General features: G+C 43.3%; 13 protein-coding genes, 1 non-coding gene and 1 pseudogene across 26 annotated transcripts; 6 read left to right on the top strand and 9 right to left on the bottom strand.

The window, feature by feature from the left end:
• Positions 1-4,869: 4,869 nt before the first annotated feature.
• On the bottom strand, positions 4,870-5,281 carry LOC132646212 (small Cajal body-specific RNA 2). Its single transcript, XR_009584329.1, has one exon. It is a non-coding gene; the product is annotated as a small Cajal body-specific RNA 2 (non-coding RNA).
• A 1,747-nt stretch (positions 5,282-7,028) lies between these two features.
• On the bottom strand, positions 7,029-13,321 carry Tmem167b (transmembrane protein 167B). Of its 2 annotated transcripts, none has more exons than XM_021631733.2 (3): positions 13,123-13,321; positions 10,823-11,024; positions 7,029-9,602 (listed from the first exon to the last, which is right to left on the bottom strand). In XM_021631733.2, exons 1-3 carry the CDS (start codon positions 13,130-13,132, stop codon positions 9,440-9,442), a joined length of 375 nt encoding a protein of 124 aa, XP_021487408.1. In that variant the 5' UTR covers positions 13,133-13,321; the 3' UTR covers positions 7,029-9,439. The 2 variants fall into 2 exon arrangements, with proteins under 2 accessions (XP_021487408.1, XP_021487407.1); XM_021631732.2 differs by having other exon boundaries at positions 10,893-11,024; positions 13,123-13,280.
• Positions 13,322-21,099: 7,778 nt separating this feature from the next.
• Taf13 (TATA-box binding protein associated factor 13) lies at positions 21,100-32,310 on the top strand. Its single transcript, XM_021631641.2, has 4 exons — positions 21,100-21,211; positions 22,286-22,364; positions 28,599-28,696; positions 31,184-32,310. Exons 1-4 carry the CDS (start codon positions 21,185-21,187, stop codon positions 31,352-31,354), a joined length of 375 nt encoding a protein of 124 aa, XP_021487316.1. The 5' UTR covers positions 21,100-21,184; the 3' UTR covers positions 31,355-32,310.
• A 9,857-nt stretch (positions 32,311-42,167) lies between these two features.
• Wdr47 (WD repeat domain 47) lies at positions 42,168-97,695 on the top strand. 5 transcript variants are annotated; one of them, XM_060392886.1, is made up of 15 exons: positions 42,168-42,511; positions 59,298-59,464; positions 61,740-61,823; positions 65,053-65,158; positions 68,218-69,020; positions 73,639-73,762; positions 74,920-75,098; positions 80,080-80,337; positions 82,685-82,760; positions 84,328-84,485; positions 88,407-88,576; positions 89,325-89,495; positions 90,739-90,870; positions 94,064-94,282; positions 96,410-97,695. In XM_060392886.1, exons 2-15 carry the CDS (start codon positions 59,307-59,309, stop codon positions 96,550-96,552), a joined length of 2,781 nt encoding a protein of 926 aa, XP_060248869.1. In that variant the 5' UTR covers positions 42,168-42,511; positions 59,298-59,306; the 3' UTR covers positions 96,553-97,695. The 5 variants fall into 5 exon arrangements, with proteins under 5 accessions (XP_060248869.1, XP_021487373.1, XP_060248866.1 ...); XM_021631698.2 differs by having other exon boundaries at positions 42,174-42,511; positions 65,053-65,137; XM_060392883.1 differs by having other exon boundaries at positions 42,176-42,511; positions 73,636-73,762.
• LOC110545533 (small nuclear ribonucleoprotein F-like) lies at positions 89,964-90,686 on the bottom strand. The gene is given in 4 exon segments (XM_060393244.1): positions 89,964-90,090; positions 90,092-90,119; positions 90,122-90,184; positions 90,677-90,686. Coding segments are annotated over 4 exon segments (228 nt in total).
• Positions 97,696-105,115: 7,420 nt separating the features above from the next.
• Positions 105,116-124,942, top strand: Clcc1 (chloride channel CLIC like 1). 4 transcript variants are annotated; one of them, XM_021631703.2, is made up of 12 exons: positions 105,116-105,264; positions 110,931-111,070; positions 111,495-111,596; positions 112,879-112,986; positions 115,119-115,340; positions 115,750-115,890; positions 117,618-117,711; positions 119,355-119,452; positions 119,692-119,838; positions 120,756-121,097; positions 122,541-122,824; positions 124,614-124,942. In XM_021631703.2, the coding sequence occupies exons 2-11, from the start codon at positions 110,942-110,944 to the stop codon at positions 122,787-122,789; spliced, it is 1,632 nt and encodes a 543-aa protein (XP_021487378.1). In that variant the 5' UTR covers positions 105,116-105,264; positions 110,931-110,941; the 3' UTR covers positions 122,790-122,824; positions 124,614-124,942. The 4 variants fall into 4 exon arrangements, with proteins under 4 accessions (XP_021487378.1, XP_021487376.1, XP_021487380.1 ...); XM_021631701.2 differs by having other exon boundaries at positions 122,541-122,829; XM_021631702.2 differs by lacking the exon at positions 105,116-105,264 and adding an exon at positions 105,417-105,553 and having other exon boundaries at positions 122,541-122,829.
• Positions 124,943-125,243: 301 nt separating this feature from the next.
• On the bottom strand, positions 125,244-168,793 carry Gpsm2 (G protein signaling modulator 2). 2 transcript variants are annotated; one of them, XM_021631699.2, is made up of 15 exons: positions 168,589-168,793; positions 157,398-157,699; positions 146,955-147,176; positions 146,253-146,388; positions 145,651-145,793; positions 144,812-144,935; positions 144,587-144,702; positions 141,007-141,162; positions 139,599-139,707; positions 139,051-139,180; positions 134,302-134,372; positions 129,644-129,820; positions 127,665-127,815; positions 126,667-126,884; positions 125,244-125,966 (listed from the first exon to the last, which is right to left on the bottom strand). In XM_021631699.2, the coding sequence occupies exons 2-15, from the start codon at positions 157,451-157,453 to the stop codon at positions 125,742-125,744; spliced, it is 2,034 nt and encodes a 677-aa protein (XP_021487374.1). In that variant the 5' UTR covers positions 157,454-157,699; positions 168,589-168,793; the 3' UTR covers positions 125,244-125,741. The 2 variants fall into 2 exon arrangements, with proteins under 2 accessions (XP_021487374.1, XP_021487375.1); XM_021631700.2 differs by lacking the exon at positions 157,398-157,699 and having other exon boundaries at positions 168,589-168,792.
• A 20,369-nt stretch (positions 168,794-189,162) lies between these two features.
• Aknad1 (AKNA domain containing 1) lies at positions 189,163-222,873 on the top strand. The gene is made up of 11 exons (XM_021631646.2): positions 189,163-190,785; positions 194,999-195,038; positions 195,182-195,327; positions 195,490-195,552; positions 206,342-206,469; positions 212,100-212,197; positions 215,387-215,509; positions 215,597-215,704; positions 218,955-219,033; positions 221,691-221,820; positions 222,500-222,873. The coding sequence occupies exons 1-11, from the start codon at positions 189,802-189,804 to the stop codon at positions 222,632-222,634; spliced, it is 2,034 nt and encodes a 677-aa protein (XP_021487321.1). The 5' UTR covers positions 189,163-189,801; the 3' UTR covers positions 222,635-222,873.
• Positions 222,874-232,465: 9,592 nt separating this feature from the next.
• On the bottom strand, positions 232,466-273,346 carry Stxbp3 (syntaxin binding protein 3). Of its 2 annotated transcripts, XM_021631707.2 has the most exons (19): positions 273,190-273,346; positions 262,865-262,914; positions 262,341-262,422; positions 261,498-261,574; positions 260,271-260,349; positions 259,540-259,640; positions 255,480-255,634; positions 251,986-252,076; positions 248,921-249,045; positions 244,653-244,748; positions 244,511-244,568; positions 242,954-243,019; positions 241,530-241,610; positions 240,675-240,813; positions 240,011-240,117; positions 239,175-239,267; positions 237,168-237,253; positions 234,045-234,196; positions 232,466-233,128 (listed from the first exon to the last, which is right to left on the bottom strand). In XM_021631707.2, exons 1-19 carry the CDS (start codon positions 273,236-273,238, stop codon positions 233,034-233,036), a joined length of 1,782 nt encoding a protein of 593 aa, XP_021487382.1. In that variant the 5' UTR covers positions 273,239-273,346; the 3' UTR covers positions 232,466-233,033. The 2 variants fall into 2 exon arrangements, with proteins under 2 accessions (XP_021487382.1, XP_060248865.1); XM_060392882.1 differs by lacking the exon at positions 262,341-262,422 and having other exon boundaries at positions 273,190-273,285.
• Positions 273,347-281,739: 8,393 nt separating this feature from the next.
• Positions 281,740-314,700, bottom strand: Fndc7 (fibronectin type III domain containing 7). Its single transcript, XM_021631638.2, has 13 exons — positions 314,638-314,700; positions 314,108-314,126; positions 307,084-307,338; positions 305,987-306,247; positions 301,964-302,221; positions 297,263-297,517; positions 295,496-295,753; positions 293,953-294,207; positions 291,951-292,205; positions 289,425-289,685; positions 285,503-285,532; positions 282,759-282,820; positions 281,740-282,676 (listed from the first exon to the last, which is right to left on the bottom strand). Exons 1-12 carry the CDS (start codon positions 314,698-314,700, stop codon positions 282,777-282,779), a joined length of 2,214 nt encoding a protein of 737 aa, XP_021487313.1. The 3' UTR covers positions 281,740-282,676; positions 282,759-282,776.
• An 11,076-nt stretch (positions 314,701-325,776) lies between these two features.
• Positions 325,777-335,142, bottom strand: Prpf38b (pre-mRNA processing factor 38B). Of its 2 annotated transcripts, XM_021631709.2 has the most exons (7): positions 334,578-334,919; positions 333,682-333,734; positions 331,451-331,519; positions 331,039-331,190; positions 330,742-330,802; positions 328,161-328,384; positions 325,777-327,740 (listed from the first exon to the last, which is right to left on the bottom strand). In XM_021631709.2, the coding sequence occupies exons 1-7, from the start codon at positions 334,768-334,770 to the stop codon at positions 326,897-326,899; spliced, it is 1,596 nt and encodes a 531-aa protein (XP_021487384.1). In that variant the 5' UTR covers positions 334,771-334,919; the 3' UTR covers positions 325,777-326,896. The 2 variants fall into 2 exon arrangements, with proteins under 2 accessions (XP_021487384.1, XP_021487383.1); XM_021631708.2 differs by lacking the exon at positions 333,682-333,734 and having other exon boundaries at positions 334,578-335,142.
• A 21,510-nt stretch (positions 335,143-356,652) lies between these two features.
• LOC132656927 (uncharacterized) lies at positions 356,653-362,132 on the bottom strand. Its single transcript, XM_060392880.1, has 2 exons — positions 361,602-362,132; positions 356,653-360,060 (listed from the first exon to the last, which is right to left on the bottom strand). The coding sequence occupies exons 1-2, from the start codon at positions 362,130-362,132 to the stop codon at positions 359,962-359,964; spliced, it is 630 nt and encodes a 209-aa protein (XP_060248863.1). The 3' UTR covers positions 356,653-359,961.
• Positions 362,133-362,263: 131 nt separating this feature from the next.
• Positions 362,264-376,109, top strand: Henmt1 (HEN methyltransferase 1). Its single transcript, XM_060392879.1, has 8 exons — positions 362,264-362,367; positions 363,077-363,232; positions 364,600-364,728; positions 368,368-368,480; positions 369,237-369,371; positions 372,680-372,859; positions 373,627-373,804; positions 375,234-376,109. The coding sequence occupies exons 2-8, from the start codon at positions 363,206-363,208 to the stop codon at positions 375,660-375,662; spliced, it is 1,191 nt and encodes a 396-aa protein (XP_060248862.1). The 5' UTR covers positions 362,264-362,367; positions 363,077-363,205; the 3' UTR covers positions 375,663-376,109.
• Positions 376,110-386,268: 10,159 nt separating this feature from the next.
• Positions 386,269-434,841, bottom strand: Eeig2 (EEIG family member 2). 2 transcript variants are annotated; one of them, XM_060392878.1, is made up of 12 exons: positions 434,705-434,829; positions 414,780-414,898; positions 412,787-412,907; positions 409,751-409,780; positions 404,785-404,901; positions 402,729-402,775; positions 399,686-399,789; positions 394,744-394,839; positions 393,802-393,991; positions 393,578-393,705; positions 393,023-393,092; positions 386,269-390,543 (listed from the first exon to the last, which is right to left on the bottom strand). In XM_060392878.1, exons 3-12 carry the CDS (start codon positions 412,856-412,858, stop codon positions 390,501-390,503), a joined length of 897 nt encoding a protein of 298 aa, XP_060248861.1. In that variant the 5' UTR covers positions 412,859-412,907; positions 414,780-414,898; positions 434,705-434,829; the 3' UTR covers positions 386,269-390,500. The 2 variants fall into 2 exon arrangements, with proteins under 2 accessions (XP_060248861.1, XP_021487385.1); XM_021631710.2 differs by lacking the exon at positions 414,780-414,898 and having other exon boundaries at positions 434,705-434,841.
• On the top strand, positions 417,573-427,998 carry LOC110545490 (small ribosomal subunit protein uS5-like; annotated as a pseudogene).
• Positions 434,842-471,071: the final 36,230 nt, after the last annotated feature.

Genomic DNA, 471,071 nt, shown 5'->3' with positions numbered 1-471,071 from the left:
CAGTTAGCATCTGCTGCCATGTGGCAATATGAAGTTTCCACACTGGGAAGCTGAGACAGGAATATCAGGAATTCATGATTGATTGTCCTTGCCTATATAGTGAGTTCAACATCCGCCTGAGTGCTCTCATATGTGACGCTCTGTCTCAATAAAATAAATAAAATCTTAACATTATTCTGAAAATTTGAACAAGAAGGAATTCTTACAATTTCATTTCTCAGGGCAGCATTAGCCTGATCCAAAACTAGATAAAGACACACATATTCTTACACACACACACACACACACACAGACTCATGCTCTCACACACACATATACATACGCTCACACATTCACACTCACATTTATGCACACTTAAATGCATATTACACACATAAGCACCCTCTCACATGCACACATCTTTTTTTAAAAAAGGAAAACCTAAAGACCTATATCTGTAATGAACACTACAGTGGTTTGAATAAGAATAGGTTGGGGTTAAAAGGTATGCACCACCTCTTCTGGCTAGGCTCCCATATTTGAATGTTTCCCAATTGGTGGACTGTTCTGTAGGGATTAGGAGGTGTGGCCTTGTTGAAGGAGTTGTGGCCCTAGGCGTGGGCTTTGAGGTTTCAGAAGTCCACACCAGGCCCAGTCTCATCTCTCCCTTCCTGCCTCTAACTTGTGGATCTGAAATAAGCTGTCAGCTGTGCTCCAGCACCATGCCTGCTGCCATGTTCCCTGCCCTGACGGTCATGGACTAATCCTTGGAAACTGTAAGCCATGTTCCAATTAAATGTTTTCTTTAAAAAGTTGCCTTGGATTGCTGGGCATGGTGGCTTATGCCCAGCACTCAGGAGGCAGAGGCAGGTGAATCTCTGTGAGTTCCTATCCTGGTCTACAAAGTGAGTCCAGGACAGCCAGGGCTCTTGCACAGAGAAACCCTGTCTTGAAAAGCCAAAGAAAAAGAAAAAGAAAAGTCGCCTTGGTTATGATGTCTTTTCAAAGCAATAAAACAGTAATTAAGACAAATTTAAATGCAAAAACTCAAGGTACTAACCATACAATGGCACATTAAAAGGATTACTTACTGTGATCAAATAAGTTTAATATGTATGATGGTTTAATATGTAAAAATCAACAAACATGTCAACAGACTGAAAGATAAAACCCATATGATCATCTCAGCAGATGGAAAAAAAAGCATTTGATAAAATTCAACATTCCAGGCTGGAGAGATGGCTCAGAGGCTAAGAGCACTGACTGCTCTTCCAGAGGACCCAAATTCAATTCCCAGCAACCACATGGTGGCTCACAGCCGTCTATATTGTGACCTGATGCCCTCTTCTGGCATGCAGGTGTACATACAAATAGAGATTCGTATATATATAATAAATCTTTTTAAAAAGACTCCCACATCTCCTCCAGGATAAAAACGGAAGAAATCAGGTATTGAAGAATGGCCTGGTTGGTTTTATGTCAACTTGACACAAGCTAGAGTCATTTAAAAGGAGGGAACTTCAATTGAGAAAATGCTGCCATAAAATCCAGCTATAAGGCATTTTCTTAATTAGTGATTGGTGGTGAAGGGCTCAGCCTGTGGTAGGTGGTGCCATCCCTGGGTTGTTGGTCCTGGGTTCTATAAGAAAGCAAGTAAGGACAGGCAGAGAGTAGGAAGCCCCGCTGGGGGAGGAGAGTCCTCCATCCTGCGCTGATCTCAGAGAGCTGTCCGGTCATGGAGATTGTTGCAACCTTCAGCAGCAGGACCCTCCAACACACGTGTGCACACGCACTAACATCATAGCCAGGTCTGGAGCTGATGACACCTGTCTTACTGCACTATTAAGGGAGCAATAGAAACAGCATGTATTGATAAATATACTTAGACCAATGGGGCAGCATGAAAAGCCTAGAGAAAAAAACCTCCACGTCTCCAGCCGATTGGTCTTCAACACAGCTGTGAAGGAAGCACATTGGAGCCACTGTGGTGGGGGAGAGCATTGGTGCCAGCACTCAGGAGGCAGAGGCAGAGCTTCAGAATGAAACCCTGTCTAGAAATTAAACAAAACCCCTATGTGCTGGTTAATTTTTTTTTTTTTTTTTGTGAACTTGACACAAATAATGATCATCTGCAAAGAAGGAAACTTGACAGAGAAAATGCCTCTATCAGGTTGGCCTGAAGACACGTCTGTAGCCATTTTGAGACATGTTTTATTGAATATATACACACATATATTCAATTGAGACAGGGCCTCTATATCATGTCTGAATCTCTATAGTATGGGTGTTCTGGAACTTGCAAGACTAGGCTTGCCTCAAACTCACAGAGATCCATCTACCTCTGCTTCCAGGAGCTGGGATTAAAGGCATGTGCCACATGGCCATTAGGGTACTTTCTAAATTATCGATATGGGAAGGCACAGCCTATTGTGGGCAGTGCCACCTCTGCGCAGGTGGTCCTGGGAGGTATAAACAAGGTGGCTGAATGTGCACCTGGAGAGTAAGCTAGCAGGCAGCATTCCTTCGTGGTCTCTGCTTCAGGTCCTACCTTCAGGTTTCTACCTGAGCTTTTGTTAAATCCTTTCCTCCTCAGGTTGCTTTTGGTCATGGTGCTTATCATAGCAATAGAAGGCAATATAGAACAACATACACTTTTCACTGGAAATCACCCACTTCAGTTAGGACAGGACTAAGACAGAGATTCCAAGTACTGGTAGTCAGTCTGGGGATGAAGCTCTGGGTCATATGGGAGTCCCAAACACCCAAAGGAGTTGCTAGCTAGCTAGTAAAGACTTTCTATTGGCTTTAAACCATATCCAAGCAGTCTTCCCTGGTGAATTACCCAACGACAACCTAAGTTTGATCCCTGGAGCCCACATGGTGGAGAGAAATGACTTCCACAGGCTATGCTGACCTTCACACACCCACAAGCGCTTGTGCACACATACAAGCACAATAAAGGGGGGGGGGAGGAAAGTTTAGTGGTAAAATGTTTGCCGGCGTGATGAAGAAAATGTGCTATATGTATACAATTGTCTTAGGATTTCTATTGGTTTGATGAAAAAAAAAAATGACTAAAGCAACTTGAGGAGAAAAGGGTTTATTTGGCTGATACTTCCATGTGGTATTGCACTTCTGAAAGAGGTTAGGGAAGGAATCCAAACAGGGCAGGATCCTGGAAGCAGGAGCATAATGCAGAGGCCATGGAGGGTGCTGCTTACTGGCTTGCTCCATGGCTTTCTCAGCCTTTCTTAAAGAACCCAGGACCACCAGCCCAGGGGTTGGCACCACCCACAATGGGCAGGGCCCTCCCCATCAATCACCAATTAAGAAAATGCCTTACAGGGTTGCCCACAAGCCAATCTTACGGAGGCCATTTTCTAGATGGTTTTCCTTCCTCTCAGAAGACTCTAGCTTGTGTAACGTTGACATAAAACTAGCCAGCACAGTAGAAGAGTATACACCCAAGGAAAAAAGGATGAAATCCCGTTATGCAACAGATCTGAATTGGGGAACGTTAAATAAGCCACGCACAGAAAAGCACATAAACAAGTTGCCATATGCTCTGCCAGGAGTTGACAGAACAGTAATTTACCAGAGGCCGGGGAGAAGAGGGACAGATGGGGGAAAGGTTGGCCAACTGCTCTGCATCATTCTGATGGTCTATTTATTCCATGCTGAGGGTATTACAAACAGTAATGTGTCCTGTATGTAACAAGAGATTTCAGACAGGGCTGGAGAGAGAGCTCTGTAGCGAAGAGACGGAGACCCTTACCCTAAAGTAGACATCACACAATGTACAGATGTACCAAAAGCCCCCAACTAAGTATGATTTGTATGCCAATTGACATTATTTTAGCAGGCCAGACCGTGGTGTTGCAGGCCTTTAATCCCAGCACTTTGGTAGGCAGATCTCTCTGAATGTGAGGCCAGCCTGGTCTACAGAGCGAGTTCCAGGACAGCCAGGGCTACAACTAAGAAACCCCCTGACTTGCCAGGGGTGGTGTCACACATTTAATCCCAGCACTCGGGGCAAAGGGAGGAGGATCTGTGAATTCGAGGCCAGCCTGGTCTACAGAGTGAGTTCCAGGGTAGCCAAGGATACACAGAAAAACTGTCTGGAATCAGCAGTAAAAAAAAAAAAAAAAAAAAAAAAAAAAAAAAAACTGAAAAAATTATAATATATATTCTAGGGCTAGGGCAGTGGTTCAGTAGACAGTGTTTGCTACAAGGATGAGGATCGGACTCGAATCTCCAGATCCACTAGGGGAGTGTGTGCCTCACGCAACTAGCTAAGATGACCAGAAGCTTGGCATTCTGGGAGTTCTGCCTCCCAGAAAGTGAAGAGGGGTTTGAAGTTAAAGATCTGATGCCAGCCTCGGGCCTCCACACGCACACAATAACCTATACTCTCACACACACACAGTCTTTTTCTTTCAGCTCAACGTATTAGTAAAGTGGCTGCAATCCCAGGCCGGGAGGTGGAGACAGTCGTTCGGGAATTCGAGGTTATCCTCAACTAACTAGATTCCAGCCTGAGATACACAGTGAAGAGCTTGCGGAAGACCTTACAACCTTAAATCATACACGGCCCATCCTAACTCACTACATATGGAGCAAGTCCCTGGACCCTGTGTTTTTTTTAGTGTACGCGCTCTAGCAGAAACATTCCTCAGCAGACGGCGTGGTGCCTTTTAGCCCCTAAGTGGACCGCTGTCTGCATTCAAAGAAATCCCAGACTAATGAAGGAAGGGGAAAACGACTCAAAAACCGGGTGGGAAGAAAAACTGCAGGGACAAAGGCTCCTCCCGGACGCGGCGGCGTGGCGTCTGCAGCGCACGAGGCCGCAGGCGTGAGCCAGGGCTCGGCGGCCCGGTCCCGGGGCCGGGCTCAGATCAGAATCGCCTCAGTAATCACTGGCCGGGACAGGCCCGGCCTCGTCTATCTGATCAATTCATCACTTCTGAGCGCCGGGCCCGCGGAACCGATCGCGGGACCTCGGGAACCGCGGCGCCGCCACCGCCCAGGGGGCCTCGCTGCACAGCGCCCCGCCGAAGGGGCTTCGCAGGAGGGATGCTTTTCATCTCGGGGCGGCCCGGCGGGGCGGGGGTCACGACCCGATCAAATAAGATCAAGGTGTAGGCGAGGGGAGGGGCGTGGGGCGGACACACACTCGCCTTGCACGTCTCCCACGCGCGCGCACACGCACACTCACACCGCCACTCGGCCCACACGCACCATGCACGCGGCACCACGCCACTCGCCTCCATCCGCAGCCCCAGCCGCGCACCCACTCGCGAGGAGGCGGAAGTCGCAGCCCCTTTTAAACACTCGGTCTTGTCGCAAAGGATTCTGGGAGGAACCACAGAGTGGTCGGGCGGCTCCCTGCGCCGTTTTTAGCCGGAGCGGTCTCTTCTGCCTCCCTGTGGCTGGGAGGTCCCAGGAAAGAAGCCCTGATTTCCATAGCTAGAATTGGGGTTTGTTGTGTTTGGTTTGAAAGTCTAAGTCGTCCAACCTGGTGTACGAACTCAAGACCCTTCCGCTTTGGCCTCGGGGTGCTGAGATTACACGCAGACAGAAAGCCCGGCTTTTAAATATATATATATATGTTTGTACAAAATGTAAATATGTATATTCCCGTCTAGTTTTTCTTTGATTTGACCTTTTCTTTGCCCTAAGTTAAAAGATACACAGTTTGCAGCTATGAAATGATGCAGTCTCAGACTTCTATGTGGTGATTTAGTTACCATGTTTTTATCAACCCTAGGTTATCACTAATGCTCTTTCTTCCAGGAGTGCCTTCTCCCTGACACTAAGGATAATTTATCACACGCGTTTATTGGCAGAATGTGAGCAGTGTGTCATGGTGTACCTGTGAAGGTCAAAGAACAGCTTGCAAAAGTTGGTTTTCTCCTTCCACCAAGTGAGGAGGAATCAGACTTCAGGGCGGTAGCTTCGGTAGCTCGCGCCTTTACCCACTGAACCGCCTTGTAGACCAGTAAATAGCGTTTAATCAAAGGTTGCTTGAGTACTTAAAGAGACAGGGTATCTGCAGAATGGGGAAATTAGACCCACGTCTCCGTAGCATCACTTACAGAGCCTCCAGGTTGTCCCGAACTTGAGTCATATTGCTTATCTTTCATTTACATTCATTCCATTAAAATGTATCTGATTCTTTGCCAACTTGATGGTGGACGCCTTTAACCCTAGCACTTGGGAGGCAGAAGCAGGTTGAACCTCTTGAGTTCAAGGCCAGTCTAGTCTACATATTGAGTTCCAGGCCATCAGGGCTATATAGTGAGACTCAAATAAATAAATAAAAATAATCGGATTTTCAGGTTCCATGAGCAAAAGAACAATTAGGTGGATGCGCTTCCCACTGTGGAAAGCATGTTAATAATCTATCCCTCCTCTGTCCTTTTTCAGTAAGGGGTGAGGAGTGGCAAAGATTTTTAGCCGTTAGGAGAAAATGAGTTCTAAAGCTGTAATTTGTACTTGTATCATTCCTAGTTAGTATGTTCAATAAACAAATATGGAGGAAAGTAACCATCATATGATCCAGAATCCTATTAGCTCAGATATTTTCTAAGGGCTTGGGTGAGTAACATGATAACCATTGAATTCCAAATGACACTTGTCTTTTTTTTTTGCTTGCTTGCTTTGGTTTCTTTTTTGAGACAGGGTTTCTCTGTGTAGCCCTGGCTGTCCTGGACTCACTCTGTATACCCGGCTGAACTCGAACTCAGTGATCTGCCTGCCTGTGCCTCCCTGAGCGCTGGGATTAAAGGCAGGTGCCACCACACCCAGCTGACACTTGTCTTTTAACAGTAGTAGGTGGACCTGTTGGTTAAGTGTATTAGAGGTGCTATCTACCTCACCTGAAAGCTTGGCCATCATAGCTTCTCAACTGTATCTTGTATCCAATTAAGCTTTACAAAGAGCTCACCAGAACAACAGTATTTATTCAGGTAAGCCAACATGCTAAGCCATGGGCAGAACCGGAGAGCACTCAATAGTTCAACAAACACACAAGAAAAAGCAGACAAAAACACAGGAAAAAAAATTTTTATTTTCAAGGATTGTGCCAACAATGGTGAATAAAAAAATGGTATTTCAACTATAAAAAAGGATTTGATTTCATTTTACCCTGGTGCACAGGGTTCATGGTAACGCCAGCTTGAATCGGAAGCAATATTGCTACTCATACCTCCGCCCCTAAAGGACTTCCCCTAGAAGAACAATTTATCATTTTTCCTCTGCCAAAACAAAACAAAAAAGATCAGACGAAATACTAAGTACAGCAGGTTTCTATTTGCCTGTTTACATAAAGTCAAGAAAGGAAATAGGCTATTTGCTCCTTCATGTACTTTTTGATACATTCTGGTAGGAAAACATCTCAAAATATAACAAGTCCAGCGTTTAGGCTAAGAGGACCCATGAAGGAAGCTGCAGAATGAAAGCTGTTTAAGAAATGAAGCTGTTTTATAGAGCAAAGCTGGAAATGGCAGCCCTATTTGAAAATGTCATTAAATACAAAGTAACTAGTGCTGAACCTACTTCCGGTGGGTCCATAGAGCCCAAACTCACAGCCACAAGATCTCTCCAGATCCATTTCTTTACTTATCTCCTGAAGGAAGATCCTCAGGAATGACCATGGAAAACAGCAGTCATCGAAACTTGCCCTGTGGACCAATTCCTGAAGGAAGAGGCTTACACATGCACCATTTACTGGATGACTTTCTACACCGCTACCAACCCCAAAGCACTCAAGCCTATCAGAACCGGAGCTTCCGAGCAACCTTTGTTCGTGTGCAATATGCAAACAAAAGAGACTTTAACTTCCGCGAGTGGCCACTGCACTTCTACACAATTCGATGTGAACAGAACTGTCTACCCTTGCTTATTATTATCTAATATTAGACCTGTTTTTTCCGTTGTTGAAGATGTTAGTAGCATCTAATCAATCGTCGGATGTTACTTCGTGTCTAACAGCTGGAGGAGGGATCTTCCCTTCGAAGGTTGACGCATCTAACATCGTCTGCTCAGGAGTCCTCACACTCCATGGAAAAGCCCTGAACACTCAGTTCTGCAAAGCTTCATTTTCCTTTACTCAGTAACACACTTATTTCATAAATGGGTTATATGAGCTGTCCAATGTGTTAATATCAATGACTTTTCTCATTTCAGTTCCTCATGGTCTCACAGTAAATACAGAGACAGTGAAATACTGCAGTATGAGTAACATTGGAAGTTGGCAGAGACACAACCCATATTGAAGAACAAGCTTGTATCTTTTATAACACAATAAAATTCCCACCTACATAAAACTTTCATCACAATAAATTCTTACACTAGATGGATTTATTAGTGTATGAACTGATATACTGAAATTTACTTATCTCTTCTACCAGAACTTCAAATGCATTAATCAATTATTTCTTCAGTAGTCCCCATCCCCAGCATTCAGATTTAAAAACCAAGTAACGGTACTTATCACTAAGTAATTTGGAAAGTGTTTAAAAAAAAAGTGTTAAGAAATAGCAAGAGTTGGTTCATTTTCTCTATCAGTTGGTCGAGTGAAGTCTTCTTTGGGGACACTGAGAAGTGGGAAACTGCTTCCTTGTCTCAAGTCACTGCTTCTCGTCTTATTACCGTAACCCTGGATTTCACATGTGCTCAGGTTCTCTTGGAAAAGCCCTCCAGCTACCAGCACATGGCAATCTGTTCTTTCTGCAGCAAGAACCACACTCTTACGTTCCCAGATGCACAGAAAGAACACATTTCAAAAGCCAAACAATTTGTTGGTCTTTCATAACTCCTATTTCCCATCTAGTCCCAATCTTCCTCCCCAATTCAACAGATCAAATTAGCCAATGAAAAAAAAATCAAGCCTTAAAAATTATCTCCTAGCACACGCATTTAATTCCAGACTCAGGAGGCAGAGGCAGGCAGATCTCTGTGAGTTTGAGGCTAGCTTGGTCTACATAGAGTTCCAGGAAAGCCAGGGCTATGCAGAAAGCCTGTCTTTAAAAAAAAAAAAAGTCTCCTCTTCCACAAAGTCTTCACACAGCCTATATCTTTCCCCAATGAGCCTCAGTTTATAAGATTGTGATGAGGGACTAAGAGCAAAATAGATGAACAGTTGTAGGTTGTTCTTTTCAGTGTTCGGGATCAAACTCAGGACCTTGACAATGCTACCAAGCAAATGCACTACCACTGAGCTGCCACCCAGCAGGCAGCTGGTCATAACAATAGGTCATAATCATATCACTGAGGGGTTTAATTTATCTGGACATATAGGCTTGCTGCTGAGGGCTGATTAACACACAGATCAAAAGAGTTGGCTTTCTGGAGTCTCCTGAAGCAAAACTAATGTTTGTGACCATGAGTTTTCCCCACATATCGCAGGCAGATGCTGCAGTGTCATCTTGGGGACACTGATGATTTTAGCTGAGTTCTCCTACACTGGGTCCAGGTTTCCGACAACTTCTTCATCTTTATCCCCTTGGTTGGCAGTTGATAAGCTGGGTACTTTGGAATTCATTTGATGAACAGGACGTAAAAGGCCATTATAATGCAGGCAATTGCAACAGCAGCATGCAGCCGGGTTCCAATCACAGCAGCTAGGAGACAAACGTAAAGAGATGTTACACCTGGTTCTTCACAAAATCCTTGCTTTCAAAGGATGCTGTAAAACCTCTAAAGAGAACTGCGGGTTTCAAGAGTTTGGGAATTTTTTTTTAATTTATTTACTTATTTTATATATTCTATCTGTGTTTATACCTGCATGACAGAAGAGGGACTCATATTCAAGTAGGGATGGTTGTGAGCACCATGTGGTTGCTGGGAATTGAACTCAGGACCTCTGGAAGAGCAGACAGTGCTCTTATCCACTGAGCCATCTCACCAGCCCCTGGGAGCATTCTTCAACAATACCCTTAGGCTCTAAGCTCTATTGGTTAGCCCTGGCCTCTTTTTAGTTTTTGAGGTAGGATCTCACTGTGTAGCCCTGCTGGCTTCGAGTCTGTAGGTAGAACAACAATGTCCTTGAACTCAGAGATCTGCCTGCTTGCCTGCCTCTGCCTCCCAGTGCTGGGATTAAAGGTGGGTACTGCCATGCCTGTCCTCCCCAACCCTTTTTGAGACACTCACTATGCAATAGGTATGTGTCACCATACCTGTCCTTATTTTACCCCATTTTTGAAAAAAAAAAAAAAATTTACATAGGATTCCTGATGAAGGTGCCCAAAATAAAAAAGGTAAAATATATTTGAACTCATTAAGCTAAAAGTTAAGGTTCTAATGTGTTCTCTTAAAAAAAAAAATCAGTGGAAGAATATTCTTCCTGCTAAGAGGAATTTCAGGCCAGCCTAAAGTTATATAACTTGTAAAATATCTCCACCTCACCCCATAAGACAGAATACTAACAGGCCAAGAACAAGCTCCCCTCTTGGCCTCCCAGGTAGCTGGGACTGAAAGCATGTGCCACACACCTGGCATTGTAGGCTTTTGTTTAATCCTAGAATACCAAAATTATCAGAAGCAAAACAAACAAGTAACAGCAAGGTTAAAACTTACCTCTTCCCTCGACTTTACAAATGACTATTTCATATTGTTAACAGACCCTGGGCAAAGCATTCACCACACAATCGTGAGGACCTGAGTCAAAGCCCCAGAAGCCACATCAAATCTGGTCACAGTAATACAAGTCTGTACTCTCGGCACTTCCAGGAGAAGTAGGCAGACAAGCCCTGGAGGCTCACGGGCCAGAGAGCCAGGTGTACACAGCAGCAAGCACACACTCACATAACAAAGACCAGTCCAAATATAACCCCAGCCCTGCCCCTTCTCATGTACAGAACCACACCGCTCAAAAATGGCTATCTTCTCTCTGTGTCCAGATAAGACCTTACCTTTGTAAAACACACCCCAAACTCCCTTCTTCTCTGAAAGCAGCCAGGTCTTGAGACGAGGGACTTTCTTGAAGTAGGCACAGGTGCAAACAAAGAGCAAACCAAACACCAGAATCCCGTCCAAGGAGTACACTGTCACATAAAGGAGAAGAGAAAGCCTTTGATGCTGCTCTAGCTCAGGAGATGTGTTCCTGCCCAGAACACGTGCTGAGATCACCTCAACGGCAGTGCTAGCACTCAGCAGGAAGGGTCCAGCAACTGGACCTTGCTTGTAAACAGCCCCTTTTCCCATTTCACTCCCCACCCTCACTACAAACTAGTGTGGTTCTGGTCTCTTGGGAGTAACTGGTGCTAGTACTAGGCTTTAAGAATTTGGAGAGTGCGAGCATAAAGAGTTACATATGTTCCTGTTATAAATCACTCATCTGATACAGGAAAGTTCAGTCTTTAGCCAAGTTTTTCAGATCTGCATGTGTTGGTAAAGCATATGTTAAGTCACACCATAAAGCCTAATGGACATTCCAAGAGTTAAGCTTCCTAATGGCTACACTTTTGCTAAACTCAGTTGATATTTAAAGCATGAGACACCACTTACAAATCATCAGATTCCTGCCAGAACAAAAGATGTGCATAAAAAAAAAAAAAGAAAGAAAGAAAGAAAGACAGGAAAACTAGTATCTCTGGGCAGCAGTGGAGCATGCCTTTAATCCCAGCACCTGGGAGGCAGAGGCAGGCAGACTTCTGTGAGTTCGAGGCCAACCTGTTCTACAAAGTAAGACCAGGACAACCAAGACCACACAGAGAAACCCTCAAAAAACCAAACCAAACCAAAACCAAACCACTGATATCCAAGAGGCACAGTGACGCACTCCTGTAGCACTGGCATTAGCAAAGCTCAGCACAAACTACAAAGGGAGGCCATGTCCTATTTTTTTGTTTCCAGACACAGCAGGGCTGGCCTTAAACTTGTGGTCTGCCTGCCTCCCTCTTCCCAATGCTGGGCTTAGAGACATGACACATACGTCCTGAAAAGTCCACTCTCAAAAACAACAAAACATGATGCTCACACACTATAGGAAGCTCTTAGTTCTGCTTCTTACATGTGTTATATGGGTAAGCAAAATAAATTATATAAAGGTAGAATTTTTTTTCAGTAGTCACTATGCCAGAATGTTCTGTTTCCTAGTCCATATTATGTCTTCCTCTGGGTGATGTTCCTTCTCTAACTTTGTGTCCTATGGTAAGAATGACCACCCAGAAAGCTTCAAATGGATATTACATACAACCAGTGTATGCCAGTTCCTGCCAGTTCCAGACCACACTGTTTTCCTTCAGTGAAACTATGTCATCACTAGTTCAGTACACCAATAGACTCAACAATTTTCATAGATAGTCTTTTGCGTCTATAATTTCTTGTAGACAATGCCAAAATTCACAAGGAGATGACATTTCAGTCTTCAGTGTCAAATCCATGGAAGTCTATGAGCAAAGCTTTCCTGAGCCCCTCCTTCTCTCTCCCTTTCCTGTAAGCCTGCCTATAAAGGTCTTAATTCATCCTCTAGAATTTGGAAATCATGACTAAAAAATGTTTGAGGCAGCCTGAAATAGTTAGGTTAAATAAACAGTGGGGAAAAGTGCTCCATCATTAACAAAAGGCGTTTTCTAAATCCACCCTTTGCAACATTAGCCAGAAGCTCCAGATGGAACCACCCAGCTAGGACTTTAGAGCCAAACAAGTGAAGACGTTTTGTCATATTAAAAAAAAAAAAAACAAAACAAAACAACAACAACAACAACAAAACACTTCGGGGACTGTCTACATTCACCTCCCCCGCAAACTGTGGGGTCTGAAACCATTTCTAGGTCCATTCAACCTGCCTACTGTCCGAAAGTATGACACCTTAGGGAACTGGATGATACTCTCTTCCCTGGGGACTAACAGCACTAACTCTATGGTGATCGACCTCCCCAGTGGCCAGAACCAACTTCTAAGAAAGAAAAGGGAATAAAGGATAATAACCAAAAAGTCAGGTGTGGGCACTAGGGGAGTCTGGCGGGCGTAAGAAGAGAGAAACTGCGAGGAGCATCCCAGACAGGAGTTAGGGGCTCCCCAGGGTCCAGGGGGGCCGGGCTGGGAGGGGGCGGGAGGAACGGCCACGTCAGTCTGGCCCCGCCTGCCACGTCTGGCCCAGTCCTTACCGCCACCCTCCGCTCGGGCCCCAGCTCTCACCGTTCGTCATGGCGGTAGTGCCCGGCCAGGCCGAGGGGGTCCGGGCTCAGCGGTGGCGGCAGCGGAGGCGGGGGAACCCGGCTCCCACTTGACACTTCCCGATCCGGGCCGCGGTGACGGGAACGAGCCGTAGTACGCAAGCGCGAGGGCCCAGAGCAGACGGCCGAACTCACCCAGACATACCCAGCCGATCGTCGAGCTAGGGGCCCCACCCTGCCTGCGTAGCATCTGCGTCCCTACGTCGGGCGAAGCGAGCGTGATCTGCGACGCTTCCTTTGTGGTCATGGCAACCGGGTGACGGCCTGCTCGCCCCTGTCTAGCTAAGTGGCCTGGATCGAGACTGTGTGTTTGAAAAATAAAGGCTGGAGGGTTTGGGCTGTGGCTGCCGCTTTGTGTGTTTATACGTGTGTGTGTGTGTGTGTGTGTGTGTGTATGCAGCACAGTTTCAAGAGAAAACACTGGGAACCAGGCTGAATCCTAAGGAATTGCCCATGAGGTAGCTCACATGTGTATACTATGGCGGGGTCACTTCATCTTACCAAAGCAAGGTGAAAACAACACCCCTTCAGGAGCGTTGAAACTGTCTTCTTGGGGGACACAATTTGTTTTTGTTTTGTTTTGTTTTACATTTGTTTTGTTTTGTTTCTGTGCTGTGCAGTAGTACTGTGTTCTGTAGCATCTGAAACCCAACAAGAGTCTGAGGAAGGAGAGGGACGCAGCAGTAGTTGCTCAGACTTCTGGGACTGCCCTTTGCTGAGTGTCTTCTCCTGGTGGAAATCTAGCCAAGCTGCGTCTGACTTTAGTAAACAAAATAAGGAACTTTATAACCAAAACCACGTATTTCAGATCTTAAAGCTCTCCGTTGTCAGAGCCATTCGGACGACTTCCTGTAGAATGGGCTTTTCTTTTCCTTAAACTAACAAGACGGTTTGTTTATCTCCTGAATTTAAGTCACCTCAGCCACTTTATTCAGAAATCTGCCCTATCATGGCTTCTCTGGGGATGTTTTGACAAGATGATGAAATGATGGTGTGGAATGCAGGAGACAAAGGTATGGATTCTGCTTTGTAAGCTAGGACCTTTAATTATAGACAGATCCGTCTGCTTTACTGAGTCTCCGAGATAGTGCTGCACTCAATCATGATCGCGGCTGTCAAAAACCTAGGAATTCTGTGCATTCCTGCTAACACTGCCATCTGCTGGCTGTGAAGGTTTGGAATGGAGAGGGTCAAGGGGAGGGGGAAACCACCAGCAGCAGCAACAGCTATAACAAAGTTTAACGTAGGAAAGAGTCCTTAGGAAATTACAGCATCAAAAAATAGAAGATACTTAGAAAAAGACTAATGTAATTGCTAATACAGTCACTTGGACTGCACATGTGCGGGCTTTCCACAAACCAAGATAGGAGTATAGAGGTGGATCACTGGCCAACAGCACTTGTGCTCTTGCTAAGAGCTGAAGTTAGGTTTCCAACATCGGAGTGATGGCTCACAACTGTATGTTCCTCTTCTTCCAGGAGATCTGGTTACAGAAACAATATGCCTTCCTACTGAGAAATTGCTCCTCACACTTGGAGATGAAGGGAAAACTCTGTAGGAAGGTGCGTGGCCCACTGTGGATGATGCCTAACTAGAGTCGGCATCTCACTAACTCACGTACGCTTTGGCTTATGCAGTCCACAAGCACTGTCACCCTTAACTCTCTTTCAGGTCCCAGCCCCAGGTTACACTTTGATCAATTTAAGCAGAGAGAAGAGACTTCAAGTCTAGCCACTTAGGCACATAAGAGATTTACAAAGCAAAAATATCACCTATTGCCAGCATTCTTTTAACTATACCAGTATTGGTCTTTCTTGAATAGCTGTTAGCCGGGGTTATCTTGTCCACCTGGCAGAACTACGTCTTTCCTGTTAAGAGCATGGGGAATTAGTTGCAGACCAGGACTTAATGGTAGTTATGATCCTAGCATGCCCTCTTGAGCTACCCACTTAGAGGTATGTCTAATGGCAGAAATGACCTAATGGCAACTGGTCATTCCTGATGAATAAACATTTATGTCCTAGCATCTTAAATTTCACTTAACTAGCAGGGCTGGTTAGCATGCTACTTATCTTTGAGTATTTTGGAAGCAGCGTTTCTTTAGCTAAATTCCACTTGTGTGACTTCAAGTCCTCCAAGCAAATCTATTACTAAGTCCTTTATAACCTCAGTTTCATTACTTTGAGTTTCTTCTACATCAGCCCCACCCTGGTCTTCTGGATTCTGTGGACACACAAGCAGGCTTGTGGTACACATGCATACACGCAGTCAAACCACTCACACATAAAAAGAATAAAACAAAACAGGCTGAAGTAAAAGGATGTCAAGTTAGAGGCCAACTCAGGTGAGAGAGAGAGTGAGAGGGTGAGGGAGAGATTCAGATCACCCTGGGCCATGTAGTAAGACTTCATTTCAAAATACAGAACAAGGGCTAGAGCTAGCTCAGTAGTAAAGCATATGCCTAGTATGTTCAAGGCTCTGGGTTCAAGCCCAGAAGTGTAAAACAAAGAAAAGAAAGGGGGCTTTCTTCCTTGAAGTCCCTCCCATTCCTCACTTTTTCTTAATATATCTGTAAACAGAGTCCATTTTTTCTCATTATTAACTCCATTCTGCTCCATGGATTAAAATATCACTTTCCTTTTAAATATATTTATTCAGTGTGTGTGTGTGTGTGTGTACACATATAGAGATCAGAAGACAACTTGGAGAAGTGAGTTTTCTCCTTCTACCATGTGCAACCCAGAGACTAAACTCTGGTTGTTGCAGGATATTTGACCTCACTGTGAACCCTGAGTTTGTGAACTGTAACAACCAGTTTATTGTTTGTTGTGGTTCAGCCCTAACCTTTAATTCAAGAACTTTGTTTATTGTTAACAGGTGATTATGGTGAGTGGCCCAGCCCTAGCACATAAATTTAATCAAAGAGCTTTCTGTACACAGGATTTAATAAATTTAACTGTAGGTCAATAGACGCAGGAGCAAGAAACCAGCTGTCAGGGATTAAGTAGAAAGGAGGGACTTTGAGAGAAGAATATTTAACACAGCATGGAGAAGAAGGAACTATTTAGCTTTTAGTTTTCAGTTTTTTCTTCTTGGCCGTCAGCTAAGCTAGCAAGCTTTTGGCCTAGGGCTTTTGGCTGAGTAGAAAGGCTCTTTCCTTCTGGGACATTGGCTGAGTAGGAAGATCAGCTGGGTGCCTTCTCTGCCTCTCTGAGGTAGTAAGTTTTAATCCCAGCATCTGACTCCTCAGTCTTTATTGGTAAAATTGAACGATTGCTTTTTTTTTCTTCATAACAACATTGTCAGGCTTGACAGCAAGCCCCTTTACCTTCTGAGCCATTTTGCTGACCTCAACTATCACTTTTATAGAAAATTCATAATTTTATATCCTGCTTAACAAGATTTATATATTCTAAAAAATATGCTCAATAAAAATACTTTGTCGTTGAGTTTGATGGAAGCTTTGTCTCTTGCCTCAGGTATGTTTCAATCCAGGAGTTAAGGTGCCAGGAACTCATTGAATCAGTGGCTTCAGATTCTCCTTTTGTGAATTTGAAAAATGAAACTCACATCCCAAAGAGGGTGAGTTTAAAAGTTTTATCACAGGAAACAAAAGAGAAAGAAACGGGTGGGCACCAGGAAGCAGAGCTCCCACCATCAAGCTGCTAGCCTGGAGGACTTTAATCACTGATGGCTGAAACTAAGGCGAGGTGTTGGGAGGAGGTCTGTTCAGTTGATGCACACACAAAATGTTCAGGTGTTTCCAAAGCAGGAGGGTTCATTTATCAGAAGAGCTGTTGCACCCCTGTAATTCCAGCACTGGGGGAGGCAGAGGCAGGCAGATCTCTGTGAGTTCAAAGCCCGCCTGGACAGCCAAGGCTACACAGAGAAACCCTGTCTAGAAAAAAAAAAAAAAAAAAAAAAGAATGGCCCCCACAGGCTAGCATCCTCACCCTTCTCACCTCCTCTCCTACTCTAAACTTCCTCCAGCTCAGGGCTTCTCTCCTGACAGCTACTGATCCTTCTTGAACCCCGGCTATTTTTACTATTTTCCCCTTTGGTTCCTGCACCTACTGTTTTCATACTGCTTTCTCTACTTCTTCCTGCTTCCCTCGTCCTGGCTATGCCCAGTCTTCTCGCCACTTTCCGTCTACTACTTTCTCTCTCTGCTCTGGACTTTTCCAGATGCTTCTGGCTGTTCTCTCTCTGATGTCTACAATAAAAGCTTCTCATACCAGGAAGTGGTCATGTCATCAGCTTATACAAACATATTGTTTTCTCCTGTGTAAAATGTCATTAAAATGGTAAATCCTTTCTAGGGTTATTTGATTAAGTAAACAACTATTTACCATAATAGCTGACAGGAAGCATTACTCCATCAAGACTTGCCACCATTGGTGACACTCATTTGTTTAAAAGTACTTACCAATATCTATGATATGTTGGCCACTTGCTATATTTTGCAGAAATAGACGCAAAAATAAGTCCTTGCCCCCAAGAGAACAAAACATATTGAGTAGGACAGCTGAATAAACAAGTTTAAGAATATACAGTCGTTGTACATGTGACATTTTGTAAAATATCTGCAGAATACATATATTTTTTATTTTTATTTTGGGTTTTTCAAGACAGGGTTTCTCTGTATAGTTCTAGACTTGCTTTGTAGACCAGGCCAGCCTCTAACTCACAAAGATCCACCTGCCTCTGCCTCCTGAGTGCTGGATAAAAGGTGTGTGCCACCATGCCCAGCTATCTGCAGAATATTTTGAAATGAGAAAAACCAAATGAGAGTCTAAAAGAAGGTACATGAATGAGAGCCTGTAGGTAGCTGGGATCTGGACCTACGTCTATGTAGCTTCAAAGTTCCCTTGTGCTTGTTACTGCATTGCATCACATTTCAGTGCTCTTCATCCATATTGATCTTCGATGATCTTATCCCAAGCATTATGTTTCTGTTTTGCCAGAAGCCCTAGCAGCCTCGGTGCCATCAATCTCCTGCAGACATGTTTCACATTAGGCTAAAGCCTGGGTCACTGGCTTTTAGAGCACAAATCCAAGGAATAAATAGAGCCCCACTGGACTGGGGCGTCTCAATTTATGCTCCTTCATCAGTTCGCTTCAGCTGACACCGGAGAGCTGGCAGTTCTTGCCAAATGCCTGTCAGTCAAGAACAGTGGCCTGTTTGTTACAATTGTTTGTGGTCATTGTGGTGAATGCCAATCAGTCTTGGGGACCATGACCAGAGCATTCTGGTTTAACCCAAGAATAAGTTCAGTCCTGAAGGCACAGCTTGCAACAATAGCTTCATCTGAATGGAAATTCTTTAAAAGGGATGTCAAGGCTCCACACATTTGTTTTCAGCCGTCTAAGTGTAAGGAATGAGCTAATCTTAGGGAGTCAGGAGATGGATGAGAAACAGACTGTTCTTAGTGAGTTTAGGCTTTAGTAGAAACAGATAGGCTGCATATAGAAACAATCAGAAAATGAAGCAGAGAGTGAGAGTTGGCCAAGAAAAATGAAAACTAAGTGCTGGGGGAGGAACGAGAAATACCTCAGTCAGAGAAGGCTTTATAAAGAGCAGACATTTCACTGGGACATGAAAAGCAGGCAAGGTCTCAAAAGGCAGAAAAACATTCCAGTGGGAAAAGACTAACCAAAAGCTGGAGAGGAAAAATTCAAGAAGAGTCTGTCTCCCATTGCACTCTTCTTTACTAGCTCCTTCCGGGCGTCTCTCAGGCCTTAGCTGAATCCCCATCTGCTCGAAGGAGGCTTCCTCTGACCTTGGGTCCCATTCCCCAGTATAAGCTTCTAACGTGTGTTATCAAATCCAATAGCCTGTTACACTATAAGGTTCGCCTGCACTGTTTTGTCATTTTATTGATGCTGAATATTTGGCAGTTGCTTGCCAATTATTTGTCGCAGGGCCTGGGAGATGGCCCAGTGGATAAAGGCACATTCTGCCAAGGTTGACAGCCTGAGTTCAGTCCCCGTAATCCACACGGTGAAAGGACAGAACTAATTCCTGCAAGATGGCACTCACACAAGCACCGTGGCACGTTTGCACAGATACACACGATACACAAACAATGCAAAAAACTTGAAGATTAATGTACAGATGGTTGAGTGTGCTCGCGTAGAACTGGAATGTCAGACTTTGTGAGGAAGAATGCTATGTGGGAGACTCGACAGCAAACCCAGGTGACAATCGCACCGGTGTCAAATGTGGCAAAACAACAAGATTATGGGTGATGAGCTGCATACATACGAGGGTCAGGGATGACTCGAAAGCAGCTGATCACAGAAAAGCTCACCTAGACACAGATGGCGACTCAGAAGGCTGCGCCCCCGCAGCTCTGTGTGCAGCTGGTAAACAGCAATATTGCCTGAGACTCTCTTCTCTTTATGAGTTCGGCTGCTTAGTCTCCTCCCCCAGTGGTTAATTATTCCATTTTAACCTGGTGGGGCCAGGCCCTCAAGAATCTTCTAAGTTTCTGTTCTCCCAGATATGTGAGATGTGAGCCCCTCTTCCTCCTGTGTGGACTATTTCAATTCAGAAAAAAAAACGTCAGCCATGGCCACTCGATTTTGTAAAGGTCCCTCGTTTCAGCTAAACAATAATTCCCGAAACCAAAGTAACTCATTTCTGTAGGATCTTGACCTCTGAACCCTGTCCACCCTCAGTAACGGCTGGCCAGGAGACATGTTTTTCTGTCATTTGACATCTCCCTTCCAACTTTATGCTTGACTCTCAGGTCCACTCCGAACTTCTCGTAGGAGTACAGCAGGGCTGTTCACTCTGCTTTATGTCTGTTCTGCTCATCACACTCTAGTTTTGTTTTTCACTTTATGTTTTGGAGTTCAAGAGGGTTGAATCCTTCAGAGTTTATGCCCAACTAGTGTAAGTGACCCTTCCACAGGCCTTTGCTTTCTATTTGTTCCTTTATGCTCTAGTCCCACTTTTTCTATTCTGTAACCTTTCTAACACATGTAATGGCTCTGGTTTTTTGTTTGTTTTGTTTTCCTGTTTTAACTATGTAGCCACAGAGATCACAGAGATCACCCCTCTTCTGTTCCCACAGGCTGGGATTAAAGGCATGCACCCCCACACTCAGCTCTTTCGTAATTTAAAAATTCTTTATTATCATGTATAGAAGCCAGCGGACAACCTTGTGGAGTCTGTTTTCTCACCTTTCACCTTTTATATAGATTCCAGAGATTGAATCTGGTATTTAGACTTACTCCGATAGAGCTTTTGCTGGCTGAACCATTTCTCCAGGACATCCTTTGTAATTAAAACAAAAACAAAAACAAAAAAGGAAACAACACCTCCCAAACCCGATTTATTATGTATTTTAAAGGTTATGTGTATTAACGGGGCAGGAGTTAAGAGCATTGGCTGCTTTTCTGGAGACCTGGGTTTGCTTCCCAGCACCTACATAGCAGCTCACAATCATCTAACTCCCAGCCCAGGGAATCGGATGCCCTCTTTGGTCCACTATGGCACTGTCCATACATGGTACACATACATGCAGGCAAAACACCCATATATATACAAGAAAAGATCATATTTAAAAAAACAAAAACGTATGTCTGTGTGGGTTTGGGTACCCGAGTGTATCAGGCTGGGAGTTAAAATTCATCGCATCCCTCTGTAACTGAAATTACAGGTATCCGTGAGCCTCCATGTATATGCACAAACTTATCGTTTGTTTCCTCAAACTCGGGCTCATATAACCTTGGCTGGTCTTGAACTTGAGATCTTGTTGCCACAGCTTCCCGAGAACAGGGCCTTATCAAAGGAGCATACCACCCGCCCCAGATTCTTTGGAATGTTTAATTCCTCCTTCAGGATTCCACGCCTACGAGCGCGTCACCGCTTTCGAGCCAATCTCGAAGCCCGGGTTAAGAGAATGAAAATGTACTGGTGCAGGCGCCGCGGCGGGCCGGCCGGAAGTGACGCACAGGATCCTATAAAGCCCGCTGGCGGCCCGCGGGCGGGCTCAGATGGCTGGCGGGCGGCTAGGATGGCCGATGAGGAGGAAGACCCCACTGTGAGTGAGCGCAGCCTGTGTCCTCGTTCCCTCGAGCCCACTAGCGGGTGCAGAGTCTGGCCCGCGTGTTCCTTAGGGAATCCCGCCGAGCGTTCCGGGGCTTCGCGGTGTTTTCTCGAGTGTACCTTAGTGCGCGGGGCAAGACGGGAAGGAGGAGTGGAAGAGGGCTCCCTTTGACACCTAGTTAATACTGCGGAACCGGCAGCCCAGCTGCTAAACGGAACTAGAGAAGATAGCGCAGAAACGATGAACTAAAGTCAGGAAGCTTGAAGTCCAAATTCTCCTTTTTCTCTGAGCAAGTTAACTCCAGGCATGGGTTTTCTTGTTGTGAGAGAGGGTGGGGCCCACTTAAGGAAATATTAGCCCTGTATTGACAAGTGCTTAGTAAATGTTGGTTTTGATGACGAGTGTCAGGTCTGTTACAGTAGCATCGTCTGACAGTTCAGTTGGCTGAAACAAAACCCAGAACCTGAGGTCATTAGAACTTTTACACACACAAGGTAAGGGGTTGTCAGGGGCCATAAGAGAAGCCTTCCTGCATGACTTGAGAATTGGACTAGGTCTTAAGAGCCCTCGATGCCAAGTTTTCGTGATTCTCATGATGCTGTTTGCTTCAGCTTGTTATTGAAAACGAAAAAGGGTCATTGGGCATGATAGGGCACAGCTTAATTCCCAGCACTCAGGAGGCAGAGACAAGTGGATCTCTGTGAGTTCCAGGCAGACAGGGTTACAGAGTGAGACCTTGTCTCAAAGACAAAGTCTAGAGAGAGAGCTTTAGTGGTTGAGAGCACTTAACTGTCACACAGCCAGCAACCTACAGTCACCTGTAACTCCGGCTCCAGGATATTAGATACACTGTTTTGGTCTCTATAGGCACACATGCACAAGTAATGTCTTTCAAAAAACAAACAAAACACCAAAAGATGAAAATGAAAAGGATACTGGGGTTAAGCATCTTAAGCTCCTAGGTTCAATTTATAGCACGCCCCCAAAGGGAAGAGAGAACGGAAGGGAAGTGCTGGAATATTAAATGCAGTGCAATCGTTTGACGTGTCTATATTTTTACATTTCTAGTTTGAGGAGGAAAGTGAAGAAATTGGAGGAGGCGCAGAAGGTGGACAGGGGAGAAGAAAGAGACTTTTCTCTAAGGAATGTAAGTGGTGCTTGCATTGCAATGCTTCTGTATAGACGGTGAAAGTTTCTGGATATCCTTTTGAAGGAGATTTATAGTTCTCTGAATGTGCAAAGACTTGCCTATAAAGTTGTCTGTTTTGACTGTTGTGTTTGTATAGTTTTTATATCCAGGTAGGGGGGTGGCTCATCCCTTTAATCCTAGCATTGGGAGGCAGAGTCAGGCAGATGTGGGGGAAGGTAGTGTTTATATAGCTCAGGCTACCCTGGTGTTCACTGTGTAGCCCAAGCTAGGTTTGGGTTGGTGGTGGTTCTTCTGCCTTCACCTCTCAAGTATTGGGATTACAGGTGCAATCCCAATATGTTCAACACAACTGTTTTTTGAGTCATCTATCCTAATTCTGTGTGTGACATAAAAAAGGATCACCTGTTTGTTTTGGTTTTGAGGCAAGGTTTTATTTGTTTATTTTTGGTTTTTTGAGACAGTTTCTCTGTGTAGCCTTGGCTGTCCTGGACTCACTTTGAAGACCAGGCTGGCTTCAAACTCACAGAGATCCACCTGCTTCTACCTTTCCCAGTGCTGGGATTATAGGATTGCACTACTGCTCCTGGCTTTTTTTTTTTTTTTTTTTTGGGGGGGGGTGTCTTCTGAGACCCAGTTTTCCTGTGTATACTTGGCTGTCCTGGAATTCACTTTGTAGACTAGGCTGGCTTCCAACTCAGAGAGCTATCGTCCTCTGCCTCTGAGTGCTGGGATTAAAAGTGTGTCCCCTCTGCCTCATATATGTCAAGATGGCTCCAAAGTTGGTATGTAGATGAATGTGCTAGCCTTCTGGCATACGCCTTCAGCAGACAAGTTAGGCTCTGGGGCAGCAGCAGGTGTTTCTTCTTCTCATGCCCATACTAACTCCTGCAAGGCACTATGAAAATGTACTCTCCATCCCCACATCCGGGGTCCTTGGATGAGCAGTGATAAGTACAGCAACATATGCTTATGAATGCCTGAGCGCAGAAGTATCTAAAAATTCTTGAAACCGCAAGATCAGCCTTTGCGAGTATAAATCTTTTTCCATCTACACATGGTGGCACATACCTGCAACCCCAGCTCTTGGGAGAGGTAGGGACAGGAGGATTTGGAGTTTGGGGTCATCCTCAGCTACATAGTGAGTTTGAAGCCAGCTTGGCCTATGAGAGTCCCTGTCTCAAAACAACAACAAAAATATCCTTTCCAGTATTTTCATTTTCATTCAAGTCTGACCGTTTCCTATTCTCTTTCCCTGATGCTAATCAAATAACTTATATGTGGTTTTACTTCTTATCATGGGTGCATATGAAAAGGATCCTTACACCAAAGCACTCCAGAATTGGTGCTTACACTGTTACTTGTCCAAATCTTTACTTCAGTTTTGGTTGCTTTACCTTTGTGATAACAAAAATTTGGAATCTTCACAGGCTTCTCTCACTGACCAAATAGAATCTTCATGTCTCCTCCATTCTTGCTGTTTTTTCAGACAGGCTCTTGCAATATAGTCCAGGTTGGCCTGAAACTGCTGTTCCTTTTGCCTCCATGATTCTGTCCTACCATGTGGATCGCAGTGATGGAACTCAGGTCCTCAAGCTTGGCAGCAGGTGCCCTTACCTGCCAAGCTATCTCCCTGGGCCATTTTTGAAAAATTATAATCACATTTCCTCCTTCCCTTTCCTCCCTCCGAAGCCCTCATACACCCCTCCTTGTGCTTTCAAATTCATTGCTTCATTTGTTATTGTTGTATACACATATATACACACACATACGTTAATATGTTAGTACAACTTGTTCTGTCTGTATAATGTTACTTGTATGTATATTTTCAGGCCTCTGGCGCTTCCCCCATCCCACATTAGTATATCTGTTTGTGTTGGCCTGCTTGCTTGTTTTTTGTTTGGTTGTTTGGTTGGATTTTTTTTTTTTTTTTTGGTTTTTCCAGACAGGGTTTCTCTGTGTAGAGCCTTGGCTGTCCTGGATTCACTTTGTAGACCAGGCTGGCCTGGAACTCACAGTGATCCTTTTGCCTCTGCCTCCCTGAGCACTGGAATTAAAGGTGTGGTCATGTTTGTTTGTTTTTTTTAACACAGGGTTTTATGTAGCCTAGGCTGGCCCTATAACTGAAGGTGACCTTGAATTTCTTATCCTCCTGCCTCCAGTTCCAAGTGCAAGGATTTTTTTTTTTTTTAATTCAGTGCTGGGGATCAAACCCAGGGCTTTGTGCATGCTGGGTAGGAACCCTCCTGATTGAGTCAAGTCTCTTAACTCTAAAGATTTCTTTTTGTTATTGTAACAGAGGTTCAGTTTCCATTGTCATTTGTCTATGCCTTACTGACCCTTTAACCAAATATAGTCAACTTCTAAATATGTACCTTGTAGCTTTTTTGTTTTTTGTTTTTTTCTCTTTTAATGTTTCTTTTTCCACAAACAGGCCACCACATGGGTCTCCAAATGTAGCTTTTTGTCTTTTTTTATTGTTATTATTCTCTTCACTACTTTGTGTGAGTTCTTCATTGTTCTTCCTTCTCCTAACACTATTTTCTCAGCTTCTCCTGGTTCAATTGTCACCAGCTGTCTTCTCTTCTCACTCTGCTAGCCCAGTTAACTTTCAACTGTCTCCTGTTTTCATTCTGTTCAATCTCGCCTCCTCTCCTTTTCCTTCCCCTCCCCTTTTATCTCTCTCATCTCCTCTCCTCCCCTTTTCTCTCTCTCCCTCTCTTTCTCTCCTCTCTCCCTTCTTCTCCTCCCCCTTTCCCTCTTCCTCTCTCCCTCTCCTCTAGCCCTACTCAATCTTCTTCAAGCACCAACTGCCTTCTCTGTCCCTGCTCTTTGACCCTGCTCTTCTGCCAGCTGGGCCCTCCCCCTGCCTACTCTTCAATCTCTCAGCCTCTGTTGACTTTTTATACCTCTCCTATTCCTAGAAGTCCCAGAGCCAACTGACACTCAAGGGCATAGTTTCCTTTAAAAGGGCCAGGCACACAAAATAAATAACACTACAATACATCTTTTTTTTTTTTCAATGTATTTTTATGTATGTGACTGTTCTATCTGCATTTATGCCTGCATGCCAGAAGAGGGCATCAGATGTCATTTTAGATGGTTGTGAGCCACCATGTGGCTGCTGGGAACTGAACCCAGGACCTCTGGAAGAATAGCTAGTGCTTTTAACTGCTGAGCCATTTCTCCAGCCCTAAATATGTACATCTCATATAATGTAAGTTTTCTATTCCCAATAAAATAGGTGAAAATGTTCATGATGGGTATTGTCCTTAAATATTTAAGGAAAAAACAGCTCACTGTGGGAAATCATAACAGTTTACATACTGATCAAGAGTTAGTCAGTGGCATATTGGCATGTTCCCCTGATGTGATAACATCTTGATTTGGTGGCCTTTCTAATAGTGTGTAAAAGCATTCTAGCTTCAGTATCATCATGAAAAGACAGCAGACAGAACAGTCTGCAAGAGATGACTAAGATTCTTTGTAAGTACTTGTTGAGGTCTTAAGAGACAGGGAAGAGCTAAGGAGTTTCCACAGGTTGGATGGAGAAAACTACAGAAGTGTAACAGGTTATTAGAGTGGAGTCTGATGGCCTGGGGAGTATAGCTCAGTGGTAAGGGCATTTGCATATCATGTGTGAGCTCTGGTGTGTGTTTGGGGGGTGATAGAAACAAGGAATCTCAACAGAAAATGGATCAAGTGGAAAAATCAGTACAATCTGAATAAGGTACTTGTATACTGCTGATTTCTTAGTTTTGATGAATATTTGTTATATAAATGTTGTAAGGGGAGGCTCGATACTGGGCATATGGGAACTCTTCTATTTTTATAACTCATTTGTAAGTCTAAAATTATCTCTTAAAAAGACAAGTTTTAAAAATAGAATTCAAAAAGAAAGAGAATATTGGTTCCTGTAGCTTTTCTTCCTTCCATGTAGGGACCTAAAATGTCTTGGCATTATGAACACAGTATTCCATGCTGGCTTCCAAGTCACCCCTTTCCTTTCATCTCTTTTACTTCTAAGGAGGAATTATTCTAAGTCTGAATATAGTGATACATATTTGTAATCCCAATACTCAGGAAATTGAGGCAAGAGGGTTATGAATTTGAGGCCAGCCTGGGCTATGTGGAGAGACTCTGTCAACCCCTTCCATCTCAAGTAATTAATTTGATAATGATAATAGAAATAAAAACAATGTAAAAGGAATTACAATATACTTATTTCTTTTTTTAGAAGTGTACTCCAGGGCTGGAGAGATGGTTCAGTGGTTAAGAGCACCAGCTGCTCTTCAAAGGGACGTGGGTTCAAATCCTAGCACCCACATTGCAGTTCCCAACAGTCTGTAATTCCAGTTCCCAGGGGATCTGACACCCTCACAGAGACATACATGGAGGCAGAACACAACACCAATGTAAATAAAATTAAAAAAAGAAGTATACTCTAATCTTTAAATTTTCTGTAGTTAGTTATGGTGGTGCTTGCCTTTAATCCAGCACTAGAGAGGCAGAGGGAGGTAAATCTCTGAGTTCCAGGCTAGCCTGGTCTGTTTATTGAGTTCCAGGTCAGCTAGTGCTACATAGTAAGCCCCTGTCTTGTAAAAAGTTTGAGTCTGGGCATAGTGGCCTAACCCTTTAATCCCAGCACTTCTGGAGACAGAGGGAGGTAGATTTTTGTAAGTTCTAGGACAGCTGGCGCTACACAGAGAAATCCTGTCTTGAAAAACAAAAACACAACACAAAAGCAAAACAAAAAGACCTGCATACTGTAAATTGGCCATGTCCTAAGAACAACCTGGTCAGATTTATGTGTGTATACTTATGGTCACTTCTGAGATTAATATAAAAGCAACCCTGGCACTTAGGAGTCAGAAGCAGAAGGATTGAGAGCTCTGGGCCAGGCTGGTCTACATAGAGAAATACTGTCGCAAACAAAAGGCTAAGTATGGTGGTGCATATCTGTAACCTTAGCACGTGGGAGGTAGGAGCAGAAGATCAAGAATTTAAGTCCAGCTTTGGCTACATAGGGAGATTGAGAGCCTGGGGCACATGGCACTCTGTCTCAAATGCCTTTCTTCCTCCAAAGGTGGACAACATTCAGGCGTTGACAGCATTTACATATCTTTTTGAAAACCTGACAAAATTACAGTTCTCCCCAGAAATGTGTGTGTACAGACAATGTGTGACGCTTGTGTGTGGAGTAATTGGAATACATACATACATAAGGTTAAACATCCTTATGAGTCCTATCTGTTCTAAGCTACAAAGGAGTGCACTACTGCTGTGAGTCAGATCAGCTGGGGTCACATTCAATATGCGCTTTTTAACTAGCTGTGTGACCTTGGGGTAGGTCACTTTTCTTGGTGCCTTAGTTTTTCAGCTACAGAATGGGGATATCAATAGTATCTAAATCAAAGAGGCCTGTCACACAGGCCTTAATTTCAGAATTAAGTGAATTGTATATGAAAAGCCTTAAAAGAGTATCTGGCCTATAGGAAAGACTAAATAGGATTTAGCTACTTACAGTTATTTTTATTACTCTGAATTAGACTTTTCTTCTCCTTTGTATATTTTGTTCTTTCAGATGAAGCCTGAAAGGGCTTTAGCCTGTTTCTTCCTGTAAGAAGGTAATTGGAGCATTTTCTCTCATGTCCTTTCCCCTGTGGTGATGTTGGAGACCCTTCTGACTTCACTCTTCCAATGCTCCACTACCTCTCACACTTCCATATCACTTGCAGGAGAGGCTAAGTGCCAGGTGTGGTGGCCCAGCCTTTAATCCCACTCGGGAGGCAGTCAGGCTGATCTCTGTGAGTTCAAGGCCAGCCTGGTCTAAAGTGAGTTCAGGGCAGCCAGCCAGGGCTGTTACACAGAGAAACCCTGTGTAACAGGGAGACAGAGATGAGACAAATAATAACATTAGGGTTTAGTAGCTTGGAAGGAAGGGCGATTTATAGAGGCTAAATAGTAAGACTTGGTCCTAAGACTGCTTAGATCTTGGAGACACAATTGTAATAATTTGTTTGTTTGAGACATGGTCTTGTGTAGACCAGGCTGGACCTGAACTAAGATGCATTTGTCTTTGATTCATGACTGCTGGGCTTAAAAAGCCATGTAGTACTAGCCATAATTGTCTTTAAACCATTGTTTATAATTTGGTTTAATTCTAGTTGTTGTGGGAAAGATTCTAGTGAACGTGATCAATCTCTGAGTAATCCGAAGCTCTTTCGTTCACAGTACGGTGTATGATGTATGGGTTTGGGGATGACCAGAATCCTTACACCGAGTCCGTGGATATTCTCGAAGATCTCGTCATAGAGTTCATTACTGAAATGGTAAGACAGTTTTGTGTCTATTATTTTTTTTTTTGTTATTTTTCTAACTTTTAGTTAATTGAAGATTTAAAATTCTAAGCTTTAGATAACACTAAAACTTTTGAAATAAGTTATTCATTTGAGTACCTGCTTTGTGTAAGTTCCTGGCCTCTATTTGCCATTAATAATGGAGATAAATGTATTTCAGCACTTCTGAGTTTTGTTTGTTTTTTGATTTATTCATTTATGTGTATGGGTGTTTTGCCTACAAGTATTTCTGTGTACCATGTGTGTGCCTGGTGCTCTTAGAGGCCAGAAGAGGATGTTGGGTCCCCCGAAACTGGACATACAGATGGTTCTGAGCTGCCAGGTGGGTGCTAGGAATTGAACCCCAGTCCTCTAGAGGGACACCAATGATTGCTTATAAACACTGAACCATTTCTCCAGTCTCCGAGTTTTATTTGTAAAAACATAACATCCTTGAGTAAAATTAATAAATATTGCCTGTGATCTCATCCAGCCTAAGTTCTTTTTCTTCCATTATTTATTTAAATGTATGTGCACTCATTAGGATTTTTTAAAATTTTTTTATTTCATGTGGATTGGTGTTTTGTTTCCATGTACATCTGAGTGAGCTGCCATGTGGGTGCTGGGAATTGAACTCTTGTCTTCTGGAAGAGCAGCCAGTGCTCTTAACTGCTAGGCTATCTCTCCAACCCAGAGATTTTTTTTCTTTTTTCTTTCTTTCTTTTTTTTTTTTTTTTAATCTTTGGGAGCCCTCTCCAAGGAAAAACAAAACAGAAAACTTAAAATTAAGGCACCTAATACCTAATATCCTAATACTAACATTCATTTTACTATTGTGTTTTACAATATGCATTTATTTTTTTATCATAATCATTTTAGTAGCTACATAAAATTTGTCTGAATTTCTCTCCCCCCGCCCCTGAGACAGGGTGTCATGTATTTCAGGGTGGCCTCACTGTGTAACTATAGACGATCTTGAAGTTCTGATCCTCCTGCCTCTACTTCCTGAGTGTTGGGGCTATAGGCTGTGTCATCAGGCCTATTTATTCACTGCTGGTGATCAAACCCAAGGCTTTATGTGTGCTAGACAAAGTATGCAACTGGGCTCAAACTGCTTTCTGATTATGCATAACCTTATTGTGTGAGTTACTTATTATAGGTGGTTTTCCTCTGTGGTGCTACTGATTGAACTCAGGGCCTCTTGAATGCTTGGCAAATGTATTGTCACCATGCGATATCTCCAACCCTGAGTCTGACATCTTTTTTTTTTAAAGATTTATTTTTTATTTTATGTGCATTGTTTTTGTTTGTTTGTTTTGTCTGAATGTGTGTGAGGGTTCCAGATACTCTGGAACTAGAGTTACAGTTGTGAGCTGCCATGTGGGTGCTGGGAATGAATCTGGGTCATCTGGTGCTCTTAGCATCTGAGCCATGCCTCCAGCTCCAGTCTGACATCTTGAATGGCCACTTTCCTTTGTTTGGGGTTACTAAGTTTGGTGGTTTTTAGCCCTTATGAGTGTTCACCCTTTATTTTGGATTATTTCCTTACTACAGAATAAAAGTGAAAAAATTACTCAGCAGTGTTGCAGGGGTTTTTCTCTGGTCTCCATGAATAATGACTCATGATACTCAAAGTGCTTATACAAATACCTAAGTCATATAGCTAGTCTCTTCTCTGACTAGCTCATAACTTAAAATAACCCATTTATACTAATTTACATTCTGCCATGTGGCTAGTTACCTGGGCTTAGGTAACATGCATCTGTCCTCTTCACATCTTGCTGTTGAATCTTCCATGTTCTGTCCCAGAATCCTTTCTGCCTCCTGGATGTCCCACCTCCTATTTCCTGCCTCAGCTATAGTAGGTCATTAGCTTTTTATTGACAGGTGATGCTACCATACAGATGTAAGAGATTCCTTCTACACAGCAAGGCCTAAGGCTGAGCTTGGTGGAAGAATACTTCGCATACTAATATATGCGAAGGCCTGCACACATTTGCAAGAATTTAATTCATCATTGAAGAAAAACATTAGCAGTAGCAATGGTAGATCATACCCTTAGCATGTGTGAGGCCCTCCATTCAGTCCCTAGCACCACATTAGGTGATGCCTGGCATAATGGCTCATACCTGTAATCCCCGAATTCCAGAGACAAGACAGGAAGATCACTGCTATTTAAAAATCCCAACCTGGGCAGGACACAGTGGTGCACGCCTGTAATCCCAGCAGCACTTGAGGAGGCAGAGGCAGGTGGGTCTCTGAATTTGGGGCCAGCCTGGTCTACAGAATGAGTTCCAAGGCAGCCAAGGCCACACAAAGAAACTCTGTCTCAAAAGAACCAACAGAACAAGACAAAAAGAAAAAGGATAGGGAGATGACCAGACAGATGGTTCACAGGTGTAAACACCAATGTGTTTAATAGCAAATTAAAACACAAAAATATTTGACTTTTAAAAATTATAATGTTTTTCCTTGTCATAGACTCACAAGGCAATGTCGATTGGAAGACAAGGTCGAGTGCAAGTTGAAGATATTGTCTTCCTGATACGAAAGGACCCGAGGAAGTTTGCTAGAGTTAAAGACTTGCTTACTATGAATGAAGAGTTGAAACGGGCCAGAAAAGCTTTTGATGAAGCCAACTATGGATCTTGACTCTGTTGTAATTTCTGAGATTTTGATTTTTCTGTGGAAACCATACATCATAATTGTTGTCTGCAGTAATATTGTTATGACTAGGCATATGATGAAAGAGGTCCTCAATTTTAGATTTATAACTTGAGCTTTTATTGCCTTCCTTTTTCTTACCGTATTTGAGTTGTTTTCTGGGCTGTAATGACTCTTAACTTAAAGCATTACAAACCACTTAAAGCAGTTCATCTGAAAGGGGAAGCAGTGTTTATGTTTTAGGTAGACTTGTGCATTCTAAGCTGTGTACCATAGCCGCATGATGTGCAATCTAAGTGTCCTTTTAAGGATTGTGAGAGCTGAGGCGTGTGCTGTATATATCACAAGTTTTTAGACAGTGACAGGAGACGTTAGTAAAGACAATGAACTGGCTTGTGTTTCTTTTAAGGAACTGAAAGTTCTCATAAGAGTGTTTATGTCTTAATAGATCATTTGTTTTACTATTTTTTTGTAAAGTACACTTTTTTTTTTTTTTTAAAGAAACTGATATTTGCTAAGTGTTAGTGGACCTCATCTTCACTGAAGGCAGGAAAGCTTCTAAAAACAAATGCCAAATGCCTACCGTAGTGGGAATGGCAAAGCTCACAAAGCTGAGCTCAGGACAGGCATTGTGGGTTGTGGTCTGTTGACATGAATGTAAGGATTTCATTGTGAAGATGTGTAGTTGATTAAACCCATATGTGCTTTTGCACACCATTTTCGTAGCTCAGGATATGCAGGCTTTGTGTGTATTTAGCTTACTGCATTAAATTATTATTCTGCTTAGCTTGTAATAAGGATTAGAATTGCATTTAAGGAGATTACTGAATGTTTCTCTGAAACTTACTGGTGCTTCTTAACTTCTCTAAATCAGGACTTGGGGAAATACTACCTGTTTAATCTGTTAATACAAGGAATAAAGAATAGAAAATTAAACATGCTAATACTTGAGTTTGTGATTTATTTATTTGTTTGTTTTTATTTATTTGAGGCAGGGTTTTGTAGAGGAATTTTAATTCAGAACATGGCTGGTCTGGCAAGATCTTGATCATCATATCAAAAGACCTCCTAGGTGTCTGTGATTTAGCTGGAATACAGATATGTCTTTAATCCCAGGAGACAGAGGCAAGCAGATCTCTGAGGTAAAGGCTGGCCTGATATTGAGCAAGTTTCAGGTAAAGAAAGACAGGTGCACGCCTGTGATCCCAGCACTTGAGAGGCAGAGATAGGCAGGTCTACAAAGTGAATCCAGGACAGCCAAGGCTACACAGAGAAAACCTATCTCAAACAACCCACTCCCCCCCCCCAAAAAAAAAGGAAAAAGCTTAGATCCAGGCATAGTGGTACATGCCTTTAATCCCAAACAGTGATGGTAAAGTTAGTATGTAGAAGGAAGCACCCATGTTTGAAAAAATTTCTAATTGAATGGCAAAAATAGTGATGAATCAGAGAAAGATTCGACAGAATAGGATATGTAGGTATATGCACAAGAGTACATGTGCCCAAGCTCAAGCTGGTTTTCCTCTCTCCATAGCCTTTGAACATGGCTAACAGGTCCAGGGTTCTGTCTTTAACAACTTCCGGATCTTGCACTTCTTAGTTGTGGTGGTTTGAATGAGAAAGACCCCTGTAGGTCCATGTTTGAACACTGGGTCCCCAGTTAGTGGAATTGTTTTGAGAAGGATTAGGAGGTGTGGCTCTGTTGGAGGAGGTATGCCATTGGGGTTGGGCTTTGAGATTTCAAAAAGCCACACTAGGCCCAGTCTCCTCACTCCCTTCTCTCCCCTCTCTTTCTCTCATTCTCTACCTCCACCTTTCAGATCTCAAAAGGTCTCTCAGCTACTGTGCCAGCACCATGCCTCCTTGCCTGCTGCTACGCCCCTCACACTGTCGGTCATGTACCTACCCTCAGAAACTGTAAGCGAGTCCTAGGTTAAATGCTCTTATAAGTTGCTTTAGTCATGGTGTTTCCTCACAGCAATAGAACAGTAACTGAAGCACGAGTACAGAAATTTCCAAGTGAGAGTTATGATTGTCTTGGCTCTGTCCAGGAAGAAGTTTGTTATATCCAGGAGCTGCTGCCACACCTCTGTGGTGAAGCTGTAGCGCAAAGCCCTGGGTTTGAACCTCAGCACCTCATAAACCTAGCGAAGTGCACATCTGTAATCTGTATCTTGGGAGGCAGGAGGATGAGAAGTACTGAGTTTGTGGTGATCCTGGGATACATGAGATCCTTAGCTTTCCACTCCCAAGAAAGGCAGAGTGGGCCTGCAAAGCAAAAGAAAGGGAGATTGGACAGACAAAATAACAGATGAGCAGTGATCTGATTCATGACCGCACTCTGTCCTCTTTTTTGGGGACAGAGTCTCACTATAGAGTCCATTATCCAGCTGCCCATGGTTGGACTCCAGGATCTTCCTGCTCCGGTCTCCTGCATGCTGGGGGATTACAGGCAGGGCTTATTAATTTTGAGTTCTAATAGTAAGGCACTATAGCTACCTTCCAACATCTAGAGAAGACATCTACTGCATTTTTATTAAAATTAAATAAATTGAAACTGTACTCTCTTGAATTGCACTGGATGTATTCCAGGTCCTCTACCCCATGCCAGTAGCTAGTGAAACATTGGGCAGAGCTGATGTAGCACCTTTCCATTTTCACAGAAAGTTTTATTTTATTTTTTTAAAACAATGAGGATCCAAGGGGACAGGTGTTCCCTCCTCTGTTCCTCTATTTTGCATAACCACATAGTATAACAGAATAGTATATGAGGCCCAGCTTCAACAAATAACCAACACTTTGCCAACTTGTCCCTGGAAAGTAGGAGTAAACCAGCTTCATCAGCAAATGGAGAATGGAGAACACATCCCTCCCCCAAACTGGAGCTGTATAAAGCATGCTCAGAGGTGACGTAAGGAGTGAATGCCAGCTTTCAGATGTAAGTAAAACTTGTCTAGGCAGTCACACATAGAAATTGACAGCATTATGACGGTAAATCATAAAGGGAAACTCTAAGAATGCACATCCAGAGCATTAGATAAGCTGGGCATTAGATAAGCATTAGATAGAGGTAATGTAGAAATGGGGAAATGGCTCACCAGGTCTGATAGTGCAGAGGGGTGGATTGGCTAGGGAAATGCCCTGAGATGATTTGTCTTGTTGCTGACACTGGATGTTTAGCTTGATTTTTCACATTCATTAGCAAGAGTCACCCATGAGTATCTGCTTGTCACTTTAACGTGACTTCGAATTTCTAATTTATTTAAATATTGAATTTTAGGCCACAGATAAGGACATTGCAACCATCCTGAAGATAAGCTAGGGCCAGACGGAAGGAGAGGAGGACACCTCCTCTCAGTGGACTTGGAAGGGGGCAGGGAGGAGATGAGGGAGGGAGGGAAGATTGGGAGGGAAAGAGGGAGAGGGCTACAGCTGGGATACAAGTGAATGTATAAAATTATTTAAAAATAAAAAAATATTAAAAAAAAGAAAAAATATTGAATTTTAGAGGGGGGATGATTTGGGTTTCTCTGTGTAGCCTGGCTGTCCTGGACTTGCTTTGTAGACCAGGCTGGCCTCGAATTTAGAAATCTGCCTGCTCTGCCTATTTGAGTGCTGGGATTACAGGCAGGGGCCACCACACCCGGTGTCATTCCTTATTTTTTATTATACTTATTTAATTTGTATTTGTTATGTGTATGCATGTGCCATACATGGTGACTCAGAGGACGAGTTGTAGGAGTAGGGTCTTTCCTTTCACCAAGTGGGTCCCTGGGATCAAACTTAGGCCATCAGGTTTAGTGGACAGTGCTTTAATCTGCAGAAACTTTTATTTATTTATTTATTTTTTTGAGGCAAGCCTTGTCTGTCCTGGACTCACTTTGTAGACCTGGCTGGTCTCGAACTCAAGGAAATCTGCTGACCTCTGCCTCCCTGAGTGCTGGAATTATAGGCGTGTGCCCCTTGCCCAGCTTTCAGAGCCACCTTACTAACCTTAGGATATTATTTTTTTTAACAAAATTATCTTTATTAATGTTCACTTATAAATAAAAACACCCCTCTTATTTGAAACAATAATGCATGTGGGGTTTTTTTTTGTTGTTGTTTTGTTTTGTTTTTTTTTTTTTTAGACTTTATTATGTAGTATTCTACCTGCATGCCAGAAGAGGGCACCGGATCTCACAGATGCTTATGAGCCATGTGGTCACTGGGAATTGAACTTAGGACCTCTGGAAGAACAGCCGGTGCTCTTACCCTCTGAGCCATCTCTCCAGCTCAGTAATGTGTTTTTAAAACTAGATTTAACCATACGTGCATAATTTAAGCTTTTATTAAGGAGCCTTGGTAGATCAATATAAGTCTAGTTTGTTGGTTGGTTGGTTGGTTGGTTGGTTGGTTGGTTGGTTGGTTGGGGAAAGTTAGGTGAGAGGGAAGGAGTTAAGACAAGGTCTCACGTAGCCAGGCTGTCCTGGAACACCCTAAGTAGAAGAGGCTGGCCTTGAGCTTCTGATCTTCCTACCTCCTGCTCCTGGAAATAGATAGGGGCCCACATCTGACCTTGTATTTAATCCTTGAATCTGTTGAAGGAGAAGCAATGCTGGTAGCAAAATTTCATCTCCAGAGGCCAGGCTGCTGCTGTACCCTGAAACACAAAACTGTGATGTGTTTATGTTTTCAGAATCCGAGTTGTTCTTTTAAAAACAAATTCCCTTATTTTCGATGAACTCTCTGAACACCTTGGATTAAAATGTCCTTGTTTAGGTTTGTGCTTAGATTTCTTTGTGACATTTGGGGAAAACCAAAAGTGTCTATTGGTGTTTTTTTGTTTTGTTTTGTTTTGTTTTAGCAATGGGATTTTAGAATCATATTCAAGGGCATCCACCTTAGCCTGTAGGCCTTTAAGTCATAAGGCACCATGAGTCATTATGTCACGTTTGAACCTGCGATTTCAAACGATGCCTGACCCAGTTCCTGAATCACAGTAGGCATTCAGTAAATGCTTAGTGGCTAACCGAGGCAGCATCTCAGGATCTAAGGACAGCCCATCTAAAAAAGCTTTGTCTTTTCTGAACAGTTCACTGCTAGGCAGCGAGGAGAGTGAAAGCCAGGAAGATCTAATCTTAACACCATGGCTGAGTGTAGAAGGAAAAGAGATACCTTAGGCTCACAGATAGATATTAAGGTCATAAGTTAGGACCTGATGTTGTGTTAGGAAGCAAATTACAAATCGTCATTGCATTATCAGTATATAAGTGCTAAGGTATACCAGCTGTCTTTTTCTGGTCTGGTCCTTTTCCTTCTTGAACCTTTTTCCAAAAGTATTAATGGTGTGTATCTCTTCTAACAGTCTGATTTTCACTGAAAATTCAAATGGACATTGTAACACTGTGTCATAGGATATGGGCAACACAAACAAATACAACCTCAAATCCCCCCTACCTCAACAGGGTAAGGTTCATTTTCTTTCCTTTTTTTTTTTTTTTTTCTTCAAGACAGGGTTTCTCTGTGTAGCCCTGGCACTCTGTGTAGACCAGCCTGGCCTCAAACTCCACTTGCTTATTCCTTCCCAGGGCTGGTATTAAAGGTGGGAGCCAACATTGCCAGTAAGGTTCATTTTCTTTAAGCTAAATGTTTGGGTTGATACAAGGAATTGGGGGAGGAAAACAGGTTTTAGGAGTTAGATGTTGCTGTGTATGGGGTTTTGGTTGTGCTTGCTTTTCTCAACGAACTAAAGAAATAAAAGGCAGGGACATAAGCAGACAACAGGCAACAAGCCATTAAAAGTGAAGCAAACACATAGAAAGTCTGCCCACTGAGCAGATTCAGAAACTGAAGTCTGTTTTCCCAGAGAGGAATTTAAGTGCTTTTGGTGGCCTGGGATAGGTCCCCTTCCCTTAATTTTGAGTTGGCCAGCTTAAACAAACAGAAAGGGGCTGATACGCCCGCAGCTTCAGGTAAACACAGATTTACAGTGGTAAAGGGCAGGTTTCCTTCCCCTACCTTGAGGTTGGGTTGGTCTATTGAGACAAAGAAAGGTGAGCTGACAGGCCCACAGCTTCCGGAATACTTGTTCAGGGGCTGGCTTTGAATGTATCAGCCCAGTCCAGACTGGTGAGCTGGGAGGGGAGCCCTGCTTAGGGGAGAAAAGGTTGAACAGGCCTCCGTCTCAGGTCAGGGAGGTGAGGAAGAAGCCATGGTTTGCCATCTGAATGATCTGTTCCCCCTTTTCCTAACTACCCATCTGCCAGAATCCGCCCACCTCCTACTCACTCAGGAGTGATGAGAAGAGTAGAAGCTGGCCTTGCTCCATGTCAGCAATGGAACTTTGGGCAAATCATTGCCTTCTATGGCTCTAATGTGAATGATGAACAGGCATCTAAAGAGAAATTGTGAGGCATAAACAAAGCACTTTTTGTTGTGCCTCCTGACTACCCAAAGCAATCCAGTACCAGAAAAACAGGATTTTGTTTTTCTCCTAGCATATTCCCCTAACTGATATGCTTATTGGACTGGACTGTCCCTGATTGGTATCTCTCTAGAGCTCACTGGAGATTTAAATATGTAGATGCTGCTGCTACTGTTTGGCAGGTAAAGTTTAGGCATAATAACACAGGTGACTTATCCTGACAAAATAATTGAGACCATTTCCAGGATGTATTATGTCTGCCACTTTTTTCCTAGCATAATATTTTTATTAATTAGTTGGGAATTTCACATCATGCACCTGGATCACACTCACTTCCCGCTCCTTCCAGGTCTGCCCCGACCCTTATAACCCATCTCTGAATAATAATAATAATAATAACAAGAAGAAGAAGAAGAAGAAGAAGAAGAAGAAGAAGAAGAAGAAGAAGAAGAAGAAGAAACAAAAAACCCAAGTCTAATATGAGTTGCTCACATATTCACTGGGCCCTGGTCAAACTCCCTGTGTTCATCTGCTTAAAGAAAACTGAGTCTTTTCCGCCATCAGCACTAGAAGCCATCAATTGTGGAGAGCTACACTTAAATACCTTTATCACCATTTTTAAGAGTTCTCTTTGATAGCCTGTCTAGGCTGGGGGTGGAGGTAGGGGTTTATAGGTTTATATCTGCCTCTTTTTAAATGTAAACGTTCTGTGAAGCATTTTTTTTTTTTTTTTTTACCATGAGGACCTCAGCTAATGTTACATTGTGTTTATATTTTTCCTTTTTTTTCTTTGTCACTGAGGAGATTCCTAATAAATGTTACCACTGTTGTTGAGAGACCAAATAATTGGAAATTGTTTTTTTTGGGTATTGGTTTGGGGTTTGGAGTGCAAGGCTGAACAAAGGCTAGCCAGGTGGAGACATGTCCAGCCACCTGCAGAGAGGAACTAGCCTTACGGTATTCTTTTCCTGCCCACTAGAGATGCAGTGGCTAGGAAACTGGCCCACATGGCCAGGCCAGAACCGTTTATGGACTTGGTGCCTAAAGTAAACCAATCATTTCCACAGTCAATTTCCCTTACCCAATCATGTAACGCCAAGGCATGTAACCCGCTGCTTGCAGTTTTGGCCATTAAAAACCTTGTTCCCTAGACCGCAGGGTCACACTCTTTCTCTTCAACAGGGAGGTTGCTGTGACCCAGGCTCTGAGCTTGTAATGAAAAGATCCTCATGTGTTTTGCAATGGACTTGACTTCTGGCGGTCTTTTGGGGTCTTGCGATCTGAGTACAACATTGTTAGGGTCCAGAGCCTAGGTCCTGGCAGTCCTAATAACCTAGGTTCAGTCAATGACCTCAATATGTCAATTAAACAGACAAATAATAATGAAAGGCAGAGAAAGATTTATTCAATGTGGCCATATCAGGAAGAACAAAGGAGTCCAGTGACATTCCAAGAAACCCTCAATCTTCAGGGTATCGACATGAGGTTTAGGTTCAAGCAGAAGCACGCATGGCTAAGCCCTCCTGGTCTTGGCTACTGCCTCTGCTATCACACAGTCTAAGCTGTTGTCAACATTCTGTGAAATCTCTTACCTGGAGACAAAGTCTTCCTCTGGCTGGCATCAGGCTTCAGCCTTTTCCCTCTCCCAGCATGAGATTCCCAGGGAAATTCCAGTTTGCTAGGGACTCTTGTTTCAATAGCCTGGTAACTGAAAGAAGGGGCCCGCATTTCGGAATTTCTTCACTCCTACCAAGCTTGTTGTGGTGGCTTGAATGAGACTGGCCCCCAGAGACTCAAATATTTGAATGCTTAGTCACCAGGGAGTAGCACTATTAGAAAGGATTAGAAGGATTGGGAGGTTCAGCTTTCTTGGAGAAAGTGTGTCACTGGGGGTGATATTTGAGGCTTCAAAAGCCTATATGCCAGGCTCAGAGTCTCTCTCTCTGTCTAAAGATCAGGATGTCACTCTCAGCTACTGCTCCAGTGTCTGCCTGTGTGTTGCCTTGCTTCCCGTCATGATGATAATAGACTAAAACTCTGAAACTGTAAGCAAGCCCCCAGTGAAATGCTTTTTTCCAATAATAGTTGCCTTCATCATGTTGTCTCTTCACATCAATAGAATAGTGATAGTCGTTGAATGTTTTTCTTTTAGGATTCAGGTAAACTGGACAATTGATATTTTGAAATTCATATTTTTAAATTCCTCCCTGAAATTAAAAATGTTCTCTCTACAACTTTTCCTTTAAACTATGATTTATTTTTTTGGGGGTTCCCCTCTTCCTCCTCCTTTTTGCATGTGTATGTATGTGTGTTTTGTGTGCATGGGAAGCCAGAAGTTGATATTGGGTGGTTTCTCTGACCACTCTTCACACTATTTATTGAGGTAAGGTCTTTCCTTGAACCCAGAGCTTGACAATTAGGCAGCTTGTGTTCCTCATCCTCGTGAGCTCAGGGATTACGGGTGGCCACCAGTCTTCCCCATGGTTGTATGGTAGGCACTGTCCACAGACCCATCTCTTTGGTCCCATCTTATTTTGTAGCTGAGCTCAGACTGGCCCCCAACCCACAATACTCTATTGTAGTGAGAATTTTAGAATTTTGGTTTCTTAAAAAAAAAAAAAACCACAGAAATATTATGGGAATATGCTTTTGTTTTAATTCTAGGTGTAGGGATATGGAGCTGCTTCACAGAAGTTGACTGTGATTTGCCTGGCCCTTTAGCAGGGGTGTGATTTTGAGAGCTGTAGACAGTTTCTTTGAGTGTGTGATATTTGGAATTCTGGGAACTTTTCAGAGGATGTGTAGATGCTAGAGCCCTGATAGGTGTGTGGCTGGCTGGTTGGTTGTTAGTTGGTTGTTGGTTACAGTTTGTCAAGTAGTCCTGTGTGAAAAGAAGAAATTAGATATCCTGATAGCAAAGATCAAACTTGCCCCAAGGAACTTGATGCTCCTAACTAGTCTAATGATAATTTACCCCTTTCCTCTCTATCCTTTTCTATCCTATTTGGTGTTAGGGAGTTGGAACAGAAGAAAAAAAAAAAAGAATGAAGGGTGGAAGAAGGAAAAAAGAACACACAAAGTAGCAAACGCAGGCTACACTTTATCTTGCTGAAATTACAGGCATACACCAGTATACCTGGCCCGTTAAAAAACTACATTTATTTATTGAGTGTATGCATGCAACAGTGCTGTGATTCACCTGGCTTTTTATCTTGAACCGGATTTATTTTATTTTATTTATTTATTTTTGAGATGCCCTGGCTGGCTGAAACTCACTGTGTAAACCAGGCTGGCCAAGTCTCTCCGTCCTGAGCAGTGGATACCTGGCTGCACAAGAGTCTTTAGGCCAAGGTCGTCTTCTATGGTTCTATACTGTTATAGTTCTTGGAGATTTAATTCAGCTTCTTGAGCATCACATATCTGGGAGAGTACTACACAGACATTGTAGGCGTGAGGCCCCTACTGTAAATAAAAACGGTGGCCTTATTAAGTGCTTCAAGGATGGATTAGCTTTACATACTGAGAAACTGGAAGGGGACAGTTTTCATGGATGAAATGTGGAAAAGGTAAGGAAGCAAGATTTATTTAATTTAGCCTTTATTAGTAAATGATTGGAAGTAAAATTAAGAGTCAGACACATTGCAAAGACTTCTACATTTGGAAGTATCAGACCTATTGTCTTAGTTACCTTTCTAGGGTTGTGGGAAAACACCTTGACCAATGTTTACTTACAGAAGACACCATTTCATTTGCAGCTCACGGTTCCAGAGAATTAGTCCTTGATGTCAGCAGACAAGGAGGCATGATGCTAGAGCAGGAGCTAAGAGCTTACATCTGATCCCCAGGCACCAGACATAGGACTAGGAATGGCCTGGGATTCTGAAACCTCAACGACCACCCACGGTAACACACCTCCTCCAATCAGTTCACCCCTAATCCAGTGGTTCTCACTCTTCCTAACGCTGCAACCCTTTAATACAGTTCTTGTGATGGTGACCCTGAGCCATAAATCAATTTGTTGCTACTTCATAACAGTTTGCTACTGTTATGAGCTGTAACGACACGCAGGATATCTGATATGTGAGCTCCCAAGGGAGTCACGACCTACAGGTAGAGAACCGCTATCGTAATCCTTCCCAAACAGTCCACCTACTGGGGTCCCAGCATTCAAATGTGTGAATCTATGGGAGCAATTCTCATTCAAACTACCACACCTGTCCACGCTATTCTGCGACACACAAACAGCGTCGCCGACGATCCAGGACCAGCATCCTCCTCACAGGCATCTCCTAACCCTTGAGGACACAGAAGTTGAGAGCGGGGAGCCTCCAAGGCTGCTAATCCTTAGGCCCCGCCTGAAGGCCCCACCCTATCGTCTGGAGCCGGCCCAGACGACTCTCTTCTGCGCAGGCACCTGCCTAGCCGCCCCGCGAGGAGGGGTCCTGAGGCGGCCCCGGGGACGTGCAGTGATTGGCTGCAGCTGGCGGCTGGAGCTCCTCTCCAGCGGCGCTTGACAACCGCAGTGTGCGGGGCCGAGCGGTCGGAGGCGAGATCGGGGCGGACGCGAGCAGGGCCGGCGGCCGAGCGGATGGACTGACGCGCGGGCTGCTGAGCCCAGACCGCCGCCCTCGCGCTCGCCGCCTCAGCCCGAATTTGGCCGCCTTGGGGCGCCGGCCGCCGGGCCTCCCCGCCGCGTTTTCCTCCGCCGCTTCCGCCGGCCCCGCCCGGGAGCCCTTCAGGTGAGTGGATTCCAGGAGGCGGGGGCGGGCCGCCGCGCACCGTGGGTTGCCATGGTCACCCGTCGCCACCTGTCACGAGCCTGCGGAGGCGCAGACCCCGCGGCCCCCGGGGCGGCGTTGGCGGCCGGGCGGAGGAGTGTCGTGGGGAGGCTCGGGTGGTGACGGCGGGGAGATGGGTCTCGGGCGAGGCCCGGGTGGACCGGCGACTCCCCCCGGGCCGCCTCTCCGGGCCCCCGTTCCTGGACCACACCTTCCCTCCGTGGCCAGCCCGACTCCGGCGGCGGAGCGACGCGCCTCGCCCTGGCCTGGGTACCCACCCCGCCGCTGCCGAGGGGCGCGGGGCGGGCTGTCCGCGCCGCATCTGCCTCGCCCCTCTGCTGGGCTGGAGCGAGGCTGAGGGCTCTGGTCCCTTTCCCAGCTCGCCTCGGCCAGCCAGTGGGTAAGGGAGTGGCGGGGCCGGGGGCGGACTCGGGGGTGTGTGGGGTTCGGGGTTTGCCCTGTTTGACATCAGCGGTCACTGGGAGCGGGACTGTGGGGCTCTGGCAGGGTGGGGACAGAGCCCTCGGCCGAATTTCGGACGCGGGTTGTTCCGGGGGACGCCCGGAGGTTGTGGAACTCAGAGGGTTAAGCCCCTTAGCTGTATAGGGGAGAAAAAGATTGGGGCACTACCCTGGGACGACGCCTTTGGCCAAGGGGTAGGAACCAAGGCCAAATCATCAGTATTTGACCTGATGATTTTTCCCCCTGCACATCCAGGCACGCACTTAGTAACTACGAACGGTGTCTGAGGGAGCTGGTTTTTTTTTTTTTTTTTTTTTTTTTTTTTTTTTTTTTTTGGCAACTTGGTTCTCACTGTATAATGAAAGGAGAAGTCTTTGTTCCACCCAGATTCATCCCAGATTCATCGGTTGAAATCCTGACACTTAGTTTTCCTTTGTTGTAGAGTTCACAGAATCCTATAAAAAGTTAATGGCACAGAAATTAACGTACAGGTTTAAAAGGGCTGTAAATCTTTTGTAAATCTTTGTCACAGAAAATACAAGTTCTTTTTTTGTTGTTGTTTCAAGTGTTGGCATATGTTGTGTTAACATCTTACTAGAAAGGAGAAATGCCTAGGAGCCTATTTTCCTCTATATGGCACATTCTGGAGGTCTTATTTAGAAGGAAGATGTAATGAATCATTGTACATTAAGATTTGGGGGCGGGGGAAGGTACATTGCTTCCAACAACAAAATAACACATAAATGGGATAGACAAATAAATAATCCATAACAGTATATTGTAAACAACCAAAACATAAACATTATTGGTTGTGTTATTTCCCTCCCTGTCACTTTCTAGTTTTTGTCCATCTTATGAAAATCAGTAATAGGAGTGTATCACAAGAGAGCAAGAGTGCTAACCAGGGTTTCCAGTTACATAATTGTGCACAGTCTCTTTTGTTTGTGAAATCATTTGTTACTGAATGGACACCATATGACTTGTATATGCTACAGGTTGAAAAACATTTCAAAATAAGAAAAAGGTCCAATTTTCCTTGGTAGGTCAGTTCTCTGGAAATCAGATTGCCTGGATTAAAGCATCTCTTTGCTACTGTAATTACAGTCTTGGGAGAGATATTTATCCTATCATTGACCTTGTTTTCTTATTCTGTAAAACAGGGATAATGCCTGCTGTTGTTTTAGTCTGAGAGTGGACTGTGATATGGAATAAATCACTTCATTTGCAAGCACTTTGAGAAAATTTTAAGGCATCTGTTGACTACCTTTGTTAGAGGGGAATCCTGACAAAGATCATTATCATTTTCTGTGTAATCTTTTTAACATTTCTAGATCCAAGACCTTATTCATTTTAGTGGCCTGGAAGGATTTATGGGAACAATTGAAGTGTATCCCCACTTGTGTAGAGGTTTTTTTTTTTTTTTTTTTTTTTTCCTTGTTTACTGTGGTGCTGTCGGGGAAGGAGGCTTTCTTCTTGTATGTGGGTTAGTGGCACTTCCTTGCAAGCAAGGATAGTGCTAATAACTGACTTGTGTTATATTTGGCACTAGGTAATCCTCACTGTGGGTCACCAGTTCTTGACTGATGAAGACATAGCTTTATCCCCTCTGACCTAAGCTTTTTCAAATTGAGGTATTGACACCATTTCAGGCTGGGGTAGTAGCTTAGTGGCTGAATACGGTCTAGCATCCACAAGACCCTGGGCTTGATCCCCAGAGCAACAGCAATCAAGGAGGAATAAGCTTCAGTATCCAAGGAACAGATCTGTAGGCTGTAAGTGAAGTACACATGAAGTAGTCCTTAATTTCACTTGGCGAATTGCAAATTTATACAAATCAAAGATGACACAAAGGCAGTATCAGCATTACTTTCTAAGGTAACATTTAGTGATCTCAAAATAGATTTTCTGTTGGGGTTCGTTGAAGCTAAGTGAACTCTAATCTGTGTTTAGCTTTTTTTGTCTTTAAGTTTAATGTTTAAGGAACTTTGTCTTAGGTCTTTTTAGCTAATGAATGACAAGTCCTCACATAGCACAGGAAAAAAAGTTAAATTTCATTTTTATAATTCTAATTTTTTTATAATTTTTAAATTTTCTTGTATGTGCTTTGCTGTTTTGCCTGCATAAAAAAAAATTATTCTTCTCTTTAAACTTTGTATTGTATTATTTAATGTGTCTGAGTGTTTTGCCTGCATCTGTGTGCCACTCAGGCCCCTGATGCCTGTGTGTGAGTGTCAGATCCCCTGGAACTGGAGTTACAGGCAGTTGTGAGCTGCTGGGAATTGAACTAGGATCCTCTGGAAGAATAGCCAATGCTCTTAACTGCTGAACCATCTTCAGCCTGTAATTTCAATTTTTAAAAGGTTCACTGTTACTTAAATTCTAATCATTTTATAATTAGATAATAAGAAACCCTTGTGGGTTTTTTTTTGTTATTGTTGTTGTTTGTTTGCTTGCTTTTGTTTTGTTTTGTTTTGTTTTGTTCTGAGACAGGGTCTTATTGCGTAGCCCTGGCTGTCCTGGGACTCACTCTGTAGATCAGGCCTGCCTCTGCATTCCAAGAAGTGCTTGAATCAAAGGCGTGAGTCCCCAAGAGCTTATCCCCTCTCGTTTTAAGTTCTGTAGAAAGTATTGTAGTGAGAATGGGGCAGAATTTAGTCAGTAGTTCTCAACCTGTGGGTTGTGACCCCTCCTGGGGGAGAGGTGTTGAAGTACCCTTTCACAGGGGTAGCACATCAGATATCCTGCATAACAGATATTTATTTATGATTCACAACACTAGAAAAATGACAGTTATGAAGTGGCAATGGAAATAGTTTTATGGTTGGGGTCACCACAGCATGAGGAACTGTATAAGGGGTTGCAGCAATAGGAAGATGAGAACCACTGGTTTAGACAGACTGACTCATTTCTTTCTCGGCCATGTAGTTATTTTTTTCTGGAGACAAGTTTCACGCCTCTGAGCGTAAGTGTAATCACCTGCAAAATGATAATCACAGGGGCATGAGGAGTATATGGATGATGTATAGAAGTGTCTAGCCCAGGACCCAATGTAAATAAACGTTAGTAACTTTTTACTTTCTCTTTGTAGATTCAAAGACTAGTAACCTGGGGCTAAGAGGTGGCTCCATGGCTGAGAGCACTGGCTGCCCTTCTAGAGAACCTGATCCCAGCACCTGTATGGTGGCTTGTAAGCATCTGTGACTCCAATCCAGGGGATCTAACACCCTCTTCTTACTTGTGTAGGCATCAGGCGCCTGAGTGGTACACAGGTGCACATGCAGGCAAAACACATCAAATAACACAATACAAAGTTTAAAGAGAAGAATAATTTTTTATACTTTTTCTTAGCAAGAAACTTCATTGCCCCTGAACTGCCTTGTTATTTTATATATAATTTTCTTTAGATATTCCTTATTTTATGCTTTTTATAAAATATCACACTTTGTTTTTAAAATTATTTATTTTTTATTTTATGTGCATTGGTATTTTGCCTGCATGCATGTATGTGTGAAAGTGTCAGCTCTTGGACTTACAGACAGTTTGAGCTGCCATGTGGGTGCTGGGAATTGAACTTAGGCCCTCTGGAAGAGCACTCGGTGCCCTTAACCACTGAGCCATCTCCCCAGCCCCAGTTTCTTAAAACTGAGTGTGTGAGTGTGTGTGTGTGTATTCACATTCACCGTAGTAACTTAGCCATTGGATCGGAGGACTACAAACTAGTGTTAGCACATAAAAAAAATATATAAATATATGTTTAAGACTTCTGTTACACTTATTTGTTTACTTATTTTCTTTGTGTGTGTATGCATAGTGCAGGTGCAGAAGTCAGAGGACAACATGAAGTAATCGGCTCCCTTTTTCCATCATGTGAGCCCTGGGATCATATTCAGGTCACATGGTGGGAAGTGCCTTTACTTACTGAGGCATCTTGCCAGTACTAGTTACATGGTTTTGTTTTAAAGATTTATGTATTTTAATTGTGTGTGTGCACGTGTGCACCCCCATGTACAACACGTACATCTCTGTGTGGTGTATGTGCATGCTAGTGCTGGTACCCAAAGAGGTTAGAGGTGTTAGATTCCGTGGAGCTGGAGTTCCAAGTGACTGTGAGCTGTTTGAAGTCGGTGCTGGGAACAGACCTCAGTTCCTCTGGAAGAGCAGCACATACCTTTAACCATAAACCATATCTCTAACTTCTGGTTTTAACATTTTTTTCAAACACTGTTTTGAGAGGTCAGGGATAGAATTAGGCAATTTTTGTTTATCAGCTTGAATATAAAAATGTGGGAGCTGGGTGTGATGGCACACAGATGTAGTATCAGCCTTTGGCGATGGAGGCAGGAGGCCCAGTTAGTTCACAGTTAATTTCTGCTACGCAGCGAGTTTGAGGCCTGAGCTACATGAAGAGCCTGCCTTAAAAAAGCAGCTGGGCATGGTGGCTCATGTCTATAATTGCTGTGAACTTGGAGGTACCATTGTCTACATAGCAAGTTCCAGGCCAACCTAGACTATATTAATGCCTTTAAAAAAAAAAGAGAGAATGGGGGAGGGAGACAGGGAAAGAGGGAAGAAAGAGGACAGAGGGAGAATAGGTTTGGTGATGAAACTTTAGGGAGTGCAACAAGAAGATCACAAATAGGGCAGGAAGATGGCTCAGTGGTTAAGTGCACTGTCAGCTCTTCCAGAGGTCCTGAGTTCAAAATTCCCCATAACCACATGCTGGCTCACAACCATCTATAATGGAATGTGATGTTCTCTTCTGTCATGCAGGCACACATGCAAACAGAGTGTTCATATGTATAACTAAATAAGTCTTAAGATCATGAATAAATTATGGGAAGTCTTAATTTTACTGTATATAGTTACTGACCATACCATACCAGAAATACTGTGTTCTATTCTAGGTGCTTTAATTAAGATAGATGTTTGTGTATATTCAGAGGAACCTCATCCAGATGGTAGGAGATGTGGAGAATGGTTTTGTAAGGCTCCATTATAATATACATGAAGTCTAAGTGTTTATGTATTGAAAACACAGCAGTTAATCTTGTTTTGGGGATTCTGCTCTAGTTTTTAGCTCAGTAATAGAATAGACCTTTGTGATCTAATTCTAACAATTTTTATAATTTTGTTTAACAATTTTAGGTTTTATTTTTACTTTTATTCATGTGTGAGTGTATGTGTGCAAATGCCATATGTGTGTGTAGGTGCCTTCTGTGGCCATAAGAGGGTGTTGGATCATTGGGAGCTGGAGTTGAAGGGTGTTGTAAGCCACTGGATATAGGTGTAAGAACTGAACTTGGGTTCTCTGCAAGAGTAGTATGTGCTCTAAACTGCTGATTTATCCCTTCAGCCTTAGATATTTAATTTTAAAGTTAAAAGTTGTCTTCATGTCAGAAACCTACTGGCATGGTGCATTCCTTTATCCGAAGCACTCAGTCTGAGACCAGCCTGAGCTGTATATGGTGATGGTGATGGTGGTGATGATGATCCTCCTTTGAAATGGAATCTTTTTTGTGTTTCAAGACTGCCTGGAATTACCAAGGTTCGAGCATATACCACTGCCTCAGCCTCTCAGGTATCTGGAATTATAAGTGTACACCATAGTCATCCTGAGTGAGACATCCCAAATCCAGAAAGACAAGCATTGCATTTTTTTTTTTTCTCATATGTGGATGTTAGCTTTTGTGCTTTAGATAGGTGTGTTTCATTTAAATACTCACAGAGGTTAGGTAGCTAGTAAGTGATCAGGACACTGTGAGGGAAGGAAGGGATGTTTCAAGGAAGGAGAAATACAATATAGTGTTATAAAGGGATAAATGGGAAATGAGAACAGGGTGATTAATTGGGGGGATGGGAGGGCAAGGTGGAGGAGGTATAACTAATGTTAACGGCCTTTGAAAAGCCACCTGGAAACCTACTACAGTAAAAGCTTCCTAAAATATAAACACATATAAAAGGAGTTTAAGTAGCATTACCATGTAATGACGGGGAACAATAGCCCAACTAAACATTATCTGCCACCAGATGAAACCCCTAGCACTAGCTGTGCCCAATGGCTCACACCTGTAATTCCAGCACTCAGGAGGTCAGAGGCAGGTGGATCTCTTTGAGTTTGAGGTCAGTCTAGTTTACAAAGTGAGCCCAGGACAGCCCAGGCCACACAGATAAACCCTGTCTCAAAAACAAAACAAAACAAAACAATACAAAATCCCAAAAAAACAAAAAAAACCAGAAAGCAGCACCAAGAATGGATTACATCTTTTTGAATTGTTGGTCACTGGATTCCATAGACCTCCCCCAAACATTATAAGCGATTGCCAATGCAGTGTTATCCTTAACAGGTTGATAGTAAGACACTGTTGCTGAAGGCACTATACTTTTTTTTTAGAGACAGGGTTTTTCTGTGTAGCCCTGGTGGTCCTGGACTTGCTTTGTAGACTAAGCTGGCCTCAAACTTACAGAGATCCACCTGCCTCTGCCTCCCTGAGTGCTGGGATTACAGGTGTGTGCCACTGTGCCCAGCTCTGACACCATACTCCTAAGTCATAGAACATGGAGAAATCTGGCTGATGCTTAGCTGGAAGCTTCACCATTACTTGCTAGTGTTCATAGTGTTGATACTGCTGGAAGGTATTGTTTATAATACTAGAGGAGTAGAGTAATCATTAATCTCACCCAGCTATGAACGCTGTGAGCTACAATAATGAACTGGCTGCAAGATATGTCTGTCGGTATGGTAGTGGCATAAATGTTATCAGAGTAACCTGACACTATTTGGTTACACTGTGAACCCCGAGATTGTGTACTGGAAAAACCTGTTCCTAGTTGTGGTGTGGCTGAGCCCTAGCACACACCTTTAACGCAAAAGCTTTCTGTAAACGGAATTAAATAACGTTAATCCTCTGTCAAGAGGCAAATCAAGCAACCAGTTGACAGGAAGTGAATATGGGGGAAAAAACCATAGAGTGAGAGGAAGCCTGGAGGACAGATAGAGAGAGACACACTGGAAGTAGAAAGGAGGGACATTCAGTTTGAAGGGTTTTTAAGTCAGCAATGGAGAACAGCTTTTTCCTTCTGGGACACTGGCTGAGGAGGAAGGTCAGCTGGGTGCTTTCTCCGCCTCTCTGAGCTAGCAGGCTTTCACCCCAGCATCTGGCACCTGAGTCTTTATTACTAAAATTCATTGTTTGAGATTTTGTATTTAAAACAACACTTTTTGATTGGATTTAAGGCCTGCTCTATAAGATGGAACACATACCTGGTAATGACTAGAGAGTCATGGGCCCTAGGGGAAAACCTGTTACTATTATTCTGCTAAATGGTCATAGCAATAATAAAATGATTCCTAATTATATATTGCTATATCTGTAGATCAGTGCAAGTGTGTGAAGCTGTCTTGGGTTATGAGAAAGTACAAATCACTCTGAAGTAATATTACTTCATGTGTATACTACTTTGTTACTTTAGGGTTTATTTGTATCTATAGGTATGTGTGCAGGTGCCTGTCTGTTCTGGCTCTCACTATGTAGACTAGGCTGACTTAGAATTAACTACTTCTGCTTCCAGGTGTCTACCTTTCTTTGTTTCTTTGTTCCTTTTTTCTTTGTTTCTTTGTTTGTTTGTTTCTTTCTTTCTATCTTTCCCTTTCTTTCTCTCTTTCTCTCTGTCTCTCTGTCTCTGTCTCTCTCTCTCTCTCTCTCTCTCTCTCTCTGTGTGTGTGTGTGTGTGTGTGTGTGTGTGAAAGAGAGAGAGAGGGAGAGAGAAGAGAAGGGGGGGTCGTCTCAATAGCCTTGAGTGGCCTAGAGCTTTCTTTGCAAACTGGCCTCAAACTCACAGAGATCTGCCTGCCTCTATCTCCAGTGTGCTGGAATTTTTAAACTATGTGCTACTGTAACTAGCATAACTCGTTGCTATGCTTTATTATTTAAAAAAAAATTTTTTTTTTATATAGGGTCTTGCTATGTCACTCAGGTCAGCTTGCAACTTTATGTAGTGTAGGCTGGCTTGAACTTGCCATCTACCTGTTCCAACTTCTCAAGTACTGGAATTACTGTTTTGTGCAACACTCAAATTTATGTAATTTTATTTTATTTTTATAAAGTTTTTGTGTGTATGCCACATGTATACAGGTGCCTGCAGAAGCCAGAGAGGGGGTTGAATACTCTACAGCTTGAGTTACAAGTGGTTGTGAACCACTTGATGTGGGTGCTGGGAACTGAACTTGGGTTTCTGGAAAAGCAACAAGCTCTCTTAACTGCTGAGCCATCTTTCTAGCTCCATATTTAAATTTTTGAATGTGTAAGATTTGTAAATGGTACAAAATTCAGAAGATTTAATAGATTATATAATAGAAAGTCATCACCATTCTCAGTTCTTATCTAGGTCTTTGGAACACAACCATTATTACCAACTTCTTGTGTCTTTTTCTAGAGACATTTTTGGTATGTGTACAACATATGATTTAAGCTTACTTTATTTTATAGCTAGGCTATAAAAACAGGCTTTGTAAACCAGGCTTTAAACATCATGTTTCTTTGACTTATTTTGAGATAGTGTCTCGCATTGTAACAAGTTGGCTCTAACTCATATTCTTGTAGTAGCTCCCAACCATTTTATTCCACTGTTGTGACTTAGTAATGTGCCACCATGCTCAGGCATAATGGGTTTCTTTTTATCTTTAAAAGGTTTATTCTCTCTCTCTCTCTCTGTGTGTGTGTGTGTGTGTATGTGTGTGTGTATGTGTGCATGCCATTGTCCACATGTGGAGGTCAGAGAATAGCCTGTGGGAGTAGTCTCTCTCCTAACACATGAATCCCAGTTTTCATGTTTTGTGCCTTTAGGTACTGAGTCAGTTCTCTGTGCCCTTTTTAATTTTTGTTTAAGATTGATTTCTTCATTTTATGTGCATTGATTTTTGCCTGTATATATGTCTATGTATGGACATACATATGTATGGAACTGGAGTTAGTAACAACTATGAATGCTGGGATTTGAACTTGGGTCCTCTGGAAGAGCATCCAGTGCTTCTAATTGCTGAGCCATCTCTCCAGCCCCCTCCCTTTTATTATTTTTTTATTTTATTTTATTTTATTTTATTTTATTTTATTTTATTTTTGTTTTGTTTTCTGAGATACAAGTTTCTCACTCTGTAGACCAGTGGTCTCAAACTCACAGAGCTCCACCTGCCTCTGCCTCTGGAGCACTGGGATTAAAGGTGTGCGCCATCACCACCCACCCCTCTTTTATTTTTTGAGTAGCACTCACTGGCTGAGGATGACTTGCCCTTCTGATCCTCCTCCCTCCTCCTCCTGTGGGCTGGAGTTGCAGGTCTGCATCACCACACCTGGTCTGTGTGGTCCAGAGCTTGTTGCACAGTAGCTCAGCACTTTATATGAACATCCCCAGCCCCACGGTCTGTTTCTGTGGGACACAAACCAGCCATAGCTCTGGAAGGTAAGTTAGAATAATAATCAGAAGATGGTTATCAACATTAAGAAAGGACATGTGTGTTTACAAATATAGGTGATTAGCAGATACTATGGAGCTTCGCAGTTAGAAGTAAAGTTTTGTTTGTAAATGACCTAAAGAAAATCTATTTTATTTAACTGACCGTATAACTTCAACACTTCTGATTATCTCAGACTTCATAGTACCCATCAGAATATTTGTTTCCTGTTACTAAAGTATGAGTTGGAGCAGATCACAAAAATGAAAGGCAAATTATAGAGACGAGGCTGTAAGTACTTTTATGACCATAAAGTTTAGACTGTTCTAATTTCCTCAGTTTTAACTTCTGAACCATTTTTAGCCTCCCATATTTTCCTTCTTTCTAATCCTGTATTTTAAGTAAGCAATGTCATTGCAAAGAAACCGTTAAGTCATCTCTATTTATATTTGCTTAGAAAGCTAACACTGTTTTTTTTTTTTTTTTTTTTTTGAGACATTGTCTTGTGGTGTAGCCCAAATTTGCCTTTAACTTCAGGCTGATCTTAAATTTTCAGTAGTCTTGATGTGGCCTCTTGAGTGGTAAGATTACTATTGCAGCTAGTAATTTTTTTTTTATGAAAAATTTTTTCTCTTCATTTAAAAATATATTTCTGTTACCATTTTCAATCTGTTCTTAGCATTGATCTTTAATCTTAGATTTCTAAAATTAAGGTTTTTTTTTTTGTTGTTGTTGTTTTGTGGTTGTTTCGTTTTCCGAGACAGGGTTTCTCTGTGTAGCCCTGGGTGTCCGAGAACTCTCTCTATATACCAGGCTGGCCTCCAACTCAGAGATTTACCTGCCTCTGTCTCCTGAGTGCTAGGACTAAAGGCATGTGCCACCACCCAGCTCTAAAACTTTATATTATCTTATATTCATTTATAATATTTTATATTATTTTATATTTTTTCTTTTATTTATATTTTGTATTTATGGGTGTTGTGCCTGTATATAGTGCCCAGAGATATTAGAACATGGCATCTTATCTCTTGGGCCTGGAATTAGAGAGGGTTGTGAGTTGCCATGTGGGTGCTACAAATTGAATTCCATGTCTCCTGGAAGAGCAGCAGTGTTTTTTGTTTTCTTTTGTTTTGTTGTTGTTGTTTTGTTTTGAGACAGCATCTTTCTTTGTGCCCCTGGCTGTCCTGGAACTCAATATGTAGCTGTGCCTGCCTCTTTGTAACCATGAGCAGCTGTAGCCAGTGGTTTTGATTTGTTTGTTTGCTTGCTTGCTTGTTTGGTTTTTGAGACAGAGTTTCTTTGTGTCGCCTTGGCTGTCCTAGAATGCACTCTGTAGACCAGGCTGGCCTCAAACTCAGACATCCACCCACCTTTGCCTTTCTGTTCCTGGGAATAAAAGGTGTGTGCCTGCGCCACCAGGCTTGTGGCCAGTGTTCTTAATCACTGTGCCATTTCTCTAGCCCTTCTTTTTTTATGTTAAAAAAAAAAAAGTATTTGTGTCACCTAGTCCAGTTATTGAATAGCAGGAAAAAGTAACCTTAAGAATCATACAATTCCACGTTGTGTTATTTATTAATGGGGATGCAGGCATTGACATCACCTCCATTTCGATGAACTATACATACCTTCCTGTGTTGTCCCTTTGTGAATTCTTTGCTAAGTAAACGTTTCCAGCTTTTAGAATTTACTGTTACAAAACTGTTAGATCAGAGGACCAGAATCCAATAAAAAAACAAACAAAAACATTTAGAGAAGTTGGAAATAAAGGGTGACTTCTGACTTTAGAAGAAGCATTGTACTGACTTTAGAAGAAGCATTTTTTTTCAATGACTTTTTTTGCATCTCAAGTTCATTGAACTAGCATTAGTTGAACCTTTGTGGTGTCCTTCTCCTGCCCTGCCTCCACTGGGAATTGAAGCTAGGGCCTTCAGCATGTAAGTCAAGCACTCTGCCCTTGAGTTATAATTCCATACCTTCTCTACACGGTCTTTTAACAAAAGACAAGGGTTTCACTGTCTAACCCTGCTGGTCTTGATCTTGAGGTCCTCCTGCCACAGCCTCCTGAGTGTTAGGATTATAGGTGTAAGCAACTATGGCTGACTTGCATGTGTTTGAAAAGATAATTTTAGAGTTACATGTAGCAGTACCTAAGTATAGTCTGAGCATTTCAGTTGCTGAGTTGGGATGCCATTTGAAACTGGGAATTGAGACTGGATTGGACGATATAGTGAGCCCTTGTCTTGCTCCTCCTTCTCTTTGCTCACCCACCTCCAGAAAAAAACAAGTACACAAAAAATGGGCATGGTGGTCAGTAAGCTAAGCTACTGTGAATGTGTCAGTATGGGGCTAGAAAAGAGTAATTACGTTCAATTTCTTCTAAGTGTGTGTATGTTTATATTGTTTCCTGAAAGAGTGAAACTTTTAGATTAAAATTTCTGAACTGAGTGATTAAAATACATACTTTTCTACTGGGAATTCCATAATACAGAATTACAAGTTGTCTATTGTTAATTAGTTTCTTTCCCAAACCTGAGCTAATTCTAGATTAATTAGACTATCTTTTCTGTTACCTATTCAAGAGTCAGTATAACATAAATGTTTTTGAGAGTGTGTATCTTTTTCCTTTAGGCATTATTGGTCAAAAGTAATGTAGCATTAAACTTGTTATTGTGCTGGTCACAGCGCTATATGGCTATAGTCCTGATTATAGGGAAGCTGAGACTGGAGGATCATGTGAGACCAAGCCTAAGTAACATGACAGACCTTCAAACATGGTTGTGAGTTAAATACATTCTAGAATTACTTAATATTTAGACTAACTGTTGACTGTGAGGCCTGTCAAATATTTATATTGAACTACATTAGAAAATTATAGTTTCAATTCTTGCCAGCTGTGTAGTTGGTACATGGTAATGTCCGTGAAATGCCCCTAAGATCTCATTATGAGAATGGCAAAATAGTATTTCTTCAAGTGAAATTAGTTAAAGCCTGTTTGTTTTTGTTTTTCTTTCTTTTTTCTCTTTAGTAAGAATTATATGAAGATTTGGGGAATGTTAAGATTGCTAGTCAGTGTGCAGTGTGTTTGGGAGAAATGGCGGGGAGATAGTTCTGAAATGTGGTCAGAATTTAGTGTGTAGAGCCCTCACTATTTTATCCTCTGTGGACAAACAGGAGGATGTAGTAAAGGGAGAATCTGAGGGTGAGGAACTGGACAGCCTTTTGGGAGAGAGCTTTGTGTTTATCTGTTAGCTGAAGCAGGCACTGCAGTACTGTGGAAATAGACATTTTACTCTTTAAAAGGTTTTAAAAATCACATTTGTATTTACGTACGTGTGTGCCTGTGCACACCCACACCACCTGAAGGTCAAGGGACAACTGACCTTCAGAGAAGAGTTGGTTCTCTCCCCTGATCATGTGGATCCTGGGGATGGAACTCCGGTCTTCAGCCTGGCAGCAGGCCTCTTAACCTGTGGAGTCATCTCCCCTGCCCCAAACTACTTTACTCTTCTATCACTAAATATTGGAGTTGAGGGGCTGGAGAGATGGTTCAGCAGTTAAGCACACTGGCTGCTCTCCTAGCAGGCTTGGGTTTGAGGCCCACATCCTCATGATAGCTCACAACTCCAGTGGCAAGGGATCTTATGTCCTCTTCTGGAGTCCTGCATGAGCATGGTGCACAGACATACAAGCAAGACAAATACCCATACACACAAATACGTAAGCCTGGTATGGTGGTGCATGCCTTTAATTCCAGTACTCAGAAGGTAGAGGCAGGTGGATCTCTGAGTTAGAGGCCAATCTGGTCCATATAGCCAGTTGCAGGTTAGCTGGCCCTACATATTGAGACTATGTTTCAAAGGAAACATTTTTTTTTTAGTTGAATAATTCTTTTCTTGACAGACTCTGCTCATTATCCATGTTAGCTTCTCCGCATAAGAGACAATATGCTATTTGCTGATGAGAAGGTTCTAGTTGGCTGTATATTTGCATTCCTCTTTATGAAGAAATAAATTGTCAAAAATTAAGCAGATTGAAAAGAACAAAACTGGTTATCCACAAGCATGTGCTTATGTTTCTGTGAGCTTAGTTAGAATGACTTGGTCCATTGAGAAAGACAATGCTTTCTTACAGTTCTGTTAGTCATCAGGTCACTTTTTCTTTGCAGCCACTCCATTAGCATAGTAAGCTTTTGTATTGCTCTGAATTTATTACATATATTTATTTATTTTGTTTATGTGTGAGTCTTTGCAAGCCATGGAGTGTGCAAGTTAGAGGACAGCTTGTCAGGAGTCTGTTCTCTCCTTCCACTGTCCTGGATGTTGAGCTCAGGTTGTCAGGCTTGATAGATAGCAAGTGTCTTTGCTTCCTAAGCCATATTGCCAGCCCTACTATGAGCTTGTTTGTTTGTTTGTTTTGCTTTAATAGAAGTATTTTATATTTATTGTCCCCAAAGATATCCCAAATCAGACTTACAATCTGGGCTCTTGTTTCTGGAGCTAGGTAACTTGCCATGTTGCATGCTCCCTTTTCAGACACATAGATATTGTCTAAAAACTTGCTAATATCCTTGCTGTAAACTGTTGTGCTTTGTTGGATCAAAGCCATGGAATTTGAAACAAGTTCAGTATCATTTCCTTCAAGGATTAACTTATCCATCTAGGCTCTAGGGACAGAGTGAGCAATACCTGACCCCACTCAAACCCTGAAGATGGATTTTTCACCCAGAGACCCATCTCCTGAATAACCACATTGATGGGCAAGTGAGCGCACACAGACCTCATCTTGTAATGGAAGCCCAGTGTAACACCCTTGATCATGTTCTGAACATGTCTGCAGATGGTTCAGACAGTAGCTATTTGTCAACCCACAGCCTCTTGTTTTTCTTCCCAAGAAGATTCAGCTTGATGTTGATGTGATGGAAGTCCCCCTGGAGGACTCCTCTAGGGCCCTTTACAATAACAGTGTGGACGTCACATCTTCTGGAATGTGGATGGGTCTGATTGCTGAGCATGGTCTCCATTCTCACAGTAGATGTGGGAAAGAGAGAGCAACCTTCGTTAGTGTTCTTATAGCCTGTCAGGACCCTGAGTATTTGCTGAGTATTAACATCTTAAAAATACAGTTGTATATGGTATATACAAAATGAGAGCACTAATCTGATGGTTTTTCAGTCCTCCTAGCTGTAAATCTTTTTACTTTCATAGCCAATTTATTTAGTTATATCATTGCAGATGTATAAGTAAGCATTTTAGGAGGAATTTTATTTTATTTTTTGCTATTAAAAACTTTTTTTCATGCAGTATTCTGATCATGGTTTTCCCTCCCCCAAATCCTCCCTACCTCTCCATCCATACAACTCCCTACCCTTCCTTCATTCTCTTTTGAGAAAAAACAAAACAAAAAAACAATGAAAGAAAAAGTATAAGACACAGTCACCCAAAAAATCTATAAAATACAAGACTGGAAACTATAATACACATGCAAAAGATCAGCAAGATAAAAAATATTCCCAAACAAAGCAATATGTAACAAAAAGTCTACAGAAATATTGAGTTTGTTTTGTGTTGGTCATCTGCTGCCTGGCATGAGACCTTAAGTGTGGTTTATATACCCTGTGAGACTCTATTGGAGAAAACTAATTTCCCCTTTGCCAGGGGTTGTCAATTGGAGATAGCTTCTTGGTTAGGGGTGGGAGCTTCTGTCCACGTCCCCCTCTCCGCACTGGGATCCCATCTGTCTTGGACCTGTGCAAGCCCATGCTGTCTGTGGGGTCATATGCACGTTAGCACTGTTATATCTAGAAGGCAGTGTTGCCTTGTTGTCTTCCATCCCCTCTGGCTTCTAGAATCCTGCTTCCTCTTCTGCGTAGTACTCCGAGCCCTGAGGGGAGGGAGAAGCTTGATGAAGTCATCCCTTCTATGACTGAGTCTTTTAAAGTCTCACTCTTTGCATTGTTCAGCTGTGAGTTTCTGTATTAGTTCCCATCTACTGCAAGAGGAAGCTTCTCTGATGATGGCTGAGATATTGATCTATAAGGTATAACAGAATGTTCTTAGGAGTTACATTGCTATGTTCCTTTATCAGAACAATCGTATTTGGGTTTCCCTTAGGCCCATGGCTGATCCAATCTCAGTAGAAGGAATTCTGAAGTACTGAAATATAATTGTTATTTCCCCTGTGACACTGATATTACCTATAAGTTGTATGTTTTAATTGAGCCTTATTTTGCTTAATTTCAAAATGATTCACAAATGACCAACATTTGATCAACAGGCTGCATGTTTTCTAGGATAAATATGAATTCAACTCAGTAAAAATTGTAAACTTACTTAGAATTCCGATTTTTATTTTTATTTTTTTGTGACTCCACTGAGGAAGGGGAGGTGTTCTTGAGATGGGCTTTGTAGGTGATGGCATTGTGTCACGCTGTCTTCTGAGGCACTTCAGATCTCATCATTTAATCTGTCATTACTCCAGTATTTCTCACAGATTGGTACTTTAAAAAAAATCTGAGCCCCACCTCCCTTTTTTTCTTGGAGACAGGGTTTCTCCATATAACCACCCCGGCTGTCCTGGAACTTGCTTTGTAGGCCTGCCTGGCCTCGAACTCACAGAGATCTGCCTGGCTCTGACTCATGAGTGCTCAAAGGTGTGCGCCACAATGCCCAGCTTCTAATCCATATTTTTAACACAGTAAAGAATGACTCAGTTTTGATATGTAATTCCTCTGTGAATTACATATCCTAAAAATTCCCAAGCAACACTGTCATTTCTAGGCAATTAAACTTACCCATAAAACAAGAGGACTAAGTCTTTTTGTTGTTCCTGTTTATTTAGGCTAGCAATATGACGGCAGAAGAAACGGTGAATGTGAAAGAGGTTGAAATCATTAAGTTGATTTTGGACTTCTTGAATTCAAAGAAGCTTCACATTAGTATGCTGGCTCTTGAGAAGGAAAGTGGAGTCATAAATGGCCTGTTTTCAGATGATATGCTTTTCTTGAGGTATGCTAACATATTACTATGAGGCTTACATGTAGCTCTTTTAAAGAAGAGTATTAATATGGTAATGTGTATAATATGCTCATGAAAGACCATAAGTGTAACGTTTTCTTTTCATAATGGAATATTTGCAATGTATAGTAATTTATTTATAGAATGTTTTCAGTTGTAAGATGTATATAGTCTTCAGTCACAGCCTTAAAGTGTAGTATCAATTTAAAAAGTACTCAAGAAATCCAAATCACTGGAAGGTAAAGAAAATATTACTAAAATATGCATAAGAAGTATATAGAGATGATTTCCATAAAATGAAGCATTTATTATAAAAATATATTCCTCATTAAATATACAGAAAATTCACCACTACCTAGAAACAATTGTGATTCTTGCGTATGTAGATTTCAGTTTTATATGTATGTGTGTTTTACCTGAATGTATGTGTGTGCACCATGTGCATACCTGGTACCTGCAGTGGTCAGAAGAGGTATCAGATCCCCTGGAACTGGAGTCAGAGATGATTGTGAGCTGCCATGTGGGTGTTGAACCCAGGTCCTCAGGAAGAGCTCCAACCCCTTTTTAACAGATAGCGATTGATTTTTTTTTCTCCAGGCATTGTTGTGTATGCCTTCAATCCCAGCACTTGAGTGGTAGAGGCAGGCAGATTTCTTTGAGTTCCAGGATAGATTGGTCTACATAGTTCCAGGCCAGCCAGAGCTACATTAAAAAAAAAAAAAAGTTATTCTGTTGACTCTCAGGGATTCTTTGTGATTACAAGAATATATGTTAAAACTTTTCAGTTTAGTCTCTTAATGGTTTACCATTTTTAGATAGTTTCTAATTTTCTTAAATTACTGATCAGCTCTACTGATTAGCTTTTATATGTGAGACTTTTTATATCTTGAATTGATTTTCTAGGGCACAAGTCTTAGAGGGGGATTTGCACGGCAAGGGGAATTGCATTATTTGCCACAGTAGAAAACTGAGTATACCCCAAGCTGACCTGGATAGAAAAGAAAACACCAAACTCCCACATATAAATATGTTCTGTTTTAATGATTCCAAATACCCATGAGGTGGTGGATATTTTTGAAAGAAATGAGCTGTTCCTAATTCATAAACATGAAGCTGAGCGGCGAGCACAGAGGTTATTAAACTTGTTGCACTTCCTTGTGTCCCTCGGTCTTCTGGCCTCAGGAACCTACTGAGTGCTGTAGTGAGGGACTAAAGCAGTGCTGTTTTGCCCTGGTCTGTTTTGTTGTTGTTGAGACAGGGTTTCTCTGTGTAGCCCTGGCTGTCCAGTAACTTGCTGTGTAGACCAGAGGTTCCGCCTGCCTCTGCCTTCTGAGTTTTGGATTAAGGCATGTGCCACTGTGCCTGGCTTGCCCTTTTCTTTCAAGTGTTGCTACCTCTGGAATTAGTACTGGTGCTTGCGTGAGTACTCTCCAGGAGCCTGTTGGTGTGTGTAGGCTTTATTTTTTTTAATCCTTCTTTATTGGGGGGCTCATAAATGCCTCTACCTCCCTTCAAACCCCCAACCCTAGGTAGGAGAGAAATAAGGTTGGTAGGAACATGGGATAAAGACCTTTCAGACTTAGTTCCTTGGGGTGATTCCACTCTTTGTGGTCAGGATTCCTATAGTGGCAAACAGCAGCAGTGGCACGATTCAGCAGCAGCCTCTGAAATGCTCTGAGTTTCTAGAAGCATCTCTCTCTCCTGCTTCTTTCTCCCTCTTTCTCTCCCTTCCTCCCTCCATCCCTCACAGGCTGCTATCAGCTGTGGATAAACTAAAAATATTCCCACATCCTACACTTGGGATTACAACAAAAACATATTTGCATAACATAAGTGAGTTTTTAAAGAAACTAAAGCTTCCACTACAGGTATGTGATGAAATTTTACTGGTCTGAGGTAAAATGGAAAAAATTACAGGATAGTTAAGTGTTTTATTAAGCTAATGTATTCATCTTAAATACTTTTGAAATTGTGTCCTTCCTTCATTTTTAAGATTAAAACACCCCTTTATACAATTGCTGTGACATATTGTGTTTGGCTATATTATTTTTTAAATAAAATGTTGGAAATCTTATGTAAATCCTTCTGTCCACCCATCTTTTTTATAAATTTACTGTTGTCATAAATCCAAAATTGAGAAATTGTTATTGTAAAAGAATACTGCTGATGTTTGAGTAATCAGAGGTTAATCTCCATTATTTGCTTTTCATGTTTTGTCATCTCTTCTGCCTGAATTGATGAGCATTCTGGGTTTTTCTTTATTTAGGCAGCTAATTCTGGATGGTCAATGGGATGAAGTTCTTCAGTTCATTCAGCCTCTAGAATGTATGGAAAAATTTGACAAAAAAAGGTAGGATTTTATTTTAAATTTTAGTGTCTTGTCATTGATAGCAACCTAGCAACCAAACAGCAATGAATACATTTCAGAGGCAGCCTTCCTATGAGACAGCACCAGTGCCCTGCTATATTGGAACACTCTATAGGAAGACTTACACAGCTAAAGTTCTTGAAGTCTTTGCAAGTCCAATGTGCAGATCTACCTAGTCAGTGTGAGTATGCAACGGTAGATCAGTGCAGACTTGAAAGACTTCTCTCTGCTGACTCTTGGCCTTCATTGTTCAACGGGCAATCAGCTGTAATTTGTGTCCTTATTCTGTTAGTATAACCAATGTCCTTTCCTCTTTCCCTCCCTGGCTGCCCTTAAGGTTTATGCTTTATCATTAGTTTTTAGGAGTTTGATTATGATATGCTTAAGTGCTTTTTTTATTTGCTCATTTATTTGTTTGTCAGACATTTCCTACTTAGTGTTTGCTGAGTTGGGGGGGTGGCTATATGTTTATTCTTCCAATTTGAAACATTTTTGGCCATTACTTCTGTGAAAATGTATCTCTTACATTGCATTTTCCTTCTGGGATATAATATTAAATTGAATTTCACCCATAGGACTGAGGATTTTGTTTAGTTTTTGTTTGTGGTTCTAGGGATTGAGCAAAGGGCCTCATGCATGCTTAACAAATGCTCTCCAGTAAACTCCGGCTGCAGCATCACCTCACCCCGTCCCCTGCTTTCTTTTCTTTTGAGACTGGGTCTCGTTAGTTTTGCGTTGGCCTCAAACTCAATACTAGAGCGAGACCTTGAGCTTCTGATCCTCCTGCTAACACCTCTTGGGTACTTGGGTTTATGTAGGGGTGTACCACCAATCTCACTTAATGAAGTGCTGGGGTTTGAACAAGGACTTTGTGCATGCTAGGCAAACATTGCACCAACTGAGCTACATGCCCAGCCTAGTACCCCCGACAGGAATACAAATTGTTCAGAGACACTATCCTGCCCTGTAGCTAAGAATGGACTGGACTTGTAATCTTCTGGCTCCCACCTTCCAGGTGCGGGGTTACGGTGTTTGCCACCACATCTGCATCTCTTTAAAAGCACTTTTCCCTCTTGTTCTCATGGATTAGGTTTTATTTAATTTTGACCAACTTTTCTATTGGCTATATAATGATAAATATGGGGTTTTAAATTTCAGATAGTATACTTTTCAATTTTTTGTTGGGCATGATGGATGATACTGGTAACTCTAGTACTCAGAAGCTGAGGCAAAGAGGATCATGAGGCTGAGGTCTTTTGTGCTTAATAAGAAATTTCCTGTCAGCTGGGACTGTACATAGGACCTAACATAAAAATTTGTCTTTTATAGTTTTTCCCTGAGATATCCCTTTAAAAAATGTATTTATTTATTTTATGTAGATGAGTGCTCTATCTGCATGTACACTTGCATGCCAGAAGGGCATCAGATCCCAGTATAGATGGTTGTGAACCACTATATGGTTGCTGGGAATTGAATTTAGGATCTCTGAAAGGACAGTGCTCTTAACCCCTGAGCCATCTCTCCAGCCCAAGATATCCTTTTTTGTTGTTGCTGGTTTTTGTTTTTTTCTGAGACAGGGTTTTACTGTATAGTCCTGGCAATCCTGGAACTCTGTAGACCAAGCTAGCCTTGAATTAAAAAAATCCTCCTGCCCATGCCTTCAAGTGCTGGGATTAAGAGCGTGTGCCTCTGTGAGATAGTCTTTTTTTTTTTTTTTTTTAAGATTTATTTCTTAATTATGTATGCAATGTTCTGTCTGCATGTATGCCACAAATCAGAAGAGGGGCACCAGATCTCATTATAGATGGTTATGAGCCACCATGTGGTTGCTGGCAATTGAACTCAGGACCTTAGGAAGAGCAGCCAGTGCTCTTAACCTCTGAGCCATCTCTCCAGCCCCTCTCTGAGATATTATCTGTTCATTTACTGTGGATATTTTTCTTTAAGTCTTTGAATTTAAGTAGTTACTTATTTGCTAGTGTATATATTGTTTCCAAGTTTGAACTGCTAGTCATACTAGGTTCAGATTGTAATAATTACTTTTTTCTAACTATAAGTCACTTAAAAAAAAGTATTCATTTTATATAAAGTATTCTTCTACCCCTGTAGATTTCTGTATCCCCCAGACGCTAGGGACAGAAACCAGTGCCCTGCACATGGTAGGGAAGTGCTGTACAGTGGAGCTATGTTCCCAGCTTCTAAATTTGTCCTTGAGACATTGAATTCTGTCAACGTCCTTTGAAAATTTCATGTATACATGTGGGTGTGTCTGTGTGTTGATATTGCATGTTTGTGCAGGTAACTGAAGAGAGCAGAGGTGTGGGATCCCTGGAGCTGGAGTTACAGGCAGTGTTGAGCTGCTCTCTGTGGGGACTGGGAACTGAACATGGGTCTTCTGCTAGTGCAGCAAACATTCTTAATCATGGAGCCATTTTTTTTCAAGCAAGTAGTCAACTTGTTTAGTCTCAAAATAACAAATTTTGTCTCATGTGGATTCTAGTGAAATTTCTTCTTGATTCTTTCACTTTTTTTTCTCTTGTTTTCCCAGAATTCCTTGGCATTTCCTTTTTATCTTAACTATTTTGGGAATAGCCATAGGTTTGGGGAATTGAATTTATACAAGTAGATTTTAGTACATCTCCTACCATGGCTTCCTGTTATTCCTTTTTCTTTCTTTTTCTTTTTCTTTTCTGTTTCCGTACTCATTTTCTGTCTGATCTACCAATATCAAACTGGAAATTTTTTTCTAGATTTTCTTTCAGTTATGCTCGTGCATGTGTGTTTGTATGGATATACATGTACGAGAGGCCAGAAGATAGAGGACTGTTGGATATTCAGGTGTGGTAGCAAGCACCTTTAACTGCGTAGCCATCTTGCTGGCCCAGTTTGATCATTTATAAAACAAAATTGCTGGAGTGTGCTCTAGGCAATTGATGGAATATATGCCTGGCATATGCAGAGTCCTGGGTTTCATCTGCAGCCCTGCATGGAACAAATTTGGCCTGTTGTGCTTCAGAAACTTTGGTTTCCTCTCTAGGATTTGGCTTTGCTGTCGTTCGCTTTCTAAGATAATGCCTTGCCATGTAGCCCAGGTTGGCTTCCAACTCATGATCCTCCTTCTCTGATCTTCTGAGTCTGGGTTTGCAGATATATGCTACCATGCCTGGTATTGTTCAACTTTTTAATCATTTTAATGTTTCCTCTTTCACAGGTTTCGTTATATTATCTTGAAGCAGAAGTTTCTAGAAGCTTTGTGTGTTAACAATGCAATGTCTGCAGAAGATGAGCCCCAGCATGTAAGATTTTTATTCCTGAAGGTTTGCGCCCTAGTCTTGTTTTCAGCTATTTTATTCACTAAACCAGAAGATTATTATGAGTTTTCCAAGTTTTTCTGAACTATAATGAGGCAAGATCTGTAGTTTTGTAGATGTAGTACTTTTAAACTGTAGTCCTTCTAAAATTGCTCTGTGATTTAAACCAAGGTGCTATATAAATGCTTCAAGAGTATATATTCTTTTCCTTTAAGGTAAGTCAGACTAGGGTCTCTTAAACTTTTTCCACTTTTGATTTGTTTTTGACACAGAGAAATTTACATGACCCTGGATTTACTGGTATGCAAATAAAGCATTTAATGATCACAAATCATAAGCAATATTATTTCAAAATGGTATACATAATTATTTTACCATACATTTATTAGAGGTGTGTGTTGAGAGAGAATGAGAATGTGTGAGTGCTATGAGACAGTATTAGGTGTCTGTCTTTACTTTTTGGCTTGTTGAGATAAAGTGTCTCTATTGTTTGCATCTGTATATGCCACACTAGCTGGCTGTGAGCTTTCTGGGAGTGTCCTGTGTCTGCTTCCCATCTTCTGTACCAGGCCTGGGGTTATGAACATATAGCACACCTGGCTTTTGTGTTGTCTAGGGAATAAAACACACAGTTTGTTATCTTGCATAGCAGGTGCTTTATCTATTGAGCTGTCTCTTCAGTCACCCTATTTTTTAAAGGAAGGGTTTTTGAGTTTGGTTTCACACATTTACATGATGGTTTACAATCATCTGTAACTCAGTTTCAGAGGATTCAACACCATTTTCTGGCCTCCCAGGGCACTGGGCACACATATGGGTCACATATATACATACAGGCAAAACACTCATGCACCTAAAAGAAAGAAAAAAGACAGTTTCAGCTGGGTGTGGTGGAGCATGCCTATAATCCCAGCACTCAGGGAGACGAAGACAGGCAGATCTCTGTATGTTTGAGGCCAGGCTGGTCTACAAAGTGAATCTAGAGTGGCCAAGACTACACAGAGAAACCCTGTCACCAAAAACAAAAAGCAAAACAAACAAACGAAAAAAGACAGGCTCCCGTGTCGCCCGTGCTGGCTTTGAGCTGCCGGTAACTTCTATAAGGTCGTCCTGCCTCTGCCTCCTGATGCTTGCTCTTTGTTACATAAAGGGTTAAATTTTGGCTAAGTATTTTATATTGAGGATGAAGCAAATTGTTCACATTTTCAGAATTGATCAAATTTTAAAGCCTTATCGTTTATATATTATTTTGTCGGCATGTATCACACTTCATGGTGACCGTATGTGTAGTTGGAGACAGTTTACAGGAGTTGGTTCTCTCCTTCCGCCATCTGGATCCCAGGGATCAAACTGAGGTCCTCTGACTTGGTGGCACGCAACTTTATCCTCTTGGTCATCTTGCCAGCCCATGGTCAATATCTTGACTTTATAAATGTTAATGCTGACAGTAAGGCTTTGCATAAATACATAGTACAAAATGGCAGAAGTATATTTAGGACCATTTTAGAAGTTGTTGGAAATTTTGTCTTAATTTCAAACCAGAATTCATAAAAATTTTAAAATAAAACTCAAAGAAGCAACTTTTAATTGAGTTTTTGAAGTAAAGTTGAAGTTTAGTAAAGATATCTAAAAATAGATTTTAAGCACCATGGATTAGGACAGCAGTTCTTAACAGTTATTTTTTTTGTTTTCTCTCTCTCTGCCTCTCTCTTTCTGTCTCATGTGTACCATTTACAAGTGTGGAGATTTGAGTCAGTCTCCTTCCACCCTGTGGATTCTAGGGATTAAGCTCAGGATTGTCAGACTTGGTAGCAAGCAAGCACTTTAGACAATGAGCCATTTTGTTGGCTTATTTCTGAGGATTTGAACTCTCCTGATGCCTGTACAGCAAATATTGTTATCCACTGAGCCACACTCATAACAGATGAATTATGGGGAACACAGATACTCAGATTATGGCAAAACCCAAAGGATATTACAGTGGGTTTTTTTTCCATGATGGAGATATTTTTGCTAGATAATGATATCTACATGTAGAAAAAACATTGGAACAAATTAAAAAACTCAACTTGTTATTTTGAGTTTGTCACTAACCAGTTGATTCAGTCTGTATCCCAACTACTCCCATTGTGTAAGATAGGCCCAGAGAGTGAAATTCTATCAGCGGTGTCCAAACTTTTGACGCTGGGATGAGATATTGTCATCTACAATGCTTATGCTCAAAGGCCACACGATTGAGATGAAACACAAACAAACAAACAAAAACCAACCCTCAGTGTTTTTGGTCAGTTTACAGTTTTAGGTTGGACCATATTCACAGCTAACCTGGGCACAGGCTACAGGTTGGATGTGCCCACAGGGTATGTTTGGTATGCACATCGTTGTCAATTATCTTATTTAAGCTTCTTTCTATTGTTTTTGTAGTAACCAATTACAGATGTTCCCTTTTGTGAATTTTGCTTTTTATCTCCATTAGACTCTATCCTAAGAAAAGTTGATAGCAACGGGAACAGGGACTGTCTCTGACATGAACTGATTGGCCTGCTCTTTGATCACCTCCCCCTGAGCGGGGAGCAGCCTTACCAGGTCACAGAGGAAGACACTGCAGCCTCCCTGATGAGACCTGATAGACTAGGATCAGAGGGAAGGAGAGGAAGACCTCCCCTGTCAGTGGACTATTGACATCCTTCAGTTTTCATTTTCATAAAGCTGTGCATGGAAGCTGTCAATTGTAACTCCAGTATTCATAAGACAGGAGAAGCTTGAGTTTAAGACTAGCCTGAGCTGCATAGAGACCCTGTATCTAACCACACTAACAAAATGAAAGTAACTTAAAGAGCAAATATTTGCAAAGAATTTTAAGTCTGGATTGAAGTAGGATGTTATTTCTGTAGGTAAAATTTTATTTGGTATTTAACCAAATTTTTTTAAGTTGTAAAAATATCAATTAAAAATTATTACACATTGTACAAATATGTATTCTCTCTAGTGCCAAAATCAGTTTTCATATTTTAAGGTGATCACTTGCCTTTTACCTCTTTATAGTCATCCTTTATATTTTTTAGTTGGAATTCACCATGCAAGAAGCTGTCCAGTGTCTACATGCCCTAGAGGAGTACTGCCCTTCGAAAGACGATTACAGCAAGCTCTGTCTGCTGCTCACTCTGCCACGTCTAACCAATCATGCTGAATTTAAGGACTGGAATCCCAGCACAGCACGAGTTCACTGCTTTGAAGAGGTCTGTGTCATGGTTGCAGAGTTCATCCCTGCCGACAGGAAGCTAAGTGAGGCTGGTTTCAAAGCAAGTAACAATCGCTTATTCCAGCTCGTAATGAAGGGTCTACTTTATGAATGCTGTGTAGAATTTTGTCAGAGTAAAGCAACCGGAGAAGAAATTACAGAAAGTGAAGTACTTCTTGGCATTGACCTCCTATGTGGCAACGGGTGTGATGATTTAGATCTAAGCTTATTGTCTTGGCTTCAGAATCTTCCTTCTTCCGTCTTTTCTTGTGCATTTGAACAGAAAATGCTTAATATTCATGTTGACAAACTTCTGAAGCCTACAAAAGCTGCATATGCCGATCTCTTGACTCCTCTTATCAGCAAACTTTCTCCCTACCCATCATCTCCAATGAGAAGACCTCAGTCAGCTGATGCCTATATGACTCGCTCTCTCAATCCTGCTTTGGATGGCCTCACATGTGGATTAACCAGTCATGATAAGAGGATCTCAGATCTTGGGAACAAAACTTCTCCAATGTCACACTCCTTTGCTAACTTCCACTACCCAGGCGTACAGAACCTCAGCAGAAGTCTCATGCTTGAGAATACAGAATGCCACAGCATCTATGAAGAATCTCCTGAGCGGTAAGCATTTGCTCATAAAGTTAGGGAATCGTCAGTTTGGAGTAGTCTGTAGTGTGTTCATGTAAATGCTCTGAGTGTTCAGCACTGTGTAGTTTTAAGAATTTTAAGTTTATTTTTAAAGTTAGCATGTAATGGGTTTCATAATGGCACACATTTTATACGTATGAGTCATTATTTGTTCTGATTTGTCTTTTTCACTGTGCTCCCTCATGTTCCTGTCCACTTCTGAGTGGATTCCCTTCTTCAAATAGACCCCTTTATGTTTTTATGCATATCCATTCTCCTCTCTTTTCTCCCCTTTCTAAAGACACCTTCCTCCCCTGCCATGACTCCCTTTCTAGTTTAATGACCTCTGCACAAACCATATGCATAAATATATATCCTTTGGTTTATTTGTTTTTGTTTTGATTTTTTTTTTCTTTTTGTAGCCTTGGATATTCTGGAACTTGCTTTGTAGCCCAGGTTGGCATTAAACTTGTAGAGATCCACCTGCTTCTGCCTCCTGTATGCTGGGATTAAAGGCATGTACCATCACTGCCCATTGTGTCTGGTTTATTTCATTTAATGCAATAATTTCTAGGTTTAGCTATTTTCCTGTGGATGATTTTATTTTTCTTTATGGCTGAGCATGGCAATGCACACTTTAATCCCAGTACTTGGGAGGCAGAGGCAGGTGGGTCTCTGTAAGTTCAAGGCTAAAGTTTCTTTTAGCAGAGGTTGACAGTTAATGTAGAGACTCACAAATGGTCAAAGTCCTGAGAATAAATGTTTGTTGAGTGCTTGTTTTTTATAATTTTAATTTTTATTACCATTTATTCACTTTGTATCCCCCCTGTAGCTCCCTCCCTCCTCCCCTCCCAATCCCATCCTCCATCCCCTTTCTCCACCCATGCCCCTTCCCAAGTCCACTGATAGGGGAGGTCTTCCTCTCCTTCCTTCTGATCCTAGTCTATCAGGTCTCATCAGGACTGGCTACACTATCTTCCTCTGTGTCCTGGTAAGGCTACACCCCCCTCTGGGGGAGGTGATCAAAGAGCAGGCCAATCAGATTATGTCAGAGGCAGTCCCTCTTCCCATTACTATGTGACCCACTTAGACACTAAACTGCCATGGACTACATCTGTGCAGGGGTTCTAGGTTATCTCTATGCCTGGTACTTGGTTGGAGTATCAGCACAGGCTCAGATTTTTTGTTTCTGTTGCTCTCTTTGCGGAGTCCTCTCCAGGTCTTATTACTTCCCACTTCTTTCATAAGATTCCCTGCACTCTACCCAAAGGTTGGCCATAAGTCTCAGCATCTGCTTTAAGATTTACTTATTTATTGTTTATACAGTTTTCTGTCTGCGTGTATTTCTGCAGGCCAGAAGAGGGCACCAGATATCATTATAGATGGTTGTGAGCCTCTAGTGGTTGCTGGGAATTGAACTCAGGAGCTTTGGGAAAATAGCTAGTGCTCTTAACCTCTGAGCCATCTCTCCAGTGTAAGTACTTAGTTCTAAATGGAACATCTACACCCCCTTCAAGGCCCAGGAAAAGTCACCAAAGGCGTTTTGGGGTGGGTTGCTAAGTGCCAGAAGATGGAGAGAAGTTCCTTGAAACACTTATTTTCTGGCCATCCCAATCACCAGCTCATAGTAGTTGAGGCTACCTGCACAAAAAGAAAAAAAAAAAAAAAAAAAGATGGGAGTGGGAGAAGAGGCAAGTCAGCAAGAGAGGGCAAGGGATAAGAGAGGTAATTGGAAGGTGAAAATGATCACAGATAATTTATATGTGTAGCATTATCAGAAGTAAGATACAAATTATCAAAAGCATATTTTATAATGTATAGGAATATATAAAATGGCCATGAAGCATTCCACTCTGTATTTCCTACATTTTCTTTATCCATTTGTTGGTAGTCATCCAGGACTGCTCCATTCTCTCACTATTGTGAATTGTGCAGCTATTTACATAGTGGTTCCATTTTCATTTTTCTGAGAAACCTCCATCTTCATTTCTATCTTGGTTGCACAGGTTCTCACCAACAGTGCATATGAGATCTTTATCTACACCCATGCCGGCTTTAGTCATCATTTTCTTGATGACAACCATTCTAATTGGAGGTTAGGTGGGTTTTCAAAGCAGTTGTAATTTGTATTTTCCCAATGACTAAGGATGTTGAACACTTTCTTGTTTTGAGAATTATCTGTTCAGTCATTAGCTTACTTTTTGATTTGATGAGTTTTTCTCTTTGGTGTTTAATTTTTGTGACTCCTATATTCTAGGTATTATTCCCTTTTTTGAGTTATAGTTGGCAGAGTTATTCCCCAGTCTGTATGCACTGCAGAAGCATTTTAATTTCATATAATCTCATTTTTCCAGTTCTTGGGATTATTTTCTGTGCTATTGGAGTCCTTTCAAAAACTTCTGTATATGGTTCTCTGTGTGTGCAAGGTTGTCATAGTTGTTAGAAATTTATCGCAGTCTGGTAATGAACATTGAACCCCGTAGTCAGAGGACAAGCACCAAAGTAAAGGGGGCCTTTGTGACAATGACTAACTTTGCCTTCCTGATCCCTACAACAGTTTTGATATATCCTCATATATTCTCCCAAGAGAGGCCAGTACTTTATAATTAAATTCTTTTTTTTTATTTTTACAAATGGACAATAAATATTTTTCTAAAAAGATACACATTACCTCCAGCAATCAATCAAAGCAAAGCAAACACGAAGCCAGTAAGACGTCGCTTTCACGTAGAAGAGTCACAGAGGCTGAGAAACATGTACCAGCCCAGCAACGGTGTGTGACCAAGAATTCACAGGCTCCTGACTGCCATGCAAATGCTATGCTGCCAGTGGGCAGGTTGACATGTGAACATAGAAACATGTATAGGATCCACTGAGACTACCTAGGGATACATCCTAAGGACACAGTTAGACAAGTACAGAAATGTGGATATAAAAGAATGATGGTGGCTGGGCAGTTATTGTGCACGCCTTTATTTCAGCTCAAGGGCAGAGGAAGGTCAATCTCTGTGAGTTAAAGGCCAGCCTGGTCTACAGTGATTCCAGAACAGCCAGAGCTACACTCAGAGAAACCCTGTCTCGAAAAGCAAAAGAAAAAACAAAAACAAACAAACAAACAAAAAACCGGTCATTATAAATTTTTTTTATGATAGTAAAAATTGGTAAAATGAAATGACCAACAATTGGGAAATGTACATAGATTATGGCACAGCTTTTTAGTGGAATATATAATGAACTTCTTTAAAGTAAAATGTCATTTAACTTCTGTAGTTGTTTCTATGGTGTTTTGTAGCAATAGGTAAGTCTGTGTAAATGTCTGATATTCATCATCTTCAGGTAACATTTTTTCTTCTTTTTAAAAATATTTATTTAATTTTGAGACAAGGTATGTAGCTTTGTTGGCCTGGAACTCGCAGTGTAGAGTAGTCTGGCCTCAAAGTCATTGAGCCCAGCCTGCCTCTGCCTCCTAATGTTGGGATCAGGAGTGTGCATCACCACACCTGGGTCACTGTTAACAATTTTGGATTCATGAAAAGCAGAAATTGTTAGTATTTTAAAAGAATATTCAGACAAACCTAATATTCTTAACTTAGTAAAATCCCCAAATTAGGCCATTAAAAATATCATTTATTAAAAATGTGGAAAGATAGGCTAGTCATGAATCCTAGCACTTGGGAGGCAGAGGCAGATGAATTCAAGGCCAGCCTGGTCTACAGAGTGAGTTCCAGGACAGCCAGAGCTACACAGAGAAATACCGCCTTAATAATAAATAAAAAGATAGATAGATAGATAGATAGATAGATAGATAGATAGATAGATAACTTTAAAAAGGTAGAAATATGTTTTGCTTTTATGTTCAGTGTAAATAAGCCAAAGAAAGTCTCTTAATAAAATCTAAAAAGTCTTAGAACTCTATGGAAACATATGAGAAGGAAAAATAAATATTTGAATAACAAAATCACAGTTTACACTTCATAAAGAGAATATAGGTATTAAATCTTCCAGCCTATCCAGTTTGTAGATGAATCTAGGTAACAACGAATGAAATGAATTTTCTGAAAACCCATACTACTGATATAGGTTAGAGACCCTGTTTCCTGAGGAAAGGTGTCCTACCTGGGCATGTCTGCACCTCAGCTGCAGCACGCTGGATGAGGACCATGGCATGCACACCTTGGCTGCAACATGCATCCTCTTGAGCTCAGGAGTTTAGAGTACACACCAAGACCCTGTCTCAGAACCAAACACCTTCTCTCTAAACATGTTCTATATTTTGAAAGCATTTTTCTTTAGTTAAGAAAAGAATAAAGGGGCTGGAGAGATGGCTAAGTAGTTAAGAGAACTGTCTGCTCTTCTTAATAGACCTGGGTTCAATGCCTAGTACCCACATGGCAGCTCACAACTGTCTGTAATCCCACTTCCAAGGGATTTGTCACTTTCGTGTTAATGCACATAAAAATAAATTAATTAATTTAAAAAAGAAAAGAATAAAGGTCTATTTTGTATAATTTATAAACACTAAATTCTTAATAGTCTTTTTAGTGGGAGAAATTTTTCTCTAAAATGCATTTTTTAACTCCCATCTCTGACTTTGCTACTTTTTTGGAAGAAGTGACACACCTGTTGAGGCCCAGCAGCCTGTCGGCGGTGAGCCCGTGTGCCAGGGCTCAGGGTTAGAAAAAGAGCCTGCCAACGGAGCACAGAATCCAGTGCCAGCCAAACAAGAAAAGAATGAGGTAATACTCACTGGATGTAATGTGCTTCTCATTGTAAAAATAGCTTTTCTTGTATAAAATTCAAAAGACTTTTAATATTTTAGAGTAGTGCAATATTTTGTATATTCTTATTATTGGCTCATTTCTGGCTTCTCCCCAAAGAATTTGTAGTATGTTTAGTTGTTATGTATTTTATAACTTTTAAGTAGAAGAATTTATAAAAAAAATCTAAAATGCCACATAATGGCTTTTCAGGACTCAAATACTTGAGTTTACATTAAATGTGGCTACTTTTTATTTTAAAGGCATATGCTATATTTTTAATTGTATTTAATAAACAATTTAAAATGTGTAATATAGAGCAATACTCTTATCTAAGGTTCCATTTTTTTATTGTGTTTCTGAAAGAAAATTGTATTGTGACATAAAATATAAATTTTATGTGCTATTCCACTTGAAGAAGTATTAAGTGTGGTTTTTCCTTTTATAAAAAAATAACTATTGGGGTGTGTGTGTGAGTGTGTGCGTGTGTGATGTCTGAGTGTGTGTGTATGTGTGTGTGATGTCTGTGAGTGTGTGTGTGTGATGTCTGTAAGTGGATATGCAGGTGGTAGTTAGTTCTCTCCAGAATCAAACTTGGGTTGTCAGGCTTGGGGAGTAGGTATCTTTACCCGCTTGCCCATCCACCCAGCCCCTAAACAATTGTTTAGGAGGATGAATGGGAAATATTAAAACTGCTGAATGTAAAGCCAGTTCCTACTCATGAAAGAACATTTGGAACCCAGTTTTTAGGCAAATACATGTTTTTATCTATGGAAACCTATTACATGCTTAGTATTAAATATGTTGATAAGGTTAATATTTCTACTAACTAGTAATATAGTCTTTCAAAATGTATTTAATTCCAATAATACTGAATTTATTGTTATCTTCATGCTTATTCCCTGACTGTGTGCCCGTTATAACTGTCAGTTTGCATTACTTAGTCGGGAATGCACAGTAACCTGTCATTCGGTCAGTTGGTACAGAGTAAAGCAAAGGAGCTGTGCATAGTATGTTATGTTTCAAAGAGCAGCGTGATTTTTAAGTTGTCCTCGTTGTAATGTTACAGATGACATTGAAAAAACATAGTTTAGTAATGGTGTGTTCATTTGTGTTGTCTTTCTGATGTTTTTCAGCTTCGAGACTCCACTGACCAGTTTCAGGAGTATTATAGGCAAAGGCTGCGCTACCAGCAGCATTTGGAGCAGAAGGAGCAGCAGCGGCAGATATACCAGCAGATGCTACTGGAAGGAGGCGTGAACCAGGAGGACGGTCCTGATCAGCAGCAGAATCTCACAGAGCAGTTTCTTAATAGGTCTGTTGTCTGCCCTGTGAACAGGCTCGTTAAAGCTGTTCAGAGTGCACAGTGCAGGCTGGTAGTGCAGAGGTGGCTCACAATTAAGATCACATTTGCTTCTTACAGCCGACCAGGTTCGGTTCCCAGCATCCACATGGTGGCTCACCTTTAACTCCTCCTCTGGCCTCTGTGGGTGCCAGGTACACACAGGATGCACATAGGTACATGCACACAAACATTCATACACATGAAATCTTTAAAAACATGGAGTAACTGCTACTTTCCATGGAGTTTGGAATTTTCAGTATTTTAAAATGTTTTATGTAACATAGACTTACATAATAATGTCTTTCAGTTACAAAGTCTAGTTTTTTCTTTCTTCACCAAGTAAGTATAGGTGCAGTGTGGTGTTGAGCGATGGGCTGAAAGCTGGGGGGCTCGTGGATCCCACTTTTCCAAGGTAGATGAGGGTTCAGGAGAAGTTACCTTGTTTCTTTCTTTTCTTTTCTTTTCTTTCTTTTTTTTTAATTCTAACGTACTGGACTAGTGTTTTGTCTCTGTGTATGTCGTATGTCTGTGCACAGTGTGCATGCCTGGTGCTCACAGAGGCCAGAAGTCATTGGATTCCCTGGAACTGGAGCTACAGACAGTTGTGAGCTACCATATATATATAGGCCTCTGGAAGAGCAGTCACTGCTTTTAACTGCTGAGCCATCTCTCCAGCTCCCTACTTTTATTTTTTTTTGTTTTTGCTTTCATTTTTCAAGACTCTCTGTGTAACCTTGGCTGTTCTGAACTTGCTTTGTAGACTAGGCTGGCCTCAGATTCACAGAGATCCACCTGTTTCTGTTTCCCAAGTTTTGAGATCACCAGGCTCAACTCCAGCTCTCTGCTTAGTTTGTTTGCTCGTCCACTTTCCCTGAGTGCCGTAGAGTAAACGAGTTAACCTGTTTATGGCACACTGTGAACACATACCATAGTTGTAATTTATAGTTACAGATTCTGAAACCTTCAGATTTAGCCAGGCATAATGACAGATAGTTGTTGTTCTAGCTATTTGGGAGGCCAGGGTGGAATACTCATTTGAGCCCAGGAGAACAGGCTGGCCAACAAAATGAGACTGCCTTAAAAAAACAAAAACAAACAACAATCTGTACATTCTTTTGGATTCAGTATATTAAAATATTCCTTCTTAAATTTTCTCCTTAAGCTATTAACTGTTTTTAATTATTGAATATTCATTTGTATATATGTATATATGTTTTTAAAAATCAAGAAACCAAGGGCTGGATAGATGGCTCAGTGACTAAGGGCACTGGCTGCTCTTCCAGAGGACCTGGGTTCAACTCCCAGAATCTACATAGCAGCTTAACGTTCTGTATTTCCTATTCCAGAGGATCCAACACCCTCACACAGACATACATGCAGTCAGAATACCAATTAACATAAAAAGTTATAAAAAAACCAAGAAACCAAAATATATGTATTTAAACGAGCAGAGGTTGTAAAAAGATTATGTGTCTCTATCAAATACATGCGTGTATGTACTTAGACCAGTTCTGACATGTCGGAAAAATGCTTTACCTGGTGGCTATCACAATTATGGTTAGGCAGTTCCAGTGGTGACTCAGTTCTTCATGTTCATCAATGTTAGAAGTGATGTGCTTGACTCTTGAGTGTCATCAAATCTTCATGCAGGGAGTGCTTATGATGATGATGGTCTCACAGTCCAATTGGGCCACTGAGCATTCACATTGGGGAGTGTTTTCTTTCTTTTTAAAAAATGTGTTTCTATTATTTATTTATTTTAAACATTTATTTTATGTGTATGAATGTTTTGCCATATGCATGTGTAAATATGTATACCACATGAATGCCTGGTGACCAAGCAGCTCAGAAGGGGGCATAGGATCCCTGGAGCTGGAGTTTAGATAGTTTTAAGCTGACATGTGGGTACTGGGAATTGAACCAGGGTCCTTTGGAAGAACAGCCAGTGCTTCTAACTGCTGAGCCATCTCTTCAGCCCTAGGCAGTGTTTTCTTCCCATCTTGGATCAAGCTACTGCCTGTCAGAATGGTCCTAATTCAATGAGTTGCTACTTGTTGGTTTAGGATATCTTCTTCATGCCCAGAGAGTCATGGCTGCTATTTGACTTTCCAAAAAAGATAGCCTGCAATGAATTAGATGATACAGTATCAAAAGGGTCTATGATCTTCAGTAGTTATTGATGTGCTCCCTTAGAATTAGATTGTTCAGGAGAGCTCATCCTTTAGACACAAACAGAAGTAGAAATAAAGTTAGTTTCAGTTTGGAGCATATTTATTGTTTTCTTGTTAGTTTTTGCTTTTGTGATTTTAGTTTTGTGAGAGAGGGTCTAGCCTGTACCCTAGTTGGCCTAGAACCTGCTATGTAGACTAGGATTAAATTCTAGGATAAATTCAGCAATCTGTCTGTTTCTTGCCTTCCAACTGCTGGAATCATAGGCTTGAGCCACCAGGCCTGGCTAGAGTATATTTGTTATTAAACAATTGTTTTCAATTTCTTTGGTAATTAGAGCTTAAAATTACATTAAACGCAATGTATGCTATAGAAATCCATAGGCTATTGGACTTGTGTGATAGCTTAAAAGGGGGAAAAAGCCCTTGCTGCCACGCCTGATGACCTCACTTCAGTCCCTAAGACCCACATGGTAGAAGAGAGAACCAACTTCTGCAAGTTGGCTTTTGGCCTCTGCAAGCAAGCTGAGGCATGTATCTTCTCCCCCACCCCCCGAACACACTATTATTATTATTATTTTTTTTTTTTTTTGAGACAGTGTTTTTCTATCTAGTCCTGGCTGTCCTGGAACTCACTTTGTAGCCCTGGCTGGCCTTGAACTCATGGAGACTCGCCTGCCTCTACCTCTACCGAGTGCTGAGATTAAAGTTGTATGCCACAACTGCCTGGCATGCTTAATTAATTTCTAAGTCCAGAGGATAGTTAGATCTATAATTGTGTTTGTGTGTCCTGTATTTAAATGTCATTCTCTTAATAGCGCTGCACTGAAATTTTATACTCTCGACTGTTTGATCAGTATTATAATTGGTACCACTGATTTGGCACTTACTGTAGACATAATTTTGTCCTACCTTCATCCTACCTTTTTTTTTCCCCCTTTCCACGATAGGGTTTCTCTGTGTAGCCATGGCTGTTCTGGAACTCACTTTGTAGACCAGGCTGGCCTTGAATTCACAGAGATCTGCCTACCTCCTGAGTGCTGGGGTTAAAGGTATGTGCTACCTCCACCTGGCCTCATCCTACTATATTTTAAGAGACTGGACTATGAAATGAGACCATGACTTAAAAAGGAAGAAAGAAACAAACCTCCAAATGAACCAGACTGATGTGAGCATTTTGTAATCTCTATATTTAATGTCCAAATCTAGTTAGGTCTTTTTTGGGGGGAGGATATCACAGGATTTAATGTTCCATGAAAACATAATTTGGGAAATTCTTTCTAATTAAATTTGTACCTAATAAATATTTAATAAATATTGATTTTTTTTCCTCCTGATTTTTCTTATATTTTTGTTTTGTTTTTTGAGTTGATAGTATCTCTTTGTGTAATTCTGGTTAGCCTCAGCCATGTGTGCCTTTTGTAAAAGACTTTTTCAGAAACCAAACACAGGGGCTGGAGAGATGGCTCAGAGGTTAAGAGTGCTGGCTGCTCTTCCAGAGGTCCTGAGTTCAATTCCTAGCAACCACATGGTGACTCATCTATAATGAGATCTAGTGACCCTTCTGGCATTCAGGCAGAACACTGCATATGTAATAAATAAATAAATAAATCTTTTAAACAACAACCCAAACACAAATGCAGTGGTCAGTAAAGGGAAAAGAGAAAGCACAACAAACTGCCATACTTCAATAGCCATACCTACTGTGTTAGTCTTCTCTCACATTGACTCTGAAGGGTGATCCTGGGTCAGTTCTAGTCCTAAGCAGTTTTTGAGGGTCTCGTTATGTAGGCCAGGATGGCCTTATCCTCCTGCCTTAGCATTCCTTGTGATGGGATTACATATGTATGCCATTAAGGCATCTTAGATTTAAGGGAGCCTGATACCTCTTTTTTGTGTCTTTCATAGACCTGAGCTGAGGTCTATGAGCTGAGGTCAGGCTTGTGCAGATGGAAAGATTGTTTAGAGAAAGAAGTATTGAGGTCACATTATTTAGTACCTATTTTATCTCTCTACTACCCCAATCAAAGTCTGGCAAACGATAGCTAAAGGATAAGCAAATGAATGCAGATCTGAATAATAGGGCTATCACCTCTTATCATCTGTGTCTTAGTTGACAGGATATTACTAGAGGTAAAAATGAATGAAATGAAAATAGCTTATTTGGAAATTAAAGAAATTTTTTTTGAGGCGGGGGGGTTTCTTTGTATAGTGTTGGCTGTCCTAGAACTTAGGCTGGCCTCGAACCCAGAGATCTACCTGCGCTGCCTCCCAAGTGCTGGGATTAAAGGCATATGCCATCACTACCCAGCAGCTTTTTTTTTTTTTTTTTTTTAAATACAAATCATCACATATTCTAAGCTAAATGTTTTACTCTCGAGCCTGTCTCCTTTACAGAGCAGTGCTGTGGAAAAATAGCCTTGTATTGTCTTTTTTAGTATCTTGGTTATGTCTTAAGTTGATGGTGATCATTTGATCTTTTTTAGGGGGATTTTTTTTTTTTTCCCCAGACACGGTTCTTCTATGTACCCTTGGCTGTACTGGACTTAATTTGTAGACCAGGCTGGCCTTGAACTCACAGAGATCTGCCTGCCTTTGCCTCCCAGAGTGCTGGGATTACAGGCATAGGCCACCAAGCCCAGCTGATGGTGATCATTTTTCAAATAAATTTCCCCCTAGATTACATATATATATACATATATTTGACTTTTCAAGTTTTTAGCCTTGGATACATTAGTAATGTTTTAAAATATATTAAAAAAAACTGTTGTTTACTTTTTTAGGTCTATTCAGAAGCTTGGCGAGTTAAATATTGGAATGGATAATCTTGGTAATGAGGTGCCAATGCTCAATCAACAATGCACTGGGAGCAAAAACAATGGATCAGATAATTCTTGTATGACTAGTTTTAGCACACCACCCCAAGATTCCAGTCAGAGGTTAATACATGATACTTCAAATATTCACACAAGCACTCCTCGTAATCCTGGATCAACAAATCACATCCCTTTTCTGGAGGAATCACCTTGTGGAAGCCAGAAGTAAGTGCTTGACTGTAAAACATGAACTACTAACTTCTTACTGTAATAGGAACCAAGTTGAACTTATCTTTGGAGCCTTACATATGAGTTGAGGGCTTCTCCCAACTTCTCCCTGACCTGCCTCCACATGTCTTTAAATCTCTGTATAGTCTTCTTTTTTTTTTTTTTTTTTTTTTATTTTGTTTTTCAAGACAGGGTTTCTCAGTATAGCCTTGACCGTCCTGGACTTGTATTGTAGACCAGGCTGGCCTGCAACTCACAGAGATCCGCTTGCCTTTGCCTCCCTGAGCATTGAGATTACAGACATGTGCCAGTGTGCCCGGCCCTTATAGTCTTTCCTGTTTGTTTTCTTTTTTGCTGCCTTACCCAGTACCACGATAGTTCTCTTTTGTTTTTTTATAAACCATCTTATTGAGAAAGTCTTTAGTTTTAGGCTTTATCTTGATTTTTACCCCCTTGCCTTTGACATTTTCAACAGATAATTTCACAGACTTTTAGGGAAAAATAGGGTGTTTTTACAACATGTTAGAGTGATTACAGAAAGACAATTTTGGCAAAATTGTGAAAAAGTATAGCAGCTAAAGACTTTGCATATTTTTATTTTCGCTAGTTAGAACATTTTTGTCTTTCTATCACTAGTAAACAAGCGTCAATTTATGCATTGAGACCAGCCAAGGGCATTTTCTTGCATTACCATAAAACACTTGTCAGGTATGGTTAACTTGGAACTGTGTGACTCCCTTTTGACACTGTGTACTTCTGGGAGCTAGCCTTGTAATTAATGTCATAGTCTACTTTTGTAACGGGATACTGGAACCCAGGCTCTTACACAAACGCCCTTGAGTACAGACAGGAACTAAATCTTAAAATTATGCTTTACTCAGAGGTCCTGAGATCTGAGGAGACAGCAAGTTAACCCTGATCTCCACATGCATAGCATGGCACACATCCATACGTGCACCCATCCACAGAGTTGGCACACACCCATGTGCACACCCGCATACACACACGCACACACACACACATATATAAAAAAATAAAAGTCTCGTTATGGTGGTTTGTTGTCATTTTTGTCTCTGGGACATGGCTCCAGGATCATTTTTGCTTTTATTTACTCGCTATAAACCATTTTTTTTTTCTTAAAAAACAACAGCAACAAAACAAGACAGAATCCTGGGACTTGCCTCATCATTTTCCGGGGCTCTCCTTTTCCTTTTCCCTGTGTTACTGGATCCCCTGTCTGTAGACTCTCATGTAGTTCTTGGAAAAGGGATATATGTCAGAAGTAAAGTTTGTCAAACCTTGTCTACCTGCTCCTGTTGACTGTATTTCACAGTGTTGGTATATATTTGGCATGGTAACCATTTCTCAGTATTCAAAGCCCTGTGACATGATCTTCCAGTCTCAGAGCTCGTATGAAGAAGTCCAATGTCGTTTTGATATTGATCCTTTGTGTAAAGCCTGTTACTTTTCTGCTCTGAAATTTTTAGTTTTTTTTTTTTTTTTCCATGATGTTCTATAATTTATTCTGTAGAATCCTCCATGGGCCTTTTAAAACTGGAAATTTAAGTTTTAGGAAGTTAGAAAAACTGTTTAGTGATTTCCTTACCTCTGTTTTCTATTGATTTTTTTCCCTGCTGTGATGTTTTAATTAAGACTTTTCAGTCTCTAAAAATTTACTTTAAAAAAGTACTGTGTTTTTTTTTTCTGAGATTAAATCTTTTTGTCTAATAAAGAGTGTAATTATGTTTTCAGGCTTGGGGCTTTGTTCTATGAAGTGTTGCTCTTTGCTTGCTTGCTTTAGCCTCTGACTTTCATGAGGAGGTCTTCTTTGAGTGTTCGGAAGTCTATCCAAAGGCTGTCTATAATTTCTGAGGAGTTTTCTTAAGCTTATTAGAAAATAACTGCATGTGATGTTCATTTGTCTGTCTTTGGCCTTATAAAGCGAGGATTAAATAGGAATATGTCATAGTAAGGGATAACTTAGTTTCCATTATTTTATCTCTTAAGGCCAGATAATTTTCCTGAAGAGCAGTTTCTAGGCTTATGCTTGGGGTAGAATTCAGCCTTGTGGACAGGACTGTGGGACAAGCAGAGGAGAGTTCTCGAACCCTTACTAGACATTGTAGAGACTTGACAGTCTTTCCAGAATGGCATCTCGCCTTCTCTCTACAGCTCTCCTAGCTACAACAAATCCAGAGCCCCTAAGTGTCTCCATGTATTAGCTTTGAAAGGAGTTATTGACGATCATTTGCTGAGAGAAGAAATAAAGATTTGAAAGGTTAAATTAACTTAGTTTCTGTTTTGATTTTCAGAGTAAACTTCATTTGAATTTCTATTCCCACAGCTCATCAGAACATTCTGTCATTAAGCCATCTCTTGGAGATTCTTCAGGGAGTCTGTCAAGATCAAAAGGGGAAGAGGTAATACTTTGAAGAAGTTTCTCTGTGCGTGAATGTGTGTGTTACAAATAATTTATTTATTTTTCAGACAGGGTCTCACTGTGTAGCTCTGGCTGACATGGAATTTGCTGTATAGACCAGGCTGGCCTCAAACCCAGAGAGATCTGCCTGCCTCTGCCTCCTGAATGCTGTAATCCCAGCATTACTGTTTTAAAGGGTGTGGTGGTGCACACCTTTAATCCCAGCACTCAGGGAGGCAGAGGCAGGCATATTGCTGTGAGTTTGAGGCCAGCCTGGTCTGCAGGACAACCAAAGCTACACAGAGAGACGTGTGTGTGTGTGAGAGAGAGAGAGAGAGAGAGAGCGCAAAACAGCAGGAGCTTCGTAAGTCTTGTATAGAACTATTTCAGCTCACTTCTTTGGGAGAGTGCTGCGGACAGAGAATGACACTTTATTAAGCTAAAACATTTTAATTAAAATCACTTTCATAGTTTTAAAAGGCCATTCTACAATTTCAGTAAGCTGTCTGTTTTTAACTGTAAGTGTATTAAATTAATAACAGCCTTTCATATTTCTTCTTCTTTTTTTCCTGAGAGATCAGTCTTATTGTGTTGGCCACTCTGGTCTGGAACTACTTCTCAGTTCTGCTGTCTCAGTTTCTCAGCTAGCAGCTCATGTGTTTCCTATTAGAACACAAATGAAGCTCTGTTGTTTTGCTAGAACTACAGATATGAGTCATTCCTGCCCACAAAGTTATTGGGGGCTTAATATGGGAATATATATTCTAATGTTAGTTTTAATTTTAATATTTATTTATGTCTATGGGTGTTTTGTCTTTATGTATATCTGTGCACCATGTGTTGTGCCAGGGTCCTGCAGAGGCCAGAACGGGGCATCAGTTTCTCTGGAACTGGATTTATAAATGTGTGGTTGATGGGAACTGAACCCAGCTCCTCTGGAAGAACAGTCAGTGCTCTTGACTGCTGAGCCATCTCTTCAGCCTCCTTTTATTTCTAATTTTTAAAGATTCATTTGTTAGTTTATAAGTGTTTTGCATTCAGTACAATCTTATTTCTGTGACATTTATCTATATTTTATCTGTAAGGTCCTTATATTCCAGTTAAATGATACAAGACAAAAACAGACTCATTACATATTGAGAATATATACATATATATATATTTTCTTTTGGGGCAGTACTTTATGTGTCTGCATGTGTGTAATTACGTGATTATGTGCGTGCCTGATATCTGAGGAGGTCAGAAGAGGGCACTAGTTCCCCCTGAACTGGAGTTCCACATGATGCTGAACCCGAGTCCTCTAAAAGAGCAACAAGTGCCCTTGACTGCCGAGCTAGCTCACCAGACCCCACATTTTGTTTTTGTCTGACTTTGGTTTAGTAATGATTAGCAAAAATTAGAAACATTGTGGTTAATTTGGATTTGTCACCTAAAAGATTATTGGTAGTTACTATGAAATGATCAAACAGGAATGATATGAAATGAATTGAAATGAATTTAAGGTGGGATGAAAGTGACTCAAGCTTGTTTTTCCCATTTCATGACTTTTATATTCATTTTTTCCATAGGATGACAAGTCAAAAAAACAGTTTGTTTGTATTAATACTCTAGAAGACACCCAAGCTGTTAGAGCAGTGGCATTTCATCCAAGTGGTAGTTTATATGCTGTTGGTTCAAATTCAAAAACTCTGAGAGTATGTGCCTATCCAGAAAAAATTGATCCAAGGTAAGAATAATTGTTTGCATTGTTCTACTTGTCCAAGTTTTTAGCTAGCTATGTTGGTTGCTTTTTCATATTTGTCATTTACTGATATTTTTTTCAGTTCTTCCTTTCCTTCTGCTAAGCTTTATTTATTATTGTTGTTGTTATTATTATTATTATTAGCATTTTTTTGTTTGCTTGCTTTTTGTTTTGTTTTGTTTTTTGAGACAGGGTTTCTTTCTCTGTTTTAGACCTAGCTGTCCTGGACTCACTCTGAAGAGCAGGCTGGCCTGGAACATAGAGCGACCTGCCTGCCTCTGCCTCCCGAGTACTGGGAATAAAGGAGTGCACCGTCACCGTCAGCTGCTACGTTTTATTAACCAGTGCTAGGAAATGTACCCATCATTAGTGACTTGTTTATTTCTCCATAAAATGTTTATGATTATGCCATTTTGCATTAGATCTTTTTTCCAATATATATTTGCTGTGTTTTATATTCCATCTAAAGGATGCAAGACAAAAACTAGATTATATAACACAGGTTGAGAAAATGTTTGCATTTTTTCTTTAGAGGCAGCATTTTGCTTGTAACCTACATTGGCCTTGAGTCTAGGTTCTTCTGCCTCTTTTCCCTTTGCAGGCACTTGCCACCAAACCCTGAATTACATTTCCTAAGTTTCAGAGGAGTTTCAGTTAAAGTATAGCAATTGCTGATATTTGGGCATTTTTAAACCTACAAAAATTAAAATTTCATCTGTTAACCTAACAATGATTTTACCCACTTATTCTAGCAAATTATAGAATTTGAAAACAAGGCATATGTTCTAAAAGATATGCCATGGAAATGGTCATATACATTACTTATAGTTCAGTGATGGTATAGTATTTGTCTATGATTCAGAAGGTACTGGACTAGGTTCAGTCCTCAACACAGAAAAAAAATGTTTGTTTGTTTGAGATGTGACTTCTCAGGAATCTAGATTGGAACATTTTGATAAAGTGATATTTTAGTCCTTTTTAAATTAAAATGTCTGTTATGAATAAACTAGCATTATAGGGCTGGAGAGATGGCTCAGCAGTTAAGAGCACTGGCTTCTTTTCCAGAGGACCTCCAGTTGGAGTCCCAGTACCCACACGGTGGCTTACAGCCATCTGCAAATTCAATAGAACCAGTATCCTGGAGCACCAAGCACATATGCTCAGACACACATGCAGTCAAAACACTCATACCCATAAAATAAAAATAAAAAGTGAGCGTTACAAAGATTATGAGCCCCGGGCATGATGGCACACACCTTTAATATCAGCACTCAGGAGACAGAGGCAGGTGGAGCTCTGTGAGTTCGAGGCCAGTCTGGTCCACAAAGTGAGTCTAGGACAGCAGAGCTCTGTTAGACAGAGAAACCCTCTCTTGAAAAACAGAAAAAGATTAGGAGCGATTTGCTAAATTTTTTGTGGGTTAGGGAAATAAAACTGTTTGTTTGTATTAATACTCTAGAAGATACACAGGCTGTTAGAACAGTGACTTTTCAACCAAGTGGTAATTTTTATACTGCTGGTTCAAATAAAAAATGTCTGAGTATGAGCCTATCTAGAAAAAATTAGTATTCATGTCAAAAGGAAGATACCCAAGCAAATGAGCTATGGATAGCTGAAATTAATTATTACAAGTACTATGCAGCTTATTGTTTTGGATCTTTAAGCAATTTTTTAATGTAGTACTTATTATTTGGGAATTTCATACATGTATGTAATGTATTTTGATCATATCCTCTCCTCCCCCTTTAACTCCTCCTAGACATTTCCAGAACATACATCCCCTCCCATCTTCATATACCCCCCTTTTTTTTTAAAGTTAAATACATACTGGATCTAGTTAATGTTTCTTATATACATATTAGTATGAGGCCACCCACTGGCACATAGTTAACCTTCCAGTGCCCACACCCCCAAAGAAAACCCACTCACCCTCTGATAACAGCCAACTGCCAGTAGCTCCTCAACTAGCAGTGGGGGGGGGGTTCACAAGCCCCTCTCTGGTCCGTTGCTGCCATTTTGACTGGCTTGACCTTCTGTAGGTCCAGTGTAGATAACCATAGCTACTATGAGTTCATGAGTGCAGTGGCCATGGCATGTAGAGAAGGCATTTCATTGCACCTCCCTTTGTTTAATGGTCTGCTGGTTGATATAGCAGTCTTACTGAGAGCTGAGCACTGACAGTCATAGTTCTTAGCACTTTGACCAGTTATGCATCTGTGTTAACTGATGCTACTGCAAAAAAGGAAGCTTCTGTCACCAAACTTGAGAGCAGTACAGATCTATGTTATCAACATAAATATTTAGAGGACAGTTTGACAGCTTGACCATTTAGCAAAACAGCAATAGTAGGTTACCCTTGGGGCCTGTGCTGTCCCTGTATTGTGGGCTCTTGACTAGGTTAACAGTACCAGTTCTTTAAGGAACATTTAAAGACTTACTGTAATTCTAACAGAATACAGTTGATAGATTTTCTCATAGTATTTTTATTATCTGTATATGAATAATAATTAAATAAATAATGATTTTGACCTTTGTCCTATGAAAGTGTTTAAAAATTTGATAAGAGGCTGTAGAGATAGTTCAGTGGTTGAGAGCACTTGATGTTCTTGCAGAGGACCAGTGTTCAGATCCTGGTACTCATATCAAATGACTCACAGCCATCTGTTAACTCCAGTTCCAGGCGGTCCAGCAACCTGTTACTACCTCCAAGGGCACCTGAATTCACATAGGCATACATTCCTGCACATATACACGCACGTGCGCGCACACACACACACACATATACATACATATACACACATACAGATAAATAAAAACAAATTAATGTAGGGAAAGGAATAACAGAGCCCCTGTTACTTCATAGTGTTAATTTTTGATGCTCATTGTATTAGTAAGTAGGTTCATTTCTTTATACTTTATGTGTATAAGTGTTTTTAAGTGCAACACATAATGCAGTGCCCACAGAAGCCAGAAGAGAGGTTACAGACAGTTGTTAGCAGTCACGTAGGTTCTGGGACCTGAACTCAGGTCCTCCACAAGAGCAGCAAGTACTCCTAACAACCGAACTGTCTCTCCAGCTCTGTTTTACTAAGCAGAAATACTTGAAAAAGAGAAAGCATTAGATCAGGGAGTGGAAAATAGCAGTAGTTATGGTCACAGCCATGTGTAGAACTGATGGTTTGTTCTTGTTTTGAGCTTGGTATCCACGCCACATTCTTGGCAAGCACTTTCCGATCTGTATGTTCTTTTTCCTGCAGTTGTTCTCTGACTTTCTTGGAAATAAACCTTCTTACTTTTAGATCTCAACTCCTCATACTTCACCAAAATGACTCAGATGGAGTAGTCATGACATTATCTACCCCAGCTAGAGTTTTAAACTCTGGAAAGAGATCTGGTCTTTTTATTTTTAGCCATTTCTCACTTTTTTTTTTAACTCAGCACATTGTTGATTATTTGTTAATATTTATTTTACTTCCCTAATTTGTATTAACTTCCTTTTGTTTTTTTTTTTTTTCTGGGTAAAATTTATGGAAAAATAAGATAAATGGAGATTTAAAAAAATCTATTATTATGTGATAATAATGAGAGATTCATCTAATAGTTATCAATTCACTGTTTGGTTTAAATTAGGATTTCTGTTATTTTCTTTTATGGTTTTGGAAATCTAATAATTACTGTCAGTTGGCTATGTGATAGCCACATCTAACAGCATTCTGGAGGCTGACACAGGATTATTGAGTTCAGAGCTAGCCTAGGCTTTGATAGGTAAATCTCAAGCCAAGAAATCCAAATAAAACTTTGCTGCTGGCTATTCTCCTTCCTCTTTCCCTTATAACAGGGAATTTCATGTTAACTAATTTTCAAAAGCAAGAATTGAAATGTCTTTAATGTACTTTTTCTTTTCAGTGTACATGACACCCCTAAGCAGCCAGTGGTGCGGTTTAAAAGAAACAAACATCATAAAGGATCTATTTACTGTGTGGCATGGAGTCCTTGCGGACAGTTATTAGCAACAGGATCAAATGACAAATACGTCAAAGTGCTGCCCTTCAATGCTGAGACTTGTAACGCAACAGGTAGGCCCCGAAAGTGCAGCAGCAACTGGCCTGCCCCTGGGCGTGTGCGCTTGCCCCCTGTGTCTTTCTGCTGTCCTAATGAAATCTAAAACACTGGCTTAAAGATTTTACTTTTTGTTCTGATTATTTCACTCCAGTGAGGCTTTTTTTATTTTATTTTTTTTTTATTTTTATTTTTTGGTAAATGAAGTCTTATAGGTATTTAAGTAGTAGATGAATTTTAGAAAAGCATTAAGATAAAAATAAATTCTGATGACTAGGGATGTAGCTGAGTGATAGACTGCTTGCATAGTGTGCATAACAGTGCACACACACACACAATGCACACATACACAGAGCCTTTTAAATAACTACCTTAATATTGAATTAATGGATATTTTCTAGAGTGTATCTTTCCTCTTTGTTGAAAATAAAAGACAGGGAGACAATGAATTTTCTGTAGCGCTTTTAAGGGCAGTAATAACTAAATCAGTATTTTAATTTCTTGAAGTTTTGCATTCAATAAATGAGTTGATTATAAATTCCTAAGTAAAAGTATAAATCATATTACTGCACTATATTTAAAATTAATTTTATAGATTAGCAGACAAGATAATGGGCTTTGTTATGATGTTTCCCTGCTGACATGTCTTTATGCTTTGCTCGCGCACTGCTGTGTTGTCCTTAGCCAGTGTGTGGGTAGTTTAGCATCCTCATCACACAGTAAGTTGAGCAGCGTGTTTTTTTTTAATTCTTACTGCTGTTTCAGGACCAGATCTGGAATTTAGTATGCATGATGGGACAATTCGAGATTTGGCATTTATGGAAGGCCCAGAAAGTGGTGGAGCTATTTTAATAAGTGCTGGAGCAGGAGATTGTAACATTTATACAACAGATTGTCAAAGAGGACAGGGTCTTCATGCTCTGAGTGGACACACTGGTATGTAGTAATCACTGTGGACTCTTTCCTTTTGCTCAGCTTGTGCTCTGTACTGTTCTATTAGTGGGACCTTTTCTTTTTAAAGATTTATTTATTATATATACAGTATTCTGCCTGCATGTGTGACTGCATGCCAGAAGAGGGCACCAGATCTCCTTATACATAGTTATGAGCCACCATGCCTGGGAATTGCACTTGGCACCTTTGGAAGAGCAGCCAGTGCTCTTAACCTCTGAGCCATCTCTCCAGCCCTAATGGCATCTTTTTGAGACAGACTTTTATTTCAGAAACTTTCATTGTGAGTTTTGGATATCAGAGTAATATTAATAGCATTATGATTCATTTATTCATCATAGAATTCCTTTACTTTAGTCATCACAGCCATTATATGATGTAGAAAGCTTTTTTTTAAAAAGAAACAAATCTTTATTGTATAGAAATATATATATATATAATCCCCCCAAGATGCTAGTCTCTCATTTCCCCATCTTCCTCTTTTATGCCTCTGATAGAAAGAACACTATCACACTGTATTAGAACTTCACCCAGATGTCCAGACAATGCCCTGTTCATGTATTCTTGTGCATTTGCAACTGTTTATGTAGCCGTCTATGGAGACCAGGCATTCCCCCGCACCGGCTTTCCTGTCAGCCCGTTGAGAAAAGGCTTAGGATTAAGGGGTAAACTCACTGCAAATACCCAGGAGCACTGCACCCCACTAGCCACTGAACCCCTGCTACCGGCCCCTTGTGACTGGAGCAGCTGCCGCTAACCCAAGCCAATCAAACACTAAGAGAAATTGCCGCCAAAAGCAGGAACCTTTATTCCTGTTTATATATGAAGAGAGTGAGGCAAAAAGGGTAAAGCTAGTAGGTGACAGAATAAGATAATGATTCTACATTCATTTTGTTCAAAGCTAGTAATCTAACTTCACAGAATAACTGCCTATATTTTCTTCAAGAATAAGTTGCCATTATTTGAAGTGGCATTTTTTTATCTGTACTAATTATTGCTACATCTTGAAATACAGAAAGAACTTATTCTTCTAATGGAGTCACCAAGGAAAGACTGCATTTGTTTAGAGTAGCTTTGATAAATATAAAACGTTCTTAAATCTTTTTGATAGTATATGCAATCCCTGATATGGCACATTTGGTTAGCTAGTGATGAGAAGAACTTACTTTTGGACATATTGTGGAAAGGCCTTTCCCACAGCAGTAACTGCGTGTATGGTCTTTTATAGGGCATATTTTAGCACTTTATACCTGGAGTGGCTGGATGATTGCTTCTGGTTCCCAGGATAAGACTGTTAGATTCTGGGATCTTCGCGTACCGAGCTGTGTTCGTGTGGTTGGCACAACATTTCATGGAACTGGTAGGTTTTCCATAGATTTGAATGAAGCCTTGGAAAGAAGAAACACAATATATTAAAAACAGCACAGGAGAGCTATAAGAGAAAAGAGAGGCCCTTTTTTCTAATAAACCTTGTTTCCTGAAGAATGTGCATGTGCTAGCTCCTTTTTATGAACCAGCTGTGTCTTTCTTTTTTTTTAAACAATGATCTTATCTAGTGTGGGTTCAGGGGGTTGTTTTAGTTAAATGGAGTATTCTGTAGATACCTGTTCATTTAGTCTATGGGTTAGTTTAACTCTGATGTTCTTTGTTGGCTTCTCATTTAGATGACTTTCTAGAGATGAATAGTGTACCTAAATCACCCACTACTATTCCATCAAAACATATCCAAACTTTAAAAAAAGACATTGGTATTTGTTTAATGAAATTTTGGTATATATCTTCTTGGTGAATTGTTACCTTTTAAATATGTAGTGCCCTTCTTTATTTCTCTTGACCTTCCCAAGGCCTGATGCTAATGACCTACTTCTGCCTGCCAAATTCCACCTCCTAAGTATTTCATAGCCTCCCAAAATCCCTTCCTACATTGGGGGAAAAGCATTTAAAACATGAAGCTATAAGAGGTAATTTTAGATTCATACCAGATCTGGGCATTCTTAGTCTTAGCTCAAACATTTCTTTTCCTTTCCTGTAAAATCCCAGGATTTTCCATGAATTCATGTTGTTTCTGCTGCCCCAGGTGTTCTTCCTCTTGTCTTCTATTTAATCAAGCTTTTCTTGTCTTTGGGTTTCAGTTCAGCATTCCTGCACCACCATGAGAAGCCTCCTTTGACCACCTTATCTGAACTCATCACTGTCTTCTATCACTGAACTCTTAATATTGTTTGAAATATGTTTTCCTTAGTAATTGTTTACCTCTTCTAATACATATTAAATGATCATATCTGTTTTATGTTCCAGAGTAGATGAATCACCTACTATAAAGTGCCGGGCCCAAGGGACAACTGAATTAATAATCAGCTTTTTAAAGAAATGAACTGAGATTTATCTTGGCACCATAATTTTTATAAGTTTAAACTCAACTCTTTATGGTTCTCATTTTCCCTATTTCTTTTGTGCATTTTTATATAGGTTTGTGTGTGTGTGTGTTCACGTGTATGCAGATGCACTTACACTGTGTGTGTATGTGAAGACCAAAGGTCAGCTGACATCAGGTGTCTTCCTCTATCACTTGCCACCTGATGATGATTTTTTGCGGCTCTCTCACTGCCGGAACTTGCTATGTCTGCCAGAGCGGCTGGCCAGTGAGCTGTGAGACGAGCATGCCTGGCCCAGCATTCCCATGGGTGCCAGGAGCTGAACTCGGGCCTTTCACTTTTCCCACCGAGTCACATCAGTCCTTGGCTTCTCTCGTGAAATAGCAATAAAAATTACACACTGTGTATGTTGTATGTATGAGGTTGGTTCCCATGTGTTATGGTCCTCTTCTGAGGGTCAGAGGACAACTTAAGAGAGTCAGTTCTCTCCTTCTACTTTGTGGGCAGAAATCAAACTCAGGTCATCAGGCTTGATAGCAGGCAACTCTACCTGCTGTGCTGGTGCTGTTAGCATCTTTTCTGATTTTGATAATTTACTGCAATGACTCATTCTGATAAAGTTTTTTTTCTTGTACAACTGAGGTGACTATCAGGTGTTCAAATGAGATGTTAAATGACTGGACACTCGTCTGTGGAAAACTTTTTTATTTGACTTCTGGGACTAATTTGTACTTATTTATTTATTTATTGAGACAGGGTTTACCTGTGTAGCCTTGCCTGTCCTGGACTCGCTTTGTAGACGAGGCTGGCCTCAAGCTCACAGAGATCCACCTGCCTCTGCCTCCCCGAGTGCTGGGATCACAGACATTCACCACCACACCCTGCTCATTTGTGCTTTTTAAAGACCCACTCAGGCAGTTATCTGCCAGTATTGTTTATCCTTTATTGTTTTTATTCAGCCCTGATTTCCTCAACATTTGAATATTCTGCCTTGTTGTCCTTTTATAATAATCTACTGGAACTGTTTACACATTTTTGCTTAGGTTAATCTTGTATCATTTAACTCTCTGGCTTAGAAACTTGCAGAGATACTTGACTACTCTAAAGTCTGTGTCTTGGAGTGACAGGTGCTCAGCAATCTGGCCCCAGCCTGCCTTTGAAGTCTCAGCTTCCAGTTGCCTTTCAGGCCTTTATTACTTGAGCCTTTTCCATGCTTTTCATTTAAATGTTTTCTTAAGTAATTATTCCAGACCATAATGTTTTCTTTTCTCTTGTCAAAGTTTCAAGACAATATTATCTTATTTTACATAGGTGTGTTTACCTTTGTGTAAACATACATACCATTATTCACACTGTTTACTGTTTTTCAATATCTAGTTTATATCCTTTGTTTCTGTGAAATTTCTAAAGCTTACTTGAACTACTTGGGTACTGGGCACAAGTGTTCAGTTTTATTTTCATGATTGACCTCCTTTAAGAAGAAAAATCAAATCTTTATCTTAAAAAGAAAAACTAAATGCTAAGTAGTAAAAGTTACTTAGATACAGTTGAGTTTTGACAGGTCCACAAACTACGGTTACCATTTAATTTTTTACCACCGTCTTTTTGTGTTTGCATGGGGTTATGAATGCCCCACTGAGAGTACATGGTAAAGTATTCTGTTTAGTCTCTGTTGTTCATAAATCATGGGCTGCCTTGGGATAGTTCCTTCACTGTTGCTTTAAAGCATAATTTATTAGTGAGTTTTCTCGTTTCCTCAGCTACATACTCTAAGCTGAATGTGGTGTTCTTAGGACCCACCTAGTGGTGAACGCACTGGGGTAGAGGGTTTTTCTAGCTTCACAGTGTTATGCTGCGGATGCTTCAACTCACAAGAAACAGAGTTTCACTTCTGTTTTTCTTGTTTTGTCCCTGGCTGTCCTCAAACTCACAAAGATCCACTTGCTTCCGACTCTGAGTGCTGGGATTAAAGGTGTGTGCCACCATGCCCAGCTCAGATTTCTTACAGGATCTTGTTTTAGCCTTGCTTCTGAAAAAGATACAGTGGCTGCTAGTCAATTTGGACTTTTTCTTATCAAATCAGTATAACAGTACTGATAAGCTACATCAAACCATTAGTGACATTGTGGCTTAAGTATATTAATTTTCTGTTTTGAAATTCTCATTTCTCCACTCTAGGCAGTGCAGTGGCATCTGTGGCTGTGGACCCCAGTGGCCGTCTCTTAGCCACAGGTCAAGAGGACTCCAGCTGCATGCTGTATGACATAAGAGGAGGCAGGATGGTACAGAGTTACCACCCTCACTCTAGTGATGTGCGCTCCGTCCGCTTCTCTCCTGGAGCTCACTACTTGCTAACGGGCTCTTACGATATGAAAATAAAGGTCACAGACCTACAAGGTAATGCAGATGGCTTCCCTTTGTTGTCACTCTCCTATTCTATTTGGGGTCTTTTTTCTAGTCTGATATGCTTGACTAACATTTTTAAGCTTTCATTTTATAGTTATTCATTGAGAAGAATACATTAAGATTTCTACTAGTAAATTATGAAGTGAATGGAGTAAAATTTTATTTAATAAAATATTTTATTAAATTTATTTACTTCAGTGACTTATTCTGTGATATAAGTGATTGATTTATATACTCTTTAGCATACTTAAAAATAATACTGTACAATTTGTACCCTAGTTTTATCTTTAAACATTCATTAATTGTTATATATTACCTAGGTACAGACAAATCAGATAATTAACTCCCATCTTAATAGAGCTTATATTTTAGAGGCCAGTGGAAAAGAAAATAACCCCACAAATGATGGGACTTGAGGTACTGGCCAGTGCTGCTGTTGGGATAGTGAACAGTGTAGTCAGCGGATGGCCGTTTTAGACAGGACAGTAAGTATAGATCTCTGCGGGGAGACGCTGTTTGCATGGAAGCCTGAATGATGAGGAGGGACAGGCTATACCAAGACCCTCAGCGAAAAGCACAACAAATACAGGGATGCTGAGGCAGGGACAAACTTGGCATGGTCATGACACTGTAGGGAGTCATAGTGATTCGTACTTAGTCAGCTGAGGAAAGAGATATAACAGTCTAATTCTGAGGCAGAGTTTATTGGCATAAAGGGGTCTGTTGGTTCTGTTAGTTTATTTTCTTGTTGTTGTTGTTTGGTTTGGTTTTTGGTTTTTTGAGACAGGCTTTCTCTGTCTAACAGCCCTAGCTGGACTCACTTTGTAGACCAGGCTGGCCTTGAACTCAGAGATCTGCCTGCCTCTGCCTCCCAAGTGCTGGGATTACAGGTGTGCACTACCACACCTGGCAAGGGTCTGTTTTAAAAGGCAGTTTTGGGTTTATAGAAAAATCAAGAGAAAGATAGACTTCCCATGTACTATCTGTCCTTCATATGAATAGCTTTCCCCATTGTCAGTCTCCCTTCAGGAAAGTACATTTGTTACACTTGATGGACTGCCTGCATTTAAAACGTTACAACATGAATCCTCTGGAAGACTTTAAATTAAGAAATAATATAATCCAAATTATATTCCTCAAATACTTTGAGTCCTTACGTGTGTGTGTGTGTTGTTAGTAGGACAGGAGTAGAAATGCAGAACTGGAGAAGGTGCTGCTGGAGTCAGCCTATGAGGGTGGTTTCTGGAAAGTAGGGGTGTGAATGTGGAAGTGTAAATGAATTCAAGTGCGTATTAGTTGAGATTAGATCTAGGGAGCAGAACAGGGAATCAGTTGTACTCCCAGCTTTCTAACATAAGCATGCAGACAGTGCCACTAGTCAGATGAGATACATGGCTAGGGCAGAACAAATTTGGGCAAGAAAACCAAAAATTGGGTTTTAGATAAGTTCAATTTAAGATGGCTGTCAAGGAATCCAGTGAGGTATTATTAAATAATTATTTAAAGGCTGGATGTGATGGAGCATGCCTTTATTCCCAACATTCAGGAGGCGGAGGTAGGCAGATCTCTGTGAGTTCAAGGCCAGCTTGGTATACATAGTGGGTTCCACCATAGCCAAAGCTACCTTGTGAGACCCTGCCTTAAAACTAAATAAATAAATAGAAATTTAAAAAATGAAAAAATAAAAAGAAAGAAAAAGAAAAAAAGAATGATTATCTAGTTACTAATCTGAAGTTTAAGTTTGGAGATAATGTGTGAATCATGGACATGTAAAAACACTCAAGATATGAGATAGAATTTCAGAGGAAGTAAGATACAGAGGGGACAGAAGAAATCAGCAAGCTGACTCCAGAAACCCATCACGCGTTAAATAAGGAAAGGAAGGAAATATCAGGGCCTTGATTTGATTGAGATAGAGCAGTGCTGGAGAAGGAAGTGGGGAGAGTTTTGCAGAGAGTGGCAGCTGTGACAAATGTTGCCTTGGATATGTTACAAAATCTTAACACTTAATCTCTGCCTAGTCCTTTCCTGTCACACCCCCAAAGTAGCAGGAAGTATGAACTGTGTATCTACTTAACCTTTTCCTTATAAGCCAATATCTCTTCTTTCCCAATTTAGGGGACCTCACCAAGCAGCTTCCTCTCATGGTGGTGGGGGAGCACAAGGACAAAGTGATTCAGTGCAGATGGCACACCCAGGATCTTTCCTTCCTGTCATCGTCTGCAGACAGAACTGTGACTCTCTGGACTTACAGTGGCTAGAGTCCACCCCATACCCGTCTATGCAGTGAAAGCACAGAGACTCAAGACTACTGAATTATGAGGACTACAAACCTGAAGAACATAGACTGCCCCAGAAAGAGTTTAGCAAAGCGAGGAAGCCCCTTGTTACCATGTCCTATCAACAGAAGGCGTCGGTTGGTGGTTTTCAGTCTTCCGTGTGTGTTCACACTGCTGTTTACTCTCTTTGCCAAAGTCTTCAGCAGAGCTCTTAAGTTCGTTGGTGTGCACGCCAAGTCAAGGATGTGTTCATGGTTTACTGTTAAATGCACTCTTCGGGTTTTGCCCAGATAACAGTTTTATATACACACTAACATGGAAATGTAATTTAAGTGATTGTTAATATAATACAACCAAGTTCTCCCCATATGAAATGTAGGTGTTCAGAAATTACTTTGCTCTTGTCCCATGTTGTCTCATGTGTCTTCTAGGCCAGAATTTGCTAAGTCCCTCAGATTTTACATGATTGTCTTTACATAGGACCATTATGGAGTTCACAGACAAAGGAAAACTGCTTCTCAGCTCATTCAGAGGTAGCCATTTCTTTTTCTTAATCTAGGGGGGTGGTTGCTAATTTGTCACATTATATTGTTTCAGGCTAAAAGGTAATGATTTTGCTTTGGGAATTTGTTGTTTTCACATTTTTGAATGCATAAAATACCTCCCTTCCAAACTGTAAAAGCTGGGCAGCAGCTGTTATGTGGAACAATGTTTGATGGTACAGTTAACTACCAGGGAGCATTTCCTCTTAACAATTAAAGACTTTGCCATGACCCTAGCATGGCTTGAAAAGCTATGTCTGCATGATAACTTAAAATGGAAAATTGAAACTTTGCACTCCAGAAGCTTATTTGGATTTTTCTTGCACAGTTTTGTGTAATAAAGAATAATGATTTGATTTGTATAGTACTATAGAGCCTAACATTTTATGTATCTTTATTTTCATATTGTTCAGTATTTTACTTTAAGTTATTAAATAAGCTATTTTATTTATTTCATCTGCAGTTGTATTGACCTGTCTGTGCACTATATGTAGCAAGCATCTTAAATCTATAGTCCACAAGTGGGAAGGGTAATAGAAGTGTACTGTGCTTTTATTTCAATAAAGACCTCTTGACACCTAAACTCTACAATTTTCTCACAGTCTGTGTCTGTGGCAGTCCATTCACAGTGCCGTTACTGGTTTCCTTGGAGCAGGTAGGTCCAAGGAGAGAGTTAGGGTGTGTTCTCTGTGCTCTGCTTCTTACTTTTTCCTAAAGCTCTTCCACTAACTAACTCTGTAGTCCCTAACAACTCATAGCACTTCTGTTTTTCTCTCCCTCCCTTCCTCCCTTCCTTCCTCCCTCCCTCCCTCCCTTTATCTTCAGTGTTAAAGGGTTGAACCCAAGACTTTGCACATGCTAATAAGCAAGCAGTCATCCCTGAGCTGCAAACCCAGCTTTTTGTTTTCATTTTTAATTAACAAAGCCTGGCACAGCAAGGCCTGGAACATAGCCCTGCTAAAACACCTGTCTAAGCATGCAGACGCTCCTGGGCACAGTCCCCAGCACTATAAAACACAAATGAACCAGGAGAACTGAGTACCTAGGAAAGTGCACACATTCTAACCCAGTGCTCCAGTAAGGTTTGGAAGCTTTTGAAAGTTTAACAGCCACAGATTTTTCATTCTCACAGGGACAGAAGGGAACACTAAAAACAGTATAATCTTAAAAGCAAGTCTCCTTGGTCTAGTTTAAAGCACAATTGCACACATTTTAGGTGTTTTGGTTTGGTTTGGTTTGGTTTGGTTTGAGGAGGGTCTCACTCTTAGCCCCCGCTGGTCTAGAGTGCAGAGATCCTCTTTGCCTCTCAAGTGCTGGGATTAAAATTGTGGGCCACAACATGGGCCTCATTTTAGGATTTGTTTGTTTTTTGAGGCAGGGTTTCTCTGTGTAGCCCGGACTGTCCTGGACTCACACTATAGGCAAGGCTGGCCTTAAACTTGCAGATTTACCTGCCTCTGTCTTCCAAGTGAAAGTGTCTTCTGTTTTTCTTCAAGAAAATGAGAACAAGAATACACAGCTTTTCTCCACAGTGTTTAACGCTGTGTGAGACCCTGTGAGTGTAGGGGAAGTCCTCTGTCTAGCTGCCTTTGACTGTACCTAGTTTGTTCCCAATTTTTGGTTGTTTGAACCAGGCCAAGGGGAAAACCGGAGCAGAGGTTGTCATTTCAAGGCAGACTCCCTTGTGAATGCCCTTATGAGGTGTTCGGCCCTGCTGCGCTCTGACAGCCTAGGAGAAGTGTTGTTTAGCAGGAAGGCATTATAGACAAGTCTGCGTGCTTTCCTCAGCAGGCTCTAATGCTGGGGCTTTGAGTGGGACGCCGCCATAGCTGCAGCCCACCCTTTGTTCTGTACTGAGCTCTCTATGTTTCCGGACAGATTTTTCACAGTTCCCATGAGCTGCTTTTCTTAAATGCAAAATTATTCGTTTATCATAAAAGCTCTTACAAAAGTTATGGATGAAGTGACAGGGAGCTTCCATGGGCAGCATCTCCAGGGACTCTGTGCACACAGCTACCCAGCTACTCAGACATTCTAAAGCAGTTCTTTGCTTCTGCTTTTCCTCTTCATTTTCCCTCCTCTTCCCCTCCCCCCAAATTCCTCCTTTCCCATACAATTTATAGGGTACTATGGGATTTTTCAACTCTGCTGTAATTTTTTTCTTCCTGCTTTTTGAAATGGTACACAATGTGTCGTCACCTTAGTATGCAATAAAATATCAAAACTTTAGCAAGACAGCCCTGTTACATTTCATGGTAGCACACGTGCAAGGTGTTACGTTCCTGTACAGCAAGATGGAGGTCCTGAGACTTTGTCTCAGAAAATTCATACTCAAAGAAGTCAATAAATAGAGCGTTATGGATATATCTCTGTGGAGAGCCCCTCCTGATGTGTGTGTCTCTCTATTTGATTCTCCTCTACCACAGCTCCCCAGGTTCATACAATTATGTGGCCTACTTTAGTCACTGTCAGGGAGAAGGCTTCTGGGACCCTTTCAGATGAAATAGGAAATTCATTTTGTAAAAAGATTCTTGTTACATCTATTCATGTACACATAGGTGAGCGTACGTGTTTGTGTGTGTGCTGTAACATGTATAGGAAGGTCAGAGGACAGCAGGTAGGATTTAGTTCTTTCCTTCAACCATATTGGTCTGAGGAATCAGATTCAAGTTGTCAGGTTTGGCAGCAAGCACCTTTACTTCTGACCCACTCGTTCGCCTGGATTTCATTTCTTTTCTTGTGTATTATTTTAGTAACTTTTTGGATAGCTGTGCCCACTCCTGTGTCTCTTCACTGTCTTCCCTCGTGGGCTGAATAGATGCTAACTTCTGACACAAGAGGAAATGCCAGGACCAAAGTGCCTCCTCTTCTGGCTGCTCTCGGGGTGTGAGAGAGGAGTCTGAGTAAAAGGAGGTGCTGGACTCCCCAGGTCTCATTTAAACTTCAGAGTCTGATTCACATTTACCCCTTCTCTATCAAAAATATTTAGCTCTTCTCTGAAATTATAAGCCCCAAAGACACAGTAAACAATGAAAGTAAGCCCATGAAATGTGAGAAAAGATTCACAGATCTTTAAGAACTGTAGTCTCAGCACTTAGGGAGGCAGAGGTAAGCCGGATCTCTGTGAGTTCAAGGCCAGCCTGGTCTACAAAGCAAGTCCAGGACAGCCATGGCTACACAGAGAAATCACCCTCCCCCCCCCCCAATATATATATATAGGGGGCTGGAGAGATACTCAGTGTTTAAGAGCACTGGCTGCTCTTCCAGAGGATCTGAGTTCAGTTCCCAGCAACCACATGGTGACTCACAACCATCCGTAATGAAATCTGATGCCCTCTTCTGGTAGGCATGAAAACAGTACTCATTGACATAAAATAAACAAATCTTTTTAAAAAGAATGTATATTAATTGGACTGGAGAGATGGCTTAGCCATTAAAGACCAGGCTCAACCAAAAGTACAAGAATATATAATTATCTGGACATGGTAGTTGGGAGGCTGAGGTAGGAGAATTGCCACAGTTCAAGGCCAGCCTGGGCTAACAGTAAATCTCAGGCCTTCCTGAGTTGCAGATGGAGACCCTGTCCCAAACACACAGAGAGGGAATTACTTAAAATGTAATATTCAAAACCAACCAACCAACCAAAAACTGGTTAGAAAGTAAGGGATTAAAAAGAAAAAAAAAAAAAGTAAGGGATTTGAATAGCCATTCACCGAAGAAGTGCACGAGAAGGTTCTCTGCTGGACTCGGAAGACAGTGCAAGAGTTTAAGGTCAACCTGGGCAACTAGATAAGACACCATCAAAACAACAACAGCAGCAAACCAGATTCAAACACAGCTGAAGATTCAGGACATTTTTTCTTGGGCACCATAGTGATCATAAAATGATGCTCTATGCAGCTGTTCTCAACCCAGGGGTAGCATATCAGATATCCTACCTATTAGATATTTATGATTCATAACAGCAGCAAAATTACAGTTATGAAAGAGCAACAAAATAATTTTGTGGTTGTGGGATCACCACAACATGAGGAATTGTGTTAAGGGGTCACAGCGTTAGGAAGATTGAGAACCACCCATCTATAGAGATGCTGACAGTTCCCACCAAGTTAAAAGTAGAGCCAGCTGTGGGGGCACCTGACTGGATTCCCAACACTGGGAGGCTGAGGCGGAGTTGGAGGCAGTCTGGGCTACATAATAAGACCCTGTTTCAAAATACAGAATTAAGTAAAAATAGAAATACCAGTCAGCAATCCCACATTCAAATATATGTTTCTGGAGGTAAAGAGATGGCTTGATGGTTAAGAGCACTTATTGCCCTAGCAGATGACTGGGTCTAATTCCCAGCACCCCAGTGGTTCACAGCTGTCTTAGGGTTTCTATTGTGAAGAGAAACCATGACCATGGCAACTCTTATAAAGAAAAACATTTAACTGGGGCTGGCTTACAGGTTCAGAGGTTCAGTTCACTACTGTCATGGCAGGAAACATGGCAGCATGCAGGCGGAGGTGCTGGAGAAGATGAGAGTTCTACATCAGGTAGGCAGGCAGGAAGACTTGAACCACTGGGCCTGGCTTGAGCATCTGAGACCTCAAAGCATGCCCTAATGACACATCTTCTCCAACGAAGCAGAACCTACTTAGCAAACACCTTTTAATGGTTCCACTCCCTATGCACCTGTGGGGGCCATTTTAATTCAAATCACTACAACAACCATCCCTAAATTCAGTTCCAGGGGATCCAAGAGGCGCACATGTGATACACACATGCAGGAAGGCAGAACATTCATTCACATAAAACAACCTTTCAAAAATCTTTAAATACGTGCTACTGGAGTTTTTGGGCTGTCTTCAAGTCCTGATATGCCAGGCTCAACCATCTATCCTAACGTATAGTCAAAGATAATAAAGGACAGAAAAATATTTCATCAACTTGGCTATGTTTGAATAGTTGGTGTCTAATATTGTCTACTTGATAAACAGTTCTTGAGCATGCCTCTACATTAGATTAACGGAGGTAGGAACACCCACCCTTAAGTGTGGGCAGCTCCACTCCATGGGCTGGTGTCCTGGACTGAACACAAAGGAGAAAGGGAGGTGAGCGCTGCCATTTTTTGATCACTCTCATTTTCTGATCCAGGATATAATGTGACTTGTTTCAAGTTAGTGCTATCATGACCTCCTGTCTTGATGGGCTCTCCCCATGAACTTCAAGCCCAAACAAGCCTTTCTACCTTAAGATGCTTGTTTCAGAGCATTTGATCACAGCAACAAGAAAAGTAACTAATCTAGATGGATAAGGGAGCGAAGTGGAGCTGGGCGTGGTGGTGCTCTCCTGTAATCCCAGCACTTAGGAGTCAGAGGCAGGTGGATCTCTGTGAGTTTGAGGCCAGCCTGGTCTACAGAGTGAGTTCCAGGACAGCCAAGGCTACACAAAGAAACCCTGTTTCAAAAAAACCAACACCCCCCCCAAGCTGTTGGCTCAGTGGTTAAGAGCACTGATCTGGGTTCAGTTCCTAACACCCATGTGGAGGCTCACCACCACCTCCTCTAGCACCAGCACCTGTGGCGCACATACACAAAAAATTATAGAAAGAAATAAAAACACTTGAAAGTAGAAGTGGGACTGATGTGAAAGATAGGATCTGAGGGGGGAGGGGACAAAAGGGGTATAGTAAGGCATTTGATCAAAATTCAGTATAAGCTATTAGGAAGACAGGGGAGAAGGCTATGTGAGTTTAATTAGCTTTGCTCACATGAGCATTGGCAAGGGGTTATTTACAGGAGCATGGATGGGCAACTTAATTGGTTGCTATACCCCTGAAGAAAAGTCCTCTCCCCAGCGATCATTAACTGCCCAGAGCTCCTCATGGAAGAGTGGGGCCTCAGGAGCCCATTCCCATGTTCATAGCAATGTCAAGATGGGGGAACTGTCTTGAACGGGTCTTAGCTACTAGTGAGCTGCTGATTGCAATGACCATGTCATGCCAGGGAGACAACACCCCACAACACCCCTGCCCTTCCTCTGGCTCTCAGATTCTAAACCTACCCGCTCGTGATGGTCCCTGAACCTTGGAAGACGTGAGATGTTCCAGGTAGGGCTGAGCATTCAAGTTAGTTTTTCTCGGCACTTTGAGCAGTTATGAGCGTCTGTATTAACCACTGCTGCTGCAAAATGAAGCTAAAAAGCAGTACTATACGGGTACAAATATTAAGTATTTGGAAGGCTGTTTAATATGCACAACACTTCGATTCAGCACAATAACAGTATCTCCCCCACTAGGGCGTACGACATCCTCAGCCACAGACTTTGGCTAGCTCTACTGTGCCACAGGTATTAACTCCTTCCTATGGCGTGAGCCTCAAGTCAGAAAGAGGTGGGGCACCCACTGATCAGTTTGCCACTATTGTAAAAGTGGGCACACCTTTCCTGTGAGGACAACAGGTAGCCACAGCAGGGCAAGATTGTACTGGAAGTTTTTGTGTTTTTAAAACCTCACCTATATGTAAGTTTTTGTTTTAATCCCAGGTGTAGGATATGGGGCTGATTCAGATTGTTCACAGCTGCAAACTATTTGCCTCATGTGGGCTCTGAGAGGGGCTCTTTGCCAGCTACAGAGAGTGTAATTCTGAGGACTCTGGAAGAGGAAATAAATGCCAGGACCCAGAGGCGGGCTGAGAAAGAAGGAGGTTGCTTCCCCTTGCTGCTCCTGGTGGCTGTTGATGCAGTTGGATGAGAAGTTGGTGATATACTGAAATGAAGATTGAACTTGTCCCAAGGAATCCAATGACCCCAACCAGAAGGAAGTAGCTAAAGAGAGCTACAGGCCCTCTGCCCACTAACCTTCTTTCTCTGCCTGGTGTTGGGGTGTTGGAAGGGATAAGGAGTAGGGAGAAAGAGATATAAAAATCCCAAGTAAATTAGATTTAAAAAAACATGCGTTCAACACCAGACTGTTGATGACTTCTTCCCTACAGCACTCTGCAGTGCTATAAAGGCTAACCAGCCTGAGGTAAGCACCCAGTTCAGTGCCAGCTTGACTTACGCATACATGTGCTTTCTACACCGATAGGATCTTACCATCTAGAACTAGTGGGCAACCAGAAACAGCAGTGGGACTGGAGAGATGGCTTAGCTGGTAAAAGAACGCACTGCTTTTCTAGGGGACCCAAGTTTTGTTCCCAGCGTCTCTCACGATCTCCTAGAACGCTGTCTCAAAGACAGCTGATGAGATGTCTCTGGTCTCTGCTGGCCATTCGCATGCACTCTGCCTTCACATGCACTGGCACACGTTCAGAACTTAACAATAAAATACATTTTGGGGCTAGGGATGGCTCAGCGGTTTAGACCACATGTTTTTGCAGAGGACCTGGCTATGAGTCCCAGCACCCACATAGTTAACTCCAAATCCCGGGGGATCCGACCCCCTCTTCTGGCCTCTGTGAGTACTAGGTGCACATATGGAACATATAATGCACGCAGGCAAAGCACTCACACATATATGTATTATAATTTTGTAAATCTAAAAATGCTAAAAAACAATTTTAAAAAGTTGTAAACAACACGTGTACCAAAAATACCTAATTATATACCAACAGAAACTCACAGCCAGTTAATTTTTGTATCCACTTCTGGAATGGGAATGGGGTTCCTCTCTGGCCAGTTTCTTGATATTGCAAAGCCAGAAGTTGAAGATAAATACAAAACGAACCTTACATCCACACGCCCTACAGTGAACCAACTCCCATTTGCCTGCCTACGGTTATTCACTACCTTCCACTGAGAAAATCATACTCAAAGGAGACTTGGCTTTATTACAAACGCTAAAACAAGCTACAAAAACAAGCTAATAGTAAGGAAATAAGCTTGGGAAATACGCGTAGACGCCATTGGCCAGATTCCTCTGAACTGAACCGACGGTTGCGTAGTCGAAAGACAACGTGAGAGCCGAGGAGCGAGGCCCGGCCCCGCCCCCGCCGCGCAGCCAATCAGCGGCGCGCGCGGGCAGGCCGCACAGTGGAGGGTCGAGCGAGTCGATGAGGAGGCGCGGACGGTCGGCGCGGGCGCGCGGCGTCTGAGGCGGGCGGCTCGCCGTCTTCCGCGTCCCGGCTGGCGGCGGTCGCTCTGGAAGAGCAGACGGGACCCCCCCGGCGTGAGTGGGCGCGCTCCGGGGTGGCGGGGCTGCGTGGGAGGCTGCGCGGCAGCGCGGGAAGGGTCGGGGCGGAGTCGCGGCCTGAGCCCTAGGGCGAGCCCCTGCTCCGTCCCAGGGCAAGGTAGCGCCCGCCAGGCACTCCCCCGCCTCACCTCCGTGTCTCTGGGAATGCCGAGCGGCCCGGCCGCTTAATCTGCAGCAGATCGACGGCCAGCATTTGCATGTATTGGATTTGGTGTAGTTAATGGTGTGGAACTCCAGATCTGAGTAGACGAAGTTAGGACGTGCCGTAAGTCCGTGTGTTTATGGTTGGGAACAAAACCAGGCCAGGTTTTCTCCATGACACCGGTCGTAAAAGTGCGAGTCCCGGCCTCACATTGGAAATAAAGATACTGTGCCTGTCGGTGGTGGAGCACGCCTGAAATCCCAGCACTCGGGAGGCAGAGGCGGGTGCTTCTCAGAGTTCGAGGCCAGCCTGGTCTACAGAGCGAGTTCCGGGACAGTTAAGGCTACACACAGAAACCCTTTCTCCAAAAACCAAAAAGGAAAATAAAATACAAATTCTCAAGCGCCAGGAAACGACACGAATGCGCTTGAGTTAAATAGCGACTCCCCGCTTCTAAGGCAACACAGACTCTGACCCGCTTAGGCCCTCCTGGCTGGTTAGACGTCTGAATTCGTTGAAATCAGTGACTTTTGATTTCCACTCGTGGCTGTCAATCGCCCTGCACCTTGGGAGATGCGTCAAGGCGGTGCCTGTTAGAACTCCCTCTTCTAGTTTTCTAGTAGTGGGATGACCCAGCAGCGTTTCCTCCCCACCCTTGAACCCGAACCTCCGAGGAACCTCCATGAGCTCAGAGGCCATGGGCAAGTAACTATTTTTTTTTTTCCTAATTGAGAGAGTACTTCTCCCAAGAGCTTTTGTAAGGATTAAAGGAGGGTATGTTTCAGTAACAAAATGTTATCGGTTATTGTATGACAGTTTTTATACACTGTTTTGTTTGTTTTTGTTTTTCAAGACAGAGTTTCTCTGTGTAGCTAGCCTTGGCAGTCCTGGACTCACTTTGTAGACCAGGCTGGCTGAACTCACAGAGATCCGCCTACCTCTGTCACCCAGAGTGCTGGGACTACAGGGACCACGCCTACTATATTACAGGTGTAATTGCGAGGCGATGAGAAAAACGGCAAAAATGGTAGAAACAGACTAGTGCTCACTGACAAGTTGTTCTTTCGACAAACTAAAACGATGTAGGATGTTTTTGTGATGTTTTGTTTCTGTTTTTTGAGCCAGTGTTATTTATGTAGCACAGGCTGGCCTTAGCTTGGAAACTGCCATTGCCTGCCCGGGTGCTGGGATTATAGGTATGTGTCCCCAGCTCGGCCTCTTGTGCCCATGAAAGGGATACAGAGTATCAATTGAGGGTCTCAGTTTAGGCTCTCCAGCCCCCTGACAAGACTGTTTTTATTCACCCCAGACACAGAGGGCAATGACAGACCAAAGGAACAATTTCATCCAAATCTAGTTTAGTGAACAATGAGTTTATTGGGCCACTATGGGTGACTGCCCAGGGCAACTGCATCTATAGAAGGAAAAGGCACATCAGAACATGGGGGAGGCACTTGGAGGAAGCTATGTTTCTGAAGAGTTTCTTCCCCCAGCAATCGTTTATCACTTTACAGCTTTGGAGAGGGACTTCATCAGGTTCATAGCCTTCTTGGTTGGCTCCCTGGAAAAGTGTTTTGATGAAGAGGAGGCAGCTTGTGTAATGGCCTATGTCTTCACATTGCCCTACTGTGATTTGTCTATACCTAAATTTCTTCCTCTTAGGGGGATCTAGTTCCATTGGTGTGTGTGTGTGTGTGTGTGTGTGTGTGTGTGTTTTGTTTTTTGTTTTTTGTTTTTTGTTTTTGTTTTTTTTTTTTTGAGAAGGCTCTCACTATGTAGCTCTCTCACTGTCCTGGAATTCACTATGTAGATCAGGCTAGCCTTACACTCACGGAGATTGCCTGCCTCTGCCTTCTGAGTGCTGGGATTAAAGTCATGCACCACTCTACTTGGCTTTTTAAATTGTTCATGTGTATGAATGGTATGTAACACGTGTGTGCCTGGTGCCTGCAGACTCTAGAAGAGGCTGCTGGATCCCCTGGATCTGGAATTACTGGATCTGAGTTGACTTGTGGGTGCTGGCATTTAACCTGGGTCCTCTGCAAGAGCAACCGGTGGTCCTAACCGCTGACCCATCTTTCCAGCCCCTCCCCCCAATTTTTTGAGACAGGGTCTCACTATGTGGTCCTGCCTCTGTCTCCAGTGCCGGGATTGAAGTACTGAGACTAAAGGCATGTGCCATCATGCCACGCTTACTTGTCCATTTTTGATCTTAGAAGAAGTATTCAGTATTTATCACTAAAGTTGATACTTGCTTATAGTAGCCACTTAAAGTAGGTAATAAAGTAGCTTCTCTTAATTCCTGGGTACTCTTATCCACAGGTGAAATTATTAACTTCGGTACAGTGGAATCATTATGAGTGCCAAGCTCTTCATCTCCCTGACCCAAAACATTCATCCTTGGGTCACAGTTTCTGAAGCACGTGCTTTGTTCGTCTTCATCACACACTACTAGAAAGTTCACTGTACTTCAGGTTCCTCCGACCTTGCCATTCCTCCCTGAAGCCTTCCTGGCTTTCCTAATCGATGCACTTCCCTCACTCTGAGCTACTTAAATCCTTTGACTTCTTGCTAAGGCTTGCGTCATCTGCATTTTATTCCTAACATTTATTGAGTTTGATTTGCTAGTTACAAGGCTGGGTGCTCAGCCTTGGGGAAATGGACGGGTAAGTGGGAAAGTGAGTTTAACTGTGGGTAAGACACTCCCTTTCACCGAGGTGTTGACGATGCTGTGGTTTTCTCCCTGGGCTGCACAGTGAAATCACCTGTGGATCTTTTGAATCCCACTGCTTGGGCGTCGATCCTGGAGATGCTAATTTAATTGGTCTGTAAAATGACTAGAGCTGAGGGCATTTTAAACTCTTTGGGTGATCAGTGTGCAGCCATAATCGAGATGCTTTTTGCTGATGGGAGAGATATATACTTGTGTCTCAGTTCACTGCTTGTTTTGCTAGAATAATAAACAAGGATTCAGGGACGTACAGATGATGATGATGTAATTTACCTTTAATTTTACAAGCAATTTACCCTTCTCAACTTGTTACTGTCCTGCACACTTTCTGTGCTGGTGGAAATAATCTGTTTTCAGTATCTTAAGATTATGTGGCAATTAAAATATTCAGCTCTTTACATTAGCTATATCTCAAGTGCTCAGTATCCTCATGTGGTTAGTGGCTACTGAATTGGACAGTAAGGCAAAGCAGGGTATTCTTCTCTGAATAGTTTGGAATTATGTCATTTGAGTCTTTAAATTTTATTTTTTAATGTATGTGTCTGTGGGTGTATGTTCATGTGTATGTGGGTGCCTGCAGCATCTAAGAGAAGTTTGAATTCCTTGAAGTTACAGGCACTTGTGAGCCACCCAGTGCGGATGCTGAGAATTGAACTCGGGTCCTCTGGAGGAGCTGCAAGGGCTCTTAAGCAGTGAGTCATCTCACTACTCCCTGGTTTTAGTCTTAATTTCATACCTTTTAAAACTATTTGTTTCAAAAATTGGAGGGGGGGTGGCTTGATAAGATAGCTCAGCTGGTAAAGGTCATTGAGTTCAGATCCCAGAACCCATATGGTAGAAGGGAAAAACCAACTCCTGTAGGTTGTGTATGCTGTGGCACAAAATGTGTCCCCTCCAGCCCATACATGACTGTCTAGGTTGGTCGGGTATGTCTGATGATGATGTCTGGGGAGGTGTTCAGTTGGTAATGTGCTTGCTGGTCAAGCATGCGAATGTGAGTTAGAATCCCAGTGCCACATGCCTGTAACTCGAGCACTGGGTCAGGGTTGGAGGCAAGAGACTGAACCGATGTGGATTAGAGGATACCTGATGGTGACCTCTGGCCTCAACACTGGTACAGGTACTTGTAAACACATTCATACACTGTACACACATACAATAAATTTAAAAAGAAATATTTGTTTTCTAGAAAATTGTATTGTACTATATATTCATTTTATTGGCTTAAAATTGTACTTTTGTATGGGTGCTTGTGCCATGATGCTCATGTGGGGTCAGAGAACAACTTTGTGGGGTTTATTCTGTCCGTCTTTATGAGGATTCTTAGAATTGGTCTCCAGTTGCCAGGCTTGCATGGCATGCCTTTCCTTGCTGAGCCATCTCACCAGCCTGACTTTTGGACTGGTATGATCAGAAATACTCCTTTCCATGAGGCAGAGTAAGTGTTCTCCATTGCAATTTAAGGAATTCAGGGGCTGGGGAGACAGCTCAGGGGGTAAAATTGCTTGCTGGCAAGCCTAAGGACCTGAGCTTGGTTCCTAGAACTCGAATAGAAAGCTGGATACAGTGACATACATCTGTAATTCCAGTGCTGTCCAACAGAGACAGGAGAACTGCCTAGAAGTCCCTGAGACACATAGGTCTCCCAGTGGCAACGAGATAAACCCTCAACAAGGTGGGAGGCAAGCTCAGACTCCCAAACAGTTGTCCTTTGGGGTGTGCCTGCGTGTGCGCACACCCACACATGCACACACAGGTAAAGAATTAAAGGAGATAAATTCAAAAGCCGAGTGCCCTGAGGCACACCTATAGTGTCTGCTAATTGTGAGACTGGGGTGGAGGGATAGTTTGAGGCCAGGAGATTGAGGTTAGTCTGGGCAACATAGACTCCAATACCTTAAAACAAAAAAACCCACAAAAGGCATGGTTTGTTACATTTTGCTATGTTCACAGTTGCATCTAACCATTGTCACAGATTTAGAGTGTTGTTCATTACTTGTACCCGTCAGAACAATTCCCATATAACCCCAAAGCCTGCCTTTAAGCGCACATTAATTCACTTTCTGTCACTATACTTTGTGAATCTGGACATTCATTTGAATAGAATCATGATATGGTCTTTTCTGACTGTTTCTTGTACAGCATTTTTAAAACTTTCACTTGTAGCATGTTATCAGCACTTCACTGCTTTTATGCCTAAATATTCTTGTGTATGGCTATCACATTTTATTTACCCATTTTATAGTTGATGGACTTTGGCTAGTTTGAAAAATTGTGTGCCCATTCACATATAAGTTTTTTTATGTGGCTATATATCTTTTGAAGAGATAGGAATCAAATGACAGAGCCATTTTAATGAGATGACATTGCACATATATATTTAGAATAAGTACCATTTTATTGTATTTTTTAAAAAGACTGTATCGTGTATCCCAGGCTGGCCTCAAAGTCAACATGTAGCTAAGGATGACCTGAAACTTCTGATCCTCCTGCATCTGCCTCCCCAGTGTGAGGATTACAAGTGTGCACTATAATGCCTGGTTTATGTGTGCTGGGCATTGAACCCAGGGCTTTGTACTGCTGGTCAAGTGCTCTTTTAACTGAGCTACACCCCCAGCCATCCATTTGACTGTTTTGTTTTTGTTTTTTTGTTTTTTTTTTAATTTTACATACATTTTTTATGTTCTTTATTGAGAAAGTGTTAATTCTAGAAGTAGTTTTTATTACAAAACAATTATTTTAAAAATAGTATTTCATTACCTTTTTAAGCCTTATTCAAGATGCTGTGTTCGCTGCTCCTTTGTGGATGTCTGATGCTGATAACTGGTTATGCTCATGATGATGACTGGATTGATCCCACAGATATGCTTAATTATGATGCTGCTTCAGGAACAATGAGGAAATCTCAGGTATTTTTTTTTTTTTTTTACATGCACTGATAAGACCTTATCTGCCATGATGGGAATAGTACAGTTTTGTTGTTTTATACAGAACTGTGAGAGTCTCATAAATGATTAGCAGTCGTGCAAAGTACTTTTCCACTTTTCTTTCATGCTGGGGCTTGAACCTAGGGCCTTAAGATGCTAAACAAGCACCCACCTCCTTCTGGTTATTTCTGTTTGAATTTGGATATAAAGCCTATCAAGGAGTAAGCTAGTTTAGTTTTAGGTTCTTAGCATGTATATTACTCTTTGCTGCAAATAAAGAATTCTTTAATGCAAATGAAGAATTTAAGAATTGAAGTCATAAAGCAATAGTCAAACTTTTAGTCTTTATTCACTGGACCCTATTTTTACAACTGAAGCATAAAGAATAAAATCTGTTTTGATTTAGGTGAAATATGGCACATCAGAGAAAAAGGAAGTAAGCCCCGACTTGTCAAACGCTGAGGAATTGTCAGACTGTTTGAACAGACTTGATTCTTTAACTCACAAGGTTTGATTTGTTTTTTGTTTTATTTTTTTACAAGTTAGGTATTATTTATGTTAAGTTACTGTGCTGGCTAGTTTTATGTCCACTTGACATAGGCTGAAGTTGTTTGGAGAAAATGCTTCAATAAGATGGGGCTATAGGCAAGCCTATAGAGCATTTTCATTAGTGATTGATGGGGAGCCCAGCTCACGGTGGGTGATGCATCCCTTGACTGGTGGCCCTGGGTTCTATAAGAAAGCAGCTGAGCAAGCCATGAGGAGGAGGCCAGTAAGCAGCACCCTCCACAGCCTCTGCATCAGCTCCTGCCTCCAGGTTCCTGTCCTATTTGAGCTCCTGTTGTGACTTCCCTCAGAGGCCCAGAGATGTGGAACCAAATAACCCTTTCCTCCCAAAGGTGCTTGGGTTATGGTCTTTCATCATACCAGTAGTAACCCTAACTATGACAGTTACTTGTTTTCTTATCTTTGCTAATTGTTATATTTGTAATGTTTCTGTGTACTATACAATTATATATTTTATTGATATAATTTTTTTAGTTACATATATTTTTTTCAAATAGTACTTACTATCTTTGTAGTAACATTTATTGTAATTATTGGTGAGATTATAAGCTTGTTGGCACAAGGAATAGATCTTGATTGTTATTGCTGAGCCATTTTATGACATAACAGATGAGCAAATGAGTAAATTGGCTTATTAAAGGTTGTAATAGTTCTACATGTGAAGGGGTTATAGATATATGCATATTTGCATGCATACATACATACATATATTTATCTGTGTATAAATATGTGTGTGTGTATGTGTGTGTGTGTGTGTGTGTGTGTGTGTGTGTGTGTTTAGTGTGGTCAGTGCTCACTGTGGTATCTCCCTGCTGGTTGTTTAGACAGTGAAATGGTTGCACCGTGGAAAGAGTTTGGAGTGGGGAGGGAGGTTCTCATGTGGCCATTGAGGCCATGCACCAGTTTTGATGGTCCAGTGTGACACATGAGAATGGTGCCGAGAAGATGGGTGTGACACTTTTATGAATGAGCATCAGGGACAGTGAAAAGGCGACGTGTGCATCTTGGGAGACAGGGAGAGTGATGAGTCCACATGTGTCCCGGTCACACTCTCTAAGCATTTGTTTGCTTGCTCACTCTTTAGTCATAATCAGCAGCGAATCCAATACTTTATCAAACAAAAAGTAACAACCGGCTCCTACTTAGTTCTGAAGGCATTCCCAAGCTAGAGCTTGACCGTCTCAGTAGCCTTTGATGCTTTTGACTTTATTGTATGATTACAGGTTGATGAATGTGAAAAGAAGAAATTGAAAGACTATGAAAGTCAAAGTAATCCTGTTTTTAGAAGATACCTAAATAAGATTTTAATTGAAGCCACCAAGCTTGGACTTGTAAGTATTTGATGACATGATACTAATCATTGTAGTTGATACTTACTTTTTTTTTTTTTTAAGATTTACTTACTTATATATGCATATTCTGCCTGCACTCATTATAGGTGATTGTGAGCCACCATGTGGTTGCTGGGAATTGAACTCAGGACCTTTGGAAGAACAGCCAGTACTCTTAACCTCTGAGCCATCTCTCCAGCCTGTAGTTGATACTTTCATTATTTGTTTCACATAATGTAAGAAGTTGTGCCATGCATGGTGACACATGCCTGTTATTCTAGTTAGTACTCAGGAGGTTGAGGCAGGATCTGTATTTTTAAATAATTTTAAAAATGTTTATTTGGCGTACTGTAAAATTTAGGCTATCTGAAAATCATGTCAGCAACAGATGCATGCAGTCGGTCCTTACTCTTTGCAGGTTCCATATTTGTGAATTTACCTGTTCCTTAAAATTTGTCCCATCAAAATCATTACTCGGTGATTTTAAAACATTACTCATTTTTTAAAATTTGGTGTGTTGTGTGTATGTGTATGTGCTAACACGTATACACATGTATATGCATGTGCGTTCATACATGGGGAGGCCGGAGATCAGTTTGGAGTGTCTTCTTCAATGCCTTCTCCACCCTGTATTCTGAGGTAAGGTAAAACTAAAGTGAAACTCACCAATTGGGCAAGACTAGCTGGCCAGCAAAAGCAAGCCTCAGGGGTCTTCCTGTCTCAGGGTTCTCAGCGATAAGATTGGGGGTTTGCACTGCTAAAATTGGGCTTTTTAAAAATATTTATTTATTTTACGTATATGAGTGCTCCATCTGCATGTACACCTTCATGTCAGAAAAGAGCATCAGATCTCATTATGGATGGTTGTGAGCCACCATGTGGTTGCTGGGAATTGAACTCAGGACCTCAGGAAGAGCAGACAGTGCTCTTAAAAGCTGAGCCCTCTCTCTAGCCCCACAACTGGTCTCCAGTGTGGGTGCCAGAGACCTGACCTCAGGTACCCATCCTTGCAGAGCTCTTTCCCAGCAGAGGTTCCCACTGACTTATTTCTCTCTATGGTCAGTCTTGTACATGTACAAGTCTGAGTTGCTTGATACTGTTAGTCTCATGTAAGTGCCCCTTGTTTCAGGTCTAATACTGCAGACCATTGAGTTTATTCCTGCAGTTAAGGGGGCCTGCTCAATGCCACATTTTCCACACTTCAGGATAGGCAGGAACTTCATTGTTTAAAGTTCTCTCATCATTTGGAATGCCTCTCAAATGTGAAGTGCCATCTACTGTCCGAAAGAAGCCTGTGGTGTGCCCCGCAAGAAAAAAAAGCACACATTATATAAACATCCAGGCACAAATTATAGGGCTGTTGGCAGTGTGTTCAGTGGTAATGAGCCACTAATATTGATAATTGGGGTGTCAACAGAAACAAACGTAAATGTTGATCAGTTGACAAGTGTTAGGACAAGATGCACAGGAACCTAACCCTGTTTCTTTCCTTCCTTCTTTCTTTTTTAGATTGATTTATTTTTTATACAGTACTCTTCCTGCATGTGTGCCTGCACACCAGAAGAGGGCACCAGATATCATATAGATGGTTGTGAGCCACCGTGTGGTTGCTGGGAATTGAACTCAGGACCTTTGGAAGAGCAGACCGTGCTCTTAACCTCTGAGCCATCTCTCCAGCTCCTCCCCTCCCACCGTGTTTCTTATAGGACTGTGGCACAGCATTTGTGAGTGGCGTTCTAAAATGTGTGCTTCCACAGTGAGGCCAGTTGTGCCTTATTGAAGTGTCTGCAACATTTTTAATGCTTTTAACATGTATTTGGATTTCATGCTAGCTTTGGGGGATAAGTATATAGTATCACACTGATGAAATATTAGAAATTAATGTTTTGTTTTGTTTTTGTGGTGCTGGCACTTAGAACAATTTATACCCTATTATATTGAATTCCAAAATTGTTTGTTTTGAGATAAGGTCAATGTTAACCTTGAAGTTCTTTGCATCCTCCCCCGGAGAGCTGGGAATGCAAGTATACACTATCATATTGGGCCTAAACTGGTTTTTTTAAACTTAAAGTGTCATTGAATAATGTAATACTACAGTTCTTTTTCTGTTTGTCTTTTGGTAACTGATGCAGCCTGATGAAAACAAAATTGATATGCATTATGATGCTGAGATTCTCCTTACAAGACAGACACTATTGGAGATACAGAAGTTCCTCAGTGGAGAGGAGTGGAAACCAGGAGCCTTGGATGACGCACTTAGTGATATTTTAATCAATTTTAAGTGTCATGATTCAGAAGCATGGAAGTGGCGATTTGAAGACTCCTTTGGAATAGATCCATATAGTGTGCTTATGGTAAGATGACATGAGGGTGACAGGAAGCTCCCTTTGAAAAAGCATTTCGAAAATGCTAATGTAATTAAGAGCCTGTACTTAGTCTCTCATTACAGGGATGAACATGCAGCGACATTGTACAACTAATTTTGTTTTGAGTCTAGTTCTTCTAAGGTTGCTTAAAAATTATATTCATTTATTTTGTGTATATAGTTGTGTATGTGCAGAGGACAACTTGCTATGTTTAGTCTCTCTACTATTTGGGTTTTGCGACTGAATCCAGGTCCTCAGGATTGATGGCAAGTTCCTTAACCTGCTGAGCTGTCATCTCCCTGGCCAAGTCTAGCCTTTTCTTTTATAAATTGATGTTTGGTGTGTTTTGGTGGATGACCACTCAGCAATGACTCTGATTCCCATTTCTGCTTATAAGGTACTCTTGTGTCTGCTCTGCATTGTGGTACTGGTGGCTACAGAGCTGTGGACGTATGTTCGCTGGTACACGCAGTTGAAACGTGTTTTTATCATCAGTTTTCTTGTCAGTTTGGGATGGAATTGGATGTATTTGTATAAGGTATTAAATAATTTTTTTTAATGTAAAATCATAGTAACCAGAGATTGTTGTCCACTCTTAGAGCAGTCTTGCTTCAGATACAGTTGAAGACAGCAGTTGGACTATCAGTAGGGGAGTAAGTAAGCTCGTAATTGTTAACCACATACAGTTTAAGGGGGTTTATCCATAAGTGAAGAAAAGCATAGTTCTACTTTTCATCACCTTTCTGGTGGCTAGCACAGAGCGAAAGAGACACATTTTAGGAACTCATAATTTGGGGAATGAGCTGTTATTCTCTGCTAGAAATGACACCAAAATTATGATTAAAATTGTTATCTCTAAAAATTAAGCTTTTGAATATAAAAGATTCACTGTAGAGAAATTAGAAAACAAAGATACAGGTTAACTCATTTTCAAAACTCAATTATAATCTTACTATAATCTCTGTTGAATTTTATTTTCTGAGAGAGAGTCTCTATGTAGACCAGGCCCTCAAACTCAGAGCTCTGCCTGCTTCTCAGGATATGTAACCACATCTTGCCTGTTGAGAGTTTGGGTTTTTTTGGTTTGGTTTGGTTTTTCCAGACAGCCTTGGCTGTCCTGGATTCACATTTTAGACCAGGCTGTCCTGGAACTCACAGAGATCTACTGCCTCTACCTCCCTGAGTGCTGGGATACTGGTATGCACCACTGTGCCCTGCTCTTTGGGGGTATTTTTAGTCCAGATTTTAATTATCTTTCTAAATTGGAATAAGATTGTAGAAATGTAAAAGGACTACTGTTCTTAACAGGATCGCTGAAGGGAAATTTTATTTCAGTCTTCCTGATGAAGAGGAATCAGGATTCAGTGAGTCCCTTTGATGACATAAGTATCTTGTTTTCTTTACCCGTTGCTCTGGCTTCTGTGGACCCGAAACAAGTCACTCACACATTAAGCACATAGGTTCTTGGTGGAAGAAAACTTGCTTGGTGGAATGTTAATACGTCAGTGAGTTCCCCTGGGAATGTACTTTTATGAAAGTTATATACCTACCTCTAGATTAAAAAAAAGGGGGGGTCTGGAAACCCCTCATCACAGATAAAAGTTATTATTCAGCACTAGCATATAAGCTATGTGTTTCCTCTCAGAACCTAGAGTCATCTGTGGCCACTTGTACTTAAGACAGTGTAAGTAGCTGTACATGTTTAATAAATACCTGTATGGTTTTTTAACCTGCCATTGGATAGTAATCATTTATATTAAACCCACCCAGAGGAAAAAACTATTTTATTATGAACTGTAAAAGAAGAACGAAGAACTGAATTGTTTATATTTTCGTCATGGCATGCACTATATATGAATTCCTTTTCAAAAATAGTCTTGCTGGGTGGTGATGGTTCAGGGCTTTAATCCCTGCTCTTGGGAGGCAGAGGCAAGCAGATTTCCAAGTTCAAGGACAGCCAGGGTTACACGGAAACCCTATCTCAAAATAAAAAAAAAAAATTTAAGGCCTGATAATGGGGTGCATGGCTTTAATCCCAGCACTCGTGAGGCAGAGGTAGGAGTATGTCTTTGAGTTTGAGGACAGCCTGTCTGCATAGTAAGTTTCAGGCCAGCCAGTGAGACCCTGTCTCAAAAAACTTAAAAATAATAATAATAATAAAGTCTTGTTTGGATAAATACTATAGAAATGTTGAGATAGTTTTTTTGGCTGTGCATGCCAAGCCTTCACTGTCAGCATCCTGCATGCTTCACTTTGTGCTCACAGGTAGCTTTTGCTCAGCATCAGGCTAACGTTGCCAGGATGGAGCCACTAAACAATGTATGTGTTGAGAAGATGGATTGGACTGGAAGTCTCTGGGGTAAGGTGTTTGTTTCTTTGACACAATTTTAAATTGAATTTCTGAGAATGAGAAAAACAAAAATCAAGACTCAAAATGAAAAACTAACAAAAAACGGACCAGCAATGACAAAATGATGAAATGCCAGAGAAGGCCTCCCATGACTGAGTGTTGTACATGATAACATGTACAGGGCACACAATGTAGGGCGGGGGCGGGGAATGGCAGTAATCTAGTTACTCCAGGGGCTCACAAGTTTGAGCCAAGCTCAGCTACTTCGCAAGGCCTTGTCTCAAAATAGTAAGGGATAGGATGTAGCTCACTTGCACACTTCGTGAAATACCCTAGTTTTGGTTCCTTTTCTCCTCCCAGAAAGAAAACAAGCAAAGCAAAACAACTGCAAGTAAAACACACATTCTTAAGTTTCAAAAGTAGTGACTCACTGAACTCACCTAAAGTCACAGGAGAGACAGCAGCTGTGTATGTGGTTTGGATGTTTTCAGTCTCCTGCATTAGACTGAAGGATCCTAGGTTCCCTTTTCATCACCTAGCCCATAGCCTTTTCTAGGTCCTCAGCAGAAATTTACTAAAAGTGAGTGAATGTATATTAAAAGAATAGCTATTTTAGCTTTAATCTCCTTAGATTGACATAAAGTATTATTTTATAACTTTCCTACAGTTTTTTTTTTTTAACTAAGCGAAAAGTTTGTGTTTTATCCTTCCAAATTTTGTAAAAATCTCAACTAATATTGACCACTGTAACTGTCGAAATCTAGACTGGAATGGTTTAATGTGCAAAGACACTTTATAAACACAAGTCTATAATCATTGACACAGAATAGATTCTCAGTAGAGTAAGTCTATAAGTAGGTCCCAAAATTAATTTCAGAATTTTTTTTTCATTTATATTTTTAAAAAAATGTGTTTGGCCATTTTGCCTACATCAATGTTTGTGCACCATGTGTGTGCCTGGTGCCCAAGGAAGTCAGAAAAAGGCACCAGATCCCTGGAACTAGAGTTAGTGGATGGTTGTAAACCACCATGTGGGTGCTGGAGACTGAAGCCGGGTATTTTGCAGGAACAACAAGCACTCGTAACCACCAAGCAATCTCCAACCCCCTGTTGCCCTGTTTTATGATGTGGGGTTAAACCAGTTCAGCTTGGGTTCTTGCTCCTCTGTGCAGGCTAGTTTCCAAATGTGTAGAAGGCTGCTCTAGAAAAACGAAGAGAATATTCTGCTTTAATTTTTTTGTTAGAGATGACTTTTTGAAATGAATTTTACTAAGATAATTAGAGAATAATAGGTTACAACATTTTACACAGCTGCAACAATGCACTGTCAAGCCAGGGTATTAACTGACTTACTAGTCTTAGTCACACTTCCCACTTTTACTTATGTTTGTGTGTGTAAAAAACAAATTAGCTTTTGGAAATCTATAAAGTGGACATTCTCTTTTGTTTCCATAAGATTTGTCAAATTGGAATGGATTTTGAAAATACGATTTTTGACTTGAAGTATATTAGCATTTTAGAGACTTTAAAATATGAAATAACTTAAAATTTACTAGTGGGTGGGCAAGGATGGTCAAAACTAAAGTAATCTTACTTGTGAAAGAAATACAACTTTGTTTTTCCTTGACCATTTTGTCTGTTTCTCTATATAGAATGGTTTAGAAGTTCATGGACCTATAAGGATGACCCATGCCAAAAGTACTATGAGCTGTTATTAATCAACCCTATTTGGTTGGTTCCACCAACAAAGGTATAGAATATATTTTACAATAATTACATTGTGTCACAAATTCTTTGCCTTTATAAAGGATAGGGCTAATAATTAACCTTTGTCCTAGGAAAAACCTATTTCCATTAAACATTGGTTTGAAAATTTAAGTGGGCATGGTGGTGTACCTCTAACCCCAGCACTTGGGAGGCAGAGTGGACTGGTTGGGTTATAGTTTGAGCTATATGAAGAAGTTAAGTTGCTCTGATGTTTGGTTTTAGGCTCTGGCAGTTACATTCACCAACTTTGTAACGGAACCATTAAAGCACATTGGAAAAGGAACTGGTGAATTCATTAAAGCACTCATGAAGGAGATTCCAGTGCTACTTCAGATTCCGGTGCTTGTGATTATAGCATTGGCTGTCCTGGTTAGTACGTTAACATTGCTGATAATTAACAAGGTTGTGACTTATAAAAAAGAAGACAGTTCTGAAATCGTTAGACCTCATTGATAAACACTAAATTGGAGTAATAATACTGTACTTAGAGGTATAAAGTGATTTTTTTAATGAGTTAAGACTTTCTATATTCTAATCAGTAATTCTCATGTTTGTAGGATCATAACAATGGTTTAGAATAGTTTCTTTTTAGGTTTAACTTGAAAACACAGAAAATTGGTTGGCTGCTTCCTTTGGGAAGAAATGAGGCTTTATTCCTTCTGAGCTTTGCAGCACAGAACAAAACAGAAAAGAGTGTAGGAGGAGTGACATGCATACTGAAAAGCAGTTTGGGGCTCCAAGAGTAGATGTTATTCAAAATATTGCTCTCGATTCTCCTACATTTGGGTCAGCATCGTGTTTGTAGCCATGCTCCCCAAAGCACCTGCTGTTTGAACCAAAAATGAAGAAACCCCAGGGATGCAGGATCACGGGGCTGTGTGCACTGACTGAATTGTTCCCTTTTGGGCTTTGTCTTGATGCATGATCAGTTATGAGAGTCACTGCTTAATATTTTTAATCATTTTTTCTATATGTGTATGAACAGAAACATGAGCAATGACCAGGCTTTTACATTTAAATTTCTAATTTAAATTTTTAGGTCTTAGAATGCTTGTTACATCTTCAAAGTGTGTTGAGATGATTTAAATGTTTTCTTAGTATTCAGTATATTTTATTGGCTACTTTAGCCTCTACTTGTCTAAAGAAGTTTTTAATTAAAGAGTGAAATTAACATTTTTATATCCATAAATCTGTTAGACATTTTTGTTAAATCCTCAGTAAAATAGTTTCTATTTCATTATCTGTCAGTCACTAAGTCCTCAGAATATTTTTTTTTTTCTTTACAGAGCTTCTGCTATGGTGCTGGAAAGTCGGTTCCTATGCTGAGACACTTAAGTGGTCCTGAAAGAGAACCACCCCGAGCACTTGAGCCAGATGACAGAAGACGGCAGAAAGAACTTGACTATAGACTCCATGGTGGAGCAGGTGATGCAGATTTCTCTTATAGGGGCCAAGCTGGCTCCATCGAGCAAGGCCCTTATGAGAAAATGCATGTGTGTAAAAGAGATGTTTTGAGACAGAAAGACAGTGACATGAGATTTCACAGTGGCAACAAGAGCCCTGAAGTGCTCCGGGCATTTGACTTACCTGACACAGAGGCACAAGAGCATCCAGAAGTTATACCCAGCGTAAGTCAGCAACTGATTTTATTTTGCTGCCTGTTCACTCTCAGCCCAAGTGCTTCTTACAGAGCTTTGTTCTTACTCTTTACCCTGTGAGTGATATAATTAGACATCCTCTCTCCTCATTTTGTCACCAGTTCAGCATCCTCAAAAAGTGAGGTTTACTTTTTATGTTAAATGCCATCCAACCGTATGCCACCTTTTTACAACAGGTGGTATTTCATATGTTGGCTTCACAGGAAGCCAATAAATGAGCCGGACTGAAATTTCTGCTTTTGACAAGATCAGAGAGAAGGCCTCACTGAGGGCCTAAGTATGCTAGGGGACTAGCTGTAGAGCTCTGATGGCCTGCATGGAGAAAGGTCAGGGATTAGAGACACTGCTTTCTCTCTCTAACAGAATCCCTATAGATTCTATAGTATAGAAAAAAGTAATAGCACAGTTGGCTGGACTAGGCTTTTTACCTGCAAGATGAGTTCTTCATTGTTGATTTTTTTTTTTTTTTTTTCAGCAGTCCTGGGGATCAAACCTGGGGTCTCACACATGCTTGGCCACTGAGAAACATTTTGTAGCACTACTATTATATTTTTAAAGGGACATTTCCATTTCCACTCCACGTGCCTTAGAAAAGAATTGTCATTTGCAATGTTTTGAGTTATAACTAGAAACCTTTGAGAAAGCTATAATTCAAGAGACTATAGAAATGACAGAAATCTAGCTATGGATGCTTTTATGGATGTCAATGTATCCAGCTAACCCGAGACTGTTCTTTCTAGCTTTTAGAACTGCTGACCACCTGTTCCTCAGTCCAAACCCCTCTAGTGTAATTTCCCAGAGCTGTTTACCACAGTGGCCCTGGGGTCTCCCTGCTTTGTCATGTCACACGTCTACCACCTTACTGATCATCTGTTCTCCCTGTGTGCTCTTTCTACCTCGGTGACAGGGTGCCTGTTATTGCTACACACACACACACCTCTTTAGCTTTTACTCACATCACCTTAAACCACAGTCTAACAATAATTTAGTACCTACCTCATTTTTTTCCTATGTAACCTGTACTTCAGATGTAATAACCCTTGTATGCTGTCTGATTCACTCCAAAACCTACGTTTAGGTTCCTGTGGGAGCAGGTTTTATGTTTCACTCCTGTATTCCCAGCACCTAGAACTAACTCAGTAAGTATTTGTGAAATGATTATTCGCACTAGGCAAGAAGAGACACATTATTGGGAGCCAATCCTCTTGACTTCTAAGCAGGGTCAGTAGACCATCTACAATACCTCAAGTGTCCCCTTTCCGCCAGTGTGTTCAGTTGGTGCTTTAATTATGATGCAGATCTAGAAGCAGGATTTTCAAATGTTTGGAGCACACTACAATAGACTTGGATAAGAATTAGCAGTGAAGCTTTACATTTTACCAAATAGTTAAAATACAATTCTATATTTTAAAGCATAAATCATCCATTGTGAATACAAACCTCAAAGAGCTTGGTGAGCTCCCGGGAGAAAGCACCCCAACAGAACACAGCCAGTCTGCCAAGGCTGTCTCTGGCCAAGTTCCAGCAACTGTGGAAGACTCACCCATAGTGGAGAAGGCCCAGCTGAAGACAGACTCCACGTGCAGCCCACAAGGAGCCAGTACACACAGCATAGGAGCTGCAGCATGTGGGACTGACCCTGTCAGCAGCCTGTGTGGCTAGGGGACAAGGCACAGACCGCGGCTCTGAAGTCATCTGTAAAGTATTGACTCTTCATTCTTCTCTACAAATATGCTGAAATTTACTACAGAGCTGCCAAGTTTATACACCTTCAGAATGTCTCTTAACTGTTAAGATGTATCTCATAATTTTAGAACAGGGTTTTGTAAGATTTACATTTTTAAGGCAGATAATTAAGGCAACTGAGTAACAGTGATGAAGTAATTTTGTTTACAGGCATTTAGAGGAACTAATCAGTGTGTGTTTCAGATGGAAAGTCCTCTGAAACCTGGCTTAGTAACAGAATAATAGGTTGGTTTTGATATAGTTGAGTGTGTCCACTGCCAAGTGTGTGAAATGCAGGCTGCTGTCTGCTGTGCCCCAGAGCACACACCACCGTTCAATCCCTCTGTTTCTAGGTAGGCCACCTGCAGAACAAAGTGACTGCTTAGCAAGCCTGATTTCTTGTCACACATGTTACATTAGGCCTCATTAAGACAAGCCTGAGGATGGCCAGGTACTATCAGTATTTCAGTTTCACGTTTTGTCAGTGACTATGAGAATGGCTTTATTGTCCACCACGAGGTGCCAGGTTTATAAAGACCCAGTCTTCATGTTTTAGAACCTAGCAGTTGATTTGATGTTTTGGCAAACTATATTGTTTTATGCTATATGTAGTTCTGGTTTTCAGAGAGCTATAGTGAACAAGATCTATTAATGGTAGATAAATTATCAATCAACATTTTTTAAAATCAAATTGTTTTGTGATTTTTAACATGCACTCTCCATTTTATTACCTTTAAAAAAGCAAGTTAAGCCAGGCATGATAGTGCATGTGTGTAATCGCAGCACTCAGGGAAGCAGAGGCAGGTGGATCTCTGTGAGTTTGATGCCAGCCTGGTCTACAAAGTGAGTCCAGGACATCCAAGGCTACATAGAGAAACCCTGTCTCAAAAAAAAAATTTTTTTTTTAAATGTTTTGTATAACCCCTAGTTTTAGTTGTCTTTTTATGCACTCAGGTGCCCTTTGTTGTTATAACCATATCCACAGTGCACATTTTATTTAGCTGTTTTCCAAACAATGGTAACACTCAAGAATTAAGTCTTGAAATTATCAGGCAGGAGGCTGGAGAGATGGTTCAGTGGTTAATAGCACTGTCTGCTCTTTCAGAGGTCCTGAGTTCAATTCCCAGCAACTACATGGTGGCTCACAACCATCTATATATCTGGTGCCCTCTTCTGGCATGCATGTGACCTGCAGATAGAGCACTGATAATGTAAGATAAATTAAAAAAAAAAATTATCAGGCAGGTTGTTTTAGCAAGGACATTCAGAAAAGTTGACTTGATTTCTTTACACAAATGTGTAATGCTCCCCTTTTTTTCTACTTGGGTATCTGAAAAACTAATTTTATATGTCAATATTACTTTATCATTGTAAATATCTTTTAGTATTTCATCAGAAAGGTAACGATCTCAAAAAGGTAAAAATTTCTCCAATAAACAGAATTTTGCATTAAGACAGTATTCTAGCAGACATGTAACACATGGATGAAAGGATGCATGCAGTTTACTAAGGTGCTGAACATCTGTGCATAAAAGCAGTTATCTCTGAGGACAGACCCATCACCCTAACTGGTAAATGCACTCCCAAGGTGGGAACTGTCCTTTGAGCTCTGGTATAATTCTGAAGAGAAATAAATGCCTCCTATAACAGATGTACCTGAGAGGAAGGGCAGTGTTGTTGGCACTACTGATTGCTTTTAATCCAAAAACGAACTCCTTTAAAAACATTTATAATCTCATTTTTGTATTTTTTTCATTACAGATACCCATTTGGGGATGGAATCTACTTTGACAGCTAGCAAAGCAGCGTGCTGTTCTTGAGTGATTACAGCAATTCAGGGAAGACTTGATTAAAACAAGGTGAACATATCAAGGCCAGCCAGTTTATTGCAGAAAAGAGAGAAGGCTTGTTTCAAGTTACTAACTAAAGTATTTGTCGCTGAGGTTAAAGCATATTGTAACTGGCTTTTAAGAAAATAAGAACAGGGTAGATAGCTGTTAAAAGCACTTTTTAAAATGGAATAGATGTTGAGCACTTACAGGGTATTAAGAACCACTGTAAATACAAAATAAACACTTATTTTTACATTATTTTGATCTGATGTGCAGTCTTTGCTTTCTTGATTAATTTTCTTGTAAGAAAAGTGTCTGTACCAAATGCAGGCCAGAAGTTGCAAATTTTTAAACTCAGTGGGTGAAGGCAAGGTCTAATGACGGCTGAATGTCTAACATTAAGCCTTTCATGCTTAATTTCTGTGAATTTTTATGTTTTCCATTTTTGATCAAACAAACCACATGATTTTCTGGTTTTCCCATTACTAAGTCTCATAAAAAGTAGGTCTTACACTGTTTTATAGCAGTATTATATAATAAAATAGACAAATAGCCCAAAGCATGCTAAAAGTAGTTTATTTCTTATCTCCCCGACTGGATTTGTCTAAAAATATATTGAATATAGTTTTCTTAAAGAAACTAGAATTTTATGACTATTTTTCATCTTTTTTACATAGGACATTTACATTATTTTCAATAAACAATGCAATCCACTATATTCATGGGTAAGTATAAAAAAGTCATTGTCAACTAGAACCTTAAAAAATGACCTCAGTAAAAGGATTGAATTCTACCCTAGTCAAAGAATCTAACAAGTTGCCCAAGCAAAATCCCCAAGGTAAGTTGATGAAGCACCATACAGGACATTCTGCCCTGAAACAAGTGTCTAGAAGAATGTCAGTCTTTAGTACTTCAACATTTACACCCTAAGAATATGATAACTACTACAGTGCTGTGTAGTTTCCTCCTTTGGAAAAAGTTGAATTTCCCTGCAGTGTTCTGATAGAACTAGTCTTTTCTTTAGTAGGAAATAGCACAGCAGCTAGTGGTTTGCTAGTTATTTTCCTGAATGCTTAAATTCCAACAAAGCATTATTTTGCAGAAGTTCCTTTAGTCCAAACTCAGTGTCTCTGTTTGGATCTCTCTGCAGCAGAACTCTTTGTTCATCCATTCTTTTAGCTTGAGAGCGTAAAATGAGGCTAAAAAAGTCTTCATCGGGGACAGTGGGCCCCTTTGTGGCAGCAGGTGGTGGAGCACATCTTTGATCATCTAATCTGGATCCCTAAAGATGGGGAGAAATTAAAACATAACGATCAGGAAGGAAAATGCCAAGCTACATTGTCTCTCAGTCAGAAGGTAGATTTACAAGCATTTCTTCTGGCTTTTTTCTACAACTTAACAGAATGAGAATGTAAGTATTATATAGAAATGGGCTTCATAAGTATATTATATTGTATTACAATTGGTCACAAAAAAGTAGCCGGATACCAAAATGCAAGGGAAATTGTTCAAGTATTAAAATAAGATTCTTGTCAATACTATCTGCCCAGTCTCTACAGGGGTTTGTATATATAACATATTTCTAAAATGGCCTAGGCCAGGGGCCAACAAACTATAATCTACTGCCTACTTTGGAAGCTGTTTGCTCAAATAAGCAGCCGAGAAAGGTTTTTCCCTATCCAGCTCTATACAAAGCAGGTGTTCCAAGTCACTACCGATCCTGATCACCCCCTGCCCCTTCATCCTTTACTTTTCTTCACACAAGTACCCCTGCAGTCTTGTACAGTGTACACACTTTTCCGTCTTACTACAGTGCAGGACCCTGCAAGAGGAACCTTGATACCCCAAATGGTACCTGTAATGACAGTGGTGTTCTGGATGACAGGCAAGTAAATAATAATGGCCTAATGCAGTGAGCCCTTCGTAAGAATTTGAAAGCTGCCTGGGCTACTCTCCAGAATGGGGTGGATCTACATACTCACTTGACACTTTACAAGGATGTCAAAGAAATCTTCATCAGGCTCTTTCTTGTCATTTGTTATCAGGCGCTCAAGTACGGACTGATTGTTGTTTTTTGTCAGACGGAGCCCTGGCAAGTTACTGAAACTGGCCCTCTGGTCATCCAGACGGCGGCTCTGTGAGCTGGCAAGAAGATCTAAAAACTCATCTGTGTTGGGGGATACCACAGAAACCGATGGTGCTATGGACAGGTGGGAAAGAAAAGCACCTAACTGTTAGAAAAATGGCAAAAACCTGTATGCATATTGTTCTTGTCTGCCTTGCTCTGCAATCCTGAGGACACGGCTGCTGTGGCCTTTCCCAGCTGGGTGGGGGGGATGGATGGATGGATGGGCTCCCAAGTGCTTCAGCTTATTCAGATCTCTTTAGTGCTCACCCAAGATAACTGAGGCATGGGGCTGGATTTCAGAAGGTGAATAAACAGTATTGCTTTTCTTTATTTCACCTACTGTTTGTTTCCTTCCGTGTTTTGGATGGGAATCATTTAGTGAACTAGGTTTAAAAGGCTGGCCAGTATGGTAGAAATCATCTTTTTGTACAGAAATATAACAACATAAATAACCTACTGTGTGTGTGGTGCTGCAGGTGAAGGCCTACTACTTGCTAGACAAATGATCCACCACTTTAGTAGTAGCCTTTTCCTGAATCAGGGTTTCAGTATCTAGTAGCCCAGGCTGGCTTTATTCACTTTAATATCCCTGACTCAGTGCCACATGCTAGGATTATGGTGCCTTTTACTGTATTTCCTGTAACAGGAACTATAAGAAATTACAGTTCCAAATACAACTATTAAAATTGGGGAAAGCAGGCATGGTAGTGCTGGTAATCCCTGCACTTGGGAGGGAAGCAGGAGGATCAGGAATTCAAAGCCAGCTTTGGCTACACAGTAAGTGTGAGGCCAGCCTGGGCTATGCCTCAAATAAGATGAACTAAGATTGGAGGAGCAGCAAAGATGGCTTACCTTTCTTCATCTTGGGGGTAGCAGAAGCCGCTGTGGATGCCGTGCGGCAGTTTTCTTGCAAGTAGCACCTCTGGTCATCCATCCTATTGCTTTGAAATCGTCTTAGTAAGTCAAAGAATCCTTCATCTCCAGTAGTGTCTGCACTGGTTTTCTAAAAGAAAGAAAATCGAGTATGCGCCATTATTCTTCATCCCGAGGATATCAGTGACCATCATAGTGTAATCAATTATAAAAGGCAAACGATAATTCTTGTGTTTTTTTGTTTTTGTAATTCCTGTGTTTCTTAGGTCACAGAAATATATCTAGCTTTCTGGGTGGAGACAGCATAGGGCATCCTGTAAATGAGATGGGGAAAGAGTAGTTAATTCTGGATTTAAACTGAATCTGATATTTGGAAATTAAGTGCTTAAACTATATAGTCAAATACATTACCACCAAGACCTTGTTCTAGGTGCAAAAGGACTAATTCACAATTCTTTACATCAAAAGCACAGCATGAGGCTGGGCATGGTGACCATACCTGTAATCCTAGATAGCCTGGTCAAAACAAAAAAGAAATAACAACAAACCACAGTAGGTTTCAAGAGTACAGAGATTTCAGCTCAGTTCTGGGAGCCTGCTAAAGACAGCCTTGAGTCCTAGAGTTCTGCTGCATCCCTAGATCATCTATACACAGGTCTGTAATTCTTCCTTTATTAGCCAAAAACCAAAGAAAAGATACTGCGAGAGGTATTTATTACTGGAATTTAAAGGCCTCTGTTCACTGAAAATGGGACTTGGTGAAAGAGTAGTCTTTTTTTTATTTACTTTGATCCTCTTTATCAGAATAGAGAGTAGCTAGGTAGCTTAGAGAGTTGATACTGATCAATAAGCCAATACTGTATTTCTAAATTAAATTCAATAAACTGGTGTACTTTTATGGTGGTCTGAATGAAAATGGCCCCTGTTGGCCCATAGCAGTGGCACTGTTAGCAGGTGTGGCCTTACAGGAGTAGGTGCAGCTTTGTTGGAAAAAGACTTGTTGTTTGGGGTGGGCTTTGAGGTTTCAGAGGCTTAAGCCAGGCCCAGTGTCTGTCTGTCTCTCTTTCCTTGCTGACTGTCCATTCCAGATGTAGAACACTCACTTCTCCAGAACCATGTCTGCCTGTGCGCCACCATGCTTCCCACCATGATAATGGACTAAACCTCTGAATTCTGTAAGCCAGCCCCAATTAAATGTTTTCCTTTATAGGAGTTGCTGTGGTCATAGTGTCTATTCACAGAAACAGAACCATAAAACAACTTTCTTAATCAAGAAGTGGTTATGGTAGAGGTGCTTAACTCTAATCCTAGCTCTGAGGTGAAGACCAACCTGGTACATACAGGATGGCCAAGGATACATAGAGAAATCCTGTTTTAGGGTGGGGAATGGCTATGGTTTTGGTAACAGTGAAATAAAAGCTGATGGTACCAAATACTTTTCTCTCTAAACTAGTGTCTTTTTAAAAATCCACTGGCAACTGGATGTGTTGGCACACGCTTTAATCCCAGCACTCAGGGAGGGAGAGGCAGGCAGTTCCCTGTGAGTTCCAGGCTAGCCTGGTCTACAAAGCAAATCCAGGACAGCCAACAGCCAAGGCTACACAGAGAAACCATGTCTCGAAAAACTAAATCAAACCAAACAGAATCCACTGGCCTTTGCTTCACTAGGTCCAGTGCTGTAAAATTGACTAATTCATTATTTTCTGGCATCAACATGAGTTAGTCTTACTAGGAAACAGCAGTAAAATAAATGATACTTTTGCAAACAGTGACTTAAAGCAGTAATAATTACTGTCAAAACTATGACTAGAGTAGGTCCTAGTGGAGGAGTAGGAAAGACTGGAAGACACATTTTTTGACTAGTACATAGAGTACTTGTTTACCAACAATTTGGTATGTATACAAGGACACTCAAATATTACAGTTGGGTACTTACAATACTCCATATTTAAACATACCTTCTGAGAGCTGGGAACGCGGTGGTCGATGGAGTTGCTGGCATCATGAAGAACCTTAGTGGCAGTGCTGCCTTTGTACTTCTTCCCCTTCAGTCTGTTAACAAACAGCAGCTTTGCAGAAGGTTTGGCAATGAGAGGTTTCTGTTTCGCGAGAATTTCACTGTTCCAATTTGGTACCTATAAATTGTAAGTGGAAAGCCAGGCATGAAAAACCCCACCTCCACAGTTACTCACTGGCTATTGGACGGAAGAATCGCGGATCCCTGAGAGGCTTTTTTTGTCGTTACGTTATGTTTTGTGTTTAGGGATAGGGTCTCATTATGTAGCCTTCCTGGAACTCGCTCTGGCCCTGTGGACCTTCTGCTTCAGTTTCAACTTGACATTCCTAATGAATCTATTCGACATATTTAACAGCATATATCAAATGCATATGTGAATGCTTTTATGAACACATGAGTAAAAAAGATTATCCAAATCCTTTAAAAATAAATTTTGAATGGTCAGAGAAGACAAAGTATTATTCTCAATGTAAATTACATAAAAATCTGTTGTAGCTAGAAACTTTTGAGTATATGTAGAGTTTTTAACCAAATGAGTAAAGCTTATATAATGCAAATAACTTGTTGATAAAACTAGTGATTTCTCTAATAAATATGAAATAAAGTCTTTTAACCGTTACTTTTTTTTAAGATTGTTTATGAGTGCTCTATCTGCATGTACACTTGCATGCCAGAAAAGGGCATCATTATATAGATGGTTGTGAGCCACCATGTGGTTACTGGGAATTGAACTCAGGACCTCTGGAAGAGCCGCCAGTGCATGAAATAAATTAGAGACAAAACCAATTTGGTAAGTTGGTTCAAGTCAGGTGCAGTGACAGCTGCTCAGGAATCTCAGGCAGGAGAACTGTACGGTCAAGACCCACGCAGGCCCTCCAGCCGTGCAGCTCCGCAACAACAGAACAGCGTGGAGGCACATGCAGAGCACGGAGCACTGGACTCCTGTGGTTGCAACACTCATCTCTAGAGGCCAACGCTATGGCTCACTTAACACAGCTCATGGCAAATACCAAGTGTGCCAGTGGAAACCACGTAAGTCGCCCACTGCAGAGTCACCACTGTAGAAACTGGCCACTTAGTCCTGGCTCCAAGGCTGACAGGAGTGGGGCATGCAGCTAGCAAGTCAGTCAAGCAGTCTACAGCTCATAAGGGAAAATTACTTGCTAGAGGTTGTGGTCTTTTTTTTTTCCTGGGGTGGGGAACATGGTCTTTTATGTAACTTGATGGTCTTTTAAGTGGAAAAAAGAAAATGGCCTGGATTTAAGAATATAAAACTGTACCTCAAAACCCATATTAATAAAACGACAAAAACAAAGTGGAACTGTGCCTTAAAAACTATGAGGGAAAGTGATTTCTAACCAAGAATTCCTTCTTTTAAAGACATAAGAGGAGGAGACTTTCTGTGAAGAAAGGGTTCAGCAGGAGTGGGAAGGGGAAGAGAGGGTGTGAAATGGATGTGAAAATGGCCCAAACACATTAACATGCACGCATGAATTACCAAAGAATAAGCATGAAAAGCATTTTTGTTGTCTTGTGGGTTGTTTTGTTTTGCTGGTGTATATGTGTGCACAGGCACATTGGGGACTGAAACTGAGAATCCAATAGTCAGCAAAATCTGATTAATCAAACGAGCAGAAAAGGGCATTTCACACTTCCAATTTGAGACATCAGAGCCTCGGTTCTCTCACACTGTACCCTTTTCCCCAAGAAGTATCCCACCCCAGCCTCCTGGTTCCGTGTTTATATCTTGAGAATAATGAAATAATTGTTAACTTTATTATGAAGAAGAAAAACACATGACTAATTCTTCCCTGACCAGCGAGGTGGCTCAGCAGAGACCCGACTTCGGAGCGCTGCCCTCCGACGTCCACCAATGGCCAGTACTCCCACACACCTCCCTCCTCCCCACCTCTTCTCTTACCACACTGGTATTTTTAAAAGAACTGATTCCTTCAGAAAACACTTGAGAATTATATTTACTGTGTGTATGACAGAGCAGAGGCCAACCTGTGATAATCAACTGTCTCTAGGCTGTGAGGCTGGGCAGCAAGCCCGTACCCAATAAGCTCTCTCACAGGCCCACATTTGGAAACGGTACAAGAATCTAGGTATGATTGAAAACAATTATGTTTTGTATGTTTAGAGGCTAGTTATGTAAACAGTATCAATGTTTCAGAAACCATATGCTAGTTAAACAATAGAGCAGAAGAGTGTTTAAGGACATGAGAAACGGGCTTTGGTTTTCACATATGTTGTCCAAGCTGGCCTCCAACTTCCAATCCTGCCCCAGCCTGCTCTGGGCTGAGATCACAGGTACATGCCATGCCCTGCTAGGAATATGTTCTGGATGCATGACTGCTTATTAGAGAACAGCATCCATAACATTCAGCGTCTATAACATTATTCTGACATTCCCTATTTTTGAGGTTACTATTAGGATGAGAGACTACTAATCTTTTGATTTCTTATACTTTTCTGAAGTTGCTATCATGAGTATTCTACTTAAAAGTATTTTTAAAAATATAAGGCAACAAAGGCCTAGTTCAACAATTAAAATTAAGCTGAATGAAAGTGGAAATAGCCTTGATTTGTCTAATAACAACATCCATCCAATTATACTAACTGCTCTACACTCACAAACACAGCTTAGGAAGGATGTACCCTGAATAAAAAGTACTTCAGCTAAAAGGTGGGAAGAAGCTTCCTGGGGTTGGTGAAATGAGCCTGCAGTACTAGTAGTGCTTGCTGCTTTGAGTCTCAGAACAACAAAGTCAGTAGTAGTGTGTATCTGTAATCCCAGAGAGCGCCCCTTGGAGTCAGAGCATGGCGGATGGGCACCTAAGAGGTGAGAGGGCTGGGAACAAGAAGGGAAACTAAGGGGGGGGGGGCATCTCTCTGTCAAGCTGGAGGCCTGCAACCGGATAGACTCCTGGGAGGATATGGGTGTGAGTAGCTGAGACTCCTAACAGGGGTCTCACAACAGGAGAGGACATGAAGACTGAAGCAACCACCTCCTAGCCAGGCAGGACTAGTGGAAGGAGGGGAACAACAACCCACCGACAAAACCTTTGATCCAAAAATTACCCTGCCTACAAGAAGTGCAGGGATAAAGAAGGAACAGAGACTGAAGGGATGTCCAACCAATACTTGGCTCAACCTGATTCTTACCCCATGGTAGAGAGCCAGCCCCTGACACTATTAGTGACGATTCTTACCCCATGGTAGAGAGCCAGCCCCTGACACTATTAGTGACGCTCTGCTATGCTTGCAGATAGGAACCTTACTTGACTTATCTGGGATCGGATCGAGACATGCTGGGACTTGCAGCCAAGCATGGGGCAGAGCTCTGGGGGGTCCTATTTGGGGGAAAAGATAGAAGGACCTGGAGGAGACAGGAACCTCACAAGAAGACCAACAGAGATAACTAACCCAGACCCACGGGGGCTGACAGAGACTGAGACATCAACTAAGAAACAGGCATGATTTGGACCTAGCCCCCTGCACATAAATGGCCACTGGGCAGTTTGGTCTTCATATGGGGCACCTGGCAAGTTGGTGGGGGAGGGGATGTTTCTAACATGGACTCTATTGCCTGCTTTTGGATCACTTCCCCCTGGCAGGGCTACCTTGCCTGGCCTCAGGGGATGAAGATATGCTCAGTCCTGATGTGACCTGATGTGCTGGGGAGGGTTGAAGTGGGGGCCTCCCATTTTCTAGGGGAAAGGAGAGAGGAGAAGGGGGAAGGCTGGGGAGAAAGGACTGGCGGGAGAAGAGGGAGGGGAGGCCCTTGGGATGGAAAGTAAATAAACTGAAATTAAAAAAAAAAAAACAATTGAAAAAAAAAAAGGAATCAGCCAGAAGCTTGTGAGCCAGCTAGGCTTGGATTATTCTGTGCAGGAGGAGGAGGAAGAGAGGGAGGGAAGGGAGAAACACTGTCTGAAAAGCAAGATCAGGGCTGGTAAAATAGCTGAGGCGGTAAAGCTGCTTGCTGCCAAGGCCAATGACCTGAGTTTGAGCCCTGGGACCCACCTGATGGAGAGAACCTACTCCCACAAATTGTCCTCTGACTTCTTGTGCACCCTCTGGCACACACAGTGCTTTATTAAAAGTTGGAAGAACGAAGCTGTTCTATGACTTCCACACATGTGGCGCAGGGATGCACAGACAGGCACATGTTCACACGCACACACCTTTGCAATGATGTCACTACGTAATTGAATGACAAAGTATTGCTCTTGCTTTTAATCTTTCTGGTATCCTTTCAATGAAAACCATTTTTTTATAAGGCAGTATGTTCAAGAATCCAAAATAGCCTAAAAATATTAAAATATTTCTAGCCTATCTTAGACACTCTGCAGAAGCAGTAACTGTAACTTTTATTATGTGCTTTTGCAGAAATGCTTCATTAATCTACAAAGTACATATGCACTTATCTTTATTAAGTACATGACAGCATGCTGTGCTCACTCCCTTTGCCCTAGACTTTTCCTGGAAGCAAAATTTTAAGTAATATCTATAGGGCAAGGCCTAAACTCTTTTACGTATAAGTTACTGAACTATTGTAATGGTTCATGGAATTTAAAAGATGAAATGGCCAACCTTTTCTGGTGTTAGCTTCATAAGTTCCATATTTTCCATACTGTGTCTTCGTCCCAGCTTGGAGCGTGTACCTTTGTTACAAACAAAACAAAACATTAATTCAAATAAACCAGGGAGCCCTTTAGAACACAAAGTTGGCATCACTACAAGATTCTGCTCTAACATCTGATTCACAAGTCTGTGTGAAAGGAACACACATGTTTTTGAAGAGTAATTATTTTCCACACTATAAAAATAGTCCCTCCAAATTGCTCTGATGTCAGAAGCCGCATTTTGGTCGCAAACTAATCACTGGTTCCTAGCAGTTCCCCTTGATTTAGAAAAGGCATTTTATAATGACGGGTTTATATCGTCCATGTAGCCGCAAAGAAACCCGAACATAAAAAGCATGGGAAAGCTTCAGTCTTTCCAAAGTTTCCCATTTCCAGACAGATTCACTGCCAGTCAGGACACAAGTTGAACGAATAAAAGAGAAGATTCTCAAAAACAGCTTTTCAGTCAGCTTGTTAAATATTAAGTACAGAATTGCTATAACTACACAGTCCTTTAAAAAGTGAGCAGTATTTTCTTCTGAAGATTTATTTTATGTGTATGGGTGTCTTGTCTGCATGGCATGCATGCCTGGTGCCCAAGGAGGCCAGAAAAAGAGGATCCACCTTGTGGGTGCTGGAAAATGAACCCAGGTCCTCCAGAGGAGCAGCCACTGCTCTCAATCACTGAACAATCTCTCCAGCCCCTAAGCAGTATTTTTCAAAGGCATAAATATAGCTAGACACCACGCTGCATGCCTCTTAGCCAATCATTCAGATGGCTGAGTCTGGAGGATAAAAATTCAAAGCCAGTCTGGAGTGTATAGTAAGTTCAAGTGTATAGTAAGCTGTGCTACACAGCAAGACCTTGTTTAAAAAAAACAAACTACTACCACCACCAAAAGGGCATAATATAAAGCACTCCTCACAACTAACATCCTGTTTAAAATATGCCCAACATAAATCTTGTTGTGTAAGTCCGCTGTATAGAACTTCCTGCTTTGGTGTGCCTTCTTCCTCTGGTACTAGAGGTCCTAGACCTGGCACATACGAAGTGCGCATCCCTACCGCTTAGCCACACCCTTGCCACAGACCTTTTATCTTAAACATAACTTATCCAGCAGTAAGGTTAGTTTTTGTGTGACAAATCTTTGTCATCCTTTTATTTTCAGTCTGACTGTTGGGATCCATAAGCAGGCATCTCTACGGCCAGCCCTGAGGGACCTGACCAACAGGGATGTCAGGCATCTGTGAGGCCACCTGCAGACCACCTGAAACCACCTGCGCACGCTCTGGGTCACCTTATAAGAGAACTGGTACCCTACCCCCCCTTGCCCTACCCAGGGGTCTCCGTGACCCCTTCCCCCTTCCCTTAATAAACCTCCCACATGGAACCGGTCGCATGGCATGATTTGTGAACCCGCTGTGTAACTTGCTGCACAATCCTGACACAATATCTTAATTTATAGATTTCTAAGTAGATTGGATCTTACTCTTTCTCTAATCTGACACTCTTAACGAAGCATTTTTACTTAAAAGAATTGTAGACCCATTTGGATACTTGGGCTGTTTTCATATTTAGTATATTCACTGGCAAACTACATTAACTGATTTCTGATATTGAATCTGGTTGAATCCCTGGTTGTTTTTCATTATTTAAAGATTATGTTATTAGTTGCTGTAATCAAAACCATGTAGATGTGCTGGGATGACCTTCCCTCAAGGTGAGAAGGTATATCCCTGTATTTTCAGTTGTTAATTCTGTGAGGCAGAGAGCTAAGTGCTACCAGGATTTTTGGTATTGTCATGTCTACTGCCTAATCATTGCTTTTCTGTTTGTAAATGCTGGTCCTTCCTCACTTGCCAAAGGGGAACCCTTTAGAGTTGGATCAGTGTTGTCTTCCTGCTGATTGGATCAGGCTGGAATGGAACAGGAAGTAAAAAGGTGGGACTTCCGGATGCAGGAGCCGCGGAGACTCAAGGAGAGGGGAAGCAGAAGGAAGATGGGTGGAGCTGAGAACTGGAGTGAGAGCCACGTGGAAGACCGACTGGCGAAGTCGGGGTAAGTTTAGACAGCTAGCTGAGAGCCTGTCCAGCACAATGCCAACAGCGTTACACTACACAGAAGTCTGGGGCTTAATTAAACCGCAAGCAGGGTTGCCAGATGCCGTGCAATATGGATGAAGTGGTTAATGAGATCAAGAACGTGCAGGAACAGAACACGCGCATCAACAGCCGCGACTACTCCATCCTGCAGTCATGCAAGCAACACTCAGAGGCTCTAGCGCGCTCCACAAAGGCCTGTTTGCTCTAAATTACTCTCCTGGATTTGTTCTGTTTGTTTATAGGAGTTTTGAATCTCCACTCACCGAAGCTGGTCTGTCCTGTACTGTTTATTTCTAGTTTGGATATCAAAGGTACATGGTTCTCAGGCTGATGAAGTTTCCCAGTTATCTGGGAAACGTTGTGGAAATGTAAAATGTTGTGGAAGGTTATAGAAATGATCCCTGGCTTATGATACGCTTTGAGTTTTTTACCTTTACACGATATAAAATGATACATTTAGCAAAAATTGTTTACTGAATTTGGATCCTCCCCCAGGCATTTGCGGCAGGATATCCTCATGGTCTGGGCAGCTGTGAGTGGGAGGCCGCTTCCGATTCACCAGAGAAACGCACCTGCACTCCACAGTTCGGGTACTGTTTAGCTTTGATGTTTGGTATGCTAGGCATGTTAAATCCATTTTTGACTTATGAAAAATTCAACTCAGAATAGGCTCATGGAGGGTATGACCTCACCAAAAGATGAGGACAGCTGTTAAGCATTCCTGTTTCCTAGCAGAAAGACTGTTGTGCTTTTTGTTTTTTTTTAATTGTTGTTTGTTTGGTTTGGTTTTTGGTGTGTGTGTGTGTGTGTGTGTGTGTGTGTGTGTGTGTGTGTTTTAAGACAGGGTTTCTCAGTGTATTCCTGACTGTTCCAGAACTCTCTCTGTAGACCAGGCTGATCTCAAACTCAGAGGTCCAACCACCTCCCTAGCGCTGGGATTAAAGGTGTGTGCCACCCTCACCTGGCAAGGGAAGACTTTTAATTACCCACATAATTTCTTAACGGTGTGTTATGTTTCTAGAAATTGGTATTTCCCCTAGATTTTAAAATAGGTTGTCCTAAAATTATTCTGAACCTTTCACCTTTTCAATCAGTACATCTACTGTTATACCCCCTTCTCTCTTTTTCACTTTCTCTTTATAAAAAATTATCTTATTGTAATTTTGCTAACCCTTTTAAAGAACCAAATTAAAACTGTAAAGGAAACCTTCACTTCATTTTGTCTTAACACACACACACACACACACACACACACATACACACAGAAAGACGGACATATGTGTGGAGAGAGGGCTCTGTGGAACTCAAGTTCGGTTCCCACACCCACATGGTGGCTCACAACCATTGGTAACTCCAGTTCTGAGACTCCGATAACCCTCCTTCTTGCCTCCAGGCACACAAGTGATGCAAACATACAGATGCAGATAAAACATCCAATGTTTTATACATATACATACAATACAAATTTTTAATTGAAATACTTTATTTTCATTGTATTTCTAAGTTATATTTAATATTATTTAAGATTACTTCCTCAATCTGTAAGTTACTTAAGAGTACACTTTTCAAGTTTTCAAATGGATATTTTACATCTGTGGGTGGGTGTGTATGTGTGCCTGTGTATGTGGGTATAATGGAATTTAGGGGCCTTGTGCTTATGCATGTTTGGGGCAAGCATTTATGCCACTAAGCTATACCACAATCCTCATTTTACTCTTTTAGACAGCGTTACTCAGCCTGGCCTTGAACTGCCTTCTCAGTAGTGGGTTACAGGCCTGTGTCACCAGGCCCAGACTTCTATGCTACTTTCCTGACACTAATTTCCAAACAACTTGCACTGTGCGAGGACAGGTAATCCTCTGACGTTTCTATTTGCTTTACTGGGTTAGCTCTATGGTTAAACTGTGATTACAGGCTGTGAAGTGATCGGTGTTTATAGTTCACGAATCTGCGTATGTGTGTGTGTGTGTGTGTACCTGACTGCAGGTAAGAGGGTGCTAGAAACAGAAGCTGGGTCCTCTGGAAGAGCAGTCAGGGCTTTTAACTGCTAAGCCATCTCTCCACCCCAAACTTCTCCACCACTCTAAAACGTTCTACTGAAGGCACTGCGCTAGAGCATGGAACAGGAGAAAAGGACAAGATCTGTTCCAAGAATAGACGGTGAACAGTGAGGGGGGAGAAGGAAGAGGGCGCCGAGCTCTGAGCACTACAGATGGATGGAAGAGGAAGAGAAAAGCTAATTTTTTCAGTGCCTTTCAACTCTGAAGTATTCTTATTGATGTTTTTTCAGACCAAAAATTTCATCATTTAATTTTTAATTTTCTGTATGAGTGTTTGCCTGCACATATGTCTCTGCGCCGCTTTTGTACCTGGTGCCGAAGGAGGCCAGAGGACAGCATTCCTGTGTTCGCAAGAAGAATTAGAAAATGCTGTGTTCTGTGTTGACAGGTTCACTGAACTGTGTAAAACCCAAAAAGGTGGGAGAAGTGCCCCTTCTGTCCCACTCTCTAAGCACAGCAGACACGCTTCATTAGCAATTTAAAAGACCCTTTTCTTTTTCTAAACGCAAAGTAAATCTTAAGCATAGAGAAGGGGGGGTTAAGTTGCTACTCACTGTGTAGGCTGCTGTCAATTTCAATGTTTTCAGACATCAGGGAGTTATTTGTGCTGTAACTCAGACCCAGAACCATCTGCAGGTCTGAGAGGTTCAGCCGTGCTGTCAGCTCGCCACTTTTGTCCCCAACCTGTTACCACAAGCATTTCTACATTAGAGTGACACTCACAGATACATGGCACGTCTCGGTGCACAGCGCACGTGTGTGTATATGTGTGTATGCACGCGTGTACACACGCATGGCCAATTTCCGAGATACTGTTACCATTTCTAATTCACACTCGGGGGAAATGAAGCTCAGGAGAGGCATCAGGTGTAACAAGAGCCAGTCAGTCCTTGGTTCTACACAAGCTTTTCTCTAGGTAGAAGATGGCGGGTAACATCCTCTCCCCACACGCCCCAGCTCATCTTACTGTCTCCCCAGGTCAAGGCAGTGCAGTTCATCTGTCTGCTTACACGGATCTATGAACGCTCTGGAAAAGTACGCTACCTCCCCTACCAACATGTACATTATAACAGGACAGACAGGGGCTTCTTTTGCTTCATACCTCTCTTGAAATTTCCAAGTGCTTTTCAGCAAAATGCATTGCTTGATCATGATTTCCTAGAGCTGTGTATGCGTTTCCTAAACTCCAACATGCTCTTCCTTCACCAATTCTAAAACATAATCCAAAATTAACATGCAGTTATCTGAAAAGAGGTCCTTGTAGAGAATAAAAGCAACCTACCAATAATTAAAGGGATAAAGCATGCTTTGGGTTTATTTAACCTTTCAGATACGGCAATGAGGAATTCTAGACAGAAATAAGAAAACTCAGTACCAAACTCAAAGTTAAATATTAAGACATGGAAATGCTCTTTAAAAACATACAGTGGCCAGACTCTCAGCACTCCGGAGGCAGAGGCAAGTGTATCTCTCAGTTTTAGGCCAGCCTAGTCCACATTTTGGTCTGAGTTCCAGAACAGCCAATACACAGTGAGACCTGTCTCACAACAACTACCACTACCACCACCACCACACACACACACACACACACTCTCTCTCTCTCACTACATGAAACAACACGTTTCCTTTCCTTAGATAAGGACTTGTATTCTAACCAAGTCATTATCTTTCCATAAAAACCTTGTAAGTACCCAACCATTCAGTGGATGTTTGAACCCAAGGGAGGGGTGAGGGAAGCAAGCAAAACTCTCTCCCCTACATCTTGAGGTGGTGTATTTCATCCTGAATAACTTTGATGATGAAAATCTGTCTCATGGTGAGGTAAAAATTCATCTTTGAAAGTAATTACTACAGACCAACACCCAGCATAGATGTTGTTTTCCACAGAGAAAAACAACAACAAAATAAGAAAGGCAAACAAACAAAAAACAGAACTGAATTAGTTACCAATGAATCACCTCATGCAGATTTCATGTACTTCACAGGACTTCTACCTTCTCTTGAAAAGCTGGATCTGTGTATCGAGGACCTGAGGTCCCCTTAGGGAGCCATCAGCTGGAGATGAGCAGCAGGTACCCTGGACCTCAGCATCATCTCTGACTTCTCCACACTGCTCACACCGAGCCACACAGAACCACTCTTGGGAGGCAGCTGAGCTGTGGCTAGTCACTCAGTCACACTCCAAGGCCTGTGCAACCCCACGAGGCCTCAACCACGAGCTGGCCATTAAGACAGTAACATGTACGGCAGGCACGCGGGGAGGCAGAGGCAGGAGGGTCTCTGTGAGTTCGAGGCCAGCCTGGTCTACAAAGTGAGTTCAGGACAACCAAGGCTACACAGAGAAACCCTGTCTTGAAAAGAAACCAAAAGCCAAAAAACAAACAAACAAAAAAGACAGTAACAGTGACTAATCAACAAGACACCACTTCTTAAGAAGGCAACAAATGGAAAGAGCTGGAATTCATTAATGCACATGCATTTACTAACTCGTGGCAGGGTACATAACTTACCGATCCTTGAGCTCCTGGGCGATTGCTAAGTGCTTGAGGTGGTAGTCGATGGCCTTCTCATAGTCCTGAAGCAGAGTGTACGTGTTCCCAAGGCTGTAGCAGGACTGAGCTTCCACAGCTCTGTCTTTAAGCTGTCGAGCCAGCAGCAGCGTCTTCCTGAAGGAAACCAATTCACAGAGCGCTCATTTTAAGTTTTGGTTCTAAGAATCATCATGTTAACATTCTCCATCTCTGTTGCTTTCTGCTGCCTTTTAAACAAGTCTGTGAGAGTCCAATATACTTTCCATTGCCTTAGATAAAGTGAAAAGGTGTTTTAAAGTTTCTTTTTTAAAAAAAGGCAGATTCAGACTTTGAGTCTAACAGTTCACCAAAATACAGGAATGCTAAATCATGAGGTCAGATGTCTCTAGAGAGCGTCAATAGTCAAGTATTTCTGAGATCTCTCCCCTCTGGGCTGTCATAAGTCACGTGTTTGTGTGACAGCCGTCTTGTGCATATATGTGTGTGCACCATGTGAAGCCCCAGAGTTGATATCAACTGGGTGTCGACTTTTTGAGACACGGCTTCTCACTGAGCCTGTTGCTCACTGGCTTGGCCAGACTCGCTGCCTAGGAGGCCTCAGGGATCGTTCTGTCTCTGCAACTCTCCCTAAGCACCTGGGACTACAGGTACACACCACCGTGCCTAACTTTGCAGGTGGATGCTGCGATTGAACTCAGGTCCTCATACTTGTTTAGCAAGCACTTTGCCGTCAAAGCCATCTCCCTAACTCCAACATCTGTCTAATCCTACTACTACCTTTGCCTTTTGTCACAACTTATAATATGTAGGAAAAATCCTTAAATGTAAGTTTACAGTCACTAATATACACACACACAAGCATTTCATTTATTATTACCCAAATTCTACCTAATACATGAGGTACTGTCAACAGGAAGTTAATGTACCGGGTTAGAACATGGGCCTGGACCAGTACTGTCACACTGAGATCCCACCATTGCGAGCTGTGCGGTCTAGGGCAAGCCACTCAAGCCTTCTGTCAGATTTCTCTGATATAATGGATGGGGGAAACACCTCACAAGGTTTCTGTGAAGGTTTACATTGAATCAGTGTATATATAAACTATATCAGCGCTTAAATCTGCACGTCTTTGGATTTAATAAATGACTCTTCTCCATAATTTCTGCCAAAAGCACAATTACCTCCTACCACCCATAACTATGTAAAACTTAAAATATGGTAATAAGGGGGCTGGAGAGATGGCTCAGCAGTTAAGAGCGCTGTCTGGTCTTTCAGAGGTCCCGAGTTCAATTCCCCACAGTAACGTGGTGGCTCACAACCATCTATAATGTGATATGATGCCTTCTTATGGTATACAGGTGTACATGCAGATAGAGCACTCAAATGCATAAAATAAACAAGTCTTTAAAAAGAAATATTTACAAAAAATAAGGTAATAAGATAGGCCTTCTCAAGAACACAGATTTGAAATTATATACATGATGGAGTTATATACATAACTCCAGAGTTCTCACCACGAGAGGTTTTCTCCTTACTCGAACGGGCCGGTCCTCACAGGCATTCGAGACTTCGGGAACTGCCTTTAGAGCCCACATTACAGCTGTTGCTGGGCCACCACTGTTCTTTGTATTGCCAATTTATAAATGATCGGAAATCTTTCTAGAATCAAATTCAATTACTTGGGCCTATTTGCCAAGCCAGTGCTTTGTATCCTGAAGCGTGGATCACATTACAATACTCCTACACCGGCCTGAAGGCAGCTCTAAAGGCAACACTGACCTGTGTTTCCGTAACACAAGTTAATGTCTGAGTTCTAGTCTGCTTGCTGTAGGCAGGGGCAAAGCCATTGCAGTGAACTCATACTCCTTTAGTCAAAGAGTCACCAGCCAATTTGTAACGGAACTTTGCAGTATTTGACACAGGCACAACATTAATGATAAAAGACTCTTCCGTAAACTTGGCAGTGAAAATGTGTACTGTACTCCTCACATAGCGGCATATTAGGAAGGAAGTTTCATATCCCGCTACCTTAGCACCTCTCAACCTGTGGGTCATGGCTTCGCTGGGGTCGAACAACCTTTCACAGGGGTTGCGTATCAGATACCCTGCATATCAGGTATTTCCACTATGATTCACAACAGTAGCAAAACTAAAGTTCTGAAGGAGAGCAAAAAGAATTGTATGGTTGGGGTCACCACAACATGAGGAACTGTGTTAAAGAGTCACAGCATCAGGAAGGTTAAGAACTACTGAGCTAATAATCAACAAATAAATATTAACCACGTATAGTTATTTAAAGAAAAACAGCATCATTCAATGTTTTATATGGACTAAAAACTTTAACGTCTTCTTTTGGGTCTCCTGGTGTGCCTCGGATGGGCCTGAAACTCACTTTGTAGAGCAGGCTGGCATCAAATTCTCAGCAATCCACCTTCCTCTACCTGCTGAGTGCTGGGATTGAGAGGCATGTGCCACCACAGCCAGATTTTTCTTTTTAAAGTAACAAAGAAAAACAAAGGGAAAGTTTACTAAGAGAAAGGCACTCCTAGGAACAGGGCTGGATCAGTGGCCTCGGAACAGCTTCCATCAAACGCCAGGATTGTTTTTGCTGTTGTTTTGGTGACAAATTATCTGAATCCTCTCACTCGGGGTCTCTAAAGCTCCAGCGCAGATCAGCCTGTGCTTTTGGTGCCATCTGAATGCACAGAGGAAACTGTCAGCGGCGCAGAAGGTACAGCGCAGACAGCTGGAAGCTGCTTAAACCTTGCTACCGTCTGTTTCCAGCCCACTGATGGCTGGAGGGACCCATCAGTGTTGGCAACGCTGCAGGGAGACGCAGAGCGCCTCGGCTTTGGCAAGAGTCAACTCTGGGCAGAGGGGAGAACACTGGCAGGAGGCTGGGGCACTAGGGAAAAGTTCAGTGAGCATCAGTGGAGACTAAAACCTATTTTTCTTTTTTTAAATCTTTAATCTTCAGACAAGACCTAGTTTTGTCACCATGCTTTCTTTTGGCCTCTAACAAATCATAATTGAGCAAGATAAAGCATAGACCTATACACACCATATGTATACTAAATAGACATGCTAAACAGACTTGACAAGTTTAGAACTTTAAACAAAAAGTATTAAAGATAACCATAAAAACATGAGGGAAGCCTGACGGCTGCCACTCAATATCAGGTGAAAGGATTCAAGTGACAGGTGCGAGCCTGCAATCACAGCACTCAAAAGGCCAAGACAGAGGATTGCTGATTCAAGGCCCCCAGGCCAGACTCTCAGAGAAACATAAAGACCAAACTTGGATACAACGTTTCTTGGGCACTATGTAGCAGGCAAGCACTTAGCACTAAAGTTCGAAGTTAACACACCCTTCCACACAGTTCTCACAACAACCTCAAACCCAGATCCTGATGCCTGCCCCAGATAAGAACACTGGCTCGGGAGGCCTCGCCACTGGCACCCACCACCAACAGCAAGGTTTCAACCCCAAAGCCACGGGTCATTTTACAGGATGTGTAATTGCTCGTTTGACAGTTATCCACAAAAACATCTGACTAACTTGTAGTATTCGGAAGCGGTTTCAAATTCGCCCAGGAATATGTACGCGTTTCCAAGGTTGCTGTACGCCCTCCTTTCAGCCGCTTTATCTCCAAACTCTTTCGCAATCAGGAGGCGCTGGAACAGAGACACAACAGAACTGAAGACTGCCCGGTGACTGCCCTCGACCCTGAGGGGGGAGATGGGGGAAATGGCGGGGATGGCGTGCTCCGAGGCCTCTGTTTACCTGCTCGTGAGCTATGACCGCATCCCTGAAGTTGCCCAGGAGGTAGTGCGTGTTGCCAAGGTTCCCAAAGGCGCGTCCTTGCGCTGCTCGGTCACCCAGGGCAGTTACTAACGACAGGTTTTCCCTTAGTGACGACAAAAAGGGGTGAAAAAGTTTGAGTTGATTTACAGATACAGTTTTGTTTTTGTTTTCATAGCTGGAGAGTTATGCTGAGGGCCTGTGCGTAATAGGCAAGTATCGGCCACTGAGCTTTAACCCCACCTAGAGCTAATTACACTTTCAGGAAAAAAAGCAAGCTTATGGCTATAATGTGCAGCATCTTAAAGGTACACTCTGAGGCAGGGCGGTTGTGAAATGGCCGGAATTCTTTATTCACTGAAACCATTCACGTGGGTCTTTTTTCAGAGTAGCAAGAGATGATCTCGGAGCCTTATAGCTAGGCAATTCTGTGAAATTCTACTGGCCAAACTAACACTAAACTAAGCATCGGTATTTCTCACTTTTACACCATTAAGGGGCACTGGTCTGCAGTTTAAGTAAGCTGCAGATTTCTAGCACTGCAGTAACATTTAAACAACTGTTTCCAGTCTTCTTGTTAGTCTATGGGATTTGTGTGGTGTGTCTCTTTTTAGGTTTTTGGTTGGTTTTGAGATGGGAGTCTCAGTGTCATCCTGGAACTCAGAATGGAGACCAGGCTACTTTCAAATGGGGAGATCAGGCATGTGCTGCCCCGGCCAGCTTACTCACTCACACTTTTCCCATTTGAGAACTTGAAATCTACTGGGTAAAGGATGGCCGGCCGGCACCCATGCCCACTGGACCACACGGTCTGTACTCACTCGTAGAGATCCACCGCTGCTTGTAGGGCACTCCTCACTTCTTCTGGAAACTCGCCCACATCCTGGGGACCAGGGCAACCAAAGCTTTTCCCTTTGGCGTGATAGACATTTCCAAGATTGTAGAGTGCTCTGGCTTCTCCCACCTAGACGGAGACATCAACAAAGCTTAGACCCTGGCGTCGGAGCCCGGGGTCACACTGCTATCCCATGAGTTGATTTATGTGACATTCTCGCTGTGTGCACCATGTGTGTGCCACAGTGCACACGTGCAGGTCAAGTCCGCCCCTTCCAGCCCTCTGCAGATTGCACAGATTCAAGTAAGGTCACCAGGCTTGCACAGCAAGGGCCCTTACCCACTGAGCCATCCTGCTGGCCATCAAGAAAAGGATGGGTCCCCTGTGCCCCTCAAACACATGAATTCACTCGCAGAGAAGGACCTTTTGCTATTTACTTTTTCTATTTTTAAAAAAAAAAAATCTTGTTTTCTCTTTTATTTTGTTTGTCTATGAACATTTTCCCTTGTAGATAAACCAGGGAAGCAGTGTTCGGACACAGAACTATTTCAGTGAAGCCACTGTCACTTGGCCTACCATCTTTATTACCTTGTCATGAAGTTCTCTGGAGATGTCCAGGTGTCGCTGGCAACACACTATTGCTTCATCAAAATTCCCAAGCACTTTTAAGGTGTTTCCAAGATTGCCGCTGGCTTTAGCCTCTCCCAGCTGGTCTCCAATAGTCCTAGGAAGTAAGTTTGAAAAACAAATGAAGTGAAAACTATTTTTAAAACATAAGATAAAAAGAATTGAAAGAACAGTTTTCCCAGAGACAACAGACGACAGACACACTTAAGATAAAATTCATTAGTCTTGAAACCTATTTTAAGTAAAAAAATTGAAATAACATTTCTATAGTTAATTTTCATTCATTTAATTAAATGCTAGGGCTGTTTCATTATAGTCCAAATAAACTTTTAAGCCTTTTTAAAAATTAGTTTTCTTTTTTTATGTTTTTCTTTTTTAATTTTATGTTTAAAGGTGTCAGATCCCTTGGAATTGGTGGTACAGACAGTTGTGAGCTGTCATGTGGGTGCTGGGAATTTGAACCTGGGTCCTTTTGAAGAGCAGACAGTACTCTTAACCACTGAGCCATCTCTCCAGCCCCAAATTTAGTTTTCAAAAGCAGTGTTATTAAGTTAGAATTCATCAAATATACTGTTGTTGTTTTTTTAAGTGAATGGAAGGATTTTTTTGTTTAGTTTTTTAAGTATGAGTGAATTTGCAAAGAAAATAAAAAGCTGAAATTACCTTGCAAGAGTTAGGTCATGGTGGTGGTATTCTAACGCTTTGGCATAGTCATGCAGGTAGAAGTAAGCATTGCCCAGCTGGCTGTAAATAGCACTGAGTGTTTTGAGGTCTTCAGTTCCAACTTGAACTGCAGCTTCAAAAAATGACACGCCAGCGCGGCAGTCCCCTGATTTACACAGACGCTCTCCTTCCAAGGCTAGCTCAAGGCAAGAAGCTTCCATTCTGCAAAATTATACAGGACAGACACTTAGAGCATTCCAACTGTATCGGTGATTTTAGCTCCCAATAATATAATAAGTGTGGACTTTGTGGCTACCTTTAAAAAAAAAAAGATTTATTTATTATGTATACAGTGCAGTGTGTACCTGCAGTCCAGATGAGGGCACCAGATCTCATCTTAGATGGTTTGTGAGCCACCATGTGGTTGCTGGGAATTGAACTCAGGACCTTTATGCAAGAGTAGCCGATGTTCTTAACCTCTGAGCCGTCTCTCTAGCCCTTGTGGCTACTTTTGATCAGACCAATGCTTAGTTGAATTATAGACACATTACGGACAAAAGAGTACACACTTAATTGTGGCAACAGCTAATTTGCCTACTGGAATTTCTCTGAGCCTCAGAGGTCTCTTAGACTGGGTAGCTACATTATCTTATAGGGAGTTGGTTCTCACTGGCCTGTCTAGAGCAACCCACTCTACTGGGGAGGCCATCTAAAGCAGGGTTTCCATGTACTCGTCCATCATTCCATCTACTCTTCTCCATCTCATCCATACTTCTTTCTCTCTCTCTTTCTCTCTCTCACACATACTCCCTTTCCATTTTTATAAGCACACAAGCAATTATAGTCTAAAAGAATAATGGAACCAAATATCTTGATTCACCAGAGAACTAAAGGTCAAGAAGCTGCCCTGGAAAGCAGTAATTTAGGTGGAGCTGGCTTAGCTGGAGTAGCAGGAGGATGGAGAGCTTAGCTGTACAGGACCTGCCCTGTAAGAGTAAGACCTGATTTCACTCCCCAGACCCATGTAAAAACGCCAGGGGTGGCACATGCTTGTCACCCCGGCCTTGAAGAGGCAAGGGACCGCAGACTTGCTAGCCAGCCAGTCTAGCCTAGGTGGTGACCTTCAGGGCAGTAAGAAACTGTCAAAGAAGATGTATCAACTTCTTGGGAAAAAGGACATGCCAGGCTGTCCTTAGAGCCAGACATTAAAATGGGTTTGTAAAAGTAGAAAATAAATCTGATGCACTAGAAAAAGTTAAGGACTAAGACCAGCAGAGCCAACTGCAAAGCTTTAAGCTGACTCTTGACGTAGAAGAGGCAGCTGTACCCAGCAATCCATAACATGTAATTTCTGGTATCTTCTCTCTCTCCCTTTAAAGATATTATTTATTTATTATGTAACAGTGTTCTGTCAGCATGTGTGCCTGCACGCCAGAAGAGGGCACCAGATCTCATTACAGATGGCTGTGAGCCACCACGTGGCTGCTGGGAATTGAACTCAGGACCGCTGGAAGAGGAGCCCGTGCTCTAACCTCCGAGCCATCTCTCCAGCCCTTTAACAATTCTAAAGACCTAGCCGATGTCTACTGCTTGTTCTTGGATACGTGAACGCACAAGGGCAATCGAGGCTCCAGCGTTGCTGAAACATTAGATGAGACCAACTGGAAGGAGCGAAGGACCACGTGCGTGGAAAGCTGAACACAGTCTAATCCGACGTGCAGCCGCATTTGCACAGTTGACTTATTCTTCCACAGGTCCACACAGGACTACAGCGCCCTATCCTCTCACCCACTCCCTCACACCGGAGCCTTTCTTCTTGTCAGCGAGTAGTCCTCCCAGCTTCACGAGTGTTGGTGCCCTACTGGACTGAGGGACGCTTGAATGAGCAGGAGTAGGGGCTCATTTACCTGAGCTGGGCACTTACCAGGGGCTACTACACGGGGAATATGACTGTCTCCCAGCACCTGTTAACCGCCTCCGGCTCTTCAGGGAAAGGTGGGGCCTCAGGAGCCCCTCCCACACCCATGATGGAATGTTGATGGGCCCAGTCTTGTGCAGGTATTTAGCTATATTTGTAGATTTTGTCTGTCTGTTTTTGTTTTTGTTTTTTAAGGCAGGGTTTCTCTGCTTTGGCTGTCATGGACTCGCTTTGTAGACCAGGCTGGCCACAAACTCAGAGATCTGCCTCTCAAGTGCTGGGATTAAATGATTGTGCCACCTCACCTGGCCTATACGTGTAGATTTTTTTCCCCTCGTTTGTCTTGAGTCAGCCCCACTATGTAGCCCATGCTGGCCTTGAACTGGAGTGTCTCCTGCCTCAGTCTCCACAGTGCCAGGATCACAAGCATGCAGCACCACAAACAGCCATTTATATTTCTTTATATGTATGTTTCAAATTATTAAAGCTTATTCATATCTTTCACAAGTGAAAACTTCTCCTTACATGAAAGTCACCAGATGAGGTATCTAAACCTGCTGTGTTTGTCTAAATATTGAAACCAATGAATATCTAAAAATTGTCAGAGGGAAACATTTGGAAAAGAGAAAAATATATATATATATAACACACATATATAAAATTTTCATATTAAAAATTTAACCAAAACATTCTACTGTACAAAATATATATCAAGCATTTTTTTCTTCCAGGAACAGAACTTCTGAATATATTTCCACAAGATGTCTATGCAAGGAGAGTCATAGCATCACAATATTGCTAGTATGTGTACATAGGAGAGTCCTGGTCAAAATAACTATAATCATGGCTGCAGAGATGGCGCACTGGTTAAGAGCACTGGTTCCTCTTCTGGAGGATCCGGGTTTGATTCCCAGCACCTACCTGGTGACTCACAACCATCTATAACTCCAGGCCCAGGAGATCCGCACCCTCTTCTGGCACTAGGCACACGTACAGATATACCAGCAGACAGAACGCCCACACACACAATAAACTTAAAAATGACATGCCACCATACCTGGCACATTTCACAGAGGGAGAGCAGGGAATCGTCACAGACAGCAGTGCTCTCAACTCAAGCTGACTGGGTTACATAGGACATCAGAGACAAACACAGTTATTCATACGGAAGGCATTTAAAAATGAAACCTATGTGTTTGCCTACATCAATATAAAAGCAGTATCATAAAGCAAACCTCCATATAAGGTAAGTGTTGTCAGTATGAAAACATGACCTCCTGGATCTGTAAGTTTATTTATATAACATACCATCAATCCAAATGACAAGATATACAACAAAACTTAGCTGGAGACAAAATGACATCCTAAGAGTTACACATTTTGAGAGACCATGGTGGCTGCCAGAAGTTCAAATCAGTGCCTAGCCCAATGGTGACCAGAGGGTCTTCCCCCAACAGCTGACGGGACCATATGCAGAGACCTGAGGTCTGGCATTAGGCAGGGAAACCCAAATTGGAGATGTGCACTGAGTCCCTTGGAGTGCAGGGAACCCCACAGAAGAGGGGAAGGAAGGACTGTAAGAGCCAGAGGGGTCAAGGACACTAGGAGAACACAACTCACAGAATCAGCTAAGCAGGGCTCACAGAGTGTGGCGCAGCAACCATCGAGCCTGCGTGGCTCTGTCCTAGGTCCTCTGCATTATGTGTTATGGTTGTGTACCTTGAGGTTTCTGTGGGGCTCCTAACAGTGGGAGCTGAGGTTTCCCTGACTCTTTCACCTCCTCTTGGAACCCTTTTCCTCCTACTAGATTGCCTCACCCAGCCTTTATTATGAGTTATGTGCCTAGTCTTACTGTATCTTGTTATGGTGTGTTCAGCTGACATCTCTAAGAGGCCTGAAAGGGAATGGAAGAGGAGTGGATCTGGGGGAGAGAAAGGCGGAGGGGGGCTGAGGCTGAGCGGAAGAAGGGGAAACTGGGGTCAGGAAGTACTGAAAACAAACAAGTTGAAAAGTTACATATTTGTATGTACATGCATGTGTGGGTTTGGTTGCCTGTATGTATAAAGTCGGGAGGCCAGAGACTGAAATCAAGCATCTCTCCAGCACTCTCCACCTTACTTTTGAGACAGTCTGCTCCAGTTCACTCTATTGTCCGGCCAGTGAGTGACTCACCTGCCTCTGCCTCCCAAGTGCTGAGGTGACAAACTTGCTATCACAGCCAGCTGCTACCTGGGCACTCGAGATCTGAACTCAGGTCCTCATGCTTGTAACTGACTTTACCCACTGAGACATCCCCAGCCTGGGTTACACACTTTAAAAAGACATTCTATGTAACTATCACCACAAACCGAATCAGTCAGCTGTATCCATGCTGGCCTCACTGCCCCCTGAGATTATGAGAATGTTCATAGGGAAATCGAAGTTATTACAGTAACTAACGTTTGAAATAAAACTCAAAACTCCCTGGGGGGCTGTTAATGCAGAGACATAGTATGATTCTATTATATATTATGAGGAAACAAGTTAATATGATGAGAAAATCTCCAAACTCCAATCAAATATTTGTTATAAAACACAGCAAGTTAAGCTTAAACCTTTTTAGAAGAGCATTAAATAATGACAGAGTAATTTGCTGCCCTCTCTGTCACTATCAGAGAACAGAATCACCCCATTTGTTTACCAGTGGGGTTGAAAACAAGAACACACTCAGAAGTGGAAACAGAATGCGGGGGGGCAGTGCCTCTCACAGGCTGGGATCCTGGACTGAATGAAAATGAGGAAGTGATCTGAATACCAGAACACCAGTCACTGCTCTCTACCTCCTGAGTGTGGGCGGAAGGCACCATGGCCGCCATGCCATCCCTGCCCTGGAGGCTGGTCAGGCATGTGACAGTATTCAGAAAACTAATTAGTACGAACAGATCAAACTTCAGGTACAGTCAATCCCTCCTTTGCACAAGCCTGTACTATTTTGGCTCCTCAACTATATTTTAAACTTCACTTTTACATTTAGCGTCTTCCTTACCCCCTTAATTTTAATTTCTTGAGTTCGTATTATATCAGTCAAAGTAAAACAGGATAAAAATCTTGATACTGCATTAAAAAATATCTAATAATACGGATTGTGTTCAAATCTGGCTCCTCAAAAGGACGCCACAGTTCTCCTGGTGGATGATGGGGGTCAGGATTTAGGACCCTAAACAGGAGTACTCTCGACCCTGGCTCCCCCTCTGGGGGTATGCTCCTTAGGCGGGGCCCTTTCCGTCACCAGTCCTAGCTCCTATAAGCAATTTTCATCCGCTTATCAAGTGTATCTCCACGCAGCCCCTCGGGAGCCATTCGCCATCTTCATTCAAGAGGGCTCTCCTGCTGACCCGGAACTTGCTGCGCAGGCTGCACTGGCCACCAGTGTACCCCAGAAATCCCAGTGTTTCCGCCCCACAGCACAGTGCCCCTGAACCTCGCTTTTGCTTGTTTGGGTTTTGTTTTGTTTTTGTTTGTTTGCTTGTTTGTTTTTGTTTGCTTGTTTTTACATGTGTGTTCTAAGGGTTAAACTCAGGCCCACTAACAGCAGAGCAAGCATTTACAAGCGGAGTCTTCTCCGCGGGCCCCTGTTAGTATTTATTTAAAAATTATGCACACAACAGATATAAGAGATTTATTGGATGGAGGTGGAGAGAGAGAGAGGAAAAGGAAAGAGAGAAACATGGTGGAGGGCCCCCAGGAAAGAAAGCGAGAGAGGAGGCAAAGCGGCAGGCTGGTCCTATTGTAGCTTGTGCTTGCGCAGCTGAACCGCGTCTGCCACACACCTGGTGGGCGACACTTGATGACGTCATAGGTTACTAGGTAACCCAGAAGCAGGCTGCCTATACGCTAATAGCCCCCAAACCACCTTTTATAATATTTTCAGTTAATTTATTTGTATGTTTGGTGTATGTACAAGTATGCACATTTGTGTGTTCAGAGGTCAATGGAGGACATTGTGCATCCTGGAATACTGTAAGTGATGGCCAGGAAGCTCTAGGAATCTTCACGTTCCTATCTCCCCCCTTGAAGTGGGGTTACACACATGGGCGTGCCTGGCCTTTACGTGAGTGCTGGGGATCTGAACTAGCTCCTCATACTTAGGCAGCAAACATTTTTATCCATGAGACAGCTCCCCAGTTCTATTTCTTTCCGCCTGCCCCCCTCTGTGTATGTGTGTGTGTGTATGGTATGATGTGCTGTGGATGTATGCCATGTGCGTGGGTGTCCTCAGAGGCTAGAAGAGAGCACATTGGATCCCTGAAAGCTGGATGGACTTATAGGTGGCTGTGAGTCTGACATGGGTGCTGGAAATCAAATTTGGGTCCTCTGCAAAAAGTAGAAAGCTTTCTTACTGAGCCATCCCTCCAGCTTGGAGTTTACTCCTTTGACGTGAATGCAATATTCTTACTTTTACAATATCAAAGTACTGAAATGCTTATAATTTATGTGACAAGGATGAACAAGGACATGTCCCCCCAAAATACAAAACTATAGAAGCTAGTGTAATGAATATAGCATATCCATCTTTCAACTTCACAATTACCAATAAAATCAATCTTTCATCTCCTAAGCTCACACCAACCCCATATTATCTTAAATTCCAGAATGTATATAATTTCACTAATAAATAGTGTATATTGCTGAAAGTATTTTTTCTATCATTAAGCACTTGGAAGAAAGAGGTAGGGCTATTTGAGCTCAGGAGTTTGAGACTAACCTGATACATGGTAAGACCCTGTCTCAAAATTGAAAGAGAGAAAGGGAGGGAGAGAAAGAGAGAGAGGGAAAGATGGAGGAGGAAGATATTGAGAAATAGAAATTGTATGTGTAAAATTATGTCATCACACCTGAAGTTCTCTAAAGTCAATCATAATTTCTTAAAGTTTAGAAATGTATTCATTTTTTATCAACATACATGCTCCTACAGAGGTGTAAAATATCTCCTAAAGTATTCTGAAGTCCCCAGGGGGAGGCTTCCTTAATTATCAAGGAAAATACTCCAAACTGCAGTCCCTGACCTATAGAAACTCCTCAAGGGATAGACAAGGAATTCTACATGAAAGGAACCAGATGGATAAAACATGGCATGCCAAGCACGCACTTCCGCACAGGAATGAGGCCACACCTAACGCAAAACATGCGCTTCGTTCCCTGGAACTACACACGACCCACACCCTACACAACTCTGTACCCTAGAGCACTGATGAAGCCAGGGATGTGCTCAGTAAGCTTTCACTACAGACACTTACAAATCTTTCCACAGTGAAGTCCTACAGCAACCAGGTCTGGCATCATGAAAAAAGAAAAGGAAGGTCTTCCCACAGGCAGGGGCCTGATCCTTTCCAGTTTATCTACAGTTCACACACTGTATCAGAGGGCGTACCACTCTTCACAATGGTAAATAGACAATAAACCTGTACCGGGTTTATCTGATGTTAATGTAAAACAAAGTTCAACAAAGGCGTGTATACCAAACGAATGCTCAGCAACTGAGCTGCCCGGAGGCACTAACAACCAAAGAAATAAGGGAGAGGTAAAGAAGGAAAAACAAGCTGGGGACAGTGGCAGGCCTGTAATCCCAGCACTCAGGGAGGCAGAGGCCAAGAGGCTGAGAGGAGGCCGAGAGGAGGCAGAGGCCGAGAGGCAGAGGCAGGAGATCTCTGTGAGTTTGAGGCCAGCCTGGTCTACAAAGCGAGTCCAGGGCAGCCAAGGCTACACAGAGAAACCCTTTCTCGAAACACAAACAAACAAACAAAAGAAAAAACAGCCATTCGCCCTAACTACAGTTTGGGCTGAGACAGAAACATGCACAGGTCACAACATGAACACACTGAGGAGCTAGAAAAGGTTCCTATCTGGGGTTTCTGGGCTGAATCTTAGGCATTTCTTAGGGATTCGGGCGACCATGCACAGCTTAAGCAAAAGCATGGAGACAGAACAGTACAATGTGCAGGCTCCACGAGAGCAGAAGGTGGAGCATCGCTCACTGTGTTCAGCTTGGCTCTGCTCCAGCCATCTAGGGCCCACTCTGGGCTCACAGTTAGCTCTATCTTCACGGACCCCCCGGTGGCCAATGACGGTGATTCTAGGAAGGGTAGGAGTGGGTAATGCTGGGAAGGAGGAGGGGAGACACTGGGAACCTGAACCTGTGCAGGGTGAGGAAGATGCAGACGAAGCTACCAAGTACTCAAGAGATCTTCCTGCAGGAGAGAGTGTGGAAGGAAGGGAAGAGAGATAAACTTTCAGGTCTGAGGAGATACAGTAGCCTAGGGTTGACATGACAGTACTCCACGTTAAATGCTTGTCCAAGGCTGAATGCTTTCCACTCTCCTTTATTTAAGTCTTTCTTTTCTGAGATAAGCTCTTACTCTGTAGCTTAGACTAGTTCTCAGTATAGCATAGGCTGGCCTTGAACTCCCGGCAATATTCCTGCTTCAATCCCAAGAGCAGCGATTACAGATAGGAGCCACAGACCTCAGACTTAAACATGTATGTATGTACATGTGGGTATACATAATTACATTTGCTTACCTTGTAAGTATGCATGCACACATGCCTTGTGTACAGGTACCACAGCATGCCAGTGCTGTCAACTCTCGAGTCAGTTCTTTCCTTCTACCTCATGCGCACCAGGGGATTAAACTCGGGTCGCCCGTTTATGCTGCGAATGCCTTTTCTACTGTGCACCCTCACCAGCCTGACATGTCTAAACATTTTTAGTAAAAACATCCTTACTATGCTGGCAAGACAGTCAGGTTAGTAAAATGCTTGCATAAGGACATGAGTTCTAGGCTGGTAGGATGGCCCAGTGGTGCTTATCACCAACCTGGTGACCTGCGTTTCATCCCCAGAATCCACACTGTGACAGGAGAGAACCAGTTCATACACACTGTCTTCTGACTTCCTTAACATTCACGCACACTAAATAAATGCAATCTAGTTTTTAAAGGAAAAGAGAGCCTAGGACCTACATTTAAAAACCTAGGTGTGATGAACTGATTGGCCTGCTCTTTGATCACCACCCCCTGAGGGGGGAGCAGCCTTACCAGGCCACAGAGGAAGACAGTGCAGTCAGTCCTGATGAGACCTGATAGACTAGGGTCAGAGGGAAGGGGAGGAGGACCTCCCCTATCAGTGGACCGAGGGAGGGGTGGAGAAAGGAGAGGGAGGGAGCTACAGGGGTGATACAAAGTGAATAAACTGTAATTAAAAAACAAACAAACCACCCACGTGTGGTGCCCTCACTGGGGAGCAGACACAGGCAGACCCCAGGCTTGCTACCAACCAACCCCACTGGTGAGGTCCAGGCCGATCAAAGACCTGTCTTTAAAAAGACAGTAGATGGCACCTGAAGCTGTCCGTGCACGCACACACGCATGCACGCACAGACACAGACACACAGACACACAGACACACAGACACACACACACACACACACACACACAGAGTCTCCTTACATTACCTGTATAACCTTTCTTGGCACCATGCCCTAACACAAACCATCTATTTCACAGCATAAATCTATTAAACACTTTAAGACATGAAGGATTGGGGCTGGAGGGATGCCCTCAACAGTTAAGAGCACTGGCCACTCTTCCAGAGGACCTAAGCAATTCCCAGCGACCACATGGTGGCTCACAACTGTAATACAACCGGATTCCCTCTTCTGATTGCATGAAGACAGAGCACTCATATACATAAAATACATGAATAAATTTTTAAAAACGACACAGATTTAGTAACAAACACCTTCACACAGGAGATTTCTGAGATTAACTCAGTGGCAGAGCACTTGCCTACCATACCCACGGTCTTGGGTTCAATCCCCAGCAGGAGGGGAAACAGAGCAACACCTGATTTGATTTCTATTCATCACTCTGAACCTCTGCTGTCCATTTCAGTAACACATTTTGAGCAAATCTACTATATATATGTATGTATATAATCATCTTACTAAACAATGTTGACCAGAACTTCTACAATAAATGCCAGATGACAACAGAGATATGCTTGCTTTGTTCTTATGCAACCAGAGATGTCATTAGTATTTTATTACCAAATACGAGGCTGGCTGCTGATTTGTCTTGTTTAGAAAGTATCTACTCATTCCCACTTTATTTAACTTGTCTGTTTTGAAAGATCAGCCAGAAAAGATCACCACTTAGAAGCTTCACAGCAGCTCGTCCACCTGTTACCCACAAAAGTTTTAAAAATAGATTCCATTTTTGCATTTACAGCGCACAAGTTACAAAATATAAAGCAGCTATTCATAAATCCTCCCAGCGAATATTAATAAATTACAGTACATAACCAGTCTCTACTGCCATTTTGCCTCACCAGCACACAAAACTTACCACCAACACAAAACCCTGCTTGCAGAATAGACTAAATTTTAGTGGGTATGTTTTGAGAAATTTGAAATTGAAAAATGAAATGGACAAGAATTAAATACACATCTAAACACTAGACACACATGCTACACACTACAGCAGTCTTACCTGTAGCGAACATGAAAAGAATGGTCTTCCCTCATGCTTATCAAATTGCCCTCCATCGAGTCATATTATAAGCTGGGAAAGTTCGAAATTATTGTCTCCTGTGCCAGTGCAGTCCTTTCCAGCGCAGGAGTTTGCAGAACACTGTCCGGTTAGTACGTTAATGAGTTGGTGTTAATACATCCTAAGCTCCTGCTTGTTCCTCATTAATAATGAAAGGAGGTCAATGTCAGACAGCTTAAAGGTTCAAATGTGTCCCAAATCCTGGCATCTGTGGCCCCTTCAGCAGCACTTCAGCAACATTTCTGTAAAAGGAATACAAGATGCTTTGCTGGAAGTCCTGTTTTCAAAGGTTAACCTAAAGCAACTTGAGCTGTCCCTGATCGCATAGCCAACACCATCGCCTGTGGTCAGGCCAGTCACTACATTAGAAGCACAGAGGTGACTTTCAGAGGTTTGGTTGAGAACTGCACTTCAAACTTTAACACGGGCTCAGACTGTAATCATCTTATGCAATTACTACCATAATGGGAATCGTGGGAAAAAGCAATGTATCAGATTACTACCTTAAAATAAAATCCTGATTCTTTGAGCTTTTAAAAACTGCTATTAACAAATCGAGATAAGAGCCAACAACTGAACTCGGCAAATCTACTCTTTCAAAGATGAGACAACGGTCATTACATTACATTTGCATTGATTTGCAAGTATGTTCGATTTAAAATAGTTGCATTGATATTGAATAGGTACAAAAAGAATTTAGGAAGTATGTATAAATGAGAAAGAACGAGACAGCAAAATATTTACTTAACATAACCCAGCATAAGTCGATATGCACCCCTACTGCTCTGAGAGTCTCCTTGACACCCCAACTTCTCCTCTGCCTTCTGTGAGGTGCCCTCTGAATGGACTGTTTATCTTGCTCTTGCTTATCTTAACTTTACCACAAGTGTGTGCAATGCTGAGCAACGCTTCAGCTCACTTTCTGTGGCTTTGTTCAAAATGTTTATAAGAGTCACTTAAATCACTGTTGCCCATAGCAACAATTTGTATATTTCATTTCCACAACACACTCCACTAGATAGCAAGTGTAAGTGTATCTTTCTTTTTTTTTCTCTCTCTCTCTCTCCTTTTTTTTTTTTTTTTTTTTGAGACAAGGTTTCTCTGTGTAGCTCTGGCTATCCTGGATTCCCTTTGTAGATCAGGCCTGCCTCTGTCTCCTGGAGTGCTGGTATTACAGGCTTGTGCCACACACCCGGCTCCCAAGTGTATTTTTCAATCTACAACTGATGGGCATTTGGATTGTAAAATTTTTTTGTTCCTATTTTTCTACTATTATTAAATGAACTTCAACAATGGTATTAATAATCTGATGTACTAATTAGGCAACGTAGTTAGAGAGAATAATAAACAGATGACTAGAAGAAAAAAAATCCTACAGAGTAGCTGAGGGCAAGAAGGAAGGAAAGGAGAGGCCCTCAGATGTAACAGGAGGAGTAGATACAATCTTAATGCACAAAGCCCTAGTTTTCAGACTTAAGGGCACCAATCAGCAGATGGAGGCGGCACAAGTCCCGACACAGTCCACAGAGATGGTCCATGCCCAGACATTCCACAGAACCGCGCATGAGATGAAAACTATAAAGAAATAAAGATGACTGTCAAGCCCGGGACTTCAGCATCGAAAACAAGCCTTCACACGCGAGACTGCCCGACATCTTTCCCTACATTTGCAAAAGGCGAACAGCCGCTGCTTATTTTCAGTCCTATTGCAAGGCTGTCTCCTGCTTTAAGCGGTCTCTTCCACCCATTTGTCCCGGTTTTTCTTCGCACCGCCATCCACAATAAAGTCCAATTCTTCTTGCACGTGACAGTCTGTGAGGGTCACTGCTACGTCACAGCCGGACTGTAAATAATGAACAAGCTTCACTGCCATTAGAGCAGAGTAACGGGGGGGGGGGGGGGGGGGAGGGTCAGCTTTGGGAGACAATGTTTCCTAGAGGAAATGAGGTTCACACAAACAACCAGCGTGGCAAGTAAGGAACACACACTATTCTTCCTGTTCCTTCTCTCGTCCAACAAAGGAAGCAATAGCTTGAGGATGAAAAGATATGTTACAGCTATTAGCCGGCAACTCCCTTCCTCCCCCTTCCCTGCTCTGACACCCTCCCCCCAATTTCATTGTGTATCTTTCTCCCTTTTAAAAACATGACAGAAAGGAATTAGTGTAGACGCTCAGAGTAACCACTCTGAAGTGCATCTAGATTACACAGCCAGCTAAAAGGGCAACCAGGTGGTCATCCATTATTCACTGTGAGGGCTGGCCTGTCATTTATAAAGTAAGGTGCAAGGAAAGGTATTTGGATCTAACTTAAAACGGAGCTGTATTTAAAGATCTTGTCTTCTATGAGATAATAATGAAATTCCAACTTTTACTAATAACTTAAAATGTTTACACGGTTAACAAATTAGCAAGCATATATGCAGATGAAGTTGTAGTTTTTGATAAAAACTGTACATAAAACCACACTGCTGACTGAATAACCAGTTAACTGATCTGTTTTGTTCTAACTTAGGGTCTCATGTAGCCCAGGTTAGCCCTGACTCCCTACCAAGTCAAGAAACTTCTGATTCTTCTGCCTCCAACTCCAAAGTCCTGGGATGAAAGGTATGCCTCGTTAAGAAAACTCCTAAATAAACTGTTAATATGGTTTTAGTATTCGCAAATTTATTTCCCCAAAATTCACTCTGAATTCTACGCTCTGTAACAACTGCAGCATTTTATTCTCTTTCAGCTCAGGCCCTCTACATTGCTTACACAAGTGCTCTTGTACCTGACTTTTTTTTTTTTTTTTTTTTTAGTTTTTCAAGACAGGGTTTTTCTGTGTAGCCTTGGCTATTCTGGAACTCGCTCTGTAGACCAGGCTGGCCTCGACCTCACTTAGATCCACCTGCCTCTGCCTCCCGAGTGCTGGGATAAAAGGCCCTGACATTTTAAAACTACTCACTGAGCAAACAAGCCATTCTTGGCTCCCTATTCACTGCTCTAACCAGTCTTGTAACAATGTTTCACTATGTTCTATTTTGCAGTTAACAAATTCAGTTCGTACTTAGCACTACATTTGTGCATATGCCTATTTATATACAGTATACTAGTAAGATACACACATTATATATAAATACACAGATAGCCATCCTAATCACATTCACAGCAATTCTTAAAATGTTTCTTAGAATAAGAGATTTTTAGCCAGGTGCGCTGGCACACACCTGTGATCCCAGCACTCAGGGAGGCAGAGGCAGGCAGATCTCTTTGAGATCCAGCCTTGTGCATAAAGTGAGTCCAAGGACAGCCAAGGCGACACAGAGAAACCCTGTCCTAAAAAACAAAAACAAAAGTAAATTAGATATTTTGTTTGGTTGGTTGTTTTCCTGAGACAGGGTTTCTCTGTGTAACAGCCCTGGCTGTCCTGAAACTCTCTTTGTAGACCAGCCTGCCTCTGCCTCCTGAGCACTAGGACTAAAGCCATCACGCCAGGCTTAGAACGACAGATTTTAATGACAGAACCTGCAGATGGAAACAGGAGTTCTGAGAGAACAGTGAGAAGTGGCCGTTTCCGTCACTTCCATTACGACTCACAGCTAATAATTTGGAAGAAGCAGTAATCTCCACCACCTCTCCCAAGCACGCTCCAAAAACCAAGGACAGCAGAGGCAGCAGCAGCGGTTTCTGTCTGGCCATAAAGAACAAGGAGACTGGCAGAAAGATGGAACTCTGACCGATTCGCACGCTACCCTCAGATTAGAAAGTCCCACAGGGACCGTCCCCAGACACGGCTAGTGGACTTCGGGGACTGTCCAAGGTATGTAACCAGTGTGGACTAGAGATCCTGCCCCAGGTTGACTCCACTGACAAAAAAGGTCACAAGCTACACATGGGGTTGGAAGCCGATGGAACAGCGCTTCATTTCCAGCATGCACGAATTTATCTCAACTGCCTGCTCCGGATTCCAGCCGAAATGACAGGAACTCTCAGTCTGCTTCTTTCGGCCAAAGGCCTGAATAAAGGCAGCTGGAGAGAGGGCTCAGTGGATACTAGCACGTGTTGCTCAAGTTCTATTCCATTTTCATGGCTCACAACCATTCATAATTCCAGTTATGATGCCCTCTTCTGATTCTGCAGGCAGCAGATAGTCCTGAAGTGCACATACAATCAAGCAAGCAAACACTCATGCACATAAAATAAATCCTTTTTTAAAAGTCTGTATGTATTGGCAGCACTCATCAGATAACTTCCTTTCCTTATCCAAGCCAGGTCAGCTAAGCAATTTTATCTTTCACATCTTATTAATTCACATCTTATTAAGGTACAATATTCAAATTCGTAAACTCCCTTTGGTTGTAATATTTCATGTCAAATACAACAGCTTCGACCAACGAAAGCAGGAATGAGTAGGGATAATCAAGAACAAGCTCAAAACAAGGTCCTGCTATATTAGAATTCAGGGGACAGGCTCTAGTGTCGCATTACACGTCATGGTAATCACGGAAGAAATAAAGCAGACTGCCAAAACAGCAGTTCTGGAATGAACTCTTCCTAGGTAAACTGGTTATTTTGCATCAAATTATGTGCTTGTAAGAAGTCATAAATTTAGTAATCTAACCCGGCTCCTTCCTCAGCTCCTGTCTCTATTCTTCGAAAGGTAAGTGGAAACAAGTTGGCAAGTGTAAAGAGTAAGGCCTGCAAAACCAAGAGAACACTAAGTGTTCTTACTTAAGGAAGGTGAGGCTGGGGGATGGCTCCCGAGAGAGGAGTGCTTGGAAAGACACCTGCAAACGTGTGTACATGCATGCACATACACACAAGACAGACACACAGACACGCACACGCATACACACGCACATCACACACACAGATACAGACCACACACCCACACCCACCACAGACACACTCACAGGCACACACACCCAAGGCTAGAGAAATGGCCCAGCACTCATGAGTCAGTAGGGTTCTTGCAGATGACCCAGGTTTGGTTCTCAGCAGGCACATGGGGGTGAGGGGATTGTGACCACCTGTCGCTCTGGCTCTGGGAGATCTGCCACCTTAGGCCTCTGAGGGTACTTGTAGTCACATGCACAGACACACACAGACACACGATTAATAACAAATCTTAAATTCTCTGAATTTAAAACCAAAAAAACAGAAAACAGCACAAAACAGAACAGTGGGATGCTTATATGAGGGAACCTAAGCGTGTTTGCCAGGAGGCAGAGACATGGTATACACATGGCCCTACGGGTAGCATAGGTTCGAGTTGATTGTGGTTCGTGCTCAGGTCAACAAAAGGCAAAACTTATTTTGACATCAAAACACAGCAGTAATGTGAGAAGCCAGTGCCTAAAGCGAGATGGTCGGACCCAAGAACAGCTGTGCCCTTAATCATGTCATCAGAGCAGCTAGAGGACCACGAAAACGGCCCACCCAGGCAAGCGAGGGGCTGACAGGACTTCCAAGAAATAGTGCCCACGGCAACTGGCAAACTGGATTAAAAACTACACTGTGAAAAAAACAAAAAACGCTGGACTGTTTCAATGTGTTAAACCTGTACTTCACAAACAACTATATTCACCAATGGTAACTAAGAAATTAGCATCTCAAGCTTGAGATACAAAAAGCTGAAAATCAGATAAAGGTTTGCAAGGAAGAAAGATCTGAGTGCTAGATTGAATTTATATCTTTTCTTTAACATTGTTATGAGAGAGATGTGTGTGTGTGTGTGAAGTGTGGTGGGGGTCTCCTTCCACCATGGTGTCCAGGGATCAAACTCAATTCCTTTTACCTTTGAGCCATCTCTACAGTCTGAATTTCCATACATCTTTAAAGCTAAAATCTGTTCATGAACTCCCAATCTTCTTCTTTTTGAAATCTAAATCATTATAAAGTCAATAGCAAAATTAAAAACAAATTTTTTTTTTCACCAGGGGTTAAAAAAAAAAATCAAGGCAATATACATTAGTCCCAATTCTTTGCTCATTATTGAGCAATTCTTTATCCATTATTGGCTTACAAGCCAATAATGTAATCAAACTGTGCATAACACGACTATTATCTCAGGATATATGATCTACCAATATCTGTTACATGTAGTTTTACTATTAACTGGCATGTAGGCTTAAAATCTTCAATGTCAAAGGAAGGTTAGTTTTAGCAACAATGCTGGTCTTGGTCATTTTCTTCTCTCGCACAGTAGTTACTGAATTAGAACTCCTGCACCAAGCACCTGTGTCTATTTTTATGTGTGGCCGATACATGGATGTGTATGCACATATGAATTCAGAAGCAGGTACTCTCACATGCATGTGTAGAGGCCAGAGGTCATGATTGACCTCTCCTGCTCTCCATCTTAATTTTTTGACACAGGGTCTCTCACTCAAGGTGGATTTTGCCAATCCAGCTAGGCTGGGTGGCTGGGCAAACCGAAGGACCCTTCTTGTCCCGCCTGCCAGTGTGATTATAGACACTCATCAGCACAGCCCTGATTTGTTCTGTTTTTGTTTTTGAGGGGTGTTTTCTGTTGTGTGTTGGGGGTGGGGCTGACCCGGGCTAGCCCTGCACTGGCTCTGTAGCCAGGAAGACCTGACCTCTGGTCCTCTTCCCCACTACTCCCATGCAACTAGGCAGTAGGCACGTGTCACCAGGGATTGTTCCCAACAAGACGGCCATTTAAAATCACGAGGACGTCAGGGCTGGGAGTGTTACTTCAATAGCACAACACGCGGCTGCCATGTCTGATAAGCTGTGTTTGGGTCCTAGCTGACTGTGGGGTCAAAGACTACTAAACATGTTCAAGTAGAAGAAAAAGGCTTTACATTAAATATGCTCATGACATCAAACTAATATTTTCCCCATTAGTTGGTTTTATATCTCATCATGCTATGCTCCAGAATTTAAAATTTTCCTTTCTGCAAAACTATTTCAAATAGACAAATCTTTTAACTTCATTAGTTAAAATTAACAAGCTTTCAAAGGGTTGGGTTTTTGGTTTTGGTTTTTTTGTTTTGTTTTGTTTGTTTTTTGAGGCAGGGTCTCTCTATGTAGCGCTTGATGTCCTGGAATTTGCTATGTAGACAAGTCTGGCCTTGAACTCACAGAGATCCACCTACCTCTGCCTCCTAAATGCTGGGATTAGAGGCGTGTGCCACTATGTCCAACACTTTCAATGACTTGTAATGACATGAGTAAAAATGATCTCTAGCTAAGTATGCTTAATACTTAAATCGGATATACTAACGTAAAGCTCAGCTACAGAAGATGTGGTAACCTTTTTAAAAGAATGGAAATGGAGGCCATTTATTAAAGGAAATTTATTCAGTATTCATGAGAACCAGATTGGGCAGGGAAAGGCATACATTCAAAAGCCCCTTGCTGCATGAGACCTGATCCCTTACAGGTTATTTACATAGCACCAGGAGAAAATTCAGTAACCTTAAAAAAAGACATTCTAAACTTTAATTTAATACACTGACATAGTCAGTACTTTCTAAAGGACTGTTCATGTCAAAACTAACAAACAAACAAACAGAAAGAGATCACAGGAAAGGTTACAATCTAAAAACACTAAAAGCACAAAACAAGCCCAATTTCTAAAACGAAAAACAACATAGACATTTGTTAACTTTTCCTATCTTAGTCTTTTAGCTAGTAAAGATGGGTTTATCTTTTTTATCTTTTTTAGAGACTACACAAATTATTATACAAACATTATATAAGAGTTCAAAGAAATAAATGTAAAATAGTTCCATGACTACTACTATTGAAAAAGAGGAACAATTATTAGTCAAAAATGGGAAGTATTCAACTCTGAGAAAAACTAGTTACCAAGATTCTTGAAAACATGACCCACAGCCATTTATTATCACATCTTTTCAGTTTCAATTACCTACAGTAAATGGTAGCCCCAAACTACTAAGTGCTAAATTCCAGAAAGCAAATATATTGTAAGACTTTACTTATGAACCACTCTGAGTGTCCTGATGAAAGTCCCCAGTTCTACTAAGAACATGAATCATCCTGTGTCCAGTGTTTCCACGCTGTGTATGCTACCTGCCCTGTTAGTCACTTACCAGTAACTATCCTGAGCAGTCCATATCGCAAGTCCTCATTCAAGTAATTGTTATTTTACTTAATAATGACAATTTCATTACAGTATATTGCTACAACTGCTCTACTTGCTACTCGAGGTTTCAAGACTGTTGGTCTTAAATGTGTCCCCTGTGGATAGGACAGGCTACTATTCCAATACTGGTCAATCACCAACTTTAATCAGTCAGTACATGTTCATAACAATGTAAAAACTTAACAGTGGAAGCAAAAAGAACTGGTTCTTCCTCAGTAAACAGCACTACATCAGTCCTCTGAAAAAGGCAACATCAACTTTAAACCTATTTTAAAGCAAAAATGCATCCTAAATGAAAAACAAGACAGCCAACAAAAGAAGGGCTCTAGAAATTGGAGTTCAGAATTTCTTATAGGAAAATATATATAAAACATGATCTTATATATAAAACAAATTATTAATCACCTTCTATGGAAGGAAATGTTTCTACTCAGTTTAACTTTATGAGGTTATATGAGAAGGATTCTAATTTAAAAGGAAAAAAAAAGCCAGGGGAAGCTAGGAAAGTTGTACTGCAGGCACTGTGAGGGATGGGAGAGCTTATTAGGCAAACAGAGCAAGGCCTTCTATTTAAGGGAAGCAACTCAAGCAAAAGCAAGGAGGTGGGGTGTACAGGCTGCTCTGGGGGAGGGAAGCACATTGGTCAGGAGTGAAAGAGACTTCTGAGAAGGTAGAACAGTACCAAACTGTGAGGGCTCCCACTGTCTGGCGTGGGCACATTTTTGGCAGTGTGTTTCTGCAAGGAGAACCTTGTAGGGCTTTTTCCTCCTCAAACAAAGAAATAGCAAAATTACATGTAAGGAAGGGAAGCTGGCAGCATCGCACAGGGTGGGATGAGGAGACAGAGGTGAACAACACTGCAAAAATTCAAAACTGAGTAAGAAGCCTCTCTCAGAACACCAAGTACATCACTCTGTGCATAACAGATGTCCAACGATCCTTTGGTTTCTTGCCTGGGAAGAAGACAAAAACTGTTAGGCAGCAAAGGATTCACCAGTGTTGGGCTGCGGGGTATAGCTCGGTACAGTGGAAGCATGCGAGAGCAAGAACTGGGGTTCAACCCCCGGCACTGCAGAAGATAAAAAAGAATTCTGTAATGGTGCAAAAACAAGAGTATTAACACATTTCTGTTACAGTGAGGACTGCATTTATATTCATGTAAAAATTAATAAAATTTTACTCTCCTGCTTTTAGAAAGGTTAAAAGATATGGGAAGTGTTATCTGATTTAGGAGACGAAAAAGCAAGGTTAGAAGGGCAGAAATATTCCTTCCCATTTCACAACAAAACACTGACCACATGCGTGGGTTTAAATAGAATGTGCCACAAATGGGATTCAGAGATGGGTGGGGATTTAAATTCATTACTCCTGGTGCTCTGAGACTGGGTGGCAGTTTCAATCCCACCAGCAATTTAAGAATAACACAGTCTTAAAAATAAATGTCCACAGTTGGTGTCTTTAGGTAAATCTTGGAATATTTCATGGATAAGAAAAGGTGAAGGCTGGGGCTGGGGCTGTTTTTGCTTAGCATTGCGGCACTGGGAAGGTGCAGCCAGGAGGACCAGAGTTCAAGGCCAAATTGGGCTATCTGGGACCCTGTCTCAACAATTAAAGAGAAAAAACGAGGTTCGGCCAGCCATTTTACACCAGGTGTAATTTAGGCACGTCTGTAATCCTGGCTGCTGGGGAGCCCCAGACAGGAGGATTCCAAGTTCCAGGCCAGCCCTGGAATCCTAGGAACCTTGTTTCAAATAAATAAACGAGCTGGGATGTACCTAGCGACAGAACCCTTGCTTAGTGTTCACATGGCTTAGGGTTCAAAGCCAAGTATAGAGGCGGTGGGGTGTGGAGGCCACGCTTAAAACTACTATATTCCATTACTTTTTGTTAAGTAGTCTATATTAAAATCTCAGATTTACATTAAAACACACCTGTAATCGTGTATGTTTGACTTACTGAAAATTCACGCAAACTGCTTTTCTGTGGGACATGCTTAGACAATATCCCCCAGTCCGAGTTCATAACCAGTCCAATCCTTGACTTTTAAGTTAGAAAAATAACTGGCAAGAGGAACCTATGGATGCCTGGAACTGGCCTGGCATCCCTGAGCTGAGCTGAGCTGCGCCGCGCCCCGCCCCGCCCCGCCCTCCATCCCCCACCCCCCACCCCGCGCGCCCTGTCAAAGGACAGCGATCTTCGCTTTTGTACTTGAGCATAACTAATCGGTGCTCTTGCATGCAGAACCACCCCCACTCCCAGGCAAACGTGCTCTTTATCAGAAGCAATCACGACGATCGTTAACAAGCCAGAAAACCTTCAGTTCAACCTTCCAAAGAGGTAGCCTGAAGAGTTTGCTCCGCTGGTGACGAGAACTTCCAACACAAACCACACAGCGCTCCCGTCGGTCCTCGCCAGGGAAAGTCCAGACCTTGCCTCTTCTAATTCTACAGTGCGGTTAAATTATGCATGAAGGCAAATACAAACTTCCATCATTCCTCGTTTCAACTGTTCAAATGACGCGGGTTAAAATTACCTGTTTGCCATGAAAACACCAGGAAATTAAGTTTACAGGTGTCGGGGGTGGTGGGGGGAAGGTCTCAGCATTTTACGCTTGCTTTCAAACCGTTCGCAGCGACCTATCAATTTCACCTGCCAGCAGAAAACCGACGAGGCTGGGCTCCGAAGGCTCGGGAGTCTGAACGTGATCTGACGAAAACTGCCTGGTTTGGAGACCAGGGGCCGGCGGCGAGCCTCGGGCGCGAATGCACGGGGATGCAACTTCGTGCCTACCGCCTGTTCCACGCTCGGAAAACGCGTGAAGTCGCTGCATCCCAGCAATGCTTTTCAAGCCCCGCAGAACCCGGATCCCCCGTCGCCCAGCACTTCGGGGACAACAGCCGGGCTCAGACCCCGGCCCGAGGTCCGGGCGTCCCCCGAGCCTGGCGAACTTACGTGGCCCGAGACCCCGCCACACGCCCCCCGCTCCCCTCTCAGTCGCCCCCTCGGGCTCCACTCACCTCCCTCCGGCCGGCGGCTCCAGGGATCGCGACGCCGCTGCAGGGATGAGCGACTCCGGCCGCAGCCCCGGGGCCGCAGCGCTTCCCCCGGGCGGGTCCCCGCGGCGACGCCGAGCCCAGCAGGGGCACCGTGGGAGGCCGGTGCGCGCCCCCGGCGCCCGCCCCCGGCGGGTCACGTGGGCCAGAGCTCCGGACTCCCTCCCCCCCTCCCCTGGCCTCTCAGGGTCCCACCGCCAGCGAGGATCCCACAGCGCCTGTGCTCCTCTGCGCCTGCGCCTCGCCCCAGGCTCGCCTATTCAAACCGACAACGCCCCGCGTCTTTTGGACCGGCCAATGGGGAGGGCGGGGGCGGGGCTAAGCGAGTTGAAGGCGGGGCTAGGCGGGTGGGGGCGGGGCTAGGTGAGCCGGGGCTCGGACCTGCGAGCTTGCCTTCCAAACTGTGCTTTTATGCTCCGAGTGGATCCTCCGCCCAACTGGAACCTTATTGTTCTCGAATGTCTCCCGCAGACGCCGAGAAGTGCAATAATAAACGTCAGAGTTCAAGCTGGGTCTAGTTCAGACTCTGAACGCTGGAGCCCCAATCCAGCGCCTATTTCCCTGCAGGCTCAGTCCCGCCCTGGGAAAGTCTTCCAAGAGGCAGATGTGAGAAAGAAAGAGGCCTGTGTGAAAGGAACAGAGGGTCCCGTGTGGAAGTCTGAACAACGAGCCTCAGTTCTTGAGGCTGTGTCACCATTCTGGCGTTCCCAGCTGTTGGAAAAGCAAACTTCCTTTGACTGCAGGAGGATCGCTGGTTCCCAGGAAAAACAAGAGTTTAATCAGCTTCAGCAGCTACGCTTCCATTCTATTTATGTCTTCATGTCAAGTTCACCAAAACAAAACAAAACGAAGAAGATTTTGGTTTGTTCCCTTCATAAAGTATTCAAACCAGAGCCTATCTGGTGTGAAGCTGATGGCGTTACTCGTGTATAGCCACTGGTTGTTTTCTCCAGTGGGATGACATTTTAGTGCTTCACGGAGCTGAGCACTTGTGGAGAAGTTCTGGTTGCAGTGTCTCTCAGATGATGGCCATGACCACTGTTCCAAGGAACGTTTCTCCTTCCGTGTGTGTCATGGAAAATTGTGTAGAGATAGTGTCTGGCAGCCACCAAACCTGGATTTGAGTTTCAGCTCGGCCTCTTCCGACTGACTGACCTTGAACAAGTTAGCCGTCCTCTGTAGCCTCAGCCTCCTCACCTGTAAAACACAGATAATGAACCCTCCCCTAAAAAGGCCTGTCATGATGCTTCAGGAAGTGAAGTTTATGAAATGGATGACACAGCTGCTGACACATGGAAGCTGCGCAATAAATGGCGCCCTTATTGTTAGTATCAGGAGGTTCTTGTAAACAAGCGAATTAGCTGGTTGTACTGTTTCAGAGGTAGGTATTACAGGTCTTCCGCACTCATAAATTCTTTGTGGGTGTTGATATGGTAAACCACAAAGGAAGTGTTTTAAATTCGGCACAACCAAAGTGACTCTGTTTCTTCCCCCTGTCTCTCGTGTCATGGATTTGACTTTCTGACTCCGCTGATGTATCAGTTAGGTACATCTTCCTAATCACTCCAGTTGAATTGTCTTGTAGGTTAGCTTTCCAAAAGCATACGTACATCCGACTGTGCCATTCTTCTACTGGAAATGGTTAAAACAAACAAACAAAAAAGTAACAAGGTCTGGGTATTGTCTCCCATGCCTTTAATCCCAATCTTGGGAGGGACAGGCAGGTGGACTGTGTGTTTGAGGCCATCCTGGTGTACATAGTAAGTTCCAGGAGAGCCAGCACTACAAAGTGAGACCTTTTAATATATATATATATATATATATATATATATATATATATATGTATATATCTGTATGTATATATCTGTATGTATATGTGTTATATATTATATATGTATATAGTTAAACTATATATATACACACACACACATATGTTAACAAGAAGAATACTGTTTCAATTACTTGAGGCTGCTGGTGGAAGCATCTCTGAGAGGATAGAAAACTACGTTCTATGAGAATGTTTTTTACTTCTAAATTTTTTGTAATGATGTAAGTTTATTTGCGTGTGTGTGTGTGTGTGTGTGTGTGTGTCCACCTGGTGTGGGTGCTAGGAACCAAAATTGGTTAGAAAAAGTTAATCCATATCTCTAGCCCTCCCTGCCTCTTAATTTTAAATTAAAGCTTGTCTAAAAAACTGAAGCAATTTGCTTTAACCTGATTTTGGTTTGGTAGTATTTCCAACTAGCTAGGGAAAGCAAATTACCTTTAGGGAAGCCAAATTTAACCAGATTCCCCAAAACGTTTTACAGAAAAACTTCCAAAAATGTGAATTCTTTTTTTTTTTTTCCTGTCTTTTTTTGTTTTTTCAAGACAGGGTTTCTTTGTGTAGCCTTGGCTGTCCTAGACTCACTTTGTAGACCAGGCTGGCTTGAACTCACAGAGGTCTATCTGCCTCTGCCTCCCTGGGTGTTAGGCATGCACCATCGCACCCAGCTGTTTTCTCTTCTTTTCTTTTTTTGGAAATGGGAACTCTTAATCAAATTAGAATTTACACAAGGAAACATGCTAGTTTATACAAGGATCCGCAGAGGATAAATGGGCAGCAGAATCTAGCCCACACAGACTTTGAAACTGAAGTATGACATAGGTAACAAAATAAGAATGTTTGGGCTAGAGAGACAGCTCAGAGGTTAAGGGGACTGGCTGCTCTTCCAGAGGTCCTGAGTTCAATTCCCAGCACCCACATCGTACCTCACAAGTGTCTGTAACTCCAGTTCCAAGGGATCTGAGACCCTCACACCAATGCATATATAATAAAGTTAAAAAGTTATTTAAAAAAAGAATGTTTAACATATTGAAAGAGATAAAAGCATGAATCAAGGACTGAAAAGAAAACAAAGCAAAACCAAGAGCAGGAAGGTTTTTAAAAGAATCCAACAAAACTTCTACTATAACAGGGAAGCAATTGGAAATTTAAGCTCAGTGCACAGGTTTGACAAACTAAGGGATGAAAAAATGAGTCATAAGGTACAACTCAAAAAACATTTTCAAATAAAAGAGAAATGTGAAAAATAGAAGGAGATGCCCCAACACATGTCCAGTCAAAATCTAAGATGATGGGGCTGAAGACAATGGCTCAGCCCCACTTGGTGGCTTGACAACCATTCATAACTCCAGTTCCAGGGGATCTGGTGCCTTCTTCTGACTTCCTTTGGCACCAGGCATGTGCAATCCACACTCATTCAGGAAAAACACTCATGAAATGATCTAAAAGAAAAACAGCTTAATTCAAAAATGAAAGCTGGGAATGTAGCTCAGAGGCACAGTACTGGCCTGGCACGTGTCAATTCCCAACACCATAAAAAATAATAATAATAAAATGGCATAGTGGCGCATGCTTTTGGTGACAGCACTTTCCCACTCCTTGTTAAGTTGATTATCTCGGGTAGTTTGTCACAGTGACAGAAAGCTAACGAACACTGGAGTGTGTCCACTTTGCTCATAAATGGCAGAGCCAGTCTGTCTCAAGGCTATGCTTATGACATCTCTTACCAATTCAAAAGGAAGTAATAAGTAGAGGCATATGTGGCTGACAAAGCATTAATACTAAATACTTAGCATTTAAAGAACCATTATGGGATTAAGCCACCTAATATCAATAAAGAGAACAAACCAAGGGAAAAATACAGGACAGGACCAGCACTTTGCAATGGAAATCTAGTGGCCACAGTGAATCTTCACGGGCACTTCAGCCTCACCAGCTTTTAAATAATGCAAACAAAACAGCAGTGAGACGAGCTGGAGGCTGCCAGTCAGCAGATGAGGCCGAGTGCCTTTGACTCATGTGGTGCCATGTGCAAGCCCTATTGCTCAAAGGACTACTTGGCAGGGTAAGTTGCAGAGAAGAGACGCAGGAGTCTCCTATGACTATCCTGAGCCCAACTTTAAAGAGTCGGTTCCCTGTTCTTACTCCCATGTTCTCCTCTGAAGATAATTCCTCTGTTTTATGATGCTATTATCAGTCTTAATTATGGGATTGCAAATGTGCCCAGAGGTTCCATTGGACAGCATATCCTAACAAGCTAAATTATCATCATAAGGAACTCTTTCTACTCTTAGTGGTTATACACCACTTCAGATATTTGTCACGGATGCTTTCCAGACATTGGCTTTTGAACCAGCATGACCCCTGTAGGACCTTTATCTCAGAGATATAAAAAACTAAGTAAAAAAATTTTTTAATGACTAAATCTTGCTATGTGTCACTCTAGCTGAGCTGGTCCTGGCTACATAACACAGGCTGACTTTAAACTCATCAAAATCCTTATGTCTCAGCCTCCCAAGTGTTTAGGTTACGAAGATAAGCTATTATGCCCAGGTGGAAATCACTTTTAAAATATGTCTCACTTTTCAAGAATTCAGGTCTAGGCATCCTACAGACACTCTTGGCCTTCAAGTTGATGAGATTCAACCAATTGTATATTGAAATATCATGCTTATCCAGACTTGTAATTATTTCCCAGGAAATACAGTATGGACCATGTGGTGGTTTGAATGAGAATTGTCCCATAAACGCATATATTTGAATACTTGCTCCCCATGGTCCTCAGTTAGTGGAAATGTCTGGGAGGGATTTAGGAGGTGTGGCTTTGTTGGAGGAAGTTTGTCAATGAGGGTGGGCTTTGGGGGTTCAAAATCCCACGCCATTCCCACTTAGCACTTATTTTCTCTCTCCCCCCACCCCTTCTGTCCTATCTACCCTCTCTCTCTCCTCCTTCACTGCCTCCTGGTTGTTGTCTCTATGTGTAAGCTCTCAGCTACTACTTCAGCACCATGCCTGACTCCCCACCATACTCATACTGCCCATACTCATCCTCATCCTCATAGCCACATACTGCCATACCCCCACCAAAGGTGGCCTCACCGTCTGAAACTGTGAGCCCCATCTACAAGCTCTCATCTAGAAGCTGGTCCTGGTGTCATCTCACAGCAGTAGAAAAGAAGCTAAGCCAGGCTATCTGTGATGCACTGATGTTTCAGTTTCCTTTCTGTGGCCATGATAAGATACTCTGACAAAAAGCATCTTAATGGAGAAAGGGTTTAACTCACAGTTCCGGTTTACACTCTCTGACTTTGAGGAAGTCAGTGCACACATTTAAAGGAACTAGTCACATCACACCCACGGCCGAGTGTAGAGAGAAACAAATGTGTACTCAGCTCACTTGTCTACTCTTACACAGCACAGGACCCAAACCAAGGGAATTCTACCACCCACTTTCAGGCTGGCTCTTCCAGTCAATTCAGACAGTCAAGACAACACCCCTCCCCCACCGCTGTGCCCACAGGCCAACCTGATCTAAACAATCCCTGACTGATTCTATGTTTTATCAGGTTGACAATTAAAATATCATCACAGCTGAGTACTGTCTTAGCTAGGGATTATATTGCTGTGAAGAGACACCATGGCCACGGCAACTCTTATAAAGGAAAACATTTAATTGGGGCTGGCTTACAGCTTCAGAGGTTTAGTCCATTCTCATCATGGTGGCATGCAGGCAGACATGGTGCTGGAGAGGTAGCCGAGAGTTACTGGATGTAGCTTGAGCATAGGGGACCTCAAAGCCTGCCTCCACAGTGACACACTTCTTCCAACAAGGTCACACGGCTCCCTATGGGCCAAGCATTCAAACACATGAGTCTTTGAGGGCCATACCTACTCAAACCACTACAAGTACTATAGAAATGATTGAAAACTTACAGGAAGAGTGTGAGGGTTCCATGCAAATACCACACCATTTTATATAAGGGACTTAAGGTAGATTTTGGCATCCCCAGAGGTCCTAGAATCCATCCCTTGTGGACACTAAAAGACAACTATGCCAAGGTGCATAGCTGGGATTATGAAGACAATACTAGTTCTTTAAAGAGTATTTGGACAATAATAACACACTCGTATCTAAAATTCTGTTAGTTGTCTCCACTCACAACTTGTTCAGCTGCCACCACCGCCTGTGGCACAGCCATATCCCACTGGAAATGGTGAAAGTCATGAGGCCAGCACAGCTGTTTGACGAAGTTCCAGCAACGCTGAGTCAAATGCTATGATCGCTGTTATTCTGTTTCTCACTTTTAGGTTTTGGTCTTTGCTTGTTCAGTTCTTGGGGCTTTCTGAATTGTGATTCATTTTATGTCTTTTCTCGAGAAAATTATGTCTGAGTCTTTTTAGGAAAGTCCTAAACTTACTATCCTTCATTATCTTAGGGAAGTAACTTTGTCTGGCCCTATTTGTCTTCCTTATGCCCTGGAGATCATGATAAATAAGCACCAAACTAGGAATTTCTAAATGAGGCCATGACTCCAGGAATCTTCTTGGAGATTCCACCCCTAAACAAATTCAAACAGTATAATTGGTGCAGAGTAAACAGACAATGGACTAACTCTGACTGGAGAGGAGAATTAGCAACAGATTCGGGGCCTCCTTTTACAATATACTTCGAGCTCTCTGAAAATGTAGTTTAAAGATAGGGGCTCATACACGGCCCACCCTTGGAGGAGTAGAGCTCAGTGAGATAGACTCTCTAAAACAGCCTTTTCCTACTTTACAGCATAGATGATGAAACGACATAACAGAAGACGTGAGATGTTCCAGGTAGGGCTGAGCATTCAAGTTAGTTTTTCTCGGCACTTTGAGCAGTTATGAGCGTCTGTATTAACCACTGCTGCTGCAAAATGAAGCTAAAAAGCAGTACTATACGGGTACAAATATTAAGTATTTGGAAGGCTGTTTAATATGCACAACACTTCGATTCAGCACAATAACAGTATCTCCCCCACTAGGGCGTACGACATCCTCAGCCACAGACTTTGGCTAGCTCTACTGTGCCACAGGCATTAACTCCTTCCTATGGCGTGAGCCTCAAGTCAGAAAGAGGTGGGGCACCCACTGATCAGAAAATGTATTTATTGAGTAACCACACTTGTTAGTCATTGAAGAGACTAAATGCTCTACTCATCTCATTAATCCCCACACAACCCTCTCTCCCCGTTCTGTGGATGAGGAGAAACTGTTCCTATCCCTTAGACAACTTACCAAGGTCTGAAATAAGACAGAGTTTTTATTGTTGTTTTGTTTTCAAACATCTCTCACATGTATTCATCCAGAAGACAATTTGCAGGAGTCACTTCTCCCCCTTTACCTTGAGCGTCCTGGGGCTCAAACTCAGATCCTCAAGCTTGACAGCAAGCCTCCTACCCACTGAACCACCTGTCAAGTCCTGTTTCATTTTGTTTGAGACAGAGGTTTGTGTTTCTCTGGATAGCCTCGAACTCGCCACGTAGCTGATGATGATCTTGAACTTCTGTTCTTTGTTATACCTCCCCAGTGCTCCCAAGTGTGCACTGTGGTGAGCTGAGGATTCAACCCAGAGCGTCACGGACGCTAAGCAACCATCCTACCAATGGAGCTACACCCTCAGCGCCCAGCACGTTTTTGGAACTAGTGCCCTTCCATTTTCCTCAAGCACATGAGTGGATCTTCTCCACACACCCCTTCCTCCCAACTCTCAGCTCTCACTCTCCTCCCTCCTCTTCCCCATCACTCTTTTTTTTATCACATGGCATGATAAAAGTCAGTGCAGAGATACCGAGTGTTTGAAGGCTTACAGCAGAGGTCCCTGCCCTGCTGTGGGGATGAGAGAAGGTTCTAGGTAAGCGACATGCTAAGAGAATAGGAAGAAACAAGTAGGAGGGATACCAGGAGGAAAGTGGGGCAGATGCCTCGCGGAGTGAATGGCCTAAGGAAAAGGCCCACAAGAGGGTAGGGGACAATGTGTTTGAGAAAGGGCAGGCGGGGGGGGGGGGGCTGAGAAAGAGTAAGCTTGAAAAGTAACTCTTTGGGGAGCTACATCATCATCATCATCATCACACACTGCACCCACACTCACCTGAACTACCCAGGAAGAGATTAAATTGTGATCTTTCCTTAGCGACAGGTGGGCTTTCTTTTTGGATGAACCCTTTCTTGCACAGGACTGTCCTGTGCCTTGCTTGTAACCCAGTCTGCAGGTATCAAATGCCAGCCCTTATGCTCCATTTCCTGAAGCCTCTGGGTCTGACCTGCCTTCCTTCTGAGTGCCAGTTGCTCTGACTTGGGCTGCAGGAGGATAACTGCATCAGCTTTGTAAGCACTTCTGTTCCTTCATCCGATGACCTTTAAACCCCTCTTTACCAGATTTACCACACTGACGGTTACAGCGTTTGCCAGCTCCAGTTCTATAAAATAAGTGTTGGCTCTCTGCCACATCGCCCAGGTTGGCAGAACAACCCTAACAGTGACAGGGATGAAGTGAAAGACTTAGTTTATAAGAGGGCGAGGAAGGTATAACTGAGGAGGCTCAGGTGGCGAGGGGGGAGTGGTAGGTGGGAGTAAGGGCCACTCACCCAACTAAAGGACCAGGAGGAAGGGCTTTCCCAGCAGCATATTAAAAAAAACCATGAGGGTTCTAAAGCACCAAGTGAGCACGGGTACACGGAGGCTCAGGATTGCTGAAGCTCTTCTGTCGAGGGGGTGTGGCCAGAGGGCGGGTGGGAGGAGTCAGCAGCCTTAGGCCACAAAGGGGCTCCTATTTGCTGCTATTGAGTTTTCACTGTGTGGGAAATAAACTCTCAACTCGTCATTCTTCTTGAGACAGCCACCTCTGAATGAGGTATTCGAGCTTTATAGATCAGGTTACTCTGATGCGATGCGTGTTCCTTTGCCGGTTCTCATTCATGAAGCTCCTGCGTGCCTTGGAGGATTTTAATGTTGTAGGGATTTGTTTGTTTGTTTGTTTGTGGAATTGAACTTAGGGCATCGTGCTTGCAAGGCAAACACTCCACCATTGAGGTACAACTACAGCCCCCTCCACCTTTTTTTTTTTAAGCGAGAGGTATCCCATGAAGCCCAGACTGGCTATAAACAAGAAGCTATGTAGCTCAGGATAACCTCTCTCTCTCCCAAGTGCCAGGATTACAGGTATGTACCACCATGGCCACTTTATATAGTACTGGGGATTGAATCCAGGACTTGGGGGCGGGGGGAGTATTTTAATTCTGTGTTCATGTGATGGAACTTGGGGTATGTTCACATGAATGAGGGTTCCCTCAGAGGGCAGAGGCATCAGCTCTCCGGGGAATGACAGGTGGTTGAGAGCCACCTGGCATGTGTGCTAAGACACAGATCCCCCAAAAAGCAACCCAAGCTTTTAACCTTTAAGTCATCTTTCTGCAGCCCTGAATCCAGGGCTTTGTGCATGCCAGACAAGCACATTAACAACTGGACTATATTCCCAGCCCACACTGTGTTATTTTTTTAGCAGCTTCCTGGAACTGGAGTAGCCAGCATATAATAAGCAATATTCATTTAAAGGCACAACTTGGCAGGTTCTGAGCAAGCTCGGCCCACCCGATGTCAGCTTTTCTGTATCGGTGTCTGTCTTTCATTCCTGTGTCATCCAGTCCAGTTCCCAGGACTCGATCCTGCAAGACTCTGCCAGGAATCGTTTGAAATCTGGCTGTCTCTACCATTTTACAAAGGAGGAAAAGAAGAATCAGGGAAGTTAGGTAACTTTCGAGGAATTGTAAAGCTAGAAAGTGCTAACAGGGCTGGGTGGTGGTGGTGGCCCAAGCCTTTAATCCAAGTACTCAGGAGGCAGATGCAGGCAGAGCTCTGAGTTTGAGGCCAGCCTGGTCTAAGAGTGAGAGAGAGACAGAGGTTGCAGGGAAACCCTGTCTCAAAAACAAAAACAACAAAAAAACCAACCAACCAATACTAAAAAAAAGAAAGAAAGCGCTACCCCAGAGCCTGTCTTCCTTGAACAGTGTTCTTGGCAATTGTGATGTCTTGAGTGAGGAAGAATTGATCTTTTATAAACTGATATGTACACTAATTGAAGCCCAGACATCATCAGGCTCCTTTCACTCCTGTGAGCAATGAAGGCAGCACAGACCGTCAAGAGGGAGGTCTTCCAGGTATAGGAATAGAGGCTAAGGATGGAGAGCTGAGGCAACCTTTCATGGGTCCACTGGAAAACAGGTGTGCATGTGTAAAGACAGACACCTGGTCAGATCAAGCTAGGTCAGAGTGGCTATCTGTGGCCTAGTAACATGCAAAGGGACCCTTCCCTCCTCCTCCTCCTCCTCCTACTCCTCCTCCTACTCCTCCTTCCTCTTCCTCGTTTTCATCTTCCTCCTTCTCTTCCTCCTCTTTGTCCACTTCCTCCTCCTCCTCTTCCTCCTCCTCCTCCTCCTCCTCCTCCTTCTCTTCTTCTTCTTTCCTTTTTGAGACAGGGCTTCATTGTGGTCCCAAACTGTTCAGAAAAGCAGATTCATTTTCATTCAGTCTCCATGTGTATGAAAATACAGCTCCAGGGCCGGAGAGCTGCCTTAGGGGTTAAGAGAATTTGCTGTTCTTTCGGAGGACCCAGGATCCTCTGAATTCCCAACTCCTATATCAGGTGGATCACAACCATATGAAACTCCAGTTTCAAGACCTTAAGCCTTCTTCTAGCTTCCAAGGGCACTGCGTGCAGGTATACACACTCAGTACACACACACACACACACACACACACACACACACACACACATACACACCTCAACAGGTAAGTTTGAGGGCTGGAGATACAGCTCAGTGGTTAATAGTACTGACTGCTCTTCCAGAGGACCAGGATTTGATTCCCAGAATCCACATGGTGGCTTACAACCATCTGTAACTTCAGTTCCAGGGGCCCCAATACCTTCTGACTGCTATAGGCATACATGTGCAAGAAAAACTCCCCATACACATAAAATAAAGCAATAATGAAAATTAAGGTAGAGCTTCAGGCTGGGCATAATGTGACACACTTTTATTCTCAGCACTCAGGAGGCAGAGGCAGGTAGATATCTGTTTGAGGCCAGCCTGGTCTACCTAGTAAGTACCAGGACAGCCAGGGCTACATAGTGAGACCCTGTTTTGAAAAAGAAAACAAAACAAAACAAAGATACAGCTTCATTAGGTCACCAAGACAACTCTCTTCTGGGAGGTTTGCTGTGTCTAAAAAGTCGTCTCATTCCTTTTTATATTTCTGTGCTAGTTCGGGGCTGGAGCTGTGGCCCATGTGGCTTGCTTAGTGTACATAAACTCCTAGGTGTGATTCCTAGTGCCTGAAATCCCAACCCTCTCTGGGCGAAGGCAGGAGGATCAAGAGTTCAAGTTCTCTTCCATAGGGAGTCTGAGACCAGTGTAGGACACATGAAACCCTGTCTCAGAACAGTTTACAACTGTAATTTTAAAACGTAAACCCCAGCTGATCACAGATGTGTTCAGCACCTACGACAGGATAGTCTAACAAAGGTGAGCACGCAGGTCATCTCTGCCTAGGGCTGCGAGTCATGTGTTTTCCCTTTCTGTTAACCCATACCGTTTACCCTTGATCATTTTCATATCGATTTGTGTGATCTTCATCCTACAATACTAGAAAATAGCAGGAAGTGTGGCCAAGGAGGCAGGTTCGTGTCTTCTTTTTCTTACACGCTGTCCCAAGCACATTGCCTCTGCCTGTTGACTTTCTCTCCAAATTATTTCAGGTGTATTAGACACTGTTTAGCTTTTCCCTAAAATTTTCATCTGCACTGGACACAGACTTGGTTTCTCCCCCCCAAATCATTTCATATGTATTAGACACACACGTGTTTGATTTCTCCCCTGTTATTTCGTATGTATTAAACAGCTACTTCTTTAAGCCTGACACTCAAAGCTCTTTTCCACCTTCAGACCTTACACGCTTGCCACCTCAGCCCAGAACATTCTGTCTCTTTGCATAGCTGACTTTCAGTTTGGCAGGTCCCTCCAGCTCCAGCCTGAAATGCTTGTCCTCTGAGAACTCTTTCCTGCCTCATCAATCACAAGAAAACCCTTTCTCTCTTTCTAATATTACTTCTCCCTTTTTCTAACCTACTCCACACGGCACTTGTCACCACTCACAGTAACAGGCAATACTCTAAGCATCATATGTAATGATGGATGTTTGAAAACAGATTACAACCGTATCAGGCACAGAGCCAGATGGTAAGAGATTTGGAGTTGTTTGTTTGTTTGTTTGTTAAGATAAGGTTCAATGTGCCCCAGGCTGACCCTTAAGTTGATCTATATATAGCCCAGGATAACCTTGAACTCTTGGTCCTTTTGCCTTTACCCCTTGAATGTGGAGACTACCTGTTCATGCTACCTTGCTCATTTTAGGCCGGGGAACAATGCATGCCAGGTAAGCGTTCTAACAGTACCCTAGCACATTTGTGCTGACTGCGTAAATGGTTGATTTTTGTTTCTGCAGATGGGACTTCGCCATGCAGCCCTGGCTGGTCTGGAACTTGCTATGTAGAAGGGGCTAGTTTCAAGCTTGTGACCCTCCCTCCTCTTCCTCCTGAGCGCTGGCACTGTAGTCCTTTGTCCCTCTCTCTCAGGCCTTTCAGATAGCCCAGTAGGTAAAGGTACTTGCATCAAGCCTGCAGTAGGTCTCAGGGACCAAACCCAAGTCTCCAGGCTTAGGCAGAATGTGCCATTACCCGCTGAACCATCTCATTGGCCCAGGAATTATTACATGATACTTCTTTAAAATTGAGGTGTTTAAAAATCTTATTAAGAAGGCTGGGGAGATGGATCAGTCAATAAAAGCACTTGCTTTGCAAATGTGAGTCTCTAAATTCAGATCCCCAGAGCCCGCTTAAAAGGCCAAGCAGAGTGACTAACACCTCTGAGCCCCGTCATGGTGAGATTCGAAGTAGAGTCTGGCCCATGTGGCGAAGCTCCAGGCCAGGGACAGACTCTCTCAAACCCAGGCGGGAGGTTGTGCCGTAGCTTTCACACATCCCCCTGCACCCACCCACACACCCCCTCACACAAATGTACACCCCAGACACACAGAACAAATTTATCATGAGAGCCGTTTCAGAAAAATCTACCGTTTTCCAAGTGTTCCTTGAGCACGGCCAAGGTCAATGGATTTTGGTGCAGGTTAGACCGTCTAGGATGACAACAGGGCTCAGGAAAACTAGACTGAAAAACAAAACAAAACCCAAAGAGAAGGTGTTTCTCCAAATGCTGGTTTGCTCAGTTTCAAAGACTTTTAAAATAGTCTCTAGACAAATTATCTGCAACAGCTGGTCAGCACACTCATGCCCACTCCCGGGAGAACCGTGGCCCTAAGCCTGACTATAAATAATACATCCGCCTAGCTCTCAGAGGGAGGATTGGAGTGATCTGTTGCTCCGGTGCAGTTTCCCTGCTGTCACTCCACAATGACCAGAGGAAGCTGGGCCACGGCACAGAATGAGCTACGGTTACCGCCATAGACACGGCCTCTGTGGGCAGCCCAGAGGGCTGAGATCCAGCGAGCGGATAGGATTACCAGCTCGGAATCCAATCCGAGGCAGCCCTCACGGAGGAGGTCTGCATCACATTACCTCTGCAGATATTGTAATTTAGAAACAACGTAGACAGGATATTAAAAAAAAATCCCTGAATATCCGACCCTTGGGTGTGGTTTAGGATTTATTTTGAGCCAACTGCCTTTTTCCCCCCTCCTCATGAATAAATAGAAAGCCACAGCTAGAAATGGAGGCGGAGAACGTAGGGATCAAGAGGGAAACCACGTGTTTTTCTGACCGCTCCTACGGCAAAGAGAAAGAGCTTAGGCTGCCCTAGATGTCCCCTGTGACTTTTCCCGTTGCTCCAGGGGACCCAGGAGAAGCCGCACGCCGCAGTTTTGAAGGGTCCTTTTGTTCTGCCCGGGATTGAAAGGAATAACATGCGATTTCCAGTTCAAGGCTGGCTCCTCTGCGCTGCAAGACTGTTCACTGCAGGATGCAGTCAAGGAGACAGCAACATGTGGGTCTCTCTGGCTGCCGCCCCGTTTCACCTCTTGGTGGTGAAGATCTCGTTGCTTCGGCTGAGGACGGAGCAGCACGTTACTTTGTGCAGAACAAAACGTGACGGGTCAGGTCTTCAAGGCTTCTGGCTCGATGCCAGCCACATGCTAAAGGACAGTGTAGGAAGGAGCAGGGGGGCACGGCCCCATCCCGGCCCCAGCAGTTAGGTCTCACTGTCCTGTCAGTCGGCACAGCTGATCTCAGAATTGAGGGAGAGCGAAGTAGACAGTGAGGGTGAGCAGAAGTTATCCTGGATTTCTCTGCCACAGCCGGGTCAGAGGCACCTTCCCACCACCCGGGTCACAGAACATGGAATGGGCGGTACTGGCGTCAAAAGATGGCCACGGAGCAGGAAGGGGTGGTGCAGGGCCATATTTCCAGCCGTGAAGGAGGCCGGACAGGAGGATCACAAGCTCAGGGTGGTCCTAGGCTGCAAAATGAGTCCCAGGCCAGCGGGGCAACTTACTGAGACCCTGTCTCAAAAAAAAATAGAATGGGGGCTGGGGTTCTGCTTTATGAGTAAAGTGCTGGCTAGGTATACATGAAGACCGACATTCTATCCATGGCATAAATTTGGCATGATGAGACACACTTGTAATCCCACAACTCATGAGGTGGGGACAGGATGTACTGGCTAGTTTTATGTCAACTTGATAAAAGCCAGAGTCATTTTGGAAGAGGAAACCCCAGTTGAGAAGATGCTGCCCTAGGTTGTCCTGTAGGCAAGCCTGTGGCATGTTCTCATAATTAAGAAGGGCCCAGCTCAACATGGGTGTCTTGGTGACTGTTCTGTTCCTGTGATGAAACATCATGATCAAGGCGACTTATAAAAGAAAGCATTTATTTGGGGGCTTGCTTACTGTTTCAGAGGGCGAGTCCATGACTGTCATGGAGGGGAGCATGGTAACAGGCAGGCAGGCAGACAGGTGTGGGGCTTGGCATAGGCTTTTAAAACCTCAAAGTCCACCCCCAATGACACACCTCCCCCAACAAGGCCACACCTCCTCATCCTTCCTAAACTAGTCCACCAATGAGGTATCAAGAATTCAAACATGTGAGCCTATGGGGGTCATTCTCATTCAAGACACCACAGTTGGCAGTGCCATCCCTGTGATACTGGTCCTGGGTACTTTAAGGAAACAGGCAGAACAAGCCACTAGGAGCAAGCCAGTGAGCAGCATCCCTCTGTGGACTCTGTAGTTCCTGCCTTGAGTCCCTGTCCCAACTTCCCTCACTGTTGGAGTGTGACCTAATAATTGTAACATCAAATGAGCCCTTTTTCCCCAAGTTTCTTTTGGTCATGGTGTTTTATCACATCAGTAGCAACTCTAATACAGAAATGGGTACCAGGAGTGGAGTATTGCTGACAGACCTGATCATGTTTGGGAAGGATTAGGAAAGGATATTGGAACTTTGGGCTGGAAAAATCATCGAATGTTCAGAGCTTAATGAGCTATTGTGGGAGCTTGGAAGACAATGCTGAGGGAAATGCAAATGATAGAGGTTTGGCTTTCAAAGTTTCAGAAGGAAATAAGACTTAGTCAGGGCTGTTAAGAATCTGTGGTTCTGGTGAGCTGGGACAGGAAAAAAGTGGCTGTGATTATAAGAGACTAGAACCCGATATGAAACCTTGCTTTGCTGGGACAATTGATGCTATTCAGTTGGAGCTAAGAAATCAGTGGTGATTAAGAACTAGACCAGCATCACTAAGGGTTATAAATCTGGGAGTGTTTACTAAGCGTCATCACACAGAAGCTGTGGTCTAGAGGAGGTCAAGACGGTGTCTCATGCTGGCAGCCAAAGTTGGTAATGTGTGAGAATTACTTGGAGGTACTTTAAAGAAGAAAGAGGTGGTCATGGAAAGCAACTGAGACTTAGAACCATGAGGCAGGGTCCGAGTTTCTGTAGGGTGCCCAGGAGAAAGTATGGGTGAAGGTGGAGCCAGTTTTAGCCGAGTCCCCAGCATTTTGGAGATTCCAGTGTTCTGGGATAAGCACAGCATCAGCTGTAGGAGAGCTGGCCTGAGACTGCAGGACAAGCTATGTGTAACGAAAATGGCAGAGCTGGAGAAAAGGAGCCCTTTAGTGCCCAGAGGATTGTCACTAGATCCTAGATATCAAGCATGGACCTTTTTATGCCACTGAACTCTGGTTTTGCTTTGATTGTTACTATGACCTGATTATGTTCTCATGAAATAATAAACTATTCAGCCAGCTAGGCAGTAGTGGCTCACGCCTTTAATCTCAGCACTTGGGAGGCAGAGGTAGGCAGATCTCTGAGTTTGAGGACAACCTCATCTACAGAGCAAGTTCTAGGACAGCCAAGGCTACACAGAGAAACCTTGTTGGGGGAAAAAGAAAAGGAGGAGGAGGAGAAAGAGGAGGAGAAGAAGAGGAAGAAGAGGAGATAAAAGAGGAGGATGAGCAGAAGAAAAAGAAAAAAGAGAAACAACTATTTCACTGCGAATTCTTAGGAGAATATATTTTGGAGCCTGCATATTGTAGAGAGCTTTGAACCTTGAAAGATGTTTTAAAATATTGAACTTCTAAAGTGTTTGAATTTTTAAAGACCATTGGGATGTTTAGAATATGTTTTATATTGTGCTATTGATTGATATGACATCTTGGGGACAAGGGAAGTTTATGGTTTAAGAGTGATGCTTTTTGGGGGACAAGCTAACAAGCTGTCAATTGAGCTGGCTAGTTTTATGTTAATGCAACACAATCCAGAGTCATCTTGGAAAAGAGAGTGGAGGCAATTTAAAATGCCTCCACTATATTGGCCTGTGGGCAAGCCTGTGGTGCATTTTCTTGATGGGTGATTAATGTCGGAGAGCCTAGATCACTCACATGCCACTCCTGGTCCTGGTGGCTATGAAAAACAAAACAAAACAAAAAAGGTAGTCTGAACAAGCCATGAGGAGCAAGTCATTAAGCAGTGTTCCTCCATGGCCCCTGTTTCAGCTCCTACCTCAGGCCTTGAGTTCCTGTCCTGATTTCCCTCAGTGACAGAGTGTGACCTGAAGAGCTGAGAGATGAAATAAACCCTTTCCTCCCCAAGTTGTTTCTGGTCATGATGTTTTTATCACAGCAACAGAAACTCTAACAAAGGCACAAGAGAATCAGAAGCTCAGGGCCTCAGCTATGAAGGCTAGGCATGGAGCTCAGTGGTGGGAAACTTGCCTAACATATATGAGGCCCTTGCTTCAATCCCCAGGGACTTCAAAAGCCAAACCAAAACAATCCATGACCCAGTGATGGAAATAGTCCTTCCATGATGCGAGGTTGTGTTATCATTGCACTGACCTAGTAAACAGGAGAAATGCCACCTGCCAGCCGGAAACAACGCTGACGGACCTTTCCCCTATGCTAAGTGCCCCCTACAAATAGATAGCACCTTTGATTCCTCAGAACCCAGTTACCCCTGCCCGCCATCATCTCTACCACAGGCAACAGTTCCGATTTTAGGATGTCGCGAACCATAGGGGAAGAGCTATCGACATAGAGGGCACTTGCTCTGCTCAGGGTGGGACTAAGGTGTTCGGACGGGCTGGGGCACTAGGGCTCCTGTTCCACAGAGTGTCTATGAGCCACCTCTGAGCACACAATGCTCGGTCACCCACAGGGGCAGGCAGCTTCTGACCGGAATCTCTCAGAAGACACCCGTAGATTCCAAGACTCAGCTGGCTGTTATCAGGAAGATGCTCCCGTTCTTTCCAGCCATCTGTAAGGGCTCATTGTGATGCTAAAGCGAAGGATGAGGGCTGCCTTTTTCATGATGTTTTGGATGTATAGCGGGGAAACAGTAGTAGTTCTGAAGCTGCTTTTTTTTTCCCCCTGAGTGTAATGAGAGAATTCCCTGGGCTTATCTTTGTGAGGTCTTCCCTTTGCTTTAGACAAAATTGTGTGTGTGTGTGTGTGTGTGTGTATGTGTGTGTGAAAGAGAGAGAGAGAGAGATCTGTGTGACTGTGGCTGTGTTGTAACACACCACGTGTGTGGTGGTCAAAGGACAACTTTTAGCAGTTGGTTTTCTCCTCCTTCCTGTGGTTCCCAGAGTCTATCTATCTATCTATCTACCTACCTAATCTATCGAGCTAGAGACATAGACTATGTAGCCCTGGCTGTCCTGGAACTTACTATATAGACCAGGCTGGCCTGGAACTCACGGAGATGCGCCTGCCAATGCTTCTGCTGCGATTAAAGGTGTGTGTCAGCACACCTGGCGATCTTCCATTTTTAAGCTTGTGCTTGCCCCACTCTTGCTGTGACTCACACATCACATGTCTTATTCCTGCCTTTATCTAGAAGCCTGGTTGGTGAACTAGGCCGTCTCATTCCTTTTTCAGAAGAAAAACAGACTCAGAAAAGTTATATAAAAACCAAGCACAGGGACACATGCCTATATACTCAGGAGGCTGAAGCAGAAGGACCACGTAAGCCCAGGAGTTTGAGGCCTGCTGGATATAGGGAGTTCTTATCCTAGAACAACAACAGAAAAGGTCGGAGAGGAGGAGGAAGGGGAGGAGAGAAAAGCCGAATGACTGTCTAGATGCCATGCAGCTAATGAGTGGAGGCGCAGGAACCAAATCCAGGGTGGACTCCCGCTTTGTCCTTGTCTCTCCTGGGAAACTTTTCCTCCTGCCCTTCAACTTGGGTGTGAGTGACCCATAATTGTGCTCACACAGACATGCCTTCCCCATTCCGTAGCAAGCATCGACCTCTGCACAAATGACGTAAAGCAATCCTGTGGAGAATTGCTCTTCCTTCCCCTCTCCAAAGCAGTTTTCACTCTAGAAATCTGGGCTCTGTAATGCTGGCGTGCAACTACAAATGAAGGTTTTCGTTTGATGCTTCCCAGATGTCCCAGGGTTTGTGTTCCTCTTTCCTTGGGGAGCTTATTTCAATTTTTTTCTTCATCAAACATATTATTTTAGCTCTTGAGGTTAACTAATAAATCCCAAGCTCTTAGACACAAGAATTTGGGTGAAGAAGGACCTCAAAGATCTGTTCACCTAACCGCATCATCAGATGAGTGGGGCCAGCCAGTGGCTGTGGTCTTCCTGTGTCAGCAGGGCTCAGAACCTGGCTGGGGTTCTTGGGGAGCCATTGCCCCGTCACCCCACCTAAAAGCTGGCATGGCTTTATTACTTCAGAGGTACTGTTCACCAACAAGAAGAGGGTCTTCTGAATGAACGTTGTGGCTTTTCTTTAGCAAAAAGAATTTGTACCCAAGGATAGCCAGCTGTGCCCTGACCATTTTCAGAAATATCCCTGAGACATTTGGCCACTGCCACCCTGCCCTCTGGGCTGGGGCAGCTGCTAGGGACCTGCTGAGGCAAAGCCTCACTGGCAAACCTCCTCCGTGGGTCCTAGTAGAAGAGGGATGTTTGCGTGTCATTTAGGTGTTCAAACCTCCCCTGGGCATATTTCTGTCAATCCTTCTATACTAGTGGTCCTCAACCTTCCTAAAGCTTTGACCCTTTAATACAGTTCCTCGTGTTGTGGTGACCCCCAACCATAAAATTATTTTTGTTGCTACTTTATAACTGTAATTTTGCTACTGTTAGAAAGTATAAAGTAAATATCTGATATACGGGATATTTGATATGCTACCCCAAGGGTCATGAGCCACAGGTTGAGAACCATTGTTCTATGCTCTTCTAAGAAATACAAGAGGAAACCGATGGATGACAGCAAAGGGGAAAGAACCCTGAGGCAGATGTAGGGCGAAACAATCGAGGCACAGGAAGTACTTGATCTCATTCATATGCAGAATCCAAGAAAGCTAATTTGAGGCAGGAGATGGCTCAGGTCTGTAAAGGACTTGGTGCACTGCATGAGAACTTGACTTCAATCCCCCACATGCATATAAGAAGCCAGACATGCTGTAGCGTGCCTTTAGTACCAGGGCTGAGGAAACACAGACAGGAGGATCCTTGCGGCTTATTGGCCAGCCCGTCTAGTGAAAATGTAAGCACCAGGTTTGGTGAGAGAGACCCTGTCTCAAAAAACAGGATGGAGAGTAAGGAAGACATGCAAAGTTGACCTCGTGCCTTTGCATGCATATGCATACACATGCATGTGTGAGCATCCCTGCACACAAACATATACTCACACAATCAGCAGAACACATTAACAAGCTGATCCTATAGAACTGGAGAGCAAAATGACAGATAGCAGCATTATAACAGGGATGGGGAGGACGCGGTCAATGGCTACAAAGTTAGGCTAGGAGGAATATGTCCTGATATTACTGATACGCTATTGAACAATGAGGTGCTTAACAATGGTAAATATTTCAGAATAGAAGAGGAGACTGTTAGTATTTGACTACAAAAAATAATGCATGTTCAAGGTGATAAATAGTTTCTCATGGGCCCAGTGTGGTGGCACAGGACTTTAATCCCATCACTCGGGAGGCAAAGGCAGGGAGATCTCCAAGTCCAAGCCCAACCTAGTTTTAACATAGTGAGTTCCAGGTCAGTCAGAGCTACACAGTGAGGCCCTGTATATTTTTTTAATGCTATTACTTTATATATGTATGTATGTGTGTATATCAAAACACCACATTGTACACCATAAATATTTACAATTATTATGTGTCGATTAGAAAATAAAGTACCACTTTACAAAAGGCAACAGAATGGAGATCTTGACTTGCCACGTTTGAGCTGAGCTAGCCTCCAGCATCACGTGACTCAGAGCCGCCAGTGATGTCTGACAAGTGATGGCCTTGGCACACTTTCAACAGCCTTTTACTTGTGTTTCAAGCTTTCACTCTGAGAGAAAGAATTCCCCATTTGATCTTCAAGGCTGAGAAGCAATGAGAACAAACGCCAAATAGTATCTCTCTCTCTCAGGAGAGAAAGATGTGGTCATTAAGTACAGACCATACCTCCTCAAAATTTTAATGGATAAAAATTACAACTCTTCCACCATTCTTTTTCTCAGCAGTAGTCAGGATGAGTTATATCCTTTGGCTGGGCTTTCTGCTTTCAGGTTTGCAATTGAATTTCTCTAAATGAAAAACATGTTTCTGTTCCACTAAAGAAGCCAGAATGAGCATAGCTTCATACATTATTCTGATGTTTGCTAACGAAGCTGTTTTCTCTTCTTATAGCATAGAACACACAGTGCAGACATTCAATGAAAACCAGACAGCGTCATATTGTGACCATTAAGAAGGCCAAGGCCAGGCAGCAGAGGACCACAGACATCAGCCCGCACCATCATGGACGAAGCTGACTTTTCAGAAGATGCAACGTACAAAGAACAGGAAGACTTGCCTTATGATGGGGACCTCCCCCAGACAAAGGCATGCACTTCTTACAGCTTTACCTGGACGAACGACCCACTTTCTGTCTCAGAAGAAGTTGTTCTTGCTGGAGGAGACCTTCAGGATACGGCTGCTCTCCATGAGATGTGCCATCACACAGCTCTGGATGCGGCTTGGGATAAGATGCCTGGATATGTTGTCAGCAACAGACGAGATAAAGATAAACTACGCACCTTGGCTTCTCCTGCTTCAGCTAGTGAAGGAGTTACCTCAAATTCACACATTTCGGATATTTTACTCCATTATCTTTCCAGGGAGCAGTTCCCAAGAGATCAAGGCGGTGACTGCAAAACTCTCCCAGAGACCTTGAATACTGACAGTCTTGATGATGTAGCTCTTTTTACAACTATCATTTCACATTATGCAAAGAATTATTGTCTCCCAGAATTCACTGACCAGTTCGGTCCCCAAAGTGGTGCAGAAAATAGCAACAAGCCCAGATGTCCTCCAGGCACACCAGGAAAAAACACTTGTCCCTTAGAAAAACCAGTGACTGCTAGGCAGAGCAACCATCTAGAAGATATAAGCTTTCTAAGTAGAACTAAGCGTCCAGGCGATAAACATAAAAACTGCCTGGGGCAAATATCCCATAGACAGATGACTGAAAAAGCAAATTCAGGCAACCAGTTCAAACATGGCCAAGGTCAAGTGCACGACCCTCTCCCAGATTTTTCTAAGGTCATTCCCAAAGTGAAAATCGCTAGAAATACCGTAACTAATAAACCATTTACAATAGCTAACCAAGCCAGCTTTTCTCCTAGGTTGAGAAATAAATCAACAGTTGTGCAAGATAGTTTAGGAATCACGTCTGGGTCAAACTGTGTTGAAAAACAACCAGAGCAAAAACAGAAATGTACTGAACCTTCGCAACAAACACAGGTAAATGAGCAATGCCAATACTGACCCAGGGAGGGCGTCCCAGAGTGGGTTTGTACACAGAGCTTGGCTGTAGTTCAGAGGTTTTGTTAGGCCTCTGGGTTATTCTGGGCAAGTGAAATGACCTCTCAGAAGCTAAGTGATGACTCCATGGAAAGAATCGGAAGCTGGGTACAACTCAAATTCCTCAAAACTCTCCCAATGTATTTTTTTTTTCTACTTTGTTTTTTTATTATTATTTCTAGTCCTGGCTGACCTGGAACTCAAAATATAGACTAGGCTGGCCTTGAACCCACAGAGATCCACTTGCCTCCAGGCCTCTCAAGCGCTGGGATTAAAGTTATGTGTCACTCCACCATGCCCGGCCTCCAATATATTTTTTAACTTCATCTAGAATTTTTTAAAATTTTATTTATTTTTATTGTTTGAGAGTTGATATATACATGTGATAAAATCCACCCCAATTTCCCTTTTTAGTTCCTCTGCTATTTTCTCCACTAATTTCCCCAGCAACTAAATCTGCTCTTTTCTAATGTTTAAGGTTTTCTATTTTATTGTATGTGTGTAGGTGTTGGCTGCGTGTATGCATGCTCATCGTATGTGTTATCTAGTGCCCGCAGAGAATATTGGAGCCTCTGGAACTAGAGTTACTACAGATGGCTGTGAGCCATGATGTGGATCCTGGGAATTGAACCCAGAGTCTCTGGAAGAGCAGCCAGCGCTCTTCACCATCAAGCCACCTCTCCAGCCCTCATCTAGATGTCTAAATTCAGTCCTTCTCGGAATCTTCTTCAGTCGCCTGGTTCTTCTCTGGCCCCCAAAAGTTCTCCAGTTCCTTCATTACAGGGACATCCCTGCTTTGTTTGCTCTTTTTTTTTTTCTTCAGTGTTCCCTGTAGCCTAGGCTGGCCTTGAACCTCTGATCTTCAGGCCTCAACCTCACAACATTGAGATTACAGGAGTGCACCACCCCATGCGCCTTAGAATGTTCTAACCTGATTTATCAAAGAATATTCATTTATACAGCTTCTCTTCAGGCCACATGACTCCTCAAATCTACCAACTCACAGCTTGCTTGCTTGCTTGCTTTTTCTTTAGCATTACTGTCATTATTGTTCATAGACGTAACTGAAATAAGCTGGGTGACATAAGGCCGAGGTCATGCAAACATATAATGCATTTTGAGCATACCCACCTCCACACATGGTCCACTAACTTCCCTTTCTCCCCCCTCTTCCTTCCCAATCCCCATTTTCCCCCTAGATCACTTCACTTCTTTCTGTCATCTGTACTTATAAGATCTTACATATTTGTATGAAATCTAGAACCCATAAGTGAGAGAAAACAGGTGATGCCTGTCTTTCTGAGACTGAGTTCGCTTAATATTATTTCTGGTTATACCCATCTTCCTGCAGGCTTCATAACTTAATCCTTCTTCACGGCTGAACAGTCCATGTGTATGTATGTGAGCCATCCTTGATTTATTCATGCTGTTGGACACTGATAGTTGGAGTTTCTATTGTTGTGAGGAGACACCATCACCAAGGACACTCTTACAAAGGAAAACATTTAATTGGGGCTGGCTTACAGTTTAGAGGTTCAGCCCATCATGATCATGTGGAAAACAGGGCAGTGTGCAGGCAGACATGGTGATGTAGGAGAGTTCTACATCTTGAGCCACAGGCTGCAGGAAGAGAGTGAGACACCCTTCCTCCAACAGGGCCACACCTCCACCAAGGCCACACCTTCTGATAGTGACACTCTCCTGTACCTATGGGGGCCACTTTTTTTTAATTTATTCACTTTACATCCCGATCATAGGCCCCTCCTTCCACTCTTTCTAGTCTCTCCCTCCTACCCTATTCCCTCTCTCTTTTCTCCCTTCTCTTCAGAAAAAGGGATCCCCTCCCCAACTTACACTAGCACAGCATTCTCATCAGAACTGCATCCTCATCCCCTCAGGCAAAAGGCAAGGCAGCCCTGGTAGTGGGAAGTGATTGAAAGCAGGCAACAGAGTCTGTGACATAGACAGAAGGAATGTCCAACCAATCCCTGGCCCAACCTGAGACCCACCCCATGGGAGAGAGCCAGCCCCTGATACCATTAACCTCTGCTATGTTTACACACAGGAGCCTAGCATAGCTGTCCTCTGAAAGGACCCACTCAGCACTACAGATGCCGAGACTCACAGCCAAGCATTAGGCAGAGCTTGGGTGTCCTGTGAAAGAGTTGAGGGGAAGAATAGAGGGACCGAGAGGAGACAAGAATGCCACAAGAAGACCAACAGTCAACTAACCTAGACCCACAGAGGCTTACAGAGACAGAGGCACCAACCAAAGATCATGCATGGACTGGACCTAGGCCCCCTACACATACGTAACCAATGGGCAGTTTGATCTTCATGTGAGTTCCCTAGTAAGTTGAGCATTTTTTATTCAAACCACCACAGACACCTAGGCAATTCCATAACTTAGCTGTTGTGTAAATATTTCTGCGAGACACTGAGTTGGAGTTTGAGGATATCCAAAACTGTACAGGAGTTCTGTTTTAATTCATCTCAGCCTGCTTTGGGTCATAATAGCCTGGAGGTATCCATTTCTTCTATGAGATCTGCAAATTCTGAAGAATCTTATCTTCACTTTTTCCATTGCTGCCTCCCAGAGCCTGGCCTTGTGTTCTATATTCATCATTCCCCCAGTTATCAATGCCAAATGAAATAAAACCAAGCTCTATAATGCCACAATTCAAGCTTTATATTAGCCTTCATTTAGTATAAAATTGTGTTCCTGGCTAATCTATACTATTTCTCCTTTTCTTAGCCTGTCTTCTCATCTCTCCCTAACTTCCCTTCCTGCTGAGGTTCAGGATCAAATTGATTATTTAAGGTTCAATTGTTAGGTAAGTTCATCTTTGAAAACATGACAGGAAAAAATTTAATTCCTCGTTACTGAATGGTCTTCCTTTTAAGCCTTGTGAGAAGGGTGGTCTGGATGGAATAGCACATTTCCATCCCTTATCTATAACACCCTTCCAGTTCAGCTAAACACACCAAGGATTTGAGCAGATACCCAACCCTACATGACACTACACACACACACACACACACACACACACACTCACACATGCATACTGGGAATCAGCAGCCCACCGGCCTGACCAAGCTATTTTCTGTCTTAGAGAAATTTATATTCAAATGGGTTTGGGGAAGTGTTGGGGTCCTTCTTTCTTCTTTGTTTTTGTTTTGTTTGTTTGTTTTTGAGACAGGGTTTCTCTGTGTAGCCTTGGCTGTCCTGTACTCACTTTGTAGACTAGGCTGGCCTTCAACTCATAGTGATCCACCTGCCTCTGCCTCTCAGAATGCTGGAATTACAGGTGTGTGTCACCTTGCCTGGCTTCTTCTGCTCATTCATGCATGGCCAATTCTCAGAAGCCCATGGTTTTCGGGAGCAGAGTTAGATTCACACATCTCTTCCTGGCAATGCTTGAATTTGTCAATGAGCTTGAGGTCAGGCTTCTAAACATTTTTTCCCCCAGTCCTGTCAGCTTAAATTGAGAACTGAACCCAATAGGTTTCTTATCATCCTATACTGGGAGTATTCATTCTGGTCAGAGTCAATTTTGAGCACAGCCAATCATCTCTCTGGCATGTTTATATTTCTCAGCTCCATGTATTGGGAGCAGCAAGACCCCAAAAGGGAACCACTCAGGAGTTTAACCCTGTCCAGTTAGCCTGCAGCAGCAGGAGCCACCACCATCTCAACATTAAGCATCTAATGTATATCGTGTTATTCCTAAAGTCTGGCTGCCATGTCTGATGTTAACGAGAACACCAGCAACAGAGCTGTGAGACTGACAATGGCCCTTACTCTCATGGAGCTTAAGTCTAGGAGACATGTTGGCGTATTCTAAGTGCTAGTGTCAAACACACAATCATAGTGTCAGCTGAATGTGGACCCCGATTAACCCTGATAGAGCCCTATAAGGCACATTCTCAAGTGTCCCCTACCTTACCACCAAGAATCTGGGGCTTATAGTAATGAGCAGCAACTTCCTGTGTCACCCAGTCACAGTGTCGCGGTGAAATTCAACCTCAACATGGCGATCAGAGCTTGGATCATAGCCCTATGTTGCCTCCTCAATGGCCAGGACACAAGGCATTTTGAACACTCTCATTGATTAGATCCACACCAATGCTTCCCTACTCTTTCATCTTGCAGATGGAGTCTGCCATAGACACCCTCCAAGGACTTCTCACAGGTACTGTCTGAGAACTACTTTTATCTAGAGAAGCATTTTGAAAACCTTAAAAAAAAAAAAAAAAGCAAATGGTGCTGATTTTCAGAGACTCCTATTTGTAACACTTAGTAGAACTGTGGTACTTTGCCTTTTATTTTGCATAGCGGTTGAATCCGAGAACTATCGGGGGACATTGCTATCACCACCTCCGAAATATCCTTCCTCAAATTCTTACATATACCAAAAGATCTCCCAAGGAAAACAGATGTGCCAGAAACTGAAAGAACAGACTGACCAGCTAAAGACTAAGGTAATGCTTATTAAATGTGCGTGTGTGTGTGTGTGTGTGTGTGTGTGTGTGTGTGTGTGTGGTATAGGTCAGAGAACAATTTGTCAGCATTAGAAACAACCAACATCAAACAGGAGACGGCGTGCCAAGAATGATATATCTTTTTTTTTTTTTTAACTGCAGGTACAAGAATTTTCCAAAAGAATAAAACAGGACTCTCTCTGTCATTTGCAAGACATAAGATTGGTAATGAACTTAATACAGTTTTTAAGTCTTTCCTTGGAAATTCCTGTGGGTAAACGCTTTCCATAGCAATGAATAGTCTGCACAGCGGTGGGAGTGGAAGGGAGAAGGAAAAGGAAACCATCTTAGTTTCTGGAGCTCTATGGTTTAGAATTCTGTTTTTTGTATGTATTTATCCTTTTTTTTCTTCTTAAGGAAGCTATTGCTTACCTCACCATTCATCCTATAATAAAACCCAGACCATAGAATGTTCCAGAGAAGAACATCAAAGCCACTGTAAAGGGTGAACCTGTGTATAGTGGATGGGCCCTGGTATATTTCAATTGTAAAAGTAGCTAGTGTCTGGCAACTTAATATGTAAGACTCTGAAAATGCTTAAAAATGAATCTCAAAGCAGGACGTTCTGCTCATAACCTTTAACACGCTTTCATACCCTTGCTTGTTATCACAGCCAATCAAATGACTAAATGTTGTCGCCTTAACAGCTTAACAGCTGTCGTAGGAAATGGAGGTGGAGCAAGGGGACAATGGTTGCAACTGGGTGGAAACAAATGAGCTGAAGATGTGGAAGATGGAGTTTAGGCCACGGGGTCAGTGGCCTAAAGACTTAATGAAGGCTTGAACAAGATACAGGGCAAAACTATGCTGCAGGAACCCCACAGTATGGACCAAACCCAGAAAAGAACCCACTGATTATTTGTTTCCTCGTCACATCAATCAACTGCTCTGTTCATTCAGAAAACACTTATCAAGCATTTTTATTATTTATTAAGTAAAAAATAATAAAATTTTTAAATTTTTATTATTTTTTATTAATTACACTTTATTCACTTTGTATCTCCCCTGTACCTCTCTCCCCCTTCTCCACGCATGCCCCTCCACAAGTCCACTGATAGGGGAGGTCCTCCTCTCCTTCCTTCTGATCCCTAGTCTATCAGGTCTCATCAGGACTGGCTGCACTGTCTTCCTCTGTGGCCTGGTAAGGCTGCTCCCCACTCAGGGGCAGGTGATTAAAGAGCAGGCCAATCAGTTCATGTCAGAGACAGTCCCTGTTCCCATTACTAGGGAACCCACTTGGAGACTGAGCTGTCATGGGCTACATCTGTGCAGAGGTTCTAGGTTATCACTGTACATGGTCCTTGGTTGAGTATCAGTCTCAGAAAAGACCCCTGGGCCCTGATTTTTTGGTTCTGTTGCTCTCCTTGTGAGGTTCCTGTCCTCTCCAGGTGTTAGTATTTCCCCCTTCTTTCATAAGATTCCCTGCATTCTGCCCAAAGGTTGGCCATAAGTCTCAGCATCTGCTTTGATAGTCTGCAGGGTAGAGCCTTTCAGAGGCCCTCTGTGGCAGGCTCCTGACTTGTTCCCTCTTTTCTCCTTCTTCTGATATTTTGCCTTTCTGAATGGGGATTGAGCATTTTAGCCAGAGTTATCCTTCCTGATTAGTTACTTTAGGTGTACAGATTTTAGTAGTTTTATCCTATATTATATATCTAATAACCACTTATAAGTGAGTATATGCCCTGTGTGTCTTTCTGCCTCTGGAATAGCTCACTCAGGATGATCTTTTACCTGCAAATTTCATGATTTCCTTGCTTTTCATTGCTGAGTAATATTCCATTGTGTAGATGTACCACAATTTCTGTATCCATTCCTCAGTTGAGGGGCATCTGGGTTGTTTCCAGCTTCTGGCTATTACAAATAAAGCTGCTACAAATATGGTTGAGCAAATGTCCTTATTGTGTACTTGAGCCCGTTTTGGTTATATGCCTAGGAGTGGTATAGCTGGATCTTGAGGAAGCACTATTCTTAATTGTCTAAGAAAGTGCTAGATTGATTTACAGAGTGGTTTACAAGTTTACATTCCCACCAGCAGTGGAGGAGGGTTCCCCTTTCTCCACAGCCTCTCCAGCATGTGTTGTCACTTGAGTTTTTCATCTTAGCCATTCTGATGGGTATAAGGTGAAATCTCAGGGTTGTTTTGATTTGCATTTCCCTGATTACTAATGATGTTGAGCATTTTTTAAGTGTTTCTCTGCCATCCGATATTCCTCTATTAAGAATTCTGTTTTTATCACTCTGCACAAAACTAAAGTCCAAGTGGATCAAAGACCTCAATATAAAACCAGACACACTAAACCTATTGGAAGAAAAAGTGGGGAAGAGCCTTGAACTCATTGGCACAGGAGACAACTTCCTGAACAGAACACCAACAGCACAGGCTTTAAGAGCAACAATCAATAAATGGGACCTCATGAAACTAAAACGCTTCTATAAAGCAAAGGACACTGTTTTCAGAACAAAACAGCCTACAGATTGGGAAAGGATCTTCACCAACCCTATATCTGACAGAGGGCTGATATCCAGTATATATAAAGAACTCAAGAAGCTAAACAGCAACAAATCAAGTAATCCAATTTAAAAATGGGGAACAGAGCTAAACAGAGAATTACCAAGCATTTTTAAATGTCTGGCCCAGGTACCAGAGATTTGGAGAAACGCCTCCTTTGCAGGTGTCTTTTGTTCTACTAGGAACAGATTGGCGGACAGATCATTAAAACGCAGCTGGGGGATATGAAAGCCGGTGTACCACCTAGCAGAAGTTCATCCTTTGCCATGGAGGAGAGGCTTGGGATGGTCCTGAAAGATGACTGCTCACTTGGGTATCACAAACTGAGCTTGGAAGAACAGGGAACAAGAGTCTTCCAGACCAAAAAGAAACAGCAAGCGCAATGGCACAAGGACCACACACAACTAGTGTGGGGACCTGTGAGGCCTACCAGATAGAGCTCAGAGTGCACTTGGAGACTAGAGGGACAGGCAAGGATCCTGTCATGAAAAGAACTTGAATTTCGTCCCGAGTTTGATGGTGGAGCAACAGGGCAGAAGTTGAAGGCAAGGCCTAGCAAGCACCATGGAGGTGAGGTTGTGGGCAGGGACCGGTTAGGAAGCCAACACTGGGAAAGTTATATGGTTCTGAAGGATGGAGAGGAGGGTGATAGATTTAAAGAGAAAGATGATCAAGAAAGAGAGGAGGTGTGGCCTGGAGGCTCACCGCCATCTACACTGGGGTCTGATGCCCTCTTCTCCCATGCAGGTGTACATGCAGATAGAGCACTCACATACATGAAATAAGTAAATCCTAAAGGGGGCGGGGGAGGTGTGGATAGTTACAGAGTAACTGAAGTCAGAAATCAACTTAGAGGATCCAGCTCAGAAAGGGTGTGGAAAGCAGGAAGAGGCCAGGAGTTGAGTGTGAAGTCCCTGTGAGGACCTTCGCATGAGAGAAGTCTGCGGGAAGTTATAGCAATGATCTCACCTTCGGCAGTATCTGTGTCGGAACTGACACTTCGGTAGAGTTGTGGGTTGAAGCTATAGTTGTGGGTGAGATGCTCCCAGCCGCACAGACAGCCACAGAGCAATAAGTAGAAAGGGTCAAGGACAGAGTCCCAGGCAACAGGGAAATCGGGGCGGGGGGGGGGGGGAGACACTGGACAGACAGACTCACAAAGGAAACTAAAGACAAAGGACTCCAAGGATCAAGCAGACCTGAAGGAATGAAGCTGCTGAAGCCTGGGGAAGGAAGGTGTTGAGAAGCAGGGAGCGGGCACCAGGGTGTCAGGTGTTCACAGAAGGAAAGAGATACAGGTGGATTTAGCATCAGGGCCCGTGGGAGCTAGGGATCCTGGAAGCTAGATCCAGAACCCAGGGAGCTGAGGAGCAACATGACTGACAAAGGACAGTGACCAGATGGGCAAATGAAGACTTTTAAAGGGCCCAGCAAAGCAGAACTGGTTTGAATCACTGGCCTTCAGAGGCCACAGCTGAAGAAGTTTCTTTCTGATTGTGTAGGCTGAACAGACTTTCAGGACTGTAAGGCGGCCCCTTAGCTGGTCAGTTTGTGGTCTGAGAGTTGCAGGCCCACAGCATTCAGTGTTGGAGGAAGGCCTAGAGGCAGCTGAAAGCAGCCTCCTCAGTACAGCGAATTGGAAGACATTTGGATTTTATGTAATCTTAGACATACTGTGGCGTGTTCTTCTCACTTCAGTGCCGTTAGGATATTAAATGAGACGAACCATGTCCTGTCTTCTAAGATGTGATTTAAATATAAAAGTCCTTTTTGAGCTCTCAGACTGAGTCTTATTATGTAGCCCTGGTTAGCCTAGGACCCACTGTATTGACCAGGCTGTCCTTGAACTTGAAATGATCCTCCTGTCTCTGCCTCCCGTATATGGAGCATCATGGGTATGCACCACCACGCCTGCCAGCTCTTCCCTTCTTAGTGTCCTTATTTTGACCACCTGGTGCCCTCTCATAGCTCTCGCCGCCATGTTCCTGCTTCTGGTTTCTGCGGGCTAGCCCCTCGATTTTCGCCAATGGCTCTTAAGTGTCTGTGTTCATCTTCTCTTGGAAATTCGTGTTCTTTCTGTGAACTCTACCTTGCCCCCTGCTCATACTCTCACTCAAACTTGTTAGACTCCCCCAATTCCTCCCTTCAGCCAGACCTGTGGCATCCCTTCTACCTCCCACACTGAAGCCCCCTGAAGTCCCCAGCGATGTCTGTGAGATTCACAGTGTCAGTCAGCATCCAGAGTGGGACCTGATGGTTGACTTGAGTGTGGTACCTGAGGAGAGTTTGGTAAAGGCATTGTTTTACAACAGCTTGGGAAAGGCTAAGGGAAACCCACGAAGGATGTGGGGAGCTACTTCATCCCCAAGCCTGAAGGAGCAGGGGAAATGCGTGCCCTGGCGCCCAAGGGAGCAGCTGCAGCTGGAGAAGTTCTGTGGCTTTTGGTAGAAGGATGTGGCCAATCTGTGGTGGGGCAAGAATGAGAGAATCAGAGAAAGCAGGACTCTCACCTCCTCTTTAGTTAACTCCTCTGTCCTGCTGCTCTCTTCCATTAGCTAAAAACAGCTGAAGCCAGGGTTGAAGGATCCTGATAATACAGTGCAACCGGGGTCAGCCTTTTACAGCCAAAGAAAGAGGGTGGCTATAGGGGAAAAAAAATCCTCCAGGTTAGCCATTTATATGCTCAATAGTCAGTAGGTTTCCAAAGTCATGTTTATTCATTTTCAGTATTTTTTTTTCCAGACAGGGTCTCACTATGTAGCTTGTACTGGCTTGAAACTCGCTATATCCAGGCTAGCTTTGAATTCACAGAGATTCATCTGCCTCTGCCTCTAAAGGTGTCTGTCATCATGCCCAGTCATTTCTATACTAATAGGAATTTGTAGTAACAACAGCTACAATCTATTGCGTGTGCATAGACGGTGCTGACTTAAGGTAGTCTGACTTAACAGCTTTTCAACTTTACATGATGCAAACGTGATACCTAATCAGTAGATGGCTTAGATTACGGGTGAGGGACCCATCAATTCTGACAGAGGAAAAAACACGAAAGCTTAAAGTTAAACTATGGCAGCCGGCTGAAGTTGTGCACACCTGTAATCCCAGCACTCAGGGAGGCAGAGGCAGGCAGATCTCTGTGAGTTCAAGGCCAGCCTGGTCTACAAAATGAGTGCAGGACAACCAAGGCTACACAGAGAAACCCTGTCTCAAAAAACAAAACAAAACAAAAGTTAAACAAAACTTAAACAAAAGTTAAAAAAAACTTAACAAAAGTTAAGTCTTTGATGTCACATTGGATGCTTGGATTCATTCCCATATTGAGCTTTCCATTTTCATGGAGTCAATCTCTTTTCTCTCCACTCCAAATAATTTAAAAATTCATTCCACAACTCCAGGCTAAGCTTCTTTTCATTAATTTTCCTGGTATGAATTAAACAGATCCATTGAGTAGGCTTAGTATGGTTCAAGCCTAGCTCTTTCCACTCACAGCATTGTAGCAGGAAATCCTGATGCCAAAATATTTTAATGATTCGTGTTTGGAAACATCGTCCTGAGGTATTTTCCCCCAAGGCACCATTTCACTTTTTAGAAAAATAAATGAAAGCTGCCTACCATATGCCAATACTTCGTAATTAGCTAGCAGTAATTGGCATATTGTTTTCCACCCCCCAGAGGCTTGGGGGCTTTATTGTTATTTGTTTGTTTTTTTTTTTCCTGTGGGAAAAAATTGCCACGTTTCTGCTTTTTTTTTTCTTTTTTTCTTTTTTAAGGAAGTTAATAGAATAAGTATATCTGTCTTCCAAGGATTCTCTCGTTTTGGCAGCTATTTTGAAGACAGGCTTCGGTCCTCATCGAGACCAAAGTTATACAGTGTTTATTTATATCCTAGCTGCAACCACACTCTGTCTGGTATGAATATAAATCAAAAGGGTTTGAACTGCAATTATATCCCATATACGGGAGAAGCTCTCCCACTGGGATGAGGGAGGGACCCAGTCTTTCCCCACATTTAGTTGAAGCCACTTCAGGACAAGCAAGGGCCCACAACTCAGGACTAGCTCTCAGTCTCCTGTGGGCTCCCAGGGCAGAGAGCATCGTCCTACGAACGTCGGGGTCTTGCAGCATGGGGAGCTTTGGCAGGGACCCGCCAAAGGCTACTGTAGATGAAGTCTCCCTACAGGGGCAAGAAACTGGTGAATTATTGGGTAGTGATTTGCTCCTTCAGGAGCTGGGCCTTTATTAAAAACATATTACTAATCTCAGCCCTCGGGGAGGGAAAGGCAGGAGGATCTCTGTGAGTTGGAGGCTAGCCTAGTCTACAGGGTGAGTCTGGGACAGCCAGGGCTACACGTAGAAACCCTGTCTCAACAAACAAACAAAGGAAAGAAAGAAAAGTCATAAATTCCCCACATTTCCTACATCTCCGTGTCATTTTCCCTTTAGTCACATCTACTGTCTCCAGTCACATCTTTGGTCTCCGTACTTTATGCTACCTGGGAGTCTTGCTCTCTTGAATCTCAATTTTTATTCCCCCTGGAGTTCAGTCCAGGGTCTTGTGTGTGCTAGGTGTGGTGGCTGGAGTCAGAGTATCCTCTACGGGTCTGTGTGTCTGACCACACGGTCCCCAGATGGTAGCTGTGGTTGGGGAGTCTTAGGCGGTACAGCCCTGTTGGAGGAAGTAGGCCATTGGAGGCGGGCTTTGAGAGTTTAAAGACTTGAGCCGTTTCCGGTTCTTCTTTTCCTCCTCCTCCTCCTCCTCTTCTTCTTCCTCTTTCTCTTCCTCCTCCTCCTCTTCTTTTTTTCCTTCATGCCCTGGCTGCCATGCTTGCTGCTTGTTGCCCTGATGGACTCTGCCTCTCTGGATCGATAGGCCCGAACAAAGCCTCCTTCTGTGAGTTGTCTTGGTGTTTTATCACAGCAGCAGGAAAGTCACTAATGCGCTAGGCCAGCCCCCTGCCACTCAACTGTAGCCTCTGGCCCTCACTTCTTTTATGGTCTCTCCTTGTCTCCGATTTCCACTTATTTTTTTTTAATTATTTATGCGTGCAAACATGTGCTTGCGTATGAATGGGCATGCATGACTGTCAGGGCACGCACGTGGAGGTCAGAGGACAGCTTTGGGCTGTTGGTTCTCTCCTCCCCTGGGGTGCTGCCAGGGTCTGCGGCAGGCTAGTTGGTCTGAGGTTCTGAATGCGGCTTCCATCTCGCCACGGGTGTCCCGGGGTTGCAGCAGCATGCCATCACATGGGTGCAGCCTTTCACGTGATGACGCAGGTCGTCAGGCTTGCACTGGTAAGTGCTCTTACCTGTTGAGCCATCTTGTCAGTCCCAACTCCCACTTTCTATTTCCCATTTAATCCCAAGTTACTTAGATGAGTGTTGGATAAAATATGACCTTATGTAAACACGAACTGACACGAATAATAAATTTGTTGATTGGGTTATTTGTAGATTTTTATCTGCCCTCCTGTAAATTTACATAACAATGATTTCCTCGGAACCACAGCTCTCAGGACTGGGAGAGTGGGGGCTGGGGGTGTGGCTCACTGAGAAAGCACCTGCCTCTCATGGGTTTGATCCTCAATGCAAAACTGGGTTCCCTTCCAACCACTCGGCAGGAAGGCTTAGCAGCCAGCTCCTGAGAAGCAAGTATCTCCCTATAGCGGCTGGCCAGATGGCTCGGTGAGTGAAGCTGTATCTTGTTCAAGCCTGCTGACCTAAGTTTATGCCCCGGGACCCACAGATAGAGGGAACCATCTCTCCCAAGCTCTCCTTTGCCTTCACTCTAGCACACAGACACAGAAACATACACATACAAAATAATAACAATAACAACAACAACATGAGGGACCTTGACGTCATCGGATCCAGAGAAGCACTAGTCAATCATGCCAGGGTAGAGCAGAGATGCTGGAAGCAGTGAATGAGGACTAGAGCCTGGAGCACTGGAATGGAACTCTAAATAGGATGTTACTCAGGGCAGATGTGCCTTTTCCTTCCTGCCTGAAGACAGACGACATGGATAACACGGCCCAGGGTCCTCCTGTGTAGACCTGTTGCCCCTAATTTGAAGGCTGGCCATTCATCCCAGAAGGCACCTACTTCTGTCCACTCAGAGACGTGGAAGTTGAAAATGTCAACTTGGAGAGTCTGCTTGAAGATGTGAAAGGGAAAGCTGGTGTGTGAGAGTACATTTGGGGCGCCCTCTCTTTCTGGGAGCTCTCCAGTCATCCTTGAAGTCATGGCAACTGTATCCTCAGCAGCCTAAGATGGCGCCAGGAGAAACGCTGTCTATTCACATGTGGACTCGCAACTGTAGACTTGCTGGATTCTGTTTTAATCCTTCTTGACTTGCCAAAGCCTCATGAGTCATGTTGTTTAAAATGGAGCCAGCTCTTCCTGATTGGAAACTATTTCAAGTGTTAATTTTGGAAACACTGTATTAGTTTAGGATCCAATGCCGCAGTTCAAAATGACACGCCAATAAAGAGCGAGCTTGTTCGGATGAATAGCAAATCGTTCGTGGATCGTGCCTAGAAAAAAAGTTCTTCCTCTTCCTAATTTTATACTCCCTCTTTAAAAAACTATTTTTAGTTATGTGTATGTGTCTTAATGGGGGTGTGTACACCTAAGCACGGGAACTCTGGGAGGCCAGAGGCATAGGGTCCCCTTGAAGCTAGCGTTTTGAGGAGCCACCTGAGGTGGGTGGGCACTGGGAATCAAAACCGGGTCCTCTGGAAGAGCAGCAAGTGCTCTTAACTGCTGAATCATCTCTCCAGGCCCCAATAGTCCCACCCAACCACCTTTTTTTAAAAATCCAACTCACTAGGTTGTCTCTGAGTCCGGGTCTGCATTCTGTCTCTTGATTCTTTGGGATTGCATACTTATGCAGCAGATTTCTGTGCTTTAGCGTTTCTGTGTTTTTAGTATTTACAGCACAGGCACTTTGTTGGCTGAGCATCCTTCCAGTCCTTGTGTGTGTGTGTGTATATATATATATATATATATATATATATGTATATATATATATATATATATATATATATATATTTTTTTTTTAACCACAGGGTCTTACTATGTAGTCCAGGCTATCCTGAAACTTACCACAAAGACCAGGCTATCCTCAGACTTGCAGTGGTCCTCCTTCCTCTGCCTCCCACAGTACAGGGATTACAGACCTGACCCACCACACCCAACTCATCTTTTTGTTCTTGTCGCCTCAATTATCAGAACAACCCAGACTACATTAAAATTCTGAGAAACTGAGTCATCTAAGTAATTGCCTTCAATTGACTCTTTAGTTTCATACAGTATTGAAGGCCCGGCCCAAAGCAGAGATTCAAAATCTGATTGAGGTTTTTGTCAGCTAAAGCCAAGATATTATAGAAAAGTGACTCTTCCAAAGAAGTAAGTCTGCTTCCTCCAGGCACCTGCCTCCTGGCGAGCCCAGCTTCATGGGGATGCCGTTCTGTGCCCCTCTCCCTGGTACGAAGCAGGACTCCTTGCTCCAGCCTTTGTACAAGCTCAGCCTGAGTCTGGCTTATTTTGTGTCCTTACACCAGAAGCCCTTTGGACCAACAGCAGTCTCCGTGCTGCCCGAGATATCAACACCAGTGGTATGGTACCCTGCTTGGCCTGAACCTGCATTAGCTCCAGGGCAGTAGGAGGGAGCCTCAGTTAGTCCAGCCATTGCCCAACAGGCCTGAATTTGCTCTTGCTACATTGGCCCTAAGTTCACAGCAGCTGTTAGGAAGTGATGGCATCTGTAAGTCCCACGCGTAGCCCTGGGAGAGAGTCTACCGATAAAACTACTCATTCGGTAATTTGTGCATTATCAAAGCAATCATTGGTAAATGCTAGGCCCTTTCCTAGGAATAAAGGGTAGGTCAGAAAAATCACCTCTCATGGGGATTCGAGGAACAGTCATGCTTCGTGAACTGGGTCAGAATGATTGCAGAATGATGCAGGGACTGTGAGGAGTTAATGATCAATGCATTCTGCATGACTCTGAAAGCCAGCCCACCTCAGTTCAAATATTGCTCTGTCATTTATCAGCTTTGTGATCTTGGGACTCTGTGCCTCAGTTTCCTCCTCTGGAAAATGGGGATAACAGCGCCTGGTTGGCAGGGTTGTTGGCACATTTAAATGAGTTAATGTATGAAAGGTACTTAAAACAGGGCAGGGATCAGGGTGAGCATATCACCTGGGTGTTAGCTAGTCATGCCTGTTAGGTAATGGGGTATGACGAAAGCTAAGCTTGGGAGGCCAGAGTCCTAAGGGACAGATGGTGGCCAGGGGCATTTAAACTCAGTCCTGAGGTGAGACCCCGGCTGAGGGGAGAGTCTGGGACAGGAGGTAAAGGCACATTGGGGTGTTTGGGTTCAGAGCTCAGTGGATCATTTCCAATGGCCTGAAGTCCTAATGGGGCCTTCTGTGTTTCTGCAGATGACAGAGGAGCATGCTTGCTGTCTTCCAGGGCCCTGGGGCTCCCAAGGAATGGAGGTGACAGGTCTGCCAAGGGCAGGGCCACAGGAGGCCACCTCCAAGGAGTTCAGTGATCTGGTCTCTATGATGTGAGTCCTTTCCCAGGGGCCTCCTACCACTTGGTGTCAAGCCTGAAATGGAATGGGGTGGAGGGGGGGGTCTGCTTCGTCTGGCCACATAGTCCAGAGCCAGAGGGGAAGGGTCCCACACAGCAAAGAATGACAAAGGTGGAGCAGCCGCAGGCCATTCACACAACGTGGTCCCATAGGTGGCTCCTTCTACTGGCCCAGGAGAACTGAATTAAATTCCCATGGGCCCTCCACCAGCTGGAGAAGGAAGTTCAGAAAATTGTTGACATGTGCACTGCCTTTTCTTCCTTTTTATTTAAAACAAATAAACAAACAGCCCCCAGCAGCTGCTTACCTAAATAGGCCAAGTATGGATATAGCTGCCCAGGATTAAACTGATCAAAAGACCATCAGGCTGCCATGATCCTGTGAGCATGTTCCCTGATGCTCATTCTGTTCCTTCTTTATTTAAAATTTGTTTCCAAGACTGTGGTGCACGCCTGCAAGTCTAGTTGCTCTGGAGACGGAAGCAGGTGGGTCCCAAATCCAAGGCCTGCCCGGTTTGCAGAGTGAGTTCCGGCCAGGGCAACTTCAGGAGCCCCTGTCTCAAAAAGCCCAGGTGGGCTGGGCCCGCCCACATCAATCATTAATCAAGAAAATGCCCCACCAGCTTGCCTACAGGCCAGTCCGATGGAGGCATTTTTTCTTTCCATGACTGTAACATGTCAAGTTAACGAAAATCAACCAGTACTAATTATATATAATAGGCAGGAAAAAAAAATACAATAACTCTGTTGGTTGGGAGTTTGGGTTTGTAAAGGCTTTTCGCCGGGGAGGAATACTTTACAAAGGTGAGACACGCATAGTTGACTGGTTTCTTAGAATCCCATCTCAGCACGGAAGGGGATGGATCACACAGTGCACAGAACCTTCTGATGAAGCAGGTGGGTAGTGGTGGGCAGGACCCACTCCTGCGAGGGAATGCCAGGCTCTCCTAGTCCAGCCCAGCCCAGACAGTCGCTTCTTCCACCTGCTATCTCCCTGTTCATTTGTTTGCCTGTTCCTGAAACTCACCAGTGTTCGTTTATTATTAGCTGTTCCTACTTTCTCCTGGACACCAAGCCTGAGCCTACATTTGTAACACTGGAACCTCTGTTTTCTGTTGTTGTTTTTGAGGGCCGATAATGGAAAACAGAGAGTGTATAAATGTTGGTGTGGAAATCTTTATTCTGCTCAGTGCTCTGATGAAGAAGCACAAATGGGGTTAAGAACACATGGACGTGAGCCACACCGTAAAGGGTTATTCGCAGCTCGGCAACTCACCCCTCTGTGACCTTGTATAGTTGTATTCATCATTAAAGTGGAGATGTCAGAGCTAGAATGACAGAAAGTCACAGAGAAGGCTGTAGGAAAAGCGCCTGGGACAGAACGGGAAATCAAACACAGTAGTTGTTTCTCTCCACAAAGGAAAAGTAATAATACTGAAGCCCTTCAAAAAAAGGATGAATGAGCAAATAGGATGTGACCTTAAATGCTGTGAGTAGGAAAGAAAACAAAACAAAACAAAATAACCTTAAGGGAAACTTTCACTTCCTTTGATACTAGAAACGTGGCTGATTGGCACAGGAGGCCATCGAGGCCTGCTCTCCCCCGCCCCTTTAAGTTAGTGAAAACATTTGCAAGGGATAGTTCTTGGTGCTGAGAGGGCTGTGGTTGAAGCTGAGCCACCCACATCGTTGGCAGCTGTGTAACCCGATGGAGAAACTTTTGGAAAGCGACCTGGCAAAAACGTGTCGTCACACAAACACACTCAAAAACCTTTGGCCCAGATGTTTCCTCAGGAAGTAATCCAAAATGTGGAAAAACCTACATGTTCAGTATTGCTTGTGCCAGCACTGTTCATAACAGCGAAAGGGGGACATTTGTGTTCTGTTTGCATGAATGGCAAGGCCGCAGTCAAAACCACACGGCCGGTTGCTTTTCAATTCAGTTGTGCAACTGTATGTGTTTAATGGTGTTTATGTGTGTTTCCATCATTTAGGCTATCAGTAGCCCTAGATCTTGTATTGATTCACGTGTGAATACATTTCTTTGGGAAACAAACAAAAACCAGCTTTGAGCTGGAGTGCCCAGTGGTCAGACTGGTTTAAAATTTATCTTCTAGAGGCCGGGAGAGAGCTCAGTGGGTAGAAGTGCTAACTGTGTAAGCCTGGTGACTCAGATTTGGTCCCCGGAACCCATGTGAAAAGACAGTTGCGGTGGCTTTCCTGCAGAGAGAGGGAAGGTGGCGAACAGGAGGGCTGGCTGCCCTACACAGGGCACCCACGGAAACGGGAGGCCTGTCTCAGAAAGGTGGAAGGCGGGACCCTCAAACTTGTCCTCTGACCTCCACATTCACGCTGTGGCACGTGACACACACACACACACACCTGCAAATGCTAGGGATACAGACGCCTGCAGCCATGCTGTGCATTTGGTAGGGGCTTGGGGATTCAAATTCAGACCCTCATGCTCGTTCAGTAGATATTCTTACGCACCGAGCCGCATCCCCAGCCCCAGGAAAGACCTTCGCCTACCACTGGCAGTGCCAGTGAGAGCAAGTCTTCAGATCTCCCCACACTGGGCCGCGTTCAGCTGTGGGCCACGCTGCACCTGCTGAGGTTCGCGCTTGCTTAGGGATGCTCATCAGAATCACCCGGGAGACTTCAAAGCGTGGCTCCTACCAGACCACCCCCTCTGGGCAGTGCTGGCACACAGGTGGGGTAAGGCGTGTTCCTATTTTAAAACCCCCTGCAAGGCTTTTGATGCTCTCTGCGGTAAAGAACCAGAGAGGGCAGATTTTCCAGGTGAGGAGGAGCCCGGCCCCGAGATCCAGCCTTCTGTAGCAAGCCAATAGCTGCCATCCACTCCAGAGACAATTGCTAGGCACCCCTTACAGACGGGCCAGGGAGCCCAGGGGCGGCAGAGGAAAAAGCCCTCGATGGGCTCTGATGTCTCTCGCTGCTTCAGGCAGAGCCTCTTATGGCCTGGTTCACGGGAGGGGAGCCTCAGTCTTAGTTGCTGCGCTTCTTTCTTCCCCCAAAAATATTTTGAAATCTGGAAATACTGTTGAGAGAGTATTTGGGAAGTCGAAGGATTTTCTTTTGTTGCAAGGATGGAACAGATCCATACCACGCAAGGGTTCTGGCACTGATCTCCAAGCCCTACCCCAGAAAGAAGGTCAGCCAGCCTTCCTGTTCAGCAGGAGACCCTGTTTCAGGGCGATAAGGGAGACAGCGGTGGCCTCTGCATTCGTGTGCATTGACATTCCCCTTCGTGTGACTGCAACACAGGAGAGCACACACATGCACACTCAAGCACACACACGTGGCCTTTCCTGTTGGGTCTCACCTGAGCCCCTCAGTCTCGCCGGAAACAAGCGTCATTCCTCTCCTCAGGGCAGACCTTTGAACTCCCAAGGAAGAAATCCTCCCGTGTCAACAAGCTGTAAGCCATAAAACCCTAAAGAGAAGCCATTACCAAACACCCACTGGAACAACAGTTGGCCTATGTGGTTTCAGGACATTTACTTGTTTGTAGCTCCTATCAGTTAGGACAAGGCTCAGCTGATTTACCTGGCAAAGGTCAAGGGTCGAGGAGGGAGGAACTGTTTTGCAACCGCTGTTTAAGTACATAATGAGCCCAATAAGTGTGGATGACAAGGTCTGGAGGATTGTAGCTTCCTGTTAGAAAGCACTCCTCTGCAGGAGCCACCCTTCGGAGCGCTTTTAGAAGCAGCAGCAGCATGGGGTTAGGCTCCGGAGGCCCATGCCTTGCCTGGTGGGATGGACTCTGGAGTGCTTCAAGCCTGGGTCAGCTCTGAGATCCTCTGTAAGCACAGCACCGAAGCTTACTCACCCAGGCAGCCCACGCTTGTGTGTACTGAATTAATTAGCAGCCCAGACTTGGGATCCTTAAAACATACAGATTTTTATTAGGTCTGGTGAAATATTTTGACAGTTATAAAAAAATCACACAAGTGACTCCACGGTAAGAAGTCATGATACACATGGCTGAGGAACTGAAATCTTGGTAACACAATTGCCCTGAGGAATCATTAGCCAAAGAGTAAGCTGTGTGCTTTCCATTAAAACCCCGATTTGCTGTGGTCGGCGGGTTGTGTTCTTTCTGATGACACACAAGTTGTAAACTGCCTGAATGTAAAAACGCCGGTGTGACATTAATATGCTCTGAGTGCTGTTCGCGAGGCAGGGCTTGGGATTGGAGAGTAAATGTTAGCTGCTTTGGCCTGCTGGAAAAAAAAGGCCTTCTCCGGGAGAATCGCTCTCGGCTGCTCTGCTTGGCCAGATGTTAGTGTGGAAAGGAGTCTGGAAGCGGCAGAGAAATGCAGTTGATGCGCTGGACTGGGCTCGCTTGAACGACATCCAAGCTTTCCACTCAGGGAGCAGATGTTCCCAGGCCCCAGAGGCACAGGGTGGAGACAGAAAATGAGGTGTGAGAAAATACATGACTCAGGAGGAGAGCATGTTTTTCCATGAGGAGGAGAGGGCTGGAAAGGGCCTGGCTTTCCAGTCCCAACCCCAGAAACCCCAAATGGGGTCCCTTCTCCATTACCGTCGGCTTTAGGCACAGCTGGGCAGACCTGTGTTTGCTCAGCAATCCTGTAAATTCTTCAGGCAGCCCTGGGCAAGCCTGAGTCATCTGTAGCAGGGTGTCCTGGACACCGTACCTTTTACCCTAGAATGCACGCTTTCCGCCAGGGTCTGTTAATGTAGCCCGGGGGTGAGCAAGAGAGTTGTTAAGAGCTGTTATTAATTAAAACTATTTTGGAAGGGTTACAATCTGTGTGGAGGGAGGCTGAAACTCCTGATTGTAGCTGCGTCTTTCTGGTGCCCCCTGGTGGCCACACACTGTAACGTGCACTCCAGGCCCCCAGCGGTATCCCCTTGGACATACACAAAACCCACTTTGCGGGATTCCGTTTAGCTTGTACTTAGAGTGATGCGACCCAGTACTAATGGACAGCACGCTTATTCCTCCAACAAAAACTGTTCTGAGACAGGTGTGGTGGCTTGGCCTGAAGTCCCAGGACTCTGAAGGTCGGAGGCAGGAGAATTGCTGTTACAGGCCAGCCTGGACCAGTGTGAGATCTTGCCTGAAAATGAAAGCAACCAACCACCACCAACAAAAAAATCCCCAACCTCCCCACACCCCCCGCCAGGATGATTTTGATACAGTGTTATGAAGAAAACACCAGTTCTTAGAATTCTATACTGCAAATTCCTTTAAAAAAAATACACATTCTTTTCACATTTTAAAGTTGTGTGTGTGTGTGTGTGTGTGTGTGTGTGTGTGTGTGTGTAGGCATATGCCATGGCATAGTTGTGGAGGTCAACTTGTAGGTGTCAGTTCTCTACCTATGTGGTGCAGGTAACGAGGGCTCAAACTTAAGCCACGAGGCTTGGTGGCAAGTGACCTTGCCCACTGAGCTCTCTCACCGGTCTGGAGAAATCAGAGAAAATTTAACACTTCAAGACTTCTTTTGTTTTGTTTTGTTTTGAGACAGGGTTTCTCTTTGTAGCCCTGGCTGTTCTGGACATGCCTTGTAGACCAGGCTGGCCTACAAATTTTATTTTTATTTTATTTTTAAGGAAACAGAAAATAGAGAAAAGAGACCACAGAAGGACCAACTGTGGGAAGCTTCCCAGTACCATCCATGGAAAAACACCGTACCAAGATTCATCTCTCAGTAAGCTGGAGCGGCTGGGTGTACACAGTTGTCAGTGGTCCCTCTCTGCGGGGGGGTCTGCCCGCGGTGGGCGCCAGCTGGCTATCTGCCATGGTGACAGCATGACGTTTGACTAGGAGGGTGTTTGTTTCCCTTTTCCAAAAGGTGAAGAACTAGGAATGCGCTGTTTAACTCAAGGATGGTTAAGCAGAGCTACGTGCCAAAGCATGCTTCTAGACGGGATCTGTGCCCGTCACCTAGGCCTGGTAAGGTGATGAGCCCTAGGCGCTGTGGACTCAGCCACAGGCATCGCACAGAGGCAAAGAAAGCCGGGGGAGGGAGCAGACCAAGAGGGCATGACTACATGAGACTAAATGACTTCAGTCATAAGATCCTTGCCCAATAGACAATTTAAATCTGAGAAACGTGCTCTTGCCAAACTGCTGAGGGTGATGGAGAGGTGACCCGGAGGCCTGCCATCTGAGGCAGCTCCCACCGGCTTCCGCGAAACTAACCATTCTCCTAGCCAGCTCGTTGACACAGCATTGCTTATACGCATGTTCCCTGTGCCCAGAGCCCTGAGGGCCACTCAGCATTCTGTTAGGGCCCACTGGACCTCTCTGAGGATGGTCTGTTTTCAAATAAAAGCTTTGGAGGGCTGGAGAAATGGTTCATCAGTGAAGAATGCTTACTGTTCTTATAGAGGATTAGGGTTCCGTTCCCAGAACTCAAGTTTGGGAGGCTCACAAGAAATCTAATGCCTCTTCTGGTCTCCATAGACATCTGAGTGCACACACACATACACACACAATCGTCAAATAATAGGCTTCATGGACTGAACACTTACTAAACTCGATGCATATATTGGGAGTTTTCAAAGCCCTTTCAACGGTGTCCTCTCTTTTTCCTCACAGTACTGTAATGTAGGGATGTAAACCAGCATTGTAACGGGGGTGGCAGGAACGCAGCCTTGGAACCCAGTTAGTTACCAAAGACGGTTGCCAAAGCATAAAACGGTGACACTTTTCTCATTAGCTCTGGGTTTTATTTTAAAAAAAATATATATATATATTTTTTTTCCTGAAAACATATTACGTTGTTATCATAAGATGTATTCATTACTTTTATTTAATTTTCGAAGGGTAAGTTTTGCCATGTTGCCTGGGCTGTCTCCGAACTCAGGGGCCCTTCGGCTTCAGCGAGGTGGTTAGGGTAACAGGCAGGTGGCACCGTGCCCACATCCTGTTGCTGTCTTGATGGTGCAGAGGGCTGAACCCGGGGCTTCACACACGCTAAGCAAGAGCTCTGCCCCTGCCCCTCATTCAGCCCTTGTTATTTTTGAATGAAATAATAAAGTATTTGTAATGACTCAATTTTAAACTTAAAAAAAAATCCTTAGAACTGTTCATTTAGCTTTAGGAAGATATGGATACTGAAACGTTTTACTCTTTAGATACAGAGATACCTTTGAGGGTCTGTCTGCAGCTGGAGGACCAAATATCCTATGATGATTTTTTTTTTTTTTAACTGGGAAAGGCTTTTCGTTTTTTTTTTTAGAGAGGGTCTCATGTGATCCAGGCTGGCCTCAAACTTCCTATGTAGCTGAGGTTGGACTTGAACACCTGACCTTCCTGCCTCTGCCTCCCAAGTGGGAGGATTTTTTTATGGGAAATAAAATGTTTTATTTTTTTATATACAGTAGATAAGAACCATGTGAACACAAGTTATTTAATGCCCCCACCTTTTGAGACAGGGTTTCTCTGTGTAGCCCTGGCCGTCCTGAACTCGCTTTGTAGACCAGGCTGGCCTCAAACTCACAGAGATCCACCTGCGTCTGCCTCCCGAGTGCTGGGATTACAGGCGTGCGCCACCATATCCGTCCTTACGGTCCCCTTTTAAAATAAGATGTATTTGTTTATTTGAGGCAGGGTCTCTCTACATAGCCCTGGCTGTCCTGGAACTCACTGTATAGACCAGACTGGCCTCAAGCTCACAGAGATCTGCCTGCCTCTGTCTTCCAAGTGCTGGGATTAAAAGCGTGCACGACCATGCCTTATTTGTTTTTATGTGCATGAGTATTTGACTGTGTGTGTATATGTGTATGACATGCGTATCTCACACTGGTGGGAGCCAGGAGAGGGTGGCAGATTCCCCTGAAACTAGTTTAACAGATGGTTGTGGGTGCTGGGAACCAAACACTCTTCTGCGGGAGCAGAAAATGCTCTTAACTTCTGAATTAGCTCTCCGGCCCCTTGAGCCCTTGATTTTAACGTAAAGGGTACTGGCATAATATCTATTATTATAACTCCTTTGTAAGGTAGGAATTACAGATATAACACATATGTAAGGAAATACAGCTCAGAGGATTAACTTGCCCGGGACAGAGACCCAGTGTATCAGCCATCTCACAACGTACCCCAAAACCCAATGACTCAAAGTAGCAATCTGGTTCCCGAGTAGGTAACTCATGTGGTCGCTGACAGGGAAACTCAGAGGCACCTCCAACAGGCCATCTGTTTGTCACTGGGATACGGCAGCCAGCTTCATTACAAGCAAGGGACAAGGCAGGGATGAGCGAGGAGGGTTGAGACTGTTGTTACTGCTTTGTTTTGTTAGACACGAACCCACACTCAAGGGTTCAGACAAATACCTTCCTTTCCCCCGTAGTGCAAGAGATCTAGGGCATTGGATATGCCAGGCAAGTAGTGTACTGGCAAATACCCGAGCCCAGGCGCCATCTTTCAAAGCGACTATCAGCCTGACGTGGTGATGCACACATTTAATCCCAGCACTCAGGAGGCAGAGGCAGGGGCATTTACATGAGTTTGAGGTCTACAAGCCTGGTCTACATAGTGAGTTTCAGGACATAGCCAGGCTGTGTAGAGAGAGCCTCCCTCGACGGATAGATAGACAGACAGATAGATAGATAGACAGACAGACAGACAGATAGATAGATACAGTCAAAGAATTGCTGGAGACATGTTCAACCACCACAGCTACTAAGTTAAGTGGCAGAGCCAGGCTTCACCCCCAGGTCTTCAAATTCACCCCATTTGTGATTCACACTTACATGTCCTCCTGCCCAGCCCTGCACTTCTAACCCCCCGCCCCCAGGTCTACCCTAGCATCTCCACAGCCCACAGTGGGCCCAGTGCTCTGCTTGCCACACTTTCAGGACTATGCCTAACCAACCTATGCTCTGCTTTTTAGTTTCCGATCCAGGGCCCGGCTTCTCCTCTGACTCTGCTCCTGGGCTACAGAGTAACAGATGTGAGGACTGTGGCAGTAAGACTCACAACTCCCAAAGAATCTGCGATGAAAACCCACCGAAAGGTGAGGCTCACTTGACCCCAGAAGGGGCAGGTAGGGACATTCATCATTTCCAGGCAAGGGGCTGTGTTTTCAACCTTTTCTTTTTAGAATTCTATTACAGATATGATGCTCCAGGGCAAAATGACTTAAATCACAGTGGAGGATACATCTTTGCCCAGTCTCACTTCTCACATGAAAATAAAATGTCTTCATCTTGTAAGTACATCTTCTGTATGACCCTGTCTGTACCTATAACCGCATTTCCCTCTCTAGATGGCTGCCTGGGCCTCCTGCACTTAACTGTCACTTAATGGTGGCAAGCTGAGCAGGGGCTGGGGACTGGGAGATGCCAGCTGTGGAGGGCTGTGACGTTAGACAATGCCGTACCATCAAGTCAGTAGCAAGCATATACTCGGAACCAGCACGTGGCTGATTCCACTATTGCTGAACCTCCTCAGTGTGCCCAGGGTACATTCCTTAGATAAACTATTGTTAATTTCCAATGCAAACATTTGCAGTCTTTGAAAAACATTGAAGCTGGGTGTGGCGGTGCACACCTGTGAGGCAGAGGCAGAGGCAGGTGGATCTCTATGAGTTTGAGGCTAGCCTGGTCCACAAAGCGAGTCCAGGACAGCCAAGGCTACATAGAGAAGCCCTGTCTTGAAAAAAGAAAGAAGATAGAAATGCTGCATTTTTTTGTAAAGATGACTAAGGCACAACACTTCCCTCCCAAAAGGTTCTTAGTGAAAAGGGACTTGGTTCCAAGTAAGGGAAGCTCAGAGCAAATGTGGCAAGTACTAAGAGCCAACACCAAAGGATGCTGTGGGTACAGGGAGCCCAGAGGATACATCATTTCGCTCCAGCAGCCAGCCACGCCCACTTCTCTAACAGAGGCAAGCCCTCTCCTCCACCCCTCTACAATTCCTCCTCTCTGAGGCAAGCACCAGGCGGAATGTTTCTCCCTTCTCACAACTGCCAGTGCCCAACGCTGAAGAATGCCACGTGCCTGACTTAGTCAGTGCTCCCTCTCCACCCTCCCGAGATGACAAATCCTCCAATCAGACACGCTCTTCCAAAGGGCGTCACTAGCATACTGCAGAAGCGGTAGTGGATTTCTTTACTGTCTTCCTGGTCTTTGGGCCTCTCTTCCTCCTCCACATCCTTCTCCTCCTCTCACTCCTCTGTTCCTCCCCCTCCGTCCTCCTCCTCCTCCAGGATGAAACCTGGAGCCTCAAACATGTAAAGCAATTGCTCTAATACTGAACTACACATCCCAGCCCTGGACTTGTGCTTCTGATACACGTGTGAGAATGTCACAGAATCACTGAAATGTGATCCTGAAGTCCCTTAGGAAATACAGTGGCTTAGGGGTAGACACTACGGGTAGGCAAGCTTCCCTTCAGTCTCGGAGAAGAACCTTCAGTGAGGGGAGACAATGCAGTCTATCTCGTGTCAATCTGCAGGCCAGCCTAGAACTGAATCCCATGATACTCGGCTCATGTCAAATTTGTATTTCTAGCCAGGCAGTGTTGACCCACCCTTTAATATAGAGGAAACAGAGGCAGGTGGATCTCTGAGTTCAAGACCAGCCTGGTCTACAAAGTAAGTTCCAAGACAGCCAAGGCTACACAGAGAAACCCTTTCTTGAAAAACAAACAAATAAAAAAAGACAAAAACAAAGTCCAGGACAGCCAAGGCTACACAGAGAAATCCTGTCTTGAAAAACAAACAAAAAGAAAAAACCAAACCAAAACAACAACAAACAAAAAGCCCCATTTGTGTTTGTACTTGTTTCCAGGGAACTCCTAAGCTACATTTAGAAACAATTGACAATTGAGAGTAAATGAATTAGCACCTGTGTTCATGACTAACACTGGGTGGTCCAGACGCTTAAATCCATACCTTTCGGCATCTGCCCTGTCTCCTGCCCGTGACTGAGGACCAGTCTCTGCTGATTTTCTTTGTCCAGTGGAAGGGAGCAGAGCCTCGATATATGACACCAGTGACTAAGACAGGGATGAGGAGGAAGGGGAAAGAGGAAGGAGACAGGGAAGGGGAAGGAGGGTCTGAAGGACAGAAAAGTCACATTATTCCTGACAGAAACAACTTGGGGGAGACTCTACCGTGCCTCATGGGCTGAAAGGGTAAAGTCTACCCCAGCGGGAGGGGGCTGGTTCCATCTTTAGTAGCTGGAAAACAGAGCGCTGGCTGGAAGCAGAGCTAGCCTGCGGCCCATCATATCCCCCTTCCAGTGATCCGCTCCCACCAGCCAAGTCCTACCACTGCCCTAAGGCTTCTCCAGTTCCCAAAACATCCCTGTCAACTGGCAACCAAGTGTTCAAATGCACGAAGTGGGTTGAGGTGGGGGCGGTGGTGCATTTTGTACGCACAGATAGTACAGGTTTGTGTCGTCCCCCCCTCCCCCAACTGACTTGGCTCTTCCTTTTCTTGGCTGTCTCCTTGGTTTCCAGAGTGACTTTCCCATCCTCTCTTCATCATCTAGTTTCTCTTCTGGAATTAATGCTGGTTAGTTTCTGACTCCTAAAATCTCCACTCCGAAAGTTGGTGAAGCATGTAGGATTCACTTGGGTTTCACCATTTGGGAGTGGTATCCTCCCTACCCCCCACTTAACAGACGAGGTAGTGGGCCGCAGCTGAAAAAAATGCCAGGTTGCAGAGTGAACACCCAGGGAATATAAAGTCCTTGTCTTTTCTTTGCAAATAAAAACAAACAAGCAAAATACTATATCTATCTATCTATCTATCATCTATCATCTATCATTTTGAGGCAGGGTCTCACTCTGTACCCCACGGCGCCCTTGTGCTTGTGGCAATAGGCTCCTGGGCTCTATTAGAGTTTTACACCAGAGTTTTGTGTTGATCGTCATGGTTCGCATCTGGAATTCCAGCACTCAGGAGGACTTCTGTGAGTTCAAGGCCAGCCTGGGATACAGAGTGACACTGTCTCCCCAAACCAGGAACGGGGCCACTAAGCTGGCTCAGCTGGTAAATGTCCTCACTGCGAAGACCGCCAGTGTGAGTTCAACCCGGGGACTCATGGTGGAAGGAGAGGACTGACTCCTGTCCTCTGACCTCCACACGGGCACAGTGGTATGTGTGCCCCTGCACAGAATAAGTCAATCAGCACACTAAGTATTTGAAAATAAAGTTATTTCTTTTCATGAGTTCAGAATTCCTGAAAGTTCCATTTTCTGTGTTCCGTAACCTTGTTACTTACATAGTTGTTAACTTTTTGTAAACTGTTTTATCCATGCTGCAAAGCTGAGGAAGACATCCCCATCATTTGGAGGTTTGGGTTTTTCTTGTTTTGTTTTGTTTTTGGCAGGCTCTCACTGTGTACCCCTGCTGCTCTGGAACTTGCAGTGTGTACCAGGCTGGGCCCCCCTCACAGATCTGTGGAGGCCATTTTGATACTCTGAATTTAATCACAGCTAACATTTTTCAGCTTGTTCAAAATCAAAACGGATCTGTTTCCAGAGCGTGAATGCAGAACCCTTTCAAGATGAGCACAATTCCACGGCAGGGTGAGTATTTTACCATTACTAATAACAGAAGCAGGGCCAGGTGTGGCAGCTCTCTCTATCATCGATAAACCTGACAGGTCAAGACAGGAGGCTTATCAAAAGTTGAAGTGTGGTCTTGGGTATGCAGTGAGTTTGAGGCCAGTGTGGTAGAGAATAAGACTCTGTCCTAAAAATTTAAAACACACACATGTACACACACCCCCAATGTACACATGCACACACACACACACACACACACACACACACACAACTGAGTGTGGTTATTCAGGTGCATACACTGTTCCATTCATTAGCTAGACCAGATTACTTGTTCCGGACTGTCACTGGGAGACCTGGACTCCAGCCTAGACCTAGCCAGTGTTAGTTAACCCACTGACTTGCTCGCGCAGCCAGTGTTCAAGTGCCCAGTGCTGGACACTGTGTGCTGGGGCGGCATCTGCCCCTGACCTCTACTTTTCCATAGAGGAACTGCTGAGTGTCAGGGGGAACATTCGGAGTGTACTGACCTTATTTGGGGGTTTGAGAACCTGAGCTCAAGGGAAAAGTATGAATCAGCTATCACAGGACATCAGGATACATGTGAAGAACGTTCCAGATGAAGGCATTCTGAGGAGAAAAGGCCCTTGGGCAAGTTCAGGAACCTGTCGTGTGTCAGGAGCCCAGAGGGAGTGGCAGGGGCAAGATGGAGCAGGTGGAGGCAGGCTTGAGATTCTTCAGAACAATGGGAAACCAAGGGAGTTTTAAGAACTGTAAGAGACCACTGTGGTAGTTCAGGCATACTGGCTTGCACTTGCAATCCCAGCAGGCTTAGGCGGGGGTTCTGGCTGGAGACAGACTGATAAAACAGAACAAAACAAAAAATCACTCAGCTAGTGAGAAACGAGAAGTGGGTTAGAGGAGCAGAAACTAGAGCCCATCGGCCCAATGAGGCAGCAATGGAGAAGTCCACCGGGATCAGGGGAGCTTGGCCTCAGGGTGATGGAGAGAAGCAGAGTGATGGGAAGGAACCCTTTAAGACAGAACCAACAGCAGGGCAGCCTGGCAACAGTCCAGGCTCTTCACCCAGACGAACTCAAGCCTGAGCCTGCTACCCAGAAAAGTACCGTGATTTAAAATACAGTATTTGAAGTCAGGCATAGCAGGGATCAGCTGTAATCACAGCTCAGAGGCAAGAGCAATGGGGGTAGTCTGAGGCAAGCCTGGACCATAGAGCAAGTACCAGGACAGACAGGGCTCATAATGAGACTGTCTCAAAAACCAATGCCCACAAAACAACAACCACCCACCAAAACAAAGGGCTGAAGTTTGGTTCCCAGTACCCACAACAGGACCTCATAGATGCCTGAAACTCTAGCTCTAGTGTCCTCTTCTGGTCTTGTGTGTAGCACACGTATGCACGTGCGCACACACACACAGATACACACAAATAAATAGGTTATATCTCTGTCCTGGGAAAAGTTACTTACCCTCCCTGAGCCTCTACTTTCCTGTATATAAAGTGGGAATAGTAGGACGAGATTCACCAAGACTACATAGAAAACAGTACTTGGCTTAAAATTATAGTGGGTCTCAAAATAAAACAAACAAACAAACAAACAAAGTGGGATGGGGACTTGGTTAGGAGCAGAGGGAGCAGATGGGAGATCGAGAGGGATGGGCGTGATCAGAATTCGTTACACAAATGTATCATACACATGTAGGAAGTTGTCGATGAACTCTAAAAGACTTAAAACAAGTGAAGTACTCAACAATACTGGTCATCCTGTTCGAGGCAGTGACTGACTCCATACGGGGGAGGCCTCCAGGGCCCTCTGCACTTCCTGTTGCACAACACTGCCTCCCCTTCCCCCCCCTCGGGGTTTTTAATTAGGGGCCTCTGAAGCAGAGTGCCTGTCATGGCTCCAATGTGTCAAGTGAACTTCAGAAGCAACTGAAGTGAATGTGACAGGCTCTGAGGCGACTTGCATTTGAAGTGACTTCAAATGCAGAGGATACTGCCCTCAAGTGTCAGCCCCAAAATAATGCTGAGGGGCCAGTAACAGACCTGTCTCCAGGCAAGTCCTGTGGCAGCCCTTCTTCGAATAGACTCGGGGCTATGCACTAGGCCACCTGAGTACCAGCAGCCCTAGCACCACATCCATCACCACATGTAGACATAGGACTGTCCCTCAGAGGACAGCAGGTAGCAGAGGGGACCACTGGCTTAAAGAGACCCCACTTTTGTTCCCCCATAGCTGTGGCTGCCTTGCCATACATGGTCACTTGTGCTTGAAAGAACTCAAGCCAAGGTATAATAATTGGCAATTCTGTGTGTGTCTCTTGTTTTATAAATACGCAGGTAGAAGGTTGGCCCTAAAAGTGAAAGAGAAGCTCTCTGCAGTCTTGGCTCTTTTTGTTCTGGAGAAAACAAGACAAACAAAACAAGAAGCAATTCTGGAAGGGTGGGCCTCACTGGTTATTGCAAACACTTTTTCCTAAAGCTCAGCTGTGGACAGGCCCTATGAGCTACAAGTACTGTGAAAGGCAGAGTCCCTCAGCTACACACACACACACACACACACACGAATACAGGCGCACAGCCATTCACTGAGCCTCATGGGAGAGAGTGCACGTGGGTAGTACCAAACACAGGTTAACAGTGTGCTTTTGTCTTCTAGAAAACATCCCGAGAATTACCTGACCTGTATCTCAGACCCTGAAGCACCCTCACCCCACCTCCACTTCCTCAGGATTCCTGGAATCCAGTCCTTATGTGACAGTTATAGCATGGAAGAAACAGAATCTAAGGTGAGGCCTGAGAATACTCTTGAAGCTCAGCCATATGGCTGTAATGAGCACAGAACGGCTAGCTTTTAAGCCATTACAGTATGGGCTCTCAGAAAACATTCTGCTTAAGAACAATTTCTGCTCAGCAGTAACCTCAAAACACAGGACCCTAACAGACACATGGTTTGCATTATTCCTAAATTAGATCCAAAGGAAACTTCCTGGAGAAGGCGTTTGGAGGCACCTCTGTTGCAGGCTTCCCCGGGCCCAGGCTTGAGGGCCCCAGTCTGCTCCAGGGACTGTGGTTAGGGTGCCACCTATATTCAAACTGGCAACACCAATCCCCAGGTTACTTTCACGTGCATGTGCAGCATCCAGGGGTGCCCACTCTCAGCCTCCTTCCGTGGCCCCTAAGAGCTGTTCTTCTCTGCAGCCTGTACACACCAGCAGGCTACTTTCCTCACGCTCTGATTCACGTTCATCAGTCACGTGTTCATCTTTCCTCTCTCCCTTCCCTTGACAAATACATTCCATCTCAGACTGGTTGCCTAGGAGACCAGCCCTCAAAAACAGAAATAAACTGTGTGGAAACAGAATGCTCCAAAAATTCCATCTTGTAATGTTTAATAATGAAGGAATCCAACTATCAGAGGCATTATTCAGTTTCCGTAACTACAATATGTGGACTTTCCCTCTGTAGGTTCTGAACTCTGCTTTGGATCATGCCTTAAAAACAGCAACCATATTGAAAACAATCACTGAGCAGATGATAAAATCCATTGCGGAAGACCTCACCAAAGCACAGCAATGGAGGCACCAGCTAAAATACTACTAACTCAAGTCAAGTCAGCCAAGGGTTAAAATTCTTGGTCTTTTTCCAAAATATTTTACTTATGACACAATGTAGGAAGATGGCTTTCTAGAGAAAACACTAAATGGATTACACGAAGTGCTTAAATGAGAAAACAAAGGAACAAACCTGGCCCTCTGGCATTTATGTATTTACGTGAAGATAAATCTATGTTCTATCTATGTTCTTCATAATTCATAATAAAATAAAAACAATAAAACAAACCCTTTCATCTATTAGTCTGGAAAGTTTCATAAAACTGTGTCGGTGAGGTGGGAAACAGATCTCATACCTACAGGGCAGTGTGACAATGTTCTGTCACTTACCACGGCTCACATCCTGATACACCCATAGGAGAGCCAAAGGGTTTTAAGTAAAAAATGCTCAGAATAAGCCAGCCACTGATCATTGCTTAGTAAGAGACATAACGTAAAACACTCCCTGTCTCTCCCTGCCTAGCTGGGAGAGGATTTTGCTGCCTTACCATTGGCCTGGGGAAAAGATACAAATCCACTTTGAGGGCTGGGGAGATGGCTGCCCTCAGCAGGTAAGGGTATTTTTGGCTTCGAAGAGACAACTTTGGTCCCTGGAACATACATGGTGGAAGGTGAGAACCAAGTCCGTAAAGTTGTCCTTTGACCTGTGCAATGATACACACACACACACACACACACACTATACATTTAAAAAATTCAAATTAATTAGAGCAGCACTGAACACCTTTAATCACAGCAGTCAGGAGGCAGAAGCAGGAAGATCTCTGTGAGTTCCAGACTCGTAGCCTGGTCTGCAGAGTGAGTTCCAGGACAGCTAGGGCTACAAAGAGAAACTGTCTCAAAACAAAATCAAAGTAGAAATAGTTTCAGCTGGAAGCATACCGATTTACACTGCCATTTAGTCGAAAAGGGTGATAAGTTCAACCACTGCCAAGCTCAAGACTGTATCTACGAAATTCCACAAATCCCGAAAACACATATCTGGGCAGCAATCCCACGGCCAGGAACTCACAACTCACAGCACTCTACCAGACTACGAGAGGGACCACAGGTTCACGCGGGGTACTTCAAAGAGGACCACGCTCAGTGTCCTGTCTGGACACTGGAGTTGTGGGGTCTGGGGAGAATGACCACATCATCCAAACCACCTGGGCGACGCAGAAAGTTGCATGTGCACATACGGGTCTGCAGCCGCCAGCGGAGCAGGCGCGTTCCTTGCCAGGCCCGCTGGGTTTGTACTTCTAACGCAAGGGGCGCTGCTGAGTGGCCAAAGCTTGGCCCTCACACGCTGATGTCTAACTTAAAAGGGGCTCAGCTGAAAAGCCCAGTGCAAGGCTAGCTCAAAGGAGTGGACTGTCAGGCAAAGCATAACTCCCGAGACTAGGAAGCAACCTTGAACACGAGCAAAATGGCAGGGATTCGTCCTAGATGGTAAATTTCCTTAAAGACGAAACTCCTTCGCATCATTTAACAGTAAAGATGGCCCGTTTTATTTACCGTTGCCGCAGCAGGTGATGAGGGATATTCTGCAGACGCTGGGAAGGATGTCGGGGATCTATGAGACTCCGCTGTGGTGCTCGTTAAGTCCGTGAACCTGATGGGACTGAGCCTCCCGTGTGACCGCACCGGGGCGGGTCTAGGAGGGCGTTTTCACGGAGGTTTAGCTGAGGCCGGAAGAGCCTCCCTGAATGGATGGCTCTCCCCGTGGGCTGGGGGTCCTGGGCTGAACAATAATAGGAGGAAGGAACTGGAGTGCCCACAGACCTCTCGTTGCTTCTTGGCTGTGAATGGTGTGACCCGCCTGCCATCTCACACTCCATGTGTCCTCCACGGACCAGACTGAAACCTTCATCGTAGAGCTTGCTTTTGTCAGAGCCATGAGAAAAGTAACTAACGCGGAACGTGGTGAGAGGTGGGGCTGTTGCTGAGATGACCCTGAGCTTAGAGCCATCCCGGTGGGTGCTGAGAGGAATGTGGGCAGGGGGGTTTCGGAGGGAAGCAAGGACTCCTGGGAGCTGGCCTAGAGGGCTTCCTGTCACACTCCAATCAAGAATCTGGCTGCATTCTTCCCAGGACCTGAAGACTGGAGTGAGGCAGAATTAAGGGACTGCAATGTACATTATATTGCTAAGCTTTCCGGTGCTGATTAAATGTGTTGACAGTGGGCTCTGAGTGAAGAGGGCTCCCCAGACTCCAGTATCTTTATTCATGTGCCCTCCATAGGTCCCTGGCCTGAGTCTTCCTGCCTCTATCAAACTCTCTAGAAATGCTGTCACAGGCATGCTCACGGTTGTCTTCTAAGCAATTCCAAGTCCTGTCAGGTTGACGATCAAGATTAACTGTCACAGGTCCCCCCTTGACAACCCAATACCCAAACACACTGTTTTTAAAAGCACGACACCCCTGAAGTCTCATGTTGCTCTAAAACAAAATGTACGTAGTCCATTCCTAAAAGTCCCTAAACGAGAGTCACCCGGGAAGAGGGAGCCTCAGCTGAGGAATGCCTCTGTGAGATCAGCCTGTGGGCATTCCCTTGATTAGTGAGTCACGTGGGAGGGCCACGCCCGCTGTGGGCAGTGCGGTCCTGGGCAGGTGGTCCTTCGTTGTAGAGGAGAGCAGGCTGTGCGAGCCATGGGGAACAGGTTGGTGAGTGGTATTCTTCCATGGTGGCCGTCTGTTCCTGCCTGGCTTCCCTCGATGAGGCTGTAATCTGGGAGGAGTAAGTCCTTTCTTCCCCAACTTGCTTTGGTCACTGTGTTTATCACAGAAAATGTTCTGCGGCAAATCCGCCAGAGAACACACCCGGACGGTCAGAAGCCTGAGTAGAAACTCTGCATCACTGGCAGCTGCGCGGGAACTTGACCAATTCATGCAGCCTCAATCCCCACAGCTCTCTTTTTAAGCACAAACTTTACATCCAGGTTGACACACTTTCATTAGCAAGAAGCAGAACTACAGAAGCCGAAGACCAAGGTTAGCACACTGAGGGACTTTACTGGATCCTGGAGCCATGGACCAAGAGGTCTTAGATGGATTAGGTTTCTGTTCCTGTTTGGGCAGGTATTGAGGCCTACCTGCTGGGTTTTAAGATTACAAATGGTGCCTCTAACATGGAGTCACTTGTGCTAAGGTCTGGGGGCCTGTTAAAATAGAAGACTGACCACTATACTCATTATGGCCCCATCCCTCCCTTTTGGGATGTTTAATCTGCACAATGTATACCTGAAGTGTGTAACTTGCTTTTTTTCATAGGGCCTTACAGTTAAGAGATAGCTTTGAATGTCAGGAGACACTGAGAGAAACCCGGTCAACCTGAGCGGACAGAGTAAGGTCCCCTCTGCTTCACCATGGAACAACACTGCGACTGGACTTGGAGGGATGGACCAAGTGTATTTTACAGGAGATGAACAGGAGGCTTCGGGGTCCAGACACAAAACAATGTGTCTGGGTGTCAGGCTGACAAGGGGCAGGCTTGGGAGAGTTGTCTTGGTTGGCAACATGACAGGACTTGGAATTGTGGAGGGGACAACTTCTGGGGGTGTCTGTGTGGGCATTTCTACAGGAGTTAGCTGAGGTGGGAAGAGCCAGCCCAAACGACATCCTCCGTGGGCTGAGTCCTTTGCACTGGATAAACGGGAGAAAGTGGGCGAGCGTCAGCACGCATCACTGTTCCTGACTATGACTGCGACACGGCCAGATGCAGCCTCTCCTGTGGTAACACCTCCTTGCCAGATAGCGCGAACCCTAAAAACCGAGCAACACAAACTCTGTTTTCCTTAAGTTGCTTTTGTTGGGTGTTTTGCCAGCAATAAAATAAATAAATAAATAAATAAATAAATAAATAAATAAGGAATACCACAGCAAAAGATACAGGCATCTAACAATATGTGCAGTGACTCCACTTGTGCATTTTTACGGGGTTTCCGTATTTTCTAGAATGATGCACCAAAACCTTCAGTGAATTAGATGAAATGAAACTGAGTTTGGGGAGGAAAGGAGCTCTTCTTTCCCGTCCTTTACTGTTCTGTATGGCGTTCCAGTGCTATTTCTGTATTATTTTGCTTTCTGTTTCTGTGACAAAACATGACCCAGAGACAGCTTTTGGGTAGGGTAGGTGGGTCTTTCATTTTCTTACACTTCCCGATCACAGACTTGCTGAAGCTGGTCTGAGCAGGGGCAGAAGCAGAAACTGCAGAGCGACACTGCTTACTGGCTTGCTTGCTTTTGTAACCCTGGATGACCAGCCCAGGGGTGGCACCCACGGTGGGCGGGGCCTTCCCCCTCCATCAGCCATCACAAAAACGCCCCACAGACATATGTCCCTGGACCAGTCTGGAGGCAGTTTCTCAACTGAGGGCCCCTCTTTCTAGGGGGCTCTAGTTTGTGTCAAGTTGGCAAAAACTAAGCAGAACTATTTTTACAGTGTAGTTGTTTTAATGATCTCCTGAACTCAAGAATGTATAAAGTGACAGTTCTAAATAGATTAACATTTTAGAAGACACATCGTTAAAATTGTTTATCAGGGCTTGTATTACTTAGGGTTCTCTAGGGGAGCAGAATTTATAGAATGAGGAATATGAATGTGTGTATGTGTATATATATACATATACATACATATATACATATATATATATATACATATGGATTTGTTGGATGTTAGAATGGCTTACGGGCTGTGGTCCGGCTACTGTAATGGCTGTCTACCAACCGAAGCTCTAACAATCTAGTAGCTGTTCGGTCTGCGAGGCTGGATGTCTCAGTGGTCTTCAATACATGCTGGAATCATGAAGCAGGTTCTAATGCCTGTGAAGGAATGGACTTGGCCAGTGAGAGCAAGCATCAAAGATTAAGGGCTTCCTTCTTCCATGTCCCTTCCACGTAATCTGGGAAGATGTGGCCCAGATTAAAGGTTAAAGATTAAAGGTGGATCTTCCCACCTCAAGAGATCCAAAGTGGGTCTTCCCACTTCAAGTGATTTAATTAAGGAAAAAAATCCAACACAGGTGTACCCAGATGCTTGGATTTTAGTTAATTCCAGATGTAGTCAAGTTGACAAGCAAGAGGAGCCATCACAGGGCTTGTGAAAATTTGTAATATTCCCCATAGAATATCAGAAAACCTTTTGTGATGCCTTTTAAGTATTTTATTATTGTTGTTTGTGTCTCTGTGTGTGAGAGTGTGTGTGCACACATGTGAAGGCCCGAGGTCAATTCTGTGGAGCCAGGTCTCTCCTTCCACCATTCCATGGGTTCTGGGAATTGAACTCAGGTCACCAGGCCTGCTCAGCATGTGTCCCTACCCTCTGAACCATCTTGCTGGCCTTTGAGCTCCTTCTTCATAATGACAGAGTGGAGGATGATTGGCCTTTCCCCCTCCTGACGCCATCTCTAACGCTCAGCTCCAAGTTTCTTAGTCCCAGCTTGGTCCAGCAGCTCTGGGAAGGCATGCAACACCCACTCACTTGGGGTTTTCATACCAACCAAGGCGCCTGAGTTTGTCTAACTCAGAGCGGCTATTTCTAGCTTTGCGATTTGGGAACTGGTTCAGGGTACCTAGAGACAATGCAGAGGCCAGCCTGAAGATAACTCTGACTTTGTGGCTAAGTTTAGTTCAGGCCGAGGCAACACAAGAAGAGAGCCATGACCTCCTGTGGCAGTGGTTAGTATGTGCTTGTGTGTGTGTACGCACATGCACATAGGCAGAAAAATGAGAGAGGAAAGGAAGCATAAACTCCGCATACCGAAAATTATGGGCGGTGACGGGCACACCTGTGAACACAGCGCTCGGAGGGCAGAGGTAGGCAGACTGCTGCACAGCCAAGGCCAGCCTGGGGTACACAGTAAGTTTCAGGCTAGCCAGGGCCTCAGCCTGAACTAAACTTAGCTGCAGAGTCAGGGGGTGTGGTGGTGGGGAGTGTCAATGCTCATTTTAGCCAAGTTCCTGCATTAGGCTTCAACAGAGCAAACCAGAATGAAGCCATTCCAGCTAGGCGCTAAGCAGTCAGACTGCACTTTAAACCTGACCAGTTATGGTGTATTTTTTAAACTGGGAGTTTCAGCCAATAGTCAGAAGGTGGCCAGCCAACCTGCACTAGCATGCTAAGGCAAAACTGCTTTGCCCCACACAAAGGACACGTCTATGAAGGGCCAACTGGCTCTTTTGTTTCTTGCTTTCTGTCTGTAAGGTTCATTTGCTCCACTGAGCTTTTCTGCTTAATGCTATCCCATTCATGAATGCACCAAATGCCCATCAGACCATCAAACTCAATTTACTGAAAAAAAAAATCTGCTAAAAATTTTTGTTAGTCTTGCAGTGCTATGACCAAAACACTTGATAGAAACACTCAAGGGAGGAAAGATTTATTTTGGCTCGTGATTTCCGAGGCGTTCAGAGCATCCCAGCTGGTGTGGTGGATCAGCTCACGGTGGAAAGAGTGTGGCAGAGGCTGTTCTCATCGTGGCGACCGAGGAAGCAGAGCACACCTCAGGGCCAAGTGTCACCCTGGAAGGCCCACCGCCCTCACTAGCCTCTCTGTCAGGCTGGTTGTACGTCTTTCAGTTCCTCAGCTTCCTAAAATGGCACCAGCAACTAGGAAAGGAATACTTAAAACATGGCCTGGGGAGGCACTTCCCGTTGAGACACGGGAAACGCCCTTGAAAAGGGGAGAGTGCCAGGCTCCACCCTCTGGGGGTACTTGCTGATTCTGTAACCTGGGCTGTCCTCCTGAGAGCAGAGCTGCATTTAGCTACAACTTGACGATGCATTCTGTGTGTAGGCCAGGCATCATCACCCCCTCCTCACGTTTAAAACCGCACATTTCTGGGCTGCTGAGATGACTCAGGATGCCTTCCGCCAAGTCTGACAGCCTGAACTTTATTGCTGGAACCCACACGGGGGAGACAGCTTGCTCCCACAGGGGGTACTGGGACCTTCCCCAGAACGAGACCCCCAATAAATAATAGCTGAAAATTTACATTTGTACACTGTGTGCTAGAGACAGCTCAGCACGGGCTGCTCCTCCACAGGACCCGGGTGCAGTTTCCAGCACCTACATGGCAGCTCACAACTGTCTGTAATTCCTATTCCTGAGGATCTGAGGCTTTCTCTGGCCTCCATGGGCACAAGGCAAGCACATGGTACATAGCTATACATGCACACAAAATACTTAAAAAAGGAGTAATAATTAAAATACTTTAAAAAAGAGTAGTTTTTTTTCATTGTATGCTTTTCTGGCTCAGTTTAAGCTTTCTTATATGAGTCATCAGTTCTTAATCTGTTTGGTTCATCAGTCTGAGACCCTGATAAAGTTGCCTTTCTTTCCTTATGCTCTAACCACCTCCCATCCCCCAAAATACTACCAAAAAGTCTGGGTTTGATTTCCAGGACCCATAATGCAGCTCACACTAGTCTGTAACTGCTGTTCTAAGGGATCTGATGCCCTCTTCTGGTATCCACAGGTACTGCACTCACATAGTGCATAGACACACAGGCAAAACCACTAAAAACAAAAAAAAAGATTCCTTGAAACAAGTCCATGAAATTCTAGATCCTAAAAACCCGTTTTTTTTTTTAAATTAAAAACCTGTGCCATCTTTTTCTTATTAAACCACAGTCTAAGTAACTTTAATTTCCCCAATGACTAAATTATAAGCACTGAAACACAGCTACTTCAAGAAATAAAGGAATGGGCAAGCTGTTAAAGGCAGCGAAAGCACCCACCAGGTTCTGATCTGCAAGGGAGCGTGCTCAACCTGTAACCTGTGCTCTCCTGTCTCCTGACTCAGGGATGTCCTTTCTTCTAATTCTGTTCCACTAACAAACCGGAAAAACCAGCCAGTGACATAAACTGCATCCCTGGTGCTGTGAGTCCGGTGGCTCTTCCCTGCCTGCGGGTGGGGTGCTGTGACAGTCAGCTCCAGTCTCCTCCAGTGCTTCCTGACGTCACAGACTACTTCAGGAAAAAGTCCTGCAGGTATCTTTTTTCTTTACATAGTTTTATTTAGTTGTGACTGTTTTTCACCTTGTACGTAAGTGCACCATATGCATGCGGCAGCCAGTTATGTGAGTACTGGGAATTGAACCCTGGTCCCTGGAAGGGCAGTACACGCACTTAACCTCCGAGCCATCTCTCCAGGCCCAGCCTCTATTTTAAACAGAAAGGGATTTAAGAGAAAGTTAGCACTATACACACTGAACAGGTTATATTTAGGAATATGTATGTGTATGTGTATGTGTGTGTGTGTGTGTGTGTGTGTGTGTGTGTGTGTGTGTGTATGCATATATATATGCATGCAATAACAATTGATGGAAAAAAGAGGCCATGAATTTGAAGGAGAGCAGGGAGGAGTAGGTGGGAGGGTTTGGAGAGAAGAAAAGGAAGAAATGTTGTAATTATATTATAATCTCAAACATAAAGAAGAAGAGAACACGAGGTCCTTATAAAACTACTGAAAAATCCATAGATACAGAAAATAGAAACTAGGTCACTGTCACCATCTGTAACCAAGACGACAGGCAGTGAGCACTGCGTCATGGGTAGGAAGCGGGCAATGGGCAATAGAACGGTGGTGTGGCTGCTGCAGACACCTGGCTGTGGCGGTGCAGCTGCAAAGGTGGCCTCTGCCTCTGTCCTGCCTAGGAATGACAGACCTCCACGTCATGGCTATGAAACCTTACTTCCAGCTTCTCCTCTTAGTGTCATCACGGGGAGGAGGCAAGGCACAACAAAGCCAACTGCTAAAAGACAATACTGAACATAGGCATTCACACATGAACATCAGTGCCACATGGATGTAAGTAACTGCAGAAACTCAAAATGCTCCTGAAGAATATGAATACATTTATAATCTCAGTGTGCAAATCTGAGGCCAAGAGAGAAAAGTTATGAATCTGTTTGCATAACAATTGTGATGGCTATTCTTGGTTGTCAACTTGACTACATGTGGAATTAACTAAAACCCAGAAATGGCTGGGCACACCTGTGAGGGAGGTGAGGTAGTTGTGCTTAATTAAGTCATTTGAAGTGGGAAGACCCAATTCTACATTGGATCTTTGAGGTGAGGAGACCACACCTTCAGTTCAGATCACCTGAGCTGGGAAGACTCACCTCTAAGCTGGGCCACAACCTTTGCTGGAAGAAAGAAGCCTTATTTTTTGCCTGCTCACTCCTGCCCTCCCTAGCAAGTGCATTCCTTCACTGGCATTAGAGCCTGCTTCTGGGTTCTGGCATATACTGAAGACCAGCTGAGACATCCAGCCTGGTGGGCTGGGCACTACCGGACTGTTGTGCCTTCTGTTTATAGGCAGCCACTGTTGATTTGCTGGCCCGTAGTCTGTGAGTTATTCCAATCAAGCCCCCTGATCTCTCTCTCCCTCTCGCTCTCTCTCAGTGGTAGAGTACTTGCTTAACATGAGTGAGGCTCTGTGTTCAGTGCCAGCACTGGAAGAAACAACAGCAAAGGCAACGGTGGCCACTAACGGTCTAAGCGCACGCATGCTGTGCTCCTGGCAGAAATGTGCTATGGCATATTCGTGTAAGCTGGCAGATGTTTGCAGCCAAATAGTGCAGCATTACTGTAAGAACGAAGTCTGAAGAGGAGCAATTCCAGGTCAGAATGCTCCAAGGTCAAGCAGAGCTCTGAAATGAAGATGCTCCTTGTTAACACACACACCCGCAGGCCCACCTGATCGCCAAGCCTCACAGATAATATATTGTTTTTCAAAGTCCTTAGGTAGTGCATTGGTGGGAATATTACAGAATCTTCCTTTTCTTCTTTCTGGCTCCAATTCAGAGTCAAAAAAGAAAGAAAAACTCAGAAAATTTTGATAACTGTATATTTATTTTCTCTTAGAATGATCATGATTATTTTTCGTTTCTAATAAGCAGACATGATCTCAAGCATATAAACTGCTCTTTTAGAGTTATCTTGCAGATAATATACACAGTGAAAGCATCATTTTAATTGGAATTATTATATACATAAAATTATGGGTTTCAGTTTTAAGAAACTGCACTTATAGGAAATAATTCTATCATACATACATTTACAGTTTTTACTTGTATAATTGTTTTGCCCCAACACTGTATTTCAGCATAAGTATTCTGTGAATAATCAGAATGTTACAGGAGGCTGTAAAAACTATCCATACTTAACAGATTCTGCTCCAAAGGTGAAAACTTCCTGATTAGAAAGCACTTCAATGTCCTATCTTGTACAAAGCAGCAACAGTGTTTAAATTATTAGAAATGGCAAATCCAATAATACATAACCTCCCTTAAGTAAGCACATTGCTCCATAAACTATTTACATTGTTTAAATTATGACAGTAACATCATCTGTTTTAGCTGAGCATATTAAAAAAACTTCTAAATGACAACAATAAAAAAGCTACTCCTCCTTAAGAAAGGAAACTTTATCCTTTGATTTATTCAGCATTTTTATATCATCCAGCAGCTTTCTGGGTGTTAAAATATGTGTGGAACCTGGGGGAAGAAATTATAAATTTTCAGAATTAGTAATTTTCTTTGGCTTAAAATCTTGTCCTCACATACACAAATGCTTGGTGCATTGGAACAATATTTTTAACGGCATTTCTATAAAATTCACATCAAGCTTGGCATTGAGCATGCTCAGTAACTCCTCAGAAACACTGCCCATCACAAGCATTTTGCCTGCTTTGTACTATGTAGTGGTGTCTAGTAAAGGGAAAATGGGGAAGTTTCCTGTCCTCAGAACAGAACTGCAGCAGTTGCCATTTGCAAACAGAATCTCTAAGCAGTGTGACTCGGGGCCTGTCACACAACTCCTGCAGCTCTTTGGGTCAGGAGAGCTAACAAGGGTTATCTACCATGGCTTCACTGGAAAAATTCTAATTTATTTTACTATTCATGTATGCACACTGCAAGCACATGCGTGCCGTGGACAAGCGTGGGGCCAGAGGACCACTTTCAGGAGGCGGTTCTCTCCCACCACTGTGGGTTCTGGGACTGAAGGCTGTCAGACTTGCTCAGCAAGCAGTTTTTACACACTGAGCCCTCCTGCTGGCCCAGACTGGTATTTTAGAACTCAGTTCCACACAGGCCTCACCAATGTCAGATCCATGTCCACAAAACAAATACTCCTGAAGTAAAAATATATTCATATGTCACAAAGCATTTAATGATCAGAGCAAATAAAATCAGGAGATATAATTTTAAAGGAGCAAGCTCAAGCCCCTAAATTATAAAGAGTATTTAAAAATGAAATTATTAAAATATCAACAATGGGAGGGAACATTCAGGCAATTTTACAAAGCATGTTCTATAATTAATTCTTTTTCTACATGTAATAATAGTCTTAAATTCCCCTATGTATAATTCTGCCTTAAACATTTAAGAAATGAAAAGGTGGAAGTCTTACCAATAATAACCTCACAGGATTTATGTGCTTGAGAAACTTCATAAGCACAACGCATCTCGGAATACGTAATTCCTCCGATTACAAAAATTATCAGCCTTGACCCGTTTTTTCGGTCTAACTCTAAATAGTTAGTTCTGGGTTTCTGGCGAGCACTAAAAAGTAAAAAAATAAAGCAAACATGCTATAAACATTCCCAAAGCCACACAATCAAACTCACCTTTGGAAGCAATTGTCTTGATCTTAATGAAATGATCTAAATACGGTAGTTTCACCACAGTTAGGCAAAGGCAGTCCAGCACCCTTCAAGAGTTCAATCTGAACAAATACTTACAGTTTTATTTACAAGGATGAGAAAGTAGGACAAAGAGTTAAAGGCTAGCTAGGATGAAGATATATTATACATACACACATACATATATACATACGTGTGTGTATATATATATGCATATATATATAAAACCATATTTCAAAAAAAAAATAAAAAATAAAAACCACTCAGTAGACTGAGTTTTGACTAGAGCTCAGCATTTTTACTTATAAAGCTAACTTTTTATTTCAATGTTTAAAATAGTTTTAAATTTTAATTTTGTGTATGTGTGTATGTATGTATTCTGCCTACATGTAAGACTGTGTACCATGTGTATGCAGTACCTACGGAGGCCAGAGGGTGTTGGATCCTGTGACTAAAGTTATGAACAACTGTGAGCCACCATGGGGCGCTGGGAACTGAATCTGGATCCTCTGGAAGATCAGCCGTTGCTTTTAACCTCTGAGCCATCCTTCCCACCCCCTCTTTTATTTTATATGAAGACCTAATATATCCCTGAAAAGTCCATTTGATGAAATTTTTTAAGAAATCAGAGGCATAGCCTTGCAAGAATGAGACCTGTAGAAAAGAAGGAGAAGAGGACAGGGCAGACGAGGATCTGGCACGGTATTGTGACAGCCACTGCTGCAAGTCCACTACAAGATGACTGTCTAGACCTGAGCAAAGATGCCTGCAATGTGCCATCACATCTGTCAGAAATGGAACAAGAAGTCCAGGAAGTGAGGAAACATCAACCCCCTGGGAGAAAAACAAAACAAAACAAAAACAAAAAACTCCCAGGTTTTGGCTCTGTAGGCTTTTCTACATAACTGCTCAATTATTTACATGAAGGGGAGAACATGTAGGAAAAGAAGGGAAGGAAAAGAGTGAGCCTGGAGAACTGGCTATGTTAGAGTATACTCCTTAATCCTCAGTGTAGTCAGTAGAGGATGACAGGAACATACCTGAAGTATCTGACAGTGTCTGCCCACACAACTAGCTGACGGCTAACTACAGACAGAAACAACCATGAAGCCACGCTGCAAAGTCGAAAACTCAGGAAGAGCTACATGGCCACTTACAGCAAGAGAAAACGCCCAGAGTAAGTCCACACAAATCATTACACAGGGAGCTGGAGAGATGGCTCACAGAGTCTTGGAGAGGACTTTGGGTCATACCTGTGATTCCAGACATCCCTGGGCTCCGAGAATACCTGCACACAAATGCACACACTTCCCCCAACATACATGTAATTAAAAATAAACCTTTAGCTGGGCAGTGATAGTACACACCTTTAATTCTAGCACTGGGAAAGCAGAGGAAGGTGGATCTCTGAGTTTGAGGCCAGCCTGGTCTACACAGTGAGTTCCAAGACAGCCAGGGATACACAGAAAAACCCTGTCTGAAAAAACCCAAAATTTTAAAAACTCACCACAGAAAGCAACTCACAGTTAACCTATTACATTATCTATAGGTCAATATGTAGAGAAACGGTGCAGTTCACAGTTAATGTACCGCATTATCTAAAAGGTCCATATGTAGAGAAACAGCTCAGTTAGCACTCTGATATAAACTCAGCTCAGTAAAAGTAGAGGTTGGATTGAGCAAAGATTTCAAAGCAGATTATATCTACAGAATATCTTTGTATCTACACAAATCTATATCTATCTGAATATAAAGTTCTTCAAAATGTCAAGGTAACCAATGTCATGTCCGCAGAAACGACAGAAGAGCTGATGCTGACTCAGGGTTAAAGCACTTGTCTAGCCCTAGGTTTCAGGGTCAGCACCACAAACTAACAAAACAAAAGCAAGAAACGGAAACTACCAGGAACCAATGGCAAATGTGGATGTGCTGCACAATGAAATATAAAGTCAGCAATGAGCTCGAGAGCAGCCATGACATTCAAAGGAACTAAAGATAAATAGGTATGAGACAACTGAAGAAAACAGAGAAAACAGATGCAGAGCTCAGTAACTCCAGAACAGCACAAATCTGAATTTAGGAGAGAGAAGGGGACCAGGAAACAACAAAGCACCTCAAACGCAATATCTCAAGAAAACCCCAAACCTAATGAAGAGGCTAGAACACTACAAACCCCAAGGGAAAATAAACATCAGAGAATTGTGTGTTGACATAATACAGTCAAATTGATAGACGCCAAGTATCAAGAGAAAGTCCCACAAAGCACAATTCAATACATTACACAAGGTAAAAATGCAGTTAGAAAAAAGTATGGACACAGGTAAATGGTTAACTAAGACAAGTAAGAAAAAAGGGAGAATAAAATCAGATCATGAAACACAGGAAGCTCAAATTATATTTAATTGGTTAAGCTCAGCTCTAAGTGCAAGAGCATGCATGAGAATATTCTGTCTCCCTGAGGTTCCAAATACTTAAAAAATTATCAAAAAGGATTAAATCAAGTGGGGTGTGATTACGCGGCAGGAGGATTAGAAGTCTTGGCTATACAGTGAGATCCTGCCTCAAAAAAACAGGAAATGAAATGGAAAGGAAAGAAGAAAAATAGCAAAAAGACAAAAAGAAAACTGAATGAAATGGAAGGGAGGAAAGGAAGCAACTAGACTACGTAAGGAAAAAGATGTGTGGGAGGTGACAGCTTTACGAAAGTATTCTGAGTTATACAGTATGCTTTCCTGAATTCACTTAGCCAGCTTATAGTTGAAGAAAAACTACCTTTTGCATTGCTGTATGCTTCAAAGAGAATACGTCTACAAAGATAACATTTGAGCAGCATTTTTAACTATTGGTCTGCAGTATCTCAGCATAAACATTTCAGTGATTTATAGGTTTACCTTACAGCTCCAGAGCCATTCCACACTGCTGGGCACCGGGAACAATATGGCCATTCTTTGGAATCTAATCTATTATCAATGGCATCCTAGAGAAGAAAACCATCAACACCATCAAGAAAACGTAATTTCAGAAATTTGTTTTGTACACAGCTCTAATGAACATTAAAGATGCATAAATATTTAGTAAGATTACTTCTTTACACCTATGAATATTACTTTCAGTAAAAATCAACACACTAGGACTAGAGAGATTACTCAGTGGTGAAGTGCACTCACTGCTCTTCTGGAGGATTCAAATTCACTTCCCAGTACTCACATTGGGCAGCTTACAACTGCCTGTAACTCTAGCTCCAGAGGATGTATGTATGTACGTATATGTACGCATATAGATACACATGTAATTAATAAAAAGAACTTTAAAAACTAATATATTAATTTACTCACATATTGAACAAACACGTATTTCAGATCTGCCTTTCTCTCTTGACATTGTGCAATGGTATGAGGCCCTTTCAGCTCTAGCTAGAGGTTTCTAATTGGCACCCCAGGCCGCTGTCCCTCATAGCAGTGCCTCTGAAACAGAGTGCACATCCCTAACCTGAGACACTGAAGAAAGTCTCATGGCTGCAGTCTGTATGATATGCTTATGTCTATGATGTATAAACAGGTTATGATTGCTTTACTAATAAAGCAGTACATATTTGGTCAATCAGCAGGTTCATGCTCATAATTTATATGGTCACATCTTTCATTAGCTAGTCAATACAACTTGCTTTATAGACAAGCACAAAGGCACTGAAAAGTGGACACAGGAATGACAAAGCAGTTCAAGAAGATTTTAGAGAAGAACACATTGTGTTTTAAGTTAGGAGAAATCCAAAGAGCCTAGGACGGCCACAGACCCAAAGTACAGTTTCTGGATTTAGCATACAAACCTTGTTAAAGAGTTTGAACAAGTTGATTTTCATTTTAAAAATAACCAGTTAAAAAAAAAAAAAAACAACCTACTTCTGTATAAACATTGTGGCAGTGGGAGGCAACTTACATTGCAGAAGACAAAATCTAAGTTCTTTAGTTTTTTTCAGATATGTTCATTCATTTGCAAATGATATAAAATTAGTTATTAAAAACAGAAAAATAGCACAGATGGAGTCCATGGCAGCTTAGTGTCCAAGTGGGTTACATAGTAATGGGAAGAGGGACTACCTCTGACATAATCTGATTGGCCTGCTCTTTGATCACCTCCCCCTGAGGGGACAGCAGCCTTACCAGGCCACAGAGGATGACAATGCAGCCACTCCTGATGAGATCTGATGACTAAGATCAGAAGGAAGGAGAGGAGGATCTCCCCTATCAGTGGACTTGGGGAGGGGCATGTGTGAAGAAGGGGGAGGGAGGAAGGGACTGGGAGGGGAGGAGGGAGGGCCTTATGGGGGGGATACAAAGTGAATAAACTGTAATTAATAAAAATAAATTTAATTATAAAAAAATACAGAAAAATAGTAAAAATGTCAGTACCCAAAGGAAAGTAGAAATTAGAACTATAATTAGTTAAAGGAAAGCTGGAATAAATGTTTTTTTCATTGAGCTCCTAAGGTAATTTTAAAATTAGTTCAGTTTATAATTCTTATAAATTAATATTATTTTCTTTCTTTCGTTTTTGGTTTTTATTTAAAGACAGGGATTCTCTGTGTGTCCCTGCTGTCCTGGACTTGCTTTGTAGACCAGGCTGGCCTTGAACTCACAGAGATCCACCTGTCTCTGCCTCCCCAAGTGCGCCATCACGCCCAGCTTAATGTTACTTTCTAAGAGCAATCAGAACTAAAAGCATATTCACTCAGTGACTTTTTATGAAGCATGAACGCACTCATTTTTATTTACAGAGAGTGGAGAATTATTCTGAGGTCCGTAAGACTTCAAAGAAGCTTCTTTGTCACACTAATAGTAAACAAAGGAAAAATAACCCACAGAGGTGTTCAGAGGTTGCTCAGAAGGTTGGATTTTTACCTCCATGATATCTTTGATAAAAGGTGTCCATCGAGAAAGCTGAAAAGTCTCTTCTGCAGACCGATCTTTTCTTAGTGGTTTGGCTTGCTGAGACTAATACAATTAAAGGAACAAATAATTTCATTAAGTGATATAATTTCCTAACAGACATTTAATTACCAGCAAATCTGTATTACATTTTAGAGCAAAACTGCCCACTTTAAAAAGAAAAAACTATCATACTAGGTTGGTACATGCTGGGCCACTGAATAGTATTCTGTACTTTAGCAGTGCTGATAGAAGGGTGGATATAAAATGCAGCCACTGGTACAAATGAATCATAAAAAGTTTAAGTAGCAAATTATAACAGAAGCCAGAAAATACAAATTTAGCAGAAATTGTATTATTTACTTATTAAAATTTTATTTACTCAGATTACATGTGAAAACAAAACACTGGCACAGGTATACAGCTCAGGTGGTAGGAGTGCTAGCCTAGCAGCTCTCAGCAACACGTCCGCTGGCCGTGTGAGCACACACCTGTAGCCCATCACTTCAAAGGTGGACATCTTGGTTACACAGTAAGTTTGAGGCCAGCCCAGACTACACGACACCTTGTCTCAGAAAATGAAAACAGAAACAAAAAACCCTAATTGCTTACTTAATAATCAAATTCTGTAAGATCGAGTTAAGAGCATCTCTAAGATTCCCAGATACAAAAGTAGCTCAAGCAAGGACCTCAAGGAGCAACAAGAATGTGACTGACTCCAAAAGTAGTTAATGCATGCACACGCACACATGTACACACACACAGAGATACACATACACACATATACGCAGATGCAAAGACTTCCTTACTGGGGGAACAATGGGAACACCAAGGTGACTCCAGTTCCGAATCATATCGCTGTCATCTTCTATCTTTACATTGTGGATCAGTCTGTCCAAATTTTCTTCAGTCGTTCCTTGGAAAAGTGAAAGCAGGAGTGCAGTCAGAGAACCCCTGCTGTAACTGACTCTAGGACGGAAGCAATTTCTACAAGGACAAAAGCTTAAAAAGAAAAGCGAATTTACATCCCCACTAGCTTTCTCACAGTTCCCTATTTTCTTTGTATTCACCTTAACTAGCATGTACTTTTGAGGTTTTTCAAGCCTCCCTTACGGCGAGTAACAAGCTGGTTATTAAAATTTGACTGGGGCTAGGGAGATGGTTCAGGGGCTAATGGTGCTGGCTGCCAAGACTGCCAACCTGGGTTTGATCCCGGGAACCCACATGATGAAAGGAGAAAACAGAATCTCAAAATGTAACCCACACTGCAAGATCACAGTAGACAGCATGTGGGTACTGACTAGTGTTGGTGGGCGTCATAATCTGGATATAAAATCCCCTCCAGTCACAGGCTGTGACATGTACCATTCCCATCACACACATATATAAATAATATGGGATAACTAACAGAATCTAAGTAACTTAGAGTTAGTACTTTAATACAATCACAGGAACAAGCTGGCACTCCATTACCATTAATGCCGAAGATATAGAGCAGGACTGCTCGGATTTTGTCGCAGTTGTCATGGTTTTTGTTGAGCAGCACCGGGAGGAGCACCAGCATGGAGTCCTTCACCCGCTGACCTTCCGCATCTGTTCCAAGTGCCAGGTCCTGAACGACAGTAAAATGCAGACAGTGCTCGAGAGTCTAAATTTGCTTTTCTGTTAAAAGTATCTATTATTAAATTGTCAAATGTTGGTGCAACACTGATGATATCGTGAATGTTAGATGCGAGCTACTCACTGCATAAAACACAAAGTTCATAAAGCAAATTAAAGGGGAAGAAAAATCACGTAAACCTGAGCTAGCCACTGCGGAAGCACTAACTGTGGGTATGCGTACTTCTGACGTGCTCAGTGAGTCAGGGAGGTGTGCTCTGGGTGCAGAGCAATGGGTTTCTGAAGCTTGTGAAAGAACGGAAAATACTCATTAACAGTTATATATTAATCACACAATGAGACAATAGCGTGAACACACTAAGCGAGGTCAAATTTACTGCCAACATTAATTTTGCTTCTTTTTACCTTTGTGGCCTGTGTAAGTCTCAATCATTCTCAACAAAGTTTGCCCCAGCACCAAACCCAAATTCAACCAACCAAATATGTGAGCCAAAATAAGCCTTTTCTCATTAGAAACTTACCATTCCAGGTATCTGTTATCGCAACACAAAGCCATCAGACATCACATACTGCCTAGGTGAGTCCCCTTCTAAGATCTATGATTTTGTGGAACTCAACCACTGTACTGAGCAAAAACATTACATGCCAACTTACAAAGTCACTCTGAAAATCTATTACAGATGTGGGTGTTTCTGAATCTGTACATACCTGCTCAGTTTTGCAAAGCTTTTCAATATTCAGCTTAAATTTATTCATGCAATCCTCAGCTAAGTTAAGATGGACGACTTGCTGGAAATCAGAGGAAACAATTATTTACAACATGTTAATTACTTTTTATGTAACCGATAATATTAAACTTTAAAAAATGTCTACAGGTATTTTGTCTGCATGTATTTTGATGTTCCAGTTGTGGTGTGTGCCTAGTGCCCAGAGACCAGAAGAGGGCATCAGAACCCATGGAACTGGAGTTACAAATGACTGTGAGCTGCTTCATGGGTGCTGGGAGTCGAAACTGAGTTCTTTGGAACAGCAGCCATTGCTCTTAACTCCTATGCCATCTCTCTAAACCCAATGTTAAAGCTTTAAGCTAGACAAGTTCGGTGTAAGCAAGAAACACCAGTAAAGAGAAACAGCTCAAGAAAGGAAGTGAGAATCAATTGTGATACATGAGTAATCAACAGACAGTAAAAACAGCACATAGTGCTGTATGGAGTCTGAACAACGATGAAAACTTGGGAAAGCTAAAAAAAAAAAAGTCAATCAGGCTGGAGTGACGGCTCGGAGGTTAAGAGCACTGGCTGCTCTTCCTAATGGTCCTGAGTTCAATTCCCAGCAACTACACGGTGGCTTACAACCATCTGATATCATAACCATAATGATATCTGGTGCCCTCTTCTGGGATGCAGGTGTACATACAGGCAGAACACTGTATACATAATAAATAAATATTTTTTTTTAAGTCAAATCATAAAGAACAGCAAAGAAAGACTTCTTTTATATTATTAGTTCCTGACTGGGATACAACATTATAAAGATGTGAAAAGAGTGATTTCTAAGAAAGGCTGGGCTAGGTATGGTGGTTCACACCCATAGTACACACAGTCTTAGGATGAGGTAGGAGGATTGCCACAAGTCTGATACTAGCCTGTGTTAGAGTCAATTCCAGCTCAGTCTCAACTAGAACGCGACCCAAATCCCCACCTACTAAAGATGAATGGAAGGAGAGAGGGAGGGAAAAGAATGGAAAGGAGTTTTATCTGTACAGATATACCTTAAATAAATTTAAATTTAATTTGTAACTATTAATATAAGGAAATACATGAGTTGGGGCCAAGCACTGAAAACAAACAAAACAGTCATCAGTGAGTCTCACAATGAATTTTTCTACGAGGTTGAAAAATAATAAAATTGTTCTGTTCAGCTGTTCAACACAAACCTTTCTTTAAAAAGGTTTACAAGATACAGATGCTGTAGACGGGAAAGTCAGTGGCTGCTCTGGTTAGTTTGAGCATTTCTCAGATTCACAGTAAAAGCTGGAGGGTGACTACCAGCAACTATCCCCAGGACACTGGTTACCCCAATCACAGGATCAGACCAACAGTCAAAGGTATCGCACACAGGACCTTGCTTACCTTCGTCATCTGTTTTCGGAAGTGGGGCATCTTTTTCATCAGCTGGGTGAGAGCACTAAGTGATGTCTAGGGGGAAAAATTAAGCAAACCCATGATTCAGTTATTCTACATTGTAGCTTCTCAATCCGTAACTTTTAGTGTTAATAAGCTTAGCTAATTTAATAAACAAGTAGGTTTTAAAAGAACTTTAGGAGGCTTTTGACTCCATCACAGTCAAGCAGCTGACATCAAGTTACTCTTCGCTGTGAACAGATGAAACGGCACCCAGCACCTCTGGGCAACAGATAACCCAGCAGAGTGGGGCAAGCATAGCAGGTGAGCCCTGAGCTCAGCCTGCCTGTCCCAGGGACATTTCCTTCAGGGCTGCCTAGATAGACTTCAGAGTCTAAGAGTTATACAGAGAAAGGAACCAGGCGGAACAGATGAAAGTACGTACACTGGCTGTTCTTGAACCCCTATTCTGTACAATACGGGATATAGTATTCAGAGGCCTGATGGAGAACAGCTAGGTAGTTAAGCACTGACAGAGATTTCAGGAGAACCTCAGTGCTAAGGACATGGTAGCAAGCTCTGACTCAGACAAAACAAAAAGATTTAAGTGAAACTCTAGACATTCAGATCACTTCTCAAATAACCAAAACCAAAAACGAAAGAAAGAGGAAAAACCTATTTCAAATCCCCTGCGATCTGGCTAATGATGAGAAGGAAATGACTGAACAGAAACAGTGAGAGGGAAGTTAAAAATCAATATTCTAAATGTCCAACTCAAAGAGCTACAAGGAAACTAAATCAAACAAAGTTGAAGTGCATTAAGACTGTGTATAAATAAACTAAATCCAAAATTAGCTTAACGGAGCCAGCAAGATGGCTCAGCAGGTAAAAATGCTGGCCACGAGAGCTCAATGATGTCTTACAAACCAAACCAAACCCCTTTTTTATGCACTGATGAAACTGACTAAATGGCCCTTAAGAACGAAATTTAGATGGGAGTAACACAGATAAAATGTCACTAATTTTTGAAAATGAGGTAATGGTTGCATAGTTTATTTTTTCTATTTCTCTGTATTAGAATGGTCCCTAAATAGAAAGCTGATGGTACTTTTCATCTTTTTCATTTTCAACTGTGTTTATAATTTGCCTTTGCAGGGCCAGCAAATTAGCTGAGTGTGTAAGAGCGCTTGCTGTGCAAGCCTGATAGCCAAGTCCCAAAAGCTGTCTTTCGATCACATGCACAAATGCATGCACACACCCAGACACAGGCATGCACATGTATACTCTCTCTCTGTGCACACATACACCCACATACATATGCACATGCATTCACAATACACACACATGCACACGAACTCACAACACACGGGCACACACACATAAAATGACCCGTGCACTGCCCAGCTGTAATCTAGCAGCGGGCAGACACAGGCAGAAGCTCCTGTTTGAGGTCACCGTCAGCTGCACAGTGAGACTGACCTCGACCTGAGGCCAGTCACTTGAGACTGTCGCTAAAAATAACAAATTTTAAAAATGTACCTTTTTATCACTCTGGAAGACCCTTACCTTCCCCTCTGTGGCTTTCTTTGTTGAAGATATTTCCTTCATGAGCTTTGGAATTTCCCTGTGGGTGAGAGAAAACGTCTGTGTTAGTTCTGCGCAGGCCCGTTAGGCTGTGAATCTCTGAAGAGTTAGAGCGCTCACGTACTCCAGCACCACGGCGATGTGCCGGTGCCGCACCCGCACCCACAGGTCGTCGTCCTCCTCCAGGATCGCCTCCTTCTCCTTCCCGTCAGTTCTGTATCTGCGATGGAGCCATGAGAAGATTTTTAGATTTCCTACCTCAAAAAGTGGAAGAAGCACTTTTCCCAACAACACTTGAAAAAGAAACTGAGAAGCACAGGGTCGGTATGTTACCTGAGGGGTCACACCGCAAAGCGGATTAGAATCCTTCTATTAGAAACTTAGGTTAAAAGTCTTGGCAGAACATCATCTCACAAAGCAAAACTTCAGCATCCCACGGCCAGCTCTAAGAGTAGAGCAGCTGGCTACCGTGGCACTTGGAAGGCAGAGGTCAGGACTGGAGTCAAGGTCATCCCACAACCGTGCTCAGGGCCAGCCTGGGTTACACGAGACACTGACTCAAACAGCAGAGACTACAAACACTAATCAAAGAATGGCAAAGCGGAAGCCACAAGCAGTTGTGTCCAATCGCTTAGATGACTGATATGCTAATAACTTACAGCTCAACTATCAAATATCTGTAAAGAACCACTAAGTGGGGCACATCTGTAACCCCAGCACCCCAGCACTCGGGGAGGCAGAGGCAGGTGGATCTCTGTGAGTTCGAGGCCAGCCTGGTCTACAAAGTGAGTCCAGGACAACCAAGGCTACACAGAGAAACCCTGTCTTGAAAAATCAACCCCCCCCCCAAAAGAAACAGAAAAGAACTGCTTACACCAGTTACCCTGTTGAAAGTGTTTGGCACAAAATTCACAAACAACACACACCATCTGCTGCTCTGCTCCTATCCCACCCCATAATCACACCTCTGGTAGAGTAGGAAGAAATGAGAAAAACTAACATGTGTTCTCCTGGAGTAAGCAGCAATTCAAGAGGTTCATGGAAACTGTGCAATGGGCTTTTTGACTGGTTTCCTTAATGTAATTTCCTTTTTTCCTTCCTTCCTTTTTTCAATGCAGATACTTTCCTTCCATTTTGGAGGTAGGGAAGACTCAGCTTGGGAATGTTAATTTCCTGAGGCAATATTAGGGACTACATATCAATTTCTTAGTTCTGAACTAAGGACAACACATGTATATTTCTGCTATAACCCCAAACTTATAGGCTCCATTTATAAAACCATCTTCCTATGTTAAGATAAAATGACTGTTTAATGCCAAGGCTGACCTGAGGATTGTCATGCAGAATACAATATGTTCTTATACAATATCTTTGCCGGTTAAGTGGCTTATAAGCAAACCAGTAGGACACTCCCAGCACTCCCAGGCAGAAGCAGGTGGACCTCTGTGAGTTCAAGCCAGCCTGATCTACGGAATGAAATGCAGACCTGCAATGGCCACCTAAGGAGCCCCTGGAAGAATGTGTGTGACAGTGATGAGGAAGTGAGCTCTGCTACAGTGTGTTGAACACAGGAGTGACCCGCAGACAACTAAATCAAAAGGGGAGGCGCACAGGTGATGCTTCTATTTCATCCACTATTTTATCCACCTTGCCTTTTGCTCTGAGGAAAATGGAAAGCCATGTAAACGTTCTGAGTGAAGCGATATGCAATGACACAGATCTTAGTGGGATTTTCTTTCTCCTCTGAGCTGGGAAAAGACTCAAAGAAGCAGAGCATTAGAGATCAGTTATAGTTTGCAGGAAGACAGTGAGGTGGAGGTCATTCTGGGCAGCTTCATGAGCTCGAGGCTAAGTCTGCTATCATAAGCCAACAACAACAACAAAAAGATAGGTCTTTAAAATGTAGTCAGAAATACTTATTACCGAATTGAGTGTTTCTGAACTTGATTGGCCATGACTTGAAATTGTGGCCTGAGTACGTTAACTATGAGATAGGAGCTGCATTTACAATAGTGAGCACTGGCTGTGTGCTCTGAAGAGACCACCAAGCAGCTCAGGTGTGGAAGATATTCACGAGGGAGCTGAGGAGGTAAGGCTCAGAACACACATAACATGGGAGCCAATGGCAGACAAACGTTGAGACTACGTGCTTCTGAAAGTGTGTGAACAGAATTCCAAACTAAACACCAGACCATTCCAACCCCAAGAAGAAGGGATTAAGAAGGAACAGTGAGACCAGACTTGTGGATTTGGCAACACAGAGGGCTCAGCGGACTAAAGCACTCGAAGTAGGAGGCTGCAGCCTGACTTTCTGAGTTTGACCACTGGCACCCAGGGTGGAAGGAGGAAACCCACATAATTGTCCTCAGAACTCCACACAGACGGTGTGACACGTGCACCTACATATGTGTGCGTGCACACGCACACCACCATGACACTTCTACTTTTTAGGAAGAAATCATTTCATATGTGAAAACTGATGGAACAATTTATATTCCCACATCAGTCTTCTCTCTGAATTTGTGTGACTCAGTGAAAAAGGGTATAGCTGTCTTTTAAAAAATTAACTCCCTTCCTTATTCTTTTTAAAAAAGATTTTTTTTTAAATGTACATTGGTGTTTTGTCTGCATTTGTGTCTGTGTGAGAGTGTCAGATCCCTTGAAAGAAGGATTACAGAAAGTTGTGAGCTGCCATGTGGGTGCTGGGAATGGAACCTGGGTCTTCTGGAAGAGCAGCCAGTGTTCTTAACTACTGAGCCAAATCTCTAGCTGAACCCCCTCCTTTTAAGATTTATGTATTTATTATTTATACAGTATTCAGCCTGCATGTGTGCCTGCAGGCCAGAAGAGGGCACCAGATCTCATTACAGATGGTTGTGAGTCACTATGTGGTTGCTCGGAATTGAACTCAGGACCTTTGGAAGAACAGACAGTGCTCTTAACCTCTTGAGCCATCTCTCTAGCCACCTCCCCCCCCATTCTTAAACAATTAAATCTTTGTTTGCCAGAAAGCCTGGAAAGAACACATTTTAATACTAGACGAGTACTGTCCAAAACATCTGTCTAGTCTAGAACCAAATTCTCTACTGTCTGAGAACAGATTCTTTTCAAAACCTACTAAGCAATGTAGCTTGAGACCTAAAGGATAACAGTGACGTAGAAAATACTCCTGAAAATTCCAAACACACTGTTGAAAACAACTTTCACAATAGAAAAACAACTCTACCGATTTCCTACCTAACACTGATACAAATAATACAAAAGAATAAAAATAGATGATAAAATTTTAAAAAATCAGGATTTAACGGAAATGCAAGTAAAAACACAATAGAAATATAAAAAATTAAGAAAAATTGCTAAGTATAGTAATTATCAAATGTATATGTTTAATAAAACTATTACTTAATTAGGTTACTTTGTGGTATAGATTTAATGTAGGACATGCTAGGCAAGTGCTCTACAACCAAGCCTTTTTTATATTCATTTATTTAAAAAAAGTTTTTTTTTAATTTGGAGTCTCACTAAATTGCCCAGTCTAGCCTTGAACTTGTGATCCTCCTGCCTAAGCCTCCCTAAGCCTCCCAAGCAGCTGGGTCTGAACCACTGGACCAACTCTACAAGTTAAAATAAACAAAATTTCATAAAACTAATTCTGGCTCAAAATCTGCTTTGCAGCCCAGGCTAGCATCAAACTCATGATTCTTCTGCTGAAGGTTCCCAAATGCTGGAATTACTGATGCGTGCTGTATGCCTGGCTTCACAGAGCAAATCTTGGCAGAAAAAAAGCTTATTTGGACTTGGAGACCATGATGTCAAACAGCACAATGTGTATGTGTGTGTGTGTGTGTGTGTGTGTGTGTATGCAAATTTTGTGACAGTAAGTAAAATGGTTTCTTAAGAAAAGCTATCTCCCTTCACTTACTCGCCCTTACTTTAAAAGTCATGTTCTTACTTAAAAGTTACATCAATAAGTAAAATTGTGCCTTTCTCAGTAGCCACTGTACTGTGTTTCCAGTATCTCTGAAATAAATTACCCTGGCAAGACACCTTTAGGTATATAATTTAGAATAAACACAGCCTAATCATTTTGAATACAATATATATGAAATATAACAATGGACCTGGAATTTACTCTGAATGTAAGTAAAAAGTCTGAGTTGAACTTGTTTAAACGCAGCATTGTAGAACAGTTATGGAAGCCAGTCCACTTAAAAGCTTTGAAGCAAGCTGCTTGTTAGTTCATAAAGTAGACACTGTCAGGGTTACAGATACAGGAGTGAGAGAGAGAAGGACTCTGAATAAACAGGTTACCAAGTCTTTCAGATTTCTGCTGCCATTGTAAGTTATTAAGAAGTCTGTCTGCCCTTTAGAAGCCCTTCAATTTATACTTGCTTGTATGTATCATTCTCAATTGGTAGTAGATCATATGCCATTGCCTGAAAGGTCAGTTCATGCAGGACAGTGGACACAGGATCAAAGCCACGGTCAATTATTAAGAGCTGGGAATGAGTTTTACCCTAGAATAACAAGATAAAATGATCTTAAGAAATTTCAGTACCTTTATGTGAATACATTTTTAATATCTTAGAAAGTAAGTTTAATCCTTTCCCTCCACAAAAACATACAATAAAACAAAACAAATGGTTAACTGCCTTAAGAATGTGAAATTATATTAAAACAAAAATATGAATGGCATAGTAGGGAAAAACAAGACTACACAACTATCATTTTCATAAGTAGATTATGAGGCTAATTTTCTTTGAGGAAGTAACATTTGGCTTTTCCTAGATAGTTTTTCTTTCTTTTCTTGTTTTCCTAGGACAAGGTCTTTGCTATGTATATACCCCAGGCTGGCCTTGGGCTCACCACCTGCAGCTTCCCATGTGCTGGCCCGGGACACCTGCAACTGCACCTGGCCAACGTCATCTCCCGCACACTCAGTTCTACAAATAACAAGGCTGACACAAATTAGGAAGAGTAGCTACTACTTGAGTTCCTTGGGTTAGACACTTGCTAGTCAAGAAAGACGTCTGATTTCAGAGGCACTGCTTCACAGTTCTTCCAGTATCCCTTCCAGACAGATATCACATACACATAGCAAAGAAGCTATTGAAGTTTAATTCTCCAGGTCGTACACGGCTGCTAAGTGGCAGAATAGAGCTTTACACACAAGCCAGTTCTATTTCAATACTTGTACTTTGAACTATTATGCAATTTTAAGAGAAGAGATTATATTAATCAGAACTAAGATTATAAATCATAATAAAAACCCTGTTAACATTAATTGGAAAACAACACCAACTGCTCAACAGTTGAATGAGTAACACTGTTGGGAAATCGCACTGCTAATGTTTGAATACTTTCCAATTCTTTTTTGGGGAAGGGGTTGGTGGCAGTGGGAAGCAGACCCACGATTTCATGCGAGGCAGATGTTCTACCTCCAAATTATATCCCCTGCCCTTTTCTTCACTTTTGATTTTGAGATAGGCTAGCCTTGAGCTCACTGTGTACCCCAGGCAGGCCTTGAATTTGTGATCTTCCTTCCTCAGCATCCAAAGTAACTAGGATTGCAGGCCTGTGGTACCCATCCTGGCTCACACTTCACTCTCAAAAGCAACAATTCGTTAGCTTATTAGTCAAAGAAGTGAGAGGCCACCAGCTACAACTCAGACAAGGTTCCCATTTATTTACACATAGCAAACAGAGGTAAGTCACATCAGTTAGACTTAAAATACATTTGTATTAGTTACTGACTCTCCTAATCAAGACTGAAACAAAAGGTACAGTGATAAGAGTATTTAGAAATCATATCTGGGTAAGTTCAGCCACAGTTGGTTTCTTGACCTGTATGACCTTGGCCAAATTTCTCAACCTCTCATACATTAGTATTTGCTTGGTAAAATTTATATAAAATGAGAGAAGCTCTCCCTTAAAAGATTGTTGTGAAGGTTAAATGCATTACCACAAAATACAATATACCTAAGCTGAGAGTCTCAGAAACACACAAACAAAAAGGCAGTACTGTGTATATGATATAAAAGTTTGGGGATATAGGGCTTCAAATAAAGGTAAGCCTTTATCAGGTGCTTGAATAAAAAACAACAAACAGACAAACAGACAAACAAACAAACAAAACGGTATCAAGCAATTGAAGGATGTATACCTTCCCAGGAGAAAGAAGAAAAAGAAAGAGGTGGGAAGAGAGCATTTTGCTTTTTCCCCACCGAAACTGTGTAGGACTAAAGAGATATTTACTAAAAAAAAAAAAAAAAAAGAGATATTTACTGTCATTGCTTGATTTAACAAATACTTTTGTCCACTGCCTACTATGTTTATTAAGACACTCTACTTTCATAACCGAATAACAGCTCTCACTTAGACCTCCGAGACAAAAGTCAGTAACTTTTCAAGTAAACCAGCATAACATCTAAATTGACACCTTCCATTCAAGTTAACACTGAACTTTTACCTTTCTATGTCTCTCCCCAAAGAATCCTGTTAACTCCTGCAGAAGCTCCCTCTTTATCACACTGCCGCCAAGCTTGAAGCTCAAGGGCTCTCCCTGTAGGATGCCTTCTAGGACCGCTTTAGAGTAAGATAAACCTCAGTCTGGGCTGCCACTGTGTTCTGTGAATTCCTCTCAAGCCGTTTACTGCATAGCGCTGCCAACCGGAGGCTCCCTTAGCCATGGCCCCTTCCAAACTATGACAGCTCCAGCCTCTACTCTGCAGCTACTGTGATCTGGCTTCTAGTGACAACACTTGTTCATCTCCTTCCTTATGCTCTTCCTTCTCCAGCCACACCTACATGGGGCATTCTCCAGGTCCCAACCTTAGTCTTTGATTACATTACATTATTTTTAGAAGACAACAACAAACTCTTACATGTACAAGTTTGTAGAAGACAATAACAAACTTTGTGCATGTAACAAACTCTTACATGTACAAAATACTTAGATGTTACCTCACCAAATTCTCATTCCAACCAAACAAGGCACCCCTGGCCTCATCTATTTCAGAGATAAGAAACACTCGGGTTGCAGAGCTAGTCATAGTGGGAAGCCCAGCACATGTTAAATACTATTCGGAAGACTCTGTCCACATCAACTCATGTAATCCTTTCATTAGCTTCAAAGTGGGCATTATTATTTCCACTTTACAAAGACAAAAGTTTAGCTCGTAGAAGTTCTGAAATTCACCTTAATTAACATAATTATCGATCAAATGGCAGAGCCAAGATGTGGACACACTGCTGACTTCAAAGCCTCCAGCCTCCCCCTCAACCACACTGCCAAACTGCACTATCTACTAAAGTTTGCACTTAAGGGTTCTCGAATCCGAACTTCAGATCCATCTTAGTGGTCCCCAGATCAATACTAGAAATGAATGAACAGGTTGCTCTGATTTATAAAAGAAATGCAAACTTTAGATAGTCATTATTTGCCATTTATAAATTACCTTTATTAGGCCATTTTCATCAATTTTGTAGTAGTCTTCAAGTTTTTTTTCAACCAGTTGTGCAAGCTTACTGGCATTATCTAGAGGTTTACTAAAAATGGAAAAAATATTTTAACAATTATCTTTCAGAACATACTTAACTGTATTATAATATTAAATCCTAAAATAAGATTTTGCAATCTTAGCTTTAGAAAATGCAAAAATTTATAAACAAGGAATACTTTAGATATCAAACAAGTCACATAATTGCTGGAGCCTCAGCATGTGCTTCAGATATTTTAATATGAAGGAATAAAATATTACATATAAAGTGCTCTTCCTGTACTCCCTCCCTCCGTCACTACATAGGATTCTATGTGTTCAGTCCCCAGAAAGAACACGGACACCAGCAACAGTCTCAATTCACACCATTATGAACCACAGGGGAGCAAATATGCCTGGCGTACTTCTCTATGTACACTGCCCGTGAAGGCAAGAATCCTGGGCTAGGGGCTCCGTGCATGTTAAGCTTCTCTACACGTCACCGAATTGCTTTCCAAATGAAGTGACAGTTACCCCCACTAGCAGTGTGGCATTTCCCTCACATACTCTCTTTTACTCACTCTTCCAACACAGCTAATTCTTAAAGTCTGGATGCTCTGTCTTACAAAATGGCGGCACTGGGTGGAGATATGCCTCAGTGGTTTAAGGAGCTCACTGTTCTTGCTAGGGACCTGCGCTTTGTTTCTAGAACCCACACCAGGCAGCAGCTAACAACAGTAACTGCACACATGAGGTGCAAGTAAATTCATGCAGGTACAAACACATACACATAAACAGAAGTAAATATTTAATAGTAAAATATAAGACTTACTTTAAATTGTAACTTCATGATCAGTGTTATTAGTCTATTTTACAAACCCACAAGAAAATTGTTGGAAAATTCTTTTCTTTTCGTTTCTTTCTTTTTTGTTTTGTTTTGTTTTTAAGACATGACTTCTCTGTGCAGCTCTGGCTGTCTTGGAACTCACTCTATAGGCTGGCTTTGAGCTCACAGATATCCACCAGCTTCTGCCTCCCCAGTGCTGGGATTAAAGGTTTGTATTACCACCGCCAGGCTGGAAAATGGTTTTCAACTAGCACACTAACCTGAAAAACAGGAAATGGAGGACAGAGCCTCATATGAGGCTTTTAAGTGTTTAAGAATCTTTCAGTTTTACACTCAGTGTAAAGGTAGACTAACCAGGTCGTGGCACACCCGTGATCCCAGCACTCTGTGGGGCAGAGGCAAGTGGATCTCTGTGAGTTCAAGGCCAGCCTGGTCTACAGAGCAAGTTCCAGGACAGCAGGGACACACAGAAAAACCCTGTCTTGAAAAAAGAAAACAAATAAAATAAATTAAAATAATAATAATAATTTTATTTTATAATTTACCTTAAAAGTTTATACAGCATAATGGAGTATTCTATTAAAGAACAGGTAGAATTTGTATATTAGTGATATGTGTGTATGAGCTGACCTGTGTGTCTGAGTGTGTGCATGCATGTGTATGCGTGTATATGCGCGTGTGTGCGTGTCTGCGCCTATGGAGGCCAGAGGTCAACACCGGGGTTTTCCTCCATCACTCTTTATTTTCTGAGGCAGGGTCTCTCACTGAACCTGGTGCTCCTTTCAGCTAGACTGGCTAGCCACTGTTACAGACACACGCAGACGTGCGCCACTCCAGCCAGCTCTGATGACTGCTAGTGAGCTGAACTCAGCCATCTCCCAGCCACACAATGTTTATATTTCACTTAAATTTAATAATAATAAATAATTATAATTGCAATAAATATTAACAAGAAAATAGTTAACAATTAAATATTATTAATACTATAACCATCAATGAACACTTGTCAGTAAAATATTAATATAGTAATTAATAATAGATTTAAATCATCAAAATTTTCATTTTTAAGTGAATCAAAACATGTCTGTAGGTAAACTATTAATTATAAAATGGTTTATGCTTACTCACTTCCTTGAACATAACCCAGATGCTTAGAAGACACTAAATGTCTCAACAAGCGGCAAATAGTTGGCTCCCCTCTACTAAGCCCAGACTGTAATTAGCATATTATTTCAAGTTTTCTAATTCTCAAAATAAAAAGCTTGTTCAGTAACATCTGAGTAAAGAGAGTTATTACATTGCTTTAGTAACAGTAGAGTTTACTCTGTTTTACATTTGTTTACTTGTAAACACTAGCATGGACTAGTGCAGGTGTAGAGGTCAGAGGACAGCTTGTGACAACTGCTTCTCTTCTTCCAGAAGTAGATCCTGCAGCTCAAACTCTGAGCATCCATCCCGCCCTGGGTAATAAGCCCCTTTACCTGCTGACCCCTCTTGCCAGCTCCTAGCAGCAGAGTTTAAATGGGCTATTTAAAGTGATAAAGTTTACAGTAGTGCTTAAATTTGTGAGTAAATGTCTCACCAGTCAACTGGACAAATGCCAGTCTTCAGATAAAGAACTTGCTCAAAAAGCCAGTGATGCACATGTAGCAGCAGACTGTGTTACTATCTTTTTAGTAATTTACAGGCGAGTCATTCTAACAGCCCCATGAGAAAACTATTAGCATCTTTCTCATTTAAAATTGTAACTTCTAGGACTTATAATTCTAAAAATAGATTAAACACAGCCACTAGCAGAGGCAGGATTAAAATTCAAGTGACTGACACAGAACTATGAAACAAACAAAATCCTATGTTCCCATCTGTGCCAGTTCAAAATTAGCCAAAGGTGAGCAGCAGCCTGCTCTGGGAAGGGAAAAGGGGGTGAAGGGAGGAAGCAGGGGTTCCTTGGGATACTGTGGATGCTGTTTTTCACAGGAGGGTCAAACAGCTACTGTGCACACGGGAATGAACCAACAAACCTTATACATAAAATGAATGCACTTTACTGTAACTTCATTTTCATAAAGAAACAAGTAACTAAAGATGTAGTATAAAAGTTGAAGCTGGGTGCGGTGGCACACTCCTGTAATCAAGGGCAGGCACATATCTGTGAGTTCGAGGCCAGCCTGGTTTTGTCTACAAAGCAGATCCAAGGCTACACACAGAAAACCCCTATCTCAAAAAACAAAAACAACAACAAGAAAGTTGAACCTTACTTTTTTTTAAAAATTGTAAATTTATTTAAAATGCCCACTGGGATCAAATATTAGAAGTGCTTACATACTGTAACAAGTGTCCAGATAATATAGCCATGTAAATTTGGTGGAAATGTAATGATCAACTATTAAAATGCCAATATTACAGCCAATAAAACAGCCCTCAAACATTCCTAAACCTGATTAAAAAAAAAAAAAAAGAACTTTCTAAAAATAAATGAAATCAAATTTAAGCTCTGAAACTCAGTAACAGAGGCGATCTGAAGCCTAAACCTTCAGTCTTCTTTACGCAGAGGCTGGCGACCAAACAAGGAAAATCTACGTGCCTTGTCACCGATGGGCAACATGCGCACGCTGCCAAGCCTTACCTCTTATACCTCACCCCAGGGTTTTCATCCAGAGTGGCACACACTGTCACAATCTGCTCAGCCATTGCTTCCATGATTGCTTCTTTCTTGCTGGCATTACTAGGGTCTGGACTGTAACAGTAATAGAATGCGTCTGGTACATCAAGAGTATAAACCTAAGTTAGGCCAAAAAAAGTTACACTGTCAAAATAGAGACTTGATTCTAAAAATGTATCAAAAAATGCAGCTGTGGTTGCAGGCATTAAAGGACAACTGTTGCAGCCTGTTTCAGGAAACAGCTATTTTTAACCCTACTCAGATCCCGGCTTCACCTTTTACCCTCCACCTCTTTTCTCACTCTCCTGTTTAGTCTACCTCACTTCTTCAACTTTTGTTTCAAACACTGAATAAACTGACTGCTTTTTTACAACCTGTGCAATACAGGAAGGAATCTAAAGTAGGGAATCATCAAACTAAAAACATCTAATGCTTGGCAGAAAAGAAGATGTAAAAAATCTTAACCCAGCACAGAATAATGCAGAAACTTCCCAAGGCTGATAGATATTTTTTAATGGTTTAGCTTACATTCACATCCTTAAAGATTTTCTTCCCCAAGTCACTGTGAAAGACACAAGACTTAACATAAATTCAACGAAACCTCACAGATATATTCACTCACTCAACTAACAAATGCATTTCCTTATGTGAAAAGAAGTGAGATAGCAGCCTTTTATTAGTGTTATTTCAGAGAGAGACAGGAAGGAGCTGAGATTTCCTTGAGAGTTCTCCAGTAAACTCACTTTGGGGTTTTCAAACACAGTGACAGAAAGCTGGGCTATGATGGCACACTCACTATTCAGGAGTCAGGGGCAGGTGGATTCTGAGTTCGAGGCCAGCCTGGTCTACAGAGCAAATTTCAGGACTGACAGGGCTACAAGGAGAAACCCTGTCTTGAAGAAAAAAAAATAGTAAGAGTGATCCCTTCTCAACTTAGATAAGGCATTGGCTGTAGGAATGGATAAATAAGTGGCATATACAGGTTATGTAACAAGTTACAAATGAACTTCCCTGCTTTTCCGTTCACTCAAAGTCACTTACTCTCTGAACATAACCAGCTACCAATAGCAGCAGCCTGAACATAGACTGAAGTTCAGCTGTGTCAGTCCAGGGTCTCTGCTCCCAAAGGCTTGACTGCTGTGTAATTACCAAGCAACAAACACTCTGCATATGAACTGTCACCTTACAGTATACTATTCTGCAGCAGGTAATGCAATTTGTTCAGAAATGTTATTATCCTATACCTAAAAGATTTCTCCCTATGGCAGATCTCAACCTGTGGGATGCAACAACCCCTTTGAAGGTCAAATGACCTTTCATAAAAGTCACCTAAGACTATCCAGAATACCACATATTTACGATTCATATCAATAGCAAAATTATAGTTATGCAATGGCAAAGAAAATAATTTTATGGTTGGAGATCATCACAGCATTAGGAAGGCTGAGAACTACCGCCCCATTGGAATGTATTTCCCACCACTGATGTCTTGACTATGGAATGTCAGTAGAAGAGACATGTAACATGTGAGAAGCTCTAAGGATCATTGTGTGTGTGTGTGCACGCATGCATGCATGCACAGGCGCATGCATACACACGCACGTAAGTGTGGTGGGGCACAGAGGGTAAAAACTCAGCTGTAGAGTGCTGATCTGACAAGTTCAAGGTCCTGGGTTGGAGTTCCAACACCTACCAAAAACAAATCCCAACAAGCCAGCTCTTGCTGTGACCCACATTCCATTTGCTCCCACATCTTTCTGTTCTGTATCTTTGCATACAGATTATTTTTATCGCCTAGAATGTGCTTCTTAAGTGCTACCATCTAAAATTTTATTTATTTTTCAAATGCTTCCCCTGTCTCCTAGTAAACACTCCTTTCTGGCTGACTGTGACAGGTGTCCTCAACAAATATATTCTTCTTACTTTACAGTAATGACTCCAGCTCACTGGGCAGTGCAGCTACACATGTCCATCTCAGGCATTTTCAGTTTCCCTTGTGCTCAGTGTAGTCATGTAACTAAATTTTAGCTAATGCAGTATAAATGAAGATTTTTACTTCATTCGGTCTCTCTACTTATTATATATCTTCTGTTGTCCTGCTTCCTCAAATAGGAATATTAATTCTATAGTCATCTGGCTCATGAAGGGAATGCCTAAAAGAACAAGCTCCCAATAAATCTGCAGATCTACTGTGTAAGGTTTAAAAAGCCCATTTCTGGACTTGGTATAAAGCAAGAAATACATTCTCACACACTTAAGAGTTTAGATTTTCCTGTTGTACTCAGTTGAACTTAATCTTAATTGATACAACTTTTGGATACTTTGTATCTTTCACAGTTCTCAAATCAGGCTAGCCCAGCTACTATGCTCATCATTTCACAGAAACTACCTTGAATCTAGCAGGTAATCTCTAGCTGCTATAGAGTCTCACTCTCTGGACCAGGCTAGCCTTATACTACTGCCTTTGCCTCACCAGTGTTGGCATCTTAAGCATGCTCCATCGCACCCTGCCCTGAACCAATAATATGATTACATGTTCAGATAAACCTCTCCTCCTAGCTTAAAGCACTTAGTAGTATTCCACATGTATTTGCAACATGTTTTTATTCTCATCAAAATTTCCCATATCAATTAAACTTATTAGGTAAAACCAGGCATGGTATTGGACATTTGGAATCCCAGTACTTAGTAGGTAGAATCAGACACTATCTCAAAAAAAAATTTTTTTTTAATTCTCCTAAGAGGTAGATCAAGAAAGCAGATTAGGAGAAAAAAATTAGAAAAAAATACATGGAGAGGACCTTAAATAATTGTATTTCATAGACTGGTAGTAAAACTTTCTCAAGGGACTTCTTTATATACATAGACATTTTCTGCCATAAGCCATCAACTTAAGTCATGTTGCTATGAAATTCCTTCCTGCAAACTCAGCAACAATAGGATTTTAGTGAATTTTGGGAGTAAAATTATACCTGTTGTGAAGTAATGTTCTAGAACTGTCCACAGCATCTACTACACTACTGTTTATATCACACATGATTTCAGGACACCTATTTTCATCCTATATTAAACTTAACATTATTTAACTTAACGTTTATTGTACTAAAAGATGAATTTTAAGAAAACATAAATAAATTCTTAAAATCTTTTAATTTAGATTATGGTCTTTGTCACAAACAGCAAAGCTTAAAAGAGGAATCTTTAATCTAGGATCTTCCTATCCCCAAACACTGACCAGATAGTTTGAAAAATTCCCCTATAAAGACTAAAATCTAACACAGAGTAGAATCAGCCTACCTATTCACTGGTTGTATAACTTGAAGTAAGTTATTTAAACTCTTAAATTTTCAGGCTTTAAAGTGGGTACAGAAGCTGGGCACGGTGGTGCATGCCTTTAATTACAGCATTCAGGAGGGACTGTTAAGTGACTGAGCTCCAAGCCATCCTGGTCTACATAGTAAGTTCCAGGGCAGCCAGGGCTATAAAGTGAAACCTTGTCTTAAAACAAAACAAAATATGGGAACAGAATTATACATAGTATTGCCAAAAAGACAAAGTTACTAAATTTATGTAAAGCAACCAAGAAAATTATCTGACGAAGTTACTACTATCATCATCACTATTATTAATCAAAGACTCATTAACTGTGTCAAAGGCAAAACTAATGAATACCTTTTATTTCATAGTTATTTGATATACTATCAAATATTTAAGTTTGTTTAAATACCATAAAGAATTACAAAAGCTAAAAGTCTCTGAATTGTTTAACAAAATGGTGATGAAACTTAGCAGACACAGGGTTTGGAGCCAGATGAGATACGTAAGCCCCTTTTCATTATTACCGTTGTCTTCCAATTTTTGTTCATGTTTCTCAATTTATCATGTGACATTTACTTGGAGATTACACACAAATTTACCAAATACCCACATAAAACATTCTCAGACCATGCTTTAGTAACAAGCTCATAAAACCAATTCTGAAAATTCATTATGAACAAAAATGTTAAAATGAAATTACCAGTACCTGAGATTCATGTGGAATAAAGGAAATGTTTATTTCTTTACATCTTCTTATTGACTTGGAACAAGATGCTTTAATCTTGTTAAAGAGACTGTCAGGACAGACTGAGGGAGGAAAAAGCACAAATCCATCTAAATCTTTACTTCTTTTGAATAAATCATCCCAACATGTAAGAATACTTTTATGTGCAATGACTGGAGTTTGTAAAGCAAGCTGCTCTGTAGACAGAGACACTATTACACGGCACGAGACAGATAAGGAAATAACAGGCTTCTTTAGCTGTTATTTTCTGGAACAGAGTTTCTCTGTGAAGCCTTGGCTGTCCTGGAACTTGCTCGGTAGACCAGGCTGGCCTCGAACTCAGATATTAGCATGACTCTGCCTCCTGAGTGCTGGGATTAAAGGTGTGTGTCACCACACCTGGCTTCACACTTTTTGTTGACATATAGTTACATAACACAACATAAATGTCTCAGGACTTCTTTCCTGTCTTTTGCTTTCTATATAAATGTGGACTATGGGGAAAATATGATAGATTTTTCTCCCATAAGATATACCAAACAGAAGGGCTTTTTTTCTCTGGTACTTTCCAACGGCTTCTTTCTAATAATATAATGCTCAGTTAAAATTTTGATTAAGATTCCAAAACACTCATACATGTCAACTACAAAGCAGACACTCTAAAATTAATAGATATTAAACAATGAGATAATACTCTTTAGAAAGGTACTTACAGTCAGTGAAGTATAAATATGCTGCTTTATATTTGTTCTCAGATTTACTTCCAAAATCTCGCAAGAAACAATCTACAGACTTTAAAAAGAAGTGAGATATTAACACATATTTTATTAAATACTGATTTAAATATGCTAGCTATAAAGTAACCAAGATTATTTTATTTCAATAAAATAACTTCTTACTGGCTAAAAGTTTAACTTATAAACTGACTTTTAAATAACCATTTCTCTGGCCAGTGATAGCTATTAAGGCAAAAGAGTCATAAACATAAAAGATAAATACATCTTTCAAAAAAAGACTTATTTACCTAAGTTTTCATCTATTCCAAAATTAAGCAAGGGTCAACAGGAGCTACATGAATCTCAAATGCTATAAAAAAACCCAGCATTTTATATAATTAAATTCGGCTACAGATTCAATGCAATTCCCATCAAATTACCAACACAATTCTTTACAGACCTTGAAAAAAAAAATTCACAACTTCATATGGAATAATAAGAAACCCAGAATTGCTAAAACAATCTTCTACAATAAAAGATCTTCTGGAAGTATATAATCCCTCATCTCGAGCTGTACTATAGAGCAACAATACTAAAAACTGCATGGTACTGGCATAGAAACCTACTGGTAGATCAATGGAATTGAATAGAAGACCCTGAAATAAACCCACACACTATGGACACCTGATTTTTGACAAAGATTCCTTATACATTCTTACTGGGGACAGTACAAATAAAACATAACACAGAAAACCTTTTGTAAGTAAAGCAGCTAAAGGAAATAGTCTTCTACTTAGGCATATTTAAAACTCGGAAAGAGAAACTTGTTTTTGTTTGTTTTATAGCCAGGGCTGAGGGACAGGAGAGACGGTTCAGCAGTTACGAGCACTGCTGCCCTTGCAGATCTGTGTTCAGCTCCCAGGCACCCACACTGGGCCGCTCACACGTGCCTCTAACTCCAGTTGCAGGAATCCAATACCCTCTTCCGGCCTCCACGGGCACCTGCACCCAGCTGTGTACACACAAAAAAACAAACAAACAAAAAACCAAACCAAAACAAAACCAAAAGAAAAAAAAACCCAAAAGCAGAAATACTAGCATATACCCAAAATAAAAATCTATTAATATGATCAAAGTGCAATGAATCTTGCACATGGAAAGCACGCACTCTAACACTGAGCTATACCCCAACCCAAACACTCACTCTTAAGACGAAATACTCACTTTTGATGTTGGAGAGATAAAATAAAGAGCTTTCATTTGTCTGACAGGTTCACGATTCTTATAGATGTTCTCTATAACTGACAACAAAAACAACAACAGTCATTTGATAGAACCAAAGTTTAATTTTTTTTAAATAAACTTCACTGTAGTTTCCATTTATAATAATAACAACAGTAAACATATTTATATATTGGGCTTAATTTTTTTTTATTTGCTAAATAAGTCCTAAAAAAGTATCTTCTCTGAGACTTTATATGAAATTATGAGAAAAAAGACAAAGTAGCCTAGTAGAATATACATAAGCAATCAATATCCCAGAAAAAAACAAAGAAATGAATTTAAAAGTAAAATAATTCTTGGGGTCAGTGAGATGGCTCAGCAAGTAAAAAAGAACTTACTGCTAAACCTGGTGCCCTAAACCTGGTGCCCAGGTAACAAATCACTTTGTTCGTCTAGGCATAGTGGAGCATGCCTATAATCCCAAACACTCTGGCAGGCAGAGGCAGTGGATCTCTATGAGTTCAAGCCCAGCCTGGTCTAAAAAGTGAGTTCAGGACAGCCAATGCTACACAAAGAAACCCTTGTTTTCAAAAGCAAACCAAACCAAACCAAACCAAACCAAACAAAAATAAATCACTTTATTCATATATTATTCATTATTTATATGGTCAGAATTTCTGGAGACTACTGGATTTATTTTCATATCTCACAACTGAAGAATGAAAATCTGTTATGACTAGAGTCCTAAAAAAGAAAACATCCTTGGAAGCGTGATCACTAGCTAAAAAGCCTCCACAGTCTAAACTCAGGCTCTGAAGCCAGTTCTTGGGAGTGAGCACTCACCAGTTACACCCTCTTGTAGAAGGTCTGTCATTCTGCAGCATGACGACAGAAGTTTAGTGGTGAAGTCATCTAACAGCATTATCTTAAAACAGAGTAAGTCAGGGAAGCGTAAGGATGCGGGTCAACAAAAACAGGGTCCTGGCAATTCTTCTTTTAGCATGCATCTCAGTACACATACATGCAAATACTTCTACAGGTAAGGAAAAGAAATATTTCTATTTCTTGTGGAGCTTGTTCATCTTAAGTATACCTAATGTTTAACACCGAGTTTTCCATAACTGTCATTTGTGGAATTACTGCTATAAAGCACTGTGCAGACAGTATCTGCAGCTACAGTATGACGTATACCATCCCATCCCCTAGACAAGGAAACAAGGACATGTCATGCGACTTGTACAAGGTGCCACAGCTTAGCAGCAAAGCGAGGTCTGACAGTGAGGTCCCTGGCCCTCGCCCTTGGGAGCGTCCTAAGTACAATACAACACGCTGAAGCCCTCCACACAGAGGCAAATCCCAGCGTCTACCTTCCATTCGCCTTCTTTCCGGCAGTCATCAAACACTGATGTTTTTATTTCTGTTAAGAAAAAAATGGAAAAAAAAAAGTTTAGTAATCTAAAGCAACAATTAGAAATGTAAGACTATGTAAAAGGTTCAAAATGGCTGAGAAAAAAATTGCAACCTGGAATGTGTTAAACTGCATAAACTCTACTTATTAAGCTGTAAGTAAAAATACAACTATATTCAGTACCTAACCTGTACAGTTAAACTGTAATATATTCTCAAACGTAAGTGTATAAACATGTCCAGGAGATATTTCTGAAACTATTATCTGATTTCAGTTTTCCTTCTTTTTTAAATCTTAAGAAACAAATAACCCATAGAAAGATCCTGAACTGGCTTGTGGCTAAATTACATCTGACAATCAAATCTGCATAAACAGTTTTCATCCTCACTTACTTTCTTGTTAAAGACACATATAGGCTGGGGCTGGGGAGACGGCTTGGTGGTTAAGAACACTTGATGTTCTTGCAAAGGACCTGGGTTCAGTTGTGAGCACCCCTCCTGCCTCTACCTCCCAAATGGTTGCACTGTAGGTATGCACCACCACTCCCAAGTCTAATTCGTTTAAACTTTTCTATTTTTAAATTTATACATCTTCAGCAAATGCTTCTGGGAAATTGACCATCACATTTTTCACACCATGTTTAAAAAAAAAAAAACATTCTAATGATCTAATTAATAGGTGTTATTGTAGCATAGTAATCCACAGGGAGGGAAGCTCTATTACCCAAACCATATCTTGGGAGCGGGAGAGACGGCTCAGTGGTTGTGCGCAAGTGGAGTGTCTCACATCACCATAACCTGAGCCTTCCTCCGGCCTCCACAGACAGCTACGCTTTTGTATACATACCCACAAGCATACACATAATTAAAAGTAAACATAGACCTTAAAATTTTTATTTCTTTTTTCCAGTTCCTTGAAATTTCTTATGTGACAGAAAATCTATGACATGCTGGTGATATGATCCTTGACTAGCTTTAGCAAGCAGCTGGTCACCAGAAGAACCGTGCTAGGAGGCAACAGGGACTAGAGATTGTGTTCAATTACCAGTGGCCAGAGATTTCATCAGTAAGGCCTACATAACCCACCCACTTTCTGAGTCACTGAATGCACCCAGGTGTGGCAATGGTGATACACCCAGATCCACAGGGAGAGAAGCCCTATGACTTTCTAGACCTCAGCCTATGTCATCTGGCTGTTGATTAGTATGCTTTAGAAAACAACAACAACAAAAACAAAAAGTAACCAACCAACAAGAACAGAAAACCTGATAATAGGAAGTAGTTTACTCGAGTTTGTAGGCCCTGAGTTACTGAACCTGAGAGGGAAGGCATCCCGACTGTCTTCCAAAGCCAGGAAGTGTAGGAGCATGGCACGCCATCACTAACGTATGCTACTTGTAACAGATTCTGAGGTAGTCTGACGGCTCTGAATCCTAAGGCCTGCCAAGGTTGCCACTAAGCAGTGCTGGAATTGAGCTAGCTGCAGGCTAGCCATCCCATCAGCCTCTGAAGAGTTGGAGAACTGGTTAGTAGAAAAGAAAAAATAACGTATTTGCTGTTAGAAGTGTTCCAAGGAAAAGTAGTTAATACTCATCACAAAAACTGACTTCTGGGGCTGGCAAGATGGCTCTGTAGTTTTTGCTTTTCCATTAGCCTGACAACCTGTGCTCGATCCCCAGATTCCTTGACAGGACAAGAAAACCAACTCCCCGAAGTTGTCCTCTGACCTCCAAAGGCACACTGTGGCCTGCTCTATCTTACACATACACTCAACAAATGGAAATTTATAACTTGTGATAGAACTTTTGTAATCAGGAAGATTTTTGAAGTGTTAAGTTAAAAGTTAACTGAACACTTATGAGATGAAAGTTGAGTGTGATGACAATTACTTGGTACCCAAATACCAAGTAATTGGTTGGAAGAGGCAGAAGGATTTAGAAGTTCAAGATTATCATCAGCGACATAGAATTGGAGGCCAGCCTGGGCTACATGAAATCCTATCTCAAACCAAACCTAGACACAGCAAAGCAAAACAATGATGGCCGAGGAGGCAGCTCAGTCAGCAGAACGCGTGTTGTGCAAGCACAAGGAACCAGTTCTGATTCCTCCTGATTCTGAGCATTCCCCGCAGCTGTGGGGGAGTGTCTGTACCCAAGTGCTGGGAGGAGAAGGGGAAAGGGACAAAGGAGGCTCCCTGGAGCCCACTGGCTGGCTAGCCTAGACGAGGTCCAGGTTCAGTGAGAGAACCTGCCTCAAAAAATAAGGTGGAGAACTATGGAGGAAGACACCTGGTGCCCACCTCTGGGCTCTCCCCACGCACACAGACCCACCAAAAAAAAAAAAAGTCAGTAAAGGCAATTATACATATATTGCTTACTAAGTAGACTGTTATCAATTGTTATAGGAGAATAAACGAACAAGCAAACAAAAACAAACCTGAAGTATTTAGCCGCAATTACATCAGAACGCAAGTTTCTAGGGTGGGCCAGGCAAACAGGCAGAGGAGGCAGAGTGCAGACACCAAGAGCCTGCTTCCCTTTGTGAGCAGCCTCGATGGGCAGGCCACAAGTGAAAGTTGAAGCCAGTGCGAGCTCCTACAGTTACTCTGTTCTCTAAGGCACAGACGCTGCTGGAGCAGAGGTCACAGCGTTAGTCTTTGAAACCTTATACCTGCGCTGCCCCGGATGACAGAACTAGCCGTGTGTGATCACAGAGCCCTGCAAATGGAGCTAGCAGCAGCCAGGTATAGTGGTTCATGCTTGTGAGATTCTGGCACTGGAGGGCTGGCAGGAGGACTGCTTTGCATTCCAGGCCTGCTTGGGCCTCAGGATGAAATAATGACTTAAAATAACAAAATCACTCAAAATGTGTAAAGTTCTGTAAGAAAGAAAACAGCGAGAGAGGACTAGGGCATGACTCAATGGTAGAACAGATGCTTAGCATGTGTGAAGCCCTGGTTTGATCCCTAGCACACCAAAACAAAATAGAGAAAGACTTTGAGGTTTAAAAAAGAGGAAATATAAGAGATCCTATGAATTCTTTTTCCCCTGACCTTATACATCCTCATATCATGTTAAATATTTTGAATGCAGGTTAAATAAAATATATTACAATTAATTTCATTTACTTCAATTATATAAAATTTTACTTCAACTATAAAATTTTGTTATCTCAAGCAGCTTGAATTATAGCTTTACTGTGTAGAAAGTATAGCCTGAGACGCTAAAGATAGCTACACAGTCAGTGTTAACATCTTAAAAGTAAATAATAAATAACTGAGCTGTAGATGGAGACATCAGAAGCATTCATCAAAATGATAGGACCACAGGTAACCCTGAGAGTTGGGGGAGGGAAATCGCATCAGCTATGACAGAACCTGTATTTCCTTTATGCACCAGTACAATGAAAATCACTTAACCTTTCCTTTTGCAACTGAATATGGACCCCAAAACTCAACTCTTTTCCTCTTACTCTGCCTACTCCATCCCTACTCATCCTCAGAGACTATGCTCACCACTAAGTTTCACGTCCATCAGTTCAGTCCTTCAGTTTGACAGTCTTACAGACCACCTCTCCTGGACCTCATTCAATCACACAATATAGGTTTAAGCATGTACACACCTCAAGTAGACACACTTCCATAAAAACTGCTCTCAATAAAACTAGTTTTATTGTCATTTTCTTAGTCACTGCCATGGGGTTTTTCTCCTTCCCCCACATTCAATCATTAGGCATTATTGATTGCTCTTTGGCCTCTGGCATTTTGTGCTGCCACTGACATCAACGATACCCTGAGTCTTAACATCCTTCCCTGTGGTGCAATAGTCTATCTGGCTTTGCTGTTTTCTATCTCCAATTCCTCTGTCTTTTACTTTTCACACTCCTGCTAGTCATGTTCCTGAAACATAACCCACCTCAAAAGGCCCTCAAATGCTCACTCTGTCCACTGAGGAAAATCTAAACAGTGTCTAGCATGCAAGACATTCCCACTGGCTGGCTTCTACCTACTCTCTAAGCTGATTTTCCACCAGCCCAAATGCTATCCCAACAGCAACCCACTGGCACCAAATACCCACTTGTTCTCACTTGGTTCCTCTCAGGTACAAAAGGAAACGTGTATAATTGTAATGCCAAAGACAGAACCGGGAAGGGAGAAATCAAGAAGTATGATGGTGCACAACATGGACAATGCCACCAGAACATTTGCATATGACCTCACCACAGAGAAAAACGGGAGAACATGATAATAATACTTTAGAAACAGGAAATAATCTATGAATAACTAGAGTTTTAAAAGAAAGACATTTAAAAAGCTAAATGATGTGGAAACCATGATCAAGGAAATAAGAGGAAAAAATCCTGCCAGTTTTAAAGGATCTCTATTAAGACTGAAAAGGTAACTAATTTCTAACTGCTCTGCCTCATCTTAATCCATGGCTTCATGACTACTATGCACTATGACCTAAATCCTGCTCTTTAACTCAGCTCATTTTTCCACTCTGTAAACCTTTACATGTGCTTATGAGACACCTAAACTAGCACTTAGAATCACGATAACTCAGAACTGCTTTTTCCCCTTAGACTCATCCCTTCTTTCTCTTCATCAATAAACAACAACATCAGTACGTAGTCTCCTGGACCAGAATGTCAGTTTGGGATGATTCGAGCTCCTAACCCTCTACTACTCTCATCCATCTTCTTTTTACTCTCCCTTTCACAGTCTAGCCTTCTCTTCTGCACCAACATATACAGCCCAACATATACAATGGTAAATACAAATACAAAAGCAAAAAAAAAAAAAAAAAGCACATGTATGCATGTGAAAATCTAATGAAGAGTGAAGGATTCTCTCTTAAACATGAGTGTAAAGCTGAAAAAAACATTATTACAAATTATTGGATGATAACCTCAGTTCTGGACAGGCAGAAGCAGGTGGATTCTCAGTGCTAACCAGCCAGCCTAGCCAAAGGAGCTGTTCAGTGAGACTTTGTCTCATAGGAAAGACGTTAGACAAAGCCACTAATATCAACCTCTGGCCTCTGCAAGCATGCACACAGGAACTAGAATTTGCACATGCAGATTCTGCGTGCATGCACACACAAGAGGAAAGAGTGAACCTACCCTCTAAAAGCTTCTCAAGAGATTCCTAACTGTAAATGGTGTCTCATGCCTGTAATCTCAGCATTCAGAGGGCAGGAGGGCTACTGCAAATTCCTGGCCAGCCTGGGCTAAAGAGTGAGATTTGTCTGAAAACAAAGCAAAAGGAAAAACACAAAAAGGCAAAGCAGAAGGGACTTCTCTTAGGCAGCAGTGAGAATGGTAAAGGTAAACTAAGGAGAGTGGGTGAAAATAAAAAGTCAGCCCATTTGAACTTAGACTTGAAGGCTAAAATTTGAGTAGGTAAAGAATTAAGGAAAGGGATCAAAAGACAGGAATGGCCCATCAAGATAAGAAGATAAAATAATGCAATGAGAATAAACAATATGTGTTAAAGTTATTTTTTAAAAACTGCTCTTTTTTTCTCTTAGCTTCTCTCTTAACCTGGCTATCACACAAATAATTGAGACTCTATTATATTTGTTTAATAATAAGCTTCACAACATCACAACTGAGCAGTTATTACTCTATTCATAACCCTCCAAGCTACTTCAGCTTCCTCCCAGCGCACATCTCACAGAACACTTTGTGTTCCCCCCCCCTCCAGCTCTTCTCCTGGTCCCTCCTGGACATCTGCCCATTGCTCACTCAAAATGTTAATTTTAATTTTATATCATGTGTAAGGGTTTTTGTAAAAATGTCTAAAAAAAAAATGTTGTATTCCAATGGATATATGTGCTAAAGCACCATCAGCTCCAGCTGGCAAAGGCATATCCAAGACAGTCACCATCTCTAACAAATGTATATATACCCTTAGAATCATGCTCTCCAGAATTTAAGGCAAAAGCCCATCAGAATTCTGAACATGAACCTATGGCACGATGCATATATTTCAGTTCTCCAAACTCTAGAAAATGGAGCACAAAAGCCATTGTATGACCTTCTTCCAAGGCAATACCAAACAGGACCTGTATTTCTCCTTTAGCATATGGCCCTTCATACAGTATTTGAACCTTAACAATTTGTGTACCATATCTAATCTGACCATGCTAGTCTATAGGCAAAGCATTTTTATCCAGCATCTCAGTGGGCTGCCAATCTGCAATTTCTTCAAGCCTTTGTAGATGTTTCTCATCTGGAACTTTCTCTTTTGGTATTACTGTAAGTTCCAGATTGGATTTCTCTGAAGGTTCCCTATACCATCCTCTGTTCTATGGCCTTTAATTTAGCATCTATTTCTCAAATTCTCCTTTTTCTAAATCTTATTCTGATCTTTCCCAAAGAGGATATACAAAACTGAAATTGTTACTGAAAAAAAATATTGTATGCTAAGAGAAACAAACTCAAATGGAAATCCAGAAACACTGTGTCACTGTGTCTTCCTCCATTTTCAACACAGAAAATAATCTTCTTTAATATCAAAACCTTTCCCTAAAGAGTTTATTTTCTTAGACCTAGCCTCCCTTCTAGACTTTACCAATTCAGATGTTTGAGGCTTCTCAGTCTGTCTCTGGCTCCTGTTTCAAGGGAGAAGCTTTTTCTGCCTCCCTCACTGGATCATTTAGGAGAGAAAAGGAAGATTCAGCCATGGGACAGGTCCAAGGGACATCAAGAGAAAGCTGGAACAAGGAAAGCTACAAAGTGAAGTATCTCTGGGCTGTACTCTGGGGGGAAGCCAAATTAACTTACAGGGTTAAAAATAGAGTAATAACTGCTCAGTTATTGTGTTTGTGAGGCTTATTATTTAAAAAATATATGAGAGCTTCAATTATTTGTGTGATAGCTGGGTTAATAGAAAAACTGAGAAACAAACATAGTTTTATAAAAACAACATTAACATTTTGGCGCTTACAGTCAATTGCTGAGCAGGGGAGGGAACAGAGAGAACATTGCAGTTTTAGGAATTACATAGGTATAATACCTTGGCATGTTATTACAAAATATAATCTTAAATCTGTATCAATATGTATACATTGATATATCAATATTTATACATTGGTATAAATATTTATACCAATGTAATATTTTGGCTTATTAATGTTCTTTGGTCTAAAAGTAGATTCAATAATCTACCATTTTGCTTATCATTCCTATAACCATCTTTTAAAAATTATTGTTAAATCTTTTCATAATTGTTATTATTATATATAGCTTGTCACTGTAAGAAAAAGAGGTTTTTATTAGACTGAAAAGGAGAAATGGCTCAGCAGTTAAGAGCATTTGTTGCCCTTGTAGAGGACCTGCTTCCTGCCAGTCAGGGGAGGAGTTAAAGAAGGAAGAAAGGGATTCAGCCTCGGAGAGGTCCAGAAATTGGCATATGAATTACACAATAACTTCATGCCTACAAGGACAGGCATGGGAGAAATCAATACCATACAACGAGGGAGATTGGAGCTAGGCAATACCCAACAGTAGACTGAAATGGATTTTAGGCAACTGAGTGCCTCTGCCGGTCTTCAAGCTAGTATTATTAAAAGAGTTTGTCCTGGCGGCTATTTCCTGGCTGGACTAGAAAGAAAGAAAAGGCAAGCACTCTGGAGATTGGTTAGGAGACTGTGTATAAAATAATTCCTACTCTATGGTTTACATTTCACAGAAGCCACAGACAGGTCAAACATTAACTCTCTCTGTGCCAGGTATAGATTTTATTTATTTATTTATTTGAGACAAGGTCTCAAAGTTCAGACTGGCTTCAAACTCAGTACACAGCTGATCTGATACCTGTACCTCCACCTCTAAGTGTAGGGATTATAGGCAGGTGCCACCATACCTGACCTTAGGTTTAGATTTAATAGCTCTTGTCAGGGTTCATTTTAACAGCATTATCAAGATATAAACTGCAAACTACAGAATTCAAAAGTGTACACGCTAATGGTTTTCAGTATGTTTAGTCATGCATCCAGTGCTACATTACCACAATTGCTTTGAGAACATTTCTACTATGCTAAAAAGCCTCATGTCCTGGGGCTGAGGAAATGTGTGGTTCAGATGGTAGATTGCTCACCTAGGATGCAAAAGCCCTTGAGGCTAATCTCCAGTATTGAAAAAACAAAAAACAAAAAAACAGGTATGGTAGGATTCACCTGTGATCCTAGTACTCAGGTGGTGAAGGCAGAAAAATTGGAAGTTTAAGGTCATTCTTAGCTACAAAGTTGAGTCTGAGGCCAGCCTAAGGTACATGAGAACCTGTTTCACAAACAAAACAAAGTTTTGTGTGGTGGTGCATGCCTTTAATTCCAGAACTCAGGAGGCAGAGGCAAATGGAGCTCTAGGCCAGCCCAGACTACAGAGCTCCAGGACAGCCAGGCACACACAGTGAGAACCTGTCTCAAAAAACCTAAAACCAAAGCAAAACAACAATAACAAAACTAACCAGAAACCCAATCCCTTTAATCTCATCTCTTCAGCCTGGAACACATTAATCTCCTTCCTGTTTTCTCTCGATTTGCTTGTCCTGGATGTTTTTCACATGAATGGTATCATATCATGTGGTCCTTTGTGACTTGCTTTTTACGTAGCAGGTTTCCAAGATGCAGTAGCATAAAACAGATCTGCATTTTGCTCATATTTATTGAAAAAAAAAGGCTATAAATCCATGTGTGCATTCACCACTCATCCATGCATCAGCCTGTGGGAATTCGAGCTCTTTTTGTTTTCTAGTTAAACCATTTCCACAGCCCCTCAATACATGTGCATGTATGTATATACACACACACACACAAATCAATATACATATAGAGAGTGTATAGACACTGGGTTACTATTATCTTGTGTTTGGTTGTGTTTCTATTTACACAAGTTCCAAAGAATATTTTACAGCCTTCTACCTTCTTCCTCCCCTCCAGCCTGTCTCTCCATCTAGTGAGGCTGGTGTTAGCCCAAGTAACATTAAGAGGGAAACTGTGTTATCTTTACACTCTCCTTCTTGTCTAGTTTTCGCACTTCAGAGACTGGCACTACTAGCATTATGGTAGCTTTTTCTCACAAGCCCTAATATAAAGTGCCCTGAAATAATTTACCCAACACAACTGCCACCCATTTTTGTATGAGAGGTAATGCGGCCAATCTGCCTAAGTCAGCTCTCTCCTTACATACCACGTGGGTCCCTGGGGATCCAATTCAGGACCTCAGGCTTGGCAACAAGCACCTACACTCACTGTGTCACCTTAATGGTCCCCACACGGAATATTTAAAGGATAATTTTGTATTTCACAAAACCTATTTATATATTTATTTAGCACCTTCTATAGGGTAAACACTATGCCTGTACTGATCTTAATTTTAATCTTACACAAGGAATTTTTAACTAATTTCTATTTTCTTCCTAGTTCACCAAGCTGGGGCAAGAAACACTAATAAGATGTTACTCCTTTTCAGCTACTAGACTATAATTACTTAGAACCCAGAGAGGCCAAACAAGGAAGTCCCTTCTGGTTTGCTGCTTTCATTGGTCCTCTCACCTGGCAGGCTTAGGTTTGGTGTGATTTTAATAAAAGTCGTGGTGGATAAGGCAGAGCACAGTGACCAACAAGCAGACCTGTTGTTAACAGTGAGGGAACAAACTATGCAAGGAGAGGACACTGAGACGGACTTCAGCAGTCTGACGGCCCTTTCTCAAGAACTTTTTTTTTTTTTTTTACAGCAAGTCGCCTTCTCTAGGAACAGTGCAGAGGGCTCGCCTGAACAGCGAAGTCTGCACTCTTTTTAAAGGACAAGATACTGAAAAGCATGATAGCAAAACCCTTGATGCCAACACCAATGTGGGACACCCAGGGGCCTCTGAAAACACAGGGCAGGAGAGAGAAACAGAGCTCAGATTGTGTCGGGTGGAGAGACATCCCTGCCTGGTGTGCCGAGGCGCGCGGGGGGTGAGAGGGTGGGGTGGGAAGAAGTGTCCGTGGACAGCACACGGACCGGGGAGGGCGAACCTGCCCGAGTCAGGTCGCCCGAGGGTGAGCCTGGGCAGAAGCCGGGGAGAAGGCCGCGTCTGGTCACCCCGCCCATCCCCGGTGCTGGCACGAAACTCGACTCGCCCAGCAAGCCGGAAAGAGTCCTACCAGGGACCTGATGCCAAAGCAACAAGTGTCCGTGCGGCTGGCTGCCGGAGAGGCTGCCGGGCTGCAGCGGGAAAACAAGCCCCGGCGCGGCAGACCCTTTCCTGTCTCAGCCCTGACCCCTCCGCACTCACTCCGCCACACGACGCTCTTCAGACCCCGCTCCGTCACCGGCGGCGCCATCTTCCCCAAGCCGTGGAGCCGCAGCCACCGCCTCCCACTCGCAACCTATTTTGCCCTGAAAGCTGTGCTGGGGGGGAGGTTCCTTCGCCTCTCGGGGAGGAAGGCTCCTCCCCCTCCGCGGACCGCGCCCTCTGGTGACGTCACGCGCGTCAACACGGGCGCGTCGCGCCTGCGCCTGGACTGAGGCTGCGCAGTGTGGGCGGACTGCTGTAAGCAGTCTGGCGCCCCCTGGCGGGCGCCAAATTCAGTATCCAGTTTGGCATCAGAAAGCAAAGAGTGAACTAACACAGTTTATCCAATTATGAATTTTTACATACGGGGTCTTTTCTCTCTTATTTTAAAATTACACTTATTTGTGTGTATGTATGTGTGCACACGTGCGCTTGTCAAGGCTCTGACGTGAAGACCTCATCTTCCACAATGTGCGTTTTGGGATGAAACTTATGTTGTCAGATCCAAATACAGAGATCCTTTGCTTTACAAAATAGTGGTTCATTTGCCAAAGCAAATCATACTAGACTCTTTAGAAACCAGCTCAACTACCAAATGAAAAGTCTACTCCCCCAACTTCATTATACTCATTTTTCAAGACCACTGGTTATGTTAAACTGTAAGCGAACACCCAGTAGGCCCAGAATCATGCTGAACTTCAGGAAAGAAGAGAGACAGGACAGACAGAGACAGAGACCCTCTTCTCCCTCTGAATAATTTCATAATTTAAATTATAGAGCATGATTTCTACCACAATTTTTGAGGCAAATTTGAAGGAGGCTTTATTTTATTCAGGTGCACCAGACAACTGGCCAGTTAGAAACAGAAGTGCTGAGAGTCCCTTGCTCGGGGTTCTTTTAAGGAGTAAAACAACAAGTAGTTTTGCAAAGCAGGTTTCCAGAAGCAAGCCAATGGGGTAGTTGGGAAGCACAGAAAAATCTCAAAACAACAACAACAACAACAAAACAGTCATCCTCGTGTAATTGCTGTTAAGGGAGTTCTCAAAAACAAGTCAAGGTAATGGCTTGGGGCAGGGCGGTTTCCAAGAAACAGAAACTTAAAAACAGCTCTTAGAGTAAATGAAAACTTATTTTTAACAATACAACAAAATGGCTCCTGCCTTCAAAATGGAGTCGGGCAGGTTCCTCATTCCCCACTTGACTTATGTGTCCCTGTCAAATCCTTGGTAGGGTACTGTCTTTCAGAATGTTGTCAAGCAGCAATGATTCTAGCACTGCTTATCTGATCAAGCTGGTAACACCTTAGAGAGTGCAGGACCGGATTATGATAACCAGTAGAATAATACTAGAGAGCCAGTGAGGGTGCAGAACAATCTTCGCCATGTTTCCAGTCAAAATTTGCCTCCCATACAGCTCTTTCAGTGACACACCTCTTGTAGAGATACAGCTCTCTTTATTGGGGGGAATAAGGGCCATATAAACTTTGGGGATGTGGGTAGGGTCTTTTGGATGAGCGTACATCATTGTCTGGGGCTGAGGTGCTGGGAATGCTTCATTTGCATGAAGAGGAATTCCAGGTGCTAGGCTACATAACTACCTCAAGAATTGTGGAGGTCGCAAGACTACGTGCGCTGGGGCATGCAGGCACCGAGCAGGGAGGGAGCGATTCTTACTCCTGCCGGTCTCAAGATTGAGATTTTCAGGGTGTAGACATGTCTGAACCTCACTCTAACTCCAGGCCGGTTTCCCTGGTTGCACAGTTTACGTGTCCCCACACAAAAGGAGATGATCTCTGAGATCTCCTTAGGTGACAAGTGCATGACGTGATGCAAGGCAGTTAGCCAGTTGGCCCAGTACCTTTGGCATGCAGAATCTTCCATCTGTTGAGACCCACCATCTGCTGTGTCTCTCCCAAGTCCCCACGTCAGAGAATGACTTGATTTCTTCTGGATCGTACCCAGGAACATGTTCATGGAGGGTGAGGGCTCTGGGGCGGCAGTTAGTTCCAGGACGATCTGGAGTTTGGCACCCAGGCAGCAGCCTCTTTGGTGACTTGATCTGCTTAGTTGTTACCCTGAGATTGGGAGCTTTTGTCTTTTTGGTGTCCTGGCCAGTGTATTATGGCAAGCTCGGTTGGCAGCCAGATGGTCTCCGGCAACTGAACAATACCGTATTTATTTTTAATAGTCTTTCCCTCTGAGTAAGCCTCTCTGTTTATACATCTACCTGTGGACATGAGCCATGACAAAAGCATACCAGTTATCTGTATAGATATTCACCCTTTTCCTTTCAGCCCATCTTAAAACATGTATTCAAGCAATCATATCTGCTTTCAGAGCATATGTGCCCATGGGCAAGGCTTGTGCCCAAATGACCTCCTTCTGGCCTATGACCACCGCTGCCCCCAGATACGTGGTTCCTTCTTGATTGACACCCCTGCCATCTGAGGCGAGGTCACCACCATCCCTGGTGGTGAGAGGAACGTTTGCCAGGTTAGGTTAGGCACACCTTGGATGACATCCAGCATCTCCAGGCAGTCATAGTTGGACCCCCCCCCCCACCCAGGGTCATCCGTTGTCTGGCAGCTGGGTGATAGGATTGACAGCCAAAGATTTATTAAAGGTCAGTCTTTCCTTGTCTTTTTTTTTTTTTTAAAGGCTTGGTACTGAGTCAGGCCCGCATTTGACATCCACTGGTTGATGATATCCCTCTGTGGACTTTCCACAGTGTGTGTGGCTGTTACAGTTAGAGTCTTTCCCACTGTTAGCTTCTTTTACAAGAATTTTGGTGGCTGCAATGGCTCTTAAACAAGAGGTCTATCCAGAGGATCCAAGTTCTTTGAGATGTGTAAGCTATTAACCTTTTCCAGGGACCCAGAGTATGAGTTAGGACTCCCTTGGTAAAGCTCGTTTTTTTTTTTTGTTTTTTTTTTTTTTTGTTTTGTTTTGTTTGTTTGTTTGTTTTTCATGGATGTAAAGATGAAAGGACTTTGAGACATCAGGGAGAGTTAAAGCAGTGGCCTGTACAAGGGCCTTTGATTGTGGATATAAACATGGTTTTGTTCTGGTCCCAGGTGCGGGATGTGGGACTGATTCAGATGGTCCTCAGCAGCAAACTATTTGCTTCGTCTGGGCTCTGAGAAGAGCTCTTTGCCAACTGCGGATAGTTTAAATCTGAGGACTCTGGAGAGAGAATAAAGATCCCAGAGAGGGTGAAGCTCAGAGAAAGAACAAGGCTGCTCCTGCTTCCCCCTTGCTGCTCCTGGTTGCTGTTGTGAGACAAGAAGTTGGAGATCTCCTGAAATGAAGATTGGACTGGCTCCAAGGAACCCAACAACCCTAACCAGCAGAAAGCAGCTAAGAAAGAACTGTGCCTCCTCTCCCACTAACCCTTCTCTCTCCTACATGGTCTTAGGGTGTTGGAAGGGATTGGAGTGGAGTAGGAAGAAAAAGATATGAGAAATGTAAATAAAAGTCTTTAAAAACTAATGTCTACAGCCTTTTTTAAGTTCTTAAAGGCCTATTCATATTTCTCAGTCCATTTCGAAGAGGTGTTGCCCCAGCTGTGGCAGAGTACAAGGGTTTGGCAATTTCAGATATCCAAAGACCGAAATATCCAACAGCTCCTCCGAGAAACTCCCAAACTTGTTTCTTGGTGGTTGAAAGCAGGAAGATGAGGAGTTCAAGATCATCCTTGACTATATACCTAGTTCTGGAGACCTTGCCCCCCCTCCAAAAAAAAAAAAAAAAAAAAAACCAAAGAAGTGAACACCTTAGGGATTTACTATAAATAAAGGAACCAAGAAAACAATAACCTGTCATGCAACAAGTCTGTGCAAAATAATGCACGGAGGAGGTTATCAATGTTTTAAGACCCTTGAATTGTTGGAAGCTGATGAGCAGGAAATGCTTTGAGCTTAGACTAAGACAATTTAGGCAGCAGCCTGCCTACTTAAGGTGGTTGTGTTGGGACCCGAAAGCAAAACAGTCAATCAGCTCAGTTGCTGGCTGAGTGCCCTGACAACCATTATTTGTATTGCCAGACACAGGCTTTCCTACAGGAGTTTGCAAATGAGTCAATAGTTTCAGAGATTCAAAGTGGCCACACAGTGGAAGTGGTTAGTAAGGACTGTTTCTAATAATGCCTGATATTGGCTGAGTGCTTAGTGTACACCAGGCCCCAGACAAAGTGGATTATCTCCTTTATCCTCAAGCAATCCACAGAAATAAGGAAGTCGACTCGATGCTGTTAATTGCCAAGGCTTCATGGTGTGTGCTGCTGTGGTGACAAGGTTCAGCTCGTTCTACACAGAAAACAAAGGCAAAAGGAGCGGAAAGAAAATGGACAGAAGTGCTTTTTCTGTTTGAGGTTTTTTTGTGACAACACAGGTTGGGGCCTTAGTTCCCTTTAAACCTCTTAAATTGCTTCAGTTGCTCACAGTTTTAGATATGTGGCGTCTTTCCCACTCCCTTTTCCAATTTAAAACAAGTTCCTCTTAGTACATACAGTAGGGTGGAGCCCGAGCCGTAAGAAAAACCCCAATGGAGCAAACCTTACAGGAGTTTCTTATGTCCAGGGCTCTAACCGAGAAGAAGTGAGGTGGGTGAGACACGTCCATGCCGTCTTCTTCAAGAGGCTAGGTGCTAGGACATGACATAAAACGCCCTTCAGAGGTGGAAGTATGGTCGCAGGAGCTGTGGTTATGACATCTGTCCTTAAAAGCTCAGGGGCGTTGGGGAGTAGTGGACCGAGTGTTGTAGGCCTTAGCTGCACACACACGCAAGTCTGCAACATATGCATTGAGGCTGATTCTTGCTAACAGTGTGGACTGAGTCTTGCACTGTCTCTGTGTGTGATACAGTTTCTCTGTGTGCTGGTAAGAGTGTGTGTGTATGTGTGTGCACATGTGTGTGGAACTCGGAGGCCAGTGTCAGGTGCCTTCCTCATTTACTTCTCCACCTTCCTTTTTTGAGGTAGGGTCTCTCACTAAACCTGGAGCTCACATGTTTGGAATAGACAGACAGACTGGTCGGCAAGTCTCAGCAATCCTCACGTCTCCATTGCCCCAAGACTGGGATGACAGGCATACACCACCATGGCCAACTTTTGCCCAGCTTTTGATCTAAACTCAGGTCCTTATGCTTCCTCAGCAAATGCTTGGCCAACTGAGTTATCTCCTCAGCCCCTGAATTCGTATCTAAAACCTTGTATAACCCTGCAAGATGACAATCTTTATCGCTGGTTTATAGATGAGGAAAGTGAGGCTGAGGAAGGTTAAGCACATCACCCAAGCTCTCATGATGAGCGAGGACCAGAACTGTCTGGCTCCAAGATCATAATCACTTATTCTCTTGCATCCTTTTGTCTGTCCTCCCGAGGTCCCTGGTTTTGCATCATCACTCTGAGCTGTTTCTCCAGGTCTCCTCTAGTTGGCTCTCCTACACAGATTAAAAAGTGTGTTTGGAGTCCCTGCATATGACACAGCAGAATGAAGGCAAAATACACCAGCCCTGGCCAGAGACGGAAAGCTGCACAGGTCATTAAGCAGTTATAAAAGAAAAAAGAGCTTGAATTTGGAACGCTGGAATTAGAGCAGGGAAGCCACCTTCTATCCTGTTTCTGGTCATTTTTTTGTCCTAGCAACTGATGGATTTATTGTAATACTCTAGATGAACACTCTTCACAAACAAAATATTGATCTGCACTCTCGATGTGACTCCCTAGAGTGCCCCGGCGAGCTGTGTGACCATAGTTGAGTGCATCTGTGGAGAAAGGAAGAACTTCTTACCAAGCTTGTGGGGTCCTTTTGGAAGTTAAACGAGTATGCAGAAAGATGCTGGCAGTGTGTGGTCTGCGTGCTACATATATTAAGTAAGTAAGCGCTAATTTTGCCCTCACCCATTGTGGACCACACTGCCTTTTGTGGGATTCTGGCCAGTGCATCTTGGCCTCAAAACACATAGCTAAGCAGATACGGCCATTTTCTTACGCTGATCTTTGAGAACAGAGATCTCGGCCTTCCATTTGGCCTAAGCTGTTTGTGTCTGCCAGTCAGCCCTAGACCGGATGCTGAGGTACCATTTTGAAGGGGCGTTGGTGTCAACTGACTTAGCACACAGTCTCACAGGGGCGCTAGTCCGCACAGCCCAGAGCCCGGTTCCACCCCCCTCCCACCAAGCCCTCCCTACCAGGACATGCACCTCCTCTGAACACTGAGGGTCTTACCAGTCTTCCCTCGAAGGCCACAGGTCTCTATCTTCTCAGCTTCCCGTCACTGAAATCTTACTTCAAGAAAGAACTCACCACGGCAAGCCCATTACGCTTCCCAAACTTCTGCTTGTCAGGATCATTTGGTGAGCATGAACACAAAGAAACAAACAAATCCACCTACTATTTCCAGGCCTGTTCCCATACCTAATTAATTTAAGTCTCCGAATGACAGCTGACAATTTATATAAGGAAAGTGCTGCTCTCTTGAGTATTCAGAAACAAAAAGAAAAAAACAGACCCGTGGAGTGAGGTAAGAGATGTGATGGGCTAAGTGTGATAATGTATATGTAAATTTTTCATCATGAAGCTTATGTTCTTCATTAACAACAGTTAATTAGAATACATAAATTTTTGTTGTGATTTTGGGTTTTGTTTATCTTTTTTTTTTTTTTGAGACAGGGTTTTTCTGTAGACCAGGCTGGTCTCAATCTCAGAGATCTGGCTGTCTCTGCCTCCTGAGTATTGGCATTAAAGATGTACATTGCCACTGCCTGGCTTGGTTTTCACTTGTTTGTTTGTTTTTGAGGCAGGTCTCTCTACATAGCCCTGGCTGTCCTGGGACTCACTATCTAGTCCAGGTTGGCCTCGAATTCACAGAGATTCGGAGGCTTCTGCCTACGAAGAGCTGGGATTAAAGGCATACACCACTTTGCCCAGATAAAAACAATTTTTTTTTGAGACAGCGTCTCATTAGCTCTTGCTGCCCTGGAGCTTTCTGTGTAGACCAGGCTAGCCTTCAACTCACAGAGATCCACCTACCTTTGCCTCTTGAGTGCTAGCATTAGAGGTGTGCACTCTCTCAACTGGTAAAAACAAACAAAAAAAAATTAAGTGAACAAACTCAACCTTCTTCCATTCGTGCTCTTGAAGCCTAAACTCCACTTTGAGGACTTTCTTGTCTTTGGGAAAAGGTCTCTTTATCAAGGGTGGGGTCATGGGACCCCACCCTTTGCCTCTGAAGCATGGGCTATCAGTACATCCTCCGAGAGGAGGGAGGCTGTCTTTAGTTGTGCGCCCTCTGCTGAGCGCACCACACCCCAAAAGATAACTCCAAACCTAGGGCCCTACAGAAGGCCCTGGCAGATCTTGATGTGTCATTCAACAAAACAGTTAACGCGAGAGAGAGTGGGAGAGCGGACTTGGGCAGCAGGGAAGTGGGAGGACAGTATGAAAAGTGCACATTTGGGGAGTTGTAAAGGTAAATCAGAGCCGGAGAGGTGGCTCGGTGGCTAAGAGCTCTGGCTGCCCTTGCAGAGAACCTGGGTTCAGTTCCCAACACCCGAATGGCAGCTCACAACCACCTGTAACTCCAGTTCCAAGGGAGCTGAGGCTCTCTTCTGGCCTCCACGGACACACATGTGGTGCACAGACATACATTCATACACGTAAAAGAAAAATAAATCTTTTAAAAATAGATACTTGATATCATAAAAATCTTAATATCAGTGACATGTTTGGCATCCCTGATTTGTTTGTTTGTTGAGACAGTTCAGCATGTGTGCCAAGCTGGCTACAAATTCACGATCCTCCTGCCTCAGACTCCCGAGTGTAGAAATAACTAGCATGTGCCCTCATACTTGGCTTCCTGGTCAGTCTTACGGACAAAGCTATCACCCTCTCTGCTGGATTGTGTTTAGTGTCCTTGGAAGGGAAGTGCAGAAGGGGAAGTTCGCTTTTTCTTCCTTGCTGGCTTTATGCCTAGCTTCATCTTCCAGTTCCTCTGGGCAGTATTTTACAGTTGCTTCCAAGCACACACATTCATGACTCTATAACCATACATTTAAAAAATTTTTTTTGTTTTGTTTTGTTTTGTTTTAGAGACAGGGTTTCTTCTGTGTAGCCTTGGCTGCCCTGGACTCACTTAGTAGACCAGGCTGGCCTCAAACTCACAGCGATCTGCCTGCCTCTGCCTCTGCCTCCCTGAGTTCTGGTATCACAGGCGTGTGCCACGGCACCCGGCTCACTTTTTAAACTTTTTCTTGCTTTTATTTGTGTGGGCATTTGTGTTGCATGTGTGTCTGTGCGCCATTTGCACAACTGGTGCTTTCAGAGGCCAGAAGAGGGTGTGGCCCATCCCTGTCACTTCTCCTCTGTAAGCTGACATGTGAGGGCTGGGCCTGGAACCCGGGGCCCTCCGCATGAACCGCCTGCTGTCTTAACCACTGAACCATCCCTTCACACCCTGCAGCCACACACCTGAGGACGTGTGACACACACCTCAGTCCCACTATTTTCAAATTAGGTTTCCGGCATTAGGTAGACAAACACTGTTCTAGGTGCAACAGATTTATGTCGTATATCCCTGTTTGCCCTCTCCAGGCAGGGAAGGAAGCCATTACAGTGTAGGGAACAGGCTACAAGACTGATGAAGCCCCGGAGAAGCTGTGTGTCTTTCAGTCTGCCACTGTCTGAGACTCTTTGCCCTTGGCTGCCGCTCTGCCCGACATTTCCCTCACTCGGAGAGCGTGATGGCAATCTCTCCAGCCACAGGCCCTCAGTTCTGCTTTCCCGGAGGCTCTGGCAGATGCCTGCTCACGTGGTGCTCTGACTCAGTGAGGTCTGCAGGCAGCTCAGCTTCCCCAGGAACTTGTGCCGAGGGTATTTGTTGGCACTCATTGCCCTAGCAGCTGCTGCTATAGTCTCAAGCCAAAGAGTCCAAAGAGAGACCTGTTTTGGGGCGAATGCTGCCCCCCCCCCCCGAGGGTGGTCTGTCTGCAGTGGGGCTGCGCTTCCATCCTTCTTGGTGTGGCCGGGAGAATGCTGTGGCAAGCTGCTGAGACATTGGTGAACAGGACGCATTGGAGTCTATGATGGAGCATGCCTGTGCTTGCCTGTAATCCCAGCACTCTGGGAGGCTGATGCAGAAGGACTGGGCCAGATTGGGCTACATGGGGTTGGGGTAGGCAACATTCTGTGGTGCGCCTGGATGTGAGGTCTCAGAACAAATATCTGCTAAGCTGAAATTTGTGCTTCCAGGCTGTGACAGGGTGCTGATGCACTCTGGCAGCCTTCCAGGGGCCTGTCAGGATCTGTAGCATCCTCTCCCCTCCACAGCTCATCTTGAAATTCTCTGCAGCTGATGACACCCTTGACCTTTGCCCTCTCAAAGCAGAGTACGACTCACTCCTTTATAGGCCAAAGGAACTTTTCCTATCCTACTGGCATTTTGTGTTCTAATGGTTTGTTTCCATCGCTGCTCATTACCGACACACGGGCTCTGCAAGAGAAGTGAGGGGAGTCTGTAAAACGGAAGCAAACTTTCGCTGTGGAATTAAGCAGAGGTCGCTCTCACTACTCACCTCTCGGAGTGCCTGTTTTTACCGGGGGCTCGCCGTGTCGTTCCTCTTCCCTCTGTAAATCACTGAAGGGGCAAGGGAGAGGACACAGGCAAGATGCACCAAAGTGTAAGCATTTGCTTAAGCACTGAGAGTTTACCGGTGCAGACATTCTGCATGCTCCCCTTGCAGCACCTCACAGCAAGCGGGGAGGGAAGTGAGCTACCAAACCGTTCAAAGGGATCAGAAGTTCTGACTAGCCAGTGTGACTAAACTCCTGCCTCATGAAATGACTCCTCCAAAACGACTCCTTCGAGTATCCCTGAGCTCACCCTCCCGACTGGATAAATACACAATACTCCTTTCATCTCCTCATCTCCCCAGGCCAACTTGCTGGGCCCCTCAGCAAACAACACTGCTTCATTCATTCAGGCATTTGCATATGGGGAACATAAACCTTCTGTGGGCAGGAAAGTCCCCAAAGCTCCACAGCTGGAGCAGGTGACCCTGAAGCAGGCTGGACGCCAAAGGTGGAGGATACCTCAGAGCTCACAGTAGCTCCACCCACACCCTTCACTTCGGTCTCCAAGCAGCAGCAGGTTTCCAGCAACAAAGAAACCAGAGGCTACTTCAGAATCCTAGTGGAGGCAGGTGGATCTCTGTGAGTTCAAAGCCAACCAGGCCTACAGAGCGAGACCAGCACAGCCAGAGCCCCACACAGAAATCCTGTCTCAAAAAACAAACAAACAACAACAATAACAAAAAACAAAAACAAAAACCATCAACAAAACAAAACAAAAAAAAACTAATCAAACAAACAAACAAAAAAACCCAAAGTTTCTCGGCTCCAGAGTCTTCCCGTTACTGGGCCTTTGGCCAGACCCCAGAGACTGACCACATTTCTGAAAGTTACCAGATAACACTGGTGCTGTTAGAAAACTACCATGTTAAAGTATTAGGAGGGCTAATGCTAAAAGGTAAACTCCATTACAAGTGGCACACTAAAATGTTAATATCTAGAACACAATAGAAAGTTATGAGAGGAAACTGATCCTGAATTAATAACTATCATTTACTAGTTACTGTAGGCCTCTCATTGTGTCCAGTTAGTTACATATGATTTAACCTTGTTATGTTTTATGAAGTGACTGTTACTTCAGTTTCCAGATGAGGAAAACTAGGCTTAGGGGATTTAAATAATTTAAATAATTTAACTAAGGGCAAATAAGAGCAGCAGGATTTGAATCCAAAACTGTCTCTTAGAAAGTCATTTCATGAGTCTTGTGGAAGAGGGGGTAAGGACTGAGGGGGTCAAGGGAACAAAAACACCTACAGAGTCAACTAATCTGGGCCCATGGGGTCTCAATGAGACTGAACTACCAACCAAAGAACATGCATGGGCTGGACCTGGACCCTCTACACACATGTAGCAGGTGTGCAGACTGGTCATCATGTGTTTCCCCTAATGGGGGTAGGGGCTGTCTCTGACTCTGTTACCCGCCAATGGATCCCTAGCTGGGCTGCCTTGTCAGGCCTCGGTGGGAGAGGATGAGCTTAGTCCTGCTGTGACTTCATATGCCAGGATGGAGTGGTACCCATGAGGAAGTACCTCCTCAGAGAAGGGGAGGGAGAAATGGGGGAGAAAGGGTGGACTGGGAATAGAGGAGAAAGGAGGGCCAAGTTCACAATAGAAAGTGAACAAATGAAATAATGAAAGCAAAGAATAAGGCATAGATTTCTAGCCTAAGCCTCAGGGAGAAGGGGGAAAAAAGAAATTCTAAGAACAATATTTAAAAAAAAAAAAAGTAATTTCAGTTGGGCATTGTGCTGTAAACCTTTAGTCCCAGCACTCGGGAGGCAGAGGCAGGCAGAGCGCAGAGCTCTGTGAATTCAGGGCCATCCTGGTCTACATAGTGAGCACCAGGCGAGCCAGGGCTATATAGTGAGACCCTGTCCTAAAAAAAAAAAAAAAAAAAAAAAAAAAAAGAAAAGTCAATTCATGGGATTGACAAGATTTACAATAGTCCAAGAATCAAGGAAGTCTTAAAGGAACAGAATCCTCAAGGCTCCTTTTAGCAGGTGGAGTGTGGGTCCTTGCCTACCAGGATCCTGATCTGACTAGTCCTGTATTCACAGACTATGACGATGAAATCTAGAAATTCTTCCTAGATGTGATGATTTTCATGGTACTGTATGACTCTCAAATGACTTCCTCAGAGAGGGGGAGGGACCGATTCTCTCTAAAGTTGCGCTATTCAAAGCTGTGGTCAGACCTCCGCTCATTAGCCCTGTAAAAAGCCTTGGCCCCTGCCTTCGCCAGGATGCTGGGGATCTGCATGGAACAGCCCTGCTTAGGGCAGCAGTTCCCAGCCCTCGCTCCACTTTAAAATCACGGGAGAGGCTTTTAAAAGTCCTGCCACCCAGCCTTTACCTTAGAACAATTATACCAGCTCTCCAGGGGCCAGGGCTCTAAAGTCTGTATGAGGGGAGGAGGAATAATCAGCTGCCCTCCAAAAAAAAATCTTCATTTTTCTCTGGGACTCTGACTAAAAAGACTTCCACATCTAAAGGAATTCATCCGGGTTTGTGCAATGTGAAGGGAAGCGCTCTAATAGAGAAAAGGTTGTGGGGGAACAGGACACCCTTTCGTCGAAGAAACATTTGGCATTCTTATAATTATAGCGTTAGCTTTGCTCACGATTCCATTAACTGCAAAATGCAGCAGCACAAATTCTCTTCTATTTCTTTGCACGGGAAGAATGACTTACCCATCCCGAGTGTACTTCCAGAACAGGTGACTGTAAAAAAAAAAACAAAACCAAAAACATAAGCGCTGAAAATGTACCCATCAACGTATTTATTTGTGTCTTTATGGTGTGAGAGTGCGTGTTGTGTACTTGTGAGTACAGGTGTGTGCACATGTGTGTGTGGGCAGACGAGTGTGTGAATGGAGGCCTAAAGATGATATCAGGTGTGTTTCTTTGATTTCTTGCTTTCTCTCCACCTGTAGGTTTTGAGAGTGTTTCTCTCCCTGAACCTAAAGCCCATTGATCTGGCTGGGTGTGATGGTTTGAATAGATATGGTTCCCCCTAGACTCCTGTGTTTGAACAGGGAGTGGCACTGTTAGGCTGTGTGGCCTTATTGGGGGAGGTGCGGCCTTGTTGGAAGAAGTGTGTCACTGTGGGTGTGGTCTTTGAGGTCTCCTATGCTCAAGCTATGCTCAGTGTAGAAGACACAGTCTCTCCTTCTACTGCCTCCGGATCAAGATGTAGAACTCTCAGCTCCCTCTCCAGCACCATCTCTGCCTGCATGCCGCCATGCTTCCCGCCTCGATAATGGGCTACACCTCTGAAACGGAAAGCCAGCCCCAACGAAATGTTGTCCTTTATAAGAGCTGCTTTGGTCCTGATGTCTCTTCACTGCAACGGAACCCTGACTAAGACAGTTGGATAATGAGCTTCTGTTTATTACTGCCTCCACAGGTGCTGGGACTACAAGTGTGTGGTGCTACACTTGACTTTGTACTTCAGTTCTGGGGATCCAAACTCAGGTCGTTAACGTCGTGTGGTAGGCACTTTACCCATCTTCCCAGCCCTATTGATGTATTTCAGATGGAATCTACATATAAAAAAAAAAAAAAGAATAAAAGGACTGGGCTTGGTGGTGCACGCCTGTAATCTGAGCTGCTTGGCTGGCTGAGGCCAGTATGGGCAATTTAGCAAGCCATTGTTTCAAAATGAAATGTTAAGAGAAAGCTAAAGGCAGACCTGAGGAGTGGGGGAAGCAGGGGTTAGCTCAGTAGTATGGTGATGGCCTAGCATGCACAATACTCTGAGTCTAATCTCCAGAACTGCTTAGATAGATAGATAGATAGATAGATAGATAGATAGATAGATAGATAGATAAGGAAATGGAAAGTAGACTAAACACAAATAAAAAAAACTCAAATAAGAGACACCAACGTTGAGGTAGGCAAGCATAGTGAATGGCTTGGCAACTTGGGTCTTCACTAGAGTTGGCTGTACACACAGAGCTGTCTTGTAGCGATGCCCTTGGCAGCCCAGCTCCTTTGCCTGCACAGGCTATGCACACACACAGTGCACCTAGCAACCTGAGTCCACACTTGTATCCAGCTCCATGTACACCCCTCTCTGAACAATGGAGTAGGTTTCTCCTGTCCTACCAACAGCCACACTTGGACGATTTCTATTTTAAAACATTTCCAAGTGCAGTGGGCTGGGAAGAATGGAAAGACTGATCTGATCTGAACCATTTTGGGATGCATGAGCAGTCAGGCAAGCTATGCCCTCCAAGCGTACTTTTAGGAAAGCTCCTCCTGTCACCATTTTGTGTCTATGCATAATTTGGCCTATATTCAAGTTAGTGACTTGAAGAGAACTGTGGTAGACAAAGATTTGAGAGCCACTGAGTCTCAGTTTCCTTATTTGTAAATCGGAGATGGTTAAGGTCTGCTGAATCTATGTCTTAAGGTTATTTTAGAGGATTCGATCATATATAAATGTGCAGATACTTGTTAAGCTGTGAAACATCCAGAGGACATAAGACTTTGCTGTTGAGTGGCAAGCTCATCTCCAAACAGCTTCCCTGTACCCCAAGAATCCATTTCTGTCTCTTCTCACAAGGATGTGCTATGGGCTGGATTATTTTGTAAACAAGATAAAAAAAAATCATCTTAGAACAGCAGGACCATCCCTCCAGGAAGAACTGGCCATCTTCCCTCACCAAGAGCCACCCTGAACTTCCTGTCACCTACATTTAATTAGAAAATGTGGACAGCTTATCAGTGAAGGCTTTGTTATTGCTTTTCTCTTCTTTCTCTTAGAAGTACATGAAAAATTCATGACTATGCCCTGGGCAAGGTAGCAGAGGGTGCTGGAACACAGAACAAGAGAATTGCTAATGTCTCCTGCCAGCTCTGGTGAGATGGCCTGGCTGACAGCCCTGGTTTGAGATCACATTCTGTCTACCCACTCATACTTCCAGCCTTAATTTATGATTCATAAATTCCCTTTTCTCTGAACCCCAAACTTTTCCTTAGTCTTCATTCTCAATCTGTGTGAATAAAAGTTCATGACTTTTGTTTTGTTTCTCAAGACAAGGTTTCTCTGGGTAGCCCTGGCTGTTCTGGAACTTGCTCTGTACACCAGGCTGGCCTCGAACTCACAGAGATCCACCTGCCTCTGCCTCCTGAGTTCTGGGATTAAAGGCGTGTGCCACCATCATCAGGCCAAGTTCAAGTATTTTAAGGTCCAATGTGACAGGGTGGCAAGTGCATCTCTGTCCCCAAATCTCCAATCACTTTTAATTCACTTTAGTATGCACATAGTAACCATCTGGTCCTTCTTCTGATGGGGAAAGAAAGGGCAGGGAGAGGAGCACAGTTCAACTTTAAATCACAAAACTCCATCATTTCAGGGAAGCCTGAGTCCCTGAAGCTTATAGACAATACACACATAGCTGTTAAGTGGGACTGCCCTGCATCTTAATTCAAAGATCCGAGTTGAAGTTTAGTTTTCATGTATTTTCAGACTTATTTATTTTGTGAATGTGAGAACGTGGGTGCGCACCAAAATGTTATATGTGGAGGTCCGAGGACAACTTTCAGGAGCCAGTTCTCTCCCCCCACCTTGTGTTGGCTAGTTTTCTGTCAACTTGACACAACCTAGAGACATTTGGGGGAAAGGACCACTCAATCGGAAAAAAAAAAAAAGCCTCCATAAGCTTGGGCTGTGGGCAAGCTTGTAAGGCATTTTCTTGATGAGTGATTGAAGCGGGAGGGTCCAGGCCATTGTGCATGCTGCTATCCCTGAGCTGGGTTCTATAAGAAAGAGGCCCACGCAAGCCATGGGAGAGCAAGACAGCAAGCAGCACCCTTCCATGTCCTCTGCATCAGCTGCATCAGCTCTCCACATTCCTGCCCTGCTTGAGCTCCTGCTCTGACTTCCCTGGGTGACGGAAGTGTAAGCAAATAAACCCTTTCTTTCACAAGATGCTTTTGGTCATGGTGTTAAATCACAGCAATAGAAACCCTAAAAGACACAATGTGGGTTCTAGGGATTGAATTTAGGTCATCAGGCTTGCCTGGCAAGCACTTTTAGCTACTATAGAGGTTAATTTTTATTGTCAACCTGTCACAATTTAAGTCGTCTGGGAAGCAGAAACCTCAGTTGAAGGATTTTTCTCCCTCAGACTGGCCTGAGTATATGTCTGCGGGAAATTGTCTTTTTTGATGATTGATGTAAAAGAGCCCAGTCCACTGTGGGCAGCACAATCCCTAGGCAGGTGGACCTGGGCTGTAGAAGAAAGGTAGTTGAACATGAGCCTGAGAGCAAGCCAGTAAGCAGCTTTCCTCCACGCTTCCTGCCTCTGCTCCTGCGTGAGTTCCCGCCCTGACTTCCCTTGATGATGGACGGTGACCTATACAGCCAAGCGATTTCTTTCCTCCCCGAAGTTGCTTTGATCGTGGTGTTTATGGCAGTAACAGAAAGCGAGCTGGAGTACCCACTGAGCCACTTTACCAGTCCAAAGGTTAGTTTTAACCCTTTCTTCTGTTTTTTTTCGGGGGGGGGATATTGCTGGGGTCTTGTGCATACTTGTCCAGTGTTGTACTACCGAGCTACAGTCAGCTCAAAGGCTGATTTTAAACTGAGGGTCATAACTTGATTTACCTGAATATATTTTCTTTGGACAAAAGCTGAGCTTCAGTCCCGTTTCAGCAACTGGTGAGACCATCACAGTGTATACGTCCCCACAGGGGATGTCGGTGATGTCACAGAAACTCAGGCCAGCACGTGGCGCACATGTAAAGATGCCTTTGGAGCCATGGAGGTCGGTGCTATAATTGGCAGAGCCCCTGGAGGCTTGCCAGTAGATTCGGATGCCATTAGGGCCCAGCCTATATAATTTGACCCCCAGTGGGCAGCAGGCACCTACAGAATTGAAAAAAAAAAAAAAAAAAGCACAGAATTATTTATCCCTCTATCGCCTAAGCATGGGCATATTTGCAGTTTCTACAGAGGTGAAACATCACAAGTAGAATCTGCTGCATAGAATGCTCAGTCCCTGGTTAGAACAGAGCAAGCTTTGGAGGGACGCAAGCATTCTTTCCATGCTGAGCCACGCGATCAGAATTCCATGTGCGGGTGGGGAGGGGCATGGGGTTTTTAATATAGAACACAGGTGAATCAAAGGTCTACAGTTGCCAGAGAGGCGCTGCACTGCTTATGACTCAAACTGTGAGTCAAATGCACACAGTCCTACCAAGTCACAGCACGACGCCCTGATTCCATTCGACCTTAGTGAGGCTAAATTTGAATATAATTTACCAGGCCCACCCTCAACTGAGAAAGAAATAGCATCTGTGAGCCAAGCAGCACACCTCAGAAGCAGCCACTCTTGTGACAGGCTAGTGAGGCAAGTTGGAAGGTCCATGCTTCATCTGTGCTAAGTGATCAGTTGCCCTTTCCATCCAGTTTTCCAAATGTTTTGATTGGGCCACACATTAGGTACCAGTCAGGACACCAGATGGTGGATCTCTGAGTTCAAGGTCAGCCTGGTCTACAGAGTGAGCTCCAGGACAGCCAGGCAACACAGAGAAATCCTGTCTTGAAAACAAAACAAAACAAAGCAGCCATTTCTAATTTGGGCTCTCTGTTAAGACATTACTATATCCAAGATGCCAACATATTCTCACTCCACTGCCCCAGGCCTGGGGAAGACACAACGAATGACCACACAACAATTTCTTCTTCTTCTCTTCCTCCTCCTCCTCCTTTTCTTCTTCTTCTTCTTCAAAACAGCCCTCCAAGCAGCTGCCTCAGCAGGTTAGAGTTATGTAAGAGGAAAGTCTTTGCTAGTCCTGATCTGCTTTGCCTGCTGTTTCTTCCCCTATTATTCCTGAATGGCTGGACACTTGTGAAGAGCAAGGAATAAGAGTGTGGAGGGAAACCTTTGCTCTGTCCAGCCTGCTGAAATGAGGAGCTATAGAAGGATCTGCAGTGGTTTAGAAGAGAGAGAGAAAGCACCATGTGACAACAGTGCAAACCAGGTTGAATTGATGCTTTGACGCTTTCTAGAAATGCTGTGAGGCTGAGTTAGCCTTCACCTCAGGTCTCTCTGTCAGAAAGAGACAGCATCCCTCCAGGAAACAGCCTAGACTCTTTACCCGGGGGAAGTCACGGACCAACTACTGACAGAAACCTCTGAGCTTTGAAGTTCTAAGTCAAAGGGAATTGTAAATATGATAGAAAGTAATCTGCGTGAACAGGGCTGAGGCGATGGCTGGGACAGTGAAGTGCTTGCCACACGTGCAGGCGGACCTGAGTTTGAGCCCCAGCACTCACACAAAAACTGGGCATAAGGGCTTCAGGACCGCACGTGCCTCTAATACCAGCTCTGAGGATGGGGACACAGGACCACCCCTGGTGCTCAGTGGCCAGCCAATCTAGCCCAATCAGTGAGTTCTAGATTTGGTGGGGACTTTATCTCAAAATATGAGATGATGAGTGATTGAGGATGACACCCAACTTCAACTTTGCCCCAGCCTGCACACACTAAGAAAAGGATCTGCATTCGAGGAAAGCTGGGTAGAGAGGTACCATCTTGTTAAACGGAGAGGAAGGGCTGGGCATACACTAAGTATTGTGGAACCTTTACCAGTTTTAGTGTTTGAATGAGAATGGCTCCCATGGCCTCATATATTTAAATGCTTGGTCCTCAGTTAGTGGAACAGTTTGGAAAGGATTAGGAGATGTGGCCAGGCCCAATCCCTTTCTCTCTTTGCTTACTGCCTTTGGATAAGGATGTGAAGCTCCTAGGTACAGCTCCAGCACCATGCCTGTCTGCTTCTCACGGATCGTGGACCAACCCTTTAAAACTGTAGGCAAGTCCCCAGTTAAGTGCTTTCTTTTATAAGAGTTGTCTTGGGCTGGGTGGTGATGGCACATGACTCTAAACCCAGCCCTTGGGAGGCAGAGGCAGGCAGAACTCTGAGGCCAACCTGGTTTACAGAAAAAGTTTCAGGTCAACTAGCACTATATAGAAAAATCACATCTTAAACAAAACAAAACAAAACAAAAAACCCAAAACCAAACAAACAAAAGACCTGCCTTGGTCATGGTGTTTCTTCACAGCAATAGAATAGTAATTATGACAGCAATGGCAATTATGAGAGCAAAAGTTTAGAATTCGCTTACTAGAGGAGTAACTTTGGGAGGCACAGTCTGCAGTCAGTCCCGTGGGACTAACGGCCTTCAGCGCCACCGTGTAGTTGACGCCACATGCAACGCACCCCAGAAGGCAGTGGTTCTGATGGGTGTGACACTTGGACTGTCCAATGTGTGACTCCAGCACTGTCACATAGGTTTGAGCCACCGCCCCAACAGTCCAGCTCACGTTGATTATAGACTGGGTGACCTGAGCTGCTGTCAGACCAGCTGGACAGCACGGCACTAAAATGGAAAGGAAAGAAAAGAACTTAGTGTTTTTTCCCCGCAGGTTACCTGTGGACAATAACTAGTCATATACTTTGAGTAAAGCACTTGACAAGCAAGCCTGACAACCCGAGCTCAATCCTGGAACTCTCAGTGGAAGCCCACCTCACCCCCCCCACACCATCATGCATGCACACTCACACACAGTAGTAAATAAATAACAAAAAGAATAGGACTTTTGCTCATGTTTCACTCAAAATCCTAAGTCTCTCATACTTTCTTTTTTTTTTTTTTAAGATTTTTATTTATTTATTATGTATACAATATTCTGCTTGCATGTACACCTGCGCACCAGAAGAGGGCACCAGATCTCATGATAGATGGTTGTGAGTCACCATGTGGTTGCTGGGAATTGAACTCAGGACCTTTGGAAGAACAGCCAGTGCCCTCAACCTCTGAGCCATCTCTCCAGCCCCCATACTTTCTCTTTTTAATGAAGAATTTCCTTTGCCCACACCCTCTGATAACTCTTGTAATAGCAACCATAAACAGTGAGGTTTTTTCCCCCAGGAATGCAGTAGCCTAGGACAGGCTTTGGATCATATGTTGTCTCTCCAAATTCTATTTTTTTTATTTGTCTTTTGAGACAGAGTCTCGTGTAGGCTAGCCTTAAACTCTACCTATGTCTTTAGATGACCTTAAACTTCTTATCCTCCTGTCTCCACCTCCTGAATGCTAGAATTACAGGTGTATATCATTACACCAGGTTTATGAGGTGATGGGAATCTGACCCAGGGCTTCTTACATGCTAGGCAAGCGCTCTGCCAATGCTAATAATATCTATATTAATGTGAGTAATTTCTAAATGTCTTGGGAGGGTAGTGAGACAGGGTCTCACTCTGTATCTCTCGGCTGTTCTGGAACTGGCCATTTAGACCAGATTGGCCTTGAACTCATGGAAATGCACCTGATCCTGCATCCTTGGTGCTGGAATTAGAGGTGTGCCCTATCTGCTAAATGTTTTTCAAATACAATGCTCTCAAGCAAGAATAGCTTTTTGTCATGAAGGTCTTATTATGCGTTAGGCACCAAGTCAAGTGCTTTGTAACATACACAAGCACCCTGTAAAATCATTACCTGACTCTTACTGATTAGGAGACTAAATTCTGAAAGTGTATTTTTTTAAAAAAATATTTACTTTAATTATGTGAGTGTGTGTGTGTGTGTGTGTGTGTGTGTGTGTGTGTGTGTGCATGAGTGCAGTTGCTGGTGGAGGGCATTGGATTCTCGAAGGTAAAATTACACATCACTGCTTGCCATCTGATGTGGCTGCTGGGCGCTGAACTTGAGTCCTTTGCAAGGGCAGTAAACGCTGTTAAACCACTGACCTATCTCTCCAGCCCTAGAAACTAAACTTGGTGTTTTTTGTTTTTTAAAGAAAGATTTGACAGGGCTGAACCAGAAACATGAATAATAAATCAGCTCATTTGGCTTCTGGGTAGCTGTCTTGATGTGTCTCAGGAGAATATGGAGTCTGAGGGACATCTCTGCAGTGGGTATTGTTCCTTGCATGTGAATGCTGGGCAAGACGAAAGACTTCTGAAGATGTGCTCATAAAACATGTAAAATGTCAGAAAAATTTCTAAGCTGGAAACTCTTGGAAAGGCCACTGAGTACTGAGTTTCCATCGTACTTAGGGCAAATTAAGTAAGAGTCGTGTCTCGAGCAGTTCCTAAGGACTCTCGGAACCAGGGTTGCTCCGTACCTGTTTCCAGGGGCACGCTGTAGCTGGGGAGGCTCTTTCCCGCCTGGGTTTCGGCCACAGCGGTGACAGAGAACGTGGAGCCACAGGGCAGACCCCCCATCATGCAGGTCTCCCCTGTGCTGCGGCACTGGAACAGGCCCTTCTTCCCCTGGGCAGTCACCGTGTAAGCGGCACCTTCGTTGGTAGATCGCCAGTGCACGTGAATCATGGAAGACGCATCCTTTGAGATGGTCTTTATTTCAGGACGGCAAGGGGCTAGGAGGTATTAGATTATTAATTTAAAAATCTGAGTCGAGTATACCACAGGTGCCGCTTGGTCTAAGACAGATTCCTCTCCCCGCTCCCCGCTACCTCCAGCTGAAAGACCATCAGGGCTGGGATGCAGCTCAGCCGGTGGAGGACTTGCCTAGCATTTACTAAGTTGTGAGCTTTGTTCCCAGCACTATATAAACTAGGCTGGGAAGCACAGGGGTTGAATACCAGCATTTGGGAGGTAGAGGCAAGAGGATCGATCAGGAGTTCAAAGTCATCCTTGACTGCACAGTGAGTCTGAGGCCAACCTGAGCTACATGAAACCCACTTCAAATACATTGAAATGGAGAGCCTGGAGCTGTGTCCAGTGACTCACGCCTGTAATCCCAGCACTTGGGAGGCAGAGGCAGGTAGATCACTATGAGTTCGAGCCCAGCTTGGTCTACAAAACGAGTCCGGGACAGCCAGGGCTACACAGAGAAATCTTGTCTCAAAAAACCGAGAGAGAAAAAGAGAGAGTGAGAGGAAATAAAACCTAGTTTGGTGGCTTATGCCTATAATCCTACCTACTTCACAAGCTGGAGCAGGAGGACTGCAGTGAGTTTAAGGCAGCCCTAGGTTAAAGAGACCCTATCTCAAAAAGAAAGAAAGAAAGAAAGAAAGAAAGAAAGAAAGAAAGAAAGAAAGAAAGAAAGAAAGAAAGAAAGAAAGACGAAGAAGAAACTAAGTTTTCTTTAAAGACCACCTGGTGGGGTAAGGTGTAAAAGCGGACAATGACAGTTTTGGGCCAACTGAAAAATGGAGCAGTTTGAACTTCCAATCCCAAAATAACCCCATGGTGTGCAGACAGGCAGTCTCCAGTGGCAAAAGGAACCTGATGGCTGTCGTCAGTAATGTCTACCCAGAACTAACTAACTAACTAACTAACTAACTAACTAACTCTCTCTCTTCTCCCTTCCTCCGTCCCTCCCTCCCTTTCCTCCCTGTCAGTGAGCTCTTCTTACTGTCTTTCTTTCCACTCTTCAGTTTCTACTTTCTTCTCTGCCGCTCCTGGACGCACGCATGCGGTGCCCATGGAGGCCAGAGGGCAGCACAAAATCCCTGGACCTGGAGTTACTTGAGGTTGCGAGCCTTCTGATGTGGGTGCCGGTACCTGAGCCTATGTAACAACTGAGTCACCTCTCCAGTGTGCCCTCCCCCTTTCCGCAGGCCTTGCTAAATAGCCATCTTGAGGTCCCCAGCAAGGGTGACTCCTTGGACCTCAGTGGCTGCCAGCGCAGCAGCACCGTACCTGTGGTGATAAAGTGGGAGGAGCACGACAGATTGCTGCCCCGGACCTCGCTGAAGGAAGACACTGTGACTTTGTACTTGGTGTCACACTCCAAAGCCGAGAGGGTGCAAGCAGGGGCGGTGTCGTTGCACTCCACAACACTGTGCCCAGCTACGGCCTTGGTTTCGTAGAGCTCGGCACCGCGCACCGGAGACCAGGCAATTTCCACTCTGTCGCTGGACACCAACACTGGGCTGACGTCGCTGGGACAACAGGGAGCTGCAAGCAGAGGGACCCCAGGTCATTACGGGAGCAAAGCCACCAGAGGGGGCTAGTGAGTCTTGACCGCCCTGTGGCCAGACCCTCTCTGCCACTGCCCTCCTGAGCGGACTGGTGAGCCTTGACCTGGCTCACAGCCCCTGGGGCAAACTCTCAATGTGACATCCAAGGGAACATCAGACCTCTCACTTCTACACCCGCTAGAAAACCTGGCCCTTTCTGCCTGAGAGTCATACTGAACCTGAGTCCTCAGATCCCGTCAGTCTGTCTAGACGTCGAACCAGATAAAGATGGGGAATCAATGTATAGAGGTGGGAAAGAGCCTGCCCGGCTACAGTGTGCCCCTGGAAACAGGTGCGTAGCGTCACTGAGTCCTTAGTCATTGCTTAAGACACGCCTCAAGTATGATGGAAATTCGGTAGTCAGCATCCTCTCAAAGAGTCCCCTGTCTTAGAAAAAAAATTTTTTTTATATTTTAAATGTTTTATAATCATATCTTCAGGCCTTGAATCCAGCATTTGGGAGGTAGAGGCAAGAGGATCAGGAGTTCAAGGTTATCCTTGGCTGCACAGTAAGTCTGAGGCCAACCTTCAAAACAAGACAGCTCAGTTTGAGATTTCTCTGGTGTTCTTTCCCACTGACATTCCATCCATTCTTGAATCCAATTTGAGGCCACTCCTGTGCTCTTGAGACCTTGTTGACAGCCCTTCCTAAATTCCCAGAGCACCAATTATTCATATGCCTCACCCTAGTAAAATCTACCACAATCCACCCTTAGCACATTTTACAATTATAATATCCTATAAATAACTCATGTCCAGGCCTCCATTCAACCTTTCTCCAAAGATCTATCTCAAAAAAAAAAAAAGCCCACGATAACAGATGCTAATGATCTAATAATAATGCTAATAAAAATAGCGACACTCTGCTTTATCACATACAATGACCTTTCCCCGTGACCTTTCCAATGACCTTTTCTGTGTTTTCCTGTCCCGTTTTGCAGTGGAGGACGCTGTGGGAGTCGTAAGGCACGTGCCATTATCCTTCTGTGTGAGTGAGTTAGAGGTCAAGTTTGGACTTAATCTCGGATGTCCTACTCAAAAGCCCTCCACAACATGTGGCATCGTGGCCACTGCACCTATCATTCTGGTCCCAAAGAAAGGACTGTGCTCCCGAGACGGAGGGAACTGGATCCCCTTCAGAACCTCAAACAGGCCTGATGTTGAGTAGCACTTTGTGGAAGGTCCGCTTCAGTCTTCCAGCGTGTGCTTGAGCAAAGGCCTGCCCACCTGCCCTACCCTTTCACTCCTAACCCTGGCATTCTTGTTGGACTCTTCTCCAGAACCAAACCATCCCTGCTCTGGAAAGAATGCGAGACAAGGGATTTACGCTCTTCTCCATCCTGGAAGGACTCCCAGATGGCCAATCAGTGAGGAGAAGAGGACGTTCATCCTGCGATTGAGTCGGCTGAACGCAACACGACCTTTACCAGCCCCAAATGTGACTCGCCTGTGGTGTAATTGAACACGTTGCCCAGAGGACTCTGCCCTGCCTTGTTGTAGGCGAACACGCTAATGAAGTAGGTGAAGCCGCACTCCGACAGGAAGTCGCACCGGGTGAAGGAGGTGTTACAGTGCACTTCCAGGCCATCGTCGCTCTTCACGAACGCCACGTAGTAGTCACCAAGCTCCGCGCTGGACCAAGCCACAGACAAGTGACCAGGGGGGTCTTCCTGGATCGTCACTCTTCCGGGTGCACAAGCAACTGGGAAACAATAAAAAAAATAAGCAGTCAGCTGACTATCGCTGCGGACTTTCTTTGCATCTCCGCCCTTACCTGAGGTGCCAAGAAGCCCAAATCCGAGGCTCTGAGCTTTGTGACAGACTGAAAATCATGTACCAGAAACATTAGAAGGTTTTTTTTACAGAAACAATGACTATGGGAAATACCAGTGACCTACCCAGATTCTTTCACTAGGAACAATGTTTGAAACAACAGGCCATTGGAAGTGTTTGTCTATTCGTTTGAAACGGGGCTTTATGTATCCAAGGCTGCATGCAAATGTACCTAAGGATGCTGCTGTACTTCTGATCCTCCTACCTACATCTCTTAGGTGCCTGGATTACGGTGATGTACTAGCACATCAGCTTTTTAACGTGCCACGGGGGATCAAACCCAGGGCTTTGTGTGTGCCAGGCAAACACTTAACCAACCAAGCTATACCCACAGCTATGCCACGGCGGGCGGGTGGGTTGAGAGTCAACTTAAGAGGTGTGAATTTCATCAGGTGTGGTGGCATATGCCTTTAATTCCAACACTTGGGAGGCAGAGTTGGGAGGATCTCTGTGAGTCTGAGGCCAGCCTGTCCTACAGAGTGAGCTCCAGGCCACCCAGGAATACATAGAGAGACCCTGTCTAAGGGGGAAAAAAGTGTGGATGTTACCTTATTTAGAGATGAAGTCTATTTGATGTGAACACAATAATAAGTACTAGAAGTTATCTTTTTAGAGGTAAAAATATACCCATCATGACTTTCGATGACACTTTCTTTTACTCCCACAATAATTATTATCATTTTACAACTGAAGAAAATGAAGCCCACAGAGGCTGAGTTGCTCCAGATAATTAAGAAGGTAGGAATGTGGTGGCTTGAACGAGAGCGGACCCATATGCTCATATATTTGAGTGCTGAGTTATCGGGGAATGACACATTTGAGAAGGATTAGAGGTGTGGCCTTGCGAAAGGAAGGGTGTCACTGGGGGGGGGGGAGGGGCTTTGAGGTTGCAAACGCCCATGCCAGGCCCAGTTCTCTCTCTGCCTGTGGCCTGCGGATCAAGGTGTAGCCTTCAGGTATGGCTACAGTGCCACGTATGCCATGACGATAGTGGTCTAAGCCTCTGAAACCTACGGAAGCCGCTTTTTAAGAGTTGCCACGGTCATGGTGTCTCTTCACAGGAACAGAGCAGTGACTAAGATGTAGGGGTAGCTGAGTCTGGGTGCTGCGTACGAAGCCTTCATAGACTGGCGATCTCTCCTATTCGTGGCCTTTCATGTACTCAGCGACAAAACCACATTCTCACGCCCATTCCACCCCCAGAGAACATCCCAAGCAGATAGCTAAAACACTAGATGCTCAGACAAGTAACAGATCAAACAACTCAGTGCAAACCAAGGAGATATGCTCAGACACCCTCAATTTTTATTTCACACAATAGACACAAAACTAACCATCCCTTTTATAGCCATGGCTCTCCTTGGCTAACGATGCTCGGATTTCTGTGTCAAGTCAATAAATATTTCTTTTATCTAAGATCAGCATGGAATGAAGTCTTCTGAAAGGATATTTCAAATCAAGGTCATCCATTCGATCCATAAGCTTTCAAAAGTTTAGCCATCTCTAATGTAAGTCCCCCTAAAATATAGTTCACATTTCTAGACCCTAGGAAACCATAGTCCTTTCTAAATATAGCTCTTTTATTGATAAGTCAAGGTTTTCTCATGATCGGTACTGCCTGTGTCAGACACACACTACAGCTGTACCTGATAGACTGATGAAGGCAGAAATTGGAAGTTAGACTCTTTCAGTAGCCCTTGACACTGACAACATGGTAAGAGTCAATGGGGGAGCTTTTGAAAACTATCCTATCTGGCCTCTATTCCCCCAAAATCCCAATTTAATTATCTTGGTGGCATCTGTGTATTTAGATTTTATGAACATTCCCTAGATGTTTTTTTGACGTGCATCTAAATTTGAAAAGGCACGATGGTCCTCTCCTGCATCACACTGACTGACTCAGAACATCTGTCTTTGAAGAGTTTCTGACCTCTTCCCACATCAGCTACTCCAAAAGTCTTCAGAAGCGCTGTCATTGCGCCTGCTGTGCATACTTGTAATCGTCAAAAAAGAAGTCTAATCAACAAGCTTGTGTCAGTGACCTTCATTTAACTCTAAAAGCCATGGGTCTGACAGTTTAACTACATTTCCTTCCCTTGTGGAAGGGAGGGCATCAGCTTGGTGAGCACTCCAGTCCTCCATATGAATGCTTTTTACCTAACAGAGACAAAGTTCTGACTGTTGAACAGTGGGCAGTGTCACGCCCTCTTCAGCCCAGAGGGTTGCAATCAGGCAAGCATGAGCTCACACCTCATATTACCAGTGTGCACTGAGGGGCCTGTGCTCCCCCACAACCCCCCGAGCTTCAATTTCTGTATCTAAAAGAAAGAGATAAGCCAGACATGGCGGTGTGAGCCTCGGATCGCAGTGCTGGAGCGATGGAAGCTGGAGGATTGGGAGCACAAGGCCAGACTCGGCTACAAAAGTGAGTTTGAAGCCAGCCTGAGCTTCATTAGTCCCTGCCTTAAACAAACAAACAACAACAACAACAACAACAAAAGGAGACAACCCCCAATTTATCTTCAGAGTTAAGTAATGTAATTATGATGCCCTGAGACATAGTAGAGTTAGTTCCAAATCCCCAGACACATAAATGCTTCTAAACAGAGCAGCAAACCTCCACATATGTGTCTTTAACTCAATGACAAGAATAAAATTGGGGCAATCCTGAAACTGATCTAGAGCCAGAAAACTTCCATCTTTTAGTTTTAAAGCAGCTCCTACCAAGCCTCTGCCATGAAACACATCAAGAAGAGATAGGGGCCAGAGAGATGGCTTGTGGAACAGAGCAGTCTCTTCAGACATGAGGACCCAAGTTCAAATCCCTAGAATCATAAAAAGCCGAGTACGGCTGTACATGCATGTAATCCCAGCATGGGTGGATGGAAAGAGGCAGGTCTCCTAGGCTCAGTGGCAAACAGCTGTGCTTCTGGTTCAGTGAGGCATGGTTGACTCCTTGTCAAAGTAAGAAGGCAGACATTGGCCAGAGAGGATACCTGATGTCCTTCTTGGCATGCATGGGTACATACATGGCTGCAGGCATCTTCACACTTGTATGCATTTAGCACACCTACCTACAACACATGCCACACACACACACACACACACACACACACACACGCCACCACACACACACACACACACACACACACACACACACACACACGAAGAGGCAGCTAGCTACTTGTACTACACAGAGCTATTACTAACAAACTGGATTTTTTTAAACTTGCAAAATTTTAAAAAATTAAAAAGCAAGCCGGTTATGGTGATGAAAACCTCAGCAGGATCTCTTGAGCCCTGGGATTCAGGACCAGCCTGGGCAACAATGTGAGACCTTGTCTCCAAAATGAAAATAAAATAGCATATAATGAAATAAAGGAAAAGTGAGAAAGAACTACTGAAAGACCAGGAGTCAAGGCCACGCCTGTGAGTAGTCGAGGAAGTGCTTTTTGCCATGTAAAATCTGGGCTTCTCAGTCAGTAGTATTCACTCATCAAAATCCTCAGCTCAGTCCTTTCATTTAGACCAGGATTAGCTTGCTTTAAAAAAAAAAGTTTGGTTATTTATCTATCTATCTTTTATTGTTGTATATGTGTATATGTGTGTATATGTTTGTATTTGTGTGCATGTGTGTTTGTGTGTATTTGTATGTGTGTATGTATATATGTCTATATGAGTGTGTCTGTGTGTATATGTGTATATGTATGTGTGTATGCATGTATGTGTATATGTATGTACATGCATGTGTATATGCATGTGTATATGTATATGTGTTTGTATGTATGTATGTGTGTGTACATGTATGGTGTTTGTGTGTGTGTGTATCTGTGTGTATATATGTATGTGTCTGTATGCGTGTGTATCTGTGTTTGTGTTTGTGTATGTGTGTAATATGGCGGGGGAGGGTGCAACTTTGTGCATGTGGAGGAAGTCACAACTCTGTGGAGCTGGTCTGCCGCTTCCGCCTTCGTGTGGGTTTCTGGATTGAACTCAGGCTTGTGTTGCAAGCACCTTTACCCTTGAAGCCATCTTGACTTCCTCTTTTTTTTTTTTTTTTTTTTTTTGACAAAGTCTTGCTAGGTAGCCCTGGCTGGTTTAGCGCTCGGTATGTAGCCCAGGCTAGCCTCAAATTCACAGCAGTCCTCCTCCATCAGCCTCCCAAATGTAGGGATTACAAATGTGTGCCCAGCTTAGACCAGGCTTTCTCCTTCACTGCTTCCAGAGTGTCATAGAACCTCGCTGGAATTTCTGCTCCCCTATGGCAGCCACTCGGATCACCAGCCCTGTGGGGCTTTTACTCTTTCTTACGTACCAGTCTTCAGGGTCGGTGCAGAGGAGGACCTGCTGGACCCTGCATCGTTACTTGCTGAGACAGAAATCAGGTACTCCGTCCCGCACCGCAGAGAGCTGATGCTACAGGAGCTGAGAGCCGTACTGCAGCTCCGCTGGGAAGATTCGCTGGCCGCCAGCACGGTGTAGTTGAACGCTCCTTCGGCTGGAGTCCACGAAACAGACGCCTTTAGGGCGCCGCTGTCAAAGAAGACTTGAATGTTGGCAGGGGCACGAGGACCTATGTTTTTGAGAAACAAGAACCCGTGTAAGATTTCGCTTAGTAACGCCGCGGCGGTCGGGAGATGGGAGCCCCCGGTGCGGTCAGGAGATGGGAGCCCCCGGTAGCTGGGTAATGTTAAGCTGTCCAAAGCATCACTGGGACTGAGCGTGGCTAGGGATTGGCAACATAATGACCATTGTACAAACTCATCCCCGGCGGTGCAACCTCTGTCATGTTATTTAATCTTTTTCCGTTCATTCTGTAAAAGGGGAGATTTGAGCAGTGTTTAGCACGTAGCTGACCCTGAGAAGCATACTGTGAATGCATCCATCTACTACCTAACAAGTGGTGGAGAATCACACTTGCAAAGCCTGGGGTGGCGCTGTAACCCCAGCACTTGGGTTCCTGCCGAAGAAGGAGCATCGGAAAAATCACAGCCGACTTGTACTAAATGGTGAGAGCCTATGTCACGAAGACCAAGCAACCAAACCAACACGAATAAATAGAGCATATCCACGTGAAAGGTTGAAAGGGCGTGCTGTCACGTGGTAGGTCAAATGTTTTCTCTATTACTGACCCATGAAGCTAAACGCATCACTTCTTGGACTGGGAGAGCAGCTCAGTAGTAAAGGGTTTGCCAAGGCTTGGGAGGCAAAGGTTCAATCCTCACCCCCAATGCCACCACACTTTTATCTCTGAACTCTGGTGACTTTTACTCTTAACAGCTTTAATTCACAATAGCTTCTAGATAGGCTAGTGTCCCATTCTAAATCAAAGGATAGGAGAGACTCAATATAAACTCACACCTGAGAGTAGTAATCTTTAGTGTCTCCCAAGCACTCTCCGTCATTCTTATAAACATGCCTTGATGTCTTCTTCATGGTTAACTCTTTTACAAACCTGGACCACTGAGACAGCCACATGGCTCAGCAGGTAAAGGCACTTACTGCCAAGCCTGGAGACCTGCGTTCAGAACCCACATGGTGAAAGGAGAAAACTAGCACCCGAAAATTGTCCTGTGACCTGAACACATGTGTGTCCTGGCCTGAAACACACACACACAGACAAGTGTAGAAAGCACAGAAAATTACTTTTTAAAAACTCGGAGGATGCCAAGAGATGATAGCACATGTCTTACATCCCAGCACTTGGGGTGGGGCAGAAGCAGGTGGATCTCTGTGAGTTTGAGGCCAGCCTGGTCTACAGAGTGAGGTCCAGGACAGCCAGGGCTACACAGAGAAACCCTGTCTCAAAAAAAAACGAACAAGGAACAAGAACAGGAAGAGAAACTGGCCTCAGTTCTCCTGGGGGGTCTGCAATGACACTTTAGTGGACTTAGAAAACTTCGTGGACCGCTTCCCTAGAGCACATCTTCCTTACACATTTGGGGCACAGAGGAGGCTCTGCCTGAGGACACAGCTTCATGGACACCTAAGGAGGACACCTGCCATGTCTCCCTTATAGGACATCTTGACAGGTCCTTTCTCCAGCAGCATGGTCTGCTCGTCCCCAAAGGACCCTCAGCTTCTGCCTCGAGGTAGTGCTGGATCAAGGCTCATAGTGCCTGTAGTGTCTTAAGACAATCAGCTGAGCCTGGTGGTGGTGGCGCCTGCCTTCAATCACTCAGGAGGTAGAGGCAGGCAGATCTACAGATAGAGTTTCAGGACAGCCAGGGCTACACAGACACACCCTGTCTTGAAAAAACAAAATAAAAAGACAATCAATTTTCCAACTGAAGCATAGGAAACTTGGGTAGAATGCTGGGAGATTATAGAGGGCCGAGCTGGATGCTCCAGAATGCATGTTAAAGTGCTTCTAGTAATTTCAGAAAGTGACCTTATGTGGAAATAAGGTCACTAGCATGGGACCTAATCCAACAAAATGGATGTCCTTATGAAGAGAAGGAACCCGGACACTGACACATGCATGTGGGGGAACGCCAGGTGAACATGGCGATGACCACACGCAGGCCCAGAGAAAACATCTGACTGCATCTGTCCTCTGTCCTCAGGAAGGGCCGACCGTGCCAGCGCTTTGGTTTTAGGCAGAGCCACTACAACTGTGGAACATCAAATTTCTTCTACTTAAGCTGCCCTAGAAAACTGATACAGAGACTAAATCCAAACTGTGTAAACCAGGGGAAAAGAGAGCAAGGTGTGGTGGCGGGTAGAGGCAGGAAGATCAGGAGTCAAGGCCAGCCTCACCTACAGAGTGAGTTCCGAGGAAGCTGGGGAACTCTGCCTCAGATAAAAAACAAAAGAAAAAAAAATCATGGGGAAACAGGCAAAAGGGAAAAGAAGAAAGCAGATGGCAACGTCTATTTCACTGTTGCCTGCGCCTCATTCTCAGGGGCCATCATAAAAAAAAAAAGAGTGTACAAAAAGAACAAGAGACAGAGGCCAGGGAGAACCCACGTACCCAAGTGAAACAGTGTCTTTTGGACATGTCAAAATCCTGCCAGATGTGGCGGGCCCAGACCTGTAATCTCAGCATTCAGTTGGCAGAGGCAGGCGGATCTCTGTGAGTTCGAGGCCAGCCTGGTCTACATAGTGAGTCCAGGACGGCCAAGGCTACACAGAGAAACCCCTGTCTCAAAAAACAAACAACAAGTCCTACACACAATGAAAGCAGCTATGGCTGCTCCCCAAGGCCTGCAAGGCTTGATCTAGTCAGCATTCCCGCACTTAGGCGAAAGCGTTCTGTTTGCCTGGCTGAGGAGCTATTGATAGCGGATGCCTTCTGGAGCGGGAGAGGCAGTTGATTTAAGGGTGAAGTCCCTGGTAAGCCAACCAGGCTCCCGTGGCTCACACCCAAAAGTGTATGGGCAGCACAAGATGGACCTGAAGGTAGAGAGATGGCTCAGTAATTAAGAGATGGGGCGGGGGGGGGGGGGGCGCACACCCTCTCTTCTCCCGCATCTCTGCCTGGCTCATGAACATTCAGACTTCCATTCCAAACTTAGAGGAAGTTGAAGAGGCTTTCCAGTTTCTTCCCACCTTTCCCGGGTTCTCCCCTGAGAGATGAAAGAGCTAATCTGGGTAAACCGGCAAAAGCCTGGCACTAATTAGCCCACCTCCACCCCTCGCTCCCTCTGATCCTTCAGTCTCTAGGGGCTCACTCTGGACTTCGGTTTTCACGCTTAGAGTCCCTTTCCCTGCCCCATGTTCCTAGGGTGGAATGGTGAGAGAGCACAACAGTCCACTCTCCCCGGGCAGTCCACAGCTAGAGAAGGGGTGGTGGGAAGCCCCGTGTCAGCCTCAGGCTCGAGCTAAGGGGTCGGGAAACCGTTTCTGAAGCACAGGCTCTCACATCCAGCATAAGGGCAGCAGGAGCTCTTTCTGGGGCTGTGTCCCTAGAACAATGGCTCCAGGTCGGCAACATGTCCGATAAATACCTTCCTGATTGCCTCCATTTTTATTTGTTTGCTTAGACCGTTGGCTTGAACACGGAGGGGTGGGGGGGCAAACACACAAACAACAAGACCAGGAAGGGCACGAGGAAGGCTTGGCCAAGCTTACAGGAACCCTTTCCTCGTGTGATCTGGAATGTGCAGGCTGCAGCGGACTCGGCTACCAAAGGGGGGGTGTGTGTGTGTGCTGTGCCCCGCATCACTCAGCGAGCGAGCGTGTGAACTGCTGCCGAGGAACAGTCAAGGCACTATAAATAACTTCATAGTAAATTTAAACAGCTGTTGCCAGCTGCTCCGTACTCATCACTCAGCCTTGCTCTCCCGAGGCTGCGGGGCTCATTAATCAAACATGGGCTGAGCCGAGGAGTCCTTACTGGTTCTCTGATTGCAGGTGGAGTCGTCCCCGGGGATTCCATTGGCATTCCACGCGTAGGCCTTTATAGTGTAGAGGGTCCCGGCGTCTAAGCTGCTGAAGGTCAAGGAGGTGTTTGTGGTATTCTCTTTCCAAATTCTACCCAAGCCGTTGGCTTGCATGACCGACACCGAGAATCCAATTGCCATGTACACAGCGTCCCACCTCACCAGGATGGAGTCTGGACTGGGAGAGCTAACTTCCAGAACGGGTGCTGCCAACACTATAAGTGAAAGCAAAACGAAACGGCGAGTGTCACAAAGGTCCCTAGAGCATATTTCAAGTTTTTGAGGAATGAGTAAGTGCGGTTTGATTATCCATATTACTCATATTAGAGAGGCTGGTGTGTGGCTCCATGGTAGAGCTGTACACCAATCTCTCCCTGGTGCGAAGGGGACCCTGGGGTCGTTCTACAGTACGATTTTTAGAGGAGCTATTTAAGTGTATATTCCTAATAAATGATGAGGGAAGGCCAAAACCCAAGCCAGGAGTGATGGTACACACCTATAATCCCAGCACTCAGGAAGCTGAGGCAGGGGACTTGCTGAGAGTGAACTCAGAGCTTTATGCACAACTCAGACCAGCACAACAGGCCACCACTGAGCTATGCACCAATCCCTGCACATAGCTTTCCAGAGATATGCCCAGGTGTGACTTTATGAAGTAAATTCAATGCTGATGGCAAACCCCAAAACTTTTGTTAACGTATCCGCCATATGCTTAATGTGCTGCAAAATCTCTTCTACGTGTTTCCTATTTGGCATGGATTAAAAACAGAGACTGCTTTTCAGGGGTTTAAAAGCATTCTGCCTTTAAAGGTGCCCAGAAATGGGCTTTAAATCCCAAAGCAAAGCACTAAGTATTTAAATGTCACTTCCTTCACAAGTTGCTGAATTGCCAAAAACAAAAACAAAAAGCAAACATTTGGTGGCTTTTGCCTCCAGGCCTTGCAATGTGGAACTCACGTGTGCGCAAACCACACCACACAATTGCAGTGCTGTTACATGTGATCTAAGTCGCAAGCCCACACTCAGACAGCAGGAGCGTCCAGCCATCTACCTGTCTTTGCCTGCTTTGGAGATGACGCCTGGCTTCGTCCAGAGGCACTGATGGATCTGACAGTGATCTGATACACGGTGGCAGCCTTCAGGCCTGTCACAGTGCCTGGGGAGCTGGCCACCATGGTCTCAATGAGCGTGTCCCCATCTTCAGCTGTGAGCAGGTAACTTGTGGCCCCTGGCACGGTAGTCCACTCCACAGTGATGCTATTGCTGATTTTCGAATATGCCTGATCAATAGTTGGTATTTCAGGAGCTGAAAGATATTTTGCAGTTGTACCTTAGCCAGGATATCCCACAAGGATGACATCTTTCATTGCTACCTCCCTAAACTACATCATTCTGGTGTCTTCCCATGACCTTACTAAGCTTTGTCATTCTCCAGAGGAAAGAAACTGGGTGTGGTAGGTGGTACACACCTGCGTTCTAGCCGCAGAAGAGCTGGGGACAGGAGGATCTGAAATTCAAGGCCAGCCTGGGCAACTTAACAAGACTCTGTCTCAAAGTTTAAAATAATGATCACGGTACTTGGTCTTGGTGCAGCTCAGTGGTGGAGCACTTGCCTAGTACACATAAGCTCCCGTGCTCAACACCCAGTACCACAAGAAGAAAGAAAAGAAGAAAGGGGCTGATGCCAGGGCTCAGAAAGCAAGAAGGCTTGCCACCAAGCCTGACGACCTCAGTTTGATCCCGGGATCCACGTATCAGGGGAGAACTGAAGATGAAGTCCTCTAAGAGGCACTGTATCATACAGATGCACACGCCGCACACGTCACACACAAATACATACATGTAATAAAAATACAATTTAAAAAACAGAGAGAGAGAGAGAGCTGGGTAATGGTGCATACCTTTAATTCTAGCACTTGGGAGGCAGAGCCAGGCAGATCTCTGAGCTCAAGGCCAGCCTGGTCTACAGATTGAGTTCCAGGACAGCCGGAGAAACCCTGTCTCAAACAAAACAAAAAGCCAAAGCAGGAGTAGAAACAGAACAAGAAAGTGAGGAAGACAGGGACAGCAACTGTTTTCCAAAAGACAGCTGGAGAGCAACCCTCACTTGCAGCTGCCTGTGGGTCACTTGTACTTTCTTTCTTTCTTTTTCAGATGTATTCTGATAGTCCTACGCTTTTAAATAAATAAGAGTGGGAAGGGGTTGTGGGGAAGAGCTCTGGGAAAAGGGAGAGTATAGTGGAGGGGCTTCATTCCAGGGAGCTCTACTCTGCTTCGGTGTTCTGTGAGTTCCCAGGGCTGCTTTGTGGCTGATGCCCCTCCCTGCCCCCACACAAGCTGTAGCGCTTCCAGCTGGGCCCTCCATGCCCACCTCTCCCGGAGCCTGCAGCCACTTTCTCATGACTCGGCACATTTCCCAAGTGGCTCTAATCTAACAGAGGAGGGAGGAGAACTGGATACTTGTTACAGTTGCTCCATGGGGGCTTTGTTACTGTCAGAGCAGAACAATCTTCAGGCTCTATACACAAGAAAATTAACTTTATTCTTCCCTTTGCCTATCAAAACACTTGCCTCACTGCAAGGTTTAGACACTGAAGCCCTTTTGGGGCTATCTGCAGTTTTCCATGGGAAGGGAATTGTTTATGTCATGAGCACACTCCCAGGGTCCTCTACAGGGTGAGCATCAGACTCACCACTTCAGAAAACCCACAGGCACAAAAAAAAAAAAAAAAAAAAGTCCTGGATCTTGTCGAAGATCCAAGCAGAAGGAGAGATCAATCAATGTGTGCTGGCTTTTTAATTCTGAAGTTGGCTCTGGGTCTTTCAATGTTGATGTGCTCTGTTTATTGAGCGCAGTCACCGTATGCCAAATTCAAAGCTGAAGGGCGAGGAAAACATGGCGGCGAATGCTTGCGACCCAGCACTTGGGAGACCCAGGCAAGAGGATCTCAAGTTTGAGGGCCAAATGGGCTACATAGATCTCAAACAAAACAACAACAACCAAATCAAAACAAACAAACGAAAACCACACCAAAGCCATGTATACCATGCATACCTGCAACCCCAGCTCTTGGGAGGTGGACAGGAAGGTCATATATGGGGTTGGAGGAGGCTAGCCTATTTACAACCCCCAAAGAAACCACCAAAGAAACTCAAACCGATCAATCAGCTGACCAGCTTCTCTGAACCAACCAAATAAAAAGGTTAAGGGCAGGATTATAGGGCAAGAAAACAGACTAAAAGCCAAGATATTTGCCAGCACCAACTCCTCTTGGCTTCCCCTCAGACAAACCCCTAGGTCCACAATGCAGACAGCCTTCCCTTTCTGTTCCAGTAGTCAAGAGAGTTCACCTTGGCAGCCTCTCAGAAAGAACCAAGCTGCAAAAAAAAATGAACAAAGTCTCCACTGTTCATTGGCCAGATACTTCTGGAACATCATCCAGGAGTATCTCTCTGTCACAGAAAGAAAATCATGCTAGTCATATATGCTGGGGAAAGGGGGGGGGGCGTTGGTGGCCTTTTGCCAGTGAAGCTGATTCTACAGAAAGAGCTGATGCCCCTTCTGGCCCCTCAGAACAAAAAGCCCCAGTAGGGCCTCCCTGTCCAGCCCTCTATCTCTCATCTGCAAGTGTTGATCCCCAACCCACCCTCCCATTTCTCTGTGGTCTGTGCCTCCTTTCTTCTCATTTTCTGGTGTCTCTCAACGCCTTCTGTTTCCTCTGTCCCACAGTTTATCTTATCTCCTGTGATAGATAGGCCTACTCATTGGAATGGACACACTTCCTGGGAAAATGACCAGCTACAGACATAGAAGGCCTGACGCTGCATTCATGGAGAAGAACTGAAAGGCCAGCACACTCAGACAGCCTTGCCACAGGGAGCCATGCTGCCTGAGGACCCTACAGTTTTCCCATCGAACTGAGCTAGGAAGGAGTCGGACAGGAACCTATATCAGCAGACTGAAAATAAGGGTCAGAACAACAGCAAAGAATTTGGATTCAGGAGTTCTAGGCTTAACGCACGGCTCTGCTTTTTTGCTTTTGTGTAAGAGTAAGTGCAAGGCACTTAAGCTATTCCAATGAATAGCTGTGAGAATGCTGGCTGACTTACAACAGCTACATTTTAGGAATTACTTTGAAATGCAAAAATGCATATAATTTTTAGGATTATTGCAAAGATTAAATAAAAGTATATGTGAAAGTACTCTGAAAGCTCCCCCTTCACCCACCCCCACCCCTGGGTATATGTGTGTAAGCACGAGTGGATGGGTTTGGAAAAGCCAGATCGTATAGCAGAGCCACCAAAGGGTTCTAGTAAAAGTGAGACTCTGTGGAGTCTGGGGTGAACACAGAAGAGAGAGAGAGAGAGAGAGAGAGAGAGAGAGAGAGAGAGAGAGAGGAGAGAACGACTGATTTACAGTGGGCTCTCAGCAGATTGACTAGTGCCAGCCACAGAAAAACTGGCAGTGGCTCTCAACCTTCCTGACGCTGCAACCCTTAATCCAGTTTCTCATGCAAGCCCCTCCCAACTATAAAATTATGTTTGTTGCTACTTCATAACTGCAGTTTTGCCACTGTTACGAACTGTAATGTAAATATCTGTGTTTTAGGGCGGTTTTAGGTGACCCCTGTGAGAGACTGAGGACAGCTGCTCTAGGAGATGAGGAGCAGAATCCAGCGTTCAGGGGGAGATGGTATGGCAGCCTTTGAGTATATCGGAGCCTGCTGAGCCAGAAATAAGGAGCTGGTATGACCGTCTGCTGTAGTGCAAATGAGTCTGAGGGCCCAGTCCTAATGTAGCAGAATGAGACCAGGTGGTACCAGACTTTGGGGACGTTTGTTCTGCGGGAGCAATGGACTGGTAGGTAGATCTGGTGCTATGACAGGACTCAACAGACCCTCAGGGGACAGAAGAAGCAAAGCAGCTCTAAGTGGCTAGGGATGCAGCTTGGTTGGTAGAGTGCTTGCCTAGCATGCCCAGAGCCCCGGCTCCATCGCCAGCACCACAGAACCCGGTGCATGCCTGCAATCCCAGTACTTCTTCCACTCCCAGTAGAAGAAGGAGATTGGAAGTTTAAGGTCATCCTTGACCACATTGTGAGAGTTAGGCCAGCCAGAGGAACATAAGGCCTTGCCATAAAATAATCAAATCAAATCAAATCAGAGCAGGACTTTAGAGAGAAGGGGGAGCCTGAGAAGGGACAGGTGAAAGGGATGAATCTGGTTCTGAGGGCGTAGACAGAGCTACTGGCACTATCACTCTTTTGAAAACAGGTAGCGTCTATTTCTTTACACCAAGAGGCTTGGAGAGTCTGGTTGATAGGCCTAAGCTTTGCTCCCCTCCATCCTCGGCGCTGTAGATGTGAATGAAGGGTCTCCTGTGTGCTAAGCAAGCTTCTACCAGAGCTACTCCCCTCCTCCCCAGCCCCCGTGATGCTTAGATTATTATTGTTATTATCATTTAACAATACTGGGGGGATTGTTTGGTTTGTTTTGTTTCTTTTACTGTTTGTTTGTTGCTTTTTGAGACAGGCTTTCTCTGTGGAGCCCTGGCTGTCCCTGTCCTGAAACTCACTTTGTAGACCAGGTTGGCTGCCACTCAAAGATTTGCCTACCTCTGTCTCCCAATAACTGGGATTAAAGGTGCCAACACCCAGCTTTAACGATGTTATTTTTATCATTATTAAAGTCTGGGGAAGAATGACAGAAATCTTAAGTCCTCCCCCCCCTACTCTTTCAATTTTTGACAGAGAGAAAGAGACAGGGGAGAAAGAGACGAGAAAGAGAGAGAAAGCACTCAGTGTAAAGCTGGGTTGAAGAAAGGGAAGACTTTATTTACTGTCTGCGCATCCAGCAACACTGCAGCATCCGAAAATGAAACCCAGTGGTTCTTTCGGAGAATCTAAATCAGCCCAGAGTCCTCAGAGCCCAGATCATCAGCCATGCCAAAGCCCAAAGAGCATCAGATACACACACCCAAGCCTTCTACACCGTACAAATCAGATATATGAATTGAAAAGGCAAGATGACTCCGTTAACAGCATCCATTGCATCGAAATTTGGCCTCTCACCTCCTCTCCAATGGGGATCATGTTGGTAATAAAAGAAGTCTGTCCTAAGGTCTCAGTGGATCCTGGGTTTCCTGGGACTTTGTAAGACACAGGAATTTTGATTCTGCTGTCCAAAGGCTAGTTTTTTGTTTGTTTGTTTGTTTGTTTGTTTGTTTTTAAAATAACTTCTAAACCAAGCAGAGTAGAGTGTGCATGCTGTCCCAGTTTCTCAGGGGATTGAGGAGGGATTGTTTGAGCCTGGGAATGCAAAATCAGGCTTGGCAACATAGGGCTCATCTTAAACACAATAAATAAAACCAATAGTAAAAAAAAAAAAGTTAAAAATCATTAGCTGCTGGGCAAGGTGGAGCAAGCCTGTGATCCCAGCACTCAGGGAGGCAGAAGCAGGCAGGTTTCTGTGAATTTGAGGTCAGCCTGGTCTACAAAGCAAGTCCAGGACAATCAAGGCTATACAGAAAAATCCTGTCTCCAAAACAAACAAATAAAAATAAAAATCATTAGGAATGTAGTTAAACAGTCTTCCTCATAGCTTTCTGGACAACCCTGAAGGCCTCTCAAGAGTAATACAATGAGCTAGAGATGGCTCGGCAGTTAAGAGCACTGGCTGCTTTGTCACGTGATCAGACTCAGTCCCAGCACTCACATGATGGCTTGTAATCATCTGTAACTCCAGGCCTAGGGGATTTAATGTCCTCTCTGGTTTTTTTCAGGCACCAGGTATGCGTAGAGTACAGAGACATACACGCAGACAACACACTCATACACATAAGATTAAAAACAAATAAAAATTAAGGAATAATGTAAAATAAGTAAGAATAAAGCAGGAAATTATTTTTTAAACCCAACTATATAGCTGGGTGTGGTAGCACATGCCATTAATCCCAGCCCTTGGGAGGCAGAGGCAGGCAGATCTCTGAGTTTGTGGCCAGGCTGGTCTACACAGTGATTTCCAGGGCAGCCAGGGCTACACAGAGAAACCCTGTCTTGGAAAAAAAATTAAAAATTAAAATGCACCCACATGTTCAATTTAAATTTTTCTAATTTTAATTCTTTTTTTTTTTTTTTTTTTTTGCTGTTGGCAAAATAATAAAAGTTGTTCCAGTGTGTGTTGAATCACTATGAGAGTTTCTCTCTAAGAGGACTGGTTTTGTATGGTTTTTGCAGATAATCTAAAACCTATTCAACATAAATTACTACCCTGTGGACTTAGATTTCTGGATGCATGATGCAGGAAAAGATTCTAGAAAAACTAGTGGGGCCTCCAGTCATTGTTCAAGAAAAAAAAATGGTATTTGAAATCTGTTTTTGAATAAGAAAAACCTCTTCTCAGTTCTGAATCATTATATTACTCTGTAGCTCCCAGTATATAAGGCTAGATGTCCAAAGTCCCTCTTCCCCCATTTGCTTTTTTATTTTATTTTATTTTATTTTATTTTATTTTTTTGAGACAGGGTCTCCTGCAGCCCAGGTTTGCCCCCAAACTTCTATGTAGCCATCTTGAACATCTGAGCCTCTGCCTCCACCTTTCAGGGATTGCATTCATGCCTGAAACAAGGTTTTGTTCTTGGTAGAGGACCTTCTTGAGAGTGTATTGAAATCCAGCGTTTCTAATTTTTTTTTTTTTAATTCCAACGTCCCAAAAGACAAGTAGGAAAGTTATATAAGTCAGATTCTTGTGGTGAGATTTTATTCGTTTGGCTGGAATGATGACCATTGTGTCAGTCTGGCCACAGCTAAATGGATGAAAAATGTGGTGCTGTGCTACAGTTCTCAGTAACAATACCTTCGAAGGACTTGTCTTTAAGATAGGAGCCAGCTGATTTTTTTTTTCAGGTATGGTCTCTCCAGCACCTCTTACAGGAGTGTTCCCACCTAGCATGCTTAGAAAATGCTGACAGCTCCCCTCCAACACAGTCTTTATGTATGAGACTAGCCCGTGTGAATCGACAGTATAAGAAGGGAATCAAATAGAAGAAGAAAAAACTTGCATGTCATAAATTGTTACCTGTTTCGGATGAAATAACCTGAAAAGGAAAATTTAGAAAGTTAGAAGAATAAGGAAAAACAGCATTTGGGGAGATGAAACGAACACAGCAATCGGCATACAATAACCCTAGTGTTCCTGTGTAGAGCGTGAGTAATTTTCCCACTCAGGGCAGTGCCTTTCTGTTCCGCTCATTTCCCAGCACTCGGATCTACATAAAGCAATGCTGAAAAGGACTAAGGGGCTGGTGGAGATCATGTTACTTTTTCATTTTTTTCCTCTTAAATTTGCCTGTTAAACTAAGTCAGAGGCTGTTGACAAATTTTACCCGTCCAGGAGTCTTTGTTCTTCAAAACACAACGACAATCTTGTCTCCTTTCTCAAGTACATCACATTACATCTCAGACACACAAACGTGCCATCTCAGTATGATTTTAACGTTATTTCTAGTTCTATGTCCCTATTTCTCAGCCTTTCATAAAGAGAGCAGGATAATGCGTGGGTATCTTTCCTCCCAAAATAGTTGTAGGAAGTTGGAACGGTAGACTCACCATTTTCAGACAGAGGAGAGTGAGTCCAATCAAGGACAAACACTGCTCGGGACTCACAGCCATCCTGTTCACACAGAGCTCAAACCCCGGTGATCTGAGTCGTGTTTGGTTCCCAGAAGCGCAGCAATGAAAGTAGCACGCAGAGTGTGGGGCTGCAGGGCCGGACAAACCCTGGAAGTCCCCGCTCCCTTGGCGCGGAGCTTCCCTGCAACTAGCCGCCCTGGAGACTGGCAGGAACAGGTACTGCAAAGACTGAAAAAAGAGTCGGGGAAAGTCAGGCCAGCCAGGCAAAAGAGGCTCCTGTAACCTTGGTTTCAAGGAACTACGTACAATGCTCTCCCTGTCACTAAATTTTACTCCGGGGATAGTGGCACAGACCTTTAACCCCAGCACTTGGGAGGCAGAGGCAGGCAGATCTCTGAGTTCAAGGCCAGCCTCGTCTACATTATTGTGAGATAAAAGCCAGCCAGAACCCTGCCTCAAACCAAACCAAACCAAATCGAATTTACAAAGCTATATGCTTTTCAGGCACTGTTTCCTATCCATTACAACACTACAAGGCTATTGGATGGCGGATGGAGAGGGGGGGACAGAAATGGCCAGGTGTGAAAGAGACCTCAGGCGGCTGTGAGCGCTGGAAGAAACAGACTTCTCCAGCGACTCTCCGACGGCATCTTCAGGGAGACAGCTTGTTTAATTCGGAGAAACAAAGGCTACATAAACATTTGGGGGACGGGCAGGAGCTTTTGGGGGTTGAGTGTACATGATTGACGGGGACCAGGGTTTATTCACTTTGTATCCCAGCTGTAGGCCCCTCCCTCATCCCCTCTCAATCCCGCCCTCCTTCCCTCTTCTCCTCCCATGCCCCTCCCCTAGTCCACTGAAAGAGGATGTCCTCCTCCCCTTCCATATGACCCTAGCCTATGAGGTCTCATCAGGACTGGCTGCACTGTTTTCCTCTGTGGCCTGGTCAGGCTGCTTCCCCCTCAGGAGGAGGTGATCAAAGAGCAGGTATGAAGAAGTGTGTGCATTCTTGTCAACACCCACTAAGAAAACAACTGAGGGCTATCAAGATGGCTCAGAAGTTACAGGTGCTTGCCACTAACCCTGACAGCCTGAGTTTGATCCTCAGGACCCGTGTAAAGCTGACCAATTCCACAAAGTTGTTCTCTGGCCTCCACACACAGGTCACGGCAAGCATGGAGTTCGGTTTGCTTTTTAGTGCTGTAATAAACCCCATGATCAAAAGTATGTTGGGGGGCTGGAGAGATGGCTCAGAGGTTAAGGGCACTGGCTGTTCTTCCAGAGGTCCGGAGTTCAATTCCCAGCAACCACATGGTGGCTCATAACCATCTATAGTGAGATCTGGTGCCTTTTCTGGTATGCAGGCACACATGAAAGTAAAATGCTGTTTAAATAATAAATAAATCTTTAAAAAAAGAAAAAGTATGTTGGGGAGACAAGGGTTCCTTTGGCCTACATTACAGTGTTTCATCTAGGGAAGTCAAGAGAGAAATGCAAGACAGGAACCCGGAGGCCAGAACTAAAGCAGGGACCGTGGGAAAACAATGCTTACCAGCTGGCTACCCATGACTTACTCAGCCTGTTTTCTTATACCATTTAGGACACTCTCACATCAAGAATTAGTCAAAGAAAACACCCCACATAGTTGCCTGGAGGCCAGTTTGTTGGAGGAATTTTCTAAGTTGCGGTTTCCTGGTTGCCAAAAACAAAACAAAAACCATCCAGCATACATGCCCACACATTACATCATATATGTGTGTATACACACACAATAATAAGTAAATAATTTGAATTTAAAGATGTATGTGATGGCATACACCTGTGATTCCAGTACTCTGGAGGCTCAGACAGGAGGATCATGAAATCAAAACAGGCTTGGGCCACATAGCAACACAGTCTCAAAATAAAGAAAAAAAAAATCAAGAGCTGCTGTTATCGTAGTGTTGGGGAGATAGAGGCAGGACGATTGCACATTCAAGGCCAGCCATTGCACACTACTTAACGAGTTCCAGGTCAGCCTGGGCTACAGGAAACCCTGAAAACAGAAACAAGGGCTGGGGTACAGCTCAGTGGGGGAGCATTTGCCTAGTCTGGCTTTGGGCCCCAGCCCAGCCGGGAAATTCTGAACATCGTTAATGATCAGGAGGACGCACATCAGGACAGTGAGATACCGCTGCATACTTATTAGGTGTTTGAAATTAGAGAGACTGAGCTGTGAAGATTGCTCACTGTAAGAGGGATGTCTGAAGGTCCTGGGTTTGATCTCCAGCAACAAGTACACACAAAGCAAAATGAATACGAAGACTGTACCAAGTGTTGGTACAAGTGGAGAGCAACCATGTCCTTGCTGGGGAACTCTGTCCTTTGGGCATGACATGGCTACTTCCATGTTGACATCAGAGCAGCTGTGAATACTTACAAGGAGACTCTGCAAAGACTGAGCCACCACTGCTCCCTTGCTGGGATGGCAGGGTCCGCAAGGCTCCTAATGTGGTGCACGAGACGCCGCCCCTCTCTGAGGATGCATTAGGAGTTCACAGTTGCTTGATGGAGACTTTTCATTGTTAGCTGCCATACATTGCGTGTTCCTTTAAGTAGCCCTTAAAGCAGGCTTTTGTAAGTGACCCAGTGAAAGCCATTGCTTCATCAAGATAGATGTGGGTGGGTTGTTTATTTACTCCAGCCAGGATCCAGGGTCGATTTGTTTGTGATGTTTGTTCATCTCCTCAGGAAAAGTTATTGCAACACTCGTATCGGTAGCCACGAGAAATGGCTTGGCCACCTTGGACCAGTTTGGCTGTCTCTTACAAACTTGAAAAATACTGTTCAGAGGTGGTGATTCATGCCTGTCCTCCCAATTCTCAGGAAGCTGAGGCAGGAGAATTATGAACTTGAGGCTAGTCTGAATTACCTGTAGCATTTCACTCCTAGATGTTTACCCAAGCAAAAGGAAGGCGGATCTTCATACAAAACAGACATATGCAGAACAGTATCTTTAAAATGTATTTTAAGCTTTATTTTTATTTGGTGCGTATGGGCATTTTGGCTGCATGCATGAATACGTGCACCATGTGTGTGCACTTCCAGCAGAGGCCCAGAGAGATCCCCCTGGGACTGGAGGAAGACAACTGTGGGTTGCTGTGCTGGGAATTGAACCCAGGTCCACCCCGGGATGGCTGCCAGTGCCCTTAAACAGTAAGCCGTCTCTCCAGCCCCAATAGTATTGTTTTCAGTAATTCTTAAACTGTAAGCAAAGCAAATGTTCGCCAAGCAAGGTGAGTTGGAAGCGTGTGAAATGTTTCGATTAGGAGAGAATGAGGGTTAGAGAGATGGCCAGCACCCACCCGGCAGCCCACGGCCGTTTCCGGGGGATCCAGTAGCTCCAAAGGTGACACGTATGCATATGGTACACAGACATACCTGCAGTCAAACACTTAGACACATAAAATAATGTAAATAAGATAAAGAATGAGACTAACTGCAGTAGAACATATCTGTTACCCCAGCGCTCGGAAAGTGCAGACAGGAGGCTGAGACTGATGATGCAGTGAGTAAAGGCTGCGCAAACCCATTGACGTAAGATGTCTTCTTACACACACACACACACACACAATAATAATAATAGAAGTACAGGCAAGAAGATTAGGAGTGCAAGGCCATCCTCAGTGACGTGACGAGGTTAGTTAGAGGCCAGCCTGAGCTACATAAGACCCTTCCCCCCCTGCCAAAAAAACTGAATAAAGTACTATATAAACAGCTAAATTAAAGAAGCCAGAAAAAAGGAATGGAGAGAGAGAAATCAGGGAGGGAGTGGAGAAAGAAAGGAGAAGAATGTAGTTGGCTGGCTTTATCCACCTAAGAAAATTTATTTAAAAGTATACAAACTAGTATTCTAACAACAGAAAGCAAATCAGTAGTTGCCTAGAAACAGGAAGGGTAGGGAGGAGGAGGGACATATTAGAAGAGGCAACTCTGAGAGATGGTTTGCTCATCACCTGAAAGGTGCTGATGGTTCACGGGTATGCATGCATGTCAAACATAGTTTATGTTTCAATAATACTTTCAGATATAAATGTACTGCATTAGTTACTTTTTCCGTGGCGTTGATCAAACACACACAAAACAACAACAAAATGCACAAAAACAACTTAAGAAAGCGTTTATTTTGGCTCACATTTCAAGGGTACAGCCTGCCATAGTTCGGAGGTCCTGGAGGCAGGAGCTTGAAGCAGCTGGTCACATGTCTACAGCCAGGAAGCAGAGGACACTAAAGGGTGGTGCTCCCCTCACTTTCTCCTTTCTTCATTCAGTCCAGGACCCCAGCACCAGGGAGGTGTTGCTAGCAGTTAAGGTGCTAACTGGATGTGGTGGCGCGAGCCTGGAATCCCAGCAATTGGGAAGGCAGAGGCAGGCAGATCTCTGTGAGTTCCAGGCCAGCCTGGTCAACAAAGCAAGTTCAAGAACAGCCAGGGCTGTTACACAAAGAAATCCTGTCTCGGGAAAAAAAAAAAAAAAAAAAAAAAAAATGTGGGCCTTCCCATCTCAATGAAGCTAATCTGGATAATCCCTTGGGTATTCCTGGAAGCTTATGCTCCGGGTGATTCTAGACCTGTCAAGCTGACAAGCAATCAAGTTAGGTGTAACTACTACAATCAGTTATACCTAAATAAAGCTATTTTTAAAAAATCAGTTTCAGGCTAGCAAGGCATCTTAGCAGGGTAAAAGCTCCCCACCCTCAAGTCTGAGAAGGATCTATTCTATCCCAGAATCCACATGATAGAAGGACTGATGTCTCCAAGTTCTTCTCTGACCTTTCCATGCACACTGTGGCATTTACACACACACACACACACACACACACACACACACACACACACACACACACACGCGCCTTTAAAAGATTAGATCACTAACCAGTCAGGGGACATTAACACAGGTAGATAAATGACTCAAGGTTAGCTTTGGCTACATAGTGAATTAAAGGCCAACCAGAAGAGCATGAGGCCTGTCTCAAAGCAAAGCTCAAGCTCCTGCTGCTAAACTTTCCTCAAGGTGAATACCATGAATCTAGGTTTGTTCGACTGTGTGTATTCAGTAAATATACGTGGAGTAAACAGTATACACCGAGAACTCTTCCCGACACCGGGCTACAATCAGAAGTGAGCAGCAGCCCTGCTCTCGCTGAACAGGGAGGTGAAAAGAGCTATGATAATAAAATATGCCCAGTGTTGCTAAACATAAGACAAAAAATATCATAGAGTAACAGGCCAGTATTGAAAGATACACTGCTAATGTATACCAACTCAGGAAGAACTCTGTGGGACAAGGTTAGGACACCCATTCCCAGTGACAGAGAATAGCAGTGGCTGTCAGCTTTGGCAGTCTTCCTCTGACCTGCTGTTGGCTGATAGTCAAAGTCACACACCACCACCACCACCAAACACATCCAGTGACGGATGGATGAAGTATTAGCAGCGTCCCTTGCCTGGATCCAGGACAGCTCTGGGGAGGGTTTCTGGGTGACACACCATGGTACCCGCTAGGGCTGGGGTCATTGCAAGAGATGCAAACTAGGTGCTTGCATGTCCAGAGTTCCAGAGGCGGGATTTGTGAAAGGGCCACTTCTGCATCCATCCATGGTTTCAGGCATTTGCTTTACCTGTCTGGGGTACTGCATTGCCTCACGCTCACTGCCTTAGGGGACGTCCGCATTCTGAAGGATAAACCCTATTCTTCCATCATATTCTCTGTCCAGATGTACCTTCCCTGCCTCTTTGAGAGGTTACTACTGATTTTATACTTAATTATATACACACCAGTCAGCATTATTGTCTTTTCAGGCATTTGTCTACAGGCTTTGAGTAGGCCAAGAGTCCTGTTGAATTTGCATCTAGGTATCAGTAGACATCTAGGAAGAGACTTGTTAGAAGAGATGTAAGGAATGTTTACAAGGAAGTCATTTGTGACTTTGGACAACAAAAACTAAGGTAGGTAAAGAAGGAAGTGAGTCTTGCGCTAACTCACTGCAGTAAAGGCTGAGGTGGGCTACCAAGGAAGGTAAAAAGCTGGCAGGAGCAACAGCCTGAAAGTCCCAGGGAATCAAAGAATTCTTAGATGGGATATTAGAGGAAGTAAGTAGGAAATACAGAAGTTGGTGGTCAGCCAAAGGACTCACCGAGTCAACGTGTCAGTGAGACCCGCACACAACAGCGTTTATTGCAGCTTGTTTCATAATAGCAAAGTTGTGGAACCAACCTGGGTGTCCAAAAACTGAGGAACGGATGAAGAAAGTGTGGTCTATGTAGACAAAGAGATTTTTTTTTCAGCCATAAAAAAAGAAGTTATGGGTTTTGCATGCAATGAATCAACTAGACATAACTACAATAAGTTAATCAAGCCTGTCTCAGAAAGACAGATATCTTGTTTTTCCCTCACTTGTGCTTCCTCCACTTTGTACAGAAAATTCAAGACTGTTCATTTGATGTAAAAGAAGAAGTAAAACTGTCCAGCAGAACAAAGGAGATGGGAGGGGCAGAAAAAGGAAGGGCACAGGAGTGCAGGAAGAAGACAGCAACACACAGGGCATATTCGTGTGACATGTTCAAAAAGAAGTTGGTAGCTGGGGGACTGGATTTCCAAATGGGAGTGGTGGGACAATTTCAGCTGTCGATAACACACAGTTCTGTGATGGTGCCAGAGTGCAACTAAGGTTAGGCGGAGGGGAAGATGCTATTGGAGATCAGGGGGTTGAAAAAAAAATTGAGTGGTGTCAGTATTGGAAAGATGGTTCCATCGATATTGAAATCATGAAGTTATAGGAGCAAGATGGGGTGTAATTCAGTGGCAGAGTATTGGAACCACAAAAACAAACAGGCAAATGAATTAACACATGAAAGAATTATGTGGGGCATGGTAGTGTATGCCTGTAATCCCAGCACTTAGGTAGAAAATCACTTTCAAGTTTAGGAGTTAGACTGGCTTACATAGTGAGTTCTAGGAGAGCCAGGGCTACACAGCAAGATCCTATCCAAAACAAACAAACAAACAAGCCACAGGCACCCAGATGTTGTGGTTCATACCTGGATCTCAGCACTTAGAAAATAGACATAGCTAGACATTGTCTCCCCAGACCAAAAGACTTACGGCAGGAACAGGAGGAGAAGGCATAGAGTCATGTCAGTCAGCTATCACTGTGAAAAAAAAATGTCTGAGATCATCAACTTTAAAAAAGGAAAGAGACTTATTTTGGCTAGTGATTTCAAAGGATTGAGTCCATGGTCTTTTTGCCCCATTGCCTTCAGGCCTGTAGAGAGACAGAACATTATTGGAGAAAGGGCATGTGGAGGAAATCCATTCACCACAGGCAGATGAGAAGCAAAGAGAAAGAAGAAATGGAAACCTGGTGTTCCCGCCATGGGCACACCCATGATGACTTAGCATCCAACTAAAAGTTTCTTCATATCCGAGTAAACCACAAATCAGGACAAAACCCTAGGGTTCCTTGGAGGATGTTCAAGATCTAAATGATAAGCTGGGCATGGGGGCACATAACTGTAATTCAAGCACTTGGAAATAGAACAGAGGAAAGTCAGAAGTTCCAAGCCAGCCTCACCTACACAGCAAGGTTTAGGTCAGCCTGGGCGATATGAGGCTGTCTCCAAAATCACTACAAAACAAGAAAGAAAAAAGATCCAAGTAACCACAAGGTAGCCATTGAAATTTATCTCACTGTTAAAACGCTAGGGAAGAACTTCCATGGTCAATGAATGGTAAGAATAATTGAGGAACATCAGTTTTGCAGGAAGTAAGGCAGGAGGTTTAGGACTGAGTTGTCAACAATAGGTGATGAGCATTATTGCTGAGAAGCAATAGAATATATCAATTGTCTTTATTTACTTTATAGCTCTGAATTACTAAAATCACCAGTTGCTTGAATACTATTTTCAGAAATGGGACTCTGCAACATAGAAAGTACATAATTTCAGGTTCTAAGGGAACAGGGTCAACTACAAGGGTGATTCTACTAGGCTGGGGCCCTGGCTCAGTTAATAGAGTGCTTGCTTAGTATGTTCAGTGCCTAGCACAGCAAAAACTTGTGAGGGAGGGGTCAGAAGAGGAAGGCATGAAGATCAGAAGTTCAAACCCTCTTTAACTATTTAGTGAGTTCAAGACAAGACTGAGCTTCAGAGATCCTAGGCAACAGGGCAACACTAGTCACATTGAAAGTAACCAATGAAGATTTAACTCAGTGGTAGTGAGGGTGAGGTTCTGAGTTTTGTAACATCTACACACACAGACCCAGAAATAACACCAAGTTCAGAAAAGTATCTGGATATAAAAAGATGATAAGCATCTGAAATGTAAGATTAAATTTTAGGATGTGGTGTAAGAATTTTGGCTTTTCCCATCCACTATCTCTCTGTAGATTAATGGCAGCTTTCAGGCTTCTTGTCAGTGGATGCTGGTCAGTGCAGAAAACCAGGACATGAGAAGCGCTCAGCCACATGGCTTACATCCTTATTACACAGCCCTTCTCCACCCAAGGCTCAGAGAGCATCATGCAAAAGGGGGCAGAAAAACTGTTGTCCTAGTGCTGAGAAGGGGATGTGGACACAAGCTCCCATCCCCAACCAAGAAGCAATCTCCAAACAACTGCTTGCAAAGAGAAATTAGTTTTCTCCAGTGGAGTCTCACTGGGTATACAGTACATGAACCACACTGAATAGCAGACCCCGTGGCCAGCAACAGTTGGCCAACACAAACCTCAATGGTATTTTTTGTTTTGTCTCATACTGCTTTGTTTTTGCCTTAAAAAGAAAACAACAAAAAACCTTCTTGGTCTTTTGCAAATATTATGGCTTACATTTTTTTTAAATTATTCTTTGTGTGTGGTTTTGCCTGTTTTTGTTTGTTTGTTTGTTTTTGTTTTGTTTTTTTTAAGTAGTCGTAAAAAAAGGAGTGGAGTTGGATGGGTTAGATCTGGGAGATGAGAGGGGAAACTGATCAGAATATATTGTACAAATTTTCAATTTAAAAATACACATAATACAAAATAGCTAAGATTTTAGGAAGAAATAGAAGACTTGACTCTATATTAAACCATCACACTGGACTCCTTCTCCCACCCCACTAATTACGCCAGTGTTTCACTAGAGTACTGCTGAAATTCACCAGGAAATTGTCTGCTGGAGGAAGCCTGTGGAAATTCTGCTCACTTCCTTGAGATGCCACTGAAATTGGATGGCTAAGTGCCATTGGGTACCCTACAAGCTAAGCTACAAAGCGCAGTTGAAAGGAACCAGGTCTCTCTAAGGCAGCAATGCCTCCTGCCTTCTGATGATGGCTGGGAGAACAGTATGTGATATGGCCAGTGCAGGGCCACAGAGGCTGGATCTGGAGCTAATACACAAACTGGTGCACACACAAATTAGTGGTTTCCATACACAGCTTGGCAAAACTGGGCACAAAACGGGATGGAGGTGGCCAGTGTTCGGGGGAAATGTTAGGACTGGCTACCTTACTAGGAATGTTGGGTGTCTAGGCACTGGCCACGTTGTTTCTAAGAGAGGACAGGGTAACAGGATCTCTTTTGTGTAAGCAATCAAGTATTCACTTTCATGTGTCTTTTAGGATGTTAAGGGCGACACCAAAGGGGCTAGAAATGGCTCAGGAGCTGAGTGTAGAGTGCCTTCCAGAGTCCAGTTTCTAGCACCAAATCAGCTAATTCCAGGGCTAGGGGGATCCTACCTCTCTGGTCTCAAAGAACACCCACATTACCATAATTTAAAACAAATCCTTTAACCTATTAAAATACTCTTCCAACTTCCCCAGGTCCCAAAAAATTATTGATCAATCTTCCAGGGCCAACTCCTCCCCTCACAGGAAGCCACTCTCCAAGTAAAACAAGCATACATGTGATAACAGCATCACATTCTCACACCTACCAGAGGCATCCTTTGAAAACGCCTGCTTTGGGACTCAGCTGTTCATCTCACTTTTAAAAGCTTTCCAATCTGCCTACAACATACCACTGAACATGTCAAATGTTCAAAGGCTGAGAACACAGCTCAGAACATTTGCCTGCCATGGAGCCCTGGGTTAGATTCCCTATTGCCACAAAACAAAACAAACAAACAAAAAAAAAACAAACAAAACCCCCACAAACCTAATTAATGGCTCTCAATTTTCTTAAAAATTTGTCTTAGTGTTTGACAGCAACCGTGTGATCGCAGGACATCAGCAGGACTCTTCCCTATGTGGATTCCAAGGATCACTCACTTAGCACCCACTGAACAACTATCCGGCTGATCCCAATCAAGTATTTTACTTCTAACAGACTAGATTTTTTTCAACATTGTAATATGAGCATTACACTTAATGAATTTTTCTTAAAAGGAATTGGTACAAATGTCTCTTGCTCCACTGACCACTTGTAAGGTAGCTTCTAAGTGCTCAACTGGCCAAGGGTTGAGAGAAACTCTTAACAGAGGATCATGCTGATAATTCTTTGTGCAGTTTTGGCTGTCCTGTCCTCGGCTTTGTGTACCAGGCTGGTCTTGAACTCAGACATCTGCCTGCCTCTGCCTCCTTGACTGAGATTTCAGGCGTGTGCCACCAGCCAGCTTTCATTCATTCACTTTTTATCCTGATTAAAATCTATTACTTTTGGTCCTCTAACCTCCCTGTCCTAAAAATCAACTTAAAACTTCCAAAACAGAACTTCAAATGGCATTAACACAGTCCAAATATGTCAGCCATCACCTTTGATGTGGACAAGAGCCCCTGCAACACAAAAATTGAGCCCATGAGCCGCCCCCCAAAGGGAAACCGCCATTAAAATTCTAGTAAGCATCAGCACAGCACATCAACTTATCTTCAAGATTAAGATAATTTACAGGGGCACACATGCACACCATGGGATGGTCTTGAAGTCAGTTCTCTCCTCCTAACCTTGCTTGGGTCTGGCTGGGTGGCAAACACCTATACGAGATGAGCAATGCAGTTTTAAGTCACTTTTGCTCAAGATATCCTCTACAGAAAACCAGACATTTTTATCAGTTTCCACATTAAAAAAAAAAAAAAATTTAACAAATGGGGGAAAGCCAACACCCAGGATAAAGGATTTAATCCAGTATTTATTCCACACTCATGATGGTTTTCTGAAATCAGAATACAAGTCATAAGAACAATCTATCAAATAATTTGCTGAAAGTCTTAAATAACGCAGCTCTGCATTACTTTTAATACTTCTGTTCTAGAGTAAATTTAAAAACTCAAACAGCAATCTTCATTATCAATAAAAAAGTTTTGAATTCTTAAAAAAGGATACTCTATCAAGCTGTTTCATAATTTAAGTATTCTCCATTTATAAAAAATGCTTTGGAAGCTTGAGGCTTGACTGCTTCTCTACTCATGTGCCCCGCCCTCTCCCCATCACTTCAGTACAGGGTTGCTGCAATGCCAGGCTTTACACGTCTTCAATATAGTACTTTTAAAATCTGAGAAAGAATTTCGGGTGGGGTGAGGAGCACAAGTAAATGTGGTTTAAAAAAAAAAATTAAACTAAGTGAATAGATTTTAGGCATACTAACAGTGTCCCTTTGAGGTAGAACGCTAAAAGGACTTTTGATCAAATCACAGCCTAATTTAAACCTCTTATAAATTCTCTCTAACATTAACTGTGGAAATTATTAAGTATAACATATTAACAAGAGCTTCCAAGGTAATATACAGTGGACAAGAATGTTAACCCTACAACTGTTGCTTTCGTGTATATTGAAAGCACATAATTCTCCTAAAACAAACATCCAAGATCCATTCCCAAAGTCTTTAGCATTCTATTATGAAAAGCACAGCCATGCTAACTGCAGTACACAACCATAATCCCACACCCACAAAACAAAAATAGAATTAGTGGCAGTTTATTGCCTTATACAAATTTAACCAACATGGCTCATGCCAAAAGAATTAAAACATTTTCAGGACGTATGTACAGACTGTACATTTTAAAAACAAACAAAAATGCAAAAACAATCTATGCATTATGTGTCAACTCAACTGGGTGAAAACAATGCTTAATGGGATTACAAAGGCACTTCCCTACACAAAAGAAATGAAAACACAGCCTACAGGGAGCTCAGAGTGCATAACTACTGCACAATCTCAACTTGGGGGGAAAAAAGCAGAATTTAATCAACATTTATAGGATTCAATGTGATCCAATTTTACAGAATCTTCACACAGTCTCGTCGCTGTCTTTGTGTTCTTTTTCTTGGCTCTCTGGCTCTCCACTCTGGTGATCCTGTCTGTCTGACTGGTCCTTGCTATCACTGTGATCTCTCTTGTGGGAACGGTCTTGGCTCCTGCTGCGCTTTCTAGACTTTTCTCTACTAGCGCTGTGTTCTTGTTTCCGCAGTTTTTCAACACTGCCAGTTCTTCCTTGGCTGCCACTTCTACTTCTTTTGTTTGACTTGTCTTTGCTCTCATTTTTCTGTCTGCTTGACTTGTCTTTGCTCCTACTCCTGCTCCGCTTCCCTGCATTTCTGCTCCTACTCCTACTCCTGTGCTTCCTGTCTCTGCTTCTACTTCTGCTGTGTTTTTTCTTGGAATCTTTTTTGTCATCTCTGTGCCGCCTATCCTCCTTGTCTTCTTTGTGCTTCTTCTCTTCTCCCTCACCCCTACTTCTTCTCTCCTTGGAGCGCTCTCTTGACCTCTCCCTGTCCCTTTCTCGGTCACTGCCTCTCTCCTTATCATAATCTCGGTCTCGTCTTCGACCTCGTTCATTTTCTTTCTCTCTTTCTCGATCCCTATCTCTTCTATCCCCTTTCCTATCACGACTCCGAGTGCGACTTCTGTGCCTGTCCCTACTCCGGCTGCGCCTGCGATCTAAGCCCCGATCAATACTTCGAGATCTTCGCCTTTCTTTCTCTCTTTCTTTGGCTTCCCGCTCTAGTCGCTGGCGTTCTTTCTCTCTTTCTAATTCTCTGTCGAAACTAGAAGATCCATGGCCCTCCCGATGATGACTTCTACTTCTTGATCTTCGTGGAGACCTCCGTGGGCTCAGTGATCTTCTTGGAGATCTAAGGGGAAAAAAGTAGAATAAATAAAACACTTTAATGGCTGGGGTACTTGTAGCTCACTTGCCTGGTATGTCCTCAGGACACTGAGGCTGACTACTCCCTAGGACTCAACACACACCAACCAAGCAAACATAAAAATTTCATCAGCTCACACACACAGCAAATATAATTACACTCCGGATGAGTGTAGCTGTAATAGAGTGCTTGCCTAGCACGCATGTGTATGTCAATGCTCAGCACCAAAGACACACAATAATGTAACTGTTCTCATTACAGACACAGTTTTGCTGAAAAGTGTACACTGAAAGGAAAAAAACCTGAAGGTGAATGACAAACAGTATGTTCTTGTTAAGAACTAACTACTTTTCAAGGTCAACAACTTTGCACAGACCCTTTTAAAAAATGTAACTGCTATATTACCTGGAACGCCTTCGCTCAACATGTCTGTCTATTTCCTCAACACCTTCCTTTCCATCTTTCTTAATTTTCCTAGGCCGAGTTTTAATCTGCTGATCAATATTCTTCTGAACTGGAACTGGAATTCTTGGAAATAAAGTAGAAAACCACTCCAGTTTTGTAAGAAAAGAACGAAGCATCTCTCCAATGGTCATTACACAGCCTCCACCAGCTTTCACATCTAGGTCCTAGGAAACATAAGAGATACCCCAGCGGTTAAAAAAGCACTATCTCAACATATATATGTCAACACTAAAAAAATAAAAAAACAAAATAAAAACTTTTTTTTTTTTACCATCTTTGGAATCAAGTATAAAAAAGCTAACAAAAAGATTCAATTTGTGTATCCTAGTCTGGTAATAGATGAAGACTCCGAGGGCTAACTACACATGCAGGTGAGAGCAAACCCTGCAGCCTCTGGGCATGGAGGGAACTGACTCACTCATTAACAAAATAGAAAAAAGCCTCTAACATTGCTAAACTACTGAACAAAACGTTTAAAATTACATTTCACATACCTACACTTGAGGACACATTGCACACATCATACCTAGCACTGAAACCTAGCTATGGAGGGAGTACTTTCAGATAATTCCTGTCTATGGGTTATTTTTAACAGCTGCGATATAAAATGAAACCCTGCTAAAACTGGAAGCAATAGCAAACCAACTGCCATGAAGCAGTGAGGTTTCTAATTTAAAGTTATGTACAAAATAAATAAATGAACAAATAATTGGAAACGCATAATCCATGATGACCATTGTCTCTGAAAAGGGTCATTACCGCATGAAGGCCTTCTTGCTATGCCCTCTCACAGCTCAGGACATGTTAGTCAGCTATTGTCAGTCCCAAACCTATAGTGCAAGCACACAAGGAAAGTGAGATTTGTTATCTAAACAGGAAAACAAGAGCTAAAGGTAAAACTGCTTGCACTCACACACATTTAAGTGTTCAGATATACAGTATTTCCAAATATAATCGCTGCAGATATCTAAAGAAGAAAACATATGTTAGCTCAAATAGAGGACCTCAGGCTTGTAAACACAATAAAGAACAGATAAATCAGAAGCATTCAGAAACCTACTACAACAGTTTAAAAAGTGACATGCCTCTTAGAAGTGCTTTAATCTTTCTTTAGAAAAAAAAAGTCCCATGAAAATAGGAGAAAAGTTTAACAATTATGATTTTCACTTCAAACACTTTCTTGATCTTTTGAATTAATGAACAGTTTGGCAAACATGCCAAAAACAGGGCAGGAAAATGACAACCACCACTGGGCTTGCTGGGCATGCTTGTAACCCTAACACTAGGGAACTGAGACAGGGATCAGCAGTAAAGGCCTATCTCAGCTAGTCTGAGGCCAACCTGAGTTACATAAGATCTCGCCTCAAAAACTGTTTTTCCTCTATGTCTACATTAGTAAGCGTTCTTTTCAAAGGTGGCATAAAGCAAAAATAAAAATTTCATTTGGTGCATGCATTGATCAAAGAACAGGTTTTTTGAGACATGGTCTCACTATAGAACTCTGGGTGGCCTGGAGCTCAGCAATCCACCTGCCTCTGCCTCCTAAGTGCTGGGGTTAAAAGTGTGCCACGCTAAGCAACAAAAACTTTGTTTGAACTCACAAAAACTCTACTATACAAATTTTAATCACAAATTAGTGATTAGTAGACAAAAGGATAATAAGTGGGTATATGTTGAAAAGTAAATTAACACAAGTATGATTTTAATCTGACTCTAACCTTTGCTCACCATGTCTCAAGGCTTGAGACAGTGATCAGATTTAGATTAAAAATCTGAAGTGCTTTTTTAAATTTAAGAAAAAGAAATGGTGTTTTTGGCAGTGTTGGGATCAAGTCCAGAGCCATGCACTTGTGAATATGAGTTAAGTCCTTAAATTTTAAGCTTGGTTTTTAAAAAGACTGTGATATAGTGACTGGGAAAGCTAGAATTAGCCAGACATGGTGGTAAATCCTGTTTGTAATTGTAGCTACTTAGGCTGCAACAAGATGATTCCAGGTGTGAGACTGACCTATGTAACACGGAGTATCTGGCTCAAAAGGAAAATGGAAAAGAATTATTATTGTCTCACCTTGGAAAAGTATAATTGTTGGCTCATTTAAGCCAATCAACCCTTTGTAAGTCTGTACTTGTAAGCAAATATGAATACTGCTGTTTATAAAAGGTCACAGAAAAACACACAAGTATCAGGGATTTAAAATGCCTATAGTTATGGTAGTATATGCCTTCTATCACCTTAAAAAGCTACTATCAGCCATAGAAGTTAGGATTAACAGTACAGAGTGTACTTTGAAAGAGAAAAAAGTTACTATTCAAGTTATTAAGACACTAACTCTTAAAACATATTAACATAACTTAAAATTTTAACCTTACATGGAAGCCATCAAATCTTAGCAAAAAGATAATCCCAAAAGTATGACTGAAATAAATGTACTGAAATTCTGAAAACATTAACCCTCCAACAAATCAAAGACCAAGAACAGAGTAGTCAGAAGAAAGCAGATGATTACCCTTGCTGACATACCTCCTCATCATCAAGGAAGGACTCAAACCAGTCCCACAGGTCTGTAGGAGGTTGTGTATACCTAAAATCATAAAAAGAAAAAAAAAAAAAACACTAATGAGTTCATGTCAACTAAACTAAAAAACAGTTAAGTCAGGCAACGGTAGAGCACACCTTTAATCCCAGTGCTTGGGAGGAAGAGGCAAGAATATCTCAGAGTTCAAGGCCTGCCTGGTCTAACACAAGTGAGTTCTAGGACTCCCAGGGGGACAGAGAAAACCTGCCTGGGGGGAAAAAAGTAGCTAAACACATACGTACCTTATATACATGAATCCAAGGGCTCTGATATATGGAGAGTCTGTATGTGTTATGAGACCCATCACTTGCTTTCTTGTTAACTTCAGGGTAAACAATTTGTACAGCAGGCAGAAAGCTGTAGAAACAATGCCTCCTGTTCCAACACCTCGAACCTTTAAAGGGAAACAGTTAAGAAAAATAATAAGCAGACACTTAATGATGTTAGTTAACAACACCCATAATCTGGAATTTAAAATGGAGCATAAAAAGTAATACTTTTCCTAACCAGAATCAACGGAGTCTTGAATTTTGCATTTTTAAAAAAGTCTAAGTTCTGCCAATGAATTATTTGAATATCTAATAACATTTAGCCTTCCTATAAACTTAGCAGACAGAAAAACTAGAAAAAAAAAATTCACGTACTTCTACTTACCCCTCCGCACATCCCCGTCTGGCCAGCTGTTTTCCTGCTTCCTTTCTCCCATGGCTCAACATGCGTGACCTGAAAATAAAGAAAAAAAAAAAGAGGAAGACAAGAAACGTTCGGACTCCGAACCTAAAGTAAGCTCAGTTCCTCCCCAGTGTAGTGCCACTGTGCGTGCATCATCCACATCAGCCTGTACTCACACACTAAGTACACAAGCCATCTCTGGGAAAACTGCTCACATAGAATACCAACAAAATTATGAGGCCTCAACAATCCCCGCATATTTTCAGAGCAGAGAGCTCATTACACTAGCTTTATAGACAGGGCGTATCTATGCGAAGGTCAGGAAATTTCTACAATTTCTATACTTGCAAAAAGTATTATCTGGTACTATTTTACCTTTTATATTATTAAAAAAACTATAGAGGCTCTCCACGTAAGAAAAAAGCTTTAGAATTCCTTAACATGTAAACTTAAATCCACATTACAAAATAAAGTGAAGTTCATTCCTATGGCTTCTGATGTTGCTCAGGGGCAGGCAGGGTGCTTGCTGAAGGTCTGGGGTGGCGAGTAAAGGATGGGGGTCTCATTCCGTAGCCTTGGCAGCCTGGATCTCTGGGCTAGAACTTCAGAGATCTTTTTGCCACTGCCTCTCACATGTTTACCCAGAGTAAAAACTGTTAAACAGTTAAGTGTGAAGTCATTAATATATAGAGAGAGTACAATCAATGATATAGTATCATCTTTGCTAAAGGGAGCACACTACAAAAAAGGTTTACCTAAAAATAGCAAAAAGCTGACACTGAGATAAAGCCAAAAATCTTAGATCTGTTTTTGTTTCTTAAAACAAATAAACCCTGCTCTTTATTTCTGCCCATACATGGCAATACTTTACCCTTCATTTCAGTGGCTTTAGACAAAACCCTATATTTAAATTGATAGACGACCCTGTTCTGTTCAGTTCCTGTAGTTCTTTCCTGTTCTCAACAAATATGCTGTGTAAGTAATGTCCCACCCAACTGCACCTACGGCCTTATCCTAGGTTGGGTAAAGTGCCTTACCATCTTACCACCGAACCACAAACCATTTCTACCCCTGAAAGGGTTCCCAAAGGAGTGGATACAATGCAAAATTGGAAGTGCATACATTTCAAAGATTATTTGAGCCCAAGAACTTCATAGTAAGTTTTCAGTCATGTTTTATTTTGCTTTTTTTAATTACTTGCATGTGTGGGTCTGTTATAACCCAGAAGGGTCTGTCTGATCTTCTGAAATTGGTGTTACAGGTGGTTCTGACCTGCCTAGAGTGGATGGTGGAAACTGAACTTAAGTCCTCTGCACAGGGAATATATGCTCTTACTCCACTGGACATCTCTTCAACCCCCTGAGGCTTTAGTTTTAAAAATGAATTTAAACATACTTTCTGGTGGAGTAAGTTATTTCAGAATACAGTATTTGAAATTAACGTGAAATATTAGTCTATACTTTCACAAAGGTGCAGGGACCCAACTTTTCAAAGTTAACTGCATAAACATTATTCACCACATTATATGCACACTGAAAAGGCCTTACCTTTTAAAAGCTAGTTTAAAAACTATTTCATAGTATCAGCTACACCTACTTAACAAATTTTTGTAAAAGAACAAGAATATTTGTGTACTCTATATATTCAAAGTTAAAAGGTTTTTTGTTACATATAAAAAGCAAAGTTATCTCAAAAATTTATCATTAGCCTAAACATGTAACTGGGAGAAGTGTAGGTAAAATATACAGAGAATTTCTTTTGGTTAACATCTCCACATGTATTTTTAAATGAAAGAAAATATCCTATTTGGGTCTGTCTCAAGTTACTAAGTGTCAAAAAAATATATATATATATTCCCCCCCCACCCCAGAGCTGAGGACCTTAACCCAGGGCCTTGCACTCTACCACTGAGCTAAATCTCTACCACTGAGCTAAATCCCCAACCCCTAGATGTATTTTTTATTTTAGATGCTCTAGAGAAAATGTTTGAAGGTATTAAGACTATTAATACTGATTAAAATATAAATTACCTTCGGAGGCCTGGAAGGTATTTTTAAAAACCACCTAATTTGCAGGGAAGTGGAGAATCTAGTTAGTGAGACCAAAATCAATGGCCCAAAAACAAACCAGAAAAAAAAAAAAAAACCTAATTAGCCATTCATTTAACCAGGGAAATGCATTTATGGCGATTGAGCATGATTAATAGTGCATACCTCTACCTGCGACCCTGGGCTGCTCCGAGCCTCGCTGCAAGACTGAGTCAATCCTGCTAACGAAACAAGAACTGAGACAAGAGTGCAGTGAGGAGGCGCCAGGTGAGCTCCCCAGCACAGCCAAGCCAGCACCGACCCTGCCGCAGAAGCCCAGGGCCCAGATAATTCTAATTATGCCCAATGCACAGGTGGCTGAGACCTCCGACTCCTGACTTCCTGCTGGGAAAAATTTCCAGGCCTTCTGTACAGCTCTTGGCACCGGCACACCACGCTAACCCTCAGCCCTCCCTCCCCACCGCACCGCACACACAGACAGACGCAAACACACACCAATCTCTGTCTGGACTGGAGGGTTGGCGAAGAGCACGAGGCCGACACCGAAGCAGCCACTTCAGTAACTCCGCTGGCGGGGAGGGGTTGTGTGTGTGTGGGGGGCCCGCGACAGCGGAAGAAGCACTAAGTTGGTGCTCGGTCGACACGGGTAAATAGTCACTTTTAAAATGGTGAACTTGGACAGGCTTCTGGTATTACTTTTCTCCTCTCCCCTAACCTTCTTACCCAACAGCTCCCTAGGGATAGGCAGGAGGTTGGGGTAGGTTAAAGATCGATGGCGGCGGGCTCGCCCCGGCTCTTAAAAAATAAATTAAATTTAAAAGGAAAAAAAAAAAAAAAGAGAGAGAGAGAGAAAAAGAAAAACCAAACCTGAAAAGGAGAAAGAGGGCGGCCTTGACCCGACCCGTCCCAAACCAGCCACAAGCCTCACTTCTCCCTCCGCCAACTTTCCCCTCCCCCAAATCCTCAGGTCTCGGGAGGGGGAAAAGGGGGCGCCTCCACCGGCTTCCGACCACCCCGCTCTGGCGGACTTACCCCCGCACCGAGGCCTAGAGGATGCGTACCTTGAAGTAGATCTCGTCCACCACCTCGTGGTAGGTCTTGAGCTCGTAGAGCTGCACTTTGAAGTAAGGCGACGACAGGATGTTGGTGAGGATCATGGGGTTGAGGTTCATGGTCTTCTCGTTGCCCCACAGCGGCAGCACGTTGCCTTGCTTGCCCGACACGGCGGGCTTGGTGGCGCCGCCGCCGCCACATGGCTGCTGCTGCTGGGCCACGGCCGCGGCCGCCTGGTGCTGCGGTTGCGAGTTGCCTGTCAGCGCGGGGCTGTTGTTAGCCATGTTGGCCGCGGCAGGAAGGAGGGCGGGAGGAGGGGGCCCAAGCTCGATCGCGCTCTTCGGGACAACGGTCCCGGACCTACTCCATGGAAGGCCGCCGGGACGGGGAGCCCGCCGCGCTGTGTCCCCGCCGAGCGAGGGACTGCAAGGGGTACGCCGACACACGGACCCCGGGCCGGGGACGAACGCCAGACGCGGGCGGCGAGAACTCCGGGAGCAACGTAGAGCGGGCAGCCGAGGAGCGCGATCTCTTCCGCCAACTGCCCCTGGGAACAAGATGGCGGCCCGAGCGGAAGTGACGCAACACGCCCGGGCGTTCGAGCTCATCCCGCGGCCAATCAGAGCCGCCCGTGTGGGCAGGCGATTCCTTTTCCTGGTTGCGCGAGGTGGATGCGTGCTGGATCCGCTGCGGTGGTCGCCGTGCCAGCCTGTTGGCTCTCTCCTGGGAGTTTGGCCTTTAGGGGAAAGAGATCTAGACACAGTCGCTGTTGTTTAGTTCGCGTCGGTGGCTTGATTCCTCGAGGCAGGACGCGGGTCTCGTGGCCATTATGCTCTTGGCGAATGCGTGCCTTTGACTCCTGCGGAGTGTTGGAGGTCTCAGGAGTTAGTTTTGTTAAGGTTCTCCAGAAAGGACTAGGGTCAGGGAATCCCACTTCTCCGTTTGACCCCGGTAAGGAGTCCTTGAGGCTTTCGCAGAAATAACGGTGTCCTCCCGGAAGTCGTAGGCCTTCTCATTCCCCCCACCCCCCAGGATTAGGCTAACATTTTAACTAGGTTGTGAGCATTAAAGAAAGTACTCTGAGCTGGGTGTGGTGGCGCCCACTTTAATCCCACTGCTGGGGAAGAAGGATCTGTGAGTCGGAACACACCTGGTCTGCTTAGTTCCAGACCAGCCAAGGCTCCCTGGAGAGAGGCTCTGTCTCAAAAGAACGAAAAAAAGAAAAAGCAGCTACCCTCCCCGGAGTGCTTCCGTAGAATCAAATGTAACTTTTATATTTTTAGATAGGATCCCATACTACAGCGGAGGCTAGCACGTAGCACAGGCTGGCGTCAAAGTCAGGGCAGTCCTTCTGCCTCTGCCTTGAGGTCGTGAGGTAGTTCTCTGGTACAGCTGCACTGGGCTAGGCCCCAGAAGGGAGGGGGGAGTTGGAGAAAATGTGTGAAGGGAATTAGAAACGTCAGCTCTCAAAGGCTACTGATAATGTTGATAGGGCCTGAGAGTTAAGACTGTTGAAGGGCTCTGACGTATCTGCAGATGGAATTGGGGCGGGCTTTTTATTGGCAGAGAGTAGCCTAAGCGGAGAGGCTAAAATCAGGCTTAGTAAATAGAAAATAATTCCGTTGGCAAGAGGCTAAGAGATGGGCTTCTGGGGTAGTAGTGACGAATAATAATACTTAAACCAAGGGTTACCCCACATCCTTATAGTGTGTGTGTGTGTTTATTTCAATGGGGGGGGGGGTTTGGTGGCCACATCTGTAATGCCAGCATTCAGAAGGCTGAGGCAGGGCAATAAAGAGGCTAAGACTAGTCTGGGCTATATAATAACAACTTGACTTAAAAAAAAAATAATCAGGCTTTTGATGTAGTCCCATGATAAAGGACATGTTTAGCACATGCAAAGTCGGTTTAAACACAACAGACATACATACTCTGCGCATACTCATGTACATAGACATTAGGGCCTAGGGTTGTACCGCAAAGGTAAGGCCTTTCTTTGCTTATTAGCCCCACCACCGGAAAAAGAAGGTTCTTCATATATATCTTTTTTTTCCATGACTTTAATGTCTACTTTGTATTATTTATGCTAATATGTCTGGTTTCAGTCTTTTCTTCAGAGCTTGCCAGAATAAATCTATCAGTTTAGCTCTGCTCCTGGCTGCCAAGAGGTGAGCCGCCTCCTCAGCCACAGATTTGACTGAATGCAAAAACTGACAATCCAACGGTGCTTTTTAAAAATCCTGTTTAATTTCTGGTTATGTTGCCTCTTACCGTTTATTCTTCGCTGGAAACTTTTGGGTCGGGAAGTTTTGAGGCAGAAACTCTTGGGTTCAGCAGCACACATACAGGACACAGAATGGAAGACAGAGCGCTGGCAGAATGGGCAATGATTTGAAACCAATGAGTCCTGTTGATCACCCCTCAGAGGTGATTTCCTCAGAGGGAAATCCAGTCATTTCCACATGCAGACTGGCATTGCAAGTCAGCTTTTGCAAGTGACTAAGGGCTCCTTTCTGAAGTATCCACGTTCTTGTGTCTTTACCAGACACATGTGGTTAAAACAAACAGAATACTAGAAAGGGAAAGCACTCCTAGTGGGAGTGACTGTGGGTTGAGGGAAAGGCTTTTTTTCTATGTTATTAGTTTTGTGTGTGGGTGAAATTTGAGGACCACTTTATTCGACTTGGAGAGGAAAACAATAGGGAAGGCAAACTGAAAATCCCAGCAGCTGCGGGGAGGAGAGAAGCCTGAGAGTCATGCCTTTTATGTTAGACACAGAGGCCATGGAGGACTGTAGAAGGGGTGTGGGGAGAGGGTAAGAGTAATGGGGGCTGGGGTAGTCTTCAGAGAAACAAAGTATACAGTGTCAAGAAAAACATGCTTAGGCCTTGGCTGTTAGCCTGAAAAAAAAAAAGTTATTTTGCTTTTTAAGTTAGAACTGAGAAAAAAGCAGGCTATGTAGCGCTGCAAGCAACTTCCCTGTTGCTTTCTTTGTAAAAGACATTTAATATTTTAATTGATTCTATATTCAGCCTTATATATTTATGTATTATGGGTTTTTTTCTACCCCTGGGGCTTGGGGACAGGGTCTCACTGTGTAGCTGTCTGGCCTCACACCTGCTCTGTAGACCAGGCTGGTCTCAAACTCAGATTCTTTTGCCTTTGCCTCCTGAGTGCTGGGCATCATCTGCCTATCTTGCCCATCACGTTTATTTGAGACTAGGTCTCTCTCTATCCCTTGCTGGCCTGAAACTCATGGAAATCTGCCTGGCCCTGTCTTTAGATGCATGTGCCACTAACTCTGGCTCTTATTTATTTTATTTTTAAAGTTAACTTTAATTCCCATGAGGATTATGAGTTTTTGTTTGTTTCCAGACAGACTTTACCTATGCTGGTTGTCCACACTGGCTTCCAATTCCCTGGTTGAAGGGATCTGAATGCTGGGTTACAAATATCCAGCTGGGAATCTGATACAAGACAATGTTTGGCCAAGGAAATTTTTATTATTTTATTTATTTATTTATTTATTTATTTATTTTTTGTAAGGCTTCCAATCAGGTAGCAGGGCCAAGGTTACAGATAGGAGTGATCTACCCAGCAGATGGGTCATGAGTTTGTTGATACCAGATTTACTTTAAGCTGTTGGAGAGAAAAAGAATAATGTGGAGTTACAGTCAAATATTTGGAAAAATCACACAAGGGGGAATAACTTCCACATTTTACAGTCTGTGCTAACTTCTCCTCTTCCTCCTCCTCCACCTCTTCCTCTTTTTCCCTTCCCATTACCCTTATCCTATTGCCTTTACTACCAAAGTTCTGGGGCCAGTGTATAGGACTGTCCTCTGAGCCACAGTGCTGCCATCTGCAGGAGTTTTTCTGTCCTCAAAACAGATCATCATAGTTGTTTTTGCTGACTGTTGACATGTCCTCATAGAAAGGGGATAGGAAGGGTCATGGGACCCTCACCAGAGCATTCAGCAACATCTCCTAACTATATATATGCTCTAATTATATGAGCCTTGGGGTACATATGTACCACAGTCCATAAGTGGGGAAGAACAAGGGGAGGGGGGTCCATCTATGGGGTTGTCATCATTCATTGTCTTAGTCACTGTTCTATTGCTGTGAAGAGACACCATGACTTGAATTCCAGTCCCTGGTGACTAAACATTCAACTATATGTGTCTATATGTGACACATGTATAGGGAGTGGGGAGTCTTCTCATTCCAGCCACCACATTCCACCACATGGCCTCCATAGGCTTGTAGATGTGTCATAATACAAAAGGCATTTTAGCAGTCTCAGCACTGCTTAAAAGTCCAAAGTCACTTTTGAGACTCAAAGCAGTCTCTTAACTGTGACCCTCTAATAAATAAAAAAAAAAAAAACAAGATTATGAACTTCTAACATACAATGACATAGAAGACAGATGACAATCCTGAAAGAGAGGAAAGGGAACATGGTGAGAAAATATTGAACCAAAGTAAGGTGGAAAATCAATGGGACAAACTTGAAAATCTCCATCTTAATGTCTGACATCAAAACCCTCTTCAGATCATCAACTCCTTTCAGATTTTGTTTTATTTTTTTGTTTGTTTATCAAGACAGGGTTACTTTGTATATCGTTGGCTGTCCTGGACTTACTTTGTAGACCAGGCTGGCCTTGAACCCACAGAGATCCACCTGCCTTTGCCTCCCAGAGTGCTGGGATCACAGGCATGTGCAACCACACCTGGCCCTTTCAGATTTCTTGACTGCAACACACTTCTCTCCTTTGGTTTGTTTCCATACCTGCTCTGCAGCTTTCTTTGGAGGTATCGCATGACTGGTATCTCCAACATTTGGAGTCTCCAATCCAGGCTTTAGCTTTACAGCTTCATGAAATGGTGTCTCTGGGCCTCCATGCAGGGACACCCCTGACATATGCCTGGCCTCAGTGGCTTTCCTTAGCCTTAGAGGGAGATTCCACAACCCTTTTCTTCTATGCTTGACTCTAAAGCCAGAAAGCAGCTGAAGCTGCCAAGTTCTGTTGCTTGCTGGGGCTGGAACATGGCCCCCTTGTTCAATTACATTTACATCAGCTTTATGCTATTGATGGTTTCCTTCAGTACTTAAGGTTTTCTTTAATTCCTTTTCACAAATTGAAAGCTTAGCTGGGTGGAGTCTTGCCCTGAGATCACCACTCTCTCTCTCTCTCTCTCTCTTTAAAGATTTATTTATTATTTATACACATTCTGCCTGCACACCAGATCTTACTATAGATGGCTATGAGCCACCATGTGGTGGGTAGGGATTGAACTCAGGACCTTTGGAAGAACAGCGACTGTTCTTAACCTCTGAGCCATCTCTCTAGCCCGATCACCACTCGATTTATTCAATTTAGCACCAGGCTTTCTTTAGACTTTTTATCTCCTTGATCACTGGATTTAGCTCCATTACAATTTCTAGAGAAAAGGATTTTCTCCTCAAACTCCACATTTTGTATTTCTGTTTGCTCAGCTTGGTTCTTTTTTTATTATAGATCTGCATAAGAAAGTGATTACCAATAACTACATGCATGAACCAGTCAATAAATACTAGGCCGTTTTGAAATCTCCTCTGCCAAAGCCATTAATCCAAAACTCTTCAATTTAGCTTCAGGCAGATCTTCAGGACAAAGGCAAAAAGCAGCCACATTTTTTTTGCTAAACTTCTTTCCCTCTAAAACCTTTTGAGCCAGGCCTTTAAATTTTATGTTGCTCTCAGCACCACTGTCTTCCTTGCTCCTACCAGTATGGTTCATTGAGCTCCGCTTAAAGCATTCAACTAATCCATCAACTGCTTTCCTAATCCAAAGTCCAGGTTCTGTCAAAAATCAGCATGGTCAGGCCTGTCAGAGCAATACTCCCTGGTACTAATTTCTGTCTTAGTCACTATTCTATTGCTGTGAAGAGACACCATGACAATGGCAACTCTTACAAAGGGAAACATTTAATTGGGGCTTGTCTACAGTTTCAGTTTTACTCCATTATCATCGTGGCAGGAAGCATGGTGTGGAGCATGGTGCTGGAAAAGCAGGTGAGAGTTGCATACTGATCTGCAGGCCAAGGGAGAGAGCAGTGGGCCTAGGATGGACTGGACAGTGTAGCATGGACTTTTGAAACCTCAAAGCCTCAGTGACACATGTCCTCCAACAAGGCCGTATCTCCCACATTTTCCAATCCTATCAAAGAGTTTTACTCTCCAGTGACTAAGCATTCAAATATGTGAGCCAATGGAGGCCATTCTCATTAAAAACACTGCATCCATGCTGGGCTTAGAACTTTTGCTTTAAGGACTTCCATGGTTCTGTCCATAACTCTTCAGCTGTTGCTCTGTAAGTAATCCTAGAGTGGACTTTGTTCCGTAAATTCCCCAGAGAGTAAACTTTGATGGAATTATATTTTGATTTGTCGTTGGGGGGATGCAAGGGGGTAAACATTGTTTATGTTTCCCCCAGGGAAGACATCTTAGCAACACTTGGCAGCATGTGATAAGTTTGGGAAGTACAGTGGTGTTGTCTTACTATGGGGAATGAGACCAGCAACTGAAGCCTATGGTAGAAATGTTTGCAGAGGAAATTTTGACATGGCTTTCTGTCCCTATGTGGCATGTGGTAGTGTGCTTTCTGCCCAGGTAGCAGTGGCATGGGTGATGCAGAAGGCAATGACATATGTAACCAAGGTGAAGGGATGTCTGTTGAGGATGGCAGTCTTCTGGGTGGCATGGGATGACACAACTGCTTGATGGGTGGGATTAACCAAGGGAGCGTGGAGAAGTTTGGGAACAGTTGAAGGTCTGGAGCAGACACTACAAGCACTGGTGTTGAGGGTGGGGGTGGAGTGTTCGAAGGCGGCTTCACAGGCAGCTTGGCTGCTGCTATGGGTGATAAGAGCTATCTGAAACCTGGGTGGGGAAAGAGAGGGAGATTGCAGCTTTGGGGGAGGAATTGCAACAACAAAAAAAGAGACACACAGATGACTTCCTTTGTTAGCCTCCAATCTACTGCATAAATTGGATAAAAGAAGGGGTGATGTGGTACTATGCTACTATTTCTCACAACTGGGAGGTTGAAGGGTAATGAACACCCAAATGATATCGATGTTAAAGAGCCTTTCCTGGAACCCCCAAACCTGGAATCCATGATATTGACTTTTGTCAACCTATGCAGATCTAGCTGCTAGACCTGGGATTTGAAACCTTACAGAATGGGTCAGACAACAGTCTAATGCTGCAGACATATTACTTCAGTTTCAGTGTGCTTTTATTTTTCTTTTTGAGACAGGGTTTCTCTGTGTAGCCTTGGCTGTCCTGGATTTACTTTGTAGACCAGGCTGGCCTTGAACTCATAGAGATACATCTGCCTCTGCCTCCCTGAGTGCTGAGATTACAGGCATGTGCCACCATGCCCGGCTTCAGTGTACTTTTATACATGAATGAAACAAAAAGAGCAATGATCCAAAAATGGCAGTTTGAGTTCAGAAAAACATGTAAATAAGCATTACTAAGCACATGGTAAACATTAACAGAGCAGTCCTTTCAAAGAGCTTTCTCAAGACAGGACAAATTAAACACAATTGCCTGGCATGTACTATATATCTGGGAAAGCAAAAAGCAAGGCAGAAGGCTGTCTCCAGATTCAGAGCATACTGAGGACAGCTCTCAGCATATCTTTTCACCAGATTAGAGTCTATAGCTAAGTTCTGACATCCAACGAGAATAAACGTCTTATAAATTAAATGTAAATGTTTGTCACAGGAGGTGTGAAACCACATTGTTGTAGTAAATAAAAAATATGGATTGTTGGGCTACATAATGTTTATTATGAACACTATGATTATCACAGTGGTATTATTTAACCCACTATCACTATAAGACACAGACACCTGTTAGATTTTATAATTGCCTTATTTACCTGTTTGTCAGATATTTCTACCTACATTGGCTGTCTCAGTAACCTCACCATTCACCTCCCAGATGCCACCCAATGCCATCTTCCTTAACCATCCTCATCTGAAATATCTTCCATCCATAATCTTATAAATATGTGCTTTTATTTTTCATCTGGGCCTTTCGCACCATCCTTGGGGGCCTTTCTCCAGTCCCATGTGGTTCCTTCTCCACCTAACTCATCATGGTGTCCTCCTTCCTGCTCTCTTCCCATCTGGTCTGTTTCTTGTGATTCTCCTCTCCAAGCCTGGGAACCTCAGCCATGCCTCCCCCATTCTGCCATGCTCAGGTATAGGCTGTTCAGTCAACCAATCAGGAATGTCTTAGGCAGTTTTATAAAACAAGACTAGGTGGAACCAAATTTTGAGGGCCAGTAACAGATCAACTTCCAACACCACATCTGAGAACCCAGGATGCACTTGAGGTAAAAGGCCCTCTGCCCTTTTTAATTTTTTTTTACTCTTTCACAGTTCCCCAAGGCATTGTTCACCATCTGGTTTTTTTGTTTGTTTGTTTGTTTGTTTGTTTTGGTTTTTTTTTTTTTTGGTGTTGTTTTAACTATGTTCTGACACCTCGAGAAAGGTCAAGTAGGAAAAAAGACAGGAACAAACTACAGGCAAAAGATGATACCCTTGGAGTCTGGCTGTTGAAAGGGAAAACCTGCTCAGGTATGCAGCTGTGAATCCTGTATGGTTCAGGATGGAAGCTGCTTGCAAGCCTGCGCTGTCATAGTGGGGTGAGCAGGTATGGATAAAACCAACTCTTACTGGCTGGCATTCTGGCCCTTTCCACCAGGGGGAAATTCACACCGGCACTGGGAACTCAGACAAAAACCTGTGACCAGAAAGTCATAGGCTCCAGTGGAGAAGCAACTATTGCTCTTTTAGTTGGTGCATTTGCTAAGGTGCTTCCCCAGATTTGTGTTTATAATCATAGGTTATTACTGCAGTCAAGTGTCACCTCAAATGTTTACTCCCTTTCCCATTTTTGTTCTTTCCTAACTTGTGTTTGCAGTAGGAGGGATTGCCCCAGACTCACCCACAATATAGCAGCATTACTTGTAATTGCCCAGACATGGATGTAAACATGTCCCGGGAATTGAGGAATGGCTTCTTTGGCTGACCTATACTAAATTGACATAACCTGGATTAACAGGTGAGAAGTCACTTAATTATATCCTGTCTGACAAGAACAGAAAGACTATATCTATAGTGGCTGACTCCAGACGAAGACCACAGGTTCATGGGAGACAGGCCTTTTGTGTCATTTTATCTCCCAAGTGACCTGGCCTCAAATCTTTCCAGAGAATGTCTTTAGATATAAATCCTCGCAAAACACGTTCTCTTCCTTACATTTCCGAGAACCTACTTGTGGGCCAAGACTAGACTGGGCAGTAGAGCAGTTGCCTTGCTTCGGTGAGGCCCTAGGTTCAACTACTCCCCTCCCCCTGCACCACAAACAAACAAAACAAAAACCCAAAAGTACTTGTTCAGAGGAGTGCTAACATGGAAGCCTAAGCTGTCCTCCTTGCTTGCAAAACTGTTCATTAGCGAATGTCTGGGGTCGTAGACTAGGGGAGAGTTTTGAGGCAGGGTACAAAGATGAGAAATTGTGGGGACCTGGAAAGAAAAGGGAGGAAAAAATGGGGTCCTTCCTTCTGGATCTGGCTTGCCTTTCCTACTTGGAAGGTCAGGGAACCACTGATAAAACAGAAATTGCCCTTGTGGGGCACCTGTCCTCTCCCGGTCTTACTATTTCCCAAGGACCATGCATGGAGATAACCTAGAACCTCTGCACAGATGTAGCCCATGGCAGTTCAGTGTCCAAGTGGGTGCCATAGTAATGGGAAGAGGGACTGTCTCTGACATAATCTGATTGGCCTGCTCTTTAATCACCTCCTCCTGAGGGGGGAGCAGCCTTACCAGGCCACAGAGGAAGACAATGCAGCCACTCCTGATAAGACCTGATAGACTAGGATCAGAAGGAAGGAGAGGAGAACCTCCCCTATCAGTGGACTTGGGGAGGGGCATGCGTGAAGAAGGGCTAGGAGGGTGAGATTGGGAGGGGAAGGAGGGGGGGATACAAAGTGAATAAGGTGTAATTAATAAAAATTAAAATAAAAAAATATTAAAAAAACCCATAAATTGCCTACTGGGACAATGTATGTTTTCCTGAAGACCTCTCAATCAAACTTGGCAAAGGCAACAGATCAGCTAAGAACCTGTAACCTTGCATTTTCTGCACTTCCCCTCTCAGTAAATTCACAACTTTGCTTAGGAAAGCAAATGCTTTAACGTTTTGACCTTGTTGTCAACTACTACTCACTTTAAGCAATCAGTTAAAAAGGCTTCTCAAGGGGAACACACTTGTTTCTTAGCAACAATTGCAATTCCAAGTTGAAAGCCACGAAAATCTTTATGGTCCCACTATAAAGATATCTAAGTGTGACTCTCCCTTGAGGAACCTATATCCACATCTGGGTATGTCTTACTCTTTCTCTGAGAGTCTCTTTCTATTAACCCATGTGCTTGAGAGCAATATTAAAAATGTCTTTTAATAAACCTCCAATTCTGCTAAATTCTGGCTTGTCCAGCATTTTCTTTCAGCATGAAGCCCTGAATCCCAGTATTGCCTGAGTGGAGATTCCTACTGAGTGCAGTGGGGGTGAGTGTGTGTGTGTGTGTGTGTGTGTGTGTGTGTGTGTGTAGGAGGAGTAGAATAGAGCTGGGCCTCTACCCTGATTACTGCTGACATTTCTGCCACCTCTAAAGGCTATGAATGGCTGGCTGTAGTTCAGTTCTGATGCTACCTTATTTTTAGTTCAGGCTTCACAGTGTATGGGTAAAATCCTTAACAAGATCTAGAAAATTGCAGAAAGATCTGGGCATAGCTCAAGGGTAGAGTGCTTTCTTAAATTAAGGTCCTAGTAAGGACAAAAAGGATTCCTCCAATTTACATGACAACTTGCTTTTATGAGCAAGTGATCATAAACTTGGCATTCCCAGAATTCTCTGATGCTTATCACTTTGTTGTAACAATTCTTAGCACAGTATGACAGTATGCAAATTTTGATCAGCCAAACGGAGAAAGACCAAAGTCTGAGAGGATTTTAAACACAAAACTTCCCTATGATTCACCGAAGCTGGTTTCTGGCTCACTGTAGACACTGTCCCAGGGATCTTTTCCGTTTGCTGATTTTGCTTGGTGTTTGTTCACAGGAACAAATCACTGTCATAAATACAGACACCGAGGTGTGTCATGGGTCGGTGGGAAGGTCTAGGCATGTTACAAGTTCTTGTCTCCCAGAACACAGACCTGTAGATAGTAGCAAGCAAGGTGAGAGAATTAAAAAATAATACATGGTTAATCTCAATTGTCAATTTGAGATCTGGAATTATCTGGGAGAGGAGGCTCTGGTTATGCCTGTGGGATTTTCTTGACTAGGTTAACTTAGATGCAAAGAGCCATCCACTATTGGTGGCACCATTTCCTGGGCTTTGGGTCCAGGATCACATAAAAAGAAGCAAGTATGACTGTTAGCAATCACTGTTCTGTTTCTTAGTGAGGAGAGAGTTCCTTCAGGCTCTTGCCACTGTGACCTTCCCTCCATGAAGGATGGTAAAAACATCCTTACTTAGGTTGCTTTTGTTAAGGTATTTTATAACACAACTAAAACAAACAAAACAACAACAACAAAGCAATCTAAAACAATTTCCAAGGGAGGAAGTGGGCCAGAACAGGGAAAAATTAGGAATTTATATGCCAAATGTTATACAAAGGATGGGGGCTTTTCTCTCTCATTTCTCTCTCATTTCTCTCTTTTCTCTCATTTTCAGTCATCTGCACAGTGTGGGCTTTCTTATGTGGACTGCATGTCTACTCCATATCTTAAACTCCACCCAGGGGGCACATTTTAGTATTATGTGAGAGTCAAATGATACCCTAAGACACCTTGGTGAGCCTCTTTGCCTGAGCCAGCTATTTTAGCCAAGTCTAGTGAGCATAAATGGGATGACAGGTTGAGGAGTGTCCTAGCCTTCCTCTTTTTCAACAGGTTTCTCATATTCTAATTTTGTTGCCTTTGTGAAAGGTTGTGAAGAATGAATGAAGACTTCATTTTTTTTTTTTTCTTTAATGACAATCTCTGAGTTTCTCTGTGTAGTTCTGGCTGTCCTGGGGCTCAGATTAAAGGTGTGTACTATCACACTTGGCAAGTTGATAAATCTCTCTCTCTCTGTCTCTCTCTCTCTTTTTTCTTTTCAAGACAGAGTTCTTTGTGTAGTCCTCGATGTCCTGGTAGTCACTCGTAATCCAGGCTGGACTCAAACTCAGAGATCTGCCTGCCTCTGGCTCCCGAGTGCTGGGATTAAATGTGCGCCCCGACACCTGGCAAATTGATAATTTTTAAAAGCAGTTATACCGAATGTTTATTAGAATGCAAAGAAACCTGGGTATGGTTGCACAAAGCTACCTTTGACTACAGAGGGAATCACAGGCCAGCCAAGGCTACATAGTAAGAACATGCCTCAAAAATAAAGAAGGAACACAAAGAGAGCCATTTTTCATACACTGTTAATGAAAATCTGAAATGGTACAGTCACTTTAGCAAATAGTTTTAGTTGTTACCTTTAAATTTTTATTTTTAAGTTAAACATTTACTTACCATCGGACCTGTCAGTGAAATGTCTAGGCACTTATCCAAATGAAGACTCACACACACAGAATTAAAAAATAATTTTAATTATTATGTAATTATATTTAATAATTTAAATTTAAATTATATTAAATGATTTAAACAAAATATTTAATTATTAAAATAATTTTATTATTTCTTAATTATCACTGGAGAGATGGCTCAGTGATTCAGAGCACCCCAAGTTGATTCCCGCTAAAAGTCCAGATCCAGAGTGTATCAGTGCCCCTTTCTGGTCTCCTCAGGCACTGCAAGTATGTGGTATATAGACAGATATGTCAGCAAAACATCCATATGCACAAAATACAATAGAAAAAAAAACTTTACAATATTATTTATGATAGACCCAAACTAGAAATATCTAAAATATCTTTTCTTTCCCATGTAATCTTTTTTTCTTTTTCTTTTTATTAATTACACTTTATTCATTTTGTATCCCCCCATAAGCCCATCCCTCGTCCCCTCCTGGTCCCACCCTCCCATCCCCTTCTTCACGCATGCCCCTCCCCAAGTCCACTGATAGGGGAGGTCCTCCTCTCCTTCCTTCTGATCTTAGTCTATCAGATCTCATCAGGAGTGGCTGCATTGTCATCTTCTGTGGCCTTGTAAGGGGCTCGCTCCTCAGGGGGAGGTGATCAAAGAGCAGATTATGTCAGAAGCAGTCCCTGTTCCCATTACTATGTAACCCACTTGGACACTAAACTGCCATGGGCTACATCTGTGCAGGGGTTCTAGGTTATCTCCATACCTGGTACTTGGTTCGAGTATATGTCTCTGGGAAGACCCCTGTGTTCAAATTTCTGGTTCTGTCACTCTCCTTGTGGAGTTCCTGTCCTCTCCAGATCTTACTATTTCCCACTTCTTACGTAAGATTCCATGCACATTGCCCAACAGTTGGCCATAAGTCTCAGCATCTGCTTTGATAGTCTGCAGAGTAGAGCCTTTCAGAGGCCCTCCGTGGTGGGTTTCTAGCTTGTTTCCTGTTTTCTTCTTCTTCTGATGTCCTTCCTCTTTGCCTTTCAGGATGGGGATTGAGCATTTTAGTCAGGGTCCTCTCTCTTGATTAGTTTCTTTAGATGTACAGTTTTTAGTAGGTTTATCCTATATTACATGTCTATATGAGTGAGTATATACCGTGTGTGTCTTTCTGCTTCTGGGATAGCTCATTCAGGTTGATCCTTTCCAGGTCCCACCATTAACCTGCAAATTTCATGATTTCCTTATTTTTCATTGCTGAGTAATATTCCATTGTGTAGATGTACCACAATTTCTGCATCCACTCTTCAATTGAGGGGCATCTGGGCTGTTTCCAGCTTTTGGCTATTACAAATAAAGCTGCTATAAACATGGTTGAGCAATGTCCTTATTGTGTACTTGAGCCTCTTTTGGATAGATGCCTAGGAGTGGTATGGCTGGATTTTGAGGAAGCGCTATTCCTTGTTGTCTGAGAAAGCTCCAGATTGCTTTCCAGAGTGGTTGTATAAGTTTATATTCCCACCAGCAGTGGAGGAGGGTTCCCCTTTCTCCATAGCCTCTCCAGCATGTGTTGTTACTCAAATTTTTCTTCTTGGCCATTCTGATGGGTGTAAGGTGAGCAATAGCTATACAAAGTGGGGTACCTCCACATGACTCTGTAAATAGGAGCCTCTAACTTGAACATATTACAAGGATATTATACTGAACAAAATAAAAATCCAAAGATGATTATATATGATTCCATTTCTATAACATGCTCAATGACAAAATTACAGAGTTGGATGTAAAATAAAGGGCTTCTTACTACTCATCCTGGCTCCCAAATAATGACACAGAGGCTTTTATATTTATTAGAGATTTAATAGATTTAAGCACCGTATCTGGGTAGATACCGAGCTATTCTAATCTGGCCTGACCTGCTTCCCAGCCGCATGACCAATTACCTACCATCTTAGTCTCACACTGGCTGTTCCTTCTTCACCTGTGTCCTCACGGTGACTCCTCTCCTCACGATGACTACCTTCCTCTCTGCTCTCCATCTGGGACTCCCTCCCTGGGAGCAGAAGTCCCACCTTAACTCTCCTGCCCAGCTAAAGGCTGTTCAGTTCTCTATTAACCAATCAGAAGTGATGGAGAACAATATTTACACAACATCGAGACCTAGATTCTTTATAGAAATGAAAACGCCAACTTTTGGACTGCAACCGATCTCTGGGTACAGAAACCAGCGTTTGAATACACAGCGCACAAAACATCCTCCAAAACCTGGAGAACAGTTAGTAGTTGCCAGTGGTTAGTGGATGGGAAGGGAGACGGCAGGCTAGGTAAGTGTAAGACAGACCCAGGCAGACCTTTGTGGCACTGGAGCAGTTCTATATACTGCTTGCAGTAGTTACTTAAATCTGCACACATGATAAAATGCATGGAGCTACATGCACATTGTGCAGATACAAATTCCTGCTTTGGGCACATTAAATACTACAATTATGAATGTAGAATGTTCATACTATCTTCAAAGCTTCTAGGTGCAACAAGTAATTATCTCAGAATAAAGACAAAAAGTAACTGTTGGATGATATGCAATACACTCTAGTGAAGGGAATGATTTTTCTGCCTGCAGATTTTAAAAAAAGATTTATTATTTATACAGTTTTCTGTCTGCATTCGAGAAGAAGGCACCAGATCTCATTATAGATGGTTATAAGCCACCAAGTGGTTGCTGGGAATTGAACTCAGGACCTCTGGAAGAGCAGCCAGTGCAGAGGTGCCCCCAACTGCAGAACCAATCATGAGCCCCACCCTCATCCCCATCAGCACCAACCAATCAATGAAAAGATTACTTACTCACACTAGGGAAACCCCCTAACTGTCATTAAATTAAGCCTGCTTGCTCACTTGAAGGTTGCCATTCTATGGAATGGGGGCCCCAGCATGCTGGCAATTTCTGCAGAATACACGCTCCTTGCTTTTGCATACTACCTGAGTCTGAGGTCTTCCTTCAGCCATTCCAGGACCTAACACTACAGGACTACTGAGGGGAAATGTCTTATCTACTCAGTCCCATGATTTGAAGAAATTAGAATACTTTGTTCTAAATTTTTATTTTTTATTTTTTGTTTTGTGGTAGGAAATAGGTTTGTTAAAACCTTAACCTGTGTTCATAATATTCTGATTGAGAAATTATATTGTTATTATTGGTGTGACTGAAATTAGATCACATTGCTTGGTGAATGTGTTAAGTAGTTAATGTAGTTAAAATGCATTTATATTTGACTACATATTGTTTTCTCTCAGAAATTAAATGTGAATTAAATAATTCCAAATATTTAAACTTAAATCTTAGGAGTATATCCTTCCAATTTATTTAATATAATTTGGTTTCATTTTTGATACTTTACAATACAGAAGTAAACTGATAGGCCACTTAAAATAAATAAAACATAACTACTAAGGGAAAATCCAGAATACAGACATTCCTTCTGTAGTCAATATTTTAAAAACTCACATTATAAACATACATAAGAAGCACCTGTATGACCTGCTACCAGTTAGGATAAGATATACATTTTCTTTTCTTTTTTGGTTTTTCGAGACAGGGTTTCTCTGTGTACCCTTGCCTGTACATAGAGACTTGCTTTGTAGACTAGGCTGCCTGGAACTCACAGAGATCCAAATGCCTCTGCCTCCCAGAGAGCTAGGATCAAAGGTGAGCACCACTACACCTGGCTCAAGGGTGCTACTTAGATTGTGCTTTTCTTCGGAATACACCGGGTCACTGTGCACCTCCAGATGAGGGTGGGGTTCTGCTGCTTACATATGCACTGGAGCTGGTGCGCTTTTAGTTCAGCACGCAGGAGGCAGAGGCAGAGGCAGATTTCTGTGAGTTCAAGGCTAGCCTGTTTCTGGCTGTTTCACAGGAAAACAAAACAAGGCATTTGAGGAAGGCACAGGCTACCTTGCACTTTCTTTTTCATAGTGCAGACTAATGTAGAATGCTGTCCTCACAGGTGGTCACACATGGGCATCTCCCTTCCAAGGGTCCAATCAGAGACTGAAGACAATTTGGCTGGCTAATGTTTCTTCAGTTCTGAGACTGTGGGCCAGACAACAACCAAAAAATTTCAAAGAGTAATTTTATTTTATGTGTCTGACTGTTTGCCATCACACATGCATCCAAACTACGTGTGTGTGTGTGTGTGTGCGCTTGATGGCCAGAATAGAAGATGGGATCTCCTGGAACTGGAGTTACAGATAGTTGTGAGCTACCATGTGGGTGTTGGGAATGGACTCTGGGTTCTCTGCAAGGGCAGCAAGTGATCTTAACTGCTAAGCCAACTCTCCAGCCCTGACAATCACTATTAGCCATCCCAGAGACCCTCACCCCAGAGAGATGTTGAAGTTTTTCACCATCTGAAGATCAAGAATTTCAATATAACAAAAATCTATGAAGAATGCCTTCATAGAAAGACATTGCAAATAGAAGTATTAAAATAGCAACTAACCATGCTTAAGATGGAAGCATTTGTGGCCTTTGAGTTCAACCTTACTCCTTTTTCATCTTCAAACCTGTACTTTTCTGAGACTCTCATGCTTACAGTCACAGTATGTTTTAACTTGTAACAGCCAGGAAGGTCGTAAATAAAATCAGGAGGGCTGAAGATGTAGCTCAGTGGCTTTTGTGTAGCAGTTTTCTCAAGACTGAAACCTTCCATCTTGGAGGAAAACTCTTTAACACACAGGGTGTGAGAAAGGAGGTGAAGCAACACCATGATTTAAAGGGAGGTGAAACATTCAGTCCTGCTGGGAAGCCTGTTAAAAAGGAAGCAAAGTACTCCAAGGCTTCAGGAAGTTTCTGAAAATGACCAGATTCATTACATCCTTCATTTAGCAAGGATGTGTGTGTATTGGTTTTTTTGAGAAGGGTTTCTCTGTGTAGTGTTGGCTGTCTAGACTCACTTGCCTCTGCCTGAGTGCTGGGATTAAAGGCCTGTGCCACCATGCTGGGCCACCAAGGATATTTTTAAGCAGTGAAGACTGCCCAGAGATAATTGTAGACAGGCTGAATTGCCTAGGAAAAGCAGAGACCAGCTGAGCTACCTGGAAAAGACTCTCTCCACCACACTGAGCTGTCTGCAGGTTGTAAAGTGGAGTCTAGGTTTTCAGCTTTTGTTTTCCTGCTAAGACAGTCGTTGGTGATGCAGCTTTAAGGTTTTTTCCTGCCCCTGTAAACCCTTCACCCACATTCCCATAAGTAACTTTAAAAATGTTTATTTTTGTGTACATTGATGCTTTGCCTGTATGTATCTGTGTGAAGGTTCCAGATCTCCTGGAACTGGAATTATAGACAGTTGTGAACTGCCAGGAATTAACAAAGAGTCCTCTGGAGGAGTTAAGAGCTCTTAACTTCTGAGCCCTTTCTCCAGCCTCCTTCCTCCCCAATAACTCAATGAGACTCATTGGTTCACCAAGTCAGACTTCGGTGGTATCTGTGCTTTGGTGTCCTATGGGTTTCCTATCTGGGGTGAATAGATCTCTGTCCACATCTCTGTAGGAATATTGTCACCACAACACAAGTGGTTCCCTAGCTTGTACACGCCCTGAGTTTGATCCCCAGCACCACACACACCCAAATTTCACCAGGAGCACATAGACACATGCTGTTGCTGGCTTAGATGTCATCATCAAGGAGTTTATGTAATGTGCTTAAATCCCATCAGTGAGGCAGGAAAGAAGATCTCAGGTTCAAAGTCAACACAGCATACATATCAAGACTCCACACACACACACACACACACACACACACACGAGCGAACACCACATTCTGTTGATTCTGCTCTTGATAGTAACATTCTACACTCTTGCTGAAGACACAACACACTTTGGTCATAGGATATGGAGAAGTAAACCTGGAACTGACTAGAAGCTTTTTTTTTCTTTTCACAGTGCCAGAAGGGGTGATGCAGGGTGCTGGGAGGAGGGAGAAAAGACATTGGTGGTTTTATTAAGCTGTGATCCCTGGGCATAACAGGAAAGAGCAGCCGGGAAAGATGTGAGTGGCAACAGTGGCATGAATGTCATGGGGAAACTTCTGATTGGATTCAAGGCCTTAGCGGGCGGGGGGGGGGGGGGAACTCATTGTCATACTATAAATACAGCCAAGAGTCCACATCTGGAGAGCTCATGTAGGCCCCAGAGAAGAACATATTGTTAGGGAACAGCTGACTCTTTTTTTTTTTTGAAAGTTAAGCAATGTTAGACTTTTTTTCTTCTAATTATGTCCTTAGCTAGAGGTCAACTTGTTTTAGATTTGTTCTTCCTCAATAATATTGTGAATTATACATCATAAACTGTTTTAATTGTTCTGAGAACTGACTGACCATAAAATGTTTCGTGGCATATTAACTGTCTAACCATAATCTCGTAACATGTACCTTTACCGTGATCATACAAATAATTACAAATTTATGCTTTTGCAATTATTTGCTCATTTGCCATAAAAAGGCCTTTCTGCTTCTGTTCATTCTCCTACAAAGGGAGAAAGTTTGGCCCAGCAGTAAATAAAAATTTTGCTTTGCAACATCTTGATGTTAGCTCCTGATTTTCCATACCGTAACACTTATTACTATTATTAGCTAAATGGAAATAGTTTCACTTTGCCTTCTAAATACATGTCTATATCCAAAGACTAGCGCAGCCCTTAATCCTCATTAGAGAAGGTTTTTACTGGAGTGGATAGTGGTCAATGTAGTGACTCACAGGGCGAAGGGTAGAAAATAAGTGTCTATGAAGTGCTACAAATAGGCTTCTATATCGCACAGTATCAGGGAACACTGTAGAAGAGGGGCCGGAAAGGTTGTAAGAGCCAGAGGTTGGGTGGGACAGGGACAAGACAGTCTTTGGGCGTGACAAGACTGCTGTGCGCAGCTGTGGCAGCCTGCACAAGATCAAGTTAGTCAACGTGCCAGCACGGAGTGGGGAGGGCACTCGGGACCTCACCCTTCGCTGAGGAGCTGCCGGCAGTTGATGGCAGCTGGGGGATGGAGTCAGTGCTCCTTAGGGGTGTGGTCCCTGGCAGGCTGACTGTGCTTTGATGCACGTGGCAGCACTACTTAGACCAGGAGGGCTGCAAAAACAATTTTCAAAAGGGGCATGAAGTTGGGGCACCCTGGAGGAGGGGAGTGAGGTTTAAATAGGATCAAAATACAATGTACACATGAATGAAATTTTCTGAAATAAAACCATTTTAAAAATTGTAGGGGGCTGGAGAGATGGCTCAGTGGTTAAAAGCACTGTCTGCTCTTCCAAAGGACCTGGGTTCAATTCCCAGCACCCACATGGGAGCTAACAACTGTCTGAAACTTCAGGTCCAAGGGGTCTGACACTTTCACATTAATGTACAAAAAATAAAATTAAATAAATTAAAAAAAATTGTAGTTTTTAGCTGGGCATGGTGGTACATGCCTGTAATTCCAATACTTGGGAGGCAGAGGCAGTTGGATCTCTGTGAGTTTGAGGCCAGCCTGGTCTACAAAGCAAGTCCAGGACAACCAAGGCTATAGAGAAACCCTGTCTGAAAAAAGAAAAAAATATAGTGTTTAAAATGGCAGGTATGGTCACAGGTAGGAGAGCTTTTAATCAACACTCTTGGGAGGCAGAGGCAGTTGGATCTCTGAGTTTGAGGCCAGCCTGGTCTACAAAATGAGTTCTAGAAAAGCCAGGGCCAGAACTGACTCTGTCCCCTCAGCCATCAGCTGTCAGCTAAGGGTGACAGCTAAGGTGAGGTGTCGAGTGCCCTCCCTGCCCTGTGCTGGCATGATGACTGACCTGACCTTGTGCAGCTGCCACAGCTGCTGGGAGTTCATGCAGCTGCCCTGTCCGAAGAAAACTGCCTCACCAACCAACCAACCAACCACAGGTCTTTAAAAAAAATAAAATCACCTTTTCTAATTAACTGGCAAATAAAAATACCACACAGCTCATTTAAAGAGGCCAAACTCCTTCCTGGCCCCAATCTCTCTACAGCTCAGTGGATTTCTCTACAGTTTGAACGGCCATTCTGAAACAATGAGCTTCACTTAGGGCTTTACACTGTCACTATCGATTGCATTTTTATTCACTTATCCACAAGAAAAGAAGTTTAAGAGTACAAACAACAAAAAAAGACAGATTTTATATTTTCTTTCATGATTATGTGTCCTTTTTCCTGCATCTGATCTCCTTTCTAAATTGTAGACTATAGGAAAACTTAAAAAAAAAAAAAGATTTTATTATTTATACAATATTCTGTCTGCATGTGTGCCTGCAGGCCAGAAGAGGGCACCAGATCTCATTACAGAAGGTTATGAACCACCATGTGGTTGCTGGGAATTGAATTCAGGACCTTTGGAAAAACAGTCAGTGCTCTTAAGTTCACTCCAGCCCAAGCTATAGGAAAACTTGTATTTGTTTTCTCTGTTAATTCCCCCCCTCCCCCCCGAAACAGGGTTTGTGTAGCCTTGGCTGTCCTGGTCTTGAACTCACACAGATCTACCTGCCTCTGCCTCCCAGAGTGATGGGATTACAGATGTGCGTCACTATGCCCAGGTACATTCATTTATATGTATACATTAAAGCCATATATGAGGGAGGGTGTGTATATGTGTGTTTTCCTTTCTGAATTTGGGTGACCTCACTTAACATTCCTTTCCAAGTCCATTTTCCTACACATTTCACAAAAAGTTTTGCAGGTCTAATAATAGGTAGAATTCTCCAGATTCACTGGGAGTCACAACATTTTACATTTTATCTCTTTGTCACTGTCTTAGTTAGGGTTTCTATTGCTGTGAAGAGACATGCCCATTGCAGCTCTTATGAAGAAAAACACTTTCTTGGGGCTGGCTTACAGTTCAGAGGTTTGTTGCCGTGGTGGGCAGCTTGGTGCATATAGGCTTGGTGCATATGCCCCTTGGGCTGTGGCATCAATGGACTCTTACCCCAGGGGGACCAGGGCCTCCACCTGCTATAGCAGGGAAAGGCAGACATGGTGCTAGAGAATCAGCTGAGAGTTCTACATCTTGATCCACAGGCAGCAGAAGGAGACTGAGACACACTGGCCAGAGTAGAGCTTACAAGACCCCAAAGCCTGCCTCCACAGTGGCACACTTCCTCCGACAAGGCCACACTCCTATGGGCCAAGCCTTCACACAATAGATCAATGGTGCCATTCCTATTCAAACCACCACAGTCACTAAACACAGGCTCACACTTAGCACAAGACACACATACACTAGAATTCAAGTGCTATTCTGTACTTTCGCGTGAGGATGATGGGTCCTTCCAGTGGCCATTCCAATACCAAGACAGACAGTCATAATGTTGCCACAGTGCAAAAGAAAAACATCCAACACTGGGAAAATTTTTTAATGAAATTTTAATATCACAGTCATCTTAAGGCCATGTCATAGACATCTCTCTGGAGAATGGTACTGTTCTGTGAATTACTACCTAACAGTAAGAGGTCCAAACAGTTCATAACACTGAAGAGTAGACAACAGATACATTTCAGGTGTGTTTCTTTTCTTTTCTTCTACTTCTTCTTTTTCTTATTTTTTAATGAGAACAAGAAAGGGTGTGGATCTGGATAGGTAGGGAGCATATGGGAAGAACAGGGGAGGTGAAACTGTAATAAAAATATATTACATGGAAAAAAATCTATTTTTAGTTGAGAGAAATAGGTAAGATAGGATTTTCTGTCTGTATTTTCTGGTTTGAAAGAGACGATACCTCAAAGATTGTTGGCTCTTTTTTAAAGTTTATTTTTATTTTATTTTTTGGATTTCAAGACAAGGTTTCTCTGTATAGCCTTGGCTGTCTGGACTCACTTTGTAGATCATGCTGGCCTTGAACTCAAAGATCTGTCTACCTCTGGCTCCTGTGCTGGGATTGAAGGCGTGTGCCACTACCACCTGGCTTGGAGGCTGTTGTCTTATTCCTGGGTAGAATATTATCTAGTTTATATATAACTTAGTAATTAGTCTGCTTGGGATGCTGTAACAGAACCTCACAGAAGAGATGGCTTGAACAATGGAAGTTTGTTTTTGCCTGGGAGCAGGAAGATGAACTTTTACACATTCACATCTGTCAATTATTGGTAGTGTCAGTTATTTTTCAATGCTTTGACCAAAATACCTGACAGGAACAATCTAAGGAGAGAAAGGTGATGTTATGTTCTGTCTCTCTAACCCCCAAAATGACAGTGCCACTGACCTTGTCCTAAATGACATGTGGGCTCAGCCTAGGCTGCTGGTGGATAGATCTGAGCTTACACTCAGCAGTCCTCAGGAACCTGTCTTCCAGGAAGAGCCACTTACCTCTGGCAAATGGGGCTTCTAGCTCCCTATTAGTACATACTATAATACATATCAAAGCCCCATGCCAGCTCTCAAGATGTTCTGGCTTGCACACCTCACTGAACCCTGCAGCTACCTGATCTCTGTAAAACCAGCAAGGCTTTCCCCACTGTTTGCTATTTTCTGTCTCTCAAGAGGCAGCCATGGCAGCTTTGGACTACCCTAAATGCTTCTGCCTCTTCTCCCTCTACCACCCAGCAGATAGCCATGCTGCAGTTTCACTATTACAATAAACTTCTTCCCAACAAACCTGTCATATGACAAAGGCTACATTAAAGAAAAGTCTAACCCTGGAGTGGTGGTGCATGTCTTTAATCCCAGCATGCAGGAGGCCGAGGCAGGCAGATTGTTGTGAGTTCCAGGACAGCCTGGCCTCCAAACTGAGTCCAGGACAGCCAAGAGTACACAGAGAAACCCTGTCCTGAAAAACCAAACAAAAAGGAAAAAAGAAACAACAGCAACAAAAAGGTGTTGGCTGTGGAAAGGCACAGATGCAGCTCACAGCTTGACGTTTGGAGTTTGTTGACTGTTCAATTTGGGATGGGCAGAGTGAACAGAAATAAGGGTGATTTTTAGGCTTGGTGACCCAGTTCAGAGCCTTGCAGGAATTCAAGAGAGAATAAAATAGGCAAATCTGACGAGGGAACTGGTCATGAGGAATTTACATCCATAAAAGGGCCGACTAGAAAAAATTCTAGATCTGTCTGTTGTGAAAAAACATCAGAGATAAAATGCCTCAAAGTAGGGATCTTGGTTTATGATTCCAGAGGTGTCAATCCAAGTTCTGATGGCTGTTAGAGGTTGGTCTAATGCTAATTACTGGCCCTCAAGGTCTGGTTACTGCCTGCCAGATACACTCATCCTTGTTTGTGTAAACCTGTCCAAGACATATCTGATTGGTTAATTAAACAGCCTATACCTGGGCAGGGCAGAATGGGGTAGGCATGGCTACGGTTCCCAGGCTTTTGAGGAGAATCACAGGAAACCGGAAGGAGGAGGACATCAGTGTGGGTTAGCTGGAAAAGAAACTATATGGGGCCAGAAGGAAGGACTCCAATAATGGTGTGAAAAGGACCAGATGAAGAATGAAAGCAAGTATTTATAAGTTTATGGGTGGAAGCCAGGATTAAGGAGATGGCATTGGATGGTGACTGGGTGATGGATGGTGAGGATATTGAGACAGGGTAAGGAAAATATCTGCCTGGCCCAAGGTAAATAAGGCAATTATAAGTCGAACAGGTGTCTGTGTCTTATTATTTGTGATAGCTGGTTAGATAATACCACCCTGATAATCATAAGGCTATAGCAAACATTATATAGCCCACACTTCATTTTAATATTTACCACAACAGATGGCACAGTTACTTTGTGCCTGAGGTAAGGTAGGATGTTACAACAATGGGAAGCACCAGTGAATTCCTTCTCACAGTCGGGACTCCCCTTAGTCCACTCAGGTAATTCAGTTGAACATTCAATGGATCGTTACCCTATACACACCAACATCTAGTTACTTCTCAATAGTGACTCTATCTAGCTGGAGACTAGTCCTTCAATACATGAACCTTTTTGGGGGAGTGTTGTAAGCGGTGATTAGTATTTACTATTGATATTCTTTTAGTAAAGCTGCTGTTAATCCTAACAGCCGTATAACCAAATCACCACACAGACACTGGGTTTATTTAGTTTACCTAGAACACAATGCTGGGCAATAGCTACTCCATCCTAAACCTCCAAGCCCTCATAGTTTCCTAACATTTAGGTTTCCCACATTATCCTTGCTTTTAGTGATATCTTAGGTCCAGTCCATCTCTCCACGTAGTTCCAAGATCTCTCCTCCAGCTCTGTTCTCCTAGCTCTCCTCATCCTTTTTCCTCCCACTCATTTCTTGTTCTCTGGCTCCTCCCTGCTCAACATTGTGTCTAGTTGCTTTATTTTAGTGTCTGTTTACACAAGAGTTGAGACTGGATGCTTAGAATGAGTATCACAATGCAATATCTGGATTGAAATCAGGGGGTGGGGTGGGGGAAGAAATCAGCATTTGAATGAACAAGGGTAAGGTGTATATACTTTAAAACAACATTATACAAACAGGGGAGGAGCGGTTAACCAGGTGGTTAACCAGACCAAATGGAATGTTAGGTGTTCACCTAGGTCAGAGACTTAATTTTCTTTACCAGAAAGAACTAATTTTTCCCTAATGGGCCTTACTGCTGCTGTCTTACTGTGATGAAATAGCCCAAAAAAAGCAATGCTAGGAGGGAAGGGATTATTCTGGCTAAAAGCTCCAGGTTACATTCCCCGGGGGCGGGGGTGTCTGTGGGGAAGGACACAGGAGCAAGAGCTTGAGTCAGCTGGTGAGATGGTGCTCAAGGAGCAGAACGAAAGCCTCGGCTCTCTCCTTTTCGTTCAGTTGAAGACAGGGAAGACCACCGCCCACAGTAGTTGTCGTAGTCAGGGTTCCATTGCTGTGAAGAGACACCATGACCAAGGCAACTCTTATAAAGAAAAACATTTCATTACCGGTTGGCTGACAGTTTCAGAGCTTAGCACCATGGCGGCATGCAGGCAGACATGGTGCTGGAGAAGGAGCTCAGAGTTCTACATCTTGATCCGCAGACAGCAGCAGGAGACTGTGTGCAACACTGGGGGAGGCTTGAGTATGGATGACCTCAAGGTCCGCCCCCACAGTGACACACTTCCTCCAGCAAGGCCCCACCTCCTAACAGTGCCACTCCCTATGGGTGTTTCTCATGAAACATGTGAGTCTATGGAAGCCGGATCTATTTCATTCCAACTACCACAGGGGTCAAGCCTTTTCATCTTAATTGAAGGAATCAGGATAATCCCCCACCACTCTGTGATTTCTAGATTGTGTGTCAAATTGATACCACTAACCAGCACAACTGCCTAGTGGGGAGGCCAGCTTCTTTCAGATTTATTTATTATGTATACAGTGTTCTGCCTTAATGGACACCTGCAGGCCAGAAGAGTACAGTAGATATCATGATAGAGGGTTGTGAGCCACCATGTGGTGGCTGGGAATTGAACTCAGGACCTTTGGAAGAGTAGCCAGTGCTCTTAACCTCTGAGCCAACTCTCCAGGCCGCCAACCCCCACCCCCTTTTATGTACCTAGAAGTGCATTTGTTAGTTACTCTTAAAAGTTCTATTTAAGGCCTGGTATGGTGGTGCATGCCTTCAATCTCTGCACTCAGGAGGCAGAGGCAGGTGAATCTCTGTGAGTTTGGGGCTAGCCAGGGCTCTGTTACACAGAGAAACCCTGTCTTGAAAACCAAAAAAACCCAACCAACCAAATAAAAGTTCTATATAAATTATATCCAGGTGTAAGACACATGTCCCTTTAATAAAGTCTGCAGTCTGTTTGAACTGCATGTGTGTTAGGCAAAACTAGGAAGCTCTCAAACTGTAATATTACACGATCATATCTCTAAAAGCCTGAGTTACACACATTTTTCTCCATAAAAATTCTAGACTCTGAAATACTGAAAACAAGCTGTAATTTATCTCCGTACTACCCCGTGACTCAGCATCATGCTTTTGCATAGCGAGCATATCCAGTGAGCATTTGAATATTTAATATTTCTTTTGTAGCTTTTTTGTTTGTTTTTTTGTTTTTTTTTTAAAGACAGAGGTAAGTATAGCCCAGGCTTTCAATAGTACCTGAAGCTGTTCTTGAATTTCTGATCTTTAACTCCATGCGCTGACACGGCAGACATGCTCTACCATGACCTCCTCATTTACAGCATATTAACAGCCTATTCACCAGTAAACACAGGCTTCGGAACCAATTAATGAATATTTGAGACACTGCCCAGGCTGGCCTCCAACAATGTGGTTGAGGATTACTTTGAATTCCTGATTGTGACTCCATCTCCTCCTCGCTCTGCTGGGATTATTATGGGAATGTGCCGTCCTGCCTAGCTCAGGTTTTGGTTTTTTAAAACGGGTTTTTGCCCCCCGACCCCCACCTCGGGTGCTTCCATCACCTTCTCTGGTTGTCTACGGCCAGCGTGGAGTTGACGGAAAGGAGGGCACAGCACTCCAAGTTTTCTGGGACCAGGCGGTCCTTCTAGCTGTACGCGGTTATGAAAAGGAAGCCGAAAGGATGTGTTTGAGAGCTTGGGCGGGCGGGGGACCAACTTTACCCGGCCTGCGTCCAAGCAGGGCCTCGTGCCGTGAGCTGGGGGCTGGCAGGCTCGCGCGCTCGGCGCCCGTCCCGCCGCCTGCCATTGGCCGGGCCGACACCCGCGTCTCTTCCGCGCACGAGGAGGCTCGCAGCGGGGGCTCCGCGGACCTAACAGCCGCCGAGCCCGCAGCGTGGCCGCCCGTCCGGGCCGCAGCCAACAGTCGCGGCAGGGGCAGGCCGCCCGCAGCGCGAGGGCCTGGGATGCGGAGGCGCTGAGGGCCGTGGTCGCCAGGGTTCGGAAGATCCGGAGAAAAATGTCTTCGGGGCATGCGCCACAGCGGCCGTTAAGTGACCCAAAACCGACGCCGTGGAGTCGGCAGCCCGCAGGCATGGGACCGGAGCATGGCCGGGCTTCGCACGCCCAGCGGGGACCCTGAGGGCGCAGAGCGCAGGCGCGACGCGCAGGGCCCAGCCGGCGGCCAGGTGCGGCCGGCCAGGTGCGGAGGACAGGGGTGGAGCAAGCGCGGCTGCGCGGGCGTGCGGGGCGGGGCCGCAGCTACACGGGACGGGGCGGTGCTTTGTCTGACCAGCCTGCTCTCCGGGGCGGATCCGCTTCTAACTCCTGGGTAAGTGATGCTGGGGCTGGGTGCGGGCTGGAGATGGAACCCTGACGCTCCCCCCCCTTCACTCCCCCCCACCCTCTCCCAGCCGAGGTTCATCCTACGAAGCAAGGGTCTCGCTGTAAAGCTGGTGGTTGACATCTTGCCTGCTTCGGATTAAGTTGTAGTCGTTAGGAACATGCGTAATAGAACACCAACACTGAAGTCCGTGGGTGAATTGGATCGGTGCTTGCAGCGTCGCTGGCTTACTGAGCCCCCACCGCCCACCCCACCCCACCTCACCCCACCCCACCCCAAGTTTCATTTGACGTTGTTTGAGGAGTTACTGAAAGCAGTATGGATGGAGTTGGGAATCCGAGGATGGCCTTGAACTACTGACCACCTTCCGTGTGCTGAGTTATTGCCTTGTGCCACCGGGTCTGGTTTTATGCGGTGTTGGGCATCGAATATGCTTCATGCTTGCTTTGTTAAGCATTCTCCCAACTGAAAAGCATCGGTAACCTGAGGTCGAGGACCTTAGCAATAGCTTCCATCACACTGAACAGTCATGGTTAAACAAGTTATTACTGCGTTTTGCTAAGCCGGATGCTTTTAGAACCCACCATCAAGATCTCTGTGCTTACTGGATGAATGAATTGTGTGGGCAAGTGGTAACGGGTGAGAAGGAGAAGGCGGAACGCCTGCCCCTTTTCATCTGGGCCATCGTTTCTTCCAGGTTTCTCGTGTGAAAAGGGGATTAATTGGCATTTTACAGCAGAGTTGCTGCTGATTCCCTTGATACAGAGCCCGGAGGAGAGATCTTCGTTATTATTATTTTTTTGTCACAGTGGAAGTTGGAAACAAAATGGAAGTGGCAGAGAAGAACATACCGGTAAATGCCACTCTTTTCACCTACCTGCTTGGGTCTCGGAAGGGTGTACTGTGGAGAAATGACAAGTCCAAATCGTCTCCCCGGGGTGTTGAATTAAATAAAACTGACTTCAGTTGAAATATCCCCATCTGATGTGTATAAAGTAAAAACACAGATGTTATTAAAAAAATATCCCTACACGCGCATACGGGCCACCTGGAGGTGGTATCCTTCTTTCCTTTACCTGGAGGGTTTTAAATGCAGAGCTTTCTCTGTGGTCTGCTGAGGCCCAAGACTTTGCATTTCTCGGGGTTTCCAAGAAGGTGCTGTCCTGGTTTGGGGACCACACCTGGAGACCTAGGCTGAATCTCCCCACTGTATATAGCATTTGGGCACTTGAAATGTGGTTCATGCAACTGTGGAAGGAACTGAACCTTACTGTGATCAACTTCAGCGCTAGCAAGTGTGAAGCCCAGGGTTCAATCCCCAGCACAGCTAGACAAGACAGAGGGCAGGCAGGGGGCCTGGTTGCATGTGTGGGCCTCCCTCAAGGAAGACAAGTGGTCTGTTGCTAGGGTACATCCCAGCCTCGCTTGCCATTTGCTTTTGTTGGATAGCGTTGCCCTAGGTCCAGGTCTGTCTTGGTTTACTCTCTGCAGCACTGGTACGGGATAGTAGTGACAGCTGTTTCAGCTATAGCGTCACTTTTCTTTTACTCTTGGATCTGCTGAAAAAATGAAGGGGGAGGGGGAGGAGCTAGTCTGCCTTAGGCCTGTTGCAATAAGAATATTGCGATAGGGCTTACCTCTGGGTAAGTGAAGCAAGGGCAAGCGAAGATGGAGGTGTCTGCACAGACAGAGCTGTGCGCAAGCAGCAGGCTGTGGGAAGATGGGGAAGTGCATAGAAAACCAAGCGGAAACCTCTGTTTAGAATCTAAACTTCAGATGGTGAGGGTGGTCAGGTATCAAGGGTGGGGGAGTCACTTTAAACTGAGATGCACAATTCTTGCTAAAACTGGCCTGTGCAGTAGTCCAAAGACTGGGGTTCAGACTCAAGGATCAAAGTGTGCTGGGGAAGAGGCCTTAGAGGCGTCTGAGGGAAGACTGGGAGGGGGAGAGCATCTGTTGTCAGCCCAGCATTTCCTAGCCTCCAGTCTGTCTGGACCACAGTCTTCCGAAGCTCACACGGTCAAGAGGCCCCTGAAGTTTAAAAGCCTGCTTACGGCATACTGAAAAGGGAGGAGCTGTGCACTGCACTGCCCCAAGACCCGGGGTTTGAGCTGTTTGCCCAGCTTGATTGGGGAGACGAGATGTTTTTGTTTGCCTCTATAAAGTCTATAAAAGTCACGCACGACTGAGAACTTTTTGTTGTTGTTTAAAATCTTGCAGTGCAATAGTGTGGTTGGTGGTAATTTTGAAGAAGTTTGTCCAGAGAAGGTAATTAGGTTTAAGCCGCCATTATACAAACAACGGTACCAGTTCGTTAGAGATTTAGTGGATCGCCATGAACCTAAGAAGGTAACTATCCTTTTCTAACTGTTAAGATTGCCCTATTAAGGTGGTTTGTCATATATACCAGTGAGAGAGACTCCCCCTCCCACCCCCGTGTTCTGGATTACACACGGGGGCTTTGGCATGCCTGAGAAGGACTTGAAGGGTTCAGGATGCTGGATATAATTGTAGTACATTGAATACAAGAGAAAACTGTTAAAGGAAAAGAGAGGTGTGGTTGTATGTTGCATAGTCTGGCTTCTGACTCATAGACTTAGGTGATCCTCCTGCCTCAACTTTTCCAAGCAGAGCACAGATGTGCTCAGCAGGAGAAACTTGAGAGTGATTATTCCAATAGGGAGAAGACTGGCGCCAGCAGCATTTTGAACAGTGAGGACAGCTTAATTGTGGTGAGAGAAGTTGGTTTTTGGAGACAGGGTCTTACAGTAGCTCAAGCTGGCCTTCGACTCCACTCTCCTGCCTCTTCCCCTGAGTGTGGGATTACAGTGTTTGGACACTGCCCCTGCCGACTCCCCCCACCCCCAGCTGTTTTTGGATGTAAGGTCTGCTTATGTTGTTATGGCTGGGCTCAAATTCTTGGGCTCAAGCAATTTATTTTCCTTTTCTTTTTTTGTTTTTGAGACAGTTTCTCTGTGTAGTCTTGGCTGTTCTAGAATTCTGTAGACCAGGCTGGCCTCAAACTGAGAGATCTGCCTGTCTCTGCATCCCAGTGCTGGGATTAAAGGTGTGTGCCACCACACCTGGCCTCAAGTGATTTATTGCTTTCCAGTTTAGCTGCCTTTTTTTTTTTTTTTTTTTTTTTTTTCCTGATGGTAGTAGTGGAGGGCTACAGGCATTTCCCAGCCTGGCTGGAAAGGACTGTTACTGTTGAGGAAAAACTATTTCATTAATCTGGGGAGGCAAAGTTCAGTGGCATAGGGGAAGGAGAGAAGCTGGAGGAAAGTGTAGTTATGGGGAGTTTTGGGAACAAATAGCGATTTTCAACATTGAAGCTAGGAATGGAAACACAGAGTCTTACCGGAGTCTCAGTGGAGGACGGTCATTCTTGGCAGTCACCGCTTTGCTGGAACATGAAGTGTGGGTGAATCTCGTTAGCCCTGTACAGGGAGCTCAGAGATCAGGTGGAAATCACCTTGCTGGCAGGTGAGATTTCTCAGCCAGGATAGGCAGCTGCTGCTGTTCTGAGCTGAGGTCAGTCCCCAGGATCCACCTGGTGGAGGTGGAGAGAACTGACTCCCACAAGTCCTCTGACCTGCATTCGTGCATGGTGTGTGGTAAGCAATAAAAATGCAACACACCTCTAATGTAGTGCGATATGTTTCTGTTGGGAGAGACAGTGGAGGCATCCCAGCTGTGCTTTAGAGCAGGGAAGGAGGGGAACTCCAAAGACGCTAGACATAGTCAGGTATAAGGCTTCAGTTGAAAAGGTTGTATTATATTACATTACTCACGTAATCTCGCTGCCATGCTATGTTATCAATAGCTAAAAGAATAATAAAGACTACCACGAAAAAAAAATGCAACAATGTAAGAGAGTTCTCCAACATTGAGAGGCTTTTTTTTTTTTTTTTTTTTTTTTTTTTTGTTCTTTTGTTTTGTTTGGTTTTGGTTTTGGTTGTATTTCCTTCAAAATTTACTTGAAGCCTGGCATGGTAATGCACACCTTTAATTCCAGCACTTGGGTGGTAGAGGCAGGCAGATCTCTGTGAGTCTGAGGACACAGAGAAACTCTCCAAAAAAACCAAACCAAAGCAAAACAACAACAACAACAACAACAACAAAACCCAACCAATCAAACAAACAAGAAAACCCCAAAACAGAACCAAATCCTGTGTGTGTGTGTATGTGTGGTCAGTGTCAGTGTGTTGCCAGAGGACATCAGATCCTCTTGAACTGAAGTTATGGGCAGTGTGAGCTACCTGATGTGGGTGCTGGGAACCGAACCTGGGTCCTCTGAAAGAGCAGCCAGCATTCTTAACTGCTGAATCATTTCTCTAGACCCCTTTGATAAAATTTAAATGGGAGGAAAGTCTTGATTTTTGCAGTTGGTTTTAATGCCGTAGATTCTACATTTCCGGAACGTTCTGTCAGAATATCAGGCAGTGTTACTGTATTGTGATCTAGGTACTGTGGTCCTTTTCATGTGGTAAGTGGGGTAAGTGCGCCCCAGGTGTCCTCTAAGGTCCGAGGCTGAGGCTGGAGTGTTGCTTAAGCTCTGGTGTTTGAAGCCAGCCTGAGATACATAGTGGAACTCGAACTCAAAAGCAAAAACTGACCAAACAAAGAAAACAGCAGCAAGTCAGGTGATAATGGGCTGTCCATCAACTTTGGAGCAAAGTCTATTTTCATAGATTAAAGTTCCTGATTTTCATGCTGACACGCTTGCTGTGGCTTACAGTCCTGTGAGGTGAGGGAGGGGCTCTTTGTCTGCTCAGGGTTGAGCGCTGGGCTAAGTGGCCATCTCTCATGAACTTTCTTGAGTTGCACTCCAGCAATTCTGCAGATGTTCGCCCGTCTGCCTCAGTTGCCTTTCAAGCAAATCTGTTCACCTGAAGAGTCTGAAGTGACTTATTTCTGGCAGCTCAAGAGTTAATATGGAATTTCGTATGGCTTGGTGTGATTTTTTTTTTCCTGAACAACTTGAGAAATTGGGACTGGGGATGCAGCTCAGTTTGTGAAATGCCTAGCATGCACACAGCCCTGTGTTCAAATGACAGCAGCTTGTAAATTGGGCACAGCACTGTAAGCCATAATCCCAGAGCTCTTAGATCAGGAGGCAGGAGCAAGAGGATCAGAAGTTCAAGGTCATCTTTGGCTACACATCAAGTTTTTGAGGTTAGCCTAGGCCACATGAACATAAAAAGGGGATTAAGAAATTAAATTACTCTGTGAGAAAGGGATGGGAAGCAGTTTTTAACAAGCTTTGTTTCTGAAGCCTGATGCTAAAACTCCAACCTGTGCCGGGCTTGGTACATACGCTCAGGCAGAGGCAGGAAGATTGCTGTGAGTTTGAGGCCAGCCTGGACCACATAGTGAGTTCAAGGCCAGCAAGGAGTACATGTTGAGACCCTATCTAAACCAAACCAAACCAAAAGTAGCAAACTACCTAAATAAGTAAGTAAATAAATAAATACAAGACTCTTGCTTTGTAGCTGAGAATAACTTTGAACTCCCCATTGTCCTGCCTCTACTTTCCCAGTGGTAGGATTACAGGCCTGTGCCATCACCCTTGGTTTATTTGGTTCTGGGAATGGGACCTAGGGTTTCAGGCATGCACTATCTCAATTCAGTTATGACTCCAGCCCAACCTGTGATTCTGAGTGGGAAAGCTAGTCTCCCTCTCCCCCACTTCTCTCCCGCTCTTAAGGCAGGGTCTCGAATCCAAGCGGGCTTCGTATATGCATATATACACACAGATGTCAATATATATGTATACATCTATCTATATATAGATGTATATATATACGTATATATGTATATATAGATGTATATATACGTGTATAGATACATATATATGTATATCTCTATATATGTATACATATGTATTGATATGACTGAGCCATCTCCCCAGGCACCCTCTGGTTTAAAAACTCACACTTTTCTCACTCTGAGTGTCTTGCAAACGACACTGTGTCTCATCTATAGGTTGCAGACCTGGGATGTGGCGATACCAAGCTCCTGAAGCTGCTAAAAATCTACCCATGCATCCAGCTGCTTGTTGGGGTAGATATCAATGAGGAAAAATTACATTCAAATGGGTAATGCTTCTAGTCCTATGCTTTGGATATGGGTTGTCTCCCAAAGGTGCTTGTGTGGGAAGCCTGGTCCCCAGAGCAGTAGAAGGATGTCGAGACGTGAGGTATAATCATAGGTCATGGGGTCTCTTCCATTATAAATGCATTTTCTCTCTCTTTTGAGGTAAAATACTATGACATAGCATAGGCTGACCTCATTTTAAACTTGCCACCATGCCTGGCCCTCACTTGTTGGTTAGGTCTCATTTTGTGTCAGTTCTGAGGGAGGGGTGTAAAGCATGCCCCTTAACACCACATTCCCCTTTCTGCTTCTCTAAGACGTATGGATTTCTAGATTGTTTTGAGACCTGCTCTTCTAAAGAACAAAGAGCTGAAGTATAGCCAATCCACAGAGAGGCGAAGTATGGAAATGAGAACAACGTCTATTAAAATTGCACTCGTAGTGGCCTGACTTCCGGTGTGGAAGGAAGCTGCCCCATGGCCTAGTGTTTAGTGCAAGGAGAGGAAGGCAGGCCGAGCCAGACCCTGTCCCTGTGGGTGAAAGGTGATAGTCTGGTTCTATAGCTGTGAGACTCCCTTCTCCTTTTATTTTTGTGGTGGTGGGAATCACAGTTGTAAATCTACACACACCAAAGTAGGACTTCAGGGCCTCTCCTCGTCTAGCGAGGTCAGCCCTCTGCCACGAGCCGCATCTCTAACCCCAGGATTTCCAAGGGGCTTGTTTCTTAATGTTTCTGACTCATGGTGGCTCTTTTGCAGGCATCACTTGTCTCCCTATTTGGGGGAGTTTGTAAAACCCCGAGATCTAGATTTGACTGTCACCTTGTATCATGGCTCTGTCGTGGAGAGAGACTCCCGCTTGCTTGGATTCGATTTGATAACATGCATTGAATTGTAAGTCTGAAAGTTGTATAAACTGTTTATTTTGAAAAATATAAAGGAGTTAGCCTCAGAAATCAACGTGATTATTTGTAAAAAGAAAATGCTCATCAGTTGGGTGTATCTGTTTACTTTTAGCTTTACTTGGGAATTCCAAATATGAAGATAATTCCAAAAATAGACGTTCATCACACAGCCAGCTGTTAGTGCCCCCTTATTTTGTTACACGTGCACTGTTCCTCCACACAGTAGGTTTTTTTGTTTTGTTTTAATAATTAAGGGAAGGCTGTATACATAGGACTTTGCTCCAGTTTAAAAACTTCATTTGTGGAGTTGGAAGGATGTCTGAGGGGTGAAGACTTGTCCTTCCTGCACCCACGTGATAAATAACATCCATCCATAACTCCATTCCATGGGCTCCAACTCCCTCTTTGACTTCTGAGGGCATATGGTTTTCAGGCAAAACACTCAACCTATAAAAATAAAAAAGAAATTTGTATTTCTTTTTTATACAGCATTTATTTTTGTAAACTTTAAGTTTACATTTATGTGTGTTTGTGTTTGCCTGAATGTATGTCTCTGTACTGTGTGTGTGTATGTGTGTGTGTGTGTGTGTGCAGTCCCTGAAAGGAGGGATTGGATCTCCTGGGACTGGAATCACAGACAGTTGACAGCCATCATGTAGGTGCTAGGAATTGAACTCTGGTCCTCTGGAGAACAGCCATTGAGCCATCTCTTTCTCCAGCACTTGAGCACTTGTATTTCTTTTTTCTTTTCTTTTCTTTTCTTTTCTTTTCTTTTCTTTTCTTTTCTTTTCTTTTCTTTTCTTTTCTTTTCTTTTCTTTTCTTTTCCTTTTCCTTTTCCTTTTCCTTTTCCTTTTCCTTTTCCTTTTCCTTTTCCCTTCCTTCCTTCCTTCCTTCCTTCCTTCCTTCCTTCCTTCCTTTCTCTCTCTCTCTTTCTTTTTGAAGTCTAACTTAGTCCAGGATAGTCTCAGACTTGATGTATATTATCTTGAGCTTCTCATTCTTTCTCTACTTCCCGAGTATTGGGATTATAGGTATGTGCCACCACGCTCAGTTTTATGTGGTGCTAAGGATCAAAACCAGGGCTTTGTGTAGCAGCTTTATTCATAAGAGCCAGAATCTGGAAACAACCCAGATATCCCTCAGTTGAGGAATGGATGCAGAAATTGTGATATATTTATACAATGGAATATTACTCAGCAATTAAAAACAAGGAAATCATGAAATTTGCAGGCAAATGGTGGTGACTAGAAAAGATCATCCTGAGTGAGGTATCCCAGAAGCAGAAAGACACACATGGTATATACTCACATATAAGTGGATATTAGACATATAGGATAAACATACTAAAATCTGTACACCTAAAGAAGCTAAGCATGAAGGAGGACCGTGGGGAAGATGCTCAATCTTCATTCAGAAAAGCAAATGGGGTAGACATTGGAAGGGGGGAAAACAGGGAGCAGGACAGGAGCCTACCACAGAGGGCCTCTGAAAGACTCTACCCAGCAGGGTTTCAAAGCAGATGCTGAGACTCATAGCCAAACTTTGGGCAGAGTGCAGGGAATCTTATGAAAGAAGGGGGAGATAGAAAGACCTGAAAGGGACAGGAGCTCCACAAAGAGAGCAACAGAACCAAAAAATCTGGGCACAGGGGTCTTTTCTGAGACTGATACTCCAACCAAGGACCATTCATGGAGAAAACTTAGACCCACTGCACAGAGGTAACTTGTGGCAGCTCAGTGTCCAAGTGGGTGCCCTAGTAAGGGGAACAGGGGCTGTCTCTGACATGAACTCAGTGTCTGGCTCTTTGATCACCTCCCCCTGAGGGGGGAATAGCCTGGCCAGGCCACAGAGGAAAACAGTACAGCCAGACTGTTTTCTGATGAGACTTGATAGGCTAGGGTCATATGGAAGGGGAGGAGGACATCCCCTATCAGTGGATTAGGGGAGGGGCATGGGAGGAGAAGAGGGAAGGAGGGTGGGGTTGAGAGGGGATGAGGGAGGGGCCTACAGCTGGGATACAAAGTGAATAAATTGTAATAAATAAAGTAAATTAAAAAAATCTAGTTAGCATTTAAAACAATTATTATTATTATTATTATTTTGTACTTTTTGAGACAGGGTCTCTCTGTGCAACAGCCAAGGCTGTTCTGGAGCTCACAGAGGTCCCTCTGCCTTTGCCTCCCTAGTGCTGGGATTACAGGCATTCACCACCACATCTGGCCTGGGAGTTTAGTAGTACTGTCCTTTGTTTGTCTGTTAATCATCCGGAACAGGTTTGCCCAGTCTTTCTGCTTTCTGGAACATCCCTTAATGTGGATTTGGTTTAGTAGTTCAATCTGAGATTTAGAGGATTCTTTTTTCGGGTGGGGGCTATTGAATCAAGTGCTTCGTTTGTGCTAAGCTAATGCTACAGCAGTGAACACTGCTTACCATCCCAGGGAATATGTTGTCTGCTCACATGCGCACATGAATGCGTGGGAAGTGGAGACCAGAGTTCAGTGCCCTGTGTCTTCCTTAGTCACTCCTGAGATGGCACTTCTCTCTGTAATCCTGGCTGTCCTGGAACTCACTCTGTAAACCAGGCTGGCCTCACAGAGATCTGCCTGCCTCTGCCCCCTGGGTGCTGGGAAAAAAGGGGTGCGCCACCGTATCCGACCACCTTGTGATTTTGAGGTGTGCACCTGGACCTTGCTGAGTGGCTGGCCAGCAAGCCCTCCATCTTCCTTTCTTTGCCTCCCAGCATTGGGGTTATACATGTTGTGTCCCCATGCTAGATCTTTTTCCTGTGAGTGCAGGGGGTCTGAACTTAGCTCCTTATTCTTTCACAACAAGTATGTCCACAAGTATGTGTGAGTTGAGGTGCCCCTGGAGGCTAGGAGAGGGCATCAGATACCCTGGATGTGGAGTTACAGATGGGGACTGGATCCTCTGTGAGAGTAGCATGAGGTTGTGCTTGCTGAGCTGTCTCCGCAGCTGCCTGGGAATTCATCTTTGAACAGAGCACAGAGAAGTAATGTTTTGTGCTTGGGGCATCAAATCAAGGAATGTACAAGCTCAGATACCCTGAAAAAAGGAATGTTGATCTGAGCTATAGAAAATGCAGCAGAGGGTCTTAGTTGGCAGGTTGTCCTGGGCAAAGCTAGGAGTGCGAAGCAATTGTTCATGGGTTATGGGCCGTCGCATTACCAAAGGAGGAAGAACTCAGCAGCCAGGTAGGATTGTTTTTTGCTAAGTCAACTAGAGAAATGCATCCACGTGAAGCCACACTAACTCTCTGTTTCTTATTAACATCGTAGAATAGAACATTTGGATTCAGATGATCTGGCCAGATTTCCTGAAGTGGTTTTTGGATACCTATCACCAGCCATGATTGTCATCAGCACACCAAATGCTGAATTCAACCCCCTGTTTCCCACAGTGACCCTGAGGGATGCAGATCATAAGTTTGAGTGGAGCAGAATGGAGTTTCAGACCTGGTAAGTTTGGAAGGTCTTATTTCCCTCTTTGGTAGGAATCTTGTTATAGGAAGTAAGCTTGGCTATGCTTGTCTTACCTAAACTGTTTCTTACTTCATTCCAGCAAGGTCTCCATGTATGACTTACAATGTAATAGGATCACAAGGAAAGCAGAACATTTGGGCAGCAGGAGAAAAGAGTGTGTGCCTCCTGGATGCTCTTTAAGAGGCACCTGTAGTGTTGGCATAGGATGAGGACCAAAATTGGGAAGGTCTGGGCTGTGAGGTGAGCTCACGCCCATGCTTGGGGGTGGCATCTTGGTTTCTGCACAGTATTTGGTGTAATTCCAAATGTACATAGTTTAGGCTGGAGCCTTTGAGCTCTCCTCATCCACCCCTACCGTCTGCCTGTCCTGTAGCCTCCCTTCCCTTTCCCTGTAGTGACTTGGAAATTGAAGATGTGTCACTGCCTTTGTTCCCCACAGACACCAGGCATCCTGGTGATACATTTGTATGTCTGCATAGGAACGTTTCACTTTAGAGTTTTCTGAGGTAGTATTTCCTTACATAGCCCAGGCTAGCGTTAAACTCCTGACCCTTCTGCTTCACTAGCCCAAGTGGCAGGACAGCATGCACTGCCATGCTTGGCTTAGAAATGTTTCGATTCATCATATTTCCGTGTTTCCTAACACTGCCAATAAGAAGTCACTTAAGAATTGTTTGCTTGCTAAGCTGTTTAGCCATACTGTATGTTCAGAGAAGTAATTGCTCCTTGTTGTTTGATTTCAGGGCTTCACAAGTGGCAAACTGCTACAATTACTGTGTGGAGTTTACTGGGGTAGGGGCACCGCCAGCTGGATCTGAGCATGTTGGATATTGTACCCAGATAGGGGTCTTTAGGAAAAACAGTGGGATGCTAGCTGAACCCTGTGTTTCACAGCAGCACGACCAGCATGTTTATAAGGCTGTGAGTATTCCTCGTGAGGAAGCTGTCAGGGCTAGGAAGGCTATGCGCTAGCATGGTGGAGGATGAGGATGGGGACTGATACTGTGACTACTACCACCCCTCCTTCTTCCTTCCCTCTTCCTCCTTCATCCCTATCCCTCTTCCTTCTTTCTCCTTCCTTCCACTCCCTCCCCCCTGCTTCTTTTTTTTCTTTGTTACTGGTTTCCAAAGTAGAAAGGAGGAGTATGCATGACCCTTTTTTGTAATTTTTTTCTCTCTTCTCTTTCTGTCTTTCTTTCTTGACTCTGTAGCTCTGGCTGGCCTGGAACTTGCTATATAAACTGGGTGGGCCTTGAACACACAGAGATCTACCTACCTCTACCTCCCAGGTGCTGGGATTAAAGGCGTATACCACCACACCCAGCTAACTGACCTAATTTTGAGGCTTATCATAGAAAGATCCATCAGGCTCTATGAGAACTGGCAGGTTCAGCTTATGGCACCCTTTCAGACTGCCTGGCCCCTTGGTATTATGCTTCAGAGAACATTTTGCTGGAGGTCTTCTCAGGGTGTGTCAAAGCAGGACATATGCTGCCTCCTTTGTAATCTCCTAGGGTCCTCAGCAGTAAAGAGAAGGCCAGTAACAGTTCTTCAGCCTGTGATTAGATGTGATTAGAGTAAGGAAGTGAGTGTGAGAAAACACACACATACATTCACAAACAAAATACACAAACACGACACAACATACATACATAGACAATATATACGACATACAAACACAACACACACACACAAACACATATAACACACACACACCCACACACACCTCATCTTTCAAAAGAATACATTCTTTCCTTGATGGAATCATTTTCAGTTATTTTGAATTTTTCTTTGGCCTGTGTTTTACTTTGTTGGACCTGGAGTGGCCCTGATGTCTTGGGTCAGTAGCTCTCCTGCTTGAGCCTTTCAGGAAGCTGGGGTCACAGGCATGTACCACTGGTATAGATTGAACCATTCCTTTCTTTTTACACTGGTGTCCATGTATTATTAAGTAGAAGCACTGGGCTATGGGTTCAATCTGGCTCTCAGCCATCTGTTAACTCCAGGCGCACCGGATCCAGAGCCCTCTTCTGGCCTCAGTGGGTATCAGACACACATGTACTGCACAGACATACATGCAAGCAAGACATTCATACACAGAAAACCATAACATAAGTTAAACCAAAAGGAATACTGGGTTGGTGCCTTTTGTAGAAACCTGCCTGGGATTTAATAGGCATTAGAATCGGAAGGACAGTTAGGTGAGGTCCGCATGCTTGACTCCCAGGAAAAGGAAGGCTTTTACCATGAGATGCTTATACGTATGCAGGATGTACACATAATTCTTATGCAGCTGAGTTACTGATGGTTTAAAAAGCTTTGTATTCTGCTTGGTTTTTCTTCCGTTCAGGTTTATACAACCTCCTACCCGAGTTTACAGCAGGAAAAGGTGCTCAAGTTTGTACTGGTTGGGGAACTCCTGATACAAGTGGAACGCTTGAGGCTGAGACACCAGCGAATGCTGAGGGAACAGGAGAAGGAGCTGGACCCTAAGGCAGGGGGCTCGGACTTGTCCCCAGCCCCCCACCTACTGTTGGGAGCAGTCTTCACGGAGGCTGAAAAGGCCAGGATAGAAAATTCTCCCAAACCCTTCTGTGAAGGAGAGAAGTTTTGCATACCCCTGCAGAGACTGCTTGCTTATCCTAAACTGCACCGCCTCTGCGCTGACGAAGAGAGGATGCGGTCCCTCATCGCTGACTCGGTGTGCCTAAGCAGTGACGGCTCTGCAGTCATGGTTGACCTGCACAATTCCTGGGATTATCGGTTTGAAGATAATTAAGCTGCGCCAGTTTCCCGAAGCTCAGAATCCTGCTGATAGTTTGGCTTCATTTAGAATGCAAACTTTTTTTTTTTTTTTTTTTTTTGTAGTGGTACTGGGAATGGAACCCAGAGCCTTTTACATGGTAAGCAAGCACTCTGCCACTCAGCTGCATCCTCAGCCCTAGGATTTAAACTTTGTACAGTCATAATTCAAGTAATATTTTGAATTTTAACACAAATTGGGTCCTGAACTCATTGACAGATCTGCCTGACATAACAGACTGCTCTTTGCCTGAGAAAGGGCTTAACTAAAAGTAGTTGCTTTCCTTTAAAATTGAATTTTTAAAAAAATTTGGTGTTTACAAGAATGAAGAAATTGGATGTGGTAGTGTGTTAATTTTGTCCTCACCCATATCTTGGTGTTAGAGCCATATGTTGAACGTGACATTAAAACGTTTAAATGTAATCAAAGCCACTTGAGAACCTTTCCCGGGGCTGGGCATAGAGGCCCATATCTGTAATCCTAGTGCCCAGATAGAGGGTCATGGCTTTGAGGGCAGCTTGGGCTACATGGTAAGACCCTACCTCAAAACCCAAAACCAATTCCTCTGCCCAATTTTTCTCAGGGGTGATATAGCTTTAAAAATTTGATATAAAAGATATAAATTATCTTTTATAATAGATAATTTATATCTATTTATATCTATAAAAAGATAATTTATATTTTTTATATAAAAATCTACCGATTATACTCTGCATACAGCACTGTATGAAAAAGGAACACTTGTTTTTGACAGGTATGGAAATCATCCTGGTCCTTTTTTTTTTTTTTTTTTATTGTGGTGCTGGAGGTTGAACCCCAGGGCTTTGCACATTCTAGGCAAGTATTTTACCATTGAGCTGCACCCTCACCCACGTATGAACACCCTCCCAGGGCTTCCTGGCTGGAGTTGGGGTGGTAGTAGCTGCACGAAAGAGAAATGTCTTTGTTTAATGAAAAAGGGGTTTCAAGGAGATATTCTTGTGTGAGACATGGGAGTCTAGAGGTCAGTCAAACAGGCATGGCTGCTCTGCAGTGTCAGAGACCCTGGTGTCCATGCTAATGACTGTGAAGAGATGGAGGGTTAATCTGGGGCTCCCACATGCACAGCTACACCAGCAGAAAGGAAGAGAGGTTCAGCACATTAGCTTCCTGCTGTACTTTGCTGCTTGTTGCTAGGCGACACTACTGACCTAACATAAGGCAGTGAGGGATGTTGAGAAGTGTAGTCTGCATTCTGAGGGGCCACATGCGTATTTGGTCATCTCCTAAGGAACCAGAAGAAAATGGACATGGTGACAAACTGCCTGTGCCACTCGGCATAGTCTGACCTCCTGAGATGTGTTCTGTGGCTACAGAGTTGGTCCCTAAGCAAGTGCTCTGTGGACACTTATTCTTAAGCTGCATCTTCAAGGATTAATAATCAGTGGATTTGGTGAGAAGGTTTTTGTAGAGAAAACTCTTAATCACAAAAGCACTGCTAACCAGCTGCCTTCTTGAATCTCATAGACTAATCCATCAGCTCTCCATGTGCTCACAGGTGTACATGACCTAGACAGATTTGCATTCCTCTCCCCACCCAAATGCCCTCTGTCTTCACCTTTCCATGTCTGTGCCCAAGGTTTGCTTAGGGCTCCCTGCTCATCTTGGCTCTTGGCTGAACTCTTTTCTAGCCAGGGTCAAGTGCTTGATCATATCTTCCCCCGAGAAGTTAGTTTGTCAGTTATCTTGAAGCCCAATGACTTGATCTCTTACCCGAATACCCTTTATGGACTTAAAACATATGGGGACTAGAACTGCTCTTTCATTTCCTGCACCTGCCTCTTTCTTTTCCCCAGGGCTGCCCACATGCTAGGCCCATGTTCTTAGTTTGTGTTCACCTCCCAGCTTTGACAAATGCATTTCTTTGTGCATTGGAAGGTTTACTAACGTTCTCAACCAGGGATCGTCGTAGTTTTTTAGGAAACCTTTGCAGGTAATATGGTCCCCATCATAAGTAATCAACTCCACTTGAGTTGAGGCATAAAGGAATTTTATGTTAAACATAAGCAGGTGTACTTCTAGTTACTAAACGTCTTCCAGAAGCAGCTGTTAGTGTTGGTCTGTAGTGCTCTCTCTGGTGCTAAGCACATAGCCTGGGCCTCTGTGTGCAGACCCTTGTTTAAAGTCACGCTCTTACCATTGAGCAGCACACAAAGGGGGGGGATCCTTTCTAAAGCATGAGGACAACTAGCGAGCACAATCTCCAGTACTTTGACCGCAGAATGCAAGTCGGTGCAGCAGGGCATGCCTGTGATCCCAGCACTTGGGAAGCAGAGAGGTTCAGAAGTTCAGAGTCATCCTCCGCTTATAGTGAGTTTGAAACCAGCGTGGGTTACATGAGGCTCTGTCTCAAGAAAAACACCCCTTCCCCCCCCAAAAAAAACCCCTCTCTACACACACAATAAAAACCAAAGGCAAAAAGCAACCAATAAGGTTTGCTAGGGAGTACTGCTCCATGTGTGAAATGAGGTGTAATATCTGTATTTGGAAGCTCTTATAAACGCTGGAGAGAGAGGGTTGTATTGACCTAGTTAGAGAGCCAGTGTTATCAAAGTTCTTCAGAGTAGCCAAGTACCTGGTAGCCTTCAAAAAACAAGTAGACTAGTGCAAACGCACAGCCTAGTGCGTACACAGTCCCCTGTGTCCTCTACAGAATGACTTTCACATTTCTCATAACCAGACTTCGCACACTCACACGCACACTCCTGATGTAACCGTGTCCTCTGCCATTGTCCCTACTCAACCCATCAGCAGTGATCCTTTCGCTTTCTCTCAGCACAGCTCATGTGAGCCTTGCCCCTGGAGCTTGATGTTGAGTGACAGATCTCTTCTTTCCTATTCCATCCCAGTCTGGAAATTTTTAGGGAGCTTCCCAGGAAATCAGACATGGAAAATGCACTCCTTGAGGTCCTAATGCCTCGTGCTGCCTTTGCACCTCAAATCTCACAAGCCTTGGAGCGAGGGAACCCTTTAGGATCTTATTAATCTGGAGACATTTAAGAATATCTCTCTGCTGGGATCCAGTCCAGGAACCTGCAGATGTTAAGCAGGTCCTTTGCTGAGGTCTACCCCAGGCACAAGTGTTTTGTGTAATTTTAGCCTCACCCCCTTTGTTTTCCTGCTTGGGAGCTGCTAGGAATATATTGTTCCTTATAGTTTGACTAAAGCATATTATATTCACTGCTGTCATTTTCTGGCTAAGCATTGGTTCATGCTGAGAAGTTTATGGATGTGGAGACGAAGTACACTTTCTTTTAAGCTTAAAGTGTTTGAGACCGTATTTCCTTTTCACTATGTAGCTGAATATGGCCTTGAGCTTCTTGCTTCTACCTCCCAAGGGTTGGGATTACACGCTTGTGCCACCACAGCCCATTGCCTGCAGTGCTGGGGATTGAACCCAGGGCTTTGTACATGCTGGGCAAGCACTTTACCGACTGAACTCCATCCCTAGCCCCCAGATGTTTGAGATCTAGGTGGGGAAGGTTGTTGACACATTTAAGTCTTCCTCAAAACAAACATAAAACAGCAGCCACACCCCAAGTGCCCTTCCTTACTTCGTCTCAGCATGCCGGAGGCCTGAGTTTGATCCACTAGCAGCAAAAAATAAAAGATTGACTGGATATGGTGGCACCCACTTGCCATGTCAACACTCAGGAGGCAGAGACAAGTTTGAGGTCAACATGGCCTACATTGCGTGCTGAAGGGCAGCCATGGGTAGGTACATAGTGAAACCCTGTCTCAAAGCAAACACTGTGCAAATTATTTTTCTTATAATCTTACAATTTAAATTATGAAAGGAAAAGTATAGTTCATAGCAATACATCTAAAGTAAAGCTAGTCATACCTTTCTTCTTATCCTTAATACCCACTATCTCATAGCCTCTTGGGAACTCCTGGCTTCTCCCATTCATTGCTTCCTGAGGAGCAGCTCTGCTCACCTTCTGCATAGAATCCAGCTGGTTGGTTGTTTTATGTAAAATTTCAACAAACAGCATAAGCGCATTAATTTACACCTGTTGTCCTTGTTCTTTTACTACTATATATTTTAAATATTTACTTTTTAAGTCTTATGGAAATTTGTGTGTATCTGTGTCTGTGGAGGTCACATGGGTACAGTGGATCCCTGGAGCTGGAGTTCCAGGCTTTTGTTGGAGTGTTGGAGCTGGGAACTGAATTCCAGTCCTGTACAAGAGCAGCAAGCGCTCTTAACTGGGAACTTCCTCTCTAGCCCCTACTGTATATTTTTGATGCAGCTTTGTCATTAGCAATTTATAAATGCAACTGGATGTGACTCTTTCTGTATTGACAACATGTTCTTTTGCAAAACATTAATAGTTGTATATGCTGTAAATTCCTGATTGCTCTTTGTACTTAAATTTTTAAATTATTTTCTGTGTATGGGTGCCTGAGCCTGTGGGCAGAGTCAAACAGTTCCTGAGTGGGGAGTGAGGACTGATAAAAAATAACACACTACACATGAGATCAGTTCTGAGGGGCCAGTAGAAACTGTCACACCTAGTTTAGTCCATGATTCCTTTCTATAGTCAGAGCAAAGCACCTTGAAACCATGAAGGGGTTCACAGAGAAGTCAAACTTACTTACCGCAACCACTTGTTTTGCCTGCTTTTATGTCTGTGAACCAAGTGCATGTGGTACTCCTGGAGGCCAGAAGAGGGCATAGGATTCTCCGGGGACTGGAGTTAGAGACAGTTGTGAGCTGCCGCATGGGTGCTGTGAATTGGATGTGGGTCCTCAGGAAGAGCAGCCGGTGCTCAAACCGCGAATGTCCCCAATTACTCTTAAGAATGTAAAGAAATGTCCCTCAACAGCTTACCTTTCTTACCACTTCCTAAAAATCACTATCAAACATCTCTGTTCACTAAGTGTAGGTTACAGTTTTGCAAGAACTAATGACCTTTTAGGGGGCAGGTTGTTTCTCACTCTTATTCACACCCCAGGTATGCCATTGAATGGGCCATATAGTGTTTTAAAAAATTATTTACTTATTTAATTTGTATGGGTATAGGTGTTTTCTCATGGTGCTGCAGCCATCAGGGCAGAAGAAGGCATCAGATCTTCTGGAACTGGGTTGCAGACAGTTGTGAGCATGGGTGATGGGAATTGAATCTAGATCCTCTGGGAGACAGTTGGCACTATTAACCACTGAGCCATCTCCCCAGGTCTCTGGGCCACATATTAATACGAATTAAATTGGTAATGAATAATATGGTTTTGTAAGAGGCAGAATTTTACCTTAACGTTTAGTAAGTTTACATGTTACTCAGCAGGGGCCCCATTCCCAGACTATATGTGAAATATTGTTATGCCCAGTTCATGAGACCCCCCAAAGACCACCAGGAATTGACTCTGCTGCAAACACATGAGGGTTTAATACAAGCTCGAGCCCGGGTCACAAGTTCTCTGTGGAAACGGAGAGGTATGCAGCCCTGAGGTCTTGGGGAACAGGGTTTTTAAAGGGCAGAACTGCAAGTGGGAATTTTCAAGCCTTGGTTTATTTTAGGCACCAAGGCCATAACCATCCTGGCCCGTCCATCTGGAGGGTATCTGCTCCTGTTAGGGAGGGGGAACAATTAGCATATCTTGTGGTTTTTTTCTTAGTGTGTGACCTTGGCTACCAGCTAGGGGCTATCTGGGTGGGAGACTGCTGGCCATCTGGTCTGGTTGCCAAGCAACAATATCTTTCAAGGCCCTCAAGGCTGGGCAGGTCTGTCTTAACTTGTCTCTTCTTGTACCCAGGACCATAGTCATGTTGCCCCAGGAATTAAATTTCAAATTTTGGACCTCTCAATACGTTAACCAGTCACAGCCTCCAACTCCTATTTCCAGTCTGGGCAGCTCTAAAATTACTGTCTCAGATAATTTCATTCTATTGTTTTGGACCTGTGGTAAAGCAGTGCACGTTGGTCAGCCTTCATGGTACAGCAAAACCATTCCCTTTATAGCCAGGAAAGGATCACAGTCTCAATTCTGCAAAGTTCCCCCTGCCCCCCACTCAAGCTTTTCCATGATGTTCTCTCCATCTCTTAAAAGGGCCCATGACCTCCCAGCAGCGCCTCCCTGGAGCTCTCTGGGAGACATTCAAGATGGAAATGGCAGCAAAAACTTTTAAAGGCTTCTGTGATTTCACGGAAGCTTGTCTTCCCAGCATTCCTTGAGTTCAAGTTTCTTCCATATAATTTGTACATAAGACCCAGCCCCTGAGACTCCCACAGCCTGCCACTCCATTTCCTCACAGAAGCAGTCAGTTCACATCCTTTCCTAGGCCTTCTTGTTCCTCCCAATCTATCCCCATCTGCTCTGAGTTTCAATCTTCCCTTCTGCAGCATCCTGAGCAGGCACTGTAGCTCCTAGACAGTGTCCTCAACCCTCACTTCTGTCAATGATGGTCAAGGACTCATTCCAGTTAAGACAGCTTTCTCCACTGGATTGGGTTGCAATGACAACATTCATCATACCTGGTTCTGTGGTTTGTGTTAAGCAGACACAGGAAGTCATGGGCTGATGGCCATCAGCAATGGCAGCAGAATCTCCTGAAGACATGAAGAACAATGTGTCTCCACATTGTGCTGGGGCTCCATAAATGCAGTTTATTAACACATACATATATATGGTGCACATCTTTGTGACTACTTAGGGAAAATACATTTGGGTACAATGTTGAGACATCACAAGCTGGTGGGATTTGGAAGTTACAGAAATTTGTTTAGTAAGTACAAGTTTTGAAGCCCCAAATGCTGGTTATATATTCTACACCTCCCCTGCCCACAAAAATTAATGCTTCTTGCTCACTATGCATCTGCTGGGTTTTTTAATGTTCCTGCTGTTGTGGGAACCAGAGAAGATTGCTCATATGTGAGCTTAAGCCAATAGAAAATATTAGCCAGCCAATGATTATGGGTGTTCAGGATCCCAGTGTAGGCCAGAACCTTTTTCAGGGTGAGTTTCTAAGCACAAAATGCATTCTGGGTTGACATACTTCAGTTAATGAGAAAAGTTTGCCGGAAGCAGAACTACAGAAGCCAAAAGCAAGGTTAGTACATTTAAAGACTTTCCCAGAACTATGGACTTGGATAGATTAGGCCTTTGTTTTGTTGTGGCAGGTAGTGCTGAGTTTTACAGCCTGAATGGTACTTCCATCATGGGGTCAGTTGTACTAAGGTCTGGGGGCCTATCACACCTGCCAGATTGTTTACACATTTTGTCTGCATCCCCTTTGCCTTCAACACTAATTTTTTTTTTCCTGTCCATTTCGTTCTGCTTGCTGTGGTTCAGGCTAGCATTAGCCAAATTAAGTTAAATCAATTTCTTTGCTTCTAGAAACACTGCAGCCTGCCTCCACACCTTAACCATGACCCAATGGACTGTGGGGGTTCTGTAAAATTGGGTATAATTTGGTGGCTTTTCTAATCATCCACTCTTGCTCCCAAATAACTACACAGAGATTTATTTATACAAAAAGTTTAAAGCACTAGAACTGGGCAGATATTCGTCTGTTCTATCCCTCTGTGCTAGTCTGTCTACTTCCCAGGCACACACCTGGAATTACTTGTCACATTGATCCTGTCTGGACTGCTGCTGCTCCGTCTGGTCAATTCTCGTGACCAGTTCCTCTTGGCTACCTCTTTCCCTCTTCTTCCTTCTTCTCTTTCTTGCTCTCTACCCAAGATACTCCCCACCTCCTGCTGGCGACAGAAGTCTCGCCTCCCTGTCCTCTCTCACCCAACTACAGGCTGCTCAGCTTTATTTACCAATCAGAGATAACTGGGGAACAATGTTTATACGCCATGTCAGGACTGCAACCAGATCTCTGGCTACAGAAGTCAGCACCTGAATATACAGCATAGCACACTAACCTCCAACAATGTTCCCTGAATGGCCCTTGTGTTTTCAATGTGGTGTGTGTGTCTGGTGGGTCTGCTCAAGGACCTGCAGTTCCAAACCTGTCATCAATCCCACGCCAGAGGAAATATTTCACCTACTTAAGGAGCACAGGGAAGCCGTGGTAACATTTTTTGGCAGATATTTAAATTAAAAAAAAATTTACTACTGAAAAAATATCCAATGTTTTTAAATTTGGATTTATTCCATGGACTATATGTGCAGACAGAAGATCACCCGGGAGTCACTGAAGTTCAGTGCCAGAAGGTGGCACCCTTTTCCTAAAGCGAGTGCATACACTGTAGCCTTGACTCTCATTATGGGTAGAAAGCAAAGCAAACACCAAACCTACCGTCCAGCACCCAACACAGGATGCCTGCTCGAGAAGACACCTCAGCTTAGCAGAGCTGGAATTGCCTAGGAATGAGTCTGAAGTGGCTCAAATCAGGAACGCCTTTGGTCGTCACTTCCTTGTTAAACGGCTTCACACAGACTACCTATCATGGATCCAGAGAATGTCTAAATCTGAGCCTTTCCCGTTTGCTTTCTAATTGTTAGTTACATAATCATGGGCTTGATTAATTTCACTAATGTTTTTCTACCTCATCCAAATGGAAATGTTCACGAGTTCCTAATAGATAAGTGGTCACCTTAGTTTGCCTTTTTTGTTGCTGTAATAAAGAATCTGTTTGGCTTAATTTTCTAGAGCACAGTGCATCATCAAGGGAAGTCAGGGCAGGACCTCAAACACGGAACTGAAGTAGAAGCCATGGAGGAATGCTGCTTCCCGGCTTGCTCCCCACAGCGTGTTCAGTGCGATTTTTTTTTTTTAGAACCCTGAACCACTCTTCCAGGGATGGCACTGCCCATATGGGCTGGGCATTCTCAGGTCAATCCTTGATCAAGTAAGCAAGCCACAGACCGAGCTGATGGAGGCATTTTCTCAATCGAGCTTCCCTCTTTCCAGATGACTCTAGCTTGTGGCAAGGTGTCAAAACAAAAACAAAAACAAAACAAAACAAAAAACTAGCCAGCACGATGGTACGAAGGTTGAAATAGGTAAAGGAAAGAAAAGGAGGAAGGTAAGGAGACAGAAGAAAACTACCAGATGCTGAGGAAAATGGGAACTCCAGGCTAGAGATGTAGCAATGAGGCCCGAGGGTAGGTCAGAGATCCTGCCTGGGTTTGCTATGATCTGGTGGCAAGTTCATTGTGTCCTGGCAATGAATTTGGAGTCTCTTCCCCACAGTGTTCATATTGTATCCCCTCCCACCAACAAGTAGGATGCTTAGTAGTCAAATCTTTCATGAGCTGCACTGTCCAGGGGCTCTGACAATGGGCAAAAGATCTGGCCTCAAACTCCTATCCACAGCTCTTTATTAACTTTCCATTGCTGTTTCAGCATCATCCGAGAAGGGTGCTGGTGCTGTATCTCCTCTCTAAGGGGTCATTCCAACCAATAGTAATAAAGGCCTGTATGAGGGTGTGAGTGACTCTAAATACACACACACACACACACACACACACACACACACACACACACATTTTAAAAACCCAATTTCTAACTTTTGGCAAAACTTTAATAAGTAGCTCATGACAAATTTAAAATATAAGGGATCCTTTGACCCACCCAAAGCATTTACAAATATGGATAGCCATACCAAAAACATAAACATTTAAAAAGACGTCATTGGAAATGGCAAAAGATAACGTTCACAGACATAAGACCGATTACTAAGAGGCAGTGGAATCCTTAACCAGGGCATGGGTTATAAGGCTACTGCACCATCCAGAATTTGTAGCTTCATTCGTATGTCCAACAGGAAGGAGAAGGACTTTTATGGTCTACTACCCATGACAAATTGTCCCCAGGTGAGAGCTAACTGGTTTCCCATGTATTTGACTTCAGGTGATAGTCCCATCGGCCTTTTAACCTCTCGCCCATTTTCCTTTCTCCTTTTCATCACATTAGGTGGGGAGCCTCTGGGTAAAGCCAACAGTCAACGGCCAGTGAAATTTAACTGCCCTGGGTCATACTTAAACCTGATTTAACTGTCACTGAGAACTACTGGCTATTCATAAACCCGGCCCAATGAAAGGGACAGGGTAACGTTACCCAAGAGAGGGTTCCACTGGCTGAAGTCACAGGTTGTCTGTAGTTACTGTGGGTACCTGGCTAACTGTTGCCTGGAGCCAGCTGCAGTACAGGCTACAGCCAGGCCCTGCTAATGTAGAAGAGGTCTTCCATAGATGCAAACTTCAGTCCAAGGGCTCAGAGGATACAGAAACAGCAACAGCAGATCTTTCTTTAGTGATTTTTTTTTTTTAGGCAAGAAGTCACTCTGTAGTCCAAGCTGTCTTGAAACTCAATATGTAGCCCAGGCTGCCCTCAAACCCATGGTGATTCCCCCTGCCTTCTGAGTGTTGGGATTTCAGTCCTGAGCCACCATACCTGGCTTCCTAATATTTAAAAATAAAAGGGTTGGAGAGATGGCTCAGTGAATAAGGATCTGCGTTCTGTTAGCAGGGGATTGAGTCTTCTGGTCTTCGTGAGTACCAACCAGCATGAAGACATGTACCACTGTCCATACATGTAGATAAAAATAACAGCAATAAAATCTTATAAGATTAAGAATATCCAGAGTTCTGAGATACCGCTTTTTATTGAACACGTATAAGATTCACTTTTATATCCTTACAAACATTTTACGAACAAAATTTCATTTTGTTTAAAAAAACATTTCCTGGATTTTATCACTGTATAGTTAAGACATAAGACATATAATATATAAATATGAAGGTCATTCTCCAAGTATTAGAACAGAATACTGACGGAATCACTTCATTTTCTTTTCTCAGCTCTGAGGAGCAATCCCAGGGTCTTGCATATGCTGGAAAGTTCCTTACCCCTGAGGTATTATTCCTCAGATATCAGTAACATTTCTCATAGACACTGTGTTAACCTCCAAAAAACCAAACTAACACACAGGAAGGCAATCCTCATGACATTGCCAAAGTTAATCAAATTCTTCTATAGTCTGGCTTTCTTTGCAATGAATTTGGCCAATGACTAACAGTGAAAGAATTATATAAGGAATATAAACATATACATTTCAAAATACAGACCACATTGTTAATAAAAATTTTAATATCTTTGTTGTATGGGGAGACTACCCACATTACTGTGTAAAATATTTTGTGTATACATTTTCTGACAAAAGTCCTGCGTAGAAGGGAATAAGGCCTTATTTTCAGGGCAGTCTTAGGCTTACGACAGGAATAGTTCATCCCTACAGCTCAGCTACTAACATTAGGCGTAGTACCTAGCTAAGCCAATGTGCACAGTGGCCTGACACAGTCTCAGTTACCCTACTTGGTTATACTCACATGACGTACCATCTAAGAGAACTGAATTTCTGAAATGCCCACATGAAAGACATGTGAAGAGAACAGTACAATCCCGTCATAGGTGCTTGCGGCGTCTCTCAGGGATTTAATGTAAACACAGAAGCCTAAGGTTTCAGAAGTGTTTCAGTGAAATATGTAATGATACTGTCAGCTTATGCTTCAAAAGTGGTTTATTTAACATGGAAATCTGAGAGTCTGGAATTGCTTCCAAATGCTTTGACTTACCAAAACTCAGTGCTGCCTGATTTAAAAAAAAAAAAAAACAAAACAGGGTCTAATTTTGGGCTCAAGATTACCATGGAGCCCAGACTGCCCTTGAACTCAAGTAGACCATGTAACTCAGGCTACCCTCGAACTCGCCGAAGCCTCCCAAGTACTGGGATTACAGGAGCGAGCCTGAATTTGAATATGTTTTGAATGGAGGTTCGTTGAGGGTATTTTCTTTTTCCTTCTAGTAAAAAAAAAAAGGGGGGGAGGGTGTTAAGTGGTCAACCTCTGTGGCTCACAGTTTTGTATAAAAAAAGAACAACAACAACAAACTAAAGACAAAGACATACAGAAGAATCTAGCTTGGTTATTATTTCTTATGGTTTTATGATGGAATGAGATGGTGGAGCTAGGGTTGTTGGTCAAGACTTTAATATCAAAAGTATTCATCTACATTAGTTGTTTGTATAGAGAGGCCTTCAATATGGCCACAAAAGGAAGCCTGGCATCCTAGTGTAAACTGATGGCTCAGCTGTCTCTGCCTCTTCCTACATGTGTCCTGAGCAAGGTACTCAAGATCCTTCTCGCTACCAATACCAGCTTTAAAGGGTGCTGTCTGTCTTTTCTCTAGGACAGAAGTAGGAAACAGTTTAGATCAAAAAATCCTCCAAGACTAGACTGGGTAAAATCTGACCTAAATATGAAAAAAATTAACTTGTTAAGAGTGTACTGTCCCAACTCTATTGTTTCCTCAAAACAGAGTTAAAAGTAGACTTGGTGCTTAGCAAACAGCTTTTAAAATAGCCTCGTGGCTGAGAGCCTGACAATGTATGCCCCGCAGAAAGAAAAAAATAGAAATGCTTTCACTCAGGCAACCCTTCACATTCTGTACTGAAATATGAATGCAGAATATCCAGAACCCCAGGGAAGGAGAATCCAGACTTTAGCTGACTTGAGAGTCACAGCTATTGTCTCCCCTCCCAACTCACTGTTTCTACTTACTAAGTCATCTTTTTTTTATTACTTAACATATATAAATCAAGATTATTTAGTGGCTGCTAAAATAAAGGCATATTTTTTATACTTTTTAAAACCTCTTCACATTTTCATTTTCCCTTTTTGAGGCAGGGTATCATACAGCTTCCTCTGGCCCCCAACTCCCTACAGAGCCAAGAATGACCCTAAACATCTGATCCTCCTGCCTCTGTCTCTCAAGTTCTGGGATTACAGGTGTGCACCAACGCTCACACTCGAAAACCTAGGGTTTCGGGTGGTCGAGGCAAACACTCGGCCAGCTGAGTCATCTTCCCCAGATCCACACATTTTACTTTTCTAAAAAAAAGGGTTCTGTACCATTTAAAATGCCAGCACCTCATCCTGTGTAAAGACCCAGGGCCCAGGGCCAAGGCTACGCGAGGCAGCGACTGTGCCTTGGCTGCAGCACCTGTGTTGTCCCATGAGTGGCCTCCCTGAACCACGCTTACAATCTAGTGTTATTATCGTCTTTAGAATCCAAAATCATTTGCAGAGGGTCCACAGAAAATAAAGCTGGGAAATTATAGCGTTAAAAACAGAAAAACACGCCTTTTAAAATTGTCAGGATAAACTCTCTAAATAATATCTTCATCATCAACATACACTGGGTCTGCTCACCTGAAAACTGACAGCATGTCACCCCCTACCTAGATCACCTGGTAAAGATGTTCGTGTCAATGTCCTGCCCTCCAAATCTCTCCTGATCTGACGAAAAGAAAAATCCTTTCTCTTAGTATTAACATATTTTAACATTTTAGAATAATTAATAATAATAAGGTGTCATCTTCTTTTAAAAAATCAGAACCTAGTTTAAAAACATTTTTGGATTAACGTAGACCACCTAACTCTTGAGATATTAAAATAAAAATTCTAACACGAACAATTCCAATTTTTCCAAGCTTCCCAACATTCAAACATTTTAAGTATTTTGTCAACATAAAATACCTTGGGCAGAGTAATCCTGTTCTGGGCTTATCGTCTTCTAGGACATGACTGTAGATGGCTGGGGCATTGCTGGCCCTGTACAACTGTGTGTTTCTCTTCGGCAAAGGGGAGTTTAACTCTTTGTACATGGGTACTGTTAAGTTAGACCAGAAAACCAGAGCTTGTGTACTGTGCTGTTAGCTCGGGTCCAGACGAGAGAGCTGCACCCTAAAAGCTGTATTAGAGGTATGTTACAGTCCACTCCTGCTCCTAACAGCTAGATTCTGACACAGTAAAGAAGAAAACAGTTTCTGGTCAAAGGGGCTAAAATAGAAAAGCGCCAGTCGCCCGGGCGTCAGTGAAAGCAGATGCCAGATGTCTGTCCATTAGTGTCAGCTCACAGAAGTCTGGCTTCCTGAGGAAGAAAGCTATTTTTCTGTTCACCTCACAGTTTTCTGTCTGTTCTGACCGCTGAGACCAGCAAGTCTTAGCACTGAATGGGTTAGGGAACAGCTCCTCTCCTAGCTTGCCTGCGGTAGCCTAACGTATAGATTATTAAGCTTGCTCTTACCACAGTGCCACTTGGGCTTTTGCAATTCATCTAATATTGATGACAAGGAATGGATATATGCACGCTCACAGCGTTCCTTCCATCCGCCTGTCTCACACTTGGACACATTTGTCGTTTGACTTCCATCTGATACGTTCAGAATTCTTAGGTATTTAAAATGCTTCAGTTATAGCCTAACATCTCCCAAAGCGCGGACACCCACTCTTTCCGCCAGTTATTGCATCAAAGGAGTTAATACACTTAGTACAATGCTATAGGTAGGAGGACATGGAAGGGTTACTTCATAAGAATTACAGTTACCTTGATACAATTATAGGGTTTAAACTGACCTCATGTACTGTCTCTTAAATGTAAAATTTAAACACAGGGCCCAGACCTGTTGGGCACCCCCGCCTTGGATTTTTATGGTGGAATACTAGAACCACACTCAGAAGTGTCAAGTGCCGCTTTTTCTCCGGGGTGTTTTGGAAGCACAAGCAGGCTTTTCGTTCTGGGTGCTTATGCAGGCAAGGCCTTCACCCTCTGTTCACATGCTCCCTCCGTGGGTAAGCGGGTGGGAAAGGGTGCTGGGGGGTGCTCTGAGAGGCAATCAGCGTTGCTTTCCTCTTCACAGATGAACTTGACGTTGAAAACAGGCTCATTGTTTTTCTTACATGCTTGACTAAACACCTTGAAACACCGTTGTCTACACCTCAGGTATACGGGGAAGCTACTGTCCTCGGGCTCCACTTCTAGCGTTTGATCACAACCTGTTCATAGGCTCCAGATCCTACCCTGAAACAGGGAGGGGAAAACTTTTAGACCTTGAACTGCAGAGGTGGCAGCTTGCAAAGACCTCTTCTCCCAGGCACACGAGGTGGTTTTCTATTTTTGAGACAGGGTTTCTCTGTGTAGCCATGGTTGTCCTAGAAGACCAGGCTGGCTTCCAACTCAGAGATCTGCTTGCCTCTGCCTCCTGGGATTAAAGGCGTGTGCCACCACCATCCAGCTCTGGGTAGTTTTCTATTGAACTTTATTTCTACAAGGCCTAAAGGTATACACAAAGTCACACAAACAATACTAAAATCAGCCTCAGCCAGGACAGTAAATAGGGTTTTCATGGAGTTAATGATGAGAGTCTTTAGTTATAACATTGTAGGTCTTAGTATATCCTTCTAGAAAGTGTAAAGCCTTTTCTTTCTATTCCGCCTCCCTCTCTTTCACCCTCTCTCCCTCTGTCTCCTTCCTTTTTCTTAGACAGGGTTTTATTTAGCCTAGGCTGGTCTATACTTCTCTATGTAGCAAAAAAAAAAAAAAAAAAAAGACTTTGTAGTCTAGTTCTTCATACCTCTACCTCCCAAGTGCCAGGATTATGGGTTACAGGGCTCAATAATTCTTTTAGTCATCATGCAGATGGCTATATATGTGGCCAGCATTGTGAATGAAATGCTCTGGACGGAGGGTTTTCTTCAGCAGCTCAGTGTAGAAGAAAGTTGGCTGTCCTCATTATGCCCCATAATCTCTTCTCTGCTTCATAGTTTAGCTAGTGACAGGGAACCTGGCTAGAAAGGTTTCCTCAACTCCCCTGTAGGTAGGTGTGATCATGTGACTAGATTTTCCCACATGAAAACAGATGAAGAAATATATCATCTATCTCTCTAGTGCACAAGACGTTCTTACCCTGGCTTAGCGGTCCAGGACGGTGAAATAACAAGATGGCAGTGCATCAGTTTTGGGGACAAAGCTGTATAATCAGCCTGGCCATTGCATTCTTGGGCTTCTGTGTACAGCCTTTACTGTAACATGCCAGGTGTGACATATATCATGGTAGCACGTCATACACAAAGACATACAGACACTGCTAAAATCAGCCTCAACCACGGCAGTACATAGGATTTTCAGGTACTGACCTCTCATAATAAAATATGCCAAATACGTTAATTTGCAAGCTTTGTGACTAGAACCATTCTGAGGTAGCCCATTTAAGTAAAGGCCACATCAACAGGAGACGTCCTGTTGTTGTCACTATGACTGTTACTTTGGACCGTGGTTCTGTGCCGTCAAGGAGGGAACATGCATCTTTCTGCTCTCATTTCTTGGTCTGGCAGAATAAAGATTCTCACTGTGTCTTTCAGATGGCAGCTAGCTTTATGCTTTTGAATGGGCCGCAGTTCTGCCCATTCCCATCTTGGGTGTTGAGGAAACCTCTGGTGCTGCACGGAGGTGAGGGTGTTACTGTTAAAAGTCACCAGCAGCTACCCAGGTCTTCACCTGTCAAGGTACCTGATGCTTCACACTGAGTGTCCAGGGTTTAATAGTCCTGGAAGCAACCACTACGGCTGCTCTCATCTTTAGTGACATTTTATGAGATGTTTATGGTATACCTATCCCATTCCTTCCCACCATGGACCAGTGATAACCCCGAGACTGTAGTCATGCAATGAAATAAACCAATACGGTGAAAGCAAAGTCTGTCAGAATAGGAATAGGGTTGGACTTTTACTATGTACTTGTAGAAGGAAGGGAGGACCATGACTCTCACTGGAATTCTACCATTCCCTCCTGCATGTACTCTTGGAAGATGCTAGGGTATATAGGGGGCGAAGAGTTAACTGACGTTAGGCTTCTGTGAGATTGTCAGCCACGATGGAGTAGGATTTCTTGGTGACGCAGCTGTTTTGAGTCACCCTTGCTTTTGTAAGCTGAGGAAGCTTATTTATCGCCAATCTATCCGTTGTTATTTTGGGCTGTTGCTTGTGCTCTATCTTAGCTCACAGAAGATAAATACTGGTATTTAAACATCAGAATGCCAGAAGGAAGCATGTATGTGTGGGAGATAGTGACTAGAGAATTTTCGAATCTGATGAAATCTATAAGCACAGGGATTCAAGAAGTTCAATGAAACCCAAACAGAATAAACACAGAGAAACACACCCAGTCACAGTATACTCCACCTTCTAGGAAACCAAGGAAGACATCTTTAGCACTCAGGAGGCAGAGGCAGGCGGGTTTCTAAGAGTTTGAGGCCAGCCTGCTCTATATAGAGAGTTTCAGGCCAGTTAGGGTTATATACATTGAGACTGTCTTAAAAAAAAAAAAAAACTTAAAAAATATCTAGATAGAGGCTGGAGAGATGGCTCAGCAGCTAAGAGCCATTCCCGATCTTCTAGAGGACCTGAGTTCGGTTCTGGCATTTACATCAGGTGTCTGTAACTCTGCGGGCTATTTCCTGTTCTCATCTGTCCTCAGCAGAGCCAGCTGGTGGGCAACGTACCTGTTTGGAAGATGGTGGCTGCCGAAGGTCGTACTTCCCCCAGGCCCCACGAATAACCTCAGGCCTTCTTCTGCCACACATAATTAGAACACATAATTAGATAGGCCGCTATCAAATAACACGCATATTGAAGCAAACCTCATTTCACAGCCACCAAGCGTAGCAACGTTTTACACGCGCTTTATGCGAATCACCCAGCCCAACAGGTCCTTCTCACCAACTTCCCAAAGCTCTCTTTCTTTTAACAATAATGATAGCTCTTTCTGCACATTTTCACGAGGTTCAATTATTTCTATTTCCAGCCAGCTACACAACAAAGCGGTCCACTGATACGTGTTTTCTATTCTCATCAGCATGAGTAATTGCACCTTTCAAGCTGGTGACAGATAAATTTTCAGTTTCCGCGGAAAACGCTGGGAGCGACGGCAGGAGTCTATCTCTTCACCGCTGTTCTCCAGACCACCACCCCCGGCCCTCCCATACTCGGCAGCCGCCCAACCGCGTGGGTTCCACAGCTGTGGCCCCCCGCACCGCACGCCTGCGTTCTTCGCGCACCTTCCGCACTGGAATCCAGGCTGAAGTCCTGGCTCTGGAGGATTTTCTCCACGATGTCATCAGCGTCCACCCTGGTGTCGTCGACCCGCTTCAGCTGAGACTCAACGGAATCCTGCTTGACCGGGCATCTTGGAAGAGAACCACAGTTGTTTTCCCCCCCTGGTACTGATTATGTTAGGAAAATAAGGATGTTTTAAATGTAAAGCCATCATGCGGGAGGGTACCTGGCGAGTTTCTCCGAAGCTTCTTCTTCATCTGCAGCGCTGTCTGGACTTGGTTCGGCCGGGATTTGCTCAGTTTCGTCACATGGCTCCAGAATGCTTTCAATTCCTGTTGACGTACTTCCCACTGAGGTATTTCTCCTGTGGCAGAACTCGGAGAAACTGGATGACCGGGAGTGACACGTGCTATACCCTGCCAGAGGAAAAATCATTTTGGATATCTTATCAATTTTGGACACACTACAGTCTACCTTGTTCTTTCTGTATGTGTGTGCATGTTCATATGGGTGCATGCTCAAGCGTGTGCACACGCACATGTGTGAACGTGTGTGTTGATTGGGTCATCTCCTCTGCCACTGGCCACCTTATTTTTTTGAGACAGGATCTCTCACGGAGATTAGAACTTGCTGATTTGGCTGCCGCTGCCCCTGAAATCCATCTGTGTTTGAACCCAGTGCTTAGATTACAGGTATGAACTGTCATGACTGACTTCTATGGGAGTGCTGGTGTTTGAACTCAGGCTCTCATGCTTGCCCTTTATGGAATCATCTACCAGCTCTGGGAAGTAATTTCTTTATCTTACAATAATAAACTTTCCACCGTAACAGTTTCAAGTTTATTACTAAATTTCATTCTGTCTGGAAACAGGCACTTATACAGCAAGCAGAGGCTAGCCTTGAACTTGCCATCCTTCTGTCTCAGCCTCCCCACTGCTAGGATGACAGGTGTGTGTCACTACCCCAGGCTTCAAGTCCCTTTAGAACAGTGGTTCTCAACCTTCTTAATGCTTTGACCCTTTAATACAGTTTTGCTACTGTTATAGATTGGATATAAATGTCTGATATACAGAATATCTGATGTGACCCCCCCAAAAGGTCGTGACACACAGGTTGAGAACCACTGCTTTAAAACAACTAGGAATTGAATCCCACTGTGGGCCTCTACCTGATACTTTGGACTGCTGGCTTGCATAGCTTGATGTTCTAGAGTGTCCCCAGGCGCCAAGTTCATCTGGAACAGAGGCACTCTTTGCTGAAAGATCTGCAATAAGTCAAAACTCGATGTTACTATTACTACCAAGTCAATGTCCAATGTTTATTTTACCTGTAGATTTTATTACTTTGCAAGTTCATAATCAAGAAAAATAAATTATAAAGTGATAGACTCCTTCCAATTGGTACAATGAAAACAACTACACTGCAAGAAATGAAAGAATGCTTATTGGAAAGCATTCTTTGGAAAGAATGGAAAGTTAGGGAACTTTGGAAAGTTAGGGAACTTTCATAATGTCTGCTAGCAGCGTGTCTTAAAACCATTAGGTTTCTTTTTTGTGTGTGCTCAACATTTTTCTAATAAGTCAGTCTTATTCTTACAAATTCTCATGAAACTGCTGTATTTTGGTATTGTTTCTTTTCCATCCATCTGTCTATCTATCTGAGAGGGTCTCCTATATCCACAGCTATCCTTAGACCCACTCAGTAGCTGTGGCTGGTCTTCACCTCCTGATCTTTCTGTCCTGATGTGAGTGCTGGGATTCTAGGTGTGCACCACCATGCCCTGGCACTATAGTGGTTTTGTTTTGTTTTTGGTGTGTGGAGGAGAGCTTACTCCCCCTGGAATTCATCTCAGCCGTGAATTAAAGGTACTTTACTGCTTTAATGTCAGTCTTCCTAGTGCTAGGCTATATGTGGCACAATGCTGTTACTTTTATCAACACAGCACAGGATGCAGTACCCGGGATGAAAATTCTTAAAAAACTGAATACAAAACTGTAGATGACACAGCTTCTTAAAGCACTGGCTGTCTTCCAGAGAACTCAGGGTTCAGTTCCCAGCACCCACATGGAGGTTCACAACTACCTGCAACTCCAGTTCCAGGGGACCCAACACCCTCTTTTGGCCTCTACAGGCACTGCATGCACATGGTGCACAAACATACACACAGGCAAAACACCCACACACTAAAAATAAAATAAGTCAAATTTGAAAAATACAGTGATAAAAGAAACTGATAATAGTACATAGTTTGGAAGGAAATGTGCAAAGAAGTGGTGCCCAAACTGATTCTAGTAGCTCTAGGTCATGTGCATAACCTAGACAGCAATTATGTATTTGTGGTCCCAGGCGTCCTCCATAGAAGGCAGCACTGTGGCCGGTTAGCATTAGTGTAAAACACTTGGAAACTAGAACTGTGGTGAACTTAGGAGAGCATCTGAGTGAGATGGTTACCACAGCAGCAGTTCTTTAGGTGAGATCGTGCACAACTGGGCCACCTAATGCTGCCAAGCACCCAAGGTACTGGTCCTCTGCAAAGGTTTCTCCTGTCTGGGCAGACTGTAAGGGTCCCAAGCACCTATCTCTACAGCAGCCTTAGACCCAAAAGTTAGCTCCAAAGAACCCCTCTCCTAGGAGAGAGTTCATAGAGATTCCTGAACACCCAAGAGTCTACTCCAGTGTTTGGCTCAAATCTCAGCCATCTGTCTTCTGTAATCCAAAATGTATTCAATCCATATAAGAAATTTATTAAGCTCTTAATAAGTCAGTTGTCTGTGGTGTAGCCAAAACTGAGGCATTGGGGACACAAAGCATAAAGCAAACATATGCTCAGAATTTGGAGAGAGAAGCAAGCAGAATGCAGTATATCCAGCATTAACCAACACAAGGTATTAAGGACTCCAAAGGCCAGTGCACATGATACCTCGTGGGAGGAGACCTCACAGAGGATGCTAGCAGAGGACCTGCCAATGCAGGAGTCTCTAAGCTAGCTGCTGGGCGGGGAGGGGGGGAAGGGTAGGGCAAGCCTTGCTTGTAGAGAAGCAAATGGTACTGAGCCATGGGGAGGTGATTGATGGGGAAGAGAGGCTGAAGGCCTGAGAAGAGGCCAGGTGACGAAGACCTTTCTGTGAGCTGAATGAAGGAAGCACTTCAGTGACTTTAAGCAAGGGCATGGCAGTCTATGTTGTGTGAAGATTGCTTTAGTAAAAGGATAAGCAGGTTGGAGTGAAGAGTGAAGGTTTCATTATAACCCCGCTGAGAGTGAGAGATGTTTAGCACAAATGGCCAGATTCTGCTACTGAGCAGAAGTTTGTGCCAGGATACCTGAGCAGTAGGAGAAAGAGTTAGACAGATTTACGCTGAATATATGAAATCTGAGGACAATCAATACTCATTTCATCCTGACCTGTCCGTGGTCTTATTCTGGGATATAACGATCAGATCATGAAGAACCCAAAGTCTGGCTAGGGAGAGAGATGAGGATGTGGTTGAGTATGATGTGTGGCTTGAATGGACCTTCCCCAAGACATTTGGAAACAGTATTTGTGAGCAGAAAGTGTTTAACACACATTTATATAACCACATTATATTTATGAGACAGTTAAATCCAGCGGTGTAGATGAGATCGCCCAGAAAACTAACTAGAGGGGACTGAACCTCTGTGGAATAGCAAACACTAGAGAGGAGGTAGAAGATAAGACGTTTTTATGCCTTAGTCTCTGTCATTGAAGGACTGGGGACTAAGCCCAGAGCCCCAAGCATAGAGGCAAGAGCTCTATGCCACAGTCACAGCACTAGGACCATAAAGAAGTTTCTTTTAAGTTTTTTTTTTTGGTTATTATTTGAGAACTTCATGTATGTATACAATGTGTTTTGGTCAAATTCATCCTCTATTCCTTCCTCTCCAATTCCTCCTGTGCTCTTCTCTCACTTTTCTCTAACTACTTATTGTGCTCTGTTCTTAAACCCACTGAATACACTTAGTGATGTGCTTGAGTGTAGGGCCATCCACTGGACGTGGGCAGTCTCTCAGGGACCACATCCCTAAAGAAAACCAACTCTCTCTTCCCCAGTAGCCACCGATTGCCAACTTCAAAAAATGTGTGTGTGTGTGTGTACAATATAGCACATATGTGTAGGCCAGATGACAATTAACTAACTAGCTGGAGGCAAACATCTGTTTCCACTGATGGGTCCTAGGGATTGAACTCAGGTCATCAGGATTGGGGGGCAAGAGCCTTTACCCACTGAACCATCTTGTTGGCTCAAGAAATCCCTAAGAAGCTAGAAGAGGAGAGGTCATGAAGGTAGAAGGCAAAGGAGAGAAGGCTTCAAGAAAGAATTGGTGGCTGAGGCATAGGACAACAGGAAAAATGCCCACAGGATTTGGCAATCAAATAACTGTACATATCAGGATAGGACACAAACCAGCTTGCAGATGAGTTCAACAGAAAATGGGCAGTATGATGGTTAACTCCCCATAATTCTGACTAGACTAGGAACCGCCTAAGGGACACCTACCTGGGCACATCTGTGAGGGTGCTTCCAGAGAGGGTTAACTGAGGAGTGAAAGCCCACCCTGAGTGTCAGCAGAAGCGTGCCCTCAGCTGAGGTCCTGGGCTGAATAAGGAAGAAGAGGAAGCAGCTTGGACACCAGCATTTATCTTTCTGTTTCCTAAAGGCCGGTGCCATGTGACTAGATACCTCCCATCTTGCTGTGACTGCCCACTGCAACAGATTGCATACCCTGGAACCGTGAGCCCAAAGAACCTTCGAGCTCTTTTGTCACTGCAACAAGAAAGGTGTCGGACGCCAGCAGCCTTGGTGGCTAGACATTTGTCTACATGTACTATGATGCATGCGTCAAATAGGTATTCTCTTGATGATGCTTCTCCATGTCTGTCTGTCTACCCAACATCAGACTGCTGGAGTCTACAGGACATCAGAAGATAGAGATGGATGTAAGGATAGTAGCTTTCACCTTATATTTTCTCATCAGTATAGACAAAATATTTAAGTGCTGAAGGGAGGGGTTAATGGAAAGATTAACATTATCCATAAATCAAGAAATCCATACTCACAAACACTGACAAGGAACCTTATCACTGCGCATTTGAAAGGTAGTGCAAATGTGAAGCCCGGTGCGTTACTGTTCTTTCCACTCTTTCCAACAACGCACGCCATCTCCATAACCCGGGAGACAGAAGGAAACGGCTATGTTCTCTTCCTGCAGCCAGGCTGGCATCTCCCCCACCCTGCTTTTAGCTGCTACAGTAGATTCTGCTTCTGCTGGAACTTTGTCTAGGGAAATGGATCTTGCTCTGTAGACCAGGCTTGAACTTTTGGTCTTGAACTCACAGAGATCCACCTGCCTCTGCCTCCTGAGTGTTGGGATTAAAGACATGGGCCACCATCACCTGGAAAGTAGATCTTAAAGGTGCTCTTGGGACCCTGTATAATATAAAGTTTCAGGCACCAACTTGTATCTCCCAAGACCCAAACTAGCTGCTGGTGCTAGCATGTGTTTTAATGTCCCCAAACCCCGGGTAAATCAAATGCACAGGGAGGCTTGAGAAACACCAAGAAAAGACGAGAAGCAGCACCAAGGAGCTGACGGGCCAGTGTGCCCAGCATGAGGGAGGTACAGAAGCTGGAGGTCCTTGTGTTTCTGAGGAGGGGATGAGGTCAGTGTGAGGTCATGCCCGTGCAACACGCAGCTCTCATTGTCAGTGCGCTTTACTCTAGTCAAATAAGTACTGGCGTGGCCAGCATACTAACTGGCTCATTTCAAGTCATCGTGCATTATGTATTTATATGCAGGTGGGTTGTAGGAATCTTTTTAACAAAAACATTTATTTGTTCATTTTGTGTATACAAGTCTGGACATGCATGTGCCATAGAGTACATGTAGAGGTTAGAGGGCAACTTGTGGGAGTCAGTTTTCTCCTTAAACTGTGTGGATTCCAAGGACTGAACTCAGGTCATCAGGCTTGGTGGCAAGCGCCCTGACCTGCTGAGCTCTCTTGGTAGCCCTTCAGGGTTTAGGATCTTGTAGGAAAGATTGTAGTATTGTTTCTCAGAAATTAAAAGATCAGGGAGCTATATACCCATACCTGCTATTCCAAGATGTACTTTGAGGGTCTCTCCACCTTTTCTGTCCTCTTCCAGAGACTCGGATTCCCCAGCGATTGGTATTGACATGGATGTGGAGGGAGGCCTGTGGAGGGAGATATTCTGATGAGCAGATCTGGAATCACATGTGAGCCTGAAGATTTAAACTACCTTTAGGGACCAACTGTGTGCTCAGCTCCTGCCTTAGTAACTTCTTTATTAGCGCTATCCTTTTGAGGATGAAATGAAAACCATCAACTAATCCATAAGTATCTTTTAGAACCATAAAACCTGAATAATAAATGTGGGAGAGATTTTTATATAAGGCTCTTATTTTTATTTATGTGTTCGTGTGTATATACACACATGTGCAGGTGCCTGCAGAGACCAAAAGTGGATGTTGGATCCCCTGGAGCTAGAGTTACAGATGATTGTAAGCCACCTGATGTGGGTGCTGGGAACCGAACTTTGGTCCTCTGCAAGTGGCAGGTGCTTTTAATCGCTGACCTGTAGAGAAAGGTTTGTATATAACAAAATACTGGGAACAGAAAGAGTACTGCCTCATAGAGTTCTGAAGACAGAGAACTCCATGTGCTGTCACAGTTTTGTAATTTCAGCACTCAGGAGGTCGAGGTTGAGGCAGGAGGACCAGAAGTTCAAGATCATCCTTGGGCATGAGCAAGCTGGATGCCAACCTGGGCTACATGAACCCCTGTCGTAAAGCCAGAGCTAACCCTTCAGTAGTGCCTTTGGATCAAAGCTCAAGCTCCTAGGATGACACCCAAGGCTCTTCATGGTCTGACTAGGCCCAATCTCTTTAATTACCAATGGTTGTATTTTAGTTTTTGTTTAATATATTTTTTGAGACACAATCTTTTCTCTGTAGCCCTGGCTGGCTTAGTAGCGTGTATGTAGCTCAGACAAGCCTTGGACTTCTGAAAATCTTCCTGTTTCAGTTTTTGAGTGCTAGGATTATATATAAGCTTGTACCAGCAGGCATGGCTGAGTTATATGTTTAAATAACATAAACAACTTGGTTAAAAAAACTCTCCATTGACTATTTCATGGGAAAAATACATAGAAGATTCATGCAAAGAATGGAGTCTACAATAGCAGCCATAAATCACCAGTGTCTGGACTGTGCCTGCATGCCTCAGTTCTTAAATCTCAGTTGTCTTCTGTCCATAGGTGATTGATTACAGTCATAACATACCTAACACTACCTTAAATTTGGCATTCTTGTCTTGCTGTCTCAAAAAACCAGGAGCCATTTCTACGGAGCGTTCTAGGACAGGGACAGAGGCTGACCATGGGGGCGGCTAGGGCAGCAGACTCAGAATCTCAAGTCTTAGCTAGGATGCTGCAGTTCTGTTGCCCCGGGCAACACAGTTTGGTGAATAACTACCCAGTGCCCACCTGGTGTTGGCTCAATTCTACTACTTCTTTTGTTCAAAAATGTTTCATATGCTTTGTCAGGATCCTTTGATATAGCACAGTTGCAGATTAAAGAAATGGGAATTATCTTACTTTTATAGTAATGGTCAGAGTCCGTGAAAAATGACCTCCTAAAATGGCATCATCATCTCCTGGAGTATTCCACAAATATTCCATGCATCATAACAATGCCCTATGTGTGTTAAAATTGTTTTCTCTCCTTGGAATGTGGCTCTACTCGCCTCCTGTACTTAGTGCATTCTTAGTTACAGCTTAGCTCAGTGCTCCTTTTCAGTGAGGGCTTTGCTGGCTTTTAAGGAATAGCGGTGTTGAGAGCCCCCATTCTGTCCTGTAACATCCTGTGTGGTGTGCTCACCTCACAGGCGTCTAACAGAGCCGGGCCTGCATCTCTCCAGGAGCTATTTGCCTTTGGTTCCACACAGACATACTTGACCAAGACCATTGCTCCGCCTTAGCGTACTCATTTGTAAGACAAGAATTTGGATCACACTGGAATGTTTTACAAATATCCTTTCTTTCTTTCTTTCTTTCTTTCTTTCTTTCTTTCTTTCTTTCTTTCTTTCTTTCCTTCCTTCCTTTCTTTCTTTCTCTCTCTCTCTCTCTCACTCTCTCTCTCTCTCTCTTTTTCTTTCTTTTTCGATGTGGGTCTCATTGTGTCTTACACCTGAGCTCTGAATTGCTTCTCTTGTGGCTTCCCAGGAGAGAAAACATTAACTAATGAAACGGTCACATAATCTACCTCCTCCACCCTTGTTCTCACTGCGGCTCCCTCAGATGTCTCTTTTTTCCACCTTGCATTGTAAACAAGATCATTTACTTTTCATTTGAAACCTCTGCGGCTTTTTTCCTTATTCAGGAGGTAAGTGCAGTCATTTTAGCGGCCCACAAGATGGCCATCTGACCTCATCTCCTATTACCAAGCCCATCTCTCCCTCTGCTCTAGATGTGCTGGTCTCCAGGCAGTTACGTGAACATGCTGGGAACGGCTGCCCCTCAAGGCTTTTGTCTGTACTCCCTCCACCTTGAATACTCTTTTCCCGAATGTCTGTATGGCTTGCCTCCCACCTCCTTCAAGCCTAATCAAATATCCTCTTAACCAGGGAGGCCTCCCGTGACACTCAATATAAAACAGCGACAGCTCTTTGTGGTGTCTCCCTGCTCCCCTGTTACTCCTCAACAAGGCATCTATTCCCAGGCTCTTTTTCTATGCTTATTGCTACTTGCTTGTTTCTTTCTTAGAGTGTAAGTCCTAAAAGGAGGTAGAACGCAGTCTCCTGCTCACTGCTGTTTCTGAGGTTAGAATGCACTCTCGCACACTGTAAGGCACCTACCAAGTATCTGTCGGAAAGGTGAGTAAGATCATAGAAAGCAAATGAAACCTTCAGTTTGCCCATTTCACGAACACCTGAAAACCCAAAGATCTATACCTCGCCTCATTTTGAGAGTGGTCAGCTTACTCGATAATAGGACACAGTTCACTTCTCTGAAGTTCAGGTCAGTCTACCACGAAGGGAATTATCTGTCTACAAAGCTGCTTCACTGTGTATCAGACTCTCAGACAAGCAATCTGTTTACTGGTTTTCAACTTACGTTTTAAAACATGGGTCACCAGACATCAGCTGCATACTGATCAAAACCTAAACAAAAGAGCAACAAAAGCCACAATCACAAAAGATTTCTTGAGACGCCAGCTTTTGCTAATCAGTGTTTCCACCACAACACCTAGTCTAATATTTTCTATTTAGAAAGCATTAAGTGGAATAAATGTTTAATGAGTGTGACCAAAATTCAATTACTGCTTTATGTAGACATGGATTAAAAGAATTATCTTTAACATCCAAAACCTTGTGATTATAAAAATTCTGTTGAAATGATAAAAATAAAAAGCACCTCCCCAGTAATAATCCTTCCCCAGCATGCATTTCTGTCTGGTTGGTCTGTTTACTCCAGATTCCTGTGGGGTGTAAGTATTTGATAAGCAGGCCCTCATGGGATACCTTCTTGGGGATTTAAGGGGCAGAGAGCTTCTGGCCTTTGCATCAGCTTTGGACTGGGACTAAAGCCTCTCTGTTGCCTTCTGGGATGCTGATATTCCCTGGTTGCTGAGTATCTTTTAAGAATCAACCACAGGAAGGGATCCAAGATGGCAGCGCCGGGAGGATACTGTGTCTGACAAGCAGGACAGCACTGACAGAACAGCGACCAACAGAACGAATTCTGGGACCTAAAACACCAGTGATTGTGTTTCCAGTGAGAGGAAACCCCACAGTGCGGGAAGCAATCGGTCTGTTCTCAGGTCACCCAGCTAAAACTAGGAGGAGTTCCTGGGTCCTGGTGGGCTCTCAGTCGCCAGCCCAGAGCCACACGCCTGCATGCTCAGGTCACCATCCCAGACTGAACTGTGGGCACCGCAACACCAGAGACCAGGATTTCCAGCTGAGAAAAAAATCCCATGGTGAAGGAAGCAATCGGGACTGACCTCAGGTTACCCAGACAATCCCTGGAAAAGGTCCCCGGGTCCCCAGAGACCTGCCGGTGTGCCCAACTCACAGTCCCAGACAGAACTGTGGGCCCCAGGGCACCAGAGACTGGGTTTCTCTGTTGGAAGGAAACCTGGTGGTAAGGGAAACATCAGGTCTGACCTCAGGGCACTCAGCCACCCACCAACCCCCCAGCAATAAGTTTTCTAGAAAAGTTCTCAGGTTCCTGCAGGCACCCAGTCTCCAGCGCAGAGCCACTTGCCTGCCCCTGCGTGCTCTATTCACCATCACAGACTGAACTGAGCACCCCAAAACACCACAGACTGTGTCTCCCTGTCGGGAGGAAACCCCATGGTGGGGGAAACGTCAGATCTGACCTCAGGACACGCAGCTCCAGAAAAGTTTTTTAATGGAAGGAAACTATGAGAAGGCTGAATTTTAATAACTTTTTTGGGGTCATTCAGAATGAACGGTACAGTCTGTGGCTTTTGAGAATGAGATCAGAGAGCACCATCATGTGAAGAGGCCATCAAACAGCAGATCTGCATGTTGGTCTCAGCTCTGTCACTCACTACTTCTCTTACAGATGGCATCTAACCTTCCTCACTATAAAACAATCGATCTAGACCTGCCAGTCTCATTGGGGTACATGCAGGGGCCCTGAGGTAGTTTCAGAGGGACATTAACAACAGAGGTTCATAGCATGGTGTTCTTCTTAATTCCCTCTTCTCCCACTTTGGCTTTTGAGACAAGGTCTCATATATCTAAGGCTGGCCTTGCACCCCTGAAATTCCCTGTCTCCACCTCCCAAGTGCTGAACTCAGCCCTTCATGGTTGAATAGCAAGTGCTCTTAATTACTAAGCCATCCTTCTAGCCCTGGACGTATTTTAAGCCTTGCATCTGATCCTCATGTTCTTTTTCTCCAGAAAGCACTTCTGCTGTCATGGTAGTGTATTTGTTCACAGCACCAGTGAGAATCACATTGGACCATAAAGATAATCATTACTTTTCACAGCTTCTATGGCATAGAGGGGTCATTCTCTAGTGTTGTGGAGGCTTAAGACCTCAGTATGGATTCCCAATGTATTCATGACAACAGATACCTGTGCTTAGTGAGAAGCAGCAAATCCCATTTATTGGCATGTAAATCTCAAAGAGCGCTTACTTTAAGAATGGAATTGTCCTGTCTTGTATTTTTGGTATCATAGCCTTCCAGTAAACAGCGACGGGTGGTATTTCCTGATCCAGCAAACTCTGCCAGGTTTAGATCTGCAAAGCCCAGCTAGGAAAAGGAAGAGAATCATATTAATAGACTATCTAGTAGGCTCTATCGTATTTCCTTAAAATAGAAGTTCAACCCATGAGCTTTCTCAAACCTTTCAGTTATTGTCATCTTACTATTACCCACTTTATCAGTTGCTCTACATGGGTCCTTAATTTAGATGCTTTTAAATAACAACCTATTACCTATTCTACTCATCTTTTATCATGGACTTGATGTGCTGTGATAAATACATTTCTGTAAACAGTAAGATAAACATGTGACTGTGTTGGTACAACTAGGGCACATCAAATAAGCACCATCACTCACAGCAACACCTACAGCCACAGCACACTGTGGGGAGAAACAGCAGTTGCTGCACAGCCTCTCGGACTCCTCTGTTCTGCGTCCTACTCTGCTGAGTCAGCCGCTGGGGACTGTAGGTCATTACAGGCTGAGTTCTCGTTCTCCACGCACTCACGAGAGGCTTCAAGTGAAGCTCACCGCTTCTTCAGTAGGGGCACCTTTTCCTCTCTCTCGTTTTCCACTTCTGCCTTGCTAATCACCCTTGAGCCGAGTCTCCTTAGGGAAGGGCTTTCTTCCCGTGCTCACAGTTCTAGCCCACATCTGTGCTCTCTGCTGCTACCCAGAAGTTCAGCTGAGACGTGTTCCTCTTCCACAGTACTACCCAGAAATGCCACTTCCTGCCGTTATCAGAGCTTGTGTCCTAGTCTTTTCTCTGATGTCGATTAACCCAGGTTTACTGTTCAGGGGCACCCCTTATATCAGCGTTATTTTAGCACTCTAGTTCTACATAGCTAGGTGTATACAATTTTTACGAACAAAAAGTGAATTAAGCACATCGCTACAAACGTGCAATAAACTGCATTGCATGTTTCAAACACTGCTGGGGTTGTTTCCTTAAAGATTTGTGTGAGTGTGTGTGTGTTTAAAGTGTGGCACATCCAACAGCGAATGTGCAGAGGTCAGAGGACAGCCTCGGGCTTTGTTCTTCACCTTCCCCCACATTTGAGGCAGGATCTCTCCACTGTTTGCCGCTGTGCTGTACGCGCCCGGCCAGCTGGCCTGCAGGGAGTCTCCTGTCACCACTTCCCATTTCCCTGTAGCACAGGCAAAGCCTGGCTTTACACGGGTTCTGGGGGAATGTAAACTTGGGTCCTCACACCTGTGCGGCAAGAACTTTCCCCATGGGCCACCTCCTCGGACCCAGTTTCAGGGGCACAGGAGAAGATGGTTTTGATGGCACAGCAAAGCCTTGGTTCAGTAGCTTTTAACTGGTACGGGAAGGGTAAAGAATAAGAGTCCAGAGAATCATGAAAGGCCCCAATACAGTAAACTGAGCTCACTTCAAGGCACAGGTAACAGCTGCTTAGTTTTCACATGGCTGATCTGGTCTTACTGCCTTTTAGCGGAGCAATATGGAGGAGAAAAGTCCAGGACAGGTCCACGTACAGAAGCATTTGTGCATCTGAAGACGCATGTGACTTATTTGATGATCTATCATCAACACATACTACTTCTTTCTTTTTTGTTTAAGATTTATTGATTATATATACAGTGTTCTGTCTGCATGTATGCCTTTACACCAGAAGAGAGCACCAGGTCTCATTATAGATGGTTGTGAGCCACCATGTGATTGCTGGGAATTGAACTCGGGACTTTTGGAAAAGAAGCCAGTGCTCTTGACCTCTGAGCCATCCCTCCAGCCCTCAACATGTACTATTTCATACACACCCCTTCCCCTAAAAGCTCCTTCCTGTTCTCTCCCTCCGCTGATGGCCTCGCTGCCTACTTCACTCAGAAAATAAGGCCATGGAGAGCACTTAGCTTCCATAAGCTCTTACAGCCAGCCGCAGCCACTCACTGCCTGCACCTGGGCCTCCGCTGCCTCCCACTCGGATACTATGGATGATAAGCTGTGTTCCTGAGGCCTCTTGCCTCCCATGTTTATTCTGTAGTTTTCCCTGCTCTTTGGCACTCTAATCTACCCTTTCTCTACTGGATCACTCCCACCAACACTTTAACATGCTGGGTTTTCTCCTATCATAAGGAATAAACAAAACCTTGTCCCACATTTCTCCAGGATATTGGATCATTTTTTGCGTTCCTTCTCCACCAAAATGAAAACAAAGAAAAATCACAAGAACAACCCTTCTTGAAAGAGTTGTCTATGCTGGTTCTGACCATCTGGCCAAATTAACTTCCCATTTCCCTCCTCACCTTTTAGTTCTGCTAGCCATAATGTGCCAAGGTCAACTCAAGGCCATTAATGCTCTTGAATTTGATAATCTAGTACTTTTCAGTTCTAGGCGCATCAAGGTTCAAATGCCAATAAAGGAGTCTTAAATAAGGCTAGTTGCTCATTAACTTACCATCTACTCTTGCGATACTGGGTTTATACTGTCACTAAGGATCTCTGGTATGGATTGCATGCCTCTGTTTCTCCAGAATTCATATGTTGAAAGTCTAACCCCTAATAGGATGGTATGGAGTGGTGGGGGCTTTGGGAGGTAATCAGGCCATGAGACTGAAGCCCTCATGGATGGACTAATGCATCTGTCTGGTTTGGGTGCTCGCCATCAAACCCAGGGCATGTCAATGTGCTCTCCCACTGAGCTGTATACCAAGGCTTGGATGAATGCACTTTGAATATAGGAGAGAACTTGTGTCCTCTCTCCGTAATCTACCACCCGGGGACATACTGAGAAGCCAGCCATCTGCAAAGCAGGATAGAGGCTCTCCATAGACATGGATCTGCTGGCATTTTGACCTTTGACTTCTCACCATCTACAGTGGTGAGAACTAAATGTATGTTAAGTCATCCAGTCTGTTGTACTTTGGTATAGCAGCAAAACCCAAATAAGACAGTCCCTGTTAAAGAAAATGACATGCCAATGTACCTTTTATTTGCCAGACTCTTATCTAGACCCAAGAGAAAAGCAAGGAACAGGAAAAATACTCTTGTCTTCAAAGCACTCACAATACAGATGTTATAGCATGATGCCAGAATCCATATTTCCTTATGACTATCTTTGGTTCTACCAAGATAACTGTCACATGAATATTCATCTATATGCGTGTATGTTTCATATACGAGTCTCATAAATATGTCGTAATATATACCACATTTGTGATAGACATTAACTTATTCAGAAAATAACTGTTAACATTTGTAATCCAAATAGCACTAGACATTACTTAGGAATTTTTGGTGCTGGGGATGGAACCCAGGGCCTATTTCATGCTCTGCCCTGAGCTATTCCTGGGTCCTTTATTCTTACCTTCATAGCTTAATATGGGAAAACAGAAAGCAAATTCCAATAGTACTAGCTGATAAGTGTTGTGGTAAAGGAAGACACAATTAGGAGAGAAGAGAAGAGAAGTTCTCAGTGGGAAGGTATGACTAAGCTGAATCTTTAACGATACGTGAGTTGACAGGACAAGGGGAGGGAGGAAACATGCATGGTGTCAAGTCACAAGGCAAAGAAGCTAAAATAGCGTGAGATAGTCTAGGAAGTGTATGAGGGCAATATGCCTCATAAGAAGGAGAGGCAGAAGGGCAGAGAGAGAAGCAGAGAACTCGGGGGGCAGGTACAAGAGATGAGGCAGCAGAAATGGCTTGCAAACCAAAATGGGTCTTATTTATTAGCTTACAAAAACTTCCAATTTCCATTACAGTCAATGGATAACTACTGAAGGACTAAAAGCGGGGAATGATATAATCTGTTTAATTTTAGGAAGACCACTCTGGCAGGACTAAGGAAGATGGAGTTAGACAACAGAGGGAACAGACAAGTAGGAGGCCGACAGGGGCTGTCAACAGAAAATAATGCAGGTATAGTCTAGGGCAAGAGTCTCATAGAAGGTGAGAGAATATTTAAGAGCTCTTAGAAGAGAAAAAAAAAGTCATGAACAGTCACCGACAACAGTAGACCTTTGTGTCTGCCTGCCCAACACTCAAGGCCCTGCTAGTCCTTGCTCACCAAGTTCATTTTTTCCCAGAGAGCTAATCTCCTTCCTCATTCTTGTGCACACGGAAGGACCTATCCTCTTGCCGTTGCTATATGTGGTTAGTCTAACTTAACAACAACAATCCGTTCCTGTGACCACAGATGGTTAGGGGTGGGTATGTGGTCCAGTTAGACTCAGTAAAGCATATGGGAGAGTGGTCTGACAGCATTCAGGAAACACTTTCTTATTCAACAAAAATAACCTAGGTTTTTGTGTTTATGAATTGTGTTGAAAAAATGCTGAGCAACTAGACACCTAGTGCTCAGGTATCGTAACCAAGAATAAGGTCATCACAGAGGGAAGAGGATAATTGATCCGTGACCATGTTCTTCAGTAAATTTAGTAAATTAACCAATCCTGGAGCAGCAATATCTCTTGTCTAATTGTTCTGCTATTGCTTCAAGAAAACCAGAAAAACATTCTTTAGTAGGGAGGCTAAGACTAAAGGATAACTGCTTATATAAGCTCTCAAAATATACTTAAAAAAAGGTTAATTTATTTCTATTACATATACTTTGCCATATGGGTATTTTGCCAGGATGTATGTTTGTGTATGCAGTGCATGGAAAGGGGGTTGTGTCCTCTGGAACTGGAGTCACAGAAGGAGCACATTTGGGTGCTGGGAACAGAACCTGGGTCCTTTGGAAGAACTGCCAATGTTCCTAACCATTGAGCAATTTCTCTAGCCCCCAGAAAGCACTCCAGTACTTTGTCAAATCCAATTATTCAATCTCCAATTTGCTTTACTTAAAATGAGTCAAGCTTGAATAACAACTAAAAGTCTACAGACTGCAATAACATTATGAGTTACAAAATGAGTTAAAAAGCATTGACTCACCTTTGCATAAGCTTTCCCACCCTTTAATTCCTGCAAATACAGAGAACACTATAAGGGTATGATATGATGAAGGATTTAAAATGCAACATGTAGCAAACAATTCTAAAGTAGACATTTATATGCTAGTAAATATCAGACAGTAAAAGCAGAATGATTTTAAATCCAACTATTCAAATCAATAACACCAGTCTTGAAAATAACCAAAATTTTTACTTTGCTCGCAACTTTATTTACTTACCTAGTATTTGGTATGGAGTCTCTCTGCGATGCACAGACTGACCCTGAGCTCCTGGACGTCAAGGTCAAGTGACTGACCTCAGCTTCCCATACAGTGGGACCGCATTTCTGAATTTAGGGTACCGCAGAGCTGTGAGGGCTTAGAACAAGGCCTACCACATTGTGTACTTTCTTTCCTTTTACTATCACGGGCAGACTTCCTTTCTGCAAAGTCACCTTGAAAACACGTTTACTGAGGGGTCTTTGCTTCTCTTCTGCTTTTCTCCTTCTGGTTCATGAAGTGTTACCTATCTGCTGTCTTTCACACAGTGTATTTACATAAGTCCAGACAGTCTACAATGAGCTCTATTATTACTTACGAATATCTGCTGCTCTTTCCCTTTCCTGCCACTATTTCTACGCCATATGAGCAATCGAAATTTCTTCTTTAGTGGGTCACTCTCATATCCCTAATAGTGCCCTTCTTTTTTCCTCCCCCTTTTATTGATTAATTTAATTTACATCTTGGTCATAAGTCCCTCTCTCCTCTCCTCCCAGTCCGACCCTCCTTCCCTTATCCCGTCTTCCCTATTCTTCAGAATAGGGAAGCCCCCTACCCAGACACCCCAGCTCATCTATTCACATGAGGACTGAGTTCATCTTTCTTCCCTGTGGCCTTGTATGAAAGTCCCCATCACGGGGAAGTGATCAAAAAGCAGGCAACATAGTTGATGTCAGAGATATCCTTCACTGCCCTAACTAGTAAGCTGACATAAAGCCTAAGATGCTCATTAGATTTATCTTCTTGTGGTCTGTGCATTGTAGTATGTCTGTCCTGTACAATATGACTAAAATCCTCTCATAAGTGAGTATAGACCATGCGTGTCTTTCTGCTTCTGGGATACCTCATTCAGGATGATCTTTTCTAGTTTCATCCATTTGCATGCAAATTTCATGTTGTCCTTGTTTTTAATCGCTGAATAGTATTCCATTGTGTAAATGTACCATAGTTTCTTTATCTATTCTTTGGTTGAGGGACATCTAGGCTGTTTGCAGTTTGTTTGCAGTTTTTGGTTATTATGAATAAAGCTTCTATGAACATAGTTGAGCAAATGTCCCTGTTGTATGGTAGAGCATCTTTCTGGTGTATGCCCAGGAGTGGTATAGTTGGGTCTTGAGGTACAGCTATTCCCAGTTTTCTGAGAAAGCACCAGATTGATTTCCAAAGTGGTTGTATAAGTTTGCACTCCCACCAGCAATGGAGGAGGGTTCCCCTTGCTCCTCATCCTTGCCAGCATGTGTTGTCACTTGAGTTTTTGATCTTGGCTGTTCTGACAGGTGTAAGATGGAATCTCAGAGTCGTTTGGATTTGCTTTTCCCTGATAAAGAAATGTCCTCTAAGCATTCCTTGACTCCTCAGCTTGATGATTTTCATTGCTGTCCTCTATGGTCAAAATTGAAAAGACTCATACGTCTACCTGCAGCATTCTATTCGAGTCAACCCTCGCCAGCTGGGTTTCTCCTCATTTTCCCTCTCTGTTAGCTCAAGATCCCTAGTGATCTTCATTTTATAAAAGCCAAAAGCTCTGCTTCCACCTCAGCCTCTCAGCACCCGTGATGGCTTGGCCACTGACCTTCATTCTTACACCATTTTCCTCTTGATACCTCCCCAATGCTATATCTGCCCGGTTTCCCTCCTGCCTTTCTGGCTGCTGTTCTTCCTGCCTCTCCTTTTCTGCATCTATGCCTTTCTTTAGCTTCTGCAGAAAGAATGTTAGCTGTGCCTTAGTTATCTGCTCCTGCTTTCCATGTAACAGAATCCTGTCCTTTTAGTTGGGTATCTGGAATGACTATCTCTGTGTAAAACTTCTACCCCCAAACCTAAGCACTTCTACTTTGAGATATTAAAACCGACTCTTCCACCACCTCAGCAGCAGCATGAACTTATAAAAACAGTGCTTCTCAACCTTCCTAACGCTGCAGTTCTTCAATACAGTTCCTCATGTTGTAGAGAATCCCAACCATAAACTTATTTTTTTTATTGCTACTTCATCACTAATTTTGGTATGAACTGTGCAGAGATGGTGGACCATTTCAAGGAAGTAGTATTTTCCAGCTACAATGGGACAGATGCACATAAGGACTCACAGCAGGTGGAACCAGCATACAAAAGACCTGCACGGGCTCAGTCCAGGGAAATCCCAGCATTGGGGGGTGAGGGATGTGGAAAGAAAAAAAAAATCCAACTACCAGTCACATAGTTGGAGGAGATACTGGTATTTGCTAGCTGCTGGGAGAGGGCAGTCGGTTTTCTTCAATGATGCATCACCCTCCAGGGCTGGCCCCACTCCCCAAGAGCAGCTGGACAACACAAGGTGAACTGGATTAAAAAAATAAGAAAACTCAAAGTTGGGTGGATAGAGTAGTGAAGGTAGGAGATGTAGAAGAGTTATGATGGGGGGTGTTAGTACAACAAAAATGCATTGGATGACATTTTCAAAGAATTAATGAAAATATTATTTTGTAAAGTTATTTTTTTAAAGAATAGGAATTTAATAAATGACACGATACAGACACACACACCCCAAACTCATACAGATGCGGTTAATTCCCATATATACAATGATTCTGAGAAGAAGCTTCTTTTGAATCTTGAGTTATAACTGCAGGTTTTCTATCAAATTTCCCAAAGAAATTTAATTTATTACTGTAAGTGTGAAGTTACAGTTCAACCGTTAAAACAGATCTAAATAAAGTGAGTCAGTGACTGTAGCTAATTATGGTTCCTGAAAGGCGAGGAATAATAGGCTATTTTTATACCTTCCGCACAGACACTCTGTAGAAACATGGATCCAGGATGCCGGTGGAGGCGCTGGCACTCATTTTGCACATAAAGGAAAACTTCTTTCTCCAGCGGACACAGTTTGCTTGCACCACCTCCCTGAACAGGGACACACAAAAACCGAAAAGCCAGTTAATTACTATGTTAGAAACACTCACAGTTTCACTCAGGTCCACGATGTGAAGTTAGATACAAGTCAGTATGTATAGGTGCTGCAGAGATGGCTCTGTGTGTAAAATGCTTGCTACAGGTGGGAGAACTGGAGTTTGGACCATGGAAAAGCCAGGTGTCTGTAATCCCAATCTCTGAGAGACAGGGACCCCCTGACTAGCCAAACTAGTCAAGATGGAGAGCTCTGGGTTCAACTAGAGGACTCCGCCTCTATCAAACACGTGAAGAGTACTGACATCATGCTGGGCTTCCACATTCCAGCACACACAGGAAAACATACTCATGCAAAAGTCAGTATTTGCAGGCAGCAGAGCCAGAATAATGCAAATAAGTTAATTTTCTCATCAGTGGGCTTAAAGTGAATCTTCAGTGTACATTTAATTTCCATGTGTTGAGCATACTTCTAAATGTTTAAAATACAAGATGAAGGACAGAATTCCTAACCTTGCAGGGCTTCATGCAAGAGACAGAAACACACAAATACCCTACTTTCTCACTGGCTATTTCAACTTGATGCTTAATCTCACACCAAGTCTCAAATGTAGCTGGCATTTTCCTCACCACACAGAACAGGAATTTAAGCACAGGAGGGGAGTTAACTCAAGATAATTTAGATTGTGAGCACAGGCATCACACTCAAGCTGCCCATTTAATTCTGGAGCCCCCTTCCAACAGCCCTAAATCTGCTGTTTTCCCAACAACTCTTTTCTTTCATGTTTCCTGACTTTTGTATAAGCTGTTCTCCATACTATTCTGTATAGACACATGGGACTTAGCCTTGGGGGGAGGGGGAGAAAGCTGGAGAGATGGCTCAGAGGTTAAGAGCACTGTCTGCTCTTCCAGAAGTCCTGACTTCAATTCCCAGCAACCACATCTGATGCCCTCTTCTGGCTTGCAGAAGAGCTCATGCAGATAGAGCTCTCATACACGGCTCTGTGGTTAAGAATGCTGACTGCTCTTCCAGAGGATGCTGGTTCAATTCCCAGCACCCACATGGCAGCTCACAGCTGTCTGTAACTCCAAGATCTGACACCCTCACGTAGACACATATGCAGGCAAAACACCAATGACCATGAAATAAATAAATTATTTTAAAAACAGAAAGAAAAAGTAAACATTCTGCTTATGGAAGGAGAGAGACAGTTGGGGTTGTAAATAGAGAAAAATGGATAAAGCAAAAGAATGTTCTCTAGATTTACACATCAGTTCAGTTAATATACACGAGACAACATTTTAATAGAGCTATTCTAATATATACTTTCTTTTTGAGATAGGGTCTTACTATATAATCCTGCTGGCTGGAACTCACTATCCAGACAAGGTTGGCCTTGAATTCAAGGAGATCAACTTGCCCCTGCCTCCAGGGTACCATCACACCTTGCCTTAGTCTTCTTATTAATTCTTTGAGATTTTCAGACATGCATATCAAAATGTATTTTGATCATAATCACTCGTACTCATACCCCTAATTCCTCCCACCTCCGTTCCCACCTCCCACTCCCTTCCCAACTTCATGTCTTCTTTTGCTAAAACAATCCACTGAATCCAATTTGGGCAGCTCACATACTCACAGGTCTAGGGGCATCCAAGGAGTACAACTGGTCGACCAGGGGCCACATCTCTAAAGAAAACCTGACACCCCATATCCCAGAAGTGTCGCCCCTAGCTCCTCAGCCAGGGGTGAAGGATCTTGAAGCCCTCCTGACTTCCTGACTGCAGGAAGCCACAGCTGCTGGGAACTCATGACTACAATAGTCCTGTCAGACCAGAAAACACTGTTTTCTGTCTGTCCTCCCTTACCTCTGGCTTACAGTCTTCCCACCCCCTCTTCCGTGATGGTTCCCGAGGGCACAGGTAAAATGAGTTTGATTTCTTTAGCAAAGTACAGAGGAGGATCACTTCTCTGGAGCAATAGAGACCTGTGGGTGAGGTAAACATTTAGATAACGGGCGGAGAAAAGGACAAATGAGGTGAATACAAGTGTGTCAACTTGTCACTGCCTCGTGAATAGCGTGAATGTGCATTATTAGGATCACCGAGTTCAGTTTTAAAGATAAATGATGAAAAAAAAACTACACGGAATTTTTAATTATTGCCTTCCTCTCAGCATTGCTTGCTCCAAGACTTGAAGGCATCAGCCACATATCTGGAGCTTCAAAAAAGGCATGCAGATATACTGATGACTGGGTCCTTTGGGAATATACCTCAAGGTATGTGGCTGTTCCTGTCACTAAATCACTGGTGTAGGATCAGGTATCAGTAATAATAATTTGTAAAAGCATGAGTTTATTGTCCTTAGAAAAATCACATATAAACTTCTAGTTGAAGCTAGCTTCTACTTTCTCCCCCAAACTTAAGTTTGTTTGTTTGTTTGTTTGTTTTTAAGGCATCATCGCATTGTAATATAAAAAGGAGCAGTCAGAGACAGACAAGTGGTAACTAATTTAGCAACTAAGGAAATCTGAACCGGACGCAGTCGACGCTCAAAGCCAAGAGTGGACTCTTAAATTGGTTCTGAAACAAAATGGAAGAAGGACCAAAGGCTGAAGGATTGAAAGCTGTTTTAGGAGCAGCCAGACCCTGACCCCTGCAGGAAGCTCAGGTCTGTTCTCCTGACAGGGGGAACAGATGACTCTCTGGTGTGCTTGACCCCAGGGCGGGTCTCAGTGGCATGTGGACAGCAGAGTGACCGGAGGACAGCATGGTGACTGGAGGAGTGAAGGATGAGTCAGTGCTGACCCTTCTTCCTAGCTGGCTCCGGCAATGCAGGAAATGGGGATGCATTCGTCAAGAAAACGCTAGTGGGATGGACACTAGCCCAACAAAACAGTAAATGCAGTAAAAATCCAAGATGCCAAGCACCCTCCATCTGTGCAGAGTTTCTGTCAGCTTCAGAGCTGCAGTTACAGGTCAGATGGCACCCCAGGGGAAGCTCTTATTAGGGAAAACAGATCAAAATGAACAGGAAAAAAAAAAAAAAAGCAGCTGCAACCAAACAGAGCTGATGCTGGAAGAGAAGTTCTTAAATGAAAAAAAAAAAAATTAAAAATTATAGCTGGAGTGATGACTCACCTCCCACAGCTATCCTCTGACCTCTACTCTCACACCCAGGCACGCTTGTGCAAACACACACACGCGCACACACACACACACACACACACACACACACACGGATGTAATAATAAAAAGAAATCACATCTACTATACAGGACTAAAATGCTCTTTAAAAACAACAACAACACAGGCCCCTAAAACATGTTACCAGAAACCAAAACTCCTGGGCTCAGCCTTTCACTTGTCATTTTGGACCCACACATAGCCCAGAGGCCAGCCTTCGCGGATTGCACAACTAGGCTTCCTGCCTGCTACCTCTTACTATGCAAAAGGACCAGCATCAGAGGGCTGAGGGCAGGAGGGAGGAGAAAAGACAATGCATTCATCCTCCTGGCTATCTTGTTCTTACGTGTATCAGAAATGGACAGCTGCTGGGGACTGCAGTTTTCCAAAGTGTCTTGGCACATAGACTTCAAACCACATACATGTAAACCTTTGCTAAAATAAAAACTGGAAAATTAAGAATATTAAAGTACTGAAAAAAAAATCTCAGAATGGAACAAAGTTACATATGGGAGATCCAGCCGGGAGACCGGTGCCCATAATCCCAGTACTGAGGAGGAGACTGAAGGAGGAGGAACACAAGTCTGATGCATATTTGGGTTGCACTAAAGACCACCTTAAAAAAAGTACTTAGCATTGAAAGCCATCATTATGGCTGCTTTAAATATTCAGTCGGCGAATATTCTTTATTGGCTAATATTTGAATATAAAAAAAACCTCATTTTGGCCAACTTTCTGTCACAATAACCAATGTCAGAGTCAAATCAACTTAAAAAGAGGAGAGGTTTACTTTCGCTCATTGTTTTGGGGCTTCAGTCTACAACTGACTGGCTTTGTTTTACTAGGTCTTTGGCAGCAAGGTGGCCTATCATAGTGGAAGCATGCGATGGAGGAAAAGCTCTTCCTTCACAGCTAGCTAGCAAAATGAGGGAATGGGCCAGAGTTGCATAATCCGCTTGGGAGCCTGACTCCTAATGACCTAAAGCCCTTCTACCTCTTAAAGATTCCATTGCCTTCTAACGGTGCCAACCTGGGAACAAGCCTAAACCACCTAGTCCTTTGGATCCAAACACATCTGGCCCTCAAAATGTTACTCAGCTAAATATTCTAGGAATTACATCAGAAATAAAAACAAAACACAAATACTCCAAAGCCCCCAAACCTTGTTTTATGTTCTGTTGCTTTTTATTTGCTTATAAAATGTCAGTAATTCCCCAACTACCCTAATGAGAAACACATAGTAGGTTTTTAAAACACCCTCACAATGTGGCATCTTTATAATGATTGCATGTACCAAATCGTATATGCTACCATTTGCATAAACAGAGTGAAGCTTCAGCCTGAGGGACAAAATTCAAGATACCAAGTGGGCTCTCAGTGTACCTGTTGTCTTTAAAATATAACTAAGAGGGAAGTGCTTCACGTTTATCTAGTTTATCTAGGGAGTGGAGGAGGCCAACAGTAAGTCTGGTAGACATGGGGAGAAACTGGGTTAATAAGAGCAATAAAAATATGGGTAGAAATTACAGCACACAAGGAGTGGGCTTTAATGAAGAGTATGGTATTGTACCTTCCAGGGAAAACGGTTCTTCTACAGTCCTCCCCTACCTGCGGACGTCCCCTCTGACGACAATGCTGACAGTAGTTCCCGAGTGCTTTCAGTACAGCAGGCACCACATTCTACACATCCCAACCCAGCTCCATTTCCTTAGGAAAGGAGCAGAGGGACACTAAAGAGCGCATCCAACTTCACTGAGGTGGAAAGAATTGTGTTGCATTTAAGGCACTGTCTAGAGTAGGCCCGCTCCATGTTCTCTCACTTCCCGGTTAGCTTCCGACATCCTAGCACCCCACTGAAATCCCGCTCACCAGTGAGCAGCAGGTTACCACATCTGACGGGCTCCTTTAAATTCATTGTTAGTTAATGTGTTTTTATGTCTTTGAGTATATGTATGTCAGCATAAACATGCTCTAGCATGTGTGTGAGGCTCAGAGGACAGCTTGCATGTACCAGTTCTTTCTACCATGCAGATTCCAGGAGTGGAATTCAGGGTGGCAACCTTGGCAGCAAGCACCTTTACCCGCCATGCCACCATGCTGTCCCCCTGACAGGCTTTCCTGACATACTTGCCCTGTGCTATACATTCTTGAACTAGTCCTGCCCCTTCCTACTTTTGTGGGTATTTGTTCTCAATCCCATCATGTTCCTGTCTCCTTGTCTTTTTGCTCTGATGTTTTAAGTATTATGCACATACTTACATGTGTGCATAAGTACATACTTACATATGTGCATAAGCACATACAGCCAAACCACTTTCTTTAGCCCTTGGATGCAGAGTATCCATCTGTTAACTGTTGGGCCTACCTGGTACCCCACCCTAGAAGAACTGAGGGCATACATCTGTGTCTCATGGTTCTCACCAGCAATCTGCTGACTCACCGCATTAACTAGGTAGCTGAACTAGTCAAGTCGTTTGCTCAGGAGCGTATGTGGAGACTGCCAGTTGCTTATCCAGTATTTCTCCTCTTCTGTAGCAGATCTGCTTTTATACCCAGTTAAGCCTATTTTACAAACGTCCTTTGCAGCTAGGGGGGAGAAGGAGTTGGTTCTATGTTAACGTGTTATCTTTAGAGCCCACTGGAAAGTAAGGGAAACTGTCCTTTTACCCTCTATTCCTTACTCTGTCTGAAAACTGCCCTGAGAGTGGTTGTGCGTGTCAGAAGCTATGACCACGAAGCCACCTGCATGAAAAGCTGCCTGGTGATAATACAGAGAAAGACAGAAAGTGGGGACCAGGTAAGCCTGAAGTCCGAGTTGACTCCATTTATACTTCCTAAATTTATTATTAAAATGCTTGTTTTAGGTTCTATTATGTGTAGATGAGCCAAATTCTGACACATCCCAAATCTGCTCACTCCCATACTTAGAAATTTGAGAGTCCCAATACTACTTCTGTGTGGAATGTGAATCCCAGAATCCTTTGCCATCATGCATCCCAGCACTTGGGAGGCTGATGCAAGAGGATCATGAACTTAAGGCCAGCCTGTGCTACATAGTGATATTCCATCTCAAAAAACAAAGCCATCAAACAAAATGAAACAAGATTACTGCATGGACCTACGCTTTGGAATCTATTGTATAAACTACCTATTAGGATAGCCCCACCCACAAATATGCCAGGTTCACTTCCTATAGATTAAAATGGCATCCAGCTGCATTAATTCTGCCTCCCAAGTATCAGACCAACAGCGTATTCGAGGGACTCTGGACAGGTCCTTATATAGGACAGCCTTGTAAGCCAAGAGGTCAGGCTTGGAGAACTAGATTTGTGGAAGTTTACTTGTCTATTAACTACTTCATGCTGTGTGTAACAAAGACACCTTATTGGACAAAAACTCAGAAATTATTAAAAACAAACAATCACAGGCGAGGTAATGCTGACACAGGCCATTAATCCTAGTGCTTAGGAGTCAGAGGCAAGTGGATCTCAGTGAGTTCAAGGCCAGCCTGATCTACAGAGCTAGTTCTAGGAAAGCCAGGGCTATGCAAAAAGAGCTTGTCTCAAAAAACCAAACACCAAACCAAACCGAAACAAACAAAACAAAACACAAACTGACAACCCCATAGATACAATACTACTGACATAATCCCATGAATACAGCCTGCCAACCCAGTAAACATTCACCGAACAGTCCAGAAATACCTGGTACCAGGTATCAGTTCCTGCCCATCACTTTCTAACTATTCAGAAATGAAGTCCTTTCCTGTGTCTAGCACCATTGTCCCGATTGAGGCTCTTAACATCATTTCCTTGAATTATTACAAGGGCCTCCTTAATGATTCCTGCTCAAATCTACCTCCCTGAGATCTCTACCTGAGAGTATTGCTCACACCTGTAATCCCAGCACTTGGGAAACAAGCAGGAGAAAAAAAAAACTTAAGCGAGTTTGTTTGAGGCTAACCTGGGCTACAGAGACTTAAAAAAAAAAAAAAGGAAGAAAAAAGAAAATATATTTGTGTTCCTAAGGCGATTGATTACTCACATTTTTCTGTGGTAATCTTTCATGTGTACACACAGACCTTGGGAAAAAGCTGTCCAAACTAAACAAATCAAAAAAGCTGCAAAGTTAGTTTGTGACATTTGTTATGCTGATGGGTTACCATGGAAACCCACACAAACTACTTGGCAACTGAGATAAAAGTCACATTAGTAACTGTTTTCTGTTGGATGAGTCATTAACTTCCTTTGAGTTTTGAAAGGTTGTTCAACCACTGTCTAGAAAGAAAGCAAAGGAATGTGATTTGTGTTGATACTGTGGAAGCCAAACATTTCAGTGATAACATGATAAAGCTGCTGAAACGAACATGAATAAACAGAGGACTCAGAAGAAGATAAAGTTTCGATGGTCATTGTTTGTGTTTTACAGAATGGAAGGAAATCTAGAATGTTGTTGAAAACTGAAACATAAACTAAAATGGAAGTTGACGGAGCCAATCTTTGTGCCTCCTGAATACTATAGCAATGTCATTATCATTTTCCGATAACCAGCAAATGTGTACTCTAGACGCATATTTAGAATTACGCCATGTCCTGATCTTTCAAGACATTTTCCACCTTTCACAAACAGTGATAAAAGAAAATCTGCTATGAGAAATGTAAGCTGGTTGCTAAAAAGCACAGCGTGGAAGTTAGGTGTTTATCCCACAGCCAGTCTGGGTTCAAACCCTGCCTCAGGGGCCTCTTTGGCGCATTTGCTCATATTCACAGTGCCCTCTCTGAGATTAGTACCTGCACCTCATGGGAACCTGGGGAGACTAAATAAATTATTACACATTGTTCTGAACAGCTCTGGAGTACAGTGGAGCTCTATGATAAATGTTAGAGCCTGTTATTTTTAAGGAAATATGTACTTGTAAGTTCTATTTCAGTTTGCCCACCAAAGTAAAATAATAGCCAATTTATAGAGATTTGTTATTGTTTTGCATTTTATTTATTTGTTTATTAATTAATTAATTACGCAGCATTCTGCCTGCACGTGTGCCTGCAGGCCAGAAGAGGGCACCAGATCTCACTATAGATAGTTATGAGCCACCATGTGGTTGCTGGGAATTAAACTCAGAACCTTTGGAAGAACAGCTGGTGCTCGTAGCCTCCAGCCAAGATCTACCTATTTTAAAGCCATGTAGATCCTGACAAAGAAGGAACTTCTGTGAACTGAAGGAAAAACAAGTGTTTTAAGACTGTGAGGATTAGTTAGATCCATAAAACTGACTTTTAGTTACAATGCTAAAGAGACACAAATCGGTCAATTCCAGCAACTTTTTGGGCTTGAGGAAACACAAACATGGCAGTGATATCATCAGGAAACTGCACAGTACAAGATTGTCTTTACTTACTCACTCACTGGTTCCTTTGACTAGTGGGTCTTCCTTTTGGAAATGCTTAGCAGGCTGACAGGTGGATGGAGAGAACTAAAAAACGAGGTAAGGTGGACCACAATTTCTGTATCCATTCTTCCACTGAGGGGCATCTGGGCTGTTTCTAGCTCCTGGCTATTACAAATAAGGCTGCTACAAACATGGTTGAGAAAATGTCCTTATTGTGTACTTGAGCCTCTTTGGATAGATGCCTAGGAGTGGTATAGCTGGATCTTGAGGAAGCACTATTCCTAGTTGTCTGAGGAAGCGCCAGATTGCTTTCCAGAGTGGTTGTACAAGTTTACATTCCCACCAGCAGTGAAGGAGGGTTCTCCTTTCTCCACAACCTCTCTAGCATGTGTTGTCACTTGAGTTTTGCATCTTAGCCAGTCTGATGGGTCTAAAGTGTACATCTACACAATGGAATATTACTCGGCAATAAAAAACAAGGAAATCATGAAATTTGCAGGTAAATGGTGGAATCTGGAAAAGATCATCCTGAGTGAGCTGTCCCAGAAGCAGAAAGACGTACACGGTATATACTCAGTCATATAGACATATAATATAGGATAAACCTACTAAAATCTGCACACCTAAAGAAACTAATCAAGAGTGAGGACTCTTGCTAAAATGTTCAATCCCTATCCAGAAAGGGAAAGAGGATGGACATCAGAAGGAGAAAAGAGGGAACAAGTCAGGAGCCTGACACAGAGGACCTCTGAAAGGCTCTGCCCTGCAGACTATCAATGCCAATGCGGATGCTGAGACTTATGGCCAACCTTTGGGCAGAGTGCAGGGAATCTTATGAAAGAAGGGGTAAACAGTAAGATCTAGAGAGGACAGGAACTCCACAAGGAGAGCAACAGAACCAAAAAATCTGAGCACAGGGGACTTTTCTGAGACTGATACTCCAACCAAGGACCATGCATGGAGATAACCTAAGACCCCTGCACAGATGTAGCCCATGGCAGTTCAGTATCCAAGTGGGTTCCATAGTAATAGGAACAGGGACTGTCTCTGACATGAACTGATTGGCCTGCTCTTTAATTACCTCCCCCTGAGGGAGGAGCAGCATTACCAGGCCACAGAAGAAGACAATGCAGCCACTCCTGATGAGACCTAATTGACTAGGTTCAGAAGGAAGGAAAAGAAGACCTCCCCTATCAGAGGAATTGGGGAGGGGCATTCATGCAGAGTGGGGAGGAAGGGAGGAATTGGGATGGGTGGAGGGGGGGAACACAGGGGAGATACAAAGTGAATAAAGTGTAATTAATAAAGAATTAAAAAAATGAGGTAAGGACTCAAAACACGAATGTGAGTCTTCACCATGGGAAAGGCTATCTGGGAAGAGGGGTAAGGGGGGAAGGGAAGAGGACAGCCTGCAGGGCCACCAGTACCAGAGCAGGAGAGGGTCAGGGGAGGCAGAGGAGGTGGAGGGTCAACAGGAGAAGAAAAGAATGAGGGCGTCAGCAAAGGCAACAAGAAACAGTTTTAAGAAAGGCCTGTTCAGCACTGTTAGACATGGCAGAGAGGTCAGGTATGATGCAGACCACAGAGGGGTCACTGGATTTAGTAACAAAAAGTCACCTATAACGCTGGAGAGCGCAGTTTGGTTATAAGCAGATTAGTATGAGGCATAGATACAGAGATATGGACAACTTGTTTCAAATCTGTTAGGAATGAAGTGAGGGTGAGGAAACTTAGAGAAACTGAGGACATGACATGAGCAAAGATTTCATTTCAACATGTGGGAAATTTCGTTAGGCACTCTTTAGTACTGTGGGGGTGGGGGAGGGTGGAAAATAGCATAGGGACCAAATTCACCATTTGGCCAGGTATGAAAAATGGCACTGGAGAAGACAAAACTCTGAAATGTAAGAAACAATAGAATCCAGACCATAGGCAGGGACTGGCCCTGGACAGAAGGGGTCACCTATTATGAGGCAAAGAAAGACACTGAATAGTCAGAGATGTCAGCAGATAATTCTTTACTACCATGAACTCTTCTAATGAGAAAGTTCATATAAAATGTAGCATTCCTTAGCACATAGTAGGTACTCAAACAAGTGTTTACTGAATACTTGATTATTTTAAATCTTTTTTTTATTTTTTTTATTTTTGAGACAGGGTTGCTCTGTGTCGCCTTGGCTGTCCTGGACTTTCTTTGTACACCAGGCTTGAACTCACAGAAATTCGCCTGCCTCTGCCTACCGAGTGCTGGGATTACAGCTGTGTGCCATCATGCCCGCCTACTTGCTTATGTAAATATGCTATAAACATTGTAAAATGCCTCTATAGCTTCACGTAAGAAAAAAGTTGCATTCTGTGGCTGACAGATATCCTGATGAAGACACACATGAATGCCACGCATGTGAAAATGTACACACATACCCACACAGCACATACACATACCTATGAGAAAATGCATTCCTTGCATGAAGTGGAAGAAAATTTATAAACCATGCATGTAACCAGGGAATAATACACAAAACATGTGAGGAATTCACAACTCAACAATAGCAGCAGAAAAAGAAAAAAAAAATTCTTGATTAAAAATGGACCAAAGGCTTGAACAATCATTTCTCAAATGTTTGACCAATTGGCCAACAAGTTAACAAAGAGGTGCTTCCCACTAATGTCAGAGAACTATAAATATAAACCCAAATGAGATGACATTTACACTAACTAAAGTATTGTTACTAAGTACTGATAAGGATGTAGAAAAAAAAAAAGAGAGAATTCTGTTGTATGGTTTTGGTAAAGCCATTGTGAAAAATGATACGGAGGTTCCTCAAAAAATTAAATAGAACCATGACATGATCCAGCAACCATACATACTTTTGGACACATACCCAAAGCAAACAAAATCAGGGTTCTTTTGTTTGGTTGGCTAGTTTTAGTTTGGTTTTTGAAGTTAGAGTCTTGCTGTGTAGTCCAGGCTGGATCTTGAACTCATAATCCTCTTGTCTTGGGTTTCCAAGTGCTGGGATTATGGACAAGTGGCATCACAACTGTTTCAAATGAGTATTTTTAAAGAGACACCTGCAATCCCACTATTGTTTCAGAATTATTCATAATAGCCAAGATTTGGAAACAACCTAAGTGTCTATCAACACAGGAAAGAGTAAAGAAAATGTCACACACACACACACACACACACACACACATACACACACACACACCCCACTCTGCGTGTTTTTAAAAAAGAAGGAAATTTACTCATTTGTAGTGTGTCCTGGAAGATAGTATCCTAAGTGAAAATACCCAGATAAGAAAGAAAAACACTGTACATCCCATATATGTACAATCTAAAAATTGTCACATTCATCCAAGAAAATGAATTGGGGCTGGAGAGAGGGCTCAGCAGTTGAGGGGGCTGTCTGCTCTTCCAGAGGTCCTGATTTCTATTTCCAGCAACCGCATGGTAGCTCACAGCCATCTATATTGGGATCTGATGCCCTCTTCTGGCATGCAGGTGTACATGCAGATAGAGCACTCATCTACATAAAAATAAATAAATCTTAAAAAAAGAAAATGAGTTCATTTTTCTGTAACTATAACTTCCATTCAGCACCATTTCCATACTGTTTAAAGAGAACAATGTAGATACAGGTGACACCAAAAAAATGCAATAGGAAAAAATTTCCAGAATAGTTTAAGGAAAGACCCACAGTAAAAATTTGGGAATATACGTCATAGTCTAGGACAACTTAATAAAAGAAAACTAAACAAAGAAATCCCAAATTCAATAAGGTACAAATCCTGGTAGGATATAAGAAATGAAAAAAATCTACTTATGGATTATGACATTCTAAAAAAGGCAAAAGCTTTTTTTATATGACTGTAAAAGGACCGGAGGCTGGAGGGAAAAAGAAAGGGGTGAACGGTGGGGGTGATGTAAGCAGTGAAACTATCCTACATGTTCTGTATGGTGGTAATCATTGCTCATGTGAAAGTCCAGAGGATGTCTAGCACCAGTTGTGAATCCCAACGCAAGCTGTAGATCTGGGTGGTAATGACGCTGCCTGTGTAGGTTCGTCAGTTGTGATGAGTGCTATGAAGTCTAGAGCGAACAGCAGAGGATGCTGTGTTCTGTGGAGCCTGGAGGCCACATGACAAACTTCTGTGCCTTCTGCTCAATTTTGTTGTGAGGTTAAAACTACTCTAAAAATAACGTCCATTCAAAACCTGACAACATATGTAGGAACAAAAAAATACTTTTTATATCCCTGAAAACAAGGGAATAACTTTATAGAATTTAGAAGTTTCTATAAACTATGGATTTAATTCATGGCCAAAATTTTGCATTTTCTATGAAAGGATGAAATTTCTTTCAAGAGATTAAAAGAGAGAAAAATACTACTACTACGAAAATACAGACCCTGTCACACAAATATCTTTCTGAATACATATGCAAATGTTTAAGTGAATATAAAAATTAGGTTTTAAGAATAAAGCTTAGCAACCAAAACACTAGGCTATGCATTTTAAACAAAAAGGTTTTTTGTTTCTCTTTATGAATATTCTAAAAATGTATAAACATAGCTACAAACAGTTTCTAAAATTACAGATGCAATCAGCCAGTTTCAGGTCAAGAAATTTATCAAGAAGTTTACAGAGATGGCTGAGTCAGTAAACAGTATTTGCCACAAAGGTTTGACCACTTGAGTTTGGCTTCCTGGTAACCATGTAAATAGGTGGGCGTGGCAGCACGTTTGTAATCTCAGCCTTGGGGATACAGGCACAGAAGAGTGTTCAGGGCTTGATGGCCATGCTGTCTAGCTGAATTGGTGAGCTCCAGGTCCGGTGAGAAACCTTGTCTCAGAAACGATGTGGAGGGTGATTGAAGAAGACATCCAGTGCTGACTTCTTACCTCCACACACATGTACAGCTCTCCACACATACACACACACACACACACACACACGCACGCACGCACGCACGCACGCACAGATAGGTACACATTCACCCACTAAGATGGAGGCCAATTAAAGGGGTCATCCAATACTCACTGACCTCTGGCCTCACCTATTTATGGGGACGCATGAACACATATCCTTCCTCCCCACACACACATAAAGTAACTATAAAATAACTATATGGCTTTTATTATATAGGCTAAGTGTCAAACCTTCATTGGCTCATAACCTCTCTGTATAACCCAGCCTGGCTTTGAACTCATGATCCTCTTGTCTCAGCTTCTACGTAGTTGGTACCACACAGGCAACTAGGTATGGCTCTACCTACCATCTCAAAACTTTGAGCTCTGATTTCTCACTTGATGGGATCACCCATCATTCCTTATCCACATGCGTGTCTGCCTTCCTGTTATTCCCTTTCATTAGGATGCACGTATACCCTCATCCACATGCTATAAAGGAGAGTGGACAGCTTTTCTTTTTTAAACTGTGTATGTGTGTCCATCCCTGTGTGCACCTGTGTGTGAATATTTGTGAGCTATCTAAGACAGTCTGGGAGGGAGGCTCAGCTGCTCTTTTTGTTTGTTGTGTTTCTGGCCACTGCTGGTACAATGCACAGACATGCAAGCAAAACACCTATGCACACAAAATAAAACGTTTCTTCTCCTTTTTTTCTTCTTCTGGAAAACATCGAATAGCAGATGACGCCGGTGCAGCAGACGGGCCCAGTGGCCCAGGATTAGGAGGCCACAGCGGGCTTCCTAGAGGATTTGGCAGCAGTTAACTTAGGCCTCGGGGCTCATGAAGGTAAAGCTGAAGACAAGGAGTGGATCCCTGTCACCAAGCTAGAGCACCTGGTTCAGAATTTGAAGATAAAGTCCTTGGAGTAGACTTATCTGTTCTCTCTGCCCATTAAGAAATCTGAGATTATTGACTTTTTCCTGGGTGCATCCCTAAAGGATGAGGCTCTAGAGATCATGCCAGCGCAGAAGCAGACACGTGCTGGCCAGCAGACCAGGTTCAAGGCTTTTGTCGCTATTGGAGACTACAATGGTCACGTTGGTCCTGGTGTTAAGGTCTCCAAGGAGGTAGACACTGCCATCCGAGGGGGCCATCATTTTGGTCAAACTTTCCATCATCCTTTTGTGGAGAGGCTATTGGGGTTGCAAGACTGGTAAGCCCTATGCTTTTCCAAGCAAGGTGACAGGCCACTGTGGCTCTGTCTTGGTGCATCTCATCCCTGCCCCCAGAGGCACTGGCATCGTCTCTGCTCCTGTGCCCAAGAAGCTACTGATGTTGGCCGGTATTGATGACTGCTACACATCAGCCAGGGGCTGCACTGCCACTGTGGGCAACTTTGCCAAGGCCACCTTTGATGCCATCTCCAAGACCTACAGCTACCTGACCCTCTGGAAAGAGGCTGTGTTCACTAAGTCTCCTTGGACTTCATGTGAGACAGAACTTGTTTCATTTAAGCCACTTATTTTATTTTTAAAAAAATCTGCATCATGGCACCTGACATATCTCCTAAGCCAAGAGGAGGAACATTCCTATCTATATTAAAGTGATTTTGCAAGGATTAAACAAAAACAAGATGGTAAGAGATACACAAATATACGTTCGCCATTTTAATTTTTGAAGGTATAAACTTTAAGACTAACCCATGTCCTTGGTTATTAGCAATATTCCAGAATCCTCAGAATCCACTATCTTCTTTGGGTCTATCGCTGTTTGATGCATCCCCTCAAGGTGAACACCCTAAAATGAACACAGTTTGTTTTGTTTTGAGAGAGGGCCTTTCTCTGTGTAGACTAGACTGCCTCAATAGGTGATCACCTCACCTTTTTTTTTTTTTTTTATCGCTCACATAGACATGAGGTCATGCAGTATCCGTTTTTCTGTACTCGGATTTTCTCATTTAGTATACTGTCCTCCTGGCTCAGAATTTCTTTGTTTTTGAAGATAGAATAAAAAGCCATCATATATGCCACTTTTTTTCTTTTAAATCTGGTCACCTGTTTGTAGACACAAATGTTGTTTCAATGTCTTGGCTACTAAGCATAGGTATCTTTCATTACCTTGGGATATATACCTAGAAGACGGAAGGCTGGATTCAGGACATAGAGTTTCCACCTTATAGTCAAATAGCATTTTACAATATTGGTTACTTTTGGTTACTTGTGATCTCGGTGTGGAAGAAGTATTTGAAAAAACAAAACATTAGCCCAGCTTGGTGGTACACATCTTTAATCCCAATACTTGGAAGGCAGAAGCAGAGGTAGGTAGATCTCTGTGATGTCCAGGTCAGCCAGGACTATGTAGTGAGACCCTATTATAAAACCCAGGCCAAAACAAATGAATAAATATTGGTTACTTTTTATATTTGCTGCTTATTAGTGCTTCTCTTATCTTAAAAGTCATCTTAAGGCAATGAAAGGGAAGTTAGTGATACATGTCAAAGACCTTAAAAATTGTGTGACAATCAATAACTCCATTCCTAGACACCAATCCTAAATAATAACACATGTGTACTATGCTGGTTATAAAGATGCTTCCTATAGTTTATAAAATTATTAACAAAAAGGAAGGAAGAAAATTACTTCTCAGGGTTTAGTTTAATCACTGGAATTAACACAATTGAGAAATAGGTAGCTATTTGAAATATTTTATAGTTGACTTTTTAATGATATAAAAGATAAGTTGAAAATATTTTAGGTATAGCCTGATCTCATTTTGGTTCAAAAAAGATGAGTGGCCAGGCCTTTAAATTCAGCATTTGTGGGGGAGGGGAGAGGCATCTTGGTGAGTTGGAGGTTAATCTGGCCTACATATAAATTCCAGGTCAGCCAGAGTTACATGGTGAGATCCTGCCTAAAAACAAACAAACAAACAAACAAATATATATCAGCGATCACTGTGTATGTGGATAGTATGTATGTGTGTGTATATATATACATAGTCCTGTATGTATGTATGTATGTATGTATGTATGTATAAGGGCCAATGGATGCTAGGTTACATACCAAAATACTAATAATGGTGGTGAATTCTGCAGGGTTTATTTACCAGCAATCTTTGCTATTTTTGCTTCTCTAAGTTTTTCAAGATGAAAACAGTTTTCCTTTTGCAATAAGGCAAAAATTAACTAGAAAGAGGCACACAATGTGCAGTGAATTAAAATCTTGAAAACAAAGATGTTCTCTGGCACAAAGAAAAAAGAGATCCTTTTAGCTTGTTTACAAAGCCAGAGATCCGATACACAGATGCACTCATCAGCTTCCCGGATACTCCCTGAGTTCACATGTGTTTTTCCATAAGCTCATGTGAAACTCGGAAACTTACTAAGTTACCAGCACACACACACACACACACACACACACACACACACACACACACACACACACGGCAAACAGGGAAATCACAGGCATGTAGGGAAATTCCCCTCCCATCATTCCTTTGTTTAAACAGACCAGAATTAAACATGTCCTCATAACTCCAGTGAGCTTTAAAAGTGATTTACACGCTTTACTAAGGGGAGTTTTGGAAAGATTCAAATAATACAATGTTCTGTTTTTCTGAAAGGTCTTCAAAAATGTTTTATTAGGCAGCCGCTTGGCTTCAACTGAGTAGACTGCTTATAACAGTTTGATGTATTTTCCACATGTTTTCTTAACTGTGGTGAGACCTAATCACTTGCCTTAACCATTTTTAAAATCAAGACCTTTATGCTTTTTCCCAACCATTTTTTTTTTTTTTTTTACTGATTAAACTTTCACAGGGGAATCTATATCCTTCTAAAATTCATTTTTCACTAATTATCTATAAACAGGCAAAACAGAGTAAGGATATTCTAACTGGGATAAATAGGTTTATACAGCTCCCAGAGGCCAAGGATGTAAGAAATCCATGTTCCAAAAGAACTGTGTCTTCAATAGGTTGTCAGGCCCACTGTCACCTTAGATGTACTAAATTAAGCACACAACTTAGATCTTCAAATCTTCTACAGTTGTGGTTCTCAACTTTCCTAATGCTGGGACCTTTTAATGCAGTTCCTCATCTCGTAGTGACCCCCAAGCATAAAATGATTTAATTATGCCGGGTGTGATGGAACACACCTTTTAAACCTAGCAGTTGGGAAGCAAAGTCAGGCAAAGCCCTGAGTTCAAGGCTGGTCTGGTCTACACAGTGAGTTCTAGGACAGCCAGGCCACACAGAGAAATCCTGGCTGGGGGAGGGGCTTGCTGCTGTTTTGTAACTGTAATTTTGCCACTGTTATGAATTGTAATGTAAATATCCCATAGGCAGGCTATCTGATACCCAGCCCTGGTGAGAGTCTTGACCCACAGGTTGAGAACCACTTCTCTACAGCCACGTACAATGTTCCTCTCAAACAAAACCAAAAGGGCATTTCCTTGACTTCCTTACTGCAGCCAATGCTAAAAGGAGGCCACTGCATTATCACCTGTCAGTTACTGACCCAAAAGCCCGCGTTCAGGTTCTCACTAGACCAGGTTGTTTTCACAGCCTCTCATTTGTCTCTCCATCTCTAATCTATCTATTCCCACTTGAATCCAAACAGCGGCAGGCCGCCAGCCAGCTTAAATTCCACTTTAATCACGTTACAACAAAGCTCAAGAACCCAGGATTGAATTCTATCCTTTGATCAGGGAACTCAAACCCTACAACGTCATTCAAAGCCCCTTTCTAATATTATCTGCTGCCTCTGTTCATGGGAACTCTCTGCCATCAGGCTGCTGTAACACCAGCTCTATTAATGGCTTGTTCAAGCTGTCCTCCCACCCCACTCTCTTCTCAGTGCAAATCCATCCTCTTGGCAAGTTCAGCTCAAATCCGAATGCAGGCTTCAGCAACCATCCCAGCGGTAAATAAAGGCCTCTTCCTTTTCAAAACTCACACAGCGCCTGACCCATTGAGGAAGTAGTAAGCCATATGTCTCCCACTGACCAGGCAGCAGACATCTATGCTCTAATTTCATTCATCAGAGGTAATTCCCTCATGGACCCGTGTGTTTGCTTTGCTTTTCACATCCCTCCAGAGAGCTAGAAGCCCGCTAAGTGCTTAAGTGACATTTGGTGAGCAACGAATCATCCGCAGGTTTCCTTTTTGAACAAAGCCAAGTTGTGTGTGTGTGTGTGTGTGTGTGTGTGTGTGTGTGTGTTTGGTGTGTAGCCATCTGTGCGTCCACTAAACTCTTCTCTCACAGCACAGATATTATTTTGTATTGGGTCCCTACATGCCGAGGGCTTGGCAATTCTTAGAACTTAATGGACTCGGCATACACCTGTACTCATCGATGAAGATGTTATAGTTCTGGGATGCACAGCAGAATCAGCTCACAGCGTCTCTAGCACTGGATTGGGGCAATGTGCTGTCTATCAAGGAATCACAGAAGGTTTAACTAGGATTCGTGGTTTAGGCAAATGTCTTCTGTTTAGTGGGATCCAAACTCTCAGAAGGCATTTAGCATGAACCACATGGCTTATACAAACAGTCCAAGCACAGTAAGCCACCTTCATCATAAAGGCAATCTTGTCAGCAGGCCTTTCTAATATGGTGGTCTTCGGCCTGCTTTAATTCTTTTACACAGAAGTCATTCCATATTGCTAGGGGAGAAATGTTAGTGCTGACCACTTCTGATTCATAAGGATCCCCTGGAGTAACTCTCAAGTTAAAATCTAGCATTTTAAAGATGGATTGTCTAGACTAGCACTTGCTATTTAAGTTATATAATTTCAATTATTTCAGGTTTTCTATTTCTCCCAGTAAATCCAGGTATCTTTCTTTTATTGGTGTGTGTGTGTGTATACATGCATGTTTTACGGTTGGCTCATGTAGTCCAGGCTAGCCTCCTTCTGCTTCCCAAGTTCTGGGTCTGAGGTCTGCAACACTATTCTTTGCTCAACGGATAACCCTTAAGCCAACACTTTGGTAGGATAAAGGACTTTGTAGATCATCTAGGTAAACTTGTTCATTACCGAATGCCAAAGTACTGTAAATATTGCAGGCGCACTGTCCTAGGAAATCCTCAAGACAACCTCAAATCACTGACTGTTAACTTTTCCAAATTTTCGCCATGAACACCTCAGTGAAACCATGTAGGTTCCCACCGCGGAACGGAGATTTTTCTTAGACTCATCTCATTCTAAGCTATTGCTCTTAGCTTTTATACACGAACTCACCAACCAGCTTCAAAAGCACACACTCTTATCACAAATCAGTCCCTTCAGACTATATTATTATTATTATTATTATTATTATTATTTTGGCTAGTTATAGTACCTTTTTCTCTCAATAAAGCCAGATTTTAGTTAGAGGAAGGGTTTGTTTAACATGAGCTACTTGATTTTTTTTCCCCCTGCTGAGGAGAAATCAAATTATAGCCTTTGCAACCTTAAATTATTAGGCAGTCACCAATTCAGAATCTCTTCAACAGCACACACCTTTTCCTTCTGTCTGGAATGATGCTGTTTGAAGCTAGCTAGACCTGGGCCAAAATCTTGGCATTATGTGATCAGATAGGAGGGGATCTTGGGAAGGTATGTCTCCTAAGACTCAGTCCATTTACTTGCACAATATGAACCTTTACCTCATAGCCCCGTTTAGGGTAGTAAATAAGAAAGCACGTTTAAAAGACCCAGTGGACGTGTTTACTGGGGGCGGGTGGGTGGAGAGACTGCTTCTGATTGATGATTTGGCTTGTGCTCCAGGCAGGAAAGGAAGTAGAAGAGAAAGAAGGTGGTAGAGCAAGTTCTGACCACCAGGCGTCACCACCTGGGTCAGAAGCCCCAGACTATCAGATCCAGGTTGGGGGAGGGGGTAGGAACCCTGCAGAAAAACTCTATCTAGGCTTCAGGGTAAGGCTGTCACTTGAACCCCATGTGGCGTTCAGAACTACCTTAGGCTTTTCCATCACAAGAGCTAGTTATATACATATGAATATATAACTATATATGAACATATAAGTATATATGAATATATGTAAGTCTATATGAATATATATATATTCACAGTTCATTGTCCTCAGACAGTAGTGTTAAGATGGTTGTAGTATAATCAATTAGCTGAATGCCTACAGGTTTGTCATCACAGTTTAATATTAAAAATTATCCTCAGTGGACATTTTCTTTTCTTTGTAATTTTGAGGATCAATAGCACTTGCTTCACAATCCGTTCATTTAGGCAATTTGGCGTTTTCTGGCTTCAATAGGCTTCATTACTGCTACAGAGGGCAATTTTCTGGCTTCCATCCCATAACCCATTGACATTATTTCCTTTACATTATTAATGGGATGGCAGATACAAAGAATATTTTTAGTGTAAAAATTAAGTATATAGCGAGGAAATATATGTTGGCTATTAAGCCTTCTCCTCGACTTTAAGAAGTTAAAAGTTCATTCCAAAACGTCTTCCAACTTTCTGCCTTCTTGTAGAGAAAAATACCTAAGGGGAGATTTATCAATCTTTGGGCTGCCCTGACATCACTCGAGGAATCCTGCCACACACGGCTGCATTCTGTCACCTGCTGACAGATTCTCTCACAGTGCCTTATTTCAAAATGAGGACAGGCTCTGGTCTCTCTTGATTCTAAGTCCACCATTCTGAGACCCACTAGTGGCCACTTGAAGATGGGTAATTGAGAATATAAGCGCATTAACTGGAGAGCCAAAGACTACAGTCTTGTAGCCAGGAACACTTGACTCAAGACAAGTCCGACCAGGCGTATCCCAAACCCTCTCCTGGGCCACCCTAAGTCACAGCAGAGTCACAGAAATTATGTCAACCACAGGCGGTTCCGAGTAGACGTTCTTGGAAACTGGAACAGTTTGGGTCATTTTTGCTTCTCAAAGCTTTAAGATCTACTTTGTATTTTGCAAAATAATAATAATAATAATAATAATAATAATAATAATAATAATAATAGGGATGTCTTCGGAGAAACCAGACGCATCCTTTCTCTGTGTGTCTCCATCACTCCCGGTCCTGGAGAGGCGGGAGGAAAGCAGACACCGGGGCCACCTGGAGCCAGGAGCGCCGGAGTCCAGGCCAAACGGACCAACCCACGGCGAAGCACTGGCTGCCGTTCTTCCGATGCCCTGATCAAGCTACGACTCGTCCCTGGAGGACGATGAGCTCACCGGGCTGGCGGCTCGACAGAGCAGAGGGGGCAAGCAAGGAAAGGGATGCTGAGCGCGCGGCAAGCCCCCTGCCTGCGCGCGGGCGCGGGCGAGCGGCTCCCGGGACTCGTTACCTGGAGGACTCGGCGGTGAAGCTGCCGCCGTCCAGCAGCCGCATCTTGCAGAAGAGGACCCCGTTGACGAAGGGCACGGAGGAGAGCTCCTCCAGCTCGAAGTCCACCTTAAACTTAAACTTCTTCTTCTTCATCATCGTGAGGGCCAGGCGCCGGCGAGCGGGCTGCGCGATCGGGCGCCGCCGCCTCAGCTCGGCCGAGCCTCGGATCCGCCCAGCCCCATGGCCCGGGCCGCGGGCAGCGCGTGGGGGCGCGGCCGGGGGGCGCCGCGGGCCGGCGGGAGCCGGGGCCGCCTGTCGCGGCCGCCCGGGCCGGAGCGCACCGGCTGGCTGCAGCGCGGACCCCGGCCGCCCGCGCGGAGCGGTCGCCGTGCAGCTCGCCCGGGGACGGGGCGCCCGCTCGGTGCCGCCGCCGCCGCCCGTCTGAGCGCGAGCGAGGAGAGGCGCCGCTAGGAAAACGGTCGCCGCCGCCCCCGGGCCCCGGCCGCCCCTAGCGGCCGCGGCCTGCAGCGCACCCAGCGCGGAAGCGGGCGGCCCGCGGAGGGCGGAGGAGCCGGGGGAAGCTGGGGAAGCTAACACGCGACGGCAGGGAGCTCGTCACGCCTCCCCGGGGTTAAAAAAAGACAAACCCGGCCGAAAAAGCTTCCTTCTGCAGCTTCCTCTGCGCCTTTCCTTTCTGGGCTCGCACCGCCCTCCCTTTCTTCCCCTCCCCCCTCCAGTGATTTCATGGCCTCTGGAGTTTGAAGATACATAGAAGGCAGATAGACTCCCAAACCTAAGATTCTTTGAAGGGGACTCTAAATTCACTAGAGCTTAAACGTTAGGTGAAAGTCAGGTAGGAGAAAGGAAAGGATTAAAATGTGTCGTGAGCACAGCAAGTGCCAAGCACGGGGCTGCGCCGAGTGTTTCCTGTCATCGATGCCTTGTTTATTTAATTCCTGTCACCCAGGAAAGAAAAAGGACCAGTGGAGTTAAAATACTTTCCCCTTTAGAATCTGTCCAAACCGTGAACCATAACACATGAAGTCAGATCTGAAGGTATACTTTAAAAATTTCTCCTTAGATGAATAACTATTGCCTGCCTGCACACACACACACACACACACACACACACACACACACTCGCGCACACACACACCCTAACTTAGCTGTATAATGTTTTTTTCGGGGGGGGGAGGGTTGTTTGTTGTTACTGTTGTTTGCTTGTTTGTTTTTAGCCAGGGTCTTTCAGCTCAGGCTGGCTTCAAACTTCCCCCGTGGCCAAGGATGTTACAGGAATAGGACTGTGCCGCCCTCTCATGTTTAGGCAGCTCTAGGGATTGAACGCAGGACTCCCATGCATGCTAGCAAGCCACCTCACAACTGAGCTTCATCCCTAACCTGGGATCTGTCTTTTTCATCTGTAAAAGGTGTAATTGAAAAGATTCATCTTCCTAGATCACTCATTTTTAAAATCACTCGTTTTTAAATTCAGTTTTCGTACCTGGGTGTCTTGCCTGTGACGCCTGTGTGCCAGATGTGTGCCCTAACAACAGAGGCCAGAAAATAGTGTCAGATACTCTTAAACTGGAGTTATACACCGCCGTGATCTGACATGTGGATTTGTGAATTGAACCAGGTTCCTCTGGAACTGCTGAGCCATCTCTCCAGCCCACTCCTTTATTTATTCATATAAAATAATTTATTTGCCTAGACCATCAGTCACTAGCTGGCTTCCTTAATCAACACTCCCCTCCCCCAAACAACAACAACTGCCCTTAGGAATTTTGCAGTCCTGGGGTGTCCAAGATGGATCGGTGGGCCAAGGAACTTGCCCGAAGTCCTATGTATGACGTGAGTTGGATCCCCAGAACTCACACGGTGGAAACTACCTAATCCCATAGGTTGGCCTCTGGCCTCCACGGTTTCACTGCGAGGCATGGTCACGTGCAACTACGTTCACCAAAGCTGGGCCGCAGCGAGATGTCAGCAGGCAAAGCACCTCTGTGTGAGCCTGTCCTCGGAGTTTCCGCCATACGGCTCCAATCCTGAGAACCCACGTGGGAGTGGAAAGGGAACCAGCTCCACAAAGTTGTCTTTGGGGTCCCAAACACCACCATGACATGCACACTTCCATCTACACATCTCTCTGTCACACACAAGAGTAATACATAACAGTGTTAAAAAGACAAAACCTAAGACAAACAAAACAAAACAAAACAAAAAAAAACCCACCTAAGTTGAAACTAAGCAGAACTCAGAAGAAGTGATGAATTGAAGGTAAGCAGCTTTTTGGACTTTGAAGAACGTTTAGGAGTTGGGAGAAAGTAGGAGGTGTTCCAGCTGGTGTTCTAGGGGAAAAAAAAGACTTCGACAGGGTTTAACAAGGGAATTTGGTAGTGGAAGATGGCTGCCTTGTGGGATGGTGGGGGAGAAGAGGGGGTGGACTTTGAGGTTTGTAATCTGTAGATACAGGGACTGAGCATGGCGAGCAGGAGGGCAGACTGGGAATGGGTGAAATGAGTATCTGAGCTGTTTGCAGAGAGCAAGGCTGAGCCTTTGTGACTGTGAAAGGTTAAGGTTGAAAATACACTTTTGGGAATTGTGGTATTCACAGATGGCGGAAGCCCAAAAGGCGGGTAGGAATGAGTTGCTCTGGAGAATAGTTAATGGGCAGATGGAGGGGGAGACGGTGGCAAAGGCTTCCAAGAACAAGTAGCCTGAGAAAGCCCAAGAGATGGCCTGAAAGCAGAGAGAGAGAGAGAGAGAGAGAGAGAGAGAGAGAGAGTTCAAACCTTAATAACATTGGGGTATTGGATGCAGAGAGAGGATTCTTGGGGCCTGCTGGCCAGCCAGTCTAAGCAAACTGGCAAGCTCTAGGTTGAATGAGAGACCTTGTCTCAAAAAGGCATCGGAGAATGATTGATATAAACACCTGATGTTGGCCTACACACACACACACACCCACCCCCCCCCCCCCACACACACAACCTGTGTGTGCACATCCAGGATTGTGCACTGCAAATTTGCAAATGTATACAGAAGGTTCTTCTGATTTTTGTCATTGAATGAGAGGTGACATTTGTCCGAGGAGGGCTCAAACGTCTCAGTGGCATTCAGGAACTTTCTGGTAATTACTGAATTCCTATGATGCATTGAGCACCTCATAGATCTGAGATGCATCACAGATGCCCATCCTACGGAGGACAGAGAGAAAAGCAGAGAGTCGTAGTGCACTTACCGTGATCGGTAAGTGGTGGAGAAAGGAGACGGCTGGGATAGAAGATGACACTGTCCAAACAAGTTCAATGAGTTTCTGGAAGGCTTTCTAGATGGGTGACCTTAGAGCTGAGGCCTGAAGGCCACGGTGGGGGCGGGGAGCACTTTCTATCCTAGTCTTCTTCGCAGAGGCTCAGAGGAAGAGATACTGTGTTGCAGAGGGAACTGAAATTAGTTCTGTCTGTCTGCACTTTAAGAGCGCTACTTGGAAACGGGTATAATCCAGAGCCACTGATGTCTCCAACGAGCGGAGTGACATAAGCAGTCCTGCGTTTTATAAGGAACTCCAGAGGTGGCAACAACCGGAAAACAGGACAGAGTCTGATTATTAAACACCTGGCAGGAGTCAGGATGAAGGAGGGAAACAAACAGTCCTGTACTCCCAGCGTTAAGAAGAGGAAAACTCAATGAAAGAACTCTGTATGGAGCCGGCCCAGGGCAGAGAGGCGGGAGAAATGACCCTGCTCTCTCTCTCTCTCTCTTCCTCAGCTCTGATCTCCTGCAGGTGCTTCCCATGATGCCACAAACGCAGTTTAGGAGAAGCCACGTGGGGTACACAGGGGTAGGAACAGATCCAAGAGGACAGAAAGCTGAGAGCACACAGTTGATTCAGCCAGCTAGAATCCAAAACGATGCTAAATATTAGAAAAGAAGAAGAAGAAGAGGAAGAAGGCTTTTCAGCATTTCAGTGCTTCTGAAGTCCTTGGAAGGGATTAGGATTGGAAATCTGCAGAGTACTGAGTGCCACTTCACCTGTCTGGTCCACCTTCATTTTCTGACATGGAAGTTTGCATGTCCCAGCTCCCTCGTAGGCAGGTATGGCTATGTCTTGTTTTAGCCCAGTGGTTCTCAACCTTCCTAATGCTGCGGCCCTTTAATACAGTTGCTCATGTTGTGGTGACTCCCCAAGCATAAACTTATTTTTGTTGCCGCTCCATACCTGTGATTTTGCCACTGTTATGAACTGTCATGTAAATATTTTTAGGGGAGGGTTGCCACGGGGTCGCGACCCACAGGTTGAGAATTCTGGTCTAGCTACTACTCTATAGGAAGTAATGTACTGCTTCTAGGATGAGGCGAAGCAAGTCTTCGAGCAGTTTTCTGGACTATCCTCCCCTAGCATAATAGCCATGGAGAGTTATGGTGGAGACCTTGGTTTAAGATGGAAGAGCCACAGAATTAAAAGAGCTCTGATCTCCGTGTAAGAACAAAGAGGGCAACTGCCTACACCTGCCATAGACATTTTGGATTGGGGGAGAAACTTGTGCCAGGCCAGGGAGGTTTGGAGACTGCGTATTCTAATAGCACAAGGCAGGTTCATTCTGATCAGAACGTAGAAGCGGAGCTGATTATAGGCTACTGCTAGTGACTCTCCCATCATAGGGCCTGAAGAGGAGTCTATGTATCATGCTCATGTCATCATAAGTTGCTGGCAAATGGGCGCAAATACCAGGAGGTAGCCTGTGTTTACCTAAACCTGCTTTTGTCTTAAGTACTTCTCTTTAGCAGAACTCATTTGAACCTATAGTTTGAATGCCAAGGGAATCTTCCATAATCCAAGTTCCCCACAGGCAGTGGCTTCTCAGTCATCTTTGTATCCTTTGTGCAAAGTCTGGTGCATCTGTTACTAGTAGATTATCAGTAAGTGTTTCTTGAAATGACTTGGGTCATATTAGGTAGCTGGACATGTTAGGCAGCTGCGTTTTTACCTCAAGTGAAATGACTGAGCTACAAGACTATTCCAAGACTGTTTTCTGCCAACGGTTTTGAAGGGCTCTGGAACAGGCCTGGGCAGGGCAAACACGGCACCAACGGCCTTTTCCCTTTTCCCTCTCCCTCGCTAAACCGTTAGATTGCATTCCTAAAGCTAGTCCCCAAGGTCTAGTCCCTTATTTGGCCACTGACTCATTCTTGAGACAAAACACCAAGGTCCAACAATCAACATTCATTATTTGCCTAACACATCCAATCAGGATTTACCAAGTACCCTTGCATTGACTTTTCCCCTGAAAAACCCACTCCTGCAAAACCAAACCAAAACAAAAAAGCCCCAAAACAACGACAAAAAACAAAACTGAAAATCCCACCTGCTGCTCCTGCTGCTCCCTGTCTGGCTTTATTTGATCCAGATGCAGCCTCCGCCTACCCCCTGCTCGCCCTTCCAGAGTAACAAATCTCCTTTTTGCTGAGAACATGGGTGTTCTGGGTGTGTCCTGTACCCACGCAGAGGGGCTGCCCAATCCCTGTAGGTTTGACAGTTTTACAGTACCCTGTACTTCGAGAAGGGCAGGAGAAGGAGAGAAGGTGGAGGCGATGTGTTAGTCAGACTTTCTGTCTCTGTGACAATACCCTAGAAGAACAATATTTTAAGAAGGGAAGATTTATTTTGGCTCATGGTTTCAGCGTACAGCCAGATCCGTTGCTTTGGGACCAGGGTAACGCAGAGTATCATGGTGCTCGCGGTGGAGACTGCTCGCCTCTCAGTAGCCAGGAAGCAGAACGGAAGAAACAGGAAGGGAGCAGAGACACGATAGGCTTCAAAGCCACCGCCCCCCTTCTGATGACTCATTTCCTCCTACCAGACCTCCTAACTAGTGCCACCAGTTGGGGGACCTAGTGTCCACCAACAGGAGCTTCTGGAGAACATTTCATATTCAAAGCAAACAGGTAGGCTGGGGGAAAAAAAAAGTAGCTGTAGCCAAAGAAATTATGTAAGTTAAAGCTAGGTTCAGCTGCAAATAAAACTCAAAAGTAACAGTGGGTTAAGTATGACAAGAAGGTGGGAGGAAGAAAGGTATGTTCTGGTATGTCCTCTTCTCTTGAGAACACTTCCTGGAAGATACAAATCCATTTTTATATAAATCCCACTGCAATGTACGGAAACTGGGCTCTCCAGAGATCTCCCACAGGTGATCTTCCCTGACTTCTCACATCTGTTGGTTGGAGGTTGATGTCAAGGGAAACTTTGGAAGTTACATAATAAAGATGCCTAGTGTAGGTCCCTAGATGATTGTGTAGTAGAGGTTAACCTCACCTTTCCACCCCTGACCAGGAATGCTTATGTTGAACTGTTATGTGAGAAAGAAACTTTTTTTTTTTTTTTTCACAAAAAAGTTTGACGTATTCTTGTGACAAACAGCTGGCAATGCCTTAACACAAAAACCCGTTACAGAAGCAGGGTACAATTATAAAAATTTTAAACTACTCAAGCAAGAACGGAAACTTATTAGAGGCTGAAAAATAGAAATCCTTGACAAACGTCTTGGTCTATTTTATTTATTTATTTTTATTGTTAAAAGCAGAATACCACAGATTGGCTAAGTTATTTATTTATTTTATTTATTTTTTTTTTATCAGTTACATTTTATTAACTCTGTATCCCAGCCGTGTCCCGATCCCTCATTCCCTCCCAGTCCCTCCCTCCTTCCCTCATCTCCACCGTGCCCCTTTCCAAGTCCACTGATAGGGGGGACCTCCTCCCCATTCATCTGATCCTATTTTATCAGGTATCTTCAGGACTGGCTGCAAAGCCCTCCTCTGTGGCCTAACAGGACTGCTCCTCCCTTCGGGGGTGGGGAGACCAAAGACAGATTGGCTAAGTTATAAAGAGGTTTATTTTGGCTCATGGTTCTAGTCTAAGGTCAAATGCTAACATAGTGTCAAAGCAGTACAGGGCATCCTTTGCATTTCGAGGGCTGAGAACCTTGAAAGAGACCTAGCCAAACTGGCTTTTATAGCAGACTCACTGGAGATCATCCATTAATCCATCAATCCATTAATTACATGATCGAACAAATCCATTCATGAGCATAGTGCTCCAATTGCCTCTTAAAGGTCCCACTTCTTAATATTTCATAACAAGGTTTAGATTTCAATGCACAGTTCCAATCACAGCACAAAGCATTTGATCAGAGTTGCCTGCAATGATGTGGAAGGAAAACATGATGCTCTGTAAATCCCATAGCTCTATAAAAATGTTGGAGGACAAGAATGCTAGTAGGTTATGTTTACTGGCTGCATTAAACAAGATTAGATGGACTCATGAAATAATTAGCAGCTTTCCAGGCATGAATAAAAAGGAAACAAAGTACTGGAAACTTGAAGCCTCAGGGGATTGGAAAAACTGGCTGCCCTATTTTTCAAAGAATAGAAAATAATATTGAAAAAGCTTTTGAGCAATGAGGGCCCATTAAGTCCCAGCCATGCAGCAAAGATTAGATTAGGGTGTGGCTCCACATTAGAGTCTAATGGTCCTAGAAGTGGAGAGGCAAAGACATAAATCAAGACTAAGAATTATCCATAGGGTGCTCTAATGTTACTGGCTTGTGGAACTGACTGGAAACGACCTGATAAGATGTTTCAGGTTTGGAGGGAGAGCACTGCTAAGGAAATCACAGATCTGTTTTAAAAGCTGTGCTTTCCCCAAGAAAGCTGTGCTTCCTAATGCCCACTTCAAATTCAATAGTAGAGAAAAACTTCCAGAGGTCAGAAAAATGACCACACAGAACCATGGACAAAGGAGGCGCCTCACCGTTATGCCATTGCTGTTGTTATAAAGAATGAAAATCCCAAACTTACCAATAAAGACTCAGTAGCCAGAGGTTGGGGTGAAAACCCACTAGCTCAAAGAGGCAGAGAAAGCATGCAGCTGATCTTCCTACTCAGCTCACACCACGGAAGGAAAAAGCTGAAAGCCCAAAGCTAAAAGCTCGCTAGCTCAGCTGATGGCCCAGGAGGAAAAAGCCTGCTAGCTCACCCAGCAGCCCAGGAGGGAAAAGCCAACAACTAAAAGCCCAAGAGCCAGAGAGCTGAAGTGCTAAAGAGCCAAAAGCTAAATCGACCCTTTTTCGTCTCCTCGATGTCTTAAATACCCTTCATTCAAAGTCCCTCTTTTCTTCTTAATCCCTGTCAGCTGGTTTCTTGCTTTGCCTCTTGACCTAGGGATAACTTTATTAAATCTTGTGTACAAAAAGTGCTTGGATTAAAGGTGTGTGCGAGAGCTGAGTCACACCATAATCACCTGTTTACAATAAACACAAAGTTCTTGGATTAAATGTGTGTGCCAGGACTGAACCACACCAAACAAGAAGCAGGTTTTTACACTTCTCAATCTCGGGGTTCACAGTGGGATTAAATATCCTGTAACACATCACCATGGCAGAATTAGATCCTACTAGTGGGTTGGTATCTGCCTTTTGCTTTCACACCCTGAAGTATTCATCACATGTGTCCTGTCATTGCATAGGAGGAGGGAAGGATATTCCATTAGCTCATGGCTCATGAACCACTGGTAACCAGACTGTGTGTTATGGGGACTGTCATGTGCACTGTAAAATGTTTAGAAACATTCTACCCTCTCAGTTGTAGCAGTCAGAAAGATCTCCACATATTTCCTAACATCTGCTGTGAGACTAATTCACACATACCAAGACTAAGTGGACCACGGTATGATGTGGAATTCTATCTAGACTCATGGAAACTCTTGGGCATTGCCTCGGTGTTCTGTACTGTTGAACTTAAATGCAGTGACTATGTGAAAATTCAGACCATCTCACTCAGTGAGGGAATGAGTGTGTTATTTGTTTTGTCCAGAGGACAATATGTTTGTCTGGTGGCTTAATGGATGGAGTATGGCATAACATTCTGAGTTGTCATGAAATATGCTGGCTTTAGCAGTATGACTGCATTCTACAGTTAGTGTGCAGCGTTCAGATTTGGCTCACGAAGGCCTCTTACATGTGACCCTTTTACTCTTTGTTTACCTGATGGCCAGATGCTGATGCCAAAGATAACCTTGGAAGACAAGGGAATCAGCCCCATCAATCTGGCTCCCCAAAGACCCTACTTGCTTTCCCAATCCCACTGACCAGAATATTGGTCTGGATGGAGTGAGAAATTATTACCTAACTTGGTGTTGGAGGTTGAACCTAGGACATCTTGTCTGCTAAGAAAATGATCTACGTTAAATGATATTCTCATGCCCTAAATTATTTTTTAAATGCAGTAAAATATACATAAAACATATATTTAAAATCTTCCAAATGTGCATACTGTGGTATTAAGTATATCATTGTGCACCACTTTCCTTCCAGACCTCTTCCTCTTGAGGAACGGAGACTCTGTCCATTGAACAGCAACCAATCCGGGAGCATTTTATTGTTTTTCATGGATCTGACTAACCTAGGGACCTCATATAAATGGAATATTGGTATTTGTCCCCTGGGACTAGCTTATTGCTGTTAAATGTTTAATTTCTATTTTTTTCTTTTCGTCTTTCTAGGGATTGGACACAGGGCTTCATTCATGCTAGGATAACACTCTGCCACAGTGCCCAAGCATTTAATTTCTCAAGCCACTAAAATACTTATTTGCACCTGGAGCAGGTAGTCACTTCTAAAACAAATCTTTATTGCCTAAGTGAACCTTTGGTTGTTAATTTGTAGTGTCTGTTTAGGGTATTATGTTGTACTTAATTTACAAATTTACAATGATTTATAGTTGTATAAAAGTTCCAACACAACTACATTCAAGTTTAATACTGTAGAAAACATAATTACAAGGGTTGCAGAGACAGTGCAACATCAGAATGTTGGAGTTCAGACACCAGCACCCACGTGAGGCAGCTCACAAATGCAGGTAACTCCAGCTCCAAGGGACTGGACACCTTTCTATGGCTTCCGTGGGCACCTGTACACACACACACACACACACACACACACACACATACACACCAGCTACAGTTATTTGGTCTTGATTGAAAGACTCAGTGTAAGAGCTTACATAATTACACACATTAACCTTGAAGAGAGCCTTCATATTTCACTTCAAAGGAATATCACATCTTTTGGGCTGACAACATGGTTCAGTGGGAAGAGGTGCTTGCCTCCTGAGCCTGGTGACTTGAGTTTCATCACTGGAATCTGCGTGAAGGTGGAAGGATGGAATTGACTCACAAAGTTGTCACAGTGACATGTGCACCTCTCCTGCTATCCAGCATGTCAATAATTAAATTTTAACACAACACCAGCAATGATAATAATGGTAAAACCCCTGTCTTCCTTTGGCTGTGTAGTTGAGTAGGTATCTACTGGTAGTATGAAAGGACACTGGATTCTCTTTAGTCCTATTCTGCCTAATGGAAGAACAATGGCTTTCAAAGGAAACACACACACACACACACACACACACACACACACACACACACATACTTTCTGAGGTTCCTATTGGAATTCTAAAACTTGATCTCCTTCACTATAGTTTTATCTTAATCTAGGTTCAAAGTTCTATGCAAAGGTGGCAAATTGCCTTTGTAGTTCTCAAAAGCAGACATTTAATGATATCATTCTCTGTCACGAGCGGCAGTGTTTATTCAATGTCTTTCCTGCCAGGATATAACAAGAATGGGTCAAAAAGTTTTTCAGCTGAACAATTATGACCATCCAAAAGTGCCCTCGGCTCTGGCTTCTTGAACCATGGCACGCAACCTCATACAGGGTTGTGGACCTAATGTGGGGGCTGTGAATAATTTAGCGGCAATAAGTTTTCTGAACGTGCAATAACCGAAAGTTGATTTCCTAGTAAAATGTGTAAGGAACCCAGGGTGTTTCTGGCACTTTGCCCGTCCCGTGTTCTATCATACTTCCCCACAGCCCTGATTCCAAACACACAACGTGTGTGCTTTGTTCTCTGCTTGTCATTATGCCCCACGACACCAAGGGATGCTTCCTGAACCACCTCAGTCCAGATTGGAGATTATTTTATGTCACGGACCCTGTTATTTTACACACACACACACAGGCACACACACATCCTTCTGCTCTTGTGGAAAAATTGCTCCAATTATGAAACTAAGGACTTCCAAAATGTCTTCTGGGGCTGCTGGGACAGCTTAGCAGGTAAAGGTGCTTGCCGTCAAGTCCAGCCTGATGACCTACCTTCCATCCCCAGGACTCACCCTGTAGAAGGGGAGAGCTAACTTCCCTGGCTTGTCTTCTGACCTCCAGCACAAGCACTGTGACGGACATGTATGTGCAAGTGTGTGTGTGTGTGTGTGTACGTTCATGAATATATAAACAAACAAATAAATACATGTAGTAGTAGTAATAATAAATTTCCTGGGCATGTGCTGGCGGTTGCACTCAGAAGTTCACTGTTACCAGCACAAGATTGGGTCCATCTGTATTTTATCGCGGGTGGGGGAGGTGCTCCCGAGGCGCCATAACTCCTGTGGTATTATTGGCAGTTACTGGTTCTGAGAAAAGGGTGTTATTTGTTTCAGTAGTGTAGCCACTGAAAACTCGCCCATACTCCAGTAAATCACGTCCCACCCTCCTCATGCAAACAGCCATATTAAAACTCAGTAGGTCACACACACAAAAGACCCGAAAGTAGGACTTCTTGAGAAAAAAAAAAAGTTTCAGTGGAAGTGGGGTGCGAGAGGGTCGTGGGGTAAATATGACATCACACACATATGTGCTGGTTAGTTTTTTGTCATCTTGACACAAACTAGAGTCACCTGGAGGAGGTAACCTCAGCGAGGAATTACCTCCATCAGACGGGCCTGTGGGCGTGTCTGGGTGGCTGATTGATGCGTTAGGGCCCCGCCCTCTGTGGGCGGTGCCACGCCTAGGCTGTTGGGAAGTCTAAGTAGTGGATCCTGTTCCTGGAAGCCAGTCAGTAAGCGGTGTCCCTCCGTGGTTCCTGCTTCTGCTCCTGCTTGGGTGACAGCCCTGGTTTCCCTCAGCGATGGACTGCCATTAGGAAGTGTGAGCTAAATAAACCCTTTCCCCTCCAAGTTGTTTTGGGTCAGTGTCTTATCAGAGCAACAACAACAACAACAACAACAAAAACAAACTAGAACAACATGTATGAGGATTTCATAATGAAACCTATGTGCAAATAAAGACATTTCAGAAAAGAAAACACATATCTTTAAGGTTTACTATCTGTAAGTGTGAGAAGGCTTGTCTAGGCCTTGTGGCATTTGGCGGATCTTCTCATTCCCATTTGCTTCTTGCTTTCTGGCCCCTTCGTAGTCTGTTGAGCAGATATGGAACAATTGGAGGACGATTTGTCTTTGAATCTCTATTATTATTCTTGCTCTATCAGATGAATTAGTGTTCTCTTTCTTGAGAATGCTCAATACAGATAGATACCATTGGCAGATAATACTCAAGTTTCCTAAAACATCTGAGAAAACCTTTTGGGAATTTGAATCAAATCAACTTTGAGCTTCAAAGCATTTTTTTTAAATATAAAAAGACCCATTATTTATTTTAACTAGGTGTATGTGTGCATGTCTATGTACAGGTGGGTGCACTTGAGTGTCAGTGCCTCCCTCCAGACACCACAAGAGAGTGTCAAATCCCCCGGAGCTGGACTTGTATGTGGTTGTAAGTTGCCAGCTGTTGAGTGCTGGGCAAGAGCAGAAGTAAGAAATTAGCTGCTGGGCCTTTCCAGTCCCTGAACTCCAAATCTTAGCAATTTGTTGATTGATAGTAAAATGATTTTTAAATAGTTAAAAAGAAATGATTTAAATGAAGCTGAGCAAAAGCAAAATGGCATCCATCCCATCAGACCCTGTTCTAGGAATGGGTTTTATAGCTAAATTGGCACCATCCAGAGTATTATGATGTGTTGCTCAGTTTCAAAGCATCTTCAAAGCATCTTCAAACTCAGCACTGGTTTCTCCTTTCAGTATCACTGGTTCAAGACTCTCAGGTCCTTTTTTTTTTTTTTCTTTTTTCCTATTTTTGAGAAAACATTTAGTTGATAATAAGATAGCTACTACAGAAATCCTTAGACACTCTTCTGTAGCCTGCACTTCAAGGTCAGGCTACTGTTAGAATTTTGAAATATTCAATGGGAGGTATAAGGTAACAGTGAAAAGACTGGGTTAGGATCCCAGCTGAAGTCCCAGCACTGCTTCTGATGGTTTAATCTGAGCAGATGAGAACTTCTTTGAGCTCATTCTGTTCTGCAAAATGAAGGAAATTGTCTAGACCGGTGCTGTCCAGGAGGGCCTTGTGCAATGATGGAAGTAGTCTGTTCTGTACAATACAGTAGTTTCCAGTCACTTGAAATGAGGCTGATGTGACAAACTGTGTTTCAATTTTTACCTAATTCTGATTCACTCAAATAGCCTCCCGTAGCTACTGGACAACAGAGGTCTAGACTCACTCAGTCACTTAGTCACTCACTCAGTCACTCACTCACTCAGCAAACATCTGTGTATCTTCTAAGCATCACATCAGACAAAGTTAGGAAAGGTGGGTTGCTAGGATATCTTTCTCCTTAATGAGTTAGCACCGAGGAAGATGAAATAAATTCTTGCTAGTTATATGGAAAATTCACCATGTACCCAAAAAAGAGAGCAATGGCCAGAGGTGCATCTTATCTATGTTCTAAAATTATATTCGTTAAACTCACTAACGTATGTTGAATGTCTATTATCTGTCCAGCTTTTTAATCGACTCTATTTCTTAGCATAGATCTATCACCCAGAAATAGTACTACCACTGTGAGCATTCTCATTTTATGATTGTTTGATGGCTGATTGGTTGGCTCATTCATTCACTACATTGTATTTTCTATGTAGCAGGCACTTTGCTAGGTAGTCATACGTGAAAATAAAATTAAAACATGATCTCTGAGTTCCATAGTGAAATACAGAATGTATTTTTCAGGGAATGATGTACCAGGTGATAGGTTCATCTTGGGAATATTAAGAGATGATGGTATTTCATATTTAAACTACTTAGAGCTCATTCAGCAGCACTGTCTTGTAGTAATAGTACAGAAGTAGAAACAAAAAAAATTTACATTTTTGCCCACGAAAAACCACTGACAAGGGGCTGGGAAGATGGTTCAACGGCTAAGAGTGTTTACTGCTCTGTCAGAAGACCAGAGTTCAGATCCTAGCAACTATATCAGGCAACTCAGAAACATCTGTAACTCCAGCTCCAAAGGATCTGATGATCTGATGCCCCTTCCTGGCCTCCTTGGGTACCCACCACCACCATGTTTGTAAGTGCGCACGCACACACACACACACTAAAAAAAAAACTACCCATAAACCTTTGTAACAGAGTACATTAGAAAAATGTTTTGAGGAGATATTTTTCAGAGAAGACTCTTTTTAGAGTGATTGAACATAAATATTTACTGCTTTTCAATGTGCTTTTCTCTTTCTTGCAACAGTATCAACTACAATATTTTTTTGCATTAGGTGATGTTCTTTTATGTAAAAATCGATGTAATATCCCTTCATATTTCTTAGGTATATACATTTCTACCTCTTTAATTATTCTTTTTTAGTTGACCAGAATGTTACTCTGAGATCCATTAGAGGATTTAAAATAACCAGGAACAGGCTCTCCCCTGAACACTGAGTGAAGGGAAAGGAAAGAGGCATTTACAGATGAGTCTGCAAGGACCACAGAGAGGAAGCAGTTACTTCCAGACAAACAGTACAAGAAGGCTTTGTGGAGGATGTGGCATTGAGGTAGACCTTGAGCCTTGAAGGAAGTGTGAGATCTACAAAGGCACGGAAGGAAGCCAGGCCGCTTCTGAGACAGGAAGATGTGAAGTTAGGGAGGAATTTAAGTTAAAACAGGAGAAAAACGACCCGTGAAACAAGAGGAAGATAGGATTGGGAGAATAGATTTTGGTCACATCCTGGGCTTTAAATGTCAGGCTTGGGGCAGCTAGACTTTATTTGTAACTTTTAAAGCATTTTGAACAAAGAGGCAAGCAAATCAGAGCTGCTCACTGAGGAAGTTAACCTGAGACTGGAGACGCAGCACAGTTGGTGGAGGACTTGCTTAGCACACACACAGCCTGGGGCTCTATTCTGTAGGTGCCTGCCTCTAATCCCAGAATTTAGGAGGTGGAGGCAGGAGGATGAGAGACTGATGGTCATCCTCAGTGACACAGGGGCCAGTTTCAACAGCATTTAATTTATGATAGGACGGAGAAACGATAAGGTAGGGACCCATTATAAGGCTAGTTATCACAGCAGGGCAGGCAATCCTTCCGCACTAGGAAATAGTAGGAACTCGTGGAGAGGAACAGGCTCATGAGAGATCACTGTAACACTATAGTCAACAGGACATATCAGCCCAATGTGTACTGTGATGGGAGGAAGTAAAACTTGACCTAATATTCTGAACCTTCTTGATAGAGTGTGGTGACTCTTCCAAATGCAGAAGGAGAAATAGACAAGACAAAATATATTGTTACAAGGAAGAAGATTTCCATTCCATTTCGGAGGTGTGTGTGTGTGTGTGTGTGTGTGTGTGTGTGTGTAGACGTGCACTGAGGACATAGTCCTGCATCTTTGTGCTCTAATAATAGTGGGTGACTTGGTTACGTGTATCTAACATTGTTTCCCTTATTACTTAAGCATATTTATGGTCTCAGATTGATGAGTTGGAGAAATGCTTCCTGTAACCTTAACGTGACCTTCCTTGTTAGCCAAGTGTTTGAGGTATATAGATTTTCTTACCTCATTCAAAATCTTTAACCAAGGAGAGTCTCAAAATAGCACAAAGGATCTCTATTTTTAACCACAGAAAGTTCTCACCCCAGGAAGGACTTAAAAAACTCTTTAAACATTCAAAATGAAGGACTTTTTAGGTTAATCTTATATTGTTCTTTTAAAAAATTTTATATTGTTAATATTATATTGTTAAATTTAAAATATAATATAATCTTATATTGTTAAATTTAAAATCAATAGCTTGGAGACAATTACTGTCATGAGATGAAATACAGCTTCCCAGTTGGATTTTTTTTCTTCAGAAGTATTGGTTTTAGAATTTAAGATAAATAAAAGTAAAACAACAGTTTTTTTAAAAATAGTTTTTTTTTATAACCCCTACTCAGTGCCATGTAGGCCCTGGGTAGGCAGACCACAACGAGATGTCCCCTGCCCAGTGACATACAGCACGGGTGGGCAACAGCGCTCCTGAGACAACTCCAGACACCCAGAGGCTCCAGGCACCGCTAAGATGAGCAAGTAAGTGGTGGAGAAATGGAAGATAAAGAGAAGCAGAAGGATGTGTGCACAATGAAGAGAGGCAGAACTGGAGACTTGAGGGTAGTGAGGAACAGCCTGATGTGAGTAGCCGGTGATGCCACCTAAGGCCAGGGTGAGGTCTGGCCCATGCTGCCACAAAGGGGCATATGTGGGTTGTCATGGGGCATCAGGGTCTGTTACCACCCAAGGCCAGGTGGACATCCTTGCCTGGGCATCATGGGTGAGCTGGCCCTGAGGGTGTGAGAGCAGAGGAGCACAGTAGAGCTGGCCCGATGGCATGAGAGTGAGAGCTGGCTCTGCCCCTTGCTGGCTGTGGCATTGGATGACCTAACTGGAGCAGGGCTGGAGAGCTCACCCCGGTGGTGTGGGTGTGGGAGAGCTGGCGGGCTGACCAGCTCACACACCTCTCAGGCCCAGATCCAGATCCTGGCTTTGAGTCAGCCCACCCCAACATCCACCCCATCGATGAACTGCTGGAGTGCGTGAAGGGGCTGGTCCTGCAGACCCAAAACTATAGCATCTCCATGCCACAGGGCAACAACAGGATGGCCGAGAAAAGCCCCAGTGAAGATCCACCGTTGACGGTGTAGCAGAAACCGGAGGTGTGGAGCCACACCAATGACTCACTGTCGTGAATATTTGCAATCACACAAGTGTGGACAAAAGGGTACACTGTGAGGCGCACCGTGGCACCGTACAGCGTCCACAAAGAGATTTTTTTTTCCTTTTGTGGGGGAGGCTGCAAGGGTGAAGGGCTAAGGGATGAGGAGATGAGTGGGCCTGGGATGCATGATGTGAAATCCACAAGAATCAATAAAAAGTTTTAAAAAAAAAGTTTTTAGACAATATTTTGTAAAAATGCCTAGTTTTACTCTGGCACTAAAAAGGTGAATGGGGAAGACTTGTTTTAACAAATGAGGGCATTTACAACACAAAAGGGCTCAAGCAATTCTTCACTCCCTATTTATTATGGCTTTGCATTTCCCGTTTTTTCTTTTCTTTTTTCCAGGACTAAACACATGGCCTTCATTTCTTTTAGATCAAGGATTTTGGGTTTAATCATACAAAGACAAAGAATGAAGTTTTGCAACCTAAGAATATTGACTTTTAAAACTGTATTAATACTTTAGTAAGCTATACAAAAAGACAAGGAAGGCAAGCACATAAGTTCATAGATCTGCGTGGCAGCCAGGCCAGACCCTGCAGAGGGGATTCCCGGCATGACCTCATCGACTGTGAGGACGCAGAGCAGTCCTTGTTTAGACACACACCGTCTTACCCTGCATGAGCCATTTCGCACCTCTTGACGGCTTCCTTCTACACATGTGCATGTCTGGCTGTCTGCTTCTTAGAGCAGACACCTTCCTCACCCACCAGTCGCTGGAGGAGGGCTGGGGCCACGGAGATGATTATTTGACCCATTGTTCATGGAGTGTTTCCTGGTGGCCCTCCCCCGTCATCGTATCTGGAATCAGATGAGCTGCCATAGCTGCTGCTGCTTCTTTTATTTATTTATTTATTTATTTATTTATTTATTTTCTTTTTTTCACATCTTGCTGAAGCAGAGTTTTGAAAACAACAACAACAACACAAATTCTGCTATTCCCCAGAAGTCTGACTCCGGCTGTCCAACACTTGTCCATTCGGCATGTGAACCATCTTCCTTCCAATCGCCCACTTGCAAGCGGCTGAGGTGGTTTTGCGTGTTTCAACCTGAGATCACAGTAAGAATATGCAGTGGCTCCTTTAGAAGAGTCTTTATAAAGCAATCGTTAGCTTTCTTAACTTTATCAGTTATTAATTGAGTACGGCTGCTTTGCCTGCATTTGCTTTTGCACCATGTGCACCGAGGCTCCCAGAGGCCAGAGGAGGGCATCAGCTTCCCTGCGACTGAGCTTCCAGACTGTTCTGAGCTACCTTGTGGGTGCTGGAGGGTTGCACCCTTGAAGAGCAAGCACCCAGTCTTGCCATCTCTCTAGTTGTCAACTTTCCTAATTTCTTTTTTTATTAATATATATATTTATTTTTAAATAATTTTATACATTCACTTGTATCCCAGCTATAGCCCTCTTCCTCTTTCCCTCCCAATCTTCTCCTCCTTCCCTCATCTCCTCCCTGCCCCCTTCAGAGTCCACTGAGAGGGGGTGTCCTCCTCTCCTTCTGTCTGGCCCTAGCTTATCAGGTATCTTCAGGATGGTTGCAATGTCCTTATCTGTGGCCTAGCAAGGCTGCTCCTCCCTCAGGGGGGAGGGGAAGCTCATGAGTTCATGTCAGAAACAATTCCTGTCCCCCTTACTAGGACACCCACTTGGATACTGAGCTACCATGGGCTATGTATGAGCAGGGGTTGTAGGTTATATCCATGCATGGTCCTGGGTTGGATAAACAGTCTCATAGAAGACTGTTCCTTTCTTTGGTACCTTTCAAAATGCTAACCAAGAAAGCATGAGTGGGTTGCACGTGGGATGTGGGAAACGGTGCTTGGCAAGTTGCTTTGCTCAATAGAGAATGTAGCAGAATAGTGATGGCTAAGACTTGAAGCAAAAGCACCAGAACAGTAATATGAATAGTAAAATAAAAAGAGAGAAAAATATATATATTTTTGCATATCTGGAAAAAGAAGCATAAGCAAGTAACTGATCTGAAAGGAAGTTTTGTCAAAAGTATCCAGTGTTTTGCTTTAACTTTTAGTTTTGTTTTCAAGTCTTTAGCATGTCATAACTAATCAAGTAGTTTCATTAGTAGAGCCTCTTTTCCGGTCACCTTTGTTTGCCTTGCATTAGTGTGACAAGCTTGGGCCAGAGTAAGAGTGATATATCTGCCTCCTGAAAGGTGTCCGGAGAGAGGGGTGAGTAGTTGTATGCTCTAGAATATTTTAAACTTGGTCCGTTTGTGACCCCTTTGTGCCTGCGATGTTTCTATGCAGCCCTGATCCTATAAGGTCGGATTTAGAAGGCAGGAAGGGCTCCTTTCCTTCACTGATTCACTTTAAACTCTGGAAAGTCTAGTTCTGGAATGACAGTAACATCAGCGAAAAGCACTTACTGTGCACCAGGCATGGCTCTAGCTGGAGCACTTCATGGCTCATTGACTTATATATCACAGTCAATGAGTTAGCTCTTCCATTTTCCAGATGAATAAACTTAAGGCACAGTTGAGGCAACTCCCCCAAGGTTACCCAGTCACTAAGTAAGAGGAACTCTGTGGTTTCCTAAATTATGTTCAAGACTGTAAGGCTTCGTGCACACTTATTTAAAAATTCATTTCATTTGTTTATTCATATATGTGAGTATTTTTATGGGGAGAGAGTGAGAGAGAGAATGAGAGAAAGAGAGAGTTCCCACCCACTGGCAGCTAGAAGAAAAAGGAGAGAAAAAGACAAGTTCCTGCACTCACGAGACTTCGTTTATGAAGTGAGGTAGAGTTTAAACACAAATAACAAACAAGAAAGTAGCTGATATTAAGTAGTAGCAAGTGCAATAAAGAAAAGCAAAACAGAGTAAGCTGGTGGCCAAAACGGGGAACAGTGACAGGAGCAAGATCCTCTTTTTGATAAGTTGGTTCAGAAAGGCTTCTAAGGAGTGACCATGCCACCTTCTCAGGGTAGATGTGGTGCGAGAATGTTCTAGGCTGAGCAGTGGCAAGTGTTGATATCAAGGCAGGGGTGCACTTACTGTCTTCGAGTAGAGGAAGCAATGAGGGAGTGGTGAAAAAAAAAAATGAAGCCAGGAAGCAGGAGGCCATGAAGAGAGTTTAACTTTTATTTTACATTTTAGGAAGCTGTGCAAGGGTTTTGAACAAGACTCTGGTGTTTTCTGATAGGTGTTTCATTTCTTAATTTTCATTTCATGTTTTGTGGTGCTGGAGATCAGCAGGGCTTTGCTGGCGTGAGGGAAGTGCTCATATCATTGAGCTATGTCCTGAGCTCTGCCCCTCCACACTCCAGAGCATGAAAGTTTAATATTCTCAAAACTAGTGTTACCACATCTGCCACTTAGAGAAAACCAAGTAGCACATAGAATCCCAGGTTTCCTTATTGCCATTTTCATACAGATTTCACTTGACTGCCCCCTGTTCTCCCCTCCCCCACTCCTCTCCTCCTGCTCCTAGGCTCCTGTTTTCTTGGACACTCTTGCCTTCCGGGATTTCTCCTCCCACTTTGACAACATGCACTCTATTGCCCTCTCCACTCCTTTCCTTCATGCCCATTTTTTTCACTTATTGGCAAGTTCATGGGTGTCAGATTCCCTGGAACTGGACTACAGAAGATTGTCAGTTACCATGTAGGTGCAGGAACAGAAGCCAGGTCCTCTGAGAGGCATGAACTCTTACAACAGTTGATCTGTTCATCTGGCCCCTAGAATAGTTCAGAAGCTTCAGTGGCTTAACCCAGGGAAGTGCTGGTTTTTAACCCAGGTAGGTAATGTTTCAACAAGGCTGTTATGGGTGCCTTGGCTATGCTGGACACTTGCCCCATAGCATTAACTGGGATCACTTTCCCTTTGTAATTATATATTCCTCTGAGCATCTGAAATTTTCCTATGAAACTGACCAGTAGAAAAATAGGATGGAAGATGGTGCAGGATTTCACAGGCCAATCCTGGAAGCTTTTTTTCTATTCCCTTGGCTAGAATGGCGAAATGGCTGAATCCAACTGCAAAGGAAATGTGGTTCAATTATATGCCCCAAAGGAAAATAGAACTGCTTTAGCAAACAGTTCACCTCTCTTTTACAATTACAGACAAAATACTTAAAACTAGACCCGTGAGGCTGGGTGTGTAGCTCAAGGGCAGAGTCCTTACCCTAGTGTATGAGTGTTGTGGATATAAACATGGTTTCATTTTGGTCCCAAGTGTGGGATGTGAGACTGATTCAGATGGTCCTCAGCAGCAGACTATTTGCTTTGTGAGGAGCTCTTTGCCAGCTGTAGATAGTATAAATCTGAGGACTCTGGAGAGAGAATGTCAGAGCCCAGAGAAAGTGGAGCTCAGAGAAAGAACAAGGCTGCTCCTGCTTCCTCCTTGCTGCTCCTGGTTGCTGTTGTAAGACAACAAGTTGGAGATCTCCTGAAACAAGGCGTGGACTGGCTCCAAGGAACCTGAAGACCCTAACCAGCAGGAAACAGCTAAGAGAACTGTGCCCCCTCTCCCACTAACCCTTTCTCTCTCCTATCTGGTTTTGGGGTGTTAGAAAGGATTGGCCTGGAGTAGGGAGAAAAAGATAAAAGAAGTGTAAATAAAAGAGTTTCAAAAAAGGATACCAACATATGAGACTTGGGTTGGAGCCCTAGCGACAAACAAGGAAACACACAACCTGATTCTGAGGATCCTTGCTCCCCTGCCCCTGTTAAGGTTGTCCACTGAGTGTGCTGAAACTGAAGAAGGGAGGAGCTAGCTGAGTTGGGGAAGACTCCTATGGGAAGAGTCTTTATGGTTGTGAGACAGGGGAATGGGCAGGGTGCTTTTCCTTCACCTCAGACCTGGCAATGGAGGCTTTATTGCAACTACATGGAGAGTTTGTCTGGTACCCTCTGAGTCATAGGGACACTTGGGAAATAGCTTACTGGCATTCATGTAAGGAACTGCTTGGAAAATAATAGCAACCTTTCACTGGAAACCCAAAGAAATAAAATTCTTGGTAGGACTATACACTTGGGGGCATTTGAAAATGGGCCATACTTAAGAGGCCTTCTGCCCACAGTGGACAACGCCTTAGCAGAAAGTGTCCAGCTATGGCTGAGGCTCTGCCACTTGCATGGAACATGTCAGAGGAAGCTGTAGAGGAATCCCCAAGCTGCTGCTAAATGGTCCTGAGCTGGAGCGGAGCTGGGACAGGGTTAGGCTAGGCCAGTTCAGCCTAGGCTATTGTAAACACTGTCTCAGAAAGGAGCTACCCCAAGAGCATGACGCTACTACCTTTTCTGTGGTCAGAGCACTTCAAAGTTGAAGGACAGCTGTGCCTGTTACAGGAGGCAGTCCTGGCCCTTATCTTCTTTTCTTCCACCCCTGGCTGGTCAAAGGCCAGCAGAGAGAATGAAGTGGAAGACAGCTGGAGGGAGGAGGTGGCTCCCACCACAAAAGCCACCAGTCCAAGCAAGTTTGAGAAGGAAGCATTCACTGAAAAGGAAGTTCCAGAATTTTCAAATGACAGACTGGGCATTTTTACTATTGAAATGATACTACTTTATGACAAAAAAAAAAAAAAAAAAGCCAACAACTTGCCCGAAGTGCTGGGAAAGAAGATATCTATAGTGCTGACTTGAACAGGAAAAGCAAAGCTGTTCTCTACTTCTGTTAGAGGAGAGTGCTTAGTCCTGTGTAAGAGTTATCTGTTTTAAGCAATCATCTGGACAGTAATGTGGAAATCAGACTAGAAAATGGCAAGAGATTAGTTATGGACTGATTGCTGACTCTTCCATGTCTTGATAAATTAGTCACCTGACATTAGCATGACAGATTTATTTGGTCTCATGGTTCTGGGGTTTCAGTCTATGGTCAGCTGGCTCTGTTGTCCCCGGGGTTTGATAACACATCAAGGCACAGGGAAATGCAAGAGCAAATTTGCTCATTTTATGACCACCATAAAGCAGGCCCAGAAAGAATGGCCCATGCCAGGTCCCCCTTCAATATAAGCCTTGTAGAAAACACACTCGAAGACACACGCAGAGTGTTCTTTACCAGTCTCCTGGTTGTTTTTCAACTGAACCAAGTTTAGTTACAATCGTGATTAATCAGAAAGCTAGTTGTGCAACTCTGGGCAAGCTACTTAACGTAGTTTCCTCCTCTTGAAGTGGAAATGGACTAGACCCTCTCAGGGAGTTGTTACGCACTAAATGTGGCAGTCTGGGTAAAGCCCTTAAAGAGTGAGTGCCTGATCTACAGTAAGAATTACGAGGCTCTTGCTGTTATTTTTATTTTAAAAATTACTATTGTAGCAGACCACATGTGAGATAAGATTGATGTGGACTACCTTTAACCCACAGAATGTGAGGGGTTCATGATGTACTTTTGAGTCATGGTCGGCAGGAAGTGGAAGGGAAAGTGAGGGAGAGGGAGGATGAGAATTACTTCCAGGTTTTTGACTGAAATTTCAGGATGGAATCGAGGCTGAGGAGGGTGGGAGGTGGATGTGGACTCACAGGAACTCCTAGTTCACAGATGCTGTTAAAAGGCCGTGCCTACAGCTCTGGAAGATCTGAGGGCCACGGGAATGGAGTTCTGACCTTGAAAATATCTAAGAGAAGTGGTCCTTCGGAACACTGTTTTAGAAAACCAAGGGCCCGGGTAGTGAAATTTATGCATGATAATCCTTTTTTTCTTTCAAGAACCAAGATAATAATCCTTGAGGATTGACAATGGCGAAATATTAATTCTCAAACGGGCTGAAGAGCTGGCTCAGGTGTTAAGGGCCTTGGCTGTTCTTCAGAGGACCTGGGTTCAGTTCCTACCGCTCATGCCAGGTGGCTCACAACCACCATAATTCCAGGGCATCTGGTGCCTTCTTCTGGCCTCTATGCGTACCCCCACACATGTGGCACACACACACATGCATACACACACCAAAAAAATCTCTACAAAATCCTAACATTATAATATACATTCCTTCTTCCTTTTGTCTTCCTCCTTGTTTGTTTCCAGTGCTGGGGATCAAACCTACAACCTCATGCATTGTGAATGTATGTTTTGCTGCCAAGCTATGCCCCAGCCCTGCAAAGCACTCTCAACTACCAACATACATACATCTATACAATGGGCTCTGTTACATAATCTTTAGTCAATTTAAAAAAAATCTAACATTCTACAAATAATGTTTTTGGTCTTTTTTTTTTTTAACACCTTGTATGGCTTGTAATTTACCTTTGTTGCATTATGTTGATCTTTGTTGCCCGGGTGACACCCTTATTCACATCCTAAAGATATACTGGGGATACAAGAAGCTTCTGTTCTTTGGCACCAACTCCTCTCCTTTTTTTTTTTTTTTTTGTTCTCTCTCTCATCCTCTGGGAATAAGTGTTGAGAGTCTGGATGTCTCTTCTGCATTTTGACAGGGGCTGTCTGTGTTGCCCTGCCTGACTTGCTAGGGGCTGCAAGAGCGTTTGTGTCAGATGCCAAGGCCGACTGGTGAATAGATGACTCAGCACTTGAATTTTGCAAAGACTAGCAAAGCGCCACAGAGACCTCTTTGTGGGTCTCACATGCTGCTATCACCAGAGCTCTCTTCCCAGCTCTTTTTCTTGATAGTGCGTCACAAGCAAGGCCCTGCATGGCTCCATGAGAAGAGAAGCAGCTCCCTGGGCCCCTGACCTCTGGCTACACTGCCCCCAACCCCAGGGCCTTGCTCCTGAGGCAGGAAGCATTGTTTTTGGTGAGAGGAGTGGGTCTCCTGCTGTTTAGTGATAGGTATTTGCTTTGGCATGTTGTACTTGCTTTGGAGATCTTATAAAGGGGCGGGGAGAACCAAATGGTAAAACACTAGATGAGTTCTCTAGTAGCTGACAGGTAGAGAGAAGAGATAGTCCTGGTGTTCACATAGTAACTATGTTGGCTTATAGAGGAACACTGTGAAACTCATATATATATCTATCAGGAAAAAAAAAAAACACCAAATGTTTAATATCATTTCATCTGATTTTTTTGATTGTTAGTTTTTTTGTGACAGGGTTTCTCTGTGTAAGTGCTTGAATGAAAGGTGATCACCACATAGTAGAGGATGGTTTTGACCCATCAGTCTTGGGGTTATGGGCCCAGCACACTTCCATTGCACCACTTTGCTACCTACCTCATCTTATTTTTTAAAACAGACATGTACTGCAATGTGAAGCTGAGTTGTCCCTCACAGTCTCAGGCGTCTGGATTCTGATCCTCCCGGTGGTTCTGTTTTGTGGAGTTGTCAACCTTTAGGAAGTAGGATCTTGCAGGAGGACGTAAGGTCCTGAAGGTGGGCTCTTGGGACAGTGGTACCCCTGGCCGATTCTTTATGAAGGGCCCTGCTTCAAGCTTCTGTCACCGTGGTTGGCACTGCTCTATGCTGTCTCCATGTGACGGACCATACTGCACCCTCCAACTCAGGTCCAATGGCTTTCCTCTATAAGCTGTTTCTATCAGGCATTTTGTCACGACACAAGAAAATTAATTACATGGATGATAACTGATCACTGGCTTTGAAGATGTCCAAGGCTAATGTGTTCTCCATGATGGTGTCGGTAGAGAGAAACTAGAAAGTATCTTCCCCTTGTTTATACTATTGTGACTAATTACTGTTTACTCTCTAGGCACACTATGTGCAAGAATCATCTCCCCTCCCACACACATTTTTTTTAAGGGAGTCATAGAGAAACTGTTTTGCTGGCCAAACAAAATAAACCCATCTTTCATAATTTTGGGAATTTACTCATGATGGTGACTCATTTTAAGTGGCTTTGTAATTTGTACCATGACTTTCAATTTTTGTTTTCTGTCTTTCCTGGAATTTCAGTCTGTCTTTCCTTTGTCTTAAGAGAAAACATGCACTCTTCACCAGGTTACTGACATCAATCCACAGCCATTTTATTTTTTATGCAGACTGTATTTAGTTTTTCTTCTTAAAGGTGCCATACTGGGACTGGCTGATTTCTATTCCAATTACCATTGCTTTGTAAACTAGCACACCAGCCACCTGGAACTACTTTGGAGTCAACTGCTGGGTCACACCCACTTCTTACATTTTTTATTTTCCTTTGTTGGTTTGCCCCGCATGCCTCCAGAACATTTCCAAGTGTTTCTTCAACAGAAAAAGCAGCTGGGAGAGGAAATTTCTGAGTAGGTGTAAATCTGAAAGTGTCTTTAGAGTGCCTTCACATTGATTTATAGTTTGATAGAATACATACTTCATTCAAATAGTTTTGTTTGTTTGTTTGTTTGTTTTAAAGACAGGTTCTCACTATGTAGATCAGGCTTGGAACTCACTATATAGATCAGGCTTGGAACTCACTATGTAGATCAGGCTTGGAACTCACTATGTAGATCAGGCTTGCTTTTGACTGAAGAAATCCTCCTGCCTCCACCTCTTGTGATCTGGGATTATAGGCGAACACCTCCACACCCAGCATATTCAAACCCCTTTCCTCCAAGAACTGAAAGTCCTGTTCATTCTGTTCTAGCAGTGTTTGCAGTGAGACACAAGTTGTTATTGTTCCTTAAAAAAACCTTCCTCGCTAAAGCCTTGAAAAACTCCGTGTGCATTGCTGTACTGTGCACGAGAACTCAGATAGCAGATCAAGAAAATGTGTGTATAGAACGTTATCTAACCATATAGGGAAATACTGCCACCTGTGACAATATGGACGCCACTGTGCTGAATGGAATAAACTCATTACACAGTGACAGTCCTGTAAACAACATATCTAAACGGTCAAATCCACAGGTGCAGAAAGTAGAAGGGTGGTGCCCAGGGCTATGGGAGGAGGAAATGGGCAGGCACTGCTCTCGGGCACACAATTTCAGCTATCTGAGCTGAGCAAGCTCTAGATACTGAACACTGTGCTGGCAGCCGGTTGTACTGTACTATTGAACACCCGGTTAAAGAGATGGCTGTCATGTTTTATGTTCTTACCACAGGAGTAAGAATTGATGTTGCAGCTTCTTGCTGGCATGCTGGTGACAGCTGGAATCCCAACACTTGGGAAGCCGAGAAAAGAGGACCAGAACTAAAGGCCGGGCTGGGCTATGTGAGACTCGGTCTCCAAAACCCAAACCAACCAACGAAACACACATGTTCAGTATTTGGTGTTCTAAAATTTCATGAGAGTTGGGCAGATAGTTCAGAGCCAACTTGTTTGCATAGTATGTGTGAGTTCTTGGTTTGATTCCCAGCTGTGCAAAATTAGGTAGAAAGTGAGTGTTTATGTATAAAGAGAAGGTGGCTCACTAGAATTGTAAGTAGGAGAAGGCTGTGAAATTCCATAGTGCATGTGGTGTGTCTTCATTTGTTTTGCTTGTATTCATTCTCCTACTGGGAATATCCGTGGCATTCTGTAACTCTGGAGATTATCCATTCATCTCTGTATGTCTGCCTGCCTGTCTGTTCATCTATCTATCATCTGCTTATCATTTATCTATGCTTTTTATAAGCTATGTCATGGGCTTGTGACACAGCAAAGGCACTCATCACCTAGCGTTATGACCCGAGTTCAGTCTCCAGGACCCATGTGATGAAAAAAGAGAACCAGTACCTGCAAGTTGTCCTCTGAGTCATATGGGCACTGTCATACCCATTCCTCCTATAGGTGAATAGATAATAAAAAAAATTAAAGACACATCCCAAAAGCTATTTCATCCTGCTCTCTGTTTGTCTTTTCTGCTAGATATTGCACCTTCTGTATTTGTGCTTTTTAAAATTCTTCTCTGAGGTTTTGTGTTTTTATCTTTTGCTTTATATTCTAGGGGTGGACATAGATGAGTCTGCATTTAGGCCTTCCTTTCGGTTTTCAAAATTTCAGCAGTCACATGCTTCTTTGTCAAGAATTTCTTAAAATTTAAAAAAATGTGTATAGGTGTTTGCCTGCATGTGTGTCAGGGTATGTCAGTGTACCGTGTAAATGTAGTGCCCGGCGAGGCTCAAAGAGGATGCTGCACCCCTGGGCCTGTAATGTTGTGCCTCCATCCTTCTCTCCCTCCTTCCAGACACTTGTGAGTTGACATGTGGGTGCTCGTCCTCTGAAAGAGAAGACATTGCTTTTAACCAGAGAGCCATCTCTCCATCTCTCCAAGGATTTTTGTTGTGTGTGGGGAAGTCAGGATAAGGGATAGGTTATTCTAGTTAGCTCATTCTAGTTTTGTGGACAGAAATACCTTTACAACTTTATAAGCACCAATTAAAAACTGTAATGCTTGTTTTTATATGCATTTATTTATTTTTAAGAAAACATCTTTTATGTCACTCAGGTTGACCTTAAATAGAGATCCACCTTCCTCTCTCTCCTGAGTGCTGAGATTAAAGGTATGTGCCCACCTTTTTTCTTTTTTTCTCTCCCCCTGGTTCCATGTCTCTGGATAGGTATTGCTGCTTATCTTGATTTCTCTCCTTTGCTTGCTTTCTTTTCTGAGATGTCATTGTTGATCACATTTAAGAATAGGATTGATCTAGGGAGCTTTTAGAAGTTTCTGACCTCTAAAAGCCTGTTTATTTACAAGCCTGTTTTCTCAGGGATCGTGGGAGAACTACTCATATCGTACATGGGAAGGCTGATCATGGTAATGCTAATTACACAATAAACCTCACTGGCTTTCAAATGCACGTGCTTGTTTCTCCTCCAGATCATAGTGTAATGTGAGTGTTCCCACATGACAGGTGTTTTCTGATATACAGAGACCTAGGCTTCTCTCACTGGGACTGCTAGCACCTCCTTGGACCTTGGTGCCTTCTACTTCTGGCTGGTCAGGAAGCAACACCCATAGTGTGAAAAGGATCCTTGCTTCCTTCCTTCTTATTTCCTTCTCTCCCTTCCTCCCTCCTTCCCTCCCTTTTCTTACACTTTTTCTAGAGCCTCATATACTAAGTCTGAGTTCTGTCACAGAGCTACTTTCCTGGCCCCACCCTTCCTTTCTCAAAAGCTTTGACCTGTAAATGTCACTCATCATGCCTACTCATTCCATGTAGTTAGATGTTTCGTGTGTGTGTGTGTGTGTGTGTGTGTGTGTGTGTGTGTGTGTGTGTGTCTATGACCAAAGCCAGAGAATGAAGGTCCTATCCTCGTGTCACCTTTAGGAAGCATTGGCACTAAGGAATGAGGAACACAGATTCGGGTGGAAGGCTAGTCTCTGCTTTCACAGAGACTCATTCATTGGCTGTCTGTGCTTGACAATCAGAATCCCACTGCCTTAGTTTGATGGTTGTTGGGCATCATGGAGGTGGGGGTGGGGCCTCTAGTTAGCACTACAGATGCAAGAATAGAGAGACATTTTCTTGGGACATTTGTTCTTGGTACTTCCAAGTTTTTATTCAGGATACTAAGTTTTTCTTTACTTCTTTGTCCTTTACCTCCCTTTTTCCTTTCCATTTCCTTCTTGCCTCAGCCTTTCCAGTAGCTGGGATTACAGGAGTGCACTGGCCACAAACAGCTCAGCTACTTAAAAACATTTATTGTTGTGAATAAGTTGGGCTAGGCATTGGCTTAGTTCTCTCCAGTTCCCGAAAATGCCTCAAATGAGTTGCATTTTGGCTTTTGGTTTTCATTTTAAAAAAACAGTTGGCAAACAGCTCCCTGTCACTGCAACTACTTTAGGAATTCGTAAAAGACACTATGAAATCCTTATCACTCAGTGATATGTTTAAAAACAATTCATTGCTATGAAAAGCTTGGCTCTCCCAAGGGTGTGATGCACTGCCTCCTTGTATGATAATAAGATTTATAAAACTGATTATAGAATCATGCGTGGCTTGTTTGGTAACAACAGACAGGCCTCACACACTAAATATGGTTAAATGAGGCAGCTTAGATGTATAGTGAACTTCAGCACATCTAGGTTTTTGGGAGAACACGTTGATGATTCCATGGCCATGATGCTCAGTGATGCACTTTTTCTGAACATTTCACTCTCATTAAGTGACTCATGACTTCTATCACCTGTATTTTCATCTTGACTCTTCTAAAAATTGTGAAAAGATTTCTAGGGTAATATGAATCAGAATTAGATTCAAACTTGGCTTTCAAACTTCATTTGGATAAAAGTCTCAAGTGGGGACTAGTTAGTGGTGTTCTACAGGTGAAGAGTCAAGAAATGATTATTTTGTGGTTATTTGATATTATTTTTAATCCAGTGTGATATAATTTTAACAGTTGGTCTATTTTTCATAGCTTATAAACAATGTAAAGCACACAGTAGCTGGAAGAGATCTCAGCCATGTGGAGAGAGTGACAGACACAGCAAGTGTGATGAAGACAAAGATTAGAATAACGCAGCTGCAATCCAAGCAAAGCAGGGATTTATGGCAACCATGAGAAACCAGGAAAAAAATCCAGGGGTACATTCTCCCTCAGAGATTCTAGCAGGAACCGAGTCTGATCACCTTGATTTTGATTTCTAGCTTCACGAACTCTGAGAGTAAATTTCTATTGTTTGAAATCACACAGTTTCTGGTAATTTGCTATAGCATCCTGAGGAAACTCCCTTAACTCAAACTTAAAAACAAACAAACAAACAAACACACTCACACCAAACCCTTTTCTCTGGATATCCATAAATTCCAGATTGAGTGGGTGATCCACAATAACTGCAATCTATGCCCTTCAAAGGTGAGAGCCAGCAAGATGGGACTTCCACAAGCTTTGAATAACACATTCTGATAAGAAAAGCTTTTCTTCTCTCTCAAAACAATGGTTTAATAGAAAACATTTGGCTGCAGTTGCACTTTGAAACCTTATGACCATGTGGATATTGTTTATATGAAAGGCAGCCAAGGAACTGATGTAAATAAAGGTTATCAAATTCCATGCTGCAGAAGGAAACTGCTCACAGAGAAGTAACATGGGGATTTTACTCTTTCAACAGCCGTGGGTGGCTTGCTGTTTCTGGCACTGGTTTTGACTTGATCATTAACTTGGAAAGACACCAGTAAAACTGGTAAACAACATTTGTGGGAAAACTGATGGAACACTTTTCCTTGGTTGATCAGTTTTCATGGTGTTGTAACAGAGGGAAAATATAAAAAGAAAAGTAAAACAGCAATAAAATTATTTTAAAATGTACTTTGGCAATTCATGAATGCATTTTAATCAGAACAAATTTACATACTTTCTATATTTATAGCTAAGAAATGCTATTGATCCTGAGGAAAAGTCACTGAATGAATCATAGTTATAGAAAAATGTCTATGCAGTGGTCCCCAAAGGAATTATTAAGCTTTGCCTTTTGATGCTTTGTTGCCCTCTAGTGCCCACAGTGTAAATTACACTTAGTTTACCGTACCCTAAGTTTTTTCTGAAGGACAATTAAAAAAAAAAAAGAGAGAGAAAAAAGAAAAAAAGATTGTTCATTTGCTAAATCTATAGAATATGTTCACAAATAAAATAAATAATACTTCAGCTAAGCATACACAGATATTGTTTCTGTGATCTCCATAACTTTAGGGGAATTATTCATATCCCTAGCAACAATGTTGTGATTATAAAGTATAAATACAAAAACAAACAAACAAATAACCCCCCATCAGATTAATAAAATGCTGAGGCAATTTCTAAAACTGATGTTTTCATTTTGTCCTAAAAGCTCTATGTAGTGGTCTATGCAGTGGTCCCCAAAGGGATTTTATGCATTCATAAAAGTCAGTGAAACAGATAATTTCTAATATACTGATTTCATGTAAAACGCTACAGTTTTAGTAGTTTCAACTTCTTAATTCACAGTCATTTTGACTAGTTTAACAGGACACTTTTGTGCTTCTCTGTTATTCTGGAGAGGTGTGCATTAATAATGGAGATTATTGTCAACTAGGATTGGGATCATCCACGGGAGACAGAAAATACAGGGGTTTAAGGTCTGAGCTTATCTTTTTTACATGTCCATTGCTCAGTCCCAGGCTGAAATGAAGTTTCAATGTCATCATAGTTCTGTATCCTCCTGACATACTGCTCCATCACGTGAACCAAGTAGACTAAGTAGGTGCAGAATTTCCATGGAGTAGATTAGGACGAGTGCATCTCACAGTTTCTGACAGAAGGTCCTGTGGTGGTCTATTACCACTCTACAACGAAGGGCACATACCCAGATCTGAGCTGCATAGTCCACCGCTCTGAAGATGGATGTCCTATCAGTCCTTTGTCATATATTAGTACTCACAGTGGCCATGTTTTACCTAGTTTCTTTTTGTTCCACAGCCTTCTGTATAATAACTGTCTTTGGCTTCTTCTGTCGTCAAACTTCTGGTCCTTGATTTTCATCTTTCTGATTTTTTTTTGCTGTGTTCCATTCTTTTTTTACAGAAAAAGAGTCCACTGGTAGAAAAGTCCTATTTTCTACCATACTCACAAGTTCTCCTGGGCCTTGCACATGCTTTTTGGTTGCATTGGAAGAGTGTCTGTAGCTAATGATAGTGAAGGCATAAGATTATAAAAAACATGGAGAATTGGATTTTCTCAAGGCTATGCTTTTGTCAAATGAATAAGGCAATGGAAGCAGGATCCTAGAATGAGGGGATGTGTAAGGTATTGACTAAGTGATGAAGGGCTACACTGTATGAGAGGGAAAGACGAGGGATAAATAACACTAAGGAGATTTGAAAATGCTGTGGGGAATGATTATTTTAGGTTTACAAACTAGAAACATAAGCATATGTGTATCTCATCTGCTGTAAAACTGTGTCTTCCAGGGAAGCTGTGCCCACAAACTCTCTAAACGAAATTTGAATGATGACACTGTCAGTTGACATGCCACCACAACTGATGGAAATCTCACAAGGTCCAAACCCTAGATGAAGACCTACAGGCAATTAGTGACTGCCAAGAGGGCAGAGTCAGGCCTCCTTGAGAGGGGAAAGTCAGCCCCCCATTGTTTTTGAATTCCAAGTGGTTAGCTCTAAAAATCATGTACAGATAAGCAACACTAAATGGACTCAGCTGGTGGTATTTATATAATAAATAATTATACATATGTAACAATAATAATGAAGGAAAAAGAGGCAACAAACTTGAGAAGGAGTCAAGGGGATATAGGAAGATATGGAGGAGCAAAGTTATAAATGTTGTACACATATATGAAATTTAAGTCAAATGTTCATAGTATTAGAGTATTTGCCAAGTTTCTCTACTTTTCTGTTAAATTGTGAGACTTATAATTATATCCAGGTAATAGGCAGAATCATAAAAAAGTAACATTCATTAAATACTAATAAATATAAAAAGATGGAGCTTAAGTGTCTTAGGGTTTCATTGCTGTGAAGAGACACCACGGCCAATATAAAGGAAACTCATAAAGAAAAGCATTGGGGCTTTTCTTTATTGGAGCTGGCTTACAGTTTCAGAGGTTTAGTCCGTTATCACCATGGTGGGAAGCATGGCAGTGTGCGGGCAGACATGGTGCTGGAGAAGGAGTGGAGAGTTCTACATCTTGATCCACAAGCAGCAAGTAGACTGTATGCCACACTGGGTGGAGTTTGAGCATAGGAGACCACAAAGGTTGCCTCCACAGTGACACACTTCCTCCAACAAGGCCACACCTCCTAATAGTGCCACTCCACATGGCCACGCATTCAAACACATGCGTGTATGGGGGCCATACCTCTTCAAACCACCACACTTAGGATTGGTGATTTTAGCACAAGGCCCTCATGTCAGTCCTATGAACCAAGAAAAATTAAGAAGATTATGGATCCTGTTATCTAAGTGGGAACAAAGAGGAAATAAGGACAGAATGAATTGAGTACTGTGGCTATGTAGAAATATTAATTTGTAGGTTATGCGGGCCCCTATTCAGATTCTGTATCTACTTATTAGGTCATTTGTCTTTTTCTTACTAACTTATAGAATTCCTTATGCTTTCTGAACACTACCACTTTGTTATTTGCAAGGCCTGTACTTTTCATTTTGTTTGTGTCTTTTATTATAATCATCACCATTATCGCCACCATCACCATCATCATCATCAATATCCTCCTTCACTTCCTCCTCCTCATCTTTTCATGTAGCCCAGGCTAGCCTGGAACTCTCTCTCTCTCTTTTGGTTGTGAATTTCACATCATGCACCCCAATGCCACTAATCTCATCCCCTCATACCCATCCTCCATCCTTGCAACTTCATACCCCCCAAAAGCAAAGCAAAAAAAAAAAAAAAAAAAAAAAAAATTAAATAAATAAAAAAATCTAATTGTGGAGGCTATGCCATAGTGTCTCCCATAAGATAATCTTTTGTCCACATTTCTTTTATTGTAAATGTTCATTGAAATTAATCATTGGTCTGGTTCGTGGCCTGTTTTCTGCTACTCTATCAATACTGGATCCTTACTGGGACAACTCTCAAATATCCCATTGTTGCCCTGTGTCATGGAGATGCTATAGTTTTGGATCTGTAGGACCAGCCCCTTCACACACTCCTGAAGTTCACTGATAGGGTAGACGGTGGGGTGGGCTGACTCAAAGCCAGGATCTGGATCTGGGCCTGAGAGGTATCTGAGCTGGTCAGCCCGCCAGCAATCCCACACCCACACCACTGGGGTCAGCTCTCCAGCCCTGCCTCTGCAGGGCCATCCAATGCTGCATCCAGCAAGGGGCAGAGCCAACTCTTCTGCTCTCATGCTCTGGGGGATGGTTTATCTGTGTTCATGTCCTTGGGACCACCTCTACTGTGCTGCCCAGATGAGGTGCAGCACCTTCTCTCCCCTGAGTGCTGCAGCAGTTGAGGGGCTGGGCCAGTTCTCCTGTTCTCATGACCCTGGGGTCAGATCTCCTGCCTGACGCAGGTGACAAGGGGAGGAGGACATCTCTCCTTCATCTATGCTACCACATAGGAGACAAGTGGCAGGGCCAGCTCTCCCATGCTCACACCCTCTGGGTGGGCTCCCCCACAACTCCTGAAACCAGGGCCAGCTTTACTGTGATTCCTGGGTGATGTGCCTCCCTGCAGTTCTCCCAGTCCCCCTTCCTCCTTTCTCTTCTAGATCCACTGCTCATCTGTTTCCATTCAGAAAAGAGCAGACTTCTCAGGAATATCATTTGGACATGACATAACAGATGCAATAAGACTAGGAAGGGGAGGAGGACCTCCCCTATCAGCAGATTTGGGGAGGAGCATGGGAGGAGATGAGGGAGGGAGGGTGGGAGGGATTAGAGGGAATGAGGAAGGGGGCTACAGCTGGGATACAAAGTGAATGAACTGTAATTTATAATTCATTAATTAATTAAAAAAAAGAATGCTAAGTGAGAAAAGAAACACAAAAGGTCTCTCTAGGCTTAGGCTGTAAAGAGGCACACCGTCATTTCTGTTCCCTGAAGGAAAAAAAAAAAAAAAGAGTAGGCATAAACTCTCTTATATCAGGATGAATGAGGCAACTCACTAGGAGGAAAAAGGGTCCCAAAAGTAGGTGAAAGAGTCAGAGATACGCCCCTCCCACTGTTAGGAGTCTCACAAGAACAGTAAGCTACACAACCGTAACACACATGCAGAGGACCTGTCTCAGACCCACATAGGCTCCATGATTGTCCCTTCAGTCTCTGTGAGCCCCTGCGAGACCTGCTTAGTTGATTTTGTGGGTCATGTTCTCCTGGTATCCTCAACCTCTCTGGCTCCTAAAAATCCTTCCTCCCTTTTTCTACAGGATTCCCGAAACTCCACCGGATGTTTGGCTATGGTTCTCTGCATCTACTCCCACCAATTACTGGATGAAGCCTCTCTGTTGACAATTGTGCTAGGCACCGAACATAGCAGAATATCATTAGGAATAATTTCATTGAAATTTTCTTTTTCTCTTTCCCCTTCCTTCCTTCCTTCCTTCCTTCCTTCCTTCCTTCCTTCCTTCCTTCCTTCCTTCCTTCCTTCCTTCCTTCCTTCCCTCCCTCCCTCCCTCCCTCCCTCCCTCCCTCCCTCCCTCCCTCCCTCCCTCTCTGTCTCTCTCTTTCTTCTTCTTTCTTCTTTCTTACCAGTCATGTTTGATTCTATCCTAGGACTCTGGGCTATCCAACTGCCAGTTCCTGGCCCTCTAGGCAGTGCCAGGCATGGGCTCACTCTCATGGTGTGGGCCTCTAGTTAGACCAGTCATTGGCAGGCCACTCCCACAAGTTTTGCACCACTATTACCCCAGCACATCTTGCACATAGTACAAGATGTAGGTCAAATATTTTGTGTCTGGCTTAGTGTCCCAGTCCCACCACTGAAGGCCTTGCCTGGTTACAGAAGATGGCCAGTTCAGGCTCTAAATCCCCTCATGCTAGAAGTCTTAGCTAGGGTCACCCTCATAGATTTCAGGGAGTTCCCACACTGGCCTCCAAATGCCCCCTAACTCCAGTTGTCTCTCCCTGCACTCTCTCTCTCCAGCCCTCTCCTGCTTTATCCCTCCTGTTTCCATCTCCACTCTCGCCTAGTAAACCAAAAACAAACAACTCCCA

The sequence above is a fragment of the Meriones unguiculatus genome, chromosome 10, assembly GCF_030254825.1.
Source record: "Meriones unguiculatus strain TT.TT164.6M chromosome 10, Bangor_MerUng_6.1, whole genome shotgun sequence".
Taxonomy (NCBI): Eukaryota; Metazoa; Chordata; class Mammalia; order Rodentia; family Muridae; genus Meriones; species Meriones unguiculatus.
This window is presented reverse-complemented; position numbering and strand designations above follow the sequence as displayed.

Coding starts and splice junctions, on each gene's coding strand:
- Tmem167b (XM_021631733.2), bottom strand. Junction 9,603..10,822: donor GGTTCTGTACATGAGAAGGG/GCAGGGCTGGGG, acceptor TTTGTCTCCTAG/CTGCTGTGATTGGAACCCGG.
- Fndc7 (XM_021631638.2), bottom strand. CDS start 314,700: ATGGCTGTGAGTCCCGAGCAGTGTTTGTCCTTGATTGGACTCACTCTC. Junction 285,533..289,424: donor TCCAAAGAAAATATATTCAG/GTAAATCAAGTT, acceptor TTTTTTTTACAG/TCACCTGTTCTGGAAGTACA. Junction 282,821..285,502: donor TGGAAGTACACTCGGGATGG/GTAAGTCATTCT, acceptor TTGCCCCTTCAG/TGATTTACAGAGGGAAGAGG.
- Stxbp3 (XM_021631707.2), bottom strand. CDS start 273,238: ATGGCGCCGCCGGTGACGGAGCGGGGTCTGAAGAGCGTCGTGTGGCGG. Junction 262,915..273,189: donor GAAGAGCGTCGTGTGGCGGA/GTGAGTGCGGAG, acceptor TTTTCTTAACAG/AAATAAAAACATCAGTGTTT. Junction 234,197..237,167: donor AATGGCTCTGGAGCTGTAAG/GTAAACCTATAA, acceptor TTTACTTTTTAG/TGCTCGCCAGAAACCCAGAA.
- Taf13 (XM_021631641.2), top strand. CDS start 21,185: ATGGCCGATGAGGAGGAAGACCCCACT. Junction 22,365..28,598: donor GAGACTTTTCTCTAAGGAAT/GTAAGTGGTGCT, acceptor TTTCGTTCACAG/TACGGTGTATGATGTATGGG. Junction 28,697..31,183: donor TAGAGTTCATTACTGAAATG/GTAAGACAGTTT, acceptor TCCTTGTCATAG/ACTCACAAGGCAATGTCGAT.
- Gpsm2 (XM_021631699.2), bottom strand. CDS start 157,453: ATGGAGGGCAATTTGATAAGCATGAGGGAAGACCATTCTTTTCATGTT. Junction 127,816..129,643: donor GCGTTCCCAGCTCTCAGAAG/GTATGTTTAAAT, acceptor TCTTTCTTTTAG/AAAACCAGTGCAGACACTAC. Junction 125,967..126,666: donor ACATCCTTGTAAAGTGTCAA/GTGAGTATGTAG, acceptor CCCCATCTTTAG/GGATCCAGATTAGATGATCA.
- LOC132656927 (XM_060392880.1), bottom strand. CDS start 362,132: ATGCCTGCGGGCTGCCGACTCCACGGCGTCGGTTTTGGGTCACTTAAC. Junction 360,061..361,601: donor GCCGTAGACAACCAGAGAAG/GTGATGGAAGCA, acceptor GTCTCTTCACAG/CAATGGAACCCTGACTACGA.
- Henmt1 (XM_060392879.1), top strand. CDS start 363,206: ATGGAAGTGGCAGAGAAGAACATACCG. Junction 368,481..369,236: donor GAAAAATTACATTCAAATGG/GTAATGCTTCTA, acceptor GCTCTTTTGCAG/GCATCACTTGTCTCCCTATT. Junction 372,860..373,626: donor AGAATGGAGTTTCAGACCTG/GTAAGTTTGGAA, acceptor GTTTGATTTCAG/GGCTTCACAAGTGGCAAACT.
- Eeig2 (XM_021631710.2), bottom strand. CDS start 434,841: ATGATGAAGAAGAAGAAGTTTAAGTTTAAGGTGGACTTCGAGCTGGAG. Junction 393,992..394,743: donor CCAGCAGTCCAAAGTATCAG/GTAGAGGCCCAC, acceptor TTCCTCTGGCAG/GGTATAGCACGTGTCACTCC. Junction 393,706..393,801: donor GCTTCGGAGAAACTCGCCAG/GTACCCTCCCGC, acceptor TTCTCTTCCAAG/ATGCCCGGTCAAGCAGGATT.
- Aknad1 (XM_021631646.2), top strand. CDS start 189,802: ATGGACGAAGCTGACTTTTCAGAAGATGCAACGTACAAAGAACAGGAA. Junction 195,328..195,489: donor CTGACCAGCTAAAGACTAAG/GTAATGCTTATT, acceptor TTTTAACTGCAG/GTACAAGAATTTTCCAAAAG. Junction 195,553..206,341: donor ATTTGCAAGACATAAGATTG/GTAATGAACTTA, acceptor GTGTTTCTGCAG/ATGACAGAGGAGCATGCTTG.
- Prpf38b (XM_021631708.2), bottom strand. CDS start 334,853: ATGGCTAACAACAGCCCCGCGCTGACAGGCAACTCGCAACCGCAGCAC. Junction 331,520..334,577: donor TGGACGAGATCTACTTCAAG/GTACGCATCCTC, acceptor CTTTATTTTCAG/GTCACGCATGTTGAGCCATG. Junction 328,385..330,741: donor CCTTCCTTGATGATGAGGAG/GTATGTCAGCAA, acceptor TATGTTTCCTAG/GACCTAGATGTGAAAGCTGG.
- Wdr47 (XM_060392883.1), top strand. CDS start 59,307: ATGACGGCAGAAGAAACGGTGAATGTGAAAGAGGTTGAAATCATTAAG. Junction 65,159..68,217: donor TAAGATTTTTATTCCTGAAG/GTTTGCGCCCTA, acceptor TATATTTTTTAG/TTGGAATTCACCATGCAAGA. Junction 89,496..90,738: donor TGCTCTGAGTGGACACACTG/GTATGTAGTAAT, acceptor GGTCTTTTATAG/GGCATATTTTAGCACTTTAT.
- Clcc1 (XM_021631703.2), top strand. CDS start 110,942: ATGCTGTGTTCGCTGCTCCTTTGTGGATGTCTGATGCTGATAACTGGT. Junction 117,712..119,354: donor TTGGACTGGAAGTCTCTGGG/GTAAGGTGTTTG, acceptor TTCTCTATATAG/AATGGTTTAGAAGTTCATGG. Junction 119,453..119,691: donor GGTTGGTTCCACCAACAAAG/GTATAGAATATA, acceptor GTTTGGTTTTAG/GCTCTGGCAGTTACATTCAC.